The sequence below is a fragment of the Pseudorca crassidens genome, chromosome 7, assembly GCF_039906515.1.
Source record: "Pseudorca crassidens isolate mPseCra1 chromosome 7, mPseCra1.hap1, whole genome shotgun sequence".
Taxonomy (NCBI): domain Eukaryota; kingdom Metazoa; phylum Chordata; class Mammalia; order Artiodactyla; family Delphinidae; genus Pseudorca; species Pseudorca crassidens.
The window spans coordinates 43,877,795-44,454,510 of NC_090302.1; the positions used below are offsets into that span (position 1 = coordinate 43,877,795).

The 576,716-nt window shown below is 40.1% G+C and overlaps 1 protein-coding gene across 1 annotated transcript; it reads right to left on the minus strand.

The window, feature by feature from the left end:
- Positions 1–69,490: 69,490 nt before the first annotated feature.
- PCSK5 (proprotein convertase subtilisin/kexin type 5) lies at positions 69,491–386,685 on the minus strand. Its single transcript, XM_067744135.1, has 21 exons — positions 385,984–386,685; positions 349,523–349,627; positions 305,170–305,283; positions 266,675–266,818; positions 262,762–262,838; positions 229,020–229,108; positions 225,583–225,755; positions 203,393–203,605; positions 192,403–192,503; positions 150,156–150,259; positions 120,824–120,941; positions 118,745–118,933; positions 106,132–106,268; positions 97,857–98,000; positions 93,724–93,826; positions 91,965–92,158; positions 80,322–80,406; positions 76,320–76,417; positions 75,759–75,888; positions 75,229–75,344; positions 69,491–72,141 (listed from the first exon to the last, which is right to left on the minus strand). Exons 1-21 carry the CDS (start codon positions 386,173–386,175, stop codon positions 72,026–72,028), a joined length of 2,742 nt encoding a protein of 913 aa, XP_067600236.1. The 5' UTR covers positions 386,176–386,685; the 3' UTR covers positions 69,491–72,025.
- Between the last annotated feature and the right edge of the window lie 190,031 nt (positions 386,686–576,716).

Consider the following 576,716-nt stretch of genomic DNA (forward strand, 5'->3'; position numbering starts at 1 on the left):
AGAGAGGGAGAAATAATGGTTTCTAGGAATTTTGGCTTGAGCAGCTGAGTGGTACTATATTTGTAGCCATACACTGAGGAGTAGCGGTTGTTGAGGACACAGGTGGGAGGTGACAGCATGTAGAAGGTGCTTGATATATTGGCTGAACTGAAGGTGGTCCAAGCCCCTCGTTTTAAGGATGAGTAAACTGAGCACCAAGTCTTGTCCAAGATCATAGAGAACAAATGCAGATTTGGAAACTTCTGCTTCTGTGAATTCCAAGTGATTTTTCTATTTTCTCCACTCCACCTCTCTTTAAGATTACACATCCTTGCTTAAAAATATTCCCACACTCATTCTAAAAGACCATAATATGCAGGCTTACTATGCTATTTAAGACCGCTGATCCCTGACTTCCCTGGTGGCACAGTGGTTAAGAATCCACCTGCCAGTGCAGGGGACATGGGTTCGATCCCTGGCCTGGGAAGATCCCACATGCTGCGGAGCAACTAAGCCCGTGTGCCACAACTACTGAGCCTGCACGCCTAGAGCCCGTGCTCCCCAGCAAGAGAAGCCACTGCAATGAGAAGCCCACGCAACGCAACGAATAGTAGCCTCTGCTCACAGCAACTAGAGAAAGTCCGCGTGCAACACGGAAGACCCAATGGAGCCAAACATAAATAAATAAAATAAATAAATTTATATATATATAAGACCACTGATCCCTCTACCAGTTAGCAAAAGCCCACATCACATTGTCAGCTAAAGAATGTCTGTCCAGGCCATAGCCTTGGGACACTTCATCTGGACTTTGCACCAACAGTTTACCCAAATCATTTAAGTCAGAGCCCTCCGCCCCGAACAGAAGGGCTCCGCGGGATATTTCATCATTGCAGTTTTCGTTTCAAGACTTTGCTTGGAATCTCCAGTCAGGATACTCTGCCAAAGTTAAACTGCCTGGAGCAAAACAGAGCCATCCTTTGGATCCTTTTTTTAAATTTAATTTTTTATTTTTGGCTGCATTGGATCTTCGTTGCTGTGCACAGGCTTTCTCTAGTTGCGGCGAGCAGGGGCTGCTCTTTGTTGCGGTGTGCGGGCTCTAGGAGCATGGGCTTCAGTAGTTGTGGCTCGTGGGCTCAGTAGTTGTGGCTCACAGGCTCTAGAGCACAGGCTCAGTAGTTGTGGCACACGGGCTTAGCTGCTCCGTGGCATGTGGGATCTTCTCCGACCAGGGCTTGAACCCGTGTTCCCTGCGTTGGCAGGCGGATTCTTAACCACTGTGCCACCAGGGAAGCCCGGTCCTTTGGATTCTGCAGTAAGTGTCTGGGGCTGCAGGAGCCAAGCTGGAGGAGGCAGAGGGACTGGGCATGCAGTCCCACCAAAACCCTATGCTTTAGGAGTTGGAAAATCCTTTCCTTTCATTTCTTGACTCTGCTGAGGTACATTTCACAACCTCAGCATCCAGGGAAGCTCTCCAGCTAAATACATCGTTAGAAAAAAGGGAAAACCAAGACAACATACGTTGATCTCCCTTTGCTGCCTAAACAGAAACAAACTGCTGAAAAACAAAATTTATTCTCTAACAGACATATTTTCTGGTCGTTACTTTTTGCCCAAATTGCTCACCTGTGTAAGCAAACTAGAACTTGTGTAAACAAGTCCTGTTATCTGGAAGCATTCTGTGTGATAGGCTCTTAAAGAAGAAAAATAAAAGAGCCTCTTACATTTTTTTTTTTTTTTGCGGTACGTGGGCCTCTCACTGTTGTGGGAGTGTAAGAGGCTTGGGCTTCCCTGGTGGCGCAGTGGTTGAGAGTCCGCCTGCCGATGCAGTGGACACGGGGTCGTGCCCCAGTCCGGGAAGATCCCACATGCCGCGGAGCGGCTGGGCCCGTGAGCCATGGCCGCTGAGCCTGCGCGTCCAGAGCCTGTGCTCCACAACGGGAGAGGCCACAGCAGTGAGAGGCCCGCGTACCGCAAAAAACAAACAAACAAAACCCTACGTTTTATGGTGTTTCTTCAATAGAATGGAGTTCACAGGAGGTACGCTTGAAACTATGGCTCTGACTAAGAACTATACAAATCCACACACATGATCCCCTGCAACCGGTGATATTGCAGCAACTCTTGTCAGCGTGAGCTTTTCCAATAACACTCTGCATGTTATTTAGAATAAGAAGGGAATTAGTTCTCAGGTGCAGAGGAACACAGTACCCGGAGCTGAGCATGTGCATGTGTACGTGTGTGGGGTGGGCTAGGCGAGAAGAAGGGAGAGACCCTCTGAGCACATTCTCCAAAAGTGGTAGTTTTTCAAGATTTCTTAAATGTACTAGACTGAGGTGAGGATTATAGGAATTAGGAAAAAGCTGAAAAAATGTTAGAAGCAGCACTGTGAGCACAACATTGATTTATCTAGAGAAGGTAGTGGAAGATGAGAAACGTTTCTATGTTATTTGCTCCTCCACCTATTAATGAAGGGCACGTGTCCTGGTCTCCAGCATACAGTTAGTCTCTCCACCCCCCCGTCACATGTTAGAACGCTGCTGTGTCTATGGTGTGAGAGTAGGGGCTCCCCGAGCGAGTGCACGTGTGCGTGTGTGTGTGTGCACGTGCGTGTGTGTATGTGAATGCACCCACAAGCATGTATGCAGGTTTTGTGAGGATGGACAATGAATTACTAAACAAAAAGGTAATACTCTTCAAATTTCCGAGAGCCCTTTCTCCTTGTAGCCATCCCCAAAGAGAACAAAGATTAATAAACAAATCCTAGCTGTTTTGGTGCTGCAGTAAATAAAGTGAAAAGTTGACCGTAAAAGAGAACTCAGGCTGTGGCAATACTTAATCTAAACAGTTCATGGGGAAATGAGCCCATTATCATAATGAAAAATAAAAGCTTAGCACCTGCCAGCAAGGCAAGCCACCCCTGAGACATGATGGCTTGTGGGGCCGTGCAGGGCTGGAGGTGCTGTGCTGTAGAGCCTACAATGGCCTTAACACAGGGGCTTTGTGATGACACAGAAGAGATTCCATGGAACAGCTAAATGCCCAGTCCCCACAAAGCCAAACTCTTCTTCCTAATGAGTCTCATGTGACGGCTGTAACAGCATTCCAGTGGCACTTAGGTCTGAAAACAAGAGGGATTTCACAGTGTAATTAAGTCTACACAATAACACATAAAGTAGAAAGCAGACTGACAATTATCTGTCAGATTTGAGGAGAGCTTGGCCTCACTATGAAGTGTCTTCGATTGGTTATCTCGTATGATTCTTTGGGATAATTGCTGGCTCTGTCTTCACTTCATGTTTTATGGGCCTGATTGTTCTGTGAAAGCTCTTCTGTTTTCTTTCTCCATGGCATGGGAACACCCCAGGACCAGTTTGCAGGGTTCACTTAGAAAAGAGCTCCATTTTATAAGGCAGACCGTCTTGCAGTCAGCTGAGATTCCTCTTTCAGACACCACAGAGATTCTGTCTCCAAGGCCATTGTTCTTCCAGCCATTTCCCAGCCCTCCAGGGGCCTTCATTCATATCGGCAGGTGATAAGCTATGTTCAAGTCACGGGTAATCATAGTAATTCGGCATTTTTCCTTATTAGCACCTCTGAATGGAGAAACTGCGTGGAAACTGCTCATCTGTGCTGTCTCTTTTCTCTAGGCTTAGAGCTTTTATGCTCCAGATGGGCTATGTCGTTAGTCCAAAGGGATTAAACGAAAGCGCATGTACCAGTCTTTCTAATGGTCACAAATTACATGGATGAGATGCTCAGCGTTTCTTTCTTCACTTTGAGAGAAGCCACCGACCTGGTAGGAGAGCCATTGTTATTTTCATTCCTGGTTCTTGAGACACTATTGAATGAGACACTGTCAAATGATGGACGCACACGTGGGCGCCTGAGTGCATGAGTGTTTCTTATTGGTGATGAGAGCAATTTTCCAAAGCATTAATACGTTTTAGGAATCTCCAGTATTTTCTAAAAAAACTTGGCACTGATGGAAGTGGGGCTGGCTTGACCACAGAAGGCTCAAAACCTCATATATTTTGGTATGTGAATAGAAGGGAAGAGCATTCAGTTTCCATAAGCACACCTCCCCAAACACCGGTGTTCTGTACCAACATTATCAAAGATGAAAGGGCTTATTTTGCAATGAGAATTAAATAGGCAAACGTTTAGAATCATTTGGAGACACCTGTGATTTATCCAACCCATCATGATCACTCCTGTAGGCCCATTATTATCAATAATTCTGTCTACATGCAGTAAATACATGTAATTATTTTTTACAATGGACTAATTACTTCATTCGTCTAACATTTTGGCTGACAGCTGTGCTACCTTTGTGAGGCAGTATATTTATTTACTTAGCCTGCTGTATAGATATTTCTAAGCACTAGGCTAGCACTTCAGGGTCTAAGAACTATTAAATCTAAAATTAGTGGATTATTTGAAAATTGTGTTTTCTTTGACCAGGACTTACATTTAATACACCCTAAGCAAAGTCTGAGGAAATTTTCTGTCTTTGTGCTAGTTTTGGAAGCTATACATTCTAAATGCCTAGAAAATGGACAGGCATGGTAAGATAGGTATCACATGAAATTATAAATCAGAAGAAAACATGTGGCTTGAACAGACACCAAGTGCTACCAGTTCCTTCTCTTTACAGGATCGCAGACTTGGGTGGTTTTTCTAACATTTTACAGGCACTCCTCGTTTTATTGCACTTCACAGATATTGCCCCTTTTACAAATTGAAGGTTGTGACAGCCCTGCATCGAGCAAGTCTATTGGTACCATTTTTCCAACAACATTTGCTCACTTCAAGTCTCTGCGTCACGTTTTGGTAATTCTCACACTATTTTGAACTTTTCCGTGATTATTATTTTGGTTACGGTGATCTGTGATCAGTGATCTTTGATGTTACTATTGTAATTGTTTTGGGGAGCCACAAACCACATCCACGTGAGACAGCAAACTTACTCGCTAAATGTGTACGTTCTGACCGCTCTGCTGACTGGACATGCCCTGTTCTCTCTCCCTCTCCTTGAGCTTCCCTATTTCCTGAGATCCAATATCAAAATTAGGCCAATTAATAATCCTACAATGGCAAGAGCTAGAAATGATTAAGCTTAGTGAGGAAGGCGTATGTCAGATGTTGAAATAGGCTGAAAGCTAGGCCTCTTGTGCCAGACAGTTAGACAAGTTATGAAGGCAGAGGAAAAGTTCTCGCAGGAAATTAAAAGTGCTCCTCCGGTGAACACACGCATGATGAGAGAGCAAAACAGGCTTGTTGCTGATATGGAGAAAGTTTGAGTGGTTGGAATAGAAGAGCAAACCAGCCACAGCATTCCCTTCAGCCAAAGCTTAATCTAGAGCAAGGCCCTAACTCTCTTCAATTCCAGGAAGGCTAAAAGAGGTGAGGAAGCTGTAGAAAAACAGTCTGAAGCTGACAGAGGCTGGTTCATGAGGTTTAAGGAAAGAAGCCACCTCCATAACATAAAAGTGCAAGGTGAAGCCACAAGTGTTGATGTAGAAGCTTCAGCAAGTTATCCAGAAGATCTTTAATTAAGATAATTAACGAAGGTGGCTACACTAAACAAGAGATTTTCAAGGTAGACAAAACAGACTTCTGTTGGAAGAAGATGCCACCTAGGACTTTCATAGCTAGAGAGAAGAAGTCAATGGCTGGCTTCAAAGCTTCAAAGGACAGGGTGACTGTCTTGTTAGGAGCTAATGCAGCTGGTGACTAAAAGTTGAAGCCAATACTCATGTACCGCTTTGAAAATCCTAAGGCCCTTAAGAACTTTGCTAACTCTACTCTGCCTGTGCTCTATAAATGGAACAACAAAGCCTGGATGACAGCACATCTATTTACAGCACGGTTTACTGAATAACTTAAGCCCATTGTTGAGATCTGATCAGAAAAAAGATTCCTTTCCAATTATTACTGCTCACAGACAATGTACCTGGTCACCCAAGAGCTCTGATGGAGATGTATAATGAGATTAGTGTATTTTCATGCCTGCTAACACAATATTCATACTGCAGTCAAGAAGTCATTTTGACTTTCAAGTCTTATTATTTAAGAAATTAAGAACACATGTAATTCATGCGAAGAGGTCAAAACATCAACATTAACAGGAGTTTGGAAGATGATTCCAACCCTCATGAATGACTTTGAGGGGTTCAAGACTTCGGTGGGGGAAGGAACGGCAGATATGATGTAAATAGCAAAACTAGAACTAGAAGTAGAGCCTGAAGATGTGGCTGAATTGCTGCAATCTCATGATGAAACGAACATGACAAATTATGTGGATGAGCAAAGAAAGTGGTTTCCTGAGATGGAATCTACTGGTAAAGATGCTGTGAAGATTGTTGAAATGACAACAAAGGATTTAGAATATTATGTAAACTTAGTTGATAAAGCAGTGGCAGGGTTTGGGAGGATTGACTCCAATTTTGCAAAAAGTTCTGTGTTAAAATGCACTGTGTCAAACAGCACTGCACGCTACAGAGAAATCATTTGTGAAAGGAAGAGTCACTCGATGCGGCAAACTTCACCGTCGTCTAAAATTGCCTCAGCACCCCCACCTTCAGCAGCCGTCACCCTGCCCTGTCGCAGCCATCAGCATGGAGGCAAGACCCTCCACCAGCAAAATGATTATGACTTGCTGGAAGCTCAGATGATGGTTAGCATTTTCTTTTTTCGTAATAATGCCTTTTTAAATTAAGGTACATACATTGTTTCTTGCAACATAATACCATTGCACACTTAATAGACTACGGGAGAGTGTAAACATAACGTATGCATTGGGAAACCAAAAATTTTGTGTGATTTGCTTTTTTGTGGTATTCGCTTTATTGTGGTGGTCTGGAACTGAACCCACAGTATCTCCAAGGTATGTCTGTAATTTCAAACTTGCAGAAAAGTTGCAAGAATAAAACCATTTATACTTTACTCAGATTTACCTGTTGTTAACATTCTGCCCCACTTGATGTATAATTTGCTCACTTGCTTTAACTCTGTGTATAAAATATACACACACATACATACCTTACAAATACACACATATATTACATACATGTGTTTGTATATATATATATTTCTTTCCCCTCCCCTGAACCATTGAAAATAAGACGCACACATCGTGGCCCTTACCTCTAAATATTTCAGTGTGTATTTCTTAAGAATAAGTACACTCTCTTATATAACCACAATATATACATCAACTTCAGGAAATTTAACATTTATAAATACACTTATTTATCTACAATCTATACTCCAGTTTTTTTCAGTTGACTCAATCATGTCCAGTGGTGATCTGTTCTAGAATTACATATTGCATTTAGTTATCTTGTCTCTTTAGTCTCCTATAATCTGGAACAACTCCTTGGTTCTTCTTTGGCTTTTGTGACACTGACATTTTTGAAAGGCAGAAGTTCCTTTTTAATAGCATGCTTCTCATTTGCCTGCTATTTCCTGTTGGTTAGATTCAGGTTAATTGTTCCCAGCCAAACTACTGTGTAGGTCATGTGGTGCTCTTCTCAAGCTATCCTATCCAGAAATATGCAACGTGTATCCATCTGTCCCTCTTTAGTGATGTTAATTTGCACTCTTGTTTTTGCATCTCAAGAAATTCCCTTGCACTTCAGTCCAGCACAACACTCAGCCCCTGAAGCTGGTGAACAATTCCTTTAAAACAACTAAAAGGACGCTATTCCAGGAGAGGCAGGAAGAGAGGTTTCAGAATTCAGAGCTCAACACCAAGGCAGGAAGAGATTTTTGAGATAAAAAAACAATATTAATAGTTATGCTGTTAATAATATTTATAAGAAATGCCAACATTTATTGAGCTCTTACCATGTGCCAGGTACTTCATTACGTACTTTAAATGGTGTATTCGTTTTCTATTGATGTCGTAACAAATTATCATAAATTTAGCAGCTTAAAACATTACAGACTTATTCTTTTACAGTTCTGTGGTCAGAAGTCGGTATGGGTCACACTGGGCTAAAATCAGAGTCGTGGCAAGGCTGGCGCCTTTCTGGAGGCTCTTGGAGAGAATCCGTTTCCTTACTCATTCAGGTGGTTGACAGAATTCAGGTCATTTTTTGCAGTTGTAAGACTGAGATCCATTTCCTTACTGGCTATCACAGAGGGTTGTATCCAGCTTGTAGAGGCCACCCATATTCCTCAGCTCCGGGGGCCCCTTCGGCTAGCTTCAAAGCCAGCAGTGAGGGATTTCTCTTTCTCTCTCATCTCCTCCTGACTGTAGCTAGAAAGGTTCTCCGCTTTTAAGGACTCGTGTGCTTAGGTTCGGCCCATCTGGATAATCTAGGACAACATCCCCATCTGAAAATCTTTAACATTAATTATATCTTTGAAGTCCCTTTTGCTGTGGAAGGCAACATATTCATAGGATCCGGGGATTAGGGCATTGACATCTTTGGGGAGCCATTATTCTGCCTACCATGGATGGAGTAACTCCCAGCGATGCTGAGAGGTAGGTCCTGAAATTGTCTCTAGTCTATGTATGATGATGCCGAAGTTTAAAGAAGTTAAATGAATTTCCCAGAATCACACAACTGGTAACGAGGCTGAGCCAGGATTAACTTCGAGCAGAAGGGTTTATCTAATCTGGAGGATTAACATTTTTATTTTAGCAGCAGAATCCTTTATCAAACGGGAACTTATGAAAAATCAAATACATAAAAAAGGGTCAAAGCAAAGCTGCTCTGGCTAAATTGGGAGAAGTGACAGTGAGGGGAGGGAAGGGCTTCACAGAACAGAGGGCAGACCACCGATCATCCAGTCTCTGTTTCCAGATAAGCACGTGAGGCCCAGAGACAAGCGTACAATGACTTGCCTGAAGTGAGCTCTGGGGCTGGAGTCTGGCTCCTCCGCTCCCCACAAGGGCTCTTTCAAACCTGCCCCATAGGTTTACCTGTCAGGAGTCTGCTTGTTTATTTGTTCTAAAATTGTGTATTGAGCATCTACACGTGGTAGGCAGGATTCAGGTACTGATGAGACAACAGCAAAGAGAGCAAAGTCCCTGCCTGCCTGGCGGTTACATTTTAATGAAGGAAGAAGCACAGCAAACAAGCTTTAAAACTAAATAAAAAATTAAAATATCAGGGACTTCCCTGGTGGTCCAGTGGTAAAGAATCCACCTTCCAATGCAGGGGACGCGGGTTCCATCCCTGGTCGGGGAACTAGGATCCCACATGCCGTGGAGCAACTAAGCCTGCGCGCCACAACTATTGAGCTTGAGCGCCTCAACGAGAGAGCCCACGTGCCACAAATTACAGAGCCCACGCGTCACAACTAGAGAGAGAAAACCCGCATGCCACAACCAGAGAGAACCCGAGCCATAATGAAAAGATCCTGCATGCCTCAACAAAGATCCCGCATGCCACAACTAAGACCCGACGCAGCCAAAAAAATAAGGAAAAACAAATTAAAATATCAGATAATTGCATGAGATCCGGCAGCATTAAAATAGGTGATTGCTGTGTGTATGTGTTAGTGTGGAGTGAGAGTGGAGGTGAGGGGTCGGGGGAGGAGAAAGAGAGAGAGAGAGGTAGGGACAGAGACAGAAACAGAGACGGGCTGACTTCTTTAGATTGGGTGCTGCAGGGAAGCCTCTTAGAGATGATGTTTAAACTGAGCTGTGATGGGGCTTCCCTGGTTGCGCAGTGGTTGAGAGTCCGCCTGCCGATGCTAGGGGATGCAGGTTCGTGCCCCGGTCCAGGAAGATCCCACATGCTGCGGAGCGGCTGGGCCCGTGAGCTGTGGCCGCTGAGCCTGCACGTCCGGAGCCTGTACTCCGCAACGGGGAGAGGCCGCAACAGTGAGAGGCCCACGTACCGCAAAAAAATTAAAAAAATAAACTGAGCTGTGGTGGCAGGAAGGAGCCGGCCGGGTTAATATCTCGAGAAGAGTACTCCAGGTGGAGGAAACAACACCTAGGGCAGGGTCTGGGGGCAAGAATGGGCTAGAAGCAATCTTGACCAGGGTCCCCAAGTGTAGCTGAGAGTAAGGATGAAGAGAGAGGGGTAGGTGATGAGGTCAGAGACGTGGAGAAGGCTAAAATTAGTAAGGCTCTTTGGATTACAATGCACATCTGTCAGTTGTCCAGCATTTTCTACTAGTTCTAGCTTGAACCAGGCATAGAATTCCAAGTACAGGATTGCTGGCTTCTAGGCAGACCAAAAGCCTAATGCCCCACCAGATGCGGTATCTGTTCATTGGACAGGGTTCCATTGCTTTCCCCCAGTTTCTTGCTAAGTTCCCAAGTGGCCCATCCCATGAATGCACACTTGGGCACGTAATGTGCCAGTTGGACAGTGGCCCTGGGTAACTCATTAGCCACGCGTGCCATGGTCAAGGTAAGCAGTGACTGACTTCGTGCTTCAGATTTTGCATGTTTTAACATTCAAAGGGGTAATTACTATACCCAGTCCCCAGGAGTAATTGACATATTTTATGTTTTGAAGTCTCAGTAGGTCAAACTTCCCATTTGTAAAACTTTTCGGTTGCTCTCTTGCCGAGCACATAAAACAAATTTACTTCTGAACAGAGACCTTGTATGCCAACTTTTTATAGCCTTAAATATAGTATTTTATCACTACTATAAATGTTGTCTCACCTCTCACAGACCCTTCAGTGCTAAAGGCAAGAGCCTTTCTAATTCACTTGTTTCAATTCATAGAAGATTTCTAAGTTGAAGCCGGGTCATCTGGATAATATTTCAGATGTACAGACTGCATTTCTGCTAAACATAATAAATCTGCAATTTTACAATTGGTTTGGGCAGCTAGCATGATTGTAGTAGGCTTTCCAATAAACGCCCCTTCAAAACAACCTCCTTTCTCTTTCCACACTCACCTCCAGACCTCACCCAAAGGCTCGATGTCATCCCTGAAATGTTGGGGACACGGTAATATGGAGACTACAATTTTAGGTTGATTTATTTTTCTAGCGGAACATCCAGGTTCCTAGCAATTATTTTAGGGCATAAAATTCCTTTGTGATGATAAATCAAGCTGTCAGCTCTTTCTGGTCCAAATTAGAGGTTGGAGAGATTGAGAAACTTTTCTGCTTTAGTATCCCACCCTTTGCATCTCCAGATTACACGTTAGCCCTCTAGAGTTAATGCCATGTTTGCCCTCGGCTTTGCTCTGATCTTGGTGAGCTGGGAACTTCTCAGGCATAAATGCTCCTCTCTCAGTGCTCTCATGGGCCTCGCGCTCCCTGGTGGACATGGAACAAGGGGCTGGGAGGTAGACACCCCTGGGTTGCTTCCCTGGCTCATACAAAACATTATCTACTTGTCTCACCTAGGGGTGGATAGTTTATAGACAGTCAGAACACACTGTTTTTATGGAAAAGATCTGGAAAAAAAAAAAAAAAAAGGCAGCTACAGATGGCCATAGGCACCGTTGGGAGGAAAAAAGTTTCGACTGACCCGGTAACATCACCAGCGAGGGCATGACTAATGTTGCGAGTTGTTGGCATGGCCATCCCCTGCCTTCCAGTACTTCAACTTTGGGTACTTGGCCAAGGGGTGGGAAATGAGGGAGCCTGTCCCTGTGCCCTTGGCTGTCTCCAGCTTGCTGTGCCAGGTCTCCATTTTGCTTCTTGTGCCCTGGGCTGGCCCACTGTGCTGGAAGCTGAACTGAGGCTGTGGGTCGGGCTGCAGCCAAGGTTTTCTGGTGGGAGTTGCAGGGAGACTTCATGGAAAGGACGAATCTGGACTCCTACCAAATTACCCTCCTGTCGACTGTTGGAAGGCTGGAATTTCAGACTCAAGAGGTGCAGAGGCAATTTACTGACACTCATTGTTGGCCTGAGTCTTAGCTGGAGATCTGCCTGTTGAGCAATTGGGTATCAACATGAGAAGCTCCCACACTCAGCTTCTCTCGATTCTGGTGTCTGCTCTCAATTCTGGTGTCTGCTCTGTGACTTAAATCAATTTTTTTCTCATCTGCCAGTGGAGCTTGAAGCTCTTCCTACCATCTGGTAAAGGACTGTGAAAAGGCAATGTGGCAGTGGTGCAGGGAGACGGAGCTCTGGGGGTGAGGTGAGGACAGCTCAGAGTAGGCACGAAAGTCACAGGTATTTTACTGAGTGCCTACCTGCTGACAAGTACTACGCTAAGTGCTTATGACACAACGGCACCCAATTTAGCAGTGTGGCCTCAGGTATATCAACAGGCCTTTTGATGATGGCAGATATGATAGGAAAGGAAAAGGGTGGAAATGGAGAGAAAGCAAATTATATTTTATTTTGATATTAGTAATAGAGGCTCTTGGTTTCACTCCCTTAGGGAGCCCAAGATATGATCATTTTTCTAGTTTTCATTATAATCTCTAGGGCCATATTAGGAGGTAAAAAGAAGGCAACTTATGATGTTTTCCTTTACAAAACAGGATGCAATTAAGAAATGAAAAGTATATGGGACTTGCCCAAAGATTTTCATTGTGGTAGGGGAAGGATGGAGATAGATACTAAGATTTCAGACTCCATTTTCCACAATCCCACAAAATCAAGCTGAGACCTAACCATCTAAGGTTCCAGTTACTACTGCTGGTCTCGCTTTTATTTTTGTTTTCAAATTAATGGACAGACATAAGCTGAAGGATTTCAGAAATATCATCAATATTTCACCGAAAAAAAAGTAATTTGGCAACATTCTTCCAGCTTGTTACTCCTAAAAATGCAAAAGAGATATTCTTGTTGGTTTCTAGAGAGTCCTGTAGAGGTGAAATTCATCCCACCAGCCTAAGTGTCCCTTGCCCCTAATCACTGGCAGTTTAAGGTCGCAGGCACCATGATGCTTTCAGGAATGGCAGCTGGTCTTCTGAACCCCTCCACCCTGTGCATCGTGCTCAACCACACGCTGCGCTTTTGTTTAACTAGGTTTGTTTTGGAAGTAATTGGCTCAGCTCTCTTTCTGCAAGCGCACGTGATTCAGACAGCCTTGGCTTTCAGCTCGACTTCGCAGGACATTTACACAACTAGTAGGAGGAAGTTTCATTATACCTGGCTCTGGGGGAAAATAGCGTGAAGAGCCAAGATGATGAGCTACTTGCTCTAGCATTGAACTTAGGCTACCTTCCCACTATGTCTTCTCCCCCATCACCGTAAGAATGTGAACTTGAATGTAGGAGGAGCAGAGGGAAACTTCAGGCGACACAACTAAGTAGCATAAGAATATAACCAAGCGTGAAACAAATACGGCAGGTTGACTTACACGACTTTCATTTACATCGTCTAGGAAAATGGTGAATGAGTGCAATCTACTCTGGAAAAAGAGCAAATATTTGGATGTTCTGTTGGTTTGGAGCCAGAGAGTCCTAAGTTTAAATTTAGCTTGGAAACTTGCTAGTTATGTGACTTTGGGCAAGTTGCAAACTCTCTGGGCCTTGGTTTTCTCATCTGTGAAATGGGGATAAGGATTTTGAACAGAGAGGATTGTATTGGGGAGTAGAGAGCGTGTTTGTAAAGTGCCTACCTAGGTGATCACCTCATATGGAATGGACAGTAAGTTGTAGTTATTATGATATAATGTTTCTGCTTCAGCTTCATCCTCAACGGTGTTTTAAATACGACATTGAAGTTATCTGTTTATATACCCATCTTAAATCAACTCTGATTGCACATTAGAATCAGTCCAAGAGTTTTGAAAAAATACTGATGCATGAGCCTCACCCCAGACCAATTAAATCAGAAACCTTGGAAGTGGGTCTCAGCACTGCATTTTTCTATCTCCCCAGGTGATTTTCAGGTGCACCCAGGGCCGAGAATCACCGAGCTTTCCATTTCCATGCAAGCCCTTTGAGAGCAGAGAGCATGTTTGTTCACCTGTGTATCCCCGTGCTTAGCCTGATAGGGGTGCCCAATAAATATTTCTTGAACTAAACTCTAAGAAATGGAGAGAAAGTTGTCCAAATTCCTAAGACTGGTCTCATATGGGCACATTTCTTGAGCAGCCGATAAAGGCAAGATATACCAGCATGTTATTAATTCTCATAATAGGGGTTTGAAAGAACAGGGTAAAGAAAGATCAAGGTCCTTTCAGCTGACAGTTTACCTATCATGTCATTTATCACTGGTCCTCTTTTTGACTCTTCCATTACTAAGGGATCAGAGAAGTGAGATAGCAGGATACTTTGGGAAACTCCATCGGTTGAAAAAATATAGCAGCTTCTTCAGAAGAGTTTTTTTGAGAGAAGGAGAAAGTCAGACACTGCCAAGGTAGATAGTGGGCAATTATCTTGGGTAAGATTCAGAGCGGTACAAGAGAGAAATCAGTGACACAGACTGGACACATGTTTGGGGCTATTTCACGTGCAAACATATGAGGTGAGACCTCAGCATATACCAGTAACAGTCTTAGTCACCACGTGAGAATGTCTTTAGGATGTTCACAATATTACTTTCTTTCCCTTTTGCGGGCACGTGGCAAGATTGCATCTCCCCAGTCTGCAGTCTCAGGAAGAACCATATGATTTGCTTTGGCCAAAAAATATGAGAGCTGGAGTTACAAGTGTCAATCCTGGGGGAACCTTTAAAAGCCAGTGTACTTTGCTTCTGCCATGACAAGGTAATGAATGGCTGCTCCGTCAACCTGGGTCCTGGACTGAGGACCGTGCAGAGCAGAGTTCTCAGCTGACCCCTGATGGAGATGTAGCACAAGTGAAAAATAAACCTTTGTTGTCTTAAGTTCTTGAGATTTGGGGATAATCCGTTATCATAGCACAACCTTGCCCATCATAGTGCATACTTGGGACAGACAGCTTCAAAGCCAACTACTTCCTCTGTGAAAAAAGTAAACAAAGTTAATGGCCAAGACTGCTTGAAACTGACAGCTTAATTCCTCTGTCACTTCTCATATGCATAAAATTGAGCAAGTTTCAACACTTCTTTAATCCTCAGTTTCTCCAGCTATAAAAATCACTGGATTATAGATGTGAAAATACATCATCTATGTAAGTGCCTAGCACCGTGCCTGGTGAATGCTGATGCTCAATAAATATTAGGTTACACAGTCCTGTTATTTGTGGAATAATAATGGGAAAGCAGAAAGCACAAAAGTATGCAATAAACATTTGCTAAATAACTTAATCAAGAAAGCCAGGATGAATAAGGAACCATGAAAGTGCAAAACTTCTGCAAATTCTTCCAACTGTGGGTTCTCTTTTCTTAAGGTTTCTTTTCTTCTAACCCACCACCTTTGAAATGAGATATCACTTAGAAAATGAGGGGAGAGGGAGGCTCTAATAAATGAAAAATATGTTTTTGTTTTCAAGACAGGGCTGTCCCCACTGTCTAATAGAGCTTGCTCATTTCTCTTTTCTTCAGCAAACTGGTGACAGTGCATTTAGATTCCAATCCTTCCTCTGAACATGGCTCGTGTTTGGCCTTTTAAAGAAAAGAGTCATCTCGAAGCATGCGGGATCCTCCCCGACCAGGGCACGAACCCGCGTCCCCTGCATCGGCAGGCGGACTCTCAACCACTGCGCCACCAGGGAAGCCCAGGCTAATATACATTTTATTCTGCAATGCCTTTGATTTGCAAGGCACCAAAACTGTTTGACACTGTTCCTGTTCCCCCAGAAATTTTATGGAAAAGGTCTAAAGGAAGATCTAGATAAAAGTAAAATAGTGATCTGTGACTACCATATTTCATTTGAAAAACCCTGTATGTCTGCTCCATTGGAAAACTAAACCATGAAATTCATGTCTCACATGTCTTGATATTGTTTCCTCTGTGATCAAGGTGTCACTCCTTAATAGAAAATAGAGTAGCAGAAGGAAGTGAGGTTGGTTCTCTAATTCCTGGATCTGAAGCTTGAATCTAACATGGGTCAGGGTGGAGAGAGCTCACTTCATATTCACAAGGAGAAGAGAGGGGTGTCTCTTGTCAATCATACCCTTATGATGGAACCCACTTTCCAGAAAGTAAAAGAGTTTCTGTGAAAGTGAATGAAACTGAAGGCAGGTAAAGTGGCAGAGAGGAATCCAGGGCTAAATGAAAATGAGCCCCCCTTCCCTTAGTCCTTCTGCTGCAAGGATTCTCCTATCTGCTCTGCTCCATCTCAGAACATTCCAGATGCAGGTCCTAAAGGCTGACAGTTTCAGGTGAGCTGTGATCCCAAGTCAATTTGCATGACTATTACTTTCACTGTTTGGTACATTTATTTAGTTATGGCATCTGGGCTTACAGTGGTAGCTAAACAGAGTATAATAGCTATTATGTGTAGAACTGAGGAAAGCGGCAGATATAAATTTTTCTTTTATCTTTTTATTATTCCATAAAGCATAATAATCTTTCCTGTAGAATCAGAAGGGAAGAACGCTAGGTGGTATGGATAGAATGGTTGTGCAACACATAGGTTTTGATCTTGAGCTACTAGAATCAAGTCCAAGCCCTAATGGCTGCCAGCCCTGTTATCTTATGTAAGTTGCGTAACTGTTTTGAGCTTAATTTCTTCATCCGAAAAATGAGAACAATAATTACATTTACTTCTTGGAGTTAAGTGAGGTAATACACATATAGAACATGAGTAAGTGTGCAATAAATGCTGGCAATTAGGTTACTGTTATGGTTTTACTATGTAGAGATAGGAAAGAGGGGCACTGATAACGTTATACTTTACTTTTTCTTTTGCGGTACGCGGGCCTCTCACTGCTGTGGCCTCTCCCGTTGCGGAGTACAGGCTCCGGACGCGCAGGCTCAGCGGCCATGGCTCACGGGCCCTGCCACTCCGTGGCATGTGGGATCTTCCCAGACCCATGTCCCCTGCATCGACAGGTGGACTCTCAACCACTGCGCCACCAGGGAAGCCCTATACTTTACTTTTGAAATCAGACTTATTGAAATATAATTTTCATAGTGTAACATTTGCCCTTTTTAGGTGTACAGTTCTATGAATTTTGACAAATAAACATGAAGTCATGTAATCACCCCTGACAATCAAGATACAGGACACTTCCAACACCCCAAATAGTTCCCTCATGCCCTTGATGATAATGATGATGAGATTATTATTAACTGAACTCCATAATGTACTCAGATTTCCCTAGTTTTTACCTTTTGTCTTTTTTTCTGACCCAGGATCCCACCTAGGTTACCATACTGCATTTAGCAGTCAGGTTTCCTTAGGTTCCCCTTGACTATGACAGTTTCTCAGACTTTACTTTTTTGACAACCTTAACAGTGTTGAGGAGTACTAATCAGGTATTTTATGAAATAGCCCTCTATTGAAATGTTTTCCTGACGATGTTTTTTTCATGATCAGACTGGGGTTATGGGTTTTGGGGTGGAAGACTGCAGAGGCAAAATGCCATTCTGCTCCTTTTACATCAAGGGTACCTGCCCATTAATCTGATATAGCGGGCTTCCCTGTAGCGCAGCGGTTAAGAATCCGCCTGCCAATGCAGGGGACACGGGTTCAAGCCATGGTCCGGGAAGATCCCACGTGCCGCGGAACAACTAAGCCCATGTGCCACAACTACTGAAGCCTGCGCTCTAGAGCTCGCAAGCCACAACTACTGAACATATGTGCCACAACTACTGAAGCCCACATGCCTAGAACCTGTGCTCCGCAACAAGAGAAGCCACCGCAGTGAGAAGCCCGTGCACCACAATGAAGAGTAGCTCCCACTCGCCACAACTAGAGAAAGCCCCCTTGAAGCAACGAAGACCCAACACAGCCAAAAATAAATAAATTTATTAAAAAAATCTGATATAGCACTGCTGACATTGACCTTGATCACTTGGATGAGCTAGTGCTTATCAGGTTTCTCCACTGCGAGGCTCTGCCCCTTCCTCCCTTTCATACTGTCCTCTTGGAAGGAAGTCACTACGTGCAACCTACACTTGAGGAGTAGGGAGCTATGCTCACTTCCTGGAGGGAATAGATAAGTTGTTTGCAATGTTTTGCCCTGAAGATTTGTCTCCTCTGCCCCATTTACTTACTTACTCAACCATTTATTTATTTTTATCTTATGAACTCATAGATTCTTATTTTATACTTTGGGTCATAAGCTAATACTATTTTATTTATATTATTGCTCAAATTGTTCCTGTTTTGGCTATTGGGAGCTCTTTCAGTTGTCTCCTATGTCCCTTTGCTGTACCCCCATCATTGTGGGGTTTTTTCCTTTGAGTGCTCTCTTGCTTTCTGTCACTACACAATGCTACAGCTCATCTGGTCTATTTCCTGCCCCAGTCCTAGAATCAGCCAATTTTCCAAGAAGCCTTGGTATCTTTTATTGGAGGATGGTGTTAAGAATCTAGATCTGGGCACTAGGTGTGGTTATTGCTACTGGCGTGTTGCTTCTAGGCCCTCTCAGCTGACCCAGCATGAAGTGCTTTTTTCTCTCCAATTTAAAAAGTTTTTTTTTCCAATCTACAGAAAGCCTGAAATAGCACAGTGAACAACTTTATATGCTTTACCTCAATCCTTTTATTCCTCTGAACCATTTGAAAATAAGTTGTGGACATCATGACATTTCATCCCTAAACTCCCCAGCCATGACAATCAAAAATATCTCAAAACATTGACAAAGGTTCCCTGGCGTCACAGTCACCTCCAGTTGAAAGTCATTGGTCTAGACACTTTCGTCGAGGTTCCTAGGTGATATTGTTAATATATCACATCAGGAAACACATGATGTTATGTTGTGTGGAACTAATGATGGTAATGTTAAGTGTAATAACTTGGTTAAGTTGGTATCAGCAAATCCCTCCATTGTAGTTAACTAGTAATTATGGAAGTCCTTTGAGTCTGTGTGATTATTGTGTTCCCGAACAATTCTCCACCTAAAGATTGTAGCATCCACTCATAGTTCTCCCTCGAATCAATACACTAGGGGATGTAAAATGAAGATACTCTAATTATTCCCTTGGATATATAGCAGGTGAAATCTTACTGTAAAGAGCTTTCTCCCTTTTTCTATTTTCCCATCGCTTCCTTCCTCTCTTCTTTAAATATCATTCTTTTTTTTTTTGAGAAGATGTTGGGGGTAGGAGTTTATTTATTTTTGCTGTGTTGAGTCTTCATTTCTGTGCGTGGCCTTTCTCTAGTTGTGGCAAGTGGGGGCCACTCTTCATCGTGTTGCGCGGGCCTCTCACTATCGCGGCCTCTCCTGTTGCGGAGCACAGGCTCCAGACGTGCAGGCTCAGTAATTGTGGCTCACGGGCCTAGTTGCTCCGCAGCATGTGGGATCTTTCCAGACAAGGGCTCGAACCCGTGTCTCCTGCATTGGCAGGCAGACTCTCAACCACTGTGCCACCAGGGAAGCCCCCTAAATATCATTCTTGATGCATAGATTATTTTTATTAATTGAATTGTAATCTTTATCATCTTTTTTTTGGTTGATGCTCAAATTGTCCCAGATTAGCTGGTGGGAGCCCATTCACACTAATTACTGTGTCATTTGTTGTGAATATGTAACCCACCTACATGGTTCAAATCAAAACTATGTAAAAAGGTATACCTAGAAAAGGCTCACTCCCATTCCTTTTACACTTTTCTCTGTAGGTAAGCATTTTCATTAGTTTCTGATGTATCTTTTCTGTGTTTCTTATTTAAAAATAAGTAAAAAATGTATATATGTGTGTGTGTATAATATATATATATATACATATATACACACACATATACGCATATGTTTTATTTCACCATCTATTCTTACCAAAAAGGTAGCATACTATGTACATCTTTTGGCGCCTTGCCTTCTACTTAACAGTGTATCGTAAAACCACCGTCAGTTCATACAGACCTTGCTCTTTTATGGCTGCATAGTACTCCATTATGTATGTGTCCTTCAGTTGATTCAATGAGTTTCTTCCACAAGAAGGCATTTAGGTTGTTTAGAATAGTTTACACCACAAATAATGCCACAATGAATAACATTGTGAACATGCTTGGTTTTTTTTCTTTCAGTAACTTAAAATTTTTCAAATTTGTGTATATTTTCCCCCAAGAGTAGGGACTATTGCTGTTTTAGTAAGTACGCAAATATTAATCAGTTTTCATCACCCATTTCTGAGCCAAGATAAAGGCACATTAATCTCTATTTTATCGATATGGTAAGGAAGTAAAGAGCTCTTATACAATTTGATTAAAATCAGTCATTAAGTCAATGCTGATGTAGGTATGGGCCCCAAATCTTAGGTTATAGTCAAGTGTCAAGTGTCAAAATGATTCTATCTGCTTATCCTCTCAATTAATGAAGAAATGTAATTTAGAACACTTAGATTTATCTTAGTTGAAATTTCCATTTAAGATATTGGTTACAAAGACAAAGAATTTGGCATCAGATCCTCTTAGAATAAAATGATATTATGTAAAATGCTATCCGTTTGTGTTCAGCCTGATAAAAGGCCCATAGACCCAGTCTGACTAGAGAAAACGTGTCTAAATCCATGTGTGTCCTGAGCCATGCATCTCTGCTTTGAATCTGGGCAACCCTCAAATGCAGTTCAACAAACGCTTACACATTTATCGTGCTTTTATTATACCCTAGACATGCTGCTAGTTCTTGTGGGAGCAGTGTATATGTCACAGAGTTTGTTCTGAAGTAGTTTACTCTCTAGGCAGAAAGATGTGTACACACCAAATATTACACAAATCAGCAGTAAAAAGTATTATCATTGGCCTACCAACCAGGGGAAACAAGCAAAAAGAGTTAATTCTATTGGGAAGATGAACAAAAGCTTCAGAGATAAGATGATCATTGATTTCAGCTAAGACAATACAAAAACAAATAAGGTTCAACATATAGAGAGTTAATAAATTAAGAGAAATTTTCCAATTTCAAATTAGAAATTAGCAGAATGTTCTATGTCACCCTCTCCTGCAATCCTACTACACTGTATACATCTCTCTAGTCTGGCAGCTTGACTTGTAAAAGATTTGGTTCCAGGTGTGTCACTTATGGCAGCCAGAGAGGGCCTCACAGCAGAATCACAGTCATATCACCTTTGAATTCCCACTGCCCAGGCCAGCACTCTGCACATAGTAGACAACTGAAGTCTCTTAAAGGAGGGAATGAAGTATTTTAATAGCACTTTGTAAAGTGAATCAAACTTTCTAATTTATCTCTTTTTTTGAAAACTGATTCTTTTGGATTTTGAGTCCCCACATTGCTGGGGTCTGCTATGGAATTCATCATCCAGGAGAGACATCTCAGTCTCATCTTTAGCTGAATCAGCTAAGAGAAGGGTGGGTACAATACAGATCATGGTTGTTACTGTTCCCGCCCCCGTGCCAAGATTCTCACTGATCCACACACATTCATCCACCTCTTTAAACCTGAGAGCCAAAATCATACGTTTGAGATTTTACAGACAGACAGACACATACACACACACACACACCCCCCCCTCCATGATGCATAAAGACGTTAGCATGGACACATAACACACGACAGCAAAGGTATAAAAAGAGACCACAAAATTTAGCAGGGAAAATGGGCAAATATGGTCCAAAATGGACAAAAAAGTGAAATCAAGGTAGTCAAAAACACTTATCATTGCTCCCTGTAAGAAAGACTACGTCCCATCTCTTCACAAGAAACACTGGGATTTACTCATCTTTTAGATTTTAATACTTTTATTACTTAGTTTAGATCTATTTTTGTTTCCTAGAAAATTAGTATTTTATCCTTAAATCTCTGACTCTAAGTGCTACCCCCTTCTTAAGTGGGAGTTATTATTATATTTTATTTTCCAATAATATATGCTCCATTGTATAGTGGAAGGTAATGGGGGAATGGTATTCCAGTTCCTCAAAACTCTGTTTTGTAGTTACATATATTATAGATAATACGTCTTTCCATTGAAGGCAGACAGATGGTGATGGTCATCAGATAAATTATAACTCATGTATAATATTTAAGAATTAAGGGAATCTATTAGGTAAGGCCAATGAAAAGTCTACTTAATCCTGGCACAGTCTAACCCCCTGCAACTTCATGAGTGCTTTATGAAGCATGGGCTTCACTGGCAACTTGTTAGAAATGCAAATTCTTAGGCCCCACTCTAGACCCCTGAATCAGAATCTGCATTTTAACAAATCCCCCTAGTGATGTGTGTGCACATTGAAGTTTTAGAAGCATGAGTCAACCAGTCACAGGGTTTCATGGAAACTCTATGAAGAGAGATTATCCCATCCATCTTTAATTTAGGTTGGGTTTCCTTTCAAAGATCCATAAGACCAAGTGCCAATTATGTCAATATCTTGCCTAAATTTACATTAAGATACACTCTTGGAGTTTGGTGGCCTCCCGATTTTTCACTTTACGTCCAATCCAATGGTGCTGTGTGATACACCCTGTTCCACAGGAGAACCAGGCATGCATGGGGAGAAAGGAGAAGGCAATAATTTGAACTAGAGAATTATACGGAAGACTGGCAAGTGCTTTTCATTGTACGATGGGGATTTTAAACTCTACTGACTCCATGTTGCTTTCCTCTCAAAAGATTGTCTTGGGCTCCAAGCAGTAGAATCATTTTTGCAAAGGAAAATTCCCAAACTTCTGAAAAGCTTTTGTGTTTCATATACGGAGTGAGTTAGAGTAATTATGTATTTCTTTGCTTGAGTTTATTTCTCTCCCACCGTTACTCATTTCAAAATTGTCACCTTGAGAGGCTAAGCAGAGGCCGAGTCCCAGGCACCCTGAACTGTGGTTGCTGTAGGTATCACCTGCCAACTAGCTAACAACCAGAGGAAAAGATACCTGTCCTTTCCTAAACTTGAGTTTCGCGAAGACTAGTGACCTATCCATTGCCTCAAAAGGGAGCATCTCTCACTGTGACCCTGTTTACGTGGAAGTGAGCCTACTTAATGGATACTGATGGTGACGGTGATGATGACAACAATGACAAGAGTCCCTGTTGAAGGAATGACAGGATGTGTGAAGAAGGACACAGTTATTTCAACTCTAAGGAAAAAGGGAGATGACGTACCTAAACTGCATCCCAGACACCCTTCTTCACAAGGCATGCATTCTTCGTAGTCTGGGTCTTGGACTTCACCTATACAATAAGAGGAGTAAAAAGCACAATTTCATTTTCACTGAATGGAGACCCATTAGTTGCTATAAAAATATGTTGGCGTGTAGCTTATTTTCAAGCAAATCATAGAGCAATTATGAAACCCACAACCATGACTGAGGATATATGTGCCACCCACATTTTCACATTTTATCTCCTTCTATTAATTTAATAGATTAGATTAGTTTGATTGGGCACAAATAGCACAAAGTTGGACTGTATGCCATGCAACTAGTTTTGAAATCAAGTTGGTAGGTTTTATTTATTAAAGAAGTAAGTTCAGTTTCTGGGAACATAGTTGGGTATATAAGTGATGAAGCAGTCTTACCTTGTCCACACTCTAACTTCCGGCAGGTGCGGTTGGAGGGCACCAGGAAATAGCCACGCCCACATCGTGTGCAGACGTGTGAGCTGTGGCAAAGCTCACAGTTGTCCGGGCAAGGCCGGCAGGTGTGGCCGTCGTCAGGGTAGTGGCCTGTGGGGCAGTTCTCCCGGCACTCTCCCCAGTACAGGAACCGCTCTCGGCCGTGCTTATCTAAACAGATAGAAATGAGCAAAATTAAAAGAAGGAAAATGTACAAAATTAACCATGAAGGTAATATAACTGAAGTCATTTTATTAAAAAGATATGACCAACTGCTTTTGCTCCCAGTAGACCAGAAAGATAAAAATGGTTGAAGAGAAAATGCAGTATCTTTGAACTTGTAGTTGAAAAGACTTCCTTGGGCTCCTTTTGGTGTCTGTAGAAGCTCACAGAGTTGGGGACTACAGAGATCCCATGAGAATAAACAAATGCTTGATGATAGATGCATTTCTATGATAGTGCAATCTTGTAGAATGATTTTGAATTCTGTTATCAAAATCACACACTTGTGTTAACTGTATAAGGACTGACTTTTTGCACAGCTACCAATCCTGTATTGACAGTCTATTGAAGCACTCAACTAAACATGCCTCTTTGACTCCTTTATATGAATTCCTGGAAGTTCTGAGCGGCTGTCAACATTGGACTCTACAAGGAAAGAATCAGCAGTACTCCCAGTATGAGACTGTGGGAATCTGCTCCTGCAGAAGACCCAATGTTGCCCCTGGAGGGAATGGAAAATTCGAATCAATTCCAAGCTATCATAATCAATGCAAAAGGATTCTAATCAGTTCTAATCATACACTTAAACACATAAGATTAATGCAGATGCACCTAGAGGCCTCCTACCTCCTACCCCCTGGAGTTTTTGCTTGTGCTAAGTGTGCCCAGGGCATCCATCTTCTCTGAATCAGGTCTCCCACATGCCCCTGGCTCTGAAAATATCTGCATTACCTAAAATAACTGGGTCTAGAATTCACTCATAATGTGATCTACCACACGAAGACCCAGAACCATTGACCTTCAAGATGCAAGGCTGTTGGGACTTCCCTGGTAGTCCAGTGGTAAAGAGTCTGCCTTCCAATGCAGGGGACATGGGTTCGATCCCTGGTCAGGGAACTAAGATCCCACATGCCGCGGGGCAACTAAGCCCACGTGCCACAACTACTGAGCTTGCATGCCTCAACTAGAGAGCCTGCATGCTGCAAACTACAGAGCCCATCCACCCTGAAACCCATGCACCACAACTACAGAGCCCACACACCCTGGAGCCCTCATGCCACAACTAAAGAAGAGAAAACCTGCAGGCCACAACTAGAGAGAAGCCCGTGCACCACAACGAAGAGCCTGTGTGCCACAACTTAGACCCAATGCAGCCAAAAATAAATAAAATAAAAAGTAATAAATAAATCTTTTTTTTAAATTTCAAGGCTGCTGAATTTGTAAAGATAGCACTAACCCCATGTTACAAGTGCAAAATCTGAAAGTCAGTATAATATTGAATATTAGATTGAACCACATGAAATTGCTCACATTCGACAGTTTTTTACCTGTAAACTAGGCACTTTCAAAGGTTTTAACCTAATGTTCTTATGTGATTAAAGCCCTATTTCAAATACAATTTAAAAATCACACCCTTGGATTATGGACTCTGAAGCTCCCTTTTTTCTGATGGTGATTTCATGCCAGAAGTCTGCTGGTTCCCATGGGACAAAGAAAATAAAGAAAGTGTCCAAAGAGGTGGTAGAAAAAAGCGTTTGCAGCCTCCAGGTCAGACCTGGAAGAACATTATCCTCTAAGGGAAGGAGAGCGTTTGGGAGGATGTAATGTGCGTTTGGTGATTCTACAGCTATAGATCAAGGTTGTGGAGCACAAAACCCCAATCTGGTGGGACCTCGAATCTCAGGAGACCACAAAAAGGTCAACTTTCCAAGTTTTGTCCTTCTCATTTCTACCATGACTCATTGAGAAAAGATTCTGTTTCACAAAGTGCCAACCTTCTCACATGTAGGTAGGAATATGTTAGGGAGAGCAGTGAAAAGCTCTCCTCCATCCAGCTGTTGCTATACATTCCCTACACCTTCACATGATGTCAAATCAAGATCCAGAGGCTTAAGGGAAGCTTGGCATATGGTGAGTTCTAAATATATATTTGTTGAACGACTGAATGAATGAGTGAGTGAATTCGTATTTGTCAATATTCCTATTTTTCCAACATATCTAACTGGATCAACAATCTTTTTTAAAAAATTTATTTATTTAAATTTATTTATTTTTGGACTTCCCTGGTGGCGCAGTGGTTGAGAGTCCGCCTGCCGGTGCAGGGGACACAGGTTCATGACCCGGTCCAGGAGGATCCCACATGCCGCGGAGTGGCTGGGCCCGTGAGCCATGGCCGCTGAGCCTGAGCGTCTGGAGCCTGTGCTCCGCAACGGGAGAGGCCACAACAGTGAGAGGCCCGCATACCGCAAAAAAAAAAAAGAAAAAATTATTTATTTTTGGCTGCGTTGGGTCTTCGCTGCTGCGTGCAGGCTTTCTCTAGTTGCGACGAGTGGGGGCTACTCTTCGTTGCGGTGCGCAGGCTTCTCATTGTGGTGGCTTCTCTTGTCGCAGAGCATGGGCTCTAGATGTGCGGGCTTCAGTAGTTGTGGCATGCAGGCTTCAGTAGTTGTGGCTCACGGGCTCTAGAGCACAGGCTCAGTAGTTGTGGCACATGGGCTTAGTTGCTCCATGGCATGTGGGATCTTCCCAGACCTGTGATCGAACCAGTATCCCCCGCATTGGCAGGCGGATTCTTAACCCCTGCGCCACCAGGGAAGTCCCTGGATAAACTATCTTAAAAATGAATGATGATGGGTTCAGATATTAGAGGAAATGTTCTCCAGTTCCATTTTATTATTTATTTATTTATTTGGTTGCACCAGATCTTAGTTGCAGCTTGCCGGCTCCTTAGTTGCGGCACGGTGCCTCCTTAGTTGTGGCATGCGAACTCTTAGTTGCAGATGCATGTGGGATCTAGTTCCCTGGGCAGGGCTCAAACCCAGGCCCCCTGCATTGGGAGTGTGGAGTCTTACCCACTGCACCACCAGGGAAGTCCCTCCAATTCCATTTTTATTGTTCAGATATGGCTTTGCTATTTGGACCCCTCTGGGTATTATAATTTGGGTTTAAAGGACAGAGATGTAAAGGGTCTTGTTGTTTAAAATACACGGACCGTGCAAAAGGAAGTCACTTAGGTGCCTTAACAATGGCCAGCTTTCCCCACGTGATTGGTTCAGGATTATGCCGAGATTTGATCTTTCTACTAGCTTGATAGCATGGCAGCTCACTTAGCTTTGGATGACTATTTGGACACCTCAGTGACTCGAATATCATGCGTAAATTTTTGGCTACTTGCCCAGAGTCTCAGAACTTAAGTTCATGTAATGATGGGGGGGAGAGGCCGGTTCTTGTAGTAGAAGTGCTGATATTTTTGTTATGGGACAAAGCCGTTCATGAGGTAATAGGAGACAAGAGTTAAAAATCAAGGAACTCCAAAAGAGGTTCAGATTGGCTTTCATTTATACTGAGGAGTAATTAACTGCTTCCAGAGTATTTCTGGGCAACCGATTTTGTTAGAAGAGAAGGTGGACCAACGTGAAGGCATTGGATGTCTGCCGGAGGAAAGGAAGGTTGAGGGTTGCAAGGTAGGAAGGGAACAGGAATGCTGGAGAGGATGAAAGAAAGGCTGAGGGACTCTGAAAATAAACTTTATGAAGCTTACTCCAACATTTTGCTTACTGAAACTGTTGTATGATTGTAGAAGTTAGCTTCGGGCTCAGTTTGGTAGAGGATAAACCTGGAAGAGAGTTTAGAGTGGATTTTCACTAATAGAGCTGCAGATCTGCCTTTCCAAAAGGATTCAGACCCAACATTAACAAAGTTACAATTAAGCAAGGGGTGAAATTTCTACAAAGAGATGGGACAGGCTTATGTGTGGAGGTGGGACTCCCTAGCCAGAGGAATTTCAGGCTTTGAATAAAGCTTATTGATATAGAACTGCATCCGTTCCATCATCTGTCTTCTGCAGCGCTGCCTCATGGATTAGCTGCACTAATGTGTGGACTTGGGAGAGTACAGTCTTAACAGGCAGAAAACCCTGCTAATCAGAACCCGCTCAACATTTCCCTCTTCAGGGAGCCTCCTGTTCTCGCTACCGCTGAAAGTAGTGACCTGTAGTAGGGTTGCTACCATTCATTCAGTCTCTATCTAATATCTTCCTGTTTTATAATACATGAGGACACACCCCTCTGTTAGATCGTAAAACTCCTTGAAAGTGATATCATGCTATTATTTACTGCATTTTCCGTGGTACCCATGTAGAGTAACTTATACGTGGGAGGGGCACAATACATTTTTAAAAATTATTGATGTATAGTTGATTTAAATGTTGTGTTTATCGCATGTGCTTGTGAGCTCGACAGCTCCCCAATCCTCAGACTTTTCTGATGAGATCAGTGGTGATATTAACAAATGTAACAAAAATAGCTGTGCTTTTTTTCTGCTATACAGAGAAGTAACTCAGCTATACATATATATATGTGTATTTCATATTCTTTTCCATTATGGTTCATCACAGTATATTGAATATAGTTCCCTGGGCTATGTAGTAGGACACTGTTGTTCATCCGTCCCATATAATAATTTGCGTCTGCTAATCCCAAACTCCCAGTCCTTCCCTCCCCTACCTCCTCTCCCCCTTGGCACCACAATACATTTTGTTAAGAGAACAGGTTAAACACAGACTTTGAAATAGAAAACACAGAAGAAATGTCAGGGCATTTTACGTGTGGATTGGTCTAAGTAGCCATAGGTTGCTTAGAACGTTTTAGATACTTGTTTAGCGTTTAAACTACTCCTTAGTTGTGTATATATATGAAGATTTAGTGTGTTTTAAATGTGAAAGGGAATTTAGATGCCATCTTGTCCATTCTCCTCCTTTTTACAAACATGGAGAGACTTAAAGAGGTGAAGTGATTGGGTTAGTGTCTTCTAGTTTATTAGTGACAAAGCCGAGACTAGAATCCAGGTTTTCTGATCGATATTGTTTCTACTGAACCATACATTCATCCATCTATTTACTGTGTGCCTTCTATATGCCAGATTCTGTGCCGTGCTTGAAATACGGCAGAAAACAGGTAGAAACCATTGACTGCTCTTACAGGGCACAGAGTCTGATGGACAAGGTAGATAGCAAGGGTGAGGAGGCCTGTGAATGGGAAGTGCTGGGCTCCAAGGGTGCTCACATGAAGGGGGCTTAGCCTAGACAAGAAGGTTAGGGCAGCCTTCTTGACATTGAGGAAATGACATTGAAATGGAGGAAATGACATTGAGGAAACGGAGGCCTCCATTGAAATGGAGGCCTAAAGGATGAATAGAAGGAGATCGGGTAGACAGTGGCTGCGGAACATCTCAAGGGAAGTCTGAACAGCTAGAGAGACTGAAATGCTCGCAGGAGCAAGCAGGTACAAACAGTAACGGTAGTAATAGTAGTGATAATAATAAGAATTGCTAATATTTATTGAGTACTTCCTATGCACCCCACCCCATTCTAAGTGCTTTATTATTTTATCTCATTTCATTTTCATAATAATCCTAGAAGAAGGCAGCCATGATCACCATCTTACAGATGAGAAAGGGAACAGAATAAGCAGGCTACAGGTAAAATTTGACAGATATACTTTGTTTATATATGAAACACAAAGAAATCATTTTAATTTTTACAAAGAAATGTGTTATCTCTCATTTTTCTGCAAATGCACGATGCTCTTCATTTATTCTTCATTTTTCTTGGTTTTATTACAAGCAAGAACGAAGCTAAATAATTCTCTCCTATTAGAAAAACCGTGTAAATGTCATGATGGTGGTAACTGAGAGCCTCAAGATTAGTGAGACAGCTGGGAGGGGTGGGGACTGTGATGAAATGGAGAGCAGCCCCGATGGTCTCCAGTCCACCATTTGGGGGCCATATGGAGCAGTGTTGCCAGATCTTCCAAGTTTTCAAGAGAAACCAAAAACCTAGGTTTTTATTTGAAAGTTTCCAATTTGGCTCAAATTTTAAAGTGTTCTGTAGGTCAAATAAGATATGAATTAGTCCCCCATGAAGTCAAAGTGGGGGGCAACATATGTAGGGAGACTGGAGAGGAGTCAAGGGTCAAACTACAGAGGACTTGAGAGATCATGGAGTATAATTTAATGACAGCAGAAACTTTAGCATTGCTAAGGCTGGGACGGAAAAGGTCATATTTGTGTTTGGAAAAGATTACTCTGTTCCCACAGGGCTCTGACAACTTCTAAATGGCATAGCTCAGGGCTGAGGAGACCCTGACCCAACCTCTATTACGCTATTTCTCTTAAAGACCAAATATGTCTGCCTTAATTTCCTAGCTTTTCACTTTCACCTCAATGAGTCTTAGTTTTGTCTAGCTCATGTCTGTCATCGTGTTTGCATGCCCTTTCTTTCCTCTTCTCTGGAAAGACATCTCTTAGTTTCTCTCTCATCTCCTCAGGGGCAGCGGGTCTGTGTCTCCAACAATTTGAACTTGTGTCCTGACAACAAGCAGAAACTTCAAGGTTGTACATACTCTTTAATGAACAGACAGCTGTCTAATCTCACCCCCTTGTCCCCAGAGATGAAGCTTTTTAGTCAAACCAAATAATGTCCAGTGGGTGAGCAAGTTTGCAGCAGGAAGAAGAAGCAAGCAACCAGACTCCCTCACCTACTCCACAGGAGGTGCAGTTGGAGGGCTCATCTCCTTGGCATTCTTGGCAGGTGGAGTGGCATGGATGGCATTGGTTCTTAAATTCAAATTTGCCCGAGGGACAGTTCAAAACGCAGCGACCATCATCAAAAATCCTAGAAGAAACCAGACTTTTAGAGTTTGTAAGAGTGACTTTATGGAATGGTGTTAAGTACTAGAACATGTGGTGTTTGTGTTTCGCTGCACATTCTTGGTTTCATTGTTCGAGAAACAAGGGTGATGCCTGGGACTGATCATCTTAGAACATGGGGAATATTGGTCATGTACTCATCCTTGGCCAGAGATTTGGACCCAACAGCAGGCATGCCAGGAACTGGTTGGGGATGTAATCTTGATTCTGGTTTCAAACAAATTAACCAGTACCCCGGGGATTAAACCCACACTGTAGGCTCCAGCCAAACCCGGCCAACACTCAGATGGAGGTCTTTGAACTTTGAAGACACTAGATGGGTTTTTGAATCCAGAGGCCTTGGAGTAAATATTCTTTCTTTAGTTATCAGCATGCCCACACTTTGCAATGGGAATGTCAAGTCCAAGGGCTCCCAAAGAACCACCATCCTGTAGTTTAGGTGCTACTTATAAACTTGACCTACACATATGGCAAGTAATCCATGAATTCTGATTCCTTTTTTAAAATTAATTTTTTATTGGAGTATAGTTGATTTACAATGTTGTATTAGTTTCTGCTGTACAGCAAAGTGAGTCAGTTATACATACACACATATCCACTCTTTTTAACATTCTTTTCCCATACAGGTGATTACAGAGTATTGAATAGAGTTCCCTGTGCTATTCAGTAGGTTCTTATTAGGTATCTATTCTATATATAGTTGAACTCTGTCATTTTTGCAAGTATTTCCTGATGTATAGGGTACCACAGTCTCTATTTTCTGACCATGTTTGCCATCACCTACAAGGGCACTGCAGATAAGTTAGCATGTGGGCTTCTAAAACCTTTGGTTTTATACACATACTATATATATATATATATATATATATATATATATATATATATATATATATATATATATATATATACCATAATGTGATGGTTAATGTTTTCAAAGTTTTGCTTCTTCTTTCCCTTGGAGGTAATCCCAAGAGCAAACGTGATGAAGTAAATTGTGTCCAAGAATTTTCCTCAGCAGAAAATCCACAATGTCTAAGTGCAAGAGTCAGATGGGTCATGTGAATGGATGAAGTGAGATGGGTAGCTCCACCCTCAGAGTTTCTGTGGAGAGAGAGCCGAGATTCTGTATTTTTCACAAGTTCCTAGATGATGTTCATGGTGCTGGTCTAGAGAGCATACTTGGAGAGCTTCTCAGTGGTAGTCTGGGTTACTATGGAATTTGCTAAATGATTCCTACCTAAGTAATACAGGCGATGCCAAACTGCCATCTCAGAGAGCTCCCTTAGAGCAGTAGTTACTGTGTCAGTCGTGAGGGTGTGATGCCTCCAAGGGTGTGATGGTGGCATCCACTGAGGGCCTGCAAACAAAGCTAGGCTTTTTCTCTCTCTCTCTCCCCAGTCTGAATGTCACACAGAAGGCCAGGTGTAGGTCTTGAGCAACTCATTCCTGGAGTGGTATTTAACTTGTCTAAATCCCTCTGTTTCTATAGCTAGAATCAGCCCTAAATGGAGGATTGGCATTTCAATACCAGGTTTGGAGGAAATTGGGGTGGGGACAAGGCATCTTGAATATGTGTTGCTGCAGTTGCAGTCTCCCATCTGTCCCTGAAAGTCTGTGTCATTTGCATCTGTTTGGAAACAGAATGGGATTAAGGCCAAGCATACAAGAAGGACACCTCGTTCTTGGATCCTCAGCCCCTCAGGCTCTGGTCACCATACCCAGCGTCACTGGAGTCAACAATCCTTTTGGCCTGCTGCAGAGTGTGGAATCCCAGCCCTAACCAGACATGCACACACAGCTGGTTGTCCAAGTCAAAACAGATCTCCTGCACCATGACCCGTAAAGAGAAGACTGTGCTCCAGACTTTTAGCTGATGGCACTAATGCCAGCTGGGAATATCCTGGTCCCACCCTTGCTCTGGTTTTTTAGCTAGAAGATTTGTCAAGGAATAATTTGGTTGTATCTAGTTAAAAAAACGGAAACAAAACAAAAACCTCCCTTTAAGAAAAAACTATGTAAGAGCTTTCTGAGGATTTTAAACAAGTGAACTACTCTGTTCTCCACTGAAAACGAGAATGGGGCATGTTTATTTGTGAAGGTTCATTTTCTTGCTAAATTAAGTTGAAAAAGAGATGGAAAGTACATCTTGTTCTTTATAGGAAGAGATGACAGATGGGTTTGGGGCAATTATTTCTCTTGAGAGGGGTGATCTAATACTGTCAATGGTTGGAACCATTTAAAACCCTTCGCGAACTTGGGTGGGTACGGAGGTGAAGCAGATGGTGTAGCGCTGCCATGTTTATGTAGGGAAGGGGCTGTCTTTCTTACTTGAGAGCTTATTTTAAGAAAGTACCAAGCAAATGATTGTGCTTCAAACCACCTCCCTCTCTCTCTACCCTGAAGAAAGCACAGGTGACATACCCAGTTTTTGTAAGAACGTGATTCTTTATAAAGATCGAATGATAAGGACAACAGTCGTGCTTGAGTGAAGGCACCGAATTACATCATCTCTTGCAACCTCCCCATCCCGCTCAAGAACAATTGCTAAGGAACTTGAAGAAAAGTCCCATTTCAAGTGACACAGATTTCTACCACCACCAACAAATCTCCCCTAGTGGGGGAGAAGAGATATGTTGTTCTGGGCCCCATGGGGCTGATGAAAATTTTCTTTAAAGCGAACTCAAGCCATCTCTGGGACCACCAATCATCTAGTCTGTGGATTTCTAGGACACTCAGGCAAGCTCATCTCTGCAGGGGAAGCCCTTCTCTTCCCAAGTCACGTACGCTCTTGGCCTTTTCATAAGCTGTGAACCATTCCAGGTCCAACAGGCTCATGGAAAGGAAGACGGTGGCAAAACCAAGTGCTGAAGAGCTGGGCAGAGGTGAAGTTCTCAACATTGGAACTAAATTTTCCAGAAGCCCCAGGGTGTGTGTGTGTGTGTGTGTGTGTGAGAGAGAGAGAGAGAGAGAGAGAGAGAGAGAGCGAGAGAGATGTGAACTGGAACAGAAGAGTTGCAAGTCAGAGTTAGCTGGTCCTCTGCGCTGATCGTTGGTTTGGTCTAACTAAAGCCATCACAAGGGCATTTACTGTAATTTCTTGGCACGTTAACGTTGTAACAGAATGAAATCCCGCAAAGGAATTTTTTTCCCTGAATTCTTGAAACAGATCAAATAAAACATTTGAGGGTGGGTCAGAAAATTTTTACATGCTTTTAATTAGTTCATAGACTCCGCAGTTCCTTCAGGACTGGGTTGGGAAATTAGCTCATGCAGTGAGGACCACGGCATTACAGAGCTAGATGTGTTAAATAGCGGTGGCAAAGACGATACTTGCTTCCCCCAACTTTTTAATCATCTTGAAGGAGCTAGATAAACCCAAAGGTTTATAGAAATGTAGAGGGAAAGCTAGGAGATGAAGACAGAGTTTTCAAGTTTCAACTTCCTTTAAAACAACTTCAGAGTTAAATTATTTTTTCAAATTTTATTATGGAAATTTTAAACATATATAAAATAAACAAGACATAACAGAACCCCCCCATGTACTCATCACTCAGCTTCAATAATTGTCAACACATGGCCAATCTTATTTCATCTACATCCCCAGTGATTTACTTCCCTCTCATATTGTTTTGAAGAAAACCTCTAAGTTAAAGGTTAACATTTCTTTCCCAGATAAAAACTTTAGGGATGACCTTTATTGTGCCAGGACTGGAGATACCCCAAAAGCTTAAGAATAGGAAGAAACTCAGAGTGACCAATAGTTTATTCTGTTTGCCTCACCTTACCCCTTACCCCCACCCCAGATCCATTTTCTGCCATTCTCTGACCTGCTATGCCCTGGAAGTGCCCAGTAGAGACCGTGTCCCCAAGCTCACTTCCCTCACTTGTAAATGGTGTTCCCCATTGGCATCCAGGTGTTTCAGACAGGGAAACACCAGTAGGAGATCTGAGGGTGGGGGGAGAGAGAGACTGGGGTATTTATTCCACTGGAGCCACAACCTGGCTTCCTCCTCCCATGATTCTGGAGTGGCTATGTTCCCTCCAGCTCCAGTTTCTATCAGGCATCCCTTCTTCTATGGCTGTAGGGTTTGCTTCAGGCCTAGGGTGTTAAATCTCCCCCAGTGTTCTGGTCCCTGAGTGCTTCACCAGCCCTTGACTTTGACCTCCTGAACCACCTATAAAAATCCATGGATTTGCACCTAACTCTGAGCTGGACATAAAGCAGGTGCTCAAGACCGTCTTGAGTAGACCTGATTCCACTCAAGGAAATACTTCGGAAAAACCTTAAGGAAAATACGTGGCTGCCCTTTGAGGACAAATAAGTCAACGACACCGTCTTTCAAAATAATTTTTTTCTCCTCATCTTCTAACCCCTTTCTGGAAAATGCAGATAAGAAAAGTCAGCTAGTTCATTGCCATGATGCGGTACCCTTTCTTGGATGTATTTGCAAGTAACTGACATCAAGGAAGAGAAATGGGGAAAGAAATGGAGCGCTCAGGGGGATGAGAAGAAAATTGTTCCTGAGCAATAGGATTTCCAGGAGGACACCTGTTTTGAGATCTATACACATGCTTTTCTATCTTCAAAAGCTAAAGAATAGGTTGCTAAAGCCTATTCAAGTGGCGCAGGAGGTGTACCTCTGATCTTCTTGTACCAATGAGCTTCAATTCTTAAAAAAATGGCCACTGATGGTAGCTGAATTTTTTTCTCACTTCTGGTGAGCCTGGGACAATCATAACTTCCACAATGTACACTGGACGATGGTAGCTGCCCTACTAAACAAGTGCTAAAAAATTCCCTTGGTTCAAAGATGTCCAAACATGCAATGGCATTTGATTGTTGATGTGAAGAGTTAGAGGAGCAAAAGGACCTATTTTCAAAATGTTGTCTGTATCTAATAGCATGCCTTGAAGCTGGCTTAAAGCAAACTCAAGAGGCATAGGTATCTTAAAGAGACACTTAGAAAATGTTATCACAGCATTAAGAATTCTTAATAAGACTGCTCTTTTGTGTTTCCTTCCTTTCCTCCTTCCCTCCTCTCACTCTCTCTCTTTCTCTTTCTGAGGGAGCTATTTGGAGAACCAAGCTCATGATATTAATTACACACTTCATCAAGTTCAATAACACATACATTTATTGAACTACGACTATGTGTTGATCACTGTAGGGGAATAAGGAGACAAATACACTACAGTTCCTACTCAGGGTATTACAGTCCTGATAAAGAATTAGGTGAAATGACTGTTGTTCAAGGCAGAGGGAACGTCCATCCTAGAGACTCACCTGCCACTGGAGCAGCCTCATTATACTGGTCTTGGGAGAAACCTTGCTTCCTATGCATTTATCAGAGAAGATGAGGCCAACAAATATTAAGTGCTAGAATTAGAGGAGTGTTGATTAAAAATGCAACGGGCTCCCAACTCTCTTCATTATAAATTCTCAATGTATTAGCAAAGATGCTCATCCCATTCGGATACTTACTATTTCCTCATTCATTCAGTTATCAAACACTGATTGAGTGCCTACTGTTTTCTTAGCACTGTGATAGGTACTGGAGGTACAAAGATGAGTATTTCAAGGGGCTTACAGTCTAACAAGTAGAAGTGTAAGTCAATGTCTGAAAATGTCACAGGTGCACTTATGGAAGTTTGTACAGAGCACAGGGGAACATAAAGAGGGTGAGGTTAATTCTATTGGAAAGAGGTAAAAAAAAATGCTTTCATAGAACAGTTCACCCTTGAACTAACTCTAGAAATAGGGGTAGATATTTTATTAGCAGATGGAGATGATGGTTGAGGGATGGGTGTGCAGAAAGGGATGAGATTCTAGGCATCAAAGCCACCACCACCTTCACTGATGAGAAAGCCCTTGTAGTGTCCAGGGAACCGATTCTCACAGTGGTTACGGGGCATCATAGGGGGAGGACACTATAGACCTCTGACCTTGGGCCAGACCACAGCAGGTTTCTCTGTCAGGGGAAGGAGTTTGATTCTTTTTCCTGTAGGCCCAAGGGGTGCTTCTAGGTGGTAGGCACCTCCTCTCTCCCTCCTGCATCTCATGAACTCCCAACCCCAGGAGATACAAGAAAGGTCGCTCACCTTGTGCTGGGGCAGCCAGTGCAGTCTTCCTGGGTTGGCCCCCGGCACTTGGCACACGAGGCTTCACAGATCTGACAGAGGCCGTGCTCGTCGACGTATTCTCCTGGGGAACAAAATCTAGTTGTTTATCACATTTCTGCATGGCAGTGCTGTCTGGGCTGTCAGTCTGAGAGCAGCCAGCTCCCTCTGTGGCTGCCCAAAAGCGATGGAGACAACACAGAGAGAAGAGACCTTGAATGGCTTCAGCAGCCAGTCTGCTCTTCTCCCAAGGGCCCCGGAAGTTGGAACCTCAAAAAGTCATGAGGCATGACATAATTTTGAATCTAGTCAACATGTGTTACAGATTTTATAAGTAGGGAGAGGCTGGGGTGGGGAGCCGAGCGCCCCATAAGACCCCTTTACTGAGCTCCTACTAATGTTCCTGTTAAAACCTGAGGGCTCCTGGCCCATGATGAGCCCAGTTATAATCTTGGTGGAAGTCAAGCCACGGGCAGGATCCACCCAGATCTTGTCCCACCGCTCTGGGGGGGGGGATTGTGGTTACTAGTCAAAAATGGGAATTGAATCTTGGCTGACATTGGACAGATGTGAGCTGCATCTCATCCTGAAAGAGTAACAATAAAGAGATAGCCAGAGAATTCTTCATTGACTTAGAAAGTTTATCTCTCCCAAGGAAAGGCCAAGATGAGGCCTTTCCACATGAACTTTCCATGAAGCAAGTTGAGCCTCATGAACTTGTGGACATTTAAAAAATTTCTCCCATGGCAAAGGTGGTGGAGAGAGGCCAACCTCATTGCAGGTGATAACCTCATGATGGGTGTCTATTCATCGAATTCAACCTTTTATTGACACTACACTCATCCTCTTCTGACATTGTCTTAAAAAAAAAAAAGCCAAAGAGTGTCTTCAGTCCGATTCAAAGAGCCCCTTTGTGTGATTTGGAAACTGATCGTGCCCAGAAAATATAGGTTCAGATTTCAGTAGAGTCACAACCTTCACTTGCCTCCCACATCAGCCCCAACTTTCACAACCCCTAAGCCTGTCTGAACATTGTTCATCTGAGATCCAGCCAGAAGAGTGTGGGAGCAAGACACACCCTCGGTTTGATCGAGGGGTGTTGCGCAGACTCCAAGGTTCACTGCCTGATTTATTGTAGTTGCCTTGCAAAAAGCCCTGGAAGCTTGGACCTGACTGGTGAGGAGTGTAGGGAAGTCTACCCCTCTGCCTTTTTCCATAGCTTTACTGCACTAGCAGAGTTGGGTAAGGTAAACCTTACCTACATAAGTCTTCCACTTGCTAGCAGTAAACCACAAAAGTGAAAATGAAGAGGCAACCAGCATTTGCCCTTAATGGCAGAAAAAGCCTTTCACAGAGAGTTATTCTATTGGTTTCGTTAACTAATGGGGAAAAGTACATACTCAGAGCAATGCAAGCATCTAACAGTGGCAACACGCAGCACATCTTGGACTCTGTTCTTCTGTGCCTTCTAATAGTTGCCAAGGTACAGTGTGGACCAGAAATCTGATACATAACCTTCAGAATGGGACTGTGGTTCTTAGCCTAGGAGTGACTCCCAGAAGTCCTAGCCCCTAAAGAGTGAGGAACAAGAGGGGGCAAAGAATGTAAATGTGCAGGTTGTTCACTGTGCAAGGTGCCTTCTCAAGTGGTCAAGTGGAGGTGGAAATCCCCCCCCCCCCATGTTCATCTCACCAAGCTGGACAGCCTCTGCCTCTGTAAGGGGCGCCTTCTACTAATCACGCAAAGGTGTTAGAACGGACTAGGTGTACTCTTGGTAATCAGCAGTCCTGAGGCAGAAAAAACTTGGGGCTTCTGTCTAGAAGGAGTGGTGACATCAAGATGCGACTGTCTCACTCAACACAGGCATTATAGTTCTGCAGCCTTCTTTTTTTATTTTTTCAGACTCCCCCATTCCCCTCTTAATTGTTGCCCTTGCTGAAATCTCTTCCACTTTTGTTGCGCAAGACACAACCAACGGAGCAGTCATCAGTCCAGGCATCAGCCAGATAAAGAGCAGAGGATCCAGGGTGGACCAACTAGGAAGAAGTAGATCATGCCTACACGGCTGATGAAAGCAATTTGTGTTCACAGAGTTAGATGACGGCTATGTGTCTTTCACAAGATGTGTGCTGCGTGGAACAGGAATGGGGGAGGGTTACAGAGGCTCCTAAACCCAAAGAAAGTGTATTCTAGAGAAATGTAGGATCATAGCACAGCTCACCCACTCATTCATTCACTCATTCATTCCATGATATTTTCTGAACATCTATGTGCCAGGTACTAGGTGAGATTTAGAGATATAGAAATTAAATAGGCCCTGTTCTTGGCTTCTCAAAGATTTTTGAGTAGAACGATTTTTAAGAGATATAATGCAAATGCTGGCCCCATGTCTTTGACCTCTTGGACAGTCTAGGTTAAAGTCTGAAACAAAGAACAAGGGCATATGCTGGACTCTGCTAGACCTAGAGGCAAAGACCATTCCTTTGCCTTGGCGTCCATGCCTATAGGAACTGAGACAGTGGTTTGGGTCTCCCAACTCCTGATAGCTGTCCACCTTAATCTTCATGATATATTAGAGTCAATGCTAGGGTAGGATTTTAGACTAAATATACCTTGGTCTGCTAAATCAACTGCTATTTAGCTGGCTCTGCAAGTTATCCCATACCTACACCCAAAGTCTCCTTTGTAATTACAGATGATGCATGGCTAGGTCAAGCAAGGGTTATTCAGTTATTACTGTGAACATTTTAAACTCTCCTCTGTATCTGATTTGCTCCTCATTGGCTTCCGTAAGCCAGTAGGTGGCACTGACAGCTTGGCCTTGCACTTCCTTGATCTGCTCAACTCTTATGGCTTCTGTTGGTGCTGACAAAGTGCCACCTTAGATATAATCCTCACTTGGAATTGCCCCATCTCTGAGATTTCAAGTACCCACTCCAGACACAACCTTCTTATGCCCCATTATGAGTCTAGCTTACCCAGGTGGTGCCCTAGGCTGCTTGGTCATCCCTTCATTCATCTGTTTAGTTCCCTCTTGCATTCCTCATTTGGGCTGGTCCACACTTCCCAAGACTCAGTCCCACCATTCTTTCCCCATTCTTTCTCAGGATATGACCTCACTACCTAATTTTCTGATAAGATACTGTTTCCCCAGCATCCTTTTTTTCAATGTCAAAATTCCTATCTTCTTGAATGTTCACGAGTCGCCTGTCTCTGAGGAAGTTAGTCTTTTTTCTTGGCCATTCTCTCCATCTAATGCTCTTAATCTTTCCTCAGGATATTTCTCCACCAGTCTGTCTTTAGTCCTTTCTTCACATCTCCCACCATCCTCGGATCTATAAAAGTTCTCCCCAACCTAAAACCTTTGGAAGCATTTTTCTTCCCTGATAAGTGACTCTTAAAACATGTCTTTTCCTCCTACCATTTGGAAACAAAATGGAGAAAATCTCATAACCTAGAAGCTTATGTAAGAGAATCAGCATAAGACAGCTAAACTGTGCATCTCTCTCCAGTCTGCATGCCTCTTAACTTGAGAGCCAACTCTGGCTTTAGAACAGATGAGAATAGAGAAACCTGTCCCGTTTTTCATATTTATGTAGACGTCCAATGAGTTACATAAACAACTGCCCCCAGCCCTTGCAGGCACAAGAGTTCCACTGCACATCTGAAAGCAAAGAAACAGATTCCAAGGACGTAGTCAAGTTGCTATTTTTTTGGTTGTTGGAGCAGTAAATTCTTGTCATCTGTTTTCATTGCACAATGAAGCTGAATGTTTATGACAGGCGTGATATACAAAATTCTTAGGAAAAATCACTTTAGCACAGACTCCGGGGTCAATATTTTTGTTCTCCACCTCAGCCTCCAAGCTCTCCCTTCTGGTGTCTTCATCCATTATTATCATGTCCAAATTATCTTTCTCCTGTCATCAAAATTTTTTCATCCCCCTTTTAGTTTCTTTCTCATCTCATCTTATAATAGTTCAAAGGACACTGAGGCAGTAGGGTCTCGTGGGGAGGAATGATGTCTCAGCAGTTGAAGACACATCTTAAAAATTAATACTTGTAAATTTAAAAGTTTACAAGCTCAAGTAAGTGCCTTAGCCCGCCTGTTCCACTTCTTGATGACATTGCAGAATGTGTTTGTGTTAACAAGTCTAAGTTACAAATAAACTTTATGAAATCACCCAGAGTAGGTAAACATTGATTACATCCTCTGCAGCTACCAAACATGGTTGAGACTCACATAGCAATATTTTTTAGGCTTACATGGCTAGAAGAGCTTCATGTCTCCGGCTAAAATGTTTTGCTTTCTTTGGTACCTTGTAATATTTCTTTTACTGATTAGAGTCAATAATATTTAAGTAAATAAATATATAAGCCCAGTAAACTAATAAACACATAAGTAGATTATGATGTGAGTTTAAAACAGCTTTTTAGCAAGGGTGATTAGTAAGAGAAAATAAGAGGGACATTGGATGAGAAATCAGCCATTTGGTCTTTGATCTGGTTATTTCAGTGAGCAACCTTGTGTTACTGAATTATTTGTAGACCTCTTATCACTCAGATGCCAGGTCTCATAGAATGTGACTTTCCTGAATGTTTCCACAACCAGTTATATACTAATGAGATAATTCAGTTTTTAAGGCCTCATGAAGTGTGAAGTTTTATAGCAAAGTTCAGAATATGAGGCCATCAACTGAGCCTGCAATATCTTCACTTAAAAGTCTACACAATTATTTAGCCTTAAAAAGGAAGGAAATTCTGACACATGCCACAACAATGATGAAACTTGAAGACATGTGCTAAGTGAAATAACCCAGTCACAGAATGACAAATATTGCATGATTCCATTTAGACGCCATACCTAGAGTAGTCAACTGCAAAGGGACAGAATGTAAAATGGAGGTTGCCAGGAGCTGGGGGAAGCGGAGAAGTGGGGAGTTATTGCTTAATGGGTGCAGAGTTTCAGCTGGGGAAGACGAAAAAGTTCTGGTGATGGATAGTGACAAGGGTTGCACTACAATGTGAATGTAATTAATGCTGTAAAACTGTACACTAATAATGGTTAAAATAGTAAATTTTATGTTACACACAATACATTTTGCCACACACACAAACACACACACACACACACACACGTCTACACGATGAGTTTATTCCCTAGAAGGGCAATACTCGATTTTAACTAAAAACCTCAGGATTCTCTGCCTTTGGGGATGGGTCCAAAGAGCACCAACCGTCTTGGGGAGCCAGTTTGTTAAACTGAGTCTTGGGAGACCTCCTGTGCTAATGGAGATAAATGAGTAAGTGGATAAAGCTTGTGAAAATGGAGACATCTGGCAGATGGAACACTGTTTTTCCTTTCCATTAGAAGTTACAAAGGCAGAGTGAACGTCACGCAGCTCAAAGCAGAGTTCTGTTTCCACAGCCTGGAGGTGTCTGGGGCTACTGCTTCTCTATCTCGTCCTCTTAGTGATTTCCGCTTTTCCTCCCCCACAGGCTTTTCTGATTGACGAGACTTATCCTTCCTGATCCCATTGCTTTTTCATTCTCAGGTGCTAGTATTCTTCTGTGTGGTTTGTGCAGATGCTATGAAATGCTACTCTGGCACCCCCGTAGGCTGGCACTCCTGCAAAAAGATGGATCGTAAAATGTGGATCCAACACACTCGCAAATGGTTAGTTTCCCTCAGCCTGCATGCTGTCCGAAGAGCAAGGAATTAAGAGTTGATCCTTTTAGTTTTTCCCTGCAGTTTGGGCCCTGACCACAGTCAGGCTGCTAAAAAAATGTATGCAAAGTGAAGTCTTGGCCAACACACCTGAGTAGAGTAGTGATGTAGCAATCACACGAGCTCCCATTCACCGACACTTACCGTATTACAAATACTGTATGTATCTGTAATAGGTAATGTTTAAGCCAGACAACAGCCCCTTTTGTGAATGAGAAACCAAGGCTCAGAGAGATGAACAATTTTGCATAAATTCACTCAACTAGGTGAGTGACAGAGTTGGGTTGTAACTCAGGTTTGTCCGAGTCTGAGCCATGCTCTTTCTGCAATATTTCCCTGGTATCAATTCATTTCCCCTTTTGGAGTTCCAAGTAGCTTTGCTATTTATAAAAAGAAAGAACTGAGTACATGCCTCCTCCAAACCACTTGCTGAGGTAAGGGTATCAAAAAGGAATTCACTGTGTAAACAAATGAACTTTGAGCTGGCCTACTGCTCTAAGCAGATTTACTCAATGATTGAATATACCTTCCAAATTTATTTTCTCATAAAATGGCCACCATTTATTAAAAGGCAATTCTGCTTATCGAATTGATATTTTACAAGCAGCTTATTTTGTCCGCTAGGCTAGAAGCTTTTAAGAGGAATCCCCCAATTTTTTTTGAATGAATAAAATAATTGGTTGGAACTCTGCAAAGGGATTTTCTATACCTCTTAACTGCTGTCCACAACCAAAATAAACTGTCTCCTCAGAAATAGCTTACAACTAGAATTATAGTAGCTTCTCTCTGGTCCCTCAATTTATATGAAAATCTAGTATAGATGGATTGTTTCCTGTACCTCTTCTGCTCAATTAAGAGAATTTTGCACTGTCTTTATGTTAGTGAAAAGTCACTCTTTTCCTAGTTAGGGATGCTAAAATTAAAAAGGCACTGAACAGTTGGTTCCAAGATCAGACACAAGAGAAGACAAGAGGCATGAGTGTGATTATTATCTGCATTTAAACAAAATAAATTTACAAAGCCTATTGTTGAATGTGTGGGTGAGGGAAGCCATGAGCACTTTCCCGTAAGCAGTGTACAGTGGGTAGGAATCCATTTCTTGCCCACTGGAGGTGTGCAAAGTGTCTTGACGGTCACTCTAATTAGTGGGCTGTCTGCTCTCCCTGTAAGTGAGCCTAGACTCACTACAGGTTCTTTTGGGCACTCCATCCCTCTCCTCCTCAGAGGTAAGATTTTATCCCCCAGTGTTCCCACCATTTGTGCCTGCAGAGGCACTACTCATGGGAGAAACTGTACAGAATGTGATGTGTTCATGGTGAGGGGATATGTGGGGTTCAATACCCAGTGCTGGAAGTAAGTGATCATAATTTGAGAAAATAACGTGTTTACCTTTTGGAAAACATGGCTCATTACCTGAGGCAGGTCATGCTTGGGAGACACTCACTGAGAAAGTGACTTGAAAGAACAGGTTGTTGACTAGAGCTTCCCGTAAGCCAGTGAGTGAGCAGGGGAGCTATCAGGCCGTAAGGGCTGCGTCATTCCCCTTCACTTTGGGGGTGATGAAGATGGCAGGGGAAACTGTCAGCGGTGTGGCCCACTGAGCCTTCCTGACACTTTTGAACTAAACAAGGGTCCTAGCTTGTGAATCGGTTAAAACCCAAAGTCCTTCCCAAGGAGCGTAATATGATCTAAATGTTTTCTGTGATGGTGGAAGTCCTGAACACAGGCACAAAGATGAGACTTGTTGTCCTGTACTTTCATTGCTATGGTTACCCAAATAGCCTCCCTAAATAACCGCTTTTAAAACTTGCTCTTTTTTTTTTTTAATGTAAATTGGTGCAGCCACTGTGGAAAACATCATGGAAGTTTCTCAAAAAACTAAAAATAGAGCTACCATATGACCCAGCAATTCCACTCCTAGGTACATATCCAAAAAAAAACCCAAACACTGATACAAATAGATATATGCACCCCAATATTCATAGCAGTGTTATTTACAATTGCCAAGATATGGAAGTAGCCTAAGTGTCTATCAACAGATCAATGGATGAAGAAGGTGTGAGATATATATACATACACACACCCCCCCCCCCCAATATATACAATGGAATACTACTCAGCATAAAAAAGAATGAAATTTTGCCATTTGCAGCAACATGGATGGACTTGGAGGGCGTTATGCTAAGTGAAATAAGTCGGACAAATAAGGACACGTACTGTATGATATCTCTTATATGTGGAATCTAAAAAAATATAACAAACTAGTGAATATAATAAAAAAGAAACAGACTCACAGATATAGAGAACAAACTAGTGGTTACCAGTGGTGGGAGGAGGGGCAATATAGGGGTAGGGGAGTGGGAGATACAAACTACTGGGTGTGAGATAGGCTCTAGGTTGTATTGCACAACATGGGGAATATAGCCAATATTTTGTAGTAACTGTAAATGGAACGTAACCTTCAAAAATTGTATAAAAATTTTAAAAAATTAAAATGAAAAAATTAAGTTAACAAACGTAAAACAAAACAAAACAAAAACAACTCTTGCTCTTAAACCCTTCAAGGCACCACTGCTGTCCCTTCCCCAACTCCAGTGCCCATGGGAGGGAACATCCTCAAATTACTCTCCTTCTCTTGCTCTGCATCAATACATCCAAAGTGCTGTCTTTGTCTTTCCTCGCCCTTCCTTAGTCTTTCCTCAAGCCCTGCCTGCTGGTGCTAAGTTGCAGCCTAACTGCTAATTAAGAGAAAGAGAATCTCCTGGAAAGAGAAAGAAGTTGCCTTCCAAGGCCTAGGGCTGCACCTGCACCTGAGCAGGTAACTGGCAATTTAGTCTTTCATTGGGTCATCCTTAACGCTTCCCATCCTCGGGTAGGAGATGCTGCCTTCTAAGAGATGGTTTCGTTTGTCTAGGGACAAGTCTGAATGGAGCATGGCACCCAGAACAACTCAGTCCCTTAGTGACCGGGGAAGCATTTGATGAGTCAGGCTACCATATGTTTTTTGTGTGTGTGTGTTTGTTTTGAATTTTATTTTATTTATTTTTTATACAGCAGGTTCTTATTCGTTATCTGTTTTATACATATTAGTGTATATACGTCTAATCCCAATCTCCCAATTCATAGGGCTAGGCTGCCATATGTTTTGTTGAGAGTGACCAAACTGTGCTTTTGGAAAGACTCAAGTATGGAAATAAAGCAGGGAACCAAAGTTTGCTGTGTGCCTACAGTGGAGTGCCAGCGTGGTAGGAAGCATTGTTTTGGATAAATGCGCAAATTTTGGAGTCATCCCCACCTGGGTTTGATTTTGGCTTCCTCTTCCAGCTGCCTGACATTAATCAAGTCACATATTTCCCTGACATTCCTCTTCTGTGTACTGTGGATGATATTTTCTTTCTCACAGAATGTGGTGGGGATCAAGTGAGAAAACAGACCTGAAAGCACCTCTCACAGTGGATGACAGGATGGTAGTTGTAATTATCAGGTACTTTGAATATGTTACCTCATTAAACCTCAAATTAATAAGGTAGGGTAGGGGCTATCATCTTCATTTGACCAAATAAGGAAGTCAGGCGTCAAAATATTCTCTCTCTGAACATCACCCAAACCCTGGGCTCATTGGATCCCGAATTGAGCCTTTTCCACCCCCCGCCCCTCCCCCGAGGGGACTCGAAGAATGTACTGGCTGCACAGGTCGGTGGCAATGAGGCAACTGAAATTAATGACCCTGGAGATGGAGAGCTATGACCTCTCAAAGCAATTCAGCTGCGAGACGCAACCCACGCACGCAAGGTCATTTCCATACGTAATTAGCAGCCCCCGGGAGCCAGCCTCCCAGTACCAGAGCAAAGGCAGCTTTCCCTGCGCGTAGCTGTGGAAAACTCCGGAGCTATGGCTGCTGAGGTAGAAGTTTGGGAAGGCACACAGGCTTCTCCCGAGAAGCAGGGTTTCACCCGCTCAGGTGCAGAGCATGGGATTCTGGGCCCCGCGGCGGCGTAGGAGCTACGCTTGGACGACCGGCTTCTCCTTTAGGTGAGTGGCCCGGAACGGACTTAGCTTCCTTTCTTGGCTGGTATCAGGATAAATTGTAGAGTTTCCTCTCTGTCTCAGTGACGGTGGCACACATAAGCAGATGACAGTGGAAGTGGTTGCAGGGCTGTATGTCGTGAGGGTGGGTGTGTTCTGTGTACGGGCGGGGGAGTTCGTGTTGAGAGGGGAGAGGCCTCAGAAGCCCTGGGCGTCGGAGACGGGGAGTCCCAAGTGTTTCCCTGCCTACCAGCCTCCTTCCGCGTGGTTTGTGTCCGATAAGACCTTTAGACTCTGTCCGGAGCGTGAGATCCAGGGCTGGCCCCTCACCTGGCACTACCATAGAGTGCCTGCGCCTCTCACCCTGCCTTCAGGATTCCTCTCTTTGCCACTGAGCCCTTGGATGAGCATGTGCTGTCCTCTCCCCGCTCAGAGAGGGGAGAGGCAGGAACAGGTGAGGTGCTTGTGTCCGGAACTGGCTGTCCTAGATGTGAATCCCAGGGTTCTCTTGGGCTACCTGTGTAAGCTTGCACAAGTGATGTAACCTCTCCTCCCCTGGGCCTGACCTCCACCCTTCATGGCTGAGCTCACCTCAGGCCGACCCTCAGGGTCTCCCCAGGGGCCACTGCATCTTCCTGCTCTAGTTACATCACTGTCCTGGGGGAGGGGAGGGGCCCTTCAGCATCATTTCTAGGGAACAGGCCCCACGTTCGGGGGTCCTGGACCTTTAGAGACTAGCCTACAGCTTAGGCTTGCAGCCACCAGGCGGTGAGGTAGGGCTCGGTGTCCAGGACTCGGGAAGCCTGACGCTCCCTGGAAACTCGCTGTGATGCCAACAGGCAGAGCTGGTGAGTCAGGCTCTCCCCGCCTTCCCAAACTCCCTCTGGCAGCTGTCTGACCTGCTTTGACTTCTTTTTGCTTTCAAGGCTGCTCTCGATATTTGTCTTAACCAGATTTTACACGGTGTGATGTGCCTGAGGCCCCAAGCCCTCCTGAAGAGGGAGAGGGCTGGTTCCTCTCTCTGCTGTTCACAGTTTGCCAAAATGGGCAGGGATGGGCTGTGGAAAAGCTGCCCATGGGCTCGGGGAACTTGAATGGTTTTTTGCTTATGCAGTCCTTGAGCTTGATTTAGGTTGTAATTTCCTGAAGATGAATTTGTAAGAAGCCAACATTTTCTGTGGGATAAAAACAAGCACTTAACTACAGTAGCACAAATGATGGGCAGGCAAAACTGCTAAAAGGAGCAGAGGCAGGAGAAAAATGTGGTGTGTAGTTTGGGGATTAGAAGTCCGGGCCCTGGACTGGAGATAAGGGGACCTTTTCTGGGATAGCTGGGTGCTTTCGCAATGCTTCCACATTTAATTCTCAGAGCCAGCTTATGGAGGTGAGCCCTGCTCTCATTTGAAAGAGGAAACTGAGGCTCAGGAAATTTAAGTCATCTGTCCAGTTTCACTGAATTAGTGATAATCCAAATAGCTAACACTTATTCACTGATGGCGTATGCTAGGAATTGTCCTGAGTGCTTTGTGTGTATTAGCTCAATCCTTACAGTAATAACCCCATGGGGAAAGGAGGGCTCTGTGTACAGCTGTTTTTTTTTTTTTTTTTTTAAATCATCCTCATTTTTCTGTTGAGAAAGTTGAGGCAATGAGATATGAAGGGACCTATTACAGTCACCCAGCTGGGACGTAAACCCGGGAGGTCAGATACCGAACTCTGCTCCTTTAACCCTGGTTTTGTAGCACTCATTTTCCCAGAAGATATTGGAGATGGGATTGATCCCAGGCCCGGCTGACGTCAGATGTCGTGTGCCCCTTCTACTCCACTGGAAATTCAAATAATTGGTGGGCTGTGTGTGCGGGTGAATGTATATGGGGGATGAGTTCAAAATATGCAGCCCTAGACATCTCAATCATGCAACCTGTACTATTGCTTGCCTAACATTTTCTGGAGGGAAGAAAGGCTTAATGGGAAGCCTTTCTATTTGGGAAGAAGGCTTAATGTCTACCCTTCATGAGACAGGCAGAATCAGCTCACATAAAATACCGAGAACATCAGCCGATGCAGAAGAAGTATTCAAAACCTAATGGTTGCCCAGGGCAGCTTGTTCCTGTTGTAGCCCTCCCTGAGGACAGGACCGTTTCTTTTTCAGTTTTAGGTCCTCATGGCTTCACTGCATGAGTAGAAGATTGTTCCTAGACTTGTTTTGTGGGGAGATATTCGTTAAATATTTGTTTGTTGTACTGAAATAAGATTGACTTGGGCCTCAAAAAAATGGATGTGGCTAGGTGGGGAGGGCGGGGGGGGGGAAGTGGAACATATTTCAGGAGGGGAACACAGAAAGCAAAGGACTGGGGAGCTGGGCTAGGCATGATGTCTCTGTGACTCAGGAAAATGTTTGGATTGACTGAAGCAGAAACTGAGTTTGGATAGAGGATATAGATCATGGAACATCAGGCAGAGGTGTATTGAATGGGTGTGGTTGGCTAAAGCGAGCCAAGGAAGGTTTAGGAAGAAGGTCACTGATGAGAACAACTTTGGAGGATGATCACCCTGGTCGGGGGAGACTGGCTGAACTGGGGGGACAGGCTGAAAAGTCAGCTAGCAGATGGCTTCAGAAAGCCAGGAGTGAGGGAATTGGAGCTATTGCAAACCAGATCATCGAGAAAACAGAGTCACAGGATCTCAGGGAGAGGGGGATTTTGGAACTTATCTAGGGATCAGGCTTAATTGTCTCAATGGTTTCTAGCTCAGTGACTGTCCAGTATTTGAGTAAAAACTAAAAGGGATGGAGAACTCATTATCTCCTCTTCCAGTTTTGGAAAGCCGTGTAGAAATGTCTTTGTAGTTAGTAGGCCAAAATGGCCTCCGAGTAAATTTTATACGTTGGTCATTTCGAAAGAATAGCTGTTATGAAAAAAAGAAAAGCAAGATATTTATGAGAATAGTGAAAAGAGTCAAGATTGGAGTCCAAGGCTCAGGCATGCGTGGCTTTGAGCAAGTCGGGGTAAACGCTGGGTTTTATTTACTTCTGTGACAGTGGGGATGAAACACGTCCTGCCTGGTTCTCTGGTCTATTTGGAGGACCAAATGATATGCCTTGTGACAATGTTTTGGAAACTTCAAAATGCCTTATAAAGGAGGGGAAGGTAAGATGACTAACGCTCCACAGGAGGGAATATAGTACAGTTTAGTGACAGAGAAAGCTGGATGCAAATTCTAACTCTGCCACTTTCTAGCTGTGTGATCTGGGGCTCCATCTCTAACCCTCGTTTCCATAGCCGCAAAATGGAATAAAAACAGTCAACTTTAGAAAGTTGTTGTAACAACTCAATTTGGTAAAGGACTCAGCACAGAGTCTGCTTGACATATAATAAGCCACAAATAAATACAGTTACTGTTATTATTGATAAATGACGCCTCCTGCATACAGGAGATGGGTCGAGAACAAGGAGTCAAATCCATGCACTTGAACTTGAGGGATTAAAGAAATGATGGTACCATTGACAGGGCCTGAGGATGTGAGGGAAGCTGGTTGGGATGAACTAGCAGAAGTTTGGAAAATGCACGACAACCGGCATGGCTCTGTGTGTTTATACAGATGCCTTGGGCAGGATTTTGACAGTGGCTGTTTTTTGCGTCTGCTCAATATCGAGCGGCTGTGTTCTCTCTCTGAACAAGTATAACAAGAGTTGATGGAGTAAAATATAGTGCAGGAGTTCACAGCCCATTCTGCCGAGTTCCATGCCATAAACGATCAGGAGCTCAATGCATTGTTAGCAGATAGAGTGTCAGGTTTAGGTGCCAGGGTGGTGAAAGAAATGTCATCACCTACACATTCCAGTGGAGGGGCCGTCCTGTTCTGGGCCAGGATGGCCGTTTGGCAGAAAAGTCAAGCATCTGTAGACAGTCTAATGTACAAACCCACGCAGAAGGAAGGTCAGTTGTTACAAGGGCTCCGGTCGCAATGATTGCAGCTGCTTAGTTGGATTTTGTGCCCATCCGAAAAGATGCTTTTCAATGAGTAACGAGTCTCAGGTAAATGATGAACTCGCATTAGCAGGTTAAAGGCTCATCATTATAGCAGAGGCAGTGCTTGTGGAAGGTGCAGGGAGGAGTGTCCTTGTACCAACCAGGCTAAGTGCCTGGTAAGGTAAGAGCATGAGTTTGATATTATTTGTGTTCAGGAGAGAGAGCACTTCGGAAAGCCTACATCTCAAGAAAGTTTCTTCAGTTGACTGTCAGGCAAGCTGATGTCCACCCAGGAGATCCCTTTTTTACAGATGAAAAAGCTGACAATGACAGTTTACCCAGCTCTCCCCAAATCACACCGTTTGTCTGTCCCCTCTCCATATTCAGCTATGTTGAGGGGGAAAGATAATCATTTAGGGAAATTGTAGAGAGAAATAAAGGCAAAGCAACACTCAGAGATGATAGAAGCCATGCTTTCTCTAGGTTGGCAAAGGACTTGATACCAGAAGGTTGTTGACGGTAACATTCAACTTATCTCACATGGTAAACTTCTAGTTATTTATCTTGGAATTTCTTCTGCTTCCTTGTCTTCAAACATCTTCTATAAAGTGGAGATTCCTAAATAGCTTTTCCTAGTCCAGATCTGTCTCCTGAGTTCAATAATCCTATATCCATTTGCCCACAGACTCAACACCTGGACACTTCACAGGTATTTCCAACCCAAAATGTCCAACAAGACTTAGCATCTCATGCCAGTACCTACATCCTTCCTAGACGCACTGTGTAGGTGGGTGCTGCCACCATCTGATCGGGAAAGCCAGTACGGGGAACCGATGCTCAACCCCACCCTTCCCCACATTTGATCCCTCACAATCTCTCAGCTATGTCTCCAGCACCACCACAGGACTTCTCACCCAGTCTTTCCTATCCCATGTAATAGATTTAATATCCTAATTGGTCTCTGGGACTCATTATCTGCTCTACCCACCTCACCCCTGTTCTGTCTACTCTAACCAGAATGGGAATTTGATACTGCTCTTCTACCTGAAGTCTTCCAGTGCTGTCCCCTCAATACAGAATAAGGTTCCAAAGAAGGATATCCACGAGCCTTCAAATTTTGGCCCTTGCCTCCACTGCTGGCCTCATCCCCTGCCGCTCTCCCTGTGAGCTGTAGCAGACTTTTTTGGTGCCCTGCACACATCCTGTGGCCACATCAGTGTGTGGAAACCAACTTCCAGGGGAGAGTATCTGCTTGTATCAGTGTGAGGCTTTCTCCAGTGCAGGAAGGCTGCTCTGTCCGGTGCACGTGGCAGGCCAGGAGAACCAGGGAACTAACCGTGGAGTTTTCCTCCACCAATGCCAGGGATTTGGTGCATAAAGATCATGACTCCATTGTCCCTCCAGTGAGATAACTCTGAGGCCTGTGATCTCTACCATTTTCCAGAGTTTTCCCACAGGACTGAGCTTCGGGCTGTCTCCTGGATCGCTATTTGCCAAGTGATAAAAGTCGTCAAAACATTTTGGTAAATAAATTGACGTGTTTGGAATTAGGAATGCAAAAGAGAGTCACCTGGAAGCTGATAGCTCCATGGAAATGTAGGCATTCATTCATTTAAAATAATTATTAAGCAACTACTACATGCCAGGCACACTTCCAGTAATTTGGGATACAACGGTAGGCAAAACACAAGTCTCTTCCCTGGTGAAGCACAGGAGATAGCGTGTACATCACAGATACAACAAACTAGTAAATTTTGTGTGGTTAGAAGCTAATCAATGCTATGGACCATAAAAAAGAACGAAATTGGGTCATTTGTAGACACGTGGATGGACCTAGAGACTGTCATACAGAGTGAAGTAAGTCAGAAAGAGAAAAACAAATATCGTATATTAACGCATGTATGTGGAATCTGGAAAAATGGTGTAGATGATCCTATCTGCAAAGCAGAAATAGAGACACAGACGTAGAGAACAAATGTATGGATACCAAGGGGGAAAGGGTGGGGGGTGGGGGGAGGAATTGGGAGATCGTGATTGACACATATACACTATTGCTACTGTGTATAAAATAGATAACTAATGAGAACATACGGTATAGCACAGGGAACCCTACTTGATGCACTGTGGTGACCTGACTGGGAAGGAAGTCCAAAAGGGAGGGGATATATGTATTGATATACGTATGGTTGATTCACTTTGCTGTACAGTAGAAACTAACAACGTTGTAAAGCAACTATACTCCAATAAAAATTAATTTAAAAAAAGAAGCTAATCAACTCTATGGGAAAAACAAGGCAAAGAGGGCAAGCAAATCAGAGCATGCTGGCGAGAGGCAGTGGTAGAGATGCAGGTTGCAAATAGAATGTAATGAGATCCAGAAACAACAGCTATAGAACCCGAGAAGTGAGTGTGTGCATTAGGCTGGAGTTGTTCTGAAAGCTAGTTGACAAGGTCAATTACCAACACGCAGTACGGTAATTTTGCTTCCAGTAGGCTAGACATTTGTGCTTCAGTGTACACCAGCCCTATTCTATCTAGGCTTGTAATATCCTTAGTTAAAAATGACTGCTTTCCTAGACATGTGGTCCCCAGGCAGAATGCCCGCTGTGCATCCAATTTTTTAATGCAAAATGTCTTTCCAGCACAGAAATGTACTGCCAGTTTATTGAAGTTCACGGAGAGAATACTGGTTGACAAAGCATATTAGGGAGGGGTGTTACGTTGGCGGTAAAGTGGAGGGATGGAGCAGACTGGGGACCATGCGTCCAGGAGAGCAGGCCTTCTCAACTAAATTCACATCACAATTTTCATCAACCCACTTTTCAGAAAAACCACCCAGGTTAGAAAAAAAATATTGCGTGAGCAATCAGAATTACTGTGGTCGACCTAAGGCACTAATAGTTAATATAGAAAATCCACCTTTTGGACATTCTCATAAAAAGAACCATAAAGAGTAGGGGGTTAAATGGGGTCTAGGGGGTATAAGAATATTTTTAAGAGCAAGTGCTTTAAAAATGAGATTGACAGGGAGTCTAAGGGAGATGATGGCTCACTATGTCAGGAGGCCCTAAGAGTAAAATTCTGAAAGTATAAATCACAAAGGGTCTCAATGAAAGGCAGGAGGTACTTAAAGAAACCAGTACCTTGGAGGTGATGGATACGTTTATTACCTTGAATGTGGTGACGGTGTCATGGGTGTATGTATATGCCCAAACTCATCAAATTGTATACATTAAACATGTGTAGGTTTTTTGTATGTCAGTTATATGTCAATAAAACTATTTTAAAAAGTTAAAAAAAAAAGAAATCAGTACCACTTCACAGAGAACTCTGCCAAGTTTGATGTTTAAATATGAATAAGGAGGCCAGAGCTTTCAGGATTTCCTGCTTGGAGCCCTGGAGCACTGTAGGGGATGGGATATTGAGGAAGTGCTGCTTAAACTTTTCAGTGGCTCGCTGGAGCACGTGATGCAATCCAGATCACTTATAGGGCACGTAGGACCATTCACAACTGGACCCCGGTCTGCACTGTTAGCTCATCTCTCACACTGCGCCCCAGTGTCTCCAACCCAAGACTCCAAGTGGGAGAAACTCCTGGCACTTCCTGGCCCCTTTCTCCAACTCTATCCTTCCGCTCCTTTTTCCTGCCCAGAGGACTGACAACAGCTACTATGATATCCCTGTAGAGCATTTCCTCTCCGATTTCTTTTCATAGCCCCTGTTGACACATCAGGTCACTTTTTCTCTAGCATTTATCTGTTTCTATGACACTATAAAAGCCATAAAGGCGGGGTTCCTCATTCTATTACATCTCCTGTGTCTAGCACGGTACTTGACACATAGTGTTTAGTAAAAGGTGCGTAAATGAATAGAGTTAATGAATTAATGTTAGATAAATGCTGCCTTCTTCTCTTTTGTGTTTAACAACCCAATAAACGTTTCTTTAGTGATTTGAAGTGTGTCTCGCAGCAACATTCTCATGAGGCTATATTATTATTTCTGTTTTACTGATGAAAAAGTGGTGGCTCAAAGAGTTAGCTGATCTCTCCGAGTGTGGTAGGCTGAATGCTGGCTCCCAGAGGCATTCAGGTCCTCATTCCTGGAAGCTGTGAATGTTACATTATATGGTAAATGGGATTTTGCAGGTGTGATTAAAGACCTTGATTTGGGAGATTATCTTGATTATCAGAGTGGGCCCAAGTGTCCTTATAAGAAGGAGGTAGAGGGAGATTTTACTAATAGAAGAAGGTGACATGACCTCAGCAGAGACAGAGATTTAAAGATGCTACTGCTGACTCTGAAGATGGAAGAAGGGGCCACAAGCCAAGGAGTGCAAGGTATACAGTGCTAGACACTGGAAGGCCAGAAAACAGATTCTCCCCTAGAGAGAAGAGGGGAGGGTGGTCCTGCCAACACCTTGATTTCTACCCTGTGGGACCCACTACCTACTTTCTGACCTCAGAACAGTAAGAGAATGAATGTGTATTGTTTTAAGCCACTAAGTCATGGTCATTTGTTACAGCAGCTGTGGGAAACTGATAGACCAAGATTCTAAGGGCAAGTCGTAGTATAGGAGTCAGATGATGTGTCATCCTAACTGTGGAGCTCCCCATTAAGAGCTGTGCGTTTGGGATTAGTCATTTAATCTCTCAGTCTCAGGGCAGCAAGCCACATGGAATACTGTTCTTGCAGAAGTGTCACGCAAGAGCCTTGTTCTCTCTCTGTGAGGTGGGCTGAGGAGCCCTTGTAGGCAGGACACTTCTGGAGAGAGGCAGCCAGAGACTGAATTCACTGTGCCCTGCCCACCACCCAAATGTTCCACAGCAGCCCTGCCAGGGAGAGTCACAAAAAGCATCCTGCAGCCCTGAGCGAGTCAGGGCAGAGCATGGGACCGGGAAAGGGGTTCCTTCTCTTGCCGAGGGAGGGGGTAGTTTGTTTGCACCCATGTACGTCACCATGCATCATCTTGGTTAATCCTCAGCCATGGTGCTCTTTTTTTTGTTTTTTTTGTTTTTTTTCGGTACGCGGGCCTCTCATTGTTGTGGCCTCTCCCGTTGCGGAGCACAGGCTCCGGACGCGCAGGCTCAGCGGCCATGGCTCACGGGCCCAGCCGCTCCGCGGCATGTGGGATCTTCCCGGACCAGGGCACAAACCCGCGTCCCCAGCATCAGCAGGCGGACTCCCAACCACTGCGCCACCAGGGGAGCCCCAGGGTGCTCTTCTTACTTGTTTTTTATAGATGAAGAAAGTAGGGATTCGAGTGATTAAGTAATTTATCCAAGGTTGCATGGTGAATGGCCAAGCGGGGTCCCAAGGTGGGACCCGCAGCATCAGCATCACCTGGTTATTGCATTACTAGAAATGTAATTATTACATTATTAGAAATGTTAATTCTCAGCTTCCACCTTGAACGTACTGAATCAGAGACTCTGGGGTGGGGTGGCAGGAACCTGTGTTTGAACAAGCTTTCCAGATTCTGCTCTCTGCTTAAGTTTGAGAACCACTGCTCTATGCTATTCTTCTTAGAGTCTTTTGGAAGGACGGTCACCATCTTGGCCCAGGCTCAGGCTGCTTGCTACTCTGAGTTAGTGTTCAGCACAGGCAGTAGGAAGTGGCCAGTGTGCATGGTGCAACGATATTCCAGATTTTGCGTAGTGATTGGTGACTACGGTATAAGGTCTTTCAGTGGTAGATATGGGAGAGAAGAGGAGGAATCCAACACAGAGTCAGAAATCCTGCTTGCTGCCTGCAGAGTATTTGCTATGAAACCCTTAGCTACAGATAAACGTCATCTCTATTCTATTTTAGTTATCTGATAATTAGCCTGAGACAACAAAAGGAGACTGATGTTGTTTCCGTTGACACCATTATCAACATTTTTAAAGCACCTACGTGTATCTGGAATTCTCAGCACTAGATGTGACCCCCCATGTTCTTGGAGCTTACAAGACAGAGAGCCCGAACTACAATGAACAGAAGCCCAGGATGGGGCAGGGCCTGAAATCAATTCTGGAGGAGGCCTGACCTCATGCTCTCCCAGTCTCATGAAGGATTTAGTGAGCTTGAATATTCCCAGATGATATATCTATTAGTCAGCTGCCTTTCTAGCATAGATATCAAAGGTAAAGTTGCTCCAGTCAACCCTAAGAAGCCCTCCGCGGTCTTCAGATGTCTGGCCACTTCCTCACCCTGTGTTCTGTAGGAACAGCATAGGTGGGTCTTCATTCTCGAGGTCTGGATCATGGAGTTTTACTGCCACAGAGCTGGAGGAGAGAAGATCTAACCTAGCAGTGGGATAGTAGCAAACTAAGGGGTATATATTTTGGTGGGGAGAAGATCTTTCTAGGCAGTATGCCCTAAAGAAATAATAGATGTCTAGTAGTGAGAATGTGTAAAGTCTATTTTTCAGCTTCTGGTTTTTATATAACCCTTAAGACCTCTGTATTTTGAGATGATACCTTTGCCGAACCAACTTCCGGTTCCTCTTGTGTGGCTCAGCTGCTTCCAAATAGTTTGCGACACGCGGGCAAAGGTTGCATCAAATCAACAGTTATCGAGCCAATGACTTGAAGTTTTGGATCTAACATAATTTAATCCTCACCCTCCCTCCCGCCAAGCAGGAGTCAAACCATTGGAAGCACCAAACCTTACTTGTCCTGCCTCTAAAATTGTGCCGTAGTATTTTCATTCATTCATTCATTCTTTTAGTCATTAAAACACAAATTACTGAGCAAATACTATATGCCAGTAACTGTGCTAAGTATGGAGGATACAATGGTGAGAAAAAGCAAATGCACTTCCTGCCCTCATAGAGCTTACAGTCTGGAATGGTAGACAGCTATCAGTCAAATAATCACAAAAGTAAATGTGAAATTGTGACTCCAGCAGTGCTGAGGGAGGAGATAACTGGACACAGGGGGTGGGAGTGGGAGACACGTCTGCAAAGGTTCCACACAGGAGGAGGCTTGGCCAGTGTGAGGGACTGAAAGGAGGCCAGACTGGATGGAGGGGAGACAGGGAGAGAGAGAAGAAATTGGGGTGGGGGAGGCAGAACTTGCAGATCTTAAAAGTTCCCAGATATACCTAAAAAGCAGCAGGTTTCAGCGAGAGAGTATGTGATCAGATTTGCATTTTTAAGATGCCACTTTGGCTTCTTTGTAAAGCAGCAACTGGAGAGGGTCCAGGAGAATGGTTTGCAGATTTCTTTTGGCAAGTGATATTGGTAGCTAACCTCATGTGGTAGTGGTGGCATGGAGGGAAGAGGACCCACTCAAGAGGTAAGTTAACTCGATTTAGTGATAGGTCAGATGTAGGGCAAGAGGCATCAAGGATGAATCCAAAGTTTTTAGCTTAGGAATAATAATAACCAACATATATTGTATCTAATACATACAAGCACTGTCCTAAGTGCTTTAATCATTTTAAATCATTTAATCCTCACAGCATCCCTAGGAGGGAGAGGTGATTATCATCGTTAGTTTACAAGTGGAGAAGCAGAGACGCAGAGAGGTTAAGCATGCTTCCTAAGATCTCACAGCTAGTAAGTGACAGAGCCAGGGCGTGAATCCAGCAATCTCCCTTCATATCCTGTGAACGTAACTGTGACATTGAACGATCTCCTGGAATGGATGGATTGAGACTCATTTAGATAGAGATGGATGGACACTTAGTTAGTATAATGTACTAGGTTCAACCTAGTCTCTGCTCAAAACTACATAAATGGGTAGGGGTGGTGGAAGATATGCCACCTGGCTAGGAGGACTTTGGAAGGCTGGAATGTGGATAGAAGAGTAACAGACAGGGCCAGCTTTGCTGTTGGAGGAAAACAACTAAACTAGGAGCGGGAAACCTGGCTAATTACAGGGCCTTGAGAGAGCAATCAACCACTTGAATCCTCTGATCCCTCACCTTGAAATGGGGACAGCCACACTGAGTTGCCAAATAATGAACACAGAAGGCACTAGTGCTGTGCCTGACCTAAAGTAGGTTATCAGGAAGCCAATGATAAACTTGAATCTGTACTAAGGGAAGTAGAGGAGGATAAGGCTCACACTTGTCCATCTGCCAAAACTGTGGCTGACCATACAGCTCATTGAAAAGAACAGACATGGAAACTTGTCACAAGGACAGAGCCCTTTGACTCAATGAGGACAGATGGTGTCAAGGCACAGCTTACTGCCGAGCTGGCTGGGTTGTTAAAGTAGCTACAGGCAGAATTTTTTGCCCCATTAACTGCTGAGAGCCGGTGTTGGGAGCCTGTAAACGAATTCCCAATTCACACCCTCAGTCAAATAGCTGGGTCTCTCAGGCTCCCTAATCAGGCTGGGCATCAGAACACTCTAGCTGCTCACTAGCTGTTTCTTTGACCCAAAGTGCTGCAAACTTGCCTCGGTTCTGCCTGGTTAATAGCCAGCCAAGGACCAGCTTGCCTAATTCCTCAGCGTGCATCCTTCAGCAACGTGACGTTTGCAGCAGTGGCTCTCAATAAATCAAGGGTAGGCTTCTCACACTCTGGAAAGAGGTGCTCGTCCATGGCAGTGCATCTCAAACTTTCCTGTGTTCACAGACCATCTTGAGATATTGCAGAAATACATATTCTGATTGAATGGGTCTGTTCTAATTGTACTAGTTTTCCTTTTTTTCTCATTAAAATTATTCTATTTTTTGAGGTATAATTGACATATAACATATTAGTTTCAGGTATATAGCATAATAATTTGATATTTGTATATATTGCAAAATGGTGACCACAGTAAATCTAGTTCACATCTGTCATGATACATAGTTACAAACATTCTTTTTCTTGTGGTGAGAACCTTTAAGAAGTATTTTCTTAGCAACTTTCAAACGTGCAATACAATATTATTAACTGTAGTCACCACGCTGTACATTACATCGCCATGACGTGTATCTTATGACTGGAAGTTTGTACCTTTTGACCCCATTCACCCATCTCACCCACCCTCCCACCCCCACCTCTGGCAACCACCAATCTGTTCTCTGTATCTATGAGATACTTTTTTTTTTTTTTAAGATTCCACATATAAGTGGGATCATACAGTTTTGTCTTTCTCTGTCTGACTTATTTCACTTAGCATAATGCCCTCAAGGTCCATTCATGTTGTTGCAAATGGCAAGATTTCTTTCTTTTTTATGGCTGAATAATATTCAATTGTGTGTGTGTGTGTGTGTGTGTGTGTGTGTATCACATTTCTTTTATCCATTAGTCCATCAGTGGACACTTAGGTTGTTTCCACATCTTTGCTCTTATAAATAATACTGCAATGAATATGGGCATGCAGATATCTTTTTGAGATAATGATTTTATTTCCTTCAGTTATATGCCCAGAAGTGGAATTGCTGGATCATATGGTAATTCTATTTTTAATTTTTTGAGAAAACTTCTTTTCATAGTGGCTGCATTCATTTACATTCTCACCAACAGTGCACAAGGGTTCCCTTTACCCACATTTTGCCAAGACTTGTAATTTCTTGTCTTTCTGGTAATGGCCATTCTAATGGGTGAAGTGATATCTCATTGTGGTTTTGATTTGCATTTCCCTGACGACTAGTGATATTAAGCACCTTTTCATGGACCTGCTGGCTATCTGGATGTCTTCTTTGGGAAAATGTCTTTTCAGGTATTCTGCCCATTTTTAATCAGATTGTGTGTTTTTATTGCGTTGTATGAGATCTTTATATATTTTGGATATTAACCCCTTATCAGATATATGATTTGCAGAATGTTGCCTTTTTATTTTACTAATGGTTTTCTTTGCTATGCAGACCTTTTTAGTTTGATGTAATTGCACTTATTTTTTGCATTTGTTGTCTGATTCAAAAAATTATTGCCAAGACAGATGACAAGGAGCTTACTACTATGTTTTCTTCTAGTAGTTTTATGTCTTATCTTCAAATCCTTTATACATTTTAAGTTAGTATTGTGTTACATAGTGGTCCAGTTTCCTTCTTTTGTGCTATCCAGTTTTCCCAAAACCATTTATTGAAAAGACTATCCTTTACATATTGTATATTCTTGGCTCCTTTGTCAGAATATAAATGACCATACACGCATGGGTTTATTTCTGCATTCTCTATCCTGTTCCATTGATCTATGTGTCTGTTTTTATGCCAATACCACCATACTGTTTTGACCATTATAGTTTTGTAATATAATTTGAAATGAGGAAGCAATATGCTGCTAGCTTTGTTGTTCTTTCTGAAGATTACTTTGGCTATTTGGTCTCTTTTGTGGTTCCATACAAATTTTAGGATTGTTTGTTCTATTTCTGTGAAAATTGCCATTGGACTTTTGCTAGGGATTGCACTGAATCTGCAGACTGCTTTGGGTAGTATGACATTTTTACAATATTAATTCTTCCATGAGCACTGAGTATCTTTCCATTTACTAGTGTCTTCCTCCATTTCTTTTCCATGTCTAATAGTTTTCACTGTGTTCATCCATTCTCCTCTCAAGTTCAGTGAGCATATTTATGACCATTACTTTGGACTCTTTATCAGGCAAATCATTTACCTCCTTTCATTAAGGACTTTTTCTGAGGTTTTATCTTGTTCTTCCATTTGGAACATATTCCTCTGTTTTTTCATTTTTTCTTGACTCTCTGTGTTGGTTTCTATGCATAAAATAAAACAGCCACTTCTCCCAGTCTTGAAGGAGTGACCTTGTGTAGGGTAGGAAGCTTGTCATTCAGTCCTGCCTTAGATCTTGGTTGTTTCTCAAATCTCTGTGATTGTCCAAGCAGCCTATTTTTATTTTTGGTGTGTCCCAGTAGCTGGAGAGTGCCAAGAGCTGTCAGTGTCCCAAAGGGGAGGATCTCAGTCAGCACCTAATTGGAAACCAGACCCTCGGGCAGTAGCTTTTAAAGTATGCAAACACATGGAGTTCTATGGGACTGCAAGGGTAAGCCCCACTGGCCACCAGAGCCAGGTGATGTAGATGTATCCCCTGTGTGGTAGTCACAAGATCAGGGGCCAGACAAGTTGTACAAGTTCCTTTCTGGGAGATACCAGCCACCTGGAGTGAGGCAGAGGGAGAGTGCCAAGATGGCATCCACTGGCTTCTGTCCCAGGAGCACATTTTCACAGGACCCTACAGTGTGCCAAATCAGAAGTCTGCTCTCAGGCCAAAGCTCCAAGCAAGCATACAGGCTTCTTTGACAGAGAGATTGGGGGTATGTTTCAGTCTTCTCTATGCACAGGTGCCCTGGGGATGGTCACCAGCCACGGACTGTTTGTTATAGTCCTGTGGGACCCAGGAATGCAAGCCCTCCTGGCCCCTGGACTTCAGCCACAAAAACTGGGGCACTAGCCGTGTGGAAAAGCTCCCCTTGGGGAGGTATGGTTCTCTGTAGCATGGCAAAGGGAGAGTAAAAAGATAGCACCTGCCCTCTAAGATATCTGGAGAAGATTAGGGTGGGCCCTTACATATGTGTTTAATCAGAAGCCTGCCCTTCAGGTCGCAGCTATGAAAATAAGCTAATATGTATTAGTTTTCTATTGCTGCTGTAACAAGTAACCATAACTTTTATGGCTTAGCAAAACACCCACTTATTTTCTCACCATTCTGTAGGTCAGTAGTCTGGGCTCAGTGTGGCTCAGCTGCTTCTCTGCTCCTGGTTTTAAAAGGTTGGAATGAATGTGTCTCAGACTGCATCCTTTCTGGAGGCTCTGGGCATGCATCTGCCCCACATTCAGTCAAATTGATGGCAGCGTTCAGGACTGAGGTCCCTGTTTCCTTGTCACCTGTTGGCTGGGGGTTGTTCTCAGTTTCTAGACACTGCATGCATTTCTTGGCTCGTGGCTTCCTTCTTGCCTCTTCAAAGCCAGCAACTAGAGTCAAATCCTTTTCTCATCTCGAATCTCTGATCCCCTCTGCCTCATGCCTTCTCTGTCTCCTTCTACTACGTCCCTCTGACCTACCTTGGGCTCGCATGGATAATTCAGGAATAATCTCCTTATTTTGAAGTCAGTTGATAGTAACCTTTAATTCCATCTGCAAAGTCCCTTCACAGCAGTGAATGGATGGGAATCTGGGCGGTACACTTTAGAACTCTGTCACCACACCAACCAACTCCCAGCTGCACGCTTTTAGTGGCAAGGTCCTAGCTTTAGCTTTACTGAGTTTGTGACCAAGGCTTTGTGTGTGTTTTAGGGCTGGTGATGGAATCTCCATGAAATCTCCCGGGATTTCACCTTTTCATTGAGCAGAAGGGCTGGAATGGTTTACAGGGATGATGCTGAAGATGGGGAAACTGAGGTGGACACATAGAGGGCTATACTGAAGTTATACAGAATCAAGATTAAAACTTAGTTATACCAATAACTGGTCCAGGGCAATTTCCTGAGTAAATTGTTACTTACTCAATTATTCATTTATTGACTTATTCATCTACTACTGATCAAAGAGTTATCAAGTACCTACTCTATGAAAGACATTTTGCTAGATTCATGAGATGTAAGACATTTACAGACTTTGTCCCCATGGAACAAACCTTGTACTGAGAATCACATACAACAAACAGATACTTCTACAACGAACTAGACGTTTGTAATATAATTGATATGAAAGTAAAGTAGAGGCATGGATGAGAGCTTATAATAAGGAGATCTAACCTTGTCTAGAAGGATCAGGAAATGAAGAATGACATTTAAACTGAGACCCAGGTAATAAATGTGCTAGCCAGATATAGATGATTAGGGATGGAATAGCATTAAAGTATGCAGAATGGCATGTGGGAAAGTTCTAGCCTGCAAAGCAGAATAGAGGAATCAGGAAAAGTCAGTGTTGCTAGAAAATATGAAGGAAGGGAGAGAATGGTACGAGCTGAGTTTTCGAGAGGTGGGTGGTCAGATTGACCATGGCCTTCATGACCAGGGAAAGGAATTTCAACTTTTTCCTGGGTGAAATGGGAAGCCATGGGAGGGATTTAAACAGCAGAGTCTCACGTGAGCTTTGACTTTTTAGAAAGAGCACTCTGGCTGTTATGTAGAATAGATTAGAGGAAGTAGATGAGGACATGCTGGAGTGTGGACACAAGGGGTGCATTCAGTGAGGCTAGTTAGGAGGTGTTGCAACAGCCCAGGTGGGAAGTAGCTTGACCCAGGGTGGTGTGGACAAGGATGGTGGCAGTACAGGTGAAGGACAGAAAATGGATCAAAGACATATTTTGGAGGTAGAACTGCCCTTGACTTGCTGATGGTAGACTTGCTGATGGATCAGATATGGGAATGATCAAGGGAAGATGGTCAAGATGACTCATGGTTCCTGTCATATCTGTGGCTCTTCTAATGATAAAGACAATTAAAAATCACATTCCTATACATGATTAAAAGCCTTACATTTTCTTGATAGTTTAGCTTTTATTATATTGTAACAGTTATGGGTATGAGTGTCAAGGAAATCCTGTTTAATATCACCTGAGAAGAATTTATGTTTTACTAGATTTGTCAAAGGAGCTCATGGAATTTGTATTATGTTATGATTTTGAGTATTGTAATGTTTCTCTGTGTTCCCCGTATCTCCATCCTATTTCATCCTCATTTCATCTGAGGCTAGAGTATGCAAATGATGGCTTCCAAGACAAAGAAAAATCAGCATGAAAGGGAACATCACATCCTCATTTCTTAATAGCCACTGCCTCATTTCCTTTAGGTCCTTTCTGATTTCTTTTGCCCAGATGGCCCATTGGTTGCTACTAATTCTCATGATGATACTGAAATCCACTCCTAGCTTGGTCACACAAAGCACTATGTGGCCATGCTGAGTAGTCCTGGGTGGATATTGCTCAATTCACAAGAGACAGCGTGGACCCTGGACCTGACGCTGTCAGGTAACGTATACAATCCCGATGCAGGCTCTACGGTCACAGCCTGAAGTTTGTTTTGACATCTTCCTTGGCTCTTATATTTCTCTTGGAGACTCTGATACCAGATCGTATGGATTTAAATTAATCCCAGATCTTCCGTTTAACCACTGGGGTGCCTTAGGCATTTACCTCATCTGCTTTCTCATTTGTGAAAAGAGAATAAGGTCAGGCTATTGGGAATATCGAATGAAATAACTCACATAAAGAATTGAGCACAGTGCTTAGCACATAGGAAAGTACTCCATATACGGGAGTTACTGTTTCTGTTGTTATGAAAGGGAGTTGCTCACTTATTACTTTCTTTCCTTTTACTCATCTCTGGTAATGACAGTTTAGAGGGCAAGGGGTTTTCTCTTAGAAGGAAAAGAAGATTCTGAGCCAGCCCTTGTCCCCAAACAGGCCTTGCAAACAGGCCTTACCACATCTGTTGCTCTGGCCATGGACATCCCAGGGAAGAGAAGCCATGGGCTGCCTTCTCTCATGTGAGCTAATCTGACAGCTGAGCTCCGCTCAGTACCCTGTCCTTTCATTTAGCTGGCTCGAAGCAGCCATCAGTCCCCTGGGGACTGAAGCAGATTACAGCGTCCTCAGCATTCAGTCTCACTGAATGTCTCCCGAACTTGTTGGCAGGAAGCCACTAGTTGACTTGATGTGGTCCTTGAGCAAGTCAATTAGCCTCTCTGAAAAGAGGGTTGATGACCCCGAGGACAAGGAGGTGGAGGAAGGGCAACAGCCCCTCCTATTAGCCCTTTGCAACTTGACCTCTGGGGTCTTCCCATTCCCTCCCTTCAGTTGCCCACCCTGCCCACTCCCTGCCTCTCAGTCCACAAGCCCTTTGATGGTTTTGTGCCTTTGTACCGGTTCTCTCTCTCTCGCAAGTCCTACTCCAACATCCTCACCTTTGACTGACAAATTCCTGCTTATCCTTCAAGGCTCATGTCTAATGCCATTTCTCTCCGACGCCTTTTTATTCATTCATTCCACAAATATTTACTAAGCAAGGCACTGTGCTAGACCTGTAAGATACAGCTGTGAACAAGATGGGCAAAACCCCAGCTGTCGCAGAGCTGAGGGAGAGACCGACAATAATCAAGTCAATGAGCGATAGAATGTCATGTTTGTGGTTCGTGCTATGAAAAGACCAAAAAAGTGGGCAGGTGTGGAGCTGCTTCCCGAGGAAGCTATTTTTGAACTAAGACCTGTAGGATGAGAAAAAGCCAGCCATGTGAAGAGCAGGGGTCTGGATGCACAAATAAGCTAGTTTTGTTTGAAGAACAAAAAGAAAGTTGGTATGACTAGAATATGATGAGCAGGGAAGCATGAGAAGAGATCAGAAAGATCTCAGGTAAGGAGTTCAGATTTTATTCTGAGTGAATGGGGAGAGGTGAAATCAGATTTTGTAGTTGTAATAGCTATCTCTGCTATCTCTGTGGAGAATAACTCTGCTATCTGTGTGGAGAATGATGGGGGAGGAGAGAAAAAAGAGGAAAGGAGGCGGAGAGAAACGGGGAGCCTGGTTAGGAGCCTCTGGCAGTAGTTTAGGGTGGAGAGGATGGTGGTGTGATCCAGAATTATAGCTATGGAATGGGGAGAAGTAGACCACTTCGAGATATATCCTGGAGGTGTGGTTAATGAGACCTCGCTCATGGATTGGATTTGGGGGCGGAAAAAGAGGAATTCTAGGGCTTCCCTGGTGGCGCAATGGTTGAGAGTCCACCTGCCGATCATGGGGACACGGGTTCGTGCCCCGGTCCGGGGAGATCCCACATGCCGCGGAGCGGCTGTGCCCATGAGCCATGGCCGCTGAGCCTGCGCGTCCGGAGCCTGTGCTCCTCAACGGGAGAGGCCGCAGCAGTGAGAGGCCGCGTACCGCAAAAAAAAAAAAAAGAGGAATTCTAGGTTTCAGGTTTGAGCAGATGGTGGATGGATGGGTATTTAGGTGGATGTATTTTAATGCCATTTGCTGAGATGGGAGACACTTGGTGATAATGATGTTTAGGGGATTGGTGAGTCTGAAGTCTGTTTTGGACGTGTTAATTCTGAGATGTCTATTAGATATCTGAAGGGAAATGGCAAGTAGCTATTTGGATCTACAGGTGGGAATCTTGAGGGAAGAGATCAGAAATATATATAAATATATTCCTCCCCCCCATGAAGAGTAAATTCCTCCTTTGCAGGGTTAAATTACGAACCCAGCAGATCCTAAGTTCTCCTACCTCTGTGGGTCCCACATCATATCAAGCATATTAAAATTCAGCTTTATCCCACATTAAGTTCAATTATATGTGATTGCTTAAGTTTTGAGCTGCAGTTGACGAGTTTGACATTTTGCATTTTGTAGATATTTAATTAAAATATCATTTGATTTTGCACATTTGAAAGGCAACTCTATTTTGAATGTTTCACGTTATTTTTGGATGCCCTTGGAAAGCTTATCGTGCAAGGCATGGGACTTTTAGCCCTTTATTGGATAGCTTCCTATTATAACCATGCATTTTTGTATCTGTGTTTCCCACTAGACCGTTAGCTTGAAGAGGGCATGAAGGACCTCAGAGCTTGGTATATGACAGGGACTCAAAGTTTATTTACGGAAGCAATTCATTTGGGCTCATAAGGAGAAAAAGCCAAGTCCAGGGATACAGTGTGCTTTCTATCCACACTTGGGAAAAGGCTCTTACCCCCTGCCTTGCAACACATATGGACTTGGTTTCTCTACGGTACTCATAAAAAGGAGGCAGTGTTGTGTAGAAGGTTGATGCTGTGGGCTCGAGTTTCAGCCACACCCTTGACTTGTTGTGAATCTTGCAACAGAAAGTTAGTTTCTATGGGTCGCTGTGATTTTTTGGGGTGCAAAATTAAATAAAGCCATTTTAGTAGAACTCTGCCAGCTTCAAAACACTGTATTCTTAAAATAATGTATTCTTTTATAAAATGAAAAAGGGTCTTACAATTCAGGCCTCAGGGAATGTTTCTGGAAACTTCTAGCAGTGGGGATGCAAAATATCTTTTGTTGCCTGATGCCTGGCCCTGAAAAAGCAACAGTTGCAACAATTGTTGGGGGCAGGGGACCCAAACAGTGGCCCTTTAGAGAAGAAATCTTGCAAGAAAATCTTTCAGTAATAAGACAGTCAAACATCCTTCTAAGTCCCTTGCAGGTAGAAGGTAGGAAGGAACTGCTGGCATTCCCAGGTCCCAGACTTGCCCTCTGAGACTCAGTGATGCTGCACAACTGCATCCTTCTTGCCCAGGAATTGACTCTGGGCCAGATCTTCACCTCTCATGATGAAGAGGAGACATGACTGTATGGATTACAGCCCCATCTCTACTGCCAAGCTGCTCCAATGAGCCACAGTGAAATTAAGTCCATCTCGGCTATGCCCTGCTAAATTTGTCAGTGGCTCCTAAGTATTCTGCCGAGAATTTCAGATTTTATAGGTTTGCAACAAAAATAACTTTGGAAATGGTTGTCAACCAGGCAGAAGAAGCAGGTTCATACTTTGTCATTGACACGTACTGAGTTTGGGGCCCAGGGCCCAGCTTGGGCCAGGTGAGGTCGGGCTGCAGCTGGCCTTTGTGCTCCCGCTGCCATTTTGTATCAGCAGATGGAAGGCGGCAGTGTTGAGCTGGCCAGGCCACAGCCGAAGTTGCCTCCAGTTTTCTCCATAATCGTCAAGCTGCTGTCTGTCATTGCCCTTTGTGCGAATCTGAATGATCATATGAAAGCAGTTGAGAATGCACGCCCACTTATATTTTAGCTGCATGATATTCTTTCTACATGAGGGGGATGGGGTATTTAATATGTCCATACTCAGATGTGCCTACAGTGTTGATCACTTGATGGAGAAATTTTAATTTAGTAGTTACTACAACAACGACCTGCCCTTCTCTACGAAGCACTCAGTGTGCAAGTTCCTCAAAATGAAGAGTAGACTGTTGGGTGGAAAACCATGAGTCTGATAGATCAGTAGCATGATGATAAGGCCCTAATACTGGGGTGAAAGGTGAGAAAATGCTGATCAATCCACAGATGGATATTGATGATTGGCAAGGTCTTCCATGCGTGTGGGAATTGAAAAGAATGGGCATCTTTTGGAAAGTGTAAACATGTCGATTCTTCTTGACTGAGCCATCACATGTTGAATCACTGTCCTTTGTAGCAACGGGCTAATTAGATTAAAAAGCATTAAAACAATTGACTTGCTTCCCTGAACACCTCTTGTGCAGCAAGTTCACTGGTAACGCTCCTCCTGCTTTATTTAGTCCCATCTGCTTAGTTAAGCCTTAGCCATCCTCCAAGAACCAATGCTAGTCCAGACAGCTCTAGGAAACTCGGCCTGACCAATCCAATTCAAAGGAATTTCTGCCTGTCTGAACTTAGAATTCACTACTTAGTGTTAATGGTCTTAATACTGGATTTTATTTTTATTATTCTGAGTCTGGTTATGTAATCCCAATCAATTTATTTCAGTCCGTACGCCTCAGCTTTCTCATTTATAAACAGAGGATAATACATGTCTCTGCTCTAGAGTTTGTGTGAAACTTAAAAGAGGATATATTTATATCAGTATATATATACTCTATATTCCCATATTGTACAGCACATAGTAAGTGGTCAATAAAATTAATTTCTCTCCATTTCTGTAATGGGACTTCATGGCAGCAGGTTTCTCTTATACCTTCTTGTATCCCCAGATCTTTAAACCTAATTGGAGCGCAATATGTGTGTCACTTCTGTTGATTTCTCATTTCTTTTTGCAGAAGACAGGGCATTGAACTTTCAAGGCTAGTGACCATCTCAAGCAGGTTTCACAAAGATCTATAATCCACGGTTGTTTTTTGCTAACTATACAGTCCTACCCTGTGGCATGTACTGGAGATTGATTTTAGAAAAGTCACCTTCTAGGCATCCGGGGATACAGCCAACTTACAATGATACACAGGATATTAGCCCATTGAACAAGGTCATCTTCTATAACAGCTTTCACACCTGCCCCTGCTGCCTGACCTCTTTGTGCCCAGCCCCTTGGTCCCCACCCTTCCATACACCCACTGGCAGGTACGCAGTAGTCCATGCCCTGGGGGAAACTAGGGAAAGGACAGGTCCAGGTGGCCCTTTCACTGGACATGGCATCTGTACAATGCAAAAGCAACCGCACCGAACCTCTGTAGATTTTTTTCACAGTCTGCTTACTAAAAATGGGATTTAACATACATTCATGACCAAACCTAAACTGATCCTTTCTTCTATTGCTGTTACTTTCTCCTTTTTTTCAGTTCCCACCTCTGCTCACCCTTTTTCCCAACTTTATTTAGATGGTTCATTCACCTCACCCTTTCCTCCATATTCAGCATCTATGTGGAAACAGAGAAGTTTCTCATGACCTCACCCTTTCAGAGATGTTTGCACATGGGTACGAACAGATGAAATAAACAGGAACTTAGGTTAATTTAATAGAAAAAATAAAATATGGAATAACATTGATTTTGGCCAGTATCAATTACAACCATTCTACTATATTTTACAAAAAAACAACTGAACATTTTACACATGTACAGTATTTTTCAGTAAAAGTGGATTTGGATTTAACAATGGATCACTAATGAAAAATCAAAAGACAAAAGAAAACAGAAGATAGGACTTTTGTCTCTAGAGGTTAGAGCATTTGTTAAGTCTCCAAACTTTGTACTATCCATTACATATATCTCATTATGAATATATATATTTATACATAATATATAACATTAACTTAAACTTTGAAAGCATTATGTTCTAGTTAATAATATTCTGTAGATAAACGAGGCAGTAACCACTAGTAGTTAAACCAGTATTTCCACAATGTGTGCCTGCATGGTCAGTGAGAAATGGAACACATGTTGGTAGACCCCAATGATTTTGACTGTCAGATTGATAGTTATTTGTCTAAGAACACAGACATCATTTTTATTTTTCCCTTCATAGTAACTTTGTGCCTCATATATTATGGGTGGGTTCAGTTAAATGGATTTCTTTGCAGGCAAATCTGGTTTCACCATCTGCTTGACCTTGCTTTAGGCTCTCACTTGCTTTTGTCCACTTAGAGACTGTGCCTTTAAATGTAAGACTTTACATGCCATACCTGGGACTAACTTGCTTTCTTCGGGTCAGAAGGGCCTGAAGTGTTATGAAGAGGAAAATTACTCAACAAAATCAGTTGATTCCCTAGTTACATATGAATCATTACGTGACTCAGTGTCACTACAGCGCTCTTAAAGAGGGTCATTAGACTTTATACTCATTATTTACCTTGGGTTCAATGTTAACTTTGATGTCTAGGAATGCATATTTTCAAGGTAGGCTCTTTACTACCTTGCTGCTTGGATGGGGACCTTAGTTAGCATCCACTTCCCAGGATAACCTATATTGATATCATTCCTCTTCTCATCTGTGAGGCCAGTGACATCTTGGAAGTGAGGCTGTCAGAAGCCTAAAGCTTGCAAGATGGCTGGTCATTCTCAAAGCAAATGAGGTCACCAATGGAGCTTTGATATGAAACATGAAGAAACTTGATATCAGTCTATCCTCTCCTAAACAGAGAAACTCAGAGTTATAAAAAGATCTATCAGGTTTCCTCATTTTTGACCACTGATCCAAACAGTCTTCACATAATTCAGTCTGCTAGATTCCAGGATGTGTTTGGGGAGTCATAGAAAACCAGTGAAGATATTTCCAAGAAAACAGATGATCTCAGTGACATTCAGTGGACAGGTGTATCATAGCATGGTTATAGAGGGACAGAGGAGTGGGAAAAGAACAGAACCAGGAGGGTACAATCATGCTGCCCATATTCCATTTCCAGTTTTATTTTCTTAAAATGACAAGATGAAAAAAACTTCTAATAAGCACCATTGAAAAATGTTGCCCGGCCAACTTGGGCACGAGCTTAAATATTATTTAAATAAATTCCATTTCTTAAAAATACAGGACCTTTTAGAAACTTTTGACTCCAGGAAGAAATTTTCTTCATCATATCCAAAATGCTTCCCACTACAACACATGGAATTTCTGATGGCCTTAAAAAAAAAAATAAAAATGCTACGGGGATAATGGCTGAATAGCACCAAGAGATTGTGCAGGGTTTACAAGTGAACACTCTGGATTTGGGGGGAGCCGGGTCAGTCTCAGCTATTTTGTGAATCTTTGCATTCTGTCCATCACCACTTTGACTATGCAGAGCAATCCCATTCGACCAGCTGTATGTGAAATAACCGAATCTACCATGGAAAAGCCAGTAGCAGCAAGTCTATTGGATGAAACCAGTGGAGCAGACTTATCAAGTGGGCATAATGCCAAAACCAGCACATAATGCATGAAGTAAATTATGTGTGGAAAGTATCAATGGTCAACTGTGAAAAACCAAGACAGACGACACTGAACACAACTCTGCGGGATGTTCTTAATGCCCTTAGGTCCGGTTTTCTGCCATTTCCCCCAACAGTGGACTCAAGCATGAGAAATGATGGATGCCTGAGCTTTCTGTTTCATTTTGATCTATGTCTGCTCTTGTGATGTTTTTGAAAGGTATATTTTTAGGCGTCTCAAAGGGGAAACAAGCAAGTAAATGCAAAAGGAAAAGAAATGGACCTTCAAAAACAGGGCAGGAAGTCAAATCATTACTTTAACGTCAAATTTTGGCATCAAATGCTTTGGTCATACAATACTGTCTCTGTGGTTCTGGCTGTTTAGCACTAAACACCCAGTTATAAAAGGTAGGCTTGTTGTAGGTTTATTTTTTTTTTTTCCATTTAAGTTCTGACAAAACAGTTCACCATCTCCCTGCACAAATTTGAGAGAGAGAGAGAAAAAGAGAGCAAGAAAGAGAGAGGTGGCTTGCTTTTTTTTTTTTTTTGCTTGCTTTTTTCTTTTTAATAATAATATGGAGTAATCTATAAGTCTACAGGAACAAAGAAATCTAGGATGGCAGCTCAGCCTTGGAATGTACAGGTTTTGCAGCAAAGTTGTTGAAGAACCTTCCGTTGGCACAGATTGTTCTTTTTCACTAGCATACAGAAGCCTCCTTCCGCCCAGGACTCTTCCGTTGCTTTTCCAGGAAGTCAGCAAGAGAGAGGGGAAGTTGAGGACGAGAGCAGCATGATGGACACACACGGAAGAAGGTTGTGATTGGCCAGAGAGGCAGATTGGGGGGATTGGAAGAGATCATTCGGGAGCAGTCAACAGGAAGAAATTTGGTCCACCCAAAGTGATTTCAGTCAACAGCATTGTTTTCAAGGAGAGATATTCCAGTCCAACGGTAAATGTGATTGGTATCCATTTATGAAAGGAAAAAAAAGATTAGAAAAAGAATAAATTAGAAATCAATAATAATATAGGCAAGGAATTTTTCTTTTCGGAGTTACCTAGAGCAGAGCGTATACAGTCATTTATACTATATTTCACTGAATCCAAGACACTGGATTTCAGATGCACCACTACTTTAAGTACTACCAAGAAAAGAATTCATATTAAATGGTAACACAATAGCCTCTTATCAGAATATTAGTTTTATGCTTATTGAAAGTATTAGTTAAATTTATATAACATGCTGTTTTGTTTCTGGGCTTATGTAATAATTCTTCCTTTGAATATTGAGAAATAGTTTAACTTGTTCAAGCTATTATGAAGTGCAAGTAAATGCAACACAAGTAGGAGTGATCATGTGCCTAACTCAGTTGACTAGACATATCTGTGACTAAGTCACAAGCGATGACAACTATGTCACATCAACCTGTGGATCAAAAGCAGTTGTAAGCTGCCATGAATTATAAGATGCATCTGATTCCAGAGCTGTTAAAATATATTAAAAAAGTATGTCTTAGAATCACTGAAATATGACAGTTGAAAGAAAATAAATAGCACATCCCTGAATGCAACTGCCACGTGATTTGAAAAGCCTGGTGAGCCATCAATGATCTCATTCCTTTAACCGACCTGAAAATGGACCCATCACAGATCATGGTTCTTCATTTTCCACTTTTGCCTGCAATCCTGACACTCCACTTTTACCAAAGTGCCACTGGCATAAATTATCCCATGCTTACTGTGGTTTAGGGAAAGCCGTTAAAGCATTGCAAACCTTGAAATGCCCAGTACCAAGTGCTGTGGGTGAAAATTTCAAACGAGCACTGGCTGGTAACTAAAAGGTGATCCTTACATAGTACCTGGGGTGCTATCCCTCAGTCTTCTCACCTCCATGTTGTGTGGTGAGAATTAGCCCTGGCCATGAAAAGTTTGAACACAGAGCCTGAGCAGGTCTGCCCGTCCCGGCCAGATCAATCATACATTAGAAAAGCTATGAAGATGCAGAGTCACCTGTGATCCTCTGTGGATATGAGACCATAAATGATGTTCCTGTGCATGCCATCGCATGCTCAGATCTTTCTGATGTTTGAGATTCCTAACGGGAAGTTGTAGAATAACCATATGAGGTCGACAGCATTATCCTTCTCGTTTTTACAGATGAGGGAAGTGAGGCCCAGAAAAGCTCATAACCTGCCCAAAGTCTGGAGGCTAGGTATGAATGACAGCATTCTGACTCCTGAATCCCCATTCTCCCAACCACAGCACTCTTCTGCCTCTTGTGAAATTTCCAGAAGAGGAACCATTCAAAAGAAGACAAAGATTAAACCCAGGGAAATGATTTTATCAGGGAAAACTGTTCCAAATGCATAGTTTTTTTATTTTCCTATTTTCCTAACAGTCCAAAGATGTTTAGAACAACGGTGGTTCAAAACAATTTCTTTCTACATCATTGAGATGCACGTCTGCATAAAATTTAGGCACAAATTTTAGGGCCCTCTCTGCATGAATTATATCGAGAGTCAAAGTTCACAAAAGGCTGGAGTTGGACTAATTTAAATTCATTCATTTTATAGATGGGGAAACTGAGGCTAGAAAAGGGAGAGAACTTGGTATTTCCCAAATCGTCAGGGGGAATGGTGGCACATTAAAAATACCTGAGAAGATTCTAAAGCTATCAGTGCTCAAACTGTACCCCAAGACCAATTTAAATGAATCTTTGGGGAAGGTCTGGGGTCCTGGCATTTTGATTGAGAACCACTGGTGCAATGAAAAGAAAAACAGACCAACATTAACATTAGAACCAATCTGTAGTTGGTTCTGTCATTAGATAGATGCCTATCTATCACAGCTTAATGAAAGATTCAGATACCATTTGATTGTTATTTACATATCAAAATTATAAACAATCCAAATAAGAGGAGTGTGGCAATAAACTGTGGCATCTCCACATGATAGAATATTAAGCTGTTATTAAAAATGAAGTTTCTGAAGACTTTGTAAAAACATAGGATAATGTTTATCTAAATGCTTAGTGCAGAAAGCAAGATACAAAACTCCATGTATACGGTATTTTAAAAATCTGATGAAAAGTACATATGCCAAAAGACTGGAAAAAATACAGTAGGTAGCCTTTTCTAGTTAGTGTTTGATGTATGATTCCAACTATATGACATTCTGGAAAAGGCAAATCTATGAAGACAGTAAAAAAATTAGTGGTTTCCAGGGGTTGGGCAGGGGGAGGGAAGGAGGGAGGAACAGGCAGAGCACAGAGGATTTTCAGGGCAGTGAAGGTGTTCTGTATGATAGTACAATGGTGGATACTTTATACATTTGTCCAAACTCATAGAACACCAAGAGTGGACCCTGACGTAAACTATAGACTTCGGTGATAATGATGTGTCAATGTAGGTATCAACTATAACAAACATATCATTCTGGTGAGGGACACTGATAATGGGAGTGTTTGTGTGTGTGTTTGTGTATGTGCGTAGGGTAGTCAGGGGCTATATGAGAACTCTCTGCACTTTCTGCTCAATTTTGCTGTGAACCCAAAACTCTAAAGTTGTAAAGAACCAAGTTTACTACGTAAAAAAAAATTGACTCGTGCCATCTTGGTTAGTGGATGCCTTAGTTCTTCTTGCAGTTAAAACCACCAACAAACCAAACCCATTGAGGGTAGAAGTTCGAGATGAATGAACGCCAACAAGATATTGGGCGTGTCCTATCTGGGGCACGCTTGAGAGTTTCATTTTCAAGTGGAAATATATTAGACCTTAACGTAGAAAGATCACACTTTGCTCAGAAGATCAAAACGAGCAGTTGTACTCACCGTCCTTGCAGATGGTTCCCATTTGACACATTCCTAAGTCTAAAAGATATCCACTGGGGCAGCTCGTACAGTTCTTGAACCCCGGACCGTTGCATGTCAAACAGCTGGTGTCACATCTAAGGGGACAATGTACAATTTATCATCCTTTTGCACATCAGGCACAGAAGAAGATGTGTTTGCTACCAACCTCTTAATGTCTTAAACTTAATCTTCTCCCTTTGAAGATGCCACAAAAGTCTTTTCTTACAATAACTGCTAGGTTTGACAACATTAAAGAAAGCCTAGCAGGTAGACTATGATTTTAAAGGGGAGAGAGCATGCATTTGAAACAGAAATATTACTTTAGAGGTTTTAAGTTCTTCTGAGGTGAAAAAAAAAAATCAGTTGGGTTAAAGGTTCAGCACAGTGTCCACAGGTAAATGTTTGAACCTTATTTTTCATTAATAATTCTGTTTCATATTATTTATGAAGGCAGTCAAATAAGGAACCCGGTAGCCAAACACTAGGGTTTAAGGGGTGGATCCACTTACTTTTTGCAGGATTTGTATCCATTTTCTGAAGAGTGGTCGAAGTAATGGCTGATACTACAGCTCTGCACGCACCTCCCATCCTCCATGAAGTAGCCCTCTGTGCAGTTAATACACCCACCAGCACCTGCTCCTTAAAAGCAAGACAGATGCCGAAGACAGAAACAAAACCTCAGAAGAGGTTGCATGAGGAGCTGCTTCTTGCATAGTTGGTTAAAATGGCATTAATAGGTTGTAATTTTAATAATTATGATATTTGTGCTTTTCCTTATGTTCTTTGGAAAAAATAATGCTCCAGTTTTACATTGAACCCATTTGCCAAAAACATCAAATCTCTTTGGAAAGCGAAGGAGGTATCACTGGGAAATTTAAGTTTTCAATGAGCATGGGCTACTAATGTCTGACTTCTGAGAATACATGCATGATTATCAGAAGAGACCCATGCTTCTCCAGCATTTATTTTAAAAATATCAAATGGGTTTGCATGAGTGATGGATAAAGACAGGTAAACAAAAGCCAAACCAGAGCCAGAAGGATAAACAAGAGGACTGGGAGAGAAGGTACCAGCACAGGTGGCGCAGAAGCGGTGGCAGGGTTGGCAGTCTTGGCCGTTGAAGTACCGTCCGTCTTCACAGGCAACGGCACACCGGGATCCCTGCAGGCTGAAGACACAGACACAGACACAGACTGCTGTGAACAGGCAAAGGAGTCATGACTCCCCAACGCCATATGTAACAAATATAGTTCCCCCCAGAGACCAGTGGCTTTGGCAAAGCTTCGAAGCATGGGAAATAGCCCCTGTAGTCTTTTTTTTTTTCTCCTCCCAATGCCTATAATGCTTCTCTGTGCCTAAAATTATGTCTGTAGCATACACACGTGCTGCAAACTTTGGGGACTATTTCTCTTAATTATTAGACTGGCTGACACATTTCTTAACATTTTACAACATGGAGGTTTTTAAAAGTATTTTATTGACCCAAACAATCACCTTAGCTAACAATATGCCTACCAATTCCCTGATATCCAGACCTCCTAGACCTACTATGCCAGCGGTCCCCAACCTTTTTGGCACCAGGGACCAGTTTCGTGGAAGGCAGTTTTTCCATGAGATGGGGGAGAGGGGGAAGTAATGCGAGCACTGGGGAGCGGCAGATGAAGCTTCGCTCTTTGCCTGCCGTTCAACTCCTGCTGTGCGGCCCAGTTCCTAACAGGCCGCGGACTGGTAGCGGTCCGCAGCCCGGGGGTTGGGGACCTCTGTACTACACAATAAACTTAAAAGTAGTTTTGTAACTAAAAATGTAGTAGGAACACATGGTAGAATGAATTACAACAATAAAAGCGCACAACTATTGTTGCCCAACCCCCAGCTCAAACTCCCAGGAATAGCCTTTTTTTGATTTTAAGTGTTTCTGATTTTAGTTCTTCTATTGGTTCCAATCAAAACAACAGAATTCTAATATACTTTTGCCTTTATTGCTTGATTTATTAATTTTAAACTCTAATGAAAAATTTGGCAAAATTATCTACATATACTGCTGCTTCTCCAAACATCTCGATTTTCCTTAGTTATACTATTATTTAGTCTTTCTAGGTGTTATCTGTGTCATATTTTCTCTAAATAGCACTCTTAGGCGTTACCTAATGAGTTGCTAGAATGTCACATGAGGAATGTGTATTTTTTTCTTCTAATTTTTATCAGCTATGAGCTTTTTCATAGTCTACAGACTGATTCTTAAAAACAAATGCATAAAATTTACAACATTTAATATACAAATTTTACTCACGGAGTAACTCAATAGAGAGACTGTTACCATAATCCTATGTCACCCAATAGACAATACTAGAAAATGGGTATCTAAGCAACAGGGTCAAATGCTTTCTATTTTCTTATAAAAAATATATTTCTCTATATTGTTCCAATTCACATCTTACTTGACTGTGTTTTGAATATGGATCATACTACTAAAAAGTAACGTTTATTTTTCCCTATGCTCTTTAAAGAAATTTGGAAAGGACAAAACCCAAAGTAATTGAAAAAAGAATCCCGAACAGTCCTGTTCACATTTTAATCCATTTCCTTCTAGTATTTTATGCATAGATATTTTTGTTTGTTTTTAGCCAGTATTTAAAATTTTACAGGTCTCTTGAGGCAAAATGGCCAACCCTAGAAGCCCCTAAGGAAAACGCAGGGAGCCTCAAGGAGACAGAAAGTATATTTCATTCATAGATCTTCTACTGGCCAGAGAGCTGTCATTTAAAAAGCCAGTAAAAGCAAATCCCTTTCCTTTTTGTAGAGCTGTAAAAAGGGGACAGTGCATCAAATGAATCCTTTTGTGGGAGGACACAGGACTACCAAAAAACTTATCAGACTTTTTAAAAAGCTGCTTGTTTTTCTAATAAAGGACATTACTTCTGAGGTTGGCACTTATTCAGCAGGAGACAGAGGCTGCACTGTGTGAGGAGGGAATGCACTAAGTGGGACGTGCAGCAGAGCAGAGTCTCTGTGAACCATGATGCTTTCTAATGGTTCCAAAATACAGGGGTGGCAAGGCTAACGAACCTGGTACCGCGAACTCCTGGGTTCTTTCTGGGATAAGCCAGCCAGGTTAGACCTGTGCCGTCCCACACGCTGTAGCACCCATGGCTCGGAAACACTTGAAATGTGGCTAGTGTGGCCGAGGAACAGAATTTAACATTTTATTTTATTTTTGTTAATTTCATTCTAAATTTTACAAATTGGCACTTGATTCGGTTATTGGCAAACTTCTGGGTAAGTGTGGAACAACTTGGCTATATAAAAATCTACTTCAACTAAATTTTATAAAATCTACATACAGATCAAGTATTTCTCATAAAAAATTATTGTCTGAATTGAGATGTGCTTTAGGGGTGAAATACATATCAGATTTCGAAGGCTAGGAACTACAAACAAAAAAGAATATAAAAGATCTCACTAATTATCTTTTATATTGTCTTACATTGATTACATGTTGAAATATTTTGGATATATTTGATTAAATATTTTATTAAAATAAATTTCACCCGTATCTTTTTACTCGTTTTAATGTGGCTACTGACATATTTAAAATAACATATGGTTCTCATACTTCTGTTGGAGAGCACTGGTTAACTTACTCTATCAAATGTTCCCTAAGAAATATAGAGAATAATCTTAATCTTTTATTTCTCATGGACCAATTCAGTATCAGATATTGGAATAAGTGCTTTGTAAATGTTATCACAGTTAATCCTTATCATAATCCAGCAGCATTGGGGTTATTATCACCTTTTTTTTTTTTTTGTGGCACGCGGGCCTCTCACTGCTGTGGCCTCTCCCGTTGCGGAGCACAGGCTCCGGACGCGCAGGCTCAGCGGCCGTGGCTCACGGGCCCAGCCGCTCCGCGGCATGTGGGATCTTCCCGGACTGGGGCACAAACCCGCGTCCCCTGCATCGGCAGGCGGACTCTCAACCACTGCGCCACCAGAGAAGCCCGATCACCATTTTATAGATGAGAAAACCGGAGCTCAAGAGGGGCAAAGTGACTTGGCCAAAATCACACAGCTGATAAATGGCGGAGAAAGATTTGAGCTCACATTTATCTTCCTTCTTTTCTTTATGCCAATCTGCTCCTTCTACAAAAAGCAGGAGGAGGCCGACCAGACTGATATTTATCAAAACCGAAGTCCTGAGGTAAAAGGTGCTAAGCAAACTGACACTGAATGCATTTATGGGGAAAAAAAGAAAGCCATGGATAATCAATTAATCGAAATCAAAATGATGTTCCACTATTAATTAATGCAAAGAATTACCTGCCTAAAAACTGCCTGGACCCTGCATATTTCACCTCTGATCAAAGGTGAAAACAGAGGTACTGGTGATTCTTGAAAGGGAAGCAATGGAGCACAATTGTAGCTCTATGTAATAAACCCAGAGTCCAACTCCTCACTCAGTGTGGGATGATCTGACCTTCTCTAAGGATATCAAGAGAATACCTAGTTCATTTGAGCTGCATGTTATTCTCTCAAAGAATCTATCAACTATCTGGCTTTAGCAACGTGCAAGTCTCATCCATTCAAGGAAAATATCCCTTGGTATTAAATCTATGTGCATATCATAGCATAATGGAACCAGCCTGAGGTGCTGAAGATAAGAGAATGATTGGCTATACGGAGAGAAATAATAAAGATAAGGGAATAATTTCGACCATCAGAGGAATGAATCATGGGGATTAAATATAATTCATTGGTGTTACCTACACAGTAATCCTTGACTGATGTACTACCGGTCAAAAAGCCTGAAGCAGGCCTCTCAAATGGCTATTTATTTTCTTGTATTTGAGCCATCTTTTCTAAAGGAATTTTATTTGGTTTATAAACCTTCCCTAGCCAAGATGGTATCCATTTTTTCACATAAAATGGTAGAGATAATGCAAATAGCGATCAAGTGTTTGAATGGGAGTCAAACCAAGGGTAACTTATAAAAGGGTTATATTTACTTTTTTTTTTTTAATTTGTACTGAGAAGTCCTTGGGCTGTGTTACTTGATGAAATCCTTCACTCTCTTACCTTGACCCCTCCCTACATTCTGTACAGTTGTCGGATTCAGTACATGTCTTGCAGTTTTCACTGCATTTCCGGCAAAGATTTTTCTCTGTTAAAAAAGAAAAAGTAACAAGGTTATAAGTCAATTTTGGTCAGCTGGATTCCATCAAAGCATATGTTCTAATGTTTGCTAATGTATGCTATAGTACACATGGCCTTGAGTAGGAAACTGTAGGAAAAGCCCCAGACTCAGCATTTGCTACCACTTCTCAGCAAACCAAATACAGGTAGGAACTATATAGCATGGGGTAAGACCTTAGTGATATCTACCATTTTATAGACAAGAGAACTACAGCCCACTTAATTCTTAAATAGTTTATTGGTTTTTTTCTTCTTCCCATTCTCTTTCCCAAGCAGGGTTTCCTAACTTCCTGCAATGAAAATCTCACTCATGAAGCTGGGGCAATGTCACTACGAAGTGTTGAGAAGCAACACTACCAGCTGAGGGATGGAATGGTAGACCCCATGCTCACAGCTTTAAGGACTACTCTGACGAACTATACTAGAAAAGAGAACTTGCTTTTAAGATTGCAAGGTAAGGGTTGATTATTTCTTGCATTGTTTAGTGTCTTAAACTTTATAGCAGCTGGAGACTTGATACCTTCTCTGAGATGCAAGTGGATTCTAACCTCATGTGTATGTAGACTTGAATGAAGCTTTGTCTATAGGCTTCTCTATCTGCTCTTTATTTAGCTGGTGTTCTTCAGGGTTCCACAGAGAAGCACTGCTTTAATGGATCCCTCTAAGGACCTCCTGGAAGTCCATTTCCTTTCTCAATTCTGAGCCCCTTGGCCTGAAATATGAAGTCCTTTACAATCTATGATCTCCCCCTCATAGTGTCATTGAGACTACTGGACATGGCATAGGCTCTGAAGCCAGAGGACCTAGATTTGTGTTATGCTTTTAGCATCTCCAGTGGGCAAGTTCACAGTCTCTGTTCTCCCATTTGTTAACTAAATATTACAATAATGCGTACCTCTCAGCTTGCCTTGAGGAGTTAATGACATTATTCAAGGGAACTGTAAATATGTTGGCGGTAATTACTGCTAGTCACGATCATACATAATCACTATGTTATATGTAAATGGATTCATTAAAGGAGGAAATTAAAACAAAAGGCAATTGCATAGAAGGAGAGAGATGCACAGACCACTTGTATCAGCAAAGTAATTGTTTAAATAGCCTTCTTTAATTATCTACCTTCCAGGCTCTGGCAAAAGAACTGGTTCTCTCAGTTATCTTTATCCTATCATATACCATCTAGAACCAAATTCCTCTTCCAAGGCTCAGCCTTCTTGGAAGAATTTTGAATTTTTTCTTCAGGGAATACTACTTATTTCTGATTCCTTTTCTAAAAATTTTTATTGAAGTATAGTTGATTTACAATGTGTTAATTACTGCTGTACAGCAAAGTGATTCAGTTATACATATATACACATTCTTTTTTATATATTCTTTTCCAATACACATTGTTTTTTATATATTCTTTTCCATTATGGTTTATCATAGGATATTGAATATAGTTCCCTGTGCTATACAGTAGGACCTTGTTGTTTATCCATTCTATATAGAAAAGCTTACATCTGCTAACCCCACCCTCCCACTCCATCCCTCCCCCTTGGCAAGCACCAGTCTGTTCTCTATGTTTCCGATTTCTGTTTCTGTTTCATAGATAGGCTCAGGTTCATTTGTGTCTTATTTTAGATTCCACATATACGTGATACATATGGTATTTGTCTTTCTCTTTCTGACTTATTTCACTTAGCATGATATTCTCTACTTGCATCCATGTTGCTGCAAATGGCATTATTCTTTTTTATGGCTCTGAGTAGTATTCTATTGTGTGTGTGTGTGTGTGTGTACACACACACATCTTCTTGATCCATTCATCTATCTATGGACATTATGTCTTGGCTATTGTGAATAGGGCTGCTATGAACATAGGGGTGCGTGTATCTTTTTGAATTATAGTTTTGTCTGGATATGTGCACAGGAATGAGACTGCTGGATCATATGGTTGTTCTATTTTCAGTTTTCTGAGGAACCACCACACTGTCTTCCACAGTGGCTGCACCAACTTATATTCCCATTAACAGTGTAGGAGGGTTCCCTTTTCTCCACACCCTCTCCAGCATTTGTTATTTGTAGACTTTTTAATGATGGCCATTCTGATTGATGTGAGGTGGTACCTCATTGTAGTTTTGATTTGCATTTCTCTAGTAACTAGCAATGGTTGAGCATCTTTTCATTTGCCTATTGGCCATCTGTATGTCTTCCTTGGAGAAATGTCTATTTAGGTCTTCTGCACATTTTTCGATTGGGTTATCTGTTTTTCTCATTGTTGAGTTATATGAGCTGTTCTTATATTTTGGAAATTAAGCCCTTGTCTGTTGTATGATTTGCAAATATTTTTTCTCATTCCATACGTCGTCTTTTCATTTTGTTTATGGTTTCCTTTGCTGTGCAAAAGGTTGTAAGTTTGATAGGTCTCATTTGTTTATTTTTGTTTTTATTTCTACTGCCTTGAGAGACCAAAGAAAGCAGTGATATGATTTATGTTAGAGAGTGTTTTGCCTATGATCTCTTCTAGGAGTTTTATGGTGTCATGTCTTATGTTTAAGTTTTTAAGCCATTTTGAGTTTATCTTTGTGTATGGTGTGAGAGTGTGTTCTAACTTCATTGATTTACATGCAGCTGTCTAACACTCCCAACACCACTTAGTAAAGAGACCGTTTTTTTCCCATTGTATATTTGTGTCTCTGTTGTTGAAGATTAATTTACTGTAGATGTGTGGCTTTATTTCTGGGCTCTCTATTCTGTTCTATTGATCCATATGTCTGTTTTGTGCCAATACCATGCTGTTTTGATTACTGTAGCTTTGTAGTATTGTCTGAAGTCTGGGAGGGTTATGACTCCTGCTTTGTTCTTTTCTTCAGGATTGCTTTGGCAATTCTGGGTCTTTTATGGTTTCTTATGAATTTTAGGATTATTTGTTTTAGTTCTGTGGAGAAATTCATGGGTAATTTGATAGGGATCACATTAAATCTGTAGATTGCTTTGGGTAGTATGGCCATTTTAACAATACTAATTCTTCCAATCCAAGAGCATGGGATATCTTTACATTTCTTTGGATCATCTTCACTTTCCTTTATTACATGTTTTATAGTCCTCAGCATATAAATAAGTCTTTCACCTCCTTGGTCAGGTTTATTCCTAAATCTTTTATTTTCAGGGGTGCAATTTTGAAAGGTATTGGTTTTTTACATTCCCCTTCTGATATTCATTGTTGGTGTAAAGAAATGCAACTGGTTTCTGTATGTTAATCTTGTATCCTGCTACCTTGCTGAATTCGTTTATCAGTTCTAGTAGTTTTTTGTGGAGTCTTTAGGGCTTTCTATATATGTAATCATTGTCATATAACATATAGCATATAATGACAACTTTACCTCTTCCCTTCCAATTTGAATACCTTTTATTTCTTTTTCTTGTCTGATTGCTGTGGCCAGGACTTCCAATACTATGCTGAATAGAAGAGATGAGAGTGGTCATCTCTGTCCTTCTCCAGATTTTAGCGGGGAGGCTTTCAGCTTTTCACAGCTGAGTATTATCTTGGCTGTGGGTTTGTCATAAATACCTTTTATTATATTCCACCTCCCCTTAAATTTTTTATTTTATATTGGAGTATAGTTGATTAACAATGTTGTGTTAGTCTCCGGTGTACAGCAAAGTGATTCAGTTATACATATACAGGTATCTATTCTTTTTCAAATTCTTTTCCCATTTAGCTTATTACAGAATATTGAGCAGAGTTCCCTGTGCTGTACAGCAGGTCCTTGCTGGTTATCTATTTTAAATATAGCACTGTGTGCATGTCAATCCCAAACTCACACTCTATCCCTCCCCCCGCCCACCCTTCCCCCAGTAACCATAAGTTCGTTCTCTAAGTCTGTGAGTCTGTTTCTGTTCTGTAAAAAGGTTCATTTGTATCATTTTTAAAAAAAGATTCTGCATGTAAGTGATATCATATGATATTTGTCTTTTTCTGTCTGACTTACTTCACTCAGTATGACAATCTCCAGGTCCATCCATGTTGCTGAAAATGGCATTATTTCATTCTTTTTTTATGGCTGAGTAATATTCCACTGTATATATGTACCACATCTTCTTTATCCATTCATCTGTTGACGGACATTTAGGTTACTTCCATGTCTTGGCTATTGTAAATAGTGCTGCAGTGAACATTGGGGTGCATTTATCTTTTCGAAGTATGGTTTTCTCGGCATATATGCAGGAGTGGGATTGCTGGATCATATGGTAGCTCTATTTCTAGTTTCTTAAGGAACTTCCATACTATTCTCTATAGTGGCTGTACCAAGTTACATTCCTACCAACAGTGCAGGAGGGTTCCCTTTTCTCCACACCCTCGCCAGCATTGTTTGTAGACTTTTTGATGATGGTCATTCTGATGGGTGTGGAGTGATATCTCATGGTCGTTTTGATCTGCATCTTTCTAATTACTAGTGATGTTGAGCATCTTTTCATGTGCCTCTTGGCCATCTGTATGTCTTCTTTGGAGAAATGTCTATTTAGGTCTTCTGCCCATTTTTTGATTGGGTTGTTTGTTTTTTTGATATTGAGCTGCATGAACTGTAAATTTTGGAGACCATTCCCTTATGGTCACATCATTTACAGATATTTCTCCCATTCTATGGGTTGTCTTTTCAGTTTGTTTATGGTTTCCTTTGCTGCACAAAAGCTTTTAAGTTTAATTAGGTCCCATTTGTTTGTGTTTGTTTTTATTTCTGTTACTCTAGAAGATGGATCCAAAAAGATATTGCTGAGATTTATGTCAAAGAGTGTTCTGCCTTTGTTTTCCTCTAAGAGTTTTATACTGTCTGGCCTTACATTCAGGTCTTTAATCCATTTGGAGTTTATTTTCATGTACGGTGTTAGCAAGTGTTCTAATTTCATTCTTTTACATGTAGCTGTCCAGTTTTCCCAGCACCACTTATTGAAAAGCCTGTCTTTTCTCCATTGTATATTCTTGCCTCCTTTGTCAAAGATAAGGTGACCATAGGTGCATGGGTTTATCTCTGGGTTTTCTCTGGGTTTTCTATCCTGTTCCATTGGTCTATATTTCTGTTTTTGTGCCGGTACCATACTGTCTTGATTACTGTAGACTTGCTGTATAGTCTGAAGTCAGAAATCCTGATTCCTCCTGCTCCGTTTTTCTTTCTCAAGATTGCTTTGGCTATTTGGGGTCTTTTGTGTTTCCATACAAATTGTACAATTTTCTGTTCTAGTTCTGTGAAAAATGCCATTGGTAATTTGATAGGGATTGCATTGAATCTGTAGATTGCCTTGGGTAGTGTAGTCATTTTGGCAATATTGATTCTTCCAATCCAAGAACATGCTATATCTTTCCATCTGTTTGTGTCATCTTCGATTTCTTTCATCAGTGTCTTATAGTTTTCTGAGTACAGGTCTTTTGCCTCCTTAGGTAGTTTTATTCCTAGATATTTTATTCTTTTTGATGTGATGGTAAATGGGATTGTTCCTTTAATTTATTTTTCTTATCTTTCGTTGTTAGTGTATAGAAATGCAACAGATTTCTGTGTATTAATTTTGTATCCTGCAACTTTCCCGAATTCACTGATGAGCTCTAGTAGTTTTCTGGTAGCATCTTTAGGATTTTCTAGGTATGGTATCATGTCATCTGCAAACAGTGACAGTTTTACTTATTCTCCAATTTGGATTCCTTTTATTTTTTTCTTCTTCTATGATTGCCATGGCTAGGACTTCCAAAACTGGGTTGAATAAAAGTGGTGAGAGTGGTCATCCTTGAATTGTTCCTGATTTTAGAGGAAATGCTTTCAGCTTTTCACCATTGAATATGATGTTAGCTGTACGTTTGTCATACATGGCCTTTATTATGTTGAGGTAGGTTCCCTTTGTGCCTACTCTCTGGAGAGTTTTTATCAGAAATGGGTGTTGAATTTTGTCAAAAGCGTTTTCTGCCTATACTGAGATGATCTTGTGTTTTTTGTCTTTTATTTATGTGGTGCATCACATTCATTTGTGTATGTTGAACCATCCTTGTGAATTTGGGATGAATCCCACTTGGTCATGGTGTATGATCTTTTTTATGTGTTACTTGATTTGTTTTGCTAATATTTTGTTGAAAATTTTTGCATCTATATTAATCAAAGATATTGGCCTGTAATTTTCATTTTTGGCAGTGCCTTTGTCTTTTATTGGTATCATGGTGATGGTGACTTCATAGAGTATCTCTGGGAGTGTTCCCTCCTCTTCAGTTTTTTTGGAAGAGTTTGAGAAGGATCGGTATTAAATTCTTCTTTGTATGTTTGGTGGAATTCACCTGTGAGGCCATCTGTCCTGGACTTCTGTTTGTAGGCAGTTTTTAGATTACAGATTCTATTGCACTTCTAGTGATCAGTCTGTTTAAATTATCTACTTCTTGATTCAATTTTGGTGAGCTCTGTGTTTCTAGAAAGTTGTCCATTTCTTCTAGGTTGTAGAACTTGTTGGCATATAATTGTTCATAGCATTGCCTTATGATGTTTTGTATTTTTGCAACATCAGTTGTTGTGTCTCGTTTTTCATTTCTTATTTTGTTTATTTGGGTTCTCTCTCTTTTCTTCTTCATGAGCCTGGCCAGAAGTTTGTCAGTCTTGTTTATCCTTTCAAAGAACCAGCTCTTGGTTTTATTGATTTTTTTCTATTATTTTTTAATCTCTATTTTATTTATTTCCTCTCTGATCTTTATTATTTACTTCCTTCTGTTGACTTTAGGTTTTATTTGTTCTTCTTTTCCTGATTCTTTTAAGTGGTAGGTTAGGTTGTTTGAGATTTTTCTTGTTTTTTGAGGAAGGTCTGTGTCATTAAGAATTTTAAGAACTGCTTTTGTTGTATCCCATAGATTTTGTATGGTTGTTTTTATTGTCATTTGTTTCAAGGTATTTTTAAATTTCCTCTTTGATTTCATCGTTGACCCATTAGTTTTTTGTTTTTTTAATTATTTATTTTTGGCTGCGTTGGGTCCTCGTTACTGCATGTGGGTTTTCTCTAGTTGCCGCGAGTGGGGGCTACTCTTCATTGCAGTGTGTGGGCTTCTCATTGCGGTGGTTTCTCTTGTTGTGCACCCCAGGCTCCAGGTGCGCAGGCTTTAGTAGGTGTAGCACACTCAGTAGTTGTGGCTCACGGGTTCTAGAGTGCAGGCTCAGTAGTTGTGGTGCACGGGCTCAGTTGCTCTGCGGCATGTCGGATCTTCCCGGACCAGGGCTCAAACCCGTGTCCCCTGCACTGGCAGGCGGATTCTTAACCACTGCGCCACCAGGGAAGTCCTGACCCATTAGATTTTAGTAGCATGTTGTTTAGTCTACATTTCATCATTTTTCTCTAATTTCTTTTCCTGTGGTTAATTTCATGCCATTGTGGTCAGAAAAGATGCTTGAGATAATTTCTATACTGTTAAATTTGTTGAGTCTTGTTTTGTGCCCTAGGATGTAGTCAATCCTAGAGAATGTTCTATGTGTACTTGAAAATAATGTGTATTCTGGTTTTTTTTAATGTAATGTCCTGAAAATATCAATTAAGTCTAACTGTTCTATTGTATCATTTAGGATCTTGGTTGCCTTATTCACTCTCTGTCTAGAAGATCTGTCCATTGATGTGAGTGGGATGTTAAAGTCTCCTACTATTATTGTATTCCTGTCAGTTTCTCCTTTTATGTGTGTTAGTATTTGTTTTATGTATTTGTGTACTCCTATATTAGATGCATATATGTTGACAAGTGTTCCATCCTCTACTTGTATTGGTCCTTTCATCATTATATAGTGTCCTTCTTTATCTTTCTTTATGGCCTTTGTTTTAACGTCTATTTTGACTGATACGAGTATTGTGACCCCTGTTTTCTTGTCATTTCCATTTGCATTAACTATCTTTTCCTATCTCTTCACTTTCAATTTATGTGTGTCCTTTGCCCTAAAGTGGATCTCTTGTAGGTGGCATATTGTAGGCTCTTGTTTTTTATCCAGTCTGCAACTCTGTCTTTTGATTGGAGCATTTAGTCCATTGACATTTAAGGTAATTATTGATAGATATGTATTCATTGCCATTTTAAACCTTGTTTTCCCATTGACTTTATATTTCTTTTTTGTCCTTTTCTTTTTGTTTTTCCTTTTGTGGTTTGATAATTTTCTTCTGCATTATACTTATGTTCTCTTCTTTTTGGCTTTTGTGAATCTACTGTACGTTTTTGATTTGTGCTTAGCCTGTTTTTCAAGTATGTTAACCCCTTCCTATACCTACTTGCCTTAGACTGGGAGTCATATAGGCTCAAACACATTATAGGAGGAAAAAAGTCTACATTTTTTACTCTCCTTCCCCTCATTTTATGATTTTTTTTTTTTTTTTTTTTTGTGGTACGTGGGCCTCTCACTGCTGCAGCCTCTCCCGTTGCGGAGCACAGGCTCCAGACACGCAGCCCCAGCGGCCATGGCTCATGGGCCCAGCCGCTCCGTGGCACGCGGGATCCTCCCGGACCGGGGCACAAACCCGTGTCCCCTGCATCAGCAGGTGGACTCCCAACCACTGCACCACCAGGGAAGCCCTCATTTTATGATTTTGATGTCTTCTTTTACATCTTCATCCTTTTGCTGTTCATTATGGTTATCATCACTTTCACAGAAATTTTTTGATTTTTAAAAAAATCTGTGTCTGGCTTATTTAAGTGATTTACTTTCCAGTTGTGATTTTCTCTTTCCTATAGAGTTTTAGTTCTTTTCTATTTAGAGAAGACCTTTCAATATTTCTTTTGGGATCAGTTTAGTACTGCTGTATTCTTTAGTTTTTGCTTGTCTGAGAAATTCTTTCTCTCTCCTTCTTTTCTAAATGATAATCTTGCTGGGTAGAGTGTGCTAGGTTGCAGATTTTTCCCTTTCAGGACTTTGAATATATCTTGCCACTCCCTTCTGGCCTGCAATGTTTCTTTAGAGAAATCAGCTGATAGCCTTATGGGGGTTCCCTTGTAATTAACTCTTTGTTTTTCTCTTGCTGCCTTTACAATCCTCTCTTTAACTTTTGCCATTTTTATTATAATATGTCTTGGTGTAGGTCTGTTTGGGCTTATCTTGTTTCGGACCCTCTGTGCTTCCTGTACCTGGATACCTGTTTCTTTTTTTAGGTTTGGGAAGTTTTCAGCCATAATTTCTTCAATTACATTTTTGACCCCCTTTTCTCTTTCTTCCCCTTCTGGAATCCCTATTATGCATAGATTGGCATGCTGTATATTATCCCATAGGTCTCTTATATTGCTTTCATTTAGTTTTCTTCATTTGGCTTTCTGTCTGCTGTCCTGATTGGGTGATTTCCATTATTCTATCTTCCAGGTCACTTACTCATTCTTCTGCATTATTCATTCTGCTATTCATGCCTTTAGCTCAGTTTTGTCTCTGCAAATGAGTTTTCTTATTTTTCTTGGTTCCTATTTATAGTTTCTAATTCGTTTTTATAGTATTCTGCATTCCTGCTGATAGCCTTTCTTAATTCCTTCAGTATTTTCATTATCTCCTTTTTGAAATTGGTGTCTATCAATCAGACTGAAGAAGTCTGTTTCATTGTTTGTTCTTTCAGGGGAATTCTCTTGGTCTTTTAACTGGGAATGGTTCCTTCCCTACTTTATTTTACTTATATTTCTCTTACTCTGTGAGTTTAGGAGAAACAATTATCTACTGTGGTCTTGGAGGGCTATTTATATGTGGGGGCATCCCTGTGTAGCTTGTGTGGGTTTAATATATTTGGTGCGAGGGCTGTTTTTAGTAGAGATGCCTGTTGCCTCTTTCCTCAGCATGTGCTGATCATTAACCCCTTAATATGGGGTATGCAGATGTGATGGCTGGTGCCATTCCTGGGGTTCTTGGTGGTGGTGGTGGCAGCTCAGGTGTGCCCCCGGAGTACACCATGGTGGCTTAGGCAGCTCATGACCACTCCTGGGGTCCGGGAGGGTGGTGGTGGCTTGTGACCTCTCCTGGCATCTTTTCCAGGGCTCAGCCTTCCTGATTGAATTTTGAATTTTTTCTTTAAGGAATACTACTTATTTCTGATCCCTTATGTCCCCTCCCCATTCTCATTTTTCCCTTTCTTCGTCACATTGCAGCTTATGTTCCAAATTTTGGGGAAAATAAAAACTACTGGGGAACCCATCCCCATTGCTCTAAAGGGTAAGCCAAGAGCCCCATCTCCCTCATAGAGAAAAGCCTGCTTTTGAATGAAGAGTGAATTTGACTTGTTAAGTAGCAAAAGTATCCACTTCAAAATTCTTTCCTGTTTGTTTTTTTTTTTTAAAATCTCTTGTTCAAATTATCCAGAGCTCAGAAATACAGCAAAAGATACCTGCAGCCCTTGTCAGGGCCATACCAGAACACTGTCAAAAAGAGGTGTACCCAAGGATTATGGCATTCTCCAGGCAATGTACCTTTGTTCACTAATGACATTTGATTGGAGCCCACATTCTGTGAAGCCACATGCTAATTTACAGATTTCTGTTTGATAAAGTTCCAAATGATTTCTGTCCATTTGAAAAAATAACCCCCCCAAATTCTAACTGTATTGCCATGCAGGATATTATTCAGTTCTGTCTCTAACTCATTTTGCCTTTCCTGGTGGACTAAGATACCTGATAGTCTTTAAACCCGCTTATCACCTTGTAGGTTTCCTCGTTAATGGGTTAGGTAAGTCACTGACATATTTTCATTCTCTATTTACATGAAAGTCTCATTTTTAACCTTGTCGATATCATATAGGGGCCTGCTTCCTTTGCGTAGTGCGCAGAAAAGAGCAGGCCTGGCTGCTATCCTTATAAGGTTGGCCCATGGCTGACATCTGGGAAGTTGGATTTTATGAAGTTTCCCACCACCCTGATAAGAGTGGCTCATGGAGCCTAAACAGTTTGTACAAACAATATGGTTTGCGTTGAATACCAGCTTTCCTTCTAGGAGTCTGGAATTTTGGTATGTGCCAGGTACAGGGTGCCTTCATAACCAGACCCCAATAACAACCCCGGGTCCTGAGACTCCAGGGAGGTTCCCTGGTAGATGGAGACATTTCATACATGTTGTCACAAATTGTTGCTGGGGGAATGAAACGTATCCTGTGTCACTCCATTGGATGAAAACGCTTGAAAACTTGCACCTGGTTTCCTCCAGACTTTGTCCCATGTGCCTTTTCCCTTTGCTGATTTTACTCTGTTATCCTTTTACTGTAATTAATAAGTCATAATTGTGAGTTCACGAGTACAATGATATACTGAGTCTTGTGGGTCCTCCTAGCAAGTCACTGCTTCAAGGGGTCCTCGGGCTCATCCCCAGATTCAGTTAGTTATAGGCATTTTTACATAAATTATTTTTTTGCAAATTTTTCTACAAATTCATTTTCACAAAACAATTGTAAAGTGTTCTCTTAGAAACAGCCTAGATCCTGTTTGATGTTAAGGCCCAGATTTCATGGAGGAGGACTATCCCTCCCAAGATCAATCAAGTGAAAACCTTACATTTCCTCTCTAAAAACCAAATTTTGGAATCGACTCACTGGTGTCCTGATACGATCCATCAGGGCAGTGAGTGACACAACTGTTCGTGTCCTCATTCAGGAAGTATCCATATTTACAGGACAGGCACTGGTCCCCGTGGCTCCCAAAGCAGGACTCGCAGTTGGGGGCACACTTTCTGCATCGCTTCTTGTCAGCGTGGTAGTGGCCAGAGGGGCAGCTGGAGACACAGATCCTGCGTTGTGGAATGATAAGAAAGAAGGGCAGTGTCACCAGAGATTCAGTCCTGAGTGAGCGAGGTGCTGAGCACATAGCTGTCCTCACTCTCAAAATCCTTTTTAACCATGATGGTAACACCACATCCAAAGGGCCAAATTCTGTTGGTTAAAGCCTTCTCCTATGTAGGGTGCTGACGTAGCACTGAAGTTACATAATACCAAGTCTGCCAAGTAAGGCATGTCTTGGTCCAAACCATCTTCCAGTTCGGGTCTAGCTCTTTAAAGGGGATGATGGTTAGAAACTGAGTCTCGACAAGAAGGTTGTGCTGTTGGGTTGAAGGGAAAACATGTGCAAACCATGATTTTATGCAAAAAGGCCCTAATAAGGGGTTACTTCTATTGTTGTGTTTGTCATATGAATCCTGTGTGTATGGGTGGTGAGGGTGATGGTGGTTGTATGCTACTGTCTAAATTAATATAAATATATTTAGGGAGTTCCCTAGTGGTTAGGATTCCAGGCTTTCACTGCTGTGGCCTGGGTTCAGTCCCTGGTTGGGGAACTGAGATCCTGCAAGCTGTGCGGTGTGGCCAAAAAAAAAAAAAAAAAAAAAAATTTAAATTTATGTTGTTTATGATAAAAAAATGACTACCTTGCTTGCCCATAACTGAAGGTCTGGGCTTTATGTATTCATTTAACAAGTACTTACTGAGTACCAATTAAACATCAGGCATTTGCTAAGTCTAGGAGCTAAAGAGAGGGGCTGAGGTAGCCAAGGGGCTTTCCCTTTAAGGAATTTATTCTTTTTAATTAAAAAAATTTTTTTTAGACATTTAAAAAATTTAATTTTATATTCGCTTTAAGGAATTGAAATTCCAGCATGGATGTGAGAGGACAGGACCACGCCTGGGTGGCTGGAGTATGGCTGCACTGCAAGTTGGCTCCCTGTGAGTTTCCTCCTGAAAGAGGAGGGGGAGGTGGTAGGGGTGTGAGAGACACGCCTGGAAGAGCACAGCCTCTGATGGGCAGTCACTGTTCCCTGGCCCTCCCTGTGGGTACATATCTGCTTGAGTCAGAAGCCAGGGGCTCAGAAGCACAGGGTCCAAGCAGGCCCGCCTCAGTGCCCAGAGTGGAGTAGTGAGAACGTGCAGGGACCAGCAGCTTTGCCACATGAAGGGCTTACACTTTGGGGAATTCGGGCAAGCATCCATTTGGCTTGTGTACTGGCATTTTCCTGAAGGGCAAATGCAGCTGTGGCATCAAACATCAACAGGATAGAAAGGTCTAGAGGGGAAGACCAGGCATGTGCATAGCTAGTCCCTCCCCATCATCCTTTGAAATGTGAGGAAAGGCGTTTGCAGTTTCCTAGCCTACAGGTCCATTTGATGTTCTGTAATTCAGTGTCAGTTTCACCGTTCTGAATGATGGGATGGGGTCGGGGGGGGGGGCGGGGGCAGCAGCGTCTCTTCTGGGCTTTGGTCCTGGTGGGAGAACATGGAACACACTGCCTGTGGTGACCCTGTGGGAGCTCCCAGGAACACCAGGGGGAGTGCTTCAGGGGGTCTGATGTGGCTTCTCTCTTACCTGGTGTTGTTTTTCAGCTTATAGTAGTAGTGCAAACAGTCATTGCAGTGGTCCGGTCCTGGCCCATCACAGCCTACCTCACTGCACTCAGGGTCACAGGGACCTGCCAAAAGAAATCAGAACAACACTTGGAAAAAATGATTTTAAAGCAGGTAAGCTTTACCTTGAATTATAAATAGGTATTTTTCTCCCTTAGGCAGTGAGAGTTTTCTTTAAGAGTTTCTAATGCAGTGAGGTGGAGTAATGTTCAATGTGGCTGTAAGCCCAGAGTGAACTCTTGACTTTTTTGGGGAAAACCTGAATTACCTAAGTATCAAGCATGTAAATCCTAGTCAGGGCCTGGTCTTCAAAGCACACATATGGTTGCCTTGTGGGAGAAGACAATAATTCAGAACTCAAAAGAACAATGCCATTGCAGCAACTAGAAAAAAACTGATTGCAATTAAATATGCATAATGATAAAAATGTCGGATAGAAAAATGAGAATTTAAGCTGTTGACAGAAAGGAAAAAAGGGTTGTTATTCAATGCCCTGACCAGATTGTCTCTCTCATCCAAGGTCGTTAAAGCCACTGAGTACCTCTGAGATGCTGGAGCCAGCAAGAAACGTCATTATGGCATCTGGCACAATTTTATCCGCATCTCATTTTGGATTACAAAGCAGGTACTTCAGGTACAGATAATAGATTTAAAATTGCATCCTACCCATAGGCCAATGGGCGGCTCAACAAAAGAAAACTACACACACATTTTAAAGATGCAAGCAAGCTTAAAGAATTCCAAACCTGGGATGAAGGTTCCTAATCTCTCTCTTGCTGTGTATTCTTTGCACAGGCAGGAAAAAAAAAAATGCCAGAAAGATGGAGCTACTTTGTGATTGATGAAAAGTTTTCTAATGACATGGGCTAGTTATAGATATTTTGCTTGTTTGACTAACTCCCTTTTTTCTTGTTTTCCATATTTTGAGAGATTTGGTCTCATATAATCTTGAAGCTCTTTCCCATTGAAAACTCATATGATTTTAACTAGCAATAAACATGGTGCATGAAATGCACAAAAAGTAAGTCAAGGGTACTAGAAATGTCTTGAGCCAAATGTCTTAAGCCATACTTATTTTTAATAAAAAGGACTTACTTTTGTTGAAACTTGGTCTCCTTTAGTCATTGTAGGACTATGTTCTACAGTTACTGAATTGAAACGTAAAATGGTAGAAGTGGGGAGGAATGACTTAGAGAAAAATCTAGTAGTCAAACACCGTCATTTGACAGATAAAAACGATTTTCCAAGAGTTACAGTGGCTTGTCCAGTATCATATGGCTAGGAGAGCTGGGATCAACAGAGGTCCTGCTTCTCATTCTTAGTCCAGGTCTCCTACTTACGGGTAGTAAATCATGACCTTTGGATCTGAATGGAAATGAGTGAGTTATTTCAAAATGCTGCAGACTTGAAGTATATTTCTGATTAATCATGAGTCATTTGACAGCACTGTTTATCTCTATTATTTTCCCAAAAGCCTTAAAACTGATCTTTAAATTCCACAGCTAGTGCAACTTGGAACATTTTAGCTGACTGCTATGGTACATGAGGAGAGAGTGTCTCTGCTGTGTAAGAGTTGAAGTGCACCCGGCTGTGGGTCCCACAGTCCCTGGAATTCAATGAAACAGTACAGAGATCTGGTTATGATAATGCCATCTGTGCTTCTAGAGAGGCTGACTTCTTAATGAAGGTGAAAATCACAGCTCCAAAGAAAAGGAATCATGGGTGGCCCTAAATTTTCACTGGATGATTTCTACAATTAAAACCACCCAAACCACTTATTCTTGATATGTGCCAAAGAGCTGTGTATGGCAAGTTCACATGCTGTGCTGTTTCTTTCATAACCTTAAACTGTCCCAGATGCAATTTAGCATTTTAGGTTTCTGGGTAATAATGAAATAATTGTCTTTGTTCTCTCAGAAGCACCAATGTGGACATTTTGGAGATGTAGTGAGAAAAACCACAAAGATATATAACTGTTCAGAATTTTAACATTACCAAAATTTGAATTGGAAACATACCATAAGGCACATAGTAATATATTACTATTATACTCCATTTATGTTTTTAGATATACTTTCTCCTATCAGAGAAGACAAAATGGTTTGCTGGTTATAACATCAGTAGTAATGTTATAAGCTCAAAGCAAAATAAGACAAAAACTGAACACAATCTAGTTCTGGTTAGCTCAATTGGTCTGAATTCTCCAAACTTATTATTGACACAGGGATACCACCTATTTAGAATAAAAGGAACCAAATGCATATTTATTTAAAATACTCTGTTAAAGTGATTAATGAAAAAGAATCTTAGAGAGCTGAGCTGTAAGAAAAAAAAAAAGTTCCTGTCTAAAGGTATGTTAAACTGCTATTTATGAACAGTTCTCCATTGGGAGAAGCTTTGTTCATTAAGTGTTATATATGATATCCCAGAAGAACTGAATGCTGCTGGAAGTGGTAGCCAATGCAACAAGACAGGAATCAGAAATACACTGGGAAAGAGAAAAAATAATTTGCAGATGATATGGCTACAGTACCTAACTGCCCCAGAAAATCAACTCTAAAACATACAAATTAATAAAGTTAAGCAAAATGGCCAGATGTAAGATAAACACACAATAGCCAACAGATATCCCTGATACCAGCATATAATAGTTAGAAAATATGGAATATTTTCCACTACAGTAGCAACAAGACCTAAAATACTTAGAAATAACACTAACAAGAATAACACTACATAAAATTAAAAGATTTCAGTAAAATGGGATACGGTCTATGTTTTGGATGGAAAGACTCTATATTGTAAAAACAGTTCTTCCCATGAGATTGCATGTAAATTCAAACTAAATTTCAATGAGATTTTTAAAGGGGGATTTAAGAATTGCTATGAGAACAACAAGTAGACGTTCAACAGATATTAAAATACAGTGTGGGTGCTACTGGATCAAGAATTATTAGATTGGTAAATCGGAAAAGATGGTACCAGAAGAGACCTGGTATAAGAACTTACCATACTGTTATAAAGGAAACATCCTAAACTAATAAAAGAAAGGATGGCAACTCAGCTATTGATGTTAGTCTGTTTGGAAAATAAAGACAGAACTTCACTTCACAATATATATTAAAAATCAAAGATTACAAAAAAATAATCCATGTGAATATTTAGCCGATTTTAAAGAGGAAACATTCTGTAAAAAAGAAATTACAAATGTTATCTGAAACGATAAACTCTGCTCTCCAATTTTCTTTTTCTCTCAAAACAACACAAAACAAAAAGTACGTTTCGGAAGCAAGTGATAACAGAGAAAATGTTTTCAGCGAATATGAGACAATGAGAGAGTCAATAACATACAAAGAGTTTTTATAAATAAGAAAATTGCTACCACTTTGAATAGAACAGTGAGTAAAAGACATATTTCATTCAGAGAACACAAAGGAAAAAATGTTTAGATTTACTAGCAATCAAAGCTATAAAAATTTAAACATGTTCTTTTCTTTCTTTTTTACTTTTTCCTTTCCACTCAATGCTGGCAGGAATGAGTGTAGTAAACACTCACACAGTGGTCACAGTGCAGACTGGTATATCTTGTCTGGAAAGCAACAAGACAAATCATATCCAAGCCCTAAAACTGATGATTCCCTTTGATGCAGTAATTCTTAGAACTCTATTTTAAAGACATAGTCAAAGATATAGTCAAAAACTGATAATGGTATTCATTGAAACCTTATTTAAAATAGTATAAAACTCTAAGCAAACTACACATCCCAGGTTATGGATTAAATATATTACAACAGGATGGACTATTATGCTGCCTTTTAAATATGTGTTCTAAGGATACTTGACAACAGGGAAATATGCTCTTAATGATACCTTTAATGGAAAAAAAAGAATATGAATGTTCTATATACAGTGTGATTTTAGCTTTGAAGAAAAAAACATGAATATTTGAATACTTGAATGTACACATACCAATATCTAAGGGATAGAAAGGAAGATGGAATAAAATCTCTCAGAATATGAGTTGAGGTTTATCTCTTTGGGGGAATGATGCATGAGTTTTCTTTCCTTAGCCTGCCTCCCCATTGGAAGCCAGCTCACCTGCATAATCCTCTGTCCCATAGTCATCAGTGGGGTCTTCAACGCGGCTATACCGGACACGTTCCACTTTAGGAAACTCATTGGTGGGTGAGTATGGCTGCACAGAGGTGCCATAGAGGACCAAAGACCATTCTTTCAATTTACCTTGGGAAACAATGAAAGCATATCATGACCAAACATTCCCTCTTCAGCTTTATAATTTCTTTAATTCCTTCTCACTGAGGAAAAAGCAAGAGTAGGAGAATTGTGGGAAACAGATTCATATGAATCACTGCATCAGATACAGGCCTAGAAACGCATTTTCCAACGCTTGCAGAGTTAACTATTTAATAATTAACATACCACGTATTTACTGAGCACCAAACGTAGGATACACCTTAATTGAATCAGCATTTTGTGTGTGTGTGAGAAACAAACACATCTCAGATTTCTGGATCAAGGGCTGAGTTTCAAATTATGGATATTTAAGAGAATCCCAGGATTTTGCAGAAGGCCTTCTTTTTCTAGGTATAAAGGTCTTACATAAATTAAAAAAAACTGTTGGCATTATCTGACTTGTTTGTTTATCAAAAAAAGATGAAAACAACTACTTTGTTCCACCTGAAATGTTAAGAATACATCACTACATTATCCTGTAGACACGTGCTGGCCAATGATAGCCACTAGATCCATTTGGATGTTTCCGTTTAAATTAACTAAAATTTAAAACTTCAGTTCCTCAGTTAGACCACATTTCAAGTACTCAGTAGCCATATGTGGCTAGTGGCCGCTACGATGAACAGCACAGATACAGGAAACATTTCTACCACTGGCAGAATGTTCTCCTAGGCAGTGCTGTCATAGAGCATTTTCTGGTCAAGGGTGCTTGGAGATGTGAGGGAAGTGTTTTACCTCCTTTGGATGTAGGCTTTCAAGGAACATTTGCTTTAGTTAATCCTTATTTATAAATTTATTTCTTAGCTTTATAAAACTAAAGTCTTTAATGCAAAAAGTAAACAAACAGAAAACAACTGTCTCCTGGCCATTAAGCTTAATTTGGTTCTTTTTTTTATATGAATCTTAAATAAAAGTTATTAAGACAAAACCATTAAAAACGTGGAAATATGCTGGCAGGAAGGTAGGATATCCCTCCCCCCACCTTAGATCTCCTCCTCACCTTGGCCTAATACAGGGAATCCAGGCAAGGTTAGGGTTGGGCTCTGTCACAGCCCAGAGAGGGATGAATTTCAGGTGTCTGCTAATTCATCTATCAGCAACTATAATCACCATCAAATTGATGCTTATTTTCTATAAGTGCTTACTATACACTAAATAAGTTTTATTCCATTCAGTGGTCTCAACAACTGGGAAATAGGTACTTGTATTCCCAATATGTAGATGAGGAAACTGAGGCACAGAGGTTGGTAACTTTCCCAAGGGCAGTAGGAGGACAGACTGATACCAAAATCTATCTGGGGGTTCTGATTTAAGATGGTAATATAGGAAGATCCTGAATTCACTGCTTTCCATAAACTTGCTGAATCTGTAGCCACATATGGAACAATTTCCTCTGGAAAAAAACCCCCAAACTAACTGAGTGGCTCCTACGCATCAGGCAAACAAGAAAACCCCAGATCAAAATGGGTAGGAGAGGCTTAGATGCATCTTACCATAAACCCCACCCCCCAGTGCTACAACCCACAATCGAGAGGGGACTCAAAAACCCCCAGCTTCTCCCCGAGGAGTGAAAGGTTTGAGCACCACATTGGGTACCAAAACTTTTAAGACCTACACCTGAGAGATGAGCCCCCAAACCATGTAGCTTTGAAACCCAAAGGGCCTTGGGTCCACAAGACCCATAAGACTGTAGTGAACTGAGCAGTTCTTAAAGAGCTCACCTGCGTGGACTCTCACTCCAGGGTGCCGTGCAGAGGCAGCCGACTGAAAAGCACCCAGACTTTCCATGAAAAAGGCTTATTTGCTTATCTTAAAGCACTGGCCGAGGGTCAGGCATCTAATTTAACATATAGAAAAGGGCCTACTGAATACTGTCCAAACATGGAGGCTCACTGGAGCCATCTGGTTCTCCCTTGGCCTGCTCCAGCTTGCTGGTATGAACAAGAAAGGAGCTTGTACTCTCAGCTGGCACCTAGGGGATACCTCTAGGTTGCTGGCTCTGGTGGCCAGTGTGGCTTAGGCTCATGGATCCCCTAGGACTCTGAACAAAATTGACAAACCTTTAGGTAGCCTCACCAAGAAGAAGAGAGAGGACTCAAAATCAGAAATGAAAGAGGAGACATTTTAACTGATACCATAGAATTACAAAGGATCATAAAAGGCTACTATCAGCAATTATACCCAACAAATTGGAGGACCTATAAGAAATGGATAAATTCCTAGAAGCATACACTCTACCAAGACTGAATCATGAAGAAATTGAAGATCTGAACAGACCAATTACTATAAGGATCAATAATCAAAAACTTCCCAACAAAGGAATGTCCAGGATTAGACACCTTCACTGGTGAATTCTACCAAACAGTTAAAGAAGAATTAATACCAATCCTTCTCAAGCTCTTCCAAGAAATAGAATAGGAAGGAATACTTCCAAACTCATTTTATGAGGCCAGTATTACCCTGATATCAAAACCAGACAAGGTTTCCACAAGAAAAGAAAATCCCTGATAAACATAGATGCAAAAATCCTCGACAAAATGTTAACAAACTGAATACAACAATACATTAAAAGGATCACACATCATGATCAAATGGGATTTATTCCAGGGATGAAAGGATGTTTCAACATATGTAAATCAATATGATTTGACACAGTAACAAAATGAAGGATAAAACTCACACAATTATCTCAATAGATGCAAAAAAGCATTGACAAAATCCAATGTCCATTTATGATAAAGACTCTCAACAAAGTGGTTATAGAGGGAACATATATCAACATAACAAATCAGGAACAAGGATGTAGGCAGGAAAAAGAAAAGGCATCCAAGTTGGAAAGGAAGAGGTAAAACTGTTACTATTATATATAGACTCCACCAAAAAACTTAGAACTAAGCAACAAATTCAGAAAAGTTTCAAGATACAAAATCAGTATACAAAAATCTGTTGCATTTCTTTACAATAATGATGAACTATCAGAGAAATTAAGAAAGCAATCCTATTTACAACTGCATCAAAAGAATAAAATACTTAGGAATAAATTTAACCAAGAAAGTGAGAGATCTGTGCACTGAAAACTATAAGAAATTGATGAAATAAATTGAAGACACAAATAAATGGAAAGATATTCCATGCTCATAAATTAGAAGAATATTGTAAAGATGTTCATACTACCCAAAGCAATCTACAGATTCAATGTAATCCCTAGGAAAATTCCAAAGGCATTTTTCACAGAAATAGAACAAACAAGCCTAAAATTTTTATGGACCCACAAAACACCCCAAATAGCCAAAGCAATCTTGAGGAAGAAGAACAAATCTGGAGGTATCACGTGCTATGATTTCAAACTATACTACAAAGCTATAATAATCGAAACAGTATGGTATTGACATAAAAACAGACACATAAATAAATGAAACAGAATAGCAAACCCAGAAATAAACCCACACATATAGAGTCAATTGATTTATGACAAAGGAGCCAAGAATATACAATGGGGAAAAGGCAGTCTTCAATAAATGGTGTTAGAAAAACTGGACCACTATCTAACACCATACACAAAAAACTAACTCATAATGGCTTAAAGATTTGAATGTAAGACCCGAAACCATAAAACCTCTAGAAGAAAACCTAGGTGGTAAACTCCTTGACACTGATCTTGGGAATGATTTTTTGTATTTGACAACAAAAGCAAAGGGAACAAATGCAAAAATAAATAAGTGGGACTACATCAAACTATAGAGCTTCTGCACAGCAAAGGAAACCATCAACTAAATGAAAAGGTAACCTATGGAAACTATTTGCAAATCATATATCTGGTAAGGGGTTAATATCCAAAATATGTAAAGATCTCATACAACTCAATAGCAGAAAAATAATCTGATTAAAACATGGGCAGAGGATCTAAATAAACATTTTTCAAATGAATACATACAGATGGCCAACATGAAAAGGCACTCAGCATCACTAATCATCAGGGAAATGCAAATCAAAACCACAATGAGCTATTACCTTACACCTGTTAGAATGACTATTATTGAAAAAACAAATATTGGTGAGGATGTGGAGAAAAGGGAACCCTTGTGCACTGTTGGGGGGAATGTAAATTGGTGCAGCCACTATAGAAAACAGTAGGGAGGTTCCTCAAAAAATTAAAAATAGAACTACCATATGATCCAGCAATTCTACTTCTGGGTATCTATCTGAAAAACAAAACAAAAACACTAACTCTTAAAGTTACATGTACCCACATGTTCACTGCAGCATTATTTACAATAGCCAAAACAAGGAAGCAACCCAAATGTCGACTGACGGATGAATGGGTAAAGAAAATATATGTGTATATACATGTGTACACACACACACACACACACACACACACACACACACACACACACACACACACGTACAATATTACTGGGCCACAAAAAGGGAATCTTGCCTTGTGTGAAAACATGGATGGACCTTCCTAAGTTGAATTCAGACAGAAAAAGACAAATACTGTATGATCTCACTTACATGTGAAGTCTTAAAAAAATAAAATACAAAAAGTAAAAGACAGAAATCATAGATACACAGAACAGACTGGTGGTTGCCAAAGGCAGGGGGTAGGTAGGGGTGGGTGAAATAGGTGAAGGGGGTCAAAAGATACAAAGTTCCAGTTAAAAAACATATAAGTCCTGAGGATGTAATGTACAGCATGGTGAGTATAGTTAATAGTACTGTACTGTATATTTCAAAGTTGTTAAAACAGTGTATCTTAAAAATTCTCATCACAAGAAAAAAAATTTTGTAACTATGTGAGGTGATGGATGTTAACTAGACTTACTGTGGTGATCATTTCACAATACATACAAATATCAAATCATACAGTTGTACACCTGAAACTAATATTTCAATTATCCTTCAATTAAAAAAAATTATGTATCCAAATCTTACATTCTTAAACTATTATATAATTCTGCCTTCCTTGCCATTTCTAGGAGTTTAGGAACTTGAAGTTTAAAAATGAACATATTCTGGGCCACATTCATTGTTTTCTGACATCTGCATTGGGCCAGCACACTGGTTTATATTTGGTTTGACCTCTGCCAGGTTTTCTTTGGACTCACTTGTTAATGGCTATCCTATTCATAATTAGGGTGTTGTTCAGTCTCAAAATTTCAAGTAGTGTCAAGAAATGAATGACTACCTGAAATTAATGACCAATCTGACTGCCGTTAGGTAGCAATGCAAAAGAGAACCTATTTTCCATATGGCATCTCTCAAGTGCACACATGGAACACATAATACAAGGACACTATGTCAGTTACTCTAAAACCTGGTCCATTTAACTTAAGATGATTTTATCTAAAAGTGTACCCTTGTAAATGTTTAAAGAGTGTTGACTCATAACTGATTATTTCCCTTGGTGCCATTTCTGAAGTACATCATAAGCCCGCTGGGCAGTTTCTCTCTTTATTTTTCACTTATTATGTAATTTTATTTCCTTAGGATCTCTGCCACAATTCACATCAAACGCTGCCATATTTGGGCCGTCACTTTTTCCCTCCCCTATCACTTTTCCATTTGCTAAATTCTATAGCAGACTTTGCAATAGATCCTGCAACATCTTGTGAAAAATAGCAGTGTAAATGCAGAATGAGAAAAAATCCATTCTACTTGCTAACACTTAGATGCAATCTGCCCAAGATAGAAAACCCAAGATAGATTTAATATGCAATGAAACAAAAACAACAAAAATGCCTCCAAAAATCCTTAGTATGTGTTTTAATAATAAGCAAATGGGAAGAAATAATATACAAATATAAACTCAGTTTAGAGCCGGGAACCTCCATACTTGGGAATGATTCTACCATTTAATTGGGCTAGAAGATTCTATGTCTCCAACTGAATTTCGAGTAGCTTACTAAAGAAACCCCTCATTTAATTAGAGGACTGTACACCATAGGAACAATGACAGAAACACACAACCACACAGAGAAAAGTAAAAGTCCCTTTTCAAAGTTGTGTCTAATTCCGAACTGAAAGGTTGGTTGAAGAACGGATACCCGGAGACCATGTGTTTCTAATAAAGCCTCCTGACCCCAGGCTGTATAGCATTAGGGTATCTCTCTTCTGACACAAAAGAACATCTCTAAGATGACTGGAGGTGACTGGGGTTAAACGCAAACATTTAAACAGTATAAGGAGAAGCCAGTGATACGAAATGGACAACTCTACATGATCTAGAATACTGCAGAGAGCTTTTAACACAGATAATCACAGTAAACTCTGGATAGACTCTGAACTCCTTGAGGGCAGAGAGATTTATGTTGGCCTCTCATGCTTGCACACCACCCCAGGTCTACCATTAGTATGCCCCTAGGGGCAGTCTATGCTTGTGGGGAGGAGCATTTTATCAAAGAGTCACTTTTATAACTGTCTTAAATTATCAATAGATAATGCACCCCTTATGTCTGTACCCTAGGCTGCACCCCTGTTGGTACACAACTGCCACGTTTGGACAGTGTTTATTTCTCTGGGATCTCTTGAGATATAACAGCCCTGTAGTGACACGTGCTGATGGATCTCCTGGGAGCTGCCCTTTGGTCAGGGCAGCCCAGTCCAGTCACATGCCTGCCATTGCCCCTGAGCGCCATGACACAGCACATCTCCATAGCATGAGCAGTAAGCCTGGCCTGAAAAGAAGAGGGAAGGAGAGAGGAAGGTCCTGGGAACTAACTAGATTAGGAACAAGTGAAGGTTGTCTAGAAACCAGGGTCTAGTTTATTTGAATGTTTTCTATCAACTCTGCCTTATTGACAAATATCTGATTTCTGAATAAAACCTTGGCAACCATTACATCCATGGTGCATGCTGGAAGTGAGTTGGACCCAGATACTCTTTCACAAAACTTTTATCCTGATTCATTGGGACCTTGACACCATGCTGGTTTTGATTTCCCTGACTATGGGACCACTGTGGCAACACAGATGAACCACATCACAGAATAAGGGAAAAGAGATGGCTAAACTGTGTGCAGAAAATGGATCTCTCAGAATGAGTAACTTTCCCTGACTGGTGGGCAAAAGAGCGGCAAATGTACGGTTCACGCCTGCGTTCTGCTGTTTGCTTCTTTGGCCCGATGCAACCCACGGTATCCGAATGAATCACACCCTTACAGTTAATGACAGAATGTTGGGTTAAATTATTCTGTGATGAGGAGAGGACTTAGAATTAGATGTCAGTCCTAAAACTGCCCTCAAGCCTGGTTCTTCTGCAGATGGACTGGACAGAGCATTGAGAAGCATAAACTTATTAGACGATGGAAGATGGGTCCACAGCTGGGTGGGAGGCTGGGGTAGTTATCAAACAGATCACTTGTTACCGCGCCAAGTACTACTTAGGGCTCCATCACAGGCAACACAGGCTGCTGCAAAAATACTGTTCCATCTCCCATCTCATGCTGCATTTGTACTTTTCCTTATTTTATGTTACAAACAAGGTTCATACGTTAGCAAGAAGAGGGAAATAGGCCATGTGCGGCAACAGAGTCAGACCACCTGAAAAGAACTCTATTAACATCATTCATTTCCATGTTTTACGTATCAGGACAGTTTTCTCTTTACTTAGCTCCTGGGCTCACAAAGGGCAGAATGCTATCATGCATTCTCTTTAGTGGTAACCAGTTTAGCTGGCATAGGCCAGGCTCAATGTCTTGTCTGCACTGAAAATTAAATTTAAAGTAAATGCAGAAAAAAGATAGTCAAGGGAACTTGTCTCCTCTTATGACCATGCAATTTACCCATTGTAGGTGGACAAGGCTGGCTTGTTTATTGACAAAGAAAGTAAGGGAAGCTGGTTAGAGATATGGACCATATATTCTGAAATATCAATGAATAGCTGTCATGTTTCATCTTGTACTTATATCTAAATACTTATTCTTGAATTCGTATCCTTAAATTACTACTTTTCTAATGGCGATCTTGAGAATTGGAGTACAGGAAGACAACTCAAAGCACAGGATCATATGATAAAGGATAAAATTGATATATGAATGTGAAACACATTCCTTGGCCAGAACATACTCCATCATTTTTCTGTGCAATAAATCAAATTATAGAAAGGGAGTTCCTACCTGGAGTCTTGAAGTTCCTCAGCTGAGAGGGAGTGTCATAAACTTCCAGGATCCAGTCACCAGCAGCTCGTTCTCCCCAGCAATGAATGGTCATGAACTCCCAATTTTTAAATCCTTCCATGGAATGATCAAAAAGCCTGAGAGAGAACCATAAAACACTGTTTTTGTATGTTATTTAAAATCTAGTGAGTGTCACGTCAAGACCATGATGAGTGATCTCTCTGTATCTATCAGCATGTTCAGCTCAACACTGGAGGTTGTCTTCATCCTGGGCATCACCGATTAGTAGATCCAAATATATGCATATCATTGTTCTACCGGAGGGAAACAGGCATGGGGCTGGCTGTACAGTAACAAATCTGGGAGGGATAATGATGTGGGTATCAGGGAACCTAGGCTAAGATGCTACTCACAAGCCTGGTAGTACCAAGAGTTGATGTGGAGCAACTGAAGCTCTCTTACACTGCTGATGGAAACGCAAAATGGTGCAGCTGCTCTGAGCAACAGTTTGACAATTCTTACCATATGACGAAACAATACCCCCCCGCCCCGCCAGACATTTACCCAAGAGAAGTGAAGACATACGTCCACACAAAGAACTCCACATGAAGGCTCACAGCAGCTTTATTCATAATCATCAAAAACTGTTAGCAATTCAGATGTCCATCGACTGGTGAATGGGTAAACAAATTATGGTATATTCACAGAATGAAATAGTACCTAGTAATAAAAACTGTTGAACTGCTAATAACTGCAACAACATGAATGAATTTTGAAGGCATTAAGCTAAGTGGAAAAAGTCAGACACAACAGATCATGCACTATCTGATTCAATTTATATGACATTCTAGAAAATACTACTTAAACAGAAACAGATTAGTGGCTGTCAGGGGCTAGGAGGTAGGAGGCAGGGGCATGGTGGAAGTTTTGGGAATGAAGGAACTGTTTTATACCTTGAAAATAATGGCTGGTTATGCAACTATATATATTTGTCAAAACTTATTATTCACATTAAAAAGTGAATTGTATGTAAATTACTCCTCAATGAAAAACCATGCCCATTCATCTTATCCAGTTCAGGGAGTCATGCCTGGAACTGCAGCCTAAATTCTGCCCTTCCAGCCCTTCTAATAATTTTCTAAGTTCCTGATTCCCTATATGAAATCTCTTCCTGCTTGAAATCACTGGAATTACTTCTGTTTTCTGTGAAGTAATCCTGAGGGATACAAAATATAAAGAAAAATAAAGAGAATCCGAATCAAGAATCAAGAGATGTCAATAGATATGTATAAAATAGATATGTATAAGGCTAGCATATGAAGAAACAGGCATATTATTTACATAGGCATGTGACAGAGATTTGACTATCTGAAGAAATATCCAAAAGATTTCTATAGAGATGGGACCCAGAAAGTAGAAAATGAAAGATGGGGCAAGAGAAAAAAAAAATTTTAAGTACTTAAAATTATATACATCTATTATTTTTGTTGGGGCAAACAGAGAGGGAAAAGCATCTCTAGCATTGTCTTAGGAGCAACCGCGTCCAGTTACTGGGACATATCTGTCCTTCAGTGCAGACAAATACAAAGGTCATGACAAGTGGATGTTGACAGCTATTTAAGACATACAATCACCTCTCCTTGCTTTACTTTCCTGTTCACCAAGGAAACTGGTGGTTATCATTTGAACTTCCATGTGCATCTTCCCATTGGGAGAAAATGCACCCTTCTAAAAACAAAAATAACCAGTCTAATCTCATTATAACTTAATACATTACAATTCTGATTTTTTAAAGTGTTCTATCAATGTGTTTGAGGCTCCCTCTAAAATGCCAGCTGGATTCTGAAGCTGGAGGGTTAGGGGACGTAACTAGGGACCGTGTTAGGTAAATGGCTGACACTCGGCAGCTTTCCCTGGAGAAAAGCAATAAACAGGAAAATCACCTGTTGCATACTCCTGAGGTCTTGAAAGAAGAAAAATAAAAAGTATTTAGCAACATTCTCCAAGTGTCCCATGGTCAGAAAATTGAGAAAAGGCTGAGTCAAAGTTGAACAGATCTCTTTACTGGAGAACACGGCAGATCTTTGGAATATTCAAATATGTTTTGTTAATCTCCATACGGGGTTAATGGGAGGCAGTGATTTTCATACCTTATATGGACAGGAAGGCCTTTTTCTTTTTTTAGAATATCTGTATACTAACCTGTATACCTGTATACAGGTTCCTGTATACCTGTATACTGTATACCTGTATACCTGTATACAGTAACCTGTATACAGGTTACTAACCTGTATACCTGTATACTAACCTGTATAACCTGTATACAGGTTACTAACCTGTATAACCTGTATACAGGTTACTTCTGAACCAAAGGGTGTGGCATTTCAACGAGGACCATATTAGATCTGGCAGCTTTCCCTCATGATAACGGGGATGGAAACAGTGGCTCCTTACATGAATGTCTTCCCACTGAAAATGATCCTCGATAGATTATGGATGGTACATACATCCAGGAGACCTTACAATCCACGCACTACCACAATAGGTCTTGTTTCACAAGTTTGTGGCTTGAAACTGGACTTGGCCAGGAAGAAATTGTTGGGTCATTATAAACACAATTGACTTACCTACTGGGTCCTTCATGTAAAACCCAGAAAGTGTGTGTTGGGTGAAAACGAGACACAGAGGTAAGGAAGGAGGAACCTTTTCAAATGGTGCTTCCTGCCAGAGGGATGTTACTGAAGTGAATATTGTGACATAGAAATGGATGGAGGCAGAAAATTGGTCTAGAACCACTTCTTAGCCCAACAGTTCTAATTTCAGTTCCAATTCGTTGAGGCTGTTGTGCCATTTGAGGGCACTGAAGCGACAGCTTGTCACGTAATACCTTTCCAAGAGTGTCAAACTGAAAAGCAATTCCCAAACAGTTTAGACAGAACATTTGGCTCACGGCCTCACGTCCAAAAACTACAAAGGAGACTTGAGGCTGCCATCACATGAGGGGCAGTCTTGTTTCCACAACCTCAGCCAACTTTTAATTACTCATGGGTCAGTTATTTATTTGAGTGCTGGATTAGCAGACCCTATGTTTCTTCCCTTACACCCTTTCCTCTCCACCTTTGAAAATCATTCCATTGCTATCAATCATTTTAAAATCACATTTGGAACGAAAATTAAATATAAACTAGGTACCCAGAAGAACTATCCATAATCACCATTCAAATAAGTGTTTCAAAGCCCGAATGTAAACAGGCTTTGTCTATCTGGCTGAGTGGTTCCCAGCCCGGCCTCTTCACTTTATGCAGAGCTGGAATGCTCATTAGTTTCATGTGGACATAAAAGTTGAGGAGAGGAATTAAAATGCAGCCAAACACGATCACTGCATTTTGCTAAAAGAGTTGACGGGGAGAGAAATAGACACTGATTGTTATTGTTGTTTCAACTAGCTGGGCATTGACTTTTCTAATCCCCACCCTTTTATTTTTACTCTGATTCAGTACTTAAAACTATTCGCTATTTTTCGTATTGTACTATTTAAAAACCCTGCACCATCTGCATATAACAAAAGGTAATGTAGGTAGTAGACGAGATTTGTGTTGCAAAGAACATACTTGCTCAAACCAAGTGTCAAATCACTGGACAGCGCTAAAGAGATTCTAATTGTGTGGTCTTCGTTTATCAACTAAAAAGTCCAGTGCCCTGTCTGAACGTCTGTGCTGTGCCAACAGTGAAGAAAAGAGACACATGCCAACATTATTAGTGTGGATCAAATGTCAATAAAGCAGGGCCAGTGTGCTGAAAGCTGGAGTACACTAACTCCATACCCGTGTCCACATCTCCTGTTGCAGTGAAACCCTGTTCCGTGAACTTGACTTCATAATCATGTGCTCAATGAAATGATATATGCATGCAGGGGCACAAATCATGTATCCAGCTATTAAAACGGTGCCCACAGCCCTACCCCTGTGAGCGGTTTCCAATTACTTTGATGAAGATTGGTAGGAAGGACTGCCATTAAATGTAGTACGTCCTTTTGAGGAATTAACTTAGGAAATAACTCATATAATTACTGTAAGCTTTCTTTCCCCCTTTCACCTAAAAAGTCTAGCCAATGTGTCAAGGCTACAACATGCTTCTCTGATGTTATGGCAACTAAATAACAAGACATTTTGTAAGTACTGACAGCTATGTGTTATCAAATAATTATTTCTCAAACTGTAAATGGATCTTAATTTCAGAATCATCCACGACTACACAGACAGTATTTGTGTTCACTACAGAATTAGACATTAAACCAATATTTTGGAAGTCTTCTTTTTTCTTTTGGTTCTCTTTTTTGATTTTTAATATTTTCAGTGCTTCATCACAATTTAACCTAAAGCTGATAGAATGCTTAAAGCACTCATCTGGCTTAGTTGTACCTGAGCTTCTGATTTTCTTGAGATGTTCGGCTTTTGTAAGTTGTAAATAATTTGCTTCTGAAACGGTACTTAAAACACACTATTAAGTTTTTCTTTCTCTTCTAATCTAAATTGCTTCTTTAAGAAAGGTTGAGAGAAAGGTACTGGTTCTAGAGGTTTGGAGTACCTAAAAAGGTGAGTTTTCTAAAAAACTTTAAACGTGCACATTCTTACTAACTTACCAACCCCGAAATGCATTCCTTCTTGTGGGTACACGATGTAAGTGCTTAATCATCTTGAAGCTATATTCTTTAATAGTAGATGGCTTTTATCTAAATATCTGTTTTGCATTATAAACTCCTTTGTAAATGACTTTCACAGCACCCAGCAGCATACTGCTCACGAGTTTTTTGATGACATGAAAATAAGAAGAATGTGTTTGAAAAAGCTGGGTGATCTTTTAAGTTGGTGCCATTTAAAAGTCTGGTCTGTGGACGGGCAGCTTCAGCATCACCTGGGAGCTTATTAGAAATGCAAATTCACGGGCCTCACCTAGACGTTTAGAATCAGCCTCTCTGGGAGAGACCTGGCCAGCTGTGTGTGATAGTCACTCACCAGGCGCTTTGAAAAGCACTGCGTAAAGAAGGGTTAGCACTTATAAGTGCTTACTATGCTAGGAGCTTGCTGTATGTTATTCACTACTTGTAACAACCCTGTGAGGCAGATACTACTATGTCTGTTTTCTAGATGAAAGAATCACTTTTCCAAAGTCGATCGTAAAAATGGGTGAACTCAAGACAATCCCAGCTCTAAGCTCCAAAGGCTGTACCTTCTTTTGAATAAAGGAAGAGGGTTATTCTTATGGTGAGGCCTTACTGGAATATAAAACTTCCACAGCAAAAGTGTAATTCTGCAAGTCACACATACATTTATACAGCAGGACACTTTACAAAATGTCAGTAGTCTGTCATTGAACATTTGGGCAGGGACAAAAATATTCAAATAGAAACACCAGTTAAACACAGTTAATTATAGAACCCTATAGGTTGTGCAGAGGAGAAAGTGTACCTTCTTTCTACTTAAGACCATAATTAGAAGCAGAGATACTCATCTGTAATCAAATTTAGAAAGGGAGGCAAAGTTTCAGCTTTCAGTCAGAGGCCAAAATTTGGAACAGAGAGCCAATACAGCTAAACTAAATCTAAAACTCAATGAATTGGGGAAAGGGGGTGTATTTAGGGGAAGAAAAAAAAGCCAGGTTTTCATAATTCTAACAAATGCAGTTGAAGGAAGAATCTGATGGGATAAGCTTTTTGTTGGAAAATATGTAGGCAAGCAGAATTTGAACATGTGGTCGTATAAAGGCTTACATCTAGAGTTGCTCTTGTATCTGTTTTAAAGGGACCCAAGCCCACCTGATTGCCCCTACCCATGCCAGATCCCCACAGTCCCCCTAGAAGGAAAGAATTTGTGTCGATTATTCAGTTTGGTTTTTTGTTAGGCAGGGTGAACAGGCCAGAAGGAGGAGCAGAAGGGTGGGAAGACAGGAGAAAACAAAGGGAAGAGAAGGCACTAACTGTCCATTCCAGGATGCCTCTGTTTACTCGGGGCTCCCACCCACTAAACCATCAACCTGGCCTGCCCCGGGGGCGGGGGGGTGGGGGGGTTGCCTGCTGGGCTAATGGGGCATGCAGCTCGAGCTCGACTAGCTGAACGCTGCTGAGTGCCTTCCAGGGCTCAGCACCTGCAGATGCTCGGGTAGACCGTGCTTCCTGGAACAGCTGTTCTCCACAGGAGTTCCAGCCAGTGCCCGGCAGCCAGGACAGGGAAGCACTGAGGGGCTCCAGACGGCCCACACTGACAACATCTTCAACGACCTCGCTGAAAACCAGTTCCCTAGGAATTGTCATGGTGAGGGCATAAGCAATGTTGAAGACACTCCTTACTGAAAAGTTTAGGAAAATGTGGACTTCTGGAAAGCTGACCATGACCCCTTTCTTTTGGGAATTTACTGTTATGGATAGCATTTTCTGGTCCCAAGACCAGGACACAGATTTTGTCAATACTGAAATGAAGGTAATAATGCACGGGAGTTGCTGTCCTCTCAGCTTCCTTCCTAGTTTATTCTCCTTGTCTGTATGTCTAGTTTTTGCATCATTAAGGGGAGATGATGCTAAGTGAGCCTCGGATTCTGAGTCTGAGCTGAATCTCAGCATCCTTCCTTCTCACAGCAGCCAGTGCACAGGCCACTGTGAAGAGTTCTGCCTCATGGAGAAACAGAAGGGATCAAATGGGGACGACTCTTTGCCACCACAGCTGTACCTCTTCATCTCAAATGACCCCACTAGGAAAACGGTGTGTTTTAAACCTTTCAGAATTCCTATCTTTTAACTGCACAGTGTTCTTTGCTTTACGTGGTCCTCCTCAGAAATCTTGACTTCTTTCAAAGAAAGATAAGTGTCCAACAGGGGAACTATTTATTGCCCTCATTAATAATCTCTGACACACAAATAAAATACTTAGGAATAAAGTTGACCAAGGAAGTGAAAGATGTATATGCTGAGAACTATAAAACATTAATAAAGGAAATTAAAGATTCAAAGAAATGTAAAGATATCCCATGCTTTTGGATTGGAAGAATTAATATTGTTAAAATGGCCATGCTATCTAAAGCAATCTACAGATTTAATGCACCTGTATTAAATACATCACTGATTTAATACAGTATCAAATTACCCATGACATTTTTCACAGAACTAGAATAATCCTAAAATTTATATGGAACCATAAAAGACCCAGAATTGCCAAAGCAATCCTGAGGAAAAAGAGCAAAGCTGGAGGCACAACCCTCCCAGACTTCAGACAATACTACAAAGCTACAGTAATCAACACAGTGTGGTATAGGCACAAAAACAGACATATACATCAGTGGAACAGAACAGAGAGCCCAGAAATAAACCCACACACCTACGGTCAATGAATCTTCGACAAAAGAGGCAAGAATATATGCTGGGAAGAAGAATCTCTTCAGTAAGTGGTGTTGGGAAAGGCGGACAGCTGCATGTAAATCAATGAAGTTACAACACACCCTCACACCATACACAAAAATAAACTCAAAATGGCTTAAAGACTTAAACATAAGACATGACACCATAAAACTCCTAGAAGAGATCATAGGCAAAACATTCTCTGACATAAATCATAATACCAGTGTTTTCTTAGGTCAGTCTCCCAAGGCAATAGAAATAAAAACAAAAAAACCACAAATGGGACCTAATCAAACTTACAAGCTTTTGTATAGTAAAGGAAACCATAAACAAAATGAAAAGACAACATATGGAATGGGAGAAAATATTTGCAAATAATGTGACCGACAAGGGCTTAATTTCCAAAATATACAAACAGCTCATACAACTCAACAACAAATAATAAATAACCCAATCGAAAAATGGGCAGAAGACCTTAAATACACATTTCTCCAAAGAAGACATACAGATGGCCAATAGGCACGTGCAAAGATGCTCAACGTAGCAAATTATTAGAGAAATTCAAATCAAAACTACAAGGAGGTACCACCTCACACCACTCAGAATAGCCATAATTAAAAAGTCTACAAGTAACAAATGCTGGAGAGGGTGTGGAGAAAAGGGAACCCTGCTACACTGTTGGTGGGAATGTAAATTGATGCAGCCACTATGGAAAACAGTAGGGAGCTTCCTCAAAAAACTAAAAACAGAGCTACCATATGATCTAGCAATCACACTCCTGGGCATATATCTGGACAATACTATAATTCGAAAAGATACATGCACCCCTATGTTCATAGCAGCACTATTCACAATAGCCAAGTCAAGGAAACAACCTAAATGTCCATCCACAGATGAATGGATCAAGAAGATGTGGTACATGTATACAATGGAATACTACTCAGCCATAAAAAAGAACAAAACTGTGCCATTTGCAGCAACATGGATGCAACTAGAGAGTATCATACTAAGTGAAGTAAGTCAGAAAGAGAAAGACAAACACCATATGATATCACTTACATGTGGAATCTAAAATATGACACAAATGAACCTACCTATGAAACAGAAACACACTCACAGACATAGAGAACAAACTTGTGGTTGCCAAGGGGGGAGGGGGGTGGGGGAGGGATGGATTAGGACTGAGAGTTTGGGGTTAGCAGATGCAAATTATTACACATAGAACTGATAAACAACGAGTTCTTACTGTAATAGCACAGGGAACTACATTCAATATCCTGTGATAAAACATAATGGAAAAGAATATGAAAAAGAATATATGTATATGTATAAATGAATCACTTTGCTGTACAGCAGAAATTAACACAACGTTGTGAATCAACTATACTTCAATAAAAAAATAAATTAAAAAAAAATCTCTGCCATACAAATTCCTTCTAAACACTGACCTCATCACCTTTTCCTTGAGGAAAGGTATCACTGCCCTGCAAGCCAACAGGAAGGTCACCAGGAGCAAAGCAGACCTTCCCTTCACAGCCTGCCCACCCCCTTGTCGATGCCTCTTGCCTTCAGTTCCCAATCCTAGGAATGTGATTTGAAACAGGGCCAAGGTGAGAGGACATGAGGATTCCTTGTCATGAGGTGAGAGACTGGGAAGTTCTGAGTAGAGATTTCCTCTCATAAAATGAAAGCTTTGGAATATGCCAGAAGGAAAAGATGCCAAAGGAAATGGTCTTCCCTTAGCTGCCTCAGTAGGAGGGATGCTACTAGCGTCAAGTACAACAAGGACAGGGGAGCCAGGCCCTGGAAGGTGGGCAGACGTGGCTTTGGGACCAGGTGTAGCTGTTTTACAATTAAAGGGTCAGATGCTGAAAGCAGTGTTTTTGGGGAGCTATGGACAAATGAATTCATAACATCTGTTTACATCTCTCGGTGCCTCCAGTCCCCTCTGTCCACTCAAATTTGTCTACCTTTTCTGGGGTGGCTACTTATTTTCAGCACTGAGATGGAAGACAGACAAAAAAAGAGCACTTTAAGAAATGCTCCAGACCAAGAAGTGCACTCTGAGTGCAGATCTTATTCCCAGGAGGTAATGATGGGAGAGGCTAAAGTAAACCGCCAAGATCGGTCACCGAGCATCTGAAATGCCTGTTTCTTTTCTCTGACACAAGTCATGTAGCACTTTGGCGATCAGCACTTTGCAAAGAGCAAAGCGGATGTCTGCTGTTGAAGAATGCATGCAAGACTGAAGCCAGCGACACTGTAATCCACCAAATGCCTGTGATGCAACCCACAGCTCCCCAGCTCACAAGTTTCCTCACTGAAGTCATTTCCAGGGAAGCCAACAAGAAATACTGAAATATGCAGGAAGAGCCCAGAAAGGCTGAAGGCACTGAGTTTTCCAAGCAAACAGCAACTGTGGAGGGACTGTTTTTCTACAACGGAGGGGGCTCCAGGGAGAAGAGCTGCACATGTGTGAAGCCAACCTTCGTACTTCACCAGGGATCACCTGGATACTTCAAGTTCAATGCAAATGCACAGCAGTAAAGAAAAAAAGAACATCAAGAAAAAGGTCTTCCCTGGTTTTGGTAACAACAGCTGGTGTGACCTCCATTAATCATAGCATTGGGCATCTGCAGGCCTTGCTCGCTGGAGAGAAGCCTCAGGCAGGTAGCAGCGATGACCTGGCGGCAGCTGAGACCCCTGTCTGTGGAGGGAGGAGGGCGTGCCCAGCGACTGAGATACCAAAGCATCCTTTAGTTCCTTGCACCTGCATACCCTTAACCTGGCAAACTGCGCTTCATAGAGTACGAAGCCCAGGTTTCCCTATGCCCTAACAGAAGACATTAGGTTTTAAAGACAAACACAAGAAGACTTCTGCACACAGAAATAAAATGCAGTGAAAGACTCTGGAATCTGTACTCCTAGTCACTGTCACCAAGAAGTGCTACTGCTCTCTGTTTTTCTCACTGTCCTACAGCAGATGAGGTTGGAGATTTTGAAAAGCAACTGGTAATTCCTCAGTCTGACTTTCAGCTCTGCAGGCTTGCACTGGCCTTGGCCTCTCAACTCGTCTGGCATCTTGTCATTGTCCTAACAGAGATCACTACTGCTGTGGACACCTGGCATGTGGACAGGCGGCTGTGTCAACATAAGAGGTTGGCTTTCATTTGGACTGCATAGGCCTTTGACAATAAGGTTTTTGCCCCTATTAAATGTTCCTCTTGGAGAGAAACATCAAATGAAAGAAACTTACAGGCTTTTGGCTGTGGCTTGTATTTTAGAACCATAATGGGAATGGGGTGTATAAGGCAATCTGACATTTCCCCATCTGGTCCCACTTGTTGACAAGTATCCCCCACCCATGCTCTCAACCACTTGAAAAGCCAGTGAAGCAAAAGAAAACTTGTGTTAGAACATTCTGGCCTTTCAGCAGGATCCTGGCAATACAATTACCTGCTGGAGAAATGTTTGGAGGAAGTATGGGGAAAGGAAGAGGCTACTAAGAAAAAGTAAGTGCCCTCTTGGCCAATAAAGACTAAAGGGCCAACCTTTAAAACAGTGGTTAGCAAACTACAGTCAGTCCTCAAACCAAATCCAGCCCTTAGGCTGTTTGTGTAAATAAAGTTGTTATTGGAACACAGCCATACACATTCATTTATATTGTTTACAGTGGCTTTTGCACTCTAATGGCAGAGTTGAGTAGTGGCAATAAACACATGGCCTGCAAAGCTCAAAACATTTACTAACTGAATCTTTGTAGAAAAAAATCTGCCAAAACCTGTTTTAAAACAAATAGAATTTCCTTTAACTTTGGAAAGTGCTCTGGCAAGAGCATTCAGTTAATCTGTAACAAATGCCAGCAGACACTTAAGGGCAGGGGAGGGCATCTCAGAGGCCTAAGGATTTAGTGTTCTGCAATTCTTTTACAGGATAAAGAACAACAGGCGGCCCTCAATTTTTCTGCAGCATCCTTTTAATATTACCCACCTCTTAAATGTTATACTGTTCCATGCCTACAGATCCTAGGCGGCTTTGCACTCTCTGTTTATGTGTGGGCAGTGAGAGCTATGACCATCCCATCATGATGTGTAAGTGGCGCTCCCCCCGGCCCCACCCAGTTTTTAGGGTAGTAAGAAATTAAAGAACAGCTGTATATTTTTGAATTAATGTCTTTGGGGTTTTTTTTTTTTTTATTTATATCCAGGAGTGGAATTGCTGGGTCATACGGTAGTTCTGTTTTTAGTTTTTTTGAGAAACCTACATACTGTTTTCCACAGTGGCTGCACCAACTGACGTTCCCACCAACAGTATACAAGGATTCCCTTTTCTCCACACCCTCGCCAACATCTGTTACGTGTGTTCTTTTTGACGGTGGCTATTTTGACAGGTGTGAGGAGATATCTCATTGTGCTTTTGATTTGCATTTCCTCTGATGATTAGCAGTGTTGAGCATCTTTTCATGTACCTGTTGGCCATCTGCATTTCCTCTTTGGAAAAATGTCTATTCAGTTCTTCTGCCTGAAAAATGTCTGTTCAGTTCTTCTGCCTATCTTTTAATCAGGTTGTTATTTGAAAAGATATATGCACCCCAATGTTCAGAGCAGCACTATTCACAATAGCCAAGATATGGAAGCAACTTAAGTGTCCATCAACAGATGAATGGATAAAGAAGCTGTGGCGCGCACACACACACACACACACACACACACACACAGGAATACTACTCAGCCATAAAAAAGAATGAAATTTTTGCCATTTGCAGCAACATGGTTGAACTTGGAGAGCATTACACTAAGTGAAATAAGTCAGAGAAAGACAAATACTGTATGATATAACTTACATGTGGAATCTAAAACTACGATAAACTAGTGAATATAACAAAAAAAGAAGCAGACTCACAGATTTAGAGAACAAACTAGTGGACGGGGTAGGAGAGGTAATATATGGGTTGGGGAGTGGGAGGTACAAATTATTGGGTATATGATAGGCTCACGGATTATCCGTACCACACAGGGACTACAGCCAATATTTTGTAATAACTGTAAATGGAAAGTAACCGTTAAAAATTGTATAGAAAATCATGATCCTACAATATATGTACATGCACAATCCTCGACTTCTGAAAAAATAAAAAATAAAGCACAGCGGACTTTTTTGAGCTGAAAGAGTCGCTGGGCGTCATCGTGACCCCCACACACTGGCGGTCAGGGGCCATGTCTGTACCTGTTGGCCAAAAGCTGGGACCTGGTTCCTGAGGGCGAGGTCAGGTAGATGGCCAGGTCTCCCCTCCTGGGGTGGGTGATGGTGATGCGCACAACTACGTGTTCCAGGTAGCTGACGTGGTGGTTGGGATTGTCGGAGCAGCCCGACGCTTTGTAGACGGAGCGCACCGCACTGTTGGGCCGAACTGTCCTGCAACAGAGAGAAGGGGGTTTGAGCAGAGCACGAGGCAGAGCTCGGCTGCGTGAGCCTGCAGGCCTGGAAGGACCGCGTGATGCAATGCAAGCCATGGTCGCTGGAGACTAAGGGACACAGTGTCATTACCCAAATGATTAGGTCGTTTAAGGGAGTAACCCTAGTTAGGGTGGGAAAGGTGCAAGTGAGAGGAAAGGAGGAATGAAGGTTCTTTTATCTTCATGCAGGTAGTGGATATCAATCTTGTTCAGATAGATTGCTGGGCCCTGGTGCTGGAGTGTCTGATTCAGTAAGGCTGGGGTGGGTCACAAGAATATGCCTTTCCAACAAGTTTCCAGGCGATAGGGATGTTGCTGATCTGTGGAATCCACTTTGTGAACCACCAGTATAGGGTACTGTTGTACAGTGGAGGCTTGGGGATGACTATGACCTTGATTCAAATCCCTGGTCTACCATTTCCTTTCTCTATAAGCCAAGCGCACACTCTTCCGCTTGCCTACAGGCTCCTGTCTTCTTCACTAGCTTCCTCCTGTGCCACTGTGCCCCTTGAACACTGGGTTCCAGCCACACTAGCATTGGTTCAAGTTCTGGGATAATTCAAGTTTACCTTAGCCACTTTGCATACACTACTCTGCCTCTAGTGCTTTTTTGCTGCTGTTCCTATGGCTGACTCTTCTTTCATAGTCAAAGCTTAAATTTCACTCTCTAAGATGGTCACTGAACCATAGGAAAAACATGTTCCCACCTTTTATTTACTACCCCTTTTATTTTCAGCATTCGCTTATTGTCATTTGTAATGATCTACTTATTATATTATTTTGGTTTGACTCCCCCGCTAGACGGTAAGCTCCACAAGGGCAGGAAGCATTTCTTATTCCGGTTTCTATCCCTAATTATCTAGCCCAGTGCTTGATAGCCAGTAAGTGCTTGATAGCAAGAAAAATTGTTGCTGAATTGGTAAATGAATTTGTGAATGAATAAACAATTATTCCATTTGATCCCATTTCCTCCTTTGTCAAAAGGGAATAGTACCCAAGTTGTTATAAAGTTTTAAGAAGAAAACACGTTGTTTCTAACACTTGGCTTGACCTGTAGTAAGAGCTCAGTAAATACCGGTTAACTTTTTACTTCTTTTTTTTTTTTCTCTTATTCTTTGCCACAAATGGGGGAAAAAAAAAACTTAGTCCACTTATTTCTGCTTCCTAACAAGTTCCTCAAGAATGATAATGGCTCTAGTTTTATTACAAACCAAAGTTCTTACGTATTTTTCCGAGCTAACTCTCTAAAAAGAAAGCTGAAAGCAAATTACTAATAAAATCACTAAAATAAATCCTATTCTTCGGATTCAGCGCCTAGGAGAGACTTCACTATCACTTGATGAATCCAATCAGCACAGCCTCCAAGTTTGTGAGGCTGAAACAGGGGACGAGGCCCTGGAAGCTGAGTAAACTGCAATCTCTTTTACTGGGCATCCTGCATCAATCTTCAGAGAACTACATGGTGTGCAGTTAAGTTTCCAGAACATAAGGTTTAGTTTTGGGAGTACACCAACTTATGGGGAATATTTCTACCATAAAATATGGGGAATACGTCTACCACCGATTAGAAATATTGACAGAGTAGAAACTTGAAGAATGCCCATCTGTAAGGGTCCCCCCCCCATCCCCTTGTAAGATACGTTTTTCTTTTAAGGATCTTTGGGTTATACTAGTGTGTATTTAATGGCTTAGGGTCTTAAGACATTCTATTAGAATTTTATAATTACATTAGAAAAATACTACACAAGTTTCTAGTTTCCATGTGCAACACAGGGCTGTCTCAAGATAGCTGCACTGGCCTAATCTCTTTTAGGGCACTGTCATGCTGTCTGCTTGCAGCAAACATTACTTGATTTGTCGGTCTGTGCTCTCCACACACACGTGCTGCTGGGGAACAGTGGTCCACTTCTCCGCCTCCATCACCATGGCTTCCGCATCCATCAGTCCAAATCCGTAGAGATGGCTCACTACAGAAGGCAAGAAGTTGGTCAGCTTTACCGTAGTTAGCAGCAACCTAGGCCATATATGTTGAGTTATACTTTCACACAGTAGAAAACCCAGACGCAACCCTACGGGAGCCAAGCTTTCTTTGTAGCAATGATTAAAAAAACAAATAAAACAAGTAAACAATCATAAGAAAATAAGATGAATGCATATTATTCATTGAATATGTTCTATAACTAGTAACATGACTACCATTTATGAATTGTTACTACATGGCAGGCACTAGTCCATATGTTTACGTTTAATTCTCCCAACAATCTTAAGATGTTAGTGCTATTATTATTATCATTCATGGATGAGAAAACTGAGGAAAGAGAGAAACTAGGCTAAGATTGACCAGCAATTCAGTGGTTGAGCCAAATTCTAACCCACATAGATTTACTCCCAGGCCTCACTGTTAACCACTTGTATTCAAGTGATAACATCACCAATTTTGTAAGATAAAATAATTAGTAGGTTTAAAGAGAAGTGTATACAACTTCAAAAATACAAATTTTCTGACCTATCTAGTATTTTGGTTGAAAATCCTGCAAGACATAAATTATTATCTTTCCTCTGGCATATGAAAAATTTATTAAACTTCATGCATGAAATATCTGGAGGCCTCTAGACTTTTATGCCAGCTTCTTATCCTCGAATGTTATAAACTTTTAGCTCTCAATGAGAAATACCTATTGATCTAAAGCTAAATTTGACGTAACTGTCTCAGAAGTTTCAATTACATATAGGAATATTTTAATGATGATACAGTGAGATCTACATTTGCAGCTCTTTCTAAAAATACTTTAAAATCCCAGCTGAATGCTTAAAATCTCCACCTTGCATTAAACTCTCTCATATCTTTATATTTAACACAGAGTCCTACTTCGACCAGATTTATTGCCTAAAACATTTCCTTATGACATGAATTACTTTATGCAGAAATGTCTAGAGATGCCCATGCTTATGGATTATTTAAATACTTCAGCTTGAAATTCAAGATATTCTATGATACAGTCCCATTCTACTTTCAAAACAACCTCCTCACCAAACCTTCTGCGTTAGCAAGGTCAGTCACTCCTCTGCAGTCCCAGTCATATCTTGCTCTTTCTGCCTCACTGCCTTTGCTCATGCTGAGCCCTCGGCCTGCAGCTCCCTCACTCATCCTCTCTGCAGAGTCAAACTCTACTCTTCTAAGTTCCTGAAGGCCTAGCTGGTCTATCTTCTCCTTCTTGAAATAGTCTCTGACCAATAAAAGTCAATAGACATTTACTGAATTTCAACCATCTGTGATGAGTGAATTTTCTCCTTTCTAGACCTATAACTTTAATGAATTTGTCAATCCATCTGCCCTTCTGCCCATCTAGCCAGCCATCCATTCATCCATCCGTCCATGCATCCATCCACCTATCCAACATTTCTTGAGTGCCTTCTATACGTGCCAGGCACTGTATTATGCACTGCACTTTTTACCTGTGTCATCTATTGAATGGCTAATTAACTCTCTGTCAGCATGTCTTTTTACCCCAAATGTATTAGAAACTGCTTGATGGTAGGAACTAGGACTTATATGTCTTTATCTGTTTCATGGAAGTGAGCAGAACTTTACACACATGGGAGGAAATTACAGCATATAAAAAGGAAAATTGTGCTAGGATTCAGAAATACTGCTCCATTTCTGCTATTGGCTGATCATATAACTTTTGGCAAACAAGATAAAATATCTAACCCACAATTTCCTTGCGTGGGGATATTATTATCTATCCCATCACCATTACTAAATTGATTATTATTATATATCCTATATGAGAAAATCTGTGTAAAGAACTATACAAATGGAAGTGCTCATTATTATATCAGATACTCAGCCAGACAGGACATACTGAATAAAACAGAATAAAAGTACTTTGCTATGGCAAGGATATATTTAGGATTTTTATACATGTACTTTTGTAACTTTTATTATAAGTGATTTTTTTCTTGATTAAAAAGTAATGTATGTTCATTGTAAAAACTTGTAAATACATCCAGAAAAGAATAAAATAGAACTCATCACAAGTCGGTAAATGCTACTAAAAATTCTATTTAGTTTTATTTATATAGTATTATGTGAGGTAAGCTTGCCGCCTTAATTAAAAAAGATACAGAGTAACCCACATAATAGAGGAGAAATGTCAAATTTGGGCTTAAGGAAACGAAGTTGTGGAGAGCTTTTGTTAAAGTTCATATAAATCCTATGTTGTCACTTATCACTTAACCATAGTCTATATCATTTCATCATGAATACTCTAAGGTATTTTCTTTCCCTGGAGGAATTGAAATTATTGCCGAAGACACAATACTAGGCTGACTCTGCATGGTGCACGAATATCCCCAGACTAGCGTCAAGCGGTTTTAAACCCGTACAATTTATCACTTAGTCTCAGTTTAGGGAAATGAGATAAGAGATTTGATTGATATGAGGGGAGTAGGGAAGAGGGTAAGTGGGGGCCTGGGGAGGGTAAGGGCTTTGAATAGTCTACAGAGTGGGTGCCTGGGCCCCAGCTCAGCTGTGCACGCTGCTGTTCCCTACCTCCCCACACCCCACCCCCAATAACTGTCAACTTAACCTTTAGGACATAAATTAACACACAGAGTCATCAAATACAACAAACACTTCATGACTGTTAAACAACCACTCGAGTTAAGTAGAAAAGCACCTTGAGTCTTTATGAAGGCCGTAAATTTGTTTCGGTTTCCGATTCAGTTCCTACCCTCCAGAGACAAGGTCTGTTCACGCAACACTCAAAGGAGGTGCTCAGAACAGAGGCTGAGTAGCTGCAGTAAAACTACAGACTGGCAGGTCAACAGAAAGAAAAGTGTATATTAATAAAATATTAATAAATGAGGGAATCAGAAGAGATCATTGAAGTCCATTGAATCAGTAACGGAGCTTTTCAGAAATTTAAATTATTTTAAGATACCTGAAATTGTGTATCTGCCCACAATCGTGATACACAGTCTAAGAAAAAAATGAAATAAATTTATTTCTTCTTTTTTTGGGGGGGGCGGTGCTGACAATATATCAACTCTGTGTATTCTGATTGGCAGTTATTTGTTTGGTTTTTGGCAAATACTAATGAGAAGATAATTACACAATGAATGTGTTGGGCAGATAAACTCCTTCAAAACATGGTGTCAACAGGGAAACAAGCCATTAAATGGTATGGGAGCACTAGTCATTTTTCTGATAATTTTTTATATAATATAAAGTTTCACATTCTAAAATTAGCTATAAATTCAGAAACACTGTTCTGTTTGAGTCAACCATTTGAGTCAAGCCTTGCCCATCACACTGTTACCACTGTTACCATGCCCCATGGAGTATGATTTCTTACAGTGGCTGCAGAACAGCTGGCTTAGAGATGAGGTTCCATATGTATTTGTGAAGTGAATGAATGTAACTGATTAGAGAAATTTTCTGTAATTCACCAAGTGGCATAAAGTGTTTTTAGGAGAATTGTAAGGGGGAATTAGGAGCTCTGTTCTTTTTGTGACTGACTACTATAAAGTCATCATTAATACTCAAAATGTATTCAAGTATAGAGCCAATATTCCTATTTTTAAAATTTATGATTACCTGTATAGCAAATATACCAGCAAACAACTGGTTGTGATATGGCCATTCCATAACTAAAATAGTTTTATCTATGCACGTTTCTCATGCCAAGATCAGAGCAAATCCTGAGCCTGAAAGTAACTTCGGGATGATCAAGTGGGACCTCTCTGTGCAAGCACTGTGCCAAATACAAAATTCTTTGAATTCAATATTTAGGAAGACGTGGAGGGAACAAAGCATGTATATACATTAACTAAAGATCTCGGAGCACAGTTAAGACATGTATTTCAGAAAGTACATTTATCTCTTGGTAGAATGATGCTGAACAAGCTTAATAAAGGGAATCTGAAAAACTTGCTTAGCGTTATATTTGTTCCATTAGGCGGCATGACTGTTTCTGCAGATAAGTTCCGAAAAGTGGAACTGCCTGGCACCAGAAGTTTAACTAGTTTTTATGCCAAGTAATCCAAAAGCTTCCCTGCTTGGACTAGTCAGATGGCCGAGAGAAGGCAGGAAAATAGATAATGTTCTCCGGCAGGTATACTTCCATCTTCTGATGAGACCAGAAGTGCCAAGAGGAGCTAATCATTAAATACACAAGTAAACAGTTGCAAAGTTCAAAAGCAGATACACTTAATTTAGACCACAGGGCTAGCTATGAGACCTAAAAAAGTCAGTTCTAAAGAAAAGTTAGAAAGCTCAGTAGGAAAAGAAAAATTAGAAGTTTCGGGCACAGGAAGCTATAACCAGGGAAATTTGGTGTACTTCTATCTCTCTTAGCGGACATCCTTGCTGATGCCAGCTATTTTAAATCGTTTTTAGAAAAATACCATACTGAATACATATTTCATAACTCTAAAATGGCTATTAGTAAAGCACTCACTATATACTAAAGTAATTGATTGGAAAAAGTTGTGTGTGTGATTTTTTTTTTAAGTTTCTGAGGTTCCTGAAGTAAGGCTCTCTGCTACCAGCTGTCAGATGTACAGATAATGCTATGTAGCATCCAGTGTAAAGTAGGGCAAACAACAACAAAAACCATCCAAGTTGCCTATGAGAGATTAAAAATTTTGCCTGTGACTGAAAAAAATACAACTAAGTGACAGCTATCCATTCCTGAGCATTTAATATAAAAGTACAGCCAATTTCTTCCACTGGGGAAATCGTTTCTTATGACTAACACAACTAAATGCCTAGGTTTACCCAGAGGTGTCCTGGTTTTAGCACTGAAATCCTGTGTCCCGGGGAAAGCCTTCATTCATGGACAAACCAGGAGAGTGGCTACCCCACGTGGAACCAAGGGAGTAAGGTGATGCTCTTATGGGGTGGCACAGAGCTCTCACATCTGTTAATATCAATAATCCAGTAACTAGAAGACGTATGGGCATCCTGAACTTGTATTTGTTGAGATGCACGTGATCATCAAAATATAAAAGATGGTTGATAAGTTAGGTTTAATTATTCAATTCTTAGAAAGGGTCAATTTCAATACACTTCGCCAATAGAAGCTAAGAATTTATGCCATTAATTATGATATCACTCGTGGGGTTTGGAGCACCTACTACGTATTCAAAACAATGAGGCTCCAAAAGAAACAGAAACTGCTATGTGTTCTCAGGCCAGCAGGAGATGAGACAAGAATAACTCTATGATTTCACTAAGAAACAAGTAAAAGCGATAACTGTGTCGTCACTGTGTAAGTGTAAAAAGACTTCAAAAGAGTAAGAAATCAGTAAAAAAGACAACGGATGTAAAGCAACTACTAGAGCCTGCTCTACACAAAGTACTCAATAAATGTTAGCTGAGATTTGGAGTCAGGTAAGATGACCCAAGAAGGGAAGGTGATATTTGGACTGGGCTTTGGTGTCCACATCAGATTCAGTGAGGTGGAGATGCAGGGAGGACAACCAGGTGCCGGGATGGAACCTCCAGTTAAATAATCATCAGGTCTGGATGTGGTTCTTTGGCGCAGTGAGGAAACCAGCAGCCCCAGCGTGTGGGGTGAGTGGTCAGCGGGGGATGGGCATTAGCAGTCTACTTAGTAGGAAATAAGGGGAAGAGAGTGGACTGCGGGAGAACTGGATGCCAACCGTGACAGTGGGGTGTCTTCTGCCATCAGTCAGGCTGTTGCTATTCTATTGATACCTAAGGGTAAACCACCAGACTGAGAGGTCGTTATGCAAAATGCAAATTCCTGTCTTGAGGGGGGCTGCCTGATCTGCAGGGTGGGGTTGAAACTCCGACTGAGATCAGAGAGCTCCTGCAGCTGTCAGAGTCCTCGCACCTTTGGGTTCTTTGATCCTCAATGTGCTGAACCACCTGTTCTGAAATAACTGCTCCCACCAGAGACCGTGTGCCTCCTGCACCTACTAATCAAGCCAGACCAAACGTGCACAATAAGCAGAGGGTGTGCAACGCACCCCATTGCACATGCATAATGTAAGTGCTTCAGTACTGCTTCTTTTAAAGTGGAAATAAACAGCTAAATACGAAAACATAAAATGTAAGATTTATAAACATGAAGAGGCGGAAAGTAATACTCTTCCGTCTCCTATGTCAGCACTTCTACACTTAAACATCTCGATAGATGAAAGCCAGGATGCTTGCAGAATTAGCCTTTTCTTCTCTTTCCTTACTCAGACATCTATCTCTTCATTACATACCCTTTAAATTTCAGTGTGAAAGGCACATAAGCTTCTTAGAGAATCAGAACTCTAGTTGCAGTGCCTTCTTCTGCCTCTCCCTACAAGATGCAGACTCCCTGGGGGCAGGAAAACCTTGCATCCAGCACCTGCCTTATTGCCTTACTTTGCATAGTTTGTTTCCAGCTTTCCTTTGCTTTTCCTAAAATCACAGGCTCTACTAACAACTCCAGCCGGATCCAAAGATGCCAGCCATCACCAGCACTACCGAGGACTTGCATGTGGAAAGTTTCCAGACACTGATACTTGGCTGTCTGCGGGGTCTGCACTTGAAAGCGCCCCTCAGGATGTGTTTGGTTAGCAGCTACAGGTAGTCAGACAGGCTCATCATTACAGAGACGAAGTAAAAAGAGTTTAGGAAACCACTGCTGAGTTCTTCTCCTCCATGTACAATGTACTTCATTATACATGATTTATATGTACACAATTTATTATATATGCATATATAAAGTACATATTTATTCTAATCTTTTAAAATTTACAGAGTTAAGGAGATATGCCTGCCTTCCCTTAAGGGCATTAAGAAAAGATAAACATGTCACATTCTTTTCTCCTTTTCTCTGGCCATTCTTTTGTTTGCTTCCAACGTGGTGGTCATAATGGGCAAGTAATTTGCTTAAGGTAATTGACTAGTATTTCTTGAATGGAGGTAGGAAAACTATTTTACCACCTTGGGGAAACTTAGCCATGTATTCCTGGGCATACAAGCATAGATGCTGTGCTTGCTTTTAGGAAACTAAGATTGTTTGGACAGAGATGAGAACAAAATTAAAAATGTACTACAAGGGCCTTTGGGTAAAAGCTAATTGAAGATTAGACTGACCATATAGCTCCCCAGCCTAGATCTTCTTGGTCCATAACTTGGATAAACAATTACCAGACTGGGATCTTAATGAGCCAGCAGTCAAAAATTCTTATTTGTGAATTATTCATATTATTTTAGATAACTCTTCATTTAATTTTCGTTTACTTTTGCTTTTTTCCTTAAATTCTCATAAAAGAATGGCATAGAAAATCTGGTTGATATTTATTTCAAGTGAGTGTATTTTCATACTCTGTAGTTAACAGAGGTTGCAAAGATATGGTTATTTCATCTAACTACACCAAACATCCATGGCTCACCTGATATGAAGCCATTACCCACTGCTGATATGATGGTTGGCAAACCACAAAGAGTGACACATAGAAGAAATTATTCCTTGCGGCTGGGAATGTCATCTTCTGATTGGGAAGAAAGCTAACACTTATCTTTCTAAGTTTCAAGCATTATATAAGGCTTCTCATGAACACTCCTTTTCATTTACATAAAACTCAAATAAGGGACAATAATAAGGAAATTTCTGTAAAATCTCAGAAAAATAGGCCACTAATGAAGGCTGCATATTCTCTTAGAAGAAGAAATACTTGAGATGGTTCTTATATCCTAGACTAAGATTTGGATTCATGGAGGTATAATTCATGGGGAAAGGAATGAGATATTTGGAACGGTGGCTTCCTCAAGAAACCTGTGTGGGCCTGGAACCCCATGGGTGGATTTAATCTGGAGGTAATGGAGGAGCCAACATTCAAGGAAATGACATCATTTAATTAATATTTTAGAAAGACTGATCTGGCATTGGTGTATGGGATATGAAATGGCAGACGGACTGAGGCGGGGAACTAGTTCCTTCAATGGTGCAGGCATGGAAGACCACAGAGAGGGTTATGGAAGGGGTGAAATGAAATAAGAGATCAGATAAGAAAAGGAGCAATGAAATTTCACCTCTCGCACTATGTAGGATACGTACTGAGTCAGAGTAAACGGGGTGATCTAGAGAAGGATACGCCCTGATGATAGAGGTAACTTTGGGGCAGATGTTGTTTTGTAAAAGACAATTGACAGTTCCGTTTGGCAGTTTTGAGTTTTAAATGACACAGGTGAGCCTTGGGCTGAGATTCTAGGTGGATAATGGATGAAGTCAATGCTGAAGATGGTAGAACTGAAAATCCTTAGTCAGGAGGTGGTACTTGTCATTTAAAGGAAGGTGGGGATGTGAAGGTGGAATTACGAGAATGTAAGAGGGAGGGAGGGAGGAAGGGAGGGAGGAGACGGGGAGAGAGGAGGGGAGAAGGAGAGAGAGCCAGAGCGCTCTAAACAACAGACCTTAAGGAATGGCCCAGGTGAAAGGAAGGGAGAGAAAGGACTCAGGAGAGTGTCAGTGAAGAATGGGGCGGGCTTCCCTGGTGGCGCAGTGGTTGGGAGTCCGCCTGCCGATGTAGGGGACACGGGTTCGTGCCCCCGTCCGGGAGGATCCCACATGCCGCGGAGTGGCTGGGCCCGTGAGCCGTGGCCGCTGGGCCTCTGCGTCTGGAGCCTGTGCTCCGCTAAGGGAGAGGCCACAACAGTGAGAGGCCCGTGTACTACCAAAAAAAAAAAAAAAAAAAGGGTCTATATTTTTGTATCACAAAAGGCAAGGAAAGACCTGGACTGGGTAGATCAAAAGCATGAAATCCTAGAGAAAAACAAGGAGGCTTCTGGTTTGGCAAGCAGAAAATCGTTGAAAATCTCAAAGAGTAATTGCACTTCAAAGGTGGAAGTGGAAACTAGATTGAAGAAAATTACAGAGGGATTAAACAGTAGGGAAACGGAAGCAGCTAAATAAGACTACTTGTTGGGAATTTTTAGTTGTGTAAGGAAGGACAGAACTAAGGCAGGAGGATAATGGAAAAGATTTTTCCCCCTCCAAAAGGGGGGTTACAAAGTTTGAAAACACAAGGTACGGTCCAATTGACAGAAAGGCAAATGCATGAAGCTGGGAGCAAATGGCTAAGAGACTGACAAGAGATGAGATTTTTTAAGAGCACCTTTCACACATGGGATTCCTTATCTAAACTACAGAAGAAAAAATCATTTGAGAGACACGTTTTTCATTTCTTCTAAGGATGGTATTTCAATGAGCAACATTCAAATTTCACTGGAAGAGAAGTTAATTCATTGCATACAGCGGATAACCTGGGTCGGTGGTTCCCACACCTGCATGTGCGTCACCCAAAGGACCTGTTAGGGCACACATTGTGTAGCCCCACTGATTAGCAGTTTTGAGGTAAGGCCCAGAATTTGCATTTCTAACAAGTTCCCGGGTGATGCCAATATTGCTGGTCCCGGGACACCACTCTGAAAACCACAAGCCCAGTTGATAAAGCCTGGTTAATTAGGCTAGTATCTCCAACATAGGGCCTGAGTTTCTGTAGGTATGATTCACAAATACCTGTCCCTCGTGGCAGAAGCGCAAGAAGTAAGTTGCTTATACAGAAGATCATGCCAATGTCTTTTCATGTGGGCTACCAAAGACATTTCTGCCTCTCTTAAAAAATATTTTAAGAAGATAAAGTTCTCCCAATTAATCTATAAATGCACACCCCTCATTTTTCAAGCACAGGTTGTTGGTCTAGGTATTTCCTTCTTTGGATACACATAACTTAAAGAGTTAAATTCTATGCATTGTTAGGATAGAATCAGTGTTTGACTGAGATACAAAATCATGCTCAATTACAATGCTGCAAAAAGTAAATGCACTGAGAGAGGTATTTCCTAATCTTACCGCATCTACAATTGAAGTGCATTTATCAAGCATGCTTCCCAAAATAAGATGCCTAGAAGAAATTTTGTATGGGAGGTAAAAATATTTTACATATGCATTTTTTTTACATATTAGCTAATGAAATCTGTAGAACAAGGCTAGCAAGATAGTATTATTCACACTTTACAGCTGAAAAAACTATCTCATGAATATTAAAAAAAACCCCAACAACTCTAAAGTCACTGGGACTTGAGTCCAAGTGTTCAAAATCTTGATGTATTATATATGCACTCAGTGATTACCACTGTCTGTAAGACACACAGTACTTCTTTCAACTACGGTACTCAAATCAATCATAAATCCTTGCAATAACAAGGTAGCAAAGGTGCAGGGGGAACATTTTGGGAATTTATCTACATATCACAAATGAACACTGGAACGTTTTTATCCTCTCTTCCTTTTGCCATTCAGCTGCATTAAAAACTGCTCTCTTCTTCAAAACTCATTAAAATATCGTGTGCAGAGAAAGAAATATGTGGAGTTTGGAAGGAAAGTTAACATCTGGCCCATAACCCTTTCCCCTATTCTTGCTGAGAAATGACCTTCTTCAGTCATTTCTATCAGGGGTTTTCCCTGAGTGAGAAGATATTGTTAATACGGTAAGGATACTTTATTGTATATTCATGCTGAGGCCATTGTTTTATTACAGCTAACCAGTCATGCACAGATGGAGGAAGGGCATTGAGTGGCAAAGAGCAGCTTCTCATTTGTTAACATCCAGCAGTGATCACAATACCCTCCTTTTGGGCTCTTTCAGAGATGACTCTGGAAACTTCAGGGTGTACTGTGTCTTCTGGTAGAACACCATAAAATGAAGCCTGTTGAAACTATTACTGGGATGTGTGATAGAAATTTAATTGCTTTGAAATGTCTGAGGCTAGCAAGATGTCAACATGTGTAAAGAGCTTGAATTGAGATTCTAAGAAAAAAAAAGTCTGGATCTATTTATGTCACAGAAGATGTATCCAGATGGATTCTGCAAAGTGATCGCCTGGTGTGTATAACTACCTTCGTAGACACAGTGGCCTTAGGAAGTTACGCACAGAACTAGGGTGGGACTAATTTTCAGGATTTCTTTTTGAATCTTTGGGTCTGGTTTTTATTGTAGACGCTGGTATGAATATAAAGATCTCTCTGGATAGAGAAAAAGGATGGGCTAAGCCATCTTTACGAAAATTTAAAAAGATGTAATAAGGCTCCTTTTTCTCTTGTTCATTTGGGTTATCTTATTGATCCTGAACCAGTTTTCACAGCTGGAACAGTCCCCATTTGGCATGGTCTCACCATGGTCACAGCAACTTAGAGCCCCCTGTCCTTGATGGAGGACAGGGAATTAGTGCTGCAGTCTGTGCTCAGAATGCTGATGCCACAGTCCAAACTGACAGGCACGTACTGATTTCAATGACAGAGTTCCTCCTACGCACCTCAATCACATTTCCCCCTTTCACATTTAAAGCTCTATTCCTCGGTAGAAAAGATGGTCTGTTGGGAGCCCCTCCACAAGCCAGCTTGATGATAATCATGGAAACATCACATAAAGTCCTTTTCACCACTGCCTCATGCCTGTGTTCATGCATCCTGCATATATCAACGTTCATAAGGACTCATCACCCCAAATAAGAATCTTCTCCTACTGGCTCCACATGAAATAATTATACATTTGAACTAATGAAACTTCAATCATTTTTGGTCACAAAATAAGGCAGAATGTAGCAAGAATATGAAGAGAGAAACAGATGTGTGCTTTACACACTCACTCAAAATTCTAAGATTTTGCATCAAACTGTGTCTAGAGAGTTGGTGATAAAGATAGTGATGAAAAAGATATTGGAAAACTCTATCTGAGTGCAGTAACTTTGCTAATGAAGGTTCTGTGAATGTCAAGGTTGAAGCAATAGATGAAGGTTAAAATGACCAAAACCATCTCTGGAGAGATGCCTTTTAAAAGATACCCGTGCCTTTGACAATTGTGGGAGAAATTACAACAGAATTCTAGGCAACAGGGCTGCCTATGTGAGAATTATGTGTATTAGAGACAGCTGCCTCTTTCTTTAGGTGGACATCATCCCACTCCGGGGCACTTGGCTTGGTGAATAAATGACAGGCCAGATTTCAGTCTCCACTCAATCCTCTTGTTTGATTTCCTTGTGCAGTTAATAACCTGTGCGATGAACTGTGGCAGCCCTAGCATACAATCATAGACATTTCTTGCATTTTCAGGTATCTCCTCTGATTCTTTAGTCATATATGGCCGAGTTTTAGTTTAGTGCGAGTTTTAGGATTCACAATACTGAACTCTGGAACAAAGCTGGACACGTATCTTTTACCTTGGCTGTAAAGGCACTTCTGAAGGCAAAACAAATAAAGAAAAGCAAAAAATTTCCAGACAAAACCATCCCACACAGTGTATTAAGAAAGCGTAGACACTACAGCCTCTGGCAGGTTCAAAAAAGTCCTAAAGCTTCCTAGGACTATAGATGATTCTAAGTTTGCTTCACAGCCAAGAAAAAGAATATTAACATAAAACTTAAGAAAGGGAAAAAGGCATTTGTAAACTGTAAATGCCTCTGTCACTCTACCTGCGAGAGTCTCACAGCGACTCAAGAAGCCAACCAGAATTACGTCACTCGCTTTCTTGAAGGCTCTGAAAATTGACATGGCAAATACAAAGACCACAACTGTACGTGAAAATAATCCAAATATTGGAAGTTAAGTGGCTTTCTGAAGGTCATGGTGAACAATTATAAGCAACAAAAAGACTTGGGTCAAAGGAAATTTGTGAAGTCTTCTCAAAGCACAGTTTCTGGCCTGACGTGTTTCAAGAAGCGATCTCATCACCACACCCTTTGTCCTGGATTTATTGAAGACCCGTTTCAAAAAGCATTTCTTTGTCTTCTTTTTTTAAAAAAAGAATTTAGCAAAGATGATTATATACACCAGCGCTATAACTCTCCTCATTTAGAAGGCGACCAAGAGATGATAAAAAATTTCACTGAATGTCACAGCCCTTGAGGTCAGGAATACACAATTGCATGCTAAGATGATAGAAAATGATCACTGCAAGAGCATTTTCATCCATTTTAGCAAGTCAGTGTCTTCTGTGCGTGTCATTTTCTAGCACATATCATAGGACCCATGGATTTATACCATCGGCTTAAAAAAAAAACTCTAACATCAAAGCAACTGGAATCGACTTACTTGATAGTCATTACTATTATCCAACTCACTTTCTCAAATCAGTGCAGTAGCCCCCACGTGTTTTTCAGATCAAATAAGAACTCTTAACTCTAGGAATCAGGTAGCATTACTCTCAGTTTCTTCTGAATTACTTCCCTCATCACATCATACCCGTCCTTTTTGCACACTGGGCCCTCTGTCTTCTCCCTTACCCTGACCATTCCTTTCACCACAGCTGTCTCATCCAGTTTGAATCCCCAATCCTCCAAGAGATGCAAAGAAAAAATAATACATCTGTTTAAACTAACTACTCTAAAAACTATTTCAGACAAGTTTTGGTTCCCAGGAGTAACTCTAAGGTTCTCAACCACCTTCCACCCTCTCATTATATTTATCTATGCTTCTCATCTATGTTATGTACATGACATTAACAAATCATTCACGATCAGCAGATTATGCTTTTTTCAAAACATTCCAGCCCATCTAGTGTTTCTTGAAATCCAAGTAGTCTTCTAGAAAAGCAGAGAAATAACAAATAAGGAAGTTAACCCTTTATCCAGAATCATCAACTAAAATCACTGGCAAATGGAAATAAGAACCCAAATTAGATAAAGTAAACTACAGAGAGGGGGACAGAAGTGTTACAAGAAATACGTGAGTATAAAGGAGTGTCATATCTGCAAGGGAGAGTGGAGCTCATTTCATTCCTAAGCTACACACAGCATTTTAATGGCCACAAATCTATGCATATATATATATATATATATATATATATATATATATATGTGCTTCATTTTTATCATACAAAAATTCTAACAGAATATTAACTGTTTATTAATTCAACATTAACTGTTGTATGAGAATGATGCATAACATGTAGATGATCGTGTTCCCTGAGTGTCTGCTATGAAGGAAGAACGGTGCTCAATTCTGTATACGATACTGTTTTCCTCATTCTTCCCTTTGCCACACACTCCAGCTAGGATGGATGGCCTCCTAGCTTTTTCTTGATTGAGTCTCTGTATCTGCTCTATGCCTGGCCTGAAATGCGCTATATCTGGCTAGCCATTTGGACCATTCCCTTACTCCTCAAAGCCTCTGTTTAAATTAGGTCTTTCGGACTGCGTAATGCTTAAACAGTTGTAATCTGTCCACACAGAGACTTATCCATGAATATTCATACCAGCGTTACTCATAACAACCAAACTGGAAACAATGAAATAGTCCAGGGGAAGGGGAACCTTCGTACACTGTTGGTGGGAATGTAAATTGGTGTAGCCACTGTGGAAAACAGTATGGAGGTTCCTCAAAAAACTAAAAATAGAACTATCATATGAATAATTCCACTCTTGAGCACATATCCAAAAAAACCAAACCACTAATTCAAAAAGATATATGCACCCCAATGTTCAAAGCAGCAGTATTACAATTGTCAAGATATGGAAGTAACCTAAGTGTCCATCAACAGATGAATGGATTAAGAATATGTGGTACATATATACAGCAGAATACTACTCAGCCATAAAAAAGAATAAAATTTTGTCATTTGCAACAACATGGACGGACCAGGAGGGTATTACGCTAAGTGAAATAAGTCAGAGAAAAGACAAATACTGTATGATATAACTTACATGTGGAACCTAAAAATTAAAACAAACTAGTGGATATAACAAAAAAGAACAGTTTCACAGATACAGAGAACAAAGTAGAAGTTACCAGTGGGGGGAGAGAAAGAGGGAGAGGTAGGATAGGGGTAGGGGATTAGGAGGTACAAACTTCTATGTATGAAATAAATAAGCTACAAGGATATATTGTACAACACAGGGAATGTAGCCAATATTTTATAATAATTATAAATGGAGTATAGCTTTTAAAAATTGTGAATCACTATGTTGTACACCTGTAACTTATATAATATTGTACATCAACTATACCTCAATAAAAAATAAAATTATCCATGAAAAAGTGAAGGATGATACAAATTGTGGTACATTCCTATATATATAGTGGAATACTACTTAGTAATAAAATGGACTAAACTCCTCATATACTCAATGACATGGATGAACCTCAAAAAATATATGGAGGGAAAGAAGCCAGTTTCAAAGAATTCTATTTACATGAAAGTCTACAAAAGACAATCTAATCTACAGTGACAGAAAATCAACTGGTTGCAAAGGGTGGGGTTGTGGGGTGGAATAAAGGATGAGAAAGAGCACAAAAGAACTTTGTGGGGTGATGGAAATGTTCTCTACCTTGATTGCGGTGATGTTTACACAGACGTATACATTTGTACAATTAAAATGGTGCTTTTTATTATATGTAAACTCAGTCCAATGAAGTTAAGAATGTATGTGGATTCCCACATGTACTATTCATTTGTTTACAAAGCTGGGATTCAATCCCAGGTTATTTGACTTTGGGGTCCATGCTCCAAAACACTAGGCAGAGTGAGACTTTTGTTTTAAATAAACAAAACCTCAAACAAGAGGTTTTGTTTATTTAAAACAAAAAACAAAAAGGCTTCTGTAAGAAAATGTGCCTGTATGTATACGTATGTATATTCTTTTTTTTTTTAGGTTCTCTGCTAGATTCTGCATGTTTTTTCTTTTTTTTAAATTTACTTTTGCTTTTTTATACAGCAGGTTCTTATTAGTTATCTCTTTTATACATATTAGTGTATATATGTCAATCCCAATCTCCTAAATCATCCCCACCCCACTCTTCCCCTGGCTTTTCCCCCTTCGTGTCCATACGTTTGTTCTCTACATCTGTGTCTCTATTTCTGCCTTGCAAACCAGTTCATCTATACCATTTTTCTAGATTCCACATATATGCATTAATATACGATAACTGTTTTTCTCTTTCTGACTTACTTCACTCTGTATGACAGTATCTAAATCCATCCACTTCTCTACAGATGACCCAATTTCGTTCCTTTTTGTGGTTGAGTAATATTCCATTGTGTATATGTACCACAACTTCTTTAGCCATTTGTTTGTTGATAGGCATTTAGGTTGCTTCCATGACCTGGCTATTGTAAACAGTGCTGCAATGAACATTGGGGTGCATATCTCTTTGAATTATGGTTTTGTCTGGGTATATGCCCAGTAGTGGGATAGCTGAGTCACATGGTAATTCTATTTTTAGTTTTTTAAGGAACCTCCATAAAGTTCTCCATACTGGCTGTATCAATTTACATTCCCACCAACAGTGCAAGAGGGTTCCCTTCTCTCCACACCCTCTCCAGCATTTGTTGTTTGTAGATTTTCTGATGATGCCCATTCTAACCGGTGTGAGGTGATACCTCACTGTAGTTTTGATTCGCATTTCTCTAATAATTAGTGATGTTGAGCATCTTTTCATGTGCCTCTTGGCCATCTGTATTTCTTCTTTGGAGAAATGTCTATTTAGGTCTTCTGCCCATTTTTTGATCAGGTTGTTTTTTTTTAATATTGAGCTGCATGAGCTATTTATATATTTTGGAGATTATTCTTTGTCCGTTGATTCACTTGCAAATATTTTCGCCCATTCTGAGGGTTGTCTTTTCAGCTTGTTTGTAGTTTCCTTTGCTGTGCAAAAGCTTTTAAGTATCATTAGGTCCCATTTGTTTATTTTTGTTTTTATTTCCATTACTCTAGTAGGCGGGTCAAAAAAGATCTTGCTGTGATTTAAGTCACAGAGTGTTCTTCCTATGTTTTCCTCTAAGAGTGTTATAGTATCCATTCTTACATTTAGGTCTTTAATCCATTTTGAGTTTATTTTTGTGTATGGTGTTAGGAAGTGTTCTAATTTCATTCTTTTACATGTAGCTGTCCAGTTTTCCCAGCACCACTTATTGAAGAGACTGTCTTTTCTCCGTTGTATATCCTTCCCTCCTTTGTCATAGATTAGTTGACCATAGGTGCATGGGTTTATCACTGGGCTTTCTATCCTGTTCCATTGATCTATATTTCTGTTTTTGTGCCAGTACCATACTGTCTTGATTACTATACTTTGTAGTATAGTCTGAGGTGAGGGAGTCTGATTCCTCCAGCTCTGTTTTTTTCCCTCAAGATTGCTTTGACTATTCAGGGTCTTTTGTGTCTCCACACAAATTTTAAGATTTTTTCTTCTAGTTCTGTAAAAAAAAATGTCTTTAGTAATTTGATAGGGATTGCATTGAATCTGTAGATTGCTTTAGGTGGTATAGTCATTTTCACAATACTGATTCTTCCAATCCATGAACATGTTATATCTCTCCATCTGTTTGCATCATCTTGAATTTCTTTCATCAGTGTCTTATAGTTTTCTGAGTACAAGACTTTTACCTCCTTAGGTAGGTTTATTCCTAGGTATTTTATTCTTTTTGTTGCAATGGTGAGTGTGATTGTTTCCTTAATTTCTCTTTCTGATCTTTCATTCTTAGTATATAGGAATGCAAGAGATTTCTATGCATTAATTTTGTATCCTGCAACTTTACCAAATTCATTGATTAGCTCTGGTAGTTTTCTGGTAGCATCTTCAGGATTCTTTATATATAGTATCACGTCATCTGCAAATAGTGACAGTTTTACTTCTTCTTTTCCAATTTGTACTCCTTTTATTTCTTTTTCTTCTCTGATTGTCGTGGCTAGGACTTCCAAAACTATGTTGAATGACAGTGGCAGGAGTGGACATCCTTGTCTTTTTCCTGATCTTAGAGGAAATGCTTTCAGTTTTTCACCATTGAGAATGATGTTTGCTGTGGGTTTGTCGTGTATGGCCTTTATTATGTTGAGGTAGGTTCCCTCTATGCCCACTTTCTGGAGAGTTTTTATCATAAATGGGTGTTGAATTTTGTCAAAAGCTTCTTCCGAGTCTAATGAGATGATCATATGGTTTTTACTCATCAGTTTGTTAATATAGTGTATCACACTGATGGATTTGCATATATTGAAGAATCCTTGCATTCCTGTGATAAATCCCACTTGATCATGGTGTATGATCCTTTTAATGTGTTGTTGGATTCTGTTTGCTAGTAGTATTTTTTTTGTTGTTGTTGCTTTGTTTTTTTTTTTTTTTTTAATAGTTTTTTATTGTATGATTTTTTTTTTTAACATCTTTATTGGGGTATAATTGCTTTACAATGGTGTGTTAGTTTCTGTTATAACAAAGTTAATCAGTTATACATATACATATGTTCCCATATCTCTTCCCTCTTGCGTCTCCTTCCCTCCCACCCTCCCTATCCCACCCCTCCAGGCGGTCACAAAGCACCGAGTCAATATCCCTGTGCCATGCGGCTGCTTCCCACTAGCTATCTACCTTACTACGTTTGTTAGTGTGTATATGTCCATGACTCTCTCTCGCCCCGTCACAGCTCACCCTTCCCCCTCCCCATAACCTCAAGTCCGTTCTCTAGGAGGTCTGCGTCTTTATTCCTGCCTTACCCCTAGGTTCTTCATGACATTTTTTTTTCTTAAATTCCATATATATGTGTTATGTTTGCTAGTATTTTGTTGAGGATTTTTGCATCTATATTCATCAGTGATATTGGTCTGTAATTTTCTTTTTTTGTAGTGTCTTTGTCTGCTTTTGGTATCAAGGTGATGGTGGCCTCGTAGAATGAGTTTGGGAGTGCTCCTTCCTCTGCAGTTTTCTGGAAGAGTTTCAGAAGGATAGGCGTTAGCTCTTCTCTAAATGTTTGATAGAATCCACCTGTGAAGCCATCTGGTCCTGGACTTTTGTTTGTTGGAAGATTTTTAATCACAGTTTCAATTTCAATACTTGTGATTGGTCTGTTGATATTTTCTATTTCTTCCTAGTTCAGTCTTGGAAGGTTATACCTTCGTAAGAATAACCAAATTCTAAGAATTTGTCCATTTTTTCCAGGTTGTCTATTTTATTGGTATAACATTGCTTGTAGTAGTCTCTTATGATGCTTTGTATTTCTGCAGTGTCTGCTGTATCTGCTCTTTTTTCATTTCTAATTTTATTGATTTGAGTCCTCTCCCTCTTTTTCTGTCTGGCTAAAGGTTTATCAATTTTGTTTATATTCTCAAAGAACTAGCTTTAATTTTATTGATCTTTGCTACAGTTTTCTTTCTTTCTATTTCATTTATTTCTGCCCTTATCTTTATTATTTCTTTCCTTCTACTAACTTTGGGTTTGTTTGTTTTTCTTTCTCTAGTTCCTTTAGGTGTAAGGCTAGATTGTTTATTTAAGATTTTTCTTGTTTCTTGAGGTAGGATTGTACTGCTATAAACTTCCCTCTTAGAACTGCTTTTGCTGCATCCCATAGGTTTTGCATTGTCGTGTTTTCATTGTCATTTGTCTCCAGGTATTTTTTGGTTTCCTCTTTGATTTCTTCAGTGATCTCTTGGTTATTTAGTAATGTATTGTTTAGCCTCCATGTGTTTGTGTTTTTACATTTTTTCCCTGTAATTGATATCTAGTCTCATAGTGTTGTGGTAGGAAAAGATGTTTGATATGATTTCAATTTTCTTAAATTTACGAAGGCTTTATTTGTGACCCAAGATGCGATCCTGGAGAATGTTCCATGTGCCCTTGAGAAGATAGTGTAATTTGCTGTTTTTAGATGGAATGTCCTATAAATATCAATTAAATCTATCTGGTCTACTGTGTCATTTAAAGCTTGTGTTTCCTTATTAATTTTCTGTTTGGATGATCTGTCCATTGGTGTAAGTGAGGTGTTAAAGTCCCCCACTATTATTGTGTTACTGTCGATTTCCTCTTTTATAGCTGTTAGTAGTTGCCTTATGTATTGAGGTGCTCCTGTGTTGGGTGCATATATATTTATAATTGTTATAGCTTCTTCTTGGATTGATCCCTTGATCATTATGCAGTGTCCTTCCTTGTCTCTTGTAACATTCTTTATTTTAAAGTCTATTTTATCTGACATGAGTATTGCTACTCCAGTTTCCTTCTGATTTCCATCTGCATGGAATATCTTTTTCCATCCCCTCACTTTCAGTCTGTATGTGTCCCTAGGTCTGAAGTGGGTCACTTGTAGACAGCATATATCCAGGTCTTGTTTTGTATTCATTCAGCGAGGCTGTGTCTTTTGGTTGGAGCATTTAATCCATTCACATTTAAGGTAATTATTGATATGTATGTTCCTATGACCATTTTCTTAATTGTTCTGAGTTTGTTTTTGTAGGTCCTTTTCTTCTCTTGTGTTTCCCACTTAGGGAAGTTCCTGTAGCATTTGCTGTAGAACTGGTTTGGTGGTGCTGAATTCTCTTAGCTTTTGCTTGTCTGTAAAGCTTTTGATTTCTCCATTGAATCTGAATGAGATCCTTGCCAGGTAGAGTAATCTTGGTTGTAGGTTCTTCCCTTCCACCACTTCAAATATATCATGCCACTCCCTTCTGGCTTGTAGAGTTTCTGCAGAGAAATCAGCTGTTAACCTTAGGGGGGTTCCCTTGTATGTTACTTGTCATTTTTCCCTTGTTGCTTGTAATAATTTTTCCCTGTCTGTAATTTTTGTCAATTTGATTAGTATTTGTCTCAGCGTGTTTCTCCTTGGATTTATCCTGCCTGGGACTCTCTGTGCTTCCTGGACTTGGGTGGCTATTTCGTTTCCTATGTTAGGGAAGTTTTCGACTATAATCTCTTCAAATATTTTCTTGGGTCCTTTCTCTCTCTCTTCTCCTTCTGGGACCCCTGTAATGCAAATGTTGGTGCGTTTAATGTTGTCCCAGAACTCTTAGGCTGTCTTCATTTCTTTTCGTTCTTTTTTCTTTATTCTGTTCCGTGGCAGTGAATTCCTCCATTCTGTCTTCCAGGTCACTTATCCGTTCTTCTGCCTCAGTCATTCTGTTATTGATTCCTTCTAATATATTTTTCATTTAACTTATTGTATTGCTCATCTCTATTTGTTCTTTAATTCTTCTAGGTGTTTGTTCTTTAATTCTTCTGGGTCTTTGTTAAACATTTCTTGCATCTTCTCGATCTTTGCCTGCATTCTTTTTCCAAGGTCCTGAATCATCTTCACTATCATTATTCTGAATTCTTTTTCTGGAAGGTTGCCTCTCCACTTCATTTAGTTGTTTTTCTGGGGTTTTATATTGTTCTATCATTTGGTACATAGTCCTCTGCCTTTTCATCTTGTCTATCTTTCTGTGAATGTGGTTTTCGTTCCACAGGTTGCAGGATTATAGCTCTTCTTGCTTCTGCTGTCTGACCTCTGGTGGATGAGGCTATCTAAGAGGCTTATGCAAGCTTCCTGATGGGAGGCATCAGTGGTGGGTAGCGCTGGGTGTTGCTCTGGTGGGCAGAGCTCAGTAAAAGTTTAATCCACTTGTCTGCTTATGGGTGGGGCTGAGTTTCCTCCCCGTTGGTTGTTTGGCCTGAGGCAACCCAGCACTGGAGGCTACAGGCTCTTTGATGGGGCTAATGGCGGGCTCCGGGAGGGCTGATGCCAAGGAGTACTTCCCAGAACTTCTGCTGCCAGTGTCCTTGTCCCCATGGTGAGCCACAACCACCCCCCACCTCTGCAGGAGACCCACCAACATTAGCAGGTAGGTCTGGTTCAGTCTCCTATGGGGTCACTGCTCCTTCCCCTGGGTCCTGATGCACCTACTTTGTGTGTGCCCTCCAAGAGTTCAGTCTCTGTTTCCCCCAATCTTGTTGAAGTCCTGCAATCAAACCCAACTAGCCTTCAAAGTCTGATTCTCTGGGAATTCCTCCTCCCGTTGCTGGTCCCTCAGGTTGGGAAGCCTGATGTGGGGCTCAGAACCTTCACTCCAGTGGGTGGACTTCTGTGGAATAATTGTTCTCCAGTTTGTGAGTCACCCACCCAGCAGTTATGAGATTTCATTTTATTGTGATTAAGCCCCTCCTACCATCTCACTTTGTCTTCTCCTTTGTCTTTAGATGTGGGGTATCTTTTTTGGTGAGTTCCAGTGTCTTCTTTTTGGTGATTGTTCAGCAGTTAGTTGTGATTCTGGTGCTCTCACAAGAGGGAGTGAGCACACGTCCTTCTACTCTGCCACCTTGAACCAATCTCCTTGTATGTATATTCTGATAAGACTGTCTTGTCTTAAATCTTTTGGGGGCATCTTATTTTGGAACTGGATTCAGAATCCAGTTATTAGTGACTCAAAGAACTCCATTTCGTTATTTATAGTTCCAATACACTTTTGGCCTGAAAACAACATTGGCCTTGGTTGACCACCCTTTGTAATTATGGGGTTTAGGGCTTGATGATTTTTATCTTTGCCTGAAATATCAGTTGTAACCACAAAATATCAAGCTTTGCTATCATAAAGGATAGCCAAACTCATTTGCTGAAAGAAGAGTTTTAAAAATACCTAAGGAAGTCCAGCCTCATTAGAATTAGTGAAATCGAGTTTCATCAGGTGATTACACAAAAAGAGACATCAATTGTCTCTTCAGTATACGAATTTTGCATATTGTTAAAAATCACATTTTAAGCTTATAGCTTTTATACTGTATATTAATGATTAAAGAGTTGATAGGACATTGATAGCTACAGTCAGTTCAGATTTTTTCATTAGTTCTTATGTTGAAATAATTAATTACAACTTTCAAAATTTAGCAGGTTGAAGTCAAGTTGATATTTAAACATTAATTTGCAAAACAGAATTTTAGTTATGTTTATATATGATTATAGTATAGTCATTGATATGCGATTATGGGATAAAAGGTATGAAGACGTATTGTGATAAGTTCATTAAAAAGTAATACATTTTCTCTTGCCCACTCAGGTAATTTAATTAATTTCAGTCGCAAAATAGCATTCTAATTCACAACATAGTTTCATATCTTTATCCTCATTTCACAGTAGAAAGCTGTGACTTATGAAAATACACTTTTAAGACTCTTTTCTTTGTCAAGGGTTTTTTTATGTTTGGTATTTTGCAATTTCAAAGCACTTTTCTTTCAACTCAGCCTTCCCATTATGTTTGGTATTTGTTACCCACATTCTAAAAACCCAAGATACAAAAATGTTAATTGGCTTCCTCAAAGGCCAAAGAAAATATCAATAACAGACTCTACTAGAATAAAGTTCTTAAGATTGTGGCAAAGCCACAAAACTACTCCAAACATAATTCCCTTCATTAACTAATTATGTTTTGTAAAGAGATAATAGTCGTACAGTACAACCATTGTTTTAATTCTATTCTGAAGATGGATTTTAAGTGTGAAACCACATGCAGTTAAAACTTTTGTATTTAGGGATGAAAAAACAGAACAAAACACCCCCAAAGTCTAACAAACCTAACACTACCATTCAAAGACCAGTGCAGAGAAAATAACATTTTTCATTTGCAGAAAATATTTTAAAATCTCACATATTTAGTAGGAATGAATAGAACACTCTTATGGGGCAAGTAGACATTTTGGATACAAGACTCCGGATTAAGCAATGACCAAGCAGACTGCTGTCAGGGGTTCTATATTGCTGTTCCCAGGTAGATATTTAGGTAAATCAGCCACCAGACAAAAGAATAAACGTAAAATCCCTAAATTATGTGTGATTCATATCTTTTTTTTTATAAATGAGCAAGAAGGTAAGCTCCTATTTCAGTGATCAATGAATGCAAAAATGAAAGGTTTTAAGTTAATAAATGCATAGGAGTTCATAGAATACAATGGAATAAATATAGAATCTTGAAAGAAAATCAGGTGGTGTTTCTAGGGAGCAAATTTCATTACGTAGGATCAAATGTACTTACATCCCTCTCTGCATTTTAAGAGAAGAACTAAATGCCTTATTTCTGAAAATAGGATCAGGACTGAAGTCAAGCATCTGATTCAAACACCCCCTCTGACACTGACCAGATGAATAATGTTTCACTTTGACCTTTCTTTGAAAACATGATGTACAGATTTCCAATTAAGGTACATTATGTAGCTTTAATCATAGCTACCAACATCACGTGAGCATGCTAGGTGGCAAAGATAAGATATTATTTGTACAGTGACATAATAAAATACAATATAGCTTTACCCTTTCAAATGGTAACACATCAGATATTACTTTATATACTCAGTAAAAAAATAAAAACACCACATTTCAAAACCTTTAGTTTCAGTTCAACACATGGCATGCTTAATCGTTTCAGCACATCTAATTCTTTTTAATAAGTGTTAAAACTGAAAGCAAGACAGGTAGGTATTAAAAATATATTGGAACATCTTAAAATTACCAGCCCTAACAGTGGAAATAAAATGACGGCGATTAAAAGTAATAAAGGTTATTAAAAGTTAAGGGCCTTTGAGGCTAAGAAGTCATGTTAGACTGTCAATTGTTTTCCCCATGGTGGGAAGTCAGTTAGAAATTAAAAAAAAAATCTAGTAGTTTAGTTGTGGTCAAAGAAAGAGTCAGTGGAGGATGGGGAGGTTTCAGCAACATGCTGGTAGAAAAAAAGAGACTTACATAGTCTGGGAGGGCAGTGAAATGGAAGGCGTGGTAACCTCGCTCACTTAGTTGTCATTTTTGATTTTCAATGACATTTTTTTCATTCTTTCGCCTAGTAAAGATGACAGAAGTTCCTAATTTATTATCTGACGTCTATTCCTCTTCCTAGATTTAAGAGAGTTTAACTGTAAAATATCAAGTCATCATATCCAAATACAGACACTTTGAAAAAAACTACAGCACCGATGTTGCATGCATTCAATTATACTTCTCATAACTGCATCCACAAACCAGAGATAAGGACATGGGGGAAAGATTCAGCGAGCACAGCCCAGGAGGCTGGGGGAGAAAGGGGAAATCTGCAGGGTCTTCAGATTAAAGCAGTAGGAGGGAGGGGCTCATAACAAAGGGTCACGTTCTTCCTGAAAGGCTGTGAGCCATGGATTCTAGAAGAATGCAGAATTCAAGTCCTCTGCATGGCTCTAGGATCCATATACTCTATAGGTACAAACGGAGCTGGTCAAAATGTAAATGACACTCCACAAGAGAGATTCTCTCCTTAGATGCCTTCTGCTGCTCAGGGCTGGGCTGCATTTTAGATGATGAGAGAAGGATCATTGATACTATAAACATGAACCTGGCAGATTGGTTGGGCTTGACTGAAGGGATAAAAAAAGTGCAGTGTAAATTTCTGTTCTGTGTGTAAATCACAGCACAGCCAGATCAGAGCAGGCAAAGTCATGGGGCCCCGGACGTTTCCTTCTAATTCTCCTCTTTGGTTGCACTTCATTCAGCATGTGTTGGGCTGGCCTGCTGAAGGTGCGCAGGAAATATTTGTGAATAAATGAATGAAGAGACTGCATAACTTAAATTCCTTGAAGAAAACCACCCTGATGGGGAAAACCCTCAATTCTACAGCTGATCTGTACATTTTCAGGAGCACGAGGGCGGTATTAAAAACAGTAGAAAAGAAAAAAATAGGAAAGACTTATCGTAAGAGCAAAGGGAAAAAAAGGAGAAAGAAGTAATATTGAAGATACCCCCAAACAGACAATGTAATGCCAAAGTCATCTCCAAGCACTGCAAATGTTGCTCAGTAGCAAAATACTGGAATCTGGATTTTAGTTCTGTAGTGGCAAATACCACATCTATTCATGTGGTCTCATACAAATACTTTCCTATTCTCATGCATAATCTCAGATTCTTTGCTAGGTGCATGGTATTTATTATTAAAGAAACTATCTCTGGAGGAGGTTTAAAGTCAAAAGGTGTCTGAAATTTAGCTAGGATCATTCACAGGATGAACAAATCTAAATAACGTCTAGTTCGTTTCCATAGGTATGCATTCATTGGATTATGTTTATTTTGAAAAACAAATCTCCTGCAAGATATTTTAACTATAAGAGATTATTATTGAAGAAGCATCAAGACAGAATCATCTTAGTTCAATCAACATTGTTAAAAATTAAGGTACCATTAGCATAAAAATGTTGATGAGTGGCTTCCAGCTTTGGGGCTGGCTTTACTGTGAACTGATCTCAATATAGGATCGTTTATAGAGTGCGACCATAATGAGAGCACACAGAAAGGGGAAGAAAGTTCTCTGCACCCAGCTCATCAGTATGCAGCTCCGCTCTCAGAGAAACACACAGAGGAGCCGGTCCTTCAAGGGCAACTTCCTTGCCTGAGTGCAATCTGTCCATGCCAGTTAACAAGAAGCCAGCAGCTGCTTCTGGAGGGAATCCCCTTCCAGGAGCCAGGAATCCAGGCCCATAACACATGTGGGTAAGAGTAGATTAGATCAAGTCTGCCTTGAGAGGAGACCCACACCAGTCTAGTTCCTATAACATCTGGCTCTGTTCTCTGCTTCGGACGGACCACACATGGGTAGGTCTGGAGAAATGTAAGGACATTGTGTGAAATGCACTTGGCAGGGTTTGGGGAAAGACTGATCTGTAGGGTGTTGGCTTCTCCAAAGTTATCAGTGAGAACTAAGACTATCAAGTCTATTGATGGCAAGACCCCAAAACCTAACTGGTTGCTACTCTGAGCTGCTTCTGCTTTACCTGATGAGAAGGAAATTCACATGTTCGTACTGACGGCCCCACTGCAGAAGAGCACCTGCCAAGCAATTTATGAAATTCTGGTGGTTTCAAAAACAAAAACGAAAACCCACTCTTCAGACAAGTTAAATCTCTCAACATGAGGGCACAACAGCAAGCCCAGGGAAGCACAGGTGTTTTCAGATTCGTTTCATACCTACATCTCACTCAGCGTTAGGACTAAACCAAGTGGTAAGAGGGAGTGCACCCAGGGCTGCAGGCTTCTGCTTGCAGGCAACTTCCGTTTTCTCCTAAGGAGAAACATTTGGCCATGTGTTCCCTCTAAGCAACGCCTGCAAAAGCTGGCTGACCTAATTTAAAATATGAGCTCTCATTGCATGAACCTCTTCCAAGCCTTCACTATTTTTTGTTCGTTCAGACCTTATTCCATAAAAAGTCAGCCCATCTTTTTCCAGTCCTAGTGACCTGCATTCTCTCCTTCCCAGAAGCATGTCACTTCTCCTGCTAGCCTCTGCCTTAATCACTTTTATTTGTGGGACGCTAGGGAGGGGATGGGAATGCTTCGAGTAGGGAAGAAAATAACTCTTAAAAAAATCATTCTTATTATGATCATGTTTAGATGAAATATGGGGCTTGCCATCAACAAAATTACAAAACAATTCCACTGGGAGTCCAGACGGTTCAGGGTAATTCATCTATGAAAAAGTGAACTTTAATTGTTACTCTTGGCAGCAATCTAAGAGAAGAGTGAAATATTATACTAAATATTGCCACGTGCAATAGTAAAATGCTCTTTCCTCCCTGCCAGAAGCAGCGTATGGCCCCCTTCAGACTCAGGTTCGGATCTGGTGATTTAGTCTAAATCCTCGGCTTCCCCCTCTCCAAAACCAACAGAGGTTTTCAAAAGAGTTGCATTTTTTATTAGAACCATTTGCTCCTTTTAAGTTGCCAAAAAGGAGTAAGTAAAACTAAGACTTTTATTTGGGTTAAAGTTGATTCCTCAGCCTCATTGAGGTCAATGTACTTAGTCTGTGAACCTTCTACTAAGAAGTTCATTGCAGTGTTGAACCAGCCAGTGTTTTGATCCCTTCTTCCCCCCTCCCCAAACCCAACCCCTTGGCTGCCTGCATTTATAGAGTCGGGGCTGGAAGCATGGGGAAGCTAATCAAAAGGAAACATACATATGGCAAATTACATCCTGGATTTTCTAGAACAATTGAAATTTCAAGTATTTTTGATGCTGCACACAACATTTGCTATTCTGGTACCACGTGTCTTGATTTGAGCTTCAGAAAATGTGATCCCAACAGGTATTTACAATGCTTTAGATTCAAAGCTCATTGAACACTGCTGCATTATATAGTTTACAAGCACAGAAAGGTATTTGATAATACTCGAAAGCAGAGGGACATTCTTGTTTTCTAAAAGTGAAGTCTTCAGTGAAGATGTGAATCAAAGAACTCTTTTATATGGTGCTGGTTCCCTGGCATATTGATAGGTTTCGGCAAAGCACGATTAGTAAGCTGCTTGCAAATAATTTTTAAAATTACACTTTACATTTTCAGCATGAATATTTATATACATTGGGTATAATACACTAAGGATATATTAAAATCATATGTAACATATCCTATGTAGATAATATTATTCAGCTTCTAAATTGTTTAAGTTGCGGAAGTTAGGGCCCAGAAAAATTAAATGACTTGCCCAGGATTATTCAGCTTATTACCAATGATCTGAGGACCAGAACTATAATTTTTAAGTAGATATTCCTTATGTTATAGAATACTGTTTTTCATCCATAGGGATATATAATGATACAAAGATTATTTGGGAGTAAATTTAAGTCTGCAGATACAACAAAAAGTAATCTTTGTTGTAAATTAAATTAATGGATTAAAATTTAGATGATCTGAAACCTGAGTAAAGATACTACACTATAGGACAACTACTTTATATAATTATTTTCTTTTGATTATAGCATATGTTATGGATGACAATAAACAAAATGGCTACCATTAGTAAGATAGCTTGATGGAACTAGAATCCCCATCAGCCAGGGGAAAAATAGTCAGTACTTATTTATATCCTGTGCATACTTGCCTAAGACTGTGCATTATAAAGCTTCATAAGAACTTTTAGTTTATGTAAAGTAACGTCTTAGAATTATGCCTATTTTTCTGTTTGTGGAAGGTTTAAAAAAAAAAACAACAAAAACAAAATATGTAGAAAAGCATAACCTAGCAACTAACAGTGCTACCCTCAAACGAACAAAAGATACCAGCTATTATTAACTGGAAGTAATCACTCCAGAAGGTGAGGAATTTTTAAATACATTGTTACAAATACCACTCAGATAATCGATGACACCAAAGAATAAACTAATGAGGAGCCCCATAGGTCGACAATACTTGGGAGTTGGTTACCTTTAAAGAAACTGACCTATGATGTGGGAAGCCAAGGAAATCTGCCTTAAATGTGTTGTTTTAATTAAAAAAAAAAAAAAAAGGAACCTGCCTTTTTTTTTTCTACTAAGAGGTCAAGCTCTTCCTGTGTCAGTACAAAATTTAAAGTTTCTTTGGATGGGTTCTATTTCCTGCTCTCCATTTAAAATGGGGGAAAAATAAAAATATTTTGCCTGTGACAAAATATGAAAGAAGTTCTCACCCTTAAAACCAGCAGCATTGGTTTTCCAGTCATTAGCGTTCAAATGTCCTGCACGGGAAGTCCTTACAATAACATGCTGCACGTCTCTCCAGGTCAGAAACGGACTGGGGAAAGACAAGGTAAGAATCATTGTACCAAAAAAAAAAAAAAGATGGGGGAAGCAGAGAGTCACAAGCAAATTAAAAAAGCAAAAGCAGAAGGGCAAAGTACTAAAAACAAAGGGTCAGCGATTTGGGTTTGGGATAAACAAATGCCAAATGCCGCTCTTGTTCTCATCTTGGAGAAGTGACATTAGTCTCAGGGAGGCAGAAAATGTAACCTTTAATTTGAGAAATAATGTGATATTAGTCAGTGTAAGTTTTTAAAAGGGTGAAGATTTCCAGTTTTCTCAACAAAATGGCTCCCAATTCTGGCCCTGTCATCCTTTGTGTAGACTCTTGCATCATCATTAGAAAATTACAACAAGCTAAAATCAAAACTGAAGGGCTCTTGAACATTCCTTGTTCAGTTGTTTAGCCAGGCACTTGATTTTAATTTAACAAAGAACTTAGCAATGTTAACCATTCTGGATGGATGTGTGGGATACAGAAAAAGTCTCAACTGAAACCAAGTCTTCATTTTCAGTGTTCTCAAAGGAAGAGGATGTGGTACGGAGCCCAAAACTGGGTACACAGAAAACTATGGGAGTGTCTTAATTTGCAATAAATAGTTATTAAATTATTGGATACCTATTTCTTATGGCTGTTGGCACTGAAGATCACAAAGACACTACTGAATGGGAGATACTTTCATCAAAGAACTGCAATACTAATAAACACACAGAAAACAAATCCAAGTATATATACACAGTCTTTTGTTCTCTTTCAAAGAACATGTTATTTACTAAAGGCATTTGACTCAGTGCATGCATGAAATTCTCTAATCAGGATACTTATTCAATTCAGTCTTGAATGTGAGGTGTGACAATTTTTTTACTTAACTAGGAAATATGGCAACTTATCATGCAGCTTGTGTAGTTATTTTCTTTGCTTCTCATCTGCCACCTTCATTTTAGAAGGATATTTGCAAAGGATGGGCCGGAACATTTGAAGGAGGAGAGACAATGACTTGCTACCTTCCTAGAAGTGTGACAGGGGCATGTGGTAATCTCTGTACCCCCTCGTATGGGCACGTATGCACACTGGTGTCTCCCAGGCAGAGGGAGAACGTGGTATCTTTAGAGCTAATTTTCAATGATGAAGCTGCACACTGCTTCACTTGATACTACATTTTCCTATCACACTCAGCATATACATGTTTTTGAGGGTGGCCTCCTAATGAGAGGGGGCCCAGTGATCAGATTCTGGTTCCTTCATTTTCTACGTATGTGAAATTGACTTCCCAAAGTGTCAGTTTCCCCACTTAGAATGTGGATGTTAATATCTACTTTACTTCGTTGTACCAACTGAATCAAAGTATAGCTGTCTCTTGAACAACGCGGAGGTTAGGGGCGCCGACCCCTGAGCAGTCAAAAGTCTGAGTATAACTTATAGTTGGCCCTCCGTAGCCACGGTTCTGCATCCATATATTCAACCAGCAGCGGATCATGTACTACGTATTTAGTGAAAAAAATCTGCGTATAAGCGGACCTGTGCAGTTCAAACCTATGTTGTTCAAGAGTCAACTGCCATGCCAAGTACTTAACCTTGTTCCTGGTGCATAATAAACCATTATAAGTGGTAGACAGTACATCATTTTGCTAAAGTAAGAGCCACAGCTCCTATTAAGTGATTTGAAAATGAAGGAGATGGGGAGAGAAAAGTACTACAGAGTTCTTATACCTTTTTGTTATGTTCTCAGATTCCAAATAAAAGAGAAATATTACTGCCATTTTCAAAGCTTCTATAAGGGACAAGATAGGATCTCGACTATTTTGTAAGGTTGCATTACTAGAAGAACTTATACTAAGGGATTAAAACCCATCCACGTGAGTTTGAAAGATATGAGAACAATGGAAGCAGAATTATTTTTGTTTTGATACAACACTTGTTAGGAGCCAACTTTAGAACCTGACAAGGCACAAAACTCTGAATAAAGGGAGGGAGGTTGTGTGATGGATCCCAGGAGGCACAGAAGTTTTGCTTCTAAAACAGTTGGTATGATTTGGCCCTTAGCTGCCTAATAGTGAATCCACAACAAAATTTAACAGAGTCCATGCACTACAGTCAGGAAAATTAGGAGAATGAGTCCAGGGAAAATTCTGAATGCTACTCTCAACATAAGACGTTCTAGCTCTGCCTGAAATGTGATGCTAATCTCCATTCCCTTTTCCAGTGTAGTTACTTGGGTGAGGGGCGAAAACAACAGAAAAGCTCAGTCTGGAAAGACATTCCAGCCCCTTATTTATGGGAAAGCAAAATCCTCTCAAGTGAACATGTATGTTTTTATTTTTTCATGAGCAAACAGCAAGACCCCTAAAAGTACACTTGGATGTGATAAATATGTCTAACTCAACCTTGTAATTTTAAAATAACATTTAACACACAGTTAAACCTTTCACATTTTAAATGTTATCCTTCAGGGAAAAAAAAGAAAAGAAAAGAAACAACACAAGCTTCCCTGTTACCTATCACCAGGGCAAAATTCCTTTAGAAATATCAAGCACAAGGTTCTGGTCACTGGAAGACCATTTCCCTAGTGACCCTTAGCTCTAAAAATAGAATAATAATAACAGAACAGGAAACACTTATCTTGTAGCTTAAGCAGTTGTATTCAGGCAGATTCAGGAAGCCTCCTGCATTCAACTCAGCCTGAAGAAATGAGTTACTTGCTCTCATGCTGAGTTGCACAAACTAATTCTTCTTGGAGTACTTGTAATTAGAAGGGAGAAATGACCTTCAGGAAATTGAAACTACACATGGAGAGGAGGCATTCAGATAATTTTATTGTGACATTTGATAATGTACAACTTCAGAAATGATTTAATTTCAAAATTTCCTGAATTTCACCAAAATAAAGGGAGAAAGATAATACGGGAAACCAATGGATTTTTCAATCAGTGGTGTTCCTACCTGTGGGAGGGTAATTAATTATAGCTCAGGAAATAGCCATAGGTTAAGTGGCTAGTCTCCTGAGAGGACTTTTATTTAGGGGAAAGTCTGATTCACATTTTATGACCTATTTGTATTTATGCTCACAGGGATGATGTAGGAATGAAGAAGTCATCAAACGTGGGGTAAACCACATACAGAGTGAAAGAAGAGTGCCCTGTGCCGTGAGCGCCACAGTCCACAATGGTAACATAGGACCTCCTAAAACTTACCCCCTCCTGCCAATTACCCTGGACCCACACTCCAGTGGCCTCTGAAAACCAATACCCCTTTCACCGCCAAAGCACCAAAAGATTTGGGGCAAATAATAATCAAAAAGGCCAAAGGTCTAACCAACCTAGAAAAAAAGAGCAGTTTCTCTCAACTCTGAGCCCGGTGACCACCAGTCTCATAATGAGCCTCCAGGAGTTATGCCACATACCCCTCAGGTTTCTTCCTGGAATTACTGACAGTTGCCCCTGAATAACAATATACACTAAAAGGTCACATTTATAAATGCCTGCAAAACGTGCCTAGTTAACCATGACCTTTCAAGGCAATACAACGTACATGATTTTCTGGGGAGTCCTGTAGGTATCATCTTTTCCTGTAAGGAAGTTTTGCATCCTTTGATGACCGCAAAATAATAACCAACATTTAGTGAACACTTGGCCAGGGAGAGGTACTGTATGTTGTATATGCACTATCATTGTGTAATCTAAAAAAAAATCACATGATAGAGGTAAAATTTTTATTCCCATTTCACAGATGACAAAAGTGAGACTTTGAGTTCCACACAGTAACTCAGGGACATACAGGTAGGTCGTGGTAGAGCTACAATTCAAACCAGCTGCACTTGGCTATGATAGTATGCTATCAATCACTATTTAATACCATCTCCACATGGACCCATAAAGGTGAAATGAATGTACACACAGTGGCTTGTCAGGTGGTTCTCTAACAGCTGGATCAGGAAGCCAAGTGTGGCATGTTCTGTCCTCACGGTCATACAATTTTTGTGCCCATACTCTCTCTCTCTCAACTCAGTTGGTTGAGTTTTGTTTGCAACAGAATTCAGGAGATTCTTCAGTCCTAATTTGATTTTCAGGTTCCAAAGGCCTAACTTTGGCACATTCTATCAAGAAGGTAAACAGAAAGATACTGAACTAGGAAAAATCATACTCTTTTTATAAAATAATATTTTATACTAGATGTCATAACATTGTATCTTTTCTTAACATTTGCTATGAACTTGTCACCTTGCCTGACACGCTCACACTTTGATGTGGTTTAAAGCCTGATTAGGTAACTCTTCTCCAATAAGGGAACCTCAGCTGAACCTCATCTCAAATACTTCTAGTCTCCAGCTGCAAAAATAGGATCATGAACGACACTATCACTACCTGGTGTTTGTATTACATTTTTGTTCTGAGCAGTTCAAAGTATTTCATGGGCCCAAAGTATTTCATGGGTTTTAGAAGAAGTAGGACATATCCCGGGAGAGACATTCTGTCTAGTGCTTCTTGTTGGACCTCTAAGTGCAACTGCTAGCACTTAAAAAAAAAATTCCCTCCCTAAGAGTTTTCCCAGATAATTCTGCACACTTGTGAATAAACCTGTACCTGGTGGTCCTTAAAAACAAGGACCAAGGGCTTCCCTGGTGGCGCAGTGGTTGAGAGTCCGCCTGCCGATGCAGGGGACACGGGTTCGTGCCCCGGTCCGGGAAGATCCCACATGCCGCGGAGCGGCTGGGCCCGTGAGCCATGGCCGCTGAGCCTGTGCGTCCGGAGCCTGTGCTCCGCAACAGGAGAGGCCACAACAGTGAGAGGCCCGCGTACCACAAAAACAAAAAAAACAAAAACAAGGACCAATTTTAAATCCTGAGTGACTGATTCACCTGCATTTACTAAAGAGAAAAAAGAACTCACCTTCCCCCCCCCCAAGCCCCCAGATGGATCTATCATCATAGGCAGTTTAAGGACAACTGATAAAAGGAAAAATGAATACACATCTTATTATAGAAAAAGAATAGCTCAATAAGAGGAGCAATAGCGAATCCAGATAATGAAAACCATTTCCTAAACAGGACAATCATCTTTAAATACAAGAGTGATTCCATCTAAAGCAAGGATGAGCGATTACGTGGACCAGACCTATAGGGAGACAGCATGAGCAATCAGCAATCATCAAATATCCAACTTACTAGTCAACCAAAAATCCAAGGCCAAAGCAGTCTCCTTTTATGTTTCTCAAGATTGTGTAAAAGGAAAATGGGAATCAGTAGCCAGAAAATGAATGCCATTGTACAGATGCTAAATAAGTCAGCAATTATGGGAAAGGATTCATTTTGAGCTGGAAGAACCAAGATGAGGCAGAAGTGTTTAAAGCCTGCAGAGATTGAGGAAAAACATTACTCTGACTGCAGCCAGTGTGTGCCAACGATGATTCAAGAATAAAATACAGACTTTTCAACAAAGGAAACCAATCTTCTTTTGTCAGGTAATGAAGAGCCCAAAGGGATCGCCAGGTGGTGAGTCCCACTACGAGCAGGAGTGTATCCCTAATGGGAGTGTGTTTGTTCTGTGTTCTATATTAATTCAAAAGTCCCGGGTCTAAAGCTGGGTTGCAGTAACAGAAAACACAGTTAATAATACCTCCAGATTTAGAAATATGATTTGTATTGGTAGCACCAGGATCCCTGCTTATGATCCATCCACACCTGAATGAAAGCAGAAAAGATAAAAGAAAAAACTGGTTTGAGATCACCTAAGTCAAATTTTTATTTTACTCCTTTGTGAAACCACTCACTGATTCCCTGAATTTAGTCTAAACCAAAGGTGTGGGAATTTGGTTTATAAACACACTTACGATAGTCCCCAATTTACAAAGAAAAATTCTGTCATTTAAACTGAAGTGTCTTCTTTCCACTATAAATCCCAGCTTATCTGTAGGATTTGTCATTATACCTGAAAGACATCAATAAGTTTTCTGCAGCCTTAAAAATGATTATTTTGTTTGTAAGCTCAATAATCATTTCCTTGAAATTATGTAAATGCTTATGGAGTAAAACCTGATGGGTGGTCAGCCAGAGGTACACTAAGTTGAGATCACACGCATTGAAATCAATTCATGATCACGGAACTTTCTTTCCACCTGCTCTTGTGGTACACTCAATTCCCTCTGAGAATATTACCCTGAGACTATAAATTCTGGCCATTCTAAAGCCCTCTCTCCTAAAAGGAACCCTCTGTTGGTGGGAATGTAAATTGGTGCAGCCACTATGGAAAACAGTATGGAGGTTCCTAAAAAAACTAGAAATAGAGTTGCCATATGATCCAGCAATCCCACTCCTGGGCATATACCTGGAGAAAACTCAAATTCGAAAAGATACATGCACCCCAATGTTCATGGCAGCACTATTTACAATAGCCAAGACATGGAAGCACCTAAGTGTCCATCGACCAAAGAAGATGTGGTATATATATACAACGGAATGTTACACAGCCATAAAAAAGAATGAAATAATGCTATTTGCAACAACATGGTTGGACCTAGAGATTATCATACTAAGTGAAGACAGACAAAGACAAATATCATACGATATCACTTATATGTGGAATCTAAAAAAATGATACAAATGAACTTAATTACAAAACAGAAATAGATCCAGACATAGAAAACAAACTATGGTTACCAAAGGGGAAAGGTTGGGGTGGGGGAGGGATAAATTAGGAGTTTGGGATTAACATATACACACATATATAAAATAACCAACAAGGACCTACTATATAGCACAGGGAACTATACTCAATATTTTGTAATAACCTATAAGGGAAAAGAATCTGAAATGCATATATATACACACACATATATATATGTATATATAACGGAATCACTTTGCTGTATACCTGAAACTAACACAACATTGTAAATCAACTATACTTCAATAAAAAATAAAAATAATTTAAAAAATAGGCCTCTGTCTTTATGCAACCATAACCTGGAATCTAAATCTGACTCTCTTTTTTGTCCCCAATCTTTGAAATTGTTTGAAGTAGACCAAATGTGTTGGTATGAGAGCTTCCTCCCTAAGTTTATCCTGGTCACGCTGGGAGAAACTCAGGTCTGGGAAAGAAACTGGAGGACACAGCTTACTCCCCCTTTTCTGCTAATTTTGTAGGCTACCTAACACTGGGCATGAATAAATACATAATTCTAAGGTAACTGACCTTGTCCTGCAGAAGGACACTGTGGCCCCCGTTATTTATTTCTAATTAAATTTTTTTAAAAATAAATTTATTTATTATTTTTGGCTATGTTGGGTCTTTGTTGCTGTGCGCGGGCTTTCTCTAGTTGCAGCGAGCGGGGGGCTACTCTTCATTGCAGTGTGCGGGCTTCTCATTGCGGTGGCTTCTCTTGTTGTGGAGCATGGGCTGTAGAGCGCACAGCCTTCAGTAGATGCAGCACGTGGGCTCAGTAGTTGTGGCTCACGGGCTTAGATGCTCTGCAGCATGTGGGATCTTCCTGGACCAGGGCTTGAACCCTGTCCCCTGCATTGGCAGGCGGATTCTTAACCACTGCGCCACCAGGGAAGCCCTCTAATTTAAATTTGTTCTCAAAATAATAATAAACATAGTTTCTAATCACATGAGAATGGTATAAATTGTGCTTTAGAGTCAGGAAGACTTCGGGTAAATCATGACCTGCTACTTAATAGGTCTGTCACCCTAGTAGCCTATTTACTAAAATTCTCTGGACTCAGTTTCCCACCTGAAATGTGGAGACAAATTCATTAGCTCAAATTCTTGGTTGCAAGAATTTGAGGTAAGGAATATAAAGTGCCCGGCACATGAAAGTTTCTCAAAGACAGCAGTCATTATGGTTACTTGAACAACCTATCATCCCAGAAAAATTCAGAAGAACCACTTTCTGAATTTATACTAGCATCTGATGAATTGTCACTTAATTAAGCTAAGTTTTCCTCTATGCTCCTAAATTTTAATAGCATGTTTTTTAGTTTCTGTAATAGATGAACAAAATAGCATCTTCAACACCTTGGTATATTTCTGCTTAGTGAAATAATAATGCTACTAAGATGTGTCAAAAAGCTCTGGTTTTAAAAGCTGATGGTGGAGGCAGCAACTGGTTGGGAAAGAACTGTTTGTACCCGCTGTGATTGTAATAAACCCTCTCTATTTGTGGGAAGATCTTCCCTTTTGATGGTTGGCCATTGATGTGATGTTGTAAAGGATGGTGAATTGTTCTTTGGTTTGATATCCTAGTGCTTTTCAAGTACCAAATGTTAGGATGAAGACTTTGAACATACTTATTCGCTTAACTGAACTACCGGACTGAAGTGTTTTGAAACTTTTTCTACATAGTTTGAGGATCTGCAGAGTTCTTACCTCAAAAGCCAGCAGGTGAACCCTTGGACAGGCAACAAAAAATATTTGGCTGCATCTCTGTTATCACTATTATTTTAAATTACTTTACAGCATTTTTCTCTCATTATATTTTTCCTATTAAGTACAAAGAATGAAAATGATCCTTTTCTACATGCTTATGTTTTTAAACAAAGGTTTTCAAAGTTCAGCTTTAATTTTAAACTTAAATGAAAATGACTAAGCATTTTGGATTCTAGAATTTTAAGTAAATGTTATTCTATTTTAGACACTCCTGGTTCATTATGTAAACTCCTAGCAATCTTTTTAATTATTAGACTTCAACAGTAACGAAAAATATTTTTCAAAAATTTCATGCTACAAACACATACACACACTCTGAGGAAAAGATCAACTGAGATGAATAGAAATCTATTACAACAGTTTTGGAGGTATTTTAAATAACCCTATGGCTGATGTGACTGGACTGAAAAAAATAATGTTTAATTTTCCCATACTTCACATGAAGAAAACAAAGCTGGCTTGTCACCTAAAGGAAAGTAGAGGGAATAAAAGTAACAAAACACCTCAAACCTCAGCCCTGTTTCCCTGTCTCCCAAACTAAAGACTCAAGACATTGATGGGCAAAATGCAGGTACATAATTCCCTACTGGACAAGAACTCCTTTTTTATTTTCAAGGCAGCCCACGTATTAACTCCGATATCTCTCCTGTCCCTATTATCAGTGTCTCAATTCCCAGAAACAGTGGCAGAAAATAGAGGATAAATTCCAACTTTCTTTTCTATTGCCTCCCCTACTCTATATGTTGGGATGCCAAAATCATGTCTTTCCAGTGAGGGGTGCACAAGAGACAGAGTTGTGACTAATAAAACATAAGTGGGAGTCTACTGAGCATTTCTGAGAAAGTCTCTGCTTTCCTACCACAGGCACTGCCTAATCCTCCTTCACTCTTTCCTTCCTCTTTTTAACTGAATGTGGATGTGATGGCTGGCGCTACAGCAGCCATTAAGAAAAAGTCAAGAGATAACACAGACTTTGGCCTTGGTAGCCTTGGGCTTCTGAACCAACATCTTCACTTGTGGATGTCCTGTTGTACCAGCCACACATAGCTATTAAATACAATTCCTAACATATGTATCTCCAGAAGTACAGAGTATTAGATAGCATTTATTGAGTATTCACTGTGTGCCAGGCACATTGTGAAAAGTACTCAATATTTCATTTATTTCTCACAACAATCCTATGAGACAGGTACTATTATTATTACTAAAATAAGGAAATCAAAGCAGGGAAAGTTTAACGACCCTGTTAGGGTCACATGATTAGCAAAAGCTGAAATTGGCTACAGGCAGTCTGACTCCAGAGCCCTAGGTCTGACCTATTCCATCACCATTTGTCTTGTACTGGAGAAGGTGCCAAAAGGGGAAGAGTCAGGGTAACAATCATTGTAGGGACTGGCCAGCAAGCCTCCAATTTTTATAGTAGGGGTAGGAAATGATCCTGTCCTCACTTAGCATCCACACTTTGGATGGCTCTCTACCAGCATCTCAGAGTTGACTGGGGGTTTTGTCCCTCATCCCACAATTCAATGGCAGATTTGAGTAGGTCTGTGCCTGGATGCTAGTTAGAGCAGTTCATCATCACACCCTTTTGAAACCAGAGTTTCTCATTGAGAATTTAAAAAAAAGAATAGAAACAAAGAAAAAGAAAGGAAGGAAAACAATTTTTAAGGTAAAAGAAACATAAGAGAAGAGTGCAGGATGGTCCTTCAAGATGGCGGCAAAGAGGTGAGGATCGCCTTCCTCCCCACAAATACATCAGAAATACTTCTACATGCGGAACAGCTCCTACAGAACACCTACTGAACGCTGCCAGAAGACCTCAGACTTCCCAAACGACAAGAAACTCCCCCACGTACCTGGGTAGGGGAAAAGAAAAAAGAATAAATGGAGACAAAAGAATAGGAACGGGACTGCACCCGTGGGAGGGAGCTGTGAAGGAGGAAAGGTTTCCACACACTAGGAAGCCCCTTCAATGGCAGGGACGGGGATGGGGGATGAGGGGAAGCTTCGGAGCCCAGAGGGAGAGCACAGCAACAGGAGTGCAGAGGAAAAAGCGGAGAGATTCCCGCACAGAGGATCGGGGCCGACCGGCACTCACCAGCCCGAGAGGCTTGGGAGCTGGGGCGGGCGGGGCTGGGAGCTGAGGCTCGGGCTTTGGAGGTCAGACCCCAGGGAGAGGACTGGGGTTGGCTGCATGAGCACAGCCTGAAGGGGGCTAGTGCGCCACAGCTAGCCGGGAGGGAGTCTGGGAAAAAGTCTGGAACTGCCTAAGAGGCAAGAGACCATTGTTTCGGGGTGCGCGAGAAGAGGGAATTCAGAGGGTTGCCTAAACGAGCCCAGAGATGGGCGTGAGCTGCAGCTATCAGCGTGGACCCCAGAGACGGGCATGAAACGCTAAGGCTGCTGCTGCTGTAGCACCAAGAAGCCTGTGTGCGAGCACAGGTCACTATCCACACCTCCCCTCCCGGGAGCCTGTGCAGCCCGCCACTGCCAGGGCCCCGTGATCCAGGGACGACTTCCCCGGGAGAACACATGGCGAACCTCAGGCTGTTGCAATGTCATGCTGGCCTCTGCCATTGCAGGCTCCCCCCGCATTCTGTACCCCTCCCTCCTCCCAGCCTGAGTGAGCCAGAGCCCCCTAATCAGCTGCTCCTTTAACCCCCTTCTGTCTGGGTGAAGAACAGATGCCAGAGGGTGACCTACATGCAGAGGCAGGGCCAGATTGAAAGCTGAACCCCAGGAGCTGTGCGAACAAAGAAGAGAAAGGGAAATATCTCCTAGCAGCCTCAGGAACAGTGGATTAAATCTCCACAATCAACTTGATGTTCCCTGCATCTGTGGAATACCTGAACGGACAACGTTTATACTACTTATTATCATTGGTGGATTTGTTTATTGGTTTGGTGCTCTCCTCTTTTTTTTTATTAAAAAATTTATTTAATTGATATTTAAAAATTTTTTTATTTTAATAACTTTATTTATTTTTTCCTTTCTTTCTTTCTTTTTTCTCACCCTGTTCTTCTGAGCCATGTGGCTGACAGGGCCTTGGTGCTCCGGCTGGGTGTCAGGACTGAGCCTCTGAGGTGGGAGAGCCGAGTCCAGGACACTGGACCACCAGAGACCTCCTGGCCCCATGTCATGAGACCTCCTGGCCCCATGTCATATCAATTGGCGAGAGCTCTCCCAGAGACATCCATCTCAATGTTAAGACCCAGCACCACTCAATGACCAGCAAGCTGCAGTGCTAGACACCCCATGCCAAACAACTAGCAAGACAGGAACCCACCCCCACCCATTAGCAGAGAGGCTGCCTAAAATCATAATAAGGTCAGACACACTAAAACACACCACCGGATGTGGTCCTGCCCACCAGAAAGACAAGATCCAGCCTCATCCACCAGAATACAGGCACTAGTCCCCTCCACCAGCAAGCCTACACAACCCACTGAACCAACCTTACCCACTGGGGGCAGACACCAAAAAAACGGGAACTATGAACCTGCAGCCTGCGAAAAGGAGACCCCAAACAAAGTAAGTTAAGCAAAATGAGAAGACACAGAAATATGCAGCAGATGAAGGAGCAAGGCAAAAACCCACCACACCAAACAAATGAAGAGGAAATAGGCGGTCTACCTGAAAAAGAATTCAGAGGAATGATAGTAAAGAGGATCCAAAATCTTGGAAATAGAATGGAGAAAATACAAGAAACGTTTAACAAGGACCTAGAAGAACTAAAGAGCAAACAAACAATGATGAACAACACAATAAATGAAATTAAAAATTCTCTAGAGGGAATCAATAGCAGAATAACTGAGGCAGAAGAACGGATAAGTGACCTGGAAGTTAAAATAGTGGAAATAAGTACTGCAGAGCAGAATAAAGAAAAATGAATGAAAAGAATTGAGGACAGTCTCAGAGACCTCTGGGAAAACATTAAACACACCAACATTCGAATTATAGGGGTCTCAGGAGAAGAAAGGAAAAAGAAAGGGACTGAGAAAATATTTGAAGAGATTATAGTTGAAAACTTCCTCAATATGGGAAAGGAAATAATGAAGTCCAGGAAGTGTAGAGAGTCCTATACAGGATAAATCCAAGGAGAAACACACCAAGACACATATTAATCAAACTATCAAAGATTAAATATAAAGAAAAAATATTAAAAGCAGCAAGGGAAAAGCAACGGATAACATACAAGGGAATCCCATAAGGTTAAGAGCTGGTTTCTCAGCACACACTCTGCAAGCCAGAAGGGTGTAGCAGGACATATTTAAAGTGATGAAAGGGAAAAACCTACAAGAAAGATTACTGTACTCAGCAATGACCTCATTCAGATTTGACGAGGAAGTTAAAACATTTATAGACAAGCAAAAGCTAAGAGAATTTAGCACCACCAAACCAACTTTACAACAAATGCTAAAAGAACTTCTCTAGGCAGGAAACACAAGAGAAGGAAAAGACCTACAATACCAAACCCAAAACAATTAAGAAAATGGTAATAGGAACATGCATATCGATAATTAACCTTAAACGTAAATGGATTAAATGCTCCAGCCAAAAGACATAGACTGGCTGAATGGATACAAAAACAAGACCCGTATATATGCTGTCTACAAGAGACCCACTTCAGACCTAGGGACACATAGAGACCGAAAGTGAGGGGATGGAAAAAGATATTCCATGCAAATGGAAATCAAAACAAAGCTGGAGTAGCATTACTCATACCAGAAAAAATAGAATTTAAAGACTATTACAAGAGACAAAGAAGGACACTACATAATAATCAAGGGATCATTCCACGAAAAAGACATAACAATTGTAAAATTTTATGCACCCAATATAGGAGCACCTCAATACATAAGGGAAATGCTAACAGCCATAAAAGGGGAAATCGACAGTACCACGATAATAGTAGGGGACTTTAACACCCCACTTTCACGAATGGACAGAACAATCAAAATGCAAATAACTAAGGAAACACAAGCTTTAAGTGATACATTAAACAAGATGGACTTAATGGATATTTAGAGGACATTCCATCCAAAAACAACAGAACACACCTTCTTCTCAAGTGTTCATGGAATATTCTCCAGGATAGATCATATCTTGTGTCACAAATCAACCCTTGGTAAATTTAAGAAAATTGAAATCATATCAAGTATCTTTTCTGACCATTATGCAAGGAGACTAGATATCAATTACAGGGAAAATAACTGTAAAAAATACAAACATATGGAGGCTAAACAAAATGCTACTAAATAACCGAGATCCTTGAAGAAATCAAAGAGGAAATCAAAAAACACCTAGAAACAAATGACAATGAAAACATGATGGCCCCAAACCTATGTCATGCAGCAAAAGCAGTTCTAAGAGGGAAGTTTACAGCAATACAATCCTTCCTCAAGAAACAAGAAAAATCTCAAATAAACAACCTAACCTTACACCTAAAGCAATTAGAGAAAGAAGAACAAAAAAACCCCCGAAGTTAGCAGAAGGAAATAAATCATAAAGACAAGATCAGAAATAAATGAAAAAGAAATGAAGGAAATGATAGCAAAGATCAATAAAACTAAAAGCTGGTTCTTTGAGAAGATAAACAAAATTGATAGACTATTAGCCAGTCTCATCAAGAAAAAAAGGGAGAAGACTCAAATCAATAGAATTAGAAATGAAAAAAGGAGAAGTAACAACTGACACTGCAGAAATACAAAGGATCAAGAGAGATTACTACAAGCAACTCTATGCCAATAAAATGGACAACCTGGAAGAAATGGACAAATTCTTAGAAAAGCACAACCTTCCGAGACTGAACCAGGAAGAAACAGAAAATATAAACATACCAATCACAAGCACTGAAATTGAACCTGTAATTAAAAATCTTCCAACAAACAAAAGCCGAAGACCAGAAGGCTTCACAGGAGCATTCTATCAAACATTTAGAAAAGAGTTAACACCTATCCTTCTCAAACTCTTCCAAAATATAGCAGAGGGAGGAACACTCCCACAGTCATTCTACAAGGCCACCATCACCCTGATACCAAAACCAGACAGAGAGATCACAAAAAAAGAAAATTACAGGGCAAGATCAGTGATGAACACAGACACGAAAATCCTCAACAAAATACTAGCAAACAGAATTCAGCAGCCCATTAAAAGGATCATACACCATGATCAAGTGCAATTTACCCCAGGAATGCAAGGATTCTTCAACATACAGAAATCAATCATTGTGATACACCATATTAACAAATTGAAAAATAAAAACCATATGATAATCTCAATAGATGGAGAAAAAGCTTTCGAAAAATTCAACACCCATTTATCACAACAACTGTCCAGAAAGGCATAGAGGGAACCTACCTCAACATAATAAAGGCCATACATGACAAACCCACAGCAAACATCATTCTCAATGGTGAAAAATTGAAACCATTTCCACCAAGATTAGGAACAAGACAAGGCTGCCCACTCTCACCAATATTATTCAACATAGTTTTGGAAGTTTTAGCCACAGCAATCAGAGAAGAAAAAGAAATAAAAGGAATCCAAATCAGAAAAGAAGAAGTAAAATGGTCACTGTTTGCAGATGACATGATACTATACATAGAGAATCCTAAAGATGCTGCCAGAAAACTACTAGAGCTAATCAATGAATTTGGTAAAGTAGCAGGATAGAAAATTAATGCACAGAAATCTCTTGTATTCATATACACTAATGATGAAAAATCTGAAAGAGAAATTAAGGAAACACTCCCATTTACCATTGCAAGAAAAAGAATAAAATATCTAGGAATAAACCTACCTAAAGGGCTTCCCTGGTGGTGCAGTGTTTGAGAATCTACCTGCCAATGCAGGGAACAAGGTTTGAGCCCTGGTCCAGGAAGATCCCACATGCCGTGGAGCAAGTAGGCCTGTATGCCACAACTACGGAGCCTGAGCTCTAGAGCCCACGAGCCACAACTACTGAGCCTGCGTGCTACAACTACTGAAGCCCATGAACCTAGAGCCTGTGCTCTGCAACAAGAGAAGCCACCGCAGTGAGAAGCCTGGGCACCACAATGAAGAGGAGCTGTCACTCGCTGCAACTACAGAAAGACTGCGTGCAGCAATGAAGACCCAATGCACCCAAAAAAATAAGTAAATTTATATAAGAAAACAACAACAACAACAAAAACCTACCTAAGGAAACAAGATACCCGTATAAAGAAAACTATGACACTGATGAAAGAAATTAAAGATGATACAAACAGATGGAGAGATACACCATCTTGGATTGGAAGCATCAACATTGTGAAAATGACTATACTACCCAAAGCAAGCTACAGATTCAATGCAATCGCTATCAAACTACCAATGGCATTTTTCACAGAACAAGAACAAAAAGTTAAAGAATTTGTATGGTAACACAAAAGACCCTGAATAGCCAAAGCAATCTTGAGAAAGAAAAACAGAGCTGGAGGATCAGGCTCCCTGACTTTAAACTATACCACAAAGCTACAGTAATCAAGACAGCATGGTACTGGTACAAAAACAGCAATATAGATCAATGGGACAGGATAGAAAGCCCAGAGATAAACCCACGCTCATATGGTCACCTTATCTTTGAGAAAGGAGGCAAGAATATACAATGGAGAACAGACAGCCTCTTCAATATGTGGTGCTGGGAAAACTGGACAGCTACATGTAAAGGAATGAAATTAGAACACTCCCTAACAACATAGACAAAAATAAACTCTAAATGGATTTAAGACCTAAATGCAAGGCCAGACATTAGAGGAAAACATAGGCAGAACACTCTGTGAATCACAGGAAGATCTTTTTTGACCCACCTCCCCGAGTAATGGAAATAAAATAAAAAATAAACAAATGGGACCTAATGAAACTTCAAACCTTTTGCCCAGCAAAGGAAACCATAAACAAGATGAAAAGACAACCCTCAGAATGGGAGAAAATATTTGCAGACGAAGCACCTGACAAAGGATTAATCCCAAAATATACAAGCAGCTCATGCAGCTCAATACCAAAAAAACAAACAACCTAATCAAAAAATGGGCAGAAGACCTAAATGGACATTTCTCCAAACAATATATACAGATTGCCAACAAACACATGAAAGGATGCTCAACATCACTAGTCATTAGAGAAATGGAAATGAAAACTACAATGAGGTATCACCTCACACCGGTCAGTATGTCCATCAACAAAAAATCTACAAACAATAAATGCTGGAGAGGGTGTGGAGAAAAGGGAATCCTTTTGCACTGTTGGTGGGTGATGTAAACTGATACAACCACTATGGAGAACAGTATGGAGGTTCCTCAAAAAACTAAGAATATAACTACCATATGACCCAGCAATCCCACTACTGGGCACATATCCTGAGAAAACAATAATTCAAAAGGAGTCATGTACCACAGTGTTCACTGCAGCACTATTTACAACAGCCAGGACATGGAAGCAACCTAAGTGTCCATTGACACATGAATGGATAAAAAAGACGTGGCACGTATATACAATGGAATATCACTCAACCCTAAAAAGAAACGAAATTGAATTATTTGTAGTGAGGTGGATGGACCTAGAGTCTGTCATACAGAGTGAAATAAGTCAGAAAGTGAAAAACAAATACTGTATGTTAACATATATATGGAATCTAAAAAAAAAAAAAAAAAGTTTCTGAAGAACCTAGGGGTAGAACAGGAATAAAGACACAGACGTAAAGAATGGACTTGAGGACACAGGGATGGGGAAGGGTAAGTTGAGACAAAGTGAGAGAGTGCCATGGACATATATACACTACCAAGTGTAAAGCAGATAGCTAGTGGGAAGTAGCCGCATAGCACAGGGAGATCAGTTTGCTGCTTTGTGTCCACCTAGACGGGTGCGATAGGGAGGGTGGGAGGGAGACACAAGAGGGATGGGATATGGGGATATCTGTATACGTATAGCAGGTTCACTTTGTTATACAGCAGCAACTAACAACAATGTAAAGAAATCATACTCAATAAAGACATTTAAAAAAGGGGGGGGGGAAGAGAAGAGTGCAAAGGACAGGAGAAACAAAGGAAAAGAGAGAAGAAAGCAGTAGAAGAGAAACAACAATACTATGGAGCCCATCGAAAAGATAGTGCAGAAGGAATCAATCAATCAGTCAATAAAGCAAGTTGAGATATCAAAATAGAAGCCTAGAGAAAGCAAGATTACAAGGAGTATAAAGTGATATTAGCAAAAGCAGAGTTTGCACTGCAGGGAGTAAAGTGATACAGACATGGATATTGTTGAGTAGATGTAGAGAACTGAAATAATGATGTGGAATAAAAATGTAAGAGCTTTCCACATTTTTTTTTTTTAGGAAAATAATGAAGAGATGACAAGGAAAGACAAAATGATAGATTTGGAGGACAGAAAACAGAAACCTACTTCAGGATACTAGCTTTGTCTTCCTCTGAGGACTGATATCTACTGAGTCTTTACTCACCAGATATTCTATTCTGTGCTTTGTATACCTTACTTCACTTAATGTATACAGAACAATCCCATGAGGTAGACAACATCATTACTCCCTTTTTACAGATGTAGAAACTAAGGCTTCAAAAGGTTGAACATCTTTCCCAAAGTCATATAACAGTGAGAACTACAATGGGACTTTGAAGCCAGGTCTCTTAGACTACAAAGTCCAAGCTCTGAAACCCCACGGCAGACTTTATCAATAATCAAAATCACGCGTGATTTAAGATGTCCAAGGGAGGCTGAAAGGACACAATATGTTTCAGGAAATATTAAGAGCTGCATCCCATAGACTCATCCTAAAATATATAAATAGGTATACACACACACACATATTCATTACGAACACAAATGAAAAGAAAGCTATTCGAGGATTTAAAAAACAAAACAAAATAGGATTTATATCTTAAGACTTTCTCGGCAAAGCTCATTTCAGGAGACAATGAAAGGTCAGAAAAAGCTATTGAAATGAACCAAGAATTTTATACTGAGCTCCTTGTCCATCGTGAGTCAATGCAGAAGACACACATCTGCAGGGCTGAGAAAGTATACTAACCCACCTTTCTACAAACACACACTCTGAAAACCAAAATAAAACAAATAATTTAAAGAGCTATTTCAGCTGATGAATAAAAACATCCAAATTAAAAACCCCAGAATGGGTAGTTGTTAGTAAGACTTACTGATGGCTCTAAGATAAATTAAACATAGAGTTGATCATTGTTTTCACACAATTCTTCTGAAAAGAAAAATAATGATAAGAAGTAAATTAACTAAAATAGTCTGTTGTGTAAATCCAAATTATGAGATTAAAGATGGAGAAATGAGTATAGATGGGAGAAGTAAAAGCAAATGTAAATCAAGTTCATATAGCAAGGAGTCAAGAGATAACTTGTTTCTTATAAGATAAATATTTATTTTAAAATACCACTATTGTATACTTGAAAATGACATTTTAAAATTATTAAAAAGTGAAATTTCTACCTAAAAAATAAAATATAAAAACTAAACATTAAAGAATGGCAGAGATTTTTCCATTACATGTACATACACACACGAATGGATGGCAAAATTAGTTGCAAACAATATAGCATCTTAGACAGAAACACTGAAAAGGACAGAAAAGTATAATTTAGCTCTACTTACCATGAATATCTAACAGTATAAAATTTGTGCATCAAAATATATGGATCAAAGACTTTAAGACAAAAGAAGTAACTAATGGAACCACACTATTGTTCAGATAATTTAATCAATGTATTTCAGGAGAAAAAATACAAAGGATCTATTTACATAATAGATATAATTTAATAATATTAAAATATATGTCCTACAAAGAGCAACTTTTTCACTTAAGTATTCATGGATCACCTAAAGAGTTTTTGGAAGAAAAATTGAAGGTATACTAGGCCAAAAGGAAATCTCAACAATTGCCCTAAGGAAAAACAATACCTCTCAAACCACTAGTGCAGTTAATTATCTGACCTTATTATCTGACCATAATACAGTGAAAAAAAAGTCAATAGTAAATCTCAATAGAAACAAAGTTTCTTAAACACTTAACTGTACTATTTTCAACTGTCATTCTATCAAAGAGGAAGCCAAAACATCATTAGGAAATAATGATATGTAGCCAAAAGTATGTTCAGAGGTAAATGTCCACATTTAAAAATTGTATTAATGTAAAAGGAAAAATAAATGAACCATGATTCAACCAATAAGAGTCATAAAAGAACAGAGTGATCCTAAGGAAAATAAGAAAGTAACAAAGTAAAAAAGGACAAAAGAAAAACAGCATTACTAAACAGTAAATCCAAGAACTGGCCTTTTGAAAAACAACAAGAACAAAAACATCTAAGAAAATAATATATATACTATACACATGACATTAATATAATGACATTATATATAATACAATATATAATCTATATAATAATGTTGTTAATGAAAAATATTGCCTGCCATATCAGCAAACAAAGGATGTTGCAGCCATCAAGCCATCACATTACAGCCATCCCTATGGTGAGCCCTGAGGGAACTCAGGATAGAAACATAATGCCCATCATCATCAGACACTGTACCACGCCCCCCCCACCCCACTGGCCCCAGATAGCTGAGGTGCATATCAAAGGAATGATTTCAGTCAGCCCAGACTCTTGTATCTTCCCATATACAGAAAGGCACTAAATTCCTTAACTTGAGATATCTGGTTTTCTTTAATTAATAGTAATCTTTTGATGTTCTAACTATCTGGTTTTCCTTGCAAAAACTCCTATATATACTGGCTTCCCACCTTGCCTCTTTGGAACATCTTTCAGAGTTATCTGAGATGCTATGTCCCGTGCTGAAGTCCTCAGTTTTGTCCACTGAAGAAAACATTAACTCTCAACTTTTAGGTTGTGCATCTTTTTTCAATTGACAATATATAATCTATATATAAGTATACATAATGGTATTACATACAATTATATTACAGTTAGATATATATAACTATATATATAATTGGCTAAACATTTTTTTAAAAATCTTATAAAATGGACATGGTTCTGGAGAATACAAATTAAAAAAATTAAAATCGAGAAAAGTTACCAAAGAATTACCTTTCAAAAAGGCTTTAAGGCCAGATGGTTTCCTTCAGCCTTATAAGGACAGCTATCCCAAGTGTCTCCAGAGAAAGAAAAAGTTACAAAATTTCACAATTTTTACGTCTCTTGATATCAAAAACTGGCAGAGAGAGAGGCCAGTTTCAAGGTCAAACAAATCTGAGTTAGGAAGCCTGGCTCTTCATTTATTACCTGCACTACCTTCTACATGAGTAATAAATGAAAAAACCATAAAAAAATACTTTAAAAGATTCTGTTTATCTGCCATAAGTACACAAGTAGTATTACCAAGCTGCTGTAGCAATAATATAGAACACACACACACACACACATTCAGTAAAAGAAACTATAAATTTCTACTAAGAAAAAGAAGCACAAATAAAATATTCTAAAGCCAAACCAATAGCATATTAAAGAACTAAATTTAATTTGTGAATATAAGCAGAAAACATATTAAGAAATCTGTTATTCTAATAAATCACATCAACAATTTTTGTATGAGACACTATATATTAACCTCAACAGACACTGAGAAAACACCCAAATCCCATTCCTAACAAAACCTTTATAAAACCAAAAATGTTGCACAGACACAATAAACAAAAGCAAACATCCACAAAAAGTGGAAAAAAAAAGGTAAAAAAAATCCAGGGAAAATCAGGACCTATACATGAAAGCCTACTGTCATTCTTGACATTTAACATTTTAAATGGTTAGCTAATATAATAGAAATATTAATTGTGATATCAGCTTCCATAGTTTTAATACTTTCCATATGCCTAAATTTATTTAATCCTAGCAACAATCTTGTGATTCTGGGTTACTACCCCTAATTTCAGATGAAGGAACTGAAACTGAAGGTTAAGAAACTTAATTTTCACTTGTTCAAGGCTACGCAGGTAGCACTAGCCTACAGACAGGTTTGGAACTGAAGACAACCTGATTCCAAGAGCTAAACGTATAATGACTAATTTGTGCAATAAGAACAAACATGAAAAATACTCAAATGAACAGAGATAAGTATTACTATTGTCAGATACTATGTATTCTTCAAAAAAAAAAAAAAACAACCCTCAAGGTAATCAGTTACATGTGAATTAAAGGGGCAAGAGATAAGAAAAATATACAAAACAAAAACAACAGCTCTGTTATAAACAAGCAATAATCAGTTAAAGGTATAATGGTAACAGCAAAACAAATAATTACTACTCCCGGTCCGGGAAAATCCCACATGCCGCAGAGCGGCTAGGTCAGTGAGCCATGGCCACTGAGCCTGCGCTCCGCAACGGGAGAGCCACAACAGTGAGAGGCCCGAGTACCGCAAAAAAAAAAAAAAAAAAAAAAAAAAGTATAATAAAAAAGTTAATGGGGAAGAAATGACAAAATGCACAACAAAATCTGAAGGGAAAGCAACATGCAGATTGAAGATAGTAGAGTAGGAAATATTTTTACAATAAATATTGTATATATTAAGAATATTTGGACCCAGAATTATAATATTGGGAGTTACTGCACTATTCAAGCATAAAAGTCGCTGAAAGTTGATTTTGTTGGGAGACCTTCGATTTTTGTTTATATACTTCATGATTTATATTCTTCTTTACAAAGAACATGTATTATTTTAGTGATAATAATCTAGTTATAAAAATGGTCCTCCTCGTAGAAAATGGACTTGAGGACACGGGGAGAGGGAAGGGTAAGCTGGGGTGAAGTGAGAGTGGCATGGACATATATACACTACCAAATGTAAAACAGATAGCTAGTGGGAAGCAGCCGCATAGCACAGGGAGATCAGCTCGGTGCTTTGTGACCACCTAGAGGGGTGGGATAGGGAGGGTGGGAGGAAGACTCAAGAGGGAGGAGATATAGGAACATATGTATATGTATAGCTGATTCACTTTGTTATACAGCAGAAACTAACACACCATTGTAAAGCAATGATACTCCAATAAATATGTTAAAAAAAAAAAAGGTCCTCCTGCTAATGATATCGGTGGCTATGGGATTGCTCTTCCTAGGATCTTTCAGTGTTAAATATTTATTTGCTTCTAAGAAGCTGGTGACAAAAGTCATCAGTGGAAGATTGGTAACTTTTAATTTTGCCAAATAAGGACAACATCATTTCACATAATTAAGAAAATTTTATATCAAAATAGTATATAATTTCCAAATAAGTCACTTAAATTTTTTTAAATTAAAAAGATACCTTTATTTTTAAACTAAGCTATATTGCATTACTATTATTCTTCTCTGACTGGTGATCCTCGAACACTCTCACTAAATAGCATCTCTACAGACCAGATGGTCTCTGGGCAACCTTCCAATGTTATGATGTCTCAGACAAACCGATAACAATTATTTTATGTTCCAGGTATGGTATCACATGTAATTGAGAGTTTTAGCACAATGAAAATTATAAAATTGAACACATCTGCTATGGAAAACAAGGCTATTAGATGTCAACTCCAATGGCACCTAAATTCAGAGCAATGAATAAGAATTCAGCATGACTAATACAATCACTTCCATATCATGCTCACTCCAGGAAGCTCTCTATACCATTCTTTCAAGTCGGTTGTAAAGGTTTCCAACAGCTAAATAACAAGCAGACTCCTCTGAGAGCCTACCTTAAATATCACTCAAATACTCTTTCTTCCTCCCAACATTCCTCAGTTGTGTACCAAGTTTTTCAGATGTACTGGGGGTGCCCACCGAAGACAGAAAATTAAGGTTTTTGCTGTATTCTTTCTGACTGGATGAACAATTTTAATCTCTGAAGTGATGTCCAACCAGTTTCATATACAGGCATGTTTCTCAATTTGTTGTAGGAATTTAAAAAAATTATGGATCATTCAGGGTTTTCTCCTTTTCATTTGACCTTCTGTTACCTACTTGGCCATGACTGCATCACCAATGCATGAAAAAAGGAGAAACTTGGTTAATGTGGCAATCAAACAATAACTCAGTAAAAACTCACAAAACCCAGGTATAAGTTGGATCACTTTAAAGACTCCTGTCAAAATGTATCGTCTCACTGATGGCCTTGCCTTATCCTTATTTGCTATTCTTCACCCTTTTCTACTCTTACTCCACTTTCTGTCACAATATTATCCTTTGTTTTATTTTTTTCCCTTTCATAGCAATTAATGTTAGTGTTATTATCTTTAATCTATGGAACGTATGCTCTACTAGAGCCAGGTCCAAAGCATCCCATACATTTGTACTCAATCTGCTCTACCATTCCTGGCATCTCTGGCATGGAACATGCATGTTTTGCTCAGATGTATTCTACTTCCAAGCATACTGCCAGGCACATACTGAATCACATCACAACTATGGTGCTAAAGATTAACAACTATGACTGTAAGATGTAATACAGTTTCAGAGATGTAAAAAAAATGTTTATTTCAAAATAAAGAAATGATGGTAACAAGCATGACTCAATAAATATTTCTTGAATGAATTAATCAATATTTAGAGTTAAGACTAAACTTGTTGGCATTATACCCCACTAAATCCAGCTACTTGAATAGATATCTATCCATACTTTTTTTTTTAACATCTTTTTTGGAGTATAATTGCTTTACAGTGGTGTGTTAGTGTCTGCTTTATAACAAAGTGAATCAGCTATACATATACATATATCCCCATATCCCCTCCTTCTTGCGTCTCCCTCCCACCCTCCCTATCCCACCCTTCTAGGTGGTCATAAAGCACTGAGCTGATCTCCCTGTGCTATGCAGCTGCTTCCCACTAGCTATCTATTTTACATTTGGTAGAGTATATATGTCCATGCCACTCTCTCACTTCGTCCCAGCTTATCCTTCCCCCTCCCCGTGTCCTCAAGTCCATTCTCTACGACTACATCTTTATTCCTGTCCTGACCCTAGGCTGTTCAGAACCATTTTTTCGTTTTTTAGATTCCATATATATGTGTTAGCATACAGTATTTGTTTTTCTCTTTCTTACTTCACTCTGTATGACAGACTCTAGGTCCATCCACCTCACTACAAATAACTCAATTCCATTTCTTTTTATGGCTGAGTAATATTCCATTGTATACATGTGCCACATCTTCTTTATCCATTCATCTATCGATGGACAGTTAGGTTGTTTCCATGTCCTAGCTACTGTAAACAGAGCTGCAATGAACATTATGGTACATAACGCTTTTTTTTTTTTTTTTTTTTTTTGCGGTACGCGGGCCTGTCACTGCTGCGGCCTCTCCCGTTGCGGAGCACAGGCTCCAGATGCGCAGGCTCAGCGGCCGTGGCTCACGGGCCCAGCCGGTCCACGGCATGTGGGATCTTCCCAGACCGGGGCACGAACCCGTGTCCCCTGCATCGGCAGGCGGACCCTCAACCACTGCGCCACCAGGGAAGCCCCATAACTCTTTTTGAATTATGGTTTTCTCAGGGTATATGCCCAGTAGTGGGATTGCTGGGTCATATGGTAGTTCTAGTCTTAGGTTTTTTTGTGTTTTTTTTTTTGCGGTACGCGGGCCTCTCACTGTTGTGGCCTCTCCCGTGGTGGAGTACAGGCTCTGGACACGCAGGCTCAGCGGCCATGGCTCACGGGCCCAGCCGCTCCGTGGCATGTGGGATCTTCCCAGACCGGGGCACGAACCTGCGTCCCCTGCATCGGCAGGCGGACTCTCAACCACTGCGTCACCAGGGAAGCCCCTAGTTTTAGTTTTTAAAGCAACCTCCAAACTGTTCTCCATAGTGGCTGTATCAAGTTACATTCCCACCAACAGTGCAAGAGGGTTCCCTTTTCTCCACACCCTCTCCAGCATTTATTGTTTGTAGATTTTTTAATGATGGCCATTCTGACTGGTGTGAGGTGATACCTCATTGTAGTTTTGATCTGCATTTCTCTTATTAGTGATGTTGAGCATCCTTTCATGTGTTTGTTGGCAATCTGTATAACTTCTTTGGAGAAATGTCTATTTAGGTCTTCTGCCCATGTTTGGATTGGGTTTTGTTTTGATATTGAGCTGCATGAGCTGCTTGTAAATTTTGGAGATTAATCTTTTGTCAGTTGCTTCATTTGCAAATAATTTCTATCCATACTTTCGAAAAACCAAAGGGAGAGTTCCTTCCCTCCCTTCCTTCCTTCCTTCCTCTCTCCCTCCCTTCTTTCCTTCATTGTACAAGTATTTGATTGCCTGCTATATGCTAAACATTGTTATTATTGCTGGGGCTACTGCAGCATACCCACTTTCAAGACAGCTTACAGTCAGGATGGGGGTGTTCTTTTGATCTAAGGGCCACCTGCAGATGAGTCACCCAAACTATCCTGAGGACTCTGAAATCTGCATTTTTAAACAAGATTCAGGAAGACGCATGTGCACACTAAAGCTGAAAAAAGAATCTTCAGATAAACAACAAGGTCACACTGTATAGCACAGGGAACAATATTCAATATCCTTTGATAAACCATAATGGAAAAGAATAAGAAGGCACATATATGTATAACTGAATCACTCTGCCATACAGCAGAAATTAACACAACATTGTAAATCAACTATACTTCAATTAAAAAACAAAGAATCTTCAAAGTATAGCTCAAATCCCTCTTCTTTTGTAAAGTCTTCCTAAATCATCTCTGTTCAAAATTTCATCACCCTTCTCCATACTCATGGCCCTTATACTTCACAGCAGCCATTTATAATTAACCATGTCTCGTAATAGCTCTTAAAACACATGATGTAGTGTGATGGTGGGCTGCGGTGTCACACTGCCCTGAGTTCAATTTCCAGATCTATCACTTCTTGCCTGTGCAAGTTTCTAAGCCTCAGTTTCCGCATCGAAATATGGTGATGTTGCCTACTTTATAAGCGCTGCTTTGAGGATTAAATGAGATGACCAATGACAACACTAAGTTCAATGTTTGGCACAGAGTAAGAATTCAATAAAAGCAGGCAGCTGCTTTTATTTTCCATCCTTTTCCTTTTCATTTTACCTTCTTGCACTCTTACACACTATTTCCACACTCAGTTGGGGCTGACAGCAAGAAGAATCTTTTGCCTCATACACAGTATGTCACAGTCAGATGTGCTATGATTTTTACTGGGTAGGATGACACTACCAGACTTTGCAGGCATCTTGTTTTTCTGGCATATGCAAAGAACGTAAAACTTTACTTCATCTCAGTTGCACATATGGTTACTCAATAAGATTTAGAATCAGAATGAATAGAGAAATGAGAACTTAATCCTAGATGGTAAGAAATACGCCAATCTTCTAAGCACAAAATGTCTTGCTTTTTGTCCTATTTCAGGTATCATATTTTACTAGAAATTTGTTGCTTTGAGCTTGACACATCAAATGCCATAAACAACTTGTTGACGTCAGGATGAATAAATCTTATATGCTAGTGAAATGACATGCCTTTCAATCTGTCAAGTATATTTATCGTATTTATTTTTCTCTCATATTGATAACGGCAAAGTGTATTATGATTAAAATTCTTCAAAAAGAGAGACAGAAAGAATGCTGGAATCAGCTAAATACAAAAAACTAGATGCTAGTGTCACTGGGAACAATTATGCTCTTCTGAACAAATGACACAAAAATCTTCTAGGAGCAAAAAATTATAGGTCAAGAAAATGTGGGCACAGGCAAGATGGATTCAAAACAGCCCAAGAACACTTGGTATAAAAATAGATTTGAATTTCAACTGGGTTTCAGTATAGAGCTGAGGAATATATTTGAGAATCTTCAAAGACAGTGATATTCCAGGAAGCCATACAATAAGTCATTTTGCAGAATGTACTGAAATATGCTTTGATTAAAGTGATTAAGTGGTAGATTATGATGTGAAACTATAATGAACCCGGGAAAAAAAAGTCAGCTTCTCTTATCCCTAGCAAGAAAAATTATATTTGATAGTATTTGGGGTGTTACCATAGACACTATCAAGAACAAAAATTTCTTGGCAATGAATATAATCCACAAATCCTCAAGAGACTAAATTTAAATACTAAATTTTACATACTTCTTATAAACTCACTCATACACTAGTAGATTTTCTAAGCAATTTTATGGGGTAACTGCATAAAAATTAATTTGCTATTAACACCCTATTTAAATTAAAGGACGTGCCAGTAGATGAGCAATTTATAATGTAAATAAATCTGTTCTCTTTATTTTCTTTCTCTTTTTAAACATGTAAATTGTCTCAGACATTTATAGCAATCATGGTCTTAGTGAAAAGCCTTTTCTAAGGAGTAATTCATAAACTTTTAGGAAGCTGATGCACAAAAGCCCAGTCAGTAATTGTAGGAGAAATTTGCTATAGGTCTTGTCACCAGACCTTTAAGCCCAGGGACCTTGTCCCATGCAGTATTTATGCTTCTTCTAATTCTCAGAATCCCATGGGAAGAAAAGAGTATCTATTTCAATAAATGGTATGCAATCCACCCAAGAGCTCAGCTGAGGAACTAGAACTCAGCCTTGAGTTTTTCCTTTACCCCCAAGCCCATGATCTAATTCTCTCTCTGTTTGTTGAACATGCAAAATGTATAGCAGATCTATCCATTTCTCTCTATCCCCATCACCATCACCTTGAACAGGCTACCCCAACCTTTCCTGATCTACAGAACTAACTCGCAAAATGGTTTACCTGCGTTGCTCCCACACCAGGACTTCTCCAAGGAGAATCTGGAATGATCTTTAAAAATTTTCATCAACTCATATCTCCCTCCTTAAAAGACTCCATAGATCTCTTATCATGCTTACCTACTATGACGCCATATGTATACTGGACTTTTCCAACCCTCTCCTCACTTTAGCCATACAGATCTTTCTAATCCTCAAAGCCAGTAACTTGTTCCAACCACAGGGTCTTCCGAGCTGGCTCCTCCCTCTCCCTGGAATGCACAGGCCAGCTCTTTACAAGGTAGGCTTCTTCCCATGTTTCAGGTCTCAGCTAAAATGTCACTTCCTCCCAGAGGTCTCTGCTTAACCACTGTATGTAAAAATACCTCCGTTACTCCCCATTATTCTACTGTTTTTCTTAGTACTTATTGTTTGCTTTTTTACAGACTGCCTCACCAAATAGGATGAAAGTTCCACCTCTGTCAATCCACCAATCAATTCACAATACCTAGCATAGGAACTGACAATCGGTGGACCATTAATACATGTCTGTTGAATGAATGAATGATTCCATCTAAGGTCTATGTTACCAACAACCTTAGTCTCTTTATATACCTTTCAGAGATGAGAAAAAATGAGATTAGAAGTTTCCTTCCAAACTCCCCTCTTCTACACCGACTCTTTTTTTGGTGGACTTAAACTGGGAGAAGCTTCCTACTTTGTGTTTTCTCAGAGTGGTGTCATTTTTATAGAATTCTAGGCATAGTGTCCTTTCAGATGGGATTCTTGTCAAGGTGGTGGAGAGGATGGCATATCATAGATAATGATATAATTGCTATGAAATCAGTCAAAGAGGACACTGTAAAGACCTTTCCCACCCCCAATCTTCCAGCATTACTGCTTAGGTTAAATCACAATTTGAATATTTAGAACATGAGACATTTCTAATATATGACAAATGACACTTGAAAATGATATCTGACCAGCTCTACAAGGAAAAACTCTGGGGATTGCAACAAGACTGAGAATTACTCTTCTTAAGAAATAATCTTTATTACTACAGTAATAAGAGCAAAATACATTCAGTGAATAATCACCTAATAGATTCATTCTCTGTTCTCAGTTCAGTCTCTGGGCAACTCAACCATCCATCAAGTTTCCTAGTTTCCTCAACTCAGGAAGGGGATGGAAAACACTGGCTAAGTCTCCAGATAATACAAGGTGAATAAGCCTGTTGACCAGGGCTTTTCTAGGAATAAAGGACACCTTTGGAAGCTGCATTGTTTTAAGCCATGGACCATCAGTTAAGGTACAAAGTTGAGTCCAGTGAGAATTGGCTTCTACATAATTTGAACTTGCAAAGTGCTAGAGGACACAGTGTATTGTCTGTGTGTGTGTAGACATAACAAAGCTATTTTCATGCACGGTCCTGGCAGAAGGCCCGTGGTAACTGCTCTGTGAGTCTGGTTACAATTATGTCACTATAGGGAACAATCCAGGACAGTACATCCTTTCTCTGTCCACTCAGCCTCACATGGAAATGTGTGCTGTTTCTACCTCACAAACCCCTTTTTCAGCTCTCCTGCCTGACTACCTTTTAATTTTCTTCACCCTCTTTACAGTATATGGCCCAACAATTTATGCCAGAAATCTCAGCTAAATTCTAAGCCAGAACTACATTACAATACAGGAGAAACTCTAAGAGTACGTGAAAGGAAGGACATGTGTAATAACTCCTTCTTTAACCTGTAATTATACAGAACCTGAGCATTTATGCCTGTATTCTCACTATCTGTGCATGTGCTAAGTTCTAATTGAAATAAATAAAACCCTCCTAAAAGGAGAGTTGGTATATCCTCTGTTATTTTACCTCAATCATCAAATGCATTTGTGCTCTCCGCCCACTGCAACATTTCATACAGCTGAATGTGGCCCTTGGGAGAATTTTTAATGGAACATTTTATACTGAAATGTGTTCTTAATTAAAACAAAACAAAGAAGATTAGAACAGTTTACAAGATATCAGGCCTAAGATGCTAACACCAATATTTAGAAATGTTTATGCCTATCGTATCTTTCATATGTGGCCTCACTTCAAGATGCTCAGTTCTAGAACTTTGAAGCCCCTCAATTAGTTATTTTAACTCAGTTTGTTAAAAACTCCAGACTTCCTTTCAACTGTCTTAGGTATTAACTTCTCACAATAATTGCATCCCAAAGATTTTGGGCAGTGGCCCATTTTTTCTTGCACTGGAAATATACATAGGTAAGAGAGAGACTATAATGAAAGGTAAAACAAAGATATAAAGTGGTTGATGAAGGGGAACTGCAAAACATTTATATAGATGGACTTTTTAGGTCTTACAGAAATGCAGATGATAAGTTTAATTTCCTAAGAAAGAATTTTCGGGATAGTTTTCTGAAAACAACAGCATATGAGGTGAATCTTCCTGTGGCCCAACGCGTCTTTAATTCTTCACACGTTGATCTTTCCATGTCTCACATTAACCCACTGAAGAATTCAGTGGAATTTTAGCTTCTTCTGGAAGCTAAAAGAGGGAATACCATCATGTCTTTATTTTACCCAGGGTAAGCCCAGTTCTAAGGAATGATATGTAAACTGGGTAAGGGATGAGCTGTGGCAGTGCGTAAGAGGAGTCACTATGCAACAGCAATGAGAGGAACTGAGAGGTAAAAATAATATATGAAACTGAGCAATTCTATTAACCTCATTTCCCTTGTACAAAAAATAAGAAGGTTGGAATAGATGGATTAATTTAATGTTTGTTTAGAATTGAACTTGTTCAAAACATGGTGTTTAAGGTGTCATAGAGATTATACAAATGCCATGGCACCAAGGTTCCAATTTGGATCATCATCGAGTCTGACTGTTTCAATTTCTTCTAAATCCTTCATGTTCCACCACCTTTCCACCAAAACTATTTCACAGACTTTCTTAAATTATTTGTGCATGAATGCTGGTGTCCATATGCCCCCTAATGATATTTTAAGATCCTTTGAAGGCAAGTGACACAGTTTACAAATATTTGAATTATGTCCTGCCTAATTCACTTAGCTCCTAGCATGATGCTTTAAAAATTATTTTTTATCTCTAGGCAGGAAACACAAGAGAAGGAAAAGAGCTACAATACCAAAGCCAAAAAAATTTTAAAAAATGGTAATAGGAACATACATATCGATAATTACCTTAAATGTAAATGGATTAAATGCTCCAGCGAAAAGATGCAGACTGGCTGAATGGATACAAAAACAAGACCTGTATATATGCTGTCTACAAGAGATCCACTTTAGACCTAGAGACACATACAGACTGAAAGTGAGGGGACAGAAAAAGATATTCCATGCAAATGGAAATCAAAAGAAAGCTGGAGTAGCAATTCTCAGATCAGACAAAATAGACTTTAAAATAAAGACCATTACAAGAGACAAAGAAGGACACTACATAATGATCATGGGAGATCCAAGAAGAAGATATAACAATTGTAAATATTTATGCACCGAACATAGGAGCACCTCAATACATAAGGCAAATGCTAACAGCCATAAAAGGGGAAATCGACAGTAACACAATCATAGTAGGGGACTTTAATACCCCACTTTCACCAATGGAAAGATCATCTAAAATGAAAATAAATAAGGAAACACAAGCATTAAATGACACATTAAACAAGATGGACTTAATTGATATTCATAGGACATTCCATCCAAAAACAACAGAATACACTTTCTTCTCAAGTGCTCATGGAACACTCTCCAGGATAGATCATATCCTGGGTCACAAATCAAGCCTTGGTAAATTTAAGAAAATTGAAATCGTATCAAGTATCTTTTCCGACCACAACGCTATGAGACTAGGTATCAATTACACGAAAAAAGTCTGTAAAAAATACAAACACATGGAGGCTAAACAATATGCTACTAAATAACCAAGAGATCACTGAAGAAATCAAAGAGGAAATCAAAATACCTAGAAACAAAGGACAATGAAAATACTACAACCCAAAACCTATGGGAGGCAGCAAAAGCAGTTCTAAGAGGGAAGTTTATAGCAATACAATCATACCTCAAGAAATAAGAAACATCTCAAATAAACAACCTAACCTTACACCTAAAGCAATTAGAGAAAGAAGAACAAAAAGAACCCCCAAAGTTAGCAGAAGGAAAGAAATCATAAAGATTAGATCAGAAATAAATGAAAAAGAAATGAAGGAAATGATAGCAAAGATGAATAAAACTAAAAGCTGGTTCTTTGAGAAGATAAACAAAATTGATAAACCATTAGCCAGACTCATCAAGAAAAAGAGGGAGAGGACTCAAATCAATAAAAGTAGAAATGAAAAAGGAGAAGTTACAATAGACACCGCAAAATTCAAAGCATTCTAAGAGACTACTACAAGCAACTCTATGCCAATAAAATGGACAACCTGGAAGAAATGGACAAATTCTTACAAAAGCACAACCTTCCGAGACTGACCCAGGAAGAAATAGAAAATATAAACATACATATCACAAGCACTGAAATTGAGACTGTGATTAAAAATCTTCCAACAAACAAAAGCCCAGGACCAGATGGCTTCACAGGCAAATTCTATCAAACATTTAGAGAAGAGCTAATACCTATCCTTCTCAAATTCTTCCAAAATATAGCAGAGAGAGGAACAGTCCCAAACTCATTCTACAAAGCCACCATCACCCTGATACCAAAACCAGACAAAGGTTACAAAGAAAGAAAACTACAGGCCAATATCAGTGATGAACATAGACGCAAAAATCCTCAACAAAATACTAGCAAAGAGAATCCAACAGTACGTTCAAAGGATCATACACCATGATCAGTGGGGTTTATCCCAGGAATGCAAGGATTCTTCAATATATGCAAATCAATCAATGTGAAAAACCATATTAACAAACTGAAGGAGAAAAACCATATGATCATCTCAATAGATGCAGAAAAAGCTTTGGACAAAATTCAACACGCATTTATAATAAAAAACTCGCAGAAAGTAGGCACAGAGGGAACTTACCTCAACATAATAAAGGCCATATATGACAAACCCATAGCCAACATCGTTCCCAATGGTGAAAAACTGAAACCATTTCCTCTAACATCAGGAACAAGACAAGGTTGTCCACTCTGACCACTATTATTCAACATAGTGTTGGAAGTTTTAGTCACAGCAATCAGAGAAGAAAAAGAAATAAAAGGAATCCAAATCTTTAAAGAAGAAGTAAAGGTGTCACTCTTTGCAGATGACATGATACTATACATAGAGAATCCTAAAGATGCTACTAGAAAACTACTACAGCTAATCAATGAATGTGGTAAAGTAGCAGGATACAAAATTAATGCACAGCAATCTCTTGCATTCTTATACACTAATGATGAAAAATCTGAAAGAGAAATTAAGGAAACACTCCCATTTACCACTGCAATAGAGGAATAAAATACCTAGGAATAAACCTACCTAAGGAGACAAAAGACCTGTATGCAAAAAACTATAAGACACCGATGAAAGAACTTAAAGATGATGCAAACAGATGGAGAGATATACCATGCTCTTGGACTGGAAGAATCAACATTGTGAAAATGACTATACTACCCAAAGCAATCTACAGGTTCAGTGCAATCCCTTCCAAACTACCAGTGGCATTTTTCACCAAACTAGAACAAAAAAATTCACAATTTGTATGGAAACACAAATGACCCCAAATAGCAAAAGCAATCTTGAGGAAGAAAAATGGAGCTGGAGGAATCAGGCTCCCTGACTTCAAACTATACTACAAAGCTACAGTAAACAAGACAGTATGGTACTGGCACAAAAACAGCAATATAGATCAATGGAACAGGGTAGAAAGCCCAGAGATAAACCCACACACATATGGTCACCTTATCTTTTATAATGGAGGCAAGAATATATAGTGGAGAAAAGACAGCCTCTTCAATAAGTGGTGCTGGGAAAACTGGACAGCTACACGTAAAAGAATGAAATTAGAACAGTTCCTAACACCATACACAAAAATAAACTCAAAATGGATTTAAGACCTAAATGCAAGGCCAGACACTATAAAACTCTTACAGGAAAACATAGGCAGAACACTGTATGACATAAATCACAGCAAGATCTTTTTTGACCCATCTCCCTGAGTAATGGAAATAAAATCAAAAATAAACAAATGGGACCTAATGAAACTTAAAAGCTTTTGCACAGCAAAGGAAACCATAAACAAGATGAAAAGACAACCCTCAGAATGGGAGAAAATATTTGCAGACGAAGCACCTGACAAAGGATTAATCCCAAAATATACAAGCAGCTCATGCAGCTCAATACCAAAAAAACAAACAACCCAATCCAAAAATGGGCAGAAGACCTAAATGGACATTTCTCCAAAGAAGATATACAGATTGCCAAAAATCACATGAAAGGATGCTCAATATCACTAATCATTAGAGAAATGCAAATCAAAACTACTGTGAGGTATTACCTCACATCAGTCAGAATGGCCATCATTAAAAAATCTACAAACAATAAATGCTGGAGAGGGTGTGGAGAAAAGGGAATCCTCTTGCACTGTTGGTGGGAATGCAAATTGATACAGCCATTATGGAAAACAGTATGGAGGGTCCTTAAAAAACTAAAAATAGAACTACCATATGACACAGCACTCCCATTACTGGGCATATACCCTGAGAAAACCATAATTCAAAGGAGTCATGTACCACAATGTTCATTGCAGCACTAGTTACAATAGCCAGGAGATGGAAGCCACCTAAGTGTTCATTGACAGATGAATGGATAAAGAAGATGTGGCACATATATACAATGGAATATTACTCAGCCATAAAAAGAAACAAAATTGAGTTATTTGTAGCGAGATGGATGGACCTAGAGTCTGTGATACAGAGTGAAGTAAGCCAGAAAGAGAAAAACAAATACCATATGCTAACACACACACACACACATACACACACACATATATATGAATCTAAAAAAAAAATCGTTCTGAAGAACCTAGGGGCAGGACAGGAATAAAGACGCAGATGTGGAGAATGCACTTGAGGACACGGGGGGGGGGGGAAGGGTAAGCTGAGATGAAGTGAGAGAGAGGCATGGACATATATACACTACCAAACATAAAATAGATAGCTAGTGGGAAGCAGCCGTGTAGCACAGGGAGATCAGCTCGGTGCTTTGTGACCACCTAGAGGGGTGGGATAGGGAGGGTGGGAGGGAGACGCAAGAGGGAGGGGATATGGGGATATATGTATTCGTATAGCTGATTCACTGTGTTATACTGCAGCAATTAACACAACATTGTAAAGCAAATATACTCCAATAAAGATGTTAAAAAAATTATTTTTAGTATGCAATAGATATTGATTACATACACATAAATAAAGACTGTAAGATACAGTCTTTAGTCTCAAGGAGTTTCAGCCTTGTTTGGAAGGTAATACATACAAAAACATCTGTAGTACAAGAACAGAAGTTGTCTAAGCTATCTAGAACTATATTCTCTCTATATATATTCTAGAATCTTGTTCTACATATACCTATATGGTAAACCAGTGGTAATAGACAATTGAAATAAGAGAGAACAGATAGATAATAAGAAGAAAGTAGATGAGCCTACCTAGGAATGTGTGTGTATTTATGCATGCACATGTGTAGAACACCAAGGGCAGCTAATGCTTAATGTGTACCAGGTCTATTTCTAGTATATATAGAATACATATATGCATATACAGAATAGATGTATGTATAGAATGGAATACACATTATAGAATATACAGAACAGAATAACAGCTGCCACCCCAATTTATTTATTTTCTAAATTTAGATCTGGATGTATTAAATGTTCTCAAAGGATAGCATCCCTGTGGCCCCTGAGATATGAAATCTGAGGAAAAGGCTTTGGGTCACTTAAAACAGGAATTTGTGGCAGATTCCTTGTATCAGTGCTAAATAATGTCAGATGTTTCTACCCAACTCAGTCCCTGTTATTTACCATTCACTGTGCCACATTTCTTGTTTGCCGAGTACATACTGTTCAAATTTCCAGTGAAAGACCATTTGCGATTCAAGGCAAAAAGGTTTCTTTGGTGAATTTAAATTCTGAATTTCCTGAGCTAATGCTGATAATTTAACATATAAAACACTACTAAAATAGCTTTCCTTAGCTAATAGTTGCAGACTCAAGGCAGGAAAACTTTCAGTAAAACAGAGTTTATGATTCTGAATACTAGGTTTTTATGAATGTCAGTTATTTCAACTGTATTTTATAAACCATTTAGTATGAAATATCATTTGCTAGCAACATAATTTTTTCTTTCTACACGTCTGGGGTACTGGTAATATATACCAGCATTGAGACACAAAGCACCTTACAAATATGACTTGATGTTTTTCTAGGTTGCTCACTCAACACTATTAGTTATGTTTCACTACTTTCTTTTTCTTTTCTTTTTCTTTTTTTTGGTGGTACGTGGGCCTCTCACTGTTGTGGCCTCTCCCGTTGCGGAGCACAGGCTCCAGACGTGCAGGCTCAGCGGCCATGGCTCACAGGCCCAGCCGCTCCGCGGCATGTGGGATCTCCCCGGACCAGGGCATGAACTCGTGTCCCCTGCATCGGCAGGCGGACTCTCAACCACTGCGCCACCAGGGAAGACCCAACTACTTTCTTCATTTAAGAAACCTGCTCCCAGGTTCCTCAGACAACTAAAAATAGAATTACCATATGATCCAGCAATCCCACTCCTGGGCATATATGCAGAGAAAACTCTAATTCAAAAAGATACATGCACCCCTATGTCCACAGCAGCACTATTCACAATAGCCAAGACATGGAAACAACCTAAATGTCCATCTACAGAGGAATGGATCAAGAAGATGTGGTATATACATATATACAGTGGAATACTACTCAGCCATAAAAATGAACACAATAATGTCATTTGCAGCAACATGGATACAACTAGAGACTATCATACTAAGTGAAGTAAGTCAGAATGAGAAAGACAAATAGTATATGATATCACTTATGTGTGGAATGTAAAATATGACATAAATGAACTTATCTATGAAACAGAAACAGATTCATGGACATAGAGAACAGACTAGTGGTTGCCAAGGGGGAGGGGGTTGGGGGAGGGGTGGAGTGGGAGGTTGAGGTTAGCAGATGTAAGGTGTTATATATGGAATGGATAAACAACAAGGTTTTACTGTATAGCAGAGAACTATATTCAGTATCCTATGATAAACCATAATGGAAAATATTTAAAAAAGAATGTGTATATATGTATAACTGAATCACTTTGTTGTACAGCAGAAATTAACACAGCATTGCAAATCAACTATACTTCAAAAAAAAAAAAATAAAGAAACCTGCTCCCAGGACGCTTACTTTACTTAAACTTTTTCAGTTACAGTATATAAAAAGATGTCATTTTAAGTAGCAATGGACCAAATGATAATTAGTTTACTTGTAATCACTGATTACATATTCCCTACTCACTCAACTGAAAAACCAGAAAATTCCCCCCAAATCCACAAAAGCCAAACAACAGAAATATTATAAACCTCTGAACCAATACATAAGTGATGAGGGCACCCCGAAACAGAAACAGTTTTCTTGCCTCTCTTTTAAGATGCCAGTGTTTTCTCTTATTCTGAAATTGCTCCTGATTTTTAGAAGGGAAAATATTTAGAGCTTCTCGCTCCCAGGTAACATTTTTAGGAGCAGGAGGAAATTGTTTAGTAATTAGAAAGACAAAGTTATGATCAGACTGTCAGAGGCGGCTATAGAGCTTAAAGAGGCTCTAGACTCAGGACAACAAGGAAAGGAGGTAGGTTTTTAGAACTGAGAATCCTTCCAGTCTTGGGAGTGGTACACTTTCACCCAAGGATCTGGGGGTGTGTTAGTTACAGTGGAGTTTCTTACAACACATGTTCTTACATACCCCACAGGATAAGGATGGCCTGGGAGTCCTATTAGTTATCACAGCAGAGTTAATGACCAAACTTTCAGATATATATGCATTCAGATAAGAGATCTGAACACTTTAAGCTTCTCTGTTTCTCTGTTTTGTTTTTGTTTTCTCTTCCGTTAGTTTCCTAAGAAGATTTTTTGGAAAGCTCCAACCTTAGGGGAGCAAGAAGACTCACAAGGCAGAGGGGTCAACAGTTGGAGTAGCATCACAGTAGGACCCACAGTCCTACTGATCCAGGCAAACGTGCCGATGCAAGCAAGCACGTGAGGATGTAAAGGAAGCAGGCTGTGAAGAAGCTGGGAGGCGGCAGTTTTCCCTGAGTATATACTACTGTAACCTAGTGACGTTAGGAGAAACGATGCATTTCTCCTTGTCCGGCAGGAAGAGCTGGGCTATGCAGCTGGATAGGGACTGGCAGTCCCCGCCTGCAGCTTTTCAGCTGAGCGCTCAGCCTCATCCAGTGACTCATCTGACCTGAGCAGGGGGTGGATATCTGAAGTGCTGGACAGAGTCCTGGGTCAGAATTCTGCCCAGCTCTGGCTTTCTCTTCCCTCCTCATAAGGGAGTACAGTGGTCCACCTCCCCACCCCAATCCTTGTCTTCTCTTTCTGCGGTTTCATTTATGCATGGTCAACCACGGTCCAAAAATATTACATGGAAAATTCCAGAAACAAACAATTCGTAAGTTTAAATTGTACAGCATTCTGAGTAGTGCGATGAAATCTCACACTGTCCAGCCCTGTCCCACCTGAGATCGCCAACCATGGCGTGATGATCCAGATTACCCAAAGATGACCCTCCTTCTGACATATCATCAGAAGGTCAGTAGTAGCCTAACACTACGTCACAATGCCTACGCCATTCACCTCACTTCATTTCAACACGGAGGCATTTGATCATCTCACATCATCACAAGATGAGTGAGTATGGTTCTATAAGATGTTTAGAGAGAGAACACATTCACATAACTTTTAAAACAGTATATTGTTATAATTGTTGTATTTTTAGTTACTGTTCTTCATTTCTTACTGTGCCTAATTTATAAATTAAACTTTGTTATAGGTATGTACTTATAGGAAAAATCATAGTACATATGGGGCTTGGTACTATCTGTGGTTAAAGGCATCCACTGGGGGTCTTGGAATGTGGATAACAGCGAACCACTATCAGGCTCTTCAACTTGTGACAGCAAAGGCTGAATCTCAAAATACCAAGGTTTAAGTGTCGCTAAGAAGTACTAGTGGTGGAGGCTGGGTGACTGGGTGAGGTACACTTACCAAGGGTTAAACTTAGCTTTGTTGAGAACAACTGCAACCTTGGTACACTGTTACTTGAGCTCTTTGCTATTTAGATCCTTTTTCTCCCGTGGGAGGCCCATTGCTTATTGATGCTAGTTTAACATCCGTGCCTGACCCACTCTTGAGGTACCCAGGCCTATTTCCCCCAACTTTCAGCTTCACTTACAGGCAAAGATTGGCCTGTAGAACAAACCGATAGAGATGCAAGGAAAGGTTTATTCTTTCTCACCTGATCTGGTTGTTTACTATATACTTTGGCCGCATGATCGGACTAGACTGTTTAAAATCTTAGAATACAGTGGATTTTCTAAACTCTATTCTAGGACCTTCCTTCCACCCATTGCAGTTTTGGCAAAAATCAATCTTAAAAAAATGCTCAAAATGCAAAGGGAAAGAAAACAGGCAGCTTTCCAGTGTGTTCCCCAGCCCCAAAGCAACCTTATCCAACTGAGTGTGTTGTTTGAGGCATAAAATAAGGAGTTTTCATTTGAGCTTAACTAGTGGTTAAAAGAATTATTGTTGAAAATATTAGTGTTATAGTAGTATTTCAAGGAACTGAGTAGCATGTGCTGTACAGCCACAGTTATGGTACTTGGTTGCCAAATTTGAGATTATATCCTTTTTTTGGGAAACGGGGAGGTGCAGGAAGAATTCCTGATTTTTTTTTTTTTTTTAGTAGTTTGTGGACAGGAGACTATTCCAGAGAAACAACCCAGAATTTCAGAATGAAGACGATATATTTTTCAAAATCCAACTTACAGTCACCAAATTAAAAACACAGATACTTAATCTGCTGTCAGAACAGTCCAGTGAAAAGTTATAAAGTGAGAATAGAATAAGTGCCAACTCCTCGCTAAACTTTTAACACTTTAAAAGATAAAATGTGTTGAAATGATTTAATATTTAACCCTGCCAAAACAAAAGAAATCCAAACATTGATGGGAGCTTGAATATCTCTCAATGTCAGTGCTTAGGGGCAGGAGGCCACCAAAAGATATGGTACCTGCTATGGTCTGAATACTTGTGTCCCCTTAAAATTCGTATGTTGAAACTTAACACCCAATGTGAGAGTATTAGGAGGTAGGGCCTTTGGGAGGTGATTAGGTCACAAGGCTGGAGACCTCTTTAATGGGATCAGTGCCCTCATAAGAGACATTTATCCAGAGATCTCCCTTGCCCCTTTCTTCTACCATGTAAAGCCGACTAGGAAGTGGGTCCTTGCCAGACACTAAGTCTGCTGGCACCTTGATCTTGGACTTTCCAGCTTCGAGAGCTGTGAGAAATAAGTGTTTGTTGTTTATAAGCTACTCAGTTTATGGTATTTTGTTATAGCAGCTTGAATGGACTAAGATACCACCATATCCAGAGCCTGTGTTCTTCTGCCTGTCTCAGTCCAAGGAATTACACATGACTTAGCAATTTACTGAATCCATATTACGTTGAGGCCCAACTGCCTTGACAGAGGCTGTCTGCCTTATAGAGAGTCAGCTGTAAATGTTGGGAAGCCAATACGTACCGGGAATGAAACAGTACTGTTCTTATTAATACCCGAGTCTCATCATGATTCTTGTATTCTTTCCCTGTCACCTGCTATGGCTCTACATCAGGTTTATATGAAAGAATCTTTCCATTCCTCCCTAGGGCAGGGATGCAAGGCTATTTTTGGAAAAACACTTATGTAATTACTTCAATTCCTTCTTGTTATGATCCTCCTGTGGGGATGGCCTCAGAGTTCAGGCCCACAATCCCTTTTATAAAATCCTTGGACCAGATATGTTCGGAATTCAAAATTTTTTCAGATATGGTGTCCACAGCATAGGGTACACAAAACTTCCAGTGGGGTCCAAGTTAGCACCTCATAATCAAAGATATTAATGCTTCTACAGTGAAATGTGTGAATTTTCACAATACATAAAGACTGAAAATAGCTTCAAATCAGTTCTGGGCGAGCTTTGCCATCAAATGAGTTTTGGTGTCAAATGTGCAAAAAACAACTTTCAGTTTTCAGGCCATTTTGGCTTTTGAAATTGAGGGTAAGGGAGTGTAGATCTCTATTAGGTTTTCAAAGAGTTAAGACAAACTAATCTATTGGTGCTTGGAGAAAGAAGAGAGGAGACCTACCACCATATAAATCTAACCTAAGAACCTAAAATAACCTGAGGGGGCCTTTCAAAGGGATCTTTTAAACACCAAATTTGACTACATTAAGAAGGATTTCAGTTAAGTGGGTTGTCTTTCTTCCTGGGCTCCTGTCATATGACCTTGCCGTGTTTTGCTCCCCAGAGTGAGTCTGTGACGGTTCTACTGTCATGGAATCTGAGCTGCATTGCTGTCCTTCAGGGAAAGGAACCAGAAGTGGGCAGACCTAAGCTTTCTGAGACTCACAGAACATTCCCCGACTAGAATAAAAACCTCAACAAGGCAAGAGTGTTACAGCCAACTGGCATGCCTGCACTATGACTCCACAATAAAGTAATTACACAGTTTGATTTCTTAAGATAAAGACCAAAAAAGTTGCCTTTTCCCTTAACGGAGGGGAAGCTTTTCTTAAGGCCTAATCTTTGCAGTTTTAAAGGTGGAATTGGGAAGATTACAGTCTGGCTGTTTGTGCTCGAGACTGTATACTAGCGAAGGGGTAAACTGTCCTTGAGCTGAGGGGCTGTCGCCAGTGGAGACATATGGAGATAAAGGCTTACTTGGCTTCCAGGGCCAGTGCAATGATGCCTGCAGCCATGGGGGCTGAGGCCGACGTCCCAGTGTGGTTGTCCGTGCAACGCTGCCTCAGATCCGTAGTGATCTAGAAGACAGAAGTGGAAAATTTAGGGCTCTGGGGTCAATGTGAGTCACATGCAAGTAAAAAGAAATTTACTCATAAAACTGGAATGGAGGGGTGTTGAAATAGTTGTTTTAAATTCCTTGTTCCTGCACTCCTGTGGCTGTATCACTTCCAGAGAATTGCCTGTGTAAATCAACTCTGAAAAGGGGAGGGTTTGGAAATTGGATTCCACTTGTGTTACAACCAGGGTGAGGACTGAGGTGAGCCTTTGGCCCGAAACATACGGGTTGTGCAAGTGTATCCTTAAATTTTACACCCTAGGCACCTCACTTGCCTCTCTCTGGTCCCAGCTTTAGTTAAAACGAAAGTTCTTTCATTACTCCAACATTTTAAATAATCAAACACGTTGATCCAACAACGAGACACTGAGTTAAGCACCTAGCATAAGGAATAAAAGCACAGGGTCTTGTTCCTGCCCTCCTAGAACTATTACATTGGAAAAGCTGCAGGTTTCAAGCAAAAGATTTATTCTGTCCTAGAAGGAACTTTGCTTACAGACTCATTTTTAGAATGCACAGAAATGTGACTTGGATGAACCAAGACTTCCTGGTAGATTTAACACAAATACTAAAAACAAGGTTGAAGCCAGTGTACTTGATGTGAAATGAACAGATCTAAGTGCATGCTTGTATATTATAGGAGATCAGCCATTTTCTATTTTTTAAAGATCAAAATGTGAGAACTAGATCATTTTTTCCTCTTGGTTTGAATCTAGTTCACTTCAGCTGTGGCTGAATAACATGCCCATCAGCAAGGGCAGTGTTTCTCAACCTTTGTTCCACGATCATTTCATGAAAGAAGAAAAATTAAATGCAGAATCTTCATAACAAGAGAAATAAAGCACTATGGTATATAATTTCGCAAACCACTGCAATATCTAAGATCCTCCCTCCCTGATAAGAATCCTTTTTTGCCCCCTTGGGACTAATAGCCCTCCTGCTGGGAAGCTACAAGGCTTGTGAGATGAACTTAGGAGTCTCATTGTAGTTATTGGAAGACATTGGTAAAGCTTTCTCAGTCATCAAGACAAGTATATTGCCCATATTTTACAGATAAGAAAACTGAGGTGAAAGGTCATCAGAAAGGTGTGGGGGATAGAGGTGGCGAAAACAAAGCCTTGCTTTTCTAAGGTGCATCCTTCAAAAGAATGCAGATTAGCTGATTTGGAAAGAAATTCGCTCATCACCGAAACGAAGCACTGCATAACTCTGTAGAAATGAGTCCTCCCCTAAAAGTTTCCTCAGGGTCACATGAGGATGTCTGAAGGGACTCTTTAATTATCTGTCATGAATCGAGACTGACATCCTGGTGATTTAGTTTCACACGAGGCCATCAGGGCTCACTATCTGTTCTTTATGCCTTTTGACACCACTAATATTACCAGATTAGCCATACCAGAGAGGCACTGATACAAAAGAAATGGGAGAGAGAGTAAAAATACAGAGAACCATGTAGATAGGTGGTGGGAGAGAGGAGACAAGCCTTGCACTCTTTTCTGGAATAACTGAGAGCTGGGCAAGAGCCCGACCGTGTGTTTGGCAAGCAGGGCAAGTTGTTTCTAGATTCACAGACGTGATTAGCTAGCCATCCTCTGAGCCTCCACGGTGGATGTTCGCAAGACGTCTGGGTAAAGAGAGCCCTACCCACTTCTACATTAAGAAACTTCTGAGATTTTTCAATTGTTGACGTTAAAAAGGTATTTCTTTTTGGAGGGAGCGAGGCAAAAAACCCCACATAACACAGATTTACACTTTTAACAACTTTTTAAGTGTACAGTACAGTATTGCTAATTATATGCACTTGGCTGTGCAATCCTAGAGCTCTACGACGTTTTCACCTTGCCTGACTGAAACTCTACCCATTAAACAACTCCCCACGGCCCCTCCCCAGCCCCTGGCAACCACCATTCTACTGTTTGCTTCTGTGCCTGTCACTGCTCTAGGTACCTCATGTAAGTGGAATTATGCAGCATTTGTCTTTTTTGTGAGTGGCTTATTTCACTTAGATTAACGTCCTCAAGGCTCATCCGTGTTGTAGCATGTGGCAGGATTTCCTTCTTTTTAGGCTGCATAATATTCCATTGTATTATATAGTATATTTTCTTTATTCATTCATCTGTCAATTGGTATTTGGGTTGCTTCCACCTCTTGGCTATTGTGAATAACGCTGCAATAAACATAGGTGTGTAAATAGCTCTTCCAGATCCTGTTTTCAATTCTTTTTTTTTTTTAAAGACCAACTCCTTTAGACCCACAGCTGGCCTTTTCGTAATTCTTTCTTTCTTTTCTCTTTTCTTTTTTTTCCTTCCTCCCTTCCTTCCTTCCTTCTTTATGGCAGCGTTGGGTCTTCGTTGCTGCATGCGGGCTTTCTCTAGTTGCGGTGAGCGGGGGCTACTCTTCATTGTGGTGCGCGGGCTTCTCATTGCGGTGGCTTCTCTTGTTGTGAAGCACGGGCTCTAGCAACGTGGGCTTCAGTAGTTGTGGCTCCCGGGCTCTAGAGCGCAGGCTCAGCAGTCACGGTGCACTGGGCTTAGCCGCTCCGTGGCATGCGAGATCCTCCTGGACCAGGGCTCAAACTCGTGTCCCCTGCATTGGCAGGCAGACTCTTAACCACTGCACCACCAGGGAAGTCCTCAGATCCTGTTTTCAATTCTTTTGGATATGTACTCAGAACTGAGATTGATGGATTGTTAAAAAGTGATTTCTATTTCATTTGAAATGATGGGTGAATTTGCAGCCTTATTTTCCAAAGGCCTGGTCCCTAAGTCAATGTATAAATACCCCAGCAGCAGCCTGTTTCCAGGTCTCCAGATATACTGTTGTTGAGAGGTGGCCTTGCCTGCATTTTTCTCATTTTACCTCACCCTCACGGTCACATTCCTTTGCCAAGTTTTTTTTCTTTTTTCAATGACTTGTGCCTGAATTCAAGATTTTTCATGACGCTTTCTCGGTTGGCTCATTTTGCTTATTCTTCAGCTGCACCAGACGCTTTCAATGTACAGAAACAAATCCAGAATAGAGACGCCAAGTGTGTGCAGCATTTGCGAGTGTAATAAATAGCTACCTCCAGCCTCACCTCCAGTGAACAATAAAAGTGTTACGATGTTGGATTGGCCATAGGAATATGCTCCATCCAAATAGGGTCCGCAGGTATATACACAAATGACATATACTTAAGTAAACAGCCATTTAGTACTTTTATATATAAACACCAATTTACTGTTAAATGCTATTAATATAGGCAAGTTTGTAGAATTCCACATCATTATCATTGTGCTTTTATTTTTTTTTTCCAATCACTTGAACTAAATGAAACTTGAGTAGTGAGTAGGGGTAGAAAGGGAGTGGAACAGGAAGGTGATGGAGAGGAGGGAGGTTAAAAGGAATGGAGAGAAAAGAAACAAAAACATCCTCACTCCCTTCTCATCCTGCTTTAAGTGGAAACTCCAGCTGGGTCATTTCAAGAGGAAGTTACTGTCAGTGGTCGAGATATTGAGGTGTAAATTACCGGAAAGATCTAAGGCAGGTTTTCATCATTAAGAGAACGCACAGCATCAGGAAATTTTTATGTCCATCTTTAGAAAGAAAAGGCAAAGACCACCAAGGAGCATGCAATTTTAAAGAAAAATGATGCTCCCCAAACTGGAACCACATGGGGTAACCCCATTAATCACAACACATGCATACAAGAACTGACAGTGTAATTTAAAGGAAAAGTTGCATTCGACGGTTGGCCCACATCATGGGGCTGGGAATTCAGAGAGTTGATATGTGAAAACAGAACAATAAAGCGCATTAAGTTTCAATTCCATTTTAGAATGTCTCAGAATTTGGTTTTGGTCCCGCTGGCGCATCTTCCATGCTCTAAATTCCCCAAATTCACTACCCAAATCAGAAACAGAATTTTTCTGCACAGAACTTCTCAGATTGCTCAAGAAAATATCATTTCTGCCCATCAGAGTGAAGGAAACAGGAGATGACACCAGGCCTCACACCAGATCAAAGCTGTCTTGATCAGCAAATTAGATTTTCAGCCTCTCCCGGGTAGCAGATGGGCTTTTGGACTCCACAAAGTTTGGGATGTCATCTTGATTTGGTGAGATGGGGTGGGTATTCAGGTCGAGTCAGGCTTCTGCTGTTGAAGAACCATCCCTTTTTCTCATCCTAAGCTCTTATTTCCGAGTATTTCACATTTCGATTACTTGGGCTGATTGGATCTTTTATTCTAGCCTGTTGATGTAATTCTCCAGGGAATCTCAGTTCAGATTGAGGCTGGTTATAAATGACAAATCTTTACACAGTTAGGAGTTTCTGTCTCCCTGATACCTTGTGATCTGTTTTATTTTGAAGGTGCCATATTGTCTCATATCTGTTAAAAGAGCAACTGAACAGATATTTTTAAAACATGAAATGATTCTGTCTGTCAGGTTGAATTTGTTTCTGGTGTCGATTTGGATTTGGATTAGAAAGGTGCCCCCCCAAAAAAACCTGTTTCAGACACATCTCTGGAGGAGGATAAGGGCAGAAACTACATCTTAAATGTGTTAACGAATAAAATAGGAGAAGCTGATTTATTAAGCACAGCAAAATATAAAGGAACCAAAGACTAACGCTTTCTGTGTTCACCAAAGTCACAAAGACTGGTGTAAAATTCGATTATGACTGACAAAAGACCACACAAAATTCCACTCCCATGTTGCAATGAGAATCTGTAACTGTAAAGTGCAAACGTAAGGTTTTGCTTATCAATGTGAGGTTAATATCACGAAAGAAGGATCCCATCTTATATCATTTTTTGAATCTCTATAATGTTCAGCTCAGTGCTGGGTACAGAGCAGAGGTACAGTATTTATTTGTTAAGTTGAATTACTAGTGTCAAGCTCCTTTCTACTCATTTTGTTCTATGTTTTAAACTCTCCCACTTATTAGGAAAGACTTCAAGGTTACTTCTTTATCGATTCTCCAAATAAGACTTACATAAACTTATAAGCAGCCTACAAAAATTATGTGTGTATGTGTATATACACAATCCAGGGGCTAAAGTATAGCCATTTCTCTTCCTACTACTATTGCTAACACTAGCTGCACTGCTTCTAAAACCACCACCACCAGCAACTTGCAAAGAGCAAGGCAATGAGCGATAGGTGTGTATGTTGTATATAAAATATATTTGTTTATATAAAATTATATTGGATCCACAAGAACTCTGCAAGGAAGATATATCAATACTATTTATTAACTAAGGAAATGGAGGCTCAGAGAGATTCATGAGCCCAATGACGTGCAGCCACTAAAGAGCTGGTAAGTGGTGAAGTATTAAATCCTGAAATGGCAGCAAAAGAAAAAGCTGAGCTACAGAGTGTAGTCACCCATGAGAGCAAAGGTGGCAGTTCCAGACCATCACCAGCAATTATGGCGAAACTGGCCTTGGGATCCAGCCCCCGTCAACCAGTGGGTATCGCCATTCTCCTTTGGGCCACAGTCAAAAATCAGAATTTTTTAGACATAAACTTTCCTTCCTTCTTTTTAACATTCTCAAGAGAATACGGATCAGACGTCTATACAAACTAAACACATCTGGATTTGCTAGTCTTTCACTCATGAAAAATCATGACATTTCCCAAATCAAAAGGAGAAACAGAGAGATGATAGCAATGACTGCATCTGAATAACAAATTCGTTAGTGCAGAGGGTACTTTCTGCAAAAGGAAATGTGTGGCTGCTTAGGAATATTAAAAGCAATAAGATAATTCCTCCGATGGAACTGGTCTTTCAGGCCAACCCTGAGATACCCCAGGCAGCAAGTTTGTTTTGAACACAAATAAATAAAATGACATCAGAAGAGGGCTGAGCAGAGCATATATTTAAACCCGGGCTCACAAGACCCAGGAGGCATACGATGGCCCCCATATTCCAATCACTGAGACAAATTACTAGAGGAAAAAAAGACAAAGGCTGAACAAGTCCCCAAAGAAATATAATTTAATGATGGGAGTGACTGGGGAGGGAGGGGAGCTTTATCTCTATCAAAGAACTTGGGAGAAATTCAGGAGGTAGTGAAGGGTTACATAAAGACAGGATCTTTAAGGCTCCTTGACACTAAGGAGAGTTGGATGTACAGCCTTCTACAGCGGGATTCCTGTAGGCAATTTCCTATGTGAAATATATTGTCACGTACCCTCTGCCTTTCTCCAACCTACCAGTAGAGGAAGATTCTCTGAGAGTACCTACCTGCCTCCTGTGACTGTTTAAACGCCTTGTGAGGCTTCTATCTTTCTCAGTGTCAGTTACTCCTGAACATTTATCAAGCTCAGGCTCTGGGAAAGAACAAAGTCTTCAACCTCAAGTTGTTTCCATTCTAGCATGGAAAACAGTCAATAAAAAAATGTATAACATCATGTTAAGTAGCTCTAAGGATGCCAGAAAGAAAACTGAACAGGATAAAAGAGTAGAGTTTGGGGGGAGGGGAGTGCCACTCTTTCAGGGGAAGGTGAGGAAGAACAGCCTCCCTGATAGGAAATTGGAGAAGAGGCATAAATGAAGTGGTTTCTGGGAAAAGAGTGTTCCTGCCAGATGACGCGAGTCGCACAGGAGGGCCCTGGTTTGAAATCACACAAAAGGCAAAAGGTAACTTTGGGGAGTTCAACGCCAGGTCACGGGAATTAGCCACTTAGACTGGCAAAGGGCTTAGGTGTTTTGCAAGAAGACCGACCGATCGTCTGAGGGGGTTAGGAAGAGGTCTAACGGCATGAAATTCAAAATTAGTGAGCCATAAAAATAAAAATGTGCTGTTCAATATAACCACCAATAGTCCCATGTGGATATTTAAATTTAAATCAGTTAAAATTTAATCGGAATTAAAATTAAAGTTCTTCCACGCACTGGCCATATTTAACATGCTCGACAGCCACGTGTGTCTAGTGACTACCATTTTGGCAGCACAGATGGAGAACCTTTCCATCCTAGCAGAAAGTCCTACTGGACAACGCTGATCTAAAGGACTACAAAGCAAATTGCTCATTGTATTTGGAGTGTATAAAATTTGAATACACTGTCATCAAGAATATAAATGAAAGTAAAGGTAATAAATTTAAAAATTAAAATTACTTTCCATATTCAAAAAGAACGAGTGGGCCAAGTACTGAAAAACAGTGGATGCCTATATAGTCCACATACTTTTCTTTTTTTTTTAAATCACTGTGAAGAGAACCCCAAACAGGCAAGAAAAGCACCATTCTTTTATACAGTCCCATGCTGGAGGTCCCTGGGAAGGATCTGGGGCATGACAGCACATTGGTTACAAGGTGGGCTGGGGGTTCAACACAACTTTGGTTGGAATCCAGACTCTACCACTCACTACATGTGTTTCTTTTAACCTTTCAGACTTCAGTTTTCTCACCTGTAGAGTGGGGACAATACTTGATCTTCCTGCATAATGTTTTGGTGATACAAAGAGAGGATGCATTCAATGTGCATAGCACACTACCAGGCACACATCAGAAGGGCAAAAAATGTTATATTTATGACATGTTAATATAACTGTAAATGTACTACATGTCTGGCATGGAATAAAATGCATACGGTGTTGTTAATAAAAACATTATTTCATAATAACCAGTCACTTCAACTGATTTCTATTTACCTTATAGGGGAGCTTCTTATCATAGTAATCTTGATATTTTAGTTGCTTCACTTGCTATAATAAGGTTCAAGGCCATCACTGATCCGAAGCTATTAAAGCATGCGTGGAATACCAAGGTCCACAACTGTACGATAGTGATGGTAGGAAACCAAGGGATGGAGACTTGGCTACGTTCTGAAACTCAGGGCAAGGTTTTCCTACTTGCACACCATGAAAAGGACAAGAAAAAATTATTTAACCAAAGTGCTTTCCCAGAAGCAGTGAGATCTTTCCTCTCTCCTGGATCCTCAGCGTCTGCCTCAGTTCAACTCACAAAGGTGCTCTATGAATGAAGAATGACAACTGTGCTCTTCTGAAGAAGCTGCAAATGACAAAAGGAAATGGATGGACTGGGGAGGGGAGCCCCAGAACAAAGGGAGACACTGCTGTTCCTGTAACACTCAATCATGGATGCCACTAACAGGATGCGGGCATCTCTGAGGGACCACAGACATCTGGTTCAAAGCGTGGTGAAGAAAAGGTCCTAAGCGCAGAGCAGGATTATTTGTCATTCTGACATCTAGAAGGAAAAGGGGCAGCTGGACCATAAAAGCCTGATGTTGCCGCCAACTCTCCTCACGTTCAAACTGTTAACATGTTTACCATCAAAGTGCCATTCTTTACGGGGTGGGTGGAACGGATCGTGGTTCTACAGATTGGAAAAACGAAGGTGCGACAAGCACCTCTGTTAACAACAGCTGGAAAAACGACCAGCCTAAGCTCCCACGATACAGAAAGCTACCCTGACTTAGGGAACAAGGGTACCAGCCACTTACTAGGTGGCTCGTTGCCACAGGCGTTGTGTAAGTACCTTAGGCTCAGTATATTGCTGTCTTCATGAAAATTTATGAGGCTGGTTCTGGCTTTACCTCCATTTTACGGAGGAGGAAACCAAGACTCGGTAGAGGTTACTTAGCCACTGAGTGGTCTGTCCGTAGCTAGAGATTATAACTGGGAACAGCTACCACATTCCTCTCCAACTGAGGGTAATCTGGAGGTTCAGGTAAAACAAGAGAATCTGAGAACTGGCTAGAGAAAAATTCGTACAATTGCTGCTACGAAAATGGGAGAGGTTAAACAAAAGGCAGAGCCAAGTAAAAGGTAAACAGGTCACTTTATATATTCAGTGAGTCAGTAAAGGTTCTGATATCAGAAGCAGCAACAAGGGAAAAGTGAAATATGACCTGAATCAAGGATACTGACATTAAATCATGGCGTCCATCTTTCCTCTCAAGCCCTATCCCTCACCACAGAATGATCGATTTGTCCGTCTGTGGAAGAATCCTAAATGACCACCCAGTCAATGGGGGTCATAGCAGCTACCACACCATCACAGTAAGTAGTGATGAAAAGCCCAGGAAGGTCAAGTGTAAGGAGTAAATCTCCGGGTAGCAATTTTGAGGTCCCTCTATCTGCACTGTCCTCTTCCATCTGGGACCCGGCAACACTTCCTTCCTCCTTGATATTTTGCCCATTGGATTATAATCTTCTCTTAAGGAAGGCACTTATGGAACTTAAAAACACCTCTCTCACAACAACTGCCCCACAGGAAATAATAGCACTAGATGGGCATATTTACTTTGAAGCAATGGCGAGTTTTCATTAACATGCCTTCAGACTCTAGAAGTTTGGGAAGACAATTCTTATTCCAGAGAGTTTTCATCAGGATTTTCATGATGCAGAACTGACAGATGCCACTCAGTATTAGTGGGCCTTGACCAGGAGCTCTGAGAGATGAGCAAATTTGAAAGCCAAAGGAACATTCCTAGATTAAAACATTTCCATAATGATGGTAAAGTATCATAGAGCATCACTTTCCCATGAAGAAAGCCATGGAACTTCAAAACTTGTCATCTCTGTATTTTCTCCTTTTATATTTCACTTTGTATTGTGGAATATGTTTACTGATGTATGATGGAGGTACTTCCAGGGTTACTCATGTGCATATTTTTAACCCAATTATTATGAAGGGATTAGAGAAAGATGGGCACAGATGGGATATGCATAGGGGTAGGCAGTTTTTATTTAAATCAATCTGAAAAATGTAACTTAAGAGGATAGTGAAAGGTAGCCGAGAAATCAAACGTGAAAATCCTATAGTAATCAGGAATCAAGAGGAACCAAATAGATATGGATGAAGAATTACAGGAAGGAGGTAGTATCTTATCACCTCTATTTCCACTGCCGTATAAAGCCAGAGGGAGCATCGCAGAGTGAACCAAGCCTGCGTGAATCACAGGATCTGAAAGCAGGGTGTTGGCTAAATGCTAAAAAGTGTCATGTATAGCAGCTTAGCTCCACTTTAGAAAGACAAACCCCGAGACATTTTATACAACCACGATCAGGAAAAGAGCAAAGTGCAAAGGTGTCTGAAATTTAGAGTCAGTCGCACAGTGTGGGGCATCCTAAAAGTCAGACCTCTTTTGAGCACCAATGGGTCAGGTAGTGTGCAAAGCACTTTCTATCTACTTGCTCATAATCACTGAAATAACTCCATGAACTAGGTATTACTAAATGCCCTCATTTTACAGGTGAGGATCTTGAGACAGAAAAATTAAGTAATGTATCCAAAGTTACCCAGCTAGTAAATAGTTCCAGAGTGAACGAAAGCCACGCTGGCTGGTCCTGCAAACCTAAACTCTTAACCATTTTACCATCTGCATAGAGAGCAGAGCATGTTGGTAAGCAGATCACACAGGACTACTGTGCTTCTCGTTCAGGCAAACTCTGTGCTGCAGTGTTAGAGAAGCACCTTTTACATAGGTTTAGGTCGCACTGAATTCGTTGTACCTACTTTGAAACCAAAGTACTCAAGCTGAAGTTCAAAGGCAGTACGGGGACAGAGCGATAGGGAACTGGGCTGAGAATCCCACCCAGTCTTTTCTCTGCCACCAACTCACAAGGTGAATGTAGTCCATTCATTTGTCTTCAATAAAACTGAAGCTTAATCATGTCTAAGGCCACATTCAATGCTGGAATGTAATGACCCAGACAGGCTTTTTCAACGACTTGGTAACGGAATGGTAATATTTACAAATACCTGTGTTGAGTAATCAGCTAATCTTTCTATTTCCATATATTACTTGTGCATATAAATGTATGGTCTCCATTTGTGTTTCAAAGTGAAAGATAAATAAACCAATCATGCCAGACATGCAAATGTCACATACTATTTTCTTATCATAGGACTCTCCGCTGCTGTAGGTTGTGGCCAGCGTGGACGAACACTCTTCCAGGTACCAAGGCTTCTTTCCACTTTCGGCTGTGCTGCTGATGGAGATGGTGTAGATGCTGTTGGTGTAGCCATCACAGGAGCAGTGGTCTTTGCTCCTCCCACCATTTCCCGATGCCCAGACAAAAACAGAGCCGAGGCCTCTCCGCCCCTGCACACAAACAGAAAAACTTAGATGATGGAAGACATGGGTCACAGACTCTAGATGAAGACAAGATCAATATCAACATGGCAGAATGAAGCATTTGCAGAAGGGGTACGATGCTGCATTAATAATGTGCTGGATCTAAGCTGCTTTCTGAAGTAAGAGGAGTTGCTTTTAAAAACTAATATAGGACTTCCCTGGTGGCGCAGTGATTAAGAATCCACCTGCCAATGCAGGGGACACGGGTTCAATTGCTGGTCCGCGAAGATCCCACATGCCGCGGAGCAACTAAGCCCCCGTGCCACAAATACTGAGCCTGCTTTCTAGAGCCCACGAGCCACAACTACTGAAGCCCGTGCACCTGCAGCCCGTGCTCCGCAACAAGAGAAGCCCCCGTGAAGAGTAGCCCCCGCTCGCCGCAACTAGAGAAAGCCTGTGCGTAGCAACGAAGACCCAACGCACCCCAAAAATAAATAAATAGATTTATAAAAGAAAAGACAGAACTAATCTGGATGCAATGTACACCATGACGACTACGGTTAATACTACTGTATTGCACATCTGAAAGTTGCCAAGAGAGATCTTAAAATCTCTCATCACAAGAAAAAAACTGTAACTATGTATGGTGATGGGTGTTAACTAGACTCACAGTGGTGATCGTTTCACAAATATATACAAATATTGAACCATTAGCGTTGTATACTTGAAACTAATGTCAATTATATCCCAATTAAAAAAAGAAACTAAAATATTACCTTTCACCTGATACAGTCATAGAAGTAACAAGAGCACAAACAGTGACGATCATAAGGGCTAACATTTTACTAGGTACCTACCGTGGGCCAAGCACAATTCTAAATGTTTTACATGAATCAGACTGAATTCCTCCAACAACTCTGTGAGAATGGTACAATTTTTGTCCCCATCACACTGATAAAGAATTGAGGTAAAGAAGTAATGTTTTTAAGGTCACAAGCCAGTAAGTGGAAAGACAAAATTTGAACCCAGACAGCCAGACCTCAGAGTTGGAATATTATTAGTCACAATTACCATAGTCATATTATATTCCTATAAATCTTCATCCACATGAAGTGGCCGCTATTATGTACCCGCATTTGATATATGAGCAATGTGAGGTGCACAGAGGTAATGTATTTATTCTGAGATCACATCACCAATAAAGGGCAGAATTTGGGATGATGCCTTCCTTCCAGAGCTGTGCTTCCTCTATGCATGGCAGGGATATTACTTATGAGGGATGTTATGGATGCTACCAGAAATAAAAGGATTTCAAGATCAAATATGTTTGGGAAATTCTGAATTAAGCAAAATTAAACAGGTTCCCTTATTGCAGAACTTCTAAGAGTCTTTAGTGAGTGACGGTTCATTGCAAAACTAAGAGGGAGGCACGATCTGAAGTAATTTGCAAACATATTTGACTGTGGATACCTTCTTCAACCAGACCCAAGAAGTTTTTCTTACATGCTTTATGCCCAAACTTGGCATAAACTCAAAGACTTTCCTAAGGTCATAAAATAATTAAGGAGAAGAAGCAACGTAGAACACAGATGTATTGAAGCATATGGACTATTTTTCTCTGTAAGATGAGATCTTCAGAAGAAAAGAGAAACATAAGCCAAAGTGAAGAGCATCTCTCAGAACAGTTACAGCTGAATCCTTCAGAAAGTCTACCATTTTAAAACTACAAGGCATGCTGGAGGACACGTAGGTCAAGTCTATCACTTTGTAATTAGGAAGTGCGAACCAAAGTCCCAAAGCTAGTGATGACTAAACCTCTTTCTTCTTTCCAGGCCCCAGCTCTTCTGGTGTCAGGTGGAGGAAAAAGTATTTGGAGTGTTGTCCTGGAATTTCTGGAAAAAAGAGCCAAGGAAAGAGAGATGACAAAGAATCTGGAGTATCTTTGATAAACTCTCCCTGACCTTGAATCCTCAGGGAACAGAATATTTATGACAGGATTTGACCTGACCTGAGCATGGATTTCTTTTTGCCCTTCAATGTGGAAAAATGCAATATGATTACACAGGAATGGGAAAAATTCATGGAGAGGGGGAGGAACTTCTGGATGTTATTGCCACTAGACAGCTGGACCTGGTTTACCATCCTTCAGTTTCCCATCCAAATATTCACGAAACATAGAGAAGGATGCAAAAATCACCAACCCATCATAAACTAAGGATTTTGTCCAATGCTTCCAATTCTCCAGAGGGAATTACTCCTCACTATGGTGTGGGTGGCCAGATTGAGAAACTCTGGCGACTGACTCAGGTCTATACATCAGAGACAGAACGTCGCAGCCAGGGAAGAATAAGAAGGTTCCATTTCATCACCAAAATGTGCCCTCCCCATCACACACTGAGGGGCTGTGTCATCGGGAAGAAGCACGGTCACAGCAAAGCTTTACCTGACCTGTCAACAGAACACATGAGATAATGACAAAACCTACCTGGTTTAAACAGAACCATAACAAGATAATAGATTAAAACCCACAAAATGATGAAAAAGCACATATGGCACAATCTCGTTCATGTATCTGTGTAAAATTATGACTGAAAAGATCTCTAAAAACGTATTTCATTTTAAAAGAATAATAAGACAATGTTCGGAAGGTACTTTTATGTTGTAATATCATTACAAATGTAGGCTACAAAATGATACAGTATAATCTCAGTTTAGAAAAAAGTGTATGTGCATGTGTGCGCAATGAAGTTAACGTGTAGTACAGTTTTACGCTTAAAGCTACCATCAAGTGACGATGTAGTAGAACTTATCCTGTTTGGTAAGATTAGGAAAGAATTTTATTTTCTTTTTATACCTTCCTTCCGTGACCATGTATGATTTTTATAAACAGAAACAAACACATTTATTCCTCTATTGAGAGGGAAAACCTAGGGCTAATTCTTAAGAGATAATACTTTATTTATTTTAACATCTTTTTTTTTTTTTTCCTGCGGTACGCGGGCCTCTCACTGTTGTGGCCTCTCCCGTTGTAGAGCACAGGCTCCGGACGCGCAGGCTCAGCGGCCATGGCTCACGGGCCCAGCCGCTCCGCGGCATGTGGGATCCTCCCGGACCGGGGCACGAACCCGTGTCCCCTGCATCGGCAGGCGGACTCTCAACCATGGTGCCACCAGGGAAGCCCAAGAGATAATTTTTGTTTTATAATCAAGGAGCGTTTTATACATAGAAGGTTCACTGTGCACTAAAAACCACAGAGGCTAACATTTACAGAAACTTACTACGTACCAAGGACTGTACAAACATTATTCTGCACAATTCAAGTCTATATCGTTATTTTACAGATGAGCAAACTGGGAATTGGAAATGCTCACTAAGGCCAGAGCCAAAGCTTAAATTCCACTGGGCATGGCAAAGGCAAACTCCAAAGGAGGGTATGGGGTCAGTAACTGCCTAAAGGGAGCCAGGGAGAGAGGAGTCACTGAAACGGGAGACAGAGGGGCTAATAGGAGTTGAAATCTGGTCAGGGGACTCGCCAACCCATGTCGGCCCTGCAGGGAAGAAGCCAGGGGAATGTGTGCTGAGCAAGACCCCAGTCTCTTCCTCCCTCTCTCCCATTTTTTGCCAATGTATCCCAAGGCTGAACCCCAGCAGAAGCCAGAGGACCTGGATCCCATAGAGATCAGTACCCTAGAGCATGAGGCTTGTGGAGAGAAGGGGAGACAGGGAGCTGGAGGACTGAATGGAAGATGTAGCTTCACATTCCCAGGGTGACTGTGTTTGAAGATAGAGCCCTTAAAAAGTAATTAAGGTTAATGAGATCATAAGGGTGGGGCCCTAATCAGACAGGACTGGCGTCCTTTTAAGAAGATGAGACAACAAAAGTGTGTGCACAGAGGAAAGGCCTTGTGACAACACTGTAAGAAGGCAGCTGTGTGCAAGCTGAGGAGAGAGGCATCACCAGAACCTAACTCTGCTCGCACCCTGATCATGCACTTCCAGACGTCTGGCCTCCAGACAGTGAGAAAATCCACTGTTGTTGTTTAAGCCACCCAGGCTGTGGCATTCTCTGACGGCAGCCTGAGCTGACTAACACAAGGTGAGAGAAGGAGATAAAGGAGGAGCCGCACCCCCGTGGAGGCTACAGCACATGCAGATGTTGCCACCACTCTGTCTACAAGGCAACCTGACCTTTGCGCCTGTGTATATGACTGATGATTAAAATCCCAGAAACAAACAGACTGAATCTGTGGGCTGAAAATGCCATAAAGACAGCTGCTAAAGATCTCGGGGGCTGATCTGAAACAATTAGCAATTCAAAGGTTTATTTACTACAGATGCACAGGGAATTTTCATTAGTGGGTAATATTCAGAAAACCAAAACATATGTGGTAAAAAGAAATCTGGACATTTCTCTAAAGCTCAGAGTAATTTAAGAATTAAATCTTAATGTGGGATGTAGGGAGAGGGGAAAGTGGGCAGAATATTATAAAGAGAAAAGGATCTTTGAGACACGTATTTTCCCGAAGTGTAGGAAATAACATTATTGTATAGTTCGGTAAAGTACTGTGATTACAACTGGTTATATTAATATAACTTTGTATGAGGAAAGGAAAAGAATCCTCTAATTTAACTGGGTGCCAAGTTAAAAGTTAGTAAATTTACAGCGAAATATACTGTGAAATCCACACAGGACCAATTTTTTTTTTTTTTTTTTTTTTTGCAGTACGTGGGCCTCTCACTGCTGTGGCCTCTCCCATTGCGGAGCACAGGCTCCGGACGCGCAGGCTCAGCGGCCATGGCCGACGGACCCAGCCGCTCCACGGTATGCAGGATCCTCCTGGACCAGGGCACGAACCCGCGTCCTCTGCATCGGCAGGCGGACTCTCAACCACTGCGTCACCAGGGAAGCCCCACACAGGACCAATTTGACCAAATTCTAAAGATTCTCTTTCATTGTGTATCTATCTAATTGTGTATGTGTTTCTTCTCAAGTATGCCCTACAAAAGTTAATTTATATACGCCATAAACATTATTATTAAAGGCTGGAAAAAAACTGGATTTTCTTGTGGTTCAGGTCAGAAAAGGATACTTTATGCTGCGTTATCAATTAAATCATACATTGCAAGTCAGGTTTAGAGAGGTATAGACTTTAATGGAACTAAATTTCTTTCTTTAAAACGGTGTGATAATTTTTCAGCCAATACAGCTAGATTGTATTTGGTATTTTAATACTACTTCTTTTCCATATTGCTTAGAAAGTAGAGTTGACCCTTAAACAATGGTGGGGGACAGGGGTGCCAACCCTCCGCACGGTTGAAAATCTATGTATAACTTCGAGTCAGCCCTCTCTATATACCGTTCCTCCATATCTGTGGACTCAACCAACTGCAGACTGTGTAGTACTATAGTACTTACCACTGAAGAAAAAAATCCGCCTCAAAGTGGACCTCTGCAGTTCACACCTGTGTTGTTCAAGGGTCAACTGTATTCTTAAAGGGACATGACTAAGTGACCAGAGGCTTCTTGCAATACAAAAGACGGGACATTGTGCTGGGTGCTTTCACATCTATTACTTAACGTCAAGCAAATTAGACATGCATTTCTACAGATTAAAAAAACTGAGTAACATTAAGTAATGGGCACACTATCATGTAAGGAGAGTAGGGTGGAGACAGGAGAGGGAGACCAGTAAGTCTGATCAGAACCTACATATCTGTATGTGTCGACATGAAGAGACACAGTAAAACAACTGTAGGAGGAGGAACTCTCTTTTAAGTGTGATGTCTTCCAAGTACAGCCTGATACCCAGTTTACCAAAGCCCCTCATCGCTCTGCTCCCTGCTTTTTTCTGATCTTCGTATATCAGTGAGAGACGAGCGCAGCCCTCTACGGAAGCTCTTCCATACGTGGTTCACAGATAAAGGGGCTTCAGGTTGAAAGAGGTTGGAGAAAGACAAGGACACCTACAACTATTTGGTAGCTGAGACGTGAAGAGAGAACTGTTCATCTTTTAAAGCTCAAAAACATTCTGACAAAATAAATCCTGTTCCTTAACAGAGCAGGGGTCACTGAAAGAAACAGGTCTGGGTCCAGAATCATGACGTAAAGGCAAAACAAGAGCAACGACAAACTTTGGAAAGGTTTTTGTAGCTCACCCAAGATGTTTGTTTCAGAATTTAAAAATACATATAGCTTTTTTTTTTCGGTACGCGGGCCTCTCACTGCTGTGGCCTCTCCTGTTGCGGAGCACAGGCTCCGGACGGCGCAGGCTCAGTGGCCATGGCTCACGGGCCCAGCCGCTCCGCGGCATGTGGGATCTTCCCGCACCAGGGCACGAACCCGTGTCCCCTGCATCGGCAGGCGGACTCTCAACCACTGCGCCACCAGAGAAGTCCCCATATTGCTTTTTAAATACTTAATAACTCTTTGAATCATGATCATCAGTAGGACAGATGATTCATATGAAAATGAAGGCTCCTTAAAGGTGACCTGAAAAGTAAGCTGAAAAGAAATATAATCCACAATTGAAAACAAATCAGGAGCACACAGCTTCCGATGCCTTGGAGACAACACTGGTGTAACCTGGTGGGAAAAAGTCTTCTCTGGGAAGACACCAAGAGAGCGTAGTCATTGGACAGACGTAATCAGAAGTCTTTGGGAAAGACTAAAGCCCAAGACTTGCTTCTTCAATCAGTGCATTTGGGCAAGATGGAGATTGGGGTAGGGAAATTTAATTGTATGAGACGGAATTGGACCCAGGAAATAAATTGGGTCACTCCCCACCAAAGCCCAAGGGAATCGAATGAGGCAGATATGAGACGTTTTTAAAGGAGTAAAAGAAGGAGACATGGCCTCTGAGGGTCAGGAATCCAGGGATTACGTGCTGCTTTTATCAGGAACAATCCCATGCTGAAGTGCTCACTTTGCCAGACACAAGTATCCTCACCTGGAAAATAAGCACACCTGACTCTCATTTTTAAGATCTACTCTACAAGTCGGAATGTCCGACGTGCAGAGTATACAGGTTTCCCTCGATTCTGCTCTGCTCTCAGAATGTTTAGTTATTGTGCTCTCAGAATTACTAAGGTAAACAGAGGAATGACTCTAAGCATTTTAAAACCAAACTGTCGGACTTCCCTAGTGGTCGAGTGACTTACAAAAAACACTCTGTGGGAGTATCTTCACCAATCTCATTTTATGCTACTTAGCCTATCAAAGGATGGTTGATGAAAGAAAAAGACTGAAAATACAAATGCAGTTAAAGAAGGCTTTTGTGAATGGCAACCTATTTCTCCGCATTTTTGTCTTCCTGCCTTTTCTCAAGTGATAGGACTTCATTTCCCCCTCTTTCTTCCTCTCCATCTCAACCCCACCCACCTTTTCTGCCCCACATCAGGTTTTCTGTATTCTGATTTGCTGTGTACACAGTAGGTCGCTAAGCCATATATATTAAGCAATTTTTTTTTTTTTTTTGCGGTACGCGGGCCTCTCACTGTTGTGGCCTCTCCTATTGCGGAGCACAGGCTCCGGACGCGCGGGCTCAGCGGCCATGGCTCACGGGCCCAGCCGCTCCGCGGCATGTGGGATCTTCCCGGACCGGGGCACGAACCCGTGTCCCCCGCATTGGCAGGCGGACTCTCAACCACTGCGCCACCAGGGAAGCCCAGCAATTTTTTATGTTCTGTTGACTTTTTAATAACACACTAAAAATATTAGATGCAGTTATTCGTGATGACATTAATTTTATCCGGCACAAATGAAAATCGATTGTATACGTTTCCGGAGCATACCAAATGCAGTCGACTTCCCTTTTAAAGGAATAGAGAGCCTGATTATGATTGTGGGACCAGCTGCTGGTGACAACAGTTGTAAGCATTTCTGGTAAAATGCCACATTTAAAAATGCCACTTATGTCTACATTTAGGGTCTTTCCATGATATTCTTTGTGTTCTAGTACATGAAGGAGAAGCATGATGCACTGAATTCAGGGAACCCAAAGGTGACCTTAGCTCAGTTTTCTAAAAGGACACTTGCAGTCATACGGCCAAAGACTAGTGTAAAGAATGATCGATCAACAGCGCAAATACAGAACTACCCCAGATTCAGGTTCCTGATAAAAAGCTACTTTTATATTTATGGTGTGAATAGAAAGAAGAAAAAAACCCAAATTGAGTTGCTTATTCACCACATCTGCCAGAATATAAATTCAATAGAGCATCAGCTCACTGAAGGCTTGTAGAATCAGTCCTGTCATCAGAGCTTCCCTTTCTTCAGAAGAGCTGACAGAGGACCTGGACACATAATACAGCTTCTCCCACCTTATCACCAAGTGCTCAATGGTGTAACCCTTGGCTCCTGGGAGTAGTATTACATCAGGGTAGATTTCGTTTACTTTGTTTACTTCTAAAGTAGAATTAGAAGAAGCAAATCAGTCTTTCATGGAGAAAGGATAGTAGAAGATCTAGGAGTAAATAAAGACCAGGTGTGTTTACTAATGGAAATAAATATGCTTTCAAGCAAATCATTTTATTCCTGTTAACCTGCAGATTCGATGTACATTTAGAAACTCCACATAATAAAAACGTTGAGGCGAAGAATGTGCTATGGATGTTATTTAAAGCTGGACACATAAGAGGTTCGTACAGTGAAATTTTACATTTCTACGTAAGGAAATTAAGGGACTAAAGTGAGCAGAGCCATTCAGTGGCAGAAGAGCTAGGACCAGATAATCCAGTCTCAGCTCAACCAATGCTCATCCCCGCTGACTAGTACTGACACTGGGTATTCCTAAAAATGCTTAACAACGTGGTTTAGAGACATATTGCTTAGCAATAGTGCATTAGAGGAAAAACAAAAAAACCAGAAACAAACCCCAAAACCCTTCCCTTCCTGCTTTATCTCATTTGCCAAATCAACAATCCCCAAGTAACTGTCTGCTTTTCATGTTTATCTATGGTCAATTCATATTGATCAATGCCCATCCCCTTTTTTTTCTCAGCCCTTGTCTTCCTCATCTGACTCAAAAGAAGCCTCAGAAAGACTCAGGTTATTATTTACTTCTGGTCACTCCCACAGTCCTGCAAGCTCTGAGCCCTGTTCCAGCAGTTTTCCCAGGGCCTGGGGAAGGCTAACACCGGTCGCGGGGAGAAGCATGCAGATTGGGTTTGTCAATTTCTCATTCCAAGCAACTGAAAGAGTACGTTTGAATGTCATCTGCCCTCTGAAATAATCACAAGAATGAACAGCACCAACGCAGGTATTCTGGACATTCACCATCCCAGCACTCCCATTTTGAGGGAAAAAGAGACACACCTCCCAAAGGTTTCTCCACGTTGGATCATCGCACAGCAAATGCAATGTCATGCTCAGACTTTCAGGAGAGCCAGACTCATGAAATGGAGAAGGATATTTTCCATATTCACATTAATTCCCTATTTTCAAACTGCCTAGAAAGATACCATCACCTTTAAATTATACTGAAGGAGAATTTGAAAAATTCCTTTCACAGAGAATAAAAACATTTATTATCAATAGGGGTATGAAAGGAATTTATTGCAAATGTTTGGAAAGGCACTTGGAAAGAAGGATGGATACTCCAGCAATATTGAAAAGTTAATACTCTTCTCTAAGTTAGCTCTGGGGTAGAGAATGCCTCCTGTGGGCTGGTTCCAACTCCCAGCTCAGCTCTGAAGGGGTGAGCAAAGCTGCCGCTCTCTGGAGCCCATCCTGGGGCTTGAATGTCACACAGGCCTCTACTCCATGAAGCAATGACTTTGACCTTTTGTGGAGTAGCTCATAACATTTCTGAAAGGCAGAAAATCAGCCCCTTACAGTTTCTTCCCATAAACATAATCCTGATTCAAATGAAAGCAAATCACACTTCTGAAAAAATTACAATTGCTATTAAGCTTATATTATTTACAAGACTGTGGTGGATACTCTAGGGTCCTTAAAGAGGCACCGAACGGTGGCCTTCCTCGCGGGGGGAGACCAGCAATTGGTCTGAGCACTGTGTATGTGAGACCTCAGTCAGTTTTCACGATGGCTCCATAAAGTATTATCATAGCCTTGTCTCAGGGAAACGGAAGCTCTGATAACTTAGTAACTTGTTCCAGGTCAAAATGCTAAGAGAGAAACCAAACTGAGATTTCAACTCTGGTCTTTGTGACTTTAAAGCCAATACTTTCGACATCATCACAGGCTGCATCCAGGGATGAAGAAAAAGGGAGAAGCTAGTGAAGTTCAGGATATGCCAAATCAGTTTGCCTAGATGATAAATTTCCCAGGAGTCCAGAGGAGAGCAAGGTCCCTGATGCAGTGTTCACTTTCATGACCAGAATTAAAACTACTGTTGGCAGAGAGCTGAGTATGCGGAGACAGGCCTGTATGACGCACTTCCTCAGAGCAGGTATCACACGGAGCATGGGGGCCAGGAGCACAGGCTCGGAAGGCAGACCTGAGTCTGACCCACAGTCATGCTTCTTAATGACCAGGTTACCTACTTTGCCAAGACTTGGTTTTCAAATCTTGAAACTGGGGGATGTCCTGTGAAAATTATCCCTATGCCTAACTCGAGAGGCTATCAGAGGTAATAATCATAATAATGTTTACAATCCTGAATATTAAATGTGATTGTTTTCCTCTTAAAGATGAGGAATGTAGGCTCAGGGCCAGTGAAAAGAAGTCTGCAATAAAAGCCATATATACGTTTAAATCATCGGATACTATCAACTCAGTTCAATTGATCCTTGTTTATTACACAGTGGCCTTTCTTTTCTGGTTCCTGCCATGTTTTGTTGAAGGAAATTTATGTACCTGTCCTCCCCATCAGCTTTTTCAAATCTATGTTTAGAATCACAGACACTCAGAATTGGTATGAACCTCAAGTTGACCTAATCCAATCTCTGTATGATTTTGTATCTTCCCTATAACAGGGACATCCAGACTATATTAGAATGACTCCCGTGATATGGACTTCATTTATCCCCAGGTGGCCCAGGAGTCACTAAAAATTGAACAAAACAAACTAAAAGAAAAGAGGACTGTTACTGATATCTGGTTAATCCATGAGTAGGACAAAGGGAATTAGAATGGAATTTGCAAAAGTTGAAAAAAACCACTCACAGTGTTAATAACAAATCTCTAAACTAAAAACAAGGTGACAAGAAATACCTGACGTGCATTATACAAGGCTAGGACAAATTTGTGCTTCTTTCCATATAAACGCATCACAATTCACAAGAACACAGTAATCTAAATCTGATACTTGGATATCAGATAATCTTCAATTACACAATGTGAAACCACCTATGTATTTATGAAAACATCTATTTCTTTGTTTCCAAAATGGATAATGTTCTAGTGGGTCCATTTGGCAAGTCGCTTCTCAGCTTTGTTAAAGTTCTAAAAACACAGAGTTCCATCAGTACATAGTTAAATTCTAAGGGAGGATTTTAAAAATAAACTCCAGTTTAAGTTAATTTTTGGGACTTCCCTGGTGGCGCAGTGGTTAAGAATCTGCCTGCCAATGCAGGGGACATGGGTTCAAGCCCTGGTCCAGGAAGATCCCACATGCCACAAAGCAACTAAGACCGTGAGCCACAACTACTGAGCCTGCGCTCTAGAGCCCACGAGCCACAACTATTGAGCCCGCGAGCCACAACTAGTGAAGCCCACGTGCCTAGAGCCTGTGCTCTGCAAGAAGAGAAGCCACTGCAATGAGAAGCCCGCGCACCTCAACGAAGAGTAGCCCCCGCTCGCCGCAACTAGAGAAAGCCTGCGCGTAGCAACGAAGACCTAACGCAGTCAAAAATAAATAAATAAATTTAAATAAATAAATAAAGTCAATTTTCATGAAGTGAAGCTGATATTAAAAAAAGCTCCCTTGTCTATCTTTGCCTGCCCATATATTATTTCAACGTTTTACAACATTTGCCAACTAATTTAACAACAATCTGTCATTTACTAAAATGCAAATGGGTACTAAGCCTGCTGCAGCTGGGTGTATATCAGATAAAAACATATCCTTCCCGAGTGGAATTGGTTCATTTCATTATGATTATTATTACTGCTTTATTATATAAGCTCATTATACCTCTTCTCTCCTGTTTTTGTGAACATGTGCCTTTAATTTAAGGGTGAAGAAACTGTGTGTGTGCATGTGTGTAAATGAGACAATGTGTGAAAATAAAGCATGCTTGTGCTTTCAGCAAATATTCTAAATATTCAATCAGTTGTAAAATCTGGTGAATTGAAAAGGAAATTGATGATAGAAAGGAGATATACTAATCAGAGACTTCATAAGAGACTAGTTTCCATCGGGACCCCTGAATAGAAGGGCAGGGTGAGGATGGGATGAAGGCCACTGTTCCAACAGGGAGTTAGAGACCAACGATTCCGATTTCACCTACTTTTGTTCCCCATCCTTGACACTGGTTCTGTCATGAATTCATTGTAATGCCTTAATGGATAACCCCAAAGCCTAAAAGGCTCAAATAAAAAGAATCTGAAATTGAAAGTATACTTGCAGATAAAATGGCAAAGCAAACACTATAAGCCATGATCCTACAATACCTACAATGAGCCCCATGATTTCTCCAGATAAAACATTAAGCTAAACGTCAAACCAGTGCTTGGTATGTAGTGAATACTTAAGAAATATTTTTTGAGTAAAATAATCAGGGAAGTACTGGTAATCCGAATACAGGGATTTCTGATTATGGGAAAAAGAAAAGATTCAATTCTATGTTTTTTGCTTGTTTTCTAAAGGATATTATTAAACACACTTGTCAGGAAACTGTGAAATGCTGTCAATGCATTAGATGCCTGTTGAGGAATATCAAATGCATCATTAAAGTTTAATAACCCAACTAGGGCAAAAAAGATGACTGCAAGGCAACTAGACTGCACACAGTACGTTTTGTTATCGTGTGTACTTTAGTCTGTCCTTATTGTTCACCAGATCTGGGAGTCTGATGGCTCTTTGTCTAGAACCTTTACTCATTGTTACATGGTGAGCTCCCTGAAGACAAGTCCTGAGTATTATTCACCTTCCACTAGCACCTAGCAAAGTGCCTGGACTATTATAACCACCAGTGAGTGTTTCCTGAATGCAACCAGAAATAAATGAATGAAGAAAGAGTCTATCAAAGACAATTTTAGGCAATTAGCTCCTTATTCTGACACCAAACCTTGGGTCCCCTATCTCTGAAACATTGTCAGTCAACTCACTCATTTTATAAAATCATTTCTTATTTAGAACTGTGTGGGCAGATGAAGCCAAGAGCTTCCCCTGAGGGAAGTCTTTGCCAGTCATACCGAGGAGCCAATCCGAAGGACCCCATGGTAAGTGAAATCGTATCTGTTTGAATGAGAGCAACTTTTTTTTCAACTATCCTTTCTCAAGATTTTCATTCTGAGACTCCTGCCAAAATTGTAAGAGACCCTATGTGTCCTCCTAAGAAGCTCAGAATGTTCCCTGTTGGTCACAGGGAGCAGTGATGAGTTTTAAAGAGAAGACAAATGACAAGATTTACATATAAAAATACTTCTGTGGCTGTGGTGTTCATGCTGAATTGAAAGTTGAAGCTCAAGCTGGGAGGATGGAAGTTTTGAAATTATGCTATTGCCAAAGTCTATACGAGAGATGTTGGTTCTAGTTGTGAGGACAAGAGGGCAGATTCCACAGACTTTTCAGAAGTAGTCCAGGAAAGAAAGACTTATTAGATGACTAGATCGAAGAAAAGAGGAAATGATGAGTTTTAGGAAGGGAGATTGGGTGAATGGCGGTGACATCAAGTAAATAAATACAACAGTGTTGGTAAAAACAACCCAATCACTAAAATTATTTCCAGTTCTAACATTCTGACTCTAATAAGTTTAGCTGAATTTTCACTAAGCAATTCTAAAGAACTTAAAGTGAAATTTAACAGCAATTCAAAAAAGTCATGAAAATAAAAGCTTTGGTGTGGTTAAAGTTTAGAACATTGATTAAATAAACTTAAACACATCTCTACTGCAGGACTTCTCAGAGCCTTTAATATGCTTTTAAATTTCTAAAGGACGCATATAATAAGTGGTGTTTCTCAAGTGCATTTGAAAGCAAAATCCCCCCACCCCCCCCCCCTTTTTAGCATTTTATTAATTAGTGTTTTACGGAAAAGCTTTAGAAAACCTTGGGTATTTTCTCCCATTTATTTTGGCCATTCCTTAATCTCAAGATTATATACTTACCTTCCCTAAGGACCATTCAGCAATATGAAATTGATTAAACCCAGAGATTTGCAACAATTAAAACTTTTTATAATATTTACATGATTAATCAGTATTTCACTTTTATTACTCTTGCCCTTTTAGTGATGATAATGATTAAGATTCATAACATAATGAGAGATTCTTATGTTCCAGGAACTCTGATGAGTATTTAACAGGCATTAATCATATAATCCTCATAATAGTCCTATAAACTAATTACTAGCATTTAGCTCCATTGTACAGAGGAACAAACTGATCCTCAGAGAGGCTAATTAACTCGAAAAAGGCAAGGTATTAGAACCCACTGAAGAGTCTGAATGCAGAGTCTGGGTACACTAATCACCAGACTATTCAACGTACGTTAATAACTCATTTCCAAAATATTAAACAAAAACAATGAAAGTGTGACCCTTAAGAAAATTAACTCAGTATACGCAGCAAATTGGCATGGAAGTCATTCATACATTCATTCACTAAATACCTACAGAGTACAAGACACTGTTTTGGGTACTTGGGATACAGTAGAGAACAAAACAGTCAAACTCAGGGCCTTCATGGAGGAGACAATCAATTAACAAGGTAAGTAAATCTAATACATAGAAGAAGGGATAAAAATTGCCAAAAGGGGGTTCTGAAGGGTTGGAATGCATGTATGTTATATTGTGGATAGAAAGAACCAGGCAGGAGTCCCTGTCAGGACAAATTAGATAAGAACTCAGAGAAGAGTACTGGGTTTCACAGTGACCTTGATAAGAACAGCTTCGGTGGAATGATGGGGCAGAGTCCTGATGCCATGGCTTCCCAGATGATAGGACAAATGAGGTTGTAGAGGGCAAGTATGGACCACAGTTTCAAGGAATTTTGTTTCAAAGTGAAAAAAAAAATGAGGCAGTAATTGGAAGGAGATAGGAGCCCAGAGATGGATTCTCCTCTCTCTCTTTTGAGATAGGAGAATTAACAGTGTGAACGTTTGTGGATGGCAATAATACAGTTGAGAGGGAAATTTTAAAGATGAAAGAGAAGCTAACTGATTGAGCCATGTCACTGATGAGGTGAGAAGGAATGGGGTCAAGTGAAGAATTGGAGGCAGTGGACTCAGGTAGGAGAGCAATTAATTCACCATGGTAACAGGAGAAAAGCTAGAGTATGTGGTCACAGATGGAGGGAGGAAGACAGATGTGCCAAACAGAACAGAAATGACAACTTGAAAAAAAAATCTATTAGATTTCGTTGAGGCCCACATTCTGACTTCTTTAGCTATGCTGAATATCTGTTTTCTACAAAATTGGGGAGAAGAGTATATATCTTATGAAATTATTGTGAAGATTAAAAGTTATCTATTTTAGGGCTTAGGAGAGTAACTATAGTATAGTAGTCTCGCAAATGTTAAATGTATTACTATTATTATTTTCATGCAGCCCAAATGATATACTTCTAATTCTTGCATTTAATTTTGTAGCTCTGTAGCAGCAAACATAGTGCTATCTTTGAGAGAAAGAGCAAGTTGTCAATTGTGACATGGTTTGTTTAACATAGTTTCTCTAATGCAGTTTTGGCACATTAATTCTAAAGGGGCTATAAATGGAATCAATTTTGATTTTGTTATAACGTCTTTGAAAACAGTGTTCCATTTTACTAGGCCAAATACTTATCTTATAGTAAACAAATGGGGAGCACTTTGAAATTCAATATTTGCTACATTTTTTGATTAGCAAGCAGAAGGCATGGATGCAATCTATACTTGGACTCCCTGAGCAAAATGTATTTATTTCCTTTGTGAAAGCTTTCTTGATCCTTAAGCTTCTCTCTCTTGCCACCCATCTCTCCAGATGTCTTGACACCCAAGTCCAACTCATTATCAACTCTTTCCTGGACCATTTCAATCTTCCTCTCTTGCCTTCCCATCCCTTGCCCCACATGCAGTCCCTTCTCTACACAGCAGTGATCTTTTAAAACTGTGTATTCCATCAGGCCACTACCTCTGCTGAAAACCTCCACTGGCTTTCTGTAGCAGATTAAAAGGCAGACCCTCTTCATGGTTTAGGACGCCCTGCTGAGCTAGCCCCCTGCCTACTTCTGTGGCCGTCTACTACTGCCTACTTTCTGTTCTTGTTGCTCCCAACACCCAAGTTAGCATTCTGTTCTGGAGATACACCCTAATCGTTCTCCACTCAGGGGGCTTTTTAGCTCTTGCTGTTTCTTCTGCACAGAGCATTCCTTCCACATTTCTTCACCTAACTGGCTTCTTATCACTTATGTCTCCATTCACATATCACCTCCTCAAAGATGACTCCCTGTCCTCCCTAACTAAATCAGTTCTGTTTCCCCCCAGTCATCAGTTTAATTGCATTCATAACACTTCTCCTTAGCTCAAATAGTCTTGATAGTTTCTATGTTTGTTTCGTCTTGTTGCTAGAATGGGGAAACTTTTATGTATTATGTATAAAACTTAGACGTCTTCTTCCGTCTTTTATCTACAGTGCGGAAGTTGGCTAAACTTAATAAAAAGAAGAAATTCCAATTCCTGTAGTTTCTAGATGATGTAGTTAAAACTGCAACAGTCTAAAGTCACGGTGACTTTAGACTGCCACATAGATTTTCAGCTAGTTTCTTGAAGGAATTATTTTTAGTCACTTATTCCCTCATTCCTTAAATCACTCAGCTAATAAATCACTTATTTATTTCATTATTGTGTTCTATAATCTAACTTCGTATAAAGTAATTATCCAATTATTTTCCATATATTTGAAAGTATATATTATACAAAGAACACAAATTAAAATAATCTCAAAGAATATAAAATTTACCAACTCATTTGATGCCTGATAGTGGAAGAATGAAAGATTTCTTTTTCCTGGAAAAGGCTATCTAATATATTGCTTCAAAAATCACAAACATGGATAACTGAAATGAATTTGTATACCGAGAGGTTATCTTGATGAAACTGAAGATGAGCTTTTATAAGGCAAGTAAAATCGAAGGTGAGTATAGACATAGGAAGAACAAAATAAATGACATTATAGAACTCAGAAAGTCTATGCTGACTTTCATCAGATTATTTTTAATCTACCACTACAAGTAACTAAATGGAATCATCTAGAACTCCACAGTGTGGAATGCTATAGGAGAGAAGAATGGGGGGCTGAGAATAAATACAAAGTTTTCTGGAAGAACATGATCTCTTTTCCAAAGAAAGAAAAACGTATATATGGTATTTCTTGAGCACCTATTATGTTCCAGGTACTGTGTCAATTGCTTTATATGCATTATCATCTCACTTAGCACTCGTAACATCTTTGTAAGTAAATACTATTATTGCCCTACTATAGATGAGGAAATGGAAGCAGAGAGGTAATTTGATCTAAATCAGGTCAGAGAGCAGTAAATGACAAATCCTAGACTCAACTCTAGACTAAGTCGCAAGCCCATGTATATTAAACACATAAAAACCCTCTCATGCTGATCTTAACACATTTAAATGAGTCACCGCTGCTTTTCCATAATTAGATGTGCAATGCTAGAAGTCAGAATAATTTGTTCTTTTTAAGAGTTACTTCTTTTGTTACTGCCTTAACTCTAAAAGTAAATGGTCTGTTTTAAAACTAAAGTCCTTGTTTTCCCAGATTAAAACCTTGAGAGATCCTCAATTGAAAGTTGAATAAATTATGGGATATCCATACTCCAAAAATTCTGAAAGAGTAAAATGAATGAGTCCTATCCTCCGGATTGCCCCAGAAGGATACGCATGATACACTGTTAGGTGAAAACAGCAACATGCAAAGACACATGATCCCCATTTGGTATACGAACGTGCACAGGAGTATGGGAAGATGTAGTCCATACTCCTAGCAATGGTTATCTAGTTGGACAGGAAAATCTATTTTAATTTCATCATTATAGTAATGATCTACCGTAACAGGCATGGATTACTTTTATAATTAATGATGAGAATAGAATAAGTTTTTTTAAATTATTTATTTCTGAATATAATCTTTCTATATATCTGAATAACTTTTTCAGATCATCTTGTTTCTAATATTAGCTCTTTTTTCCTTCCACCAACGTACCACATTTGTATTTGTTTTATATATTAGACTTCCAGTTAAGATTTCCATTGAATGAAAGATTCACTAGCAATAATAAATTTGAAAATCATTGGTCCATATCACCTGATTTAATGATAGCTACTGAATACAGGACATTCTCTCTCTATATATACTCATAAGGCTATGTGTACTACTAACATAAATAGATTCATTTTAATGAGAAATTTCAGATTGCTCTTTATTATGTTAAGAGTCATACACATGCAGTTGAAAATTAAATATGAACTAAGCATGAGTGACTTAACTTGAATAACCATTGTACTGATGACACAGAGAGAAAGAACAGTAATGTGCAGCCCAAGGTTTTGGTAATGAAATCACCTGATTACTGGTGATTAAAGGAAAATTCTACCCAACAACTTAGTTTCAAAGCATTCTAATGTAGCTGAAAATTGACAGAGCTAGAAAAGTCTGAAGCAAACCTAACGATAGTTAGAAAGTGCATACAGAACAAGTGCAGAAGTCTTCCCTCCAGTCTCTTTCAGAATAACCAGGAGACGGCTTAGCTCAGACTTCTGATTAAAACCCTAACCCCAATCCCACAAAGGTGGAAGAATCGTAATTATCTGTACTCCAGCTGCAATGTTACCTTAATCAACTGCATGCATTCCACTGTTTCAAATCTGGGCTGAATTTATAACAACCCTATGGTTAGCATAATTTGCAGTAAATTAAATTAAATTCAACAAACATTCACTGAGTACTCACTAGAATTCAATGGACTTTATGGGTTTTGCAAAGCCCACAAAGGTGCGTACAGTACAAGCTCTGCTCTTCAAGAACTTACTATTTAGTGAAGAAGATACATGCAAAACTCTGACAGAGAGCACAATACGATAAAGACTATACATACCAGGAAGAATACAAAGTATAGGAAAAATAAGGTAGGGAGCACATACACTAAATTCTAGCTTGGGCAGTGAGAAGGTTTCTGGGAAGAGGTAGCAGTTTAACTGAAGTTTGATGGTCAAATAGGATTTGTCTGTACAGTAGTAGGTCATGGGAGAGAGTCAAAGACCACATACTGTAGAGAAAGCAGTATGTGCCAATGGGTAGTAAGAGTGGAGTATGCTTCACAGACACAGAAAACAAACCTATGGCTACCAAAGGGGAAAGGGAGGAGGTAGGGATAAACTAGGAGTCGACGACTAACAGATACAAACTACTATACAGAAAATAGATAAGCAACAGGATTTACCGCATAGCACAGGGGGCTACATTCAATATCTTGTAATAACCTATGACAGAAAATCTGAAAAATATATACCTAGCTGGATCACTTTACTGTACACCTGAAACTAACACAATATTGTAAATCAACTATACTTCAATTAAAAAAAAAAAAGAGTGGAGTACGCTTACATTCCTAAAAAGAAAAAAGAGATGAGGAAGCAAAAAGAGGTTAGGCCCAGATCAACAATGGCCAAACATGAACATGATTAAAATGTACGTTTTAGACTCACAGATATAGAGAACAAACTAGTGGTTACCAGTCAGGAGAGGGAAGGGGGAGGGGCAATATAGGGGTAGGGATTAAGAGGGCCAAACTTAGTTATAAAATAAGCTACAAGGATATATTGTACAACACAGGGAATATAGCCAATATTTTGTAATAACTATAAATGATTATAAACTTTAAAAATTGTGAATCACTATATTGTACACCTGTAATTTATATAATATTATATATTAACTATACTTCAATAAAAACTTTTTTAAAATATGCTTTAAATCACTCAATGGTGCATTCACGAGTAAGAAAGAGAAAGGAGTTGCTTCTGGTGGAGTATTACAACTGTATAGCCCTTATTCTTTAATTTAATTTAAATAAGACAGGATTTCTCAAGATCTGTAATTTGAAACAGGTATTTTATTACATTAGATTATATGGTCAATTTGGGGGAGAGGAGTGGTCAGTGAATTTTTTTAGTGAAATCAAGGAAAATGATGATGAATTAAGCTGCCTGGTTAGGGAATGTGGGAACAGAAAAATAATATTGTCCTGGGACAGAGGTGAAGCTAGGGAAGGGACTACACAAGGGAGATGCCCAGAAGGGCATTGTTGGATGACCTATCAACACCAATTGGAGGGTTTCAATATCTCCAGTTCTCAGTCTCACAGTTTCAAGAATTTATATCTCCAAATCCAAAATTAACATATTGATGAATATTAATGTTAATATTCATATTAATAAATATTTCTTTTCAACAAATCTAAGCATCCAAATATACCTCTGTTCTCATCAGAGGAAACTCTCTAGCCCTTAGCTTATTTGCAGGACAGATACAATGCACAATCCTGTCTACTGACTCAGCCTAGAGCTCCATGCATTCCTCTAGACGGGAGGATTGGAAACTCACTATTTCAGAGGTGGCTTCATATGAAAGTCATCACCAATCAACACAGTTTGAGCTGAGGTGCTTTTAAAACATACAAATATACAAATAGTTCATGCAGCTCTATGTCAAAAAAACAAACAACCCAATCAAAAAATGGACAGAAGATCTAAATAGACATTTTTTTTTTTTTTTGCGGTACGCGGGCCTCTCACCACCGTGGCCTCTCCCGCCGTGGAGCACAGGCTCCGGATGCACAGGCTCAGCGGCCATGGCCCACGGGCCCAGCCGCTCCACGGCATGCGGGATCCTCCCAGACCGGGACACGAACCCGTGTCTGCCACATCGGCAGGCGGACCTCCAACCACTGTGCCACCAGGGAAGCCCTAAATAGACATTTTTCCAAAGAAGACATACAGATCGCCAAAAAAGCACATGAAAAATTGCTAAACATCACTAATTATCAGAGAAATGCAAATCAAAACTACAACGAAGTATCACCTCACACCCGTCAGAATGGCCACTATTAAAAAGTCTACAAATAATAAATGCTGGAGAGGGTGTGGAGAAAAGGGAACCCTTCTACACTGTTGGTGGGAATGTAAGTTGGTGCAGCCACTATGGAAAACAATATGGAGGTTCCTCAGAAAACTAAAAATAGTTAACATATGATCCAGCAATCCCACTCCTGGGCATATATCCAGAGAAAAATATAATCCTAAAGGATACATGCACCCCTATGTTCATAGCAGCACAATTCACAATAGCCAAGACATGGAAGCAATCTAAATGTCCACCAACAAAGGAATGGATAAAGAAGATGTGGTACATATATACAATGGAATATTACTCAGCCATCAAAAAGAATGAAATACCATTTTCAGCAACATAGTAAGTGAAGTAAGTCAGATAGAGAAAGACAAATATCATATGATATCACTCATATGTAGAATCTAATTTTTTAAAAAATGAAACAAATGAACTTATTTACAAAACAGAAACAGACTTACATATACTGAAAACAAACTTCTGGTTACCAAAGGGGAAATGTGGGCGGGAGGGATAAATCAGGAGCTTGGGATAAACATACTCACTACTATATACAAGATAGATAACCAACAAGGACCTACTGTATAGCACAGGGAACTCTACTCAATATTCTGGGATAACCTATATGAGAAAAGAATCTAAAAAAGAATGAATATATGTGTATGTATAACTTAATCACTTTGCTGTACACCTGAAACTAACACAACATTGTGAATCAACTATACTCCAGTAAAATAAAAATAAAAAAAAACACCTACCATTCTAACACCGTTTTCAAAGGCTTGCCGGGTGAGTGGAGCTGGTCCATCCACAGTCTTGCCATCGTCATCTGGGCCCCAGCTCGCACTGTAAATGTGCACATGCTGAGGGTTGAAGCTAACTGATTTTGCTTCAACCATATCCGTGACATCTCCATCCAGCATGCGAACTCCTGTAAGACAGAAAGGGGAAGTAACTCAACAGAAGCTTCACCCAAACAGACCAAGATATATTTCAATCGTAGCATTTTTTTTTTTAAGGAAAGAATAACCTTTAAATCAACACTAAGTCAGCATATGTTCCTCAGAAAAGGATAGTGCAAGACTTTTCTGAAGCTTTCTTGGGGGGAAAGGAAGTTACATTCCATGTAGAAGAGCAAAACTTCTTTAAAAACGTTTTTAGCCATTGTTCTCTTTTTCTAAGTTTCCACATTCTTTCCCTTCTCTTTATCTGTCTTAAGGGATAGGTTTGTCTCTTGACAGAGGGAGCCTCAAGCAATCCATCTTCCCTAAACTTCTCTTCATTAGGTACCTTGTGCTCATAATTGGTATAAAACACTCTAACCTCAGCAGTCTTAGAAATTTGGAAAGCCGCCAAGTTAGAGTGGTCCAATTTCCTCCATATTTAATATTATTTCCTAATCTGAAATACTGATGTGAACTTAAAGTATTACTTCTTTGCCAAGCCAAGTTATTATAAGTCAAATAATAAATGAGAATGCCCTCTGTGTATGTTACACATCAAATAATTCTCAAAGGGTTTTGGCAATGTTTAGTCATTAATCTTCATGTAAGTATTCCCACCAGACAGATAGGAATTTATTATTAACCTTAATTTGCAAAAATAGACACTAAGATACTAAAAAAAATTGTCAAATAAAAAGCTTTCTTTTTATTTTACAGACACACAATAACAACAAAACACCTAATAAGTAAACATATCTTTCCTTAAGCTGAAGCTAAATACCATCACTGAGACATTGTATTATTTTAAAATTATGTCCTTATAGACCAAATTTACTCCTTAGGAAAACGTTATCTAGTAGGATTTCAACTTTCTTTGGTTACCAATAAATGAGGATTAAATAATAAAACCCTAAATCAGGCAGCTTTAGAGCCTATGTGGTTTGAGGTGGGAATTCTGGTGGAATATAAAAATATTCTTGAAGGAACCATATCTTCTTTGTACTTTTAAAAAAATGTTTAACTTTTAACTATAAAATAACAAACACAGAAAAACAGAAAAAATGACAATGAACCCGGATACAGCCAGGACTCAACAACTGTTAACATTTTGCCACATTTTCTTCATCTAAAAATATAAATATTAGGCTAAACCATTTTAAATTACATGACAGATATGACACTCTGTCCTTTCATATTTTTTCCAACAAAAGGGGGAAACAAACACCCACCCTTAAATTTCCCCAAAGCATCCCTAAAGATGTTGCATTTGGCTGCTCTATCTCTTGACTATCTTTTCTTCTAGGCTTGTGTATTTTTAAAGGAGATGTATAGAAACAGGTGATGTGGAGAACAAAGGTTCTGAACAAGTCCATTTAAAAATTATGGAATGTAAAGCATACTTAGAAAGCTTTTCAGCAGTTTATTTTGTGGGAGGAAAATACCCAGCAGGACGCTCTGCACATACTGGGTCCTCAGCAGCCATTTGAATATTCAAAACTCATCTGCATGGTTTTTACCAAATAAAGAGGAAATATTTCATATTCTTACTTCTATTTAAAAGCATAAAATGGAACTATTTTACCACTACAAGGAGGCCTGAAATAATCGAATCAGTATGTCTAAACACAGGAGTGTCTACACAGCACCTGAATTCAGTTTCTACACCGTGAAATTTATGTGACGTCCATGAAAACATGCTTGATAAAATCATATCTAGAGCATAATATTAATTTTCTGACCAAAAACTGGTAAGGATTTTATTTTCTCAAGTTTAAAAATGAAAGGTTACTTTTTCTTCATTTAACTAACTGCAAGCCTTCATGCCTTGGGTCTAGGGGTTAAATTTATAATTTAGAATGTTTTTGCTTTTAGGATGAAAGAACATTTGTCAGGCATTGCCATTCATTCATTTTTTTAGAGGTCTTGTTTAGCTAGGTCAGCAGTTTATCTGTGAACTTCACAAGTTCATCCCTTCACTCCCTCAAGGTCAGAAGTGCTGGGTTAGTACTGAATAGTAATGATAGGGACCTGGGTGTGTGTCTGTGTATGTGAGTGTGTGTGTGCGCTGGACAGCAAGTAGGGTTGACTGGACAGCCACTGTAGTCATCCAGCTATCCTGAGGAGAGCAGGGGCTTCCAGCACCCTCACTGTTCTTCAGAGGATGTCTGTTTCCTTTCCATAACACCTCCATGAACCTTGCCCTTGATACAGAGCAGATGCTCTCAAGAGTACTGCTAATTACTGGTTAATAAGCTGCCACACTCTAGGAATCCTGGTGAAATGAAAGAAAGAAAGCAGTCAAATTTACTGATGGAATGACACAGAAGACAGTCTCAGAAAACCTTTCCTTAGCACCGTCATTATATACCCCAATTATTTCATGTTATAAGACATCTACATTAACCTTAGAAAGGACTATCATTTCTATTTTTTAGATCCAACTCTGTTTACCATTTGGAAACAAATAGTATATTGGAAACAAGGATGTCAGCCTGGTTCGAGGAGCTTCATCTTATGAAACCCTTCAGAAGATGCTTAGAGGAACACCTTCAAAGCCAGTAGGATCTATACCATCTCTTACAATGTTTTCTTCCCATTTGTGCGTGGCTGTGTCACCAGGCTATACTAAAAAAGATGATTACAAATGGGAAAGTAAGAGTTTGTTTTATTAATATCTGAATTTACACTGCTTTGGTTGGTCCTTGTAGTAAGTATATGTATATTTGAGCTTGTGTATGTGTGTGTGTGTGTATATATATATATATATATAACCTGCAATTATTAATGGTAATAGCATTACTATACTCTGGGACTACAAAAGGAGATTTTACTATTTACCTTTTAATTACAATTAAAAGGAACTTTTTGTAAAGCCTATGGGAAAGAAAAAAAAAATTTTCTGCTTTGACAGAATTTCAAAATGCTTCTTTCCATAGAGATATTATGGCCTGTTTATATCCTTAGTTCTTTCTGACCCAGGTACCAAAAGTTGGTATAGATGCTAATGACCCCATCTTCGTTATTGGACAACCTTTTCTCATTCCTATTTAAAGAAAGAAATGTCTGTGTTTGCAACGCTTTAGGGGGGCCACTTCATAACACAGGTTAACACAGTCATTTTGCTGTCAGCAGTAGTTGAACTCCATTATGCAAACATATGCCTGTCTTTAGTTCAGAAAAGGGTTCTGAAAACCAGTTAGGGTGAGAGCTCTTGGCTTGTTTCTACATCCACTCGTGTCTGTTTCCCATACCTCCGATCCTGGCGTTGAAAGCAATGCCAACTGTGCAGTGAGAGTTGTTTGCTGCGGCGGCCACTTCTCCAGCACAGCGGGTCCCGTGCCTGCAGGGAGAACACACACACTTTCTAAAGGAAGACACCTCATTCTCCCAAACTCAACACATCCTCGACACCACTCAGACTTCAAAGTGGTGAAGAATGTAGCAAGCTGTAGGTGTTTCTGGAACTTCTTACCCAAGTAGCACTAAGTCTGTCCATGGCAAACTTTTACACTTACACTTACACTTAATTACATTCTGTTTTGGATTACATTCTTGTATGCTTATTTTTGATATCTTGCTTTCCCAACCAGAAAATCTCCTTGAAGGCTAAAATCAAGTTGTATGTTCCTTTGTATTCTCTGAACTTTCGATGTCCAATATGGTAAACGCCAGCCACATACGGCTAATAGGTACTTGAAATATGGCTACTGTGACCACATCTTAATTTTTAATTTTAATTAAATTTAAAAACGAGTACTCAGTTCATTTATTACAAAATGTAAGAATATGGGTATGAGAAACTACTTTTTAAACAGGAAATTAAAATATACATCAAGGATCTCATCTAATGAGATCTCATCTCATGAAGAAAATTCATCATCTAAGATTAGATTGCTGTAAATACACACTGGATTTCAAAGATCTTATGTGAAAAGACAACATAAAATAATGCATTAGTAGTTATTTTATATCAATTACATGTTGATATATTGTACTTAATAAAATATATTATCAAAACCTATTTTACCTGTTTGTGTTCACCTTTTTACTGCTTTTTTAAGATGTGGCGGCCAGAAAAGTACAAAATTTTTCTGAAAGATATTCCCTGTTATTTCTCACCACAATAACTTAGTTCTTTAATCAGAAAAATCATTTAGCTGAAAGGACTTCTAAGATCTTATCCAAGGATGGCAAAGAAGCGTCAAGTGCAAAGGACAATCTGTTTAGAAAGGGTGGCCTAATACGGTGTGTGCTGAGAACACTTCTAAGGCATGGCTAAGCCCAGAGAAAGAACGCGAGGACTGACGACTAATGCTTGCCCTGGATGCGGGAGCGGGACGTGACAACCACTGTGGTGTATTTCTATGCTAATGAAGTCAGTGCTCACCTCCCTTCCCACATTTTTAGAGATGAGGGCACTTAAGGAGGCCCTGAGAAGTAAAGAGATCTGTCAAAAATAGCCCAACAGTGACTAGAACTCAGGACCCCAGATTCGGTTCTGGTACTTTTTATTTTACAGCATATTCTACACACTCATCATGGGATATAACTACTGTCTATGCAACTATAAACAAGTAGCTGCTTACAACCGATAGGTACACACCAGTTCACACACCAGAGATATATCCTGCTTTTTCCACTTAGTAATATCATGCATCTCTTTTTATGTAAAGATTAATCTATATATCATTTAAATGGTTACTATTATGCTATATAATCTTTTATATTTATGTAGAAATGGCACATACCTACATACATATACCTATATACATATACCTATATATGTGTGTGTGTGTGTATATATACATACACACACACACACACACATCATAATCTTTATTTCTGGAAATTTACCCATTTTTTCACTAGTATTAATGAGGCCACAAAGAACAGTTTTGTATATACAAAATTTTATATACCTTGGGACAAATTTCTAGAAGTGGAATTACTGGATCAAAGAGTACAGAATATACTGTCACACTGTCAACAGAAGATAAAAGTAGTATAACCGAACCTCATAAAAACTGCAAGACTGATAAATAGTACTACAAAACACCAAATTTTAATTAGTGACAAAAAAAGACAGGCCATAAGCCAAGTTGAATGACAATATGAAGAACGGAGAAAATATCTGGACGAACCCCTGTGTACGTAAACCCCTATGTATAAGTTTTCAATCTTTTTCATCCTTACCAAGCAGACTTGAAAAATATTATCTCATTGTTGCTTCCCTCTTTATCCCTTGATTCCATTTGATGTTGTACATCTTTTCAAATATTTATTAGCTATTTCTATTTCTTGCTTTCTGAATAACGCCTTCATGCTTTTTGCCCATATCACTTATTGCCTTTCCATCATACCTGTTGCAAATATATTTCCAAATGCTTTATTTGGAACGTAACAATCTTATTTATGGCAGTTTTAGGTTGTCACACATAGTTATTTAATTTTGATGTACTCATAATTATCTTGCCCTCTGATATTTGGTTATACACTTTAATCATCAGAAAAAATGATCTCTTTTTTAAAAAAAATATTTTTGTAAGCCCCAAGCTAGACTACTAATTTTCCTCTGAGCATAGTAATTATTTACTATGAATCTTCATTAGCCTCTTACTGCATATTACTTCATGGTGTAGGTTCTTTTTATTCAAATGTCAAATTCCCTTTATGAGTCTACTGTTTTTATACTTCACTGGCTCTATTATTAATTAATGCAAGTTCTACAGGATCATGAGGACCTATGGTTTTAATGTGGCTCTGCTTTATTCTTTGGCCCATGGGTTATTTAGAAGTATGATTTAAATTTTTCAAACGTATACAGGTGTTATGTTTTTTATATCGATCAATAACTTGATTAACTTATGATAAAAGAATATAATTTTTATGAAGCAATCATTTGAATTTTGTGAGCTCATAAAATGGCGAAGCATATGATCAACTTTTATAAATGTTCCATGTGCTTGAAAGGATGTGTATTCTCCAATTGTTCCATATAAGTCCATTACGTCAAGCTTGTTCATTATATTGTGGATTTGTTAATGTTCTTTGCAGTTTTATCAATTTTTATTGTGTTTAGAAAGGAATTATCAAGTCTTTCTAGTGAAACAAACTGTTTATGAATATGTAGTAACACTGTGGTTCTTGCAATAAAAATTAAAGATATCTGGTTAATATTTAAATTATAAACCACTTGATCCTTTTAGTTTAAAATATTCTGTGTTCATATTAGTATGCCTCATAAGTAGACTATAATTATGTTTTTTTGAAGCTAGGCTATCTCTGTCTTTGACTCAAGAGTCAGTCCATTTACAGTGTCTATGTATTCATATATTCATATTCATTTCTGTATTTTTTACCCTGTACTAGTTTGGATGTTATATTCTATTATTTAATGGTTATCCTAGATATTTGATAATAGATAGCTAAGATCACAAACACTAAAGTTATTAATACTTTTTTCACCTTTTCCCAAACAATGCAGACTTTAGAATGTTTTAACTGATTATCCACCCCTTGACATGATCCCCCCATAATTATAGTTATACATTGGATTTTTTAACTCTAGAAATCACCCACTACTGTTCTACTTTAAACAATCAATGTTTGCTTAGATTTACATTCTTTGCTCTGTTTATTTTTGTAGCTCTTATTTCCTTCTGGGATCACTAATTTCTTTCTGAAGAACATTCTATATATGTACCCATCGGAGAGGCTTTCGGTAGCCTCAGAAAATGACTTTACTTTATCGTTGTTCTTAAAAACTAATTTCACTGGATAGAGAATCCTAGACTAACGGCACTTCAAAGATGCCATTCCACCAATTTTTAGCTTCCATTGTTTCTGGTGAGAAATCAGCCATCTGGCAATCTAGTTCTCTCTGGATGCTTTTCAGATCTTTGTCTTTTCTATTCTGCAGGTTCATGAAGATGTTATATGTATGTATTTTTAAACATTCTTTCTTGGAATTCCTAAACCTGTAGTTTAATATTTAAATCTTCAGAAGTCTTAGCTAGTACCTCTGTAAGCTAGTACCTTGATGCACTGCCTTTACATCATTCTATGGTTCCTCCTATCAGAATCTCTGTTAAGCATACATTAGACCTTTTCACACTGTCTTAATCTTCAATCTCACCTTCAGGCTTCCCCTATCCTTCTCTCTCTCTCTCGGCTGTGTTCTGTGTAACCTGCTCAGTCCTATACTTCACTTGTCCTATCTTCGGCCATGACCAACCTGCTATTTAGTCCATTCACTGCATTCTTCTTTTCAGTTATTTATACGTTTTACTTTTTAAAGCTCTTTTGTCAAGTCCACCCAGTTAATTTGGATAGTCAATTTTTCTTAAAAATGCTTTTCAATATTTATTTCTTGATGCATATGAATTATATATAATAATTCTAAATAGGTGAATCTAATTCTGCTGTTCGTTTTTTCTATTGGCTTGTGTTCATGCTGATGTTTCCCCCATGTAGTTGGTGAATTGTCAAATTAGGAGATCATGTTGTTTAGGCTTTTACCTTTGTGAATTCCTTGAGGATGGTATGGAAAACTCATTGTTTTAAAGAAGATTTAAATTCACTTCTAACACATATTTTGGGCTACACCAACCAGGACCTGTTCCACCAAATTAAAAATGGGGGCCATACAAGTAATATGGATTATAGGTGCAAATTCCACAAGAGAATTTAGTTATTCTCCAAGGTAGTTATTTATTTATCGTCCTGCCCTATCTATCACCCAGGGAGAGAAAGTCAAATACATCCTCTGTCTCTCTGCGTAGGTTTTCTTTTTCTATGGTTATTGCACTGAAGATAGTACCTCAGGGGATCCGTTTTATGCAGAAAGCTTCTCTCACCCTTTGGACCAAGGCCTTGTCTCCTGCCATCTCTGGACTTTTAAAACTCCATCTCCAGTCTGGCTGGGATTGGTTGCTCACCCTGGGAAATGCCTAGTGTCCACCTGTTGCCCACGTAGTTGATAAATTTGCACTTTCTCAGAGAAATACTCTGGTAACCCACTAGCTCAACCGTGCGCTGAAAAGTTCTTTAATATTTTCCCATGAGTTTTAGATATACTGTGGTAGGAGAGATTTAATTGAATATCTGTTCTACCATATTACTAAAAAACAGAAGTAACATGGTTCTGTATTTCTAAAATGCAGTAAAGCCTTGCACTTATTATGTGCATCGTTAATGTACAGTGAACGTTTGTAAGTGAAGAACAGCGTGACTATTTTGTTTATAAAAACATTTCTTGTAAAGATTTCTGTACAGGGCTCTACATCATAATACATGGGCTATTTTGGGGAGACAGGGAAGTTATACTGCACTGTTGACACTTATATTTTAATATCATTTAAATCATATATTGCAGCATACTGTAATTGAGGGTCCAAACTGCCAACTACATTTAAACAGCCCACTCTTTAGATGACAATGATCATTGCTCCAAGTAAAGTACTAGTCATCTTTTTTATTTTTATATCCTAGTTGGACTCTGTCTTGACATGGATTTTAAATAGATCATAGAACAATGGATATCATCATGACCTATTCAAGTACGGGAACATGATTCAATTTCTTCCTTCTCCTAAAGAACAAAAGGGTGGTTAGCAAAAAGTATACTCATGATGTCAATAAATATGAAAGTCACAAAACAGACAAAAGTCTGTTTTTCAGTTTTATTTTTCTTCAGAGATGACAGATTATGAGCATGTAAAGTATTTTCAGCATAAGAAGAAAATTTTAGTAGATTTTAGTCCAGAAAACAATATACTCATTAGATTATGTTCTGACCCACACGCACCTAAAAACAAACTTTACTAGCCATGTCCCACGTTATGTCCCTTGGAAATGAGTCACCTGTTTAGCTTTCTTGCATATGTTCACAATATTACTAAGACACATATTTTCTGAGACTTCTAGAAGATAACCCAATTATGTAAATTATAAGGATATATAAACCAGTGACTTAAATTGGACATCATCTAAAATAAAGCACATGTAGACAAACTAGGACTTAAAAATGCATCACTTCTCTGAATCTCTTAAGGGCACTGCTGCCAGGGCCCCTAGTAAGTGTAAAACGTTGTATTATATAATTTTTATTTGAATAAACCATTTGGCTTAAAGAGCATTTTGATTTAAAAATCATGTCTGTCTTTGTCCAATGGCTTTTTCTTACTCAGAAAAAAAAAATTTTTTTTGTCATCTGCTACATTACCCAACAAGAAACCACTGCAATTACAGGTCTCAACAAGTTTTACCTTGGCTATCTGATTGGAAAGATGGAAAATCAGATCAGAGAATGCCTGTTAACTCATTTCTATAATATTGTGAACACATACAAGTTAGGCGAAGTTCGTCTAGAGTATACATCTGTGGGGTCTACTAAATCTTGCTAGGTAGTAAAATACCACCTTTACTCCTTCGTTTGCTTTCTCCCAGTCCTCTAGTCACACTGCTCTGTGAACTTTTTTTATTTCAGATGGGTCAGTGGGGATTGAAATATTAACTCATTTGAGATTTACCACGGGTCTGAAAACAAGATGTGAATGAGCTCAGCGATGAACCAGAGACATCAGGACACATGCAAGAGGTCTCCAGTTAGTTACCACGACATTGCTTGAAAGTCAAACTTATACTTGTATGGAATCAAGCAATGGCAAGTTGGAGAAAGACTACTTTCTATTTCATTTCTTTCCTGGAACAAACATCTTCAGCTGTTTGTGGATTCTGGCTCCCCCCCTCACTGTTTCGATTCCCTCTTGACATCTGATGTGCCCATTCTCCTTGGCATGTTTTGATTCTGTTTGAATCTGAGTGAAAACCTTCCATCTGAGTCTACTTCAAAAGCCCCCTTAGAAGGGGAGAGGGGAGCAAGCCATAGGGATGTGTTTGAGGTGTTCTCCAATATATCACTCAGAGCGGCTGTTTCTGACTGCTTGTGTTGTTCTTGATAATATTACCACTTTATATCACACTCTCCACTTCTCAAAGTATTTTAACCTCATCTGATTCTCACTTCAACCCTGTGATGTAAGCAAAACAGACATTACTTCTCTTATTTTACAAGTGAGAAAATTTAGTCAGTAAGACAGTGATAAACTGTGACAGGCCAAAGACTAGATCTGGGTCTCCTGGGTCCTTCTCTAAAGCCTTTTCACTCTTCCAGCAAGACTCACAAGGACCCACATTCCTAAGTCTTCGAATGATTGACAAGATTTCCTGACTTCTTCGCCTGCTACCCTACTTATTTTGTGAGGCAGAGGCAACTGTATTTCCTCATTACTATTGATGACAGCATATTTGACAATATCTTTTATAGAATCCCCACGATCATTTATTCAACTTGAGTTATAAGGAGGAAATGCTGGAAATCTTAAAAAACTTAAGAAGAATGGAAAATAGCTGAAAATGGATTTTCACCCTGTCTTCAGCAAAAAGCTTAAGGAATATATTTTTTAAAAAAGGTAAATTAAAAATTTTAAGAAGAAAAAAAAGCACACAGTCCACTTTTTGGTGATTAGTTTTTGTGAGATAATTAAGATAATACCTTCTGATGTGACTACAATTACACATAGTCCCTGAAGCTTCAATGATATTAATTTTTTTTATTATACTAGCAAGAAACTCAAAATATACTAGGAAAATTCATTCAAAATAACTACTATGGACTGAATGTTTCTGTCTGCCCCACCCCTAATTAATTCACACGTTGAAACCCTAATCCCAATGTGATGATATTTGGAGATGAGGCCTTGGGGAGGTAATTAAGTGATGAGAGTGGTACCATCATGATGGGATGAGTGCCCTTATCAGAAGAGATACAAGAGAGCTTGCTTCCCTTCTCTCTCTTTGCCATGTAAGAAGGCAGTCATCTACAAGCCGAAAACCAAATCTGCCAATACCTTGATATTAGACTTCCCAGCCTCCAGAACTGTGAAAAATAAATATTTGTTGTTTAAGCCACCCAGTCTATAGTATTCTGTTAGAGTAATCTGAACTAAGACAATGACAAACAGATACATAAAATAAGATTATAGTCACAGACCTTTTGATAGCCTAATACTGAAAGAATTTTAAACATGGACTTAAACTGTGACAGTTTCTATACTTAGCAATACACACTGTGAATCCTCTTTTTGGCCCTCAGGAGTAATATATACAATACTTAAAGAAATTAATAAAAGTTAGCATTCATCAACTGCTCCAAAGTCTAACAGATACACTGCAGACAAGGAAAGAAAATGAAAAAATATATTATAGTATTAGAGTATTAGGTAGTAATAGAATACCACTAAGCAAAAGCATCAGATAATATCATATGTAAATGACTAGCAAGTATTAAAAAAAAGCTGAAGAATATTTCTTCTGGAGGGTTAGAAGTATTGCTAGTTTGACACACACATACATATACCCACACACACGAGTGCATGTAAAAACTGGTGAAATCTGAATAAGGTGTGTAAATTGCATTAATGTCAATTTCCTAGTTTTGATATTTTACTATAATTACATATGTTGTTACCACTGGGAGAATTTAGGTGAAGGATATGGGGGACTTCTACTATTTCTGAAACTCTCTGTGAGTTTATGATATTTTTTTTTAAGTTTAAAATTATTGTAGGTTTGAAGAATTTGTATAGTTATTTATAATGTTGGTTGTAATTCAAAAAGAATATTTCAGTCAGAACACAAAATATTGACAATAAAATAAATAAATCTCAAGTGGTCAAACTGCTTTAGAAGTATTTTCTCACCTCTGCCATTTTCCCTCTTCCTTAACCTCCCCAGCCTAGTACAATGACTTATTCACCATTAAATGAATTCATTGTTAACTATGCTAGCCCACGTTTAAAGGAAAGAATAAATAGCTTGATTTATCAGAAAACCTAGTTCTATACCTCACTTCTGTTGCTTTCCCAAATATAATGTTGCATGGAATGATGAAGTACAGTAAAACCCACAGCAGGTTAACATATACACACTACTATATATAAAAGAGATAACCAACGAAGACCTATTGTATAGCAAAGGGAACTATACTCAATATTTTGTAATAACCTATAAACGAAAAGAATCTGAAGAAGGGGTAAGGGAGACAATTTCTCAGGCCTCCACTGTGGTGGAAAATGAAATCAGGCTGTTCACAAAGCTCTAACTATATGGAATAAAAGCTAGTATGTAGGGCTTCCCTGGTGGCGCAGTGGTTGAGAGTCCGCCTGCCATTGCAGGGGACACGGGTTCGTGCCCCGGTCCGGGAAGATCCCACATGCCACGGAGCGGCTGGGCCCGTGAGCCATGGCCGCTGAGCCTGCGCGTCCGGAGCCTGTGCTCCGCAACGGGAGAGGCCACAACAGTGAGAGGCCTGCGTACAGCAAAGCAAACAAACAAAAAAACCTAGTATGTGTGTGTATATATATATATATACACACATACACACCTGAGTCACTGTGCTGTGCACCTGAAGCTAACATAACATTGTAAATCAACTATACTTCAATTAAAAAAAAAGCTCACGGCAGGCATTTATGTACACGTGTTATGTATATAGTCCTGACCAAGACAGTAACCAGCTTTTTATCAGCCTACCTCTCTTCCTACCCTTGTCTTACGGATCAACAACAATGTCAAGGCACTAGGGTATGAGAGATCCCTTTGATGAAATATATTAATCATGATGATGAAATGAGGCCCTTTTTCTTGGCTCCCTGGTTAATACTCTAAATTTACCCCACCATGCTTTTCGGTTCCTCTTTCTGTTTTAATGATTAGTTTTCTACATGTTACTTGAGCTTATTTCTATGAATTCAGATCGCCCATGCCTGTCTATATCCCCTAGTGATTCCATGATGCTATTCCTTCCCCACTGGGTCTATTAAGAGCCCCACCACTCTGCTCTTCCAACTCCCTAACCTCTTATCACAGTGTTCTGTTCAGTCTTTGAAACTTAGACCTACTGGTTTTTACTCCATGTAGTCAGAGCTATGGGAACAGCTTGATCTCACATTCCACCACCAACGTAAGCCTGAGAAATTGTCTCCTTTACCTCTTGACTATGAATATTCAGAAATTAGTCATTCCTGCTGATTCTTTTTAGGTGTGTTTTTAATAAGCTGGGAGTCAAGTGTTTTCAAAGTTCATTAAATGTGGATCCGGAGGATCCGACTCTTCCCTGGAACTGGAGGGACAACATGATGCCCACCTTTTCCACTGGACATCTGTCTGCTTTGTTAGGATAATTACTACCTACAATTCCAGAACATAGAAATATAACACTTTCTGTACTGGCACAAAAACAGAAATATAGATCAATGGAAGAGGATAGAAAGCCCAGAGATAAACCCACGCATGTATGGTCACCTTATCTTTGACAAAGGAGGCAAGAAGACACAATGGAGAAAAGACAGCCCCTTCAATAAGTGGTTCTGGGAAAAACTGGAGAGCTACGTGTAAAAGAATGAAATTAGAACACTTCCCAACACCATACACATAAATAAACTCTAAATGGATTTAAGACCTAAATGCAAGGCCAGACACTATAAAACTCTTACAGGAAAACATAGGCAGAACACTCTAGGACATAAATCACAGCAAGATCCTTTTTGACCCACCTCCTAGAATAATGGAAATAAAACCAAAAATAAACAAATGGGACCTAATGAAACTTAAAAGCTTTTGCACAGCAAAGGAAACCATAAACAAGATAAAAAGACAATCCTCAGAATGGAAGAAAATATTTGCAAACAAAGCAACCGACAAAGGATTAATCTCCAAAATATACAAGCAGCTCATGCAGCTCAATATCAAAAAAAAACCCAAACAACCCAATCCAAAAATGGGCAGAAGACCTAAATAGACATTTCTCCAAAGAAGATATACAGATTGCCAACAAGCACATGAAAGAATGCTCAACATCACTAATCATTAGAGAAATGCAAATTAAAGCTACAATGAGGTATCACCTCACACTGGTCAGAATGGCCATCATCAAAAAATCTACAAACAATATATGATAGAGAGGGTGTGGAGAAAAGGGAATCCTCTTGCACTGTTGGTGGGAATGTAAATTGATACAGCCACTATGGAGAACAGTTTGGAGGTTCCTTAAAAAACTAAAAATAGAACTACCATACGATCCAGCAATCCCACTATTGGGCATATACCCTGAGAAAACCATCATTCAAAAAGAGTCACGTACCACAATGTTCACTGCAGCTCTATTTGCAATAGCCAGGACATGGAAGCAACCTAAGTGTCCATCGACAGATGAATGGATAAAGAAGATGTGGCACATATATACAATGGAATATTACTCAGCCATAAAAATAAACAAAATTGAGTTATTTGTAGCAAGGTGGATGGACCTAGAGCCTGTCATACAGAGTGAAGTAAGTCAGAAAGAGAAAAACAAATACCGTATGCCAACGCACATATATGGAATCCAAAAAAATGGTACTGATGAACCTAGTGGCAGGGCAGGAATAACGATGCAGATGTAGAGAATGGACTTGAGGACACGGGGAGGGGGAAGGGTAAACTGGGATTAAGTGAGAGAGTAGCACTGACATATATACACTACCAAATGTAAAATAGATAGCTAGTGGGAAGCAGCCGCATAGCACAGGGAGATAAGCTCAGTGCTTTGCGACCACCTAGAGGGGTGGGATAGGGAGTGTGGGAGGGAGATGCAAGAGGGAGGGGATATGGGGATATATGTATACGTATAGCTGATTCACTTTGTTGTACAGCAGAAACTAACACAACATTGTAAAGCAATTATACTCCAATAAAGATATTTTTTTAAAAAAGAAATACAACGCTTTCTTTTTAAGCAAGCAATGAACTCTGTCAGGAATGCTGTTATTTTTTTGAAAATTATTAAAGTACTTACCAGGAAATATTTTAGTTATCAATATTAATCCCTTCCAGCCCTTCTTTCCTCCCTCCCTCCATCCGTCCCTCCTTACTTTCTCAAGTCCAGATAATTCACATCCTATGTCCTAGGCATCTTCTAAGCAAGGGGCATACAGAGTTGAATTATCCAAAGTTGTGGTGTTCACAGTCTTGGTGGGGAAGATTCTGAGTCAAGGATAACAAAAGCTTTCTTCCTTACCTATGGAAACACCACTTTGATTTTAACTTTCTAGCTCTGTTTCCCTTGGTATCTGAAAAAGGTGGAATGTCAGCTACCAAGCAACCCTGCTTATGGTAAAAAAATGAAAGTTGGTTGGTGAGTGACCATGAACAGGGAGGTCTGTGGCCAGAACAATAAACACATGGTGAGGAGTCTTGGTTTTGGGCTTCTGAGAGTGGACCCTGGAAATTGAGTGTGCCCTTCCTTGTGAGGCCCTGGAAGCTCTATTCATAGGCGTTTGCAAGAAATATTGTTCCTAGGAGCCTGGGGTTTCTAGGGCAAAGGGACTCTCACACCTTTCTTTCTAGCACACCTGAGGTGTCACTTGGGTGTCACTTGGGTCGTGGTGGGAGACAGGGGAAGAGTAGAAAATAGTCCTGGAACTGGTGAGCATTCTTCCTAAAGAAATACAGCTATTGCCTTACTAGTACATTATATTTCTATCCATCTGATTACCACTTGTGGCCTAATGGGTTCTATGAGTTCAACTGACCAACTGAACCTAAGATCACTGACAGGGGTGTTGTAAGACTTATGCAAATAATTACCAAGTATTGAGGTACACACTAATCAAGGTTCATGTACAAAGTGTTACAGGAATTTCTGCTCCAAGAGTTCTGACTTGGGGTTGGTGTGTACGAAAGTGCTTGGTACGCAGCCTAAACAACTCTCTCCTCCTTACATCTGAGCTGATTTTTCCTGTAATTTCTCATCCTCATAATTAAAAGAAAATTTCATAATTAGAACTCATGAAAGCATGAAATAGGCGGTATATACTGAATGTGTATACCAAGAGACCAGAAAAAGATCTATAAAGATAATGAAAGAAATCATGACCTGTATCATATTATAATTTTGATTTTTGTGGTCTATTTCTTTCCATACATATTTCTCTTCTCCAAATGTATACTGAAAACCACCTCATAGAAATAATTCTAAAGTAGCAAAAACAAGAGACCAGGATGCTAGAATGTACCCTACGTAGACAATCAATGTTTCAATTTTACCTGTGCTCCTGTACATAGGTAAATTCTCACTTTATGAATATTATAATGATCTAGTTAAGGGTATGTAATGAGACTACTCCCATGTTCTGGTCCATAATTAATGAACTTTTCTGAGTCATCATTCAGCAAATATTTATTGAGTACCTAACACATCCTAAGGAATGTATTAGTCACTAAGGATTCAAATAGTGAGAAAAATAGACATGATATAATGTATTTTCAATGAATTCCATTGGCCTGGAAATCCTGACTAATAAGCAGTAATTCACAAGCCTTTGTTCATTTGGCAGTAAACTATTTACAGTCCTGCTTCTATTTGCTTTTGCTAAAATATTCATGTAAAGATACCATTTAGTACCTATACACCATGAAATGGCCTAACAATATCTGTTTTTCTCAAAATCTGTTAACAATTGACTGATGGAGAACAGTGATCTTATAACTGTTTGACTTCACTTTGCTTGAGACTGCTTCCATATCATAAATGAACTGTCAAAACACTTCTAAAGACTTGAGGTGTACTTTGCAGGAAATAATGATCTAAAATAGGTGACTATTACCTAATCCTATTTGTCTGCAATACAGTAGGTAAACCGGCTCCAGGGTCTGAGAAGTTGGGTGGCGCTTGGTCCCAGCGTCCCTTTGCACTCTGAGAAAGAAGTCCTGAAGTATAGATAAGTAACTTGCACACCTTATATTCACTGGGCTATCATCATTTCAGCTCAGCTCCACCAAGCAACGGCCAGCCTTTCCATTTCTTGATAGCTATTTCTGGTTCTCTCTGCGGAGTTCATCAGAGCCATTTCCTCACACGCTGGGAGGTTCTCAACATTATGGAAGTATGAAACCAACAATTAAGGAAAGCCTTCCTCCAAAACATATAATTTACCATAATCCCTAATTATCAACTCAGCATTTTAACACAGAAATCCTATTTCATTTGGAAGTAACATAAGCGATGTATCTTTATTATGACGGTATTTGCATGAGTTTATGAGCAGGGGTTGGCAAACGTTTTCTGTAATGGGCCAAACAGTAAATATTTCAGGCTTTGTAGGGCCACATACAGTCTGTGTCACATATTCCTCTTTTTAAAAAAACCTTTTGAAAACGTAAATGCGGTTCTTAGCTAGAGAGCCACTGGGCAGATTTACCTATATTGTACAGTTTGCTAATCTCTGTTTTCTAGGCATGAAGGGTAAATACAGTCATAACCATTTATGTCTTTTGGGGAACCAAAAAACACATGCTTCTACCTTTTCTACCTCCACTTCCTATGATTTGATATTAATACTGAATATTTTTTAATGTAAATTCATCATCCCAACAATTATTATGTATCATTCATATCCACTGGTATCATTTCCATTTGAAAGAATGCTTAATACAATTTGCAGTTTACACATCAAATCAATGAAGGTAATAAGGTTCACTTATTTATTATTTGCCAGATAATCTCATCTAGCTTCTCACATTTAATTTAATTTGATGTCTCCAATAATCTTGCACTGCATGTACTTTCATCCCCGTGTTATAGGAAAGGTAATGGAGATTCTTACGGGTTAAGTGACTTCACCAAGGAAATACAGCCAGTTTACTGCAAAAGAACTTGAACCCAGATCTCCTGACACCAAGTCCTAATGTTTCCACAACAGCAAATGCACAATCAATTTATAGAAGAACATGCATCCATCTTCAGGCACACACATACTCAGCAGGGCCAAATAAAGTCATGATGACTTGAGACTTTTCCTGAGAGGAATGCTCAGAACTGCACCTTTGAAACTATTTGGATCACTGCCCATAGGTTCTTTTTAACAGGGTACCATAAAGTGCAAACAATACAAGGCAGATCAAGCAAATCAACTGCCTAATGAACTTTCAAAAGACACAGGATTGGGCTTCCCTGGTGGCCCAGTGGTTGAGAGTCCGCCTGCCGATGCGGGGGACGCGGGTTCGTGCCCTGGTCCGGGAAGATCCCACATGCCGTGGAGCGGCTGGGCCCGTGAGCCATGGCCTCTGAGCCTGCGTGTCCGGAGCCTGTGCTCCACAAGGGGAGAGGTCACAACAGTGAGAGGCCCGCGTACAGCAAAAAAAAAAAAAAAAAAAAAAAAAAAAAGACACAGGATTTCATACAATCAATGAAAATAATATTTGAGAATAGCTTTAGTCATTCTGAAAGCTTTTGTTGAAAGAGGATACAGCAGAGCGAGATTTAGTGAAAATGTAACAAGTCTGGCGACCTGACAGTGGCTTTAAATGAGAATGATTTGTCAATAAAATGATTCCAAATGGCCCTTAGAAAAACCGATAAAGATTTTTATAAACTGAGTCTGTTTATGACTCTACTAAAATTCAAATTTCATAATATTACATAAAAACGACAACTGTAAACATGATTCATTTTTGTCTGATGTAAGAATGGCTATAGCTGCGCGTTCTGTTAGATAATAAACTACATGTATTTTCATCATTTTAGCTTTATTGTTTAAAATAAAACACCATTTGCATCGTTCATTATAAGACTCTGGCCCCAATTTAAGTGGATTCATTTCTAATGTTTTCTCCTCCCAACACCCATTTATCCCAATAATGAGTCCCTTATGCACTGCTTCTCCAAAACGGGAAGGTTGTAGATTAAGTGAGAGAATAAGGAACTTGCTCCCCTCTCTTGAGAGTGCGGGAGCAGTCACAGAGTTTGAGTCCCTGCCACATCCAGAATTGGCTTGTCATCTTGACCTTCACTGTATATTCTATGCAAGGCCCTTTCCATATCCTAAATGCTTTTTTCTCAAGTCACTGGAATGCACCAGCTGTTTACACCAAAACAATCATGAGAAGGATATTCCCCCATGAATACGATGTGATAATAGAAAATGTCAGGCCCTAAGTCGCAATGATCAGCATCAGGAAGATTTCCTTTGAAGCAGTCATGCAGTTTCTTAAGTCCGGTATAAGGCTCTTTTTTCCTTAGTTGACACATTACTTACTTGCTTTGGCTAGGTGTGAGGCCACACTTACAGACACAGGGGAGGCCCATGGCTGGATGTCATTCTGCCTGGTGTTCTTTATTAAAGTTAGACATTGGGACACAGGGAAACTCTTTATGTCCCAAGAGAAGTGTGTTCATAGAACTGCACTGGGTGATATTTAAGAACAAGAGTCTCATCCTTTGTTGACCTAGTATCTAAACATCTTAGCATATAAAAGAAAACATTATGTGTTAATGCTACTAATGTTTTATTCTAGCATTCAGATTGATTCAACTTTTCCGACTCCAAAAAACAGGATAAAAGAAAACAACTGTATTGAGACAACTATTTCGGGTTAAAGCATTTATTTATAGCATTCTTCATTATCTTCCCTATGTAACAGTTCTAGAAAATGTAGTAGTTCGAGGCGACAATCTCAGATATTTGAAATCTTTATGGCAAAATTAACTAACATTCTCTCAAGAGTGGTCATTTTCCAACATGCCCCCCATGCACTCCCTTTTTCAACAGATTGGTTTTTTTTCCCTTCAAGTCTCAGATCACTGAGATCACCAAACTGCCTCCTTCCAACATTTTGACCACTTTCCTGTTCAGTGACCATCACTGGGACAGCAGGTAGACAACCAGGAAGGCAATCACAGGCTAGTTAAATCTCAGTGAGGTAACAAACTTTGTGAAGGGTGGAAAAGAGATTTAAACTGATTAGTCAGAAGAGGCACTGCTGGACATATTATGTGTTTGATAACCATCAGTCAATAGCTCGGACAATCATAAAACTGTGTCCTTTTCAAAAGGAGAAAAGCAAAATGACTTTACAAACATTTTCTTTTCCTCTCCCTCTGCCACTTTAAAATGGAAGAATTCTGGATCCTTGCTGTTAACCAAATGGCATTTACAGCTCTCAGTTGGCATGGGGCAGCTGAGAATCTAAAATGAGGAATGCTTATTTCATTTCCATTTCCATGGAAACCAGTCACCAACTGGTGAAAACAAGGTAGATCAAATTTTTGAACAAGAATGTTGAAATGATCACTGTTTTAAAACTTTTCTCTTGCGTTGGGATGGAGAGCATATTGTAATCTCAGGAACATACGGAGATGTGTGTTCACCACTGCTTTTAATTCTTTTCATAATCACAATAATTATTGTATTCGCATAAGTGTTTTGGGTCATTCTTTGAAGGACAGATTGCTATAAATCCAATAAATAAGTCATATAATAAAATGCAAAATTAAATGAGTTTTTTGTTTGTTTGTTTGTTTTTGCGGTACGCGGGCCTCTCACTGTTGTGGCCTCTCCGGTTGCGGAGCGCAGGCTCTGGACACGCAGGCTCAGTGGCCATGGCTCACAGGCCCAGCCGCTCTGCGGCATGTGGGATCTTCCCGGACTGGGGCACGAACCCGCGTCCCCCGCATTGGCAGGCGGACTCTCAACCACTGCACCACCAGGGAAGCCCTTAAATGAGTTTTTAAGGGCTATTTTAAAATCAAGAAAACCTTAGAGCAATCAAGTAAACTTAAGAACTCCTTTCAAAACTTACGATCATCTTCTTCTTCTTCTATGTCCTCCTAGCAAACGTGTGAGGAAAGAAATGTAATTTCCAGAGAACGAGTGGACTCTGACCAGTTTTCTTGAAGAAATTCAGAAGGAATATTCAATTTTTTGAAACTCGACTATGAAAATCTGACTTTGAAAAGACCCTTGAAACAACCAGTTGTTACAGTGGAGATGATCTCCCTAAGCTCTGGGATCCATTTAGCTTTTCCAAGAGAATTTCAGACTCGCACCCTCCCCTGGCTCCACCCAAATCCAGATACCACTTCCACTGTTTGCACATTTAGAATTTAAATATTCCAATTGAGTAGAAACATTTCCCCTGGAGAAATAACAGGAGGAAAAGTGTCAATGATTCATTTCACTTGCAGCTATGTCGCTAGGCATTCCTGATGACGAAACTGCTAAAGTAGTGCTAATGCCCTGCGTTGTTACATAGGCTAGTAGGGCCTATAGTACCCTGAACATTCAGAATGCGTTACCTGTAATTCTCACAGAAAACTGCGAGAAGCTATTTTTGCCCCCATTTTATATATAGGAGACAATTAAGTCTCCCAGTGGCAAAAAGACTTATCCTAAGTTATTCCTACAACCGTTCAGTGTGTTTCCCCATGTCAGACTTTCACATTCACAGTCGTTCTGCTCAGACACCCTTCTCTAATTCCAGCTTGTATTCCCAGTTCAAAAATATCACTATGTCTATTTCCCATCTCTAGATTAATTCTAATCTTCTCATATTGGTAAAAGATAAATATACATGTAAATGTATGACCTCAAGCACTGTTATTTTTTGAGTATGAAGAACTCATGTATGATTATTATTTCTAATTTTTCAGCTAAATTCTAAATCTGAAATTGTTCCTTAAGTTGGTCCAATTATTTGATTTGCTTCCTTCCAAGTTATGCTAAATATTTAAGAAGTTTAACCTTAATTTTTAAGATCAACATTGTAGTTAATAAATGAGAATACAATAAGAAGATATTTATGTGTAACGAGACAGAGAGAGAGGGAGACTGATTTTCACTAGATTTCAAATATCTAAAGGAATTATCTCAAAAGTTCCATTAATCAGTAGTATTTGTGCATGGCCCATTTTCACCTTTTCATACGAAAATTACTCAGTGAAAACATTTGTTTTTAGGCTATACTACTTGATTTACCTCCTTACTTAAAGAAAGGCCAGCACATAATATCTGAAAGAAAAAAACCTAAATCAAAGGTTAATTAATTTATAATTTCTTCTCTGATGGCTAAGAAATAACAATCAGTTGATATTAATGAACACAGCCCACCGTAACTTGCAACATTTTCTTTCCATGCAAACTGAACTCTGTTTTTCAGAGTCTAAATGGAAGCTCCTTAATTTTAGCTAAGGAAAATACTCACAAGTATTCCGTATAAAGGGAAGTTTTCTTCCTGTTACTGAAACTATTATTTATAGTCATTTAAGACAAATAGAAACAAACAAACAAAAATGGCAGTTAGGGCAATTTTACACAATAACTTGGAATATCAGAGGAAGGACGAATTAAAATTAACTTAAAACTTGTATTTCTGACACTGGTTTTAAATTCTTCACCAATAAAATCTTGGATTTTTTTTTTTTTTTTGCGTTTCCTAGCCTTTTTTCCTTCCCTGGTTTCTCAAGGAAAAAAGGGGCAATGGTCTTGCCACAGAGCAGGGATAGGCTGAAACTCAGCTTTCAATTGGGTTAAGTTAGTAATAAGCATAACGCATACCAAGATTACATGTTATGGTTAACAGTTGCAAAGCATGGTAGAATGATAACCACTTATTGAATGCCTATTATACACCAGTCTCCAACACAAATGAAGCATGCTATTTTCAGAGAGCTGTAAAAAAATTGATTAAAGCTAGAGTATGATGCAGTATAAGTTAAAAAAATAGTGGACATATTATGAATCCTTTGCATATATCTAAGGAGTTTGGACTTGGTCTTAAAGGGCTTGAAGATAGAGTAAAAACATGTTCAGATTTGAAATTTAGATAAAGAGGAGGTTCTAGGGAAAATAAGAAATTTCTGGCTTCTCCCCTTAAAAAAAAAGAAAAACCCAAAATGTCTAAACAGAAAGGTGCTTTTTATTCCAAAGCTTGTAAGGAGCCCACTAATACTAAGACACTTCCAGCCACTACAGACATTCTCTCAGTAATGATTATTCCCTCCCATCAGTCATTTTTCAAGTCCCAGGTCAAATGCCACCACCTGCAGAAGACTTCCCTAAAATGTCTACCTACCTCCAGTGACAGCTCATCTAAACCTTATTTCTCTGGTCTGTAGCACTGGTTTACAATCGTTTGTTTGGTTCTGTATAAACAGAACTCTTTAGTTCAAATCTTGTTTTATGAGAAATACCACCAACTAAAATAGATTTTAATGAGGTTTTTAAAAAGGGGAAGTTTAGTTGAGGAAGATGGAGCTAGACCCATTCACACAGCCTCCTGAGTGACAGTTGGAAAGCCTGTAGGATCCATCAACAGACTCTAAGCTTCCATGAAACACTTTTGGAAAAACAATGGTCTCCAAATCACATCTTGCCTAATGGCTTCTTTTAACTGTATTAGTTAAATGATGGATCAAATCTTAAATTTCTACATATTCTAAGTATATCACCAGCTTGATTTTTAAGTGCTATTCTCCTAGTAGGTATTCAAAAAATCTTTTCTGAATGAAACTATATGCCATAACATAAGCACCAAATTCTCAAAAATAACAATTATTGCCATGAATTAAAAGTATCTATTACTTATGAACACTATATTCAAAAAAAGAACACCTACTATCATGTTCCAAATTAGAGTGCACTATGTGATACAAAGAACATGAATTTGGAAGCCAGATTCTCTTTCATGAGCTATGTAAACCTGCCTCGAATTTTATTTTCTTCCCCTGGAAAAAAGGGGACAGCAATAACATTTCATTTCAGGTTCTGTGCTGCAACTGAGTTAAGCAGAAAAGTACTTTGTTCAAAGGATACTGGGAAGCTCCGAATGGTTGGGAACACAGAAGACACAGAATTAGCAAGATGGAGGTGAAGGACTGAGAAAACACCTGGCTGTTCTGTGAGGGAGGATCTGCTGGGAGAAGGAGCGGGTGGGAAGAAAGAACACAAGCGAGTGAGTGAGAGCTTACTTGGCCCTTTCTGTCACCAGGCTGCACATGTGCTACTGATTTTTAGAATCTAGACCATATGGTTCATGTCCGAGACTAGAGCAGTGCAGGATGAGCAAATCACTATTGGATCTGGTAATTCCAGCCGCCATACTGGAGAGCAGTCTTGGCTCTCCACCAAGACTCAAAAGACAGAACATTCCTTATACATAAAAAAGAATGCAGGGCTCCCCTGGTGGCGCAGTGGTTGAGAGTCCGCCTCCCGATGCAGGGGACACGGGGTTCGTGCCCCGGTCTGGGAAGATCCCACATGCCGCGGAGCAGCTGCGCCCGTGAGCCATGGCCGCGGAGCCTGCGCGGCCTGTACTCCGCAACAGGAGAGGCCACAACAGTGAGAGGCCCGCGTACCGCAAAAAAAAAAAAAAAAAAAAAAGAATGCAGACACTGGGGGACCAAAACAACTACCTACTACCTATCTGATACGAATTTTTATAAGTCAAAAGAATACATGTAAAAATGCTTTGTGAACTGTGAAGTTCTAAATAAATTATTATCCTTGGTAGATGGCTCCTCTGTATTTGAGAAGGTGAAATCTGAGATGGCTTGAAAGGACTAATGCCAGTCGAGGGAACCAGAAAACCTGCTCTTTTTTCTCATCTCTCATGGAAAACATATACTGACCCTGCTGAACTGTATTTAAACTTTGCTGAGTTTATAGCCCAAGGCAAAAGTAGCCAGGGTTTCTTTGGGGGACAAAGTTGTTCTCCGCTCTCCTGCCCAAATTATGTACCAAGCTCCTCAAGGCTATAGAACTGCTCACAGGAAAACCACATAAGCAGCTCATGTACATTGGATGACATAGCCATGACTTTTCAAGTATGAACAACATGTAGTGTTGGTCGCTGTATCAGCACAGTTATGCTTGGTATGGGTCAAAACATCCTCCCAGTTTAGAAAAGGATCATTCAATTTTATTAAACAACTTATCTAATAGTTACTTGGGCCTCCGTCCCCCATTCACAATGTCCTGGTTTACTCCAAATACACGTGTGGGAAATCTGTGTGTATTATATTCATAGAGATTTCAGAAACCTATACATCTTATTAAAAAACACGTGAATTTAAGATGAGTACCACTGTTAACAAGGTTGACTTTCTGAGCATAAGTGGAAACAACATCTCCCTGACAAGAGACAAGGAAAAACGTAACAGATATGAACTGTGTACATTTTGTTTCAACCAAGATGAATTAAATGGAGATAGTATACCTTATAGTTGAAGTAAGTTTTACAATGTGGATTTTAACAGAAGCTCATATGATAAAACTGGATGATGATAAATGGAGTCAATTGATAGAAAAATAGCACGTATGATCATAAAATCTGGAAAAAGGAATCTCCATATAATTTGCAATGGCATACCTGAATAACTGCTTATATTTGCATTTGAGCTACAAAGATTTCAACAAATATGAATGAACACTCCTACAAGTACACCAGCAAAATAGGTCTTGTTCCCATACTTCCATGTTGTAGAATGTGGTTCCACCATTATAACGCCACTAGTATTACTCCCTGTAGAGGCTGAACAATTTGACACAAACTCAACCAATCGAAAATTAAGCCACAGTTGCTATGGCATCTCTCTATTGGGGAAAACTATAGTCACAATAACTGGGGCCTCTACTGTCCCATAAATGGTTGCATCAAACTGGATGATGAGGCAAATGCATGGTTGTTAATGGAGTGGCTTCTGAGATGTGGGGACCCTTGACCCCTTTTGCCTCCATTTGAATTAAATTTCAACCAAATCCAGTCCTCTAATTCTTTGATCTTTTTCATTCCAAACCCCAGCTCTTTCTCAGATGCTCCATTACCCAGCCTCCCACAATACTTCTTATGTGTTGCGTGAGATGGGCGGATAAGAGAGAGAAGAAAACAAGTGTTTTTGTTTCAAATCTTTCTCTTTCCTCTGAAAAGCATTCAAGGGATCTGCCATTCATTTAGGAAGGAAATAAATTCTATGAAAGAGTCAGATAGCCAATAAAATTAACAACACAAGTCACAGTTAAAGCTGCTGAACCATTCAAGTTCTAGTCAGATCACCCAGTACAAACTATATACACTGGTGCCAAGACCAGGTGATTACTGGCGACAAATGTGTTCCTCTTTCTCTGCACGATGGCAACAAAATACTAGAGCCTATGGGAAGATCAAGGTATCAGGACAGTGGAAAAAGAGAGAGATTTGTGATACAGGGGTGGGAGGGGGCTGCTGGAGGGTTGTGGAGAATATAAGAGTCTATATTCGGCAACCCAGACAGGTGTCGGAGCGGGTGTGATCCAGTGAGAATGAATCTCAGAAAGGGATGACCAACCAAGAGCAAAAAGGTCATACAAAATCTGTAGCAGTCAGCTACCCTCAGCCCAGGATGTCACCACAGGTACTTTATCTGCAATTCATGCAAATTCAAATGCACCTACTAGCATACGTAAATCATATGCAGATGGTGTAAGGATCTCTAAAAATAGGAAGAGGTAAACTCTTCTAGCAAAGGTCAGTCTTTTCTAAAATTCGTGAGATGGCATCTTGTGACGAGAACATGAGGCAGAGCAAGCAGGGATTCAGGGAAATCCACTGCAAAATCACCAGTAGTCAACTGCTCCCAATTCCTTCAAGTTATTTTAGGTGTTCTATAGGCAAGATAATTCGCCACAATTTCCCAAAGCAGGACACATCTTCAAGACTCTACACCCGTCTGAGGGCAGGAAAAGGTTTCTGATTCCCACAGGCTCTCCTGGGTCTCAGTTTCTTCCTCCTATAGAGATTCTTCCTTTCCCAGCCCACATTTCCAGAGCACTCTCAAGGGCTGTCATGTAAGTGTAAAAACATCGGGACAGTGTCTCTTAGGTTATGTGATTCCAACTTCAAACAGTCCATATCTCCATAGAGAGAAAATTCACTACCTGCCGTCTGAGGATCAGACTAAAACTTTATCTTATTACTCTTTATCACCCTTAATAAGATTAACAACCTCCATACCTGTGGCAATTTTACAGAGTTTACCAAAACATTTATCTGCATTAACATGATGGCCAGCTGATACTCATTCCAATTTTTTTTTAACGCTGTTAATATATACTAGTAGAATTGTTTAAGGACAGAGCCCCAAGCTCCAGTTTCCACATGGCACCCTCTGATCAGACCATACCTGAAGTCTTCCTATTTTTTTTTTAACACTATAAAGCTTTCTGGGCCATGTGCCTGCCTTTGAGTCTCTTAAAGTGACAATAGCTGACTCCCTTGCTATAGCAAGCTCCGAATAATTAGCCCAGACTGTCATTGGGGTGGTCTTCATCGATTTCCATAGAACAAATACCACTGTGAAGCCAGAGCTGTACAATTATTTTCTGTAATAAAGGATTTTTGTTACTTGGCCAAAGTTACGTGTACATAAGGTGTTGAGAACCTTTGTGGACCAATCCCCTCTCTCTGGAGAAACAGGGCTCAGAGCACCAGCACTTGGTAAAGCCAGGCTGCTGGGTATTTACCGAATACAGCAGGAAGGCATTCTGGTAAATGCAGTTCTTCCCAGGTAGTAAACTTACTGAAGCATGTGCTCAACACAGGAATTAATTTCTCATCTACTTGACCACAGGTTAATTAACTATGTAGGTGAACAGATGGCGTGAGAACAAATGAGCTCAAATGGTGCGTCTGCCACGTGGTGACATTAGCCACTTTACTTCACCCCTCCAGACTCGCTCTCCAACTGTGTGTTGTTGTGAGCGGTAAATGAGACAACATACTGACGGGCTCACTGTATTAGCAGCTGCTTACACTGCATTCAAATGCAGCCAAGTAGCAACCCCATAGACTTATGGATTTTTTGGTTGTTTAAGTCAAACAGGGTCATCGAGATACTGATGTAGCAGGAGGAGACATAGATAAGAATGCTTCTCCAAGGCCACAGATATAATGAACAGCAAGGCTGGGACTGGTACCCAGGTCTCACCCAAAATCAGGACATTTTTTTCCTCTATCACCTTGCCTTCTTTGGTGACCTATTTTATGAGATAAGAACTAAGCAAATATGTCCTGATCTAAGACATACTTTCTACCTTTCCATCTTTTATTAAGGATTATAATTGAAATGCACAGCTACCGCAGATGTTATACACACACATACTTAAGTACACTGGAACAATAGACTTCTATTGTAATTAACTGTACTGCTAAAACGTAAAAACTATAACATGTCCTTTAGCTTGTAAAAACAAAATTCTAACTTCAGTCCTTTATCTTAGAGGGCATTTGATTTGAATAGGAAGGCAACCAATATCTAAATAATATCTTAATACTGAAATGAACCATCAACCAGTTTGCAGTTTGATTATATTTTCAGCATGTTCTTCTGGTATCTATACAACGAGTGAGATAAACAAAACAAGGGTTCTTCTCTCCTCAGTCTGCCTTCCTGTTCAGCCTGTGGACACTGGCTGACCACATTTGAAAGGTCCTGGATGCCTCCTCTACTGCTCTGTAATAATACAAATAACACACTGGTAGCATTGACCTCTCAAGGTCTTCGTGCTTTCGATTTTACATATTTCTGGATATAAGGAAACATGAGAAAATAGAAGGATCCAAGGTGGAAGTTAGAGGAGAAGATGAAAAGAGAAAGATAAATAAGTATACCTGTCTGGAACCCTGCTCAAATGCTTAATCCATATTTAAAAAGGATACTTATCTCTTTCCCTTACTGCAATTTCCATCTATTTAGAGACCTCAGGAATTCGTGAGTTTGTTTTTTAAATAAGAAATTTAAATTGAAGCAACGATCAATTATTCATGTCAATAGTGCAGTGGGTTAGCACAAATTAAACCCAAACCTTACTGTAACCTATAGCATCAGACCCTTTATCCAAACTCGTACCGTGAGCCCCAAGAGATTATGTCCCCAAATCCTTGAGGAGAACACATTGAAACTGACAAAGGAAACAACAAAGGGCTTGAAGGTTGCATTATCATGATTATGAGCCCTGGAATAATTAATACAGTATTTTATAAAAATAAATACTTACACTTCAGGTGTCAGGTATATAGGAATTTGAGGTTAGATAACCATTTTCTGTATTTACTCAGCTCTCATTAAATAATAAACAGCCATTAAGACAACTCCTATGGACATAGTTATTTTCTTTCTTAGATGTGTCTGCGCTCTTTTATACTGGGTATAAAAACTTATTCCAGAGACTTATATCTTAGTATTAAAAAATGTATTCAAGGGACTTACATAGAGAAGCAGACAGGATTTGGGGAACCCTGCAGGACTTGCAGGATTCCTCAAAAGGTGCCACACTTGTTCAACCTTCCACCGTCTACACCTGCATAATTCCTTCTTTCTCTGCCACTCATGTCACTTCCCCTGTGAAGCCTTCTCTCCCGAGTTGGATGTCCTCCAGTGAGTTTTCACAGCATCTGCAAACTTACTTCTTTTAAAAAAACCTTCGCTATTGTAAATGGGGTCATGTGTACCAAGATAGGGAATAGAGAGGCAAGGGAAGATGCCTGGAAGATGCAAGGAAGAATGCAGCATTCTGGACAAGCAACACTGGGAAACCCTTGGGTCTAAGAAGCCCTGGGGAGGAAGTGGTCATTGAATCCACAAATGGCAATCCTTAGGAGGTCAGCCTTAGGGCCACCTAAGGGGAGTTATGATCTTTTGGGATGCAGCTAACCCCCAGTGGCTCAGCAAGGAGGGAACAGAGAACAAATACCTTTTCTTTACCCTTCTGCATCCCACTGATGTCCTGCTTGGGTGTTCCATTGGCCGAACCCAATGGGAAGCCAGAGGGCAAGGGAGTCCCTTAATGCAGTCCTCAGAGGTCAGCTTTCTGGGGTACAGAGCAGGGTAGAGGGTAAAAAAATAAAGCGATCCAGCACAAGGTCCATTATAACACCATTTAATAGTTACTACTTTGGGACACATTTCGCTAATTCATCTAGACAAGCCAGGCAAGGTAGATACTCTTGTAACTTTTGTATGACTGAACAGACACTTCATAACCCAAACTAAACTGGAAAACATCTTCTCAGCATCTTTCCTTGCCTCTCTATTCCCTATCTTGGTATATGTAACCCCATTTACAATAGCGAACTTTTTTTTTTTTTTTTTAGGTACGCGGGCCTCTCACTGTTGTGGCCTCTCCCGTTGCGGAGCACAGGCTCCGGATGCGCAGGCTCAGTGGCCATGGCTCACGGGCCTAGCTGCTCCGTGGCATGTGGGATCCTCCCGGACCGGGAAATGAACCCATGTCCCCTGCATCGGCAGGTGGGCTCTCAACCACTGCGCCACCAGGGAAGCCCCCAATGGTGAAGGTTTTTATGAAAGAAGTAAGTTCGCAGATGCTGTGAAAACTCACTGGAGGGCATCCAACTCGGATGCAGGAGGTGAGAGAAGGCGTCACAGGGGAAGTGACATGAGTGGCAGAGAAAGAAGGAATTATGCAGGTGCAGATGGTGGAAGGTTGAACAAGTGTGGCACCTTTGGGGAACCCCGCAAGTCCTGCAGGGTAGATAAATAAAGTGGGGGGAAGTGGTGGACAGAGAGCAGAGCAGACTTGAGGGAAGAGTGGGGTCATGAAGGGTTTTGCATTTTAACAAAATTTCAAGATATTACAAGATTTTAATATTCTTATTTTGGTTCTAAAATATCACTTGGGCAGCAGGATGGGGTTGAGACTGGAGACAGGGAAACCATCTAGGAGATTTTCCAAGGAGGAAGGTGAGAGAAGGGGATTAGACTAACAGAAGGCTAGTGTGGATGGATGGAATGGGGGAGTCTCTGGAGAGGTATTAAAGAGAAGGATTTAAATGGTGAGGATGGTCAGGACTTGTGACTACCAGCTGGTGAGGGAAGGGACGGGCTGCCTGGCTTCTGGTCCGAGAGAAGCCATTTCCTATTGTTACTCAACTTTCTGAGAGGCCCCAGACGAAGACCACTTCCCAGAACCTAGAAGATAGTCCAAAATGTTACTTATCTCAACATATTACATTATGAATCTATGGGATAGAGACAAGTTTTCTACAATATTTGTTGCAGGTTCTTTCATGGACATGAAATCTATAGCTGTATATGAAAAGGATAGGATATTTTTCACAACTGTCTCTTTTGTACACATTTGGCCTCTGGTACATACATTTGTAGTCAGCATTATATAAATTCACGTGCTATCATTGATCAAGTAACTACTATATAGTACATTGTAGTGTTATTTTGCAAAAGGATTAGGGGAAAATTTTCAAAAATATATGGAAAAGAAAAATCAGCCTCTGAAAATGGCCTCACTTCTTTTTGGTAGGTTTTGTCTGAGCGACCTAGCTATAGGATAGTTTTATCTGAACATGTTTGGCTGAATGCTGGGTATGAAGAAATAGTGCTTCCATCTGTTAAGGTAGTAGATTTAAAGTGTTGTTTTCTCTCTAGTATTGAGTTAAAATAATTCCTGTATAGGTAGACGACACTGCCTACATTTATCGGCTTTGCTTTGCAACGCTATTTCCTGACAACAGTTCTCATCCGCAGACATGAGAAAGAAAAGGCCACACAACATGGCGACATTCTAAAAACCAGAAATGGGGCTTCCCTGGTGGCGCAGTGGTTGAGAGTCCGCCTGCCGATGCAGGGGACGCGGGTTCGTGCCCCGGTCGGGGAGGATCCCACGTGCCGCGGAGCGGCTGGGCCCGTGAGCCATGGCCGCTGAGCCTGCGCATCCGGAGCCTGTGCTCCGCAGCGGGAGAGGCCACAACAGTGAGAGTCCCGCGTACCGCAAAACAAACAAACAAACAAATAAAAACCAGAAATGATGTGTGAAAAGGACACTAAAGACGAGCAGAAGTGTATTTCCATCCACCCTGGTTAAATCTTCAGGGAAACAGAGCAAAGCAACAAAAATGAAAAATCCATTCCTTTTGGAAATGAGTCTTTAACCTATAGGTTGGTTTGCTTTGAAAGGGAATTAGATTCTGGGCCCACATATCACACATTCAAGATACACAGTGTGCTCTCATCTCCCACTAAATATGTTGCTATGACTCAAGCACAGGGAATATTTAAAAAGAAGCAACCTAGGGAAGGAAAACTCTAACTCAGACATCAATAATTCATTTATCAGAAATGGGAGTAGTAGTATGAAATGCCAGGAGACTTTCATTTATAGGGAGGCATTTTCTATTTTAAGCCTAGAATAATGCAGTCAGCTTCATTCTACAAGTTAATACGAATGGAGGCAGAGCGGAATGGGAGAGCAGGTTTTATGGTCTCCCCTAATAATACTATTTCTTTAGCATCTGTTATTTAGGTTTGACACACCACCATCTGGGGACTTGAAAAAGCGGTAAGAGAAGGATTTTTATAACTTTTTTACTTCAGAGGTGATTTTCTTCACCCCAAAGCTTTAGTGCTAGAAATGGAATCAGGTAAGTCTGAGAGATGTGATCTGCATAAAGTTTTGAGGGTGCATTGTCTCTTAGTAGAGTCATGCCTCAGTATCCACGGGACATTGGTTGCAGGCCCCCCCTGAGATACCAAACTCCGTGGAAGCTCAGGTCCCTTACACAAAATGACACAGTTCAGTTAACCCTCCATATCCTTAGGTTCCACATCTATGGTTAGGAAGAGCCAACTATAGGACCCAAAACCCTTCAGGTTACGGCTTCTTACTAAGTCGTCTCCTAACTCAACCTATTAGTTAGTAGCCTATATTATTGCATCATTGTATCCCCCAAGCATTTAGCACAGAGCCATTCACGAAAGTAGCATCTTAATGAGTATCTGCTGAATGAATGAACAAACGCACCCAGGTGTAAATAATTCCAATATGCTCTGAAGCCTACTGGTCAGACTGTACAATGAGGAGGTACTTGCACAGCATATGCCTCAACTTTTTCATTCAGGCAATGTTTAGAAATTCCTCCCCCTCACTAACTCACTTCGAATTCAAGGACTCATGGTCCACTAAAGGGAGACAGAGTATTGGAATTAAATTAAAGTATTGGAATTAAAGACAGAGTATTGGAATTAATTAAAGTATTGGAATTAAGTATTGGAATTAAAAGCAGATTTACTGTAGACCAAATGAGCCACAGTTCCCAGCCCCTGAAGAAGCAGAAAACATATCTAAACCTCTAACCTTGCAAATAAACAAAGACTTCCAAGTCTTAATTGAAATGTGAAATGTTCATAGGCACATATTTTGAGATAATTGTAATTTTTAACTGATTATTTTTCAAGAACTGGATATAGGAATTGAACACATAATTATAATAACAGCTATAATTACCTAGTGCCTATTAGACAGTCAGCCCTACGCTTGGTGTTTTACATATTTTATTGCTAATCTTTGCAAGTATTATTATGCTCATTTTAGACATTTTTAAAAATACTAAAGCTCAGAATAGTTAGGCCTAAAGACCATAAAGCTATTAAGGTGAACCAAGGATAAAAGTCAACTCTCTTAAACTACAAACCACTCTTTATTTCCTGATGCCAAATGACTTCTATTGAAACAGAATTAACTATCTGTGGATCCACACTTAAAGACAGATCCATCAATCATATTTATAATTATGGTCTAATGAGCAGAGAGGATATTTTAACCCTAACTGTCTGAATACATGCTTGTGGTTGGCCAAGAAAAAATTGGGCAGCAGTACTGATAGGAGATAAAGGGACACATGATGCCCCAGGTGACTGCTGATTTTCATAAAACAGAGGTTGGAGTGGTGGTGTTGCCCCTCTGAAAATGCCCCATTTCACTGGCAAGGCTGCAAACTAAGCACGCATCCAGAACAATGCCTGTGTCCTCCAACACTCAAACCCACACTGCACTCAATGAACCATGAACAGTACTTAGAATGAGTCAAAGCAGGACACACTAGAATACCCCAGAGGAAGCGGGATGGTAGTGACTCTTCCCGAACAAAAGTCTTGGGGAGCTGCCAAGTTGGAAAGGAATCTTCACAAAGGATACAGTTTTTAAAAGGCAGCCTGTAAAAAGCCATCAAAGCGAACACTCAAAGAACTGTCTTCACACACAGCCTTTGCAGTTAGCACTGTCAGTCACAGGACAGATAGGCCCTTGGAGAACAGTCACCATTACCACTGAGTTTCGATGCAAAAGTCACCACATGTAGATTCAGACAGAACTGGCTACAGGGCACAGTACATTTTCAGTTTCCACCTACAGCCCCTCTTGTCCCTTCATACCCTGTACAAGGATACTGTGGGTGTTAACTTGATCTCGACTTTCCTCTAGCTTTCCTGTTTATCTTTTCTCTATACACACAAATGTTGATGGGATAACTTTAGCCAACAGATATGGTACAATCAGTTCTACTATCATGCTTGCCTTGAAAACACACATTTCTTCCAATAACATTGATATATTAGAGAGTCATTTGAGTATAATGTGAAATTTGCATTTGTTTATGCACAATTTTGTCCCAGAAACTCTAGGTGACTGTAGAAAACAGACCTAGTTGCACTGAGCACTGTAGGAATGCACGAAACACACAGAGCTGCACACCTTAGGAGCACAATGGTCCACATGTGTCTACATCTGGTGCTGTTACTTCCTCTTTGACCTCAGATAACCCTCCTTCCACTTCAGAATAACTTGCAAGCTGCCATGCTTCCAAAAACCATCCTGGAGGGTAGCCTCCACTCTGCTTATTTTCCCCCTTCCTCCCAGCCTATTTTGTTATTTTCCTCTCTACTCTCTGTTCTTCTTCAAAGTTTTCACCTTTATCTCTTTTTTCTTCCTCTCTTTTTTCTTGCACACAGAGTGGCAGGCATGTGAGTAGAAGTAGATGCAATGGGTACACACTTCCATAAGCAAATTTCAGGTCTTATTCAAGATGAAGTGCCAGGAGGGGCAGTACAGGTGTCAGGGAGTGGGAGATACAATCTATTGGGTATAAGATAGGCTACAAGGATGTATTGTACAACACGGGGAATATCGCCAATATTCTGTAAAAACTGTAAGTGGAGTGTAACCTTTATAAACTGTATAAAAAATTTAAAAAGAACAGTGCAACTTAAGAAGTCAGTGTCACAAGAGAATTGTATTATAAACATACTAGTTAGAATTTAATTTCCTAATGATAAGACACAGATTAAGCATAAAATTGATGGAAACGGACTTTGAACCCAGCCTCGCTATGAATCATATCTTTACTATTTTGAAGGATCAGACTGGCACGCAGTCTCGAGCCTTCTTTATGACAGGATGTGAAAGGTCAGCTCAGCGCTCTGTATTCTCCAAATATTTTGGTCAATAATTCAGCCTTTCTTCCTCTCAAATTTACCGTTATTGAAACCAATTATCTCTAGTTACAACTCATTTAAATGACAGATACTTGGACCATTTTCCTTTTCATTACCATAAGGGTCTGGCCTTGTGTATAATATGCAGAACAAGAGTTTATAAACAAACCACTTGAGTTTGATTCTTTGTTTCCTAACTTCTTCATCGCTTACTACCTGTTTAACCCTTATCCACTTGACCTGTCTGAGCCTTTTTTTTCCTTCACAGCTAAGGGCTGAATTCAAAAAAAAAAGAATTTAAAGAAGGACTTTTTTAAATTTAAAAAATTAAAAAAATGATTAAGTGCCACATTTATTATAGTTTTATAAATTTCTTAACCACTTAACATGAATAAAGTGTTAACATGAATAAGTTCTAATAGGTCCCTATCATTTTTCTGTGTGTCATTGATGAAGCTTCTAAGCTTTTCCTATTACTCTATGGTTTTAGACTTTGCAGAGTGCAAGTATTTTTAGGAGTATATGTGTCACACTAGAGTAGAATGGACTGGAGAGTGAAATTTATCGGTGACCTTTTAAGTATGGAAGCTTCAAGTTTCTTCTTCAGTGTTTCACGCTAGTTTGCAAATTAGGTTAAATAAATTAGCTCACATTGACTCAAATTATAACCCTTTGTGTGAAATTGACCGTAACTTTAAACAGTGTAATCTAGACAGTAATGACCAGGCTTGAAAGAAAATGATCCAGTTTACTTTAGGTCCCTTTCTCTTTTTGTTTGGAAAGTTCTGGAAAATTCTATCTACATCAATTTGTATATTAATGCTTTCACCACTGAATTTGATTTATAATATTGACTCATTAATATTAAAAAACAGCATATTTTTCACAGTAACTTTTTTGAAGCTTCTTGGTAAATGGTAAGAAGAGGGGAAAAAAAAAAAAGAAAAACCCATGTACAGTCACAATTATCTAGGCCACATTGGTTTTATCTAAACTTACTGCCTTACTTAAATAATACCAGCTGAGAAACTTTTCCCTACAGAAAAATGCAGGCTAGAAATAGTACATAATAAATGGGTAAAGCACCTCTCTTTATAACTTCTGTGATTCCAAACAAAAACAAGTAAATAAAACTTCAAATGATAGTATCTAAATCGCAGCATTATCCTGGAGAAACTGCAGTAAAAGCAAAAAAAGTTAATGTGATCTAGAGATTAGAAACACCTACTAATCTTTTAAAAATACCCGGATCATCGTAAGCAAGAAATGGATGTGTATTTCATTTGCTTTCAAAAAAACTACTGTACTAACTGGAAAGTGTAAACGTGGTTACATGGGTTTCTAAGGCTCTTGACTGTGAGGATAAGAAAGGTAATGTGTTCCATATGTGGCAAACCATATAGGTATTTCAGGTATATTAGCAAAAAACACAATCACTACAAAGGAGAAAAGAAAAAGCAGCAAATCAGAAAGCACTGGCAGAGACCTCGAGCACAGCATTCAATCAAATGCGTTGAACTTAACAGAATAAAGTAACCCTCTTGGGAGGTACTTTGTTTTGCCTCTCCCTTTAGCACCCCTATCCCTAAACAAATGGGTCACAGTCCAATGAACACCTGAGGAACAATATTCCCCAACCGCACCCTCAAGTCATTCCCCAGAGTTCTCTCTGTAACCATTCTTACTATGTGGACCACGCCTTTTTATATCCAGAAGCTTTAGCAGAAAGACACTTGTTTATCTTGGAGTAAATTAGGGATCAAAAAAGTACTTGCCTCCGCAAGAGCAGAAAACAAAGCCCCCTGCCAGCCACATACCAGGTACCCCCACTTGGGCCTTACTTGTTCTCGTTGCTCGCGTCATAACGAGGCATGGGGTCTAAGTCGTTCCCATTCACGTCACAACTCGCCAGAGCATCCTATGGTCACAGAGGAGAGAGAGAAAGGAGACAGACGTTCATTAATTAGCCACGCACCTGAAGGCTCACGCCTCCTTAAACACATTTCTGCAAGAGAGTAATTAGAGTAAATAATACACTCACGGTCCGGTGGTGTCAGGATGCCTTTTTCTGTAATAATCAGTGTCATATCTTTCCCCATGAAGGTGAAGAAATACTCTCTACAGACCAAAGATGTGCCCAGTCCACTCTTGCCAGCACTTTTCCCTCATATCTAGCACTGACTCCTCACCCCAGTGCTTTGAAGATGTCCTCGACAACCACTTTCTCTGCGAAGTACTGCTAGAACACCTAGAAGGCAGTGATTTATTCTTCGCCGACTCTCTCTGTATTCCTTACTTCATTTCTTGAGTGTGCAAATTCCTTATCACAATTCAAAGATTTTTGGAGACAGAAATCATTCACAAATAATTGGCAAGCCAATTAAAAATCATCATTAGAAATCTATTATATCAGGTATCTTGGGACCTCTATTAGGCAATATTTGTCTGGTTTCAGATGTTTTATCTACTATAAAAGGGTCTACAATTCAAGACTTCGTACTAACACCAAATGGTCTTTTGCTCCAACCAAAATAATGATCAAAATTTTGTTATATGTCAAAGTTTCAAAATGAAGCAGAAGTTTCTCTGAAACCAAAGCTGAATTTATTTGTTTGCTTTTTTAAATGATTGTGAAAAATCTTCAAATTACTAAAAAAAAAAAAATTAATGGATTGTTCCATCATCTAAATTTATATCACCATAGATAGAACTAATTTAGGATGTTCTGAATTTTCTGATACTTTATGATGATTTATTTCTGTTATCAGTTTTAGTGAAAGTAAATGCTATCTTTGTTTTCTGTCTTTATCAAAGGCTCTTGTTTCTGAAAATAACTGAAAGTACATGGAGTCTGAAATGTTTGGGGGGAGTAAGCAAAACACATGTGACATATAAAGGTGATAAGTCTCTGCTTCCCGTACAAAGGAACATACAAAGCAGCCCACCTCAGCAGTCATTACAGCATGAAGGATAATACTGTGCAATTTCACTTATAAGGAAACAGAAGCCCGAGACAGGTTACGTGACTTGGCCAAAGGCATGAAACGAATTGCCTATGGCATTAAGACTGGAACCCAGCCACCCCATCCAATGTGCTTTTCTCTACTCTTCACCAGCTCTAACATTAGGGGAATCAAAAGGGCGCCAGTACTGGTAATTGCACAGGTGAATTCTGGAGAACTTTCTTTCCAGGGAGAAAAAAGTGAAAAAGGTAAAGAAAGCAATCACGTTTAGGTTAAGGCTCTTTGTGTTTAATCAAATGCATTTCTATGCAGTGCGGAGAAGGAACACCCTGTAAAAACTGCATTGCATACGATAAGAAAGACTTCTTTGCTAGGAAGTGGACAGCCACAGTTCTGTTCTTTATATGACCTGGGCTAACTCACTTTAGTCTTCAGGCCTCAGTGTCTACCCTATCAAATGAGGAGGCTGAACTGAAGTTCCTTTTTAGCTCTAAAATTCCATTCTGTGAAGAGACACAAGTTTATCTGAGTGTGCTTGGAGGCAGGGTAAGGGCAGCCAATCAAGTGTCTTGTACAAATGAGAACTAAATGAACTTGCAGTTCCTTCTCTCTCTCTCTCTCTCTCTGTTTTTCAACCTTAGGGAAAATCATCTAATTTAGGAGAAACTGTTTCAACATTTCATTGTAAAAATTGATTTGTGAAGTTTCTTAGCTGAATTTTTGAAACAAAAAGGGCAACAGGGTAGAATACTGAGAGACAAAGCAGTTAAAGTTGATAAAAGTATAAGGTGATATTGGGTGGTCCTGAGTGAAGGTCTTCGTAAGGTCAGAAATATGGGTGGCTGTGTGAGCCAGTGGTAGTTTCTGATGTGTCAAGGAAGTGACTTGGAAGTATTTTATTTGCAAAGATAAAAAGAGAATCTTTTCAGGTTTGAGGGCCAAAAGGAAAACTAAGAGAAAGTAAGTGTCATGCAATAAGTGAGACTGAGCAAATGAAAAATAAACACTGGAGAGCATATATGGCCATCGCTACCTAAATGGTTTCATGAGAAAATGAAGCGGCAGATGAGAAAGAAGCCAGAGGAGAGATGGTCAGAGAGACAGATACAGGGAGTCATTCCCACAGTGCAGGGAAACCATGTCTTCCCATGCTGGAGAGAGAGAGAGAGAGAGGGCGACAGACAGACGGGGGTGTGGGGGGGAAATAGCAGACTTCAAGAGGACAGTATGTCCATTCTGAGTGAGTCCAGGACAATGGGCCACTGCTGTGTCCACCAGTTACCGGGGAGCAAAGAGGAGAGAAAGGCAGCAGGCCTGCGAGGATGGTGAGTCCTTCGTGTTAATGTGCAACAGGAAGCTATGGGCCAGGCCCCTCTCAGAACTCTCCACAAACTCAGGGCACCGTGAGATGGGCTGGGCTTCCTGACGTTGCTCCCTTAATGATGATGAATAGAGAATAGAGAAGAGAAAAATCTGAGGGGATGTGGTCCTCCCAGTTATAGCTAGGGTTTTCTGTGGGCACCTTCCGTAAACACGAAGCAAAGCTTCCCACCCCGGCCCCTGACTTTCCTCCTTAAGGATCAGTATGACTCCTGGCTTCATTATGATTCAGAGCTGCTTGTATTTTCAAGGCTGTGAGAGGAAACTTGTAAGCTGAGAGAAGACCACCAACTCTGACATTTTTTTCAATAACAACATGAAATACAATATAGGAAAACTCTTACAACCAAAGTTGGGGGATTAAAAGGAGTTATGAAGGAACAGAGAGGGACATAGGTCAAAGTGACTGAAGTCCTAGTGGGTGTGCGGTGATAAACCAGTGCTCTAGTGGAAGTAGTCGTCTACAGAAAAGAGCTTAGGAGGCACTGGTGTGAGTGGCATCCAGCAGGAGTGTCTGCTGAGCCCTGACAGAAATCAGAGAGCTGCATCTGCGGATAAGAGGGAGTCACTGCAGGCTCTTAAGTAACAAAAGAGATATTTCAGGGAGAACACCAAGGTGTCATGAGAAACAAATTTGAGCAGAGAATGGCATATTGGGAGATAATTATGGTATTTTTAACCAAACTTAGGGAGGAGAAGCTGATGGAAAGGAGGCGTTTGGAGAGTAGAAGAGGGAGGGGTCATTGACCTATTTCCAGGCAGGAAATATCACAGTGGTAAAGGGGACCCCAGGGACAGAAACCGACCCCAGTGTCCAGTGGACACTGGGTATCAAGACTGTGGTTTTCAGTGGAAGTACTGAGTCTCAGCCCTTTCACTCGCTCTGTGACCTTGGGCTCACCTTATGTTCTGAGTCCTGGAATCTCAGTCCTTTCTTAAGCAAGGGAATTGACTGATTCCTAAGGACTTCTGGGAGGCTCTTCATTATTGCCGTTTAAAAAGGGAGAGGCAGAGAGAGAAAGAGACTCGCAGAATAACTTGAGAAGGGTTCTAAGCACGCTTTCTCCATAAAGGAAACAAGGAGTGCTATCTGGCTGCATGGATGAATTGCTGAGAAGAGTGGATGTTGTCAGCAGCACAAGGGAAGGGTGCTGGAAACCGGTTTCCGCTACCTTATCACCTGCATTTTGTCATCAGAACATCAAAGGCACACAAAAGCGGATAGCGGGATAGCCTTACCTCCTGCTTCCTGTCCTCCAAGAGTGCATCCTTTATAAGATGGGAGCAACACGCAGAGCCTACTGTACCCGCTGGCTGCATTTTTCAGTGGTTTTCCCCCTTGTGGAGCATCCTAACATGAGTTCCATTGTTTCCCAGGAGGGAAGCTGCTCAGACCACAGCAAATACTCACGTAGTTCTGCATCAGGTCTGGATGGGTCCTCTCAATGCCGTCATCCAGGATGGTGACCACGATGTTCTTTCCCGTGTAGCCTCTCTTCCAGGCTCCTTCGATGTTCATGTCTGACTGGCAGGGATGTGTGTTGTCACTGCAGTGCTAGAGGTGTAAGAGGGAGAACTGGACGTTGCAGATTACCAAATAGTGAGGAGGCTGGAAAATCACTTACTTCTTAAGACAAGGCATTAACTTAACAGGAATTTGGCGGATTGTCTGTTCAAGTAGAAGCGCAGATCTCCAACATGACAACAAGGGAAGGGAGGAAGGACAGATGTGGGGAAGGAAAGCAAGACAGAAATCTCTCCTGCCAGTTCTGCCCTGTTCTAATACCTTCGGAAAAACATGACAAATAAAGTATACCTCCACAGCAGAATAACGGGGGCACCCATTTTATTGTTAGCATGTATTAATGACACATAAAAAGGCACTGTAGCATTTCATTTATAAACCCAAACTAGATAACTGAAGAACATATACCTTATCGTTTCTTAAACAGGCACCTAGAAAAGCCTGGCTGTAAAAACAGCCTCGGCAGCTTCTGTACAGTGCCAGCCAGAGGTGTGCCACTGCTGTGAGAAACCCATTAATGAGAAGAAATAACAGTTTCTTCAAACTTCTTTCAGCAAATTAACAATGAGTGTTGTCTCATAATTTGTAGGGAGCCAACAGACTTATTCAGTGCTACTTTGAGAAGGGAGAGAAGAGTGCAGGGTCCGGACAGGGGACAGGCACAGGAAAATGTGTGTGAGGGCTTCGAAGGGCAGGCTGAAGAGGCATCGAATCTTAGCTCATTAGGTGTAGTGATTTCATTCCACAATGGCGACGACATACAAACACATCGATAAATAAATTAAACCAGCAGTTCTTCCCGATATAATTGACTAGCATTCGTCCAACCCACACAATTACCCCTTCAAAGTCCATCTCTATGAAATATCCCTCTGAGTGGTGTTTTCCAGGTTCTTAAGGCTCAGCAGAGGAACAAAGGAAAAGGGATGTGCCGTAGCCTACTGCCATGGCAACGCAAGGTCCACAACATTCACTATCTCCCTCCTGCTTTGTAACAGTTCAGCACTTCAAGAGGGGAAGAGAACATGAGATCTGTATGCTCTAAGCATAATGGAGACCCCACTGCCACTGACTCATCTAACACATACTTTATTGAGCACTTACTACATGTTGGGGTATATGGCAGTGAACATGGAAGATGAGGTCCCTGTCCTTATGACCTCTCTAAAGGGGAAACACAGATGGTAAAGAAAACAAGGAAGACGATTCAGAACACTCCTTATGTCTTAAAGGAATTAAAGAGGGTAATATGGCGGTCAATGCTGAGCTGTCTGAGTACACACCTCTCTGCGGGGGGATGGACAGAAAAGATCCCAGTTTCTGAGAAAGTGAATTGTGAGTTGAGATATGACTGATGAGAAAGAGCCAGCTTGCCCAAGAGCTTAGACCTTGTCGTGGTAGAGGACACAGCAAATGCAACGACCATAAGGTGAGAAACAGATTTGTGCATTGAAGAAAGAGAAAGAAGGTGGGGTCTAGCTGAAGCTTAGTGGATGAGCAGGAAAATGGCATAAAAGGTAGCAGATCAGAATGGGCAACAGAGGTCAGGCCATCCCAGGCTTTGCAGCCATGACTTGACTTTTATTTTAAGTACAACCTAAATGGAAGCTCACCTCTTTCCAAACTTTACCCCTCAAAATCAAATGCTAACTAGTGGCAGATACCTCTAATACCTCTGTCGAACATCATAAACACACTTGAGTAGTTTTATGGATTCATTCTAACAAATGGTGTACCCAGTTTTCATCACAGATAATATCAATTTCATTGAAAGTAGGGGCTTATATATTTTATGAACATTTGTAACTTTCTGTCACTTTCTTGACTTCTTTCCGGCACTTGAGGCCCTGCACCACCATCTATTACTACACTGATCCAATTCCACTCTCCCCTCTCTCCCCCAGTTTTTGGAGCACAGCTCAGGACCTACTGCCTCCCACTTGGCTAGCTCTTCCCCTTCCCTGAACTTAGGAATGAAGAGAGACAGACACAGACACACACACACACCACACGACACACCACACACCCAACACACATTCTGTTTTACACAGTCCAACCCCAACTTACTGAATTCTGCTGAACTGTGGTTGAGTGTTGAATCTTGTGTGTGAATTCTGTCTCCTTTGTAAGCCTCTAGAAGACTATGCATTAAACCAAGTCTGATCTAGGATTTCAGTCAACATTGGCTTATCGATTACACACCAGAAGGGAGGGCATATTCTCCACTTTATATCCAAGTTCACATCTGCCAAATGCTTGCTCCTCCAACCTCGTCAGAGATCTCTAACCAGCTAATGCTTGGTTAACAGATCATGAAAGAAACAGTGTAGATTTACAAAATGCCCATGTTTTTCGGAAGTCTCATTCTAGCCAAGAGTTTGGGCCTCTCCTCACCAAATATTTTAATTTAACACAAAGCAACCCTCACAGGTTTCCATTTCACTCTTTTCTTTTGCAAAACCTGCTCTGGCCACCTGTGGTATCGTTTGTGACACAAAGTAGCATTAATGTGGCCAAGAGGTGGGTGGGAGGAAGGAAATGCACAGGAAATGGGTCACCCACACGTGGATAACTGTCCTGGAGTGGAGGGATGCTGCCTGAAATTGTAATTATGAAAGTTGAAGAAAACCCACCGTGTATGGAAAACATGTGTGTTCAAAGTGGAGCAGTTAGGTTTCTTTCTTCCACCTCTGCTTCTGTTGAATCTGACTTCACCATTAAATATTTTTGAACCACTTTTTTTCTTTCCATCTGCCAACATGGTATTGGTAGAAGGGGAAGGAGGGGAAATATCCAATTGATACTTTCATTTGGATAATCTAATATATCAGGTAGCTAAAACGTCAAAGAAAAAAAAAAAAAGATGATCAGAGCCAGGGGTGTTTCTGGAAAATGAGTAATAAGATCAGTGGACCCTTAAACGAGGACCCTATCTTTAGATTCTTAATACCCATTTCAAGTAGTCCAGACTTGTTTCATAAGCTCAAGGCAACCAAAGAGCAAAAACTACAGAAAATACTGACGCCAGTCAATGCAGCCCAAATGAAAAGGAATTAGTCATTTCCTTCACTGCCTGATCAAAATGCTCTTTAAACTAGGCTCTATTTACTTGACAGCAATCTATGTTACAGCATTACCCAAAGGCAAAAGGAACACATATTAGCCATGATTTCCTCATCCTCAGCCTCCATGTTAATTCCTGCTCTGGCACAGATCTCTGAAGACTAGTTTCTGGAATTGTGTTACCCCATATAGTCCCGAGGCTGGTATTCACAAAAGGGGCCAGTCAGAAATTTCCGGCATACTTAAAGCTGATGAAAACCAAATACGTGCACTGTATATGTAAGACAAATATTTAGAGTAAATATAGGCACCTTCAGCTCTGAATAATGTCCTGTATTTCAATAATGGTCTATGCACAGATGACGAACTATTTAGAAAGGACACAAGATAGCAAATATCTACAGAAACAATGGTTACTACCTAGGTCTCTCATTTCCTTATCAGTAAAAACTTTTATTCTTTTCAGGAATGAAATTTTAGAGAGATTATCCTGTGAGTTCTAGAAAAGGCCTCTTCCATACCAGGGTTATGAGCTCTTTTGCTTATAAACCACTCTGGGTGTGTCTACTTCTCTTGTGTCTTTATAAACATATCACAATGTTTGCTAAATGAAAGAACAGTTTATACCCAAAATAAACACCTTTGTTATGCTCTCACCACCATTTTCTTCAGACTAGGGGGTGGGTCGGAACCCTCAGTGTCATTATTTTTAAACTTTTCCAGGTTCTTAAGGTCTCCAATGAACTGCCAATTTATATGCTGCCAATAGTCTGCTAACATTGAAAACATCTGTTGCTCATTTCCATTGATAAAGTGGTTCATAAGACTGCATCTCTGACTCTACAACATTAATAAGAAAGCAGAATTAAATACACAAAAAATCTGTTTTAAGAAACAGACTCAAAGACATAGAAAACAAACTTACGGTTACTAAAGGGGGGAGGCAGGACAGGGATAAATTAGGAGCTTGGGATTAACAGATACACACTTCTCTTTTTTTTTTTAACATCTTTATTGGAGTATAACTGCTTTACAATGGTGTGTTAGTTGCTGCTGTATAACTAAGTGAATCAGCTATATATACAGCTACATCCCCATATCTCCTCCCTCTTGCATCTCCCTTCCACCTCCCCTATGGGACTCCTCTAGTTGGACACAAAGCATGGAACTGATCTCCCTGTGCTATGCAGCTGCTTCCCACTAGCTATCTATTTTACATTTGGTAGTGTATATATGTCCAAGCCACTCTCTCACTTCGTCCCAGCTTACCCTTCCCCCTCCCCGGGTCCTCAAGTGCATTCTCTACGTCTGCGTCTTTATTCCTGTCCTGCCCCTAGGTTCTTCAGAACCTTTTTTTGTTTTGTTTTAGATTCCATACATATGTGTTAGCATACGGTATTTCTTTTTCTGACTTACTTCACTCTGTATGACAGTCTCTAGGTTCATCCAACTCACTACAAATAACTCAATTCCATTTCTTTTCATGGCTGAGATATTCCATTGTATGTATGTGCCACATCTTTATCCATTCATCTGTAGATGGACACTTAGGTTGCTTCCATGTCCTGGCTATTGTAAATAGAGCTGCAATGTACGTGGTGGTACATGACTCTTTCTGAATTACGGTTTTCTCAGGGTTATATGCCCAGTAGTGGGATTGCAGGGTTATATGGTAGTTGTACTTTTAGTTTTTTAAGGAACCACCATACTGTTCTCCATAGTGGCTGTATCAATTTACATTCCCACCAACAGTGCAAGAGGGTTCCCTTTTCTCCACACCCGCTCCAGCATTTGTAGATTTTTTGATGATGGCCACTCTGACTGCTGTAAGGTGATACCTCATTGTGGTTTTGATTTGCATTTCTCTAATGATTAGTGATGTTGAGCATCCTTTCATATGTTTGTTGGCAATCTGTATATCTTCTTTCGAGGAATGCCTACTTAGGTATTCTAACCATTTTTGGATTGTTTGTTTTCTTGATATTGAGCTGCATGAGCTGCTTGGATACTTTGGAGATTAATCCTTTGTCAGTTGCTTCATCTGCAAATATTTTCTCCCATTCTGATGGGAGAAAATTCTTTTCGTCTTGTTTATGGTTTCCTTTTCTGTGCAAAAGCTTTTAAGTTTCATTAGGTCCCATTTGTTTATTTTTGTTTTTATTTCCATTTTTCTAGGAGGTGGGCCAGAAAGGATCTTGCTGTGATTTATGTCATAGAGTGTTCTGCCTATGTTTTCCTCTAAGGGTTTTATAGTGTCTTGCCTCACATTTAGGTCTTTAATCCATTTCGAGTTTATTTTTGGCTATGGTGTTAGGGAGTGTTCTAATTTCATTCATTTTTAAAAATACATTTATTTATTTATTTACTTTTGGCTGTGCTGGGTGTTCATTGATGCATGCAGGCTTTCTCTAGTTGTGGAGAGTGGGGGCTACACTTTGTTGCGGTGCATGGGCTTCTCATCGCGGTGGCTTCTCTTGTTGCGGAGCACGGGCTTAGGCACACTGGCTCAGTAGCTGTGGCGCAAGGGCTTAGTTGCTCCGTAGCATGTGGGATCTTCCTGGATGAGGGCTTGAACCCATGTCCTCTGCACTGACAGGTGGATTCTTAACCACTGTGCCACCAAGGAAGTCCCTAATTTCATTCTTTTAAATGTAGCTGTCCAGTTTTCCCAGCACCACTTATGGAAGAGGCTGTTTTTCTCCATTTTACATTCTTGCCTCCTTTATCAAAGATAAGGTAACCATATGTGCGTGGGTTTATCGCTGGACTTTCTATCATGTTCCATTTATCTATATTTCTGGTTTTGTGCTAGTACCATACTGTCTTGATTACTGTAGCTTTGTAGTATAGTCTGAAGTCAGGGAGCCTGATTTCTCTAGCTCCGTTTTTCTTTCTCAAGATCGCTTTGGCTATTCGGGATAGTTTCAGTTTCCATTACAAATTGTGAAATTTTTGTTCTACTTCTGTGAAAAATGCCATTGGTAATTTGATAGGGATTACATTGAATATGTAGATTGCTTTGGGTAGTATAGTCATTTTCACAGTGTTGAATCTTCCAATCCAAGAATATGGTATATCTTTCCATCTGTTTGTATCATCTTTAATTTCTTTCATCAGTGTCTAATAGTTTTCTGCATACAGGTCTTTTGACTCCTTAAGTAGGTATATTCCAGGTATTTTATTCGTTTTGTTGCAGTGGTAAATAGGAGTGTTTCCTTAGTTTCTCTTTCAGATTTTTCATCATTAGTGTATAGGAATACAAGAGATTTCTGTGCATTAATTTTGTATCCTGCTACTTTACCAGATTTGTTTATTAGCTCTAGTAGTTTTCTGGTAGCATCTTTAGGATTCTCTATGTATAGTATCATGTCATCTGCAAACAGTGACAGCTTTACTACTTCTTTTCTGATTCGGATTCCTTTTATTTCTTTTTCTTCTCTGATTGCTGTGGCTAAAACTTCCAACACTATGTTGAATAACAGTGGTGACAGTGGACAACCTTGTCTTGTTCCTGATATTAGAGGAAATGGTTTCAGTTTTTCACCATTGAGAACGATGTTGGCTATGGATTTGTCAAATATGGCCTTTATTATGTTGAGGTAAGTTCCCTCTATGCCTACTTTCTGGAAGGTTTTTATTATAAGTGGGTGTTGAATTTTGTCGAAAGCTTTTCCTGCACCTATTGAGACGATCATATGGTTTTTCTCCTTCAGTTTGTTAATTTGGTTTATCACATTGATTGATTTGCATATATTGAAGAATCCTAGAAGAATCCTTGCATTCCTGGGATAAGCCCCACTTGATCATGGTGTATGATCCTTTTAATCTGCTGTTGGATTCTGTTTGCTAGTATTTTGTTGAGGATTTTTGCATCTTTGTTCATCAGTGATGTTGGCCTGTAGCTTTCTTTCTTTGTGACATCTTTGTCTGGTTTTGGTATCAGGGTGATGGTGGCCTCGTAGCATGAGTTTGGGAATGTTCCTCCCTCTGCTATATTTTGGAAGAGTTTGAGAAGGATAGGTGTTAGCTCTTCTCTAAATGTTTGATAGAATTTGCCTGTGAAGCCATCTGGTCCTGGGCTTTTGTTTGCTGGAAGTTTTTTTTTTTTTGCGGTACATGGGCCTCTCACTGTTGTGGGCTCTCCCATTGCGGAGCACAGGCTCACGGGCCTAGCCGCTCTGTGGCATGTGGGATCTTCCCGGACCGGGGCACGAACCCATGTCCCCTGCATCGGCAGGCAGACTGTCAACCACTGCACCACCAGGGAAGCCCTGTTGGAAGATTTTTAATCACAGTCACAATTTCAGTGCTTGTGATTAGTCTGTTTATATTTTCTACTTCTTCCTGGTTCAGTCTCGGAAGGTTGTGCTTTTCTAAGAATTTGTCCATTTCTTCAAGGTTGTCTGTTGTATTGGCATATAGTTGCTTGTAGTAACATCTCATGATCCTTTGTATTTCTGCAGTGTCAGTTGTTACTTCTCCTTTTTAAATTTCGAATTCTATTGATTTGAGTCTTCTCCCTTTTTTCTTGATGAGTCTGGCTAATGGTTTACCAATTTTGGTTATCTTCTCAAAGAACCAGCTTTTAGTTTTATTGATCTTTGCTATTGTTTCCTTCATTTCTTTTTACTTGTTTCTGATCTGATCTTTATGATTTCTTTCCTGCTAACTTTGGGGTTTTTCTGTTCTTCTTTCTCTAATTGCTTTAGGTGTAAGGTTAGGTTGTTTATTTGAGATTTTTCTTGTTTCTTGAGGTAGGATTGTATTGCTATAAACTTCCCTCTTAGAACTGCTTTTGCTGCCTCCCATAGGTTTTGGGTTGTGGTATTTTCATTGTCATTTGTTTCTAGGTATTTTCTGATTTCCTCTTTGATTTCTTCAGTGATCTCTTGGTTATTTCGTAGTGTACTGTTTAGTCTCCATGTGTTTGTATTTTTTTCTGTTTTTTTCCTGTAATTGATATCTAGTATCGTGTTACTGCTGAGTTCCCCTTTTATTGCTGTTAGCATTTGCCTTATGTATTGAGGTGCTCCTATACTGGGTGCATAAATATTTACAATTGTTATATCTTCTTCTTGGATTGATCCCTTGATCATTATGCAGTGTCCTTCTTTGTCTCTTGTAATAGTGTTTATTTTAAAGTCTATTTTGTCTGATATAAGAATTGCTACTCCAGCTTTCTTTTGATTTCCATTTGCATGTAATATCTTTTTCCATCCCCTCACTTTCAGTCTGTATGTGTCCCTAAGTCTGAAGTGCGTCTCTTGTAGACAGCATATATGTGGGTCTTGCTTTTGTATCCATTCAGCCAGTCTATGTCTTTTGGTTGGAGCATTTAATCCATTTACATTTAAGGTACTTATCGATATGTATGTTCCTAATACCATTTTCTTAATTGTTTTGGGTTTGGTATTGTAGGTCTTTTCCTTCTCTTGTGTTTCCTGCCTAGAGAAGTTCCTTTAGCATTTGTTGTAAAGATGGTTTGGTGGTGCTGAATTCTCTTAACTTTTGCTTGTCTGTAAAGGTTTTAATTTCTCCGTCGAATTTGAATGAGATCCTTACTGGGTAGAGTAATCTTGGTTGTAGGTTTTTCGCTTTCATTACTTTAAATATGTCCTGCTACAACCTTTTGGTTTGCAGAGTTTCTGCTGAGAAACCAGCTGTTAACCTTATGGGGATTCCCTTGTATGTTAGTTGTTGCTTTTCCCTTGCTGCTTTTAATATTTTTTCTTTGCATTTAATTTTTCATAATTTGATTGATATGTGTCTTGGCATGTTTCTCCTTAGATTTATCCTGTATGGGACTCTCTGCACTTCCTGGACTTGATTGACTATTTCCTTTCCCATATTAGTGAAGTTTTCAACTATAATCTCTTCAAATATTTTCTCAGTCCCTTTCTTTTTCTCTTCTTCTTCTGGGACCCCTATAATTCGAATGTTGGTGTGTTTAATGTTGTCCCAGAGGTCTCTGAGACTGTCCTCAATTCTTTTCATTCATTTTTCTTTATTCTGCTCTGTGGTAGTTATTTCTACTATTTTATCTTCCAGGTCACTTATCCGTTCTTCTTCCTCAGTTATTCTGCTATTGATTCCTTCTAGAGAATTTTCAATTTCATTCATTGTGTTGTTCATCATTGGTTGTTTGCTCCTTAGTTCTTCTAGGTCCTGTTAAATGTTTCTTGTATTTTCTCCATTTTATTTCCAAGATTTTGGATCATCTTTACTATCATTATTCTGAATTCTTTTTCAGGTAGACTGCCTATTTCCTCTTCATTTGTTTGGTTGGGTGGGTTTTTACTTTGCTCCTTCAGATGCTGTGTATTTCTCTGTCTTCTCATTTTGCTTAACTTACTGCATTTGGGGTCTCCTTTTTGCAGGCTGTAGGTTTGTAGTTCTCATTGTTTTTGGTGTCTGCAGCCAGTGGGTTAGCTTTGTTCAGTGGGTTGTGTATGCTTCCTGGTGGATGGGCTGGTGCCTGTGTTCTGGTGGATGAGGCTGGATCTTGTCTTTTTGGTGGGCAGGACCGCATCCGGTGGTGTGTTTTGGGGTGTCTGTGAACTTATTATGATTTTAGGCAGCCTCTCTGCTAATGGGTGGTGTTGTGTTCCTGTCTCGCTAGTTGTTTGCCATGGTGTGTCCAGCATTGTAGCTTGCTGATCGTTGTGTGGAGCTGGGTCTTAGCTTTGAGATGGAGATCTCTGGGAGAGCTTTTGCCATTTGATATTACGTGGGGCTGGGTGGTCTCTGGTGGAGCAATGTCCTGAACTCGGCTCTCCCACCTAAGAGGCTCAGGTCTGACACCTGGCCAGAGTACCAAGACCCTCTCAGCCACACAGCTCAGAAGAAAAGGGAGAAAAAAAAGGAAAGAAAGAAAAATAAATAAATAAATAAAGTTATTAAAATAAATTTTTAATTATTAAAAATAAAAAAGTAATAAATAAAAAGAGAAAGAAGAGAGCAACCAAACCAATAAACAAATCCACCAATGATAACAAGTGCTAAAACTATACTAGGAAAAAAAAAGCAACAGACAGAACCCTAGGACAAATGGTAAAAGCAAAGCTATACAGACAAAAATCACACAAAGAAGCATACACATACACACTCACAAAAAGAGAAAAAAAAAAATATATATATACAAAAAAAGGGAGCAACCAAATCAATAAACAAATCTACCAATGATAATAAGCTCTAAATACTAAATTAAGATAAACATAAACTAGAAACAAATTAGATGCAGAAAGAAAACCCCAAGTCTACAGTTGCTTCTAAATCCACCATCTCAATTTTGGGATGATTTGCTGTCTATTCAGGTATTCCACAGATGCAGGGTACATCAAGTTGATTGTGGAGATTTAATCCACTGCTCCTGATGCTGCTGGGAGAAATTTCCCTTTCTCTTCTTTGTTCACACAGCTCCTGTGGTTCACCTTTGGATTTGGCCCTGCCTCTGCATGTAGGTCGCCTGAGGGGGCTGTAGCTCAGGCCAGGGGGAGGGAGGGATACGAATGCAGGGCGAGCCTGCAGGGGCAGAGGTTGGTGTGATGTTGCAATAGCCTGAGGCACACCATGTGTTCTCCCAGGGAACTTTTCTGTGGATAACGGGACCCTGGCAGTGGCGTGCTGCACAGGCTCCCAGAGGGGAGTGGATAGTGACCTGTGCTCTCACACAGGCTTCTTGGTGGCTGCAGCAGCAGCGTTAGTGTTTCATGCACAACTCTGGTGTCCGCGCTGATAGCCGCGACTCACACCTGTCTCTGGAGCTTGTTAAGGTGGTGCTCTGAATCCCCTCTCCTTGTGCACCCAAAAACAATGGTCTCTTGCCTCTTAGGCAGGTCCCGGCTAGCTGTGGCGCACTAGCCCCCTTCAGGCAGTCTTCCCACAGCTAACCCCAGTCCTCTCCCTGGGATCTGACCTCCGAAGCCGGAGCCTCAGCTGCCAGCCCCCACCCACTCCGGCCAGCGGGTGAGCAGACAAGCCTCTCAGGCTGGTGAGTGCTGGTCGACACCAATCCTCTGTGCGGGAATCTCTCCGCTTTGCCCTCTGCACCCCTGTTGCTGCACTCTCCTCTGTGGCTCTGAAGCTTCCCCCACGCCACCCCCCGTCTTCACCAGTGAAGGGGCTTCTTAGTGTGTGGAAGCTTTTCCCCCTTCACAGCTCCCTCCCAGAGGTGCAGGTCCTGTCCCTATTCTTTTGTCTGTGGTTTTTTTTTTTTTTTCTTTTGCTCTACCCAGGTACGTGGGGAGTTTCTTGCCTTTTGGGAAGTCTGAGGTCTTCTGCCAGCAATCAGTAGGTGTTCTGTAGGAGTTGTTCCACATGTAGATGTATTTTTGATGTATTTGTGGGGATGAAGGTGATCTCCACGTCTTACCATTCCACCACCTTGAAGGTTCTCCCTACACTACTTTATGTAAACTAAACAACAAGGTCCTACTGCATAGCACAGGGAACAATATGCAATATCTTGTAATAACCTATAATCGAAAAGAATCTGAAAAATAATTTATATATATTCTGTATACCAGAAACTAACATAACGTTGTAAGTCAACTATACTTCAATAAAAATAAATAAAATAAAAATAAAAATTTAAAAATCTGTTTTATAGACAAATTCAGAAACATATCTAGTTAGCTAAGTGTAAAAATACGCTTGGAATTTTTTGTAAAATTTGGAGTCAAAAAGCTCTAAGAAATGGGAAAAAAATAGAATCATTACCCTCTTAAGTGGACATAGAACTGACATGTAGGAGATTCTTAGTATGGCCAAGAATTGTACTAATCCCTTTATATGAACTAGCTTCATTTAAGAGTCAGAACAACTACTGGAGAGAGGTACTTTTATCATTTGCTTTTAACAGCTAAAGAACATGAGACTTAGCCTAGCTAACCTTCCAAAGGTCAAACAGCTGGTCAATAGTAGAATTAGGATTCAAAACCAAGCAGCCCTATGGTCTATGGAAACTCTTCTGTTAAAAGTTGAAACAAAAAGGGCTCAGGGGAGGGCAAAACACTGCAGACTCAGATAAGGAGCAGATTAGGAGTGGATGTTGGACAGTATAGCTCCAGTAAAGAAATTCAAATAATAGAAATCTCACTGGTCTTAGCACTGTGATCAGTACATTCAAGTGACAAGGCGGAACCTAGTTGGGTAAGACTTTAGAGGCCTTCTAATGTTTCCTTATTCCACTTACTGCAACACATCTTTTAGCAAATCATCAGTTTCTATTTGAACAGTTTCAATAACAGGGAGCTCACTTCTTTACTGAAGAGCCAATGACGTGCTGGTAAATCAGTTCTTTGAAAAGAAAATCTCTTATTTCTAGTGTTTGCCAATTTCCATGGTGTAAATACTCACATCATGGCCAGTTTTAAGCTACCATGCTTGCAGAATTCCTGAATGTGTAACAGTAAGCTTTCACGAGCTGTTGGAAGGTCACCCAGCACACCACCGGGAACAGCTCACACCATTGTTGGTCCTGCTCCATTTCTGATGAAGTCATCACTTCCCATAGGTCTGCCATCTGCTTCTCAGTACAGCTGAACCATGCAGGGGTTAGAGGCGCTGACCCTCCACGCAGTTGAAAATCCACGTATAACTGATAGCTGGCCACCTGTATGCATGGTTCCTCTGTATCTGCCTTTCCCCATCACAGATTCAACCAACCGCGAATTGTGTAGTACTATAGTATTTACTACTGAAAAAAATTCCACATATAAGTAAACTGGTGCAGTTCAAACCTGTGCTATTCAAGGGTCAACCACACTTGGGAACCACTGGGAAGTACCTAGGATTAGTTCTCTCCTTTGCAGTTTCAGACAGTAGTGTTACTCTCTCTTGCAATTCTTTGGAGAAGATCTTTTTTAACCTTTCGTTCTCAGGGCTACCTGAAGCAAGAGGACTTTGAGCTTTTGTGAGCCCATAAGCTGATGGGCTCTCCTTGGGATCTATGAAGTAGAGATTTTGTGACCCCAAAACTGAAGATGCCTTCACAGATTTTAGAAGATCTAAATTAAGCTAGGGAAGTTCTCAGACATTTACTACTATATTTATGGGCCACTTTGATGGACTTCAAAACCTTTGTTCAGACATTTACTACTATATTTATGGGCCACTTTGATGGACTTCAAAACCTTTGTTATCACACACATTAAAAAAAAAAAGATATCCCTGGCCAAAATAGATCCAATGTACATTTATCCAAGAATGATTATTCAATTTATGAACTTTCCAGAATTTCCAAGGAAGCCCAGTACGTTTCAACACCACCAAACTCAGCATAGCAAGTCAGGGATACTAGCTAGGTGAATCAGGCAGAGGAAAGGTTAAATTCCACCTCTGCTACCTGCCAGTTGTATGACTTTGTCTAGTTACCTAAATTCTTGAAATCTGATTTGTAGTTTGAATGCAGAGAATTGTTATGAAGGTTGAAGAAGATAAAATATGTAACAAATGGATGCCTCCACATTCATAGGAGGCATCAGTGTTCCTAACAGTTTACAGAAGATGACCTTGGTTTTAAAAAAAAAATGGTGAAATAGATTACTACAAAATAATGAGATGATGATTCTCTTCATTATCTGGAGAGATAGGTTAGGCAAACTTGAAAGGGCAATTCATCCTTGTAAGGATAGCTAGAATGATTTGAATATTTTACATTTGTGGCTGGGGGTCTCAGCTGGTGGTTGGAGATCAGGGATGGGGTGTAGGAGAAGAGAACAGTGTCCAGTTATTTTCTGGCACATCGGTCAAATGACCTCCTATGAATCACCATGTTTTACTCCTATGTATTTATACCAGTATTCCAACTTTGTTAGAACGGATCACATCTACCATAATATAATTTTGACAGAAGATCATTTCTCACTTACAAAATTTTAAGGATGTCCCACTTAATACCAAAGAAACATCAGAAAATAGAAAATATTAGAAGAAAGGCTGTTGTACAAAATATACTCAAATAGAGGATAACGAGAATAAATCCAGTTCCTAAAATTCTACTCATAGTTGAGCATCAAAAAATTGAGGCAGAATAGTCAACAGATCTTTGACAAAGGAGCAAAGGCAATATAATGGACCTAAGACAGTCCCTTCAACAAATGGTGCTGTAGCAAGTGGACATCCACATGCAAAAAAAAAAAAAGAATTTGGACATAGACCTTCCACCTTCCACAAGAATTAACTCAAAATAGCTCATGGACCTAAATATAAAATGCAAGACTAAAAAAACTTCTAGAAGATAACATAGGAGAAAACCTAGATGATCTTGGGTATGGTGATGACTTTTTAGATATGACACTGAAGACATAATGCATGAAAGAAGTAACTGAAAAGCTAGACCTCATTAAAATTTAAAACTTCTGCTCTGTGAAAGACAATGTCAAGAGAATGAGAGGACAAGCCACAGAATGGGAGAAAATATTTGCAAAAGATAAAGGACTGTTATCCAAAATGTACAAAGTACTCTTAAACTCAACAGTAAGAAAATAACCCAATTAAAAAATGGGCCAGTGACCTTAACAGACACCTCACTGAAGAAGATGATATACAGAAGGTAAATAAGCATATGAAAAGATGTTCCAAATCATATGTCAGCAGAGAAATGTAGATTTAAACACCTATTAGAATGGCCAAAATCCAGAACACTGACACCACCAAATGTTGGTGAGGATGTGAAGCAACAGGAACTCTCATTCATTGCTGGTGGGAATAAAAAAAAAAAAAATGGTTCAGTCACTTTGGAAGATTGCTTGGCAGTTTCTTACAAAACTAAACAATACTCTTAACCATACAATCCAGCAATTGTGCTCCTTGGCATTTACCCAAAGGAGTTGAAAATTTATGTCCACACAAAATCCTGCAAAGGGATATCTATAGCAGCTTTGTTCATAACTGCCAAAACTTGGAAGCAATCAAGGTGCCCTTCAGTAGGTGGATAAATAAACTGTGGTGCCACAGAAAATGAAATATTCTTCAGTACTAAAAAGCAACGCTCTAACAAGCCAGGAGAAGACATGGCGGAACCTTAAATGCATATGACTAAGTAAAAGAAGCCAATCTGAAAAGGCCAAACACTGTATGATTCCAACTATATGACATTCTGGAAAAGGCAAAACTATGGAGAAAGTAAAAAGATAAGTGGTTGCCAGGGATTGAGGATCAGATAGGCAGAGCACAAAGAATTTTTAGGGCAGTGGAAATGCTCTGTATGAAACTAGAATGATGAATACATGTCATTGTACATGTGTCCAAACCCACAGAATGTACAACAGTAAGAGTGGACCCTAATGTAAACTATACATCTAGGGTGTATGATGTGTCAATGCAGGTTCATCAGCTGTGACAAATGGACCACTCTGGAGGTAGATATTGATACTGAGGGAGGCTGTGTATGTGTTGGAGTAGGTGGTATACGGGAAATCTCTGTACCTTCTCCTCCATTTTGCTGTGAAGTTAAAGTTTCTCTTTAAAATATTAGTCTTTTAAAAGAAAAGGAATTTCACAGAGCAGCCAAAGGGTAACTGGATGATCTATGAATTTAGTTTAGTGGACCACATTTCTCTCATTTGTAAATTTTGTGATCCTCTTTGAATCTTTCCAACCCTAGCACATTTTGAATTAGAAACTTTCAGTCCTAAAAACATTTAACAAAGTAAAACCAATAAGCCAACAAAAAAAATCTTGTTTCCTTTAAGGAATCTCTACATGTCTTGTCTTAGTGTTTGCAGAATTGGCTTCAGCTATATTACCCAGCCATGTTGCTAAAGGGTAATCAGTCTCTGAAACTTACTGGGTATTTCTGAGACACTAAGATCAAGCTTACCTTTACATGTATGGTCCATTGCATGTGCCACAGTTCTAACCATTCTTAAATTACTCAGATGCAAAAACCGAGTCAGGTTCTGGAAATCTGGGTCTGAAACCACATATCCTTCTCTCCTGCTTCCTTCCATTTTCACAGCACCTTGCAGTTCAGGCCATTGGCTCTGCTCCACTACTTTTAATCTTTCTAACCTAGTTTTAGGCTTTCAATCTATCCTCCTGGCATTAAAACAGTTTTATCAAGCACTTACTATATTCTGGCTATTATACTGGCCAGAGCAATGTCACTGTGCTCAAGTCCTTGAACTCCAGTCTGTGTGACGGACACACAAGGAATTTTTATTAAAATTTTTTTTTTTTTTTTTACAAAAACACAAGTATTATAACAGGGGTTCTCAGGGTACTGTGGGAACATGGAAACCAGTCAGGGGGAAGCGTGGGAAGGCTGAGAGCACTTCCGAGAGAAAATGACATCTAAGCTCCCAAATATACGTTGACTAGCGAGAGGGCGAGCAGGGGATAAAGAGGATGTGTTTATTTTCGATAAGCGTGTGGAATAATCAAAGAGAGACTGGAGTGTTCAAAGAACTGAAAGAAATTCAGTACAGCTGGAGGATACAGATGCAAGAGGTGGGGGGAGATGAGAAACATGGAAAGAGATGAGACTGGAGAGGTAGGCGGGGGCCAGACTGTAAATGTTCCTATAAGCCATGTTTTTTTTAAAAAAATTTTGAACTTTATCATAATTCGATGAAAAATCATGTAAGGGTTTTAAGATAGGGATTGGCATGGTTTGGATGCCTAAAAGTGCACCTCAAACTTAATTCCCAAGAAAAACACTTGATCTCCACCTGCTCTGACCCCTCCAAGGCCGCTCATGCCCAGGGTTCTCAGTCTCCCCCACACCAGAGCATCTATAGCTGCTCTCCTTCTCTATAAACCCATCAGCGAATCCTTCCAAACAGCTCTTGAACCTGACCTCTTCCCACCATCTCCACGGCCCCGAACCGATTCAAGCTACTATCATCTCTTATTCCTCTACAGTCTATTTTCCATACAGAAGTAAAAGTGATCATTGTAAACTATGTCAGAGTTATTCTCCATAAATATTCCCAATAATTCCCAATGACTTTCCCTCACACTTGCAATAATACCCCATGTCCATTCCATGGCCTGCAAAGGGCTCGTGACCTGATTTGGCGCCATCTCCCTGTCCTCTTGCCCCACCCCTCTCGTCTTTCGCTCACTGTACTCCACCCCATTATCCTGTCCCATCCCAACCCACTGTCATCTCAGGGCCTTGACACTTGCTATTCTCCCACACGAGGATGTTCTTCCTCGGGTATCCACGTGGCTGCCTCTCTTATGCTCAAATGTCACCTCCTAAGAGAGGCTCTTCCTAGTAAACCTATCTGAAATAGCATTCTATGTCATTCTCCACCCTTGACTCTGATTGCCTTTCCTTCATAGCATTCATAACTACTATATTATCTATCAGTTTGTCTCTTTATTGTTTGTCTCCCACACTGGACTGTAAACTCCGTGAAGGCAATCACTTTGCCTTATTTATTTCTGTATTCACACTAACACATAGAAGTTCAATAATTATATACTAGTTAAATGAACAGACTGGGTTTTAAAAAGTCATTGTGGGTCCCCTAGAACATAAAGGAAAGTGTGGAGACCAATTAACTGGGAGAGAGCTCTAGTGACTGAGCAATGACAGTGGTCGAGATTAGTGGGACCATGGAAACTACAGTATTTGATACACAGCAGGCATTCTTCGTATTTGTTGATAATGACAGTGAATGGGTATGGTGAGAGAAGAGAGAGGAATGAGGAATGATCAAATATCTGGCTTGGACTATAGATCAGAGGATAGGGTCACTTACTGAGAAAAGAAACACGGGAAGAGGAGAAAATCTGCCTGGAGAATGAAAATATTGAGCTCAGTTTTAGAAACATGGGAATTTAAATAACATCCAAGCAGGAGTTGCCTGTAGTGACCGCCTATGTGGATCTAAAGTGTCTTTCTCCCCAGACCCATGAGTGAATTCTTCCTAAAATTTTGGCATCGTGCTGTTACTTCCCACCTCAAATCTTCTTCTCATCTGTAAAGCACTAACGTGTTCGCCTCCAAGTTGCTCCGCAATCTGGCAATGAACATACACTGTCTAGTGCCACTTGTTGCCCCAAAGTTCAAAAATCCCTAAGGGTAGCATACAGTGTATAAATATGATGGTCTTAGCAAATTCAAGGTCATGACCACGTGTGGCTGAGAGCAAAAATGGCTACAATTCTCCACAGCTCCCTGTGCTTATGGCACATGTAGTCCTTCCCATGAAGCAAGGAGGTTTTTCTTCACCCTTTGATTCTGGGCAGACCTGGTGACTTGCTTTGGCCAAAACAGTGTAGCAGAAGTAACAGTGATCCGTTTCCACACCTCCCACACCCTTTCGCTTATAATCCTTCCTGGCTGCCATGTGAACAAGCCAAGGTAACCCGCTAGAAGATGGGAGATCACGTGGAACGCATAAAACTGTCCTGGCTAAACCCACACTAGACTAGCTAGCTACCAGCTGACCTAGAATGGCTCACAGACGCATTCGCGAGCCAACATGATACCAGAGAACTGTCCAGCTGAGTTCAGCCCAAATTTCGGACATGCAGAATCATAAATCTAATAAAGAGCTGTTGTCTCAAACCACAAAATCTTGGGGATGATCTTTACACAGCAGAAGTTAACTAACCTATGAGGTTATAAGCCTGAGGGAAGTAAGTCAAACCAGAACGACAGGAAAAAAAAAATTCAGCGAATCAAGGTGAAATAGCTTATCCAGAAGAGAAGAAGGATTGGCTGTATAATTGAGGAGGAAGAGAGCAGTAAGGACACTTAATGTATCAAACACACAATCCTAAAGCAAATTCTAAGATCCCTGTGATTCACTCGCTTCGTAGGAAGCCCAATGTTTTCCTGCTCATCCCATCCAGCCCTCATATCAGCAATTTCTGATTGTATATAGGTTTTATCTTCTCAATGAAATTATAAGCCACTTTTAATAATGAAGTCTGTATTATGCATCTTTATAACCTCTAGAGTTCATAGTAAAAATACTCAACAGTTAATGAATTGATATTTATTCAAGAGAGAAGGCAGAAGTAAATTCTGAGATAAAATGCAGAAGAAGATAATTTACGTAGTTAAGACATAAATGCAGGTAATAGAAAAGGTTCAAATAAGATCTACAAATCTTTGCCTTCTCATGGCTCATAATAGGGCACCTGCTTATTCAACTTTACCAACAAAAAGATTCAAGAAGTAACATAGGAAATGTGCAGGGGCCAAATAATTACATAAGGAAAAAGAACATTCGTTTAGGGGTATTGGTTATGCTAACGCCCCGCTAATAATGCTCAACACTCCTGGCAGAAGATGTGAAAAGAGATGCAACACGGTGACACATGAACTATTATCCCCTTACAGGCCTGGTGGGAAATGTCTCCTGGCTGGAGAGGAATTCAGGGGTACAGGTCTGTTTCCTTTGGAACAATACAGGGCATGATGGAAGTAAACACTTCTTGACTCTTCTCTGGTATCCGGTCAATGGCTCAATTTTAATACTGTCTTTCCTTGTAGGTCATGCAGTAAATTCTTCCATGAGTTGAGGAGAAACTCTGTGTTACCAAATGACTTTTCCTGACTATGAATCAAGCACCAATTATTCCTAATATATTATTCTTTGCCCAAATTGTGCAATTAGTAAAAAGTTGTATTTGTTTAGGGATAATCTCAATTGAAATTTTTCCTTAAGTGCCTATAAAACCAAGAAAAAATTCCTACATTGGAGCTCATGAAAATGAATTTGAGAAGCAACTGAGCTGCATTATTTAATAACTATGCAAACATTAGCAAGAAGCAAACTTCATTCCTTGCTAAAATGTAACTTCTTTGCTTACATTGTTTACAAAATTCTGCTTGCATAGAACTCTTCACTCTCTTGTCCCCTTTAGGCATAAATCTGACTCAGAAACTCCTGTCTCTTCTTTTTTCATCAAGATCTCAGGAAGAACAGCTCAGATTGGAGAACTTTTCCTTTTCTTTAAAATGAGTAGGATGCAGTATGGTTTGGATAAGCCTAACCAACTGACTTCAGAACTCAGTTGCTCCACTATTTTTATTTTTTCAAAGTCACAGAAGAAATTTTGAGAAAAAAATGACAGAAAACATTTTTTTGTTATATTAGAGACATTTAAGGTCAAGGAGGAAGAATCTGAATATCATTTGAAGATATGTGAATATACTCTTACTAATATGTCATGTTTCTTCATTTACATTATTTCATAAATGGCAATATTCTTATGGAACATAATAGTAGAGGCAACTATTTTTCAGGTGAGAAAAAAATCCATTTTACAGTTAGAAAAATAATGAAGAATAGGAATAAACCTAAATAAGATCTTCCCAAACCTTCAATCATTCTGCCATTCAGGTTTTGACCACACAATCACTTTCTCTTAAATAGATGGATGGGTGGATGGACGAATGGACAAATGGACAGAAGCATAGATGGATGAACAAAGAATGAATGGACAGAGAAGCAAACAGACAATACATGCAGGTTACTTCCAAGTCCTATTATATTTCAGTTTTATTTTCAAATTTCTATTGAAGGATGTGTTCCTTTCCAGGACCTTGCAGAACTTCTGAACAGTAAAAGCCACTTCCTCTTCCCTGAGTCAACTCCTCAAATGCCCATAGATTAGATGCTCCCAAAGGATATTTTCAATCAAGACCAAGTCACAAAATGAAACACATGTAGGAGGCAGAGGATACAGGGGGACGGAAGAGGAAGAGAGGGTCAAATCCACATGATAGTGAGGCTGCGCATATTCAAGTTATGTCCAGAGCTATTAGATAGCTCATCCCTTTCCAGAACAAGAACTACTTGAACTTTCCTAACAGAACATATTTAATGTATTTAATGTTAACATAGAGAGCAGCATAAATTTGGTTTAAATATTAACAGTGGTTCCCCTAATTTTTGTTTCAAAAAAGGACACTGAAGTAGATATGCTTAAAAGGACAAAAAAAGATGAGTTAGTCTGTTAGAAAGATATATAAAAATTAATGGGATAAGGCATTTCAAACAGTCTTTTCAGATTTTAACTTTGTTTCTCTCTGGATATATGAGATTACCGACTCAACTTCCTGAAAGTTCTGAAGGGTTTTCACCATGCCCTCTAATACATCATTACCTCAAATACATTAGTTCTATAAGAAACCTGTAATAATTGTGGTATAGAAACTCTGAGAAGAGGGAATAATACTATCAGTGTGTCAAAATTCTTATTCTTAAAATTAATTGATCATATCAGAAGAGATAGGGTGGGCAAAGCTCACATGGTCATGATGGGTCACAGACAAAATGTGAGTTCACTTTTGCTTTCCTGTCAACACAATAGCCCACTTGGACACCCATGAATCTTTGCTTTTTCCTGGTGACATGAATTCTTCAGGTATAATCTAGTCTTTATGTTTTTATATAATCAAAGAAGAGGTCTGATATTTATAACGCACCAAAAAATAAGTGTCTTCTTAGAAAAAGAGAGAAATTCCTTAGTATCAATAAATGTGGTTTATACTATCAACTTTTTCTTTTTCCTATATAGTACAAATGAACGACCCCAAAACTTAACGTCTGAAAAAAAATTATTATTATGGCTCATAGTTCTATGGGTTGGCAGGGCTCAGCTGGGTGGTTCTCCTTTGGGGCCTCCCATGTAGTTGCAGTCAGATGTCCACCGGGGCTAGATGCATCTGAAGACTTGACTGACATGGAAGTTTACGATGGCTTCTTCATTCACATGAACAGCTGGAGAATTTTCACCCTTCTGTGTAAGATTCAGTTATTAATGCATACTTGCCCCAGTTGAGTTATCTACAAGTCCTTCTGAACAACACGTATCTGTTATATAATGATTTCTATCCCATAATAGCTAGAGGAATATCACTTCCGTTACCACTTCTCTACATCTGTTAACTGTCAAAACATTTCATTCATTCACTTATGTTTTATTAGTTTGTTTTTAATTTTCCAATGCTAATTATATGCTTTCTAGATTTTGAGCCTACATCAGGGAACGAGAAAATACTTAGTCTGGCCTTCACAAAGTTTACATTCAAGTTGGAGTAGCTAAATAATAAACAGACAAATGAGACAAACAATATAGTTAGAGATTATGGTAATAATTATAAAGGAAATAAAGAAGAGACCTTGGACAATGACAAGGGAAATGTGTTATTAAACTTATACCTTGAGTTCTTCACAATTTTACTACTATTAAGCAGACTTTTAGTCAATGAACACAGAAACTTCGTTCTGAAAAAAGATGTTTATAGGTATAAGGCAATAAATCCCAGCCTCAGAAAAGCAAATTAGAGCAAAATTGAGATTCCAGACCTATTGCCATTTAAAATTTAAAAAGTAAAACAAAAACTATTTTCACATTTCAAATAAAAATTTAAAATCAAAACATTTTCTAAGACAAAAAAATCCCTAACGATAAAGAATGTGAAATATGCTATTACTGTGACACATCCACAGAAAAATAAATCTATATTGCAAAGCGAAAACAATCTCACCTCCGACAACCAGGCAAATCAATCTCAGATAGCTACTAAAAAGCCTGCTTTAATGTTGTTCCTTCTAGACTGAGTAAAAATGATTGTCTGAATCTCCCTGACGTCTTTGCTTTCATTGTCCACTTGAAGATGTAAACGCGTATAAAATCTACAAAGTGGATGGAAAGGACAAGGAAACATTTTGCTTGGACTGGCCAATACTATGTCTAGTGCTTCTTCTCCTGCGGCAAGTGTAGATGCTTCAAAAAAGATGAAGGATTCCATAATACATGTGATTAGCTAGCTACTCAATAAAGGAACCTACAGAGAAGACTGCCTCTTCGACCTAGTGAGATTCTCTCCAGAGCCTGAAGTATAATGAGCAAGAAAACCAAGTCATTTGTATCCTACGCTAGCAAGCGTAATTGTGAATGTTTTTCTTATTAATAAAAAATGTTGAATCCTTTAAAGAATCTAACCAAACAACTTGCTTTAACAGCATCCTACAGAATTCCTTCTGCTAGAGAAAAATAATAATTCCAGAAAAGTAGTGCAAAGAAGCAGAGATTCTGCGGGAAAAGGGGCAACTTGGAAGGAGCACTCCTTGACGAAGTGATGGAGAGAGAGGTAAGAAAGAGATGAAAAATAGAAATAAAGAAAAAAAATAAAAATAGAATCACAAAATCAGAAGACAAACTACCCTCCTTCAACTCCCTCCAAAAACACTGATCAAAACAAATAAACTTTACTGTACCAAAATACGAGCATAGGGCTTCCCTGGTGGCGCAGTGGTTGAGAGTCCGCCTGCCGATGCAAGGGACACGGGTTCGTGCCCCGGTCCAGGAAGATCCCACATGCCGCGGAGCGGCTGGGCCCGTGAGCCATGGCCGCTGAGCCTGTGCGTCCGGAGCCTGTGCTCCGCAACGGGAGAGGCCACAGCAGTGAGAGGCCCGCGTACCGCAAAAAAAAAAAAAAAAAAAAAACGAGCATACTGTTGAACTATGGAACTTATGGGCAAGTCATCCAAACTCCCACAGCTTTCTACAAACAACTGCTACTAACAGTCTAAGAAAATACAACATTTCAAAGTGAATGGAAACCAGTAGACAAACATCCATTCATTGTTTCTACAGGTAGAAAATACAAAGTGAATCAAAATATTCCAGTTTATAGAAATTCTGCTCAAAAACCTGCAAAAGAACTGTAGCACCACACCTGAATCGAAATGAAACACACTAAAATAGAATCTGCAGATATGAAACTAGAGCGCAAATAAAACATTTTAAAACATATACGGCCAGAAAAAAACAGAAAGATGTGAAACTAGAGTTGGCTAAATCTTGGAAATAAATCAAAGACCAAATTATATTAGAAATAAAAACAGAATTACAAAATGTCCAAGAGAGAACTGATTCAACTGGAAATATAATCAGGAGCACTGAGGAAAGACATAAATGTATGAAAAGAACAAAAACAAAGCAGAAGTCAAAAGGATCCGAGAGCAAATAACTAATAAATAGGCAAAGAAGATCTAATATGCTTATAACTGTCTAATTTTTAATAGTACGCTTTAAAGAAAAATATCTCCTGGGCCTCTAGATCAAAAAAAAAAAAAAAGTTACTTGCAAGCAAAGAAAAGTCAACCACCAAGGTATTCTTCAAGTTCCAAGCCTATACAGTTATACAGTTAAGAACTCAGGGAATACTGCTTTTGCAATCCCGTCCTAGGTAGTCTAGCAGAGGATGTGCTTTATCCAATCAAGATCTGACTTGCAAAATAACTGAGGGTATGCGTGAAACATAGTTAAATATATACCTAAGGATAAAATCAGTAAATCTAAGTAAATCTAAGAATAAAAACAAAGGTGGAAACAAGGATGGAAGAAGAGTAAGTACCATGCTATGTGTTCTGACAAAGTAGGAATAATGAACTTAAAATGGGGGGGCAGTAAAAGTAGAAATGTTAAAATAGAATAAGCTAATGAACAGTCAGAGGCTTAAGAGTTAAAGGATATGGTTTAAACTTGACAAACCAAATATAGAAGCCTAAGTGAGAAAAGAGAAACTTAGATGTAAGTTATTTTTAACAATCACTAAAATATTATTTTATATATTTTATAGTTTTTATTTATATTTATTTTATTATATTTTATATTATATATTATAATATAAACCTTCCCCAAAGCCAAAAGAAATTATTTTAAAAGAGCAAAAACAGACCATGTAATGAAACACAGTAAAAATAACACAATACAAATCATATCTATCATAATAGGACAATATGACAATAATATGACAGAGTTCAGACTTTTTGGTTATATCTATAAGTGTAAGTAAGCTCAAAAGTCTCCACTGAAAGAAAAATGCATTAAAACTGGCTCACAAGGCAGAATCAACCTCCTAAAACAGAGTAATTCAAATGTCCAAGAATAAAGGGTTATGGTAATGCAAAGATGTAAAAGCAGGCATTGTGATTCTGACAACAGCTAAAATACACAGAAATACTGTTTCTCACCTATCAAACTTGCCAAAATGCACCTATTGACAACAGGGCAAGGTGAAGGGAGCAGGTCCTCTCAAACACGGCTGATGGGAATGTAAACTATCCTAGACCCCTCTGAGGGGGTTCAGGCAAGATCTAATATTAAAACTATATCTGCTTCTACCTTTTGACTGAGCAATCCCACAGCTAGGAATTTACTCTGAAAATACACCTCCAACAACACAAAAATGTATGCACAAGGCTACTCAGTACGGAGTTATTTGTAAAAGCAAAATATTGAAAACAACCTAACTGCACATTCATCATTGTCTAGTCAAATAAATTATGGTAAGTCTACCATAACACAGCTGTAAAAAAAAGAATAAGGATCTCTATGAACTAACATGGAGTGATTTTCAGGTATATTAAGTGATAAAAGCAAAATGGAAAAATGCATTTATAGTATTCTCTGTATCTCACTTTGATAAATATGTTTTAAGTATTCCAAAATAAAAGTAATAAAATTAAACATATAATGATGGGGGAAGGAGCTCTAAAACTGACCAGAACTATCTAACTGTATATAAATAATGACATAATCATAGAGGAAAAAAGCATTTATTAAAGCAACTTTTGACTCAAGTAGTGTGACTGTATTGCCTCAGTGGGATATATTCTAAGAATAAAAAGAAATCTTGAATTCTACATAAGTAGGTTTGTGGTTGTCGGTGGTATTGTTGTAGTAATTCCAACACGTTTTTGTGTGTGCAGTAGTACATTTGTTGATATTGATAAGAACCATGGTTCTCACCGAAGTGGGGAGGGGAGAGAAATATGAAATGGGCTAAGAAGAAGAAGAAGAAGCCATGCTCTAGAATTAGAATGGAAGGTAACACTAGGGATTCTAGATATACATCCCTCAGCTCTATCCACTGAAAAAGAGGCTACAACCAAGGACACCCTTACCACCAAACTCTGGACTTTTAAGTATCATTCCTCAGTAAAGGAAACCATCTACTTAGAGAAATGGCTATTTCTAGGTCTGAGGCAGAGAGAATACAAGGTGAACATTTTGTTGTGCCATAAAGGCTAAGCACTAAAAAACTGATTGGGGTCTTCTCAAAAGGGCTCTTCAGTCAACTTGAAAAGTTACCCACTAACCAAACGGGACAATTTAAGAACCAAAAAACAAATAATGTCAGCAATGAATCACTCCATTTTAAAAGAGTACATGAACTCATAATGATATTAAAAAGGTAAGGAGAGTGAAGAAGGGATTACAGAATTAGAAAATCATCATCTTGTGACCACTGATCTAATGATTAATTTAGGCGGACATTAGCAATAGGTGCTAAAATCTTGGGGAAAAGTTGACAGGAAACAAGGTAATTCACAAGTCTCAAACTATTACCCCTCAAATTTCCTATTAATTAGAGAACTAAAATGTACCTTTACAATGGAGAAATCTAGCAAATACCTCAACCAACCAGAGAAATAAATTTAACATCACCAAAAATGAAACTTCTAACATTCTACCTCCTAATATGAATCACTGAAAAAGGTATCATCTCATCTGGGTAGTTTTCACACCAAAAATGTTTTATTCCTCTAAAGTCCTGAAAAACCATCAAACAAACATTCAAATAACAAAGTGTGAGTTATTTCACAAACTACCAACCTGGACCCATCAAAATCATCAACATGAAAGACCCCTCCTCACCACTCCCCACCCCCAGTAGGGCAACTCTTCCAAATTAAAGGAGATAAAAGGATAGAACAAATAATGTCAATGTATGATGCTAGGTTCTGGATCAAAAGGCACACATCTATTAAAAATGTTTTTGTGACCACTGGAGAAATCTGAATATGGACAGCAAATTGGATAAGATCACTGTTAACTTTCTTAGAAGTGAGAATGGTACCTTGGTTATATAGAAAAATACCATTCTTAGGAGAGGCATCCTGAAATATTTAGGGGTGTATTTTTACCATGTCTGCAACTTCTTTTCAAAATTCAGGGGGAAAAAGTGCGTGTGTGCAAAGAGAGAGAGAATATTAATTTTAGTTAAATCCAGGTGAATGGAATGTGTATATGTTCCTACTATTCTTTCCATTTGTCTATAGATTTCATATTTATCAAAACAAAACACTGGGGGTAAAACATGACAGGCAAAATTAAAAAAAAATAATAATCAAAATGTTAGGCCCCAAAGGGCACAAAGCATAGAGCTCATGAGATAATGACAGATTTCAAGATGATCCAGGGAGAGGCAGTTGCCATCTAGGCACACCAGGACCCAAGAGGACGCCAAGCCAGCGCCTACAGACTACCCACCGCCCTGTCCACAGACACTGCACGTTGCCCTTGCTAAAGCGGCAAGCCAGCTATCTCTTGTTTAAGGCTCTCTGGTGAGGGCTTCTCAACAGCTGCCTTCACTCACTCTGCCAAGGAACCTGCATGACCAAGATGCTCACCCACACCAAGATTTCTGTTGGGGTGGGGTGACCTCCTTTCCTGAGCCCATGATGCTCTGTGCACTTCAGTTACCTCTTACTCACTCTCCTTTGAAATCACTTTGTCCCAAAGGTATCCCCAGCAGGTTGAATTATGCCTGATACGGAAGAGGAGTTCAATACATGTTGTTGAATAAATAAAATAATTATCAACTTACTTTTTTCTGTGGGAATTACATTCCCTGTTGCTTTCCTACATTTTCCCTCCTGTTACACATTGAATTAATGCTTTTATTGAGTGTTCTATGGTAACTCCTAGTTCTTAATTCCTGGGAGAATAGAACTAATTCAGTGTTCATTAGTGTGTATGACTAGTTTAAATGATTTGCTCACTGAACATTTCTTTTACTCGTCCAGAGTGTATCAGGTTTGATCATTACGGATCTCCTTAATCTTTCATTTTCTTGGACAAACTCCCACAATTATAAATGTTTCTAGTCCTGCTTTTCTGTAATATTTGTAGTGAAAGCTGGTGAAATAGGGATCAGATGGGATACACAACCTGGAATCCAGACCATCGGGTGTGTGTGGAGTGACAGGGATACAAGTTTCTGATAAACTGCATGGAAGTGTTTTTGGGCTGAATTGCTCATTATGGAAAGAAAGGGCTGTCTGAGTAGCGTATATTTCTGGTGACTGAAAATATACAGGGTGGGTATTGCGCGTGAGCTGAGGGCTTCAATTAAGTTATTTTTCAGGCCCATCCCAATCTGGTGGCCTTTGAGGGTTTTCTTTTTTTTCAGTATCTTCTTTTTTTTTTTTTCAGTATCTTCTTAAAGACCACATTCAAGGTACTAACTGCAGAAACATACACAGCATGTTTTTCTGGACAGTCCATGGATGGGAAGCAGAAGGGCCTGGGCTACGGAGCACAGGCATGAAAGCAAAATGAGAATGGGCATATAAAACATTTCTACAGAATAGGAATGACATTTAAAAAATATGTATACCTGCTATGTTTAACCTACTACTGCTAAGAGTCCTGCCGAATTTCTTTAAGTTCACTAAAAGATAAGGATGATTTCTCTATCGCTAGGTAACAAACCCAAACATCAAGTTTTTAAGACACTAATTTAACTAAATTTCAGGAAACCACGCAAAGAGATCATTAGGAGAACACAGTCCTATGCTACCTGGGCATAATTTTCTTTGCTTTGCTTCAGACATGCTAATTTGGTATGTCTGGATCAGAACGTCTATCCTGGTAGGCTTTTTACCAAGAGACTCAATTCACCTCCCCAGAAAACTAAAACAGAAAAGAAAGCCCCACAAAGCTACATTTCTTCCAAGTAGTCTTTAAGATTATTCTGTAAGTTTTGTACCAAATATTTGAATAGACACCATCTAAACAGACTAGTTTTTCTTTTTTTCCTAGCATAAAGGAAGAAATTAGGCTTCTTATCGGGTTCTCCTCCTTTTAATCAAGGAAAGAATAATCAGTAAATGCATTTTGTACTTTGTCCACATCGTCTACCATAAAGAATAGCATCTTTGTATTATGAGCCCAATTTGATTCTGACCTATGCAATTAAGTAATCAAATCCTATTTCTGGAATTTATAGTTTTATTCTACTTGCCTCAGTATAATTTGACTGCATCTGGTATGGAGCAGCTCTTGGTGCCCGTACCATTTGCACATTAGATTACCTATCGCTAGCCTAGAACCCCATACCCAAGGCTGAGATTGTCTACCAAGGGTTTTTTTTTTTTTTTAACATTTGAGAAACCGGAAAAATCACATTGAGGTGCATGCGTATTCTATTTGAAAATGATTATTACTTTCTCCTCCCTGGGCAATTTAGGCGTTTTCTTCTGATTCTTCTCATCCCTGGATTGCTAAGAATTATTGCTCTTACTCCATTAACTTCCCAGCCAAGTTCAGTGCCAAACAAAATTAAGGAAAAAACAGCATTCCAGACACCTTCCTCTCAGATAACCTTAGAACTGAATTCTCAACACAGGACACTTGAAGGCACCATCACCTTTCAGGAAAAGCCAAACTCAGTTCTGTGAATTTGGTCTCAATGACCAACTCGCTCCTCACTTCACATCCATAAACATTTATGGAGCGCTTACTAAGAGAACCCTACTCATTGGCAGAGAAATATGTTAAAATCAACCAAAAATGTGCCTTGATCACTAGAACTAATCCCAATACTGGGTGAAAAGTAAATAAGAAATGAGGAATTCAGAGAAACTTTGATAAAAGAACTTGAATCAACATGCTAAGAAGACAACCACAGATTAAGTGAGTTCAACGGTCAATGCTATCTGCTTTCCAGCAGAAAATGCGTTACTAATTAAAGAAAAATCACTAAAAGCTTGATGAGAACAACTTTATGTTAACAGACCCTTCATCATGTTAGAGTCAGACCCAAAGGGCCAGAATACAGACATACTTTTACTCTTTGAAAGTAAAGCTGAGAAGATAAACTACCAGTGTGGAATAAGTTATGTCTTGCTCAAGGAAATTAATAAAGGTCGTAATAATTTGCACCAGGCAAGAATGAATATTATCTGAAGTGATTTTTTACTGGCCTCTTAGAAGCACTTTGACTAGTTAATTATAGGTTAACTTAATACCTCTAATATACTGACTTCCGTCACAAACCTCACATGGGGTAATGAAATCACATGAAATCATCACAATCATCGTGAGCTGATCAGCAAGTTCCAATTAGGGTTCTGCTACTGGTACCCTCAGTGGACTACCATCAACTGAGTAGACAAACTGACTATAACTACCCTAACCTCTGCCCATAAAATGCTCCACTTACGCTTCATTAAAGAAAGCACCGTCTAGGGAATGTCAATTGGTACAGCCACCATGGAGAACAGTATGGAGGTTCCTTAAAAAACTAAAGCTAGAACTACCATACGACCCAGCAATCCCACTACTGGGCATATACCCTGAGAAAACCATAATTCAAAAAGAGTCATGTACCACAATATTCATTGCAGCACTATTTACAATAGCTAGGACATGGAAGCAACCTAAGTGTCCATCGACAGATGAATGGATAAAGAAGACATGGCACATATATACAATGGAATATTACTCAGCCATAAAAAGAAACGAAATTGAGTTATTTGTAGTGAGGTGGATGGACCTAGAGTCTGTCATACAGAGTGAAGTCAGAAAAAGAAAAACAAATACCATATGCTAACACATATATATGGAATCTAAAAAAAGTGGTTCTGAAGAACCTAGGAGCAGGACAGGAGTAAAGACGCAGATGTAGAGAATGGACTTGAGCACACGGGGAGGGGGAAGGGTAAGCTGGGACAAAGTGAGAGAGTGGCATGGGCTTATATATACACCACCAAATGTAAAATAGATAGCTAGTGGGAAGCAGCCGCATAGCACAGGGAGATCAGCTCGGTGCTCTGTGACCACCTACAGGGGTGGGATAGGGAGGGTGGGAGGGAGGGAGACGCAGGAGGGAAGAGATATGGGGACATAAGTATATGTATAACTGATTCACTTTGTTATGAAGCAGAAACTAACACACCATTGTAAAGCAATTGTACTCCAATAAAGATGTAAAAAAATAAAATAAAATAAAAAAGAAAGCACCTTTTACTATTTTATCCTTGGTGTCAAAGACACTGTAAGGAGTGGGAAAAAATAAATCTCTGCTAAATATGAATGAATGAATGATTGCATACATGAATGAACATTTGCCTCATAGGAACTTTCATTCAGTTGGGATTTTCCAGGCTGTAAAACAAATATGGACTTACACTTAGGATTCAAGTTTGCCTTTTCTTGGAATTATCACTTATGAGTATTTTTCTCTGGTGTTAATTTATTCATTCAGTGAACACAAAGTTTTAATAAAGGAGGAGCATTATTCCATCTCAGGCACTCATGCGTTTGACTCTCCACATACACTTGGCGGGCATCTGGGAACTTGGGTTTGGGGAGGCTTCTCACCATTTCTTCGTAAGTATGTCTCACTGTGTCTACACTGGTTACACAAACAATACGGTTTGTGCTGAACGCCTCTGAGAGTATGGAATTCGGGTACATGGAAGGCACTGGGTACCTACACGACCAACCCCCAGTGAAAACCCTGAGCACCAAGTCCCTCACGAGCTCCCTGGTAGACAACATTTCACATACGTTGTCACAATTCACGCTGGAGGAATTAAGTGCTTTCTGTGTGACTCCACTGAGAGAAATCTCTTAGAAGCTTCAGCGTGCTTTCCCCTGAACTTCACCCCATGTGGCTTTTCATTTTGCTGATTTCGCACTGTATCCTTTCACTGAAATAAATCATAGCTGTATGACTCTATGCTGAATCATGTGACTCCTCCCAGTGAATCACCAAATCTGGGGGTGGCCTTGGGGACCCCAACAAGGGGACACACTGAGATTGAAGTAGTAATGAAACAAAAGCATGGGATACAACAGTCAGGAACTCACGGGGTGGGTCTGAGCTGGAACTCAAGACCTGGGCCTACTGGTGGTATGTGTCTCTCTAAGATGTACTCTCCAGTTCAACTTGCCATGTGGACCTAGAGGAGGTTCAAGCAGGAATGAACTCAAGAAAGCATCTAGTCCAGATTCCTCATTTTTTTCAGATGAGCTAAGGTTGAGAGCGCTAAAATACCTTTCCACGGGACACAGAGCTAGTTCGAAGCAAACACTGGTCCACCAAAACCACATCTCAACCCCCAGTAGTTCCTACCAGGAAATCACTTACTGCTTGGCTGGAGTCCATCCTTTCTCGGAAGCCCTCCTACTTACGTCAAGACGGGCCACATGGTTGCAGATTTACACCATGTTGCATTTTCAATTAAAACAGCTAAATGGGGTGTTGTAAAAGGATGATTTCCAAGCTGCCAGGACAATAATGCCCCAAACTCCACCAGATTTTATTAGAGTCAAGTGACAGTATAAGTCATTAGGAAAATGTGTGCCAACCACAGAAACAGCAATGCCTCACACTCTTGGAGAACTGAATACCATCCAGTTGGCTGAGAAAGAACCATGTGGCTTACAATCATTTTTCACAATTACTATCCTAGCTAGTTCATAGTTTTTGGCAGATATACCTCACACGCATAGCCGAACTCAGCTAATTTTTACTCTGCTGATCGACAAATATGATTTTTTTTCCTCAAAGAAACCACCCAGAGAGCTTTCATGACATTTGAGGTAGTGCATCAAAAAGTGAGCCCATTTGTTAAAACCTGCTTTAAAAAATTCATATTAAGTAGGCCACCCAATATTCATTACAAAAAATTCTGTGTTAAGAATACTCACTAGTCATACTCACAACTACAGTCTGAGAATCAAATAGCAAGACTGCACAAGGCCTTCTTTGCTTTTCTCTTTGGAACTGAGCTTGCCTTCCATAAGGCAGGAAAAAAAACATTTGTAAGTTCTTTACTATGGGCTTCTCCAAAATCAGTATTAGTTCTTAACAGTTAGACAAGAAATACTGTACAATGCTAAAACACGTTCCTAAGGCAATAAAATATTTACATGACTAAAGGAATAAAAGAGCTATTCTATTAAACTTATATTTTCCTCCAAGTTTCATTTCCAGTTTGCCTTCTTGGGACTCTTTGTCAAGAGCCTGAGTACAAATTTCATGTATGAATGTGTTTCAGGATGACTTCAGAAAATATAAAATCTACTATAAATTGAATAATCCCTCCCACAAAGAGAAACATCCTGCCAACAAAGGGGAACTCCCTCCCCCCGCCCCCCTGTATTTCAAATGCAGCATCTGCCACAACTCTGTAAGGGATGAAGGGACACTATTAGGACAGGATTCACAAGGGGCTTCAACTGTATACATAACGTTCTATTCCTTAGATCGGGGGTGGGTGGACCTGCATCTGTGGTATTCTTTCAAATTTTTGTATGTCTTAAATATTTTGTAACAATTTACAAAAAATTAACTCCCTGAATTTGCTCAATTGGCATTCCCAGACCCTTGAGGAGGCATCTTACTTAGGCTTGCTATCTCTAGAGTCAAACTGAATTTTCTTCAGGGGGTCAAAATGGTCCATTATACCAGCTGGGTACATTAAATCCATGTCTATTACACTGAGTTCCCAAAGACTTGGCCAAATCTTCACAACCTTTCCTATCAGATATCCTTTGTCTGTGGAACATCTTGAAAGACTATATAAGCCAAGGATATTTTTCAATCAGTGCAAGTAAAGTGAAAATATCTTTTTATATTAAAGCTGCCAGCTTCTCAAATAGAAAATTTTGTAAGAAAAAGGTATAAGATCAAGAGGAACAAATTAAATCGACCGAGTGCACTTTAAAGTGTCTCATAGGTTTTTAAAAAGCTCTTCTTCCTCCAACTGATAATGGGAAGATGGAGGCCAGCTGTGTTCACATAAACCTCCTGTTGAAAATATGATAGAGCACGGAGATCTCAAAGCAGTCCTGAGAGTCAAACAGCATCAGCTCAACTGGGAACTTGTTAGAAAGGCAAATTCCCAAATCTCCGCTGGGGGGCATGAGAGGGGTGGGCAGCAATCCCTCCAGGTGATTCTGATGCCAGCTAGTATGAGGTCCAGGGACTCGGAAGTTGGAAGTCTAGCCTCTGGAGTCAGAGTGACCGGATTTGAATACCAGGATCTGCCCCTGGTAAAGAGTGTGACTTTGGGCAAGTTACTTAACTTGTCTCTGCTTTATTCCTCAGTGTAAAATGAAGACAATAATGGTTCCCAGCTCACTGGAACACTGGCAATAAGATAATATTATACATGTAAAATCTGGCAAAGTGTTTGACAAAGACTCAATAAACGTGAGCAATTATTTTCTCTACATGATCACAGATGTCCAAGTTTACTCATCTATTATTTGATTAGCATTTATTGAGCACTTACCACAGACACGGGCAGTGAGTAACTCACGACTCCTGGCTACATATTAGAATCACCAGGGAATTCTGATGAAATCCTACTGCCTGAGCCCTCCTCTATACCAAAAATAACAATCTCTGATAGTGGGACCCAAGCTTGGATATCCGTTAAAAACTACTCAGGACGTTTTAATGGAAGACGCAAATCTACAAGCAAAAATTACAACCCAAATCCCATGGAGCTGGGTGTATGCACACAATCCCAGAGAAACGTTTAGGGAGGAGTCGTTGGCCCAGCAAACTTTCATTGGCACTTCTATATTCCTCTCCTGCGTTACCGATCTTCTTAGGAAGCACGATTTCCTAAATCCTCAGTGCTTGCCACCATCCTGACAAAGAGGAGATGCTAGAGTCTGTCAGCGCAATGAGAAGCGAGCTCTGTTTCTACGCCTAGACCCTCCCAACTCCTGGAAGCCTGAGCACAGTGTTCCAGGTCAGAGGAGTAATTAGACAGCTGTCATCTCCATAACAAACTCTTGTATATATACCTTTCCTTGAATATACTGCCCAAGCCTCGAGGCTAGACATAATGGTTTCACATACCATTTCCAAGGGGAGGAGTGACAGGGGCAAAGCTTTTAAATTAATTAAAAGAGACACTCAGGCACACTTCATGCCATTCTTTAATCTCTGTTCTCCTGTGATAAATATAGACTGACAGGACCAGGCCCAGGCTAACGAGCTGAGGGTAGGACCCTACGGAGGCTCACCAAGCAGCCCTCAGAAACACTGCGGCAGGGCCAAGGGCTCAGAAAAAGGAAGAAGGAAATCAGCACCTTCCCCAACTGTGTCACTGACATGTCGCCAGAGCGCTCTGAAGGATGCCCACTGCACATGTGATCACACCCCCCTTCGACTAGTAGCAATGAAAACAACAGATAAAAAGAAAACAGCATGTACTGTAATTAAAAAGAGAAGAATAACAACAATTATAATTTACTGAGAGTTTTCCAGTGTCAGGCAGTGTGTGTGCTAAAGGCTTCCTGTGCAGTATTTCATTTCATTATGGTAACAAGCTTCCCAACCATCCTTCCCTCCTAGTAGTATACACATGCTTGTGTAGTTCCCTCACACATTGAATCAGAGTTCACACATGTGGCCAAGAGAAGATTACAGAAGTAACTGCGACTTCTGAGCTTAGATCATAAAAGACGTCACCGCTTCCTGACACAACCTCTTGAATCACTTGCGCTGGGGGAAGACGGAGCCATGGAGCCAGGTGGACACTCAAGCAGCCCCACGGTGAGGCCCACATGGAGAGGAACCAGCCACGTGACTAGGCCACCTTAGAAGTGGACCCTCCAGCTCCAGTCATAGCTTTGAGTCTTCCAGCTGAAGCCCCAGACATCACAGAACAGAGAAGTCGTCACCACTGGGCCCTGTCTGAATGCCTGACCCACAGAACCCAGAAGATCACTGTCTTAAAAACTAAGCTCTGTAATTTATTATGCAGCAATAGCTAACTCATACATAAGAGCTGGATACTCCTATTTTATAGCTGACGAGAGTTTAACTGATTCAATCGTGGGCGTAGCAAGTGAAATAATGGGGATCTGAATCCATGTTTGCAGATTTGAAGTTCTGACTCCTATTCTGTCACCACTCCTGACCGATAAACATATGGTGTGTAACCTATTTCCCACCCCTTTCATTAAGGGAACAGTATGAATGTAATAGGAAGTTCTGAAGTATTTTGGTTGTCCCCAAGATACTTTGCCCATCCTGCATGGCACCCGCCATTCTGCCTTGTATTTCAGCTATTTCTCCATGGATAGATTAGAAGTTCCTGGAGGGCTGGAGTAGTGTCTTCCTTATGACGGTGCTTGTAAATAGTAGAAGGATGGGGATAGGATGCCACTTTAATCCCCTGGACTCCCATCAATCGGCCTGGTTTGGCAACTCTGCTCCACCGCTCTCAGGCTGGGTGATCTTAGGCAAATGGCCTACATTTTATGAGCCTCAGATTTCTCACTCTTATAACACGGGGCCAATATTAATGCACACTTTTGTTCACACTACATTAGAAAAATATTAGCACAAATAAAGTATGAGCACATTGCCTGGCATGGGCTAAGTGCTCGACGAATGTTACCTATTTGAATTATTACCATCAAACGTGTTGAAAAACATCCAATATTTTAAATGGCCGAACAGAAGCTCTTCCCTCTCACCCTTTCCTTACATCAAAAGAGAATTTCCAAAGAAATGGCAGTGGTTCCTGGGAGTGAGGGTATCTCACTCTATAAGCACTGAAACCTTTGGCGTCACCTTGGCCATGGCTCCTACGACAGCCCAACCTGCCCTGCTGGAGTGGTGAGAGGGTAGGGGGAAGCTGCTGTACACTTCCACTGTCCAGTGGGACATGTGCAGACGGCAATTTGGTTCTTTCTTGCAAAAAGATACGTAAGGCAAAGAGGGTCTCACTCCCCCCAGCCTTATAAGCAGGGGTGTAGGGGGATTTTGCTTGCATCCTATCTCTTAATCGCATTACATCCTTATCATCTTGTCAGCACAAAGCTCCTTAGCTCCTACCAACACTCCCTCTAATGCCTTCCCTTGTGGTTCACTCTTTCTTGGTCTTGGAGCTAATAAGCTGTCAAATGTCTTACTGTCCCCTCAGGTGTTTTCTACTCAAATGCTGTTTAGAGTCCCACCTCCCTTTGAACTTAGCTTTATGGCTCCTTCTTTCTTACACAGAGTTCTCTGTGTAAAATTCTGTTTGGGGTCCAAAATCTTTCCACAACCTTCCACTTCCAGGTAAGACTAAGAAAAGGGAAACTGGGAGAAACGCCAGCTACATTCACCCATGTCCAAATAAACACAAATTCCTAGCGTTGCTAGGTGCTAGGTTAGATTCTCAGATGGGAGGATATAAGTGACCCCCTGCCCAAAGTAACAGAGCAGATTTAAAAATACAACAACGATGAAACAAAGTGCCAAGGGAAGGATGCCAGGAGTGGCAGAGGAAGGACAAACACGGACAGGTGAGGACATGGGAGACATGAAACAGTCAGCCTTGGGTGTGGGCTCTGAGGGATGGACAATACTGAACCGAGGATGTGGGGAAGGGCAAAAGACCACTCTGGGCAGAAGGAATGAAATGCAAGGAGGCAGAAAAGCATCAGACAAGTATGTGGAATGCAATGGATTCGTAGAGAAGCAGGGTCAGGGAGTGCAAAAAACAAGGTAGCTTGGAGGAGATAACTATGGCAACAATTTGCAATAAAGATTTTCAAAAAAGAGAAAAGTTAAGGTCTTTTGCAGATTATAGAGCAAATAGGTAACATATGAATTTCATGATTAAGAATAAGTAACATATTCTAATCAATTTCTCAGGTATCATGAATATAAAACCCTAAGACAAGAGAAGTGTCAATATATTTTCAAAGGAGGCGACATCAACTGAATTCCTAGACCACTCTTCCCAATATGTTAAATTTCCCTCACTGCAAGTTTTTGCTTGAACCAATGAACTAGCTACAAGTCAAATACTTTTCAACTGCTTTTTCCCTAGTCTAGTTTTAAAAATTGTTACCCAAAGTGAGAAGGCACATTTAGACAACTAAAGTCAGGAATCTGTTACCTACTCGCAAAGTCATTTCAATGATTTCCATGACCCAGTACCATTAACCAGGCTGGTTTCAGGGTGGAGTAGATGAGTAACAGAGGTGAACATAACTATTGCTAGGTCTCGGGGTGTCTGCCCTTAGTATATTTTTCTATCTTCTCGCCCAAACTTACCAAGCTACCACACAGAGTAAGATCTCAAACAGAAATAGCTTCAGAATCAGAACTCCCTTCTTCCTCCTTAGACCTAGAGAGCTAAGTTCAAAAAAGATCCAGAAAACATCAAAGGCCATCAATCTCCATCTTGACACAGGAAAAAGTCCCTGGTCGCTGTTTCTGCGTCCTCCCAGCCCTAACAGACAATCCCTGCACAACACAGAACAGAACGCCGTGGCCCCAGGCCAGGCAAACTCACCATATACCACATGCTTGGCCACTTGGGATCATTGAAGTAAGTGGACTGGGCGTGGCTAAAGTCATAATCCCTCTTGGTCCGTTTTTTTATCACTTGTTGTTGGATCCACTCCACCTGCCAAGAAGGACATTTGGTGAGTGTTCAAGTTCCATCAGGGTTAGCACAACATAAATGACAGTCTGGGACATTTCCATCTGGAGTCAGTTCTGTTTAAGGCACAGGTTTCATTCTGGCAACTAGAATCTCCAAAGCACAGAGATGCCCTAGAAACCTGGTTCTATTTTATCTTAAATGCAGGTAGGCTTTGTAGTCTTTTACGACAGATCATTCGTATTTCTCAACAACATGCTCACCCCTTTAGCTTTTTCAGAAAGCATACTTTACTCCCAACTTATTGCAAATTGATAGTGTTAATTTTTAAAGCTAATTTATTCATCCTGACCTTATACTAAGGGCTAGAAAACTTCTCTAAAGGTCCAGTTAATAAATATCTTTGGCTTTGCAGGTCATACAATCTCTGTTGTAACTACTCATTCTGCCATTGTAACACCATAGACAGCACATAAACAAATGGGTGTGACTATGTTCCAATAAAACTTGATGTATAAAAACAGGTGGGAGGCTGGATTTGGCCCACAGGCCACAGTTTATATCAAAAATTTTAAATGGTCTGGGATTACACATCAAATTAAGAGAATCATCCTCGGACCAAATGCTCTAGGATCACAAATTTTTTTTAAAAAAATGGCTGTCTATAACAGAGTGGTGGAAAAAGCACTATTCAGGTAATCAGAAAACCAAAGCCCTAGACTCGTCTCTGGTACAAAATTGGAGAAGTCACTCAACTGTCTGAGCCATAGGTTCCCTGTCAGCTCCAAAATTCAAACCCTCTACATTTGAGAAAGTCTTAACATTTAGCCACAATTAGTTTTTAAAAAGCAACCGGGAACTTTGAGTTTAATACAGAATTGTAACCTAAATGGTATGGGTATGAATGGGGGTACTTTTAAAAACAGTTAATCATTATGGCAATATAAGAATAAGCATGTTTCATTTTGAACGGAGCATCTCAGATACAGTATCAGCCCGGTGGCATTCTACCATTTGTTCCTAAATTCTCTTTGTTTGATTTCTTCTGGCCACAGCTAATTCCGTTGTAATACTCTAAAATGTTTCCACCATGTATCTCTACTCTCCACAAAGGAATTAAAAACTGGTGGGGGGGAGGAAGACTTTGTGGTCCACTACTATGATCTGTGATTCCATACCCATCCATTCAGTAAAGATTTCAGAACTCTCTTGACTACTTCAAAGATTACTGGAGGAGAAGGAATACTAAAGGACCAATTAACAAGCTCAAAATGCATAAATAAGGTACTAAGGCCAAAAGCCCAACTAATAAATTTCTATCATTCTCATATTGGGAAATATTATTCAACAAGAAGATTGGTATGCAAGATGAATTTAAATACTGAATTCTTAGTTACATCACTAACAAGGCAAACAGAATCACACAGCCTCCCAAATAAGATCTATTTATGATTTGGACCACAGCTAAGCATCATATATGTGCATTTTCTGCTAGATAATTTAAGCAAAATTATCAGTACAGAGAAAAGTCAATAAATGAAAAATAATATACTGGAAAATGAAAGTGTTCTGTTCCTGCTTTAATTAATCTAGACCAAGTGACTCAGTGGCACTGAATCATTCTACATCACACACACATGCACACACGTGTGCACACTGGATAAAAGGTATTACATGTTATTTCTTTAAACTATTGGACAATAGCTGTCAGGCAAGCTAATAAGGATCTTGTTTTTTCTTTACTCGAAGAGACTGCTGTTTAGAAATCACACTGAAACTAATGGGGCATTAAAAATGTGTGTAATTTTTTTAAATGAAGAGAGTAATTTTTAAAGTGACCATGTTTCTAAAAATACAGAACAAAATCAATTTCCTTCTCAATCAAAGTGGAGCAGCAAGCATGAGCGTGCATGTATTTTGTCTATTTCCAGAAAACATTTTAATCTCTTTATTTCAAACAATCTTTCTAAGGAATGAGTTTCATAAAGTCATTTATTCATTCAATATGCAGTAAGTGCTTATTCAATACCAGACACTGTACTGGGAATTTAAAGATGACTAAGAATAATCTTTGCCTTTGATGGACCTAATTTTATCAAGGAATATTTAGCAATTATTCTATAATTTTCCACTTCATAAAAATGTCATTATCTTCATGAATGACATGTGATGCAGGAACTATCACTATACTAATTAGACCATTTATGACAATTTTGACTATGCAAATTACATTTACAGTCCTTATAGTACTGTCTCTTAAGACTTATCCCAATAAGATGGAACTAGTTCGTATTTGCACACTTGGTAAAAGAAGGCTGCAGATCTGTTTAGACCAAATGCTTTTCAAGCTAATTATATATTGGCAGTGATCTTTCCTAAGAGAGCCTCCATAAATCCTGAACTGCCAACATATATGTGTTCACAAATCAGAAGGTGTCAAATCTCGTGTGGACTCAATAAAGAGACGGCTTAAGCTCAGAACAAGTCTACAATAGGGTAGGGTGGATAACTGTCTCTACAATGACACTGTAAGTATGCACTTCTCCCTACATGTGTGTGTGCATGCACGCACGCGCGCGCGCACACACACACACACACACACACGCACAAACGGACAAATGGGATAAGTATGTGAGAAAACCAAGTGACAGCCATTTTCCCAGATGAACTACAGGTACTAAAATAGAACAAAATACCTCACCAAACACCATCTCTTCTGTAATTTTACCAAACAAAAATGCTTAGTTACAGGGTTCAGTGGCTAGAAGATAGCACAGCAAGTTGGCATCTACATTTGACTATAAGTCACTCTGTCTGATCACAGGGCTGCAATACTCAAGAAAAGTACAGTTGTTTTTTTTTAGTGTCAGATACCATGTATTTTGTTTTGGTGCTTTACGAGTATGAGTCTATAGCCCTACATTTTTGGGAAAGCGGGAAAAGTACCCCTTGGGTCTGAAGATTTCTATGACTGGAAAGAGCATATTTATATTTTTAAACCATTATCCATATGTCTGTCCTTGAGACCTTAAAAAAAAAGCTCAGAGGTAATGCATTATACAGATTTCACTTCTTGCCAAGAAGCCCAGTGCGAAGAAAAACCAGTTAGAAATTCATTTTCATAAAACTATGGTCAGCCCAGGAAAAAAGGAAAACTGTGTGCTTTCCCTCACTGGTTTAACTTCTAAAAGTTCTATTTCCTATATATTACGGATCTACATTTAAGCCAGAGTATAAAAACCTTTAGACCTCTGAAATCAATCTAGCCTCCATTAGTTAAGCCACCTGTGTGGTACGGGGTGTTAGGACAGCCCCTCCTCTACTCACAGAGCTCACCTGCCTACATGGTCCACGTGAACAGTGGGCATTTGCCACTTCAGAATCTTTGTCTAAACATGTTCTCTTTCATCAGTTTCATTTGTCAAGCAAAGCACGTTAATTGATGATTATGGGAAGCCTACCCACAGTCTCAGCTGAACTCATATCTCATGATTTTGGAATTTACCAACTTTCTGACACTATACACACAGGGAAGGAAATTTGTCAGCAATCAGAGAAAAGAGGATGTTATAGCCTATGAATCTACATTATATAAGTTATCATATAAATATAAACAGAAAACCAATTATGGTATCTATCACAAGAAAGACATGGTATCACTTATATGTAGAATCTAAAAACAAAAGTCAAAACTCATAAAAAAAGGTAGAAAAGTGGCTGCCAGGGGCTGGGGGTGGGGGAAATAGGGAGAAGTTGGTAAAAGGTACAAACTTACAGCTGTAAGATGAATAAGGTCTGAGGATCTAATGAATAACATGGTGACTATAGCTGATAACACTATATTGTATAATTGAAATTTGCTAAGAGAGTAGAACTTAAATGTTCTCACCAAAAAAAAAAAAGAAGATAAACATGTGAAGTGATGGATGTGTTAACTAGATGGGGGGATACTTTCAATAGATCAAATATATCAAATCAAAATGAGGTACACTTCAAGTGTCCTACACTTCAAGGCACACTTCAACATGTCAAGTGTTATATGTCAATTATACCTCAATAAAACTGAAATTTAAAAAATATGTAGTATCTCCACAGTGAGGAGAAATCAGCCCTTTAGATATTAAAATATATTAAAGCTAGTAACTGAAACACATACTGATAGCAAATGTCTACAGGTATTGATATATCAATGGAATGGGATGGAAAGTCAAGAAACTGACAGAAAATATGTAAGAATATAGTATATGATACGGCTGCTATCCTAAAGCAATGGGGGAAAACAGATTACTTTATAAATGATGTTGAAACATGAACCAACTGGGAAAAAAAATAAAATTAAAACCATTCCCACATCTTAATCAGGATCAGTTCCAAATGAATCATATTTAAAAGTAAAAGTAAACAAATAAACCCATATAAGTTCCATGAGACACAAAGGAAATTTTGAAAAATAACCTTAGAGTGGATGATGCTTGTCTAAGTATAATAAAAACCACAAAAGTGATTTGGAAAAATGGATACATTCAACTACAGAAAACATAAATTTGGCGTGGCAAAAATTACTTCATAAACAAGGTAAAAGACAAACTAGAGAAACATTTATAGCTGCTACCATGGACAAAGGCTCTTTCCCTCAAATATAAAGAGTTCCTGGGACTTCCCTCGTGGCGCAGTGGTTAAGAATCCACCTGCCAATGCAAGGGGACATGGGTTTGAGCCCTGGTCCGGGAAGATCCCACATGCCACACAGCAACTAAGCCCGTGCGCCACAACTACTGAGCCTGCGCTCTAGAGCCCACGAGCCACAACTACCGAGCCCGTGTGCCGCAACTACTGAAGCCCACGTGCCTAGAGCCCGTGCTCGGCAACAAGAGAAGTCACCACAATGAGAAGCCCACACACAGCAATGAAGAGTAGCCCCTGCTCGCCGCAACTAGAAAAAGCCCACATGCAGCAACGAAGACCCAATGTAGCCAAAAAAATAAATAATTAAAATTTTAAAAAAAAGAGTTCCTACAATCAGTAAGAGAAAAATTCAATAGGAAAACAGGCAAAAGAGAAGAGGACCATAATCTCCAAAAAGGTAAATCAAGTTTCTTAAACATATAAAAACATGCCTAACCTCATGCATATAAATACAAAAAACCAAATTAAAACCACACCAAGATATGGCTTTTCACATCTCACCTTTCAGATATAAACATTCTAAATATTGATGCCATACTATTAGGGAGAAATGATAAAATAGTCATCCTCATATATTCATCCTCATATTCCCATCCCATGGGGATGGGAATGTAAATCTATACAACTCTATGGGCAGTAACTGGACATTACCTACAAAATTCCTAAAATAAGTCATTCTACTTTTAGAAATTTACCCTACATTTTCAAAAAATATTTTATTTAAGTATAGTTGATTTACAACGTTGTGTTACTTTCTGCTACCCTACATTTTTATTAACACATGTAAATATACAAGGTTATTTATTGAAGCACTTCTAGTAATAACTGAAAGTAATAAACAACCTGAATATACACTGATAGGGATTAATTAAACAAACAACGACATATCAATATAATGGAGCACAATGCAACCATAAAAGATAATGAAGTGGGCTTTATGTATTGACAGAGAATAGTCTCCATGATGTAGCCTAAAATGAAAAAAAAAAGGAAGGTACGAACAGTCTCCAAAAGATACTACAATTTTTGCACCTCTCTGAGGTAACTGCTGTACACAAAAAACCCTGATAACACTGGTTGCTTTCTGGGGAAATAACTAGGTGATTGAGATGCAGGAATACGAGGGAAAACTTTTACTGTAGGTCCTTTAATACCTTGTTACTTTTGAACTATGTGAGTATGTCACCTATACAAACAATTTTAAATTTCCTTTAATTTAACATGTTCCATTGGTTACTATTAATGTAATCCAACGGTATCAAATGTGACCAAATGCCTAAATTACAACATATTTTAAAAGCAATAATGAGAAAAATAGTATGTAAAAAGTACCTTAGATGGTTTTGCAGTATGTTATAACATGGCCAATATTGAGAAAAGGTGGGTAAATAACCAAGAGACGTGGTTGGAATTTGGGGAACTTGGTTTATAATCTCAGATGTGCCACCAGCCACCTGTGTGACCTTGCAAAATCTTCGTGGGCTTCCATCATCTGTAAAATGATAGAAGACAGACTAAATATGCTCTCTACTCTCTTTCTTCTGGCTTTGAAATTTTTGTCGATGTATGTGGTCTACTCTCTGATGTGACTGGGAATGAAAAGTCTGTGTTAAACACAATACAGAGGTGAGATAGGTGGTCCTGTGGACAGATGATCTTAAGTCATTCTGTGCAGATGCAAGATTAGTATTTCGAAAGGAACATAGTAAATATATTACTACTTTCGTGATTTGATGAAGCAGATGCCAGCAAATAAAATACGTGGGATTCCATCTTTCATATTCTTTTTTTGATCAGCTTTGACAAAATGGGGGAAAGGAGCATGAAGAGATTTCTCCCCTCTGTTTTCTTCTCTGACTTTGAAAACATACAAACAAGAAGTACTAGTTAAGTACATACCGGCTGTGTAATATTTTCCTTTGGAAGTAAGGGATTGATGGAGACGATTTGGCACTGACAAGCTACTTCCAAACCTTAAAATCTGAAGCCAACATATCCCAAAAGTTTTCTAAAATTCTGATCAAGAAATCAGAGGTAATCATTGAGAGAATCAGAGAATCTAGTAAAAGTATGCGTTCAGGGTATAACAGTCTTTAAATTTTGCTCACTAACTGGTAATCAGTGAGTTACTAAATGCTGACATTGTTATTTGATTTGATCACTCTTTTTGAAGAAAAAAACCGTAATTGTTTGAATTCTGCTTATTTCAGAGGGCTACTTGTGAACAAAATAAGCATTATTGTTTATCTGAAGGAGAATTTTCACTTGACTTCCTTGAGATAGGCACGCTGAATCCTATTTAATGACTGCAGACATCAGAGGTTTATGTTAAAGAATCATCTAGTCAGGAATATGCGGAATAATACAATTTTGAAAGGTCACTGAGAAGAAAGTTGTGAAATAAATACTGCACATATGTTTAGAAGAGGGTAATAGAAGACAATGTAGGCCTCAGTGAAAAACTTTAACTGTCCTAAAATTTTATAATTAGCTGGCTTTCTCCAAGAGAACCCTATATTTTTAAATGTGTCATCAATTTAATCATGTTCTATTTTGTATCATGAAAAACTCATGGCATTATGGTTCTAACTGTATTACTTACTTTTAGAGAATTAAAGTTATATTTATTCCCTTAAACTATTCCACTATTATTTGCACACTTCTAATTTAATTTCCTAATGTGTTGTCTAGTTTTTTTCCTCCCCATTTCTGCTAAGATGATGTATGAAAGGGAAAAATGAATGGTTACATCCAGTTAAAGCAGTAAAATTTATTCCCCCCACCAACGCCTTTTCTTTCATTTCTCTATTCACTCCAAAAATATTATATTAAGTACCTACTATGTGGCAGGCACTGTTCTGGATGCTACAAAATGGCAGTGAGCAAAATAACCAATTTCCTGCCTCCAGGCAGTTTCCATTCCACTGGGCGTTAGACCATAAGCATGTAAATAAATAAAAGATTATATAATAGATTTTCATAGTGTTAAAGGGTGCAAAAAGTAAACAATGTAAGGTGGTTGAGAGTGATTATGGAGGAGGGGGCTATTTTAGGGAAGGTGGTCAAGAAAGGCCTCTTTGAAAGATGTGATATTTTAATAGAATCCTGAATATTAAGAAACCAGCCATATAAATGTTTCAAGGAAAGTATTACAGGCAATGTGAATAGCTAATGCAAAAGCCCTAAAACAATGTGTGTCTGTAATTTGGTCTACAGCTCATCCATGGGCCATAGATGCCTACAGCGATCCCGCAAGGCCTAGGGGTAGGTATACCAGTACTGCATTTCGCCCTCCAGTGGATGGATGAGGAAAGAGACTCACACAAATCATGGAAGCTGGTTCCCAGCCATCTGGTCAACTAATTCTGGGCTCCTGAGCACAAGGAAAATGGTCTAGAAGGCCACACAGGTTCAGGGTGGGCACGTCCCCAAGGCCCCACCAACTCCTTAGCTGGTAGGGACAAACTCAGCTGAAAAAAAAGGCTCAGCAAGACCCTCTAAAGCATGAGGCCCTGGGCAGAAGACCCTCCTGCCCAGATCTAGGAATGGTACTTGTGTGATGCTAGCCACTATAAACTGGTCCAGTAAGGAGCTGTGATACAGATTCTGTCCTTTCAATTATGTAGTAAAAAATCACAGTTTCAATGTCATCTAAACAGCAGAGAAATTATAAAATGACTTCTAGGATAGAAAGGCTTCCAAGTATGAAGCATTCAAGCATTAAGGAAAGAATAAGGCATAAAATGCTATTTAGTGTATAAGCAGGTATGGAACATTGTATTACTAATCAGAAGACAAAGTTACTTCATCCATCCATCTCAGACATATCAATTACCACCTCTGCAACTCCACAAAAAAGGATATAATATCTGTGTTGGACAAATTTTGCAAAACAATTTAACATTAAATTAGGTTCATTCAAAAAGCAAGGAGGTTATTTCTAGAGCTATATGTAAAAATATTTAGCATGTGCTCTTCATACATGCAGAGGGGTAGAGCTGGACTAGACTATGTCACAGATAGGCAGTACAGAATAATGAACTGGGACAGTGTGCTACCTGAGTTCTTGGTAGAGTGCCACCAATTACTAGCCTGTCCACTTTGAGCAAATCACATAAGCCTTAACGTTCTATATTCTCACCTGTAAAATGACATTTTTGAGGTGAGGCTCAAAATATATTGCGCTATACAAATGCAGGCTCTTACAGGACTTAGTACCTTGTATTCTAATTGCATGTTTCTTGCCACTTCCTTGAAAGAAAGAAGCTAGGTTTTAGTATTCCTAGTATCAAGGGCAATGCTTGACAACAGGCCCTCAATAAATAGGTATAGAGGGCTAGACAATATTTTTACATTGAATTAATACATTTTCTGTTAGGCATGTTTAAGTCTTCTACTTATTAAAAAAAATAGCAGGAAATTTTAAACAGGAGAGGGTGCTAAAAAGGGTGTATGCTTAATTCTACCAAATATAATAGGATATTTCATATTTCAACAACAGAAAGATGATATAGCACAAGTTATTACTTTACTAGCAATGAATAGGATGGGTTCTTTCTATATATAATTCTATACTTTTAATGTATCATGGAACCCTTTTCGGTTTGATCCTCGACTTGAAACCTACTGCTGTACAGATTATCTTAGGAGATGGAACCGCTTCCTCCACTTTCCGAAACTAAGTCTGAGAAGCAACAAAAGACAGTGTCTACAATTAAAATGGATAAACATAGATGAAGTAGTGGTTGACACAGGTCAAGAACTTGGCATATGAACACAGAAATCAGCAGTCTTTCATAAACTACAAGGGTCCAGGGTTAAATAAAGTCAATGAATCCCAGTGCTAAATGATGCATTCTCCCAGACAAATAAAGAGCAACTCCAATATTTAAACGGTCAATAGCTAGTCCGTAAGCAAAGGATATGGCAGAAGAAGTAGGATTTTAAAAGCAGCTACAGAGGTAGAATATAAGAACAAGAAAACGACTGGAAACCAACTCAAAACAAAACAGGAAAAGGTGCCAAACTGATAAGAAAAAACATGTTAGGGCATCTTTCTTTAAGGAACATTTATTTTCAAACATTTAAACTTAAGACGTCACACATTCTGGCCACTAGTAATAATACCCATAAGCAACAGTTTTGTTCCCCTATGTCCGATAACAATACATATATTTATATATATTTATATCTATATTTTGCTTTCCCTTTATCTTTCCAGTAAAGATAATCTCAAAAGATTTTAGGTTCATTTTCCCATTGATGTCTCACTTGCTAAACTTTCTCAAAATCCCTTGAAGGCATGACACATTTTATACTTGTTTCAAATGTAATATATTTGTCTTTTGAAACAAATTTAATTTGTCCTCTAGGGGAAAAAATAGCTCCCTATTCCTAGTCATGCCAAAATGCTTTCCAGTGGGTAAAACAGAATTTGATTTCTGTTAAAAAAAAAAAAAAAGTGTGTGTGTGTGTGTATGTGTGTGTGTGTGTGTGTGTGTGTGTATACGCAAGCACACAGATGCACCCAGCACATGGAATAGAAGTGGTAGAAGGAAAAGCCAGTGATGTCAACTCATTAGATACCTGAATGGCAAAGAATGTTGCATTTTTAAAGTTGGATTTCAGGTTTTTCTATTTTAAACTTTAGGACAATTAATGTAAGCAATGAGAGGAAATTCGAAAAACAATTTTGATTGCTTAAAAGTATTAAAAGGAAATGGAATTCTAAAGTACCTAAACTAATTCTACTGTCTGAATGCCACCTGGGTTAAATTCACACTTTTTATTAAATGCAATCTTAAGGCAGGGATTAAATTGGGACGGCACAGAATTCCCTCCAGCTTCACTCTAGGATCAAGATTATCACTGCATTAAAAACACAGTGGCATGACTTCATTCTACATGTATTTGTCTTTTGAATAACCATCCTCTAAGCAATTTGAAAGCCAAGGCAAGGTAATAAAATCCACTGAGCATTTAAAGTTACACCTCATTCTTCCCTTAATACAGCTTAAGTTTTAGATATCTGCAAAAATGACAATTTTACCTTAAAACAAAGTGTTAATCACTTAATAGATTTTGGTTCTCTTTGACCAATCCTGCAACTCTGTGAATAAATCATTCAAGATATTCCCAGATCTGTATTTGCAAAAACTGGATGCCCTCAAGTTGTATATCAAGTGAATACAAAGACGACCATTATTTTGTACAGAGTGAAGAAATTGTTCAATTCAGCTGAGATTAATATAAAAAGAGGCAAATGCTGGCAAAGGAAAGGGCAGTCATTCTCATTATTTCTCCAAGCAGAGGACATGGGGTGATCTGCTAAATACCAAAAGTGTATCAGCATCTTACTCTTAATATAATGTACCACTTAATTCCATGGCTCACGAGCAATGATTGTAAAAGTTATACTCATAGGGGGAGAAACACTCTTCTCCAGTGACTAATTCAGCTCCACTGCACACATTGTCTTATTCTCCAAGCTATTTAAATATAAATGGCAATAGCTTTTTGTTTCTAATTTCCATGGACCCTACTGCTATGAGTTTGATCACAGTGGAAAAATTTGAGGGGGAGGGGTGAGTACATAAATTCAGAACTAGGTACCCGAAGTTTTAATTTCATCCATTTTATTCTTTTTTCAATGTAAGGCGTTCTCAGTACTCTGATAACTTCTGTTTTTTCATCTTGCCAGCATCTGTAAATCTCTTTATTGTCAAGATCTCAAATCTTGGAAATCAAGAAACTACCAATTGTTGTGTTAGTAAGTTCTAGCACTATGAATCAAATGGGGTTGGGCTAAAAATCAATGTCTTCTCTTCCTCCTGTTGCTATAAGATAAACATGCAACTTTAGGGGTGAATGCACAAAGCCTGCACAAGGGTTCTATGTTTTTTTGAGGCTACCTGACATTTTTAAACCTAAAATGAGCTCAAAATGTGTAAGTCAGTAACTAGTACGAAGTCACCAGCGGGGCAGAAGTCTGGATGAAGATCCCGTGTTGGGCCCCCAAAACGCAGAGAGAAATGAGAAAGGTGGGCCTTTGGAGAGGGTCTCTGACTTGGGTTTTCACTCCTTTCCCTTTTTTCCTGAACTCTAACCTTACACTTGGCAGAGATGGCAGGGGCGTTTTGCAACAAAAACACTGGAATTGTGGCAGCTCTTAAACACCATCATCACCCTCTGAAATATTTAGCAAACAGCTACTTTGGTCAGGATGGGGGAGAAGCATGCCTTCAGCCTCCTGGAATAATACTGTCCAAAATCCCTGGGCCAATGGGAAAGGGATTGGCATTTTCTCACCTAAATCCAGTTGCCTGAGGCAAACCAAATGTTTTCTCAATTTCACTGCTGTTCCTTCACCTTGAAACCACTGACAAGGCTTCCAGCAAGGTGGTACTTGACCAAACTTGCAGGTCAGAGCACATAAAAGTCTGGAGCGGGGCCTGATGAGTGAGCGTGCCCGATGGAGCTTCCGCCTGCCCTCTGCGAAGGCCAGGCAGCGCCCTGGCTCCCAGCTTCCTGGCGGCCTCCGTGTCACAGCCGAGGAGTGCCAATTCACTCCACTGGGCCTCCCTCTCCCTGAACTCATAACTCATACCCACCACAGTCAATTACAGGAGCCCTGGGGCTGAGGCTCAGGGAAGGAAAGAGAAAGCACATTTTCAGCACTGTCATCAAATCTGACACATTTTCAGTGGGGAGACCCAGAAGCCACAGCTCTCCCCCTTCAAGCTTCCTTCTTTCCTGCTGTGTCTTTTGGATGCCTTACCCTGGAGTCTGTTGTGTCAATGTTCATGGGATTGTGATGAACTTTACTGCACCCAGGGGCTGTCAGCAATTCTAATGCATCACTTTCCCTCCTCCAACGAGTTCCACTCTGGCACATTCAGGCTCTCGGCAGTGGAGTGAGAGCTTGGCCTGGACCACGGTTCCCGGCAACCCTACTGAGTCTTGGCTACTTGAGAAAGGGCCGTCAAAATTGTAGCACCTAGGCTTCCTTGGCGGCGCAGTGGTTGGGAGTCCGCCTGCCGATGCAGGGGACGCGGGTTCGTGCCCCGGTCCGGGAGGATCCCATGTGCCGCGGAGCGGCTGGGCCCGTGAGCCATGGCCGCTGAGCCTGCGCGTCCGGAGCCTGTGCTCCGCAGCGGGAGAGGCCACAACAGTGAGAGGCCCGCGTACCGAAAAAAAAAAAAAAAATTGTAGCACCTGCCGAGTCCACTTCTTAGACTTGGTTCAGTATAACACTTAGCAGCTCAGAATCTAGGGGAGGGAAGGCAGAGCAGAAAAACGGAAATGACAGGCTTGAAGATGATGTCTACAATTTGTGAAGGTTCAGGAGGATGAAAGCAGCATCTCTCTAGCCCTCAGAGCAGCCACGCCACGCCTTGCCCGGAGCAAGCGCCCTGTAAGGATTTACAGAATGAATGACTGTATTAACTGCTCTTTCAGTAAAGGAATAATTGGTAGTCCAGTTGTTTTTCAGCCCCAAATGCATTAGGGAAAGCCAATAAACAAGCTCTAGTAGGACAGGAGTTCTCAGTCTCTGGAAAGAGAGGGGAAATGATCTGTCATTTTCAGATAGGAGCTTCTGGATTTAGGCTCAAAATAGACCAATGAAGTCACTGTTGCTTGGCCAAGGAATAAATCATATAGGTGGTGGCAGCTGTGTTTTTTTGCAGTACTTTGATTTCCAATGGGTAAAGAAATCACTGGTTAATGCTTTTGAAAGTAAAACTGATGTTTTTCATGTTTTGTGCAAAATAAAATCTACCTATTGTTTCTTGAACACCACCAAACTGTCCCATGAAAAGATCATCCTTTCACCAGTGGGGAGCCTGTGGCACAGGGAGGTTAAGTGACTTGATCAAGTCACAGGATAGTAAAGGACCTGAAACAAGAATCCTTAACAAGTAAATCCACGCCTGGGTTTCTTTCCACAGAACACAGTGGCTCCTTACTGAAATCTCTCTTCAGCTGATGGAGTGGGTTGAGGGAGCACATCTTTTTCCTCCCCCTTTGTGTCATTATAACATTTCTATGCCTGGAGATTAGTCAAAGCTGATCACTTAACTAGAAGCTTTAGTGGGTGAAAGGTGAGGGAAGGAGGAAAGAAAGTAGGACAAAATGGCATAACACCGGAGCTTTTATCATCGATGTAAGGAATCTTGCGGAGGTGTTCAATTACTCAGCTGGAAGCATTTTAAAATGGGTTAAGACACTCAGTTAAGTCTGCAAATGACAGGAGAATTGTCTGATGAATGAAAAATAAAAATCTGAATCAGGAAAAGAATTCTCAGCACAGCCTTGGCAGTGATGACAGAAATCCTTTTTCCCTCAAGGGTACCTTCTGACTTGTAATTTAAGAGCCTAGGAAGTTCAAGACCTAAAAATCTCCCAAATTAAAAAAACAAAATACTACCTCATTGTAACCAAATCCTTAGTTACCCAGATGCTTTGAATTAGACTGAATTGACAAGATGAGACAAAGGAAGACATGATGGTTACTGATTAAAAGCGGGGTTTCTGGAGTCCATGCAACCTGTGTTTGAGAATGCTGGATTGTCCACTGAAAAGCACACTGACCTCAGACAAGTTACTTAACCTCTGAATGTCAAATGGGGCAGACAACTGGATCTGAAGACAAAAGGAGCTTGATTCATGACAGATCCTTAGCACAGTTCCTGACACACGACTGTCCACCATGCAGCCACGGCGACGTGTTGGTATGCCCAACTATGCCCACCAAGGAGTTTACTGCTTTCATTAGCCCAAGAGCTGCAAGCTTGAGTTCAGTCCCAATTGACCAGAATGTGACACTGAAGGTCAAAGTTTTACAAAGGCACACTGGACTGGAAATCAGGAGATCTGTACAGTCCAGCCCTGTTACCTCTTTGGTTTCAATGTCCCTCTCTACAAGCTCAAAGGTGTTAGGCCAGAGCAGTGAGCTGAGCCCAGGGGTTCAGAGAGTTGCCTCCACGGTCAAGGAGGTGTGGATAAACAGTAAGGCCAATAAATGTCCCCTCCTCCCCACCCTCCAAAGTAGGCCATCTCTTTTTTTTTTGCGGTACACAGGCCTCTCACTGTTGTGGCCTCTCCCGTTGCAGAGCACAGGCTCACGGGCCCAGCTGCTCCGCGGCATGTGGGATCCTCCCGGACCGGGGCACGAACCCGCGTCCCCTGCATCGGCAGGCGGACTCTCAACCACTGCGCCACCAGGGGAGCCCAAGCCATCTCTTGAATAAAGTTATTTTGCTTCATACCAGAAAAGACAATCTCAAAGGTTCTGAGATCCCACGTGGTGAGTAAAATTCTACTGAACCTCTAAAATGTTTAGATCTGCTTTTCGTCTAGCATTAGGGCAACCTACATTAACCTCTGAGAATTAAGATTTCTCATTGTTTGTTTGTTTTGTGCAAATAAACTTTCCAGCTCTTTTTATCTTATGGAGTAATCAGCAGTAGCCTGGGGTGGAAGACTGGAAACAGGGAAAGCTATGTTGATGACAGAATTCCACTAAGGGCAGTCATGATGTTTCTCCATTAAAGTGGGTTTCTGGACCTTCCATAGAGCAATTCTAATGAACACATATGTCTTAGAGTTTACCAAAGCCATGTTTAGAAAAGGAAGTAGGTATGCACATAATGATTTCGATGATAATATAAATGGATCAGATCTGACCACTCTTCAGCATTTCCACAGCCATCACCCTAACTGAGACGCTGATTTTCTCATATCTTTCTCACTGAAATCCCTAATAATTCCCTGGTTGGATTTCTATAAAGTTTGGCCCTCATTTCTTTCATCCTCCAAACTCTTCCAGACGACCTCAGTAGGTCAATTCTTTTATCCCAGTACCTTCTTGGTTGAAGGCACCTGCTTTCCTCCTCTGGTGCATTCTGGGCAACCTATGCTTATCTCTACCACAACCATTATTAAAAGCCTTTGAACTACTGGCTTGTCAGGTTTCCCCGTGAAAGCTTACCTTCCTAGAAGGAAGAGATTGTACTTCCCATATCGGTGTCCCTGGCACTTGGCACATTACCTGGCTGACAAAGGAGGTGCCGTAAGTATTTGCTGAATGAATGAATTTGCCTGTAAATGCACGAAGAATAGAGCAGAACTTTGTAACGGACTTGGACTGGCGTTCAAGGCCTTGCCTCAACTGGCCTAGCTCCTGAGACTGACCTCACACTTGTTTGATACAGGTGGTCCTTGCTAAGCTTTCAAATCAACCTGATTGGAGACCCTTTTACTGAGCACCAACCAGGTGCCAGGCACTGGTGTTTTATCAGTGAATCCACCAACAGGCCTCTGACTTCCTGGAGCGGGGGGGACAATTTAGTTAATTGCTGGCAATTAAGATCAGGCAGGTCTCTGCCCTCCAGGAGCTTACTTACAGCCCGGGAGGTGGAGTTATTACAATACCAAGGGGCGTATGTCTTAGCAACATAGGATTCTCCCTGGTCCCTTCTTGCTCTAAAATGTTGTGTATGCAACATCTGGAAAGCTTCGGCATGTTCCTCCTGCTACGCTGCGTCTTGTGAAGTGGGCCAATGACAGAGAAAATAGGATCCCTCAGCCAAAGGGGTGAGGTGAAAGCGGAGCATCTGAAGCACATCATAGCTCCTTTTGGGCCCTGGCTAAAACCTGTCACCTTGTATCTGCAGCGAGACTCAAGTGGAAATGGGTTACCTCCTTCCGCTTGGAGGCTCTCTGTTTACTGAGGCTGATTGTGCCCTGCATGGAGAGAACAAAAAGCCATGCACAGGCAGAACTAGTTTTCCTTTATGTAAAGATATAACGTGCAGGGCTGAATGGTTTCACAGTATATGTTGTGTAGAAATCGGACAGACAAAACTAGATGGCTCTAGATTAATTCTAGAAAGCAACACTTACTATGTAACCTTGCCCAAGTGATTTGACCTATCTAACTATCAGTTACCCTGGTGTGTTGTGAGCCAAAGTGATGGGCACGTAGTAGGTGTTTGGTAGAAAATAGTTCCTTTCCAGTACCCTTACCACTCTTGGGGCCAAACTATCAAATATGTTTATTGACAGGTTAACAGGACACACTGGGGGTTCAAACATGGATAGGTCCACCTGCGATTAATTGAATTTAATTGAAGTCGGTAAAACCACTAAAAACAGGACTATCTCTATAGCAAGAAGAGAGATTTTTCAAGAGCACATTCCCACGAGGTTGGGATGGTAAGTTGCTCTCTTTCTGGGTGGAGTACCCAATAAATGTCCTATTTATAAGTAGCTATTAAAAAACTTTTGTCAAGAGAAGCACTGCAGGTGACAACCATGATTTCCTTTTTCACTTTCTAGCTACCCCACATCCTCTAGAATAGGATGAAACTGTCAGAGTTTCGGTTTCCCAATCGCTAGTCTAACCATCCCAGACGGTAAGCAATCTGCTGAAACTGACTTCCATCAGAACTTCTGGAGAGATTTCTCCTTTCTCTGACCTACCTCCAGGGCCCTTTCCAGCCCTGCCTCAGTACAAGCTGGTATGCACCCAAAGCATTAACCCTGGACTAACTTCTAGATGCACTGGTTGATACAGGGGCTTAGCGCCCAGGGCAGCCAAGATGGCGTCACAGGGCAAACCGCCTTGCAGGCAGGGACCTTATCTGTATACTTGCACACCGTACCATGCTTGTCATCCACCCTCTGCTGTCTCTCTCTAATGTGCCCTCCACAGCTCACAGGCTGGATTCTACTTCCCAACTACAAATCCCACCGCTGTTGGCAATCTGTGGGCCTCATGTGGCAGGTCCAGAGCTCAGGAGGTTGTCCTTCCCAAGAATTCCCTCCTATTCTGGAATCAGGGACTAAAAAAGCAAAAAACTAGCTTTCTGCATCTATTCGTTTTTGCTTCATACACCTAAGAAAGGGGGACATAGCCTCACCAAAAAAGTCACCAATAAACATGGGATCAGGGCCTACGGTACACTTTAGTTAGCAGCCTCTCATGTCCTGCTGCAGATTCTTTGCCTTTGGGGCAGAGATCTTAGAGATTATCTAGCTCAAACCTTTCATTTTACAAATAACAAACTTGAATCCAAGTGAGGTTACAGTTTATTTGTGATAAGAAAGGTCTTCCTCCTCTGAGGCCTGCCCTTTGACCACCATTACACAGTCTAATATTTGATGCTTGGCTTTTAAGCGAAATTGAACCAACATGGATAATGACCCCCGACATGGGCAGGAAGAGACAAAAGTGCTGTTAAAAACAAACTTGGCTTTCTAAAGTTTGACAATGAACGGCCGGGTTTAAAATGCGAGCCTACAAGGAAATAGCCTTGTAAACATGTACAGCAGATATGCAGTGAGGACTTAATTAATACGTGAAGTTGAAATGAAGCATGAATTAACAATGGCATTCATCAAACCGAAATTACGCTGCTGTTAGTCATGCATTGGCATTTGTGGGCATTATTCCCTCAGTCATACATAAAACATGCCCAGGTGCACACCTAGTAACCATCAAATACAATGGACAAACATCCCAGCTGCAAAGGAAGCACTGCTTGGTGAAGGCCACCAGTCTTTGGTGGGCTTGCGCTGACCACCCCATAACTCATTCCACCGTTGGCATTTTTTACAACAGTGTTCTAAACACAAGTTTTATTTCATTGCTTTTAACCCAAGATGTGTGTAAAATATTCAAGAACACTGAGATAATGCCAGGAAGAGTGTTCTGAGAACACTCAAAGTTTTAAAACATATTAGTCACGCAATATAAATATTCACTGTAAGAAACGAAAAAGAAAAACCAAGACGCAAGGAACTCTCAGAACACAGACTTGTCTGTATTCTGGCCAAAGGACTTTTACCCTGTTACAGGTAAACGTGCTCTCTTGAGACAGGAGAGCAATGCAGCTGCCAGTGTCATCAGCTCTGCTCACCAAGTGCCACAGTCAGTCCCAGGTACTCTATCCACACGGTCTCTTAATCTTCTCAACAAAAGGTTGGATGTTCTCTCCATTTCCCAGCTAAAGAAACTGATATTCAAAAAGCTAAGCAAAGTCCAAGGTTACCCATGAGACTATGCAGAGCTGGGATGTAAACCCACAGCTAAGTCCATGCTTTTCCACTACACTATAAGCCATCCTTCAATTATTCTTTAACCAAGAGTAAAAATGAACTCAAACAAATGCTCTGACACTACCTGCCCTTCCTTGCCTGGCACGAGTCCACACCTCTCTAAGTTGGCTAAGAACCACACGAAAACTAAATGTCAGGATGCTGCAGGACAGTTGTTGCCAACAAAATGATTCAGGTGAAGATGCCTCCCCCGTAATTCTTCTTCTTCCAAGTTGCTTATTTTAAACACAAAAGCTCCTTAGAGTTTCACTGTAAATTGTTGGAACTGGAAATGTGAGAGCAATTTCAGAGGAAAGCTGTGAGTTTTGTGGTTTGCCAAAGTCTGCAGCCCAGAAGAGCCAAGATTATGTTATTTTCCCCCAGAATGGTGTTAGTAGTGATCTCTCTCTGATTGCGTCAGATCAAGTATCCCCAAAATACTAACCAGTGAGCTATGGCCCAAGCTGATCTTTTAACTTTGCTTTTCTATGGTATTTCAAAAGAATAAAAGAAAAAAAAAAGGGAATAATGAACATGATGCCAATAATAATAATAGCTACAATTTATCGGGCACTTTCTATGAGCGAGACTCTGTGTATATATCTTATCGTTTAATCCCCATAACAGTCCTAGAAGGTCAGCTGGCATCGTGTAAAGGACATTATCATGGACGAGGAAGCTGGGACTCAAATAGGTTTAGTTTTCTGCCATGTTCCCACAGCTAGTAATTGGCAAAGCAGGACTCAGACAAGACCTGCCTCCAGAACCCACTCGATTCACCATTACACACACAGTTTCTTATGAAGCAAGACAGGACCAGGGCTGGGTCCCTGAAGATGCCCATTTGGGACTCTGTCACCCCTCATCACTTTTTTGTTGGTCCCATTTCAATCTGTGCCAGCCACTCAGGGGTGATGTCTTACTGGTTCCATGACACCCACTGACAGAGCCACTCTCTACAGACGGGGCACGTTATGCCGGTTCTCAGTCCACTTCCAAATCTCTGCTGAGACCTCCGGGAGCAGATGACAATGACTATCAACCCCAGTGCGTTCGGTCCCTCTCCAAGTTTAGGCAGAACGACGGAGCCAGGCACACACACCACGGTTTTAAAACCTGTGTATTCTGCTGTGAATACCCAGTTGTCAAAACTGAAAGCGTCTGGATGCTTACGGAAGGGCCACCCTGTCACATTCCTAGCCTTGAACATCCCGCTGGCTCCAGGAGGGTGAATCTGCCAACAGACTCCTTCCTCATGTGCTGGCCGATCGCCTGGCCCCTGGCTCAGCTGGATCTGAGCCTTCCGAGTTGCCAAGCCAGGTCTCAAGCCAGGACCTTTCTCTATAACCTCCTTTTGACCCAGTAGCCCAAGAAGTCTTTCTGAATGAGCTAAGGGAAGCACAGTTTACCCACGCTTCAGGACTCAGATCAAAGACCTTCCCTTCCAAGAAACCTTCCACGATCCCTCCCAGCAACTTCTCCTCCTCCAAGGTCTCGGCTCAACCATTTATGCTGGGAGGCCTTCCCCGACCACACTCTCTAAATGGGGCCTCCCTGCCCCAATTACTCCAGCATCACCCTGCGTAACTGCTTCCCAGCACTTACCACAACCTGAATTCATGCCGATTATTTGTGTGTATCTGTGTATTTTCCATCCTCCCCACAGTAACCTCATGCGCTACCAGGGCAGGAACCTCACCGCCTCCACGACTGTTGTTTGTGGTCAGCTCAGAGCTGGAGACACTGCAGGGAATCAACACTTGAAGCAGTGTTACCCAATAAAAGGAGAAAGCACACACGTGTATCATTTTAGATTTGTTAGGGACCCCACCCATTAAAGAGGCAAAAAGAGGTGAAATAAATTTTAATAAGTCTTTAACCCAGTACCCCAAAATGTTATTATTTCATCATGTAAGCAATATAGAAATTATTAATGAGCTATTTCCATATATTAATGAGATATGTTCAGTTTTTTGGTTCTAAGTCTTTAAAATCAGGTATGTATTTTATACTTAGAACAGATCTCAATTAAGATACCAAATTTTCATCAATAATACTCAATCCAGGGCTTCCCTGGTGGCGCAGTGGTTGAAAGTTCATGCCCCGGTCCGGGAGGATCCCGCATGCCACGGAGCGGCTGGGCCCGTGAGCCATGGCCGCTGAGCCTGCGCGTCCGGAGCCTGTGCTGCGCCACGGGAGAGGCCACAACAGTGAGAGGCCCGCGTACCACAAAAAAAAAAAAAAAAAAAAACTCAATCTGTACTTAGCTTCCATAAAACGGACAGTTGAAACAGCAGATTCACATACCCAAACTGTATCAGACACAAACGATTTCTAATAACTGGGTCAAGGATAAGTTTTAAAATTTAAAGTTAATTAAATTAAGTAAATTTACGAGCCAAGTACACAATGGCCCCCTGTGGCTGGTGGCTGCTATACTGGAGACTCATTTAAATGATTCAATGAGAGAATGAATTCTAAAATATCAACTGATTGCTAAATTAACTGTAAAGAAAATGTTGGCACTAGTCAATTGAAAGGCTTTAAATCTCCTGGATTTTCTCTGGAGGCTAAATACTTTGTATCAAGTCAGTGCAATCCTGAATCATTTCCCTGTAGGAGTACAGCAGCCCTACCATCTTGTGCCACACATGGGGGATAAGGCTACGTAGAGGCACCAGATGCAACCAGGAAGCCTGGACTTCAGGCTCAGCTCAATCACAAAGACTCAATCCAGTTGGGGGCGACAGTAACCGGTGGAATCAGGGACACAAGTAAGCCACACAGCTCTTCTGTTAGATTAGCAAGAAGCTGTCCTTCTTCCAGCACTTGCCGCCTGACCCAGTCCTTCAGCACTCTACCACTCCACTTTTCATTCCGACTGCATACAGGCTGCAGTTTGCCTTCTAAGACAGTCAATAAGTTGAGCCTGGAGAGAGCCCTATTCGTCATGAACAGGGTGACTAGTTGTCCCTGTTGGACAGGACAATTGCCGTTCAAGCCTGTTGTCCTGGTGTCATCTGCACCCCTCTTCGCTCTCAAAACTCTGGAAGATTAGAATTCATTGTGGAACCTCACAGAGAACTGAGCTCCTATCGGGCACTTGGCAAACAGCTGTTGGATGTTAATGAGTAGAGCATGGCAGGAATCTGAGGATGCCCGATGCTCCCCTCTGCCCTTCTCTTCCGTACATACGATTTGGGGAGTCATAAACAAATGCAACCCTGTGATCAATAAAAAGAATAAACTGGACTTTATACTAACAAGATCAAATTTGCAATCTTCGGTGTTTTAAATTTCCTTTTGCTCTTTCCTTAATCATGCTTTTTCCCCATGATCACATGCCCTCTGTTTTCCCTGAATATTAAAATTAGTTTTTTCTCTGACAGTTTCTCTCTATGGCTTTGCTTCCCTCACCCCCACTTCCTTTCAATGATTAGCTGCCCACAAACCTTTCTCAGACTTCTCACTCCTTCCAAAGTCTAGCCTGCTGAGTTTCCCTTAACTCCGGTTGTTTGCAACTAACCTTATTCCTCCTCACTCTTTCATTTCCCCTTCAATTCGTGAGTCTGTTAGAATCTGACAATTGCCCTGATTGATTCTTCTGACTTAGGATTTAAGAAATGTAAGCAAAAGAAAGATTTGTCCCTTTTATTTTATTTTGTTTTATTTTATCCTGTAATAAACCTTTTATTTTTATTTTACAGTTGAAGAAGGACCCTAACTCTTGTCTATGTTATTTCCTACAATCTCCTTCACTCTCAAGTTTCCACCTTCTATTCGTTTAGTCATGTACACATCTGTCTCCATCATATGCCACGAGTAGGCGCTGGAGCAGGGACTCTGGTCCTGGGCACCCGACTCTGAAAGCCCTGCTCCTCTACAAACTAGGTGTGTACGCAAAACTGCGTGTTCTGAGCTAGGAAGAACAGGGATTACAACACCCATCTCAGAGGGCTTTGGAGTATTTAAATGAGTTAACACAAGTAGGGCACATACAACCATGCCAGACCCACACTGAGGGCTCGACAACAGGCAGCTACTGTCATTACTCATCCTTATTTCTCCCCTGCACTTAGCACAGTGCTGTGCCCTGCACACAGCAGTGCCCAATAAAGAGAGTCAGCTCTTTCAACTTGAATGTTTATTGCTGCAGATGAGACAAATGTGAGCTGACTCTCAGAAGGGTTCTTAAGCTTCACCTGGCAAATATCTCTGCTTGTGCCAGAGCCCCAGAGTCTGGAATGTGGTGGACTGCTTAGGGAAGAAGCTCACTGGATTAGTGCAAATCCTTCTCTAATCTTGGAGGTGGGGTGGTGAGGAGTATCAGACTGCACGTGCGGCTCACAGTAGCTCAGGAGCATCATCATTTAATAAGAACATCGGGGCTTCCCTGGTGGCATGGTGGTTGAGAGTCCACCTGCCGATGCAGGGGACACGGGTTCGTGCCCCGGTCTGGGAAGATCCCACATGCCGCGGAGCGGCTGGGCCCGTGAGCCATGGCCGCTGAGCCTGCGCGTCCGGAGCCTGTGCTCCACAATGGGAGGCCACAACAGTGACAGGCCCGCGTACCGCAAAAAAATAAAATAAAAAGAACATGGTATTCTGTAGTTTCACATGTAGGAATGACACCCTAACACGTGCAAGCTGAAGCCTACATGCTTGGGTATGGAATAAGCAGTGTATCGAGACCTGGTTCCTAGGGTACCTCCTTATCAGACTCTTCCTCTGTACCTTCCCACCTTACCTGCCCACCCCACACACACACCCCTAAGCTCCAGCCAAAATGAAGGTAGCATCATTCCCTGTCACACACCTGAAAGTCTCGCCAGTCTTTTTAAAACCTCCTTGGGCCACATCAATTTTCTTGCCCCCAGGCCAACTTCTATTCCATAATGTCCGGTTTAAGGGTCTCCCCTCCTCTGGGAAGATATTCCAGATTCCTCAAGTAATTACACTTTTTTTCTCAATGTTCCCTCCATGTTGTGGGCACACTTCCATCAGAGGCCTAACCCTACTGTGCTGTAATTGTCACCTTCTCTGTCTACCTCTGGATTGCTAACTCCTTGTGGGCAAGAATTCAAAGTAGATGTGTAGTGTTGATTGAATGAATAAATGAATGAATATACTGCTTTCAAGTTTACAACATGTCTTTTGCATAAATCAACCTCTGTAACCTTTATATCGTTATGAGTTCTTACCATCATTTCCATTTTATACAGAAGGAAACTTTTGTTCATAGAGCTAAAATCATTTGCCCAAATGTTCACTGTCAATGAAAGATAAAAACAGAAATGGTTTTTCTGGCTCCAAATCAAGGGCCCAGAGTCTTCCATGGAAAGAAACTTCCATGTGCATTATCTCAATTAATCTCTAAAACAACCCTGCCACACAGAATAAACTGAGTCCCAGAGTGTCTCAAGTTCATGAATCCTACAGAGGTAGTGGCCTGCTTCCTGAACGTAGTTTCTTTAGCCTCTAAAGTTCAAGCCTTTCCTCTGAACTCCAAGCTCCACGGATACACATGGGGACACAGAAAGCAAAATGTCTTCCAGCTGCTGTTTACAGTCAGGCTGGGCAAACCACTGTGAAATACGGAGAGTAGAATGTCCTAATAAACTTGGCTTCATTCTCCACTCCTGAACTCCACTCTATCCTAACTGGGACAGGAGCACAGAGAGGTCAAGTCCTGACCACGGTCGAGGCTGAACTGGGTCAAAGGCTGAGTTTATTCTGGGCCTGATGCAGGGCTCTGTTCTCACCCAGGCATCATAGAAAGTTAACTAGGTTTACCCCAATTTCGACCTTACACTTACTATCACTAATGTGTTACTTTCACAGAATCTTTTTGAGTTTACAAAGCAGTTTCAAATGTCATCGGGGCTTCGAAGCAACCCAGTTAGATAGACAAGGCAGATATTATTATTCCTAATAAATGATGGCATACTGCACGGGACAAATCTAAGATCTGGGATTCAGGGCACGAGGGCGATATTCTTTTCTCTGTTTCATAAACTATCACTGTCAGGTGAGAAAAGAGGATCTGTTTGCCTACTTCTGGATCCTTGGGGGGACGTGAAAATGGAAACAGAATCTCTCAAAATAGAATCACCTAAGAGAGGCAGTCAAGGCACTCAACCACCAACAAGCCATCACTCTCTACATGTACATGCTTGTCTCCATAACAAGCTAGACTATTACAATAGAGATATTCTCATCTCTTCTTGCTTAACAGAAATGTCAATCTTAATATGGCAATGTATTTCAATAGAATATTTTAAATTAAAAAAAAAAACAAGATTTGTAAAAATTAGAAAACCAAAAAGCTAGCAACACAGGTTAGAACCCTTGAGACAGAACTCAACACCCCAGCTAATTAGGAGGATGCCAGACTACTGCAGCCCCCGTTCCAGCCTTCCACTGGGAGAGGCAGAACTGCACTTTTCAGCAGATGGTAGCCAAAATCCTAAAATTCTGTTTTTGTCAGAAAATAGGAAGATTTTTTTTTTCCTAGTGACAATTTCTGATTCTTTGGTACACCCACAAGTCATCAAGTGTAGGAAATTTAAACTAGAGTCACTAATTGGCTATTTATTGTAACAACACTGCCTAGTGTTCACACAGCACATTCCGTTCTGGGATCTCCAAGAATGTTACGATCCTTTCCACTAAAACAGATGGAGAAACTAAGGCACGTAAGACCACCCACATGGCCACTGGGAGGGGCCAAGAGCAGGAGCCATCTCACTCATCATTGGGTCCATAGCCTTCTGCCAGGACCGAGTCAAGATCTGGTTTCCTGACAAGACATAATAACCAGGAGAAGCTGGACACGGAGTTCACATCTTGGAAAAGGTGGGTATATAGGAAATCCCATGAAACCAAAGCCCAATTTGATTTAGAACCTGAGAAACAGGCCTATGGGTGAGTCTGTAGACAACAGCCATCTGGGAGGATGCCAGGAGCTCAGTAAAGCCCTCCTATGAATTTCCCCACCCTGAGTCGAAATTGTCACCCTTAACATTTATCCCCTAAGCTTCAACTTGTGCCAAATTACAAATCCTCTGGGGAGGAATAATACTTTAAGCTATAACTGATCTTTTGTAACTTGTTGTGAATTAAGGCTTTGAGAGTCAGTCTCAGAATTGCTGAGGAAGAGAATATTGAGGATGCTGAGAACAAAAAGATGTAAAGATACAGGAGAGAGAGAAGACTTCAGTGAGAGGCAAGCCACCAAGGAAAAACTACATCCATTTTATAATCCTGCCCAAGTTCCAAGATATTTTATCTTCGTTTCTAATTGATCTTCAGGCAGCAGTGCCTTCTAGCTATCACTCCAATATTTCTGTCTAGGCTGTACCTTAAATTATGTACAAATCTTTCTATTAATCTCTTAGGTTTGGCAGAAGATACATTTAACTCACTCTGTTTTGTCCATGAATGTAGAATTATTTCAAAGAAACATTTAGATGATATTAATAGATTTTCAAATGTGTGATGAGAAGTTGGAAGCCCACCCAGAGTTTATGCTGCCGTGGGAGATTATCTGGGAAGTGACCCAGGACATGCATGGGCTTTGGAATATAACCCATCTGGACTGCTTGCCTAGGTCAGTAGTTTACCAGCCCTGTGGCCCTGGGCAGGTTTCCTAATCTCCCAGCTCCTCCCTGACTTCTCTGTAATATGAGGTTAATAACACCTACTCACCCCATAGGTTATTCAAAGGATTAAAGAAGATAAAAGAGTAAAGGGTTGAGACAGGGGACAGAGTTAAAGGGCTCACGCTGAGAACTACAAAGTATGCCAAGGCCAGAATTCAAATGTATGTTAACCAGGGGGTAACAGACACCACAGACTTGGACAGGCTCGACCATGTTGCTAACGAAGATGACTGTTTGAGGCATAAAATGTATTTGCAGAAAGGCATCCACTGGTATCAATGACTAAACAGAGGCTACAGAGTACAGTGGTTAAGACGGTTCAGCCTGGAAACTAGCTTCTTGAGCAAGTAATGAAGCCCCTCAGGGTCTTTGTTTTCTCATCTGTAAAACAGGTAGACTAATCACCGGACCCCACTCTTAGGTTTGTCAAGAGCATGAAATGTATTCTCACCAAGAATGCTATCGCTGGAGGGTGATCTTAGACATTACAATGGTGGTGGTGCTCCCAAGCGCAACCCTGCCTGACAAAGACATATTCCTTACTGTTCGATGTTTCTTGTTATGGAGAAATTAAATTAAATTTAAATTAATAAAGTTAACTTTAATTTAATTTTTCTCCTTAGGAGGACAATAATGAGAAAAATGGTTGCAAAACACTGAGTTAGCACATATAAAGCACCTACAACAGGGCCTGACACGTGATAAGCAGGCAATCAGTATTTATGATGAAGACTTTTTCCTTATTTTTAGATGTAACAGTAGTATCCTGGCTCCAGTTAAGTATGTAATAATTGAATTAATCAAAGGCTACCATTTCAAATTAAGTGTTTTAAGCTATTTAAAATTACTTAAATCACTGAAAATGACTTTAAAGTAGTGTGTTGGTGAGAGGGGATTTGAAGAATGGGGAGAAGGGAAAGCTGATCTTTCAGCCTGCCTTGGAGTCCCTGCCTAAGTAATGTTAATCTTTCTTAATTGCTCCTTTTTACCCTCCTGCTTTATATCTTTGTCAAAGGCAGGAGTTAAGCATGGTGGAGTGAAAACAGTATATGCTTTGACAAAACCACCTAACTTCTCTGAGTCTTTCTCCTGGAAAGAAATGCACCTTCTTTTAAAGTTTGTCAAAAGCGTTAAACGACAGCGTTCATGAATTGCATAGCACAGGGCTTCCACATATAGTAGAGGCTTGATACATACCAGCTTTTCTTTCAAATTATCCTTTTTGAATGATTGTGAACCACAAAATGGAGGTTTTCATTAGGATGCAGTCAATATTTAGTGTCAAACTGAAAACATGTCCAAAACATTTTTTGAGAAAGATGTGTATTCAAGAAAAGAAAGAAGTTTCATAGTTCAGCATTTCAGAGACCTGTAGGCAACCACTTGTAAGGATTAGCATGCTTTCTGATAATTTCTTCCTTTTTCCCTGGCAAGCGCCGCATAGACCCAGTCTCCTGTTGAGAAAGCCCTAGAAGTGAAAGAGCAGGGGAGCTTTTCAGGCCATGCTCCCCGTCTGTCGGCTGGCTTTGGTGGTTGGAGGCTTCCATGGGGTATGCGTGTATTTATTTCCCTTTGGTTTTCCTCAGGTCTAAATCCATTTGGTCCTGGCAGCCAAACTCCCTCTTCACTCTCCTTAATAGTGACATTCCGGAGAGCCAAGCATTTTAAGTGTAACAAATTGCCATTGTAACAGCTGCAATTATGAGTAAATTTGATCTTGAAAGAAGCCAAGGCACTGTAACTCAATAACGTTGTAACAGAGCTATCGTTATAATAAGGATAAAGTACCACAGTGTTTTCCTGGTGCTACATCGGCTTCCTTGAACAGAAGTGGGGGAGAGAGCTAGTCAAGGATGTGCTTCCCCTCCCTTCCGGGAGGTTCGTTAACCAACTGGTATGCTTGTAAATTCATAAGCAGCATCCAGGTCTACAAACACCAAGACAGATCATTGATGTTCCTTGAGTGTTAAAGCGATGATGAACATAATCTGAACAATGAGGTGCCTATAAAGAAAAAATGCATCCCTGATGACATTCTCGGAAATCATCTACAAACTCTACATGGGGGGACAAATATGCCTGTTCCTAGAAACAAAATTCCAAGTACGTTGCAAAATCACTTGGTTTTCTGTTTCCGCGCACTGTTTAGCCACATAATTACCAATTATTAACCTATTTAGATGGCCTCATGTCCTTTTATTCCTATTTGAAGTTCATCCATTTAGCACCTTTTGGTGCAGTGCTAAATCCAAAGCTTTCTATAAGACTGTTTCCTTCTTGATTCTTAGCTCAGAGAAGGGGGGGGAAGATTATCATCCCCATAAGACTTTACTGAGGCAAATATGATGAGTCAAATTTCATCTCTACCCTTAATTCTTATAATAATGACAAAACTGCAGAGCAATCTTTTTTCTTTTACTAAGGTCTGATTATTCTGACAAAGTTTCAGAAGTGTGGGGATTTGATAGCTGCTCAATACATTTCTATGGAATACTGAGTAAATGAAAAAAGCAGGTACTTTGGTTTGCTATCTCCAGCTATATGATAAATGCACACACACACACGCATGTAAATAAAATGACCAAATTGTTTCTGCTTTCACAGAAAATGCAGGAAGCAAGAAGAGACGAGCAGGTTTCATCCCAGTAGGCACCTGGCAGAAGCTTCTCACATTTGGCACCGGCTCTCTGACCAAAACAAAAGCACAATCCAACGGTGAAATTTATCGCCTCCTCAGTCTCTCAGCTCACTAAACCCTGCATCAAGCCGACTTACTGTTAGGCGACTTGACCTGGTGTAACCGCTGCCACATAGCAACCCAATGAAATATTTATTGGTGGTTGTTACTGCTACGTGGAGCCCTCCCCTCGCCCATATCCTTTTTTCCCAGTCTCACTTCTCTTGCTTCTTCACCATCAAATCTTCCCCCTTGGTGCTCAGAGCATCAGGGTGGATTATGCGTACTGGCTTCTGAAATGAGACTAGAACATCAAAATATTTGTTCTGCCGAGGACATAAAAATGCTCCAAACCCACTTGGAAAAAATCACCCATTTTAAACTATGAAATTCAAACAGTTAATGATATTTTTTCAGGTTCCCAAAGTCAAAATGCAAAATGTCATGTAATGCATACTGACAACTTGGATTTCTGCTGCAAATTTCATAGGCGTGAATAACTAAACAGTTCTCTACCAAATCGTATAATTCATACTTCTAGCAACTACTGATTGTGCATTTGTCCTGTGTCTGATAGTGGACTGGGAATTTACAAATAAACACCAAAACCTGGGTCAGGCAAATCCACCTCATAGTACACTTAAAAACGTATTCCGTTCAGTGTATAGCAGCTTTACTCATAATTGCCCAAACCTGATATGATCCAAATGTCCTTCAACCAGTGAATGGATAAACTGTGGTCTATCCACACAATAGAATACTACTCAGCAATAAAAAGGAACAAACCACTGATACACACAACCTCATGCATGAAATCTCAAATGCATTATACTAGGTGAAAGAATCTAGACTCAAAAAGGCTACATACTATGTTATACCATTTATATGACATTCTAGAAAAGGCAAAACTATAGGGACAGAAAACAGATCAGTGGTTGCCAGAAGCTAGGTGTGGAGGAAGGTGATGGCTATAAAGGATCCAGGAGAATTGCTGGTGGTGATGGAACTGATCTATATCTTGATTGTGGCGGTGGTTACACAACTGTCTACATTTATCAAAACTAACAGAACTGTACACTGTAAAGGACAAGTTTTACACTATAAATTAGACCTTAATTTTTAAAAATCAACCCTTCAAAATTAATTTATGGTAGGAAAAAATTAAACCGTGATTGTCTCTGGGTGGGGAGACAAGTGACTGGGAATGGGCTCAAGGGGTGATGGAAACAATCTATATCTCGAAAGGGGTTTAGGTTACACATGTGTATGCATTTGTCAAATCTCAAAGACTATACATTTAACATTTGTGAGTTTCATTGTATGTAAATTTTACACAAAAAAACAGAAAAATGTTAATGACATGCATGCTGAAGTATTTGGAGGGGAATGGACTGATGTCTGCAGCTTATTTTGAAATACATCAAAAATTAGACGGATAAATGGATGAATAATGATAGATGCACATATATGTAAATTAAATGGACTAATAGATGAATAAAGATGGATGGGTGTATAAATATGTGATAAAGAAAGTATATAAATGTTAATGATGGATTCTAGAAAGTATAGTGGTGGTCACTTTAAATTCTTTAATTTTGCTGTATGTTGAAAATCATAATGAAATGGGGAAAAAACAATTCTAATGAATTAAAATATATACATAACACAATGAGCATTTTAAAGGATTTAATAAAAACATATCCCATTAACTCTTACAAAGCTATGAGGCATCATTTTTCCCATGACTATCGTATCCTAGTCATGTAACATATCAGATTCAAATTGTAAATTATGCCACAAACACAGAGAGCTGTGCCTGTCACTTCACAGGGTTTGCTCAACTATAAACTTGAATTAGACACACAAGGCTGAACATAGGCTTTATTTACCACTGATGATAAGAGAAAACTGACCCTTACAGAATGGCTTCCTAATTCCCTACCATTGTATTAACTCATACACAGGACGCTGCAACTGGTGCAAAAGGGGGAAACGCTCTAAATTTTATTCCCAAGGATGTTATTCCAATGCCCCCAAGGTTGGAGTTGGAGAATCATGGAATTGGAAAAGGCCAGCTCTCTGTACTAGTGATTCATCGTGTTATCTTCGTTTAGGGCCACACAGGAGTCTTTGCCCTCTCGGGGTAATTCAGCAGTCTCAGGTTCTGTGCCAGGCTGGACTTCTGACCCTGTTCCTATCAGTTAATAACAACTGCTGGTTAGAACTTATGTCTATGGAGTTGGAACTTTCTCCTGTGACGGGGCACCCTTACAGTGACACTGCTTTAAAATCTCCAAAATCTACAAATCTGCACACCGTGTTGCTTTTCCTGTAATCATACAATGTGAAAGCTGAGAGCTGATCAGAAGGCTGATAAATAGATGCTTTCATTCAATGCCCTTGTTGTGGCAGGTGTCAGGTTAACTACAGTGACCTCTACCCCACCACACACACACACACACACACACACACACACACACACATACACGCACACACACACACACACACACCCTCTGTTACAGAGGTTTTAAGGGTCAGGTATACAGAGCTCAGCCTCAGAGAAAATTGGCTTTGTCTCTTGGAATCAAGAAGAACAGTTTATGAAATGTTTTACTAGGGGCTGAAAGAGATTGTCTTTCTACCAAACAACAAAGAAGTAATCATCATGGTGGGGGCTGGGGGACTTTACTGGCTGGGTTACAGATATCACTATAAGCTGAAGAACCAATCTTAATGTCCCATCATACATGTATGGTAAAAGAAATAGTGGTTACTCCAAGCAGGTTCTTATATAGTGATAGTGTTTTCTAGAAACACTTCATGACATAGGGAACATGGGAAATCTCCTGATTTACTGTGGTCACGGGAGACTGGGGTTTTGGTTAGTCTCTACCCTCAGCTGTGCCTTACGGCATCTACATGTACTAATGTCTCGTTATCAGTGTGTTTTTCCTAACTGTAATCTCAAAATGATTTCCGTGTAAGTTAGGGTTGTCAGACGTACCAAATAATAACACAGGACACTCAGTTAAATTTGCATTTCAGGTGAAAAACAAATTATTTTAATAAAAGTATGGCCCGTACAATATTTGGGACAAGCTCTTATTAAAAATATATTCTTTTATCTGGCAGCCCTAAATAGAAATAAAAACTTGAGATGTGTTAGTGAAAAGCTATTAAAACGGTATTAATTGATGCCTTCAAAAGTCTCAGCTTTCCAGTGATGTTGGAATTGCATTTGGGGATAGAAACTGATGCTGAGAACTGGGGTTTTTAGCTTCAGGCCGGCACTTTAGGCTTACTAGGTGGTAAGCTCCACTGGGAAAAAGCTCTGGGGTCTACCAGTATCTTGTACACAATTAGCTCTCAAAGTTATCCCTGGAGAAAGCAAATGAATGAATGGCTAACTCCAGAGAGCCCTCCCATGCTACCTCATTCCTGGGAGACTTCAGTTTTCCCGGTATTAAGGAATGACCCCACTTCTTTCCCAATCCTCCAAGTAGTCTCCATCTTTGTCATTTTCTCTCCGTGCACAGATGAATTTGAAAAGGGCTTCCTGCTGGCGCAAAGAGTAAGTCTGAAAAGCTTGTCCATATCTTGAGGGACATTATTGGAACATTCTGTCTAGAGCGAAGGCTGCCCTTGAGCTGGGGCCTAGCAAATTTGCCCTAAGACACAGTCCTCTTCCTCACATACTCACTCTGCTCACCTTTTGCCCTTTTTTTTCGGTGGGGGTGTGGGTCGGGGGGGGCAATCACAGCCTAAGCTTAAAAACTCAAACCTGAAAACACTTGCTTAGCTTTGCCAGTGGATTAAAGAATCTACATTCCACCAACAATTTTCATGAATTGTGTCCACCCTTGATTCTTGGCTTCTTCTATTTCCTACTTCCTACCCACCACCCTCCCAATATATTTCTAATTTCTAATTTCCATGGTAAGCTTTTAAAAATGTGTTCTAGTGTTGTTGTCATCTTAGAAGATGTTTCGTTTCTCCAAAAACTAAATAAAGTATTAAATTCCTTAGAAGCACTTGTATTAAGTATGTTTTGCTGTTCAGAACTGCCTTCTGCAATTCATGAGCATCAGTAATGATAATTGCCATTCTCGTTATCACACTCTTGTATCAGTGAGAGACATGTACTCTGAAAACAAAGAAGCAATGTTACTTGTTCCTCATTTATCATGTGCATTGCTGAATAGGTAAAGTCTATCTGTCTCAAGACTAACCAGGTTATTCTCAAGTCTAATTGCAAAATTCACTCTTTCAGGTAGAACAGAGTCCAGGGGAAGAGCTCAAGTGCTAAGAAATATTCTAAGTATTGGGGAGAAAGAGAGAAGGAGGAAGTTTGGAAAGACATTAGAACAGGGAATATGAAAAGGGCACATCCGATGCGCAATGTGGACCAACAGTAAAATCACAGGTGACACTGGTTCAAGATGGTAATTAATGGATCAGAACGAATGTCAGAAAATGGCTCACCTGCTCCATGATTTTATAAGTGAAATAAGCCCAGTGAGGAGTGACCTGCTAATAGCAGGTTGAGCTAGTAGCAAAGCTGAGACCGGAATCCAAATATCCCAAGTCCAGCCAATACCTCTTTTATTTTATAAAACAGTTTCTCCAACTGGCTGCCCCCACGTCTGCACTAAAATGAGATAGTACTGTGTATGTCATCATAAAATGATTTGAGTTCTAAGGCAATTAAGAGAAATTCAGCCCCTAGATTTATTACTTCCTCTCTCATTTATTTTCCTGTACAAATTAATTTTAAATATTTATTCATTCATTTATTCTTCTATGGATGGTCTTTATGTACCAGATATTATTCCAGAATGAGGGAATACCACAGGTAGTAAGATGGGGCCCCTACCCCTACTGAGTTTTATCCTGGAAGGGAAAATCCAATAACACTCAAATAAACAATATGGTTTTGGATTCAGATACGTTATCAAAGAGGAAATTAACATGTTAAAGCTAGACAGAAGCTGGGTAGATGAGATTAAGGGTGTATTTTAGCAAGGATGACTGTCGAAGGGCCTTCAAAGGAGGTGACATTTGCTTTGATACGTGAAGGGCGAGAAGATATCCATCATGCAAAGACCAAAGGAAATATGTTCCAGGCAAAGGGAAAGAGTTTGATGTTTATAGAAAGAGGTCAACGTGGCTGAGAGTGATAAGCAAAAAGGAGGCATTTCAAAGCCTAGCTCAGGGAGGTAAGAAGGGGCCAGATCATGATGGTCCTTAAAGAGCATTAAGAAAAAATTGGATTTTATTCCAAAGTCCATGGAAAGTCTTTGAAAGACCTGATCTTTGTACGTCTTAAGAAGCTTACTCTCTGTGGAGAATGACTACAGAAGAAGAGTGGAAGTAGAGGCAATTGCCGCAGTCCAAGTCAAAGACAATGGTGGGATTAACCAGGCTGGTGGCAGTGCCGGAGAGGAAAGCCCACAGGTTCACAGCTTTAAGATAAATTTTAGCAGGGAGACCCCCTTAATGGTTCCATGAGGGGAAATGAGGAAAAGGGAGAGAATCAAGAATAGATTGCTTTACTTTTGGCTTGGGCAACTAGATAAATTATGGTACCGTTTACTGGGAAGGAAAAGGTTTGAGCACCATGGTGATGGATAGAAATTAAAAGCATCGTATATGTCATATTATGGCTTAGATGCTTACTAGACATCTAATTGGAGACGTCAGGTAGGTGAGAGAAGAAGATATAAATTAGAAGCAAGGACACCAGCATAAAGGGGAGCCCTGGGCTCTCCAAAATTTATAGGTGAGGTGAAAAAGTACCATCCACAGAGACAGAAGGTGCAGGAGAGGCAAGGAGAAAACTGGGAGACGTGGTCTCAAGAAACAGAGTCATTTTTCAAGAAGGAGCAAATGATCAACCACTGTATTAAGTGAAAGATAGAGTCAGATGAGAACAGAGATGAACTCACCAGATTTGAAATGTCAAATATCATTGTTGATATCAACAAAGGCAGTTTCAGTATAAACAGTTCTTTAAAAGTCATACAATGTGGAAAGGTAACTATTAAGAGTTATTTTTATGTGTTTGTGCTTCCTTCCAAACCTACGCTGCATATAACTACACAAAAATACACACAGGTCTTTTTGTTTGTTTGTTTTTAAATGTAAAACATAAATAGGAACACATCTTATATGTTCTTTTTATACCGCTTTTTGTTACTTTACATATTATTTTGGAGATCTTTCCTTATCAGTATGTATAGATTTATAACATCATTTTAATGGTGAACTTACTATTTTCTTATAAGAATTTAACCTATGCTTTTGATCCTTTCTTATGTACAAACCATTATACCGTATTATACCATGTACTTCCCTGAGTATGGGCATGAACAATGATGAGGACAGAAATGAGGAGAGAAAATCGATGGACAGAGGAGTTAAGTGCTCACCCCACAAAGATCCGAGCATGAACAAAGACCCAAAGGTTCTTTCTGTTGTACCATATTGCCTCTTTTTATGTTGTAAGAATTGATTGACATTTGGTAGAACTGAGCACAGAAACAAAATTCACAAGCACTTTTTAACAAATCATGCCTTTTCAATGGTGATGTTTTAATTGGATCTCTTATTTACTCTTGCATTCATTAAAGTAAATACGTAAATCAGTATGATTTCTCTTCAAAGCCAAACAATTAAAATGGCTTTGGGTTTTGTTGTTGCTGGCTTGTTTGTTTTTGCTGTTTTCGCTTATTCCCTAGGATTACTTACTTATTATATCCTAACTTGCCCAAGAGTTCAACAGAACCTGTGGCTCTAAAGTTCCCTTCTTAAGACCTGTTACAGACTGAATGTTTGTGTTCCCGCAAAATTCACGTGTTGAAACCTAATACTCAACGTGGTGGCATTTAGCGGTGGGGCCTTTGGGAGGTGATTAGGTCACAAGGGTGGAGTGACCTAATGGTCACCTATAAATGGGATTAGTGCCATTATAAAAGAGACCCCGGAGAGCTCCCTTGCGTCTTCTGCCAGGTGAGATTACAGTGAGAAGACGACTGTCTATGAACCAGGAAGTGGGGTCTCACCAGACACCAAATCTACCAGCACCTTGATCTTGGACTTCCCAGCCTCTAGGACTAGAAGAAGTAAATGTATGTGGTTTATAAGCCACCTAGTCTATGATATTCTGTCAAAAGCAACCTGAACTAAGACCAGACCTAACGAGAAATTCAGAACGTCGTCATTACCCTACATTTTCTAGATCTAGCACCGGCTGCTTTAGAATCTGACACCTTAGAAATACTACATAAATTAAGAAAATAATACAGATTTTACATTTGTACCTTTCCTTCACGTGGCTAAAGTGGCAAAATCCATAATTACCCTTCCCCCACCCTATCTAATTCCTCTCCCTATTTTTACATGGTCATCACTTTATTTGCTTTTTTTCTGTTCTTTTCTTTGACTTATCCTATTTCCTCCAGGCTTCATTTCCTGTTGAGACTGTTGTCAGTGGAAAACTGGGTAAAGGCACAAGAGGAGCTAGAACGAGCTCCCGCAACCCTCCGTCCTCACCGGCAGCAGCGTCTGCTTCAGAACCGGAGTGCCCTGAGCCAATTATTTACACCTAAAAGATCGTTGCATTTCAGGGTTTCCCGGGTGGCGCAGTGGTTGAGAGTCCGCCTGCCGATGCGGGGGACACGGGTTCGTGCCCCGGTGCGAGAGGATCCCACATGCCGCGGAGCGGCTGGGCCCGTGAGCCATGGTCGCTGAGCCTGCGCGTCCGGAGCCTGTGCTCCGCAACGGGAGAGGCCACAACAGTGAGAGGCCCGCGTACCGCAAAAAAAAAAAAAAAAAAAAGATTTCTGCATTTCAGTTTGGAGACTAAGACACAGAGAAAAATCATACTAGAGCCACTCAGCAGAGCGTGACTGACAGACTGAAACCAGTGTTCAGGTGAGGGCAAGATCGAGGCCAAGTTACGAAGGTGCTAACACCCACCTTTCACGCCTTCCCCGCTTTTTCCCGATGCAGCCCACCTCAAGGGGTCACAAACTGGGATGCCCCTCGGATGCATTTTCCTTGGCCCACACGAATATGTTTAAACTTCTGAATTACTGGCCAACATTTAAAATTGGGAAACGTCCCGTGAAAGTGCAGACTTGCCGGCTCTTCTCAACTGGCACCCACGAGCCAGCTTGCAAACATGAAGCCGCAGGGCTGCGGATGCTCCCTTACACACAGCAAGCTCCCTTACACACACTCTATCCTATGCCCAGGGACTTTCTGTCTGGCCCATCTTACTCATCCTCCTTATCTGCATGCCACTGTGGGCACGTGCGTTTATAACCTTTCAGAATGAAACGCTGCGAAGTGCTCTCTAATAAAGATTTGGCCACTTTTCCTAATAGCTAAAAAAATTGGGGTTATGACCCAAACGTTCCTATCAGATAACCCAGCAGTGTACAATCTGACTCTCTGGTTTCTGATCATCCAGACATCTGGGAGACCTGAAAACAAGACAGAAAAGAAGGGAAGGCGGAGAACTTGGTGGCATCTGCACCCACATACTGCTTCCGTCTCTCCTACACTCCTAGCCATCCTGCCATTATACCTGTATCACAGGTTGCAAACTTATGCCTGAAACACTTCTCCCAGGAGTCTACACGTTCTAGAGGGGTTTTCAAAGGCACAGGAATGCTATCAAAAAGCAAAGACAGGAATCTGCCATAGCGGTTGCACTTCATAACTGGTGAAATGTAGTTAAAGAGGGTCACCCGGGGGCTTCTCTGGTGGCGCAGTGGTTGGGAGTCCGCCTGCCGATGCAGGGGACACAGGTTCGTGCCCCGGTCCGGGAAGATCCCACATGCCGCGGAGCGGCTGGGCCCATGAGCCATGGCCGCTGAGCCTGCGCGTCCGGAGCCTGTGCTCCGCAACGGGAGAGGCCACAACAGTGAGAGGCCCATGTACCGCAAAAAAAAAAAAAAAAGAGGGTCACCCGGAACAAGACAGCCCCCCCCCCAACATTCCCCTTGACCATTGCATCCACATCCTCTCCACTCATCATCACACCCAAGCCCACGCTGCTTCCAGAAGAATTCAGGGCATTCTCAAGCTATATGGTAACTGCTTTTATTCACTGGTGAGATGCTGAGAAACAAATGTGTAACAATCATGGTTATGACACAGGCTAAGAACACACAGCCTCGGGTTCCTGCCCCAGAGAACACAGCCCCTCTCGTTCCACCTCAACACACCCAGGATCTGTGCACGTGGCCGCCCAGCACAAGCCCAGGAATGTTGTTATAAAACTGCACTTCACAGAAGAAAGTCAAACCATGAGGTTATTATCACAGTTAAAAGCAAAGAGCAGAAAATTGAACGGCCAGAGAAAACAGTCCACGGGAGCACCAGCTGGAATGAGGGCAGGTGGGGTGAGAGGAAGTGCAGCAGCGGCCAGATCAGGAAGCACTTGTACTCGGGGTGGAATGAATTTTGAAGCTGCACTAGGACACCAGGAATCTTGTCAGTGAAAAGGCATGGCTGTGATTCATGCATGGGAGCCAGGCAAGATGGAGCTCAGACACTCCTGAGCATCTATTTCTAACTGAATAAGGTTTCTTTACCTCCAAAGATCCCCTGGCAGATCAGGTGTATGGAAACAACTTTTAAATGGTTTGTCTCAGAGTTAAAAAAAAAAAAAGAGTTAACTAACGTGCTGGTTGTCTCCACAGAAAAATGACATATCAATCCTCAGTGAAGATAAATTGATTCTGAAATTGTAAAGTGAATCCATGGAGAAATGAGGTTTGACTGAGAAGAAGTAGATTGGTACAACTTTTTGGGAACAGGACCATTATGTACAGTGAAGTACCCCTGCACCCTTACTTTACTCCATCACATCGTCTTCACCCTTGAGGCAAAAAGAGAAACTCCATTCGCCTGAAAATCAAATTCTGGACACAATAGGTACCAACAGGGATTAGTCAAGAACTTGAACTTCCCCTTCTCCTTTCACAGGTTTGATTCTATCTGATTTCGCTAATTACCTCCAATTACTTCATTTCCGCCTTCCTGTCCTTTTCCTACAGCCCTTTAGCTGTCACTGTTCGGTGCTTGCATGCTCTGCTCTACAATCCTCTTGAGAGGAAATGGCTTACATATAAATGTAACAAATGAGCAATCTCTCTGTGAGCTAAAGCCTTGAACTTAATTCTGGGCCACACTGACAGAGGGACAATTGCTGCTCCAGGAGACTAAGAGAGGGGCTCCAAATATTTAAAGAGCTGTTATGTGTAAGTCTGGAAGGTAGAAGTAGATCCAATCAATGGACAGAAGTTACAGACAAGCAAATTTTAGCTCAACATGTTAAATCTCTTTAATTATAGAAATGTTTGCCTTGTCCAGTACTGAGCTCTCTGTCACTGGGCATGTTTAACAGATCTGAAAATAATATTTTTAGGAGTATGACAGAGGTTATGTTAGCATTGGATAGGAAGGAGAGAAGTCTAATTCTAAGGAGGCTAGGATTCTGCAATAAATAATACTATATCAATAGTTTTTCCGTATTTGAGATACACAGCCATACACATCCACGCGATGAGGCGGGTTGATAAGTTGAACTTCAGGAAAAAACAAGGCAGGAGAGTTGCTCATCCCTGAGCCCAGAGCAGAAGGTAATTCTACCCTAGATTTAGATAAAAATTGATCTTTAAATATATTTGAAGACAGAAAAAAAAACCGACTGGAAAAGATAGGAGATTAAAAGGCCAGAATCTTCCAGATAAAACCTCATGGGCAAGGGTAGAAGTTGGGCTCGTATATCAAACCACACATGAATAGGACATAAGGGCTAAACGAAGGACAGTTTATGTTCTTTATTTTTGAAAGCCTACTCTAATGGAAAATGTAGGATTCTGATTTTTCTGTTCTGGGTAAGAAGAATGAAAGAGAAGTATCTCCTCCACCACCCCTGCCCATGTCTGCACCGGCAGTTAAAGAACCGTAAAGAACTTTCATTCCAAAGACCTCCCGTAGATATCGCCCTCTTTGACCAAAATGCCACAGGGCTGGCAAAGATTTCCAAGCAGATTAATGAGAGGCTTCTGAAAACGTTAATGCAAGACTGCTGTCTCTCAGATGTAACCTAGGTCTCTTGGACAGAAGCTGGTGAGTCAAGAAAACTGTTAGACTCACCCTTCTAACGCTGTAATATTGTACCAACACTTTTTGCCAAACTGTGTTATTATCGTGCAGTGATGCCGTCTTAGAAGTCTGCGGATCCCTGTCATTTAAAAGCTAATCATAACATACCGTTAACATATGGGAATCCAGTCTATTCTTGTTCTCCGGGCTCATGTGCCCCAACTGACCACAGCATTTTCTTAGCACCAGGAGGGTTGTTCTTACAATGTTGCTACTTTTGCATCTCCTCCTTTAGAACCCTCTAAGTAAAAACAATAGCAGGGGGAAGAAGCAGCCATGCAATTTACTCCAGCAAGTAAATGCCAGGATCTGTTGAGTGTGTGTATTCCCTGCAATTCACCCATGTGTGTTTTCCCTTTCTGGAGAAGATGAGGAACAAAAATAACTTCACACTTCACCAATGTTTCCCACCAAGCCATTCCACATGGTCCCGTCCCCCTAATCACAAATGTGCCTCCACTCTGGCACACAAATCACCCACCACACACACACACACACACACACACACACACACCCAAGACTAAAGAAAAGGAGTCCTGCCTAAGAAAGCAAGTTGTGCGGGTACTTTATACTCCCCATGAGATCTGCTGGGAGTGGAAAATAAAAAGCCAGCCTGTAGAAATTTACATAATCTCAAAGTATTTCCCCACAAAACGCCTATTAATTAGGTGGGGGAAAATCGTATTTTAAAATAAAGAAACCTGGCAGACACCAGGTTTCATCAAGTGACCAAAGTTAAAATCATCAGCAATGAAACATGTCAATGTCATGCGCCTCCCGATCTGATACACTGGGAAGGACATAGCACTTCTCTGGTGTTCCTGCCAAACCTGCAGCTAATCATGAAGAAACAGACAAACACAACTTGAGAGATCTACAAAATAAGTGGCCAGTACTCTGAAAAAAAATTCTAGATCATGAAAGAAAAGGAAAGGAAAGGGGAAGGAGTAAGGGGAAAGGGAAGGAGAAGGGGAAGGGGAAGGGGAAGGTGAAGGGGAAGGGGAGGGGAAGGGGAGGGGAGGGGTAGGGGAGGGGAGGGGAGGGGAAGGGGAGGGGAGGGGAGGGGAGGGGAGGGGAGAAAATGAAAGTATGACAGAGTATACCAAGGGGATTTGGGAAATATGACAACTGATGTGATCCTGGCCCAGAAAAGAGACAACTGGCAATATCTGAATAAAATCTGTAGATTAGATTATAATATTGAATCAATGTTAATACCCAGATTTTACCAAAATGTTAACCATTGTACTCCCAGTTATATGACAGAAAATCCTTTGTTTTGGTAAATACACAGTGAAGTATTTAGAGTTAAAGGGGCATCATGTCTGCAATTTGCACCCAAATTTTCAAAAAGAAACGTATATACATAGCTATGTGTGCTTGTGCGTGCATGTGTAGAGAGAAGAGAGAGAAAATGACCAAGTAAGTTTGACGAGATGTAAAATGTAAACGTTAACATTTAGGGAATCTGGGAAGTGAATACAGGAATTCCTCATAACGTTTCTGCAACTTCTCTGTAAATAACATTTGTTGTTGTTGTTGTTTTAATTAAAAAGGAAACTTAACCTAAGTGGCGGCCTGAGCTTTTCGCGGAGGGAGCTGGAGAAGGAGGAGGAATGTAGTAGACCCCCATCTCCTTTGCTCTTCCGTCCCCAACACTGAGAAGCACTGTAACGTCTTGTGTTTCCCTGAAAGCTACTGTGGGAGGCTGCAGAGAGCTCCCTGAGGGCAACACCCTATCCCCAAATCCCCAGAGCCTAACACAGGGCCTGGCATATATTAGACGCTCAAGCAATGGCCAATGGAAGGAATGATCGGACTTTAAGAAATGTCTGAAAGAAACTGCAGGCAATCCCCAATCTGCAAAGTTGGTGAACAGTGGCCCTTCTGTATAAACAGCTGGGCGGCAATGAGGGGCAGGTGGCATCAGAATGAGGAGTGAGAAGCAAGGTACAGTCCTATCCTAGGGTATTGTTTATATGGAGGAGGAAGAGGAACTGAGCACGTACCCTGGGGCTGGCCTGAACTGGCTCTGTTCCTCTGGGCGGTGTGGAGGAGGACATACATGCCAGGCACTACGTGTCCCAGCATCTGAGGTCTCCATTGGGTCCTGCGTGAGCTATCTGATGCACTGAGATAAGAAGAATGGAAGGCCAAGCTTCCCCAAAAGAACGTTAAGGCTTGAAATAGCTCTGTATTCAATTTTGTTCTTACCTCCCAAACCATTTAGTACTCGGTTTTTCAAATTCACGTGGACTGGGCTTCCCTGGTGGCACAGTGGTTGAGAGTCCGCCTGCCGATGCAGGGGACACGGGTTTGTGCCCCGGTCCGGGAAGACCCCACATGCCGCAGAGCGGCTGGGCCCGTGAGCCATGGCCGCTGAGCCTGCACGTCCGGAGCCTGTGCTCCGCAACGGGAGAGGCCACAACAGTGAGAGGCCCGCGTACCGCAAAAAAAAAAAAAAAAAAAATCACGTGGACTATGCACATGAGGTCTGAAATTAAAATCATTTAAATTACCAAAGTTCAAGAAAGCTTGGAAAATGTTAACAGATGAAAAACGTGACTTTGCTTCGAAAACTTCGCTAATTCAAGAACATCCTAACAGATTGCTTTTCCAGTAACATTTAATTCTGAATAGAGATAAAGGGAAAATATACATATAAGCCACAGGCTGCCAGAGTGTTAAGTATCAGGGGATGTTCCTATAATCCACAGAAAATTGGGCCCTACAACAAACGTGCTTTTTCTAACCACCAAGATACAATTTCACAATCATGAACGCTGTGTGATAATATTTCAGACAAAAATTAAACAAGAACTGTGGTACATAACCGAGGACAGGACTCCAAAGAGCCAACCTGATTTGCATATTAATTCAAACAGGGACCTTTTTGCTTTAATAAGGAATATCATTTTTGAGGAATCTCTAGGTGACATTGCCATGCTCACTGGTATAGACTTGTTGACCAATTTATTTGAAAATGAGCTCCTATGATAAACCCAAACCATAATGAGGAAAAGACAACCCTTCCTGATCAGTAAATAACAAACAGTGAATCCACAGAGGAACCAGGGCAGGCTGGTACTGCTGTCCTCTCTCCCTCTTTACTCGTCACATCTGGGAGGCCAAGCAGTTCTCTGTCAGAGTCAATCCCTTCCTCCAACTTAATAAGGACAGAGGGTTATCTCATCCTCAGAGTTTTAGTTGCCAGTTATTAGCCTGTTTGTCCCTAACACCCTCCAGCTTCCTATCTCCCATTTCAAAGCTGTCCTGCCTCTCCAAAATGGATTGGGAGGATCTAGACATGACATGTCTCCTGCTAGGTTCTCCTAGAAGTATGCTTTCTGTACAACCCAAAAGGATTGGGGTCAAGACAATGTGTAAGAAAGATCCCTGTTGAGCTTCCAAGAGGAGCACAGCCAGCTTCTGTCCCTTCTGTGCTCAGAATCCCTCCTGTCTCAGACATGGTCTAGGCCATGGTCTAGGCCCTGGGCCACCAGTGGCATGGCTCTATTAATGCCCGTTGAAACTACAAGGATTCGTGGTGACCTAAGGCCTGACCTAAGCGTTCTGGAAGAGACTCCTCTACAGAGCTCAGATAGAACCTCAGATCTGTATGCAAATAGGCAGATAGTATGGTCTTCTTAAGACCTCAATACTTCTGAATCCATCCCCATCTGTCCCCCCATACACTCCTTCTCATTTCTCCATGACAACTCCTACTTCTGATACCCCTGGGCTGTTCTACAACTGGGATGATAAGGGCACTTCAATAAAAAATCAAGCCACTGCCTATTTTCGGTCTCAAGAGGAAGCAAAGATATTGGACCAAAGGATAGTATGACAGCTCTTGAAATGTAAGCTTTCGTGCTGGTCACCAGTTCCTAGTGTGATGTTACCAATGAAAAATGCAGAAGCTCTGCCTCTTGGTCCCCACCCAACTGGTTCTTCTTACCTTTGGTTCCATTGAAATGAAACTGTGTGTTCCTCTGCTTGAGAGAACTGACCTTTTAATCGTCCTGCTGTGATAGAAGTGGTAGTAATCCTTCAGGGCCCCGATCTGCAAAGGCAGGAGGGAAAGAATATAAGAGAGTTAACGTATGAAAAGTCTTCTGTTTTCCTGGTTTTTCATTAAAATAAGAACACAAAAGCAAAAAAAAGAAAAGGTCCATAAATTATGCAGTTGCTGGCCATGCTTAAATGTTACTTGAAGCTTGGTGATCACTTTTCAAAAGAAGGACATGTGATATGAAATGGAGTGTCCTTGAGGCGGTGACCATGGAACTAAAGATTATAATGGGGCAGCTTGGGCTCTCCATATCTCCCTTTTAATGTTTAATTTATATGCAGCATTTTAAGTAATTCTATATCAATCTGTATCCAAATGTATGAAAGAGAAACAAATATCAAATAGCTATCTGGTTATAAAAACACATCGTATTTTGTTTGCTCCGAGAAATGTACAATGAAAGACCTTGTTAGATTATTTATATCGTTAATTTGAAACAAGGCCTAAGCAATTGATCATTCGCAAAGAAAACAGTACTTAGTTTGTTTCCTGACTTCAGTAGACAGTATAAATACATAGCTCTTATTCATGTGTTGCAAAACTAAAAGTGGAATGAATGGCAATTGCTAAAACAAAACAAAGATCACACGTCCCACCTATCAGCTAAGCTTCCTGTGTGACAATAGTTCAATCGACTTTATCTTAACCATTTCTTTAACGAATTAGTTTTCTCATTTATGTACCCCTTTCTTTAGTTAAAAACAGGTCTGTTTAGGATAGCTGTAAAAATAAATCCCTGTCCATTCTAAGAAAACAAACTAACACAATTCCAAACAATCATTCTTTCAGCAGACTGTAAAATGTGGATCACATAATGGAAATTAAACCATACAATGAGCTAAGGCAGGAGAGCTTGGCTCTAGTTTTGGCCGACGGTCACCAGAAGTGTCTTCTTAGCTAAATCGCATATACTTACTATGCCTCAGTTTCATTATCTATAAAATTGGACTTCAAGTCAGTTCATTTCTCAGATCACTACAGCTGTCAAATTCCATTCTTTACCACTGACACTTTACTCGCCTTGGGCAAATACATTTAGCGCACCATTGCTCTACCCTAAAAGAATGACCATCATCAAGATGTTTTCCAATTAGGACAATTCAAAAGTTAGGCCTTCTTAATTGATAAAAAAAAAAGAAAAAAAAGTCATTGCCCCAGCTTAATTTTTTCAGATAAAAGGTTTACTTTTCATTCCCATCTTTTCATCACATTCTCAATCATCGTCCCGCCCTTCCAATAAGGATGATCAACCAAATTTCTGTGCCAGTTAAGAGTCATCTCCTCACTGGGACTTCATGCTCTAATTGAATGTTTCTTATCTTCATTAAATTTGAATGTCTGAAGTCTCCCATTTCTGATTCAAGTGGAACTGCCCAGATGTACACAGAAGAGATCCTGGACTCTGAAAACAAGTAGGAAATGAGGCAATCCTAGCTGAAACCTCTAATCTCAATGATTCTGGACTCTGAAGCAGTAGAAAACAATGAGGAAGAGGCCACAGGTGCCAGTCCCAGTCTCCACGGGTGTTTCAAGGAGGGTTTTACAGGCCAACTTTAAAATTCCAGAGGAGTAGGGGTAGAATTCAGGAGGGGCTGCATAATCCTCTATCAGAAATCTTAAAATCCCAAGAAGCTTAGAGCTTTCATCTCACATAGTTTCTGTCAAGAATGCTCCTTGGGGGCTTCCCTGGTGGCGCAGTGGTTGAGAGTCCGCCTGCCGATGCAGGGGATGCGGGTTCGTGCCCCAGTCTGGGAAGATCCCATATGCCGCAGAGCGGCTGGGCCCCTGAGCCATGGCCGCTGAACCTGCGCGTCCGGAGCCTGTGCTCCGCAACGGGAGAGGCTACAACAGTGAGAGGCCCGCGTACAGCAAAAAAAAAAAAAAAAGAATGCTCGAGTAAATACAGTAGTTTTTGTGGAAAGGAACAGAGAATCTCTGAGGAAGAACTTTTTATCAACGTGAAAAGCGCCAGTATGTTTAAGATCATGTCCACTCAACTATTATGGAAGCTCTTCGACTATAGGAAATGACTGAATTCAACTCAACTATTAAACTCAAACTGTGGATGAAATACACCCTGAAGAAATATTCAGATCCTTTGTGGCTTCAATGGTACACACCAGAATACTGGCCTAACGCAGTGTACATGGAGCTAGAAAGCGGAACCCTTGTCCTGACTTAACTTGCTCTGGGATTTTGGATACATCACTTAACCTCTTTGGGCCTTGGTTTCCTCAACTGTGAAATAAGGACACAGGAGGTACAGTGGACAGAGACTGGGCGTCAGAGTCTAATGGGGGATAATAGTGTTTATGGGTTAGTGTGGTTATAAGGATTGAATGTAATAGCAGGTACACTGCCTAGTCAAGTCACTGTCCGGCACATAGTGAGTAGCAGAAGGTTATGAGTTTCCCTTCTAAGTTTATATTCAAATCCTACCTTCCCTCACCTCCTATCCTCTAATTAATCCCTCACCTCTGTCTCTTGGCAGGATTCCTCTTAATCTGCCCTGGTATCACCTCCCTTATTTCACTTCCCTTATTTCACTGGCCAAAAATCAAAAGGGTTGATGATACACTGTTGGCAAGGATGTTGGCACAAATGCAGTTCGTACAGGATCAGTAAAGAGCGTACCATGGTACAAGTGTGTGGAGAGCCATTTGGCAATATCAATAAAATTATACACAGTACTTAACCTTCGACCTAGCCTTTCCACTTCTTAAAATTGATTCTATAGGTAGAGTCATTTACGTAAAAGAATGGATGTTAGTTAGAGCAAATTTTGTAAAAGCAAGAGAATGCAAACAACTAGCTGCCATCAGTAGGTGACTGGTTCTATATGAACTGAAATGCATTGTCTCCAAGGTAGTGGATAAAGAAAGAAAGAAATACAGGTGCAAAAGAGGCATATATAGGGGCTTCCCTGGTGGCGCAGTGGTTGGGAGTCCGCCTGCCGATACAGGGGACACTGGTTCGTGCCCTGGTCCGGGAAGATCCCACATGCCATGGAGCGGCTGGGCCCGTGAGCCATGGCCACTGAGCCTGCGCGTCCAGAGCCTGTTGCTCCGCAACGGGAGACGCCACAGCAGTGAGAGGCCCGCGTACCGCAAAAAAAAAAAAAAAAAAGAGGCATATAATATGACCCAATTTTTGTAGGAGAAAAAAGGAAGACTCTAGATGACGTGTGCTTATATGCACAGGATATTTCAAGAAGGAAACTTGACAAACTGGAAAAGAGGGATTTTCTTTTCATGATTTATGTGGCTGCATTATTGTTTTAAATGAAACTAACCAAAAATGAAAAAATAATACAAATGAACACGTGAAATAGCACACACACAAATCCCACCTACTTTTCCAGGGGCAAATATGCTCCCCCAATTCCATGGGACTGATACAAGGGCCACTTCTACTGGGGCCATTAAATCTCTTTAGCAGTACACTCTATTTAATCTCCATCTTTCAGGGATTCTGTTTCCTCTATAGGGTTATGGAATGGTGTTCACTGATTGGCTGATGCCTCAATTACAGAATGCCTGCCACGTGCCAAGCATCTTGCTGCTCTTCCGCATGGTATTATATTTAACTTCACCTCCCCAAGAGCTTCTGAAGACAAATATTATTACCTCCAACTTGATAAAGGAGGCTATTGAGGCTCTGGTAGTGCCCGAATGTACACAGCTGGTATTGTGAGGTGGTAATGTAAATCTTTGTCGAATGCCTAGCATCGGGGTGAATTTAGTTAAGTTTCATGGTGCATCCCGTCAACGGGCTCACAAGACGCATTCCGACATCCTTCTAGTGAGCCTTCCTATACTGCAGAGCTAAATTCTATGCAGCCAGGGTTCTGAATGTGATAAGGTTCTATCAAAGGCAGACTGTGGCATCGTGAGGCATGCTCTTGGAGGCATTTTCGTGTTTAGTGGTGGCTGTGGCTAAAGGTCTTAGTACCTGGTTGCTAGCTTTCTGGGCATTCATTTGCACATCCTGTTTTGTCAGTCAGTTGGTAAGAGATTTTAGAAGAACTACAGGGGCATCATAGGGTAGCTTCCTCCTTCCTCAGCTTCCTCACTGAGGCAGAAGCAGCAGCTCTGGTGGAGGCCCATGCTGTGGGGTGGCTGTGGGGGCCTTTTCTGAAAACTTGGCCCTCCTGATTGATACTCCAAGCTATTTAATAGTCAATACTGAATGCCTTCCAAAGCAGACCAAGCAGTGGATTCAGTAGTTGGCTCCCCTGAATATTCCAAACTGGACAGATGAGAATTTCTGAAAAAGTAGCTTTATATATAATCAATCTTGCACAACTTAGAGATCCTCGAAGGTATGCACCTTTTGAGTCATGGGCTACAGGCACCACTGAGCCACAGGCTACGGATGACCCACTGTGTCTGCTCTAACATCCTGTTAGATGACTACACTGGCTTCTTGGCTTCTCGCAGCCATTCATACCAATCTCCTCTCTCAAGTCTTTCTATACAGTAGCCAGCATAAGGTTATAAATGTACATTTGACTGTCATAGTTCATACGCCAGCTTCAAATCCTTGAGTGGCTTCCCTTTGCTGTTAAAATAAATAGTAATATTTAATAATATAATTTTAAAGTTAATAATAAGATCAACATTTATTCTGTGCCAGGAACTAGTCTACATGCTTTATCTAACTCATTGAATGAAAGCACTGTGGCCACCTCGATGAACCTGTCAACTCTCTCAGGCTGCTTGTTTGCCTTGTTTTCCCTCCTGCCCTGTCGAACTTACAGATTTCCCCAAATTCTGTACTCCTTTTCGAAAAGTTATTTACTATCAGCCTACAGATAAAATTTTTTTAATGGGCAAAAGTTTGAACAGACATTTCATAAAAGATATACAAATGGCCAATAAGCATGTAAAAAGATGCTCAAATGCAAATAAAATCATAATGGCACTATACACATACCAAAATGGCTAAAATTTAAAAGGTAGACAATACCCATTTTTAATGAGATTACGGAGCATCGGAACTCTCATACATTGCTAGCGGGAGTAGAAAATGGTTCCACATCTTTGAAAAATCATTTGGTAATTTCTTATGAAACATATCTCCTCCTCATGACCCAGCCATTTCATTTACAGTATTTACCCAAGAGAAATGAAAACCTGTTTCCAAACAAAACTCAAACATAAATGCTTATAGCAGCTTTCTTAATAATAGCCCCAAACTGGAAATAATGCAAATGTCTATCAACAAGTGAATGGATAAATCAATTGTGGTATATTTACAGAATGGAATACCCAGCAATGAAAAGGAACAAAACTCTGATGCATGCAGCTACGTGGATGAAGGTCAAAACAGCATGCTGACACAAAGAGGATACACTGTATGATTCCATTGGTAAGAAGTTCTAGGACAGTTACTCTATCATGACAGCAAACAGATGAGTGATAACCTTGGGGAAAGCCTGGAGAAACTTTTGAGTTTGGGAAATATTCTATATCATGACTGTGGTGGTAATTCCATCAGTGGTTAGTGCTCCGGCATGTTGGAACCAGCTCATTGCAGGCTTGCCAGATCCAACTGCATCTTTTCCCAACACCCTCTGCAGGGACATCACATTGCTGACTTGACATCAACAATGATGGAAGTTTTTAACACATCAGGAAAAACTGGCAAAGGCTACAAATTAGGGCTTCTTTTTTCCCTGATCAGTCACTTGTTTCGTATTTATCAGCACAACCCCGGGTACGTACATTTGTCAACACTCATCCAATCTTACACAAAAATGGCTGCGATGGGGATATACCACAATAATGGCGAGTTCAAAAGTTATATCTCCTCTACTGATCTCTGGTTCTCTTTCCCATCTGTAGAATGATTCAGAGATTGGGAAACGTGAGAACCCGGTGACCTGGGGCTCTTCAGCTCAGATCTCCTCCCACCCTCTCAGGTGAGGTGGGGAGGAACCAAGACAATTGTTCTTGCCGATCAGTCTCCAACATCCAGGAGTTAAAGTTTGAAACTCCTGCTTGCTAAATTCCATTCAGACAGAAAGCTACAGAAGCACCGCCTGGATATACTGATTTCCCTTCATTAAAATTTGACTGTGATGCCTCATTTGTACTTCCCTGAGAATATTAAAACCATTGTAATTACTTGCCTTCTGTATTTCAGACTCTATAACATTCAAAGGAGAATCAAAGAGAAGGTGGCCATGATTGCTTTCCCCAAAGTCACCAAGAATACTCCAACTTCAGGGCCTTTGCGCCTGCTTTTCCTCTGCCCAGAATGCCCTTCTAGAAATCTCCATAACTCACATCCTCTCTGCTTTCAGGTGTTTGCTCAAATGCTCTCTTCTCAGGGAAGATTTCCACCCAGTTGACCACCCAATTTGAAACTGCTGTCTCCAGCACACCCCACTGCCCCTTCCCTGATTTATTTTTCCCCTTCACATTTATCACCACTTAACATATTATATATTCTCTTTATTTGTCCCATTTATTGCTGGTCTTCCCCTACTAGAATGTTAGCTCCATAGGTCAGGAATTTTTGTTTTATTCACTGCTGAATTAGACTTAGCTCCTATTAACAGTGCCAGGCATACCCAATAAACGTTAGAATGAATGAATGAATGAATGAATGAATGGTCCCTGATCTTCAGGAAATCAAAGCAGCAGTGAGCATGTCTCTAAACCTTAGGGAAGGCTTCTTGCAAATCTCTTTATAACCCTTTCTGTGATACAACATTAACATATAACATACACTTTATACTTAATAAATGTTGAATGAATGAATGACATTATTACATGTAAACATATCTGAAAATTAAGAATTTACTACCAACAACCACCTAATCACCAAAGTCTGCCTTTGTATTTCCCTCTCTTATTTCATCATGGTCAATGATCTATTGGAATCACTGAACAAACGTGATATTTATAACAAGGCTGTTGAACTTATTAAATATTAAATTAGAAGGCAACTCACTGCAGAAATCTGATGAATTGCTAATATTTATGAAGTACAAACTAAGTGCCCAGCATCATTGCACTGTGTCCTCAAGGCCATATGAAGTAGGTATCACGATTTCCATTTTATATGCACGGAAGCAGAAGCTCACAAAGTTTACGAACTTGCCTAGGGCCACACAGCAAAGGGCCAAGTTCAGGTTGATTCTGGGCAGTCTAACTCCAGAGCATATGTTCTCAACTACTCTAAAAGATGTTTAAAATAAAAGGTTTCTAAGGATGAATTTAAAACAATTACCCAGAAGACTGTGCTCCTAAGAGTTGTACACAGAGGGGATGTTTTCTAGGGATATTTCTATCTACTTTGAGCAGATCCAAAAGAGAAAGTGTTGACAAGCATCTTTGAGAGTGAGAGAGAGCCCATTCCTGTCCTCTGTGGGGGGCAAGGAACTTGCTCTCAGTTTCCTGTTCTACCGTTGACCCCAAGGAACTTACATTAGTGTCTCCTTTAGGTGAGAAATTATCTTTAAGGGCTTCCCTGGTGGCGCAGTGGATAAGAATCCGCCTGCCAACGCAGGAGACATAGGTTCAAGCTCTGGTCCGGGAAGATCCCACATGCCGCGGAGCAACTAAGCCCGTGCGCCACAACTACTGAGCCTCTGCTCTAGAGCCCGCGAGCCACAACTACTGAAGCCCGCGCGCCTAGAGCCTGTGCTCCGCAACAAGAGAAGCCACCGCAGTGAGAAGCCCGTGCACCTCAACGAAGAGTAGCCCCACTTGCCGCAACTAGAGAAAGCCCGCACGCAGCAACAAAGACCCAACACAGCCAAAAATAAATAAAAATTAAAAAAATTTTTAAAAAAAGGAATTATCTTTAAGGCACACCTTCACCTTGAAGTTCAAGGGGCATTCTACGCTTAACAAGTACAACACCTGGCACCAAGCATCTTGGATGTTACTCCATGAAACACCACAAATGACATGAAAAATGTCTTCCTTAGACTTTAGTTTCAAGTCAATCACTCAGCTCTTTAGAGAATGACATTAGAATACATGAATTCAGAGCAAAAGAACTATAATCATTTTATTTTTCCTCAGGATGCTCAAGGAAAGATGTATAATCTCTGTGATTTTAGAGCAACTTTCTCAGATATGCAGGAATGTGACAGCTGAATAACGGCCCCCTAAAAATGTTCATATCCTGATCCTCGGAGCCTGTAACTATGTCACCCTATATGGCAAAACGGACTTTGCAGCTGTGATTAAATTAAGGGTTTTGAGATGGAGAGATTATCCTGGATTATCCGGGTGGGCCCAATGAGATCACAAGAGTCCTTATAAGAGCAAAGTCAGAGAGATGTGATGGCAGAAGCACAGAGAGAGAAGGAAACAGAGATCAGAGATGGGGAGAGGGAGAAAGAAAAAGAAGGAAAAGAGAGAGAGATTTGAAGATGCTATGTTGCTGGCTCTGAAGATGGAGGAAGGGGTCACAAGCCAAGGAATTCTGGTGGCTTCTAGAAGCTGGAAAAGGCAAGGAGATGAGGCTCCTCTAGGATTTCTGGAAGGAACGCAACTCTGATGACACCTTCATTTTAGGTTAGGACTTCTGGCCCCAGAACTGAAAGATAATAATTTTGTGTTTTTTTGTTTTGTTTTTTTCTAATGCGGTACGCAGACCTCTCACTGTTGTGGCCTCTCCCGTTGCGGAGCACAGGCTCCGAAAGCGCAGGCTCAGCGGCCATGGCTCACGGGCCCGGCCGCTCCGCGGCATGTGGGATCTTCCCGGACCGGGGCACGAACCCATGTCCCCTGCATCGGCAGGCAGACTCTCAACCACTGCGCCACCAGGGAAGCCCTAATTTTCTGTTGTTTTAAGCCATTAAGTGTGTGATCATTTGTTACATACGGCAGCAAGAGGAAACTAATACTAGGTAGAACTGGTATCTCAGTAGACATCCATGAGAAGCAAAGGAAACGAAACTAGACTATTTGTATTTGGAGCCTGTTTATTCTTCATAATCTTCAGGACTCTCTGGGTATTCAGTTATCAATTTCTAAGTAGCTATACCAGTATAATAATAGTGATTAGTATCAGCCCAGTACTCTGCTCAGCACTTCGTTAGCATTCTCTTCTTAATCCTCAAAACAAACTGAAAAGCAAGATAAAGCAACTGGCCCAGCAAAAGAGAACCGGTAAGCAGCTTGTTTATTCAAAGCCAACGTATAATTAATACTACTAATAACAACAGGTACCACTTACTGCTTTCCTACATTATCTCCAATCTCTCCAACAACCCTGCAAAGGAAGGAGAATTATTCTAATTTTATGGAGAAGGAAATGGTCCAAACCTGGGAGAGGCTAAGTAACATGCCCAAGTGAGGAAATGTCTGAGTCTGATTTCAAAAATCTAAGCTTTTTCTAGTCATAGCACTTTGTGTTTTATTTAAAATTTATTCAAAGGGTTTTCTATCACCGCATTTAATTCAGTATGCACACTCAAATATCCCCACCCCATCCCACTCCTTTGCCCTCACCAAGATGAGGCCTCGTTATTTTACTCTAAAGCTACCTGATCAGCAGAGTGTAGCAGAACCTAGGTCCCAATAGTTCATCTTAAAAGCGGGTGATCAAAAACATCCTGTCTACAAATCCCAAGCAAGCAAGAAACGGACACAGCAATTTCACCAAGAAAATGTAAGACAGAAAAAACAGAGTAGCACCAGATTTTCCCAAGTTCAAGTGAGAAACCTACAGTCTACCCCACTATTCACACAGGACAGGAAGTTTCCCTTGAAGCAAATCAGAGAATGTCAGAGTTGGAAAAGACCTTAACAGGATTTTGATCTGCCTTTCCTCACTGAATGCAGGAATCCATTCTTCAACCTTTAAACATAGAGCACTGCATTTTCTGAGACAGTGCATTTGTTAGGAAGTTCTTCCAGATAATTAGTCTAAATCTACTCCTCCTTCCTGGTTCTAGCTTGTGAGGCCAACCCAATAGGGTCATCCCTCTTCTGCATGCCAGACAGCCAACACGTCCCTACTGGGTCTTCCCTGTTCTTAGCTGAACATCCGAGTTTTTCCATTTTTTTCTCATGTGACAAGCCTTCGCAAGGTTGCTTCCCCTGGACGTGCCAACATCCATAATGCCTTCCCAGAAAACTTGGAACCCAGAACATAACACAGCTCAACTCTAGCTATGGTGGAGCCAGGATGGAGTCATGATCCCATGACCTCCCTGGGCAATGCATTTCTATTAGAAGTAGCTTAGAACTGAAATATTTTTAGCTGAATGAACTTGGCCAACTGAAAAATCCTCAGACAGCCTTTTTAATTTGATTCTCCTCCAGTCTATAGTTTCATTTCTTAAATGTAAATGATAGAAATTTACATTTCTGTTGAATATTGAATGTCATTCTCTATATCCTACTCTATACATTTACAGCCTGCCAAGACATTCACTTATTTACTGAGAGCATACTCTATGTCAAGCACCGATCCAGAGACACTGGAGACGGAGTGAACAAGACAAAGACCCCGCTAAGATGCAGATAACATTCTGACTTGACTCTGACAACCCCGCTCTGTCAACTGCAAGTTTGAAATTTACATTTTCCCTATTGAATCAGAATATTTCTCCCAAGAGAACTGAAATAATTTTCATATTAGTCCATTATAGATAAGGATGGGGTTTAACATTCAACGTATAACATGTTTGGAACAGTTATTTAAGAATGAACTGTAAACGGCATTAGGCTTTTATTTTCTTTGATCCATTTTCATCCAAAATGAATAATTATATCCTTAATGTAATATAATCCGTGTACTGTATTCCTCAGATAAAAACATTTATTACTGCTATTTATAGTCAGTTATTCTTTCCAAGAGCTTTTAAAACTCATCTGTAAGTAATTTCTGGAGAAATGAAAAGAAATTATTGTTTAATATTTAAACTATTCCACCTGCTTATAAGACACACATCACACACACACACACACACACACGAAGTCAGAGTCTAAGAAAGGCTGAGCGAGAATGAGCACACGCAGCCTATATTTAGATCTGTATTACTCCTTTCATTACTGATCACTGTTGCAACTTGAAAGCATTTCCACGTACTACATGGAAACAAACACAAAACAGTACCTATTTTGATAGGTGGCAACATTTCTAGAATTACCCCAGGAACAGTAAATTTTCTCTTTAGATTCAATGATTCTCAACCCTTGCTAAACATCAGAATAACATGGAGGCTAAAAAAAAATACTAAGTGTTCGTTTCCCCCCATGTCCACCCCAGAGATTCTGACATAAGGATCTGAGTTAAAAGCCAGGGCATGAGTATTTTCTTTTAAAAAGCATTCTAAGTGATTCTACAGGTGAACAACCACTATTCTAATCCATCCATCTCATTCTGCAGAAACAGAACAACTTACTCTGAATTCTGCAATCTCCATTCAATTATTCCTATCTAATTAATTAAAGTACGTGTAAATGAGAAAATATCTAACTAATGTGATCTCAGCACTATTGTAACTGGTATGTTTTGTTCTTTTATTCATCCCCTTAATTATTTCAAAAGCCATCTCTCCCCCCCAAAAAAGTTTTTAGAAATATGTATTTAGTATAACCAGATTAGTAATTTCCAATATTTTATCATACTGGTAAACAGAGGCTAGTCTGAGCTCTACAGAATTTTAAATGACACGTTTTATTCTTTCTTTTTTTTTTTTTTTCTTGCGGTACGCGGGCCTCTCACTGTTGTGGCCTCTCCCGTTGCGGAGCACTGGCTCCGGACGCGCAGGCTCAGCGGCCATGGCTCACGGGCCCAGCCTTTCCGCGGCATGTGGGATCCTCCCCGACCGGGGCACGAACCCGTGTCCCCCGCATCGGCAGGCGGACTCTCAACCACTGCGCCACCAGGAAAGCCCACACGTTTTATTCTTAAAAAGAAAGATTCCGAAAGTAGAAGCTGTGAGCATTAAGAACATGTGATAGCTACCAAATGTAAAATAGATAGCTAGTGGGAAGCAGCCGCATAGCCCGGGAGATAAGCTCGGTGCTTTGTGACCACCTAAAGGGGTGGGATAGGGAGGGTGGGAGGGAGACGCAAGAGGGAGGAGATATGGGGATATATGTATATCTGATTCACTTTGTTATAAAGCAGAAACTAACACACCATTGTAAAGCAATTACACTCCAATAAGGATGTTAAAAAAAAAAAAAAGAACATGTGATAGAAACTGTGTGCTCAAGACACTTGATGGCCTTGTCACCCTCAGTTAAAAAACTTATTAGATGGAGAAGCTCCGTGTCTTTTCTAATGGCTGTTCAGAGATGCCTTGCTCCTTTGTCCCTATCTTGGTCCTTCCCAGGGACTGGCAGGGTTAACACTTGCAGGGTAGTGAACTTAAAACCAGGGTCCAGAGCAGGGGATAAGCAACAGCATCTGTAGCACAATGGCAGATGACAGGTGGGTGAGGTATCGAGCCAGGCGTGAATTTCTCCATCTAGGCAGATGTGAAGTTGGGTCCTACTTTTATAGCTCCTGAGGCGCTGCCACTGTAGGCAGCTATTGGTCATCTGTATTAAAGATGTCACAGATACACAACTAGTAGAATAGATCAAATAAAAGAAAAAAAAAAAACAGCAACACCAAGTGATGGTGAGGATGCAGGTAAATCGAAGGTCATACAGTGTTGTTGGGTAACAGTCTGGCAGTTTCTTACGAAATTAAACATTCATTTACTATATGACCCAGAAATCCCACTCCTAAATATTTTCTCCAAGAAAAATAAGAGCTTGTGTTCATCCAAAAACTTGTACATGAATGTTTATAGTGGCTTTAGTCATAATCACCAAAAACTGGAAACAACCCACTGGCCTACAACTGGTGAATGAATAAACAACCCGGGGAATCCATACAATGGAATACCACTCGTCAATTAAAAGGAACACATTATTGATTGATTAATTAGGGATGAATCTCAAATGCACTGTAACAAGGGAAAGAGACCAGGTTCAAAATGTTATATATAAATGCATATTCCACTAATATGACATTCTGGAAGAGGCAAGTAGGCCAGAAGATACATTAGGAGTTGCCACGAATTGGGGGTGAAGCAAGAGGCTGATTACAAGGGAGCACTAGGGAGTTTTTCTGAGGTGACAGAATTGCTCTGTATCTTTATTATGGAGGTGTTTACATGACTATATGCATTCATCAAAGCCTATAGGAATATACAGGGAATGTTACTGTATGCAAATGATACCTCAAATAAACCTGATCCCCAAAAAAGGTCCATAGGGGAAAGCCCGGTCATCAAAGTGAGTTAGTTGGAAAGGTGATGCAAATGGAAAAGCAAAAAGTTTAAAAAGCTGTTTGGATTAAATATATTATCAAATTGGCTTTATTTGATGGAGCTTCCCTAAATCCATCGCAACCACTTCAACATTTGGAATGACACAGTGCAAACAGCAAGACTGAGAACCGTTCACAATATGTAAATCTTTCCTTTTATCAAAGGAATGAAGTCTTGCAACATATTTTAGTACAGACCTGCTTTCCAGGAACGTGACCACCTTAGCCACAACAAAATATGACTGATTATGCTAAATGATGGAGTCATTTGAAGCTACCGTAAACTCTGAAAATATGGCTGGTAATTTTGAAACAAAGATGAGAAAGCATACATGGCTCAGTCTCCTAAGTGCTGTTAACTCTACACCTAATATAACTGCCTTGAAAGTAAGCAAAAATCTATATAAATTGGTAGTTCTTGAAGTGTGGCACCAGGATTAGAGGCATCAGACCAGCAGTAGTGGCATCATCAGGAGCTTAGCAGAAATGCACATTCATGTGTTCCACCCCAGCGTGAATCAGAATCCAGTCATTTCCCTGCTCAGCAAACTCTAAGTTCAAGAGATGAGGAAGTGGCCATCATGAATGGCTGATGAAAAAAACATCCAAAAAAGGACACAAGCACGTTGCTGTCCATCTAGACCCATGCAGTCAAGATGAAGTACAAACCTACCCCGCCATATGCCCATACAATCTACATAGTAAAAAAGGGTTTTAATTACAGGCTTTACCCTTTTAAAACGCTCTGAGCCCAATCTATATTTAAAATGAAATTGGATTTCAAGTAGAATTTTATGCAAACTCAATTCTAGGAGATAATTAAAAACATTTATAATGTTCACAGTACTAAGAGAGGTGTAGTTATCTGTGATAGATCAGTTCATTCCATAACCAAGTGAGTAAAGTTTCAGAACTAAAATTTCACAGGTGATATACATACTAATAATTGTAACTATTAAAAATCAAAAGTCGTCTCCCAATAACCACTGGGTCCTGCCATATTCTACTTTATGTGGACTATATCTTCATAGCTTTTTCTTTTCAGGTAAAGGATGAATAATGATTTCTAGATTTTCAATAAATACCTCAAGCCGTAAAGATCAGAATATGTTTTCCTTCCTCTTTTCAAGTAAAATGTTTTGGTATTTCAACAGATGTCTTAGTAGAAAAATGCTATTTTCATCCATCCGAATGAGAGTTCATCAAGCACAGGGAAGATGAATAAAGTAGCCCCAAATATCATCATAATTATACCAGCACATACGCTCAATTTATAAAACAAGGCTTTATTTGCATTACATTATCAATGTCTCCTCTTGGAGTCCTGCTTTATTGATACTATCTGTCCATGCTATCCAAGGGCTATAAATTCGTAATTCTGCACAAATGGACTATCTAATCTTTCAATCATCTAGGGGCAGATATTTAATCTGACGCCAGTTCCCAGCTGACATTCAGTTCTTCTGTGGATGAATACTCACAGGCAACAACATCTGAACATCAGTTTAAGCAAAACACCACCAAGGTAGATCTGTTGCCCCTCACCTCCATGCGTACACTTGGCCCAAAACACGTGTAAAACTAATGCCAGTGTTTTGGATGATCTGCATGTTTTAGCACCATTGCCCACTTTCAGAATTTTACAATTTTGTAAACAGGATCAATAACTCATCAGGCCGCATGTTTTTGTCTTGTTTTATCCTAGGTAACAGCAATATTAATTTCCACCTTTACAGTGCTTTCCCTTACACTGTTCTGTTCTTTGTTTTTTGGGTTTTTTTGTGGTATGCGGGCCTCTCACTGTTGTGGCCTCTCCCGTTGCGGAGCACAGGCTCCGGACGTGCAGGCTCAGCGGCCATGGCTCACGGGCGCAGCTGCTCCGCGGCATGTGGGATCTTCCCGGACCAGGGCACGAACCCACGTCCCCTGCATCGGCAGGCGGTCTCTCAACTACTGCGCCACCAGGGAAGCCCTCTTACACTGTTTTTTATGAGTAATTAAGATAATGTTATACCCCTTTGTAAAACTGGCCATTTACTTCCTGTTATTTTTATAATAAAATAAAATAGGGTTAATTTGGCCCAAGAAGGGCTACCAGATCTGGCTCCTATTTACCTTTCTATTGTCATCTTCTAACACTTCTCCCCTTCACTCAATCCAACCCCATTGGCCTCCTTTCTAGCCTCAGGACCTTTTCACTTGCTGTCCCATTTGTCTTGGCATTCCTTTTTCTCCAATCTCCCATTGCCTAATTCCTTCTCCTCTTTTAGATCTTAACTCAAATATCACTTCCTCAGAAAAAATCTTCTCTGACCTTCTCCAGTTCCTCTCCATCTGATCAAGCTGTTTATTTTCTAAGTTTTAAAATATTGGTATATTGGCTGCACCCACCACAGTGCCTGGCACAGAGCGGCTACCCAATAAGCATTTATACAATGAATAAATGAATGAATGAACACTGTGAAATAAGTGAAGAATTATTACCTTAATTTTCCAAATAATAAAACTGAAGCCCAGCTAAATTCAGCAATTTACCCAACTTTATACTATGAGCTAGTAATAGAAACAAGATTTTTCTGACACTAAGCTCAGTGCTAGTTTCACTATTTGATACAAATCCTAAATAGACTTAAAAAAATCATAATTTGTGCTTAGAGTGATATTTTCAACTCTTAGTAAAGTTTCAACTCCAACACGATTAACTGTAGGATTAATACCTTTATCTCAACAATTCCTGAGCTTGTCTGAAGTTTTTAATTTTTTTTTCTTAACATAAAAATCCATTGACCTTTATCTCAGCAGCTTGCTTGATCTTAAATATATGTCAAATAACCCAAAAAGAGAGTTTAAATAACCATTATGCCTACCAAGTAAATGTTTGCATCCATAAAATAGAAAGTTAGAAGTGATGTTTAAGAAAATGTACTCAGGAGGTAGACTGAGTTATAAGTATTTCTCTTCTATCATTCCTAAGTACTTACTGTTGACATAAAAGATAAACCAAATACAGTGTTTTACCAAAAGAATCATTGCAACGTTTACAGTATTTTGCAGTAACTGAAGACATATACTTATCTGGACAAATATCTCATATCTGGATAAATGAAGAAAAAGTAAGTGAATTTAATATATATTAATCTTCTACCTGAGGTGTCCACGGGACTAAAAATTAATCCATGAATTATTCTGATACTCCAAACACTGGATATTGCCTGACTGCTACATTTGTATCGCTCAAATAGAGGCAGGCAATTTAGTAGAAAAAAAGCCTTCACAAGTTTTCCTCCCTCTTAGCTCAAATATGGCGACATTCTGTAGCTAAATTGTGAAATAGATTTAAAGCCCAAATAAACTAAAGTGATAAAGACCCAGGGTGGAGAATGGTTTGGGCAGGTACAAGTCCCATTTCACATGTATCATATTAATTTGAATTCTTACAGTGACTGCAGTAGATATTCTGAAATGTCTCTATACTGTTACTTTAGTTACTGCCTAACTTCCGACCCCTCATCACACAGTTTAATAAACCCGCCAAGGAAAGCTGAGTTTAGGTTACAGTCATGGCTAAAGGCACCCCCATTATAATACGGTCATATTCCTATTTGCAAAAGTGACCACTACACCCACCTTTCCCGAAACGAACCTTGTGACCTTCCCCAGGAAAGAGCTCTCTGGTTCAAGAGACCAACCAAGGTATTCACGCTTTAGTCATTAGATCAATCATTTACCTCCTTACTGAACAGCCACCACAATAAAAATGACCTTTTGATGTACCAAAACCAGGAAAAAACATCTAACATTTCTTTTCAAGGTAGTTTAATGAAAAGGGTATAAAAGTGAGATTTTCACAGAAGTAGGGAAAAAAATATTGCCTCCAAAATCGAGATTTTTTTTTCGTACACCACATACCTAAATATGCAAACACCTTTGACAAATTTTCCCCATTCATATATCTCCTAAAGAGACACAGACCCTGATAAATACAAAAATTATTAGCAATACTTACTAAAGAAATATATGTTCTTCCTATAAAGGATCAAGATGACTAGAAAAGCTTCTCTATATTATTAGTAAGACAATTCTCAGGCGTCACCTTTAAAATCAGAGCTTGAAGGTACTAGAACTCAGGTCCGCTAAATGCCCAGTTCATTGCTCTAGTCATACCTCTTCTTCTGAGGCCTCAGATTCTTCACCTTTATAACGAGGGGCTAGGTGGTACAATTGCTAGCAAACCTGAAACCCAACAGGTCTCACTACCTATCGGGGGCATTTACATTTTAGGAGACAATATTACAGGACTCCTCCAAAGCCATAGATTGTTGGAAGTGGCATTTGTCTTTCAAAACAAACAAATCACCATTAATTAAAACACACACATACACACCCTTTCTTTCCAACAATAAGGAATAACCAAATCTGATGTGATAATGTACAAGGCAGTGCCTTAATGGAATGCTGGATCCAGCAAGATTTAAGCAATAAATTTTATGGAACTTGATCATACTCTCCCATCACAAAGCCCTTTATGATAACACTTGAGTAAATCCATCTGGTTGAGTTAATAATTAGGTTAAATCTGTTACAAGTTAATGATGCATAGACAAGTCATTCCAGGTACATGATGATGCAGCGAATCTGTGACACAAGTTACAGATAATATTTTGCACCGCCTTTCATTTTTCTTTATTTCCTACTCTGATTAGAAAACAAAAAGCCATTCAAGAACAAATAAGACCTTCAAATAAGACCTACATACGTACAGACTGGATTCAAAGGGGAAAAAAAGCACTTTCCTAAGGAGTTACATAGGGTTTCAGAAAGACCTCTCAAAGGTTGAGAAAGACCCCAGCCCATTTCTATATTCTGAGCTGCCTGGTGGATTGTAAAATAAAGAAATGCTTAAGTATGTAGTGTGTTTATTTAAATGTTTATGTGTAATACAAAAATAGAACTATGCTGTCCACCAGAGTTTCAGAATGCACAATGTATATTAATGCCTAGTGTACTTACTATAACTAGTGAAATGTAGTAATGAGAAATGAGATGAAAGTAAACAGACATTGTAGTTCAATATGGTTGGGGTATGAAACTACATCTATAAGCAAATTGGAAGATATTTCATAAACATGAAACCTGGAGCCAAATGATCTTCAGCCCATGCTCCCGGTATTCCATCCCCTGGGTAAGATCCTGGAGTTCATTTAAAGATTTATTATGTGGCCAGGGCCTTTAAATAGAAATTACACACAAAAGCACAAATCTGTGACCTTCAACATCAACAAATACTTATATATGTGTAGCTATCCAAAGACCAGCCCCCAGTCCAAAAGAAAATAGACTGTACTTTAGCAAAATCTGTGTACTGAGGCTGGAATCATCAAAGCGCAATAGAGTTGAAAATGAGCTAATGATTCCCGTGTTTTGATGTTAATGAAAAGAGAGAAGGCTGAGACCAGAGTGGAGGGAGAGTGGCTTCCTTGGGGAGAGAGAGGCTCTGAGCTCTGGGGAAACAGCCAGCCTATCAGGTGTTGAGGAAGAACTGAGCACAGTGGATGCTGTCAACCCTGGCTGCATATTTAAGACAACTGATGCCCAGACCCCACACAAGGTCAATTAATCAGAATCACTGAAGATACCTTTTAAAGGCTCCCGGGTGACTGGAATGTGAGCCAGGGATTGACGGCCACTGAGTCAGGGTCACTGAGGCTGGAGGATAGAAAAGGCTGAGTAAGCACAGCTCCAGCAATCAGGACCTGAGTGACTGCAATAAAACAGAGCCGGTTCCTCCTAGAACGAATCTGGTATGGGAGCAGGGTCGGGTAGGGGGTGTCCAGAGATAGGTCTCTCTCATGTTCACCAATAGAGTAGAAGAAAATGGCCCTATAGAGGACAGGACATTCAGATGATTAAAGCCACAGCAGGCTAAATTGAGACCATGTGCCTCTCCACCTGAGACTGCACAACATTTCCACCCAGTGTGCTTTACGGATGTTAACATTCTAAACAATTAACGTCTCTTATCACATAGTAGGGAACAGGTCACATCTCTGCTCAAAACTGTCTAATGGCCTTCCCCTTCCCTCAGAGAAAATCCAGCCCTTACTATGCACATCCTACACAGACTTGCGCTAAAGTGTGGTCCCAGGACCAGCAGCAATAATAGTACCGCCCGAGAGTTTGTCAAAACTACAGAACCTCTGGCCCCATCGATCAACTAAATCAGCATCTACATTTAAACAGGATCCCCATGTGACTTTATGCACATTAAAACGTGAGAAGCTATAAAACAGATAAACAACAAGGTCCTACTGTATAGCACGGAGAATTATATTCAACACCTTGTAATAACTGATAATAGAAAAGAATCCAAAAAAGAATATACATATGTATAACTGAATCACTTTGCTGTACACCTGAAACATTGTAAATCAAGTATACTTTAATTAAAAACTTGTGACAAGCACTGACCTACCGAGTCTCCCTCACCTCTCCCACCCACCCCTATTACCTCTCTGCTACCTGACCTGTTTGCTCAGCACCTTCTTACCATTCCTTCAATCTACCAGGCTCTCTTCTGTTCAGGGCCTTTACACTGGCTGCTTCCTCTACTAGAATGTACCTCCTCCAGATATCTGGAAGGCTCATTTGTTTACCTCACCTTCTTCAGATCTTTTCTCATGTCACCTCCTCCATGAAAACTTCCCTCACCATCCTGTTTACAACTGAAAAAAATTTTCCAGACATTCCCCCTTCCCTGCTTCCTGTCCACAGGACTTACCACCAGTGGACATACTTTTTTGTTTTCTATTCAATTGTTTATTAACAGTCTCCCTGTGATAGACTGCAAAATATGGCCACAAATTCTTGGCATCTCTTTCTATGGAGGAAGAGATGTCTCTGCTTCTTGAAGCTGGGCTTGGTAATGTGACTTGCTTTGACTTATGGGATGTTAGGATATGGACACGAGCAAAAATTTGAAAAGAGCTTGCACATGAGAATTTCTCTCTCTGGTTGCTGGGATACCTTCTTGTCGCTAAGGGAAGAAGCACAAACGAGCCTGCTGGAGGATGGGAGACCCATGACCAGTTACCCCCATAATCTAAGCTAGCAGCCAGCAGAAACCACAAGAACATGAGTGAAGCCATCCCAGACTAGCCAGGCCCTAGATGACCCACCAGTTGCCTGAAGAACCTAACATTCAACTCACAGCCTCACAGAAATAATGATTGTCATTTTAAGCCACTGGGTTTTGGGTGATATGTTTTGAAGCAAGCTGGAACCCTTGTAATTTCCAAGAGGGTAGAGATTTTTGTGCCCCACTGCATCTTCAGGGTTTAGTAGTGTACTTAGCATAGGGGAAATAGTCTAAAATATTTGCAGTGAATGTTGAAGGACAGAATGATGATCACAAAGGAAAAAAAAAAAAAACCCACGAGTGAAAGAAATAAAGGCCCGAAATGGCCTCCATCACTGAGAGACTAAAAGGTAGGAGCAGGACCTCCTAGGTTCATTAGAACCTTGTCTCTTCAGATTCAGGGTGAACTAAATAAGATTTCAACTACTTTGGTAACAGAATATTTTAGCCAAAAAAAAAAAAAATCCACATGTTCATTCACATGCGGTGTTTCAAATTTATTCAAAACAGTTCTAGTTTCACGGTGCTTAACTTGTCTAAGGCTGCATAGCCATGTGACCTTTAGAATAGTTTTCACATTATGCAGCACTTACACTCCTCATTTTAAATTATTCCGATTTTTAACAGCTCGCAAATCGGCGAACCAAATCACTGCATGTTGCTTCAATTCTGTCTTGCCAAAGAAGAAAAATCTGCTGCTTTGGATTCATGTCAAGAGTTGGAAATTCGGGCCATAACATTTTAAATCTCAGATGTTCCCCACTGTGTCCACCTCACATAAATCAATAAGCACACAAATACCCACATGTTTGGGAAGCCAGTTCACTAACAACTAAGGCACAATGGCCTGTGGAATGCGGCGGCAAATTTAAGTGGATTCTGCAGCAGTGGGTGTCATAATCTGAGAGTACAGTGTGGTCCTTAGCAGTGGCACAAACAAGTGCAATTGGCAAGCAAAAAGCAAGTTCGATATTAAACAATTAACTGAGGTACAAAGCTAACACGTTACTTTCATTTGATGGGAAAAAATAAAAGACAAACTGTAGTACACTACGTTTCTGTCTTCTTGGAAAAGGAAACAAACCCTCAATTTTCTCTAGTCTTACCAGTCATGGACAGGCATATCTAAACTTATGGAACAAGTCTCCTCTGGAGAGCTGGCAAGGCTGGAGAGAAGCAACTCGGAGCAACTAAGCTCTGGGATCTTCAGGGTTTCTTTCAGGAAGTGCAAATCTCTAAGCAACAGAATCCCATACACACATTTGCAAATACCTACTATCTGGCTTCTGATTTTTTGAAACACATGTCATTATCACTTGCGCTCATTATGCAATGTATACTGGAGATCCATGAGGTCTTCCTATTAAGTCACAGGATTCTTATCTAGAGTATCACATAATCTCTCTCCCTCTTCCATTACCAATCTCCATCTATACTGTGTGCAAGGCTAAGGAGAAAGCTCTTGAACTTTTGTATTAGTGGGAACAGGCAAGATTCCACAGTAGGAACAAATGAACCCATGAATCTCAGTGACTGAAAACAAGAAAAGCTTGTTTCTAGCTCATGTTACACATCCATTGTGCACTGGCTGGGAGCGCCGCTCATCATGGCCCGCAAGGACCCAGGCCAATGGAGCACCCACCACCTGGAGCTTGGCAGATCGAAGTAGGGCAGATGGGGAGCACAGTGAATCATGCACTGACTGTTAAGAGGGGACGTGTGTCACTTCTGCTCACATTTCCTTGGCCAACAGAAGTTACATGACCAAATAGGAAATACACCCACTTACACCGCAAATAGGGAAATACAATCCTATCACATGGTGAGAAGAACTGAAAATATTCAGGGGATGGTATTAACGACGCTGCCGTCTCTATTCCCTCCCGGCCTCCACGTATTAAAAGCCATTTATCCGTTTCAGAGTATTTTCCCGAGGGCATCTGAATGGCAGAGCACACTCTTCCAGGTACCATAAAGTACCAGAGTTTAAACAAAAGAGGTTTTAGCCACAGGCAATTTCATTTGAGGAAATGACGTCTGAGAAGGGCTTTGCCGAATGAGTGAGAACTGGACGGGAGGATGTCCAGGCAGTGGGAGCAACTCGAGCAGGGGCAGAAAAGTAGGGCATGGCAGTGCATGTGCAAAGAATGGCAAAATGTTTAGGCTGAATGATATTCAGAATAGACGGGGTGGGGTGGGGGGGAAGGAGGGGAAGGGGGGAAGGAGGGGGAGGGGGAAGGAGGGGGAGGGGGAAGGAGGGGGAGGGGAGGGGCGAGTGGGAAGAGGGGGGAGGAGAAGAGGAAGAAGTCTCTTTGACCACAGTGGGTTCTGAAAAGATTAAACTGCCTTATGTGGCATGTTTTGAAGGGAAAGACAGTGGGACAGGATAGGACTGGCACAGTAGTCCAAGCAAGAAGCAACAAAGGGCTTAGCTACAGGAGACCCACCTCAATGGAGAGAAGAGAAGAGCTCTACTCTAGAATCGCATACAGCAGAAGAAGACTCAGCTTTCCCATCTCCCTTTCATCTGACCCAGAAAACATAACTCACCTTTCCCTCTATCTGCCTGAGCCTGAAGGGACTGGTCATTTGAGGCTTAGAACTGATTAAACTGACGAGGTCAGATGGGGAGACCCATCTCGATTGAGAGACTAGCTTCTGGCCATGTCACCCAACCAAGAGGGCATTCCTTTCATAATTAAGTGGAGTTAACTCCCAGTGGAGAGTTCCTCTATTTGTTCTCAGTTTATTTCCTATCTCCAAGGATATCTCTGAAGCCACTCCTTAAGGACTAAACTGCAGGACTTAATTTATGTGTTTATCCTGGAGCCTGTAATTCCTCCTCTCATGCAGATTTAACTTCAGCGCTTTGGCCCTTCAAATTGGCCAATCCAGGTAAGCCCTTCCATGGTCGATCCAGGTAGGTCAGCCATGGGCCATCACAAGATTCTACGGCTTATATTATACAGAGCTTTAGGACCCGTCGTGTGCACCAAATCTGCTTATTTTTGCTACTCCCACGCATTCCACACAGACAGTACAATTAGCCTGTGATCTGAAACCTTCTCTTACTACTGACCAATTCCATCATTGGGGGGTCCCTCTGTGCTGTTCTTCCCACTGCTCCAGTAGATACAAGACTTGCACTGTCACCCCCAGGGAGATGAGCGTAGCCAGCAGAGCCCCCAGCGTTCCTTGGAATCCCTGGAGAAGCCATCGCAGTCCTTGGATGATCTGGGACTTGGCTCTTGGGGTGGACAATGTCACACTGTGTACTCTGACTCTCCCACTAAGAATTCTCATGAAGTCAAAGCCAGAAAGAATGACCCTGCTGACGATGCCAAGTTCTGAAACATTCAAAGATAAGGATTAGGCTATTTCCCAGGAAGCCCTGGACTTTAGAATCCATACACACATGACTCATCAATCCTAGATCACTCCTTTTTACCACACTCCACTATAGAATATACTATGCACTGTGAGCCTTCCTTATTGACTGGGTAATAGAATTTTTAAAAATTTTTCTCCAGTGTTCAGATTTGTTTCTCATTTTATATACACTGCAGGACTATAACATACTTTAGGATTTGACCAATATTCAGTGATTACCTTTACAGAGCCAAACACCATGCTACATGCTGTGGAATAATAATTAAGCCCCTTACAAGGAGAAAAGAAAAAAAAAAAAAAAACTTTACTAAATTCCCTGGGGAGATTTTGGGCAAAGTACTATTGGAGTCAAAGCACTGAAAAATCAGAGTGATTGTACCTGTATTTTACCTGTATTTCCAGAGTGAGGTATAGTGGAGGTGACATTTGAGATGTGTCTTCAAGAAGAGAATTTCCAGAAGGGCAAGGGGTCAGATGAATATTCCAGGTGGAAAGACTGGCACAGAAACAGGAAAGGATTGAGTCTAGTATCTGGGGAACAACGGGAAGTCCAGTTTGGCTTTGTTAAGGGACGGAGCAAGAAAGTCGATGGAAAAAGTATTTCAGGACTAGTAGATAGAGGACTGTAAAAGCCCAGAGAGGGAATCTGTTTGTTTAAACACAGGAGGCAAATGGCGGCTACTGGTGACTTCTGAATAGGTAAATGGCATCACCAAAATCAAGCTTTAAGATCACCCTCTTCAATCTCAAGCTCAACCACTTCTTCCCTGTTCACTAGACTTCATTTACACCTGCCGGTTTCTGTTCCCCTGGGGCCTTTGCACCAGCTGTCTCCTCTGCAGGGAACTCACCCCACCCCAGACCTCCATGTGGTCGGGGCTCCTTCTTATTCAGATCTCCGCTCGAGTGTTCCCTCCTCAATGAGCTTCCCTAACCAGCCTATCTGAAGGAGTCCTCCCACCCTTAGGCACTTTTTACTCTACTAATGTATTTAGCTTTCCAATAGCAACTTATCATAATTTGAAATTATTTTATTCACTTCATGGCTGCCTCATAGGTTGGTTCCTCTCACTATAAGCCCCATGTGAGCACATACCTTATTTAAAGACAGATACAGTAGGCCTGGGTCTAACAGAATGGCTAATAAACAACAGGTACTCAATAACTATTTTTTAGCAGCTTCACCGAGATAAAGTTCACATACCATATATTTATTTAAAGTATACTATTCAAATGTTTTTAGTGTAGTTACACAGTTGTGCAAAAATCACAACCCATTTTAGAACATTTTCATCACCCCCGAAAGAAACCCCATACCCATGAGCGGTCCCCCCATCTCCCCACCCCCCAATCCTTTCAGCCCTAGGCAACCACTAATCTACTTTCTGTCTCTGTAGATTTGTCTACTCTGGACATTTCATATAAACAGAATCATACATTCATGACCTTTTGTGACTGGTTCCTTTCACTCAGCCGGTGAAGTGTTTTCAAGGTTCATCCATGTTGTAGCCTGTATCAGTACTTCATTCATTTTTATTGCAGAATATTCCATTGTAAGGATACACTATATTTTGTTCATCCATTCATCAGTTGATACACATTTGTGTTGTTTCTATTTTCTGGCTCCTATGAATAATGCTGCCACCAACTTTTGTCTGCAGGTTTTTGTGTGAACAAATGTTTCATTTCCCTTGACTGTATACTTAGGTGTGGAACTGCTGGGTCGTATGGTAACTCTATGTTTGTTTAATGTTTTGAGGGACTGCCAGACTGTTTTCCAACAGTGGTTGCACCACTTTGCATTTCCACTAATAGTGTATGAGGGTTCCAATTTCTCCACATTCTTTTTTTTTTTAATTTTATTTATTTATTTATTTTTGGCTGTGTTGGGTCTTCATTTCTGTGCGTGGGCTTTCTCTGTGCGTGGGCTTTCTCTAGTTGCAGCGAGCGTGGGCCACTCTTCATCGTGGTGCGCAGGCCTCTCACTGTCGCGGCCTCTCTTGTTGCGGAGCACAAGCTCCAGACGCGCAGGCTCAGTAGTTGTGGCTCACGGGCCTAGTTGCTCCGCGGCATGTGGGATCTTCCCAGACCAGGGCTCGAACCCATGTCCCCTGCATTGGCAGGCAGATTCTCAACCACTGCGCCACCAGGGCAGCCCTCTCCACATTCTTGTCAACACTTGTGATTATCTGTCTTTCTGATTATAGTAACCTAAGTGAATATGATGTGAATTAGTATCTCATTGTGGTTTTGATTTGCATTTCCCTGATGACTAATGACGTTGAGCAACTTTTCATGTGCTTATTGGCCATTTGTATATCTTCTTTGGAGACATGTCTATTCAGATCCTTTGTGCCCATTTTTAATTGGGTTATTTGTCTTTTTATTATTGAGTGTAGGAGTTCTTTACATATTCTGGATACAAGGCTCTCATCAGATGTGATTTGCAAATATTTTCTCCCATTCTGTGCATTGTCTTTTGACTTTTCTTGATGGTGTCCTTCAATAACTATTTTTAAAATAAAACAATGAATAAAACGAATCCTTTAAGACAGAAAACTATGACCAGTTCATAAGTATGTGGCAAATTAGTGGCAGGGCAGGACCTAGAGGAGAATTCAAGTCACCTGTTTTCAGCCCTGAGTTTTGTTTACTGGTTCTCAGCATTGCCCAACTAGCCCAGAAGCAATGACATCATCCTACGATGAGTCAAAGAATGCAGCATTTGGTAAATTGGCTCATGAGCATTAACCAAATGGAAAGATGCCCCAAGGTTAAAAAAATAAAGAAAAAAGGTTTTGCTGGAAGCTAGGCTATAATAAATCTTAAGTGGCCTACAATTTAGTTTTCTCTTGAAAAACTCTGAAATTGATGAATGGGTCCCACACACACACAGGAAAAAAAAAAATTAGTTAAATGCAACTAGAATAGGTCCAGGATGAGTAAGCAGTAAACTTCTAAACTTGTAGTTACGGATATATGCTTACAAGATTAAAGGCTCTGAAATTGTCTTCCCCCCCTGCACTGCATTCAAACTCATGAGCACTGCCCAGTTTTATTATGGTTGAGAAACTTCAACTAGTGAAAACAAGGTACAAGCCTGGGAACATCGATATGGAGAGAACTGGTATATTTTTACAGCTGTAAGAGCTTCTCAGAGTAGAAAAATACCAGACCTTAAGTACTTATTACAAAAATATCAGCTCTAAGTACTTAGTACAAATATATATGATATATATATATATGTGTGTGTACACACACACACACACACACACACTGGGAAAGGCAGCAGGGAAGGACTTGCTTTTAATAAATCTTAACCAGTTTCAATGCTGGCAGGGTATCCACAATGTAATTTTCCCAGGACAGAATTAACCCCTTAGATAATGCAAAGAAGATTCAACTAGAAACTTCATGCTTCTTTTGTGGTGCTAACCCTAACCTAACAATCAGATTCACATATAAATGCAAACAAGATTAATCTAGTATTGTAGACAGCAACCTAAAAATATTATACAGAGAGCAATTTATAAATAATTTAAAAAACACATTTTAAAATATGTCCATATTCTTACAAGGCAGTAAAGTTAGACTAAGAATACATAAAAAACATGTTCAGAACATACTTCATTATACTATAAAAAAATATATGTGAAGGGCAGAATACATGACGTGAATAAATTATAGGTATAATTATTTATTATAATGGAAAGTAGGCTACATGACGACTTAAGATAGAGGCAAACATAAAATGTGACATCATATATACCATTTTTAAATCATCCTTAAATATTATTTCTGGCTTTACATTCTCTGTTTACACTCTTCCCTCTATATTCAGCGCTCAATGCAAACTTCAGTTTTTAAATCAAATATGGGAAGGCTCATTTGGGAAGCAATCTCCCATGAATCTATCTTTATCCCTTAAGTTGATACAGGACCTGCAGTGCAAATAATAGTGCACAGATGTGTAAAGTAGAGATAATACCTAAATTTATCCAAGGAGAATTGAAGTATGGGGCAGACTTCGTGTTTATCTGCCTAGTGAGTATACCAGCACAAAATACTTGGAATCCTTATCTTATCCAAGCTGATAACCCTGCCAATATCACAGCCTCACAGTTTCTTGATCCCATCCAGTCCACTGGCCTTCACCTGTTCTCTATCTGGTCAGCCCACCTTGGACCTTATCATGCAGAATAGCTCTAACCTAGAGCTTACAAAGAAAATTACCCTCTGGGACGGCTCCCATCTTTCCACTTCTACCACTCTTATCAAACAGGCTTTCCATTTTTATTTTGAACCTTTATACCTGCCCTATTCCTTTGGCTCCCCAGTCCTATTTTAGCCCTACCATCTTTCTCAAAGCCGGGACACTGTGGTCTATCATTTCAAAGACAGTATCCCTTTGTGTTCGAGAACCATTCATCTCCGTCACCGCCAGCTTCCCACAGTCTCTTGTTCCCTTCTCTCTCACTCTGATACATTCTAACTCCCTGTTTTGTCTTTATCTAATCTCAGGTTCCTGAGCATTAGTCACAAAAGCACAGAACAATATAGACTGGTTCATTTTCTCACTCATTCACTTAACCACTACTTACTGAGCAATAACTATGCACAAGCAGCTACTGCCATTGCCGTTTGGCAACTCTTCTCATTAGGCACTAATTAGGTCGTTAATTCCTATCAGAATTTTCTGGTAGGAGCCCTGGAGCACCAGGCCACCAATTTCACCCAGTTCCCCCTCTCTCTGCAGGTGACCTTCACCTCAGAACCGACAGTGAGATCCAGACCATTGTCCACACACACTCACCTCCTTTCCTCCCCAGTGTGAACTCCCTAAATCTCCATTCACCTTCATTCTTCTTTAGGCTCAAGGCACCAATGTCCCTCTTCCTTTCCAAACCTACTCCTCTCTAGGTGCACCCTTTATGCTTCCTGTCCCAAGGGCTCACTGTGCTTCTCCTATGCCACCCACTGGGCTAGGTGCTGGGGACACAAATAGGAATGAGGCACAGCCCTGCTTTCCCAGCTAGTGGAAGAACAGATATGCAATTACACACTCAAACACACGCACAAATACACATGCAATCAGGGTGACCATATCATTTCTCTGCCAAACTCAGACATGTCTGAAAAGTGAAAGGGATATAAAAAATACTTAATGGAGGTGAACTGATTTACTGTAGGCATAAACCAGTGCTGTCCCTGCCAAAATACGATTATGGTCACACTAATTACAAGATAGTATGGTACCTTCGACTATGCAGCCATTAAAATTTGCCTAAAATTATTTAGTAACATTGGAAAAGGCTCATAATACAACATTAAGTGAAAACAGTATATAGAAACTGAGCATAACTTGGTTGAAAAAAAGAACAAGACATAATAACTGACATTTATTGAGTATGCAGTACGTGCCAGGCACCATTCTAACTACTTTCAACTAATCCTCACAACAACCCTATGAGGAAAATACCATTAGATCTTTTTCACACATGAAGAAACTTAGGCACAGAGAGCTTAAGATGCTTGCCTAGGGTAGCCCAGCTAGGAAGTGGCAGTATTAGGATTCAAACCCTTTTGGTTCTAGACCTATGATCCTAAATACTCCAGGACATTGATGAGATGAAGGGAGATAAGGTAGGTGGGCAGGCAGATGTGCAATGAAACTCCCCCTCACTGCTCAATCAAGCATTGGTGCTAAGAGCACGGGTAACCTCCTTGTCCCCAGTTCTTTAAGCCGTGTTTCAGTTCTCACCTCCTAGATTCTCTCTACAGGATTTCTCTTTAGTGCGATGCTCTGTGGCTCTCTGACTCTGTATCTTCAGGGCCTCCCCGCCCCCTTCATCTACTCCCTTTATCCCTTGCCTTCTCCATGGAGGTTGTATTTTAGCCCTACCATCTTTCTCAAAGCTGGGACACTGTGGTCTATCATTTCAAAAACAGTATCCCTTTGTGTTCGAGAACTATTCATCTCCATCACCCCCAGCTTCAGGCTGTGTTCCCAGCCCTCCTCTCTCTTTGTGCTTCACTTCTTAGCATCCTATGCCCTTCCACAGTTTCACTTATATTGAGGTGGTGAGTGCCAGTCTTCACTTATTTCCTGCCCTAAATTCTCTTCTTCCTACTGGACATTTGCATCTGCATGACTCTCTACCTGCCAACAACACTAAGGCTGAACCTACCATGTTGCTCCCAGCAGACTGCCCTCATTCTACAGACAAGTCCCCATTCTCCGGGTCCCCAGGCTATAAACTTTGTTCTCTTCACCTTCTCCCTTCTCCTCAACCTCCACTTGCATTTGGTTACCAAGCCATGTTGAATCCACCTGTATAAGAGCTTCCAAATCTATTCTGTTTCCATTGTCACAGGTTCTGTGTTTGTTAACAATTAACTTTTCCCAACACAATAGCCTCTCTGCCTCTTCCAGGTCATTATGCACACAGCTACCAGAGAACTCCTCCCAGGTGGGACTGAACCATACCGCACTGCCTGTGGCTCCATTAGTACTTGTCTTGCTTAACAGTAGCTATGGATAAAAATGTCCTAGGTCCACGGGCTTCCCTGGTGGCGCAGCAGTTAAGAATCCGCCTGCCAATGCAGGGGACATGGGTTCGAGCCCTGGTCCGCGAAGATCCCACACGCCGCGGAGCAACTAAGCCCGTGCGCCACAACTACTGAGCCTGCGCCCTAGAGCCCATGAGCCTCAACTACTGAAGCCCGTGGGCCTGGAGCCCGTGCTCCGCAACAAGAGAAGCCACCGCAAGGAGAAACCCGTGCACCGCAACGAAGAGTAGCCCCTGCTCGCCGCAACTAGAGAAAGCCCGCAAGCAGCCAAAAATATAAATAAATAAATAAATTTTACAAAATCACCAGTGCTCCACTACAGAAACCCCCAGGAACCCTGGCATTCTCTTATTTTTCCTTTGAGCAGCTTTTGCATCTCCGTGGAGTCCTTATAGATCATATAATGCTTCCTATGTCTTGTTTTATTTATATATTCACATTCATTATTAGGGCACTTGATAACACAGCAACCCTGTGAGGTGGATGGCGCAGGTGTTAAGGTCCCCAACGTGAAAAATCAGGCACTGAGGGTCAGGTTGGTAAATAAATAAAAGGTTTGAAGTTTCACTCAAACCTTCTGACTCAGTCTGGTTTTCTTTCTGGTCTCTTTTTCCTCCCAGCGTTAACCTAAACTGAAGAGTTTATTGGCATGGATTGTTCCTTCTTGGTACACTTAGACGGAGAGATGTAATCGGTTGAACTAGTGAGAATGTTGCATGAGTAATTTCACTTTAAACTATGTGCAAATTTAACTTTGATAAAAATAGAAATTCATAGATACATACATATGTATCTTATAGCACGCATGAGTGTGTATCAGCATTCATTTTTACCACCCATGAAGATAAAGTCGGCTTCTTTGTCATTTAATCCAACCTGAATTAGCCAAGTGATAAAGTCAGAAGCCAGAGCGATGCCGGGAGATACTTAAGCCTTGGGGGAAACCCAGACACTGCTTCACATAACTTGAACCGACAACACAAATTCCCCTCCCTGCCCAGGGGATGTTTCTGGGTCAGGACTCCCTCCCTTAACCAAAGAGTTAGACATTGCTGGACATTTTCCCAGCACACTACCCTGCTTCTCTGGCTGACCTTTACAGTTAGGACCTCTGGATATAAACTCATGAAAGATAGCAATAAGGCAAATTCAGCTGCCTTGGGGCTCACAAAAATGCAGTGTTTCAATTCAAACAGACCCCGAAAATCCCAATGGCCACATACAAGCCATTCCTAGTCTATGAGGTTAAAGCAACAGACCCACCATCATCAGGCCAAGCACCCTGAACTGCTTCTTCTCATGAATGGTTCCCCCACTCATGAGAATTACGCATGTGACAGTGGCCAGCAGAAGTCAAAGCTAAGGTTCTCGGGCATGGAGGTCAGAGCTGAGGTTCCTGCCTGGTGCAAAGGCAGGTGCATCACACAAGGATCAACCTGGGACTCCCACATCCATTTACAAATGCCTAAGGATATAACTAGGGGAGGACGGTCCACTCTCATACAACCTACCGGACTAGCCCCATCCCCTATTTCTAATGCCATCCGTGAGCACCCAGAACTCACTCTCCACTGTTTACCAGCACTTCAAGCAACCCACATTACTCACAGGTCAAAACTAACCAGCAGAGTGGGAGGCCTTCGGGGCATTGCTGAACAAGGTTCTTCCTGCTAAAGCAGATCTTCCTGCTGATTTGGAAAAAGCTTCTTCTAACCTTCCTCATGTAAACCACATTCAGAATTAAATGAAATATGAATTCAAATATGATCTATCATAATATACCAAGGCAAGATGCTTTATAAAATACTGTCTTCAGATATTTTTTGTCCCTTTCTTCCATCTCCATTGAGCTTATCCTATACTATTTAATGGGCTACGACAAAGATCAACCAGGGAAGGGAGCACTGCCACGGGAAATCAGCCAGAATTGTTTAGAACCCAATGGAAAACTATTTTTAAACTATTTTAAATTGTTAGTTGAAGTGGAAAACGAGTTTCCCTGTCTACAAAGCTCTGATTTAGCTCTTTTGACTTGGTCATCAAAAACGTATTTTCCTGACCTTCAATGAGTTGCATCTTCCTGCTTGTTATAAAAATGTCTCCCATTCTCCATATCTAAATAAAGTCTGAATCTCACTTATTTCAGATTCAGATTCAACAAACCTTCCACAGCAAGCTTAACTATATGCTGGGCAACACAGAATCGACTCCCTCTATTATCTAGAGATTTATCCTTTTACAGATGAAGGAACAGGGGCTCCATTAAGTTCAGTGACTTTCCTGGACCTTGCAAGTGGCATCTGCAGAGCTTCCAAGTCTATGCTCTCAATGGCAACACCAGGTAAAACATTTTTCCCAGTATTGCTTGCAGCTGGCTTTATCTTTCTGGACTCTTGCCTAAGATAAGTTACAAGGTTTGGGGAGGGGTTTTTGCTCCAGGTGATCTCAATTTGGAATCAAGGATTCTAAGCACCTCACAGAAGGATAAATACAGCTGTTGCATACTGCAAACAACCTTTACAGAGGACCTTCCTCCCTGGGTTCAAATAACCAGACGTTAATTCCTACTGGTTTGTAGATTTTGTCCAAACAAAGGTTCACAATTAACATTATGTCAGGTCTTATTCCTTTATGTCTTTTCTATCCTCTAACCACTATACCTCTAGTTCAAAGGGTCAGAGCACACGATCAGGAAGGAAGAACTAGGCCTGTTCTTCCATCCCTGTGCAGGCCAACAGGCAGACGTACCTACCCTCAGCCACCTGGGGTACGGAGGTCGAACTAAATATTAAGAGGGCTTGGAGTCCGGGCTTGTAGGGGAGGAAAGGAAGGGCTTTCTAGAATTTCAGAATTTCGAGGCATAACCATTCACAAAATATAAACACTGTGTGAAAACCTACCAAAACAAGCACTATTTCTATAACCAAAGACAAGAAAACCTTCATTATTATTCCTTTCCAGGAAGTCAAGTATGTCCTTTCTGCCTGTTGCTTGCTTACTTGCTCTTGTGTTACTCTCCATTTCCTATCTTTCGTGAACATGAGAGGCATGCCTATTCTTTTCTGTAGAAATCTCCAGGCCAGAAATTTTACCTCTGGTGGCTTTTAAATGCTAAGATGCTATACGAAACATGATACTGAAACTCTGAATAGACAGTCAAAACCGTACCTTTACTGTGGTGGAAAGTCACTGCCTTATTCACCTAAAATATTATATAGAAAGATATCAAAAATACTACCAGGATATTAAATGGCTTTAGAAACAATAACAGGTCTCAGTTCCAATCTGTGACATATAAGGTGGGACTCCCACCCCCCCGCAAGCCCGAAAGGGTAAAAATAGGAGAGCATTCCAGAGACATTTGCAAATAAATTACTGCCCTCAACTGAACCACAGCTGGTTTACTGATGGAAAGAAAGAATAACAAAAGGATGGCTCTTACAGTGCAATGATATTGCATGTGTGAACTCAATTTACCACCTGCAAGACTTAGCTTAGGGTTATGCTCCTTTGATCTACAGAGGAAACGCTTTACACAGTAAGAATAGCTGATCTTTTTACACTGGTTAGGGCATGAGTTCAAGGGGTTCTCTGTCAGCTCTGTAAGCACTCAGTTTCCTCACCGGCATTGTAAAAACCCACAACAAATCATGCTTGGTGCTATTTGTATGTAAACTTTCTTAGTATTACTTTTTAAATGAAAATCCATGGATCTCCACTAGAAGGCCCTTTGTAAAAAGTCAGGCCAGGTTGCAGGATACTGTAATGTTTGCTTCTTCACGAGTGGGTTCTGTGACAATTTCTTCTCCCCCACTCTGCCAGGCTCCGAAATGTGTAAATTCTATTTAATGAGTTTAGTTTGATACAGATCTTTCTACTTTCGTAATTCCTGAAGCTTCTCAGGTTCAAGAAGTCCAGGTCGGCTTGAACTAAGTATCTGTGAATTAAGACTGGACGTTTGCTTCCAGTCTACTGAGCCACTAAATCAGAATTCAGGGAAATGGGGATTTTACTTACTTCCTCCTTCTCCCCCATCCTCACAAGCATGAGTAGGCCTGGACCAGACAGTCCTAGGTCTGAATCATGCCCTTACCACTGTCTAGCTGGGTGACCCTGTGCGGGTCAACTTCTCCAGAGTATTAGGTTCCCTGTTGCTGTATGTGAAGTAATATGCACCAAAAACGGTCATTTTGTGGATTATGAAATAAGTGTATGGTCAAGAACTATTCTTCCAAATATGCCTGTTTTATGAGAGATGCTCAATGTTAGCTGAACCTGAGTGATGCATCTGGAAAGATTATTAACATGACTACTTTTATTGTTAGCCTTTCCTGTTACATTCTCCAGTCACATGCAGCACCCAACTTCAAGCTCGTGTAAAAACACTTGAACAGACTCGATGTTTTCTTCCAGAGGAAAAAAAGAAGCAGGTAGAATCCTACCAAGCCGTTAGAATGAAACTCCTGAAGATGATAGGCACTCAGGCAAGAAAATCTGGCTGGCTGTCCCTTCCTTCCTTCCTTCCTGGTGTGTGTTGGTCTCGGCGACGGGGGATACAGACGATGCCCCTTGCCCTGGTCTCAGCCCTGCACAAGGTTGGCTTCTCCGCAACACGCCCTCCCTCTGGACCCACAAAGAGCAGCAAGACCTCCCGCTCCCCCGATGCCCCCAGTGCTCTTTCTAGATGCGGCAACAGCAGATCCGCCTGCTCTCGGTGCCGCGCCCCAGGCAGCCGAAAGTCCCCGTGCTAGAGCACTTGTGCTCCTGGACATGGAGCTCGACGGCATCAGAAATCGTCTGTGCTCTCCTGCTCCAGTGGCCCCAGCCGGCACCCTCCTCTCCCCTCATCCTGGCAGGGCAGGCAGGGCGCGTGCAGACGCAGCAGTCCCACAAGCGCGTCTGCTGTGAGGGCGCCCCCATCACCCTCGCCTCCCTCCCCCAGCAAAGTCTCACCAGGGTCAGGCCAGGGCCCCCTCCTCGGGCCAGGTCGGGAGAAGCGAGTGGGAGGGGTGTAAGGATGGGGGTGCACTTTCTGGGACCCGCTTATACCCGCCTTTGTCACCCCATTTCTTGCAGGAAAGAGAGCGAGGAAGCCAAGACCGTGCGGAGGTATCTCCAAATCTGTTGCGCTTCCAATCTTCCCCATAACACCACTCAATTCACGGTCCCCCAGCCGGGCAGCTCTGCCCAAAGCCCGCGAACGGCACCCCACCAAAGCCCCGCGCCCCGCTGCCCGCCCAACTCTCGCCCCACCGAGCCTCCGCAGACTCGCCGTTTTCCAAAGCAGAACCCCGTCGATGGTCTCGGAAGTTCTCCCACCTCCCCCTCCGACTCCCCAGTTGGGAGCCCCACGCGGATCCAGCTCGCGAGGCGAAGAAGCCGGGAGGTCTCCCCTCAAACCTTTGCTCACGCCGGGTCCCGTCCCCTCTTCTCTCCCTCCTCCAGTCTAGCTCCAGTCCCAGCGGTTCTCTCCGCACTGGAAGAGGAAACTTCCTTCTGGACTAAATTCAGGTCCGAGCAGGAAAGGCTTTCCCTTCCCCGCCTCCCCCTTACACCAGCTCTCAGAAACCGCAGCGAGCCGGCACCAGGGGCGCGCTTACTCTCTACCCCCCAAAGAGCCCACTGGTCCCCGACTTTCCACTGCAAAAGTTCCGGTAGGGTCTGAAACCACCAGGAGGGTATGTACATTCGCGATTCTTCCAGAGACCCTACCTATGCCTCGTGACTTGCAAGAAACAAGCAAACAAAACACAAACCCCAGCAACTTTGGGGAGCGAATGAGTGTGTGTGAGAGCGCGAGAGCATCGCTCAAGAGTTAGGGCAACAGCTGCAAGAGCACATCTGGAAGGGGGGAGGGGGATTGACGAGGAGGGGACCAGAGCGACTCCCCCCAGCCCCCGCCCCTGCCCTCTCAGCTTCAGGGCCGAGAGCCCGACCAGCCAGCGCTTACCTGTCCTAGGTTGATGAATCCATACTTGCTGGCTATGCGGTTGGCCTCCGGGAAGCCGCCGGCGATTTTGACTGCCCAGTGGTTGGTGTAGACGCGCGTCCGGCACACGGGGAGCAGGCAGCCCCCGAGCAGCGCCAGCACACACAGCAAGTCCAGCCGTCCCGGGCAGCAGCAGCGGCTCCCCCAGCCCATGGCCCCGGCGCTTCGCTGCTTCTTCGGTCGCTCGCTTGCTCCGCGCACTAAGCTGCGCGCACAACTAACTTCTCCGGCCTGGGCCGCCCCGGCTCGCAGCCCCCGGCCGCCGCGGCTCGCAGCCCTGGGCGATCGGCAGGAGGCGGCGAGCCCCGGCAGGGAGCAGAGCAGCGAGCCTCGCGCCGACTCCTAGACCATCCCTGGGGCTCCGGAGACCTGTGCTCCCAGCTCTCCGGCCCGCGGGGCGGTCGGCCGGCGCTCCCCGGCTCGGGCGCAGGAGGCGGCTGAGTGGGGCGGGCGCCCTCCCGCAGCTGGGTCTCGCCGGGCTCGGCTCCCGGACTCTCCGACTCGCCCTTGCTCCTCCAGGGGCCCCCGAGCGCGACGGAGGCGGCGGTGCAGGCAGCGGCCGGGCGCCCCCTCTGCTGGCCCAGGTTCCGAGCGCTCGCTAGCTCTCTCCCCGCGCTCCCTCCGGCTCCGAGCGGCGCGCCGGGAGTGTAAGTGGCAATGGCAGCAGCACCCTCTCTGCATAAATGACTCCCCCCGCCCCGCTCGACACCCCTCCTTTCCCACATCTCCCTCCTCCTCTCCCTCCTCCGCCCGCCCGAAAGCGGCCACGGCCAGGCGCCAACCAGGTCCTAGCGCCGCCGGGTTCTTCAGGCTGTAGCCTCCAGGGTCCTGAGCAGCAAAAGCGAGTCTTTCCAAAGGGCTGGGAAGAGAGCCCCGGTGTGGAGGTTTTACCCCCTTCTCTCCCTTCCCTCATGGATTTGTATTAATTTACCGCCACTTCCCGAAAGACTAAAAAGATTTACAAGCTGGTTCTAGTCAAGTGCCCCGAAGATTCATTCATCCTAGCTCTGAACGTCCTCAAGCAACGAAGTATTTAAGGAGCTCACTTGCGTGTCAATTGCCGAACAAATAACCCGAGATTTTCACTTCGTTAATTCTTCACGCTTCTCAGCAACTGTTTATTTTACACATTCTGCTCTCGGGAGAAGCTACCACACAGGACCGTAAGGCGCATCGACTCTTGCAAAAGCCAGCCACCGCGGTTCCAAAGCCGAGTCTGCTGCCTGCTGACTTTCGAAATCCGTGCTTCCAATACTAGGCAACGCCACGGAAGAGTAAAATTCCAGTCGCGCAAGTGGGGAAAGATGTTTCTGTGTATATTTGGTTTGAAAGTGGATGGAGTTGTTGGGGCCAAGGAAATAACTTCATTCATTCGTTCCATTGAGTCTGATGAGGGCTTCTTTTTCTCCACCAAGGGAGAAGTTTTGCTACTTTTTCAAGCACGGCCCTGTAACAGTGAGAGACTTTGATAGAAAAAGGACCACAGAGGAATTTCGAATGAAATAAATGTGTGACTGCGCCGCCTTCATTACTGTATCTTGCACTGTGACTGCATCAGGCAAGAGGGAGCAGGGATTAACCCGCTTCTGCTGAACAACCTCCCCGCCTTTTCTGGCACAGGACGATTTCTTGTGAATAGAAAATGTACCCTTATGAAATAATTCAATTGACCTTTAAAGTATTCACTCTATCCCTAACCCGGGCCCCCCTTTTCCCTCTCCTTTTCCCATCCCCCATTCTCTTTCTTCCTAGGCATTGGTTAAATGTATTTGAGGGTAATTAACCCATCACACCTATAGCTTTGGGTAATGATTCTTTCATCTGCCTAGGGCTTTACTTTCCTCCCTTATCCCCTCAGCTGAACCATAGCTGCAGACTCAAAGCATATAAATTTTATAAAATTCAGTTAAATTCATAAAATTATCGTTTTATGGCATTTTACACATCATATAATGTGTGCCCTATTATTTAATCTGGAAAACAAACCCACCAAATAACTTTATTCCCACACTACTGACGAAGAAGTGGAAGATCAGAAGAACTAAATCATTTGCAGAAAGACATGTATTTTACTCATTTACTTATTTGACTGGTTGGACACATATCTTTTGAGCACCTAGAATGTGCCAGGCATTATGCTAGATACTGGAGAAAAAGGAGGAGGGGAAAGATGGGGAGGCACCAAGGACTAGTGGAATTCAGACTCTCTGAATAACTCTAAATGTGGTTTATTGTTATTGTTGTTATTTGTAGATATTAAAGCACAAGTACTATGCTTATGCTTTGGGCTTTAGAGTTTTGGTCCAGCCTTGCTACTGGCTAGTCCCTTTGCACATTCCCTCTTCAACCTGGAGCCTAGAAAGTTTACAACCTATTAGGTCACTGTTTTTGAATTTTTGTTTTTTTGGGGGGTGTTTTTTTTGTGTGTGGTACACGGGCCTCTCACTGTTGTGGCCTCTCCCGTTGTGGAGCACAGGCTCCGGACGCGTAGGCTCAGCGGCCGTGGCTCACGGGCCCAGCCGCTCCACGGCATGTGGGATCCTCCCGGACCGGGGCACGAACCCATGTCCCCTGCATTGGCAGGCGGACTCTCAACCACTGCGCCACCAGGGAAGCCCTTAGGTCACTGTTAATTGCCACCCAGACTACCGGCATCTATTCACAGGGACATTGGATTATTCCTCTAGAAGCTGATGGATTTCACATGGGTTGGGAAGACCTCAGCCAAGATCCAATTCTCAATATACGCCAATCAGCCGTATTGAAGAATTGAAGGCATTTGCTGTCAGATTGGAGGGAGAGCCTGTCTGCCGATGATCCACAGGAGGGTGGCCACTGCGAGGACGAGTTCGTCATGAGTCGAGTTTGCATCATGGCCTGTGGGTTTCTCTGTGACTCTGGAGCCATTATTATTTAGGACAGCAAAGGCAGCACAAAAATGCTTCTCTTTGAAAGCTATGTTGCCTCTGGGCTTCGACTTCTGAACGAAATGAAGGGGCATCACCACACCAGGTCTCCTGAGGCCTGGAGGTTGTTTCCTAAGAGTGGCAAATTACTCATTGATATTTTTTCTCCGGAGTGTCTCTCTCTTTTTCTTTCCACTAACACTCTTGCCTTCTGTGAGCATGCCCTGCTTGTAACACACACACAGCATACACTGCATCGAGCATGAGAGAGAACTGGAAAGTCAGGTAGGAAATGGGCAAACCACTTTTCTGCTTTGTAAACCAATCCCTGGGCCAGCATTTCTTACTCAAAGGGTGTATTCTTCCATTTGGATGAATACTTATTCAGAAGGGAAAAACCTAGCTCTGTTCAAAAAAATAAAAAAGATTTGGAGCCTCCATTCATCTGTCAAATCAAACATATGAATGTAGATTCATTCATCTTGTTGTCCATCGCTTTCACGGTTCTCTTCCACTTCAATTATGTGTGTTTTCTCAAAGAGTGGGATTCTTAAACCTAAATAATACTACTCCCACTGGTGCACAAGCACACCCTGCTTCCTGCTTTGAGATCTACCTTAATGAACTCATTAGTTTCCTTGATTAGAGCCAGTTGGCCAGAATGAAGCTTCCAAATAAGGATCAATAGCTGAAGCAAAAAAAAAACAAAAAACAAACCTTCTTTCATGACCTTCAGCTTTGTTGGTTATCACACTCAGCCCTATTATCAAAGCCTCAGTAGCCAAAAGAACAAGGAACTGACAGAATAGTAATGATTAGTGCACAACCATCACTAACATTGGAAAAGCTGAAAAGCTAAAATCTAAGTCTTCCCCAAATGCTTCCTTTTTGTATGCTAAGAGTAGCACCCACGATTTGACCCTCCTCTCTCCCTCTGTAACATGCCATATGGCAGGAAACTAGGCAGTTTTAAGTTTTCCCCTGCCTTATACTTAGCAACATATTACTTGATAATGAGGCCCCACTAGAGTTTGGCCTCTCTGCCAAGGTCCCTCACAGCTCTAACAGAAAAATCCAGTGAAATGAGATGAACAGAAATCCAGGCAGTTTAGTACAAGAAGTGAATAAGAACTCCATAGGACTCATCTTGAAACTCGGCAAATGGGAATTATTCTGGGAAGAGTTTGCCTTCTGAGACACCTCATTTCTTCCTCTGCTACATCCTTTGTTGGAAAATGACCTTTAAGATCTCTTCCAACCTGAGGTTCTGTGAACCAACAGTAAATTGGTAATGGAAAGTTTGGAGCTGCCAAGGGGGAAAACTGCCCCTAGAAATTTCACTGCCCAGTAGGGGAGTCAGTAAACTTATGGGGAATTCTAATCACTTTTCTAGTATATCAAATTCAGAATCGGCAGTGGAAATTTGTCAAATTTAATAATGATAATAATAATAAATGGTAGTTATTACTACTGTTTATTAAGAACTAGCTCTATACCAGGCACTGAGCCAAACACATTTCAGGCCTTAATCTCATTCACAGAACATCAGAGCTGAAAGAGACCTTAGGTATCATAGACTCTAACTTCTTTATTTAATAGAAAAGAAAATGGAGGCCAATACTCTGTAATAACCTATATGGGAAAAGAATCTGAAAAAGAATAGATATATGAATATGTAGAACTGAATCACTTTGCTGTACACCTGAAACTAATACAACATTGAAAATCAACTATACTCCAACAATAAAATTAAAAAAAAAATACATTGGCTTTCATGTTAAAAAAAAAAACTAATTTGGAAGACATTAATCCTATCATGGAAAAAATAAGTTAAGAAATGGATGAATAATAGAAATAGACGAAGGAAGGAACTATACAGAAAGAAAGTAGATCAATGATAGACAGTTCTGGGGATTAACTGCAAGAGAATACATTTAAGGCAAAGAAAGCAATCTATATCTTGATTGTAGTGGTGGCTATATTTGTCAAAACTTGTCAAATTATAAAATGAATGCTTTTACATAAATTATACATCAATAAAGTTGATTTTTTAGAAAAAAACCAAAAAAAAACGAAGGAAGGGATACATGGACCAAAGATAATAGTGTGCTATGAACCTAGGATTAACATTAATCTAATTTGCAAACTTGGGTTAATAAATTCAATGGGTTAATAAATTCAATCAGGAGAATGGACACCTGACTTAACATTTCAGATTCTTTAGATGTTTAACTACCACCATCTAAAAATATGACCCATGACACATATGGGTCATGGAAACAAGTTAATTCAGGGCTTGATATTACCTTTCTGTATAATATTTAAATAATGGGACACTAATAGGTGACTAACATCTTGCAGATTTTGGGAGGCTTTTGCTCCTTCTTCGACCTGCTTGAAGTTGTCTAAGATTGGCATAATTGGCCCTCACCTGTGGACATTTAAATCCTACAAAGACAAGCGGGGTCTCAGAAAGCTTTCCAGTTGGAAGCAAAGTGTAAAGGTTGTGGGTGACTTCCTTCAGATATACATATGAAAGAAGTGACACCAACTCTGTCACCTTCTAGCTTCTATCCCTCATCCCAGAGCAGTATACCCATCAGGATGGATATGGTGGATGGATGTGATGTTCCCCTCTCCCTAAGTTGGACTCTAATTCAGGAAAAAGCAGGTTGAGAGGGGTGGGGAAAAAAATCAAAGCAATAGGCTTGGGTCTTGGACCTTTACCCACCAAAAGGAATGAATCCTATGACAATGGCAGCAGCCTTCCCCCAAGAGTCAAGACTTGGTCTTTTTGTAATGCCTCTGGGCCCTTTCCTCCAAGATGTTTTATTGGCTCTTTTACTCTTAAACCTCTCAGAGAATCAGGGGTTTAATAACTACTGACTCAACTGATCTTGCCTGGATTAAGTTGAATGGATCCTTGGAATTAAAACATTTTTTGAGTTCAGGCTGTGTAGCTCTAATTCAATAATGCCAAATGATATACTGTAATTCAAAACACATCTGCTATGACGTTTACTTGTTTATCTGAAGCAAGATAAATTATGACAAAATTATTTCGCAAATACCTTGTATGAGGACATCCTTTACACTTGCTACATTTCACCATTTCCAGAAACTGTATACCTAGATCACTCATCATTATGTCATGTGCATGACATAACTTCATTCTTCCCAGGGTGTATTCTGGATGTAGTTATTACGCAACAATTGTAAAGCTTCTGCTCCCTACCAACCTTCCCTAAACCTACTTCAGATTTTAGGAATGCATGAAAAAAGGACAATTTTTTGTCACCCTTAACCTTTAGATGCATGGTAAATAAAGGTATTTATCAGTAAGATACTCCAGAGCTGAACCTCATTGCAGTAGTTTGCCTGGAAAGAAAGGAGTTCAGCTTACACTTAATGCCAGTAAGCATCTACTATTCTTTACTGTTCCATATAGAATGGCGGCAAAGTTCTATTTTCAAAAAGGTTACCCCATACTTACAAATAATTCATTGATAAAATTTTATTTGTCTAAAGGCAGTGGAAATACAATTCAACAGGACGCCTCTTCAGGGCTTTCCAAGTTTAAAAAAGTGTAAGATTTCCCTGGCTTTTTATTTACAAGTTTCCTGCGATGGCTCAAAACCAGATCCTGCATTAAAAAAAACTATGATTTGGATGCTGGCAGTGCTACACTTTTAAGTCCTATGACTTAGCTGGCTCCCCCAGAGTGTCAAGAACTGAGTCCACTAAATCACTGGAGACCCTGAGGCAGGTTTCTCTCTTCAATTTTCTCCAAATATGAGCAGGGAAACTAGATTCATAGCTGTGCTAAATAAGACTGTAATATAAATAGGCTGTATAAATGCTAAATATTGCCTTCTGTGAGTGAAGATGAGACCAAGTTTTATGAAAATATTGTGCATCACAATTAGAGTTTGGGTGAGGAAGACATTTCTCTAGTACTGCTGTTCATTTATTTAAAAAATAGAGTATTGTTTTGAGATCTGGCAGCATATTGAACCGTGAGAGGTGAGCATAGAGTGAATCCTGTAGGAAAGAACAGGCAATATATTTGGTATCATTAATCCTTTCTTATGCTAGTCTTTGTCATACGTATTGTGCGTGTGTCCATACAGATACAAGCTGGCAAATTCATAGGATATTTGCATGTTGACATTTTGGCAGCAAAATGAAAAATGAAAAGATTTTGCGGAAAATGTCAGCAATGCAAAACTTAGTGACATTCTATAAAACTGAGCTAAGCATTACTAGGAAAAAAAAATCTTAAGGGATGGTGGAAGTTAAGATTTCTAGGCTCGGACTTCCCTGGTGGCGCAGTGGTTAAGAATCCGCCTGCCAGGGCAGGGGACATGGGTTCAAGCCCTGGTCCGGGAAGATCCCACATGCCGCGGAGCAACTAAGCCCATGCACTACAACTACTGAGCCTGCGCTCTAGAGCCCGTGAGCCACAACTACTGAAGCCCGTGTGCCTAGTGCCTGTGCTCCGCAACAAGAGAAGCCACAGCAGTGCGAAGCCCGCGCACCACAACGAAGAGTAGCGCCCACCCCCCGCTCGCCGCAACTAGAGAAAAGCCCGTGCGCAATGAAGACCCGACGCAGCTAAAAATAAATAAATTAATTAATTAAAAAAAAAGATTTCTAGGCTCAAAGGAGCTGGGTGCTAGATGTTAGATGAAAACTTACAGGCAAAAAGCTGATCACCTAAAGGTCAGCGAAATATTCAAGGCCACACCACTGACTAGATGAAAGAATTGGATGCACATGGAATTGATTTTGCATTTAATAATCTGGACACTTTGGAAAACACTTTTTCTACCCAACTGTGTTGTTCGGGGGTGAGCTCTGGGTTTGGCAGATGGAGTCTCATGATTTGAGAGGTGTGAACTTCCAGAAGTGGTTCAGTTATGTGTGGAAACTAATGACTCTGAAACAAATGATCTAATCAATATTCTATTATCCAATAGCCCTTTGACTTACATTGGGCCTGGAATGCTGCAATTTCTCCTGTGTTAGTCATGCCTTCTGTATGTTTAATGATAAACTCTGCCAAATGGAGTCTAGGCAGGAACAGGCCTTTTCCGTTCTACAAATTCAAAGTGAAATTCCCTGAAAGCAACCGGATCAAAGGAAAAGAGGAAATTGGCAAATCTCTATAGCCAGGGTGAAAGTCAGCCCTGTCACACTGATTGGACAAATAATAACTCTGAGTGATCTTGAGGACTATTATTGATAGAGCATTGACAGAGCATTTCTTTAGACTTTTCAAGGTACTTTCAGGTTATTATAATATTTACTCCTCAGAGTGACACGCCAAATAAGTGGAGACATCGTCATTATTTTAACACTGTCACAGCCATCACAGTCACTTTACAGATATGGAAAGAGGGTGCTGAAATGATGTTTGCAGCTGCACACAGCTACGGAGTAATGGGACTTGGCCTGGAAGTCAGGTTTTCTGAATCCTGTATTTGTGCTAATTCCACTATCCCAGAGTTACAACAAAGTCTCTACAGAGATAAGCCCTCTAAAATATATACTTCTGTCCTATTCCTGTGCCTTTACCAGTCGCTCATTGTGGAAAGTTTTTGTGCTGTTAGCTGGGGAGGAGAGACTGGAGAATTCACAGCTAAGGGCCTTCCTTCAGGGGTTCCTGAGTCTGTCATCAAGTAGCAGTTACCCCTCCCCTCATCTTTCTTCACCTCAAAGTCCAGTCATTTCTCAGCTCTGTCCCCAGATGGATATCCAAATCAACACCACTCCAAAAGTTTCTAGGAAGAAAGCAGACGTGGGATTCATTGTGTCTAAAATGCTTTTTCTCCTTTCTGACTGAATTCAGAGGTTTTCTTTTCATTTGCTAAGTTTCCAGGTCCTGCAAACTATGGATGTGATTAATTGCAATGTGCCGATATGATGAAACTCCACTAGTTTTAGGAGAAGCAATTGTGAAGTCTTGTTGGAAATCATTATAATGGACACTCTCATAAAGAATGGTTTTAAGGTTCTCAGTAACATGCTTATTTTATAGGTGACCCAATTATCAGAGCTGTTCTTACTTGATGGCCAAAGGTGCATTTTTAAAATTGGACCTTTTCCTTATATCAATTATACCTCGATAGAGCTATTTTTAAAACTGTATTCTCCCAACACACACATGCCTTGCATAATTATCAGTAGAACTTTGAGAACAACAGAAAAAGGTTCACACAAAAGTATATGGGTAAGTAACAGATGCCACAAGTAAGATTCATCACAGGTGAGGCAGCATCAACTGAATCTCCTTCCCTTTATAGCAAATTTAATTCCTTCACCCTATTATCCCCATTTTTCTTCCCATATCTCCCTTGTTCCAAGTTTCCTATCAATTTGTCTATTCATCACATGTTGTCCTCCATCACCCTGATCTTCATAAATAATAATAAATGAGAAAATAGTTCAAACAATTTGAAAAAAGGAAATATATAATAATATTTCCACTGCTGAAACATAGCTACTTTCATATTTATGTACTCTCTCCTAGTATTGGTATGAAATCAACTATACCTTTACTAAGTTATAAACACAACACATATACACTTTTATATTCTGCATTTTTTATATAATGTATACTATAAATATGTCTCTGTGGTCTTTGTAATTATCATTTTAATGATCATACTCCATTGGGTTGATGTATCATAATTTACTAAACTCTACTAGGACATTTAAATTGTTTCCAATTTTTCATTGTTGTAAATAATACTGCAGAGAGTATCTTCATGAATAAAGGCTGTGTGTGTTGTAGATTTTTTTCCTTAGATGAATTAACATCTTTTGGGTCTCTCATGCTCCAAAAACTAGAGAATGGTTTGCAGTCTCAAACTTTAGAGGGACCAGGTATGTAATTTAAACAAGAGAAGTGGGTCAGTAAATACGGTGAATGAATCAGCTCTTATCTCAACTCTGACAGCATTCCCCCAATCTATTTCTCTGACTACCAGTATTGCTGCAACCATCCATCCATCCATCCTTCAGTCAGTCAATACTAGTATTAAAGAAAACAGGCCCAAAATGGAGCTGCTTATGCTAAGACCCACATCAACAAACTGAGACTTCAGTTAATTACAGTTTTGACTCTCCCAGAAATGGACTCTTAAAGCAGCCAATCAGGAATCACCTGATCAGCAGTTAGGCAATTGCCTGATAAACCCCTGCCATCCCCTAAAGGGAAAGTAACCTTGCAAGAACCAATCTGCTTTTTTCTGTCTAGTGTAACTTCCTTGTTCTTGCTTCTTTCTGCCTATAAATGTCTTCCATTTTGTACAGCTCCTCAGAGCTCCTTTTAACCTGCTACATTGGATGCTTCCTAATTCATGAATTGTTGAATAAAGCCAACAAGATCTTTAAAATTTACTCCGTTGAATTTTGATTTATTAACCCTGGACTAAGTGCTATGTTCAATGACTAATACAGAAGTCACAGTTTCATAAGGTTAAGCCATTTGTTGAAACATTTGAATTGTTATATTATTATTTAATTTGTCTAATTTTCAATGCTAAGTGCTGACACTAAGAAAGAAGGTGAGGGGGTGAAGATACTGCTGGAGTGGTCCAGGCAATTTCATGGAGAAAACAGAGCTCGAGATAAATTTTAAAAGATAGGTTGGGGGTTGAGTTTGAATAGAATGAAAATATCATACGATTTTCATATTTGGTATACTTCTCAGTGCCAAATCTCAGGGAGGTTAAGATTTTAAGAATTTTTTTTTTCATAATTTTAACCAAAGTTCTCTAACTCACAAGGAATTCCTCTTCAACCAATGAGAATCTTTATGACTCTCTGTTTCCCCTTAAGATTAAAAGTCAATTTCTGAGCAAAGTATGAGGATTTGAGCTCTTGATTGGATTAGGGGAAAGTGCTCTCTGAGACATTCAAAATCCATTCAAAATAATCTCCTAGTCTCCAACAAGGCCAAGGCAGGCAAGTGGAATACCATTAACCTTCCCTGTAAAGGTTGCCAGTCTGCCAACAGGATTCCCCAAATGCAGCTTTACGCTGCTCCAGTAACCAGAGCACAGAGGTTTGTTTCCAGTAAGTTCAAGCAACCTGAAGGATGCTTTGATGGGTCTATAAAGTAATTTAAAATTTACTTGAAACTCTGCAATCTAATCAATAACACCAAAGGCCTTACTCAAGTGAAACAATCAACAAAAATCACCAATTTCCTGTTCTAACAAAGAAAGAATGGCCATTTCCCCTCTCCCTTCAGGTCTCATTCATGCAGGTTTTCTCTTTAAATAGCAGATGCATTAAGGGTTTCAAGTATTTTCTTTAAAAATGTTCACTTCTTTCCTTTCACTCTTCCCTCCTTTTCTGCTTAAAGTCTAATACATCTTGTCTGCAATTTTAATTATTTAATTTCTTCACTGCATTAGTTAAAGAAAAGACAGTTTTGAGGATGCAGTCTGCATGAAAGAAGTAGGACTCCATGTAAAAATTGAAGAAAATTGTGTTAACACCGCACCGCAGCAGATTTAGTACAGAATATTTCGCAAACTCTATCTTTTTCCTTAGTGTATCCTCTTGTAAATATGGACTAAATGACCATTTTGCTTACTGTGTCAGATAAATACCAATGAAGAAAAGACCTTCAGGAGCTTGAAGAAAGGAGATGTAAGTAAAGGTAGGTCACTCTATTCTGTAAAAAACATTTAGAAATGGGTCAAGATAAAAACAAGACTAGAAATGCTTATCACAGCACTTAACCATAGTTCTCTTTGAATCTTTCTCCCAACATAAAAATAAGATGGAATAGCAGTAGCTTTGGAACCAAGTTCAATCTGTAAAAATGTATGGTTAGCTTACAGTTAAGACACGTTCTTCAACCAAAAGTTTAATTTCCTCAAAGTTTGAGATAGCTGAACTTTTTTCAAAATGTCCTTTTTTGATTGGGTGAGTATAAGTTTACTGCAGAAAAAAATTTAAAAAATAAAAATATTCCATAACTTTCCCAAACACCTCTAATCATTATCTGGGCTTTTTAAAAAATCTACTCTCTCTCTTGCTCTCTCTCTATTATACAGTAGGCAAATTATACATATGTGTATATGTATAATGTACACACATACACATATGTAGTTTTTCTCCTAATATTTCATTTTCATTTATTTTCACTTATATATTTCAAATATATTCTACTTTCCCATTTATTTTTTAAATATGTTTTTTCATGGCTGCAAGAGAGTTATCATACAGATATACTACACACACACACACACACACACACACACACACACACACGTTGTATATACACACATACATAACCATTATTCCATTGTGGACAATATAGGTCATTTCCAATTTGGAGGGAGTATATGACAGATAACTGTATTGACATCTGTATAGAGGCACATCTTCTTGGTTCAATGATTTTCACAGAGCAAGCTTTGCAGTCTCAAAATGACCTACGACATAGCCTGATTCTACATGGAAGTCATAAAATATCAAAATCTATAAAGAAGCTATGCTGTGCGGTGTCAACACTGCAGGCGACCTGGGTTTAAACACCAGATTTACCACTTGTATGATCTTGGGAAAATTCCTTAAAACTTTTCTGTTTCTATCTTTATCTGTAAAATGGGTATACTTCTAGGACCTACTTCATAAATCTGTAGTGAAGATTAAATACAATAATTTATGAAAAGGGATTTAATACGTGACTTCACATAGTAGTTTCTTAATAAGAACTAGCAGTGAATATCATAAATGGTCTATGAAATACATATACCAAAATATCTCTGAATATCATCAAGTGGTATTTCAATTTCTCCCTGCAAATATTTTAACAGTTTTTCAATGGCGCACATGTGAGACAAGAACAGTTCAACCTTCAGAGAGTCTATCTCGTTGATTTTGTTAGCATACCAGCTATCATTTGCCGTTACACTGCAAATACTCAAATCCAAAAGACCCATGGATAACACACAGAGATCGCAGTACTGATTCACCCTCTGTAGATGATGCCTTCTGATTCACCCAGATCCACATATGTCACCTCCATGCTATACCTAAGTTTTCTAGGTGGGCTAGGGGATCCAAGGTAAAAATGCTGGTACAGGCTGTCAAAGAGGTCATAGATGAGTAGACCTGCCCTCTGTGACTACACTCATTCTGGAAGTTCTTTCTAGAATAAGAATGTGACTGTGACCAAGTGTCCGAGTGATGCTAACTGGCCTCCGTGGGAAAGCTGATTGGATAGAGCAATTTCAACGATGGGCAGATAGGCACTTATACTGCAGAGGTGAGGAGTTTCATACGGTTCTTCCCACTGCCTGGAACATCCTTCAACCTCCACGTCATCCTTCGGTGATGAATCTTCAAAAATTCACTCAAGAAATTGGCAAAGAGCCTTCCCATATCTTGTACCTCTCTTGCCCACAACAATCACAAACTGCATTGCAGCCAACTTCATGTGTTTCTTTTCCTGCCTCCCCCTCCAAATACCTACTTACTTACACACACACACCCCTACATATACATCACACACCAAGAATTTAAAACTCCTGAAGGCAAATACCATTTCCAATTCTATTTTCAATTCTAAGTAAGAAGCATGTATTAGATGCCCAATATCTGTCTGCCAAATGAATAATTCCAGTCTTCCATTTCTGATCTAGACTTATGGCTCACATCAGTTCCAGGATACGTACTGATAAATTAGTAATATTAACAGGGATTAAAGAGCATGTCTCTTCTGAAGTATTTGTGAATGGAATGATATAGCTGGGATATGCCTACAAACAATCCAGGTTTTGTTTTTTGGGTGGTGGGGAGAAGGGGTGATGGCAGAAATGATAGGTATTGATGAAAAAAATTGGCCGTAATATTGATAACTGTTGAAGCTAGATGATAAATAAGGAGGAATCAAATATGCCATTCTCTCTACATTTCTTTTTGAAAATTTCCATTTCTATATTTGAAAATTCTCATAGCACAAAATAAATTTATATACACACAAAACCACAAGACACAACACATAAAAGCACATCCTGGGAAGAGTGACTTTATAATGCCAGTATCTTAGAGAAGGGGATCATTGATGGAATTTCAGATTTTACAGCACTTGACTATTATGTTTCAGGGGATATGACTTGAATGAGGCTCATGAATAGTTTGTTCTGCTCTGAAAGGCAACTACCACTGTACTTTGGCACAAACTGGTGGGACTACAAGAGCTAGGTAGATAAAAGTCTCCTTTATACAAGGACCCAAAGGCAGACATTGAACCAAAAATAAGAAGAAAGAGAAACAAACCACGAGCTAGAGAAAGAAAAAGATACAAACTCTAAGCTTCAAACATTTAAAATCTAGCCAATAAAACCCATCCACAAAGTCTTGGGAGGTGGCACCATGACTGAGGTGGTGGTGTATGTGTTTATGTTGGCCATTTCATTCCCCTAAATGTGCTTGACATCTCTAATTAATCCCTTTGGAGCAGTGGTGGCTGGAATTCTCAACTCACAGCTTTGCCCCATGCCAGCCAAACATAATCCTGAGATGCTGCATGTACATGGTAAGGGACATTATCACCCTTCAGATTTAAGAATAACGGTCTGATCTAAATATAGAGGTACCAACCCTGGCTGCACATTGAAATCAATTCAATTAGAGTAGGAATTGGGTACTGACATTCTTAAAAGTTGCACCAGATGATTCTAGTTTGTTAGACAAATACCCTCAAAGCTAAAAGACAGGAGCCCCAGGACATAAATGGTATGGAGGAGTAAGAAAAGGAAATTTTGCAATTGGTCACTGAAGTGGCTGCTATGGTGTGGTACCCAGATATTTCCCCTCCACCCTTTCAAGACAAAGGCTCTTGGTCCCTAAGTGTCCTTTCTAAGATTGTTGGCTGCTGTAGGCTCTCTTCATACCTGATTCCCACCTGGGAATTGCCTCAATCCAAGGAAGCGCCTCATCCAAACTTGCACCCCTCCCCAGGAGCAGTCCCTATCCAATGACTGCACAGGTAAAAAAAGCATGGTCCCCTAGCTTCAACCCGGGACATCTCTGAAGGTCATCCCTACTTCAGAGCTCCCCGTGGGATCTGCTGAGTGTCGCAGATCAATTCTCCCTCTACCCAATCCTTCCTGGAAAGACCTCTGCATCCCAATCTTTCCCAGCTTCCTTACAGGTAGAGTTCTGCGTCGTGCTTCCCAGTAAACCCTCTCCCTGGAAATCTCCAATTCAGAGGCAATTTCCCAGGGTGTCCGACCAAGATAGCATTGGAGGCTTACTGGAATGCTGCTCAGCCTTCGTACTTACCCATCTGCATCAAGCGGGGACATGAAATCTTGGTATTTGCTTTGCTAAGAGTGATTATTTATAAAATCAATTCAGAACTGGACTAGAGCTGCTTTTCCAAAAGTCTCATCATTTCTACTAGTCATAATAGATGGGAAACTCGAGGCTATGATCCAAAATTAATATATCCAAAATATAACTGTGAGAAACATTTATCTATGTGCTACGAGTCATTCAAAGTAATCATGAACAACTGTATTATTTTTCTCAGATGTCACCAGAAACATTGTGTGATCTGGGTACTTTTTGGACTGTTCAGCTTCCTCTCCCCACAGTAGGCATCCCTCCAGGCTCTCTGATGCTGCTTTGTTCTTCTTCCAAATGCCCTCACTTCCTGTTTTTTTTTTTTTTTTTTGCTCATGGTCAATACAGGCAAAGACTGATGTATGTTTTTAATGGGAAGGTTTGTTAGGAATAGATCTTTTGGTTTATGGAAACCCATTGGGTTATTCATAGGAGATAGCAGAGGCTGAGTGTGTAGATCTGCTGGACTTGGGCCTTATTCTAAGCAGAAACTCTCTAATTTGTAGATTTGAGGTTCTGTGATAAACTTAGAGATAAGATACATGGGCAGGATAAGAAGTGTATTTGGCAATCCAAGAATGAATGTCTTTCTACTCGCTGGTGACTAAGTTCGACATGGACTGGAGCACAGTTTATTAGGCTGCGCCAGCGGTAGCTCTCCACACAAGCTTACGAGATCAAGGGCTTATGATTTTCTTCACTTTGATAAGCAACTTTCAAGTCGTACCCAGTTACAGAACAAACAGAACCGTGATTTGTGTTTTGCAATTTGATAACTTAATTTACTTTAGACCCTTGCTTGTCAATGTGTGGTTTACGAACCAGCCGCACTGACGTCACCTGAGAGCTTGTGAGAAAGGCAGAATTTTAGCCCCTAGATCTACTAAATTGGATTATGCTTTTTAAGAACACAGTCCTGTATTTCCGGAAGACTGCCAGGTGATATTGATGTGACTGTGGTCCACACAACACATTTTGAGTAGCAAGGCTCTAGAGGGTCCCATCATATTTCTAGTACTTACAATTTTTACTCCTTATAGGAAGCCAGGTTGTCAGTGTGTCCCTCTATATTTCTCAGCGCTGTGTTTGGCCCTACCCATTGCCACAATAAGCCAAAACCTATGAAAGATAATTAGACAGGAAGCAGCATCCAGGCGATGATAGGTGGTGGCTGTCCCCAAAGAGATGAAGAGAGTTCCTGTCTTCTGGGCCAAACTGCTGGCAGGTGTAAGGCACGTAGCTTACAGCCCAGCACTGAGAAATGGTTAATGGTGCCAGAGGGAAAGCTCACCAAGAAGCAGCTTTCCTGTGAAGAACACTGCCTGTTCAGACTGAGGACAGCGTCTCTCTCAGTTCTGTTCAGAGGCAACAGAAAGCAGAGCCTCGAAAAAGGAAATCACACCAGTGAGGGCACTTCTTCAATTACTAAAATATAGAGAAAAAGCCCTTGACCAGAAGACGGGAGACCTGGGTACTGAATCTGGCTCAGTCATCAACTAGATATTAACACTGATAACCTACTTGTCCTCTTTGGGTTTCAGTTCGGCTGTAAAATGAGGGGGTTTCTAAGATCTTACACAGCTCTTTCTCTTTAGCATCTGAAACTCAGATGCTCTAGAATTGGCTGCAAAAACTACTCTTGCCACAAGAGGGAGTTCTCTTTCTGAAATCATAGAAATTCTGTGCGTCGCCTTAATGAAAAGATTTAGGCAAACCAAAACATTTGAGCATCCAGAATTTGTAAACAATTAAAACAGATTAGAAGGCTCATTAAAAATTTTTGTTAACTTAGATTAAATTATGACTAATTCCTTGCTTGAGCAAAGCAAAAAATGGAGACTACTTAGACGGACGGGCGGCAGTCAACAAAAACAAAGACTGAGAATCTACAAATTTAACAAAGGTGAATAGTCCTAACTTTCCTCCTCAGCTTCGTTAAGAATTTGATGCCTGTTCAGTGTTGTTCTCTTTCTTCACAAATTGGCAAATCCTGGGATTGTTCTGGCCCTGTAATAGAATTTTATGTGTCTGTGAATTAAATATGGGACTCAAAGTGTGTAAAGGACAACAAATAATTCTGGCAGGGAGTAGAGTGGCACAGAGGGTGATGGGAGGCACTGTTTATAGGGTTCCAAATATTTGCATGAAAAGTGAAACATTCCATCAAGATTCAACATACCGCCTCCCTAAGAGATGGTTCCAAATACCCTGATGTCGTCAGGTGACATGGGGGCGCTACACTTAGCTGAGGAGCTAAGATTTTCCTCCATTCATCCTGGATCACCCAGACCCCTCGTTCTGCGACTGATCTACCTTGCTTTCTTTCCTCTATTTTGCTGCGTTGTTAAAGAGAGATCTCCAGGCTGAAGTCATTTGACTTGTCTCCAGCAGGTAGAAGACAGAAAATGGGATGTGACATTTTGGCTAGGGCTGGGAGAAGTGGAAGCACTAGATGACTCTTGGGGGGCTTCAAACGGCATCTGTCCTCCTGCCCCTACAGACGGTGTGTCTCAGAGTGTGTGCCACTTCAGAGCTGGAAGGTCCTCTCAAGCCCATCTAGTCCAATGTTTCCCAAGGCATAGAGAGTCATCCATTCCTAGAAGAGATTATTACTTTAGCTTATGCATTGACATGACGATAACACTGGATCACAGAGGGAGAAATGTTATTCCCTTTTCAGTGCTCAGGCCACTCCTTCTAGTGGTCTCAAGGAGATAGCTCATGCTTATGCTGGAATGTCTCTAAAACCCCTCTCACAGCTGCCAATTTCTCTTCTTTAACAAAAAGAGAGAAGACCTCAAGAATCAGAGCCTTCAGCAGACAGCATTATCTAGCTAGAACATAATGGTATTGCTTGATTTATTGTATTGATTTTTAGGGTTGAGTTCTATTTACGGCAATTATACTGGTTTTCCATCCATGGTGACATCAAATTTGCTTTTTATGGCAAAGAATGAGTCAACATGAAGAAAAATATTGTGTATAAGTAATAGTAACAGGTGGCACACAGATAAGTCAAAGATTGTGCAGATGGTAGCAGGAAGTAGAGTGACTTGACAATAAACACCCAGCTCTATCTTCTGACTCTGTGATAAATTCTCACACATGTTGGGTTTCTGGTTCTACGATGGGATTGACTACTAATGACTTACTTGAGTCAGGCTGACAGAAAAACAAATGTGCCCTAATTTTCTTTCAACTAGTCAAGTTTTTACTTCATTACATACATTAAATAACTCATATTGCTTCTTAGAGACAAACAGGGGAAAGAGGAAACTTCTTCTTGTGCCAAATAATACAGTTCTATGTGAAATCCCATGGCGGCCCACAGGCAAAATCCCATTGATGCCAATGCCGTTTTGAAGAAGGTTCTTTATTTCCATGTCCCTGCAGCTCAGAGTTAATAGTACTTGGTTTACCTAATTACAAAAAATTCTTTCCGATAATAATCCTTATAACTAGCGCTTTCTCTGGCCCTGAACCAGTGACTCAATACAGCAAAAACTGTTATGTCCTTTAGGCAGGAAATCCTTTCTCTATCACCTCAGATACATTTCATAAATTATAATTTTATTTGTATGTTTATCACCAACCAGTACAATCACATTTCTTGACTTGTGTGATCTCCTTGAAGGCAGCGCTCTCTGTGTTGTTCACTGCTGTATTCTCAGTGCTTGGAATAGTGCCTGCTCTTCAATAAACATTTGTTGATTAACTTGCAGATTAATTAACTGCACTGGCGGGAACAAGTCTTGATTCCGGGGAATTGCTTGTTTATGTAAAGCCAAATGGAACATCTGCTCTGTGTAGGTGCACATCGCAGAAGCAGCTTTCATCTTCAGGAGGGAGATAAAGAAGATACTAGCAATGCAGGTTATGCTCAGCTTGGGAAATCATGGATTCCAGAAAAGTGCCAGAGGTTATCCATCATATTGAAGAACAGAACCATCCTGGGTGGAAAAATGCCTAGCGATTGTCCAAGGCCATCAGGGAAGTAGATTGGATGGCAACTTATTGTACATTGCCAGGAGCTAAGTGTCCTTCTTGTGAAAGAATACAGAATTTTCAAAGGCTCCTGAGGTTATTATGATTTGGGGTTTGATTTTGTTTTAGCTAAACACTCGATTTGTTTAATGCACTTTGGATTTCACATTGCCAACAAAAATAGTTTACTTTAGTTCAGTGGGAAATACAAAATCAACAGGAAAACTCAGGATCACAGATTGAACTGTTGGTTTAGAAGAGACTGATCCCTCGAATCTCACCTGTAGTCACAACACTTCGTTTTCTCAACAGGTATTTATTCACGTGTTGGAGAGCATCAGCAATACAGTGGTCCCTGGCCTCAAGGAGTGTAATGACAAGACAATAACTACCATTCATATGTGTCATAGATCCTATAAGAGGAGAAAGTACCTGGTCCTGGCGGAGCATGTGACAGGGGCATGTACCCAGTCTCTATGCGCAGAGTGGGGGCCAGCGGGAGCCTCTGGGATGATGCTAATAACCTAAATATCTTTTAGTACCTAGCCAGTAAAGATGGGTAAAATGTTCCATGAAGAGGGAAGAGTATGCTTCCCTTAAATAGTCCCATCAAGTTTCCACTCTCAGGGTTGCCTTCTGCTTTGCTCTGCATTGTTTTTCTCTGTACAGTCTTGATGTGTCATTACAAGAAAAGGAAAGGTGCCTGCTAGAGACTGAATATTTGTGTCCCTCCCAAATCCGTATGTTGAAGTCCTAATCCTCAGTGCAATGGTATTTGAAGGTGGCGTTTGGGAGGCTAGGCTAGGCTACGAGGGTGGAGTCCTCATGAATGGAATTAGTGCCCTTGTAAGAAGACATGAGAGAGATGATATCTCTCCACCATGAGAGGTTACAGCAAGAAGGCAGCCATCTGCAAACTAGGAAGCAGGCCTTCACTAGACATAGAATCTGCAGGCACCTTGATCTTGGACTTCCCAGCCTCAGAACTATGAGAAAGAAATGTTTACTGTTTAAGCTACCCATTCTATACTATTTGTTATAGAAGACAGTGATGATGAACTTCAGCCCATTACCATGTAAGAATATAATCTGACCTGCTGCTTCTAGTCTAAAAGAGTCATGGTACCTCCTCTGTTATCCCAATAAAACCTTTATAAACCCAGAGTAAAGTCTGACCAGGGACCCTGATGTAGTGCTTGGGCCAGATGACGACTGGGTCATAAATAGAAAAACTGCAAATACTCCCCTTCTCTAGACAGCATCGTAGTTAATGCTGCTGTCAATTGTTTGCACAGCACAGTGTGATGTTCAGGGTTTATAGAGTTCACATACTTTTTAAATGTGGTTCTTATTCTCAGATGAAAAGGGAGAGAAGTCTTTTTGTATCATAGGCTGTCTTTGGACAAAAAATGGGTGGGGGGAGGGGAGAAGACGGAGGTAATAACCAAAATGCCTTCTAAGTTTTCCTAAGAAATTCTCAGAAGATGTCACCCATTCTTCTTTAGGAGAAAGTAGAACAACTGATTTTAATTTTTTAGAAGTATGTTGATTTTTGAATAATTTATAAGAAATTAATTGCTACATGGATTTGCTCTTTTCCTTAGATTAAAAAAATATATTTTGAATAGTTTAAGACTCACTGGATGCTGCAAAAATAGTACAAAGCGTTCCCATATACCCTTTACCCAGCTTCCCCAATGATAATATGTACACAGACACAAAACACTGTCAAAACCAGTTTTCCTTAGATTTTCATACGTAACTTTCTAAAACAGAAAAGTTTTCTCTATTGTACATTTGTTCATTTCTAAATGTACAAATTTCCCAAATAGTTAATGAAGAATCACCCTGTTCCAAATATTCTACCAGGCCAGTGATTGAAAGTTGACTAAGACATAGTTCATTCCCTTAAGGAACTCATTATCTGGTAGGGTAAACATACCAGGATAGTAAGTTCTAGGACGCAGAAGCATGATTCTACCAGAGGCCAGAGGAGATCTCCAAAGACTGTGTGACCACAAAGACTCCTCAAAGACAAGCCTGAGTTGACTTGTGAGGGATAGTGATCTTTAATTACACAAAAGGACCAGAGAATATTTGAGGCACAGGAACTGTACATGCTGAGTCCCAGCAATGTAAAATAGGAGGATGCATCCAGGGAACCAAACTAAATCAATCTGGATGGATCAAAGAGCAAAGAGCATGTTTGTTCTTTGGGTAAGAGGAGGAGGGAAGGGAAGAAAAGGACAGCAGATGAGTTACAGCAGGCTGTCAGGGGCCAGATCATGAAAGGCCCTGTTTGCTCAACTACTACCTTTGAAAGTTAACCTGAAACTCAAGATGAGCCATGGATGGGCTTTGAGCCGAGAAGTAATATTATTACATTTGCATTTTAGAAGGATAGCTCTGACAGCATTGTGGAAAATGCAGCGAGAAAGAAATCCAAAGGCAGGGAGATGGGAGTTGGAGATTTGGGAGGAAATTCAGTTTTAGATACATTATACTGAGGTGGAGTTATCCAGTCGGCAAATAGATGTATAATATATGGCTAATAATAGTGATAAAAGAATATTTATTATAGTTTATACCTTCAGTACCTGGTTAGAGCTGCAAACTGGTTTGAGACGAGACAATCAAGCTAAAGTTAGTTCCCATCTCAAACCAGTTCCCATCTTTCAATTCATTTTGTTACTTTGACAACAGTAAGTCTCCACCAAAACACCAACTTGGTGGCGATCACCTTTGTTACCCCAGAGTCATGCACATAGTAGGGACTCAGTATCTCCTAAATAAGTGCATGACCGCTCTGTTGGTTTCCTAGGCTATTTAAGTTCTTCCAACTTTAATCTCTTTCCCCTCACTAGTTGACTTCCCATCTGTATGACCCCCACCCCCATTTATTTCCTTTTCTTTCTTCTTGTTTATGTGACAACACCCACTTAAGTGGCTTGACAGACAGAGCCTTCCTTATCCAGCAGAAGTCAGAATGGCAGGGGACACTCAGGCACCCAACTTGTCTGCTGAGAGAAGAGAGAGGTAGCATCACCGGGAGGCAAAGCACGCAACCGTCAGCCTACGGATGCCACCGCTACACATCATAGGCAGGAAACCCACATCTCTGGCCTCTGTCTTCTCCATAGAATGGGGACTCAGTGTTTGTCTTTGTTCACATTTCCAGCTTTACAAAGTTTACGAGATATTACATAATATCTCTACTCCAATAAAGACAGAGCATGACAAAGTAATTTTTGAAACGTGCACTCAAAGAAATTGCGTTAGCATAAAGTTTTTCAACTGAATTTTGGTAAGGATTTTGGCAAATGAAACTCCCTGTGCTGCTGTTATTCAATAATAAGCAAACACACACAGAAAACTTGGCAGCAAATACGAACAATTCATTCCCTCTTCTATTTATTAAACAAATACTCCTTGGGTGCCTGGTGATACAGCAGCAAAATAAAGAGCTTGCTTTCCTGGAACTCATGTTCTAATGCGGTGAGCAGGTGGAGAGACAAACACACCTTGTCAGAGGGTGCTGAGCTCTAAGGGGGTAAAGTGTCTGGAAACACACGCTAGTAGTAGCCACCACCGTTGTCCTCATCCCCATGTTTGCACCACACTTTACAGCTCCCAAATCATTTTCTCATTTTTTCATTTTTCACATCAGAGGGAGGGCAGATGTTTTAGTAGAAAGGAAAACAGAAGTCCAGAGGACGCAACATCATGTGGGCAGGGGGTCTAGTAGTTAAGCAGAGGTTTTGGCTTCAGAAACACTAATGTCCCGACAAAGATTTAATAAGGAGATAAGTCTTTATCACTTGTGGCTTGAAAAATAGATTGCATTTAAAGTAAAACCCATGCACACCATCAAGCAACTATTTACATTTTTCTAAATTGATAAAAAGGGCATTGTTCACAATGAAAAGGGCTACAGGAATAAACAACAGGTAAGGAAAGGAGCTCAAACATGGTGTCCTCTTGTGAGCCTAGAGGGACACCGCCAAGTACATCCTCAGGGTTGGGATGGGGCCCAGAGAGACCCACAGAGGGACTTCTCATGCTATATCCACAAGCTCCTTCCTTACCTTGGGGAGCTGCCTTAAAAGAGCGGCCATTTGATTCTGAAACTTCTAGATTTGGAAGAGCCTGTATTACCCTTCAGAAAGGGTAAGCGATCAATAAATCTACATTAACTAGCTAAAGGGATGATTTTAATGATATAAAAATTATTTTACATTAGAATGCATCCCTATGCTATCTGTATTACTTCTGTACTTATTTACCAGACTTCTGTCAGTAAGAAAGTGTTTCACTAGAGCACGACCTTTTTGTTAATAGAAAGGTACTCCTTTATTTTTGAAAAACAAACAGAGCTTGGTGATTTCGGTAAGCTTCTTGCTACTCACTAGTTTATATATGTGTACAGCTGTTCATTGAGGTAGATAATGCAGGTCCTTGAAAATGCTAACATTGGAGCCTTGCAGGTCCATCTTATTCCATTGGTTTAAGAGGAGAGCAAACAGTTATCGAGTTTTAGGGTGACAACTTCTGACCCCCAAAGTCTGTCTGAAGTCCAGAACCAGATGTGCTATAATACTGATATATTATATTTCCTCCAAATTTAATAAATGCATTTCAACTTGATTCAGATAACACTTTTTGAGGCCCTCTACATGCCAGCCTTGTTGGAAAAGCTGGCTTTGTTTGGAGATGTACTCTTGGAAACTTTTGTGAGGACAGTCCTCAGGATGAGAAAACAAATGGGGATCTTAACACTCAGGCCACCTTTGCTCTTCTTTGGGTCACGTGATATGAGAAGGAGAGTGGCTCCCCAGGTAGCTGTTATACTACTTTGCACTTATAAAATGTGTTTGTTGTTGTTATGTTTTGTACTGATTGAGTTAGTAAAAAATAAACACAGAAGGAAAATTAAATTGGCAATGGGATCCCAGCAAGGGGATGCAAAGGCAATATCTGAGGATTGCTGTTGTCTCTAGAGCAGTGTCAAGGAAGAAGAAAAACTATCTCCTCTGACACATATCTATGCTTATTTTTGTTGTTGCAAATATGATTATAATTATGGCATGTTTCTGTCTTTCCAGACACCTCTCAGGGAGATGACGATGTATTGTGCATGGTTTTAGAGCAGCTGAAGCCATGGTTTAGCAAAATGATTTTCTCAGGGCACTGAGGCCCATGATTGAATGGATGGTAGTGGGGCTGCTGATTTTTGGAAGTTGGCCCTACCCTTCCGGCTGGCATGTTTCAGGGTGGCTGTTATCTGGAGAGACCTATTCATTCGATGAAAGGGTGAGATCATTGGGATGCCCCCACCCTTCCTACACTTACAATGCTGAGACCTTTCCTACCAGTGTCAGATGCCAGAAGCTGGCAAGGGGTGGAGTACACCAACCAAACTGAACCAGGAGACTCGCCTTCTCGAGAAAGCTGATTTCACACTCCATGTCTGACAGCTGAAGACAGTGTGTGGGAGACTGGCTTGGATAAGGAAAATTGCAGACGCACAGAATTTTCAAATAATCCAGAAAGTCAGGGGTCACCCAAGTCGACCAAATGTGTACCAATTTAAAAAAAACTTTAAAATTACATAACCTTTTTTTTTTTCCCACCCATACTCAACAATGGAGAAAATAAGATTGTTTTAAGGAAGCCTTAAATGCAATAATCCTGAGCATTATCTGATACAGCCATTTCCCATTTTGGCTCAAATCATATAAGCAAGTGCTTTTCTCAAATTCTAATTCCCAAATCCTGCTTTTTATATGCCTAAAGAGAGAAAAAATAAAGTTAAGGTTAGTATTTTTTTCCCCCTGCTCCTATTTAGTGTCAGTGATTCTTGGTGTATCACTCATGATAGAAGAGTAACTAGTACATAGTAGGTGATCAATACGTGTTTTTGCAGGAATGAGTGAATGAATGAATTAAAGGTTGATGTCTTCTTTGTGCTAGGCATTTGAGGACCATTGAGATTAATCCACTAGAGTTCTTATTTCCAATGAAGCTACAGGTTAAAAGATGAAATACTATATGTAAATAAATTAGAAGCATACAAAGTAGAAAGTAACTTATGTTTACATATATCATCTCATTTAACCTGCACAACAACCAAACAGGTAAATATTATGATTATTCCTATTTTATAGATAAGGCAAAAATCAACCAGGACACCTTTATGAAGGAGAGGCACTTGAAGTAAACTTAAAGGTAAGCAGGATCTGGGTTTTTAGGGATAAAATAAGTGTGAAGAACTGTGAAAGGTTTGAGATTTTCCCTATATGCAAGCTAACAGGTTAACCTGCTCTGGTATAGATGCTGGCAGAATACATGAGACTCTGGGGTCAGAAACAATGAACAGTTTATTATTCACACAGATAGCTTGCTTCTATGCCTGGATATGGGTTCCAGTTATTGGTTCGGTTGCCTATTTCCAGGGTGCCATCTGCAGGTGGCGCCAATGAAGATGCCCAACTTCATTTGCCTTGTTCAGATCTTTTTTTCCTTCACAGTTGTTTCCAAATGAGAAAGACCAGAACAATGAATCTAGTTACATGTCACTCCAGCACTTGGAAGAAAGTATGCTAGCAGAAGTATGTTTCTAGTGGCAAGGAAATTACTTTGGGTTAATTCTAAGCTACTCCAGAAGTGAGTTAAACTCCTAACAACAAAAATTTTAACATTCTCTTTATTAGAGCAAAGGAGAAGAGGAAAGGAGAAAGGGAACATTTTCAAATCCCTGGTGGGGTTTTATGCACATTGAATTATGATACTGTATTAGTCTGATACCTTGGGCCACCATAACAAAATACCATAGAATGGGTGACTTAAACAACAGAAATTAATTTTCTTACAGTTCTGGACACTGGAAATAAAAAATCAAGGCACCAGCAGTTTGGTATCTGGTGAGCACTCTCCCCCGTGGGTTGCAGATGGCTGCCTTCTCACTGTCTGCTCACAGGGGCTTTCCTTGGTGCAAATGAACAAAAGGAAAGGGAGGGAAAGAGAGAGGAAGGGAGCGAGCAAGTGAGTGAGAGCGAGACAGCATGCTTTCTGTTAATCTTTTCTTATAATGACACTAATCCTATTGGATCTGGGCCCCACCTTTATGACCTCATTTAATGTCAATTACCTCCTAAAGGCTCTGCCTCCAAATACAGTCACCTCAGGGTTAGGGCTTCAACATATGAACTGGGGTGGGGCAGGGGACAAAATTCAGTCTGTAGCAACATCATGTATCCTCAACCAATTCCAGAAAGTCTTGATTTCCATTATACAGATGAGGAAAGTGGCTCAGAAGCGTTCAGTGAATTGTGCAAGGTCACGAAACTGATAAGTAGAACAGCTCAGGATGAGACCGTTTTCTGGCTTTAAAGCCCATTTGGTTTTTAGCATCATAGGCTTCCTTCCAGTGGTCATTTGCTAATATCTTGTGTATATGGAACACTCACAAGTGTCAGCAACTTTGCCATGGACTTTACAAGGTAAAACTTTCAATCTCTCAACAACAAAAGGAAGGTACAGAGAAGTTAAATGACTTGCCAAATAGCATAGTTAGAAAGTAGAATGGTCGAAAACTTAAATCCAGGGTAATTTTACTCCAATGCACACATTTTTGTTCTGTTCCTCCACCGTGCATTTCTGGGGTTGCTCAATTACTTACTAATCGATATTTTAACTAGAATGTATTATAACCCAATGTAATTCAAACTTTCTGAGACCAAGTTAATTTTATAACGTAAAAAAAATCCACAAGACACTGATCAGGCTATAGAGTTTTAATATATGTAAAAGGCAATGACATCAAAATCAAATTTATGTTTGGGTTGTGCCTGAAATTCTATGTTAAAGGGAGGTCAAAATGAATTGCAATCATATGGAAGAGATATCAGTTGGTATTGGGGCTGCAGGCCATGAGTTTCAGTACAGTATCTTTCATTTCAAAGTTGTGTCTGGTCCAGTTAAAGTTATGTTTTCCACCCAAAGGTGGCAGCACATGTACTATTGCTTTTTGGTGCGCTTTTGATTGCATTTAACACAATAGTTTTTGAGAGCTTCAAGGGACCTAAAAGATCATCTAGGACAGCCCTGTCATTTTGAGGAAATGAAGCTGAAGCCAAGAGAGATCCTGTGACCTGCTGAACACCCCACAGCTTTTAGAACCACAGCCCAAACTAGAATCCAAGTTACCTGACCTCAGACCTGTCTTCACTATACTAAGCTCTCCTTAGCTTTATAAAACATTCACAGCTGACAGGTGAAGATGAGAGGGTAAACTCAAGTTTGAAAGAGGAAAGGAAGAAAGGACGGAAAGAGGAAGAGAAGAAAGGAAAGAAAGATAGGCATTGGATTCAGGAAAAAACACACTCGATGCAAACTTAAAGTCTTGAAGCATGCTATAACTTCACGGCAACTTCAGAAGCGTAATTCCACTTGCAAAATAGATCTCCTGTTCTAGGGAACACTGTGGAACCCCTTGTTATATACAACACCAGATCTACTTGGGCCAGACATACTGAGTCAGCAATACCTGGGAGCTTGTTAGATATATAGGGGCTTCAGCCCTCTTTCCTCCAAAATTGCTGAATCAGAATCTGCATTTTACAAGATCCCAAAGAGATTCGTAAGCACATTAAAGTTAGAGAAACACTGGTTCAGAGTCTAGCGTGGTTCTCACAGTGGTCACTGGACCAGCAGTGCCAGCATCACCGACTAAATCAGAAACTCTGGGTGGAGCCCAGCAATCTGTTTATTACAGGCCTTCCAGGTGATTCTGATGCATGATAAAGTTTGAAAAGCACTGCTCTGAACTTTCTGACTCCTTTGCCCTCAGAAGTCCTACATCTCTGGTAACTATATCTGCTGGACTTGCTCTAAATTGTTTTTTCTCCAGATGCCATCTCCAGCTCTCTTCCCTTCTGCCTGATTGAGTGGTTTATAGCAGACCTACTCAAATAAATGGCTGGGCTTCTATTTGCTGGCTTAATCATATGTATACACATATAGATCTACATAATTGCTGCTAAGCAACTAGTTTCCTGGTTAAGATACCAGTAGCCATTAACTAGTTAGGGAGAATGACAGTGTCTGAAATGGATCATTCAAACTTGTGGGATTTTCTGAAGAGGAGACTGTGATGAGATTTGTCATCATTTTGTTCTGGCCACAATCTATTTTCACGTACAGGGATGAATGCACGGGACCTTCTGTATTCCCTTCAGGAACTTATGAAGTGACCAAAAGTCAGAAACCTTCTGTAATAAAATATTGAATTGGGGTGCATTTACAGAAGCACATGAAAGAACACAGCAATACCTACTCTCCCCATAGGAGAATACTGAGATGGAGACACTACTAAGGGAAACAAGGGTCTTCACAACCCTTTGTTCGTTCTGCAAACACTTTTGCAGTAAAAGGCAGTGCTGTCTCAGACAATGGGGCCCACAAAGATTTAAATGAAGTAAACTCTATCTAAATAAGAGGACCACGGGCCTCCAGCATGGGGAATTTTATGAAGCAGCACTCTTCAAAGCTCAGCCCTGGACATCTTCAAGCACCAGCTTAGTGGTAAAGAAGGAATAAGGGTATAAGGCAGAACTGTTATTATTTTGTTGTTGTTCAGTAACTGGGTATTAGGAAAAGACCCAATTGGAAATCAAATTTTTTTAAACAGTTTATCCCCCAGAGCAAGTAATTTAATTTATTTCCTCATTTGTAAAACAAGGATATAATTTCCCTGTCTACCTCATCCAAATGTTAATAGAATCAAATGAGATTACATATATTAAAAATTTTATAAGTATGTTTTTACATATGTAGATATGTAATGTATCCCCAGAAAGTTTCCCATTATTATAAAACTATCATTAAATATTATTATTTTCTGTACCGGGGAATTTTCAAGGCTTCTTTTCCTTGTTCATAACTAATACACAAGAAGTGCTGTGGTTGTGTAGTTTAAACAAGCAGGGGTTGGCAAGCTTTTCCTATGACGTGCCAGACAGGAAACGTTTTTGGCTTTGTCAGCCATATGGTTGCAGCTGCTCGACCCTGTCATTGTCGCTGGAGAACAGTAGCATAGACCCTACACACACTCATGGGCATGGCTGTGTTTCTGTAAAAATTTATTTACAAAAACCAGTGGCGGGTAGAATTTGACCCTGTAGTCTTCCTACTCCTGACCTAGAGTGTTGGCGCGAGTCCTTAACCTTCTGATAAGCTTCTGTCATACTTGGAAGTCCAGAAACAAATGAAAGAAAAAGTAGAGGTATTTCTCAATGTGGTATTTTAGAAGGAGAAAGGAAAGCTTTTAGTAAAGGTAGTGTTGAGAATTCTATTCAAATTAACAACTATTTATTGCATGTCTACTGTGTCAAGTGCTGTCCTGAGCTGTGAGGGTGTAATGTTGAATGAGCCCACCCCTAACCCCCTCATGGTGTTTGCCATCTAGACCATAGCGGAGAGCCCGCTGGTGGGGATATGTGGGTTGGGCTGAGAAAAGGCATAGTCTTGGACAATAAGCTGTGATGTCAGAATAGATCAGCTTTGAGCATTTACTACAGATTCTGCACTGTGCTGGTCACCATGGGGAGAGACATGATCTTCTCACCCAAGGAGTTTACTATCTGCTGGAATTCATATGCAATGCAGACCAAATACTAAAGACAATAAGTAAGGACTAAAATGAGTGTGGGACAGGGAAGGCTTCATCAAGGAGGAGGGACTAAGCTGGAGGGTCTGGGATACGCTCAGTTAGACCTTCCCCCAAAGGTTGGCAGTTTGGAGGCAGAATGGATCTTGGAGCACATCCACCTCCATTTGGGATCAGGGGTTTTGGTCAATGAGTAGAGAGAAATCATGCACCTCTTCTTTCACCTTGTGCCAATTCTCACAAAGAAAGATAGACCAAATACTCTCCTTCTTCCCTCTCCAAAAGTAATCTGGAATTGTTGAAAACTTTGTTTGGCAATTTCTTTGGGCAAAAAAAAAAGTCCATTCCAACCGTTTTGAGACTCCAGAGAAAGCCAACTTCACATGGCCTTAGGGCTGCCTATCGTAAGGCAGTAAAGCCAGATTTCTTATTGCTGGAAAGCTAAAGTCATTGCCAGATTATGCTGGGCCACCCTACTTGGTGGAAGAAACAATGACATTTTTTCAGATGCCTGTGATGCCACTGAAAAAACTAAGGTTAGAAATAGAATCTTGACATACTAAAGAAGCGATTACCTATCTGTGCTCTGTAGCTCAGAATACACTCTTACTCGGTCAAAATTCAACCAACAAGGTGGCAAATGTGACATGTGTAACCTACACATTTCCTGAAACCCAGCCTAACAAATACACACTTAAATATTTTATTTTTAATTTAGAAACAAAAAAAGTTAGCTCATATTCCTAAACACTTGGGTCAGGCTGTGAGAATATGAATAAAGTCATAAGAAAAGAGAAATTACAAGAAATATTTTGGAGAAATAATATTAATGGTAAGTAATAGCTAATATTTATTCACTATTTGCCATGCATTAGGTAGGGCTTTATATTAACTTATTAAACCTTATAGTACCTCTGTGAACTATATTATTCTATATTACTCTAATATAGCATTATTATTGCTATATGAGAGGTACTAAAACTGAGACTAAGAAGGATTACATAATTTTCCAAGGTCTCCCAGATGGTAAATCCTTCCCAAGCCAAAGTTAAAACCACAGAATAAGACTGCTTGGGTGTAATTAAGGGAAGATATGAGAAAGACCCTCCAAAGAGAGAATTTTAAAAGGGAATGGTGAGAACAGGAACTGCCTATCTTTGAAACTACAGACTCATCACTATTGTGGCTGGTTGAGAAAATTGTGGCCAGGGTCACAGAACATGTCAATGTCCAGAGCGCAGGTCTCCAGACCCCATTTCCTGGACTTTCTCACATTCTCCAGACCACCTTGAACCATCTGCAAGACTTGAGAGGGAATATATGTCACAGCTGGCAATGCCTACTGGGCTCATTGATTCTACATTTACCAAACATTGTCTGCTACGGTTTGGGGTGAGAAGAGGGAAAGCTCCCAATTTCTTTTTTTAAAAAATGTATTTCCACTTCTTTTTAAATCTTTCTCAGTTCCCACATTGGCAATGCATAGCTTTGTTCTTCTAAAAGAATGAATCCAATATTTGTTTACTGCATATTTTAAAGGAGAGTCACAATTGCACAAAATTAAACTGAGGAAGATAGAGTGCTTTGTCCAAATGTCCAAAAGGAAAAAGCCTTCTCAAAAGCTATAAATGCTGTGCTCTATAACATCTCTGGTCCTTCATCATTCTAGCTTGCATCCAGCACACTGAATGCTGCTCTGAAGCCACTGTCAGGACACATGCTTTGTTTTTCTGTGACTGTTTAAGAAGCTTCCTGAGTCATTTGTGTTTTTGGGTGAGATCAAATTCTTGAGCAAAGAAGGAAACATTTTCCAGGCTCTTACTGCATTTGACACTTTATTGTCTCATTGAATCTTACAATGTCACTCTACTATGGGTACTGTGATTCAAGTTGAGTTGTCTAGAGCCAACCAACTTGACAAAACAAGGATCTGAACCTAACGCCTTTCAGTTCCCAAACTGTACTCTTTTCCTACTGCACTAGATAACAGACTATAATAGTTGGTGGCAGAATTTGGGAATAAAACAGTATCTTCAAAAAATTTTTAACTTTATCTTATTCCAAAAAAAGCATTTGAAGAGGCTACAAAGTTCTGTAGAGAATAACAAAATTTAAAACAATTACAACTACAGCAAGTGGAAAATGAGGTTAACATTGATTTTTAACATATTGCAGAATTCTTCAGGATGTGCAGTGTGACTCAGCTACCTGATCCTATTCATTACCCTTTAACAGATTTCTAAGGAAAGCAGGGGAGGTGACTCGGTTTGGTCTAAATTCACGAGGCTTAGCTGAGCCTATAGGTCTCTCGCTCTACCTCCATCTCACCCCTCCCAGGTTTTCTGGCCCCCTCTCCCCATGCTTCTCCTGTTAGAATGTTTATGATCTGGAAATTGACTACAATTGACTGAATTCCAACCTGAATTGACTGCAGTGATTTTAGAAGGTAAGTTAATATGGCTCACAGTTGCACTGTGTTATTTCCATTCATGGATGAGCTGGGCGGGAGATCTTGTCTAGCCCCACACCATTGGTTCTGCTTTCCAAAGCAGCTTCCTAAAGCATGTCTTATAGGTAATAAAGAGGAGCATTAGCATTAGAGATCAGGATTTCCGAGTTCTCAAGTTGCCTCTACTATACCATGCACTGGTAAGTTGTTGTGTTTTTAAATCTTTTCATTTATTTATTTGAGAGGCTGGATTTCGTAAAAGGTAGAAATGGACTACTCCATCTTAATTTTAAAGTATTGAATCTTTCCAGTAGTGGGCTATGTTTTATGCATTGCTTTTTATTTTGTAGGGCCCAGTGCTGACCTTTTATTTCCTTCCTTAGTGGATTCAACACATCAGTCTCCTGAATGATTCCCTCCTAGGGAGACTTAAGTTCTGTCAAACTTTTGACTCCATATGGGATAAGATGGTTTCTGATGAGGCAATTTAAATTTTTAAAAAATTTATAAATGGGATATAGGATTATTCTCATTGAAAAAAGAAACTCAAGGAATATGAAGAGGGAAACCAACTCCTACCCTGATCCCATTTCCCTTCTTAGAGGTCATCCATGGTAAAGTTTAATGTGTTTCTCTTTAAGACTTGTTTTCTATGTATTGTGTAAATAGTTTTTTCATATAGTTTATGGGCCATGGTTATAACTGTGGCCTCTCATGCATGTAGTGGAGTTTTGACAGTACCCAAGGTGCTAATACTGTCACAAAAACACACTGATGGTATGGCTAGATTATCATCGGTTAATTTAAAATTTGTGTCTCCAGAAATCTCTTGCATTCCTATACACTAACAGTAAAAGATCAGAAAGAGAAATTAAGGAAACAATCCCATTTACCATCATATCAGAAAGAATACAATACCTAGGAATAAACCTACCAAAGGAGGCAAAAGACCTCTACACTGAAAACTATAAGACACTGATGAAAGAAATCGGAGGGCTTCCCTGGTGGCGCAGTGGTTGAGAGACCGCCTGCCGATGCAGGAGACACGGGTTCGTGCCCTGGTCCGGGAAGATCCCACATGCCGTGGAGCGGCTGGGCCCATGAGCCATGGCCGCTGAGCCTGCGCATCCGGAGCCTGTGCTCTGCAATGGGAGAGGCCACAACAGTGAGAGGCCCGCGTACAGCAAAGAAAAAAAAAAAAAAAAAAAAAAGAAATCGGAGAGGCACAAACAGATGGAAGGTTATACCATATTCTTAGATTGGAAGAATCAATACTGTCAAAATGACTATACTACCCAAAGCAATCTACAGATTCAATGTAATCCCTATCAAATTACCAATGGCATTTTTCACAGAACTACAACAAAAAATCCTAAAATTTATATGGAAACAAAAAAGACCCCAAATAGCCAAAGCTATCCTGAGAAAGAAAAATGGAGCTGGAGGAATCAGATGTCCTGACTTCAGACTATACTACAAAGCGACAGTAATCAAAGCAGTATGGTACTGGTCCCAAAACAGAAATATAGATCAACAGAACAGGACAGAAAGCCCAGAAATAAACTCACGCAACTATGGTCAATTAATATACGACAAAGGAGGCAAGAATATACAATGGAGAAAGACAGCCTCTTCAATAAGTGGTGCTGGGAAAACTGGACAGTTACATGTAAAAGAATGAAATTAGAACACTGTTTAACTCCATACACAAAAATAAGTTGAAATGGATCAAATACCTAAATGTAAGGCCAGACACTATAAAACTCTTAGAGGAAAACACAGGCAGAACACTCTTTGATATAAATCACAGCAATATCTTTTTTGATCCACCTCCTAGAGTGATGAAAACAGAAACAAAAATAAACAAATGGGACCTAACGAAACTTAAAAGCTTCAGCACAGCAAAGGAAACCATAAACAAAAGACAACCACAGAATGGAAGAAAATATTTGCAAACGAAGCAACCAACAAGGGATTAATCTTCAAAATATACAAACAGCTCACACAGCTCTATGCCAAAAAAACAAACAACCAAATCAAAAAATGGGCAGAAGATCTAAGTAGACATTTCTCCAAAGAAATATACAGATGGGCAAAAAACACAAGAAAAAATGCTCAACATGACTAATTATCAGAGAAATGCAAATCAAAACTACAATGAGGTATCACCACATACTGGCCAGAATGGCCATCATCAAAAAGTCTACAATAAATGCTGGAGAGGGTGTGGAGAAAAAGGAACCTTCCTAGACTGTTGGTGGGAATGTAAATTGGTCCAACCACTATGGAGAACAGTATGGAGGCTGCTTAAAAATTTAAAAATAGAATTACCATATGATCCAGCAATCCCACTCCTGGGCATATATCCAGAGAAAACCATAATCTGAAAAGATACATGCACCCCAATGTTCATTGCAGCACTATTTACAATAGCCAAGACGTGGACGCAACCTAAATGTCGATCGACAGAGGAATGGATAAAGAAGATGTGGTACATATATACAATGGAATATTACTCAGTTATATAAAAGTATGAAATAATGTCATTTGCAGCAATATGGATGGACCTAGAGATTATCACAGTAAGTGAAGTAGGTCAGAGAAAGACAAATATCATATGGTATCACTCATATGTGGAATCTAATTTTAAAAAAGAAAAGAAAAGAAACAAACGAACTTATTTACAAAACAGAAACAGACTTACAGATATCAAAAAAAAACCTTATGGTTACCAAAGGGGAAATGTGGAGGGGAGGGATAAATCAGGAGTTTGTGATGAACACACATACTACTACATATAAGACAGATAACCAACAAGGACGTACTGTATAGCACAGGGAACTCTACTCAATATTCTGTGATAACCTATATGAGAAAAGAATCTAAAATAGTATATATAAGTGAATCACTTTGCTGTACACCTGAAACTAACACATTTAAAAAATACTCCAATACAATTTATAAAATAAAAATAAAACTTAGAATAAAAAAAATTCAATAAAATTTGTATCTCTCTTCCAGTCTACACTGCAAGTCAAATACTTAACATACATTAAGAGTTTACTATACTATTAAATATTATATATAATATAGTATTATATCCAATATATTATAATTAATATATAATATATCCTGTAGTTGTCTTGTGAAGATAAGAATCTTACAATTATATCTTATGTATTACAATTATATATGTATATATAAAACATATCTCATAGTCATTCTGTGAAGATAAGAATGTTATAACACTTTTTAAAACATTAAGCCATTACTTTAATGTCAACCTATAGGATATCCTGCAATTTCTGTGATTCTTTCAGAGATCTTCATTTACTAGTAAACCAGGAGCCTCAAGAAATGGATATGGCCTCTGCAAAGCACTGGCTTGGGAAGCGGTCTGTGGCTCTGCTTTTGTTGGTGCTGCTACAAACTAGTTAATGAGACCTGGGCTCATCAGAGAAAGGCTTTTCTGGACCTTGTTTTTAAAAGGAGGCGGCCAATTTGGTAAAGTCCGCACTTGATCAAGATGCTGGTCAGGACCTGTGATAGACTTGGCCAGGCTGCCCTTCCCTCTACTCCCCTCAGTCTATCTGCTGCCTGACCAACCCCCTTTCCTTTGTCAGGAATCAGGTACATCTGAAGGAGGACAGTGTAAGAGATTACACGGTTGCTGTGTGCGAGACAGCATACATATGAGGCACTTAAGGCGGGGGCCCGTTACAGGCAAAATCTCCAATCTAAACAGCAAAACAATCTGCTCACTTCTGTAGTTCCACATTCAAATATCTTTCACATCTCTAAAAATTAAAAAATACCCAAGGGGCCTTTATAGCTCTGTGATCTTAGATCACTTTCTGGGCCTTAGTTTCTTCATCTATAAAATGACAGGGTTAGACTCATTAGAAAACTTCTGAGTCACACTCCTCCCCAATTTTACGTGAAACAGACATTTATTGCTTACCTATTATGTTCAAATCTATGGACATACTTTATATGCAGACAATCTCAGGCTTCTTTCCTAGTCATCTGCTAAAGTTTGCCTAATCGATGCTATCTTTCTCATATGAGTATCTGAAACATCTCAAATGGCGTGACATTTCTCAACTTGCAAAATTATCCAATTTAAGATAATTTGCACCTTTTTACTAACAAAAAGTCGTTTCACCCACAAATGAGGATAATTGATTGCATTTTGCAAGAGAAACAATAGCAGCTTTTGCCACCTTGTCTGGCTGTTGAAAAATTAAACCCTATGGTACATGAGAGAATTAGATTACTCCTGGAGAAAATATCATTTGCACTGGAAACTGTCTATGCCACTGGTTCCAAATTCTGTCAACTTGCCACCTTCTCAACAGCACATAGAGAAATGGATCAACAATTGTAACACCAAATGGGAAGTTAGAAATTATGTGTAACACCCATGAAATAGGTGACATTTTTGTGGTGGTATTTATTTGTGGCAGGCTGAATAATGGCTCCCAGAATGTCCAGGTCTTAATCCCCGGAAGCTGTGAATGTTGCTTTATATGGCAAATGGAATTTCGCAGATGTGTTTAATCGTGTGTTGGAGAGATTTTCCTGGATGAGCCAGTAATCACAAGTGTCCTTATAAAAGGTGGACAGAGGAGATTTGCTGATGGAAGAGGTAGAGTGATGTGGCCTCAAGCCCAGGAAAGACAAGTAATACCAAGGAATGCAGGCAGCCTCTAGAAGCTGGAATAGGCAAGGAACAGACTTCAGAAGGAACCAACCCTGCCAGCACCTTGATTTTAATCCTGTAAGACTAACTTTAGATGTGTGACCTGTATGAGAATAAATTCGTGTTGTTTTAAGCTACTTAGTTTGTGGTAATTTGTTACATCAGAAAGAACAAACGAATGCATTCTTTTTCAGGCTTACTTATTTATTTAACAGTTTGATTTCAGGAGAAAGAATGACAAGGATCTTTAGGGCCATAAGTAGTCATGCGCCTGAACATTCTTTGGTTGGTAAGGTTTCTCAGGGAAATCTCTTTCCAATACAGTACAGAAGGAGATATTGATAGTGGTTACACACTCTTAGAAACAAGAAGAGTAGGAGGATGGGCAGGTGGACATGAATAAGTCAGCTCAGGCTGCCATAACAAAATTCCATAGGCTGAGTGGCTTAAACAACAGAAATCTCTTTTCTCCCAGTTTTGGAGGCTAGGAAGTCCAATATGAGAAGTCTGGCCAATTAGTTCCTGGGGAGGACTCTCTTCCCAGCTTGTAGTTGGCTGCTATCTTTCTGTGTGTTCCCATGACCTTGTCTTTACGAATATATAGAGAGACACTTGCTCTCTCTCTGCCTCTTCTTAAAAGAACACTAATACCATGTGAAGGGTCCCGCCCTTATGATGTCATCTAACCCTAATTACTTTTCAAAGGCATCATCTCCAAATACCATTGCTTTGGTGTTAGGGCTTCAACATATACATTTGGGGGTGGGAATTCACAATTCAGTCTACAGCAGCAGGTAACTATAATAACTATGGAAGTTCTCTCTTTTTGGAAATGTTTATAATGTGGACTGGAAAATATTAAGCAGTTAACATTAATGAATTATTGGAAATTAAAATAGTTATAGCATCTGAGTTTGAGAAGTCTTCCCTCCAAAGATGAAAAATTGAAAATATTTTTTATATTTCATTTGAATTCAGAAGATGCATTTAGAGGTAAAACACTACTAGACACACAGCCCTTGTCCACTTCATGTGAACACAAGTTAGGTGTATGGATGCATAACCTCTCTGTAAATGAAGTTGGTTTGGTGATTGCCTTCTGTAAATGCATGTGCTCTTCTTTGGACATAACACATAAGCATGTGAAAATGTACAAATAGAGTGCTCTGTTCCAAAATGATTAACTTGGTCATTGAAGTATTTCTTTAAACCTCAAGAATCCCATGGTTAAAGAAAAAATTGTTAGTAGCTCCTGATAAAAGAATCATCTCTTCCATGGGTACACATAAGTAAAGATGGTAAGAAAGCTTGGATCATGGCTTCCTGCAGAATGGTCTTTGTTAGTAGTATCTCAGTCAGTTTATAGATATACATGAATATAGAGTGTTGTCAGATGAGAGTGAACGCATGAAGCTGTCTTCAGAAAGTCCCGGACTTCCTTTCTCTTATCTAATGATCTCCAGTCACAAGACAGTCCACTGAAGTTCGAACCTTCTGATAGAAAACAAAATTGTATGTAGATTCTTACAGGAACAATTAACAAAGAAAGAAGTGTAAAATATTCCCTAAGGCTTAAATACTTTCTTCCAGATAGTCTCTAGTGTAAGGCTATGAAATCTGAGTTGTGTGTGTGAATATATACATTTCAGGTATAAATATTTTATATATCTATATATCTACAGATATAGATATTTCAATGGATCAAAGAAACTGTCTAGCCTTAGCAGAAGGGACATTAGGAAAGATGCCATTTCAGAGATTATAGGGAATCTGGTCAATGTGGAAGGAAAGACAAAGGTCCACTGCTGCTGAGAGAGGATTTTTTGCAGCAACAATATACTCTTGGATGAAATGTGGGCCTTTTGAAAGCAATTATTAAACCTCTTTCTCAGAGAGGCTCCACTTGACAACCCCTGCTGCAGACACTTTTCAGGGCTCGTCTATCTTCTCATAGGTATATTGGTGCCTAGCACAGTGTGCATATATTCACAGGAAGTGTTCAGGTAAGCCTCTCAGACCAGCCTCAGCTGGGTTAAAATCAGTACTACTCAACAGAAATATAATGTGAGCTACATATATAATTGTAAATTTTTCCATAGCCACATTACCAAAAGAAGGTAAAAAGAAACAGGTGGAATTAATTTTGATAATACAATTTAACACAGTATATCTATCTATCTATCTATTTTTAAATTTATTTTTATTTTTTTTTTGTGGTACGCGGGCCTCTAACTGTTGTGGCCTCTCCCGTTGCGGAGCACAGGCTCCGGACGCGCAGGCTCAGCAGCCATGGCTCACGGGCCCAGCCGCTCCGCGGCATGCGGGATCTTCCCGGACCGGGGCACGAATCCGTGTCCCCTGCATCGGCAGGCGGACTCTGAACCACTGTGCCACCAGGAAAGCCCAGGTATATATTTTATACTTCAGACTAGCCAAATTTCAGGAGCTCAGCAGCCACCTGTTGGCTACACACTACCATATCGAGCAGCTGCTCTGGATAAAATACCATAGATACCTGACTTTCCCTTACTAGGTTGCTGGGATATGAGTAGGACATGGATATTTGTCTGTCTTATTGACCAGTGTCGTTCAAGTGCATAGTAGGTACTCACTGAAATGAAAGTGCGCACTTGCTTTTTCAGGTGTGAGAGTTCCTGCTTTGGTTTCTGGGTGTTCCAGGTTTCTCACGCTGTCCCCTGCCTTCCACGTACCCATCCCCCGCCTCCATTCTGCCACTTGGCTCCACACCAAACGTCTCTCATTCATGCTCCACCACTTGTAACTATCATGCCAGCCCCAGCCCAGGCTCTTTCCACTCCATGCTCCTTTCCCCCTTCCCTTTCCTCATGTGACATGCTGCTGTGAGGTTTTGAAAGGCTATTCCCAGAAATTGGCAATCAGATCCCATAGTTAACCATAGGGCACAGATTACCTCTCATTCTAATTTCAGAGAACATCCAGCTGCAGGGTCAGCTCCCTTTTCAGAATATGCTGAGAGGTGCTGGTCAGAAGAACCTGAACTCACATTCCCTCTCTTCCCCCATATAGAAGAAGGCTTATAGGAAGCAAGAAGTCATCGTATAGGAAAGAGAGAATTTATAAAATAGCAACCATCTTCTTGCCCTCTCTTCCTATGTATGTGTCTTGCTATCTTCCTATCCATCTATCTATCTATCATACCATGTAGCACTTATTGTATAATAACGCCTTGCACTGGTAGAGGATTTTATTTTTATCATAACTGTGTACTTTCACATTTGTTATCTCATTTGATCCTCAAAAAAATCTTGTGACCTAACATATTAGTTTTCTTCCTTTCTTTTTTCAGGTTATGAAACTGAAGTCCTTGCATAAGAGCAACTGACATCATTGGTTTAACTATCCCTTCTAGGACTGTATTCCATAGCTCAGGGCTGCACTGTCCAAATTGGTAGCCACTAGCCTCATGTGACTATTTAAAGTTAATTAATATTAGAGAAATGCAAATCAAAACTACAATGAGGTACTACCTCACACTGGTCAGAATGGCCATCATTAAAAAGTCTACAAATAACAATGCTGGAGAGGGTGTGGAGAAAAGGGAACTCTCCTACATTGCTGGTGGGAATGTCAATTGGTGTAGCCACTATAGAAAACAGTATGGCATTTCCTCAAAAAACTAAAAATAGAGCAACCATATGATCCAGCAAGGCCACTCCTGGGCACGTATCTGGACAAAACTATAATTCATAAAGAAATATGGTTGGCTTCCCTGGTGGCACTGTGGTTAAGAATCCACCTGCCAATGCAGGGAACAAAAGTTCGATCCCTGGTCCAGGAAGATCTCACATGCCACGAAGCAACTAAGCCCGTGCACCACAACTACTGAGCCCACGTTGCCACAACTACTGAAGGCTGTGTGCCTAGAGCCCATGCTCTGTAACAAGAGAAGCCATCCAATGAGAAGCCCATGCACCGCAACGAAGAGTAGCCACTGCTCGCCGCAACTAGAGAAAGCCTGCATACAGCAACGAAGACCCAATGCAGCCAAAAATAAATAAATAAATAAACTTATGAAAGAAAAAAGAAACATGCACCCCAGTGTTCACAGCAGTACTATTCACAATAGCCAAGACATGGAAACAACCTAAGTGTCCATCGACAGATGAATGGATTAAGAAGATGTGCTACTTATATACAATGGAATACTGCTTAGCCATAGAAAAGAATGAAATAATGCCATTTGCAGCAACATGGTTGGACCTAGAGATTATCATATTAAGTGAAATAAGCCAGAAAGAGAAAGACAAATACCATACATCACTTATATGTAGAATCTAAATATGACACAAATAAACGTATCTACAAAACAGAAACAGACTCAGATATAGAGAGCAGATATGTGATTGTCAAGGGTGAGGGAGGGTGGGAGAGGGAAGGATTGGGAGTTTGGGATTAGCAGATGCAAACTATTATATATAGAACAGATAAACAACAAGGTCCTACTGTATAGCACGGGGAACTATATTCAATATCTTGTGATAAACTACAATGGAAAAGAATATATATATGTATAACTGAATCACTTTGCTGTACAGCAGAAATTAACACAACACTGTAAATCAACTATACGGCAATACAATTTAAAAAATAAAGTTAATTGATACTAAATAAAGTGGAAAGTTCAGTTCCTTGGCTCTGATAGTCACATGTAGCTAGTGGCTACCCTATCTGACAGCACAGATATAGAGCATTTCTAACATTGTAAAGAGTTCTATTGAAGAGTGCTGGCTTAAAGAGTTAAGGAAAGAGTTTCCTAGCCCTAACCTCCTTCAAAGGATCAAACTTCTCTTGTGTCAACCTGGTTCCTACACTTCCAGCTTCACAATAGAGCTGGCCTGCAGTAGGCATGCCCTGGCCTCCACAGTTTGACGCAAGCTTCAGTCAGATGACATTTTAGATGAATCCCTCATTGTTAAGGCATCACTCACCAGTGAGGAGAAGAAGCCTGGAGCAGTACCAGTCCTCTTTGGATGATGCTGAAGTTGAACCGGAGATTTATAGAATTCACTGAAACTCCATCCAGGCACTAACATCAAGTTTATGTGACAATGTAGACAAAGAGATTGCTCTCTAAGTAGCTGTCTGATTGAGGCTTGGAATTGCTCTTCCAAGATAGTAGCCATAACTAAGAGGGATTTTCAAACTCTATTTCTTCTGCATACTTTGGAGTGGTTTTTCAGAGGAATCAGTGTTGACAATAATAAATGTTTACTTCATGTTACAATTATTTCTTTAGCTGAATGGGATCCAAGGAACATAGGGCATAGACAGGCAAGAAAACCCACAAAAACTGTGAAGTAAGCAACCTCATTTCTTCCATAAATATTTATTAAGACAACTATGAGCCAGACCCTATGCTAATTTCTATGAGGATACAAAGAAACATAAGACTTGGTCCCTGTCCTTACGGTGCTTAAAGGTAATTAGGGAGGTTAAAATAATCAGTCATAATAATAGTTTCCCTTTATGGAACACTTATTCCATCCCACAAACTATGCTGACCGCTTTATTTCACTTAAGGCTACTCGCAGTCCTAGGAAGTAAATAACCAGACAACTGTCAAAGCAGAGATAAAATAGGATTTAAGAAGATACCGAGAATCCCAGCCTCTCCTGTGTCTAAGGGTGGAGCTAGCAGGCCTTAGGAACAGACCTCACTATTCAGAATAAAGCCACCTAAGTGGCCACTCAGGTTTATAAATTACAGTGTTACAAATTTTTTTTTTTACTTGATCAGTACTCCCACTCCTCTAGGTCTTTGGTATACAAAGCTGGTCCTAGGAAGAGATGGCCCAATTTACATAAGAAGTTCAAAGTTCTTCTTCTGAGGAAGGACAAATACCAGCTCCCCTTTCCATATCTTCTCTCTGAGATTTGAATTATGGTGGTCCATCAGGGTGGACTGAGTGGGTCCCAGCCAAGACCCTGTGGTTGGTGACCTGGACCAGAGATATGTGTCTATGTATCTGGTCAGGGTAAGAGGCCAAAAATTATGCATGGTTGTTAATGGAAATGCCAGGGTCATGGTACCTTTGCTTTGGGGCCCAAATTTTCAGTTTCTACAACAGGGGAAAGCAGGTAAGTGAAGAGATTTATAATAAGTATTAACTGAATAGACTCTCCGGGGTTATTCAGAAGTAATAGATTTTGCCTACAGATTTTGTTGAACTCAGTGTTTCCCAAAGTTATTTAGTTATTTAGATGGAGAGAGGTAGACAGATCCAAGATATTTTCTTAAAGGTAAAGTCTATAGAACTAAAATACATTCTTGGGTGTGGAAAGTAACAGAAAGAGAAATGACAAAAATAATACCCAAGGTATTTTTACCCAGGGTACTAATACCCTGTTCTGATTTGTGGAACAGGTTACATGGGCATGAAATGCACTGAGGTAAGCACACTGGAAGAGGGCCAAGTCTGGGGGACAGTGGGGAAGGAAGAATATGTCAATTTTAGAAAGGTTCTATTGAACTGTGTTTGAAACATCCAATAGAAGTGTTAAGTAGGCAGTTGGCTAGTCGGGTTGGGGATGGGGAGAGGTGTGGACTTGAGATAGAATCTTAGAGGATATTTGCCTGTAGGTGGAGACGGAAGCTATGGGAGTATAAGAGAGCTTAGGGAAAGAATATAACTTAAGAAGAAAAAAGGGGCCAGAGATGAGGACCTTGGAGGAACTCTAATAAAAAACCTGACCTTGGAGAATATGCAAGCAACAGAGACTGAGAAGGAATGGTCTGAACAGGACAGGATGTCTTGAAAGCAAAGAGTGGAGGAGTATTTTCAAACAATTAAGATAGCAAACAATATGATATCAAAGATGGTTTCTAGCTCTGAAATTTTATGCTTCAGTATTTTAGAAAACAGTATGAAAATTTCTACTCTATAGCTGTGTTTTGAATATCACTCAGCACAATGAATGTAGATAGTCAAGAAACACCTTGATATTTGACATTTGTAGTTTGACATTTGCATAGTGCTTCCACATACGCTATTATCTTGGCCCTCACACATCTGAGGAAGAATGAGGAATATTTCTTTAAGTTATTTCCCAAGAAGAAACTGAAGTTCAGAAAATGAAGTGTTTTGCCTAAGGTTATGTAACTAGGAGAGATATCCTGATTTCTTGGCCAATTAATTTTCTTTCTCTTCTACACCATTTCTTCATATATAGTGTAGTATTAAATTGCACCCAGTCTCTTCTGAAATTTAAGGAATTGTAACTGTTTGACATGTATATATTTGTATATATTTCTAAAGCTCATAGCTTACCAATCTTAAAGCTGAATTGGAGTGGGGCCGAAAATAAAATTTTAAAAATCATTACTATCTAAAATCAAGAGATTCACCTGTATTATCTAAAATCAAGAAATTCACCTGGATTAAAATAACTATTTTTTTAACTTTTTAAAAAAATTTATTTATTCGGCTGAGTCAGGTCTTAGTTGTGGCATGTGGGATCTTTTGTTGCCTCAAGGAGGCTTCTCTCTAGTTGTGGCGCGAGGGCTCAGTTGCCCCGTGGCATGTGGGATCTTAGTTCCTCCACCAGAGATCGAACCCGGATCCCCTGTGTTGGAAGGCAGATTCTTAACCACTGGACCACCAGGGAAGTCCCAACTATTTTTTTTTTTTTTTAAAGAATAGTCTCTTTTTACATATACTACTGATCAGTTCAGTACTTTCATTCTGTTAATTTATTGCCATGGAAATATGTGCCAGGTTATAAGCTGTTAGACCAAACCTACAGTTGTTCAATGCTGAGTTCCCCATTGAAGATGACTGCAATCAATGTAACCAGCTGAAATTTTGATTTATGGCACTAATTTAGTAACTAATTTTGAACTCAAAGCCAATCTCATAGGTAAATAAAATAGTAAAACAAGTTTTTCCTACAGGAAAAAAATGCTTGCTAAGATTGGCAACAAAAGTGAATGCAACATACATAAAAATCAATAGTGGTTTAAGAAATAATTCTCTTGGCTTTAATCATAATCTGTTAAAGGCATTGCAAGAAACTCTGCTCAGAAGGTTTTGAGGAGAACAACTTAGTCAAGAGAATAATAAGCTACCACTTACATCAAATGTTGTACATACTATCTTGGAAGCCAGTTCAGTTCATTAAAACAAAAGAAAACAAAATGAATAAGCTGCCATCTTTATTTCAGAAATTGATGATTAAATAAAGCTGTGAAATTTTACTCATATTGTATAACAACTGTCTGGGACTTCAAAATATTTTGAAATTTCATATCTTGAAATTTATTTTTCTTTAGAATCCTTGGGTGACTTTATAGTCACCAAATGATACTCCCTCCCCTCCAGCCTGATAGCATAGCATTTCCTCCCACTCTTCCCTTCTCCTTCCATTCCAACACTCACAGCTGCCTTGGAACACTCCTCTCCCTTGCCCCCAACACACTGCTTTCAGAATTTAGCATTAGCTTATTATGCTGTCTGCTTCCTTGTTCACACACAGACTAATTAGAAGTAATTTCCTCTCTTTTGAGTCCACCTGGACTGGCAATGTTTTATGTTGGGTTTTTTAAAATCTAATTTATTTTTTTACACAGTAGGTTCTTATTAGTCATCAATTTTATACACATCAGTGTACACATGTCAACCCCAATCACCCAATTCATCACACCAACACCCGCACCCCCCCGCGGCTTTTCCCGCTTGGTGTCCATACATTTGTTCTCTATATCTGTGTCTCAATTTCTGTCCTACAAACCGGTTCATCTGTACCATTCTTCTAGGTTCCGCATATATGCATTAATATACAATATTTGTTTTTCTCTTTCTGACTTACTTCACTCTGTATGACAGTCTCTAGATCCATCCACGTCTCAACAAATGACCCAATTTGTTCCTTTTTATGGCTGAGTAATATTCCATTGTATTTGTGTGCCACATCTTCTTTAACCATTCGCCTGTTGATGGGCTTTTAGGTTGCTTCCATGACCTGGCTATTGTAAATAGTGCTGCAATGAATACTGGGGTGCATGTGTCTTTTTGAATTATGGTTTTCTCTGGGTATATGCCCAGTAGTGGGATTGCTAGATCATATGGTAATTCTATTTTTAGATTTTTAAGGAACCTCCATACTGTTCTCCATAGTGGCTGTATCAATTTACATTCCCACCAACAGTGCAAGAGGGTTCCCTTTTCTCCACACACTCTCCAGCATTTGTTATTTGTAGATTTTCTGATGATGCCCATTCTAACTGATGTGAGGTGATACCTCATTGTAGTTTTGATTTGCATTGCTCTAATAATTAGTGATGTTGAGCAGCTTTTCATGTGCTTCTTGGCAATCTGTATGTCTTCTTTGGAGAACTGTCTATTTAGGTCTTCTGCCCATTTTTGGATTGGGTTGTTTTTTTAATATTGAGCTGCATGAGCTGTTTATGAATTTTGGAGATTAATCCTTTGTCCATTAATTCATTGGCAAATATTTTCTCTCATTCTGAGGGTTGTCTCTTCATCTTGTTTATGGTTTCCTTTGCTGTGCAAAAGCTTTGAAGTTTCATTAGGTCCCAGTTGTTTATTTTTGTTTTTATTTCCATTACTCTAGGAGGTGGATCAAAAAAGATCTTGCTCTGATTTATGTCAAAGAGTGTTCTTGCTATGTTTTTCTCTAAGAGTTTTATAGTGTCCTGTTCTACATTTAGGTCTTAAATCCATTTTGAGCTTATTTTTGTGTATGGTGTTAGGGAGTGTTCTAATTTCATTCTTTTACATATACGTGTCCAGTTTTCCCAGCACCACTTATTGAAGAGACTGTCTTTTCTCCATTGTAAATCCTTGCCTCCATTGTCATAGATTAGTTGACCATAGGTGCGTGGGTTTATCTCTGGGCTTTCTATCTTGTTCCATGGATCTATGTTTCTGTTTTTGTGCCAGTACCATATTGGCTTGATTACTGTAGCTTTGTAGTATAGTCTGAAGACACGGAGTCAGATTCCTCCAGCTCCGTTTTATTCCCTCAAGACTGCTTTGGCTATTCGGAGTCTTTTATGTCTCCATACAAATTTTAAGATTTTTTGTTCTAGTTCTATAAAAAAAATGCCATTGGTAATTTGATAGGGATTGCATTGAATATGTAGATTGCTTTGGGTAGTACAGTCATTTTCACAATACTGATTCTTCCAGTCCAAAAACGTGTTATATCTCTCCATCTGTTGGTATCATCTTTAATTTCTTTCATCAGTGTCTTATAGTTTTCTGCATACAGATCTTTTGTCTCCCTAAGTAGGTTTATTCCTAGGTATTTTATTCTTTTAGTTGCAACGGTAAATGGGAGTGTTTCCTTAATTTCCCTTTCAGATTTTTCATCATTAGTGTACAGGAATGCAAGAGATTTCTGTGCATTAATTTTGTATCCTGCAACTTTACCAAATTCATTGATTAGCTCTAGTAGTTTTCTGGTGGCATTTTTAGGATTCTCTATGTATAGTATCATGTCATCTGCAAACACTGGCAGTTTTACTTCTTCTTTTCCAATTTGTACTCCTTTCATTTCTTTTTCTTCTCTGATTGCCATGGCTAGGACTTCCAAAACTATGTTGAATAATAGTGGTGAGAGTGGACATCCTTGTCTTCTTCCTGATCTTAGAGGAAATGCTCTCAGTTTTTCACTGAAAATGAATGAAGTTTGCTGTGGGCTTGTCGTACATGGCCTTTATTATATTGAGGTAGGTTCCCTCTATGCCCACTTTCTGGAGAGTTTTAACATAAATGGATGTTGAATTTTGTTAAAAGCTTTTTCTGCATCTATTGAGATGATCCCATGGTTTTCATTCTTCAATTTGTTAATATGGTGTATCACATTGCTTGCTTTGCATATATTGAAGAATCCTTGCCCCCCTGGGATAAATCCTGCTTGATCATGCTGTGTGATCCTTTTAATGTGTTGTTGGATTCTGTTTGGTAGTATTTTGCTGAGGATTTTTGCATCTATATTCATGAGTGATATTGGTGTGTAATTTTCATTTTTGGTAGTATCTTTGCCTGATTTTGGTATCAGGGTGATGGTGGCTTCATAGAATGAGTTTGGGAGTGTTCTTTCCTCTGCAATTTTTTGGAAGAGTTTAAGAAGGATGGGTGTTAGCTCTTCTGTAAATGTTTGATAGAATTTACCTGTGAAGCCATCTGGTCCAGGACTATTGTTTGTTGGAAGATTTTTAATCACAGTTTCAATTTCATTACTTGGGATTGGTCTGTTCATATTTTCTATTTCTTCCTGGTTCAGTCTTGGAAGGTTATACCATTCTAAGAATTTGTCCATTTCTTCCAGGTTGTCCATTTTATTGGCATAGACTTGCTTGTAGTAGTCTCTTAGGATGCTTTGCATTTCTGCGGTGTCTGTTGCAACTTCTCCTTTTTTGTTTCTAACTTTATTGATTTGAGTCCTCTCCCTCTTTTTCGGGATGAGTCTGGCTAATGGTTTATCAATTTTGCTTATCTTCTCAAAGAACCAGCTTTTAGTTTTATTGATCTTTGCTATTGTTTTCTTTGTTTGTATTTCATTTATTTCTGCTATGATCTTTATGATTTCTTTCCTTCTACTAACTTTGGGTTTTGTTTGTTCTTCTTTCTCTAGTTCCTTTAGGTGTAAGGTTAGATTGTTTATTTGAGATTTTTCTTGTTTCTTGAGGTAGGCTTGTATAGCTATAAACTTCCCTCTTAGAACTGCTTTTGCTGCATCCCATAGGTTTTGGATCATCGTGTTTTCATTGTCATTTGTCTCTAGGTATTCTCTGATTTCCTCTTTGATTTCTTCAGTGATCTCTTCGTTATTTAGTAATGTATTGTTTAGCCTCCATGAGTTTGTGTTTTTTATGTTTTTTCCCCTGGAACTGATCTCTAATCTCATAGCGTTGTGGTCAGAAAAGATGCTTGATATGATTTTAATTTTCTTAAATTTACTGTGGCTTGATTTGTGACCCAAGATGTGATCTATCCTGGAGAATGTTCCGTGCGCACTTCAGAAGAAAGTGTAATCTGCTGTTTGTGGATGGAATGTCCTATAAATATCCATTAAATCTGGTCTATTGTGTCATTTAAAGCTTCTGTTTCCTTATTTATTTTCATTTTGGATGATATATCCATTGGTGTAAATGAGGTGTTAAAGTCCCCCACTATTATTGTGTTACTGTCGATTTCCTCTTTTAGAGCTGTTAGCAGTTGCCCTATGTATTGAGGTGCTTCTATGTTGGGTGCATATATATTTATAATTGTTATATATTCTTCTTGGATTGATCCCTTGATCATTATGTACTGTCGTTCCTTGTTTCTTGTAACATTCTTTATTTTAAAGTTTATTTTATCTGATATGAGTATTGCTTCTCCAGCTTTATTCTGATTTCCATTTGCATGGAATATCTTTTTTCATCCCCTCACTTTCAGTCTGTATGTGTCCCTAGGTCTGAAGTGGGTCTCTTGTAGACAGCATATAGATCAATCTTGTTTTTGTATCCATTCAGCGAGCCTGTGTCTTTTGGTTGGAGCATTTAATCCATTCATGTTTAAGGTAGTTATCAATATGTATGTTCCTATGACCATTTTCTTAATTGTTTTGGGCTTGTTTTTGTAGGTTCTTTTCTTCTCTTGTGTTTCTCACTTAGAGAAGTTCCTGTAGCATTTGTTGTAGAGCTGGTTTGGTGTTGCTGAATTCTCTTAGCTTTTGCTTGTATGTAAAGCTTTTGATTTCTCCAACAAATCTGAATGAGATCCTTGCTGGATAGAGTAATCTTGGTTGTAGTTTCTTCCCTTTCATCACTTTAAGTATATCATGTCACTCCCTTCTGGCTTGTAGAGTTTCTCCTGAGAAATCAGCTGTTAACCTTATGGGAGTTCCCTTGTATATTATTTGTCATTTTTCCCTTTTTGCTTTCAATAATTTTTCTTCGTCTTTAATTTTTTGCCAATTTGATTACTATGTGTCTCAGTGTGTTTCTCTTCGCATTTATCCTGTATGAGACTCGCTGCGCTTCCTGGACTTGGGTGGCTATTTCGTTTCCCATGTTAGGGAAGTTTTCCACTATAATCTCTTCAAATATTTTCTCGGGTCCTTTCTCTCTCTCTTCTCCTTCTGGGACCCCTATAATGTGAATGTTGTTGTGTTTAATGGTGTCTCAGATGTCTCTTAGGCTGTCTTCATCTCTTTTCATTCTCTTTTCTTTATTCTGTTCCACAGCAGTGAATTCCACCATTCTTTTTCCAGGTCACTTATCCGTTCTTTTGCCTCAGTTATTCTGCTATTGATTCCTTCTAGTGTAGTTTTCATTTCAGTTATTGTATTGTTCATCTCTGTTCGTTTGTTCTTTAATTCTTCTAGGTGTTTGTTAAACATTTCTTGCATCTTCTCGATCTTAGCCTCCATTCTTTTCCTGAGGTCCTGGATCATCTTCACTATCATTATTCTGAATTCTTTTTCTGGAAGGTTGCCTATCTCCACTTCATTTAGCTGTTTTTCTGGGGGTTTATCATTTTCTTTCATCTGGTACATAGCCCTCTGCCTTTTCATCTTGTCTATCTTTCTGTGAATGTGATTTTCTCAATGTTTTATGTTCTTATTTATTTTCTCAGGAGCTTTTTTTCCCCTCTGATTACTAAATAACATCCTTTGCACAAAATCCAAATAATACAGAAATGTAAAAATCAGAGGGTGATAATGCTCTATAACCTCACCATCATGGCCACTGTTCTATAAGTATACAAAAATATTTACTTTATTTTGAGTGTATTTATATTGTACATGGCTTTTGGCTACATTTTCTCTTCCAAAACTTACTTTTTTTTCAATTATATTATATTGATTAGTTTTTTCGTTCTCCTTTTCACATAGAAGCTACATAAAACTTTGTTAACAACTGCAGAGAACTCTGTTGCATGCACGAACTCAATAAAATCCCCATGTCATGCTTGTATCACCTGAGAGGGCATATAAACACAATGACAGAAGGAAAGCCACAGGGTCTAAAGTCGATGTAAAACAGGGGTCAGGAAACTTTTTTGTAAAGGACGGATAGTAAATATTTTAGGCTTTGGGGACCATATTGTCTTAGTTACAACTACAGTGTTCCCTTGGTATCCTAGGAGGATTGGTTCCAGGATACCCTGCGGATAACAAAATCCTCGGATGCTCAAGTCCCTTATATAAGATAGCTTAGTATTTGCATGTAATCTAAGTACATCCTCCCATATATTTTATCATCTCTGGGTTACTTATAATATCTAATAAATGTAAATGCTATGTAAATAGTTGTTGGTGCACAGCAAATTCAAGTTTTGCTTCTCAGAACTTTCTGGATTTTTTTTCTAATATTTTCAATCCAAGGTTTTTGAATCCAAGGATGTGGAACCTGTGGATACCTGAGGGCCAACTGTAATTAACTCTGCTCTTGTGGTGCTAGTATAGCCATTGACAATACATAAATGAATGAATGGAGCTGCGTTCCAATAAAACTTTATTTACAAAAGCAAGCAGTGGGGCAGATTTGCCCCGGGTCATACTTTTCCAACTCTAGTATAAATCACTGTTTTTCCTATTGTGTCAGTCTGTTCAGAGTCCTCCTCTGCTGGGCATTTGGAGTCACTCTCTTTCTGGTCTCCCTCTTTTCTTTCTCCTCCATATTCCTCTTAGATTTACATATTCCTTTGCTCTGTTGCCAGGGCCTCCAGCTCCATCCTAAAGTGGTAGGTTCAGATCTGGAGGTTCTGTCATAGCTGTAAAAGTCCTTCAGATTTTTCAAAGAGAACCATCTATAAGACAAACAGTGTCTTGCTAATATTGATTGTTTCTCTAAGCATAACTTCCTTAAAATATTGATGCTGTGGCCCTTTAAGAAAAAATTTGTTGACCTCTGTTTTTTATCTACCTTTGGACTCAGAACTGTTCCATTTTCACAGAGGAACTCCCTTGTGTCACCTCTTTTTAGTGGCACGCACCCCCTTGCTCTTGTCTCTGTCCCCTGGCAACCACTAATCTATTCTCCATCTCTACAGTATACAATCCTGTGTTTTCTCATCTTTGCATCCACATCACTTAGTATAAGTGCCTGGCACTCAAGTAGTGAATAAATATTTGCTGAATGAATGAATGGAAACATGTTAAATGCTCCCTTTTAAAGTTGAAGACAAAAAATAGAATATTCCATATTCATTAACAAAATTCTGATTGTTCGTAAATTATGATTACGGTTACAAAATAATTAAAATCATTTATACTAACATTTTAAAAAATAGTATTTTCTGAGGGTATAAATGAAGTCCACAGAATAGTGAGCAAGATGAGGTTAAAACATAGCAATGACCTCCCTCGAGGGCTTGTTAATTGTGTTACACAGGAAGTGTTATCCTGGCACTTCACAATGGGCAATTTCTCAGCTCATGCACTAATCAGGAAGTGACTGTGACCAAAGGAGTTTAAAAGGCCCACCCTTTCCTGTACCACTGCAGAGACAACTGGAGCAGGTCTTTGAAGAGAGATTAGACCAAGTCCAAAAGCCTAGATGTTCACTGTCATTTCTGGAGTCAAATATTCCAGGGGTCCTCAAGGATAGAGATTCATAGAGGAAACCTCGGGCAAGTTGATAAGTATGTCACGTCTCACACAAACCTCAAAAACCACATAGAAGACCATTAGCTGAACCTAAACCCTGCAAGGAGAAAATGGACTAGGCCAGCAGTCCTCAAATTGGGGTACACAAAGATTTTCCAAGGGTTTTGCAGGCACAGATTTAGATGTTAAATTTTAGGCTTTCAACATCCATATATGCACTTTCCTAAAATTTCAGTAGCTGAAATTGAGTCTGAGTTCACAATAGCTTTTCTCTCAGTTGACAAAACAAAGGCATTTCTTCTCATTCATCCAAAAATCTTTCCTGGTATATAGAAATCTCAAGAGTGCCAACTAAAGGAGGAGGCTTGCTAAGGATGGATCAAGTCCCCATTACCTGGTAAGATGTCCTGTCTTATACATACTGCATCACTCTTAAGGGTGAAGCTTGTTCTTGGAAAGTGGCTATGTTTGTCCTTGTTGGCATACTCAGAAGTCAGATATGTGATAGAGTATGGTAGTAGTGATAAATTTATTTAAGTCCCTGACTATTGAGATTGCGTAACTCTGAGGGAAGGTCCCATAAGAGCAAAGCAAAGTGGTAGAAAATATTGAACACTGCAAACAGCTTTAAAAAATATCTAAATACAAATTCATTTCAACTACTCAGCATATTTATTCTTAGACATATATAGTTAGCTGAGAACAAAAAGCACCTTCCAACAGCCAAAGCAGTATAGATTGGCGTTATGGATTCTTTTAAATATAACTAGGATATTTCCCAGCACTATCTAGATTTTTAAGACATAGTGGGTAAAACCCATGGATGAAACTTCTGTGTGATTTCTTTAAAATTCTGATGTGTTATTTAATGGTAATTATTACTTTATCAAAAATATGTTTCAAAATGTTTATTTCAAATATAGTAAACTATTTTATCTCATGTAATATTTAGAATTTCCATTTCCTATTAACAAAAAAGAGGATAGCCAGTTATCGAATTTTTAGCAGGATATGCTTTTTCATTAAGTACATAAGTAAAGTTTGATTATAATGTCTAATGTGATTCTTATTACTCCTAAAAGCCAAGGATCAAAATATATTTACTGAATTTCATGCCTTTTTAATCATACTTCTTGCTTCATAAAGAACACAATTTTAGCAACATTTTACATTTTCATGAGGTAGAAAATGAGTAATAGGACATTGATTTATTACCTTAAAACTTATTAGAGAATGGATGTATTAATTACATTAGCTCTATAATAGTTTAATAACTTATTAGAGAATGGATGTATTAATTACATTAGCTCTATAATAGTTTAATCCTGAATAATTTTAATAATATATTTTGCAAGATGTAGTCTTTTATTCTGTATCTATTTAAAAAAAACATATTCCCTGAAATACATAATAATATGCTTATTGCAATTGAAAAATAGAATCAGACTTTTTCTGATGGAAAATAGATTTTATATGACTGATAGGTAGAAAATAAGCGTCAGCCTTCTTAACTAAGTTATATGGCAGAGAATTCTCATAACCTGAATAGCAAAATCTGTAGCTCCAGGGTTTTGATGAAAGTATATTTAAAGCTTGTGATTAGATAAAAGTATTTCATCAGAAAGTAATGCAACTGCAAAGTATACTAAGGTTCACAATATTATGCTCTTTTTCAATTCTTTCTGAAGTTAAACATGATGCTTTTAAATTGAAGAGTAACAAATATAATTAATAACAATTCTCTAAATTTGGATAAAGACTATATTTCCTGATATATAAAACGTAAATGACTCAAATGTCTAACTCATAAAGAAAATTTTGCAATTCAAGTGGCTTCCGATTTTTCACATTCCACAAAATCAAAGAAGGATCCAATTAAATTGTACATCATATATATTATCTTTAAAAAACTTTTGATGATAGAGCATTGTGTTTATTTTGGTTTATAACCAGGAAGGAGTTTTAAAAAATCAAGTGACACAGATTTTTAAAAGAAAACATAATATTCATACCATATATGTGTGAACGTGGTTTCTCAGGGCTTACATTTACAGAAGTAAATAATGGATAAAGAATCAATGGTGACCCTATTTGATGTTGGCAATAAGCCATTTTCATCCATCGATACATGTACTAACTGAGAAAAAAAAAATTTCTCTCATTGGAGGGCACTTATACTAAAATTCTACTTCCTATATTTTACTTACTAAAATTTGTAAAATATAACTGTGTTTAGATCAAATATTTACAAATAAGAATTGTAATGACAACTTATTCCAGAAATAATTTGATCACATGAAGACTTAAGGTCACAGGAAATTAAACCAATTTGAAATTTTTATATATACATTTTGTTTTACAGTTGTTTGATACCATGATTAATGAAAGACTTTCAACATTACATTTATATAAAATTATCTCAAGGAAGTAGAGTGAAATTTTGAAAAACTCAAAGAGGAAATAAAGCAATGATTAAAATTTTCAATTGATAATATAAAGCTTGCTCATGTATTCTTTAAAAAGGATGATTGTAGTGTTGAATTGACTTAGAATCCATAAGATGAGAGCTAGGGCCATGGAAGGAGGTGTTAGTCTGGCCTGGGGAGAGAGAAACCATGGAGAAGAGGCAGCCACTGTCAGAGATCCTTCTAGAAGCACAGAAAAATGGGAGGAGGGACGCCCTAGCTTCTTTCTTCCTCCTGCTGCCTATTTTATTGGCTGAATCTAGCCCCGAACTAGCTGGTAAGGAAGCTTGAGAAATATAGTTTCAGGGGGAGGGCATCAAATAGATCAAGAGCCAACAAACAAATGACATTACACAAGTTAAAATTTGAAGACAACTGGTTGGAGCCGAAGCCCCCACTATGGAAGATTAAGAATTAGCTCCTTTTTATGAGCCACTCCATACACTTTCCATTTTCTCCTCGTCCCAATATAGTTATATCATAATTATGATCATATCAATAGCCAACGTTAACATTACTATGTTTAACAAATGTTTTACATCTGAGCCATGCAGTATACTGAACACATTTTTTCCCCCTGTGTATCTAATATTAAAAACAAACCAAAAAATCCAGATATACACAGTAGTATAGTAAACCTCTAGGTACCCAGTGCCCAGCCACAATAATCACAACCTCAGGGCCACTCTTATTTGATCAATGTTCCACTTCATATCACATTTTTTTTTGGTGGGGAGGGGGTAAATTCCAGACTAGTAATTGTCTTTTGTTAATTTTTTATTGTTTATCATTAATTCAGCCTAAACTCTCCACCAGTTGTTCAAATCCCTTCTCAAGGCATTCAGATATACTGGTTATTCTACCAGTTTTAAAGAAGGCTTTCCTGGGACCTTCTCACCTGCTCCAATCTGGACAGGTTTCTCTCTCTCTCTGGTATACGTCTGTTATTCTGGGATCTTTAACCTTTTTCTCCTCACCCTGCTCTCTGAATTTCAAGTCTTCCTTTTTTATGTATGTATGAATTTGATTTTCCAATTAATTCTGATAGTGTTCATATTTCAGATGCCTGATGAAAAAAGAGGTAGGTATGGTAAACTTTTTGAGACATTGTGTGTTTGAAAATGTCACTCTACCCTCATTCTCAACTAATAGAGTGATCATATATAGAATTTGGGGTTGGAAAATATTCTTCCTCCAATCTTTAAGGCATTCGTCCGTTGTCTCCGAGCTTCCAGTGTTGCTGTTGAGAAGTCCCAAAGCCATTTTGAGTCCTGATTATTTTCTCCCTTCTCCATGACTAGTTTTCTAATTTTCTTATTTTTTCTAATTTTCTAGTTCTTTGTCCTTTTGCTCTACTCCAAGGGAAATTTCCTTAATTTTAACTTTAAACACCTCTATTTAATTTTTAACTTCTGCTATCATATTTTAAATTTCTAATAGTCCTTTTTTGGTCCTCTGGTCTTTTTTTTTTAAGTATTCTGTTCTTGTTCCATGAGTCCAAATCTTTTCTTACCCCTGAGCATATTAATGATATCTTCTTTCTTTCTTTGGCCACGTCGTGTGGCTTGCGTGATCTTAGTTCCCCCACCAGGGATTGAACCTGGGCCCCTTGCAGTGAAAGCACCAAGTCCTAACCCCTGGACTGCCAGGGAATTCTCTGATACCTTATTTTTTTTAAAAATTAACTAATTTTTGGCTGCGTTGGGTCTTCGTTGCTGCACATAGGTTTTCTCTAGTTGCAGTGAGCGGGGCTACTCTTTGTTGCAGTGCACGGGCTTCTCACTGCCGTGGCTTCTCTTGTTGCAGAGCATGGGCTCTAGGTGAGCAGGCTTCAGTAGCTGTGGCTCACGGGCTTCAGCAGTTGTGGTTCACAGGCTCTACAGTGCAGACTCAGTAGTTGTGGCACATGGGCTTAGTTGTTCCATGGCATGTGGGATCTTCCCAGACCAGGGCTCGAACCCGTGTCCCCTGCATTGGCAGGCATATTTTTAACCACTGTGCCACCAGGGAAATCCTGATACCTTATTTAAAAAAATTTTTTTCCTCCCTGTAGTTTGTTTTCTCTAAAAAATTTGGTTTTTGTTTACCTTTGTGTTTATTTTGGTATATCATTAATTTTAGACCCATGTTCTCTAATACAGTAGCCACTAGATATATGGACTATTGAGTAACTGAAACGTGGCTAGTTCAAACTGAGATGTACTGTAAGTGTAACACACACTCTGGATTTTGAGAAATTAGAATGAAAGAAAGGATGTAAAATATGTCATTAATATTTCTACATTTCTTACATGTTGAAATGATAATATTAGGGATAAATAAAATATATTATGAAAATTTTTACTAATTTAAATGTGGCTACTAGAGAATTTCAAAGTACATATGTGGCTTGTATTTCTAATGGGCAGTCCTGAGTTACACCCTTTCTCAGATGTCTGGCGAATTTTGGTTTTGTGCACGTATGTGGTATGCAGACATACTTATTATAACAGGTTTATTGAGATCTAATTCACATGCCATAAGTGTGCCCTTTTAAAGGGTACAATTCAGTAGTTTTTAGTATATTCACAGAGTTGTACAATCATCATCACTATCAAATAACAGAACATTTATATCACCCCAGGAAGGAACCCTGTACCCATTACCACTCACTCCCTATTCCCACCTCCCTCCAGTCCCTGGAAACCTCTATCTATTTTGTTTCTATGGATTTATCTATTCAGGACATTTCACATAAGTGGAATTATACATTATATGGCCTTTTGTGACTGGCTTCTCTCACTTTGTATAATGTTTTCAAGGTTCATCCAAATTGGCATGTATCAGTACTTTATTCCTGTTTATTGCTGAATACTATTATATTGTATGGATATACCACATTTTATTTATCCATTCATCCATTGATGGATATTCGGGTTATTTCTCCTTTTTGCCTTTTGTAAATAATGTTGCTATGAACATCCATTGCTATGAACCCATGTCCTCACAAATACTTGTATTTGTATTTGTGAGGACATGTGTTTTCATTTCTCTTGGGCAGAGACCTAGGAGTGCTCATATTTTCACCATGAGGCACTATAAACCTGGCTGGACTCTCTGAGCATGGATGTGAGGTTAGTACAGTGTGACCCTCCCTGTATGGAGATGAGGTTTCATTTCCTTTGGGCTGGAAAGATTTCACAGAAAAGCTCTCCAGTGCCTCACTAGTATCCTGCAGGGACCTTCTCTCTGACAGTGTTCTGGAAATTAACTGAGAGAAGAGGGTTTGGTTTTTCAACATAATATTCAGTTATTCCTCCTGTTTCCATATTACACTTTCACCCTTGCCTATCTCTGACATCCTCCAATTAGAAACTCTCTGGTTTCTGTTCACTAGGAAGAAGGTAGGAGAGTGGTAGTACTTGACTGTACAGAGTGGAGGAAGGGATCAGGACCTCACCCTTCTTAACCAGGCTTTTCTCTGGATTTAATGCCACCAATAAGGCCTAGTTCCAGAGATACTTGCAGTGATTAGTTCTAGAGCCTTTGGTAGATTCTGTGGAATAAATCCGTTTTCTTCTTGGCTTCCCCACTGCCAGTTTAGGATTTAGCTTTTTTAGCTTTCCTTATCGCTTCCCAGATTCCAAAGTTTTGTGACTGTGGTCTTCTCGCCCACATTGTTTTGTTCTTGTGGGTGTATGCCTTAAAAATCTCTTCTGTGCAACTTTAGAAGGCTTTAGAAGGGACTGAAATTAAATGCATGTACTCGATCAGTCATCTTTACCCAAAGCCTCTGTTCCATGCATTTCTCATGTATTGTTTCAAATGCTTCCTCAGATCTTTCCTCAAATTGGCAAACCAAAGCATCCTTCAAGACTCTTGTACCCTATTGGGGTACCTGTAATTTTGGAAGATATAATTATTTGTAGTTATTTGATTCCCCCACTAAATTAAAAGCTGTTTGAAAGCAGGAATTGGAGACTTCCCTGGTGGTCCAGTGGTTAAGAATCTGCCTTCCAATGCAGGGGACGTGGGTTCAATCCCTGGTCACGGAACTAAGATCCCACATGCTGCGGGGTAACCAGGCCTGTGTGCTGCAACTACTGAGCCTGCACACCACAACTAGAGAGCCTGCATGCCGCAACTACAGAGCCTATGCGCTCTGGAGCCTGCGCGCCACAACTAGAGAGAAGCCCGCACGCTCCAACGAAGACCTGATGCAGCCAAAAATGAAGGGAGGGAGGGAGGGACTGACTTTTTTCTTTGTCTCTCCTGATGCTTAGCACAGTGCCTGGCTCTCTCAGAGCCCTCAGTAAATGCTTGTTGAATTTGATTAGCATGTAGAGGACTGAACAATGGTGGCATGGGCAGATGAGGGCTTTAGGAGGAAAGGAAGACCCAGATGCCCAAATTACTCACTTTTCATGCAAGGTTTTCCTCCATCTACTCTCTGCTTTTGCTCGTAAAGAAGCTTGTCTATTTAGGGATTTTCACCTTTGGAATTTTATGGATGCAAGCCAGGGACAAATTATATCTACCCTGTCCACCACCAACAGATGGTATCAGTGGTCCCATGTACATTGTCCCTTTGGATGTGTAGACAAGTGGACTTAGGGGCAGTTTAGGAAGTCCCCAGGTTTAGGAACTTCCAGAACCTAACCTGCTCATGAGCTTGCGGAGTTTCTATAACATGCTATCTATCTTCCTTGATGTCATGGTTATTCTAAAGAAATTATCTCTTAAATGACTGCCTTTCCCCTGCCCTTTGCTATCTTCTGAGATCATTCCCCTCAGGCCTTCGGGCCAGGTTGACTTGCAATCAGCTTTCAAGTGAGCAAGGGAATAGAGATGGTTCCGTCTGAGAAGGTGGCTGCCTCAGTCTCCAGCTCCCTCCCTGATGCTGCTGTTGCTGTTCTTACTCTGCTGCCACCCTTGTGTGTGCATTTTCTTGCCTTTTTTGATACGTTCTCTGTGCAACCACATGAGTTGGCTTCGGACCTCCAATCTGCTTTGCACTTGGGCCATATATTCTCTTGGCTTTCCAAGATTTTCACTTACAGTGGTCTGGCCCTTCAGTTTCATGTTTGACTTCTAATATCCTCAATGGCCTGGTGGAGTAAGCACTGAGTTCCCTTTTTGTCTGGCTTCTCAGCACTGGCTACCCCACTCCAGATCCAGCCTTCCTCGTCTCTGCTATCAAAACCATTTCCTGTACTGTGCATTCTCAATCCACCCAGTCACAAATTGGCAAATGGGAATGACCCAGGACTAAATGCTGTGACACTTCCTTGGGACTTAGGAAAAAACTTGGACTAGAGTTCAGACATAGACAGTTATGTTGGATGCCTTGGAAAAGGTGACTGGGGGGCAGATTACAGGCTGCACCAGACTCAACAATAGGGCGTGAGCTGAGGAGGGCACTGGTTCAAGGACTGGAGTGATGTTATATCTGAACCACCCTGAGGCACCCTAAGTGTTTAGGGTAAGAGAAGGATGCAAAATAAAACAACTAGAGGGCTTCCCTGGTGGCACAGTGGTTGAGAATCTGCCTGCTAATGCAGGGGACACGGGTTCGAGCCCTGGTCCGGGAAGATCCCATATGCCGCAGAGCAACTAGGCCACAACTACTGAGCCTGTGCGTCTGCAGCCTGTGCTCCGCAACAAGAGAAGCCGCGATAGTGAGAGGCCCACGCACCGCGATGAAGAGTGGCCCCAGCTTGCCACAACTAGAGAAAGCCCTCGCACAGAAACGAAGACCCAACACAGCCAAAAATAAATAAATAAACAAATTAATTAATTAATTAAAAACAACTAGGTCTCAACATTAGGATGCTCGCGTGACTGTACTAAAAGACCCCCTTCTCTTACTTTCCAAACAGCGAGACGTAAGGCAGTAAACTTTCCCCCATCAGCAGGAGATGTGGGGAGCAGAGGTGAAAAGCCAGTCAGGGCCACTACATGAGTGGTCTGAGAGTATGGGCAGCATAGAGAATCATGGCAGGTGACATTCAGTGATGGAGAGTCATAGCCAGGCAGTTACCGAGCTCCAGGTGGCAGCAGCAGTGACGGTATAGGACACAAGGGCACAGGAATAAAGGTTAGGTCAGTGGTTCCTCGTAAGTAGCCCCAGGGGAATGTAGGAAGCACTCTAGGCCAAGTGATTAGAAAACAGATCAGAGGGATGGCAAGGGTTCGGCTGGAATGTAAGGACAGCAGAGGAACAGGGAAAATTACACGTGAACCTATAACCCCCCTATTTTGGGCCTCTCAGCAAAACGTAATAAAGGGAAAAGGGGGTTCTCTTAGCGCTTGCCCCTTAGAAAGTAAGAGGTTATATAATCCAGGAGGACCTAAGGATAAAATGTTACTGTGGTCGTAACCTTTGGTTCATAAACTGATAAGACCTGGGGTTATATGCACATTATCTCGGAAACTACACTGCCGAGTGCCAAATGGTCCAAGCGAAATTTAATATTTATGACTCATTGTGGAGCTCGTAATCACTTGCCGACTGACTTTCCTATTTATTACAATTGTACATAGCCATTTCCTTCCGATGTGAAAAGAAAACACACACACACATACACAGAAATGCCTTATTAAAAAGACTGGAGGGCAATAGGGTAGAAGAGTGTTAAAAAATTGAAAATGACAATTACAATTTCCCCATGAGTGGCCCACATTTTAAAGTGTGCTGTCTATCTGCAGTGCTGTTCTCACCTCTGTTGTTCATTGTTTGTGTCCCTTTGGCACGTTAAGTTATTGGAAAAGATAACAGTCTTGCATTTATCTTGCAACTTATTTGTAGAGATGCAAAATACTTGTCTGTGGTTGTGTAGTCTTCAGTTTCTATATGAATGCATTTTCCAAGACGTCTATGTGGGAATCACAACGTCCCAGTTTTTTTGTTGAATTGATAAATCCCAAACCACCAGCCCATTTGGATATAGTCTTCATAGCCCACAGACACTTGCTGTCAGTACAATTTGGAGCCGGGAGTTGGGAGGAGGATGAAGTTTCACAAATCAGAGAAAGAGTCGGTTCAGACTCCAGGCAAGGGAGGGTTGAGATGTTAACAAAAGCAACAAGCAGAGGAAGAAGTTAGGAGGATATCAAGTCAAGGAGATCACCTTCCAGAGGAGCAAGACTAGATCCAGGGTGAGGTGCAGAGTTTGGATCCTTAGAGAAGAGTCAGGGCACCGAGTCAGATGAAGATGCTGGTGATATCTGAGCAAGGCTTACCACTTACCAGATGTGTTACCTTAGGCTAGTCACTTAATCCCTCTGTATCCCAACTTCCTGAATTTTTAAAATGGGCATAATAGTAACCACCTAAAGTTGATAAAGATTAAGGGAATTGGTATTTGTAAAATTATTTTAAAGTGGCTTCAAATTAGTCTTCAAAGAATGATAAGAGAGCTGAGCATTGGGTTTCAATAAATGAACCATACTTCAGCTTCACCAGACTATGTCTGGGTCTGTATCTCCCATGTGCAGCAGAGGGTCTGGAGCACACAATAGGTGCTCAGCAAACACTTCATGAATTGCCTTGATTTCACATGATGGCCTGTAAGCTGTAAGCCAGACACTTGCTTGACACAGCCCAGTCTGGCTGGTACTTTGAGATGCTGGGTCTCTGGCAGCGTGTTGCTCATCCTGGACTCAGCCTTTGCCTTTGGGCCAGTGCTACTACAGACTGGCATCCGAGTGAATGGGACTTTCTCTTGGGCACTGGCTGCTTTCCTGTCACAGTGGGCTCACCAAGTAACCATCAGTTTAGGGATGTTCTATGCTGAGTCTGTTTTCTTAATATCAACTATAATAACATACTAGTATGTTGTTATTAGCGACCCAACATCTTTTTAAGTTGGCAAATCTGTGCTTTCAATATGGTAACAGTCTCTGTCTCCATAGTGATTGAAGAAACTGTCAAAATGTTCAATATCCTCTTTAGTAATCTCAGCTGGGCATAATAAATAAATCATTCCATATCAATCAAAATCTACTGAGGGCCCCCAGCTGTCCAACAGTGTGCACAGGTGTGCAAAGGTAAGATTTTAGGCTTCATGTCTCTAGCTCCTGGCATCACGCCTGGCACTTAATAAGGCACTGAAAAAATGCTTGTGGGAAGAACTGACTAGCTTTTAGGAACTGATGTAGGGCTCAGGAAATGCAGTCCTGAAATACATGTAATCATTAAACACGTCATTTATTGAGTTCCTACTAGGTGCCAGGCAGTCTTCTAGGATCTGGGGATAAAGTGAGGAACAAAACAGACTACCTGTGTGGGGCTTACATTTCATAGATGATACAAATAGAACCAAAAATTTTAAATAAAGATAAGTACTATGATTAAAATACCACAATGTAATGGGAAACGTATGAGATTAGCCATCACTCAAGATACTCTGAGGCAGTGATTCTTAAGCAGAGACTTGAAATGACCAGAATGTTTCAGACATGCAACCACCTAAACTGGGGGTCAGCTTGGAGTGTTAGCGGAAAAGAAAGAAGGCTGCTGTCTAGCAAGTGAGGGCAAGTGGGAGGTCAGAGGGGGAGGCAGGGGTCTGAGAGAACAGGGCTTCGTAAGTGGTTTGGATTTTATTCTACATGCCATGGGACACTTTTCGGGAGATGGGTTTGTGTAGGGAAGTGAATTTCTTGCTGAGGCCAATCTAGTAGCTCAGGAGAGAGTGGCTCGCAGTGGGGTGACTGTGGAGTTGGGAAGACCAGTTACGAGGCTATGGCAGTGGTCCTCGTCAGAGAAAATAATGGCTTGGACTCGGACAGTAGCAGTGGGCTTAGAGAGAAGTAGATGAATTAAAGCGATGTTTTGGAGTTAGAGCCAATAAGACTTGATAATGTGTTGGATGTTGGAGGTGAAAAAAAGGGAGGAATAAGGAAGTCTCCTGGATTTTTAGCTTAAGCAATTAGATGGTTTGTGATGCCATACACTGAGATGAAGAGAACTAGGGGAAGAATGGGTTTGGAAGGGTTAGAAATCAATGATTCTGTTTGGGACATATTAAGTTCAAGATCTAATTACTTTTTTCACAGTTTTTAATTTTTATCTCAGTGAGCTACGTGGCAATTCACTGGAGTAGGCTTATCTATTAAATTTTTAGTGGAAAAAAGCAATTATTGGAGAGACTGAAAGAAATGGCTTAGATCTCAAAGAGCACAGATAGGAGGCTGCAGGGACCCTTCCATTCCAATGAGCCCTGGGGCTCCCATATGAGAAGTTGAAAAGCAACTCACAGAATTCTCTCTAGCTTATTGTGGTTTTCTCAGAACCATTCTCTTCAGGAAAAAAAAAACAAGAAAAAAAAAAAAACACAAGAAATGTGCTTACACCATATTGCACATTCTTTTCCTGGAAAAATCAATCAAAGCTGTGTTTATTGCCCTGGCTTGCTGTATATGGAAATGAGAATTCTCAAGTACTATGAATGATGTCTATCTGCATCAGTACACATGGTGCCCTGAACCTTAACACGTCTCTTTAGAATTAGTTCAGTAATAGTTCCCACACTTCTCAAGATGGGAAAATTTCTTAATCTTTGTATAAATATTCTTTCTAAGTGAAGGATATTCTTTTTTTCTACCTCATATGGATTTTTTTTTCTTGGAGGGCATATTCCTACCAGGAGCTCTCAAACTTCCAAATACTGAAGTATGGCGTTTAAACTGCAAAGTTGCTTATTGGGCAGAAGGATGATATGCCCAGTAAGAGCCAGGGTTTGTAAATTAATGAATAGTAAATAATTACATTTGTCTTTAGTGTGTTCACAAAGTTGTACAACCATTATCGCCATCTAATCTAGCATGCTTTCATCACCCCAAAAAGAAAATGATTCACAGTCCCTCCTCATTTCCCCCAAATTGCCCCTCTCCTGACCCCTTAGCCTACTTTTTGTCTCCATGGATTGCTTACTTTGGACATTTCATATAAATGGAATCATACAATATGTGACCTTTTGTGTCTGGCTTTTTTGACTTAGCATCAGGTATTAAAAGTTGATTTATATGTAAAGTAGTATCTCATGGTTTTGATTTGCATTTCCCTAATAACTAATAATATTGTGCATTTTTCTTGTGCTTTTTGGCCATCTGTATACCTTCTTTGGAACAATGTCTATTCAGTTCCTTTGCCCACTTTTCAATTGGATTGACTGTCTTTTTATCATGGAGGGACAGATATTCTTTATGTATTCTGGATCCTAATCCCTTATCACATATATGATTTGCAAATTTTTTTTCCAGTTCCACGGGTTGTGTTTTCACTTCCTTGATGGTGTCTTTTGAGGCACAAAATTTTTTAACTTTGATGAAATCCAATTTATTTTTTCCTTCTGTTGCTTGTACTTTCAGTGTCATGTCTAGGAAACCACTGCTTAACCCAAAGCCACAAAGATTTATGGCTTTTTTCCCTAACAGCTTTGTAGTTTGGGCTTTACATTTAGTTCTCCAATCCATTTTGAATTAGTTTTTGTGTATGGTGTGAGGCTGGGATCCATTTCAAATTTTTATATGTGGATATCCAGTTTTCACAGCACCATTTGTTAAAAAGACTGTCCTTTTGCCATTGAATAGTCATGACACTTTTATAAAAAAACTCTTTGATCATATATGTGAGGGTTTATTTCTGGGCTCTCTACTCTATTTCATTGGTCTATATGTGTGTCTTCATTCCAGTACCATATTGTTTTGATTACTGTAGCTTTGTAGTAAGTTTTGAAATCAGGAAGTGAGAATTCATCCAGTTTTGTTCCTTTTCATGATTGTTTCAGCTCTCTGGGGTCTCTTCAGATTCCACATGAATTTTAAGATGAGTTTTTCTATTTCTGCAAAAAAGTCACTGGAATTTAGATAGAGATTGCATTGAATCTGTAGATCAATTTGGGGGACAATTGCCATTTTAAGATTATTAAGTCTTCCAATCCATGAACACAGGATGTCTTTCAACTTATGGAGAACTTTTAAATTTCTTTCAGTGATGTTTTGTAGACTTCAGTACACAAGTCTTGCACTTGTTAAAATTATTCCTATTTTATTCTTTTTGATGCTTTCATAAATAAAATTGCTTTCTTAACTTCATTTTCAAATTGTTCATTGCTGGTGTACAGAAAAACAATTAGCTGTTGCATATTGATCTTGCCACACTATTAATTTTAATAGCTTTTTGGAGTTCCTTAGTATTTTCTATACGGGATCATGTCATTTGCAAATAGAGATAGTGTTACTTTTTTCCCTTCCAATTTTGATACCTTTTCTTTCTTTTTCTTGCCTGATTCCACTGGCTAGGACCTCCAATAAAATGATGAATAGAAGTGACAAGATTGTACATCCTGTCCTGTTCTGGATCTTAGAGGAAAAAGTTTCAGTATTTCACCATCAAGTATAGTGCTGGCTCTGAGTTTTTTAGATGGCTTTTATCAGTTTGAAAAATTCCTTTCTATGCCTAATTTGTTGAGTGTTGTTATCACGAAAGGTTGTTGGATCTTGTCAAATGTCTTTTTCTGCATCAATTGAGATGATCATGTGGTTTTTGTTCCTTATTCCATTAATATGGTGCATTACATTGATTGATTTTTGTAAGTTAAACCAATCTTTCATTCCTGAAATAAATCCCATTTGGTCCTGGTGTATAATCCTTTTTAAATGTTGCTGGATTTAGTTCACGTGTGTTTTTCTGAGGAGATTTATGTCTATATTTGCAAGGGATATCGATCTGTACTTTTCCTTTCTTGTGATTTCTTTGGTTTGGGTGCCAGAGTAACCGTGGCCTTATAGAATGAGTTGGGAAATATTTCCTCCTTGTATTATTTTCTTAACATGTCTGGCTTATTTCATATAGGATAATATTTTCGTGATTCATCTATATTGTGGCATGTATCAGAACTTGATTCCTTTTAAAGGTTGAATAATGCTTCTCTGGTTGTATATATCACATTTTGTTTATTCATTCATCTGTTGATTGAGACATGGGTTATTTCTACCTTTTAGCTACTGTAAACAACACTGTAATAAATATTGGCATACAAGTATTTGTTTGAATCCTTGCCTTCAATTCCTATGAGTATATACATAGGATTAGAAAATCTCAGTCATATGATAATTCTGTGTTTAGTTTTTTTAGGAACTGAGAGTTCATTCTTTTTAAACATTTCATAAAATTCATGAGTGAAGCCATATGGGACTGAACTCTTCTTTGTAGAAAGAAATTTTCAGCTTTATTGAGGCACAATTGACAAATACAATTGTAAAATATTTAAATTGTACATTGTGGTGATTTGATATACGTATACATTGAGGAAGGATTTCCACCATCTAGTTGGTTAACACACCCATCACCTCACTTTTTTTTTTTTTTAATGAGAACATTTACATTCTACTCTCTTACCAAGTTTCAATCTTATAATATAGTGTTATCAGCTATAGCCACGTTTCATATTAGATCCTCAGAATTTATTCACTTTATAACTGTAAATTGTACTCTTTTTACCAGCTTCTCCCTATTTCCCCACCTCCTCCATCCCAAGCACTTTTCCATTCTCTGTTCTGATGTGTTTGAATTTATTTTTTTTTTTAGATTCCACATATAAGTGATGTTATGTAGTATTTGTCTTTCTTTGACTGGCTTATTTCACTTAGCATAATGCCCTGAAGGTCCATCCAATATCACAAATGGCAGGATTTCCTTATTTCTCATAGCTGAATAATATTCCACATTGTATGTGTATATACATATATCAGATTTTCTTTATTCATCCACTGATGGACTCTTAGGTTGTTTCCATGTTGTGGCTATTGTGAATAATGCTTCAATGAACATGGGGGAGCATATATCTTTTTGAGTTAATGTTTTCATTTCCTATGGATAAATACCTAGAAGTGGAATTGCTCAATTATAGGGTAGTTCTATTTTAAGTTTTTGAGGAACTGCCACACTGTTTTCCATAGTGGCTGTATCAATTTACCACCAACAGTGCTCAAAGGTTTCCTTTTTTCCACATCCTTGCCAACGCTTATCTTTTGTCTTTTTGATGACAGCCGTTCTAACAGGTGAGGTGATAACTCACTGTGGTTTTCATTTGCAGTTCCCTGATGATTAGTAATGTTGAAAACCTTTCTAAATACCTGTTGGCCATTTGTATGCCTTCTCTGGAAAAATATCTATTTAGTTTCCTCTGCCCATTTTTTGTCTAGATTGTTTGGTTTTTTGCTTTTGAGTTATATGAGTTCTTTATATATTTTGGATGTTAATCCCTTATCAGGTATATGATTTGCAAATATTTTCTCCCATTCTGTAGGTTGTAGGAAAGTTTTGGATTACCAACCAATTTACAACCTGAATTGTACAAAAAGACTGACTCTCCCATGAGGAAGAATGGACTCCTCCTGCCTGACTGCCTTGAGCTGGAACACTGGTCCTTTCCTGCCTTTGGCCTCACACTGAAAGATCAGCTATTTCTGGGTCTTGAACCTGCTGGAATTTGGACTAGAAGAATACCATTACTTTTCCCGGTTCTCAAGCCTTCAGACTTGAACTGACACTATATCACTGGCTCTCCTGGGTCTCTAGCTTGTGACTACACATCTTGGGACTTGTCAGACTCCCTGAATGAGCCAATTCCTTATAATAAATCTCTCGCTCTCTCTCCACACACACTAGTATTGTCTTATAATCATTTTTATTTCTGTAAAGGCTGTAGGGATGTCCCGTTTTCCATGCCTAGTTTTAGTAATGTGAATTTTTTTTTTTGCTTGATAAGACTAAAGGTTTGTTAATTTTGTTTATATTTTTGAAGAAAAACTTCTGCTTTGTTAATATTCTCTACCGTTTTTCTATTCTGTTTCATGTATTTCCACTCTAATCTTTATTATTTCCTTCCTTCTGGTTAATTCGTGTTTAGAATGTTCTTTTGTTTCTTAAGGTAGAATGTTAAGTTACTGATTAGATATCTTTTAAAAACATATAGGTGTTTAGACGTATAAATTTCTCTCTAAACACTATTTTAGCAGTATCCTATAAGGTTTGTTGAGTTTTAGTTTTAGTTCAATGTATTTTGTAATTCCCCTTGTGATTTCTTTGACGTATTGATTACTTAGGAGTGCATTGTTTAATATCCACATATTTGCAAATGTGCCAAATATTCTTCTATTTTTGATTTCTAATTTTATTCTGTTGTGGTTGGAGAACAAACTTTCTATGATATCCATCCTTTTAAATTTAGTAAGACTTATTTTATGGCCCAGCATATGGACTAGCCTTGAGAATGTCTTAATTTGGCTATCTTTGGTAGAAATGAGGGTGATTTTTAGAGAAAAACTACCTTTCAGTAATATAGTTTTGTGGATATTAAGTTCTAGTGCTGTTAATTGTCTTTGAGATATTACTATCTACTAAGACTCATTCTTCGATGGCTCCTTGTTGCTATGTTACATTATTGCAAAAGTTTAATTGAATTATTAAAAGGACATTCTAAGCTTGTTTCTCAAGTTTATCACAGCATTCTATCTTTAGATGAAGATCAGATGTCCCATGACCTACAACCAGGTCATAATCATGTATGCTGAAAAAGACACCACTCAAAGCACTCTCTCCAACATAGATGGAAGGGCCCTTATCAGGTACTCTTAACTAGCTCATGCCCAGCAAAACTGAAGGGAACTGACTCTCAGATTTATATTTCCCACCTAAAAAGGACCCCTGCGCCAGACTGATCTATAGGGAGGACTGCTGACCTCAAACTCACTTTAAAACAATGCTCAAAGAAGAAACAACACCCACACCGGGACAAGATGACACCACCAGAAATAGATAGCTAGCCCAAGATTCTGGACCTGACCTGAATGATTATTTATGTTTTCTTGACTTCTTAGACTTTTGCATATAAGCCAATGTTTTTCTATCATAGGCATGATCCTACACATACAGGTTTTTAAAATTAACCTAATTTCTGGATTTGTGGTCAATTACCTACGTCCAGTACTTCTGGTTTACCTTGGTGGACTTCTTTTCTCCAAGCCTCTGATTGGATGACATTTAGAAAATTTATTTTAGAGGAAGGGAGTTATAGTTCTGTTCGAGCCACTATTGATATTACTAGGTGGTATTCCCTCATTTGGCCTATCAATAATATTTGCTCTGACCTTGACCATAAAGATCAATTTTCTTTAAAAGTTACTCAAGCTTGGTCAGAGCAATGAGCTAAGTTTTGGTAAAACAAACAAACAAACATAACTTCCCAATTATCAGGAGGTGTTCTCCCTCAATTATGGGATGGATTTATATAGATAACACCAAGCTCTGGTCATTTAAGTTTAAAGGCCCCCTTATGTTGGGAACAATTAAGTAGTTCTAGAGAATATAATGCATTTAGGGAATCTTTTTTTTTTTTGCGGTACGCGGGCCTCTCACTGCTGTGGCCTCTCCCATTGCAGAGCACAGGCTCCGGACGCACAGGCTCAGCGGCCATGGGTCACGGGCCCAGCCGCTCTGCGGCATGTGGTATCCTCCCAGACCGGGGCACGAACCCATGTCCCCTGCATTGACAGGCAGACTCTCAACCACTGTGCCACCAGGGAAGCATTTAATGACCCACATGAAAAATCAGATTTCTGCCTTAAGTGATCATCTTCCTAGACTTAGTGATCTTTTAAGGACCTGGTTTGGTTCTGAAGTTCTTGACTTAAATTCTTACTTATGACCTTATTAATGTTACTAGTTATATTACTTGTATTCTGCCTATTTTGTGAGATTGTTGTTTCTTGTATTACTCAATGTGTAACTAACCATCTGACAAAACTGATGACTAAGTGATTTGAAATGATTCACTAAATATATAGTTCTATATAAGATCAAAATGACTATAATAGTACAACTCTAGATATGGGAAGAAGCAACAAGGGAGAATCATGTCCTAGACCGTAACAGACTAGTAAGAGTAGTAGGGGTCCAGAGACTTTAATGGCTACCATTAGAAGAAAGCAGTCCAGTCATAGCACATACATACATGCATACAAAAGCACTAAAGTCATTAACTTGAGATTTCTATTCTTTGTGACTAGCAGTCATCTTTTATTCAAGATGTATGCTTGACACCACGTATTCTCTGGCTAAAAATCATATACATACTGGCTTCTCCCCTACCTCTGGGGAGCAGTTCCCTCAGAGCTACTGAGAGGCTCTCCAGGCTATAGTCCTCAGCAAGGTCCCTGAATAAAACTTAAACTCACAACTCTCATATTGTGCATTTTTTAAGTTGACAGTTTGTCTGTGTCAAAATTTGTTGTTGACAATGGATGTTTTTAACAATATAGTGCGGCAATTCTGGAAATTAGATTCTCCTGCTTCCCCAGAGTTTGTTATCAGTTATTGCTGCTGTTGCTGTTTGTCGAGCGAGTTTTCTAGAACAGTTCTCTAAAGTCTCAGTTCTTTGTCCTCTGCAGCCACCGAAATCTCTGCTTGGTTGCTTCAGTGGTCAGCTAATGTTTGCACAGAGATCCCCTTAAATACCTGCAACGGGTAAGTCTCCCAGCCATTGCTGAGGTGTTCTGGGTGTGTGCTGTGGTATGCCTTCACCACTCAGTTTGCCACTCTGCCTTATCCTTCACTACAGCCTGAGATGAGTCTCAAGGTCAGACATACATATGTGTGCTTAAGGCTTTCTCAGGTCTCTCCAAAGTATGCACACAGCCCTGGGCATGTGCACAGCACTACACGTGTGTGGTCTTCTAGATTCCCCAGGAACATGTGGGAGTTTTCCAAACCTTTTTATAGATATCTCCTCCTCCAGCTTTTTAACTTTTTTTAGTCAGCTTACCATTTGCCCCAACTTACCAGCTGCCCACTACCTCAGGCAGCTGAACCATTAAACGATCATTTTCAACAAACACCACTGGAGGCAAATCTGTCGTCCATGGGCAGAGCTCTGAGTCAGGTCAAATGAAGACAAGCCATGCAAGTGGAGTTTTCCAGGGAACTGCTAGACAGAATAACGACAATTCTCTGGAAGTAGGGCTTTGGAGGATCTTCAACCTCTTTCTGTCACCTCCAGAGGCTGCTAGGTTGCTGCTTTCCATGTGATAGTGGAAATGTTGGTTTTCAAGGAAACCAAGAAGGGGATGGGAATAGAGCAAGTTAAAATGCCACAAAGCTTGTTGTTTTTACTGATATTGGGCTGTGTTTCTTAAACTATCCCTGGATTGTTACAAACCTTTGGCTAATTTCTAGAGTTCTGAGGAAGTTGATTTGACAATTTTTTTTGCCAGTATTGGTGGTAAAAGTGTGGGTTAAGGGTTGATTCAGATAAATAAATGTTAATGCAGTGTGAAATAGTCACAATTGTCCTCAGATGGAATGGACTGCCTTAGAAGATAATGAATTCCCTGACCTAGTGATTTTTAAACAGAAGCTCAACAACAGATGGCCAGGAATATTACGGAGGAATTCTAACATCAGAAGAATGGCTGGGCAGGATCATGTTGTTTTGTGTTATTAAAATATTTTACTGTTGTTCAAATTTTTAAATATCCACAAAAGCAGAGAGAATAGTGCAATACATCCCTATTTACCTATTATTTAGACCTTACCACGTTAGCTTCATCAGTGCCCTTTTTGTTTTTCTTTACTGAAGTATTTAAGGCAAATCTCACACATCACGCAATTTTATCCCAGTATAATTCAGTCTATATCTCTAAAATGGATGGATTATTTTTAACATAAATGATTTATAAAAGCTACTCCGAGAGACCTGGCGTCCATCACAGGTGCTGTGGAATTTGGGAAGTTACAGAGACACTGAAGAGCCAGTTTATCCTGAATGAGTTGAGGATAAAAATCGGAGGGAGGCAGATACATAATTCCCCCAAATACATAACAACATTCTGAAAGATACCGTGGTGAAGGTTTAAATTCACCATCAAGTCAACACATCAAGATGGAAAATGCCTTAAGGCTTTATCAGCTGCTTTGTATATTCCCAAAGTATTATCTCAAGGGAATAACCCATGTTTTATTGCACTTTAAACCAACTTCAGCTTAGCTATAAATTTTAATGCTTTAAAAAATAAACAGTGCAAAGTTCTAGATAAAATTTTATCTTGGCTAATATTTAGGTTTGCACGCAAATTTCCACGAACTGCAGAAGGAATTCCATAAAAACTCTGCTGTCTGGCCATTGAAGAGTGTCAGGAGACCCAGAGATGGCAAGTTGTGCTTTCCTAACAATTGTAGATCTGCCCTCTTTCAAGTCACCTTCCTCCACACCAAGGCCTCTCTCAGGCTGGCCCAGGGTTGACTGTGGGGCCTTCTCCTTAGCTACATTTTGGTGGAATAAAAGAGTTGAATTCTTTGCTGAGTAGACATTATCTTTTATAGCTATTATTATGTAAAAAAAGCAACTCTTTTAATGTTTGTGCAGATATCTGCTAAATATCTCCCTTCTCTCTGAGAACTGCCTTGTGAATGAGAAATGTTGCCTGCCATATTGGTAAACAAAGGATATTGCACCCATCAAGCCACTTGTAGCTGACCCAAGAGTGAGCCCTGACGGAACTCAGGATGGAGACAAACAGGCTGCCCACTGCCATGCCCTCAGCCACTGCAGCTGCCCCCAACCGTGCACCCTGAGGGGACTCAGGATGGGAAAGAACTGGCACCAGATAGCTAAGATTCTTAATCAAAGGAATGATTTCAACGAGCCCAGACTCTTGAATCCTTCATACATAGAAAAGTGCTAAATTCATTAACTTGAGATGTCTACTTTTCTGATTAATTAACAGTAATCTTTTGAAGTTCCAACTACCTAGTTAGTCTTTGTTGCAAAAACTCCTATATATCCCAGCTCCTCCCTTACCTCTCCCGAGCAGTCCCTCAGAGCAATCTGAGAGGCTGCGTCCCGGGCTTAAGTCCTCAGTTTTGCCCACCAAATAAAATATAATTCTCAATTTTTAGGTTGTGCATTTTTTTCAGTCTACAGCCGACTAATTGCTCACAGAAATGGGGATCAGATATCCATGCTGGGTCACACATCCTGTCCCCCAGACTATGTACTCACACTGACGATACTTATTAGACCACCAGAGGACATCTCATCTGAGCTCACTAGGAAGGTTTGACTCCTAGTAACTCAGAGTTGGGATTCAGAGATAACTCATTCATTTCTGCCTGTGGATGTGACCAAGTGAATGTAACTGAGGGAGCTGTAGGTTGGACACTTTCTGCCATGTGGGCAAGGAGATGGTGAAAAATTGCTCAGAAAAGAACAGTATGGAGATTCCTTAAAAAACTAAAAATAGAGTTACCATATGATCCAGCAAGCCCATTCCTGGGCAGATATCTGGAAATGACAAAAACTAATTTGAAATGACACATGCACCCTAATGTTCATCACAGCACTATTTACAATAGCCAAGACATGGAAGCAACTTAAGTGTCCATCGACAGATGAATGGATAAAGAAGATGTGATACATATATACAATGGAATATTAGTCATAAAAAAGAATGAAATAATCCCACTTGCAGCAACATGGATGGACCTAGAGATTATCATACTAAGTGAAGTAAGTCAGAACGAGAAAGACAAATATCATATGATATCACTAATATGTGAAATCTAAAATATGATACAAATGAACTTATTTACAAAACAGAAACAGACTCACAGACATAGAAAACAAACTTATTACCAAAGGGGAAGGTGGGGAGGAATAAATTAGGAGTTTGGGATTAGCAGATACACAAATAGATATCTGTGTAAAATAGATAAACAACAAAGACCTACTGTATAGCACAGGGAAGTATACTCAGTATCCTGTGATAAACCATAATGGAAAAGAATCTGAAAAAAATATAGATAGATATAACTGAATCACTTTGCTGTACACCTAAAACTAACATAACATTGTAAATCAACTCTACTTCAATAAAAAAAGTTTAAAAAAATTGCACAGTAGAGAAAGAACAGAGACACACAGAGAACCAGAGACAAGGAACTGAGAGAGGGACAGCTGGATTCCTGTTCCCTTTCCGGTTCTGGTTGCAGTTACTTGACAGGCCCAGTCTCTCCTGAATTCTGGAAGTGAACTCAGTAACTTTCCAATAAGTGCATTTTTTCCCCTCAAGTAAATTTCAGTTGCTGTCAATTACTTGCAACCAAGAGAACCTTGACTAAGACAGTTTGCCTATATTTAGGGGAAGATGGAATAACTCCAAATGTCAGTTGTATACAGTCATGAGCAGTCAGTTTCAAACAGGCTTTTTTGAAAGTGAGGTCGTTTTTATTTCACCAGGAAAGGCACTAATCTTCTCTTATTTACATGTTGTCAATAATACACTTAACTTTCACTCCTCCGAGATGAGATTCTCAACGCTGTCAATAAAATCGGCGGGAAGCAAGATGTTGATCCAAACCCCTTTGCCCCATGATGATATGAAACGGTATAAGTTCAAAATGACACCCTAAGCAAGGTCTTGCTGAACTAGACCCTAGTCTTTTTAAGCCAAAAGGGCTTTATTAGGATGCCAAATCAGCTCGGTGCTTTGTGACCACCTGGAGGGGTGGGATAGGGAGGGTGGGAGGGAGGGAGACGCAAGAGGGAAGAGATATGGGAACATATGTATATGTATAACTGATTCACCGTGTTATAAAGCAGAAACTAACACACCATTGTAAAACAATTATACCCCAATAAAGATATTTAAAAATAAAAAAAGATGCCAAATCCAACAAAGCAAGATGGATCGTGGTGACAGAATGACGGACAGATCTCCCTTTATGTGAATCGGCAGTCATTTTTTCTTGTGCAAGGAGCAATGCTGACCCTCTTTTATCTGTGTGTTTGTTTATGTGGGACATTTTACCCCAATGGATGAATACTGACTGACAACTCAAATCAAACCTACAATTCTGAAGCCCATGAAAGCTGGCAGAGACAAAAGTGATTATAAAAGTTCCAGTGTTTTAATTTTTATTTCAGCATTAATATTATAGTTTTTAAATTCCTTTTTTACTCTTTGGGGGAAAAAAGAACTTTTTATTAAAAGACTATTCTATTTTTAAAGATTTGCTGGTTGCAAAAATAGATAATTTTTCAGGAGATCCTAAGGGAAACTAGATTCTGCGTGGACTTGCAAGTTCACTCCCCAAGGAGATGCTGGATTCTTTCCTTTACCAAAGCACAGCACTTTCTCTACCCAAGGAGCCTGGAGCTGAGTCTGTGCTTTGGGATGTTGTAGGCGCAGCCTGCGGAGGAACCTCAGGAACACAGCCACAGGAACACAGTTTTAGCCGGTCCTATGTACTGTGCAAGTCTGCCTCAGTGCCTAAACCTGAGCTGCACTGAGAAAAACACCGTGCTTGGCATTCCTTCTGGAAACACATCACGTTAGTGTTAGAACGTGGTTGTTTGCTTCTCATTAAATAGAAGCTGACATTTATTGAACACTAGCTATTTTCAGGCATTATTGTATCTTATAGTCATCACCTCATTTAACCCTCACATCCCTATAGGTAGGATCGTTATAATCCTGTTTTACCAATGAGAAAACGAAGGCACAGAGAGCTTAAGTAACCTGCCAGAGACTCCTTAAGCCGAGTTTGGGACACAGGCTGTTCTTGAGCCTTTGTGAAGAATCACCACATCATGGGGGTCTTAAATACATGTTGTTTATTCTACATACCTGCCTCCACTATTAGAAAAAACCAAAATGGATACTAGACCCATTTTACAGATGAAAGAACACTGAGGACCAGCAGCTAAAAGTAGAATACTCAAGACTCTTTATTACTGGTTTTCCACAATTTGATTTTAATACTACTGTACTTAGGTTTTTTGTTTTTGTGCTTATCCTGCTTAGGTTTCATTGAGATTCTTGGACTGGTGGATTTAGTCTTCATCAAATTTCTAAAATTGTCCAAGCATTATTTCCTCAAATACCATTTTAGTCTCCTTCTTTCCTTCTGGAACTCAAGATATAGGTATGAATTAGGCTGCTGAATACTGTCCCACAGCCTACTGAGGCTTTGCTCATGCTTCTTTTTCATCTTAAAGCCTACCGTTCTGGATTTACCACAGCTAAATTATACACAAAAAACAGATCCAGGACATGGGGGCAAATTTCACCATCACAAAAATATTGTGCATTACCCAATAAACTATGACTTCTTTACTTTTTAGCTATTTGCTGGAATTCAAAATTTACAAAATTTAACGTACACACATTTTTTTAGAACTCCCTATTTCATAGGATAAGCTATATTTGTAAATATGCATGTACCATAATGTATTTGGAGGTGCTGTTGTTTATTTCTTCTTATAGTGAATTATACTGGTTAATAAACAATCACTTATTAATCACCTGCTGTGTGCAAGACAGTGCTCTGACACTGCTGAAGAAGGGGGGGGGATACACTCTGCTAAAGGATTAGACACAATCCCGATGCTCAAACTGCTTACAACAGGAACTAGAGAGACAGGACACGAACACACAAGTGAAAAGCTAAGTAACGAGACCGCACGTTGTCCTATCATGGTGCCCAAACCTATCTGTCCGAAATCACCTCTCTCCATCCCTCATGACCATTCCCGTCCCTCCACCACCCCATCCCCTTCCTTTGCCTGGACAATCTTCTCCAGGATGCTAATTCTGACCCTCTTAGTTCAGGATAGAAATCCTCTCTCGGGGTTCCCTAGACTCTCGTGCATCTCTCTCCACATAAAATACTTCATTCAAATAACAAGTACGTTTTGAGAATTTACAAGGTGCCAGGGATACGTCAGTAAAGTGGTTCCCTGACCTCGCAGAGCTTATATTTTAGTGATTACACCATTGCTCTTAACTATCACTGTTAACGTGACTTCTTCACAAACAAGGCTATAAGTTCTCTAAAATCATATTTTTATGTAGGGTCTAGAGCACAGTAGATATTCAGCAAATATTTGGTTTTAAAATGATGAATGAAGTAAGTAATAAAGGAATCAGTAAACCATGGAGACCAGGGTTTCTCTACCTTGGCATCACTGATATTTTGGACAGGTAATTCTTTGTTGTAGGATGTTTAGCACTGTCTGTGGCCAGAAAGCCTAAGATAAAATTTCTTTGGAAGGGGGAGGCGAGCATAAGTTGTGTGTGTGTGTGTGTGTGTGTGTGTGTGTGTGTGTGTGTGTGTGTGTGTGTGTGTGTGTGTGTGTGTGTGTGTGTGTGTGTGTGTGTGTGTGTGTGTGTGTGTGTGTGTGTGTGAATTGAGCTCAGCTGAGTGTCATCAGGACTCCATCCTGCAGTCTGGAAACTCAGGATTATTGAGTCAACGACTTAATCAACAAATTAACTGTGGATGAGCGGATGAGCTACAGGAGGGAAAATCACAGAGGCCAAAGTGGAAAGATCTGCAAGAGAGATGCTAGGTAGCCATTCGTGGATCAGAAAATAAGGAACAAGCAGTTTTCAACTTTCTACAAAGCCGATGATCCAACTCTAACATTCATCAGATGTTTCTAAACTTTCTTCAAAAAAGACTACGAATTTATACTTACAAAAATCACACGGTAGCGTTAAGACATGAATCAAATGATAAGCAAGTTTAACTAGTTTTTTAATTCTACAAGACTTGGCTATGAAATCAACCCAGTATCTGTATTAACAGAGCACAATTACTTTTTGGTTCCTGACTCAGTTTTCTACTGCTCCTGTAACAAATTACCATAAACGTAGCAGCTTAAAATACAAATTAGTTACCTTACAGTTCTGGACGTCAGGTCGGAAGTCTGCAATGGGTCTCAGTGCATTGAAATCAAGGTGTCAGCAGGGCAGCTTTCTTTCTGGAGGCTCTGCGGGAGGACCCGTTTCCTTATGTTTCCCAGTTTCTAGAAGCTGTCCACATCCCCTGCCAGGGGATGTTTCCCAGTTTCTAGAAGCTGTCCACATCCCCTGCCATCCCCTTCCATCTTCAAAGCCAGCAGCGTAACACCTTCAAAGCTCACTCAGCCTCTGACACTGACTCTCCTGCTGCTTCTCTTTTGCTTTTAAGGACCATGTGATCGCATTGGGCCCACCTGTGTTATCCAGGATGCTCCTCCCATCTCAAGGTTGCCTGATTAGCAAACTTAATTTTCCTTTGCCACTAAGTCTCACATTTTCACAGGTTCTGAGGATTAGGACATGACATCTCTGGGGGACGATTATTCTGTCCACCACAATAAGTATAGTCTTTTAAACTTTAATTCATACCTTTATTGCGCCACATCAGAGATTTGGAAGAAAACATCTCAACCTAGTCAAAACTACAAACTAAAGAGTGCCGCAGGAGTGAAAGGAGCAGGCAGTGTGGTGCTCGACGCAAGGCCATTGTAGAGTCATTCACTCGTGCTCTCAGCCACCCACTCCTCAACCGACGACTGGCCACGTGATGTCCAGCTCTGCACTAAATGCCGTGAGGGCTACAGAGGACTACTGGGCACGGTCTCTACCCACAAAGAGATGATATGCAAACAAGTGTTGCCAAGACCAGGCAGAATACAGGGGCATCTCCAGCGTTACGGGAGGTCTCTGGGAGGGGAGGGAAAGGAGATGGGATGTGAATTCTGAATAAGGTCATGAGAGTAGCCTTATTCATTGTGATGGCAGAAATAGAATCCACTCTGGACAGTTCAGATGGAGACTTTCGTGAAAGGAAGGTGAAAGTTGGGCAGGCTTTGGGGAACGAACAAGTGGGGAGTGTGGCACCTAGATTCCAGCTGCAGGTCAAAGGGATAAGGTAAGGAAATGCATTAACTAGGACTCAGTGAGACTTGAAACATGGAGGCATGGAGGAGGGCTCCCCTGATAAGAGCTGTGGTCATGGAAGGATGGAGACACTCAGAGACATTGTGCCCAAGTAGGGAGAAGTAGGTAGGGTGGCCAACTGTACCAGCGTGCCTGGAACTGAAGGGTTTCCCGGGATGGGATGGGAGATTCTGCTGAAACCAGAAAGTCCCAGGCAAACTGGGATGACTTGTTCAGCCAGGGGGTAGGGAGGAACTGCTCTGAGCTGTCTCTCCTCCCATCTTCTCTGCACTAGCTGAGGCCAGGAGGTGTACACAGCCCACAGAGGCCCAGCAGAGAAGGGAGAACGACGGAGCTGGGTGGGCGATGACACATGGAGACTAATTAGCACATAGGTTTTCGTTAAATTTTGAAGAACAGACAGAAGTTTATTAGGTGGGGTGGGAGAGAAATGAATTCTAAATTGGCCACAAAAAGCTTCACTGAAATAGTGAAGCTTTTTCATTCTTACGGTTTAAGTTTCTTCTTCTTCCATGTTTCTCCACCTCTCTCCAATCACCCACTCCGAAGCCCATTCCTTTCTATTCCTTACTCTTTACACCCTGCCCGCCCTGGCTCTGATTGTCACGAATCTCCCATCAAGTTTCTGTGCAGGTGAAGTGTTTAAGGGAGAACAGTAGCAGAGATTAAAAAGACTTCGCCCATGGCCCTTCATCCACAGGGTCTTCTATTGCTCCAAAGCTAGTCTGATCTAAATTTGCCCTAAATTGAAGTGCTTTAAATTTCAGAACCCAAACAAAGAAAGCGCCACCTTGAGCCATAGTGTCCTCCAGCACCTGATGCCGTGACTGCCAGCGGAATCTCTTCAGTTGAAACAATTCCAGTATTATGTACCACCTCAAGCAGGCGTTTATCATGCTGAACATAACGTTTTTGATGTATTCCGTCTGAGCTCTGGATCAAAATGCATCTTGCCGCCTACCTCTCTCCACATAGCCCATGTAACTCGTTTACGAGCACGGCTTTGGAGGCAGCCTGGGTTAAATCCCAGCCCTGAGTCCTGACTGGGCGCCTGTGGGCAGGTTGCTTGGCTTCCCTGGGTCTCAGTTTCCTCAGGTAAAATATAGACAAGAAAGTGTTCCTGCTTCACAGGTCATTCGAAGGATTCTTTGAGCTAATACATGTGAAAGATCTGAAACAGTGCCTGGCACAGAGTGAGGACTCAGTAAATGTTTTTATATATTTTTGTTTCTATCACTGCTTGTCTTATATTAAAATGCCTTGAAGATGAATAGCGTCATATATAAAGTTTTCTTATCAGTTACTTGTGCTTATGTGTTGAAGACAGTTTTTAAATTGATTAAGTTTGACAAGATAAAATCGATTCTTGTTGTCTGTGGCAGTTAGGTTCTATAAAGCTGTCCTGAACACTGAGTTGGCCAAAACTGAAGCATTGCTCATAGGAGAAATGCAGGGCCAGGTTCGTGTAAGCTTCTGGGCACAACATTTTTGTCAACCAGTCAACACATAGCCTTTTTTTATGTGTGTTTCTATTTAAGGACACCTTATTTAAGATAAATTATTGATTCCTAACCATCATATTGGGTTGGCCAAAAAGTTCATTTGGGTTTTTCCATAACATCTTACGGAACCCAGTATATATGCATATTGTTATATATATATACATGCTTATATATTGTCTATTGGCCAACAGCACGATAACTCATGCCTGAATGAAGCTTATCTGACACATTTTCTCTGTAGGCGCATCACAGCCTTCTTGTTCTTAGGAACACTAGATCACACTTCAGCACTACACATAGGGGTATTTTAAACAACTAACTCATCAACAAACAAAGCACAAAAAATGCAAAAATAAAAATGTGGCACTAAATGTACTGTGAAAAGGCCACTCGTTGCAGTATGAGAGCTGAAACGAGAAGGCAAAGCCTTGCCTTGTTCCCCTCAGCTGGGAACACATGCATTGGGAGACAATTTTTTTTGCCTCTCTGCATATGTCTGCAAATGACCACAAAAGCACCAGGAGTACTGACTTGGGAGTTACACATAAATGGTGGCAAATAGGCAGATTCGTGAATATCGAATCTGCAAAGAATTAGGATTGACTGTATATAATTGATTCAAACTTCCTGCATAGCTAAGGCCTTTATGAATGGGATGGGGGCTGTGGAGGAGGATTATTAAAGTATTCATGTAAGCATTAACCTGACAAGGTAAAGACGTGATGTTCTCAGTTTCCGTGTAGGTTAATATTTTCCTCAAATATATTTAAATATATTGAATAATATCCAACCTGTCACTGTGTTGCAGAAACCTTCAAAGCCTTTAATATGCTAATGTACATTGCAAATGTCTACAAAATATGGTATTTCCTAAATTTGACCATTATATATACCCTCTGGGAAATGCTGCTTTAAGGCCCTTCTGACAAAATCAACTGGAATTTAATCCTAGTGCTCTGAAAATTTCTATTTGAATAGAAAAGCATTTTGCATTGTAAAGGCTGTCATTCATATAGCCAAATGACCACTCTCTGGAATGTTTCTTAGGGTCAGTGGGTGGATTAACCCTACTTCCAGATCTTAGACATATTGTGCATTTCTCCCTTCCGTGTTCTATTTGATAAAGTTACATCTCCGGTACTCAACTTGCTGGGGTATTTCCTGGAAGAAAGACTGCTAACAGAAAATTTCCATTCTTCTCGCTTTTCATGGTTGTACATTTCCAATTTTAATAAGCAATTAAAACAATTTATATCAAGAGGCAGAACCTATGCATGTCCGCGTAAAACTTTGCTAGGAGAGAAAAGGTTGAGAGCAAGATGGTTGAAGATTGACGACTAAGTCACAGCTCTCCAGGCGCCCCCTTGGAACTGCTGTCTTAATGATATACAGTGATTTAGCCCTTAGAAATGAAAGAGTTTTTCATTAATTTGCAGTTCATTCTTCACGAGCCCATTGCAAGACAGATTTGCAGCCTATTAGTTTAGGACTTTGTTTAAAGCTTTCATGTGTTTCTTAGAGAAAAATATCATGAGTAATTTCTTTCTGAAATAGTTTTCTCTATCTTAAGCCTGAATGCTGTGAAGCCCATTGTGGACATTGCCTTTTTCTTTGTTGGAACCAGGGAAGTGGGATGACTGGGGCAGGGTTTGAAGAACGTGCAAAGGTCCTGACGATCTGTAGGAACCAAACAGAGAGAGAGAGAGAGAGAGAGAGAGAGAAAGTGAGAGCTTAGGTCAGGATGCTGGAAGCAAAGGTCCAGGAGCAATTGGCCTAGGTGCTTATCCTACTCCCTCCACTTCCTGCCTGAGAGACCTTGGCCAAGTTACTAAATCTCCTTGTGTCTTGTTTCCTCACTAGAAACATACGGATTTAAATAGTCCCTACCTCTATCAGTGGGGATTAGATTCAGCTGCACAAGACAAATGTGAGTTCAATGGCTTATTCAAAGAGTGGTTATTTTTCTAGGGTAATAATTCAGGAGTAGACAGTCCAGGGTTGGAACAATGGCTCCAAGAGGCCATCAGATTTTTTCCTTAGCTTTGTGTCACCATCCTTAATGTGTGGAACAAATATGTAACTTTTATTCTCATGGTCTCAAGATGGTTTCGCACCTGCAGATATTCATATTCCAGGCAGAATATGCAAGGGGGAAAAGAGAAAGAGGTAAAGCAAAAAAAGTCTTCTCTTGGCTTGTTCTACCTTACTATTTGATGATGCAAGCCTCTTCCAAAACTTCTGTTTCTATCTCATTGGATAGAACTGCCTCACATTCACATGTGAACATCCTTCACATTATGTAAAGGAAGGCTGGGGATTTCACTAACTTAGCTGGCCACATTGCCACTCCCAAACAAAATTATGGTATTATTTACATGGAAGAAAGGGGGGAAATGGATACTGGCTAAGCAAATGGCAGTATCACTGGACAGTTGTAATAATGTTGTGTGGATCAAATGTGTTAATACTTGTAATGAACAAAGAACCACAGAGGAATATCGGGAGTATCCAGTGTGTTTATCACAGACTTAGAATGGAGCAAAGTATGGATGCTTTGGAAAGGGAGAAGAATAAACTCCCCACCTGTCTCCACCTCCTACCTTGACTCCCTAGTCTTCTACCAAGTGGAAACAGTTTTCTTAATATGTCCTTATCTCCTGATTTTCAAATGCTTGCAGACCATTTATGAAATGGTGACTTTTGGCCCAAGGCTCTTTCGAACAATGGTAAGTCATCATGGTCTCTGCCTGGTGTGCTTTTTCAATCTGTGGACTGTGTCACCAGGTAAGAATGCAGGGCAGATGAAAACAAAACGGCTCTGATGCAGCCAAACACCTGGATGCAACAGAACAGCATTTCTCAACATCCAAGTGGGTCCTGACTGCCAGATATGGGTTGAGACTTGCAAAACACTCCACAGGAAAACATTTTATTTAGATGTTTCCATGAATATTTTGGTATAAGGCACCAGGGACTCAGAATCCAATGCCAAATATATTACATTCTAAAATAGCAAACATGCTGGGGTCGCTGATGTCTGTGATTTCCTTTGGAGCAATATTCCCCTCCTGGATGTCTTAAAGAACTTTTCTGCTCACCTCAGAGTTCTACTAGAAGATTTCTTACCCTCTTTCCTTCACCAAAAATGTACTGAGTGCCTACCCTGAATTTAATAATAGCATCCATGCTGGGGAGACGAAGGCTTGGTAGGCTATAAATCATTAACTCATTCCAAAAATACATAACTGCATTTACTATGTAGTGCTTCCCTTTCGGAAGTGCCCAGGATGCAATGGTGTGCAAAACAGAGGAACAGGATAAGGTCTGAACCCTGGGTTCTACTTGGGACAGAGATGAGTAAACACAGCACTATCTATACTGAGTAAAATGATATGAATGAACAGGATGTCAAGGTCAACTGCAGGCTGGCTGGATTTGATTTAAGCTGAGAGCACCTGGCCCTACTATCTCCCTTTAGAAAAGGGGAATGTTTAATTAGAATGATGCTTAAAAGTAACAGGGAAATTGAAAAGTCCTTTCCCTTTTAGATTTGTTCGATAGAACATACTGAACATTGTGTATTTAGAGTTATGCCCTTTCTTGACTGAGATGCTTTGAAGCTCTAAAGGTGTGAGCTATAGTAATTTGCCTTCAAGTTATTCATAAAAATCTTGGCTTTTCTATCAAGTCTTGCCCTAAGTAAAACACAACTTTTAGTGGAGAAAAAAAAGATATGATATGTATGTTATTATATGTTGCCTGAGGGATGCTTCAATTTTGTCTTGTCTTACAAAAATAAATGATATTTCAAAAGTATTCATAGGGGATAGTGGAACAATGGTTGGAGAAGTGATGGGGTGTTTTTTGAGTAAGAAGTCTGTAAGTTGGGGGAATCATAGTATTTCCAGGCTGAAAGGGCTTTAAAGCACCTCGCACGCAATGTGGAATGTGGTATGTAGAAATGATGAAAAAGTCAACTGGGATTAAAGAATCCAGCATTCTGTACGTTCTTTAATGTTGCATTTTCAAGTCAAGAGGGCTTCGACGTGAATACTGATGAAGCCAAATGAGATCATCTCATACATTGTTGAATGCATTACTCCAAACACCATGTTCTGGTGATGGGAAAGGAAGACACAGTAAACAAACTCTACCCAGAATTTAAAATTTTAGCATGAATTTAGGAGCAGTTTTTAGATTCAGTTTTTAGTATGTGAACTACTATAGCAACATATATAAACAAAAAAGAGTTTGTTTTGTATTCATGTAAATGCATATGCTAGTAGGAATCATGAACCATTAAAATATATGCTATTATAATATAAAAGATTCTACAGTGTAAATGAGTTTCAGGAAATACACTTGCATACTGAGGTTTAGCTAGAATTGCTATGACAACCATAACTTTTGCATTTCCTAATTTTTTTTTCAGTTTGAATTTGCAGCTTAAATGTCACATTACCATAGGTTTTGGCTTTCTCTTTTCTATGTAGTTCAAAAAGGAAAATCACATACCGGTGCTCCTGTTAAATCCTCATTTAATGAAGTGTACATCTTGAACACATCACACTTGTTCAGGGATCAAACATCTGGGTGGATATGATTGCAGTTAAGAAAAAAAGAGAGAAAGGAAAGACCACAGTGAAGTCTTAGAGCAGAATTTGCAAAAGATTTATAACATGTAGAATTTTCAGTCAATGTACCACATTTTCCTATTACAGATTTCTTTCTTCCACTGACAGAAGAACAATATAAGAAAAAGGAGACATAATTTGACTCTTAAGACATGAGATCTATCTATATATGAAACACACATAAAAGTCATTTCTAGATTATTTGGAAAACAGAAATAACGGAGGATCGCTCATAATAATCGTTGCTTGGCTTCATCATATCCTACATTAACTTTATGGAGTAATCATTTTTACAAGGTCTGAGTCACCCTGTGTTTTTATTTGAACCTATAGTATTTAGCTGTATTTCCTTGGAGCTCAACTGTGTCACACAAAATTCTACAAACTGTGTTGGCTTGTCCCTTCTATCTTTTTATAGGGGTTCATCATTATTTTTGGTTCTTCCACGTGCCATTCTGAAAATTAACAAATACTAACTTAGTACTGTAAAAGATATTTAAAGAGTCTTTAGATGTAGTCCTTGATCTTAGGAGTTGAACAGTCTTATAGGGGAATTAAATCAGTATATATATATATATTCACATTCATTCATTTATTCATTAATTTAACAAGTATTTATTGGATACCTACTATATGCCAGGTCTTTGTCTCTCTCTGTTCCCACCCCCCCACCCCCCGCCACACACACACACACACACACACACACACACACACACACACACACACGACAAACTGGAGATACTGCATGTATCTAGACTTTGTTAAAATGTGAGAGGAGCTGGGGAAGCAAAGGTCTGGGCAGTTGGGATATTAGAGACTGAGTCCCTAATCAGTTCACCTAGACATTGGCATGTGTGGACAATTTGGAGCTTGCAGGGAAATCCAAGAAGCTAAGCGCATCCTGTTTCTGAAGAGAAACTGAGAAAGGGGAGCACGATTGCCTCTGTATGGAGCATCTGGGGTCGGTCTGTTCAGCAGCCTGGCCAGCGTGGGCAGGAAATGACTAGATGTGGAGCAAAGCAGAGCTGGGACAGGCTAGGACCCGCTGGGCTTCTCCGCATCCTTCCACGACAGTGTCTGATTGTGAAAAAGACTTTCTGAGAACACCGACTGCTGCTTCAGTTTGCCTCCCAAATCTCGTGCAAGTTTCTCCTTTGGCCGACTGTAACCAGCTACCAAGACAGAAAGAGATCCTACTTCCTCACCTAACCAAGGTGACTACAGCACAGCCCAGCACAACAGTGGGCAATATAGAAACAGTTACTGCTTCTCAAATGCTTAAGGACTTACAGCACATACAATGAAATTATAAGAGAAAAAGATGAAGAAGTGAGTCTGAGTGAAAGGATAGAGCTGTGTAGAATTATGGGGGAAAGACTGTGGGAGTGACTCCTGGACCTGTAGTCTAAAGAAAGGGAATAATAGGCGATGAAGAATATAATACTTCATGTAAAATATATGTTGAGTCAAATACTGAGCTCACGTGAATCAGATGACTTTATTCCTATTTTTCATTCAGAGAACCAAGGGTAGGGAGGCAAAGTGACTTGCCCAAGGTCATACAGCTATCAAATACCAGAGCCAGAGTTTTAACTCAGTTTTCCTGAATCAAAGTCCTGTGCCCTTTCCCCTGTACTGTTGCTTCATTCTGAGTGGCCTCTTGATTAAAGGCCTTCCTTTACTCAGTACACACTTTTTGAATGGTTACTCTGTGCACAACCTCACAGTTGGTTCTGGGAATGGAAAAACAAGAACATTCTCTACCCTGGGGAGCATAGGACCTTGAGAAGGAGATATACACTAAATGAACGTACAAGAAAGCCAGTCTCCTTTAAGTGCTATGGTAGCAGGACAAAGAAGGTTCAGTGGGAGCTCAGGGGAGGAAGAGAACAATTCTGAGTAGTGGCAAGACAGGGCTTCATCAGAGCACGGTGGAGTAGCATGTGAGATCAGGGTTATCAGAATCAGCCTACTTGGGTCCAAATCTCAGTGCCACCACTAGATAGCTGTTTCTTCTTGGACAATTTATTTACCCTTCTTTGCCTCAGTTACTGCAGTTATAAAAAGAGGATGATAGTAATAGAATCTATCCCTGGAATAGTAACAAATATTTGCTGAGTTAGTAATTTTAAAGTGCTTAAGTAGTGCTTAGCACATCCTAATAGTAAGAACTAGAATTTTTTGAAAAAATTAAGAGTGTAGCATTTAGTTTCCATGTAGAATAAAGGAATAGAAACGAAGGGAAACAATAAGAGAATAAAGGATTGTGGGTGTGGAGAACTGCAGAGAACAAACTGTGGAAACCTAGGACCAAGGCTAAAGATGGAAACACAGAAAGCATGTGGCCAGTGAGCAGCCATGGAAAATAAGTTACACTGAAAAGTATGGTGTGTAGAGGGATAAGGGGCAGGTGGAGGGGTGGGGAGCAAAGGGGTGGGTGAACATTTCAAACTATATACGAAACTAGCAAGAGGGAAGTTAGGTTGAGCTCATCAGGACCCAAGACAGGGAGTCATGATAGGGAGATGGACAAAAACACAACTGGATGAAAAACTTTTCAAAGGATAAAATGATTGGAGGTACAACCCATTAAGGTTGCCGATCATCAGGATTAAGCCCAGGGATTCTTAGGTAGGGCTCTGGCCTGTAGCCTTGACTGTGATGGAGACAGTGGACAGTAGAGGAAAGCTCAGAGCTTGTGGAAAAGACACACACCTGTGAGGACCTCAAGACATTCGTGGCTACAGATGCTCTTAACAGTGAAATGGGAATTAGAGAAGCCAGAAGCGGAGTGGAGTGGAATGTCATCCAGCCTATGAGTGATAGAAAAGGCCAAGGGAAGCAGCACTGAGGGAGAAGACCAGAGGTCTTTAAGGGCAAAGGAAATGAGTTTCTTACAAGGTTATTCTTGAGGAGTGATTAGAAAGATAGCTTCCTCTGAACCCAAAAGAATTTCAGTACAAATCAAAATAACTTTAAACACCTGTTGTGATTAGAAAATTTTTAAATGAATCACAATGGAAGATAAAAATTTCTTAGAACTGAATGATATTGAAAATACTGCTTAAACAATTTGAAGGATGTTATTAAAGTGGAACTTAAAAATAAATTTATAGACTTAAATCTTATATTAGAAAATAAGAAAGGTTGAAAATTAATGAGCCAAGTATTCAATTTTGGAAGTAAGAACAAAAAAACTAACACCAAAAAAGTAGAATAAAGAAGATAAGAGCATAAATTAATGAAGCAGAGAAGACAGACTAAAGAAGATCAGCAGAGCTAACAGATCTTTGAAAAGAACAGATTTTTGAAAAGTATAATAAGGTTGACTAACACTTAGCAAGAATAATCAAGAAAGGGCTTCCCTGGTGGCGCAGTGGTTGAGAGTCCGCCTGCCGATGCAGGGGACATGGGTTCGTGCCCCGGTCAGGGAGGATCCCACATGCCGCCGAGCGGCTGGGCCCGTGAGCCATGGCCGCTGAGCCTGCGCGTCCGGAGCCTGTGCTCCGCAACGGGAGAGGCCACAACAGTGAGAGGCCCGCGTACAGCAAAAAAAAAAAAAAAAAGAATAATCAAGAAAAAAGGGAATACAAAACAATAACGATAATAAGAATGAAAAGGATCACAACTGCATAGGGAACAGAACTTTAAAAAATAAGAAAATAATATTATCAACAATTTTATAGAAATAAAATTTAAAAATTTTGGCATAATGGATAAATTCTGGGAAAAATATTCCTTACATGAAGGAGTAAAAGAAATACAAAATGCAAATGTTCATCAATCATTAAAAAACAGAGTCAAAAATTTGAAGTTTTCTTAGAAAGTTATGTTGGAAAACTCTAACAAACACCGTGGGGCTAAATAATTACAAACATACACAAATGTTTCCAAAGATCAAAAAAAGAGAGAAAATTCTCTAATTTCATGAAGTTGGCATAAACTTGATAAAACATCCAGACAGAAAGACAATAAGAGAAATGAAAATTACAGGTCAATCACACTCATGAATGTGGATGAAATAAAAATACTAGCAAATAAAATATAGAAATAAATAAAAATGACAATAAATCATGACAGCTGACTTTATGTCAGGAATGTATGATTAGTTCAATGTTAGAAAAAATATGTAATTCACCACATTGACAGATTAAAGGAGGAAAATTGTCTGAGAACCCCAGTTTTACCCTTTGCTAATAATCAGCTGGAAAACTGGGAACAGAAGGGAACTTTCTAAATTGAAAAAGAATATGAATATTTCACAGAGAAGATCATGCTTGATAATGAAAAGTTAAACGAACTCTTCTTAAAATCAGGAACAAAGGAGAGATGTCCACTGTCACCACTTTCAGTAAATATGAGTACAATAAGAGAGAGAGGAGAAAAACAAATAAAACGCGTAAGGATTGAAAAAGCAAAAAACTGAATCTAAGTCCAGATGGCATAATTGTTTACCTAGAAAACCAAAACAGACTGATTAGTAGAATTAATAAGGAAGTTTAGCAAAGTTAATAGATAAAAGATCAATGTATAAAAATCAATGACATTCTTAACTTTTAACAAAGAGCTAGAAAATGGACTAAAAAAGGTACAACTTAGGGGCTTCCCTGGTGGCGCTGTGGTTGAGAGTCCACCTGCCGATGCAGGGGACACGGGTTCGTGCCCCAGTCTGGGAAGATCCCACATGCCGCGGAGCGGCTGGGCCCGTGAGCCATGGCCGCTGAGCCTACGCGTCTGGAGCCTGTGCTCCACAACGGGAGAGGCCACAACAGTGAGAGGCCCGTGTACCGCAAAAAAAAAAAAAAAAAAAAGGTACAACTTAGGAAAAGAACAGAAGTGCAAAATGCTTAGAAAGAAACTTAATCAAAATATTTGTAGAAGCAAAAAAATAAAATTTAAAACTTTACTAAATTATATTTTAAATACGGAAGTTGAGAGAAATGTATATTCATATGTAGGAAGACTCAATTATCCCAAACTCAGTATAAAGAGTCAATGTAATTAGAATCATAATTTAAAAGGATTTTTGTTGGAATGTGATAACATGATTTTATAATTTATAAAAATCTCATTTGAATAGCTAAATCAATTTTAGGGAAGAACCAGACTGAGGAACTTGTCCTAACAGATTATCAAGACTTTATTATGAAGTTATAATAATTTATATATCATCATATTTGGTTCAAGGATAGACAAACAGACAAATTGGGTATGATAAAGGGTCTAGAAAGAGATCTAGGTATATATGTAAACTTGCTACATGACAAAGCTGGTATTGCAGATCAGTGAGTAAAAATAAAAAAGATTATTAAATAACTTTTACTGAGAAAACTGATTATCCCTATGTCCCTACAGGGAAACAATAAAGTAAACAAAAAAAGAAATTAATTCCTAACTCACAGCATGTCCAAAAAATAATTCTAGATGGCTTAAGTAATTTAATGTGAAAGCCAAATTTTAAAGCTTATATTTTAGAAGCAAATGTGTGAGTATATATTTGTGACTTTGGTGTAGAAAAGGATTTCTTAAACAAGATCTCCAAATTGGAAAACACAGATCAATAAATCCAAATAGTCCAATAGAAAAATACAGTATGTTTATGTAGATATAAAATCAGAAATGAAAGCATTAATTAGAATAAATGTATAAAGAAATGCTTGACCTCAGTAGTATTCAAATATGTAAAACAAAATTACAACACAATACCATTTTATACCCACCACATTGGTAAAATTTAAGTCTGACAGCCCATGTTGGGAAGATAAGTAATGTCAAGAACTCTCACTACCACAACTTGGGTACTATGACATTACCCAATGAAACTGAAGTTGTACATACCCTAGAACTAGTAAGTGTGTATATTTATACCCTAAAGAACTCTTGCACATTTGTTTCCATAGATAATGAATAGCAAATTCATAACCAAAACAACTGGAAACAAATCAAATATCCATAGAATAGAACACTATTTTTTAGTATATTATTTATACAATTTAATACTATATGAAAATGGGAAAGAATGAAATAAAATCTTTCACAATGACAGAATAAGGAGTTTGGTGGACCCTATCCCTGGCAAAACAACAATTTAGTGAAAATTATAAAATACAAAAATTTAAAGTCCTTGGAAATTGTCTTAGTACACAAAGCAAGTGAGGAAATATTCACTCAAGAAAAGCAACTAAATCTCAGTAAGAATCCAGCAACATATAAAAAGGATCATACACCATTACCAAATGAGCTTTACCCCAGGAACGTAAGGTTGGCTCAATGTACAAAAATTAATCAATGTAATATACCATATTATTAGACTAATGGAAAAAAAAACACATAGATGCAGGAAAAAGCATTTGAGAAAATTCAAACTAGGAATAGAAAGGAAATTCCTTAACAAAGACCATGAAGATCATATATAAAAAACTTACAACCAATATCATATTTAATGGTGAAAACTGAGTGCTTTCCCCCTAAGGTGAAGAATAAGATAAGGGCATCAATTCTTACCACTTTTATTTGACATTGTACAGTATTAGAAGTTCTAATCAGAACAATTAAGTGACTAAAAGACATAAAAACTTTCAGATTGGAGAGGAAGGAATTATCTCTATTTGCAGATGACTTGATCTTTTTTCTCCCCTGCATTTAGAAAATCCTAAGGAATCCACTAAAAACTATTCTTAAAAAATTTTGTGTTTCAAATGATATCATGAAGAGAGAAAAAGAAAAGCCCACAGAATGGGAGAAAATATATGAAAACTATGTATCTGATGAGAGACTTGAATACGAAATACACAAGTAACTCTTACAAGTCAAAAATAAACAGACAAATAATTTAGTTTTAAAATGGGCAATAATTTGAATAAATATTTTTCCAAAGAAGATACAAAAATGGCCAATAAGCACATAAAAAGATATTGAACATCATGTCATTATGGAAATGTGAATCAAAACTACAATGAGATATTACTTCACACCTATTAGTATAGGATGGCTATAATAATAATATAAGAAAGCAAAACAGGTGTTGGCAATGATAGGGAGAAACTGGAACCCTCCATACATTGCTGGCAAAAATGTAAAACAGTTATTTATTTCTTTTTATAAATTTATTTATTTAGTTTTGGCTGCATTGGGTCTTTGTTGCTGCGTGTGGGCTTTCTCTAATTTTGGCGAGTGGGGACTACTCTTCGTTGCGGTGCACAGGCGTCTCACTGAGGTGGTTTATCTTGTTGCAGAGCAGGGGTTCTAGGAGTACAGGCTTCAGTAGTTGTGGCATGCGGGCTCAGTAGTTCTGGCTCAAGGCTCTAGAGCGCAGTTGTGGTGCACGGGCTTAGTTGCTCCACAGCATGTGGGATCTTCCCAGACCAAGGCTCAAACCCGTGTCCACTGCATTGGCAGGTGGATTCTCAACCACTGTGTCGCCAGGGAAGGCCCAACAGTTATTTATCACTCGTCACTTTGAAGATGTTCTTACTTTTACTTCTGACTTTTATTTTTACTGATGGAAAGACTGCTGTTCACCTGATTATTTTACATGTTCAGATAATGGGCCTTTTACTTTTGATAGCTATTATGATTCTTCTCTTTATACTTTATAGTTTTTGTTATGATTTGGATTTGGTTTTACCTTTATGGATCTGCTGTCGGTTTCCATCTAAAAATTATGTTCTTCTTTGAGCTAGTTTTCTTTCAGTTATAATATTACCTCTTCATTAGTACCTCTCCATTTTTTTTTCTTTTTGGAAATTCAGATATATTTTAAAGCTTGTTATTAGTTACTCTATACTCTTTCATAATTTCCATCTCTTTATCTCTTCTGACTTCTTTGTTCACCCATATATTGAGTGTCTTTTATTTAAATAAATTTATTTACTTATTTATTTAAACTTTTGGCTGCATTGGGTCTTTGTTGCTGCACGCTGGCTTTCTCTAGTTGCGGTGAGCAGGGGCTACTCTTTGTTGTGGTGCACGAGCTTCTCAATGCGGTGGCTTCTCTTGTTGCAGAGCACGGTTTCTAAGCATGCAGGCTTCAGTAGTTGTGGCTCGCGGGCTCTAGAGCACAGGCTCAGAAGTTGTGGCACATGGGCTTAGTTGCTCCGCAGCATGTGGGATCTTTCCAGACCAGGGCTCGAACCCCTGTCCCCTGCATTGGCAGGCGGATTCTTAACCACTGCACCATCAGGGAAGTCCCAGAGTGTCTATTTTTTAATTTTCAAAGTCCATGGTCTTCATCTATAGATGTTCTACTTGTAAAAAAAAAAATTGCTGTGAAGGTTCTATTTCTTCTTTTATCTCTTTGAATATTCTCTATATTATAAACATATATAACTTCATTTTTTTAATCTAAAAGATTTTAATTGAAGTATCGTTGATTTACAATATCATATTGGTTTCAGGTATACAATATAGTGATTAATTTTTTATAGATTATACTCCATGTAAAGTTATTATCAAATATTGGCTATATTCTCTGTGCTGTACAATATACCCTTGTAGCTTATTTATTTTATATATAGGAGTTTGTGCCTCTTAATTCCCTACCCCTATCTTGCCCCTTCCCCTTCACTCTCCTTACTGGTAACCACTAGTTTGTTCTCTATATCTCTGAGTCTGTTTTGGTTTTGTTATATTCACTCAGTTGTTTTATTTTTAAAATTCCACATATACGTGATAACATATATTATTTGCCTTTCTCTGACTTATCTTACTAAGCATAATACACCATAGGTCCATCCATGTTGTTGCAAATGGCAGAATTTCATTCTTTTTTATGGCTAATACACACACACACACACACACACACCATACATCTTCTTTATCCATTCATCTGTTGATGAACACTTGGCTTGTTTCTATATCTTGGCTACTGTAAATAATGCTGCTATGAACACTGGGATGCATATATCTTTTTGAATTAGTATTTTTGTTTTTTTCAGAAATGTAGCCAGTAGTGTAATTGCTGGATCATATGGTAGTTCTATTTTTAGTTTCCTGAGGAAACTCCATGCTGTTTTCCATAGTGGCTGCACCAATATACGTTCCCACCAACAGTGTTCTAGGACTTTTCTTGACATTCCTGCCAACATTTGTTATTTGTAGACTTTTTTTTTATTTGTAGATTTCTGATGATAGCCATTCTGCCAGGTGTGAGGTGGTATCTCATTGTGGATATAATTTGCATTTCTATGATGATTACCAATGTTGAGCATCTTTTCATACGCCTGTTGGCCATCTGTGTATGTTCTTTGGAAAAATGTCTATTTGGGTCTTCTGTCCATTTATTAATTGGGTTGTTTGCTTTTTTGATACTGAGTTGTATGAGCTGCTTATATATTTTGGATAGTAACCCCTTGTCAGTATTATCATTTGCAAATATTTTCTCCCACTCTTTAGGCTGTCTTTTTGTTTTGTTGATGGTTTCATTTACTGTGTAAAAGCTTTTAGGTTTAATTAGGTCCCACTTGTTTATTTTTGCTTTAGTTTCCTTTGCCTTAGGAGACAGAGCCAAAAAAAAATATTGCTGTAATTTATGTCAAAGAGTGTTCTGCTTATGTTCTCTTCTAGGAGTTTTATGGATTTTGGTCTTACATTCAGGTCTTTAATCCATTTTGTGTTTATTTTTGTACATAGTGTGAGAAAATGCTCTAATTTCATTCTTCTACATGTAGCTATTCTGTTTTCCTAGCACTACTTATTGAAGAGACTGTCTTTTCTCCATTTTATAGTCTTGCCTCCTTTGTCATTGATTAATTGACCAAAAGTATGTGGGTTTATTTCTGGTTTCTCTATTTTGTTCCATTGATGTATGTGTCTTTTTGTGCCACTATCATACTGTTTTGATTCCTGTAGCTTTGTAGGGTAGTCTAAAGTCAGGGAGTGTGATATATCCAGCTTCTTTTTTCTCAAGATTTCTTTGGCTATTCAGGGTCTTTTGTGGTTCCACATAAATTTTAGGATTATTAGTTCTAGTTCTGTGAAAAATTCCATTGATATTTTGATAGGGATTGCATTAAATCTGTAGATTTCTTCAGGCAGTATGGACATTTTAACAATATTATTTCTTCCAATCCACAAACATGGGATATCTTTCCCATATTGATAGATTCCCATGTTGATGATTTATTTGTATCATCTTCAATTTCTTTAATCAATCTCTCATAATTTTCAGTATAGGTTTTTCACCTCCTTGGTTAAATTTATTCCTAGGTATCTTATGCTTTTTGATGCAGTTGTAAATGGGATTGTTTTCTTGAACTCTTTCTGATAGTTAATTATTAGTGTACAGAAAAACAACAGATTTCTGTATATTAATCTTGTATCTTGCAACTTTACTGAATTCATTTATTAGTTCTAAACAGTTTTTTGGTGGCATTTTTAGGATTTTATATATATAGTACCATGTCAACATGTCATCTGCAAATAGTCACAGTTAATACTTCTTCCATTCTTATTTGGATACATTTTATTTCTTGTCTGACTGCTGTGGTTAGAACTTCCAATACTATGTTAAATAGAAGTAATAGGAGTGTGCATCCTTATCTTGATTTTAGAGGAAAAGATTTCAGCTTTTCACTGTTGAGTAAGATGTTGGCTATGGGTTTGTCATAACTGGCCTTTATTACATTGAGGTATGTTCCCTCTATACCCAGTTTGATGAGTTTTTATGATGAATTTTGTCAGATGCTTTTCCTGTATCTATTGAAATGATCATTTGATTTTTCTTTTTCCTTTTGTTAATGTGGTGCATCCTATCGATTGATTCACTGATACCGAACCATCCTTTCATCCCTAGAATAAATTCCACTTGATCATGGTGTATGTTCCTTTTTATATGTTGTTGGATTTGGTTTGCTGATATTTTGTTGAGATTTTTTGCATCTATATCCATCAAAGATATTGGTCTATAATTTTCTTTTTTGTAGTGTCTTTGCCTGGTTTTGGTACCAGGGCAATGGTGGCCTCATAGAATGAATTTGGGAGTGTTCCTTCCTCTTCAATATTTTTGAAAAGTTTGAGAAGGATAGGTATTAACTCTTCTTTATATGTTTGGTAGAGTTCCCCTATGAAGCCGTCTGTTCCTAGACTTTTGTGTGCTGAGAGTTTTTCTTTTTATTACCAATTCAATTTCACTCCTAGTGATCAGTCTATTCAGATTGTCTATTCTTCCTGGTCCAGTCTTGGAAGATTGTATCTTTCTTTTAAAAATGTATCCATTTCTTCTAGGTTATCCAATTTATTCACATATAACTATTCATAGAATTTTCAATAATTTTTTGTATCTCTGTGATACCAGTTGTAATTTCTCCTCTTTCATCTCTTACTTTGTTTATTTGGGTCCCCTCTGTTTTTTTTCTTAGAGGGCCTGGCTAAAAAGGCTTATCAATTTTATTTGGCATTTAAAAAAAATCAGCTCTCAGTTTCATTGATCTTTTCTCTCTCTTTTATTTTTTTGGTCTCTATTTTATTTATTTCCTCTCTGATCTTTATTATTCTCTTCCTTCTGCTGACTTTGGACTTTGTTTGTTCTTCTCTTTCTAATTCTTTTAGATGGCAGGTAGGTTGTTTGAGATTTTTCTTGTTTCTTGAGGTAGGGCTGTATCTATAAACTTCCCTCTTAGAACTACTTCCCTCTTAGAACTACATTTTCTGTGTCCTCCAAATTTTGGAAAGTTGTGTTTTTATTTTAAATTACCTCAAGTTATCTTCTGATTTCCTCATTGCCTCACTGGCTTTTTAGTAGTATGTTGTTTCATCTCCACGTGTTTGTGTTTTTCCCATTTTTCTTCCTGTAGTTGACTTGTAGTTTCATACTGTTGTAGTCATAAAAAATACTTGATATTTCTATCCTCTTAAATTTGTTGAGACTTACTTTGTAGCCCAGCATGTGATCTATCCTGGAGAATGTTCCATGTGCACTTGAATGTGTATTCTGCTGTTTTTGGAAAGAATGTCATACAGATACATATTAAGTCCAACTGGTCTAATGTGTCATTTAAGACTATTGTTTCCTTATTGATTTTCTGTCTGGATGATCTGTCCATTGATGTAAGTTGGGTGTTAAAGTCCCTTGTTATTATTTATTGTCAATTTCTCCCTTCTTGTCTGTTAATATTTGTTTTATATATTTATGTGCTCCTATATTAGGTGTATATATGTTAACCAGTATTACATCCTCTTCTTGTATTGATCCCTTTATCATTATATAATATTCTTCTTTGTCTTGTTATAGACTGTATTAAAGTTTATTTTGTCTAATATGAGTATTGCTACTTCTGCTTTCTTGTCATTTTTATTTGCATGAGATATCTTTCTTCACCCCCTTTCAGTTTGTGTGTCATTAGCTTTTAAGTAAGTCTCTTGTAAGCAGCATATAGATGGGTCTTGTTTTTTTTTAATCCAGTCATCCACCCTACGTCTTTCGATTGGAGCATTTAGTCCATTAATATTTAAAGTGATTATTGATAATTATGTACTTATTACCATTTTGTTACTTGTTCTCTGGTTGTTTTTGTAGTTCTTCTCTGTTCTTTATTCTTCTTTTAGTTTCTCCTTTTGTGGTTTGATGACTTTCTTTAGTGGTATGTTTGTTTTTCTTTCTCTCCAGTTTTTGTGTATCTATTGTAGAGTTTTGATTTGTGGTTACCATGGGGTTCATATATGTTGACCTATAACTATATTTACTTCTTTTAAACTAGAAATCATTTAAATTCAAACACACTGTAAAAGATCTATTTTTGTTTACTCCTCCCAATTTTGTGTTTTTGATGTCATATTTTATACCTTCAGATTTATCCCTTTACTGTTTATTATAGTTTTATTTGATATTAAAATTTTTGTCTTTTAAATTTTGTATTATCTTATTTAAAAATGTGATTGGGGCTTCCCTGGTGGTGCAGTGATTGAGGGTCCGCCTGCCGATGCAGGGGACACGGGTTCGTGCCCCGGTCTGGGAGGATCCCACATGTCGCGGAGCGGCTGGGCCCGTGAGCCACGGCCGCTGAGCCTGCACGTCCGGAGCCTGTGCTCCGCAATGGGAGAGGCCACGACAGTGAGAGGCCTGCGTACAGCAAAAAAAAAAAAAAAAAAAAAAAAGTGATTGATCCACACCCTTTACTACATATTTGTCTTTACCAGTGGGATTTTTCCTTTTCTAAAGATTCTTATTTCTTGTTGTAGCCTTTTCTTTTTCAGCTAGAGAAGACTCTTTAACATTTCTTTTAGCATAGGTTTAGTATTGATGAACTCTTAGCTTTTGCTTGTCTGATAAGTTTTTTACCTCTCCTTCAATTCTAAATAATCATCTTGTGGGTAGAGTATCCTAGGTTTTAGGTTTTTCCCCTTTGAGCACTTTAAATATATCATGCCACTCTCTTCTGGCCTGCAAAGTTTCTGCAGAAAAATTAACTAATAGCCTTATGGGGGTTATCTTGTATATGATTCTTTGTTTTTCTCTTGCTGCATTTAGAATTCTCTCTTTAACTTTTTCATTTTAATTACGACATGCCTTGGTGTGGGTCTGTTTGGATTCATCTTGCTTGAGACTTTTTTAGCTTCTTCTACTTGGATATCTATTTCCTTCTTCAGGTTTGGGAAGTTTTCAGCTGTAATTTCATCAAGTACATTTTCAACCCCTTTCTCTCTCTCTCTTCTCCATCTGGGACCCCTATTATGTGAATGTTAGTATTCTTGGTGTTGCCTCAGAGGTCCCTCATGCTGTTTTCATTTTAAAATTTATTTTTCTTTTTGCTGTTCTGATTGAGTGATTTCCATGATTCTACCTTGAGATCACTTCAGTGTTCTTCTATATTAACTAGTCTGCTATTAATTCCTTCTACTGTGTATTTCATTACAGTTATAGTATTCTTCAGTTTTGACTGGTTCTATTTTATATTCTCTTGTCTCTTGTTAAAAGTCCCACTGTATTCATTTATTCTTTTCCTTAATTCAGGTAGCATTCTTATTATTAATGCTTTGAACTCTTTATCTAGTAAATTATTTGTTTCATTAGTTGTTTTTTTTCAGGGGTTTTGTCTTGTTCTTTCACTTGTAATAAATTTCTCTGTCCTCTCATTTTGCTAAACTTTCTCTGTCTCTATGAAATTAGCTGAAACAGTTACCTATTGTGGTCTTGAAATGGTGTCCTTGAATGGGTGTGTCCCTATGCAGTCTGCTTGTATCCAGTGGCTTTGGTGGGAGAGCTGGATTTGATATGAGCATGAATCGCACCCTCCCCCACAGGTGTGCTGGCAGCCATCACCTTGGTAGGAGGTGGGGCTAGAGATGGAGGGGATAAAGCCAGAGCCAGGTATAAGCTGGAGCTTCTCCTCTTCTCAGTGACCAATACTCTCCTATTGTGGGCAGGGTTGGGTCCCAAGTTGCTAACCCACTGCCTCCTCAGGCCCCAGTAGCAGCCACCCTCTCCCCATTCAGATGCTGCTCTGGTTCCAAGCCAGCTCTGTTCCTCACAACTGCACATTCCCCTCGGCCACTGCAGCCCTTCCCCTAGTGTGGCGTTGCGCCGTGGGGTGAGTGGTGTTGGAGTGGACACTCTGTTCAGGCTAGGGCATGCACCAGGGCAGTCACGGGAAACCAGCCAGAGTCCTGGGCAGTTTCAATCTGCTTACACTGCCTCATTTCAGGAGTAAGCAAGCGTGTACGTGCTCTTCAAGAGCAGAGTCTAGGTTTCTTACAACCCCACTGTCAGTCCCACTGGCTTTCAAACCATCTAAGGGGACTCGTCCTCCTGGTGTCAAACCCCAGGCCTGGGGCACCCAATATGTGGTTCTCACCACTCACTCCCCACAGAAGATCTCTGAGCCCATTTATTACCCCTCTTCTTCTGGTCCTCCCAGGGGTGCTGTTCCCAACCTGATTGCTTTCTTCGTTCCTACCCAATTCCTGTGTGGATCTTTCTTACAGCCATTCAAAATATATTTATTGATTTCCAATAAGTGCCAGAAAATAGAGACAGGGCATGAAAAAATATAAAGTTATTACCCTCAGAACTATGCCCCCTCCCTCTAATATGTAGATATCACTGTAGATATACAGACGATCTAGCGACAGAGTTAGCTCAGATGGTGTTATGTGTTATGAAGAAATATAAAGCAGGGTAAAAGGGATGTGGTGCATCAGGGACTGAGAATTGCTGAAATTATATATAAGGTGGTCAGGGAAGGCTCGATGATAAAGCAGTATTTAGCAGAGACCAGAAGGAAGAAAAGTAGCAGATCATGTGGATAACATGCAGAAGAAGCAGGGTAGCTAGAGGGGACTAAGCTAGGGGGATATTTGTAGTATGTGAGGTCACAGAGTTGATAACAGGAGTGGGGCCAGATTATGTAAGGCCTTCTAGCCCATTTCTAAGCCCTTTATTCTGAGTAAGATGGGAGTCATTGCAGAGTTTGAGGTGAGCAGTGACTGGATCTGACTTTTGTTATAAAAGTATAATTATTTGGCCTTCAGAAGCAAAGAGTGATAGTAGGGCATTATTGGAGTAATCTAGATAAAGGATGATGGTGGTGAAAATGGTAAGAAGTGCCTGGATTCAAGATAAACTTTGAAAGCAAAGCAGCAAATAGGGTTTGCTACTAGTTTGGATATAGGATGTAGAGAGAGAGGAGATTCAAGATTTCCTCCAAGGGTTTTGGTCTGAACAACTGAGAGGATGGTGTTGCCATCACTGAGGTGATGCACACTATGGGAGGAGCACTTTTGGGTGTATTACATAGGAATTGCCTGTGAGATACCCTAGCAGAGATGTTGAGCAGGCAATTAGAAATGTGAGCCTAGACTTTAGAGGGATGTGCTGCACTAGACAGATAAATTTGGGGGTTCATTGACACTAGATAGCACCTAAAGTCATGATATCAGATTCATGCGCTACCAGGAGTGGGTGTAAATGGGATCAGAAGGGTGAACTCAGCAGCAATTCCATGTTTAGAAGTTGGGACATAAGGAGGGATCAGCAAGAGACTAAGAAGTAGCCAGTGCTTTAGCAGGAGAATCAAGAAAGAAAGGAATCTTGGCAGCCAAGCTAAAAATGTTCAGCAGGAAGGAGGGATAACTATATTAACGCTGCTGATTAATGGTGCTGAGTGAGGAAGAGACAGTCAAATTATGCCACATAGGGGTCACTATAAACCTTTACATGAGCTATCTAAGTGAATGCATTGGGGGCAAAAGCCTGATGAATACAGAGTTAAGAGAGACCTAGAAAGAGAACACAGAGATATCAATTGCAACTAATTCTTTCACAGTGTCTTGCTGTAAGGGAGAACCGAGAAATGGGATTATAGCTGAAGGGGAATGAATCAAATGAGTTAAAGAAAACTTTTATTTTTTAATGTGGGAGGTATTATAGCTTGTTTGCCTACTGATGAGATATCCAAAAGAGAGGGAGAAACTGATGATGCAGGAGATATGGGGGATAATTGCTATAGGGGCTTGGAATCCACTGCACATCCAACACAGAAACAGAAGCAGAATATTTGGTGACAGATGCAGGTGGGCTGGGAGATGTATCAGTGGAAGCATTATAGAAACTCTGTGCTCATTACTTCTATTTTCTTAGTGAAATAGGAACCAAATCTTTGGCAGAGAATACACAGTGAGAGGAGGTGCTGAAAGTTAGAGGAGTTGGGACTGGACATAGCACATCTGTCTAGGAGAGTGAGAGCGAGTGGACTAGAGAGGTGTAGTAAAACAGAGAAGTAAAAGCCCCCTTGAAGTTGGTGGATATAAACATAAACTGAGACTGGTCGGCATAGTTGTGTGTTTTTCGCCAGCCACATTTAGTCACCTGAGTGCTGATTTAATCAGGGCAGTATTTTGCCACATTAGTAAAATGGAGAGAGAGAGGCAAGGGAACTGCAGATATATACCAGCTGAATCTGTGCAACTCTTGGGATGAGTCTACCAGAGCAAGTGAGTTGTAAAGAGCGAGAATGGTGGTTGGTGTGGGGGTTGTCTGAAATCAGCTTTTTGGAGGAGGTGTAGTTATTGGTAACATGTTCTAGGGTTCGAAAGTAGACGCTTGATGTAGTATGGAGGACAAGCCACTTGGAAGAATACAGGACAAACACCTGAGAGCACTGGCTACTGAAATTATCATCGGTGTCTGTGCTGCCCACAATGGTAGGCACTAGCACACATGGCCATTTAAATTAATTAAAATTAAATGAAAGGAAAACTTTAGTTCCCAAGTTGCACTAGTCACATTTCAAGTGCTTACTAGCACATGTGTCTAATGGTTACCATATTAGCTAGGGCAGAAAGAGAACATTTCCATCACTGTTCTTGAGTTTATTGGATTGATCTACAAGGATACTGATATTGAGCTCATCAATAATTATGACAAGACTAATTTTGGAAAAAGTGACAGTGAGCCAGGTGATAAAATCTTCAAAGAATGAGTACAAACGAGGATATCTGTCCTAACTCTAGTGGCCCTGACAGGTGTGGAAGAAAAAAAATAGTTACTTTGGGGAAGGATAACAGGGAACAATGTGCACAGGAGAGAATCAGGTCTTAGACTAAAAAGGTAAAAGAATCAATAAGAAAAGAGCTGAATATATAGGGATTGGTGGACAGTGGAAGGTTTTGTGAAGGTGAGGAGAATAAGACATTGGATCAGAGTAACGAATTTACAGGGCTATGTGGGGATGAGTGTCCAGGTGAAGAAAAATGACCTCAATGTCTTGAGCTTCTCAAAGTGACTTAGGTAAAAAAACTTTTTCTGATGGTCTCTTAGGCAGGTCATGTTGTTGAAGTTGTTGGTACTGGTAGCAAGGGATGAGCAGGGTTCTAGTCAATGGTGGTATCAGGGGTGGCAGAAGACAGTCTTCCTAGGAGTCACTGATACGTATGTGTTTATATATGTTCATTTTTATGATATAGACAATACGTGTGAAATTTTTATAAATTATATATCTTTTTTGAAGTAATTATTTTTCACTTCCCCCATTCCATCTTTTAAAACAGCTTTAAAATACTATTTCAATATTTTTAAATTTAATATTGCTCAGCCCTTTTATACTATGATTTTCCAAGTCCTGGAGTACTTAGTATTGCTTCATCTCAGTTGATTGAAGTAAGACTTAAATATATTTTTTCTCAAGATGGGTAAGTGGGTAGCCTATTTCCTGGGCTTTTTAATACCTGAGAATGTCTTCTATTACCTTTTTATAAGGATGGCATTTTTAAATTATATAATTATTGGGCCTTAGCACTGCTCCTAGAACTCCAGGTGTTGTTCGACTATTTTTCTGGAATACTTTTCTTTTCACAAAAAAGAATTTTGTGGTAAATTGATTACTGCTTCTTATTTAAAATGTTTTCTTTGGAGATTGGTTCAAGATGGTGCAGTAGAAGGACGTGCGCTCACTCCCTCTTGTGAGAGCACTGGAATCACAACTAACTGCTGAAAAATCATTGACAGGAAGACACTGCAACTCACCAGAAAAGATACCCTACATCCAAAGACAATGTAGAAGCCACAAAGAGATGGTAGGAGGGGTGCAATCACAATAAAATCAAATCCCATAACAGCGAGGTGGGTGACTCACAAACTGGAGAACACTTATACCACAGAAGTCCACCCATTGGAGTGAAGGTTCTGAGCCCCACGTCATGCTTCCCAACCTGGAGGTCTAGCAATGGGAGGAGGAATTCTCAGAGAATCAGACATTGAAGTCTAGCAGGATTCAACTGCAGGACTTCGACAGGAATGGGGGAAACAGAGACTCCACTCTTGGAGGACACACAGAAAGTAGTGTGCACATCAGGATCCAGGGGGGAAGGAGCAGTGACCCCATATGAGAGTGAACAAGACCTAACTGTTACTGTTGGAACTCCTGCTGCTACTGTTGGGGGGCAGCAGTGGCTCACCACAGGGACAACGACACTGGCAGAAGAAGTTCTGGGAAGTACTCCTTGGTGAGCCCTCCAGGAGTCTGCCGTTAGCCCTACCAAAGGGCCTGTAGGCTCTGGTGCTGGGTTGCCTCAGGACAAACAACCAACAGGGAGGAAACCCAGCCCCACCCATCAGCAGACAAGTGGATTAAAGTTTTATTGAGCTCTGCCCACAGGATCAACACCCAGCTCTACCCACCAGCAGGGCCTCCCATCAGGAAGCTTGCACAAGTCTCTTAGATAGCCTCATACACCAGGGGGCAGAGAGCAAAAAGAAGAACTATAATCCAGCAGCCTGTGGAACAAAAACCACATTCACAGAAAGACAGACAAAATGAAAAGGCAGAGGACTATGTACCAGATGAAGGAAAAAGTAAAACCCCAGAAAAACAACTAAATGAAGTAGAGATAGGCAAGCTTCCAGAAAAAGAATTCAGAATAATCATAGTGAAGATGATCCAGGACCTCAGAAAAAGAATGGAGGCAAAGATCGAGAAGATGCAAGAAATGTTTAACAAAGACCTAGAAGAATTAAAGGACAAACACCTAGAAGAATTAAAGAACAAACAGAGATGAACAATACAATAACTGAAGTGAAAACTACACTAGAAGGAATCTATAGCAGAATAACTGAGGCAGAAGAACAGATAAGTTGACCTGGAAGATAGAATGGTGGAATTCACTGCTGTGGAACAGCATAAAGAAAAAAGAATGAAAAGAAATGAAGACAGCCTAAGATATCTCTGGGACAACATTAAATGCACCCACATTCGCATTATAGGGGTCCCAGAAGGAGAAGAGAGAGAGAAAGGACCCAAGAAAATATTTGAAGAGATTATAGTCGAAAACTTCCCTAACATGGGAAAGGAAATAGCCACTCAAGCCCAGGAAGACAGAGAGTGCCAGGCAGGGTAAACCCAAGGAGAAACACATCGAGACACATAGTAATCAAACTGACAAAAATTACAGACAAGGAAAAATTATTAAAAGCAGCAAGGGAAAAATGATAAATAACATACAAGGGAACTCCTATAAGGTTAACAGCTGATTTCTCAGCAGAAACTCTACAAGCCAGAAGGGAGTGGCATGATATATTTAAAGTGATGAAAGTGAAGAAACTACAACCAAGATTACTCTACCCAGCAAGGGTCTCATTCAGACTCGATGGAGAAATCAAAAGCTTTACAGACAAGCAAAAGCTAAGAAAATTCAGCACCACAAAACCAGCTCTACAACAAATGCTACAGGAACTTCTCTAAGTGGGAAACACAAGAGAAGAAAAGGACCTACAAAAACGAACACAAAACAATTAAGAAAATGGTACTAGGAACATACATATCGATAATTACCTTACATGTGAATGGATTAAATGCTCCAACCAAAAGACACAGGCTTGCTGAATGGATACAAAAACAAGAGCCATATATATGGTGTCTACAAGATACCCACTTCAGACCTGAGGACACATACAGACTGAAAGTGAGGGGGTGGAAAAATAAATTCCATGCAAATGGAAATCCAAGGAAAGCTGGAGTAGCAATACTTATATCAGATAAAATAGACATTCTCAAATTAACATTCTTTAAAATAAAGAATGTTATAAGAGGCAAGGAAGGACACTACATAATGATCAAGGGATCAATCCACGAAGAAGATATAACAATTATAAATATATATGCACCCAACATAGGAGCACCTCAATACATAAGGCAAATGCTAACAGCTATAAAAGAGGAAATAGACAGTAGCACAATAATAGTGGGGGACTTTTAACACCTCACTTACACCAATGGACAGATCATACAGACAGAAAATTAATAAGTAAAAACAAGCTTTAAATGACACAATAGACCAGAAAGATTTAATTGATATTTATAGGACATTCCATATGAAAACAGCAGATTACAGTATCTTCTCAAGGGCACATGGAACATTCTCCAGCATAGATCACATCTTGAGTCACAAATCAAGCCTTGGTAAATTTAAGAAAATTGAAATCATATAAAGCATCTTTTCTGACCACAATGCTATAGGATTAGAAATAAATTACAGGAAAAAAAACATAAAAAATATAAACATATGGAGGCTAAACAATACATTACTAAATAACCAAGAAATCACTGAAGAAACTAAAGAGAAAATCAAAAAATACCTGGAGACAAATGACAATGAAAACACGACGACCCAAAACCTATGAGATGCAGCAATAGCAGTTCTAAGAGGGAAGTTTATAGCAATACAATCCAACCTCAAGAAACAAGAAAAATCTCAAATAAACAATCTAACCTTACACTTAAAGGAATTAGAGAAAGAAGCACAAACAAAACCCAAAGTTAGTAGAAGGAAAGAAATCACAAAGATCAGAGCAGAAATAGAAACAAAGAAAACAATAGCAAAGATCAATAAAACTAAACGCTGGTTCTTTGAGAAGATAAACAAAATTGATAAGCCTTTAGTCAGACTCATCAAGAAAAAGAGGGAGATGACGCAAATCAGTAAAATCAGAAATGAAAAAGGAGAAGTTAAAACGGACACCACAGAAACACAAGCATCATTAAGAGACTACTACAAGGAACACCATGCCAATAAAATGGACAACCTGGAAGAAATGGACAAATTCTTAGAACAGTATAACCTTCCAAGACTGAACCAGGAAGAAATAGAAAATATGAACAGACCAATCACAAGCACTGAAATTGAAACTGTGATTAAAAATCTTTCAACAAACAAAAGCCCAGGACCAGATGACTTCACAGGTAAATTCTATCAAACATTTAGAGAAGAGCTAACACCCATCCTTTTCAAACTCTTCCAGAAACTTCAGAGGAAGGAACACTCCCAAACTCATTCTACGAGGCCACCATTACCCTGATACCCAAAAACCAGACAAAGATGTCACAAAGAAAGAAAACTACAGGCCAATATCACTGATGAACATAGATGCAAAAATCCTCAACAAAATACTAGCAAGCAGAATCCAACAACACAGTAAAAGGATCATACACCATGATCAAGTGGGATTTATCCCAGGGATGCATGGATTTGTCAATATACGCAAATCAATCAGTGTGATACACCATATTAACAAACTGAAGAATAAGAACCATATGATCATCTCAATAGATGCAGAAAAAGCTTTTGACAAAATTCAACACCCATTTATGATAAAAACTCTACAGAAAGTGGGCACAGCGGGAACCTACCTCAACATAATAAAGGCTATATATGACAAACTCACAGCCAACATAGTTCTCAATGGTGAAAAACTGAAACCATTTCCTCTAAGATCAGGAACAAGACAAGGTTGTCCACTCTCACCACTATTATTCAACATAGTTTTGGAAGTTTTAGCCACAGCAGAGAAGGAAAAGAAATAAAAGGAATACAAATCGGAAAAGAAGAAGTAAAGATGTCACTGTTTGCAGATGACATGATACTATACACAGAGAATCCTAAAGATGCCACCAGAAAACTACTAGAGCTAATCAATGAATTTGGTAACGTTACCGGATACAAAATTAATGCACAGAAATCTCTTGCATTCTTATACATTAACAATGAAAGATCAGAGGGAGAAATTAAGGAAACAATCCCCTTCACCATTGCAACAAAAAGAATTAAATAGCTAGGAATAAACCTACCTAAGGAACTAAAAAACCTGTACTCAGAAAAGTATAAGACACTGATGAAAGAAATCAAAGATGACACAAACAGATGGAGAGATATACCATGTTCGTGGATTGGAAGAATCAATACTGTCAAAATGATTATTCTACCCAAAGCAATCTACAGATTCAATGTAATCCCTATCAAATTACCAATGGCATTTTTTTTATAGAACTAGAACAAAAAAATCTTAAAATTTGTATGGAGACACAAAAGACCCTGAATTGCCAAAGCAATCTTGAGGGAAAAAAACAGAGCTGGAGGAATCAGACTCTCTGACTTCAGACTATACTACAAACCTACAGTAATCAAGACAATATGGTACTGGCAGAAAAACAGAAATATAGATCAATGGAACAGGATAGGAATCCCAGCGATAAACTCATGCACCTATGGTCACCTAATCTATGACACAGTAGGCAAGGATATACAATGGAGAAAAGACAGTCTCTTCAATAAGTGGTGCTAGGAAAACTGGACAGCTACATGTAAAACAATGAAATTAGAACACTCCCTAACACCATACACAAAAATAAACTCAAAATGGATTGAAGACCTAAATGTAAGACCAGACACTATAAAACTCTTAGAGGAAAACATAGGAAGAACACTCTTTGACATAAATCACAGCAAGATCTTTTTTGACCCACCTCCTAGAGTAACGGAAATAAAAACAAAAATAAACAAATGGGACCTAATGAAACTTAAAAGTTTTTGCACAGCAAAGGAAACTACAAACAAGACAAAAAGACAACCTTCAGAATGGGAGAAAATATTTGCAAACGAATCAATGGACAAAGGATTAATCTCCAAAATATATAAATAGCTCATGCAGCTCAATATTAAAAAACAAACAACTGAATCAAAAAATGGGCGGAAGACTCAAACAGACATTTTTCCAAAGAAGGCATGCAGATGGCCAAGAGGCACATGAAAAGCTGCTCAGCATCACTAATTATTAGAGAAATGCAAATCAAAACTACAATGAGGTATCACCTTACACCAGTTAGAATGGGCATCATCAGAAAATTTACAAAGAACAAATGCTGGAGAGGGTGTGGACAAAAGGGAACCCTCTTACACTGTTGGTGGGAATGTAAGTTGATACAGCCACTATGGAGAACAGTATGGAGGTTCCTTAAAAAACTGAAAACAGCATTACCATATGACCCAGCAATCCCACTCCTGGGCATATACCCAGAGAAAACCATGATTCAAAAAGTCATGTACCACAATGTTCACTGCAGCGCTATTTACAACAGCCAGGTCATGGAAACAACCTAAATGCCCATCAACAGACGAACAGATAAAGAAGATGCCTTACACATATACAATGGAATATTACTCAGCCATAAAAAGGAATGAAATTGGGTCATTTGCAGAGATGCAGATGGACCTAGAGACTGTCATACAGAGTGAAGTAAGTCAGAAAGAGAAAAACAAGTATCGTACATTAATGCATATATGTGGAATCTAGAAAAATGGTACAGATGAACCAGTTTGCAAGGCAGAAAAAGGGACACAGATGTAGAGAACAAACGTATGGACACCAAGGTGGGAAGAGTCGGGGGGTGTGGTGGTGGTGGGATGAATTGGGAGATTGGGATTGACATATATACTCTAATATGTATAAAATAAATAACTAATAAGAACCTGCTGCATAAAAAAATAAATTAATTAAATTTAAAAAAATGTTTTCTTTTATTTGGTCTGCATACCAGTAAGGTATTTTGTCTCTTTTCCAGTCTGTATCTAGAAACAGGTCTCTTAATTAGTTTTGCCTGGAGTGAGCTTGTTCAATATATAGCTGTTCCCTCAACACAGGAAAGACTTTTTTCTGCTATTGCATTCATTCTAGGCTCTAGCTCTTCATTTTTGTACAGTAGTCCCTCCTCCCCCCACAGCTTCACCTTCTGTGGTTTCAGTTACCTGTTGCCAAGTGCAGTCTGAAAATATTAAATTGAAAATTCCAGAAATAAACAATTCATAAGTTTTAAATTGTGCATCATTCTGAGTATCATGATGAAATCTCATGGTTTCCCGCTCCATCCTGCCCAAGACGTGAAATCATCTCTTTGTCCCACATATCTGGTCTGTTAGTCACTTAGTGGCTGACTTGGTTATCAGATTGACTGTCACGGTATTGCAGCGCTTGTGCCCAATTCACCCTTATTTTACTTAATAATGGCCCCAAAGCACAAGAGTAGTGATGCTAGCAATTCAAATATGCCAAAGAGAAGCCATGAAGTGGCGTCAGCAGAGGTTAGTGTGCTCTTGAATTCTGTTTACCATTCTTCTGGTTTTTTTAATTAAACTTTTTATTTTAGAATGGTTGTTTATTTACAGAAAAACTCTCTGGATAGTATGGCGAGTTCCCACATAGCCCCTTGCTATTTTACTTAACATGCAGCAATTTGGATTCTCTTTACCTAGTTTAGGTTTCTTTTTCCTTTAATAGAGTTTATATCTATTCATATTTTACAAAGGATGCTAGACAGTTCACCAAAATTTTCACCTGTGCCTTTCAGTGAATTATTTTTAGAGTATGCTTTTCTTCTGAGCCCTCTGGATGGTGATATTTTCTTTTAAACGTGGTAGTTGCGACAGTAGACTTTTCTTTTGAACCTTGCTCTTTAGAGTCTATACTTTGCATTTTAATATTGTTGGTAATTTGAGAACTAAGAGTTTTCCTCTTTTAAGCAGCCGTCAATTGGGAAAACGAATTAGCACTATTAATGTCTTGTAACAAATTATCACAAAATGGGTGACTTAAAACAGCAGAAATGAATTCTCTCCCAGTTCTGAAGGCCAGAAGTCTGAAATCAGTACACTGGCCCGAAAGCAAGGTGTTGGCAGGGCCGTGCTCCCTCTGGAGGCTCTCGGAGAGAACAGTTCCTTGCCTCTTCCAGCTCTGGCGACTGCTGTCATTCTTTGCCTTGTGGTCGCATCATGCCAATTTCTGCTTCTGTCTTCTCATCTCCTTTTCCTCTGTTTACGTGACATCTTCCTCTGCCTCCTTCTTATAAGGATAGCAATTACATTTAGGACCTGCAGGATAATCTCTCCATCTCGAGATCCTTAATTGCATCTGCAAAGATTCTTTTTCTCACAAGGTAAAATTCACAGGTTCCAGGAGTTAGGACCTGATATCTTTGGGGGGGGGCCTTTATTCTACCTACCACAGGCATGATCTACTATGATTCAGCAATTCTACACACACACACACACACACACACACACACACACACACACACACTCACTCATTTTTTTTTCTACCAGAAGACATGTAAAAAAAAAAAGTTCATAGCAGCATGACTTGTAATGGTCAGAAACTAGAACATCCATCAACAGTAGAGTGGATGAATAAGCTGTGATAGTTGTGCAGTGGAATACTTTACATCAGTGAGAATGAAATCACAGAAACTACGTGCAACAACATGATGACTCTCGCACATAGAATAGGACTGAAAGAAAGCAGATAGAAAAGAGTACGCCCTAGAAGAGTCTGTTAAAAATAGGCAATGTAATGTTAAAAATAGGCAAAATTAATCTGTGTGTTAGAACTTAGGATAGTGGTTACCTTGGAGGGGGTAATGACTACAGGAGGGTGAATTGAGGTGATAGTAGGATTCAGGGGTGATAGAAGGATTTTCTGATCTGATCTGAATTCTGAGTGAGAATTCATTGAGCTGTCGACTTTTGATTTGTGAACATTACCAAAACAGGATATTCAGTGAAAAGAAAGCTAACAGTTTTCTTAGGACCAGGCAGAATCTTCAGGACAATGTCCAGATGACTGGAGCTGGAAGAGGAAGGGGTCCCAATTTCAGGTCAAAGTCAGGCTTTCAAAGTTTGAGATGATAAGAACTTAAGAACTGGTAGGTGAGGTGATGATATTTAGAGGAATGTCAGCTCCCTCACATTCTTGTATAAATGAATATTGTATAAATAAATCAGTTGATAGAAGGGACAGATGGATCAATAGATAAAGCAGACATTTGGTCTGAGTTCAAGGAGTTGGGTCAGTTAAGCCAAGTCATTTACTCTCAAGAACTACACTGTCCAATATGTGGCCATCAATCACTTGAAATGTGGCTGGTCCAAACAGACATTCTGTACATCAGATTTCAGACACAGTACAAAAAAGAATAATTTATTTGTATGTTGATCATATATTGAAATGATAACCTTTGAATTATTGGGTTAAATAATATCTATTATTAAAATAAATTCCATCTGTTTCTTCTTAAAATACGGCTACTAGAAAATTTTAAATTTATTATATGACTAGCGTTTGTGACTTGCATTCTATTTTTATTGGACAGTAGTGATCTAGACCGTGATAAATCTGCTAGGCAGTTACTAGGCATGCGAGCTATCAGCTACTTATTTTTCTTGCATATGCAAGACTTGGATAGGGCCTGATCGAGTTTGGTCTCATGACAGGAAGAATGAAGTGACTGAAGTTACAACTGAATTTTACAACTGAACTATTATTTCTGAGTTTTCAAGTCTATGGGAAACCTAATTGTTCTAAACAATGAGTTCAAAATTAAGGTACCACTGCTCATCTGGTAGTTACATAATCTCTTAACAGACCCAGTGTCTAGTACCATGTAAGCGGCTTTTTGGGCGATGGTGGTATGACAGAGTGGGCAGAGAACAGGCTTTGGAGTCCGACATTCCTGAATTCAAGCAGGAAGTCTGTAACTTATAGGCTGGGTGGCCTCAGTTCAATGACGTAATTTCTCTGGGCCTCAGTTTCCACAGCTATATAATGGGCTTATTAATATCCACCTAGTAGGGTAGGTGTCAGATTTGAAGCAATATATAAAGTATACAGTGCATAAATGACACTCAAAATATGGTAGTTGTTGTCATTCTTGAGTTCATTAAGAAGTGTGAGGAAAACACTAAACATTTTATAGGCTCTGATGAGAAAAATTCTAAAGATTTTTCTTTGTACATCCTTATAATACTTCAGACCAACTCAGGCCATTCCACACCTTTGGTTTCTCTAGCAAATAATGAGGACAAGCTCACACACATGGAAAGCCAGGCCACAGGAAGCCTCCTCTTTCTCACTGTGTACATTTAGCTTCAAGGATGTAATGCCGGCATCACAAAGAATTACTCTGCATTCAAAACACTCAGCAACGTCAATCTGCTCCTTTTAGTACCAGATGCTGGCGGGCCACCCCATCAATCATTCTCACAGTCACCCATCAGCGTGTCATCGCTGTGTCAGAGATATGTTTCGGCAGGCTCGCTGCACGGTACACGTAATCAGCGGAGATGCCACCCTTAACTGTGATTGATGCCTGTCTTTTGACAATTTCTCCTGCCAGACCCCTCCATCACTCCATGGCAATGTTTTCCTGAATGCTAAATAATTTCTCTGAATTATCACAGACGCTTTGTAGACTGACTTGCAGAGATGTCTTTTTGTCACAGCTGCATTTGGAAGGATTTTTATTTTGTATGTCCTTTTTTTTTAACCTCTGATGATTCTTTCCATGTTTCTATCACTTTCTTCATTCATCACAGCAGGACTTTTTTTGAGGTAAATAAAAAGGACATTATATGCTGGAGAGGGTGTGGAGAAAAGGGAATCCTCTTGCACTGTTGGTGGGAACGTAAATTGATACAGCCACTATAGAGGTTCCTTATAAAACTAAAAATAGAACTACCATACGACCCAGCAATCCCACTACTGGGCATATACCCTGAGAAAACCATAATTCAAAAACAGTCATGTACCACAATGTTCATTGCAGCAGTATTTCCAATAGCCAGGACATGGAAGCAACCTAGGTGTCCATCGACAGATGAATGGATAAAGAAGGTGTGGCACATATATACAATGGAATATTACTCAGCCATAAAAAGAAAGGAAATTGTGTTATTTGTAGTGCGGTGGATGGACCTAGAGTCTGTCATACAGAGTGAAGTAAGTCAGAAAGAGAAAAACAAATACCATATGCTAACACATATATATGGAATCTAAAAAAAAAAAAAAAAAAGGTTCTGAAGAACCTAGGGGCAAGACAGGAATAAAGACACAGACATAGAGAATGGACCTGAAGACACGGGGAGGGGGAAGGGTAAGCTGGGACAAAGTGAGAGAGTGGCATGGACATATATACACTACCAAACGTAAAATAGATAGCTAGTGGGAAGCAGCCTCATAGCACAGGGAGATTAGCTCAGTGCTTTGTGACCACCTAGAGGGGTGGGGTAGGGAGGGTGGGAGGGAGGGAGATGCAAGAGGGAGGAGATATGGGGGTATATGTATATGTATAACTGATTCACTTTGTTATAAAGCAGAAACTAACACAACATTGTAAAGCAATTATACTCCAATAAAGATGTTAAAAAAAAAAGGATATTATTATCAGTCTAGTTGGGCAGATGTCTGAAATCCATTTTAAATTCTTCATTTGGCTGGCAGCATGACCTTGAAAATATAATTATTACTATGCCTTTGCTTAAACTATGCCCTTGTTATTACTATGTCTCTTCTATTAGAGGTTATGATTTTTAAGAATCTGAGATGTCAGACAAATCCAAGTAAGTGTCCCACACCTCCCTTATAATCCGGCATCTGATGTTGGGCACAGAGGCCCTTTTTGGCCAAATCTGCACTTGTGTGAGGTGACCTCATTGCTTCCTGTCCTTCTCCTTCCTCTCTGCTACCCGCATCAAGCCCTAGCTCTAACCCAGATGCATAACTGTCATGGAATCATTAGTAGGTGACAAATACAGATGGCCCAAGAAGCTCCTCTGTTACAAGAAGACACCTGTAACTGAAACCTAAAGTTATGCCAAATGAAACACTTACTTGATCCTCTTTAAGGAAAAATGAACAGCACTTTCATTTGATGATACCCAAAGTGTCATTGAAAAAGAGGAATAGTCATGTTCAAATTCATAGGACACATTCTAAAGACGAAAAGGCAATAGGTGGTTAACTTCAGCTTCCACTCAAGATCAGCCATGGCTCCTCTCTAACACACTCTTCCTTGAAATGGAAAATATCCTGAAAGATTATTTCCTACAAATGCCCGGTTAGTGACCTTTTCTCTTGTATGCCCTCCTGTAAATCCCAATGAATAAAATAATACCAATAAAAATGTTGGGGAAACATGGTCTTATCCATTTAGTTACTTTAAGGAATAAGTAAAATCTGTTTTCTGCTCTTCTTATATGTTTACCCGGTTTATTTGTATTCTCACCATCTTTTTGTTGAGAACTGGGCATTTTAGGTAATATATTGTAGCAATTTTGGATACTAATTCCCTTCCCCCATCTTCAAGGCTTGTTTTTCTTATTAGCTTGTTTATTACTTTAGTGACTTGGCTGGACGATTTTAGGAAAATCTGTTTTCCCTACAGTGTGAAGCCTTTGATGTTGTTCCTTAGAGAACACAGTTGACTGTGTACAGTCAACCTGGGATAAGAGTTATATTAGGGCTTTCATTTTAGAGCTTTCTAGACTGCCTCTTCCCCTGACCTCTCTGCTGTCTGATAGGTTTGGTATGACACTCAGCTATTAAGTTGCAGTAACTGCCAGCCGACAATATTCACTCTTTGACAACACCCTGGCATAAACTGCTCCACGGTATGATCCAATTAATTTCAGGGCCTGTTGCAGGAACAGATCTTGAGGCCAGTCTTTCAGGTCTGTTCTGATTCCAGGAGGGCTTTTCTTAGCTATATTTTTCCTTGGTTCTCTCTGGTAAATTAGCAGGCCTACGGTTTAGCTTGTTGCTCTCATAGAGCCAGCAGCTTCCTCTTAATTGTATACCACCAACATCTCCCTTGTTTTTGAGAGTGCCCTTATGCTTGAACTTCTCCACACTCTGTTTCAAATAAAGTAAGCTTTTGGAGCATGCCAGAGCTCTATGTTCTTACGGATTGCTTCTCCCCTTGCACAAAGCTCAGAGATGCTGTTTTAGAGCTGGGGACAGGAATAATACTTGTGCTTTACAATCAGGGCTCTGGGCAGTGATGGTAGCCTCTGGTATTTCAGCTTGTCTCTTATGGCATGGGAGCTCTGCCCCAGAGGTGACGTGGCCTAACATGCCTGGGGCCTGGGCCCTACGAGTGGGGACTGGGTAGAGAAAGGGAGCCCTGACCTCTTAGCCACCCTTACCAGGAATTTAGTCTCTGCAACATGGATCTGGAGGAAATGAGAGTTACTGATGGCCTGTCCCTCCTGGAGAGAGATTGTATCCCTTGATTGATGAGGGGAGAGGGACTTGTCTTCTTGGCCATACCCGCTCAGAATGAAATGTCCATCAAGCTGAGCTGGGGGTATGGAAGGAGGGTCATAGCTGAAGTGCCATAAGTTCTTGCTGTTTTTACTAAGATTCAGTAGATTTTCTTGAATAAACGCCCATCCATTTGTTGTATGCCCTTAGGATAGTTTCCAGCAACTTCAAAGGTTTGGGGAACAGGTCCATGGAACTCCTCATGCTACCATTCTAGACATGCAATCTCCTAAGAGCCTTATTTTCATTTTATATACAAAAATGGAAAAAAACAATCCTTAGCTCACAGGCCATATAAAAACACACGATGGGCTGGATTTAGCTTGTGTGCTGAATTTGCCAATCCCTGCTCTATGGTAATAATGCCAATTTACATGTCACATGCCTCAAAATTTTACACTCATACATTTGGAATTTTAAATATGTTTTTCTGCTGTGCTATTGGTGATGGATTTCATTCATCTGGGCATATACTCTGTTTGTTATTCTTAGGGTTATACAATTCTGGCCTTACTAGTTGTACCTTTACTATTCTTGGTATCTTTTACTCCTTGATGTCTGGGTAGGGAGAAAGACAAAGGAAGGTAAAAACTAAGTCCTTACATGCCTGTTCTGGCAAGACTGATGTTCTGCCGATCATCACTGTTGATCTAGCTCATTGTCTATAAACTCTACAAGACTTAGTCATTTCTTTGACAAGTCTTGATCACTGAGGACTAATTCTCAAATGGTTCTCTTAGGGACTGGTGGTCCCCTGAGAACTTTGATATCCATCTGGAGGATTTACATCATTGTCCGCTGATGCTTGCACCCCCCTTTTCTATGCTATGGAGGTTCTGAGCACTCTGCAGCCTCCACACTCGTCAATCCTCTGTGGCTCCAATTCTGGACAGCATGAAGGAAAAAAGATTTATCTTTTATACTTCTCGAGAACATAATTTATCGAGAACATAATTTATCTTTTATACTTCTCGAGAACATAATTAAATTTGCAGAAGGCAGGCATCTGCAAGCCAAGGAAAGAGACCTCAGGAGAAGCCAACCCTGCTGATACCTTGGCCTTGGACTTCCAGACTCCAGAAATGTGAGAAAATAAATTTTTGCTGTTTAAGCCACCGGTCTGTAGCGTTTTGTTATGGCAGCCCAAGAATACTACAATAGGTAGCACTCACTGCTTCATTTTCTGTCCATACTACCATCCCACACCCTCCCCAGTGTTCTTTGCACTGCTCTGGAAAACGTTACCAGTCCCACTAGTTAGGAAGACATAACATCATGGAGTAAGAATGTACCTCTTCCTTGAAGCAACTATCAAACGTTAAAACCAGTTATCTTGTGTGTCCTTCCCCTTATCTTCAAGGCAAGTGTGTGTGCTGAGGTGTGGGCGTGGTTACTGAGAATTCACTCACAGCCTGTGAAGAAAGGAGATGCTGCACTTTCTCCAAAAGCTGTTTTACCTCCCCAGCCATTCTGCATATTGACGAGGTTGTTGGCTCTGGTTGTAGTGGGAGTGCTCCTTCTGCCAAAATGACATCTCTTGATAAAATCTCTGAAGCAGTGTCTCATAGCCCAACTTGAGGACTTATCCGGAATTATCACGAGGTATTTATTCCTTGTTGTTTTCAGCGGCAGGACTGAGTCATTTTCCAAAACAACAGGGATGATCTTTCTCATCTACCATATCACCCTGTCTCACAGAATTCCTAGCATTTTCCTAGAAACATGGTAATAAATCTATCAAAATTACTGAGGGCTGCTTTGGTATAAAACACATATGATAGAAATTATCTCTGTTGTCTGGTTAATCATTAATCAAAGCAACAAGGTAAAGTCCTTTGATAGCCAGATAAAATATCTAAGGTTAATATATTTCAATGACTAAACTAAGCTGAGCAAATCTATCTCTTAATCATCTGGTAAAGATTTCTTGCCATCTGATTAGGAAACAGATTGTGCTCATATTACTGACTGGTTCCGTATCATTGTTCACTCCTCGGCCCTGGATCACTTCTTACTTTGCTGCCAGTCACCTCATGGATTTTCAAGACATCAATTTCTCCCTGAACAGCAGCCACAATAATGGTTTCAGAAAAGGTGGAGTTAAGGAATGGAAGTGAGGGTAGGGAAAACTGTTTCTGCCTTTATCCACATGCTAAGCATGGACACAGCTAATTCCACACTATGCTGCCCAAACCAGGCCAAAACCTTTAGCAAACTTTACTGAAAACTTGGGTATAACAGGAGAGAATTACATTTCATAGATGCTCAAGCTCAGATACTAGATATGACTGATCTCATACTCACAAGGGTCCAACCCCTTACCTTGTGATCCTTCTTGGACGCTTCACAGTCTAGCTCTGAGCCCGCTTCTACATAGAGGAAGTCCGCCATACTCTCTAGAACAGAGGGAGAGAGAGAGAAAAAAAGCGAGAACCTGAGTTCCAGTGCCTCCTCCCTACGGTGCTCTAGGCCACAGTCACCTGCTCCAGGTCTGCTTTCGAGTCTTCATGTTGCATCCCAGATCCCTCACCTTCTGAGATGATTGGCTTTTGGGGTGCTTGATACTTTCATTAAAAAAAACAGCACTTCCTACCCTTGGCAGTTACCCTTGGCCTTGCCCTAGAATCCCCTTCAGGATTTTCTGTCATATCACAAATATCTACTATCAGCATGTTCATCAATATCTAGGACATTCAGTCTATAATAACACTGCTGAGACCAACAACTTTAACATATGTTTCTTGTTGGGTGTCAACAATCAAAGTCTGGTGTCTTTATGCATCTTCCACTAGCATGAAGTGAGATTATGTCCCAGAACTCTTACTCTCATCTTCTGGTTTCCAATCCTATTTGTCTGTGGATAACTGCTTGAATGAGAAAACAAGCACACACTCACACACACACACACGTTTTCAAAAGCAATTTTCAGGTGAAGTGCAATCTTAATCTATAATTTTGGGAAAAAAATTCCTAAAAGAAGTGATATCTAGAGATCAAACTTTACCACAAATAAGATAAATTTGATATTTTAACGGAATTAGACTCTTTTTTTCTCCTTGCTTTCCTTTTTACCACGAAAAGTTGATAGAAATGGACTTTTCAGAAAGAACTATTTGTCCTAAAGAGCAAATCCAAGCCCCCAACTTCTCATAACACTTGAAAGTTTGAGATTTCAATTTTTTCTGTTAAGGTTTCAAAACTCTAATTCATAAGGGTACAATTTCAAAAATGCCCTTATCCTTAGCGGTCTCTATAAGAAGGAAGTTTCCCAAATGTAAGAACACTGAGTCCTAAGATGCAGACAGTAGATCAATCTCCACCTTCCACAGCAAACCCCAGGGGAGAGAGCCCTCCATTGGCAGCCTGGACAGAAGTAAGATCCCTTTCAGCTACAGCCAGATTCTTCTGCCACCCTCAATCTTCAAACTTAAGAGAAGTGGCCAGCATAGAACGATCCAGGCCCAGCCTTCTAAATGTATTATAATTGTTAACCCTGTAAACCAGGCTTGCGTAGAGAAATACGATCCAGTGCATGAAATATTTCTCTAACCATGACACCATCTCTTTAAAAAATAACTTAAACGCCAAAAACTGAGATATTTTAATGAAATGAGTCCAGGCAATTTTTTCCAAGCCTGTTTAGCCCAGCATCAAACCCTGAGTCTGACAGCACCAAGCTACATGGTTCTTGAGGGACCTCAATGCCTGAGTGAGTCTCCCAAGGTGCCTCACCAACTCCCAGGGCAAGACTCAGGCCCAGGGGATGAGAGCTCCATTATTCCAAGTCTGCACAATCACACATTTTTTCCATAAGTCCTTGGTCTCGAGGGACTACCTTGCAAAAGGAAAAGCCAATTTAATAAAGAAAAGACAACAAAGAAAATCCTCTTTTCATCACACTGTATGCTCGAGACACCTTTCATGGTGAGAACTGCTAAACTGAAACCACAGATAAAGAGGTCTTAAATTTTTTCTTTATGGAAGTAAGGGATTTGTCCATTTTTTCCCCAGTAAGCATCTAATAAGTTTCCACTCTTCACCAGACACTAGGCAAAGCTCTGGGGCTACAGTCAGGAAAGAGCCTTGCTCTCTGCCAGCAGTGCACACTGTTCTGGAGGAAACGCACGTGTAGTTTCCTCCAGTATCCGGCAGAATAAAACACACTTCAAATATAAAGCCCAAGCAAAATACTACAGGCACCCAGAGGTAATAATGATAACAATAATGATGCTAGGGGTAATAATAAAATATTACTAATATAACAGCTCCATTTTTTTTTTTTAATTTTTTGCGGTACACGGTGCCTCTCACTGTTGTGGTCTCTCCCATTGTGGAGCACAGGCTCCGGACACGCAGGCTCAGTGGCCATGGCTCACGGACCCAGCCGCTCTGCGGCATGTGGGATCTTCCCGGACCGGGGCACGAACCCGTGTCCCCTGCATCGGCAGGCAGACTCTCAACCACTGCGCCACCAGGGAAGCCCTAACAGCTCCGTTTTTAAAGAACAGGTCCTCTGCTAAGTGATTTATATACATTGTAGAAGAGTCTTCGTGACAGTTCTATGTGACGGGTACTGTTTCTGCCTCCATTTCACAAATATGGAAACTGAGGCACGCAGAGCAAGGAATGCCCAAGTGGGTTTCAAGCAGGCAGGACAACTTCACAGAGGATATAAGCCATAGCCTACAAGGATAAATGGGATTTAGATAGATGGAGTAGGAAGAGGGGAGAGACGGAAGACAGCTCAGGATGAGGAAAGAAAGAGTACATGAAGAACTAAGTTAAGCAAAATTAAAGGGATGGTTGTGCTGAAAATGGAAGGAGGGCAGTGTTAAAAGTGACATCCAGTATTTAAAACAGTTGGAACCGTACCACACAGCCAGCAGACCCTCAGCAAACGCAATGTTGTGAGGTGAAGTAATGAAAGCATTTATCAGCACCCAGCCTCACTTTCAGTTCTATGGGGCTGCATTAAATGACACTTGCTTCTTGCCCATGCTGCAGGCAATTTTATTATTATTTTTGATTTCTTAACCTGTTTCATAATTCCTTTCGTTTCTCCTATAAGCTGAAGGGAAATGCAATCACAGGTGAGCAACAGGCTAGGATATGAAACAAAAGTTTTAAATGTGAAAGAGGAAAAAAATCAACCTTGTCAGCACATCGGCAAAATTGAATGAAAGTTGGCATGCAGTGACAGGAAGAGAACGTGGAGGGTAAATGAAAGACATAAAACATCCTTCCAGTGACAGGAGAAGTAAACTAATCTTTGGTGAACACCTACTTCATGCCAGCACTTTCCCTACATCGTCTCTCCAAACTCTACCTACAAGGCACTATGATTCCTATTTTACAGACGAGAATACTCATACTTACAAATGTGAAATTCTTACCTGAAATCACTGCAGTTAGCAATGGCAGATTCCACTTATGAAACCTTGTCTACCTGATTCCCAATCCTATGTGCTTTCTACTATGGTGTATTGTATCCACAAGAACTAACAGTCAATCAGGGTCTTATTTTAATTATCTCAATGTCTCTCTCTCCCTCTCCCTCCGCACCTACATATATTATATAATATGATGTACTTGATAAATATTTTTTACTTACTCAAAACCATGAATAAACATTGAATCAGTCAAGCTTTATGATCCCATAGCAAGTCTTCATGCGTAAGTACCTGAGAAACAGTCATGAGAAAAACAGAGATATAAGAATGGCTCTATTTGCCAATGTGTTGGTATATTAAAAGTATGAAAACAATTGTAAACACTAATAATAATTAAATAATTTTAGTACTTTCAGTATTTTAAAAGGTTGTCTTTAACTTAAAGTGGTTAGTCTTTCAAAAAACTGGAAAAGGTGTTTGATAGTGGGGAAAGAACCAAAGATCAAAGCTGAGAAATACAGAATTTCCTGACTACATGCAAGCCTGCCTATGACCTTCCAACCACTGCCTTCTGAGCTGTCACTCTTCCTACAGATTCTAGTGATTAGCCAAAATGTTATTTTCAGAAGATAGAGAAAACTAAGACTTTATCTAAATAGAAAGCTTTGCCACTGTTTGATTTAAAATTTCACTCAAAAGCATTTAGAATTGGTTTAACTTTGTAACTGGAAAAGCAGCAAGAGTGTGATGCGATTGATTAAACCATATGAACAGAAATGATAGATCTGCACCCTTCTTTTGATACTAATCATGCCTTATGTCAGTGCAGGGCTGTGTAAATTTCAAAGCGGTTATATATATTTATCTTTGCAATGGATTTGGTCAACATTCCTCTGGAGTAAATAGTATAGGAAAAAGAATCAGCATTTTATGTTAAGAAAACTTGAGGCCTGGAGATATTAAGCAGCTTTCCTACAGTCTCAGAGTTTGGGAGAAGTTAGTAAGGACTGAACTTCTTGTCTCCATAAATCCTAGCCTGGTGTTTGTTCTGCTGCTCTAGTATCTCACGACACTAGTAAATGCACTACAGATCCCACATTCCTCTTGGGGATTCTATAGCAACAGAGAGGATTAGGACCTGAGACTCTGATTCCTTAAATGTGCCAGGGGATTCTTTGATCAGAAATTTGGGGAAACTCCAACCATTTGGTAAATATGGAGCAATATATTGCAGAATAGTTTTCTTTGGAAATTCAAGCCCACATTAATTGCAGTTAATATTTCTTTAATATTCCTAGAGATAGTGTAAACAATTGAATCAAAAGATGAGTTATTTCAGCTAATGGTTCCAGGGCAAATAATAGAATATGATTAAAATGTTGTTTAAAAGTAATGTTTTAAAAAACAACATAGTGTGATCATAGCTGCAATAGGTAGAGAAACAAGTCAAGAGAAAAGTATTATTCTGGGTGAATGGATTAATACTTTACTTACAGTGAGTATACATATAATTAAAAACACAGTTATCTTTAATTAAATACCATCAAGCAAGAGAAAAAAGTAGGAAAGATAGCTACAGAACTGTAAACTCTCCTAGAGCGACACTTAAAAACTCAGTTTCCACCCTTGGCACCTCCTGACGTGATTCTCTTGGTGACTGCCTAGATGTTTATTTGATAATGATGAAAATCAGGGAGTCATGAGTTGTGCATAATGGCTTCCCACAATTCACTTATTCACTCATTCAGCAAGTATTTGTTGAATTCTTACCACATAGCAGGCCCTGTGCTAGAAGCTAGTTTTACAAGGTGATGCAAACTCAGGATCTTTTCTCCCAGGGTTTATAATCTAACGGGGGTTGTAGAAGAGTAAAGTGATAACAGGAAATAAAGGAGCTATGAGTACATAGGAAGGGAATCTACTCAAATCTGGGGGCCAGATTTCAAGGACCATTTCAACTTAGAACCGAAGATAAATAGGAGTTGGTCAGGTGAAGAGTGAGGGAGAGACTGCTCCAGGTAGAGGAGATATTTGTGCAGCATCCTGTAAGTGAAACAGAGCCTGAATCTTTCATGGAACTAAAAGAAATTTAGTGTACGAACAGCAGTTCGTCAGGAGGAGAGTGGAATGAAAACAGGCTTAAAAGATAAGCAATGCTAGATCATTAGTATTCTGGACATAAGGATTGTAAGCAGTACAGAGAGATATGATCAGGTTTGTGTGTTTCAGACACATCACACTAGCTATTATATGAAGAATGATTTAAGGAAGGAATATATGGAGTTTCACCAGGAAGATTTTTTCATAGTTCAGGTGAGATATGGACTGGAATAGTAGGAGTGAGGATGGAGAGAAGTAGGTATTTTCAAAAGAAACACCAGGACTTTGTGAGTGATTATACATAGGAGTAAGAGAAAGGTGGGGACCAAGGAGAATGTTTAACTTTCTGGCTTGAGTAACTGAGTCAGTGATTGTTCCATTTCCTATTTCTTGAGTAGGGAACATAGAAGAAAAGCATGTTTGAGGAAGCCGATAGTGATCTTGAGGGACTCATGGTATATCCAAGTAGAATATTCAGCAGGCCGCTTTATATATATATGAGTCTCTGGGCTGGAACCATACAATTAAGAGGCATCACAAGAATTCTATGCTGCAGCTAAAAAGAGATAAGTTTCACCCTTTTAAAAATTGTTGATCAAATGGAAGAGGCTGCAGTAGACACATGGTTGTAAAATCTAAAAATAGGCCATCCCACTCCCAGATTAAACTCATCAACTAGAAAGGGGAAGTTTCGTTTGAATAGCTTGACTTTAATCCAAGGGCCCAGGCTGATGGAGGGAGAGCTGGTCCTGAGTATAGGGTCTGGGTCTCTCCTGACCCCATTTACCATGGCACTCTAGGTATGTCTCTAGGGAAAGAGCTGCATAAAAGCTTGAAATGGAATTGTTGGTTATTAATAGCTATAGAATGAAGATCCCAGGCCTACTCTGGCATAAGGCTCCTGAGACTGAGTGTAATGCTAGGAAGAGTAAAGACAGTCATCAAATTACAAGAGAAAAAAAAGAAACAAAAAAGAACTACAAAAACAACCAGAAAACAGTTAACAAAATGGCAATAAGTACATACCTATCAGTAATTATTTTTTTATTTTTTCACATCTTTATTGGAATATAATTGCTTTACATTGTTGAGTTAGTTTCTGCTGTATAACAAAGTGAATCAGCTACACGTATACAAATATCCCCATAACCCCTCCCTCTTGCATATCCCTCCCATCCTCCCTATCCCACCCCTCTAGGTGGTCACAAAGCACCTAGCTGATCTCCCTATGCTATGCAGCTGCTTCCCACTAGCTATATATTTTACATTTGGTAGTGTATACATGTCAATGCCACTCTCTCACTTCGTCCCAGCTAACCCTTCCCTCTCCCCATGTCCTCAAGCCCATTCTCTATGTCTGTGTCTTTATTCCTGTCTTGCCCCTACATTCTTCAGAACCTTTTTTTTTAGATTCCATATATATGTATTAGCATACGGTATTTGTTTTTCTCTTTCTGACTTACTTCACTCTGTATGACAGACTCTAGGTCCATCCACCTCACTACAAATAACTCAATTTCCTTTCTTTTTATGGCTGAGTAATATTCCATTGTATATATGTGCCACATCTTCTTTATCCATTCATCTGTCGATGGACACCTAGGTTGCTTCCATGTCCTGGCTATTGGAAATAGTGCTGAAATGAACATTGTGGTACATGACTGTTTTTGAATTATGGTTTTCTCAGGGTATATGCCCAGTAGTGGGATTGCTGTGTTGTATGGTAGTTCTATTTTTAGTTTTATAAGGAACCTCCATAGTGGCTTTATCAATTTACATTCCCACCAACAGTGCAAGAGGGTTCCCTTTTCTCCACACCCTCTTCAGCATTTATTGTTTGTAGACCTTTGGATGACGGCCATTCTGCCAGTGTGAGGTAATACCTCATTGTAGTTCTGACTTGCATTGTTCTAATTATTAGTGATGTTGAGCATCCTTTCACGTGTTTGTTGGAAATCTGTATATCTTCTTTGGAGAAATGTCTATTTAGGCTTTCTGCCCATTTTTGGATTGGGTTGTTTTTTTGATATTGAGCTGCATGAGCTGCTTGTATATTCTGAAGATTAATCCTTTGCCAGTTGCTTCGTTTGCAAATATTTTCTCCCATTCTGAGGGTTGTCTTTTCGTTTTGTTTATGGTTTCCTTTGCTGTGCAAAAGCTTTTAAGTTTCATTAGGTCCCATTTGTTTATTTTTGTTTTTATTTCCGTTTCTCTAGAAGGTGGGTCTAAAAGGATCTTGCTGTGACTTATGTCATAGAGTGTTCTGCCTATGTTTTCCTCTAAGAGTTCCATAGTGCCTGTCCTTACATTTAGGTCTTCAAAGCATTTGGAGTTTATTTTTGTGTATGGTGTTAGGAAGTGTTCTAATTTCATTCTTTTACATGTAGCTGTCCAGTTTTCCCAGCACCACTTACTGAAGAGGCTGTCTTTTCGCCATTGTATATTCTTGCCTCCTTTATCAAAGATAAGATGACCATATGTACATGGGTTTATCTCTGGGCTTTCTATTCTGTTCCATTGATCTATATTTCTGTTTTTGTGCCAGTACCATACTGTCTTGATTACTGTAGCTTTGTAGTATAGTCTTAAGTCAGGAACCCTGATTCCTCCTGCTCTGTTTTTCTTTCTCAAAATTGCTTTGGCTATTTGGGGTCTTTTGTATTTCCACACAAATTGTGAAATTTTTTGTTCTAGTTCTGTAAAACATGCCATTGGTAGTTTGATAGGGATTGCAATGAATATGTAGATTGCTTTGGGTAGTATAGTCATTTACACAATGTTGATTCTTCCAATCCAAGAACATGGTATATCTCTCCATCTGTTTGTGTCATCTCCAATTTCTTTCATCAGTGTCTTATAGTTTTCTGCATATAGGTCTTTTGTCTCCTTAGGTAGGTTTATACCTAGGTATTTTATTCTTTTTGTTCCAGTGGTAAATGGGAGTGTTTCCTTAATTTCTCTTTCAGATTTTTCATCATTAGTGTACAGGAATGCAAGAGATTTCTGTGCATTAATTCTGTAACCTGCTACTTTACCAAATTCATTGATTAGCTCTAGCACTTTTCTGGTAGCATCTTTAGGATTCTGTATGTATAGTATCATGTCATCTGCAAAGAGTGACAGTTTTACTTCTTCTTTTCCAATTTGGATTCCTTTTATTTCTCTTTTGTCTCTTATTGCTGTGGCTAAAACTTCCAAAACTATGTTGAATAATAGTGCTGAGAGTGGGCAACCTTGTCTTGTTCCTGATCTTAGTGGAAATGCTTTCAGTTTTTCACCATTGAGAATGATATTGGCTGTGGGTATGTCATATATGGCCTTTATTATGTTGAGGTAAGTTCCCTCTATGCCTACTTTCTGGAGGGTTTTTATCATAAATGGGTGTTGAACTTTGTCGAAGCTTTTTCTGCATTTGTTATCATATGGTTTTTATCCTTCAGTTTGTTAATATGGTGTATCACACTGATTGATTTGCGTATACTGAAGAATCCTTGCATTCCTGGGATAAACCCCACTTGATCGTGGTGTATGATCCTTTTAAAGTGTTGTTGGATTCTGTTTGCTAGTATTTTGTTGAGGATTTCTGCATCTATGTTCATCAATGATATTGGTCAGTAGTTTTCTTTTATTGTGACCTCTTTGGTTTTGGTATCAGGGGGATGGTGGCCTCGTAGAATGTGTTTGGGAGTGTTCCTCCCTCTGCTATATTTTGGAAGAGTTTGAGAAGGATAGGTGTTAGCCCTTCTCTAAATGTTTGATAGAATTCGCCTGTGAAGCCATCTGCTCCTGGGCTTTTGTTTGCTGGAAGACTTTTAATCACAGTCTCAATTTCAGTACTTGTGATTGGTCTGTTTATATTTTCTATTTCTTCCTGGTTCAGTCTCGGAAGGTTGTGCTTTTCTAAGCATTTGTCCATTTCTTCCAGGTTGTCCTTTCTGTTGGCATATAGTTGCTTGTAGTAATCTCTCATGATCCTTTGTATTTCTGCAGTGTCAGTTGTTACTTCTCCTTTTTCATTTCTAATTCTATTGATTTGAGTCTTCTCCCTTTTTTCTTGATGAGTCTAGCTAATGGTTTACCAATTTTGGTTAACTTCTCAAAGAACCAGCTTTTTGTTTTACTGATGTTTGCTATCGTTTCCTTCATTTCTTTTTCATTTATTTCTGATCTGATAGTTATGATTTCTTTCCTTCTGCTAACTTTGGGATTTTTTTGTTCTTCTTTCTCTAATTGCTTTAGGTGTAAGGTTAGGTTGTTTATTTGAGATTTTTCTTGTTTCTTGAGGTAAGATTGTATTTCTATAAACTTCCCTCTTAGAACTTCTTTTGCTGCATCCTGTAGGTTTTGGGCCATCGTGTTTTCATTGTCACTTCTTTCTGGGTATTTTTTGATTTCCTCTTTGATTTCTTCAGTGATCCCTTGGTTATTTAGTAGCATATGTTTACCCTCCATGTGTCTGTACTGTTTACTATTTTTTTCCTGTAATCGATATCTAGTCTCATAGCGTTGTGGTCAGAAGAGATACTTGATACGACTTCAGTGTTCTTAAATTTACCAAGGCTTGATTTGTGACCCAAGATATGATCTATTCTGGAGAATGGCCCATGAGCACTTGAGAAGAAAGTGTATTCTGTTGTTTTTGGATGGAATGTCCTATAAATATCAATTAAGTCCATCTTGTTTAATATGTCATTTAAAGCTTGTGTTTCCTTATTTATTTTCAATTTTGTTGATCTGTCCATTGGTGAAAGTGGGGTGTTAAAGTCCCCTGCTATTATTGTGTTACTGTTCATTTCCCCTTTTATGGCTGTTAGCATTTGGCTTATGTATTGAGGTGCTTCTATGTTGGGTCCACAAATATTTACAATTGTTATATCTTTTTCTTGGATTGATCCCTTGATCATTATGTAGTGTCCTTCCGTGTCTCTTGTAACATTCTTCATTTTAAAGTCTGTTTTTTCTGATATGAGTATTGCTACTCCAGGTTTCTTTTGATTTCCATTTGCACGGAATATCTTTTTCCATCCCCTCACTTTCATTCTGTATGTGTCCCTAGGTCTGAAGTGGGTCTCTTGTAGACAGCGTATATCGGATCTTGTTTTTCTATCCATTCAGGCAGTCTGTGTCTGGTTGGAGCATTTAATCCAATGACCATTAAGGTAATTATTGATATGTATGTTCCTATTACCATTTTTGTAATTGTTTTGGGTTTGTTTTTGTAAGTCTTTTCTTTTTCTTGTGTTTCCTGCCTAGAGAAGTTCCTTTAACATTTGTTGTAAAGCTGGTTGGTGGTGCTGAATTCTCTTAATTTTTGCTTGTCTGTAAAGGTTTTAATTTCTCAGTCGAATCTGAATGAGATCCTTGCTTGGTAGAGTAATCCTGGTTGTAGGTTTTTCCCTTTCATCACTTTAAATATGTCCTGCTACACCCTTCTGGCTTGCAGAGTTTCTGCAGAGAAACCAGCTGTTAACCTTATGGGGATTCCCTTGTATGTTATTTGTTGCTTTTCCCTTGCTGCTTTTAATATTTTTTCTCTGTATTTAACTTTTTATAGCTTGATTAATATGTGTGTGTTGGCATGTTTCTCCTTGGATTTATCCTGTATGGGACTCTCCGTGTTTCCTGGACTTGCCTATCTCCTTTCCAATATTAGGGAAGTTTTCAACTATAATCTCTTCAAATATTTTCTCAGTCCCTTTCTTTTTCTCTTCTTCTTCTGGGACCCCTATAATTCGAATGTTGGTGTGTTTAATGTTGTCCCAGAGGTCTCTGAGACTGTCCTCAATTCTTTTCATTCATTTTTCCCTATTCTGCTCTGTAGTAGTTATTTCCACTATTTTATCTTCCAGGTCACTTATCCATTGTTCTGCCTCAGTTATTCTGCTATTGAGTCCTTCTAAAGAATTTTTAATTTCATTTATTGTGTTGTTCATCATTGTTTGTTTGCTCTTTAGTTCTTCTAGGTCTTTGTTAAACGTTACTTGTATTTTCTCCATTTTACTTCCAAGATTTTGCATCATCTTTACTATCATTACTCTGAATTCTTTTTCAGTTAGACTGCCTATTTCATTTGTTCGGTCTGGTGGATTTTTGCCTTGCTCCTTCATCTGCTGCATATTTCTCTGTCTTCTCATTTTGCTTAACTCATGGTGTTTGGGGTCTCCTTTTCACAGGCTGCCAGTTCGTAGTTCTCATTGTTTTTGGTGTCTGTCCCCAGTGGGTAAGGTTGTTTCAGTGGGTTGTGTCAGCTTCCTGGTGGAGGGAACTGGTGCCTGTGTTCTGGTGGATGAGGCTGGATCTTGTCTTTCTGGTGGGCAAGACCATGTCCAGTGGTGTGTTTTGGGGTGTCTGTGAACTTACTATGATTTTAGGCAGCCTCTCTGCTAATGGGTGGGGCTGTGTTTCTGTCTTGCTAGTTGTTTGGCATGAGGTGTCCAGCAATGGAGCTTGCTGGTCGTTGAGTGGAGCGTTGAGACAGAAATCTCTGGGAGAGCTCTTGCCAATTGATATTACGCGGGGCGGGGAGGTCTCTGGTGGTCCAAAGTCCTGAACTTGGCTCTCCCACTTCCAAGGCTCAGGCCTGGTTGGAGCACCAAGTCAGCGACATGGGTCAGAAGGAAAGAGAGGGAAAAAAATAAAAGAAATAAAACAAAAATAAAATAAATTTATGAAAATAAAAAGATTTAAAAAAATATTAAATTAAAAAATTTTAAAAGTAATAAAATAAAAAAGAAGAGAGCAACCAAACCAATAAACAAATCCACCAATGATAACAAGTTCTAAAAACTAAACTAAGATAATCATATAAATAAGAAACTAGTCAGTCGCATATAGCAAACCCCAAGTCTACAGTTGCTCTCACAGTCCACCGCCTCAATTCTGGGATGATTCGTTGTCTATTCAGGTATTCCACAGATGCAGTGTACATCAAGTTGATTGTGGAGATTTAATCTACTGCTCCTGAGGCTGCACAGAGAAATTTCCCTTTCTCTTCTTTGTTCGCACAGCTCCTGGGGTTCACCTTTGGATTTGGCCCCGCCTCTGCGTGTAGGTTGCCTTCTGACATCGGTTCTTTGCCCAGACAGGAGAGGATTAAGGGAGCAGCTGATTAGAGGACTCTGACTCAGGCTGGGGGAAGGGAGGGGTATGGAATGCAGGGCAAGCCTGCGGCAGCAGAGGCTTACATGATGTTGCAACAGCCTGAGGCGCGCTATGTGTTCTCCTGGGGAAGTTGTCCCTGGATCATGGGACCCTGGCAGTGGCGGGCTGCACAGGCTCCCAGGAGGGGGTGTGTGGATACTGACCTGTGCTTGCACACAGGCTTCTTGGTGGCAGCAGCAGCCTCAGCGTTTGATGCCCGTCTCTGATGTCCGCACTGATAGCCACGGCTCGCACCCATCTCTGAAGCTCGTTTAGGTGGTGCTCTGAATGCCCTCTCCTCGCGCACCCTGAAACAATGGTCTCTTGACTCTGAGGCAGGTCCAGAGTTTTTCTCAGACTCCCTCCCGGCTAGCTGTGGCGCACTAGCCACCTTCAGGCTGTGTTCACACAGCCAACCCCTGTCCTCTCCCTGGGATCTGACCTCCGAAGCCGGAGCCTCAGCTCCCAGCCCCCACCCGCCCCGGCGGGTGAGCAGACAAGCCTCTCGGGTTGGTGAGTGCTGGTTGGCACGGATCCTCTGTGCGGGAATCTCTCCGCTTTGCCCTCTGCACCTCTGTTGCTGCGCTCTCCTCCATTGCTCCAAAGCTTCCCCCCCGCACATCCCCCGTCTCCGCCAGTGAAGGGGCCTCCTAGTGTGTGGAAAGTTTTCCTCCTCCACAGCTCCCTCCCAGAGGTGCAGGTCCCGTCCCTATTCTTTTTTTTTTTTTTTTTTGCGGTACGCGGGCCTCTCACTGTTGTGGCCTCTCCTGTTGCGGCGCACAGGCTCCGGACACGCAGGCTCAGCAGCCATGGCTCACGGGGCCAGCCGCTCCGCGGCATGTGGGATCTTCCCGGACCGGGGGCACGAACCCATGTCCCCTGCATCGGCAGGCGGACTCTCAACCACTGCGCCACCAGGGAAGCCCCGTCCCTATTCTTTTGTCTCTGCTTTTTCTTTTTTCTTTTGCCCTACCCAGGTACGTGCCTTTTGGGAAGTCTGAGATCTTCTGCCAGCATTCAGTAGGTGTTCTGTGGGAGTTGTTCTGTACGTAGATGTATTTTTGATGTATTTGTGGGGAGGAAGGTGATCTCCATGTCTTACTCCTCCACCAACTTGACCGTCCTCCTCCGGTAATTACTTTAAATGTAAAATGACTAAATGCTTCAATCAAAAGACAGAGAATGACTGAATGGATTGAAAAATGTATATATGCTGCCACAAGAGACTCACTTCAGATCTAAAGACAAGCACAGACTGAAAGTGAAAAATGGAAAAGGGCACTCCATTCAAATGGAAATGAAAAGAAAGCTGGGATTGTAATACTAATATCAGAGAAAACAGAGTTTAAAACGAAGACTGTAACAAGAGACAAAAAAGGACATTATATAATGATAAAGGGATTGATCCAACAAGAAGTACAATTGTAAATATATATGTACCCAACATAGGAGCATCTAAATACATAAAACAAATGTTAACAAGCATAAAGGGAGAAATGGACAGTAACACAATAATAATAGGGGACTTTAACATCCCACTTATATCAATGAATAGTTCATCCAGACAGAAAACCAGTAACAAAACACTGTCCTTAAATGACACATTAGACCCAATGAACTTAACAGGCATATATATATATATATATATATATATATATATATATATGTAACATTCCATTCTGAAACAGCAGAATACACATTCTTTTCAAGTGCACATGGAACATTCTCCAGGATAGATCACATACTAGGCCACAAAAGAAGCCTTGGTAAATTTAAATTAAAATCATATCAAGCATCTTTTCTGACCACAATACTATGAGACTAGAAATCAACCACAAGAAAAAAAAAACTGCAAAAAACACACATACGTGGAGGCTAAACAATATGCTACTAAACACCCAATGGGTCACTGAAGAAATCAAAGAAGGAATAAAAAAAATACTTGAAGACAAATAAAAATGGAAACACAACAATCCAAAATCTATGGGACACAGCAAAAGCAGTTGTAAGAGGGAATTTTATAGCAATACAGCCTACCTCAGGAAATAAGAAAATTTGCAAATAAACAACCAAAACTTACACTTAATGGAAATAGGAAAAAAAGAACAAACACAACCCAAAATTGGTAGGAGGAAAGACATTGTAAAAATCAGAGCAGAAATAAATATAACAGAGAGTAAAAAAACAATATGAAAGATTAATGAAACTAAGAACTGGTTCTTTGAAAAGGTAAACAAAATTGATAAACCTTTAGCCAGAGTCATTAAGAAAAAAAGAGAGAGGGCCCAAAACCATAAAATCAGAAATGAAAGAGGAGGTGTTACAACTGACATCACAGAAAAACAAAGGATCATAAGAGACTACTATGAACAACTAAACGCCAATAAATTGGACAACCTAGAAGAAACTCATAAATTTCTAGAAACATACAATCTCCCAAGACTGAATCAGAAAGAAATAGAAAATATGAACAGATCAGTTACCAGTAATGAAATTGAATCAGTAATCAAAAAACTCCCAATAAGCAAGATTCCAGACCAGAGTCTTCACAGATGAATTCTACCAAACACTTATTGAAGAATTAATACCTATCCTTCTCAAACTATTCCAGAAAATTGAAAAGGAAGGAAGGCTTCCAAACTCATTCCACAAGGCCAGCATCAGTCTGATACCAAAGTCAAACAAGGACACTATAGAAAAGAATATTATAGGCCAACACCACTGATGAACATAGATGCAAAAATCCTCAACATAACATCAGCAAATCAAATTCAGCAATACAGTAAAAGGATCATACACTGTGGTCAAGTGGGATTTATCCCAGGGATGCAGGAATGGTTCAACATACGCAAAGAAATCAATGTGATACACCACATTAACAAACTGAAGAATAAAAATCATCATTATGATCATGTAACTATATCTTTGCTTCAGGCATCTACTTTAGGGTGAACCCAAACTGAGCAGAACCCAGGAAGTCTTTAGCACATACTAGAATTTTAGATTTTTCTCTATGAAAATTACCGGGGAGGTATCTATTCTATGGTGCCAATAAGAAATATAATAATAATAATAGTAATAATGGCTAGAATTTTAAGAGGGAGTACTCTATGCCAAGCACTGAGCCACACGCCTTACATGGATTTGCTCCCAAGACAAACCATGTGAGAGAAGAGCTGTCATTACCCCTGTTTTACAGATGAGAAAACTGAGATTTAGAGTCCTGACACTATGTGTCCAAAGTTATGAAGTTAGCAAGTGTTAGAGCAATCTATATCCAGGCAAATTTTATCCCTGTATCTTAGGCAAAGGGGTAAGATTAGCACCCACGTAAGAAACTGGATAAGTTTTGGGGGAACCTGGGAACAGTCACGTAAGTAGGAGGTCAACCCACTTGCTTGACAGTTGGTTGACTGAGTGGGCAAGCCCACAGAGAGGAAAGGAGTACCAGTGTCCAGTTGGCCACCCCGGCCTGCGTTAAGAGCAACACTCTTCCCAGGGAGTCTGTGTTTAACATAAAAATAAATAATCCAAATGTAAATTGCAATCCCCACAGTGTCTTCCTCCTTTTTTTCCTTTTGGGATATAAAAAGCATCTACAAACATATGCTCCTGCTGCCTTTTTCTTTGTGGCCTGCTCCACAAAGACACTTTAAAAAACGACAGCCCACGGTCTTTTTCAGAGCCTGCATCTCTGGTTTGTCACTTGGCAAAGGACAGAAATATTCCATGCGTGGTTGAAGGTGGTGCCAGGAGAAAGCATGGAAGATTTATTCTTTGGCTGCTCAGGTTATATATTAAAGAGGGACTAGGGTTCAAAAAGGAGCTTGCAGCTCTGCACATCAGAGGTGTCCACTTCCGCCCAGTGTTGAGTTAAACTGAACCTTGTGTGGCCACAAGGGAGGAGTGTCACAGGTCACTTTTAGCAAGAGGGTCCTGAAGAGGGACCACTGTGCTTCCTCCCACACCACTTCCTGGCTCTTGGGCTACCGCCAATATAATTAGTATTAATTACAATGCTGTGGCACTTCCAATGTCAATTTCAGTCTGCGACTTAAAGAAAAGCAAAACCCCACACATTAAAGCAGTCAGAAGAATTTTTAATTTGGTAAAGGTGCGAGCCCCTCTTTGAGGTTCCAGATCTCTGCTGCAATTGCTACTACAGCAGGAAACAAGCAAATGAATAAGAACCTGGGGTGTTTCCTTTCCTCCTTGGAAATCTTTATACCAAAAGAGTAGCTTTTTGGATACAGTTTAGGTACTGGGTCATACAGTGAATCCTTTTGGGTGGCTTTTTTGTGAACTCAGTATAATAACCTAAACAGACAGCAATATTACGATCTGAATACAAAAGGGTTTATGCCAGCTAGAGAGTCAGCACAGGGTTTCTGAATGTATGAATGACGTACCTACAGCTTGCTGCCTCTCAGCAAGTCTTCTGAATGTGAACTCTTGAAGCCTAGGAAGAATTTCCCAGAGAACTAAATGACGTTTGCATATTTGAGAAGGAAAATGCTAATAACTGAACTGAACCTAACTGAATTAAATATTAAGTCTAACTGGTAGCAGTAAATTATATTCCAATGTTTTCCAAAGATTAATGTATAATTTCACAACTATTTCTGCAGTGGACTCAAATAACCTTTAAAAAATATGGTAATCACAGTTTTCTTCCTGAAGCCACCTGCATTCCTCAGAAGAAAATGGTTTTTCTCCCCCTATTTCTGTTGTGAACAGTAGGGCACTCAATGAAAAAATGCAAAAAATGTGTCTGGATTTACGGGGGACAAAATGTAAAATTCACTCAGATACACTGTGTTGTTTCCTTACCATCTTCTCTATTCAGAAGTCTTTAGTTAAGAAACAGAAGCTGTCACATTTGGCCAGGGCCCAGACTGTGTGAGATGAGTAAGGAAGGTGCTAGGGTGCAAAATTTAGGGAGGTTCTCCCTCTCAGAAGTACACAATGCTTGACCCAGCCACAGGGGCCTACCTCACTACAGGATGGCTCGGTCAAACCAGAGTGGAGGCTTTTGCTCTGGCCTGTGACCACCAGCACACTGTACTGCACTTCATTCATTCATCTATGAATTCATTCAGTAAATATTTGTTGAGTATCTGATACATACCAGGTGCCACTCTAGTTTTCAATGAACAAAATCAACAAAATTTCCTGCACTCACATTCCTGGAATGGAACACAAACAACAAAAAGCAAACATAATAAATAAGACATGGTACGGTATGTCAGAATGGGCTAAGTACTCTGGCTAAATAAAAAGAGAATGGATAAGGGAAACTGGGAGTGCCAGAAAGAGCTACAGTTTTAGATGGAGGTGTCTAGATCTATGAGGATCAGTGGACATCAGAGAAGACATTTAAGCAATTCCTTGGGGAAAATGTGGAGTAAGCCAGGCAGATATTGGATGGGAAAGCATTCCAGACATCAGGAACAGTCTGTGCAAAGGCCCTGAGACAGGAATGTGCCTAATATGTTTAAAAAGCAGTGAGGAGGTAAGGAAATACACTTAGAGAGGTAAGAGAGTACAGGGGGTACTTGCTGTACATTTTAAGGACCATGGATTAGATTCTGAAAGAAATGAGGAGCCACTGTGAAATATCAAGATTATCTGTTCCAAGTTTAGCAGGACCATTATGGCTGTCTTGTTGATAATGACTATAGGAAGGGGCAAACGTGAGAGCAGTGACACCAGTTAGGAGGCTATCATAATACACTAAGGCAAAGATGATGGTAGATTGGACCACCCTGGTGATGAAAAGTAGTTGTATTCTTGATATATTTTAAAGGTAGAGCCATCAGAATTTCCTGAAGCAATGGATACACGGTGAGATAGAGGGGAGTCAGAGGTGATTTTAAGATACTTGGTGTGAGCAAGGGATTATGCCGTAACGGTCCGTAATTCAGTTATTGCTCAATATCTAGGAAACATATTTACTAAAGTAATCATGTTTTTCAAAAGAAGCTCCCAAAACAAGCAAACAAAGCAGGCATAAACTCATGACTACCACAACTGCATGCAAAACTTAGCTCAAATTTCTAATCTTGTTAGGGTGGTGAGAAATTCAGTCTCAGTCATTCCTGGGGCTCCCAACTCCACTGGGGTTAGGCTGAAGCCCCTAGGGTAGGGGCTTACACAGTCCAGGTCTTTCAGGGACACCCCATTATCTTTAGATTCATGGTGGTCTTTATGATATGCTCACGCAGAAAAGTCAACATGGTCGAACCCTTTAAGATGTGTATTGAAGAGCATCTCCGGGGAGGCTAGAAGCTCATATAACTAAATGCATTAAGCTGTTTGTTTTTCTCAGGTCGGTCCTCTATTCTAGGCAGAGAAGTAGCAGGGTAGGGAGAGGAGGTGTGGGTCCCTGAAAACACAGTTTTTCCAGTGTTGGACAACTTCTCCCTGCCCCAGGTTGACAGTTTCTGCCTCTACCTAAACTTACACACTTCTCCATCTCCCTTGTATCGGTTTATATAAGTTATACTGCAGAAACAAACAAACTCTTAAGGGGCTTACAACACAAAAGCTTATTTCTGCCCGTGTTCATGTCAGCTGCAGACTGGAGATGGCTCTAATTCACAACTTCTTCATTAGCGGACCCAGGCTGTTGGACCTGCCTTTAACTGGCCTCATGGGAAATAGAGCAATACCACATCATGAAATGACCCTTTCATTTTTGTCTGAAAGTTGCATACATCAATTCTGCTCAAAATGTATCATCCAAAACACATCACAGGGCCAAGCTGATGGGTAGGGAGGTAAAAACTACTCCCTGGGAGAAACATGGAAGAATTGGGGATAATAACATGACCTCCCATACTCCAGGTCCGGGGGCGTTTTACAGAAACAAAGTGTCAAGTTTCTTTCCTGGAGGTAAAGTAGCAATGAGAAAATCAAACCAGTTAGCATTTTTTCTTATTAACTCAGTTTGCTGTTTTAGCAAGCACTTTGTGGTTACATAGAGTTGAATGAGGAAATTTCGGAGAGTGGGGTCTATCAATTCTATAATATTGCCAGTCAGGCTCTGTTCAAGCTTTTAACACATATTAACTCACCTAACCCTTAGAAGATTCCATGAGGCAGATATTTTTACTCCCTCTCCCCATTTTTATAGATATAAGAAGTTAGGTATAGAGATAAAGTCATGTTAAGAAAAAGCAAGTGATAAATTGTGGCTGCAGGATTAGGACTCTAGGTGTTTAGCTCCAGGATCTGAGCTCCTAACTACTGTTCTACAGTATTATTGAGAATTAGACCCAGTCACAGTATTTATTTAGGGTGCCCTAATAAGAAAATCAGTGACAACTATCCAGTTTCATTCTATATAATATCCTTCTATAAAAGTCTGGGAAAGGACTTTTTTTCCTCTGTGTTTCCTTTGAAACACAAAGTCTTGCTGTACCATTTTCAGATTAAAGCCCAATTAAGGGAATAAAATACTTAAGCTATTGATCTTTCAGTAGGAAGGTTACAGCTATAATTATTTACTCCTAGGAACCAGTTATCTTTCCAGATGTTCCAGCTGTGACCTTTCATCCATCTATAGGGATTCCTGAGTCCATAGTCCAGGCCCTGACATGTCTTGCTGTATGCCAAGAATTACTACAAATTATTAAGGCTGTACATGCAGATTCCCACAGCAGAAATTTCTGCCAGTTGCCCACTTCCTTCCTTCTATCTCCCCTTCTTTTCCCTACATCTGGTAAGAGTAACTGGGGTGACCAGCTGAACTAATGAGTTTATGAAAGCAACAATCCCAGCATGCATTGCCACCAGGGCTCCTTCTCCGTCACCTTCCACTGTGCTGCAGCTGGGAAAGGGTACATTTTTCAGGATGAAATGCCACACTGCCATTTCTGTGTTTTTCCCCTTCATACATATGCAAACACACAAATCCCAACATAAACACACAAAGACATGTATGCATGCATGCAGGCACGCACATGCATTCCTCCTGATCTTTTGTTTTCTAGAAGTTTCACTTTCTGAATATTAAGTGCCAAGTTGCTGGACATAGTGCTAGGTAGGATTGCCTCAAGAAGTAGCATCCAAAACATAGAGAGATGACTGCCAATTCTATACATAGCATTTCTTCTTAAGGAGTTTAAAATTTGAGTATTTAAAATTGGCCAGTTTTAATTTCTTTAGAAAATACTTAGTGTAAATATAATAGAAAAGTGCTTTCTTCATTCCTCCACATCACAAATCATGGCAAGTTCTTCACAGAGAGCATCAGGGTCTTCTCTTGTTATTAAGCACCCCATGTTCTATCATTATGAAATAACAATATTCTGTAATTAAAATATCCTAAAATGAAAGGATTTTAAAGAAATGTTTCAGATCCATATGGAAAAAAAATTGAATCCCTACATCACAACTTTCACTAAAGTCAATTCTAGATGTATCAAGAGCTTAAATGTGAATGGCAAAACTTTAAAACTTCTAGGAAGAAATACAAAAGTATATCCCAGTGACTTAGGAGGTAGGGAATGATTTCTTCAGAAACAAAAAGCACAAACTATCAAGGAAAAGACTGATAAACTTGATTCATTAAAATTAAGAATTTTACTCATCCAATGATTCTATTAAAGAAGGCGAAAGACAAGCCAAAAACTGGGAAAAGATATTTGCAATATCCAGAACTGAGACAGGATTAACATATAAAATATATAAAGAAAAAGGGAACTTACTTTGATAAGTTAACCGCGGAAGCCCTCTGTGCGGAGGAGACACGGAGGCCAAGGTCATACGACGAAAAAGAAGTGAAGGGTGGAAGAGCGTTCCAGCAAGAAGACTGAGTTCAAAGAGCATGTGGCTGGAAAGCAGAGGAGAGACGCTCGGAGAGGTAGACGACGGCCGGAACACGCAGGACGGTACAAAAAGGATCCAATTAAGGGTTTAATTGAGCGCAGCTGGCTGCTATGAGGAGCGCGCATGCGCGGCCGAGATTACTCTTGGGGAGGCGTTGGCGCCTCTGTATTCTAATACTGTAGAGGACCTTTCACAGACCCTCAGAGAGACAGCCACAGGGACTTGGTTAAGGGCGTGAACTCTGTGGCCAGATTACCTGCGTTCCTCTCCTAGCTCTGCGCCTTATAAACTCTTTGACCTTGGGCAAACTGCTTAGGCTTTCTGTGCCTCAGTCTCCCAATATGTGAATTGGGTAATGGTGCCCATTAGGTGTTCTTAATTTTTTCTATGCCTTGCACCCCTGGGCAGTCTGGTGAAGCCTATGGATCTCTTCTAAAAAAAAAAATTTTTTTTTCTTCTTTTTCGGTACGCTGGCGTCTCACTGTTGTGGCCTCTCCCGTTGCGGAGCACAGGCTCCGGACGCGCAGGCTCAGCGGCCATGGCTCACGGGCCCAGCAGCTCTGCGGCATGTGGGATCTTCCCGGACCGGAGCACGAACCCGTGTCCCCTGCATCAGCAGGCGGACTCTCAACTACTGCGCCACCAGGGAAGCCCCCAAAATATTTTTTTAATGCATAAAATAACATACCATAGGATTCCAAAAGACACCAAATATATTTTTAAAATAGTTATCAACATATTTAAACAGATATAGTTGACAAAGTTGTATGTATTTATATATATCTTTACCTACTAGATAATAAGAACTAAGAGGTATAATACCTACCATAATCTTGAGATTGTGATGAGTGAAAATAATATTTCAAGTTATCTACAACAGTTATAATGTGATACCAAAAAAATCCAACAATTTTTACAGGTCATAAAGTGACAGCCAATTTTACTGTGTGGTTTGGTGCCTACATTCCCAATTGAAGGATATATTAAATTTCAGTTACAGGTTACTGAAATTAAAGATATATATATTTAGATCTCTATATCTGTGTCTATCTAGATTTATCCATGTATCTATCGATCTGTCTACCTATCTATTTCCAAGTTGAAGGACTCTGAATTCTAACCACTTATCCCCTGGTCATCCATGGATCCTAGGATAAAAAGCCCTTGTCTTAGTCTGTCCTGGCTGCTCTAACTGAATTCCATATACTGGTTGGCTTACAAACAGCAGAAATTTATTTTTATTAAAGAGTTTCAAGTTTTCCAAAAGTAGAATGAGGGGCCATAAGCTCTCTGCTGGGATAAACTGTATTTCTTGACTTGCCTATAGTTCTTTATTTCATGAATATGAATAAGTTCCTCTAATCTCAGATAAAAGCAAATAATGAAACTGATGGTAACCCAATGCTTTAAAGCTTCTATCCTCAAATTCTATTCCTTTCAGAATTCTTTCAAGCTTTTAATTGGTGTTTTGGGTTGACTTCTTAGGAGCGCCAGTAAGTGGTGGGGAAATGAGACAGGAAAGGGAAGAAAGTCAAGAAAACGTGTGTTATGAAGTGGATTTCCACTGTGGGCAATTGGAGCTTGGTCCCACTGGGGCACTCTGAGAGATACTAAAAAACGTGCTTTCTGCCCAGAAGTTGTCTCACCCAAGGAGCAAGGAAGCTAGGGTACTGACTCTCCCTCATTCATCAGTGATTCAGGGCTGCTCCCAAGGGCTTTAAATCCCTAGCACTTCCTGCCGCCTTCTCACCTATGGATCAAGGGAAAGCACTCAGCTGCTTGTAGTTATGGGCATATACTGGAATTTTTGTGTTTTGAGGGGATATGGGCAGGGCACTGATAGTGTCACTGCAGTAGGTGCAACATTATAAACAGACATCTGGTTAAATAATTTTGGAATATATAAAAATGACAGCTAGGTTGCTTAGCTGCACATCTTTTCATGTCCTTTTATGTGTTAATATACATAGTGAATCTCTGAAAAAAGATTCAACAATTCCAACATACTTTACTCAAGAATTATTATTTTTCTCTTTTGTCACTGTATGCTCTTAATACCTAAATATAAAATGTAATTTAAAATGAAAAACACACTCAAAAATTTGGAAATTAAAATTCTCACTTTTCAAAAGAAGAAATCATAATGGAAGTTTGAATTTTTAGAAGTCAACAACAATGAAAACACTATATATTAATATTCATGGAATGTAGCTATACTTAGAAGGAAATTTACAGCATATAATTATACATATTCGAAAACAAAAAGTTTGAAAACTGAAAATTAATAACCTTCCAACTCAAAAAAATAAGTTGGAAAAAAATAAAATGGTTAGTTTTTCTTCCTTATACATAAATTGTGAAATATTCACATCCTAGAAAAATTGATAACTCTGATGCTTAGTGTATCCTAGCTGCTGCCCACATGGTCCTTGCCCTTAGGCCGTGTCCATCTGAAGGTATTAAGCACCACTCACTATAATAACATTTGCTTAGTATTTGACTGGTATATACTTTCTATCCTTTTGTTTTTTCTTTTTGTCATGTTTTTAGATGTCTTCTCTAAATAGAATGTAACTACTTTTTTTAAAATTTATTTTTTATTTTTATTATTTATTTTATTGGAGTCTAGTTGCTTTACATTGTTGTCAATTTCTGCTGTATAGCAAAGTGAATCAGCTATACGTATACATATATTCCCTCCTTTTTGTATTTCCTTCCCATTTAGGTCACAACACAGCACTGAGTAGTTTCCTGTGCTAGACAGTTGGTTCTCATTAGTTATCTATTTTATACACAGTAGTGTATATATGTCAATCCCAATCTCCCAATTCATCCCACCCTCCCATCCCTCTTGGTATCCATACATTTGTCCTCTATGTCTGTGTCACTATTTCTGCTTTGCAAATGAGTTTATCTATACAATTTTTCTAGATTCCACATATATGTGTTAATACATGATATTTGTTTTTCTCTTTCTGACTTACTTCAATCTGTATGACAGTCTCTAGGTCCATCCACATCTCTGCAAATGGCACAATTTCATTCCTTTTTATGGCTGAGTGATATGCCATTGTATATATGTACCACATCTTCTTTATCCATTCCTCTGTTGATGGACACTTAGGTTGCTTCCATGTCCTGGCTATTGTAAATAGTGTGGCAATGAACATTGGGGTGCATGTGTTGTTTTGAATTATGGTTTTCTTCGGGCATATGCCCAGGAGTGGGATTGCTGGGTCATATGATAGTTCTGTTTTTAGGTTTTTAAGGAATCTCCATACTGTTCTCCACAGTGGCTGTACCAATTTACATTCCCACCAACAGTGAAAGAGGGTTCCCTTTCTCCCCACCCTCTCCAGCATTAATTGTTTGTAGATTTTTTAATGATGGCCGTTCTGACGGGTGTGAGGTGATACCTCATTGCAGCTTTGATTTGCATTTCTCTAATAATTAGTGATGTTGCTCATCTTTTCATGTGTTTTTTGGCCATCTGTATGTCTTCTTTGGAGAAATGTCTATTTAGGTCTTCGGCCCATTTTTTGGATTGGGTTGTTTGTTTTTTTGATATTGAGCTGCATGAACTGTTCGTTTATTTTGCAGATTAATCCTTTGTCAGTTGCTTCATTTGCAAATATTTTCTCCCATTCTGAGGGTTGTCTTCTTGTCTTGTTTATGATCCTTTGCTGTGCAAAAGACTTTAACTTTAATTAGGTCCCACTTGTTTATTTTTGTTTTTATTTTCATTACTTTAGGATGTGGGTCAAAAAAGATCTTGCCACAATTTATGTCAAAGAATGTTCTTCCTATGTTTTCCTCTAAGAGTTTTATAGTGTTTGGTCTTACATTTAGGTCTTTAATCCATTTGGAGTTTATTTTTGTGTATGGTGTTAGGAAGTGTTCTAATTACATTCTTTTACATGTAGCTGTCCAGTTTTCCCAGCACCACTTATTGAAGAGACTTTCTTTTCTCCATTGTATATTCTTTCCTACTTTGTCATAGATTAGGTGACTATAGGTGTGTGGGTTTATCTCTAGGCTTCCTATCCTGTTCCATTGATCTATGTTTCTGGTTTTGTGCCAGTACCATACTGTCTTGATTACTGTAGCTTTGTAGTATAATCTGAAGTCAGGAAGCCTGATTCTTCCAGCTCCATTTTTCTTTATCAAGATTGCTTTGGCTATTCGGAGTCTTTTGTGTTTCCACACAAATTGTAAAATTTTTTTGTTCTAATTCTGTGAAAAATGCCACTGGCAATTTGATAGGGATTGCATTGAATCTGTAGATTGCTTTGGGTAGAATAATCATTTTGACAATATTGATCCTTCCAATCCAAGAACATGGTATATCTCTCCATTTGTTTGTGTCAGCTTTGATTTCTTTCATCAGTGTCTCATAGTTTTCTGAGTACATGTCTTTTGCCTCCTTAGGTAGGTTTAGTCCTAGTTATTTTATTCTTTTTGTTGCAATGGTAAATGGGATTGTTTCCTTAATTTGTCTTTCTGATCTTTCATTGTTAGTGTATAGGAATGCAAGATATTTCTGTGCATTAATTTTGTATCCTGCAACTTTACCAAATTCATTGATTAGCTCTAGTAGTTTTCTGGTGGCACCTTTAGGATTTTCTATTTATAGTATCATGTCATCTGCAAACAGTGACATTTTTACTTCTTCTTTTCCAATTTGGACTCCTTTTATTTCTTTTTTTTCTCTGTTGCCATGTCTAGGACTTCCAAAATTATGTTGAATAATAGTGGCAAGAGTGGACATCCTTGTCTTGTTTCTGATCTTAGAGGAAATGCTTTCCGTTTTTCACCATTGAGAATGATGTTGGCTGTGGGTTTGTCATATATGGCCTTTATTATGTTGAGGTAGGTTCCCTCTATGCCCACTTTCTGGAGAGATTTTATGATAAATGGGTGTTGAACAGCAATACTTTTTAAAAAAGCAAGCTGAGACTCTTTGTCTTTGAATTGGTAAGTTTAGCCCATTGGCATTTATTGTGATTAATGGTATATTTGGATTTATTTCTTCCATATTACTTTGTAGTTTCTTTGAATAATGTTTTTTCTTAGGTTTCTTTCCTGTTTTCTACTGGTTTGAGTATTCCTCCCTCCAATCTACACCTGACTCACTTAGGGGTTATACAACCTGTAACTGTTTTTGAATATGTTAGTTTTTCTTGGATATATGTGGCCTTGCTGGGAAAAGCACTAGCTGGATTGTGTCCACAAAGCTTTACCAAGGACAAACTTCTTTTGGTCTGTCACTCCTAAGATGGCAGTTCTACAAGGGTGAATGTAGGAAACAATTAAATGATACAGGTCCCAACCATAGAAGGCTATGAAATCGTAAAAGTAATATTTGGAAACAATGAGAGTAATATCTGATGATTAGTTATTTGTTATTTTGAGTAGAGGATAAACAGACTTGTTGAAAAGCCATTTGACTAAAGATTTTTTCTTGGATTTCTGAGTTTTTTATTTATTGCCTTACAAAAAATAATCCTATAATTGATTTGAATATTGGCATAGAAGAGAGAGGCTGTTGAGACTTTGGCCAAAAAAATCCCTTAAAAGAGTGTGGATTTATATTTTTTAAACTCCTTGGGCTGTGTATGCATTCCACCTGAAAATACATGTCTTTTGCCTGTTCTAGAAATGTAGTCAATCATCGAATATTGAATATCATATTGAACCTTGCCAACAAGTATTTTCTTTTCTTTCCTTCTGAACTCCTATTAGATAATGTTGAACCTTCTCACCACATCCTCCATGGTGCTTAGAATCTCTTTCATTTGTTCCATTTTTTCAGATCTCTGAGCTACTGTCTGGAAAACTGCTCAGATCTCTCTGTTGTACCAATTCTCTCTGCCACCAGGTCCGATCTGCTAATTAGCCTGTAGATTGAGGTTTTAATTTAAATTGTTATATTTTTCATTTTTGCAAATTCAAGTTTGATTTTTCTTTTCTTCACATATGCTTGTTGTTTTTTTCACAGTGTCTTGTTATTTTCCAATGGGTTCTATCTATCCAAGTTTTGGGGACTATAAATCCTGCTGTTTATTGTGTCTGATAACTCTGACACACGTGGATCTTTTTCAAACACATTTTTCAGTTTTGACTGAGAATTAAACTTCAACAAAGTTTGTTTTCCAAATATGAATCCTTCTTCTTTGCTTGTAGCTATATCTTTCCTGTGTGTGTGTGTGTGTGTGTGTGTGTGAGCATTCATGTGTTATGTGATTTCCTGATAAGCGCCTCAAGGATATCATATTAAAAATAATTCATCCAGCTCTCCAAGTAGTTGTTACATGAAAGTTTCTCAATTGGCTTAGTTTGCCAAGTTACCAGAATTGGAAGTCAAATTAAACAATTGTCTTTGCATTTTTCAGTCAACTTTCTTAATATCAACAGGCATTACTTGGAGCCGTTCTGTGGACACTTCAGTTCTTTAACTTGGCCAGTAAAAATACTTGGTTACAGCATAGTGGTTAAAAAAAACAAGCTTTGGAGTCAGATTGTCCTAAATTGGAATCCTCGTTCTTTTATTCACTAGCTTGGTAACTGGCCGAGTTATTTAATCTTCCTGATCCTTGGCTTCTTTGTGTGAAGAAAAAAGAAAGATAAAAGATATACCTGAATGAACAGTAGAAATAATATGTATATAAAACACTTAGCATAAAGCTTGGCACATAGTATAAATTCAAGAAATGTTAGCTCTTCTTCTCAACAGAGATGACTTTATGAGTCATCTTAAGCGTCTGTAAAGTGATAAGTCATCTTTGTTGCACTCTGAGCTACAGTATATTCCAATTCAATTAAATTAAGCTAAAACTGATTGAGCACCTAATCCATACCGCATATTGTGCAAAGTTCCTATTCAGGCTTTTCTACCAACTAACTGGCAAGTTATGCCACCTCCTATGGCCAGAATTTCCTTACGGTAAAGTTAAGATGATTTTTCAGGCCTCTTCTAACTCAAACATTTTATGATTCAATGTACTGTCACAAAACTGTAATATTCACATTCTATTTACGATGGTCACAGCTATTTCATAAATGGATTTAGGAAGATATAAAAATCCATGTCGTTCCTTTTTTGCGTAAATTCCAAAGACTCAGGCTTGGAAGGAATTGGTGTTGAGAACACAGAGGAGAGGCTGGGGAGCAACTATGCAACTGAGTGATTGCAGAGTGTCCAGTGCAATCTGACAATGACATTTCAAAAATCCATTCAACGATTCCTATCCATCCTTTATCTCCAGGGAGGTATACTTCTTGTCAGTTTTTGCTTTTCAAGAAGGTATTGCTCAGATTTTTATAAAAAGAATGAGACACGTTTGAATTGTCATGACTGAAAGAGCTCGGATCAACTGGCACTTCACTGTAACAGGAGTTAATTCAAAACAGACATTCGTCACCTTTATCACTTTGCTCAAGAGAACTGCAAAGCTACAAAACAGGCTGGCAAAATCCCTACCCAAAGAAACAACTGTTCTGCAACCACTGAATTACTTGCTGATGTTTTATGCATTGAACACAGAAATATAATTCTACTTTCAATATCCCCTGGACTGAAATATGTATTATTTGATTTCAACGTAGCAAACCTAATCTAGAGGCTTCTGACAAGACGACGAACCTCCTGCAGGCAGAGTTGTCTCTGGTTTCTTTGAAACATTTGTGTTCTTTGTACAGTTGTTATGCCTGCACAGCAGAATAATATTTGCTCTCATTCTATTCCCAAGAAAATTTTAATTGTTTTTTTAAGTCTTTCAAGGGAGAAAGTAATAATAATACAGGTAATCAAAACATGAAACAAGGTTCAATTTCACTATCATTCCTCAAGACTGCTCCCAGTGTAATGTGTACCAAGAGGGACTAATTTAGTAGATAAACTCAGCAACTATATTGTGTATTAGACACATCAAAACAACATTAGTTTGCAAATCACTCCTGAACCTTAATAACATTGTCTTTAGTAACAGAACACAGACCTTATGGTGGCTTCTGAGAAGAGTATGATTTTTGTCTATCCAGATTAAAATATTTCCCTAGTTAGTTGTCAGAGAGAATTAATTTATAATGAGTGTTACACAAAAAAAAGGTTGAAATAGCTCCTTAGAGAGGACTATTTTATGGATTTGTAACGAGCTCAACAATTCAAGGCCTTTGCTAGTGCATCAGATTTATAATAAAAGGCAAGAGACAGCCTTTTGGTTCCCAGTATTTCTCAGCTTTGATTGGAAACATATTTCTATGCAGGATTCATTTAACTTCTGCTAGCACTTTTGTTCCTTTCTAAATCAGGGCTACACACAAATTTCATTTTTCTGTGTAAGTTTTCAATTCTGTATTTAGCAGTGACCAAATTAAACAAGCACAAATCCCTAGTCAGCTACACAAGTGAATCAAAATAGGCAGACTTACCATCAACCCCAGGGTCACGTGGTCCCATTCCAAATTTCTGTTCACCTAAGTATGTGTGTGTGTATGTGTGTCTTGGGGGTGGGAAGACAGGAGACAGAAGTATTTCAAGCAGATATAATGATAAACACAAAGGTTTTGGATGCAAAGAAACTAATGGTGTACTTTAAAATTTGAAAAATGTTAACTGAAGTAGAGTAAGGCAAAATACAATTTGGTAAAGGGGTAAAGCAAAGCTGGAAGAAGTAAATTTGCACCAGACTCTGGAGATGTTATATATACATCTAATTTTAGCAAATGCCTCTCTATTTCTGCTAAGGATTGAGGGATAGCTATTCTCAGTCACATTTTTGTGATCATTTCCTCTATGAATTATGAAGTATTCATATTCCAGAAAAGTTGATGAGGACCTCTGATGTTTCCTCTATCCTAGCTGCTGCTTCCAATACTCTCTGGCCTGGGGCTTCCCTCCATCTGAAAGCCAGCAGCATCTCTCCATCCATTATGAGCACTGCAGAGACAACCACGTTTTCCATGGATTCCAAAATGCAGGGCTCAGGGGCTAGCATCCCAGAACATATGTGTATCTGAGGTCCTGTCACCCACTATGGCATAAATATAAGCAGAGTCCTGGTGCCTGCCGCTCATGAAACCCACAACTCACCTGTATTTCCAGTTTCACAGGAACCAAGAATTGGTTCTCCCTCTAGGATTGGGTCACATGCCTTTTCTTCTCAAAGTACCCTTTTCTATACTCTCTTAGGCCTTCTAAACAAAGGCATTCAAAGATATCTTTAGTGATATTCTGGAAAAACAAAGGAATTATTAATCTCCACTGTTACTAGGGCAGGAAGTCCAAAAGACAGATGCTTGGCTGTCCTTCCAGAATACAAATGGAAGGAATGTTTAGCTTTTCATTCTTTGAGTCTCCTACAGGAGACTTAACGTAAGACAATAAGGTGACATCTAAATGAATTTTTGTGCCACACAGACCATGTTAAGGAGTTTGGACTTTATCTTTACGCCTATTCTCAGTTGCTTACTGTCAAATGAGATGACAGGAAGGAGCAAAAACCTTGGCACTAGATCCATCTTTTCCAGGATCCATCTTTTCCAGAAAACTCCATTTGGAAGGTAAAGGATGGTCCAAAGTAATGACAAATGGAAATGAGAGCAAGGAGCCTGCATCAGGACCCAAGCCAAAGGAGAAGCAGGATCCAACAGAGGAGGACCAAGCACAGAAAGAAGGGATATGGGGGAAAGGCAACGAGAGGGCAGGTAGACAAGGAGCAGGGAAGAAAAAGGGAGAGTTCCAACCCTTTAAGCTGACGAAGATGCTGGATAAGTTACTTAGGAATAAACAGGCGTTACCTTTCTAACCCAGGTTAGTAAAGACAGAATCCCACCACTTTAGCGCTCCACCCCAAGGTGGGCAAGACCTGGCAGCTCCTTCTATACTTTCTGCTTCAAGGCAAGGATGTTTCTCACATCTAGGAGAGATGCTAAACCTACCTATGTCAAGTGGGGATAATAAGCTTTCAGCACAGCATACTCATAAAAATAAGAGATAAGGCATGGAAGCAACATAAATGTCCATCCACAGATAAATGGATAAGGAAGATGTAATACATATATATATATATATATGTATTTATATATAATGGAGTATTAGCCATAAAGGTAATGAAATAATGCCATTTGTAGCAACATGAACGGACCTAGAGATTATCATACTAAGTGATGTAAGACAGACAGAGAAAGACAAATATCATATGTATGGAATCTAAAATATGATACAAATGAACTTATTTACAAAACTGAAACACACTCACAAACATAGAAAACGAACTTATGGTTACCAAAGGGGAAAGGGGGAGGGAGGGATAAATTAGGAGTTTGGAATTAACAGATACACGCTACTATATATAAAATAGATAAATAACAAGGTTCTACTGCATAGCATGGGAACTATATTCAATGTCTTGTAATAAACTACAGTTGAAAAGAAGAGGAAAAAGAATATATATATATATATATATATATATATATATATATGTATAGCTGAATCACTTTGCTGTACACCAGAAACGGACACAACATTGTAAATCAACTATACTTCAATAAAAGAAGAGATACTGTGTCTAAACTGCCTAGTAGGCATTTAATAAATGATAATCTTATTTTTTCTGTGTCAGCAACTCTCAAAACCCTGAATACATACACACAGGACCATCTCCAATTGTCACATAAAACACAATTGTCTTTTTCTTGTTTTCTTTATTGTTTTAATAACATGCTCTTCATTTAAATAGATTGGTCAGTAATACATTTCTTCACAATTGAATACACTTTTTCTACCAACTTCCACTATGGAGGGCAGGTGTTTCCAGACCCCCACGTTAGCTGCACGAAAATTTTGCATCCAGCTAACTGGAGCATCCAGCTCCACATTCCACACCAGCATGATGAACGATCTGGGGATTTTAAACTCTTCCATGAATGAGTCATGAGTAGATTAAAAAAATAAACTGAGTGTACTGAATTTACTTCCCTTGACACTCAATTCAGTGATCTCCTGTGTGCTTTCTTCTGACCATTTATCTTTTTCAGGGACTAAGAGTTTTCTTGTCTGAGATAATCCTAGTGAAATTAACCAAAGAAGCTTGGAAACAAATTAGGGGAGGGGTGTGTTTCCAATGCCTGCCTCTGTGTGTGTGTCATATGACCTCAATGTGTGCCTTGGCCAGAAAGTGGTTCTCCACCTAGTTTCAGGAGCTGCTGGACCTTGTCACTTTTTAAAAAAAAAAAATTTATTTATTTTTGGGTGCGTCAGGTCTTAGTTGTGGCACGCTGGATCTTCGTTGCAGCATGTGGGCTTTTCCTTGTGGTGCGTGGGTTTCTCTAGTTGTGGTGCATGGGCTCCAGAGGGCATAGGCTCTGTAGTTTGTGGCCCGTGGACTCTCTAGTTGAGGCACATGGGCTCAGTAGTTGCAGTGCGCAGGCTTAGTTGCCCGGCGGCATATGGAATCTTAGTTCCCCAACCAGGGATTGAACCTGCATCCCCTGCACTGGAAGGCAGATTCTTAACCACTGGACCACCAGGGAAGTCACCCGTGTCACTTTTAAGGAGTGACTGACCTTTCCTTGCTTTTGTCAACTGCATATTGAGAAAGAACAGAAGTATTCGTTTGGAAATCCCTCATGTGATCAATAAATAAACACTGTGAATGTTAGTTACAGACACAGAAGGCCTGACAGGAACAATCAGTGACATCTCCCCTGACCACCCTTCTTTAGGCGCCCATGGAAGCTTGCACCTCTTTTCACGGCACTTTCAAAGTTGCAACTTTTTTTTTTTTTTTTTTTTTTTTTTTGTGGTACGCGGGCCTCTCACTGTTGTGGTCTCTCCCACGGCGGAGCACAGGCTCCGGACGCGCAGACCCAGTGGCCATGGCTCACGGGCCCAGCTGCTCCGCGGCATGTGGGATCCTCCCGGACCGGGGCACGAACCCGTGTTCCCTGCATCGGCAGGCGGACTCCCAACCACTGCGCCACCAGGGAAGCCCCCAAAGTGGCAACTTTTTTAATGAAAAAAATTTTTTTCATTTTTCCTGTGAAACATATCATACGTACAAAAAGAATATACGATAAAAGTACATTTTAAAGGCTAATAATAAAGTGAACATCCTTGAAGTTCACCACCCAGGATGAAGCAAAAGACCATCGTCATGAACACTACAGTCCCCTGGGTGTCCTGAATGAATGAATCCTCCTCTCTGTCCTTAACAGATGTGACCACTGCCTTGAATTTGTTGTTAATCATTCTTGCTTTATTTTTTTTTTAAGGATTGTACATATTAAGGTTCTCTAGGGAAACAAACAATAGGATGTATATAAATATGGAAAACGATTTATTCTAAGGAATTGGCTAATGTGATTATGGATGCTGGCAAGTCGCGAGATCCGCAGGATGAGTCGGCGAGCTGGAGAGCGTTGGTGGAGTTCTAGTCCAAGGCTGAAGGCCCGAGACCCAGGAGAGCTGAGTCCGAGGCTGAAGGCTGAGACCCAGGAGAGCTTTCCTGTCTGAAAGCCAGCAGGCTTGAGACCCAATGTTTCAGTTTGAGTTTGAAGGCAGGAAAAAAGCAAGTATCTCAGTTCAAAGGTCATCAAACAGATGGAATTCCCTCTTACTAGAGGGACAGTCAGCTTTTTTGTTCTAGTCAGGCCTTCAACTGACTGCATGAGGCCCACCCACATCCAGCGGGAAGAGAAATCTGCTTTACTCAGTCTCTTGATTTAAAGGTTAATCTCATCCAACAACGCCCTCACAGAAACAGCCAGAATAATGTTTGACCAAAAATCTGGGCACCTCGTGGTCCAGTCATTTTGACACATAAAGTCAGCCACCACAGTGGATATACCACATATGAATGTATACCTAAACAGTATGCCTTTAATTTTGTCTTATTTAAAACCTTACGTGAACGGAATAATTCCACATGCATTTTTCTGTGGTTTTCTTTTACTAAACATCATGTTCGTTCGTAGTTGATTCATGTTTATTCCTGTTTTTTCCCCACTATTTTATATTCTACTGTCTGACAAACTACAATTTATTTACCCATGCTGCTCTTGATGGATATCTGAATTGCTTGCAGTTTTGTACAATTCTCAAAATAGCTTCTAGGACTATTCTTATGCATGTTTCCTGTTGCTTTTGGTTATGCTCTTCAAATCTATTCTATACCTATAGTAGTTAAGATATAGGCCAGTAGTTATGATACAGTAAAGGCCCAAGTCTGTGACTTAAACAAGGTAGAAGTATTTCTCTCTCCCAAAACAGTCTGAGCATAAGCAATGCTGGATTGATATGATAGGTAACTATTATGCCTACCCAACTATGCCAATGGACACCTCTCACTACACATAACACCACCTTTTCTCCCCAAGGACGACAATCCATCCCTGAAATCCCCTCCAGAAGTGTAGAACTGCTGGGAGATGCCCTGTTCACTCCATCAGGTCTGGCTCTGCAAGACCCAGCCACCTACAATGAAGGCTATTAATATGCTCACCCTCGTCCCTCTCCTACATGGTCATGGAGTATGAATAGAATATTGGCAATAAAAAACTCCTCACTGAGAAGAGGGAACTTTAGTCACACCCAGGAGTCATTCCTCTATACGAAAATCTAAATGCTACCGAGCATGTGGCGATATACTGCCCTGGCAATGGAGGAAAATTCTTGCTTAGCCCATGTTCAGTTATTGTTTCAGGTCTGGCAGGAACTCCTTTGTCCTTTGTCCTGTGGCTCTGCCATTAAGAAGGAGCTTCCCTACCTCTTACCTGTCCTGTTGCACACTGAAGTGGCTACTAGAATGTGTGCCTCCTCGGTGACCGATAGTATTACAGGCATTTCCTGCTTCTCCGGACTTGGGGGCTTGGGACTGCTTTAAGAAGTCAACAAGCACGGATTTTTCAGGCTAGGCTTGTGGGTTCTTTGGCAAAACTCCCTTAGGCTTCTTAGGTTGCTTGCTTCTGGTCAGTTCCATGTTGGAGTTACTACAGCCAAAGACCTTATGTAAAACAGAGCTCTTCAAGCAGTGCACTGGGCATACTGTTTAGCCACAAATAGGTTACAAATACATCCAAGATATTGTTCCCTTTGGGCTCTACTTGGGATGATCAGAGCATGCAGTCTGGTCACCACTGGCTATGAGTAGCTTCACTGATATACCCCTATGGGCTATACAAATATTATATTATATTTTGAGTGCATGAGTGAACACGGTTGGAAGGCACTAATCTTAGCAGTTTTTCAGTGCTGGACTTTTATTAATGATCTCTGTGTTCTGCCAGCCCTGCTCTGCTTCAACTTATTGGCGGCCACTTTGAAGTCATTCAAAATAAAGGAACTGAGAAGGAAGGCTGTGTCAGCACGTGAAAAACCTGCCAAAGTATCTGAGGAGACAGATTTACCAAGTGATTTGCGCAGGCCCCCAGATTTCCAGCCTGCCCTGTCTGCATTCTCAGAGTCTGTATTCTGAGTAGTGCGCCTTCCAAGCAAATGTCACCTAGATTCTGTTCCTGTAGCTCCACTCCCAGGGACTAAGTCTGTATTTGTTATGATGTAGATGTTGTACTGAAGACCCACAATAACAGTGATTTAAGCCAGACAGGAGTTTACTTCCCTCTCAAACAGCAGTTATCACAAAAGCAATGGAAGGTGTTTATAGTGTCCAGGGCCCACACTCCTTGCTGCTCTTCCCCTCAACACATGGCCTCCATCTCCCGGTCCATCGCTAGCTCTTACCTTCACATTTCCATTCCAGCCAGTTTCCTTCTAAGGACATGATCCAGACGGTGTAGTTACCATTTTCACACTTTATCCTTTAGCAAGAATGTGGTCACACAACCGCACCTGGGTGTCAGGGAAGTTGGGAAACATAGTCTTTATTCTGGATGCTAAGTAAGTATTTAAAGGAAGGGAAATAACCCCAGATATTGAGGGAAAGTAGCTGTCTCTGCTGTAATCCTTATGATTTTTCTCTGATCTAGCAATTACTGAGTATGCTGTTAAAAATCTCCTTTTAGGGCTTCCCCGGTGGCGCAGTGGTTGAGAGTCCGCCTGCTGATGCAGGGGACACGGATTCGTGCCCCGGTCCGGGAAGATCCCACATGCCGCGGAGCGGCTGGGCCCGTGAGTCATGGCCGCTGGGCCTGCGCGTCTGGAGCCTATGCTCCGCAGCGGGAGAGGCCACAACAGTGAGAGGCCCAAGTACCGCAAAAACAAAACAAAACAAAACAAAATCTACTTTTAAGCCAGTGGATTTGTCAGTTTCTCCTTGGATTCTGTTAAGTTTTGCTGTAAGCTATAATATTAGGAATATACAAAGTTAAACATGTATCTTTCTGGTGAAATTAACCATTTGCTAATATGCTGTGATCTTCTTTATTTCTTATAATAACTTGTCAAATTCTGTTTTGTCTAAAATTGACTTTTTTACCCCTCCTTCTTGTGGTTTGTATTTGCTTTATATATCTTTTTCTATCACTTTACTTTCAATCATTTTAAGTTCTTTTATTTTTGAAATATTTCTTATAAACAGCATACAGCATATTTTATTGATATTCAGTCAACTTCTTAGTTCTCTATTACAGTAACTTATTCTTCTAGTGCTCTATGAGCATTTGCATTGTTTCTAGTCTTTTGTTGTTACAAATAGAGCTGCAATTTTTAGCCACTTCCTGATATCAACTTGTATATTTTTTGGCATACCTTTGGGATAGATTCTTAGAAATAGGGCCCATGTGTACAAGGGTAAATGTATATGTAACTTTACTAGATAGTCTCCTCCATGGGAGTTGGAGCATTTTGTAAGACCATCAGTAGTAAATGAGAACATCTTTCTTCGGTATTTTTACCAGTTTGGTAGCTGCAAAGTATTGTTTCAGTGTATTTTTATTATGACTGAGGTTTACTATCTTGTCCTATGTTAAACAGTCATTTGCATTCATTTTCTCTATGGACTGTCAGCAATGCCTTAAATTATGGTTTTGGTCTCCAGCCCCTTGGTCTTCACACTTAAAGTCAAGCCCCCTTGGTTTTCACACTTAAAGCCAAGCCCCAGTATCAGGTGATTGAGGGCTGTAGTAATGGAGTCTCAGAGGAGCCTGTTTTCATTTCATTTCATTTGCTCCACCCAGAGCTGGGGATGAGACTGAAATGATCTCATCTGTGGGATGGAGTTTGGCGGGTTCACTCCTGTGTGATTACTCCTTGGGGTCCACCCTCAGTAGGGTTTCTGACCTGATCTTTCTTCCTTAGCTCCTGGTTTGTTTCCTGTCCCCCTCTCACACGTGGCCTGTTGAAAACGAGCATCAAGGACTCCAAGGATGCAGACCTTCATGCCCATTATAGCTTATTCTAGAAAATTATACCATTTTTATACCAAGCCTACCACATTTTTTTCCTCTTTATCTGCCACTCAGTTGTGGTTTTTTAAAAAAGTGTTTGAAAAACAATTTTATCCATCATTCTGAAGTCTTCTGAGTTGAATTCACAAATACGCAAATGAATATTTGAGTGACATCTGTTCCCTTTGTTATGCGGTCAGGTTCACGAAGACTGGAGCCACGGCTTCTCTGCTCACCACTGGTCTCCCAGGGGCCAACACAGGACTAGACTAGTGGATGTTCCACAATAATTTTTGAATGCATATGAATGCATATGAGCATCATAAAGACCCTGGAGATGAACGGGACAGTGGAGACCCTAGGGGTGGCTTCCAGAAGCGAATTCAAACGCTGGGAACGCAGCTGAGACAGGTCGGCAGCTCTGGAGTGGGGCGTTTGTGCCAAGGATCAGTACTAAGCTGACGTGGTGGCTGATGCAGGGATCTGTAAGCAACAGAGATGGACTGAAAAAGTGAATTAGCCACTGTTACTGACTAGAAATAAAATAATAAAGTTATTCCCATTGCCTATGTATTTAGGAACTGGAGACAACGTGACAAGGAAGGAAATCGGAATCAGGCATGAAGGGACAGAAGGGACGTTGAAAGAACCACCTCATGAGTGGCTGAACAAGAGGAAATCAAAGAGGCCAATGGCCTGCTTCCTGCCAAGGTGGAATAATGAGGGCTGGATCTATAGTCCCCCATCACACACTCTTAAAGAAATAGATAACCAGAAAAACATATGAAAAAATATTTTTCAGGCAACAGACAACAGACAGTGCAGGGCAGTGAGTGGCCTCTGAGAAAGGGGACACAATAAGGAGAGAGCTCTGCTGTTGCCCCAGCTCACTGCTTGGAAAGCGTTTCCAGGCCCCAGTGCAGGAAAGGGAAACCCAGGCAAGTCCTCCAGGTCTCCCTGAGTTGGGGAGATGCAGGTGGGAGCTTTTGAAAGCCCAAGCAGCTAGACCAGAGAGAAGTACACAGAGCAGGCACTCTGGAGGTCTGCATACTAACCAGCTCTTACATGTGAAGAAACTAGCTGAGGCCAGGGAAGGAGCTACGGGAAAAGGAGCAGCTGGAGTCATCCCTGGAGCTCACACAGGCCTGGGATAGCTCCTGTTCCTGCCCGGAAGCAGACAAACCCTGTAGCCCGTGGAATGCTGGGCAGAGTACTCAACAGGATATCACCTTCAGAGCGGGGCAGCATCAGCCCTAGGATAAGGCTCCTCCAACCCCACTTTACAGAGCTTGTAGAAAGAAGCCCTCAAAAAGATCCAAGAACTTCCAAGTAATCTATCTGGACGCCAGCACAGAGTTCACGGGTATTTTTTAAACTGAAAGAAAACCCGGCACCCAGTAAGGAAAAATTCAAGACATCTGGCATCCAATCAAAAATTATCAGACGTACAAAAAAGCAGGAAAATATGATGCACAACAAGTAGAAAAATCAACTTATCAAAACTGACCACTAAGTAACACAGATGATAGAATTAGTACCAATTACATTAAAATAGTTATCATGACTATAACTCGTATGTTCAAGAAAGTAGAGGAAACCATAAACATGGTAAGGAGAGCTATGGATGATATTTTTAGAAGACCCAGATTGAACTTCTAGGTATGAACAGCACGAAGTCTGAGATGAAAAGTACACAGGACGAAATTAAAATATCCTAGACACTAAAGAAGAAAATACCAGTGATTTTAAGATACAGCAATAGAAACTGTCCAAAATGAAACACAAAGAAGGAAATATCTGAAAAATGATGAACACCAGTTATAGAACAACTTTATGTAGAGCTAATATATGTGTAATTTTAATGGAACTTTTCTATATCTCGAGTTTGGTTGTAGTTATATGATTTTATGTGTTTTCAAAACTTGCCAACTGGGGACTTCCCTGGTGGTGCAGTGGTTAAGAATCCACCTGCCAATGCAAGGGACACAGGTTCGACCCCTGGTCCAGGAAGATCCCACATGCTGCGGAGCAACAAAGCCCGTGCGCCACAACTACTGAGCCTGTGCTCTAGAGCCCGCGAGCCACAACTAGTGAGCCCACGTGCCACAACTACTGAAGCCCGCATGCCTAGAGCCCGTGCTCTGCAACAAGAGAAGCCACTGCAATGAGAAGCCCGCGCACCACAACGAAAAGTAGCCCCTGCTCACTGCAACTAGAGAAAGCCCGCGTGCAGCAACAAAGACCCAACACAGCCAAAAATTAATTAATTAAAAACAAAAAAATCTTGCCAACTGTACACTAAAATTAGGGTGATTTTATGGTATGTAAATGACATCTTAATTTTTAAAAAAACATGGGGGGAAAAGTGACCAGTATCAAGAAATCGGACCAATCTGAACTTCTGTTAACATAATCTAGGGGGCATTTGTGCACTTGGTACATCCTCCTTCATGTTCAGTGTTCAATGTTCACCTCAAGGGCAGAAAGACCAAAGTTCCCTATCCTGACTCTACCCTTATTAATAGTAGAAACTTAGACACATGACTTAACCTCTCTGGGACCCAGTTTATTCACCTTGAAAATGGGGATAACATTGATTCACTCACTCATGCATTTAGTCCTGCATTGAACAATACTTATTGGGTGCTGACAACATGCCAGGTACTGTGCTAGACACTGAACAAAAGGGATGCACTGTTTGCCTTCAAGGTGCTTGACCACAAAATCACAGAATAAATGACAGCAACAGAAATACCCAGAAATCATCTGGTCCCACATCAGGAAATCGATGTCCTGAGAGTGATAATAACTTACTGAAGGGTTTTGAGTTTGTTGGTGGCAGAGCTGTGAGTACAACCCAAGTCTCCTTATGTAAAAATGCAGACCTATTGTTAAAAATATGGTTGATGACAGAAAGTTCTTCTTTGTTTCTTTTTCCCCTAGAAAAAGGTATTTCCTCTTTAATCTTGAGATGGAGATTTTAAATCAGTGGGCACTTGTAGAAGCCAGGCTTTTTCAATGATGATGATGATGATGATGATTTTACCTGGATTGCGCTTTCAAAAAAATGTAACCAGTCATCTACATTTTTAAAGGCAGGAAATTACATAAAAGTTGGGATGCTTTGCTGTCCTTAAAGAATTTTATAATGTCTGGCTGTACTGGTACTGAAATTCACATTCTAATGGAGCAACAGTCATTGAAAAAAGGTACCTGCTTCTCCATGCAGCAGGGGCCTCGGCTCGTCAGTGCCGTAGTCCTCACCCAGCCTACTTCTTTTATTTATGTTACCTTCTTGGCCCTTAGGAGACTATATGTATATACCTTAAATTTTATGAGATGACTTTCTAATGACTGGTTTTAGTTACCACCCAGCACAGATTACATTGGGCATCTCAATCTTCAGCGGTTTTGCAAGGCAGCCATCAACACAAAGTATCAATAATTCGGGCCCCAAGCCAGGCTGTAATAATACTCAGCGATCAAGGAGTCTCACGGCAATAACTAGAGGCTTCTCTGGCCACAGTCCATAGATACAGGATGTGAATCTTTATGTATAAATAAATGCTAAGGGTATTGCTCCTCTGTTTTGATTTATAAATTAATATTTAAAACTTGGATTTTGCTTGCGTTTCCAATTCAGGAGTTCATACAGCACGAGGTAATTTCTTTTGCCCTCCGTTGGCCTCCTCTTTGCGGCTTTGCCTTGGAGTTCGTTCTAGTTCCATAAATCTGCATTACAAGGCAGCCCATAAACGCAGAAAGATACCAATAAGTCAAAGTCACTCTCAAGAACGAGGCTCTTCCTTTATTGGCACTACAGAAATGTTTAAACACTGTAAAATATATCCGTCCATGTTCTCTGAAGTGTTTCATAAAAGGATAAACTGGATTGTGCCTTAGAGTGGATGTGCCATTTGGATAGCTAGCTATCCTCAGTGAGCTTTAGACCCCATCGTTGCAACTAAATCAAACTGTTGGAGTTCCATGCCGAAGAAAGTCCCCACAGCCCATGGGGTGAATGCCTTCCCGGAAAAGGTACGGCTGAAGTGTCAGAGCAACCTGAACGTCTAAGGTTGCATTTTAATAGCTGCAGCCCAGAGGGTTGGGGTGACATCTAACTCCCACGTCTAGTCCTGGCCACAGGCTCGATCGGCAGTCTTGGGCTGGTGTGATGCCTTGGGTGAAGGGGAGAGGAAGCGCTTGTTGCATAGCCTTCAATTGTGTACTGGGTTGAACAGTGTCCTCCCAAATTCACATCCACCTGGAAACTTGGATGTAATTAGTTAAGTTAAAATGAAGTCATACTGGATTATGGTGGACTCTAAATCCAATTACAGTTGACGAACAACACAGGTTTGAACGTCACAAGTTCCCTTATACATGGATTTCTTTCACTAGACACGTACTACAATACTACACAATCTGTGGTTGGCTGAATTGATGCGGAACTATGGGTACAGAGGGCCGAATGTAAAGTTATATGTGGATTTTTAACTGCACAGAGGGTTGGCCCTCCTAACCACCACAATGTGCAAGGGCCAACTATACTGGTGCCCTACTAACAGGAGTGACGCAGAGATGCAGAGGAGACGCACACAGAGGGGAGAGGGCCACATGCAGATGGAGACAGAGATTGGAGGGATTCAGCGACAGGCCAGGGACACCAAGCACTGCTGGCAACCACCGGAAACTGGGAAAGTGTAGGAAGTCTTCTTCCCAAAAGTCTTCAGAGGGAGCATGGCGCTGCTAGCACCTTGACTTTGGATTTCTAGCCTCCAGAACTTCGGAAGATAAAGTTTCTATTGTGTGAAGCCAAGTAGTTTGTAATGCCTTTTAAAGCCACCCTGGGCAACGAATACAACATGGAAATGCAAGGCAGTCTAAAGGAGAAGGGTTGCTGGAGCGCTCCAGTACTGGGCTGGAGACAAGTTCAGGACAAGATCAGGCCCTTAGAGCTTCTGGGCTCATGGCGGAGAGGATGAGGTAGATCAAGAAAGACTTAGCAACGTGCATTAGGACTGTAAGATACAGCACACAGTAAGTGACATACAATATCCAAAAGCCAAAAATTTAAGGTCAAATATCTGAGATCATGCTTTTCCTTTCATCACCATGGTCTAAATTTGTGGGGAGGATAATATCTCAGCCCTTATAGCCCATAAATCCATAAACCCACTTTAAAAAGCCGATAAGGAGGGAGGAAGAAGGGGAGAGGTTAGGAGGAGAAAAAAGAAGTGAGAAAGGAGTGGCAGAGACATCTTTTCAAGGAGTGATATGAATGTTTACATACGTGATTCATGTGGTTCAGTCCCAGAGAAAAGTCGCAGTTAAAAGAACACAGTCCGTATATATATAACTGATTCATTCTGTTGTAAAGCAGAAACTAACACACCATTGTAAAGCAATTATACTCCAATAAAGATGTTAAAAAAAAAAAAAGAACACAGTCCGTGTAATCAGAAGCAATTTAGAAATAACTCAAGTCCTTTATATGTATCTCTTGAACACCAACAAGGGACACACAATTTCCTGCAATACTTGTTTAAAGCTCCCATTTTTTTTCTTGCTCTGAACACTGTCCTCACATGCCACAGTTGCTTTCCTCAACTTGGGATTCCTCCCAAATCCCTCCGACTCTTCCATTTATGTGCCTCTTTCCATGCTCCTCTCTTCTCCGTTTCCTCCAGATTGTCCGCTACAACAGTCTCAGAATCAGTCTATCAAAGCGGGACCTTCGTAGGGGTGGGAGGTGGAGGGCACTGTGGGGAAGTGGATAGACTGAGAAGGTCAAGCCATTGCCCTCTTGACTAAGCAAGACCTTGGGGTAAGACTGGGAACACCCAGAAATGAATGATTTTTACCCCTCGATACTGGGTTGGGGGGTGCGGGGGCAGATTATGTTTTGAAACTTTAACCCGTACTTGGTTTGCTGCCATGTTCTGCTACTCCAGTTCTTCTTTCCCCACAGCCCCCAGTTCAGGGTAGAGTTGTTACAGCAGAAATACAAGAAGAAATAAAAAGACAATGTTCAGCTTCTGAGTTTCAAAATATATGTTATAAATTGTGATAGAGACACCAGCTTAAAAGAAAACGTTTTGACCTTTGCCACTGAAAAGTTGATATCCAAATACATGATGTAATACTGTGTTTAATCCTGTCTCTGAGGCGATAAAGGTCTTCTGGACTCGAGGGGATGGGGCTGGGGGAGTCAAAGGGAAAGCAAAGTAGCAAGGCGCTGGCAAATGTGCCCGGTGCACCTCCATTTAGGGCTTTCCCTGTGGAGCCTTGGGGCCTGGGGTCAGGTCCCCTCAGCTGGCCTCTGCCTTCAGGAGCACTTCTACTGAGCGGGCACAGAATCACCATACAGTGGTGGCGTCCTATGACAAAGGACAAGCTTCCTCTGGTAGTCTTCCCACTTTCTGCCTCAAGGCTGTATCTCATGATGTCAGAAAACAAAAATTATAGGGAATTTAAACCTCCGGGGGCAATGTTCATCCATTGGGGTGGGAATGGGGAGGCGGGCAGGAGCCAGAGAAGGAACTCCGATGGTTTCTCCTTAAATGTTGCACCCTAAGCATTTCACCCTTCCTCATTCTGGCCATACTTAGCTCTCTCTCTCTCCAGATCCCCATCTTTTCATACCTCGCAGTGGTAAAGGTGCTCCACTGTGAAAACCTTCAAGATACTGTACTCTCTCTCATGTTTCCCTGACATTCTGCCCACATCTATGGAAATAAGTAATCCTCAGTATTATTTTGGTGGGACAGCCTGCCCCCGTGAACCGCCCTGTGCTCCTATCATTTTTAAAAAGTGCTATTCAAATGACGAACTTTCCCAGTATGTCTTGATCAAGTAAGAGGTACTACGGCTGCCCTTCATGATGGAAACCTGATGCTTGTATCGTCTCTAAGTTGTATCCTGAAGAATTTGTATCCTATTGTAGGACAATCACAAAAATGACTGAGCACAGCATCAGTTCAGCAAATTAAGGAATGTTAAATCTCCCCAGATCAAGGTTGTTTTTCCTCTCTACCACAGAGTGTAAACTTCTGTCTTAATCTTAGGCAAATACTTTTAAAAGCAAGCTATATTTGATTAGGGTGAGAAAAAGGAAGAAAAAATTAACATTAGCCACTGTGGGATCCATTTTCTATACTTGCTCTGATTAGTAAACAGTCCAAGTAATGTCTTCCAAGGATGATTGATTTTAATTTTATTAATAAAGTTGAGGCTTTTATTATGTGATTTCTTAAGAAGCTTTTTTTTTATGGAGAAATAGCACTGTAAAGTTCACAGTCCCTGAATGAGACATCGCTCCAAATATGAAACAAGATTAAACTTGACAAGCTACTCCCCCAATGTAGTTTGTTCTTGTTTTCATACATGTAAAAATTATATTGTGGGAATTGCACACAAACATCAATAGAGCAAGTTCCACAATGTGATGATTAGAGTAAGGTTAAGGAAAACTTTTTGCTTTTCAATCTTAAATATATTGTAAGCAATTTAGAGGGGCCAGATTAGCTACATACATTTTGACTCTTACTGGAAAAAGAAATCTAAATAATGAATGGATTATACACTGAAGTAGTGTAAAGTTGATAACACTTAACTGAAAAAGAGACAATCTCTCTGGGCGGCCACTAATCACGTGCACAGCGCTGGGTGGGTCCTCCAGTCCTTGGAGGTGAATACAGGTGAATACAGGATGGGGATGGAGCCCAGATCCATCAATCCTACCTCTTTCTTTTGCATCTTCTCCTTCATAATCTCCTTAATAATTGCTTTCCTCAGCTTTCTATGGTTGGCTCTAGCAGCAATGAAATTAGTTAATTTTTTTTTTTTTTTTTTTGCGGTACGCGGGCCTCTCACTGTTGTGGCCTCTCCCGTTGCGGAGCACAGGCTCCGGACGCGCAGGCTCAGCAGCCATGGCTCACGGGCCCAGCCGCTCCGCAGCATGTGGGATCTTCCCAGACCAGGGCACTAATCCGTGTCCCCTGCATCGGCAGGCGGACTCTCAACCACCGCGCCACCCGGGAAGCCGGAAATTAGTTAATTTTGATCAGGACTATATCCGAACCCTAGTCTCTCAAGTAGTAGGAACAGAAATTGTCTTGTGATATCCAGCAGATCAGGCTGTAAGCTACATAGAGGGGCTGAATCTCTAAGTGCTGGCGACCGTCCTCAGAGGGCGGGAGTAAAGCTGCCATGAGAGGTGATGAGTGAGAGCCTTGCGACATGATGCTCTGGGTTCCTGTATCATCAGTGACACAAACCCCCAACTCTTGACATTTTGAGAACCAACCAATTCTCCTGTTGACCTAAACCATTTTAGTTACTTTTCTATAACTTCCAAGTGGTAGAATCCTGACTATTTCAGAGGAGATCTTAGTTGGAACTTAGCTTATTTATTCAATGATAGAGCTATGTCTCAAGTACGTCTGTTGTTCCAAGTACACTATTGAGGCTGTGCGGTTCCATTTCAGGCCCAGTATTCAGAAAGCTTGTTTCCCTGGGTGCAACAGCAAAGTAGCCTCCAAAATTTGAAATGAAGGTATTCCCTTGAGACCTGAGATATAAACTCAAAACACAGTGGGCCAACATAGAGAAGAGTTTATATTTGAGATTATCTTCAATATTGAATTGGAGTTAATCCGACTGTAAAGGCAAAAGTAGAAAGAGAGATGGAAGGAGAGGTAGGGATGGAATGAGAAGTAGGGAAGTACATTCTAAACTTTAATGTGCACCCAGATCCCTGAAGATCTTATTAAAATGTACAATCTGATTCAGTAGGTCTGGGGTGGGGCCCAAGATTCTGCATTTCCAACAAGTTTCCACGTGACACCAACGCTGTTGGTCCCTAAACTACACTTTTGAGTAGTGAGGTACTTTACCATACTTCAAAAAATGAAAATAGTCTAAGGAACAGACTAACAATGATGACAACAAAAATAATAATACCTCATTGATGTCATTATCATATCTAAAGAATACATCAATCAGAAGGGTAGGGAGGAAAGTCAGAACTAATACAGAGACAAGAGAGAGTCAGAAAAGAAAAAAAAAGTCAGAAAAGCAATGTCTAAAAAAGGACAGTGTCTTGGCAAGAAGAGACCCACTTTGCAGTTAGTCCCTGTTGTGAATATAGATGTACTGGGCTCTACATTTCTAACGACGATGAGCTTTTTTATTCCATATTTGCGGAGCAACCTTTTGAATTTTATTTGCCTCTTTGTATGGCTTTGCCATAGGAAGGAAATGGGCTCTCCAGGTTAAAATGAATAATCTACTCCTCACGCGAGTTATGTTATTCCTTGTAAATCATTAAACTGTCATTATGTTTATAAATAACAGCCTCTGTGAGTTTAGTTTGTGTGACTCAGCATCCCTACCTCCAACTGCATTTGCAGCATCGAAGAGCTGGAATTTCTGATACTCCAACCAAATAAAATAAAATAAGTAAAACTGAGGGTGTTTAAATTATCACATTGAAATGCCACCACTTGAGGTCTATTAGCAACAAGATGTACCTCCTCACCTACATCTGAGATTTCTTTGAAATTTATCATGTCCAATAAGATAGTGGGTCAGAATACTGATCTTTAATTTGTTAACTGGTGTCATTTTGTGATTTTCTTTGTTTTTAATATAATTATTGTTTTCTTTTTACTCATCGAATAGATCCTGATATTGGAAATAGCCTTTCTCCATCTTCCCCATTCTCTCTTGATGGTCTTGGGGGCCCATTGCTTTATTTACAATTTGCTTTTCTTTACAGTTTCAGAACATTGTCTTATTCACTATTCCACTGGACTTTATCCCCCAATTATTCTTTTCATTCTTCCTTTTCTATTCTCAACAAAACAGGAGTGTTATTTGAACACATTTCTACATAATTGGTTGTGTGTATTGTTAGAAGGCCAGTCAAATTCACCTTTTCCATTAATAAACCTCATATCAGTATGTCACACATAAATTAGGAACCGTTAGAAAGGGATGTATTCACTATGTGAAAAGCAGTCGTACTTTGGCTGACGGTCGTCACTGAGCTTCTTGGTTTTGTGTCCACATTAATACTATTCTTTTAAACTGAGCTGCCTTGGTGGCATCTTGTCAAATCATTCATCAGGGAATACAAAAAGGGGTGGGATGGACTTTAAATCACTCTTGTGTTAGTTGACTATTTAATCCATGCAACAACTAGACCAAATTAGTTGAGATGTCGATGGTTTTTTCCTCTATTAATTTATGAAAATACGAGGAGCAAAAATTGGGAAGATGGGTGGAAGAAAAATAATGGTTTGTTATAGAGTCTCTCAGGAGAAAATAAGAAAGGATCAACAATTTATTTTCATCTTTGTAGGATTACTTTTTTTGTGACTTGGATTCAGCTCAGCAATTTAATTTCAGGTGTACAGACCTGCCGTCATGTGAAACTGTTACTCAGTTTTCAACACATGTACACCACTGGGGCATCTGCTGTTGACTTGATTCCTCCCCAAACACTGGAGAAGCTAAACATGAGTTATCTGAATTTTCTGTGTCTCTTAGGAACCAAGCCAAATTTGTATAAAACGTTTCAGACATCTGAATTTCTGTCCATAAACCAAACTTTTGGGCTGCATGTTAAATATGTCATTCTACCTTATTCCACATCTATTCCTCATTTCCTTTCTCTATATGCATGCATAATCCCTTTTAGATTAAGATTTATTCTGGTTTGTGGCATTCTTAATTTAACAGAATATTAATTGTTAAACCTTACTATCTACTAACTGTATCTTTAAAAAGGACATAGAAAAACATTTCATTAAATGACTAAATACATTTCTCCTGCTTGTTAAGTTCTCACTAGATCAAACCTTGCTGGAATGCAGACATGATGACTGGAGCTGAAGCAGCCATCTTGGATCATATGAAAGAAAGCAATGGATGGTGAAGCAGCAAGATGACCATGGAGTGAGATGCCAGCTCTTGACTACTAAAATCTTTGTTTTTTTACACCTCAGTCCTGTCCCTGGGTATCCTCTTTGTGTCCAGTGCTCACGTACCTCAAGGTCTGTTTCCTTTATACCAGACATCTCCACTTGCTCAGTGCAACCCTCCTTAGCTCTGAAGTGGCAGTTTCCCTGAGGTAAGGCTGAGATTTCCACTTGGTTCCTGATCCTGCAGGGCAAAGTGACTCTGTGGTCTCTCCTGCTTTGAAAGTCACAAGTGGAGAGTGAAACAAAAGCCTCTCTGCTCTTGGATTTCCCCTGGTTTTATCTACACTACCTCCCTGCTAAAGAACTGAGGCTAAGGGTGGGGACGACAAGATACATATGTCTCATAACCTGTTTCCCTACCCCCAATTTCTTCTTCCCATAATTCACTGAGACTGCCAGGGACTAGAAGTGCCCCTTTTCCTTACACTGTACCTAGAATTTTCTCCACCCTATAACTTATAAAAGGGCTCCATGATTAAGCCAGCTAGGCCTCAGGTGCTAATGAGAACATGAATTTAGAAATTCCAATTGATCATCTTGCAGTGCACTCAGAAAATACTCTAATTTTCTAGAAAAAGGGGAATTCACCTTTCTTATAAAGCATTAAAGCCCACTGTTTTAGTTGGTGTAGAGACCCCAGGGCAATAGAACTTGGTTAGAAAGATACATCTGGAAATTTAAAAGAAAGTCATCCAAGTAATATCCTTGGAGCCAAGCTCGGTGCCTAGCTGCATGTTTGTTGAGAGTGAACCACCAGCCATTGTAAGTGTGGCGCTGCAGACACAAAGAGCTAGAACCCAGGGTCACTCTCTTCAAGAGCTTAGGGTCTATTTGGGGAGACAGCCGCTAAATGCCAAATGAGCTAGGCAGTAGGTGCTTCAGAACAGTCCTTCTCAAGATTAATGTTCGTATAAATCTCCTGGGGTTCTTTTAAACAGCAGCATCTGATTCAGTAGATCGGGGGTGGGGCCAGAGAATCTGTACTTCGAACAAGCTTCCACGTGATGCTGATACTGTGAGCACATGGACCTCATTTTGGGAAACAAAGTTAAAGAGGGCCAGGGAAAGAGGAGCCTTCACAGAGAAAGAGGGGATTGAGCTGAGCCCTGAAGAGTAAAGACAATAGAGAGAAGCAGAGGACATACAGAGAGACGGGGAGAGAGGGAGAGGGAGAATGAAAGAGGCAGCCCAGGTAGGAGTGATGTTGTGAACCAGTGTTTGGAGGTAGGAATGTCTCCAACATGCCTAAGGGCTGGTGAGCAGATTAATGGAGAAAAGGGTTGGTGATGGGCCTAGGAGAGGAGGTGGGAAAAGAGAAACCAGATTCGGAACAACTCATGAATTGGGTGAATGTCACAAGCTGGCTCTGCCATCAGACTGAAGGCTATCAGTAGGTTTTGAGGCCTTCGCAACATCTGGACAAAGAATGTGTTGACCTGATACAGACAGAATCCATACCAGAAAACCTAGTTATTAACAACTTCGTCCTCAGCCTAGCTAAGGAGGCAGGGTTCCAGTAGTCCCGTAAATGAAAAGGAACAAGGCCTGCTCTGGTGCTTCAGCACTGACCAGCCTTTCCCACTCCCAGGTGACCACAGGGCTTCAATAAATTACTTGCATCTTGGAGTCACAGTGATAGCCAGCCCCATAAATCCATTGCCGGCGCTTCTACATATCTCTTCACTTGAAACACAGAGAAGACAGACAGGAGGGGACGGGAGGAGTAGAGTTCTCTGTAGGGAAATATAATACTGAACTTGGAAATCTAAATTCAGGCCATTTTGATCAAAACACAGGAAGCACGAGTCATTATTCTTACCCAGTCTCTTCCACTAATAGATGGCAGGCAGCTGGCCATGGGGCTCTCGTAGGGAGTCAGGTAGTTTTATTTTTAGCTCAGCACAGAAGGGGAAAAGATCCAACCTGTTTACACCAGAGGGGCTGTGCTTGCAAAGCCCTGGGAACGGCTGCCCTGCACTGGTGGCATTTGTTACCTCTCACACATGTAGGTAAGATGACAGAGGTCTTCACCTGCTCCCGGCCTTACCACTGGAGGGCACATTGTTTCTGTCTGGCGCGGCTGAAAGTTACCTACCGGCATGAAATTTGGCTGCCAAGATGTGCTGTCTAAAACAATCCTCGTTACTAGTCTGTTGAAAAATCTGAATATGCAAGAATTTCTCTCTTCTATTTTTATGTCCCTTTCGTACGTTTCCAAGTACCCTCCCCAGCTTCATTCCCTTTGGGTATCCTCTACCCTCCTCTTACTGCTTTTCCTTTGTTGTAGAGAAAATAAATCCATAGTATAGGAAACTAGATGTGCTGCTACCTCCAGGTGGAAAAGTTTGGTTTGCAATCTAGGCCCTGCCTTTACCAGCTTTAGGTCTTGGGCTTTGACATTAAAGCTGTGCTTTTCGGTACTTAGGACTCACATGTGGTTCATGGGTCCCCTCTGTCACTGCACCACTGTCAGTACCACTCAGAAGAGGGCATCCTTGGCAAGTCACATCCTTCCCTTGCCCTTCCAGCAGCTGCACTGGATAGTAGTGTTATTTGGGAGAGTACAAAAGAAGCAGCGATGGGCAGCGGAGGTGTGCGCTCCTCAAACTGGTACCTAAAAGTAGTCAGGATGGGCAACTGCCCACCCAATGCAATCAAAGGTCCTCAGAGGGCTTCCAAATGCCTCCCGCAGTGGCCTGCCCTCCAGAGAGCAGACAGGAGAGAATAAGACCCTTTTATGGGAGGCCAACACGTTCCCTGAGAAAGGATAATACGTTAACTATACATACTCATTGCTAGGATAATTTGTCATAGTAGCTAACGTGAGAGATAAGGATTGTGAGGGAATAGGCCATAGGATATGTAAATTTTGTCAGTGAATACAGTTGGTCAACCAGGAAGCAGCATGGAAGCTCTCAGTGTCTGTAAAAAAGTGGCACTGACTCTTTTTGGAAGTGTTGTAAGAAACCTTGCAGAAGCCAACTCCTTTCATGCAGGAGACAAATTACTCCCATTTCACTAATAACTGATAGGTAGTTACAAGGTCCTTGTGCCCCACTTAGAGCCTTTTTCATCTCACTTTGCTTAGTCCAATACACTTTGAAGTTAAAAGAGGCTACTTTTATTTATTGCTCCCCTCTTATATCCCTCACTTCCTGCTGCTTCTACTGGTCATTTCTGGATTTGTCTGTCCACCATGGGGCTCGAGCAGGAACCTTAAAGCACTAGACATGAAAGGGAGAGCAAGGGACAGATGATCAAACATTCTCAGGGACAAAGACAGCCAGACATGAAGAGCAGAGGTCTTTGGGGGCAGAGAACGTAGAAGGCAGTGGAGAAATAAACATGCATAGTATAATGGTGAATACATCCATGTTAGAGTAAACAAACTTGGAATTAACAGTCATTTAATTTTAGAATTTGAATGAGCCCCCAGAAACACTGAGGTCTAAAATCCCACCACCTTCTCTCATACCCTCGAACAGCTGGTAAATCGTCATAAGGTTCACGTTTATATATCTCCCATTTTAAGAGAGTTCTCTCTTATGCTTTCACTGTGTAAACATATATAATGTGACGCACACGTGGTTTTAATTTTACATCTAACATCAAATTTAAAATCCAAAAATAAACTATAGCATATCAAAAGGTCACTTGTAGAATGTTGTTCAAACCCAATCTATGGGGCTTCAGTTACTAAATAAAGACACTCACTTTATCTTGCTTATGCTGATGTCCAGGAGTGTTGTTAAGGTTTATATTTGAACCTTTTAAATTCAGAATGTAAAGACAGGAAAGCTCTGCTTTCTCCAAACTACTTTATCAGCTCAAAATATTAACTATTTATTCAACTCTATTCTCCTCAAATAAAACTAAAAATGTATAGGTAACAAAGATGAAATACCTATAATCCCATGTTTGAAAAAATTCTGCGCTAGGGGATACTTCACAAAGGATTCACGCTTAATAAATATATTTTATAGACTGTGGGCAGATATCTAAAATAAAATAGATTAAATGTCTCTTGCTATTAAAGAATCTCTCAAAAATTACTAATAAATAAATATTTTCTCTGGTTTCCCAGGCATTTTATATATTGCTCTCCATTTTTAGAAAGTTTCAACATGTATTTTCCTTTCAAAACCAGCTGGTTTATGAAAAAGGAGGAAATCAGCCATGAGAAAGAAGGAAATTCTATCATTTGTGACAACATGGATGGAACTTGGTGGCATTAATAAAGGGAATTATTTGAATCATTCAAATAATTCCATTTTAACTTATTATTGGCATTGCAACTCTGCATTTTTTTAGTAGTTGTTCCAGGAATAATAGTATACATCCTTAACTTTTCACAGTCTACATAAAGTTAATGTTGTATTACTTCACATAATACATAGAAACCTTAAAATCATATAGGTTCCTTTAATTTTGGCAAACTGGGTGCTATAGTTGTTACCTATATTATATTGAAATACATTTTAAAATCACAAGACAATGTTCTGATGTTTTGTTTTAAATAGTTCTATTTGTTTTTAAAAAATTAAATAGAAAAAATATTTTATATTTACCAAGATATTTACCATTTCTAATATTCCTTACTCCTCAAAGATCCACATTTTCTTCTTGTATCATTTCCCTTCAGGCTAAAGGAATTCTTTTAGCGTTTCCTGTACTGAAGTTCTGTTGGCAATGAATTCTCTTAGATTTATTTAATCTGGAAGTGTTTTTATTTTACCTTCCTTACCGGAAAGTCATTTTTTGTTGAATACTGAGTTCTAAATTGCCATATGTTTTCAGAGATGTTCAATAAGTATCAGCCCAGCTAATCCCTTTGGTTTTCATGCCCTGGCCATGTGATTACTTCTGGAATAATTTACTGATTGTTTTCAGTTTTTAAAAAGTGCCCTACCCAATTTCCAAAAGCCAGCACCTGCATCTCTTTGCCTACTCTGCCCACGTGCACAGCAGATGGAGACAGACCAGGTATTACCCCTTCCAGGAGCAGTGCTACCGTACTAGCAGCCTGGGTATACAAACATCACAGCTCAGTCCCTCTGGGGTGGGTGACTTAATGCTGAGGCATCTGCTCTATACCAATGCTTCTCAACCCTCAAGTTGTGAGGTACCAGTTTTTTGTTTGTTTCTGACCAATATTTTTGTAAAATACCATAAAAATCAATGTGTATTTCATGACAATGTCAACTTGCTATAAGCGTTTATAAACATTTGGCCTCAACTTTTGGATTTATCTCACTGTTAACTGGTAACAAGCAGTTCGTGAAGTAGCACCAGGTTGCTCACTGTAGTAACTGGCTTCATAAACACACCCCTTACTGGATTTATTTCCTTCCCTGTCTCACTTCTCCACTTCCCTACTGGCGTGTTTTGGGATCACCTCCCAAATAAACTATTTGCTCTCAAATGCTTGCCTCTGGTCTGCTTCTGGAAGAATCCAGTCTAAGACACAAGGAAATCCAGCTAAAGTATCAAATATAACACTAATTGGAGTGGTTAGTACTGTCAATAAACAAATTAAAATGTTCTCTTCTACTCAATGAAAAAGAAACTCATAAATTTGAGATGTTAAACCACTGACTAGAATCGCTGAAGTTGAAAGAAGAAAGAAACTAAAAACAAACGTGACTCAGACCCATAATTGCATTCCAAAGTGGGGAAAAGATCTGATCTCAGAATTCTGATTATATGCTGCTACCGTCCATCTGGTAAAAGAATGCCATTTTCTTTGTGAGTCATGTGATTTGATGATTTCCTTCATAATGTCATAGTAAGCCATCAAAACAATAACTTTTTTTTTTCCTTTGGCTCGAATAGTAGCTTATAATTGGACATGAAATGTTTCTACATCAGTTAAAATAAACATAGTCCCTTCCTTTTTGTCCTAAGATGACCTTTTTCCTTGTGCTTGACTGTGATCCTTCAGTTGGGAAAAGAATGAGTGTAAGGACCAGAGTGCAAAAATATAATTTGAATTTGAGTTTTTAAAGGTAGAGTGCCCAAGACAAGTTATTGGTATAGAAAATATCTTTTTATTAGTGGTGTGTATTATATAGGGAAACTCAGCAAGCTTTTAGCATCATGTAATAGAAAGTATATGACTTTTGAGTTTCAATCGTGACTGCTCTGGCTTGAATTCTAATCTTGCCAGTCACCACGTATGTGATGTGTGTAAGTTTCTGTAATGGATCTAGTGACTATATCTCTCTCTTAGGAATATTGAAATTTAAATAATATAATGATGTATTTGAAAATATCTGGCTCAATTGAAGAGATAAAGGAATCAAAGATTACTTCAATGCATAGTTCTCTGATTTTTATAAGTGGGAAAAAAAGCATGTGAAACAAAAAGTATCACGTGATATTGGGGGTTAAGGAGTATTCCAGTAAAGGTAATAATTGTCTAGTGTTGTTTATCATTGTTCTACCAGATAAAATCTGCCAGCCCCCATTCCCCCTTCTCTGTCAACCAGAAGGGAGCTAGCTTAAATGGAGTACAGTGCATTGAACAGGAGCCTCTGTGGCTTTTTTTGGTTGTGCTCTGTGGAATGAAATGGGGCTCGAAAAAAAGAAAATCAAAGTAATGGCTGCCTATGAGGCCACAAAGACACTCAATGTAACCACATCATAAATCATCGAAGAGAAATGCCAGGGAAGATCTATGCTTCTAGGACAGCTCGCTTCATTTAATATATCTGATGCTGCCGTAATAGCGACTCTTTAGTTCCCCCTTCCCTCTGTTCAGTGGTAGTTGTCCTTCTGCTTGACCATGCATCCCTCGGAGAGTCGTCTCCTGACTAGGAGATGCGTACAACCGTCCGTGAGTTATGGGTTCTTAGCCTGGAAAGCCTTGTTTCAGTTCAGTAGTGTTCAAAGCGGAAGTGAAGATCAACCAAAAGCACAGAAGGATAAAAAGGACCCTTGGAAAAGCTGGTTGAATAAAAGAGTGGTTGCTTGATAAGAATTCCTTCACTTTCTGCTGTGTTTCTTTAATAAGGAACAAAGAATGAAAGAACTAGTTCTGGAGAATAATTAAAAGAATATGACAATAGTGATATAAATAGTCACGAGGATGCCAATTTAAGAGCCCAAATGTGGTATGTCACCGTCTTTTACAACCATAAATGGGTCAGGATGAAATCTTCATAGTGTAGTTTGAAGCCAGTGAGTTAAAACGATCAAATATATTTTCACCTGAAATCAGAGTTCTAAAACAATATACAACCTACAAAATTCCTTAGGATTTGACGAATCCATTAGGACTACTCACAGCCATGAAGCCGTACCAAAAGTTTAAAAGCTTTAGTCCTTCTCGAGTTGGTAGCTACATCTCCCACTAGAGATCTATTCATGCACAAAAGAGATTAATAAATTTAGCTGAGAATTTGAGAGCAAAAATTGATCAAAATACAAAGGCTCCACCCAAAAGAAAATTATGAGTAAAAATAGAATAAGTAGCATTAGTATTCTGATTTTACTTCACGCACTACTCATGAGTCCTTCATAAAGAAACATTCCAATAACACAAGGAAACATTCCGATAACACAAGGGATCCAACGTAGGCCTACAAAAGGAAAAAAATTAAAAGCTGAGAACAGAAAGCATTACAAGAGGGTAACGGAAGCAGCCAGGGTAGCTGGTTAGAAGCAGCAGGTATAATAAATACATTTCTTGATGAGGTGCACAGCCAAACCTTTTTCTTCATTTGTAGCTACAAAAGCGAGGTCGATTTACTTATTCCCATTCAAAGCATTCACTTTATCCTCCAAAGGACCAAGACGGCAACAGCAGAAAGCAAAACAATGCTCTGAGGATGAAGCATTCAAGTTCCCTTTAAGATTCATACAGCAGCTCCTGAAAGTTTTACTATTTAAGTGATTCCATCAAAATTCTCTTTTCCTGTCTGGTTGAGTTCATTTAAATTGATCGCCAGTGGAGTTAATCATCACAAGTCGGAACTTACACTCTGACTGTAACATGATTTAATGCTTACTCTTGACCTCCTCTCTTCTCCTTTTAAAGGACACACCTGGCCCCATAGTTGGAAAGCCCGTGAGGATTCCTTCTGTCTCTTGAGGAGGAAGCAGAGCAATGAGCCTTGTTACCGGTGGCTTGCAGCCAGTCTCTTCCGGCCTGCTGTAGTATACTGGGGGACCAAAGTCAACAAAACTAGAAAGCCCCAGTTGGGTGGCAGATGTGAAGGTTAGCCCTTTTAGCCTTTGCACGCCACTAAAATCTCTTCAGACATTCAATCGCAGGCATTGCCTTCACGCCACAAGTTTGCATTTGCTTTTCGGAGCTGACAGTGCGTCCATTCCAACTCCACGTAGAATCTCCTATCTTATAGGCTACATTTTTTAGCATAGCCTAGATTACTGGCATTTACCTAGAGGTAAGACTTTAGGGAAACTCAGGTCATGGTAGGACACAAAGCCCACGCCTGAGTGGTCTGCTGTTTAATTCAAAGTCCCCAGTTAGTACCGAAGCCTCGGTTCCATTCTCACTGAGATCTGCGAAGGAGTTGACTATTCCCTGTAACAGTCATGGGAACATAAAGCCAGCAACACATAGACCTTCCCTCCAGCTTCTTTGGTCGCATACTGCTTATAATTCAGGGAAGCTGGCCGCGTGCAGCATACTAGCCAGGAGAGGCAACTTCCAACAGATAGAAGATCTGGTTCAGCACTTTAGTATTTTTCACTTCACACTTAGACTAAGTTTAGCAGGAACCTCCCTGCTGAGTATTCAGAAGAAAAGATAAAGGTGAAAGCCCAGTACTCCCAGCACTAATCATTTGTTCATGTACCTCCACCCAAAGTGCTAAGCCAGACAACTATGATGATTAAAAGAAAGATACACCAGTCTCCACGCATACAGGGACTAAATGATCGAGGAGGTTACAACAGGGACAACAAACCATCCAACCTAGGGAAAAAAAAAAAAGACAACATAAGACTATGGCCTCAGAGGATTAGCAGAGAGGAAGACTGATGTCTCTGAAACTAGTCAAGAAAACTTGGGGAAGTCCAAAGAGTTTGCATAGATCTGGTCCAAGTTCTGGTTAGGCCATGTCTTGGCTATGTCATTTTTAATAAATTGTTTAACCTCTCTAAGACTAAGTTTCTGATTCTGTAAAATGGGGGTGATAATACCTACTGCAGTGTGCATAGAGGAATAAAATGATGATGCATAAATGTTAGCTAGAATGACATAAATGTTACCAGAGCAGGGATAATGAAGACCTAAACAGAAGCCACATGTTAATCTAATGGGGTCAGAGGTTACGACACTGAGTGACGACCTTAAAAATGGTATAATGAGGCCTATTAAGAGTGAGCCTTAGATATTCAGCCAAAGAGTTTGGGTTTGGAGTATGGAATAACCAAGATTCGCAATCATGTGGAAAATATAAAAGAAGAAATGTTTTTTATGGTTAGGTTGGAGGTGATGAATAACGGTACCTTTTATGATACTTACTATGTCCCAGGCAGTTTTAAGTGCATTAAGCATTATCTCAGTTAATACTACAGAGGAAGAGCAGGGAATGGCTGGCTCAGGGAAAGCTGAGAGGCAAAGGGAGGAATCTAGTGGTGAGGGGATAAGAAGCTTGAGAATCACAGTGGCTATACAGAGAGAAATGGAGAAATGTGGTAGACACTGGGAATGGGGACAAGAGAGCAAAGGGTCACAGTGGTTGACACCAGAAGGCTAGAGAATATGATTCCTCAATTAAGATGAAGAGTCGTGGAAAGCAGTTTGTAAGAGAACATTCTACTGACAATTCCCTTTTCTTGTCAACCTTGATTCAGTTCTTCAGCCCCCTCTACTCCTTAGCTTTTCACACATTTTGTGTGACTGTTGGAAGGAATCCAGTTGAATCTTTTACATTTTTTTGACCATGTGCACATGCTTCAAGGCCCTCTGCTACATTTTCGGTTGTTGATTTCCTCCACTTACCATAAAAATTGATATAGTTGCTCTTTTGATTTTTCAATTTGCACCATATCTTCAGGTACTAATTCCACAAAGTACATGAGAAAACAAAGTACATGAGAAAACTCCAAAGAGGCAAAAAAAGAATTCACGTGTGACTTATTGAGAAAACCATTAAACTAAGTCATTCTCAACTTCCCAGAAGGAGAAATAATGAGAAATAGATACTACAGTATAGAAAGAGTGGGAAAAGAATGATACTACAGATACTACAGTAGAGAAAGAGTGGGAAAAAAATGTTTCTGAGCTGAGAGACATTCCGGGCTTCTCATTCCACGGTAATTCTTTTACAGAAAAGTCATCAAGTGCTGAAAATAGAGGTTTGTTCATAGATATGTGACAGACCCTTCCTAAGTGACAAGATGGGTCATAATTTTAATGAATATTGTGACATACCCATCAATTATCCTTGAATGTGAATGTGACCGTGTGAGTGTGCAAAAGCTGGAGAGTGGGTAATTTCAGTCAGCATATTCCTGCACATCTGTCAACAGCTGTCAGGAATCTAAATGACCCATACTAGGTAACATTAATTTTGTGTCTATAAAGAATCTCACCTGCACGTTCAAAACACCTTGGGCTTAGAACCATATGGAGAAAATTACAGAGCAGCCCACAGTAAAATACTGCATTGAAGTACAGTAATGGGGAAGCGGGGGGGACAACTTGGAATTCAGAGCTAAAGAAGTTAAGACTATCAACGGAAGCTTGTGTTGTCATGGAAACCTAATGCAACTGAGAAGCCAGGGAAGCCATCACTTAGCTATATCACACTGAAAGGTACAGATGCTCTTCAGAACAACTGGAATTGACTGGACAGATGACTCCAAGAAACCAGTAACTGAGTTAGGGATGGGTCTAAAAATTACAAATAAAGTATTGGCATAATGAAGGTAAGGAACAGAGAACTCAGGTGGTCCCAAGTAGAAAAAAGAAAATCCCTTCAGGCACAGGTAGAGTTGTATAGGAAAAGAAGAGATGAGAAAAAAGTAATTAGGATTGGTTGGATGTTCTAATAAAATTAAGGATAACCATTTAGGTTATATAATAAAGGAGGAAAATTGAAAAACAAGTAAAGAACATGCTTTCATTACAGGATTAATCACGTTATAATGTATTAATTGCTAATATATTGACTTTCTATAGACTATGAGCTTCTTTAGAAAGAGTCCGGCTGTGTTTTTCATTACCCCTCCAGCCCCCCACTCTTAGTAGGCCCAGCACGGTGTAGGCACTCAACCAATGTTTGTCAAATGGTGATAATGCTACTATTTATTTAAAAGTGGACTGTGGTACAATTACTGTAAAAGTTGTATTCATTTTCTATGGCTGCCATAACAGAATGGCATAGACTAGTTGGCTTTGACAACAGAAACTTATTTTCTTACAGTTCTGAAAGCTTGAAGTCCAAGATCAAGGTGTTAACAGATTTGGCTTCTTCTGGGGCCTCTCTCCTTGGCTTATAGATGGCTGTCTTCTCTCTGTGTCCTCATGGCCCTTTTTCTGTGCAAGTATCCTTGGTGTATCTTCCTCTTCTTATAAGGACACTAGTCATGTTGGATTAAGGTCCCACCATAAGGGTCCCATTTGAACTTAATCACCTCTTTTAATACCTTATCTCCAGTGTAACGTGGTTACACTCTGAGGTACTGGGGGTTGGGACTTTAACATATGAATTTTAGGTTGAATTCAGTCCATAACACAGTACAGGTGACTCAAAAAACATGAGTTTGAACTACTCGGGTCCACTTACACACAGATGTTTTTCAATAAGTACTACATAACTACACAATTAGAGGCTGGTTGAATCCACGGATGCAGAATCACAAATACAGTAATTGAACATCATGGATTTTGGTATTCAGGGCAGGTCTGGAACCAATCCCTTGTGGATATTACAAGATGACTGTATATAGCTTATTTTGTTCAATCAGCACCACAATCTTAGTATTGCTATTTTGCAGAAGAGGCAATTTGAATCTCGGAAAGATTAAGTAACTGGTCAGTGGTCACACAGCTAGCAAAGAGCCAAATGAGGATTTAAACATAGGTTTACTGATCTCAAAGCCCTCATTCTTTAAAATGTACTCCAACAGAAGAATAAAATGGAAGTTAAGGGGGAACTGCAAAAGATAAACTGATAGGTGTAGTACTATCATCATCATTAGACTTAGAATATAAAGGTAACCTAAAGATACTGTGGGACTCTTTCATCTCATAGATGAGGAGACTGAGCTTCAGGAAGGGAAGTTCTATCCCTAAAGATTCATTTTGTGTCTAAAATTTCCAGTTCTGTTTCCTAAGAATTGCTCCCTCAGTCAACATCAGGTAAATTCTTCCAGTCTCCAGGTGAAAGACTAGAGACAGGGCTTCTGAGAAAAGAAACAAAGAACACATTGAAGCCAGCCTCATGCAGTGCAAAGCATGGCATGGAAATCTGTACAAAGACGGGACTATTTTTTACCTCTAGGAACCTATGTTTTCATGGTGCTAAAAACATGCTTTGTTGTGGCTTTTTTTTTTTTTTTTTTTTTTTGCGGTACGTGGGCCTCTCACTGCTGTGGCCTCTCCCACTGCGGAGCACAGGCTCCGGGCACACAGGCTCAGCGGCCATGGCTCGCTCCGTGGCATGTGAGATCTTTCCGGACCGGGAACGAACCCGTGTCCCCTGCATCGGCAGGCGGACTCTCAACCACTGCGCCACCAGGGAAGCCCAGCTTTGCTGTGTTTTTTGCTTGCTTTGAAAGTTTTTAAAACCAAAGCTGCTCTTTTTCTGCTAATTTCTTCTCATTCATTTAAATATAATGTCTCTAGAATTAAGTGGCAAAATTGCCCTGTGTTTTCCTGAAAAGAAAAAAAAAAGGAAATGACTTTAAAAATTCCAATCAGTCCACTTGATTCTCCTACTAAGGAAGTGGTGATTTATTTTTCCATTGGTAGAGACTTAGGAGGCCCCCAGAAAATCAGCCACTCTCCAGGCCTCTCCCATTTGATGAGGACTCATGAGGGCCTCATTTATAAACTGATGCAGAGAGAAAAGGTGGCAGCTGACAAATTGTATTTCAGCCTCTGACTGTTGCTTGCTCTCCATTACATTTGTAAATTTTCAACTATAACAATCCCATTTGTGGAATCCTCCTCATGAGGGACAAAGGGTCTTTAAGAAGAAAATTTATCCTGCAGGCTTATAGGCACCTGAAATTAACAGATTGATTGGGAGGTCCACCATATTGGGCTATGTGGAGCCCCAGAGTCCTCTGCATGGCTCTTGGCTCAATCAGCATATCTTATCAATTAACAGGGTATGTTCCAGGGAGTTTTGTGCTGCTTGTTGGGGCCCTTTACTTTCTGTAGCCCCACTATTCCTCCCTTCCTCGACCCACTAGACTCTCTCATGAGATCTAGAGTTTGCTTCCTGAAGCAGAATTGGGAAGGACCCAAGAATTTTCCTCAAATTAATGGCTCTACAGCTAAATGAAACTGATCTAACAGAACTCTTTGGGGATGGATATGCCCCCTCTCCCAGCAAGAGAGTTTGAAGAATTGGTAAACTCTAGACATTCCTAAAAAATGATCTTGCTGCCTTGTAATTCATAGCACACAGCACTCAATGAAATGAGATGAGGCCCTGTTATAAGGCATCTAGCCATGGAGGGGATTATGTTAGAGACAAGGCCATACAAGGCAACACTTGCAGCACTTGGAGAATCATGATTTGGGAAGGATGGAAGCAAGAGGGAGGTGCCCAAAGGGAAGCAGGGAAGCTCTCAAGGTAATTCTGTAAACTCCAACATTTACTGAGCACCAGCTCTGTTCCAGACAGTGTGCTGCAATCTGGGCTTAGTGCTAACATAAGTAATGCACAGTCCCGTCCTGGGAAGTGGTCAGGGCTGAAATCAAACTTTTTTTTCCTGTTTTTTCTTCAGATGAAATTTCAATCATGAATACAGCATATATTATAAATTCAGAAAATCCATAGCAAATCTTTGACATAACTAGCGCAATCGTGAGAATATGCTTTTCTCCCTAGTTACAACTCTCCTTCATAGTCTTTCAAGTGATATTGGTCACCTTAGATGTTTAAAAAGGGATCTTTGAATTCCCAACAAATGATTCCATTCTCAATTTATGAGTTACATGAGAAATATATATATAGTCAAGTGTTTCTACATATTGTATAGAAGCCAAAATTTTTTTAGATCACAATTTAAGAGTTCAGATCTTACGGTTAAGGAATTGAGAGTGGAAACTAGGCAATTTTTGACCATCCCCATTTTGTAAGAGAAAGGGCGGACTGTGCGCACCTCCAGAGGGAAGCGCTTCAGCACAGAGAGCCTCTTCCTTTCCTCTCCGTAGGTTCATCCCTGGTTTCAGTAGAGCTCAAACCCTGCCTATGACAAACAAGAGCTTGAGCAATTAAATAATTACTGTGTCTGCAAGCTCTACAGAGAAAAGGCAAAATGCTAGGCATTGACAGACACCAAATTAGAATAAAAACTACTTTCACTGAAATTATAAGGTGCATCCTGTTTCTTGTCAACCCGTCCCAGCTAAGAGAAGAGACTGTAAGTAATCTAAGAGAAAAAGCAAAATGAATGACACTCACGGTGGCCAGGCCAAAACAGGGTGTCTTGAGAACAAACAAAGAAGCCACTTCGTGGAGAAATTAAAGCTCCTCTTCACAGCCTCTAAAGAGGAACTGTGAATGTTTTCTTCTCTTACTGACACACTTGTTCTCTTCTCAAGAGTTCATTTCAATCCTTACAGCTACTGTCATTCTTTTTGTTCTTTGCCAAGACAGCTGGATAGTTTAAAAGTCATTTCAGACTGAAGTTAAAGATCTGTCTTATCCCAAGTTTTGCTTCACTTGTCTAGTGTCATATTTTCTCTTTAGAAAGGTTTAAGTGGTGAACATAAGAAAGTGAATTCAAATTATTATAGTTATTCTTTTAATTTTAAATGAATATCAACTTTAAAAGACTAGACTGGCATTGGACCAGTCTAGTATAAAAACTGGACCACTGGTATTAGAGTCATCTGGGGATTATTATTTTATATAATAGCTTTATCAAGAAGCAATTCATATACCATACATTTCACCTGCTTAAAGTGTGCAATTCAGTGATTCTTACCACATTCACAGAGTTACACAACCATCAACACAATCAATTTTAGGAGATTTTCGGCATTCCCCAATTAAACCCCACACCCATTAGGAGTCACTCTCCATTTCCCTCCAACCTCCTCGGCTCTAGGCAACAACTAATCTATTTTCTATCTCTATGGATTTGCTTATTTGGGGGCATTTTGTATAAATGGAATCATAAAATATGTGGTCTTTTGTGACTGAGTTCTTTCACTTATCATAATGTTTTCAAAGTTTATCTTTGTTGTAGCATGTATCAGTACTACATTTCTTTTTACTACTGAACCCCAGTCCATATTTTAAAAAATCCATTTATCAGTTGACAGACATTTGGGTTGTATCCACTTTGGGACTATTATGAGTAATGCTGCCATAAACATTTGTGTACAATATTTTTTATAGACATGTGTTTTCAATTCTATTGGGTACATATCTAGGAATGGAATCGCGGGCTCATCTGGTAACTCTTTGTTAACCCTTGAGGAAGCCGCTGCACCATTTTCCATTCCCACCAGCAGGATGTGAAGATTCTAATTCCTACACATCCTTGCCAACACTTGTTATTATTGTTTTCTTTTTAATACAGCCAGCTTAGTGGGTGTGAAGTGGTAGCTCACTATGGTTTTGATTTGTACTTCCCTGACATTTGGGATTAGTATTAAAATGCGTATTCCTGGGCTACGACCTGACCCTGAATTAGAATCAATGAGCATGCATTTTACTGAGACTCATATATCAATTATTTATTCCTGCATAACAAATATTTATTCTCTCTCATAGTTCTTATGGGTCAGATATTTAGAGGAAGCTTAGTTGAGTATTTCTGGTTTGGTATCTCATACCATTCTGTTAGATATCAGCCAGGGCTGCAGAAATTTGAAGGTCTGACTTGGACTGGAAGATCCTCTTCCAGGGTCTGCTTTGAGGGCATGCAATTTATGCAGTCACACAAGACACCATGCTCAGAAGGGTTTTGCACACTTGATTTAATGCACTGCTGTTGCCATCTTGATTGTCTCATATAACTTGTCATCTTTGAACTTGAGCTTTGTAAGTAAAGTCCAATGAGACAAGGGAGCATGTGTGAACAGAGGAGATCTGTGCAACATGTGTGTCTGTGTTCCCTGGGGCTCCATTTGCATTTGATGATTATAATACATATCAATATAGAACTCTGGTGGACCTGTCATGTGTGAAAGTTCAGTGGGACTCAAAGTCAGTACAAGATAGGCATGTTACATTTATGACTGTGTAAATTGAGGTTCTGACAGTCCAGAGAGGCCACACTTTCTGTTAGAATCAGAACTTGCTATGAACACAGCAAAGACTGCTTTTGGCCCTGGAGGTGAAGAAGGGAAAGAGAGGAGGAATAAAGCTGTTGAGATGGCCAAAGCCACAGAGTGCACGATGGGCCCCCTCCCTGTCCCCTTCAAATTTCTAGGAAAGCTACCAAACTCACTAGATGCTTTGCAAGAGTGAGTCTTTTCTTGTGAAAATCTGTAAAAGGTTTTAGTTTGGAGTATGGGTGGATATGGGTGGGAGAAGAGAGAGATAGCACAAGTGGGCACAGACATAAGGGATAGAGGTGATCAGGAAGAGTTTTAGCTTTTAGGACTAACTGAAATCATGAAGACGACTTTGGACTGTCACTGACCATGGAATAGGGGGATCTGAGTTTGAGTCAACTTTGAGATCTTCAAGGGTCATGGAAACCTCAGTTTACCCCTGAGTTTTATTTATAAATTCTGTACACTGGACATAATGCATAGCTTCTTGATTCCAAACGAGTAATGCCTACTTATCATTTATCTCCTATATTTAGACATCTTGTGATGACAGATGTTTGAGGCATATATCATTGCATCTTTAAGAGGCATGTAGAAATGATGCTCACTTTCTAGATAGGAAGAACGAGAATATCCCATACTCTGAAGTAAGTGTGTCACATTGCTTGGGTGTTCCCAAGATCTCAAGTTTTGCCTGCTGTTCGGGGCAAATTTGGGCAAGAGATCACAATGCTGAGCCTAACTGAAATCCACTGATCCCCCAACCCTAGTGTTAGCTAAACCTGAGGGACGGGGAAAGGAGGAAGACCTTGCTGAGGCTGTGGGAGAGCTGCTGGGGACTTAACAACATGAAACATTGGTATTTGAGGAACATGAGGCAAAAGGAAAGAGGGAATGCAATGCTCTGGTCTCTAGGTACAATTGCTGCTGAGTCTTGGCATGGCTTGCCCTGTAGCCCACTGTCATTCACTAATTGGCAGAATTTCCTCCTTGTTATGCTGGCTCCATTGAAAACCCACTGCAGGAGCAAACCTGCTTGTCAAAGCACTGGCTCCAGCGATGCTGTGGCTCTTCAACCTGCATGGCCTTCATGCCTCAAAAACGCTGGGTACAGCAGGACGCTGTACACAACCAGGCCAGCAAGCACCAGACTCAATGAGACAAAGGATCTCGCCTCTGCTCAGTTGAGCCTCACTGACAAGCCCCTGCTTTGCTGTTTCAAATGACCAGCAGAAAGGCGACCGACCACAGCTCTGAATCAGAAGCTTTTCTTCTTGTACACGAATTGCAAGAGCAAATTGCTTAGGAAGAAAACTGTTCTTGCAATTTATTTTATATTTCAGAATCAGTGGATTATTTGTTAGTGAGGAATATTTATTGTTAGTTTAACCTGTATTACATTAAGGTGGCTATAAATTTGGCCTTATACCTATTTTTAATGTAATTGCACATGTGCTTTGACCTGCAATCCCATATAACTCAACCTGCACTTTGGCTTCTAGACTCATCTACCCAATTGTTTACTCAACCCTTCAGTTTGGAGGCTTAAAGGGCATTTCAAACTAAACACATCTAAAACCAAACTCTTAATTTGCCGTACACTCCTGTCCCACCCATCCGGCCAAACCTGTCTTCATCTCATTAAATGTTACCTCCATTCATTCTGTCGCTTGGGCCAACACTTGTGATCAACCCTTGTACTCTGCCCTTGACCAACCTTTGTCTAGAAGGATCCCTGTCAATATGGTCACATACCTCGGTCCTTCAGGTCACCCATGTGTCATAGGAGTATTTTTTGGATCCATCTCCTAAAACAAAGGAAATAAAAGCAAAAATAAACAAATGGGAACTAATTAAACTTAAAAGCTTGCACAGCAAAGGAAACCATTGACAAAATGAAAAGACAACCTACTGAATGGAAGAAAATATTTGCAAATGATATGACCAATATGGGGTTGATATCCAACATATATAAAGAGCTCATACAACTCAACATCACAAAAACAAACAATCTGATTAAAAAATGGGTAGAAGACCTGAAGAGACATTTTTCCAAAGAGGAAATGCAGATGCAACAAGCACATGAAAAGGTGCTCAACATCACTAATTATCAGGGAAATGCAAATCAAAACCACAATGAGATATCACCTGACACCTGTCAGAATGACCATCATCAAAAAGAACACAAATAACAAATGTTGGGGAGGACATGGAGAAAAGGGAACCCTTGTACACTGTTGGTAGGAATGTAAATTGTTGCAACCACTATGGAAAACAGTATGGAGGTTTCTCAAAGAACTGAAAATATAACTGCCATATGACCCAGTAATTCCACTCCTAGGTAAAAAACACTAATTTGGAAAGATACTTGCACTCCAATGTTCATAGCAGCTATATATAGATATATATATATACACACACACACACACACACACACACACACACGCACACACACATATGTATCATTCCAAAACTTGTTTTTTCACTATTAGGTTTTTAAGATTCATCCATCTTGTTACATAACATTCCATTGTATGAATATGACCTAATTCCACTATCTTATAAACAGGCACTTGGGATGGTTCCAATTTATCCTTTTACAGACCATGCTGCAATGAACACTCTTTTATTTCTATCACAGTGCACACCTGGAAGAGAGTTTCTCTGAGGGGATATACCTAGGAGTGGAATTGCTGGGTTGCAGGTCATGTAAACATTTATTTTATAAGATAATGACAAATTGTTTGGGGAAGAGTTCTTGCTAATTTGCATTCCCACCAGCAGTATATAAAGTGTATGTTGATCCATATTCCTGCCAACACTTGGTATTTCAGACTTCTTTTTGAAAATTAATAGGTGGAAAATAATATTTGACTGGGGTCTCAGCTCACATTTTCCTAGTTGCTAATGAGACTGGACAACTTCTCAAATGTTTGTTGGCCATTCAGGTTTCTTCTTCTAGGAAATACCTATTCATGTCATTTATCTATTTAGCTGTTTTTCTTTTTTCTTTTTTTTTTAAATGCATAGATCTTCCTTATATACTTGTTATATTCATTGCAAATATCTTCTCACCTTTTTTTTTGGAGGGGTGGTTATTTTTTTCACTTTTTTTATTGTACTGCTTGAAAGACAGAAGTTTTTAATTTTAATATAGGCAAGCTTATTAATCTTTTCTTTGATGTTTAGTGCTTTTTTATTTAAGAAACTTTTTCCTTATTCCACTATCAAAAAGATATTCTTCTATCATTTCTTCTAAATGCTCTAAAGATTTGCCTTTTACGTATAAGCCTTTAATCTTTGTAGATGGCATGAGGTAGGGACACAATTTTATTTTTTCCCACATAGATAATGGTCTCAGCAACATTAGCAAATAGTAACTCTGTAATATATCATGTATTGATAAGTGTGTGTATCTGTTTCTAGGCTTTTTCTTCTGTTTATAACAGAGGCCGTACCAATACCACACTGCCACAATTAGTAAAGCTTTATAATAAATATTGATATGGGTGGGGCAAATCCTACTACCCCATTGTCTATTCTTAGCTTTTTGTTCTTTGATATACATTATGGATATACATTATTTCAAGTGTCTCTAAAAATTCTATTGTGGTTGTTTTTTTGTTTATTCTTTACTAGAATGCATTGAATCTATAGATACTATTGGGAAGGATTAAAATCTTTATGATATTGGATCTTCCAATCTGTATACCTGATAAATTTCACAATTTAAGTATTCTTTAATGTCTCTTCATAAAGTTTTATAATATCTCCAAAGAGGTTCTGCATAATTTTTGTTAGATTTATTTCCAAGGATCTTATATTTTTTATTTCTATTTTAAATGTCATGCAGTTTTAAAAACAACAAAGTTAGCTAGTACTTAAAAATGCAATTAATGTTTGTATATTGATCTTACATATGCTCATTTTGCTTTATTCTCTTACTTATTCTAATAAATAACATAAATCAACAACCTTCAAGTAATGAACATTTTATTACTCTCTTGGTAATTTTCATGCCTTTAGTTTTTTTTCTTCTTGTCTTATGGAACTGACAAGGGTCTTCACTAAATGTTGAATGTATGCAGTAAAGTGAGTATCCATATCTTGATCTTAATTTTAAAGACAGTACCTTCAGTATTTCTCCATTAAGAATGAAGTTTTCTCTAGGTATTTTTAAATAATATTTATCAAGATAAAAATGTTTTCTTCTATTCCTAGATTACTAAGTTATCTTTAAATTGAATAGGTGTTATATTTTATCAAATGATTTTTCTGCTTAAATGGAATTGGTATATAGCTTTTTTTTCTTTAATTCATTAATATGATGAATTACATTCATAGTTTTTCTAATGTGAAACCACTCTTGGCATTCCTGAGATAAACTCAGTTATATCTGTGATATAATAGCTTCTTTATATGCTGCTGATTTTGGATTGATAGTATTTTGTTTAGGCTTTTACTTCTATGTTCACAAAAAAAGTAATATGGTTATAAACAATGTACCAGGCTGTGTTTTACAGTTAGAGTGTATTGTTGGTTAACTGCAGAATCTGTATGGTGACAAATACTTAATAGCCACTCAGCAGATACTTTTGATATTGATGATGAAAGTAGAGGAGTTGACAGAATGTTTTTCTATATTAGAAAAATGCCCATTTAAGACTATGGTTTAGAAGATAAAGGAAAGTGATTACAGAGTCCATCATAGACACTGTAACACAGCAAGTCCACAGATCTCCAAATAATAGTTATATGGCCAATAGAGAATAAAAATATTTTCAAAGCAGGATAATATCTAAGTTTCTGAAATACAGTGGAAAAAATTATTTTGGGGCGTGGGATATCTTTGTTCACAGAGTAGAATTTCCTGACCTTAAACAGAATAGCCTGTCTCTCCAAGAATACATTTCACTGAGAGCCCCTAATGCTGTAGTGGAAATTCAAAGGGACAAGGTAATTGACTGTTCCCTCAATTCAGTGTGTCACTTGTTACTGTAATAATGACACTCACTGTCCTCCTCATATACCTTGCCTTTCACCTTGCCTCAAACATCAAAATTTATGTTTGTTTCTCAAATTGATTTTATATCTGAATTACAACAGAAATCATCTCATTTTTAAGAACTTGGTTATAGTGCTTACTATCACACTAGTCTTTCTTCATCTTTCTTTGATTTAATCATTATTTCAGGACTTCATATTATTGTTCTGTTATCAGTTTTTGTACTATGTTATGATATTCCTTTGTGACTTGCTTTCATATACTAAAAGACATGCAATGAATCAAAAATCAACACTATAAAATGATAAAGCAACTTCAGAATAGATAAGCAACTAAAAAACAAATAAAATATGTAAGGCAGAAAAATAAATACACATCTACTGACGGCATGGTAATACAGTCTAAGGACTCAGGTTATTTTACAAGTAACAATGACCCTGAAATTAAGAAATGGCAAGAAAAATCAAAAGAATATATGGGCCATGAAATTTTACCTCCAAAAAGGAGAGAATTTCTCATATTAGTGTTCTCCCAATGTCTTATTTTTATCCTTCAGCTTCTATGAGAATTATAGAGGCTAACAAGTGGATTGCTTTTGCCATGATAAAAACAGAAGGAGAGCTGCATGGCAGGAACGTGTCTTAGGCTGTTACTTTGATGAAGTGGCCTAAACCTGGAGATATCACTGAACATAGAACATGATGAAAGTCATTTAAATTCTAGTAGTGAAACAAAGGCAAAGACTTCAAATGAGAGGTAATGTAAGGGTTGATTTTGTTCATTTCTGAGGTATACCATGTGATGGGACATGCCATCTTGCAGTATTTGTCCTGATCAACTGTCACAGGTAATTTATTTTTAAGACTTGCACTGTAACTATCTAAGTATGTGATTCACTATATGGCAACTCTGGTCCTGAATGCTAATAATCCACATTTCTGTCACTGATATGTTTTATTAGTCATTTATTCAACATACTCGCTTCTACCTGACCAAAGGAGAGAGCCGTGACAGTTATTCCAAAGAGCTGCAGGTTAAAAAAAGCAAAATTGTCTTCAAATATTGAAGACAGCTTAAGGCATCCAGCATAAAGCTCCCCAAATGATCAGTCACTTTAAAGTATCAAGCAATGTTGAAGTAGCTTCTTTTACTTTCTGCCCTTTCAGGAGAGCTTTCAGGTATTAAAACTTCATGGATAGCTCATGACACATAGCAAAGGAAAGGACTTTCAAAGGAGTCCACACATTTAAATTAACATTGGCCTTCTACCTCCACAATAAGCCATAGAATTTTTAGTGAGACTTTATTGGTTTGTTCTGTGTCCTGTACAATTCCTTTGGGTTTTAATGAAATATCAGAGATAAATATCAGAGATAAAACAGTGAAAAGCATTTGACCTAGAAAGAATCCTGAAAAGTCCACCTTTATAATACACCTATATAATACATCTATAGTCACCTATTATTCCATTAATATTCTAGTGGATGCCACTGAGGACATATTGCAAAGACAAGGGATAAGACATCCATACGCCAGGTAAGCCACTGT

What these genes read in the sequence shown, in the direction of transcription:
- PCSK5 (XM_067744135.1), bottom strand. Translation starts at nt 386,175, where the DNA reads ATGGGCTGGGGGAGCCGCTGCTGCTGCCCGGGACGGCTGGACTTGCTG. An exon ending in AGTCCTATGATAAGAAAATA is followed by an intron (nt 192,504 to 203,392) that starts GTATGTGACATT and finishes TCTGTCTTCTAG; the next exon opens with ATCACTACGGATCTGAGGCA. An exon ending in GCACTGGCCCTGGAAGCCAA is followed by an intron (nt 150,260 to 192,402) that starts GTAAGCCTTTAT and finishes GTCTTTCCCCAG; the next exon opens with TCCGTTTCTGACCTGGAGAG.